Source organism: Hemicordylus capensis, chromosome 1 (genome assembly GCF_027244095.1).
Source record: "Hemicordylus capensis ecotype Gifberg chromosome 1, rHemCap1.1.pri, whole genome shotgun sequence".
NCBI classification, from domain to species: Eukaryota; Metazoa; Chordata; class Lepidosauria; order Squamata; family Cordylidae; genus Hemicordylus; species Hemicordylus capensis.
This window is the reverse complement of record NC_069657.1, coordinates 140,262,340-140,682,066: the sequence shown is the minus strand read 5'-3', so window position 1 is coordinate 140,682,066 and position 419,727 is coordinate 140,262,340. Positions and strand designations below refer to the sequence as shown.

The window sequence follows — 419,727 nt, the reverse complement described above, 5'->3', positions numbered from 1 at the left end:
CCACCTCCACCCCCACAAGCCTGTGGGGTACTGGGTTTTGTTGTTTCTGAGGTATTCATTGTAGATTCTCTGGTAGCATATGAGATTTTCAGTGAAAAACAAGAATCCACTCTCATATGCTACCAGAGAATCTACACTCAGAACACCACAGAAACAGCAGAACACAGCACCCCATGGGTTAGCAACCCTTCCCCTGGCCAATGTGGGGTCAGTAAAGAGTGGGAAGAAGCAAAAGAGCCAATGGGGAATAAGGAGGGAATTGTCAGCAGGTTAGCCCATGATTTATGTCACTGATCAGAAGGCTGGAAGGGTGGGAAATTCAAAGAGATGTCAAACACAAAATGGAGACTGACTCAGAGATCACCACAAAATGGAGGTTCGAAACAACAAAACATTTTGTAGCCGAAACAGGGACGTTTTGTTTTGTATACAAAACTTTTGGATCTGGAAAATGGGTGTTTTGTTTTGTCTACAAAACACCCGAAACAGGCTGTTTTGGGTACAAAACACTTTGTATCCGAAACGTTTCGCACATCCCCTCCAGCTCAGGCTCAAGAGCCCACTGGTGTGAAAGGACAGATGACCACTAGAACAATCTAAGTTATATGTAAGCAACCTGCTATCCTTGAATGAATAATTTTGCTTATTATAACTATATGTTTACCATCTTGTATTCAGATTTAATTTTTGCCAAGGTATTTTTAAAATAAAAAATGAGTGTTTAAATGTTTTTCTTTAAAAAGCAAGTGTGTGTGTGTGTGTACATACGTATATAGAAGTGGATAGCATCCAGAGTAGTATTTCTGCAAAAGGAAGAAGTTCTATTTCACCAATGAGAAAGAGCAATCATTCCTTTTGGTGGCATAGAAAACTGCAGGGAGTTCAATGAAAAGTGTCCCTCTTCTCTTGCATGAGAAGAACGTCCTCCATTTATGGAAATACTATCTTGGATGCCTCCAATTTATTTCTATCCACTCTGCTATATGATGTGTGCTCCTAGAACCACCCACCCATATCTTCCACATCTTCCATCTCTCTCGCCTTCTCATATAGCGATTTCACGATTGTTCACCCCCTACACTATCTGAAAACTCCCACCTTACCTGAGTGATGCCCCCCCGCCATGCCCTTGCCCAAACTGCTTCAACTTGAACGCAATAACTCTCACTCTTTTCCCCCTCTCTCCCAGTACATATCTGGTGGTACCTGGGCTGCAGAGCTGGCTCAATGTCAATAGACAGCTGAGGTGAGACTGGCTCACTGTCTCCCTGGGCCAGGGCCTGCTGCCACCACCCCTCCCCCCCCTTCCATGGCGCGCTTTGCCTGCCTCCATCTTGCATCTATTCTTTGCCTGCCTGAGGCAGGCGATGGATGGGCACAAGCAGCAGGAGGAGAGAGCAATGCAGCCCTTGCTTGCTTGCTTGCTTGCTGCCTCCAACTTGCATGCCTCCATGCTGGAGGTTGCTTCCTCTTCTCGCTCACATCCTCCTCCAGCAGCAGAGCCCTTTCCTGTTTGCTGTCTCCAGCGTGTGCCTGCAGATCACATGCCTGACAGGCCATAGACACAAACAGGCGGAGGAGGGAGCAAGCCGGTCAGGGACAAGCAAAGTGAGAAGTCCACCCCTCGCCCCGCCACCAGAGCAGAAGGCATTGCTGGGAGTTGGGACAAATGGTGAGTCTATCCCCTGGCATGGCTCACAACTTTGGTGGCATATGCTCTGCAATGGCAGTGTGGTTACGTCTGCTGTGGTGGGAGGCAGGTACACATTCTGCCACTCCCCAAATGGCTCCCAAATTTGTCACTTGAGGCAACTGGCTCATTTCACCTCAGGGGGAGCTGTCCCTGCTGGTCTGACCTGTAAACTGGAGATAAAAGAAGTAGATGGCTCTACAGAAGTGCTCTGCTTCTTCTCTGGCTGCTTAGGGAAGGGAGGGAAGGAGATTTAGCATTAGACCAGCCTGAAGGTGAAAGGCAGGAGTAGGAAACTCCTACATCTGATCAGGGACCAGGGAAGTCTGGACTGATACTAATTTAGAATATCTGGCTAGGAGAGAGCTTTTCCTGCCCCAGTTGTAGGCTCCCATGGGCACTGGAATGAGCAAATAATACTGGGAAACTTATCATTATGTTTGAAATCCACAGCACTATATCTGTGTTTGTGCAATAACATTTGTTTGTGGCGATTTAAGGGCCCTAATTTCTCAACATGCCATTGTATAGGCAGCACAAAACTTCTCTAAAGCTCATGGTGGACCTTCTTGGAGTCCATTGTATTAGCTGTGAACGTAATGAAGTATCCCAAGCAGCAGATTAGTAAGAATCCACATTAAGAGTTCCAGAGCAACCTCTCATTCTAGTGTGACTCATCTTTGCTCTCATTGTGTCTAAATTCCACCCCCACTCTAAGCATTTCTATCCATGTTTAAATTAATATATCCTTTCTTTTTTGTCTTTCGGGGAGGGGAATTCACTGACTTCTGTGCACTGCTGGGCTGGCTCCCATCTCCTGCAAAGGAATACCTTTTCTTGTGTGTGGTTCTGTCAGGGTGACTGGCTCTAATCTTGCTCTAATCAAGCACCACGATCCTTGTGGTTTTCTGGTGTGAAATTAGTGTGTGAACAGAGCTAGAGAAGAGATGGAGGGTTAAACCTAGATGAACTTGCATTGCTTCCTGAGAAGCTCAGTTGGGTATACAGTATACTGCACAGAGTTCCTGCCTCGGTATGTTCTCTCCTAGACTACCAAGCCACAATTGAAAATAGACTGTTTTTATTCTTACTTGCCTTTTCATTCTGACATCCATGTTCTGTGTTGTATATGACTGAGCATGTTCTCCCTGTCACTACTGGTGTACCCCATTTTCCAAGTTCTGTCTTATTCAGAAAGACTTTCAGGCACTTGAGGACATCACCAGACAATGTGTACTCTCATTGGAAGCCAACTTCTGAGGTAAAGCTGGTGCCACTTAGCAGTAAGGGCTAGGGGTGTGCACAAATCAATTTTTGCAATTCGATTCAAGCTTGAATCAAATAACAAGAATTTGAATTGATTTGTTGAAAGCAGTCAGATCAATCTGAAGCCCATTTTTCTGAGGAGAGCTGGTCTACCAATTGGTAGACCAGGCTTCCACTCTGGACTTAGCACATCAGCCCACCTCGGAAGACTGGTCTACCCAGTAGACCAGTCCTCTGAGGCGGGCTGATGCGCTAAGTCCAGAGTGGAGAGTTGTTCTACCTGCCGATCCCATTTGGTAGACTAGCTATGCCTGGAAAAAAGTGCCATTTTGAGGCCCGTTTACCAAGCAAAATGGGCCTCAAAATGGCTTTTGAATCACCTGAATGGATCCGGGGGTGGCATGATAAAGCCATCACTGTACATGGAGTACTTCCTTTTTTCCCCTGTTGTCAGGCTTTGAACACTGGCTCAGCTTATTAAAACGGTTGTTTCCCTGAAGAAACATTGTCTTGTTTCTCCCTCAGGGAAGGGAAGGAGATCCCTAATGTGCACAGTTAGCACTGGACAGGACTCTCAAAAGCTGTCTCTGAGCCGATATCAGTCCCCATCGGCAAGTTGCTGAAATGTAAGTCCTCTATTAGTCGTCATCTTGCCTCCCGCTTAGGCTGCTTAGGCCTAACAAACTAAATTCTTTGTATTTATCTGGGAAATCTAAGACTTGGATTCCTTGATTTCTCTGCTGGTACATTACCTAGAGAAATGGTCTAAGTCATAATAAAGTGTGATATTTCTAGAAGGGGGCTTCTGTTGGAGATCTTCATCAGGTGTATTCGCCATTATCGTCGAGATCTTTGAGAGAAGGTTTATAAGCAAGAAGGATTATCACCTCGAAGGTACAGCATTCAGGCCTCCATTCCACATGAAGAGTTGTAAGAAACATCTGCCATCCATAGATTCACCAAATTATATTAACATGCTTGTGGTTCTGCTAAAGCCCTTCTTGTTTCTCAGTCACATTGTAGCGCATCATCAATTCCTTTGGTGCCAAAGAGTGGGCAAAGGAATCTGTTCCCTAGACCGCAATCTGGATTGAGAAGAGTCAGTCAAATGATGACTCCTCCCAAAGCAAGTCTATTTCAGATTCTTTCTAGTCAGTGTAATAGGACTTCTGTGAGGGATATATAAAGCTGCCATAGGTGCTGGAGAATACTTCTGAGGATACCATGGACAGCTAGGAAAACAAATGGATCATAGAACAAATCAATCCAGAATTTTCACTCAAGGCACAAATGACCAGGCACAAACTATCCTATTTTGGACACATTATGCGAAAACCTAGCTCTCATTATCTTTTCCATAATGGTGGGAAAAACTGAAGACGAGAGAAGAGGAGGATGACCAGCCCGGGTGGGTGCACAGCTGGGGGAGTCAGTCATGTGACTTGCCTGACCAGGCTGAACATTTACAGCAGTTAAAGACAATTTACAACAAATTAAAATCCCTGGAAGGCCCGACCAAACAAATAGGTTTTAAGGGCTCTCCTGAAGACCAGTAATGAACGCAGATTATGGATTTCTGTCAGGAGTGCATTCCACAGCCCAGGAGCACCTGCAGAGAAGGCCCACCTCTGAATCGCCAACTGATGGACCAGTGGTAACTAGAGATGATCCTCAGATGATCTTAATGTGCGGTGGGGATCATGTAGAAGAAGGCATTGATTTATGTAGAATTATTTTATTTATCATTAAAATAAATACAAAGGTACAAGAAAGCCCTAGCAGAGTAGCCATGTAAATATCACATATTTATGGCATTGGACCCTAAACCTGGGAGATGCATGCCAGTGTTTTCCATTCAAATTTGCAGGCTTTCTGGATTTTAAACATTTAAAATAACATTTAAAAAAAAAATCCAGCCATGTGAGCATGAGACCTCTGGAGAGGTTTAGGCTAAATATGAATAACCAGTTTCGCATTCTTGGGCACCTTTAATACCAACTATATATCAAAATTTGTTGCTATAAGGATGCGCTATTTCCTGTGAATTACCCAGCTGCCCAGCATTGTCTGGGTCAAGGCAGCACAATTCTGTAAACTGTTCTTTCCATACGTTTGCCATTTCTATGCTTGATCCTTGCATTGTTTCTGTGCCCCTAGCTATGATTCAGTACCTTGCTGAGACTGTACCTTTCCATTTTTTCCTTGTTGGGAGAAAGTGTCCATGTTTTCATTCTGCAAATACTAGTCTGGCTTTCATTGTTGCCTTTGTGAGCATGCATCAACTCATACACACTCAGTTTGTTGCTGGAAAATATTATTAGATTCTGCAACTAGCAAATCCAAATTCTGCATTGGGGTAAATGGGGCAAAGCACCCATGTTTTCATAAAGTTACTTGCAACAAATCCCAGGCAAGCTGCTATTGTGTTCAGTGGGCTTACTCCCAGATAAGTGTGCAGAGGAATGCATTATATCCCTACTTTCTTAACTGGGGACACATTTCTTAACATATCTGGTCTGGGGATACATTTTTGTTTCCATTTTCTTTTGTCCCCAACTGGGAAAGAAGAATAATTATTTACTGAATGTGGGCTGAATACAACAGGTATGTAGGGTTAAAGAAACGGGGAATTATAGAAAAGGCAAGGCAGTTCTACTAAAGAAAGGGTCACTTTTGTGCTATTGGAAGATTTATCTAGGTTCCTTCTAGTCCACTGACTTTTCCCCTGTCACAGGTTTCCCTTCACGCTCATTAGACTTAGCAATGTTTAGACACAAATGCAATGTAAAATCTCATGATTCTGTAAAGCTCTCCGATTGTGTAATGGAATTTATATTTGGAACCTTGCAATATCTCTATTTTTTCCTTCATCCTCTTGCTTCTCTCTGTTTTAGCATTTGGGCAACAGCTAAGTATGTGCCAAATACAGGATGCCCATAATAGATCTGCATAATTGTTCTCTCCCAGCTTCTTCATCAACTGTGCTACCATTTTATTACTTTCAGTAGCAGATGCTGGTCATTTTCCAGGGTGTTTGGCAACTCCCTGCAGTTCTTCTGTGAGCAAAGGACTGGCTGTGAGTGTTTCCCCTCTGCTGCTGTCTTTCCTTTGCCCATGGGGGCACAGTAAATTTTCATACACCTGTGCTTCACACAGAAGCCTTTTTTATATTTTACCCTTTCTCATGGAATCTGTCAGAGCAGATTAATTTTGGCTTAATGTGTGCCTAGCAGATGTCACAATAAACCATAATTATCTTGTCATCCTCTTCACTGGCTTTTCAGCTATCAACAATAGGTGCACTTCTCTTCACAACATATTGTTCTATATGTTCTACGGGTGCTTCAAAAAGTGTGAGTGTTGGTCACATTTCAGGGTGGTTAACCACAATTTCCATTCTCTCCCAGGCCCTGGAAAGCCACTGAGTGCCATCCTCTTAAAGACTACCAGGGAGACCAGCTGTTTTTGACACCATGTCATGAGCTAGGAGTGTCTTCTTTTCATATTGTCGGAAAGGGACACAATTGTTTGGAACATCCTGTCATTTCGTCTGTTCTTCCTATCAGCAAATACAAGGATCTTGTAAGGGCTTGAATCATAGTATACCCAATGAGGCGCCTGATGACCCAAAACTTGAAAGGAAATAATGAACAAAGCATATAGCTTGAAGAGTGATCCTCACTTTGTTAATATGCACTCTCTCTCTTTGTGTGTATTTATATATGTACATTGTCATGGTGTATGATGGCGGGGTGGGTGATGGGTGGGAGGAAATAGTCTTCATAAGGAAAATAACATTGTGCAGTTTGGGCTAGCAGGGGCCCTCCCATAGCTCTAATCCTTTTTGTGCCTGGAAATAGCTCTCCTTTCATGCCCACATCTTCTGGCAAATGTGCATTGCAGATATAAAGCTGAGTATCATCAGCATATTGATGAAAACTTACCCCAAACTGACGGATGACCAGGCCCAGCGGCTTCATGTAGATGTTAAAGAGAAACTTATTTATATCCTGCCAGTTTTCACAATGTGAACTCACGGTGGCTTACAGTAGTAAATTAATATCACAATAACAGTAATTATGGGCCACCACTGCAAAATGTCAAGTGAGGAATGGGGAGTTCCAAGTCTTTGATCTGTGAGTCTTGATGTCAGCAAGATTGCATTAGGTGTAAACCAGGCATCCCCAAACTGCAGCCCGCCAGATGTTGCTGAACTACAACTCCCAGCATCCCTAGACACAATTTTTTGTGGCTGGGTATGCTGGAGGTTGTAGTTCAGCAACATCTGGAGGGCCGCAGTTTGGGGATGCCTGGTGTAAACTGTCACAGGTCTTTGTGTGTGCCTTGCTGCCCTTCACCACTTTTAAAACAAGATATCCCTGGAGGAGAATTTCCACACTGGTAGAGTACCGTGGGAGAGCACACAGCCACAGAAGATCTTAAAATGCAAAGGAAGTTCAGTGTTGTGTGCATGGGGACTGGGGGAATTGTGTTGTATAGTAGTTTAAATGTGAGACTAGCACTTGGGAGACCCAGGTTCAAATCCACTCCACCATGGCCGCCTTTGGATGTAACTTGAAACTGTGGGTTCATCGGACCCACAGTTTGTGTCCAGTCCCCCAGCACACTCCCAGAGAATAACAATCTGCAGTCTGGGAGACTGCAAAGGGGCACAAACTGGCTGTGTGGGCTTCCTACAAAGCAGGAAGGATAGCCATGGCAGCCAATTGCATTGGAGAGAGGGAGGAGCTTCCTCCCCTAACTCCAGTTTGTACAGCTTGCATAAACTGGACATCACATTGGAGCTTATGGACCCTTGGTTTGGTCAATATATCTTACTTCCAACTGAGGGTTCATTCTGAGGTTTCGGGGAGGAATCAGAAATGCAGTTGGGTCTGGGAACCATGATTCCAATAATCTGGATGTTGCAGAGGGCCAACCTGAGGTGAGTTTGCCTAAGGTTTTCTGTGATGTCTGAAGGCAACCCCTGAAAAACTCTAGTCTGGCTACTCTTTCTCAGACTAATCTACTTTTCAGGGTTATTGTGAGAATAAAATGGTGGGAACCGTGTAACTCTACCTGTATTCCTTGGGGAAACGGCAGGATAAAAATGTAATACATAAATTAAAATATCAGCTGTGCCATATGTCTAATACTGTATTTACAAGAATCAAAGATGGCTCTGAATTTGATGACCCTCTTTAAAAGTAGAGGTTAAATACAGGTTATACCTGCAGTTACTCGAAAGGAATAGGACTCTGAATATAAGATGACCTCCTGATTTCTCATTTTAAAAAACCTGAAAAAAACCTAGTCTTGGATTCAGGTAAATACAGTAATATCACTGAGCACATCCAATAGAGGCATTTGATGTTTGTCCTTATGTCATTCTGCAAACATCAAATGCCTCTATTGGATGTTCTCATTGATATTACTGTATTTACCTGAATAAATACAGGAGTAAAGGAAGCTACCTTAGGTAAGAAGGCCACTGAGAGCTGCTCTTGTGGCAGCAAGCATGAATTGTCCCATTTGCTAAGCAGGGTCCACCCTGGTTCACATCTGAATGGGAGACTACATGTGTAAGCAGAGTAAGATATCCCCTTTAGGGGATGGAGTGCTCTGGGAAGAGCACCTGCCTGCTAGCAAGTAAAAGGTTTCAAGTTCCCTCCCTGGCTTCTCCAAGATAGGGCTGAGAGAGATTCCTGCCTGCAACCTCGGAGAAGCTGCTGCCAGTCTGTGAAGACAATACTGAGCTAGATAGACCAATGGTCTGACTCAGTATATGGCAGCTTCCTATGTCCATCAGACCATAGGTCAGGGGCGTAACTACTATTAGGCAAGGGGAGGTGGCTGTCTGGGGGCCCCCATGCCACGAGCCCCCCCCCCCGAGGCAAGTCACATGTGAAGTGTGTGTGTGTGTGTGTGTGTGTGTGTGTGTATCAGCGAGGGGCCCATTTTCAAATTGTGTCTCTGGGCCCACTCCAGCCTTGTTACGCCCCTGCCATAGGTCCATCTAGCTCAATAGTGTTTGCACTGACTCTCCAAGCTCTCAGGCAGGATTCTCGCTCAGCCCCACCGGGAGATGCCAGGGATTGAGCCTGGGATCTCCTGAATGCAAAGCAGCAGTGAGCAACAGCCCCACCCCATATAGCAAACACAACAGCACATTTCCAGTAGCAATGGATGTGCTGCCCATCCTGCTTTGTAGAAATTGTTGGGATGGTGTACTTACCAGTGCAATGTTTCAAGTGACAGAAAGAGAAAGCCACGTCTTGAGAGTTGTTTTACTATCCTTTATTATTTAGACCAGGGGGCCTCCTCTACAAAACAAGGGGCCCAATTCTCCAAAAATAAGGTTCTGCAAAGAAAATGCTCCTACGTTGTAGACATCAGTGGTGATGAAATCACACTGGCTTGGTAGTAGCAGTAGTGATATTTTTTTCCATCCTTTTTTGTGTTTTATCAGGTTTTTATTAGAAAATATGTCTGCTCCATGAGTTGTAACATCTCCAAACACAATAGAAAGAAGGTGGCAGAGCAGTCTCGCTGGACCGTCACCTCCGCTGCTAATAAAGAAGTCTACAGTGTAGTATTTTTTTTCACTTTTTTTTTCTGTTTGCACACACTAAGTTAGATGGTTATCATCACAAGAAGAAGAGATACCTGAACAAGATACAGCTAAGAGCTCTAGAGTTAAAAAGGAATACACAACTCTCCAAATTCCATTCACACAAAAGAAACCACTTCTAATTTGGCTGGAGGGAGGGGTGGTGGGAGGAGGCGAGGGTGGTGGAGATATTTCACAGGGAGGCTGCCTGGAGCAACTGCTCAGTTTGCCCATAGCGATAATACTACTTGGCGTGTCCACAGTAGCACCTTTAATCAAAAGCTGGCCTCGTGTTTTGGAGACCAGCTTTGGGGATACTTTTGCACAGATCAGAGAACCTTCAGCTCCGTGAAGCCCCAGTATCAAGATAAGGAGGGCCTTCTTGAAGTGTGAGATTTTATTTAACACACTCAAGGCCCTGATTACTAAAGCCTCACACCATTCCTTGGGAGGAATGGAAGCGTTATTATCTCTGTTTTCAAGGTGGACAAACTGAGGCAATGAGAGGTTTGGGATCTGCCCAGAAAGTTACTCTGCAGCAGAGACAGGAAGAGAACCCGAGTTCCTGGTGCCAGGTCTGATCTCCAGTAACAATATACAAGCGTGCGCGCGTGTGCGCACACACACACACAAAAACACACACTCTCCCTCCCAGGTACGACCCCCCCAATTCCTTACCAAACCACCCTCCACACCATCCTGTTGTCAGCCAATCAGTGCTACCATTGCCACAGGCTGGCAATGTGAAACGAGATTAATTCTGCCTCTTCCGCTGTGCCAGGTTGATAAACCTTGTTTTGTTTTTCTTTTTAAAAAAAAGTAAAAATAGGAGCAACTATTTCACAATGTTCTTTTATTGGGTTTGACAAGATTGTCCAGCACTTTAGAAGACTTTCATCACCGGTGAGTTCTTTTGCATAAAACACATTCCTGTGTCATCACTTTACATACAGCCTGACATCTAGGACTGGGTTAACGAGCAGCAAGTAGCCAAACCCTCTACAGCCAGGGCAACTATTAATTCCAGCTACACGGTGCAATTTCAGAGTGAAACCCTACCTCATATGTGGCACAGGGGTACTGTCAAATAATGGCATCCCTGTGAATGGACTCTTCTTCTCCCTTAAGGCGTAGGATTGCTGAGCCTATGTTGTGATGCTATTGTGTGCATTCCTCTGCCCCTGCCAGCCAATAGTGAGAAGGGGCGGGGAAATGCACAGCATGATGACCTCAGAACACAGGGTGAGTGACCCTGGCCTGAACATTCTAGGGGAATAACTTGGCACAGGGGTGTGTTGCTCTGCTTCCACATGTGTCCTGCTCCAAGGTTGCATCATGCTGTATGGAGTGGGAATGAATGCTGCCATGGCTTCGGAGGACTTGGGTACTCATTGCTCTTTAATCCAAGGACTTCACAGTGCTCCGTGCCAGTTAGCAAGCCAAGCAACAAGAAGAAAGGACTTGGGAATGTAAGTATATCATTATCCATGTAAATGGTGCAACAGTAACTTCACACTGTTTACCTTGCAAGTCCGAGGCAAAACCAGAAAGAGAGCTGGTGGCGGCTCCTGTTTCCTGACTCTAGCTTTGGTTGCTGCTAAGGGAAAAGCTGGGCTCGTTTCATCGAGACTTTTTTTCTCATGATATAATTCACAGGCTTTTTGCAGGTGGGCTGGGAAGAGGAAGGGGCTTTTAGGTGCCCTCCCAATGTAAGAATGACTAGGTTCCTAGGTGCAAAAATGACAACCTGGGAGAAGCTTTCCACTGTTGTTATATAAGTAGAACCTTGCCCTAAAGTGGGGGAAACCAAGAAGATTTCGGACTAGATAAGCTTCTCGGGGTTTATGGATGCCTGAGTCGGGCCTTTGCAACTTTTGATTCAGCAACCCAAATGCAGCACCACCAGCCCATGGATTAGCAGGAGCAGTATCTGGAGGAAATCACCGTTGTGTCTCTAGCTGCCTGGGACTGCAGCAGTGGAGGCTGGGGATTTGTCAAGCACCTGGCAAGGTACTTTACATGGGTGACAAGGCGTGCAGGCCTGACAAATGCCATGTTTCTAACCTGTTATGGAAGTGTGAGCTGTGAATTCCACGGGGTGCCTCACCTGCTTAGAATGATCAAAATGCTTTTCTGACATGGAATCTAGCGCTCCACCCATGCCATCGGCTTCACGGCCGCTGTGTGGCTTCCCCCTGCATTAAATACCAACCCCCTCCATAGGTTGTCACTGTTTCCACGGCTTCTTACACTTCCCAGTGATAATCACAGTGCTCAATCTGTAGCATCACTGAGGACCTGCAGTGTCACAATGAACTAGTTAATGATGCTTGGGAGCTTATGGTGACACAGACATTCCAAATTCAGTGTGTTGTGAGTTACAGAGCCCTGCAATTTGGTGGCTATTTGGGGCAAGCCAAGGATACAAGCAAATGTTAGCAACTCCCAACTGCTTTGTGGATTTTAGTACGTTTCCTTTGGCAAACCTATGTCAGAACATAGAGAGATTTTTGTGCCAAATAAAAACATTTTAGTCCTTCAGTCAAGGCGAGGGAATAATAGACTGTGATTTCAGTTATTCTGAGCTCACACAAAATAGTTACCATAAACTGGCCAACAGATGTACTTTTGTGAATCACCTGGCAAATCTTTACAAAACACAAAGATGCAAGACAGCATCATGATCAAATTGGGCACAATTTGCTAACCATGGAAGAAGGCATGAATTAATAACAAACATTACTCACAATAAATAGTTTGATGGACTTACGGTTATTTTACTGTAGGCTTAGGAATCAGCTGAGAAAAAGGCTGCTCCATGCTGTCCTGGAACGCAAATCTGATAAAATACTGAAATACGAAAAGGTGGATGTGTCCCAGTTTGCTTTGGCATGAAAGTCCCTTTTATTATTTCTATATCCAACCTTTCTTCTTTGTCTTCATCATCTTTTTCTCCCTCCCCCTTTTTTTTGCATCTGATTGGCTGACAGTTGTACAGGTGGGGCACCAAAACAAAAAGCGGCCCCTCCCACTTCAATACAATTTGGTTTTATTTCACCAATAAGACATTAGGTATTAAAACAAATGCCAGTTGCTATATCATGTCTCACTATCTCTTTCTCTCGCCGGTCTTCTAATCTCCAACAATGAAATAATAAATAAATGTTATAAAAAGGTCCCCAGGGCTTTGATTTTATAAAAGCCTGCCCAGCTGAGGGGATGCCTTCAAATGCCAAAGGGGACAAAACAAAGCCAGAACCCAACTTCAAATTTCCTAGAAGATCTCAACTCTTTATCCGACTATTCCGTACTACATTGGGCCTGCTTCCTATTTTCACAAGTCTTCCTTATTTTCACAATGTATTGTGTATAAAAATGTGCCTGCCAGAAAGTTCATCCAGGCATCTGTACATTGTATAGAAAAAAAACCAAAAAACTATAACACACTGACTAAACCAATGAAATAAAATACTGCTCCCCCCCCCCGCCCCACTATTCTACATGTCCCAACAGGCAACCTGCTGGAAGACATCTTGAGACAACAGACCCATGGGTTAACTGTTTGGAAGAAGAAGCTAAATGCCCAATTTTAAGTGCTGGAAGTTTGGTTCACATGCCACTGGATTAATGGTCCAGGACTGAAGGAAGACACTGAATGCCCTGTTTGAGCTCCTTGATGGTTTCCTCTGTAACCTGTTCTTGCTGGACTCATACTAGGCTTTGAAGATGGAAGGACCATTCATTATCCAGTCACCTATATTTATAGCCTGGAAGGATCTCTTCCCTTCAACCCAAGTAATATCCAGTGGCAATGTGCTGTTTAAAAACAGAGATGGTTTCGATCTGCCTGTTCTGGATGGGGTTACACTCTCCCTAAAAGATCAGGTCTGTAGTCTGGGAGTGCTCCTGGATCCCAAACTCTTCCTGGTTTCTCAGGCTGAGGCAGTGGCCAGGAGTGCTTTTTATCAGCATTGGCTGATATGCCAGATATGTCCATTTCTGGAGACAAATGACTTAAAACGGGTACATATGCTGGTAACCTCTAGGCTTGACTACTGTAATGCACTCTATGTGGGGCTGCCTTTGTACATAGTTTGGAAACAACATCTGGTACAGAATGCAGCAGCCAGATTAGTCTCTGGGTTTACCCGGAGGGTCCATATAACACAGATTCTAAAAGAACTGCACTGGCTGTTGATATGTTTCCGAATGAAATACAAAGTGCTGGTTATCCTCTCTAATAAAACGCTTGGTGTCCGTCCGTGGACGGGCACCAAGCGTGTGTTCGTGCCTCCCTGCCCTGTTCTGCGCCTGCGCGAAGCGCAGGCGCAGAACAGGGCAAGGGAGACATGAGGGCCGGCACCCGGTGGCCATCTTGGGCGGCCAGAAGCGGCCGCCCCGAAGAAGCCGGGAATGCGGGGAAGGAGGAGACTGGCCGAGGCGGTGGCGAAGCCGCCGCCTCGGCCAGAGGATGCAGCGCGGCCAAGGCGGCGGTGGAGCCGCGCCGCCGAAGCCGGGCGGGGGGAGGAGGTGACGGGGTAAGCCGGCCGAGGTGGCGGCAGAGCCGCCGCCGAGGCCTGGCACCGCCGCCGCAGCCAGGCGGCTGCGAGTCCTTGGGGCCCTTGCCCTTCCGGGGAGACCGGCCGGGAATGTGAGGCGGGGGCGGACCGGACCGGCAGCGGCGCCCCCAGAGTCTGCCCGGCCACCACCACCGCCACCGCCCACTCTCCCGCCCTCCCAGCTGCCCAAATACTCCTTCCCCGCTCCCCCCCCCGCAAATGATTAAGGGCCAAAACGGCCCAGAAGAATGCCTCCGCGGCCGCCGCCATGGCCGCCAACCGCCCTCCCAGCTGGCCGAGACTTCCTTACCCAGAGCAGCCCGCGACAGTCGGGCGATCAAAAATCCATTTTTTGCGAAGAAGAGAGGAGCTCCGGAACAGAGCTCCTCTCTGTGCTAAGCCAATGCCCAAACTGCTGCTATGGACGCAAAGGACGCCTATTGCGTCCTTTGCGTCCATAGCAGCAGTTTGGGCATTGGCTTAGCACAGAGAGGAGCTCTGTTCCGGAGCTCCTCTCTTCTTCGCAAAAAATGGATTTTTGATCGCCCGACTGTCGCGGGCTGCTCTGGGTAAGGAAGTCTCGGCCAGCTGGGAGGGCGTGGGGGGGGGAGGCCAGAGGAAGTGGGGCGGGGGGGAACTCTCCCCTACTAGCGCCCGTTATCACAACGGGCCTGAAACACTAGTTACCTATAAAGCCCTTAATGGCTTGGGTCCAGGGCACTAAAGAGAGCGCCTTCTCTGTTGTGCACCCTGCCACCTATTAAGATCGTCTGGAGGGGGTCCAGTTACAGTTGCCGCAGAAAACTCGTTTGGTGGCAGCTTGGGACTGGGTCTTCTCTGTGGCTGCCCTGGGGCTTTGGAATGCGCTCCCTGCTGAAATAAGAGCATCTCCTTCTCTTATTTGTTTTTAGGAGGACCCTGAAGATGTCCCTGTTTTCCCAGGCTTTCAATTGAAACTGAAAATTTAATAAGTTTTTATTTATTGAGATGTTTATGTTTTATGAATTTTAACTGTTTTATATTGTTTTTATATTATGTCTTAACTTGTACACCGCCTGGAGATTTCCATATCAGGTGGTATAGAAATTCAATTAATCATCATCATCATCATCATAACAACAACAACAGCAACAACATTAATAATAATAAATAAGATGGCTGCAGGAAGGGCAAGAGCTTCAACCAAGTAGAAAGCTCTGGACTATGATGAACTTTGTTACCTGGAGGAGTCTATTAGATGGGAAAGAGTTGTATGCTTGTGTGAATAGAGGCCTTTCAATAAATAAATAAATAAATAAATAACTGGGGCCATGATGAAAAAGGCTAGAAAAGATGGGGAGGAAATTGGATGATTAAATTTGAGGAGCAATGCCTAGGGAGTATTTGAAAGAAGCTGTACAAAGGAAGTGGGCAAGGTGTGCGTATGGAAGAACTGGGAGGAGCTGCAGGGCGAAGAGATGGGCCGCAGTCTGAAGGGGCAGCAGATGTTCCTGGGTATTAAGCCCAGCTGTGTGATCATATCAAGACTGCTAGGTGGATTTGGTTGGAAAGAAGTGCCAGTAGACATCTCCATCATCCCAGTCTTTCAACCAAAAATTAGTGCTCTAACTAGTTAAAACGTGGCATGATGTATAGAACTGGCATGATTCATCCTCCCCACCAACCCACACTCTTGGGTCTAGCCCTCCTCACAGCTTCTGTCCCATGGCCTTGAAGCTCCAAGAATTCTGTCACCCACTTGCTCACCTACTTCCATACTTCCTTCAGGTGTCTTCATATTAAACGGACCCCTGTTGACAATCCAGTACTATGCCTGGAAAATGCCTCATTTCCCCATATGCTGGAGCTCTGGCAAAACAGACTTGGGATGCCAAGTAAGTAGTCCTATCATTTGGGGATGTCAGTGTTGATGAGCAGGGCTGCACAACCTTGGCCCCTCCAGCGGTTATAGAACTACAACTCCCATCATCCCCAGCCAGAGTGGCCAGTAGTCAAAGATGGTGGGAACTGTAATCCAACAATAGCTGGCAGGCTGAAGTTGTGCAACACTGCTGTAGAGCAACTGTCAAACTGGGCATTTACCGAGGTACTCCTAGGTAATTTTGGAGCCTGGACCTAGAGGCCTTTGGAGGTCCTGCTCCCCTGCAAATTAAGCATCATCCTGCTTGGCTGGGTGATCACACCACCCAGGTCAGACTAAAGCGGATTTGGGCAGGGGGGCAGATAGGGGCTGTGGAGGCCCTGGACTTTGGCCCCGAAGTCCAGGAGTAAGAGTGCCTCTGGGCATTTATGTTCTGCAGAGAATTTTCTCAAGCTAAAACGCTCAGATGGGTCCAGTACAGTGTCTCAGAGATGCTGTGTCAATGGAACACTAGTGCCATCTAGTGGACCCTTTGTATGCTTGCATCCTCAATAGTGCATTATCAATATCGGCCTGGTTCTTAAGAGAGCAGAAGGCCTTATTCTTTGCTGTCCTGGCTGTTGTCAGTGGCACTCAGTCCCATACATCACCTCAAGGCTCGATGCACAGTGGATTTAAAAAAGCAAAAAACCCTCTCACTGAATGTTTGCTAGCTTGTACTGTGGGAGAGACAAGCAAAGATCCTTGGGCAGTCTGAGTAGAAAAGGTGGTGAATGGGAAGGCGGAAACGGAGGGCTCCGGACTCCTAGGCCCACCTGATTCTCACATCCGATGAGGGAGTCAACAGGTAGTGGCACTGGACCATGTACAGGACCATGTACCAAAGACTGCATTTGGAGCCTGTCATGGAAGCTGGGGTGTCTGCTTTTATGGGCTCAAGCAATGTTAATGCCTAAGGCAAAAACCCCAAGTGATGCTTCCCATGGTGGTAAGAAATAGATTTTAAAAATAAACAAATCCCCACAATAGACCTTTTACTGACTTTTAAGGGTTCTTCAAAATCTACTGCCTGAGGCAGCCTGCCTAACGACCATATCTGTGGATCAAATTACAGGTTAGGTGAACTGTGTCATTGGTTTTTTGTGGTGTGTGTGTGTGTGTGTGTGGTATTACAAAATTACACAGCAACTGTGATGGGTAATTGGGATTGGAACCACAGCACACTGGGAGAAGGTACTGGACATTTTCCTGCCATGCCATGGGCCCAACAAAAACCTCTGCAGCTGCTAAGTGTCCTAGAACAGACACTTCCATTGACATCTATGGAAGCTTCCAGAGTTAACAGCAGCTTCAGATGATTTTTCCGGTGATTTTCATCAAGTACGTGGCATGAGGGGAACTTGTTAAATACCACTTCCCCAGATGATGTGGGCCCAATGCTCATTGCTCTCTCTATGGCTATTTAACCTAAAACAAACAAACAAACAAACAAACAAAACCCCACAAACTAAACCATGCAATGACATGTTTCATGTGATGTGTAGTTTGGCCCTAAGTGTCAGACCTTATAGACAGGTCCTCCGTAGAAATGTGTGCCAGGTTGTGAGGTAGCTGCTAGGTGGTAGCCAGTGTGGCATTGTGGTTAGTGCATTGGACTAGGACTGGGGAGATCAGAGTTCAAATCCCCATTCAGCCATGAAACACAGTGGGCGACTCAGCCCTCCGGGACATATTTGCGGGTGGCACAAAGGGCTTCCTGGGGAAGGGGAGGGTGTCAGAAATGGCCACTTCCCTGCTGCACTGGTGCAGTTAGTTGGGAAGTTGTTAGTTTGCTCTGTTGCTGCACCAATGCAGCCCTCCTCTGTATGTTAATCTCTAGGTCCTGGCTTGACTCACTTCCAGATTTATTTATTTTTGTTAAGGATTTTTTTTTTTGTGGCGAGCTGTGATCAGCACATTTGTCTAAGTATTCATGAAGCTAGCACCATTGTTTCCCCCCAATATTACTGAAAAAGTCAAGTCATATTGACCTTTTTACACACAAAAAATCTTGGGCAGATTGACTCTTGTTCTGTGCTTGCATGAAAAATATGGTAAGACTGCAACAAAGATCCCAGATGGAGCTGAAATCAGACATCATTTCTTGTCATCTATCAGACCCTGAGATTTGGGGTTTGTTTTGTTTTGTTTTTGCAGTTGTTGAATAGCTAGGAGAAAGAGTAAACTTTTCTTAATTCTCCCGGGCATTGAATGATATTATGCATCAGGCAATGGGGAATGAAAGCAGAGACGAGGCGGAGTATTCTGTCAGTGATAAAGAGAGACCTAAGCTCTGAGCTGGGCGTTACTACATGAGCTGCCCAAGGCTTCTAAGCCGGAGAACGAGGGTACTTGGGCAGTGTAAAGGAAGTCCCTCTAGTCTAGGAAAGCTTTGGATGCTCTGAAAAATCATATCCTTCTCTGCCATGGTCACTAATCTGAGACCACCTACATTAGGGAGATGGAAACTGCGAATGAGAAGTCTGTTTCCAATCCATCTTAGCAGTCCTTTAGGATGTCCAGAAAGTGGGGAACCGATTGCCTAGAAGTTGGGCAGCTGTGTGTGTGTGTGTGTTTCCATAGGAAGGGCTGTGGGCGGGGTGAAAGCAAGCTTTGGAATCCAGATGGAGAAGTCCTGTTTGCACCAAGACAAACAAGATACAATTGGAGTGGATGGGTGGATGGATGGATGGGGGTGCTTGAGCCTGTGGCACAGTGAAATCTGGGAGGGATTCTTAAGGTAGGTGACCTGCTTGGCGCCATCTGTGACAAGGTCATTGGGATGTTGAATGGGCCAGGTTGAGATGCTCACCCCAGCAAATCCATCCAGGAGTGCTCATCATCATGCTTTCTTCCTGTCTGCCAAGCAACAGGGACAGCTAAAGGGAGGCTCTTCCTAATGCTCCTTTAGCTTGTGGTTGTGTACCCTGGCTTCCAGTCGCCTGTGCCAGAGTGTTTAAGAGCAATGGCTTCCTTGCCTTTCCACCATCCTCTTTCTCCTCCAACCCAAAGCTCTGGCTCCTGTTCTTCCTCCTTTCCCATGTGGCATCAGTTCCCCCTCAATTCCAGCTGGGCAGCCAATCAACTAACCCCACCCCCCCCGGGAAACAATTCCTCTAGGCTGAGAGAAAGAGAAGACATGTGACACACGAATGCCCTGCACGCCTAGTTACAACACACACTCACACACAACACACACAGGGGGCTGTAGGAGCAGCATGGCTCCTCTCCCCCTTGCCGAGAGGTCCGGCCAGGACAAAGGTCTAGCCAGCATGATTATTTATAGTATTCTTATTACTCTTACAAGTTTTATTGAATTAAAAAGAAACAACCTCATTGAAACAAAGCATGTGACCTCCTGGCCACTCCCCCTCTTAGGTCACCAGTGCAGCCACCGGTGGGGGCTGGCTTTCTCATGGCGGAGTAGGGTGCCATCCCAATGGGCCTTTGGCTGGAAGAACTCCTAGGAAGTCTAGTATGGCGGTAGCAGACCCCACTCTTCCCCTCATGCCAATGCCATCGCTACACTGCCAACCCAAACAAATCAGTGCTGAGGCCATTTTCAACTGGAGGGCTGGTCTGCTCTGGTCTCTCTCGCTCTCTGTCTCATTGGTTCTTTCTACACAAAGAGTTTGAAGGAAAGGCTAAAGCAGGAGGTTGGGGAGTAACGATGCTCCTGATCGTGCCGTGTGCTGAAGCAGCACGTTGGGCATCGACTCCACTTTCCCAGAGTTGGGTACATGTTCCAGGTCCACTCCCTTAGCCTGTGGTCATTCCCGAGCTTTCCCCCTGGGGGAGACCTGGCTGTAGGCGTTGTGCATAAAGTAGTGAGAGTGTGGCCAATAAACGTTGACTTGGTGCACTGAAACCCAGAGAGAGTCTTCGGCCTCTGCTTCTCAGGCCTTCAGCTGGTGCCACTGTGCCACAGCCTGCCGGGGATGTGAAATCATATCCTTCCAGTGCTTCACCTCACCCGGGCCACTCTTCCACGACAGGTAGATCTAGTAGGGATGGGGAAACAAATCACACAGGTCAGAGTGCAGTGGAGACTCTTCTTGTCTTCAGTCAATGGAAAACTGCCTGACAGAATCTTTTCCAGCTGACTCTGTTCCAACCTCTACTCTCGCCTTTTCTTCACCTCCCCTTTTGGTTTCCTATCTATCCATGTAAAATGCTGTTAGTTACAACTCCACCCTGTCTCTACTCCGCTCCTTGGTATTCTTCTGTATCCTCCACATTGCTGCCATGTCTACCAGTTGCTTCACTGGGTATGCATCTTTGTTCAAGCTGCTAGTATTTGTATCGGAGTCAATCCTTCCAAATTCAAACCAGATGTGATGGGGCGTATTTGTTTGTATCTTCCCCATGCTTCACATATAAACTGAGGGCAGGGGGAATTATACAAAAAGGGCTGTGTGGGTGAAGGGAGTGGAACCCTTCTCTACTTTATCGCCCCATGGTTTATCACCCCAAGCACTTTTCTCCCAGCTGGCTCCAATTCTAGAAAATGGGGTTGCAAGAAAAGTATCTGGGGCAAAGGACCATGAGGACTTAAGGAGAGTGTTCAGCTCTCCTTACTGATGTGCCCCTTTTGATGTTAAAATTAAAAAGAGAAAGAGAAAGCCCCACTACCCACTTTATACATGGGGCAGACATGTGAACAACAAATGTGGCTGCTTCCATTTTATCTGGTTTGGGCCTATGGCTATGTAAATAGTTACCTGTGCAGTGCATGGCACACAAAGTCCTAATGTAAAGGGCTCCAGGCATGAAGAATAGTGATCAAGAAAGGCAGAACACAAGTTAATCAGATAGTATGAGCTGTTCGGGCTAGCCACTGGTCAATGACCCTAATAAACTTCTGCTACTACTAAGGGCTAGTCATTCAGGCATTTCCTTGGCTACTTTTGTGTGTGTAATCACCCGCAGTGGTCCTTGTACTCATGGCTATATTCACCAGAAATTCCCACAATCACAGGAGCAATTGTTTTGGAGCTGCTATGATCATGAACACTGCATGCTTGAGTGTACTGGTCTACTGCCATTTCATGCCATGATGTTCTTTGATGTGCACAAGCACAGAGAAAAGTGTAGGGGGAAATGCCTGTGTATTCTGGCCCTATGATTTTCCGCTATGTGAGATTTCATCAACAGATCCCCTGCTGAAGTGCTGGTTGTTTGCCAAGTATTACATGCTGGAGGCCTTTAAAGTAACACTTCGCTCTTGTGTTGCTGCCCTCTCTTCTTAGGGGACCGGAACTGCTTCATACTTAATCAGACTGAGGATTTGTCCAGCCCGGTATTGTCACTGATGACTAGTAATGGCTTTCCGGCCTTCTACCTAATATCTTTTCAATCAGACAAAGTTGGGGACCAGACTGGAGGTTTTCTACACGCAATTCATATGCTCTGTCACACTTTACCTGGCAGCAGAATTTGACCATCATTCCACAGGTGTCCCCCTGTCAACTCTGGAGGAAAGACTCACAGCCTCAAGCCACAACCCCTCTCACAGACATGCAGCTGAATGGGAGAGAGGGTCGGAGGGCCTTTCGTGTGGTGGCACCCCATTCCCTGGGAATTGTTGCCTAGGGAGCTCCACCCTACCCATGTGGCTGCTTTCTTTTCGCCATCAGGTAAAAACATTCTTATATACCAGAGTTATTTCTATTAGATTATCAGTGCTGCTGTTGGGTCTTTTAGTTGCTGCAGTTTTGATTGTATTTTTATTAGTACTGTGCCAAGATGCTGTCCACCCGGCTTTGCCACCCCACTTGCAGTCTGTGAAGTTAGTGGGGATTTTGGCAGTTTTTGGGAAAGCACTGCAGACAGGGGAGAAGTGTTCACAATGACTGGGCCTAACATTGAGGGCAGAGGGATACCAGAGTAGGGTTGCCAACTGCCCTGTATTGTGCGGGATGTCCCTGTTGCCTGCGGAGAAATGCTCATCCCGTTTGGGACAGAGAAGATTAGCATGGCCTCTGCTCAAGGATGACACGCAAATTCGTGAAGTGTTCCATTTTTTTTTTAAAAAAGTGTTTATATTAGTATTTTATATATTTTAAATCAGATTTGTTGTCATATTTTTAGCTTAATACTTTTAACGGTCATTTTTATTATGTTTTTTAATGTTTGTAAACCGCCTCAGGATTGTTTTTAATAAAAGAGGTAAATAAATTAAACAATAAAATAAATAAATACATAAATTTCTCCCACTTTTTGATGGTTTTTACTTTCTTTTTTCAATTTTAAAGCTGCTGTTGCATGGCGGCAGCAGCGGCAGAGCGAGGATGGCAGCAAGAGCTCTGCCCACCTCCCAAACTATGACCAGTGAGGTTGGGGTGCGCACGCTGGAGGCAGGCGGGAGAGACGGTGGCAAGGGGAGCTCCTCACTTGTACCCACCTTCCTGCCAAATGAGGTAGATCAGGCCAACTTTAGGCCTCTGTGCACGCACCTCATTTGGGAGGAAGGTGGGCACGAGTGAGGAGCTCCTTCAGCACCGTCTCTCCTGCCTGCCTCCAGCGTGTCCACCTCCAGCACACCCGCCCCGACCTCACCGGTCATCATTTAGGAGGCAGGCAGAGCTCTCGCCACCATTCCTGCTCTGCCGCCCTGCAGAAGCAGCCACCCACCACCACCAGCCTTGCCAGGTAAGCGCGCCCGACAGCTGGCAGCCTGGTTGCACCCTTGCCATATGGGGCCAAGAATACTTATCAACCATGGCATCCGGTTATACAGTATAACCGACCATGGCATGGTTATACAGTGGTTCCACTCCTACCTGGAGGGTCATACTCACAAGGTAGTGCTGGGGGATGCCTGCTTCACCCCTGGCCTTTGGCCTATGGGGTGCCACAGGGATCTGTTCTGTCCCCCATGCTGTTTAACATTTACATGAAGCCCCTGCGAGAGGTCGTCCGTAGGTGTGGGCTGCAGTGCCATCAGTATGCCAATGACACTCAGCTTTACCTATCTTTTAAGTCAACAGACACCAAAGAGGCAGTGGATGCTCTGAACCATGGCTTGGAGGCTGTTCTGGACCAGATGGGGGCAAACAAACTGAAACTTAATCCAGATAAGACAGAAGTGCTCTGGGTTGGTAAAACCGATGATCCGAGTAGTGAGGTAAATCTGGTCTTGGACGGGATCACACTCCCTCTGAAAGACAAGTCTGCAGCTTGGGGCTGCTTCTGGGCCAACACTATCCTTGGAGGTACAGGTGGCAGCGGTGTGCAGAAAGCGCCTTTTACCAGCTACGGCTGGTGCGCCAGCTGTGACCCTACTTGGAGAAGTTGGACCTGACCTCAGTCATTCATGCGTTGGTAACATCCAGACTGGACTACTGCAATGTGCTCTACATGGGGCTGCCCTTGAAGACAGTTTGGAAGCTTCAGCTGGTTCAGAATGCTGCTGCAAGTATGCTCATGGGTGCAAGTCACTTCATGAGTATTACACCCATCCTGTGGCAGCTTGATTGGTTACCAGTCTGCTTCCGGGCTAGATTCAAGGTGCTGGTCTTGACCCTTAAAGCCCTACATGGATTGGAGCCGGGGTACCTGTCGGACCGCATTCGCCCATATGAACCTGCCAGGGCCCTCCGCTCATCATCTCAGGCCTTGCTTATGACCCCATCACTAACAGCAATCCGATTGGCGGGGACTAGAGACAGGGCCTTTTTGGTTGTGGCCCCTCTGTTTTGGAACACCCTCCCTGAAGTGCTTTGCCATGTTCCCTTTCAGTTTTTTTAAAAAACAACAACTAAAAACTCATCTTTTAAAAGAGGCTTTTTAATGTTTCACCTGTTGCTCATATCTGGTAGGTTCTTTAGTCTTTAGTTTTAATAATTCTTAGTTTTTAGCTTTTTAAAGACTTTAATTTGAAATTTTAAAAGCTAATTCTGATTGTGGTTTTAAGTTTGGATTTTTAACTTGTTTAATTTTATTAGTCTGATTTTATATTGTAACTGTTTTATAAATGTTGTGAGCTGCCCTGAGCAGTAATGTATTGGGGGGCAGAGTATACATATTTTAAATAATAGATGATAGATAGACCTGGAAAAAAGACACCCAGCAGTGGTGTGATCACATGAGAAGGTGGTGGCAGCACAGAAAAATGAGTGTGGGCAGCAAATCAGAGGTTAACCTGAGGTTCATGAAAAACGTTTCTGCATTGAATTTATTTCCTGGTAAGCCAGAATAAAGTTTGTGTCTCATATACTGTACAAGAGTACATTGGCCTAATTATGTTGCATTGCGCAATATACATTGCATAAGAGTAGACCAATTGGAAAGAATGGGCTTACTCTTGTGTAACACAAATTGTGCAAGTGCAACATTACTAGGCTGACATACTCTTGTGCAGGATGTCAGCTCTTGAAAATAACTAACCTGAGTACGTATTTCCTCCCTCTAGTTTTTAATGGAGCTGAAAAATACTGTATATTATTTAAATGGGGGTTCATGGGTAATACTCATGGATCTGGGGGTTTCGTAGGTGCAAGAAGGTTAAGAACCCCTGACATAAAGGGCATGGGTTGCCTGCAAAGATACTGATGACAGCCAAGGGTAGTGTGAGGTGGTATGAAGCAGCCCTAAGCAGCAGCACCTCAAGCACATAGGAACATAGGAAGCTGCCATATTGCCAAAGTCAGACCATTGGTCTATCTAGCTCAGTATTGTCTTCACAGACTGGCAGTGGCTTCTCCAAGGTTGCAGGCAGGAATCTCTCTCAGCCCTATCTTGGAGATGCTGCCAGGGAGGGAACTTGGAACCTTCCGATGCTTTTCCCAGAGTGGCTCCATCCCCTAAGGGGAATATCTTACAGTGTTCACACATCAAGTCTCCCATTCATATGCAACTAGGGCAGACGCTTGCTACCACAAGACCAACAGGAAAAACAAAAAAAGAATCGTGCAAAATGTAGAGACAGAGGGGCCATGAAATCCCCCCCCCATGTTGATTCATGTTTTTCCTGTTGATGCGTCGTGCATCCTGCTTTTTTTCTGCTACCACAAGACCAGCTCTCCTCCCAGACCGGAAACAGGAAGCAGCAGCCAGTCTATTTCCTTCACAGGACCGGACACCCTGGAGAGGCCTTCAGTGACTTAAGAGGATCAGTCTGAGAGGATGAGGAGTGAAGAAGGAAGGGAATCAGGGCTGCTTAGGGGCAGAAGAGGACCTGCAGGCGGGGCCCAAAGGGAACGAAGAAGGCCTTGAGAAACCCCCCTTGACAGATGAATGTTTCTGATATCCACACAGCAGGCTCTGATGGCCTGAGGAAGGATGAGTGTCCCCTGCTGACACATTTCTGGGCACAGCACGATCCATCTGACGGTTGAGTTTAATGGAGCAGCTATGGAGCAGAGCAGCCCAGTCCTCCCACTTGGACACCAGCCTGCTTGGAGAGAGATCTCTCCAGCCACAGACTCCTGCGGAACTGCCCCGAGCCTCACATCTGTCAGGGTGGAACTCACAGCGCAGCCCTGTTTGATGGAGCTCTTCACCCACACCAGCTGCCACCCTTCATTCCTCTTCTGCTGAACAAATGTGTTGGAGGTGTCAAAATTAGCTATATGGCAATGCAAACAAGTGTTAATCCCTCTGTGTCACTGCGGTTATTTTTATCCTCTTTCTTTCTATATTGCCGCATGGAGGATGCGTGTGTCAGCTTCTCCCCCGCAATGACAGCCAGGACCCGTCTTCCAGATTCACTAATGGAGCCGCATAACTCTCACTCAAAGAAATGTGACTCCATAACGTGATTGGAGGTTGCACAATAATGGCAATTATTCAATCACTTCTTATTATCGCACTGCTGCAGCAGGGGCTGAGGAGGGTGAGCTATTCTAAACCCTGGTCTGCAGCTGCCTGGAATTTTTCTTGACAAGTTCTCTTCTAGTTGGGTCCTTGTTTGCTTCCCGCCTCTTGACAGATATCAGCCACAGGGGGTCCAAATATGGTTCAGTGCCATGGCAGGGGTGGGACTAAAGCATGATGCCCTCCTGCATGATGCAATCCTAATCTACAGTGGCCCCCCCCATCTGAGTGCTATATACTGTAAAACAAAACAAAACAAAACAAAAACATGAAGCAAATATGGAAGTGCTAAGCATACTCTTGCTGTAATCTCTACTTTGACCCTTAACTACAAAGAAACAGCCTGCATGAACTTTGCTCCATTAATTGGAATACAGAAAATTTGCGAGGTGTGAATTTAGCTTTGATTCTGCTGTGTCTCCACCAGAACCTGGAAGCAAGGGAGAAAGAAGGGGGCTGGCACTGAAAATAGCAAAAGGGGAGGGGGAAAGGGAAGGGGGAACTCCAAAGGCTGCAAAGAATATGGAATTTGTTATTAAAAAATTATATTGTCTGAGGCCAACGCATACCAGAATCTGAGATAAGTCTTGGCTTCCCCTCCCCTTTCTCTAATGGCTATATTGGGATTTTTAAAAATGTGTGTATGTGGGAGGGGGAATAAGGAGGTATTAAGAAGGTGTTTTTGAAAACCAGATTATTTTCAGTATGTCAATCAAAAGCAATTTAAGACTGTCTTTTGAAATCTCACTTTTTAGGAGAAATAACGCATGACACTCAACAAGAGCCAGCATGGTGTCGTGGTTAATGTGTTGGACTAGGACAGGGGAGACCAAAGTTGGGGATTATACTGCAGAAGGTGCTCTCCCAGATAACCCGGTCCTAAGTTGTTTAAAGGTAATTACCAGCACCTTGTATTTGTCTGGAAACATACTGACAGCCAGTGCAGCTGTTTTAGAACAGGCACAATATGGTCTCCCTGGGAAACCCTAGAGTCCAATCTGGCTGCATTTTGAACTAACTGATGTTTCCAGACGACATACAAAGGCAGCCCCACGTACAGTGCATTGCAGTAGTCAAGCCGAGAAGTTACCAGTGAGTGTACCACAGTTTTGAGATCATTATCTTCAAGGAATAAATGCAACTGTCCTATCAACCGAAGTTGATAGAAAGTGCTCACACCAGGGTGAGGCCTGGGCCCAGAAGTACTCCCAAGCTATGTACCTGTACTTTTAGGGGGAGTGCAACCTCATCCAGAACAGGAAGTTCTATCACATCCCTCGAATTATGACCCCTCACTATTAGTATCTCTGTCTTGTTTGGATTCAGCTTCAATTTATTATCCCTCTTCTATCCTATTATTGCTTGAAGGCAGGCATTTAGGAGAGCTATGTCATTTCCTGTAGCTGATGTCATGGAGAAATAGATTTGAGTGTCATCAGCATATTGATAAAACTCCACTCCAAATCCCCTGATGATCTCACTCAGCGGTTTCATGTAGATGTTAAAAAGCATCAGGGATAGGATGGAGCCCTGAGGGATACCGTACAATAGCTCTCGTTTCACGGAGCAACTATCCCCGAGTGATACCATCCAAAACCTGCCTGAGAGACAGGCATGGAACCACTACAAAGCGGTACCCCCTGCTAACTGGGCAAAGAGGCACCTTTTAATGTAGTGATTCTCTTTTATTTAGCAGGGGGAGAGTAACTGGCCCTATCCACCACCAGCACAGTACCTCCAGTGACTGTTGCTGGTGTCTTATGTTTCTTTTTAGATTGTGAGCCCTTTGGGGACAGGGTTCCATCTTACTTGTTTATTTGTTATTTCTTGATGTAAACCGCTTTAGAAACTTTTGTTGAAAAGCGGTATATACATTGTTGTTGTTGTTGCTATTACTCCCTATCCACAAATCCCCCAAACAATTCAGAAGGATACCATGGTTGAGGGTATCGAAAGTCGCAGAGAGATCCAAAAGAACCAGCAGAGTCACACTCCCTCTGTCTTTTCCTTGGTATAGATCATCCATCAAGCCAACCAAGGCTGTCTCAACCCCATAAACTGCTCTAAAACCAGTTTTAAATGGGTCTAGATAATAAGTGTCCTCCAAAACTACCTGGAGGTGATCATCCACCACCCTCTCAATCACCTTGCCCAACTACCTTGCCTATAATTATCCATCACTGAGGCTCTAGGGCAGGCTTTTTAAGGAAAAGTCTCCCAATTGTCTCCTACAAACATGGAGGCATCTTGCCTTCCCCCAGTGAGGCATTTATGATGTCAGCTAGGCCATCTCTAACAGCCTCCCTACTAGATAAATAAATGCAACAATAAACAAATACCACCAACTCGACATAGTGAGGGTTTTTTTTTTAAAACTTATTGGGGACAAAGCTCCCAAAACATGAACGTGCAGCATGTACACTGATCACATAGGTGGCTGATCACATTCTTCAGGAAACCAAAGTACCAAGACCTGTGGTGTGGTCATCTAGAGCGCCTGCGCTGTGGCAGAACTGAGCATTAAACAGAGACTGGGCCAAGGTTGCCTTCACTAAACTATTCTGCTGTGCTTAAATTCTCATCCTCTTGATGCTTGGTTCATGTTATGATGGTTTTAATTTAATATACATGTTGCTTGTTTTAATACAATGCTGCATTAGGGAATAATTGACTCTCTGCAGCACACAGCAATAATAATGAGATTACAGCATCAATTTATCATCATTACATTAATGGGGTGGAATTATATATATTTAATGTAAATCAGGTTTGGAGCTGATTAATTTCTTTTAAAGTGCTGTGTATAATCTTGCATTTCTAAACAAGAGGCCAGGTCTCCAGCTGGTACCGATGTGCATTCCTTATTCCCGGATGTTGAATGAGCTAAATGGATACACATTGAGGGAAAGCCAAGTCACAATGGGGAACTGAGCGGACTGCTGCAGAACGAAATCTGGGGAAACAGTATGACATGTGGCATGGCGATTACTTCACCAGGCACGCAGCTTGCAACTCTCTACCTATATTTGCCATGCCATGCTACAAAGTGGCTAACAGTGGGTTCGGTGGTGTCACGGCATGTGTGGTTTATGATCTGGGTGAGTGCAAAGCAATTACTGTACATGACAGCTTCACTGCGTGCCAAGCTCTGCATGGATTCATGCAACCCTCATTCTCAACATGCCCAAATAACACAATTCAAGACTCTTAAATGACACCACAGTGCACAGCTCCAAGCCAGAGTTCTGACCTGGGACTTATCAGGAGCTGGCAAACCCATCAATGGATTATGATATAGATCTTGGTCCTGATTTGGACTTAGTCTTACCCTGGTTAGAAACATAAAATCCAGCAGAATTATGTGGCTTTCCTAACCATAAACCAACTAGAAAATGTGGGGAGGGTCTGCAGCTCAGTGGAAACACACACACACAACACACACACACACACACACACACACACACACACACCCCTTGCATGTTTAAGGTCCAGCTTCTAACCCAACATCTCCAGTCAAAAGATCCCTTGAGACCCTGGGAAGCTGCTGTCAGAGACAGATAATATTGGGTTGGATGGATTGAAGATCTGGTTCAGTATGAGGCAGCTTCATAAGTTCAGTGTGGATGCATTCTCAGAACAGAAGTATGCCCAGAATTTGTATGAAGAGCCAGAGGCGTATCTAGGGAAAATAGCGCCTAGGGCAAGCATTGAAATTGCGCCCCCTGTCCAAACATCTGACACCCATCTTTCAGATAACTTTGCCATAATATTAGCGGAAAAATATAAGTCTGAAGGTCACATACAAGTCACATATCTGAATATGTGTATAGTGAATTATATTATATAAATATTTTTTTTAAAAAATTACCTGTAGCCCCTTTGGGGGGCTTCTAAAGGCTGGGGGGGTCTGCAAAGGTTCCCCCTCCCCCCTGCTGGCCTCTAGGGCCTCTCAGGGATCATTTAAGCATGTGTGGTGGTCATTTTTTTAATAATAATTTTTTTTTAAAAAAAAATGGCAGCTGAAAACAAATTGGCCACCATGCATGCTCAAATGGCCTCTGTGAGGCCTAGTATGGCCCAGGGCCTCAAAGAGGCCATTTGAGCATGTGCAGTGGCCATTTTGTTTTCAGCAGCCTTTAAATTTTTTTAAAAAAGAAATGGCGTCCCCCTTCAAGTGGCGCCCGGGGCACGTGCCCTGCCTGCCCCACCCTAGATACACACCTGTGAAGAGCCCAATCAAAGCCAATGGAAAATTTCACTGGAGTAAAACTGGTAAAATGACTGATGCAAATTCCTTATGTGTCACCTGCCCCTGCTCTTCCCTTTCCAGAAGTTTCATGCTAGAGTAGTTTCACTACTGCCTGGAAACTACAATGCACTGCAATTATCCAGGGCTTTCATTTTATACTTCACTATAAATAGAGTTTCATTAAATTCGAGTTTATCCTAAGCAAGTTTTCCATACTCCAGAGGGATGAGGGTAGCAGAAGTGCTTAGACACAAAGAAAGATTTTATACATGGTAGAGAACTTATTTCCTGAGCCATTCTAATTGTTGACTGTGTCAGTAAGCTCTTAGACACTGGGAGCTCAGAAGTTAAGGGGGAGGCCAGCTGCAGCTTGCACTACCAAGTTAATTCCCCCTGCTGATGCAGCTGCCATGTTGAATTACGTGTAGAACTAGGGGAAAAAATGGTTGCAATTTCAGCCCCCAGTTTTTAAATGCTGGCAAGCCATATCTGCTTGATACTGTGCTTCTGGGATATAATACTCCTGGGGAAAGGAAAGATCTTTTGTTAAATCAGAAAGAGTTGTATCAACTTTGATCCCTTTCTCACGATCCGTGAGAAGGGCTTGAAGGGGCAAGGGGAGGGAGCCTTGAAAAGCTTACCTCCTCCACAGATGATCCTCTCCTTGTTGCTGGGCAGGGGGATCACCCGCTCAGACAATTTGCCAGCTTCTGCCAGCAGCAGGGAGGCTTGGGGGGCTGGGAGGCCCTGGAACTCCCATCATGCTCCAATGCCAGCCAGGAGGCTGCTGGTGTGTGGGTGCTGCATGGAGCCGCACGGCACAGACACACGATCAGTTCACCTGGGCGAATGGCATGTTTGCACCCTTAACCTGGGCTAACAGCTGGGGCTCCCTTGCGGGTTTGCCGCTGTGCTGCTGGCGGGAGCCATGTGGCTCTCGGCGGTTCTCACGCTCAGGCAAAACTAGGCTGGGCTTCCCTAGCCTGGTTTTCCCTGCACGTGAGAAGAGCCTCATAATGTCAGTGCCGGATATTCCTAGTTGTGGTGATCCCATATTTCCAGCCCACATGGATGGATCTCAGTGGCTGACATACAGAGCAAGGATGGACTGGTCCTGATAATTATGTATTATATTACTACTGCTGGCATATTTTGCTTTTAATCTTTTTTTAATCTTTGTATGTTCTCTGTATGGCCTATGGTTGTAATAGATTGATTGATTGATTGGTTGATTGGTGCAGCAAGAGAGCTGCCTAACAAAACTTCCCAACTAACTGCATGATGCAGTGGAAACAAACGTGGCATGTTTTGATGCCCTCCCCTTTCCCAGGAAGCCCTCTATACCGCCCCCCCACCGATGCTCCTGGATATTTTCATTATTGATGTATTCTTAGCGGGGTGTAAGTGTGGGTATGTCTAGGAATCCACATTACATTTCAGACTAGCCACCTGGCTTTGCACTAAAAGGCTGGACTGTAACTTCATAATGTAAAAACAGGTGGCTCGTTCAGGAATGTCAGCATTTTAACTTAAAAACAGCAGCAACAAAACCGCCAAGGAACAAAAAGTTTCATTACTGTAATATTTGTTATTTAAAAAGTGCCTCAAAGTTTTGTATGCTGTACAAGAATCTAAAAAACCCTGAAAAGTATTTATTCCACTTCTGACAAAGAACTGCAAATGAGGGGAGCGGCATGCTGGTTCTTCCACTGATTCCTTCAGCATACAGCTTCACATTCACCCTGTGATCCCCAATCACTATTTTATCCCAATGTTCTATAAATCTAATTCTTTCATCCTCTCCACTATGCCATGTCTTGATGAAAAAAATAATCCTCCAAACCTTGCAAAATTTGCTATTAGAATAAATCATGCAATATAAATAGATGTACGATTATTTCCTTTATTTGCATAATTTATGATAATCACAGCATCCTGTCCTGATCCCACAATCCATTCTTGGGTGCAGGAATTCAAAGGCACACAGAAAACTCCCCTGTCCAGGCGAGAGAGAGAGTGGGGGGAGGAGATAGAGAGAAAAGGAGCACAGTACCAAAAAATGCAAAAGGCAAAGAGAGATATGACCCATATGCTGGTGCTAAAATGAGCAGTTTATTCTAAAAAAAGACTGGTTGATTAAAAAGCCTGAAAAGGTGCAAAGTAAATCTCTCAGGATTTGTACATTTCTTCCTCCCCCCCGCCCGCCACTGGAGAAAGGTTTCTCTCGCATAGATGTGGGTTTTGCAAGAAGTTGTCTCCCCAGAATAGTTTCCCCACTTGTTTCAATGGAAGGAGCCAATCTGTACATTCACTCATTTTGTGCAGGGAGGATTGACCCTCTCCAATGAAATGAATGGGGCCATTTGCATGTGAAAACAATAAGCATCTGAGTACTGATGGATGTCTGGATCAAAGTGCCTGTGATTTCGGACTACTGAATTTGGGTTTTGAGTGACAACCTTTAGACCTAGATACATCCAAATATTCACTTGGGTATTTCTTCCTCAATACATACTGTTCTAGAGGCTAGGTACAGCTGAATTCCTTGAACAGAAGGAAACCAGTTGACATGTAACTCTAGAGCAATCCAAATCATGCTGGCTGAGTCAGGCTAGAAACACATTGATTGATCAGCTCCTGCTATTCACATCTTAGTTCCCTAACATGGGAGCAACAGAAAAGAGTCAACAGACATCTTTCAGGGACAGCTTAAATACAACTGGTCTTGTATAGAGCAAATGACATGTTAAACACAAATGCATAATGTCTAGTTTGCCCCTTCAAGGGAAACAGGAAATGCATGTTGGAAGTGAAGGACTATACGCTGTCTCTTGTCTCAATGACATAGGAGGACAGACTAGTGAGTCAGAGGGCTAGAGGGTCAAGACATTGGTCATCCCTTCTCTACTGCTCTGACACTATTCCTTTGGAATGTAGATTGCTACTCTCAGGGACGCTTCCTTCCTTCCAGCCACTTCCTTCCTCTTCCCTTTTTCTTCCCTTCCTTCTACCTTGCAACATGCAAGCTCCTCTCCCTTGCACCATGTGTGCAGAGATGCAGAATCCATCTACATCCAGCTAGATCAGGCTTCCCCAAACTGCGGCCCTCCAGATGTTGCTGAACGACAACTCCCAGGATACCCAGCCACAATAAATTGTGGCTAGGGATGCTGGGAGTTGTCGTTCAGCAACATCTGGAGGGCCGCAGTTTGGGGAAGCTTGAGCTAGATAGATAGATTAGAGATTCTATCTTCTCACTTTCCTATCTAGAATGGAGTTCTCTAATAGATACTACTTATATTGATTTGAAACTATGAACTCGCTCCAAGTTATTTTACTCTCAGCATACACGCATGCCTAACCAAATTCCTCTGTGTTGTGCCTCTGTGCACTCAGCTATAATGAAAAAGGGTTTCTCTTACCAGAGAGAATTCCCAACAATGCACACAGATGATAGAGCAAGGATGCATGGGGGCAGCAGGAGAGCAGCCTAACAGATCTTCCCAACTAACTGCACCAGTGCAGTGGGGAAGCATCAAGTTTGGACGCCTGCCCCTCTTCCTTAGGGACATATTTTCAGGTGGCACAAAGGGCTTCTTGGGGGAGGGGAGGTTGTCAAAATTGCCCCTTCCCTTGTAAACTGGTACAGTGTGTTGGTAAGTTCTGTTAGGCTTCTCTCTTGTTGCTTTGGGGCATCCTTGCACACTCTACAAGTTAGCAATGTGGTGCATCCTTGCTCTATATGTTGTTTTGAGGAAACAGCTACACAGCGCCCTCAGAGGCCCCAGTTCTGGACAGAATGAGGAGGCCCCCAGTTCAGCACCCGTTTTCCTCAGGTTCAAATTTGATTATTTTTTAAAAACATGGTAGGGAAAACATATCTTTGCTTACGAGTCTGCATTCTGTAATCTGCTTTTATATGTATGCTTTTATTTTGTTGCAGGAGTTATTTTTGATAGCTTTTTGGGATGACTCTGGTCACACCTGTGGCTACCTTAAACACCACAGTTTCAGTAAGACAGCACCAGCTGTTGATTAGGTTGTCTGGCTACAGATACGTGCCTGGTAACTTCCCTTGTCCTGTCCTGAATTCATGTAGCCCTTCTGGCTTCTTGGCTGGCGGGGTCCACCCATCTTATTCTGCCCACTGATTCCTTCTAACCCCCAGGTGAAAAGGCAGGATCCTGTGAGCTTTCTTGGCTGAGGAGACTCACCTTGCCGATGACATCATTCCGGCTGAGCTTATCCTTATCCATAACGGTGATGATAATGGTGGTCTCTCTCAGCTTCTCTGTGGGGATGTCAAACATGAAGGACTCGTTGAAGACAGGGTTCAGACAACGCTTCATCACGACTGTCTTTTTCTTTTCCACTCGCTTGTCTTTGTACATCAGCCATACCTTCACATAGGGGTCTAATACAGGAAAAAGATGAGATGATCACTAGGGTGTTATTAACGGAGGAGGGGCTGAGGCTACAGAGGGGCCAGGAATTAATACTCCACTCCAGGCCTTTTCTGTTAACTATGGCCCATTGATCTCCCTTTGAACTAAGAAATACTTACACCAGGCCTGAGCAACAGGATCTGACCCACAGGGATTTTTATATTAGCCCGCAGGTAGGAATATCCTGCAGCAACATCAGGAGCTATGAAGAGTTCTTGGTAGGGATGTGCATGGAACCAGCTGGCCCAGTTCGAGTCCGGACCAGACCTGAACCAGACCAGGCCAGTTCGGTTCGGCTCCCCCTCGAACCCCCCCCCCGTTCGGTCTGGTCCGGTGGGGGGTGGGTGGGTTGTGAACCTTTTCTTTTTAACTTAAGGTTTTTTAAGGCACTTACACCCTCCGGGGGAGTTGTGGGAGGTAGCCAGGGGGTGGGGGTGGTCCGCAGAGTTTCCCCTCTCGCCGTCGGCCTCAGTGCAGCCCAAATTGGTTGAATGGGCCAGCTCTTAGGCCTGTTCAGCCTTCCCGCTCGATGCAGTGGCCATTTTGAAGGCTGCTATGCTTGTGCAATTGGCCTCTGAGAGGCTTCTGAGAGGGTTGGATTGAGGCCGGTGGGGGGAGGGGGAACCTCCATGGATCCCCCCGCCACCTCCCACAACTCCCCCGGAGGGGGTAAGTGCCTTAATTTTTTTTTAAGTTAAAAAAAAATTAAAAAGGTCCGCAACCCCACTAACAGTCCAGGGGTGTTTGGTCTGGAGTTGGACTGATCAGGGGGTGGTTCAGTTCGACCCCGAACCATTGAACCGAACCAGCTCGACATCAAATTGACTCAATGTCGAGCCGGTTTGCGCACCCCTAGTTCTTGGTCTGTCTTCCTGATTAACAATAGTGACTCAGTGCAGTTGGCCACTTGAAATCAGATATCCTCTGCCCCTGGGTCAGAGCTCACCAACACCATCTCTCTTTCCTCTCACTTTCCCCCCTGACTCCAACTCTCTGTCTCTTCACTTTCATTAATATTTTTTGATAATTTCAATGTAATAACTAAAGTGCTGGAAATTGACCTTGGCCCCTGCACACCAAGTTATGGTTGGTTACAGCCCACTGGGGCATTTGAGTTGTGCACCCCTGACTTACATCGATTTAAAAAGGGCCACAAGGTACTGTTTTATGTAGACAGAAAAGTACAGCTATTACCTTGCCTTCTACAAGGGGGAAATGAGTGGAGATTTATTCTGGATGCATCCCATATTCTGATCTGCTCCATACTGAGAGTTCTCAGAGAATTGTTTTCATTACAACTTCTTTTCAAGCCAAATACATTTTCACAGATGACTGGCCAACCAATTATTCAAGTAATTAACCAGTTATTTCTGTCAATACATAGTTACAATCAATTTCCCGATGCGGATGTGGAATGAGCTATATTGTGCTCAGTTCCAAATGCTTGTTTGAGTTGCATCTCAAATGTGTTGCATCTTCAATATGTGATAGAAACTTCAAAGAAACCCATGGCTTTTCACCATTTCCCTCTGTTATTTTCATTGCTGTTTTCAGGAGCACTTGAAAGTATACCAGAGATGAAGTATCACTGTTCTAGAGCTATTCCAGCATTGGTCAGAATAAATGTAATGGTCATTATTGGGGACACCCTGACCCCAACATTAAACCCAGAGGTACCAACCCAAAATTATATGGAACTCAGGTGAGTGTCTGATTCCATTTTATTAAGGAATCAATTAATGTCTGAACTCAAGGTGAACTGACCAGTATATGACTTGCCTCTGAGACTGATGGTAATTGTTCTGTGAAGGAAGAGGCAATCCAGCATTGTATTCTCAATGCTTGTGAAATGGGTACTCAAAAGAAATACAATGGCCAATACAATAGCCAATACAATGGTCTATCCAAATGCTAATATTTAACTTACTATCAGATAATGTCTGGAAGAAGTGAGGAGCTGAGCTCGCATTTCCTCCTGCAAGAAGCCTATGTTAATCCTTGTCAATGATTGCTCTGCTATGCCCAAAGGGGATACCCAATTGCTGTAGGTAGGTGCACACAAAGAAAACATCTATAGATTTAATTCTTCTTTTATTAATCAGGTGCCAGAAATCTAGGGACAACAGATGATGCCTATTTGCAAGCTCAGAGATGCAGATTTGCTTTGGACAAAATAGAACAATCTCCTTCCCAAACTAGCAGCTAACAGAAGATGGGATTGAGATCTCCCTGGACTGAGCTAATATCCTGAACTAATATCAATAATTAAAAGACAATATCCAGAAGGTAACAGCAAATTGTCACCTTTCTGGGATGCAGGAAGGATGAGGATATTTTGAAAATAGACTCTATGGAGATCAAAGGAAGGAACAACTATAAAGAATGAGGCTCACTGGACAGAGAGCTAGCAATCTTTGCCTAACTTGCTCAAGAGCTATCCCAGAGTTTGCTGCTAAAGCCGTGGGGTTAAGAGCAGGAACTCTTTCCATGGACAGGAACTGTCTTGACTTCTGCTGCACAGTAAGCAATCAGTAAGCAATCAAGACTCCCCAGCCATGATGCTCTCGCTCTGAGCAAACTACCACCAGCCTGCTTGACTGCTAGAAGCTTGCATTGCTCCCAAGCTCCTGTTCTCCAGCTCCTGCGTCTCTTCTTCAGCTGAAGCCTCACTGCTCTCAAGCCTCTGACCCTGGTAATATGCTGCTTCCACAAGCCTTGGATTCCTCCATCCTCCCCCCCATCTTCTCCTCCGTCTTCCTTCTACTAATTCCTGATATCCTCAAACCATGCCATTCCTCAACCTTCCTTATCACCCCTCCCACTCTCTGTCCATATGAGATTTATATTAGGCTCTAGGAAGATTTAACATACACACATATGATAGTTAGGAACCCTGGGTTAATGTTGTTGCTAGCTATGAATCAAATATTGTTAGTAGCACTGATTGATTGTTCTGTTTTCTGCTCAGTTAGATTGATGCTGTTATTCCTTTATACTCAATAAAGCCCACTGAATCATTTAGGAGTGTTTTTGATCTTCTTTCTACCTTTGCGCCCAAACTATACATGGTCACCGTATAAAAGAACTGGTCACTTTGTGACACTGATGAAGCCAGCCTAATTTCATATGCTAGCTCCGGAGCATATCTAGTATACAAATCAGGCTTGGTTCACAACATATACCAGAGTTTAAGTATCACTGTTAGTGATGTGCACGGTCCGGAGAAGTCCGGACTGGCACCGAAGGGGGGCCTTGTTTCTAGGGCGGGGAGGGCTTGCTTAGCCCTCCCGCCTCCTTGCCCCCGCCAGCGCCCGGCGATCGGAGGCCCGGTCTACTCAGCGATCGGAGGCCCGGTCTACCCGGCCCTTTCCCGGCGGGTAGACCGGGCCTCCGGAGAACAGCGTGCTTTGTGGTGCGCGCATGCGCGCGCGCGCAAGCCGCCATTCTGCAGGAGGCCTTCCGAACGAGAGGAGCTCTGTGCTGGAGCTCCTCTCGTTTCTTATGCAGTGAGCGAGCGGGTGAGCGAGCGGGTGGGTGGGTGGGTGGGCGGGCAGCTAGCTGGGAGGGAGGGAGGGCTGGCTGGCTGGCTTTGGGGGTTATTTCGCTGCGGCGGTGGCGGCGGGGGGGGCGGCTGGTTTCCAGCGCCCCTATACTGTTCAATACGGGCGCTGGCGGGGGCAAGGAGGCGGGAGGGCTAAGCAAGCCCTCCCGCCCTTAAAGGCATACCCCCCACCCGGACCCGAACGAGGCAGGGCCGGACCGGTCCGGCAGTTCGGCCATTCTTTGGAATGGCCGCCGGACCGGTTCGGGCACACTGCTAATCACTGTTCCAGCATTGGTCAGAATAAATGTAATGGGCATCTTTTTCTACATAAAGGAAACATTTTTGTTCTGGTTATGGGTTAGGTAACTTGTGCTAGTTCTTCTCCCTTCTTTACTCTTTTTCAGCTGGAGAGGATAGTCACCATTTTCAGTCTAAAATGGTGCCAGGCTGCTAGGTTCCAAAGGAGGACACCCAAGGTGGGGGGAGTCCCAATTATCAAACAGGTTTTTACTAGAAATCAATATGTGCCCACACCTCTAACCAAACCTTTAAAACAGAAGTTCTCAATCTGGGCTCCCCAGATGTTGCTTCACCACAGCTCCCATCATCTCCAGCTACAATGGCCTCTCCGAATTGTAGTGCAACAACATCTGGGGACCCAACTCTGAGAACCCTTGCTAGAGACACACAGATGAGAGCACATTTGATCTTGTATACAGAGGAGCTGCTCTGGAAGCCAATACCTGACGTTCCCCCAATGTCCATGGCTTTAAGATTCCGAGCTTTGATAATATTCACAGCGATGGAGTTAGCAGAAGGGTTGTAACAAAGGGACAGGAGCAGCTCTCCTCGGCTTCCCTGCAGAGACAAAAGGGTTAGCAGTGACGGAGGAATTGCTGAGATTAGACTGCTTCCCTCATTCTACACATAACACTTCCCCAAACATGCTTCCACCATGATCAGCTCCTCAATGTGTGGGACAATTATCCAGTCTTGGCTGGCATCACTCTTTAAATCAGGTTTATATTCATACTGTCAGGGTATAAAAATGCTTGTAGCTCAGTGAATGAGGCTGGTTCTGCCTCATAAAGCACAGCCAAACTTAGAAGTGCCATTTGGATTTCAGAAGGGTGAGATGGAGGACAAAGATTTCAGGAGGGGAGGCAAGAGTGATGGCAAGGTTCACAGCCCTGCCCTTGGATAGATCCCAAAACAAATAGAATACAAATAATATTATAAGAGTATTAGTTATAAAGGCATGTGTATCCCTGGCATCTACATGACCCTACTTATACAAATAAAAATATAAAATAAAAATAAACTAATTCCAATAATAGTCTGTACAACCAGAGAGCTGTCCACAGATATAGGTCATTCTGATGAATCATATGGGTTCAGAAACCTGGGGGCAAGGGAAGGAGTGTGTGTGTGTGTGTGTGTGTGTATGTGTGTTCTTTGCCCTCCTGAAATGGCACTTTGGCCATGTTTGAGAGCTAGTTTTTGCTGTGTCCAAGGTTTTTGGAAGCCTAAAGCTCTTTTCATTTAGTGGTTATTAAGCAAAGTGAGGTCTCCTCATCAGGACTGCAGCAGTCCTGGAAACAGTTACTGCATGAACCTTGAGATCCTTTGGCCATGCAAGAAACAGGCTGCTGTGGTCCTCGGGCCAGCCCCCAACACATCCACCAAGCAAACCTTGGATGTTCTGATCAGGCCTCTGTTCAAAAGCAAAGCAAGGGTCTTACACTCCCATCACTGCAGGGCTTTAGGTCTTTCCAGAATGTCTGCATCTGGGTCAAGTCCACCTTGTTGAGGGGAACATTGACTTCCCCAATGGGATCATTACGGCTGAATCGATCATAATCCAGAACCTGTAGATAGAGCACTCTCTGTACCACTTTCTCATATGGGAAACCTGTCAAAAGTAAAGGAGCACATGAAAACTTGAGAAACTACATGCCAGCAGCCACATAAACAAAAGCCCACCCAACTGAGTTGAACGTGAAATGGAAGCCTGAGTTCAGCGAGAGAGAGAGAGAGAGAGAGAAAGGTCATTCCTGTGCATATGCTGGTCTTTCCCATGTGGGCCGACACATACTGCTATATTCAGACTGCTAATGGGGAAAGGATGGTCATTGAAGGGATAGTGATTGGCCCTGCCCACACATGGATGAAAAAAAAAAATCCATGCTTCTGGGCAATCTTGCAGCCTTGAATAATATTTTTAGGTATCCTAGATGAATGAATAGTACTCCAACTTCATTAATCAAACCTGCTGCTTCAGGGAACTGGCTAGCTGCTGTAAGGGCCAAGGGAAAATCCCAGTCCTTGTTTGTCATTGCAGTTAGATCACTAGTGAAGGCTTTTGGCCTCTCCACGGTAGTATAAAGCACTAGTCGTTCACCCGAGGTTGGTTACTAAATGTGATGGACTAGTGGCATGATCTGATTTGGCAGGAGGCAAGACAGTAGATAAAGCAGAGGAATAATATGGTATGTCACATGAACAGACCAAATGGAATAGATAGATCATTGTATGATGTGATGTTGAATTTGATGGATGATGGACTTGGGGTATGTCTGCTTCTTCTCATTTTTGTGTGATCTGCCACTGAAAATAGTGCAAGGAGCTGGTGTGGCTTGAAACTCAACTTCTGTCAAAACTGATTTTGCTCTGGATTAGTGCTCAAGTTCCTGGTTTCTTCGCAAGCAAGTGGGCTCCTTGCTCAAAATGCACTGACATCATCGTCATCATCATCATCATCATCAAAAATACAAAACCATTTCCCAACAATAAACAGTTGTCAAAGTGGTTCACAAGGCAAAATGAATGAGACAAAGGTTCCCGGTATCTGAGAGAGTCACAGTCTATCAAGAAACACAATGGGGACACCAACCATAGCCAGGAGAGAGTCTGGGGTGGGCTGAATAAGGACAGATGCTCTGACCCTGCTTAAGATAAGAGAACAACCACTTGATAAGATGCAAGGTGACTCTCTGTTCAGTTAGTAGGAATTAGTTCCTGCAATTAGGACAAATGTATTGCAATGTTGCTCATCCCCCTTATCAGAGCCTTTCTCCTTTTAAAAAGGTTTCAGCTGAATCCACACAGAAACTTCTCCACCCCATCCAATTCATGAACATGCTGAGCACATTTTTGTTGAAATGTGGGATATATGTAATAAAACAAACAAACAATATCAACAACAATAATATCGCGGATTGTTTTTCACCATGCATAATCTTGACTACTTCAGAATGCCATAGAGCAAGTCGTCTAAAACCTTCACCTCTCCCTTTACATATCCATCAGTGCTATTCACCTGTTTGTGCACGGTGTGAGTGCAGAGATGCACACAGTGGCTTACTTACTGCACAGAGAAATGGGGATGGCAACAGATTCACCTGTGCTGCTATGAAGATGTAAAAAACCTACCTGAACTGCTGTGGAGATGGGCTGGTTCCACTCCTCACCTGCATGGTGACGCTGCGGTGGCCTGTTTCCTAAATGTGGCAGCTGCCGCCACCAGGCCCCTTTCTTCCCTGATGCCCTGGCCCCTCAGCTGCCTTTTCACTGGCTGCCTCCGTGGTGGCTCCCCTCTCCTCTCCTGCCGGGCCTCCATATCCTCAGCTGCCACTGCAGGAGCCACAGCAGCACCTAAAGCTCCAGGAGCCACAGGAATTGCTGCCAAGCTTCGCCCAGCTGCTGCACACCATAAAAACGTAACATCCTTATGGCAGCAGTGGCCAGGTGAAGCTTAGGAGCTGTTGTGGTGGCTCCTGGAGTGTTATGAGCCACAGTGGAGATGGCAGGGGACCACCGGGGAGGGAGAAGCAGCAGGCAGTGGTCCCTGGAGGGGAGCGGCTCATGTTTTTTGAACGTGACCACTCAGTTGTGGCACTGCCGCGGCTGCTCCTACTAACTCCTGTGCAATCACAGGCCGCGGCGACACTTCTGTTATTCCCCGTGGAAGTATCGTCACTTTGTGCGATTACACAGGCGTTAGTAGGAGTGGAAGGAACAGACCTGTCTCCATAGCAGTGTTTTTCAAATCCTCGCAGCAACACAGGCGGATCTGTTACCGTCTCAATTTCTCTGTGCAGTATGGAAGCCAAGAGGAGGAAACGGGTAAGTATGGGAAATGTATTAAGATTAGTGCCATGGCTGTGAGGGACAGACGAAAATGGAATGACAATGAATGCGACAAGAGCCATTGCTAGCATGAGAGGTCATCTGGGGTGGGCAGTTGGTGGGATCTGGGTACCGAGGAGACTAGGGTTCCCTGGATTCCAAGACCCAGGTCTATATCTTGGCTCTCATTTGGAATGGGGTGCAGCTAGGCTGGAAGCAATGGAGGTGAGAGCACCCCAGAAATCACCTCCTGTCATGGTGTAGAAAATTGGCAGTTCTCATTTTGCACACCCCATTCCCCTCCATCCACACTGGCCATGGCTCTCCCTCTCCCCTTCCTGGCCAGTTTAGGGGTCCTCTGAGGCTGAGTTATTCAAGGGGCCCAAAATCTGGAGCTGACCCTGACAAGAGCCGTTTGGGTAAAGGTGCACCTGTGGTTGCTTCCCTAACTGACTGCACCCACAAGATGCTTCCAAGACAAAACAGACACTGAAGGAAGGAGTTTAACTGTAGGGCTGTTTTCAAGACCCTAAATTGGCAGAGGCCGATTTTCTCTTTTTGCTCCCTATCTTCACTATGCCCCTAAACAGCACATAGCAAGTAGAGAACTGAATGCCATGGCAGATTCCTTAAGGGACTTGCCTGAAGCCACAGCAAATCCATGATCTCTGGAACCTGAGCCTTAAACCTAGTCCAGCCCACCTACCTTCAAAGAGAAAGGTCTCATTCCAATGTGGGTTTAAGTTCTTCCTTTTCACCTTTGTCTCCAGTTTATGCTTTTTATCAGGCAGGAGGTAAATTTTGACAAAAGGGTCACTTGTGCCACTGAAATCCTTGGCTGGCAGCTCCTGAGCTTTCAAGATTTTGACAGTCAGGGTGGATTCCTGGAAATTGTAGCCGACGCTGAACTGGATCCGGCCTAGGTTCTCCCGGCTGGAGCTGTCATGTCCCTCATCATCCTCGGACCCTGGAGAGAGCTGGGGGGCAAGGGAACATCGGAAAAATAAACAGAGGCAGCCATGGCATTCCAGTTTGGAGGCTCCCTGTTCTTTAGACAGCCATTTCCAAGCATGAGACGCTCACAGGCATTCTGAGCACAAATTTAGAGTCAATGGGTAAGACTTTATTTCTTGTGGCTTATTACCTACACATGCTTTATGTTCAATTACCCGAAGAGAACATTTTCCTTTACAACCTGCTTCACACTCTTCTGCTTTCTCTCTCTCTTATCCAACAACTCAGACGGGGAGAGAATCCCTGCGTCTCTTCCCTTCTGAGAGCTTAAGGCCTTTCCAAACTGTCTCCTGCCCTTAGGTGAGAAACAGCACTTGAACAATCATGTATCCAGCGTGAGTGAGTGGTTAAAGGGAAAGGGCTTTGGGAAATTACTGCAGAGAGGGGATATATTGTTAGCACAATGTCTATTTAATCACAGGCCTAATGGGGAGTGAGCCTGAGGGACAGGAAATATGTATTCTACTGAGCACAGTATTACTCTGCTCCTCATTAGTGGAGTGTGAAGCGGCCCGTCTCAGAACTGCTTCACCCCAGCCCCTGCTCCAGTCTCCTTGTTTAACATCTCCCTCAAGCTTCTACATTGTTCTTGCCCTCATAACAAGCACACAAATGCTGAGTCAGGAAGAGAGCTCCCTTTGCCCCCAGTATTTCCCTGTCTATTTGTGAGGGAACCTACACAGCCTCTTCATGTTCTGCGGTCCATGCACTGAGCAGAGCTGGGAAATGCCACATCTACAGGATCTTGCGCCAGTGCCTCGCGAAAGGCATGAGCAGCTTGTTGTAGGGATGTGCAGAACGTTTTGATGTCAACACGGGCTGTTTCGAGTGTTTCAAGCTTGAAAAAGAACACCCTTTAAATAAAGGGCCTGTTTCGAGCTCAGAGCAGAACAATTGCATTTCAATTGAGATGTTTTGACATTTCGAGCACCATTTTGGAGGCCTGGTTTCCCCTTGCTGATTGGTTTTCTGGCATTGGCTTCTGATTGGCTTGCAATCTCCTTGCTTCTTGGTTGGCTTGTTATACAGATCAAGTGTTATCATGGTCAACTACACCCCCATTGGCTGGGGGGAGGGAGGGGAGAACACAAAAGGAGGAAGTTTTAAAATGTATTCAAAAGGACTGGGAGGCAGAGAGAGCCCTTCAAGTGTGTCTCTCTTGAAGAAGAGGATACATCAGGAGAGGAGGAAGGGAGGTTTGATTTTGTGGTTTTCTTTTCTCAGCACTGAGTAGAATATGCTACACCAGGGTGTCTTAACCTTGGGCCCCCAGATGTTGTTGGACTACAACTCCCACCATCCCCAGACATGACCTTTGCAGCTGAGGATGATGGGAGTTGTAGTCCAACATCTGGGGGCCCAAGGTTAAGAAACCTTGTGCTATGCTATTGCTGCTCAAACTATTTGGTTTTGCTGGATCTCAGATTGACAAAGGCAGAACTTGGGTGCAGTGTTATCTCTAACAGGGATTCCCAGATGTTGACTACAGCTTCCAGAATCCCCAGCTGCAGTGGCTTTTGCTTGGGGAATTATGGGAGTTGTAGTCAACAACATATGGGAATCCCTGTTAGAGGGAACACTGCTTGGGTGCCTTCCTTCCTTGAGTTGTGGTTGGTTTGGTTTGTTTGCTAGTGTTGTGGTGAGAAATGGGCAGTAGCAGCTGTGTGTGTGATATTTCTTGGTGTTTGCTGTGATGAGCTGCATGTGTGGCCTTGAGACTATTCACTGCTCTGGTCTGCTCTGCAATCAACATTGCAAGCTGTACTCAGCCAAAATGTGGCTGAAGTTGTGTGTGAGAGAGTAACTTGTGTCAATGATGTTACTGCAGATCAGGCACTGAGGCTGGCAGTGGATTCTGGGTCAGGGATTCTTTTTTGGACCATTTTTGGACTGGATTTGAAATGTGTGCACTGTGTTGTTAAGAGGGACAGATGTCATTTTACTGTGTGCTTCTGCAGTGTTTTTCAAGGCAGGGTTGCAAAATACGTTGCAAATTACAATGCAGAACTGGTGTGCATACACTTTATGAGTGCAGCTTGTTCTGGCCAAAGGGAACTATGGGGAAACTCAAAACAACCCATTGTTCCCCATGGGTAGCTCCTAGGGACACCAAAGTGGGTTTGGTGATAGGGCATGATAGGTGCTACTTACCACCCAACCCACAAAAGAAATGGACAAGTGGGCGATTTAAAACAATTTTTTAAGCTTTCCCTCCAAACCCCATAGGATTTCCTTTGTGGGTTGGGTGGCAGGTAGCACCCATCATGCCCTACCATGCAACCCACTTTGGTGTCCCTACTACCCATGGGAAACAATGGGGTGTTTTGAGTTTCCTCATTGTTCTCTATGGCTGAAACACTCAGAACGTTTTAAGTTTGTTTTGTCGAAACAGCCGCCTCGACCGCTGTTTTTGATGAAATGTTTCAGCCCTTTGAATCTTGTTTTGAGCTTGAAACAGAATGCAAAAATCTGTTCTGTGCATATCCCTAGCTTGTTGTGCTGCTACAGTACTGCCCCTGTCTGTTATTTACGCAGATCACTTACTATATTTTTCAAAGGCACGTGAGCTCCAATCCTCTAGCAATTCCTTCCCACTCCACCCACGGTTTTCATTCCTCTCCACATCTTCTCTGTTTTATTGCTAAAGTTAATTAAGCCTTTACTTTAACAACTAAAATGCATTCAAGTGCTCAAGCCAGTGGCTGCACTAAGGAATTATACCCAAGTTGGCCTTGCACAGAAGCCTGTTATCTGACTGTCTTCAGTTCAAGACAGCTTTCTTATGGTTGAAAATGACAGAGATAAGTTCCCCCCTACCCAGTAACTCCTTTATTCATAAATAAATGTTCCAGATACATATTTGGAAGCAAAAGACATCAACATTCAGGTTAGCTTTAGAAATATTAAAATTAAATATAAGGAAAGCTGAAAATATAGCTATGAACCAAACCGCCATTACTCAGATTGATCCTGCTGCATTCAGTCCATACAAGGAAAGCTGGGAGGAACTAATGGGGAAGTAACTTGCCTAGGGAGCAAGAGGTTGCCAGTTCGGATCCCCACTGGTATGTTTCCCAGACAATGGGAAGCACCTATATCAGGCAGCAGCGATATAGGAAGATGCTGAAAGGCATCATCTCATACTGCGCGGGAGATGGTACTGGTACCCCCCCCCCCCGGATTCTACCAAAGACAACCACAGGGCTCTGTGGGAGCCAGGAGTCGACACCGTCTAAATGGCACAACTTTACCTTTACAGGCAAACTAAGGCAGTGGATCCTGTACTTGCCTGAAAGTGCATGGAAGCCAAGGACCTGTGCAGGTCTACACACACACACACACACACACACACACACACACACACCTCTCTGCATGTTGCAACTGATGTATGGGCCAAACTAGATGCATGGAGCAACCCTCTATATGTTAAACATATTTGCCCCATATGCAGTGAAGGTGTGCGCTTGCAGGTGGGTCTATTCTTTACCCAGACAGAACATGTGGGGCATGGAAGTGAATCCCACTCCCTCCTCCAACCTTTAAGGAATGTTCTTCCTGCCTAGGTCACTTCAGGGCTCTTAAAAACCGCTGAGTTCAGGGAGCTATTGCGGGGAGAGTGGCAGGTTTCACTCCCCTCCCTCACAGGTTCCTGTATTGTATAAAGAGCAGATTCCCCCCCCTCCTGCTCCATGTGTGAACAGGAGAAGCCTGTGCTCAAGATGCACGGGCTTATCCCAAACATCTTGTTTGGCCTTAATTCCTCAGGACTGGCTAGAGGAAAAAATGCAATCAGGTCTCTTCCAATCTACTAGCTAGCCACCAGCACTGAACTGCTGGAAGTCAGGAAGGAAGTCATTTTGATAGGAGCCACCATCACTACTTCTGTGCAAAGGAGGGACAGGACTGCGTTGTGAATAAAAGGGTGCTTAAATGATAAAGGGGGACACGAGGGTGTCACAGATCCCATCACACAGCTGCCACCACATGTCATGGCCCCATCTCTACCAGCCTCATGATCTTAAGCTTCACTGTTACCACCAAGCAGACTTCTGTATGTGTTCCCTGGCTATGGCTACTACAACAGCCTTTCCAAACCTCTGTCTCATTCAAAGTCAGGTAGGGTGGAAAGGCTTCTAAGCATGGGGTGGGAAAGAGACAGGAACGACAAATATTTAACCTCAAAAGAAAACTTTACTTTAAAATAGTTCAATTCAAAACAGTAGTTCTTTTGGAAAATCTAGTACAAAGAAACAGCAACCATATGAGGAAAAGTAGCAAACGCATCTTGAAAAAACGCATCTTGAGCCGGGTCTCACCATCAGTGAGACCCGGTTTGTGAAGATAAGCAGGGAGAGCGGGCTAATCAGACGATCAGGGCGGGAGCCCTGGGCGGCCGAATCAGCCACCCACACGATTGCTGGCTCCATGACAGAGCCGGAGGGGCCTGGGGAGCTCAGGGGCAGCGTGGCCCCCGGAAGCACCAGGAAGCGAGCGCGCAGGGCATACTGGGGAGACCCCCGAGCAGGGAGGCTGCTTTTCAGCCTCCTGCCGTGGGTCAACTCATGAATAACTGTGGCGCAGAGCTGCACCGTGGCTACTCACGATAAAAAAACTGGGTTTGTGGAGCGCTTGCTCCACAAACCCGGTTCAAGGGGTGGGCTACTTGAGCGGGTTAGCCTCTCATGAACCACCAGGCTTGCAGCCGAGCCCGGTGGTTCTCACAATTGTAGAAAATCGGGCTAGCGGAGGCTAGCCCAATTATTTACAATTGTGTGAATAGCCCCCTATCTATCCTGCACTGATACTGGGCCCTAACTCAGAATCCTTACCCAGAGTCCTCCTGCAGTCACCCCTAGTCAGCTTCTGCACCTAGCCTGGCTTGTCCCTGGCTCAGCCCCAGGTCCTGGTCTTCCTTCCCAGTTCTGGGAGTTCAGTCCCAGACTGTCCTTTCAGCTGCTTTGAGTCTCAACTCTCCCAGTGATTTCTCAGCTCTGTTTCCAGCATCTCTTCTTCTTTCCAACCCCAGCTCTGATTCTCTCTGACTCTGATAACAACTTACACCAAAACTCTGCTGAAGGCAGCCTCCTTATCCTATCTTACCCTCTCCAATCCCCCCCCCCAACCAATCAAAGCAACCAACTTTCCCACCATCATCACCATCACTACCACCACCATTATCTATCTATCTATCTATCTATCTATCTATCTATCTATCTATCTATCTATCTATCTATTTGTTACATTTCTATACTGCCCCATCCAAAGCTTCTGCACAAGTAAAAAACAAAGATAAACACCATTTTAAACAAACAACATAACAAATTTAAAACAGTTCAGAGTCATTTAAAACCAATTAAAAATACTTAAAAACAATTTAAACACCTTGCAAGGCCAGGCCAAACAACTAAGTCTTTAGGGCTCTCTTGAAGGCCAACAACAAGTCCAAACTACGGATATCTGCTGAGAGTGCATCCCACAGGTCAGGAGCAGCCACAGAGAAGGCCCAGTTCCAAGTCGCTACGAGACATGCCAGTGGTAACTGGAGACGGACCTCGCTGGATGACCTCAACATGCGATGGGGATCATACAGAAGAAGGCGCTCTCTAAGGTAACTTGGACCTAAGCCGTTCAGGGCTTTAAAGGTGATAACCAGCACTTTGTATCTTGCCCGGAAACATATTTTAAAATGTATCCAGTCTAATCAAACCCTCTCTTCCTTCCAAAGTTTAACCAGTACAACTCTTTTTCTTCCAAAACCAGCTGTAGAACAGGAGCTGTGAACTTCTGCCCCCTGCACAGCTTTTTAAAAACACAGATCATAGGGAGAAAGCAAATACATATGCAATGCAGAATTCCTTAACACAAAGAGAGAAGGTTCAGGCCTCATTCTTTCACATTGTGATTTGCTCCCAAGTCCATATATGCTTCTGGGGGGGGGGGCGAGGGGGGAGGGATATAAGGCAAGTATTTATTCTAGAGATAGATTACTGCTTGCCATAGCCTTCGTATCAAAGTGGCTAAGCTCACAATGCAATTGCGTGAGTACAGTTCTGCAGTAGTTTACTGCAAGTTAATCAGGACCGGCTCTATCACGAAGCAGGGTGAAGTAGGCCACTTCAGGCAGTAAATCAGTTATCAGGGACAGCAGGACAGTACACCCAGCCACCGCCCCCATGGATAGCCTGAAGGCAGGTGAAATGGTGCCATGCTGCCTTCCTTCTTCCTTTCTTAACAGAAAAAGAAGGAAAGTGGAGAGAGTGGAAAGAAGGAAGGAACTGGCATATGACAACAAGTGATCTTATCCATTTTTTCTGGTTGTATATATATATATATATATATGACAGTTTATTGGATTTGGGTTCATAATGAAATTAAAGGCATGACTATTCATCATCTGCTTGTTAATCCCAAAATAGTACTCTTGGGTTACCTGAAAGATATAATCCCAGAGAATGACCTTGAAATGATTAGTTGTTTATTAACCAGGGAAGCTTGTTAAAGCCAGGATCTTAACAGAGGAAGCTTGAGGAGCAACTCCTCAGTTTTAAAAACAAAGGTTTTTTGGGAGTGGGGGGAGAAATACACTTTTTCAGGGGGCAGAGATATGGTTTTTATGCTCAACCCACTAAAATGAGGGGGGAACTCCTAAAATACATAGAGAGGATCTGCATCCCTGTATATGAAAAACAGAAAATAATCAGAATTGCAGTAAAATGGAAATCTGTAAACTCACCAATTATAATGGATTTGGTCACTTGCATCCTTAAAAAAATAACTATGACTGTAGCTTTAAATAAGGTCTTGGACAAAAAAAAGTACATAAAAACAAGTTTTATTTCTTATTGAAAGATGAAGTTAACATTGAACCTCATTCTCCCTCCACTCTGCACCCCACTATGATGATTTGTACCTTTTGAATTAATTGGCTGACATGAGGGAAATGGCTCAAATTAGTCCCATTGGAATTAAAAGGGACTACTTTGACTCATTTCCCTCCTCACGTCAGCCATTATGTTTATAATTGACATTGTTATATTAATTGTGTTAATGTTTGTGTTTGGCAGGAAATGTTTTGTACTCATTTCAGGTTTTCACATTACTCCAGGGATGTGTTATCACATCTGGCATGCACTTGGTCTCTTGGATGCTAGCGTATCCTTGAAACAAAAGACATAGATCCTTGCTTTAACAAGTTTTACTTCTCCTTTTTTCATTTCAGGTAAACAGGTAGACAAATTAGGTACAATAGGAAAGAAGGACGGCAGCACTCCAGAAAGGTGTAAATGATGAGGCATTTATTGGAGGGGGGGTGTGCAGTTCTCAGAGGGCTTAGAGAAAATAGTTTTTGTAACAAATCCCTCATCATTTGCACTTTTTGGGAGTTCTGCCTTCTTTCTTTCCTGTTGTTGCTTTGAGTGGTATTTTTCTTTCCTTCCTACACACAAATTAGGCAGGCATGCAAGCAGTGTTCTCTCATTTTTTTCAACTGTGTGTGAAATGAGATTTGTTCTGGGTGGCAGTATCAAGGCAGTGAGTGCGCATTTGCATTCAGAGTGGGATCTTCCTGATTCAACCTGAGCGGGATCGAAAATTTACTGAGTGGACATCAAAAAACTTGTGAGCACACGCACACCTTAGAGGGAACACTGCATGCAAGTTGTCTGTGTCATAGGAACATTCTTATATCCTGGCATATCTCAGGGCAATGGTTTTGGACTTGTACACACTTCCACCTTTTCCAATCCTAAGTGCATTTACATGGTAGTAAAACCCAAATCTTCCATAGATTTCCTTTGAGGCATGAGAGCCATAGTCACACAATCCAATTCCATGCTGCACAGATTATATCTGCAAACAGGAACCACATGGGTCACACATTTACCACACCCCAGGGAAGAGTGACAGGGATCCATTTTGTTTTGTTTTGTTTTGTTTTATTTGTTATTTCTCTATGTAAACCACTTTGGAAACTTTTGTTGAAAGCGGTGTATAAATACTTGTTGTTTGTTGTTTATAATGGCAACCCCATCAACTCTAAGTGCAGCCTTCTGACATTATTTATGAGACCTATGTGAAGCTTTGGTCAAAGCGGAACACTCTGCACAGTCCTCCTGGCACCAAGCGGAGCCAATCTTTCCCGCTATGCAGTATTGCTCTTTGCCCAGCACTGTGGAGGAGCTCCTTTAAGGGAAATGGCGCCCAATCTAGCCCCTTCACCACCTGGCAAGGCGTGCACAGAGTGGAGAGAAGCATAGCCCTTCCCAGTACTTTCCTGCAGAGCTCTCAAGAGAAGGCTCCATCTCTCTTCATGGCCCTCCCAGCACGGAGAAAAGCACAATACTGTGCAGAGGACAGCACAGTGGGAAATGCCTCTCATTCTGCTGACTCACATAGTTCTTCCATACAAGGTGATCCAGGTATGGTGTGGGACTGGGTAATTTCGAGGAAGCTCTCACCGCAGCGATAATACCGGCATTGGGCCTATGTTCCACTGAAATCAGTGGTCCTTGCTTAGGACTGCAACCTTCATAGCATTTCACCCTGGAACAGTTTCCATCAATCATCATGTCACATCAGAGGTAAGTCACAGTTTACACCCTGGCTAATACTCATGTAGGTTGGATTAGCTGGGGTAAACAAAAGTTGCATCTTGCTATAATATGAGTTAAAGCAGGGGTTTCCAAAGGTCATTAGTAGTAATACAAGAAACCCTCATTATCTGTGGTTTCACGGATCACGGTTTCCTGTAGACCCAGTTTCTTTATCTGCGGCAGGAAATACAGACAATTTTCACCTATTCATGGTTCTTGAGTGACCAGAAATGACTTCTGGTGTCATTTCTGGCCACCATTTTGACGCACAGAGCCATTGTGTGGCTCTTTTAAAAATTGGTGCATATTCTCCAAAAATTCGAATGAATTCAGGGTTTGGGGGGTCTTGCTGGAGACCTGGGCGCTTTCCGGATTACATCCTAGAACAGTAGTAAAATGCTTCGGCTTGACAGAATCGTATTGAAAACGATCCCCAGAATCTCAAACTCCTACAATGGGAAAAGACAGCTATTTTTCTGCAATGGACTTGCAATGTTGTAGCACTAAATTACAAAGATAATATCTGAAGTAAGGCATCGGAAATGTGAACAGCACATTGCTGTCAGTGCAGGGGCTGCGGTGTCACAACACAGGAAGTACAGAAGCACACTTAGCAGATCCGTAGTGACACTGTTGTAGGGTTTAATCTGGAAAGCACCCTGGAGAGCAAGATACTGTGCTTTATTCCTCTTATCTCTGCTCGCTCTGCATTTTTGGCCTTTTATTTTTTTTAAAAACAAAACAAATTAAGGAATCTAACCCCTGGATTCCCATTGGGGTAAGCCTTCTTTATTCACAGTTTCCATATTTGCACTTATTGGCAAGGACAGAACCCCTACAAATGAAGAGGGCCTCCTGTATTTGTCATCAGTATAGCACATTTGATTGGCAAAGGACATCTCAGGCATTACTGTATCTATCCCTCATCATCCTGTGAGGCAGGCAATTGTACAGATGGAAAAATGACTTTCCCAAGAAGACCAGACAATAAGCCCATGGGAGGGGACAGGCCCTTGAACCCAAAGCTTGTCCCAGTCCAAATGCAGTCCTACATTGTAGCTACTGGGTTACATGGACTCCCAAGCCTAGTGACATCCTGTACAATATCACTTCCTGGAGCCAAGACTCTTAACGGGAGCCAAGACTATTCAATGCTATGAGTGGCTGCCCTTTGTGGCAAATTTGATCTGTTTTTGACTTTTAAAGCCCTTAATAGTGGTCTGGGCCCTGGATATCTGATGGACCGCCTGCCCGTTTCTGCCCACTTGATGAGGTCATCAGAGGCAGCTGTGCTCTGCGTACTGACAATGAGGGAGGCTCGGCTGTTGTGCACGCGGAACAGGGCCTTCTCGGTTATTGCCCCCGGGGTTTGAAATGCTCTCCTGCTGGGCATCCGCTCCTCAGTCTCCATCACAGTTTTCAGACAGAAGGGAAATCCTGGCTTTTTACCCAGATGGGAGAGGAAAAACTTCTCTGAATTTTATGGTCTTATTCTGTATGTTTTTAAAAACTTTTAATTAGATTTGTATTTTTATATTCCAATTTAATATGTTTTATTGTGTAACGGTTTCATAGTTTTATATTGTTTTCAATGCTTTGTAAACCACTTTGAGATTGTTTTAATGAAAGGTAGTATAAAAATCTAACAATAAATAAATTGCCAGAACTGCAGCCTGTGGGGCTATTACAGAACTGAAAAGCTCTCAGGCTCTGGACTAGCCCTACCAACCTAGGCTGGCAACTGGATTTATCTGAAAAGGAAAGAATATAAAGGGCTTCCTCTTTGAGCTGGAGCTTTACCTGATAAACAAGGCAGGGATGCGGACAGAAGGAAAGCTTGAGGAACAACTCCTCTCTTAAATCTGTTATGGGGGCGTGGGGGAGAGGAAAGACAATTTTTAAGGGGCAGAAGAATTGTTTTCGGGATTGAAGATACAGGTTATTAGGATGGATGGCAGGGGGTGTTCAGTCAGGGCAGGGGGCTCCTCAAATGCATATTAGGGGATTTGCACTCCTGCAACAAGGTCTTCTTGGCTCTGATGTATTCCTGGCTTGATTCATTGGTCCTGACTCCTGATGTCTTCTTGTTCTGGCTTCAGGCCTTGCCTCTCGGTTCTGACTTCTGTCTTGATTCCTGTGTCTTGATATCTGGCTTTAAGTGTGACTCCTGACTTGCCTCCCCATTCCTGGCTCCTGGCTTGCCTCCTGATCCTGACTTCTGACTCTACTGCTGTTGCAGCCCTTGACCCAGGCCTGTCTTCGATGGTGTGGTTGCTGCTGGCCTGCACTGTGCCAGGCAGCCGAGTGTGATTATGACCTGTGCCAGGTGCTTTCGAGACGGGGTGGGGGAGTGGGGAAAGAAATATGTGGGATGGGAATATGTTGAGTGTTGAAATGTTCCTGCTAATGCATATTTGCATAAATAGACCTGTTTTATATTCTTACATTCTTGTGAGTTCAGTTGCTGTTTGTGCCCTCAAGAACCCACGTGTTATATATACTGGGTTTGTCACGGTGTGTATGTGTGTGTGTGTGGGCGGTGGGGGCAGGCCTGCTCAATTTACGCACCCAGCTGTTTTCGGACTACAGCTCCCATAATCCCCAGCCACAGTAGCCAATAGCCAGCGATTATGGGAGCTGTAGGCCAACATCTGCAGGAGGGCCAAGGTTGAGCAGGCCTGGTGTAGGGGGATGATGCTTAACTTGCAGTGGTGGTGGTGGTGGGGGCCTCTGGGAGTGGGGGCTCCAAAGGCCTTTAGGTCCAGGCTCCAGAATTACCTAAGTGCAGCTCTGCTCCCTGAACAGCCTCCTAGTTTCAGCCCATGATGTTCTAGGCTTGATCAGTGAAAAGAACACCAGAAGCAGCATTATTTCTTCCCTTCAGCCTGGGTTCACAATGCTCTGGTACAGCAGGAACTAGGATCCAAACATTTGTGATAAGAGATTGGAACAGCGAAAGGTTTTGATTCCAAAACTCTGCTGAGTTTAACTAACGGCACTTTGAAAGTTACCACATCTAAGGGAGATTGGAATCCACAGTACATAAGGAAACTAAATGTCTGTGTTGAGTCTTGCAATAAGGTCAACAACTTCCAATTTTAAATCTCACCCCCCTTTGGCAGCTTGCCCTGAATCTTTTCATGTCTCTGAAAAACAATAAAACGCTCAGCCACGATTTTTTTTCAAGGTTCCTGAATGCAACCCTCAGCTGCTCTTGCTTTTAAAGGCTCCTGAACGGCTGCATGCAAGAAACTGTCAGCTGCTGTTGCTGTTCAGGGTTCCTGAATGGATGTGCCCTGTTCAAAGGGAAGCAAAGGCATGTGCCACACTCCAAGAGAACAAAGGCGGCAGATCCACCAGGCGGTGGGATCAATTCTTGCATTGATGTGCAAGAGATAATTTGGAATTGTAGCGCAAGCATTCCAACCAGCAGGAACCTACAATTTGGTCCAATGAAAATGTCAGCATAGTTGGTTAGTCAGTCACATTGAGGGTTCTTCTGTCTTATTTTAAAGTGCTGGTGTAGTGTAGTTGCTAAGATCAAACCAGATGTGATGGGTCATCAGTTAACTGTTTGACTATAAAGCAAGGGTGGGACTCTTATTTTAATAGTAAAAGGAACAGGTGGGAGAGGATATCTGAGTCCTCCCTCCTGTCCTGAACCTTCCTGCCACTCAGTCTGTTGCTCCAAGGATTTTTCTCTGTTTCTGGCTCTGATACCAGAAGTCAGTTGTGAACAGAGAAAAGTGCCTGGAGGAATGGACTGAGGGCAGATAAAGCATGAGAGGGGGAAATGTTCAGCACCCCTCTCCCATATCCTTCACTCCTTTCATTCTAGGAAATGAGCTGGAAGCCGGATCAAATCTCATCTTGGCCATAAACTCACTGGGTGATCTTAGACATCTCTCAGGTCCCCATCTGCATATGGCCTACCTTATAGGGTTGTTGTAAGGATTACAGATAAAATGTAATATCTCCACCATGCCATGGAGGGAAGTGGTGACTGTACATGAAGGTAGGGAGTGGGAGAATAAGTGATATCAAAGCCTGCCCTGGCTTTTGTGCTGTTATGATAAACAGCTTCTTCCTCATAGTATGGGGAGCTTGATATGAATTAGGAAATTTCTCTAATGTGATATTATTATTATTTTACACAGTCAGACAGGTGTTATTGGCTGGTTTGTTTTATCCAGACATCGAGTCCTTCCCAAGGACCTGGGATGCCAGAATTTTATTGTCAGTGTTGTTGCTGTTGTTATAGATATCGTCGCAGAATATAGGCTGTTCCCAGTAAAGCTGCTTTTTGTAATTGGCTGATGGTGATTTCTGTGGCCCCTATGGTGTTGAAGTGCTCTTCAAGGTCTTTTGGAACTGCACCCAGGGTGCCAATTACCACTGGGATTATTTTGGTCTTTTTCTGCCACAGCCTTTCAATTTCCATTTGTAGATCTTTGTATTTGGTGATTTTTTCTATTTCTTTTTCTTCTATTCTGCTATCCCCTGGTATTGCTATGTCGATTATTTTCACTTGTTTTTCTTTCTTCTCGGCTACAGTTATATCTGGTGTATTGTGTGGCAGATGTTTGTCTGTTTGTAGTTGGAAGTCCCATAATATTTTTACATCTTCATTTTCTTCAACTTTTTCAATTTGATGGTCCCACCAATTTTTGGCTACAGGTAGCTTGTATTTTTTGCAGATGTTCCAGTGTATCATCCCTGCTACTTTGTCATGCCTTTGTTTGCAGTCAGTCTGTGCGATCTTTTTACAACAGCTGATTAGGTGGTCCACGGTTTCATCTGCTTCTTTACAAAGGCGGCACTTGCTGTTTGTGGTGTATTTTTTGACTTTTGCTCTTATTGCATTTGTTCTTAGTGCCTGTTCTTGTGCAGCCAGTATTAAACCCTCTGTTTCTTTCTTCAAGTTGCCATTCTTAAGCCATTGCCAGGTCTTGGTGATGTCTGATTTTCCACTTATATTGTGCAAATATTGACCATGCAGGGGCTTCTTTTTCCATTTTTCTGCTCGGTTCTTGACTTGTTCTTTCTTGTAGGCCTGCTTTGTTTCATTGGTGTTGAATAGTTTCTCATTATTGACCATTTTAAGTGCATCTTCTTCACTGTCCTTGATATATTCTTCAAGACCTCTTTTCTCCTCCTCTGCTGTTTGATGGACTTGCAGCATTCCTCTTCCACCTGAGCTGCGAGGGAGGTAGAGCCTATCGACATCACTGCGGAGGTGCAGAGCATGATTGATGGTCATGATTTTCCTGGTCTTACGATCTAGCGTCTCTAGCTCTGCCTGGGTCCAGTCTATTATTCCTGCAGTGTATCTGATAACAGGTATAGGCCAGGTGTTTATGGCTTGTATGGTGTTCCCGCCATTGAGTTTGGACTTGAGGATTTTTCTAACTCTCCTGATGTATTCACTGATATTATTATTATTATTATTATTATTATTATTATTAATTCGATTTCTATACCGCCCTTCCAAAAATGGCTCAGGGCAGTTTACACAGAGAAATAATAAATAAATTATTTATTAAACAACACACCAGATTTTGCTACTCTAATAACTATCTGTCCAGTGTTTTAGCAGCTTCATTACTGTGGCTTTCACCTGCCTAGGGCCAATTAATATGACCATTTGGTACATGATGGTTCCTGTAAGTTGACTTTTAAGGGGATTGTGGCATAAAGAAATAAGTGTTCTGAAGTCTCCAACATGTGTTCTGATTACACCCAGGCTTAGCTTGAATAGTCAAGGTATGGCCAACTGTTACTTTAGGGTTGGTAAGAATGGCTCAGCTTAATGAATAGTAATAAACTTTATTTGTTAGCCACCCCATAACAAATTGTTCTCTGGGCAGTTCAGAACACATTAAAACACCCAATAAAAACACATCAAATCACTCACACACACACACACCCCCAAAAATCTGCTCTGAAAAGTCAATGCATGGTGATCTTATCCCATTAAGAAATGGCTATTGGCCCAAAATGGAGATAGGGGAAGTGCTGTCACTAGGGTAATGCAGCCGCAGGAGAGGAAGAGATGGACAAGTTCCATTTGGTGCCATCGTGACCTCTCTGATGAGTTTCCCTATCCTGTCCGGGGTGGATATTCTGAGCCGGCTCTGATGTCTTTTGCCTGTGACTGACTTCCTTCTTTCCTGAAGGAAAAATGAGACCAGTCATTCACTCCTCTAACAATAAACGGGTCTTCAAGCTTCAGTGTAGCTACTGATGGCTGGAACTACTCAGAAGGAATAAACAGCCACTTTGTCAATGAGCTGCTTGGAAGCGTTGAAGAATGGAGATATGAGCAGAGGAGTCATGCAACAACACACCCTCTCTGATGGTGCCGCTGCCACATCACAAATGGAGACTTCAAGGAGCTCAGACTGAAAACAGCAGCAGATGTGGGGGGTTGGCCTGGGAAGCCGCTTAGGGCAGGAGTGTGACAGATTAGACCTGCCTGCAGTCTGTGGTCTATTGCTTTGTTGATCACATCAAGGAGCAACAGCTTCCCTGCATCCAGCTGGTAGGAAGGCAAGTTGAGCACAGGAAAAGGGACAGGAGGAAATATTTTGTCCCTTTGTTACACAAATGCTATGACCCTTTACATACATAACATCTATGTAAATAAAAGCCATAGAAGGAAATATTATGCCCCTTTACAAATATTTGCCGTCCTTGTCGTAGTAGTAGAATGACCTTTATCAAATACACTTGCTGAGTGAGTGAAATGCTTCCCTATGAAGCATTCAGCTCAGGCTGGGTGCTATAGTGCACTGGGTCCTGGCTACTGGAAGCTATCCCCAACCCCCCGAATTTCCTAGCCTTCTTCAGGTACTTTCCCTATGCTTCAAAAACTTCCTCCATGAACATGAGGATCAGAATTTTGCTTGAAAGAAAGAAAGAAGAAAAGACTTAGGATACCAACTTCTATGGCAGAGTTTCGCTTGCTTGGCAAATGCACAGACATGCAGCGTCTAACTGGCCCTGATCCAAGTTTGTGGGTTCATACTAGGCAATAAGGTGGAGGCATGGCTCCATCTTACAATCAGTCACTAATATGGGTCAGTTATGTGGACCCTGAGGTCATGTCCATCTAGAGTCTTAGGAATCAGGCAGTATATAAACAAATAATAAGGTCAAAGACAGGGCTAGCTCCAGCATAACAGGTTTTCTTGTTCATATTAGCTTTCTATAAGTATCTTCCCATGTCTGTCCATTGTTAAACGCATGGCACAGGCATCTATGTTGGATGCATTCATGTAAATAGGGATGCTTCCGGGACTTCCTGGAGCCAGCGTGGTGTAGTGGTTAGAGTGCTGGACTAGGATTGGGGAGACCCGAGTTCAAATCCCCATTCAGCCATGAAACTAGCTGGGTGACTCTGGGCCAGTCACTTCTCTCTCAGCCTAACCTACTTCACAGGGTTGTTGTGAGGAGAAACTTAAGTATGTAGTACATCTCTCTGGGCTCCTTGGAGGAAGAGTGGGATATAAAATGTAAAATAATAATAATAACAACTTGTGACCAGGGCATTGTCTTCCTTGGAGCTGGGTGCTCTCTCTTGCATGCCAGAAGATTCTTGGCTATCATTCATTAGGGGCTTGAACAAACGTCCCCCCAAACATCAATGGCTGCATTTCTGTGGCATGGAAACCATAGAGGTTACGTCAGTTCTTTGAGAAAGATGCATATTCATGAGGGCTCTTCCATTGTTACATCACTATCAAGTCATGAAACCATTGGATGTGGATCTGGATATTATCAGAAGAGGGGCCTGGAGAGAAGCCCAACAGCACAGGCCTAAACAATATGTTAGGCAGAAATCATAAGACTAAAACACATGATGTTCCTGTGAACAATGTAATGTCATCATGTTAGCATTTCCCTGCCTCCCATTCCATTTCATTGGCTGGCACTTGGGGCGGGGGTGAGGATATGCTACGGCAATTGTGCTATATCACATGTGGTCAGTAGCATGCCCACATCTCCCCGTAACCTGTACTTTGGGCCACAGTGAGGAAGAGAGGCTGAGGAGCAGGGCTGGTTATCCAACTCTAGTAGACTTCTTCTTGGAAACACACATGGTCTGAAGTACACTAAATGCAAACCTACAGCTGGCAGTGACAACCTCTGCTAGGCTAATGCCTTTCACAGCTTCCCCAAAGCAGATGCCTTTTCAGTAATGAAATAGTCTCAGCCAGAGAGTGAATGGAGAAGTCACTGGCTGTACTGTGGAAAGCCTCAGATTCTGAGAAGCCCTGGAATTCCTTCCCCTGTCCTTTGGTGCTCCCTTATTTCAGGCACCTGATTCTGTCCTGTGTCTAAGCAACTTGGGTGATTGCTTTGTCCTCTCTCCAGAAAACATCTCATGATGGGATGGCAGGAAACTGAACTCTTTACACAACATCCCTCTCTGTTTAGACAAATAAATAATAGCTCTTGGATTCCTTGCCCATGGCTTTGGTGCGATCCAGGGAGCTGTCAGAAAGGATCAGTCTCCCCTTCCATCACTAGTGTCTCCTCAGATGGCTCCTGGCTCTGATCCACGTGTTCACTTCAGCAGGGGTGGGAGGACCAATTAGACAGATCCTCCCTGACAGCCTGCCTGTCACATTCCCAAAGCCACCTCCTCAGTCTGACAGCACGGACTGCCTCTCACCCATCGCAACAGATCTTGTGCCCCCCCAATCTTCATAATCTGCTGTGGAAGAGTATGGATGGGACTTGCCAGAGATATGGGGCCAATTCAAAGCGGTTAATGAAGGAGTACTTTGTCTCTGACTAGAGGGCAGAAGGAACGCTAGGTGTTCAGATTCCTGGAAAGCCATGGAAAGGCTGCTGACTACTTCGGAAGTAGGAGATGATAACCCAAAGGCCTGGGAGTCAAGAAGGAGATTAACTTTCTAGCCTGTCTGTCCTAACCCATCAATTTATTCATGCACCATCCAGCAAAAAGAATCCCAGGCCTGCTTCTGCAAGTCACTCAGACGCATAAGCTTCATATGAAGGGGATTGTTTAAGGTTTATTTCATGCAGTAGGATGGGCCAAAGGAGCCATGTCCCTCAGAACACTTGGTTAATTCATTTTACAGCCATATCGTCTATTTTTGAGATGTGGAACCAGAGGCGCCATTAGGCCTGGACCTTGGGGCGCAGGTCCATGGCCTGCCAGCCTCTTTTTCCCGTGGGGTCCCAGTAGAGGTGCATCTAGGTAATTTTGAAGCCTGGACCTAAAGGTGCCCCCCCTGCAAATTAAGCACCATTATGCTCCGATGGGTGACCACACCACCCAGGACAGACTAAAGGGGATTTGGGGGGCCCCCCAGGGGCTGTGGAGGCCCTGGACCAAAGTCCAGGGGTAAGAGCACTTCTGGGCCCCAACGCACCTGCCTTCCTGCCCTGCAGCCAGCATGGGATCTGCAATGCCTCTCTGCACCTCACATGTCAGCAGCATGGGGTTGGCTATGATCGGGAGGCTTGCCTGCCACTGAGAAGCTCTCTGCACACTAGGGCAGGCTGCTGCCTACAGCTCCCCCACACCCAACTATCAGCTGTTTGGCAGGTGGACGGGGCTTCTGGAGGCCTCTCTGCTGGCCTCCCTGAAGCTCTCCAGTATGGGCTCACAGGCAGCCTGCAGGCAGCAGTGAAGAAAGGAGGCAGAGTGGCCAGTGCTGGCTGCACACCAGAGTGCTGAGCACACCTTCTGCCCTGTCCTGTAGCTACTGGTGTGTGGAGCCTGTGCCTGCCTCCTCCTCAGACCCAGCAATGGAAGGTATGGGGTTTCCCTTTTGTGGCTATTCCCCGCTTCTTGTATGTTTATGGAATGGCTTGCTATGTGGGCTTTGATATCAAGCACAGATGTAAGGCAGGGTGGGAGGGCTCTGTATATTTATTTTGAAGTGGATTGGCCAATTTCTTGATTTAAAAAATTTTTTTAAAAGTTTTTCTAAAAACATCAAAAAGTCCTATTAGTGGCTTGAATAGTCAATAATCCATTGGGGATTGTGTTGTCTTTTGAAATAACTGCACTCTGGTTAGACCCGTGGGTTTGTGGTGAGTGATCAAGAAGGTGTTTGGATTCTTGGGGGGGGTGTTTGTGTAGTCTCCCCCCCGCACATGCACTCTAGCCCACACCTTTGGGTTTTTGATGAATGATCAAGAAGGTATGTATGGCCTTCAGCTGTTCGAGTGGTAGGAGGAGCTGGCTGAGGCCAAGTGCTCTGTGAGCTGTTGCCTCAGTCTTTTCCTGCCTTCCTGTTCCCACCTGCCCATGCCAATGGGAAGCTGTGTGAAATCTCTCTCTCTCTCTCTCTCTCTCTCTCTCTCTCTCTCTCTCTCTCTCTCTCTCTCTGTGTGTGTAGAGGATACTTATTTTGCAAGGGGGCCTCCAGTGACCCAGTAGGTCCAGGCTCCAAATTACCTAGCAGCACGTCCATGTGGAACCATTATTAAAGAGTTATGTCCTGAGCAAGACATTGTGCCAAATCCAGTGCCTTCAGAAAGGCTTTATGCTTCAAGGCTTTATGTGAGGAAGAGAGCTATAAGCAATTCCTGTGCCACCAACTTTGGCTTCCGTAGGGTTGTCAGAGCCAGTCCTAGAGATCTGTAGCTTTGAGAGCTCTAAGATAGACAAATAGCCTTTTGATAAACCAGAGGGGTCTGCCATCATGGTGGATGAACAATGCCTATGTGCTTGCTGCTGTGCGTGGGGTGAAAATAGAACCCACCTTGCTACAAAGAAAGAGGGGCATGGTTGAGTACATCATTCAGCCACCAGCCTGAGAGGTCTATTACATTTTTCCTCACTGCCCTGGAGCCATGAAAGCATTGATCAGTTGGTTTGGGCATCTTTTCAAACAGCTTCACCCAGTCATGTTTGTATCTCTTTCTTTAAAGCTCACTTTCCACTGCTGAACATACGAAGCGAATCTGAATGCATTTGAATGAAATAAGCTATGCAAATAGGCAATGCCTAACCATGTGAACACTGTGCCCTGTGAGCAATTTGCAGGATGGACTCTTTTATTCTTGGCTTCAAGCTAAAGAGCACGGGCTCTTGCTGAACACCAGCTCAGGACACTTGTCAATGTGTCATATGTTCATTTGGCAGGCAGGCATCATGGGAAGTTAGATAATCTCTTGCTCAAAAGCCTTCAGGGTCTGATATGCACAGCAACAGATACTGTAAGCTTATTCAGGTTCCTCAGCAATATCCTCATCTCTTCACTGTATCTGAAACATTTAGGACTGGTTTTGAACCACCCTTTTTCATAGCTGCTTTGTAAGTTACAAAATGAATTGTGCAACCCAAAATCAAGAAGACAAATCTGAGGCGCTAGGAGAAGGGGAGTGCAGAATCTGGGAAGTGTGAGGACTCAGGGTTGGGGAGACCAGCTTCCTCCGGACTGTCTTTTTATAGAAGGACTGTAGCTCAGGCTCAGCAGAAAGAACATCCGCTTTGCATCCAGCAGGTCTCAGGTTCCATCCCTGACATCTCCAGGGAGGGCTGGGAAATACCCACCTGAAACCCGGAGAGCCACTGCTGGGCTGTGTAGACAATACTGAGCTAGATGGATCAAGGGTCTGTCTCAGAATAAGGCAACTTCCTAGGTAATCTATATAGAAGCCACATTAGGCAGCTTTAGATTCAGGGAAAATTCAATAATTGGTTTGGCCTGGCCTTCCAGGGTTTTAAAAACTGTTTTAAAACTGTAAATGTTTGGCCTGGTTTTCCAGGGTTTTAGAAATGTTTTTAAATGTTCAAATTGTTAATGGTTTTATGTTGCTTTTACAGTGTCCGATTTTAATTGTTAATTGGTTTTAGTAGTTTTTATTTTAACGTAAACCGCCCTGAGCCACTTTTGGAAGGGCAGGCAGCAAATCAAATAAATAAATAAAAAAGGAGGAAGGCCGAGGAGGGAAGCCTACTAAAATTGCATGGACTAGCACCCCTCTCCTGCTTGGAGAGAAGGAAGTTACAAGAGATCAGCTGATGGAACTGTGGCCAAACTGTTGTACTGTAGGCCTGGTTTAATAATCCAGCAGGTGGGACACGCAGGTCAGAGATAGGGATGTGCACGGAACGGCAGCAGGGAGGCTCGAAGGCAGCGGGGGCCTCTCTTTAAGAGCGGGGGAGGGCGCACTTACCCCACTTGCCGCTTTCCCCCTGCCAGCGTCCGTGTTTTACAAAGCCGATTTGGGGTGGCAGCATACCTCCCTGCCGCCCCGTTGCCCTTGTCTTCCGGATATGACCGGGAGTCGCCAACACGCATCAGCGGGGAGATATGCTGCCGCCCCGATCAGCTTGTAAAACATGGATGCCAGCGGGGGAAAAGCAGTGGGAGGGGTAAGTGAACCCTCCCCTGCTCTTAAAGAGAGGCCCCCGTTGCCATCGAACCAGTGGAACCGCTAGTTCCGTGCACATCCCTAGTCTGAGAGCAGGTCTGTGCATATCCTCCAACTATCCTTCTAGATCAAGGGCAGTCCCCGATTTCTATCCTTAGCAAATCATTGTCTCTGTTGTGCCTTATGGGGGCATCTTTTCCAAAAGTCTTGTGAATATGTACCTATGTGCACTAGAGAGCCCTCACCTCACTTCTGTCACCACCAGTGTTCCCTGTAAGAGGAACTTCCAGATATCGTTGCCTACAGCTCCCAGCATCCCCAGCTGCAATGGCCTTTGGCTGGGGGCTGTGGGAGTTGTAGTCAACAACATCTGGGATTCCCTGTTAGAGGGAACACTGATCACCACCCCGTAAAAGTCGATCCAAATGCTTCTGAGGGTGTTTGCGTTGCAGCTATTCTGTTAGCAAACACAAACAAATCCACAAGACTATGGAATATGCCAGGAAATTTTTAGTTTTTTAAAGACATAAAACCCTCTGGGGCCAAAAGGTGGGATATATATTTAAAAATAATCGATCAGTCAGTCAAAATGGAATAGTAATGGTGAGTTCATTCATGCATCAACCACTTAGGCCAGTGCAAAAGAGGCTCACTCAGAGCCAATGGATACAGCCTGCACTGAGCAGAGAGAAGCCTTCAGCAATGCATATGGGTGGAGCAGTGACAGGGTCTGCTTAAGCAGTGATCGTGTCAGAAGAGGGGTGTTACAAGCCCACATCAGTGTCTCTGATTTTATTTATGAAAGGTATGGGATTGGAAGGGTGGAAGCCAAGGTCAAAGAGAGAGGGAACCAGTGCTCCCCTCACCCCTGCTCCCCAAGAACTGCCCTGCCCCAAGTTTATTTGGTGCATGCAGATTTGCATTATAATTGACAGTGGCCCATAATACGAGTTGACAGAATTTCAGACATTTTAGTGCAGAATTTCAGCTTCTGCTGTGTGAATTGGAGAGCAGAGCTGGTCTTGTGGTAGCAAGCATGACTTGTCCCCTTAGTTAAGCAGGGTCCACCTGGGTTGCATATGAATGGGAGACTTGATGCATGAACACAGTAAGATATTCCCCTCAGGGAATGGAGCTGCTCTGGGAAGAGTGTCTAGGTTCCAAGTTCCCTCCCTGGCAGCATCTCCAAGATAGGGCTGAGATTCCTGCCTGCAGCCTTGGAGAAGCCAATGCCAGTCTGTGAAGACAATACTGAGCTAGATGGACCAATGGTCTGACTCAGTATATGGCAGCTTCCTATGTTCCTAATTAGGGTTTCCCTCCTGGAATCAATGCTTGAAATGTATGAGCCGAGCACAAAATGCATGGCTTTCCATGTCCTTGGATCAAAATTAAAACAAAACAGTAAAGCAAAAACTTCAGTGCTACCTTTCAGCTGCTCCTCATCGCTTGAGATGAGTCGTTGAGCTGGATGTATGTATTAAAGGAACAATGTATCTTGATGTGATTTACACAACATAATCAAACCAGATTGTGTTATATTATTTCATGCTTGCACTCTGATCACATTTCATCCAGAGCAAACACATTCTGTCCTCTCCACCCCCCCCACCCCCGCCTCGCATGTCTCTGATAAGAGATCCAGGGACATTACCATCTACAAAGGCTTGAAAAGTGTGAAGCTTAAGGAGAGAATGGGAAAAAGGAGGCAGAGGGCAAGGCGGTAAGGATTTATAACCATTGTACCACAGACTGCAAAAGGATCTTTCACTCCGGCTATTTAAAACAAGAAGAGCTTCAGAAACAGGCTGACGACAGGAGAACTGCATTAGGGGGCACAGGATGCCACAACATGATAATTCACACATCTCCAGTGCAGTAGTCCCTCTCATTTTTCTCCTCTCTGTGTGGAATCAGTTTTGTTCTGGGCGGCAGTCTCAAGGCGGTGTGCATCTACGCATGCATTCAGAGTGGGGCCTTCCTGATTCAATCTAAATCTAAAATTAACTGAGCAGACATCAGAAAATGTGTGAGCGCATGCATGTGTGCACGCCTTAGAGGGAACAGTGCTCCAGTGGCAATGAAAGTGAATCTAGATCTACAAGCTTCCTTCCATGTTGTGGATTTTGTTTAATTATATGTTTATCCTGCCCTTCTTCCAAGGAGCTCAGGGTGGCATACATCGTTCCCTTTCTGGCACCCTATCTGTTTTCTCCCCTGCGCAGTCCAAGGGGCTAGCTCCCTTCGGGCTTTCACCATACAGGGCAAGACGTTTTTATTTTTTGTCAGGCCCTAATTAATGTATAGATATTGGTGATTTGTGATTGTAAGGCACCTTGTAGACCTTTCAAGGCATTATATAAATAAATTAATTACCTTGAAATATACTGGGGACCAGTATTCCCTGTATCGAGGATTCCCAGATGTTGCTGATTACAACTCCCATCACCCCAGCCAACAGCCACTGCAGCTGGGGATGATGGGAGTTGTAGTCAACAACATGGAGCAATTCCTGTTACAGGGAACACTGCTGAGGACTCTAGCAGTGTGAACATATGAAGCTGCTTTCTTATGGAGAAGTTGACAATACCGTCTTTCCTCAGTCTGTGGGTCCTACAGTACTCTGTCCTTATGTGAACTCCAAAGCTACAGTCTTCTTCAAGGCACTGGTCTCCCCTCCCATCAATGCCCTCCCCATCCATTATGGTCACTCCCCAACCACTCTCGTAATATCAGTCCTCCATTTCCCCTGGAAAATATTTCCTCTTGCGTTACATGCAATCCCCTCTCTAGGGCCTTGCACAACAGGCTCTTGCACAGCAACCTTCCAAAGTTTAGTGTCCAACCTAGTCCAGTATGAATTCTAAAGCCATGAACTTTTCATAGCAGTGCTTCATCTGTCTTATCATGGTGAAAGACTGAAGAAAGCATCTAAGTCTGTCAGTGTCTAGCAAGGAGCCCTGTCATGTCATGAAGTTATTACCAGCGCTCCCCTCTCTGCATCTTGGGCTTTCTTGCTGCACACTTAGGACCGATTCAGACATTAAAGGTGAGGTGTGCCGTCAAGTCGATTTTGACTCCTGGCACCCACAGAGCCCTGTGGTTTTCTTTGGTAGAATACAGGAAGGGTTTACCATTGCCTCCTCCCACACAGATGAGATGATGCCTTTCAGCATCTTCCTATATCATTGCTGCCCATTATAGTATCAGCGGGGATTCGAACCGGCAACCTTCTGCTTGTTAGTCAAGCATTTCCCCGTTGCGCCGCTTAAGGTGTGCTTCACACATTATAGTGCTCTAAAAAGAATTTTTCCTGGAACTTAACCAGACAGCAGGCTTTACCGCAGGTTTTCTGTGAGGCTTTACTGCAAGTTCGAAACTGCCCCCCAAAACCAACACAAAAAGTGGATTTTTTAAAACCCCAGATATAAATTGAGCTACACTCTAATGTGCAATGAAAAACCTGAATTGTGTGTGTGCTCCCTGATAGCTCCCTGATAGCTCACAGGGACTCTGGGATAAATTTGCCAGATATGTGAACGTACATTTCCATTCCAGAGGAGATACGAACTAAAAGCTGGGTGTGAAAAACTTCCTGCATATAGACGACTGCATGTGATACTCCTGTGCTACATGCATCTTGAAGGTGGGGGTAGTGAAAAGTCTTGCCAGAAACTGAACATTCCTTTTGACATAACCTCTTTCTGCTCCTCCCTCTCACATCAAGTGCACTTTGCTTCTGGTGCTGCTTTCCCCAATTTTACCACAAGAGGGAAGCACATAACACCACATTGCCTATACTGGGTTAAAGGATGCCTGTTTTTCAGCCTCATTATAAATTGCAGGGATCTGGGGGATGATAATGCTCATGAACCAGTTTCATAATACCTGTCAATTAAGATCTTATTTGGAAGCCCTTCTCTAGATGCTCCAGCCTTCTGATGTTAGGTTTGTGGCTACTACCAGAGAGGGGGCCTGTTCTGTGATAATGGGCCATTAGGACTGTCCTTAGACATTTTCTCCAGGGCGCTTTCAAGATTAAACCCTACAACAGTGTCACTACGGATCTGCAAAGTGTGCTTCCGTTCATTCCTGTGTTGTGAGACCACAGTCCCTGCGCTGACAGCAAGGCGCCGTTCACATTTCCGATGCCTTATTTTGGATTTTATCTTCGCGTTATAGTGCTACACCGTTGCAAGTCGGTTGCAGAAAAATAGCTGTATTTTCCCATTGCAGGAGTTTGAGATTCTGGGGATCGTTTTCAATACGATCCTGCCAAGCCGAAGCATTTTACCCCCGTTGCAGAGTGTAATCTGGAAAGCGCCCAGGTGCCTTATTTGCTACTCTTTTTTTAGGTGCTGGGTGAAGTCTATCCTGTTGTACAATGATTTTAATGGCCTTTGAGATACTATACATGGTTTTAGCTGCTCTTTCATCTGTTAGCTCTGCTGTTTTAATCTTTGCAGTTTTATTGCAGCTTGATACTGGCTGACATACCTACTAACACTGCATGCATGCCAGGAGCACAAATGGAATATTTACATAAATGTTCTTTGTGAGTAAGTCTATTGGAAATAATGGCCTTACTCTTGTGTAACATTATTTGCGCAAACATTGCATATGCACAACTTGCATTACTTGTATGTGTGCAACATTACTAGGCTGACATACCATTGCACAGTATGGCAGCCACTGCCTTTAAAAAACTGGACTTCATTGTTTTTACTATTGCTGTATGCTGCTTTAAAGCCACTTGTGGTGAAAGGGCAGGGGATAAATTCAATCAATCAGTCAATTAATCAATCAATCATAAACTTCTAGTTCTCACAAGGACCCAACCCTAAGCAAGGGAAAAGCAACTCATTCACAGGAATAACACCCTGTGACTGTGCACTAGAGACCTAGAACCATCTAGAATAGCTCTTGTGGATTTGCCTGTGTCTCACGGCTGGTTCTCACATGCATATACATCACTTGATTACTTAGCACATGATGATTTGCAGCTGAATGTGTGAACTGACTTCAATGAAAAGCTTTGCACAGGAGGCAATATGAACATTCTGTCCATGTTGTTTGATCTGTGATGGACCATGCACAAATCCAAGCCACCACCTGATGCTGGAGCCAGGAAATGACCATGATGGTCATTTGTGCATGATGCACAAATTCATGATCTTATGTTAGAAACTGGCAAGGTCAGGGAATGGCCACATCTTCAGGCCAAACCTATCCATGTAGCACACTTGGGTGTCCCTTCACCCAACATGTTTCCCCCCAAACTGTCCCCCAAACTGTCCACCAATATGATTCCTGTTATGGGAATGGCACAATCAATTGAATGGCATCTAGTGTTTCCTCTAATTGTTTTCATCTGTGTGCAGAATGAGTTGAGTTCTGGTGGCAGTATCAAGGCAGTGTGTGCGCATGTGCATGCAGAGCAGAGGCATTCTTATCCCTGGACTTCTGGGCCGAAGTCCAGGGCCTCCACAGCCCCTGGGGCCCCCCAAATCCTCTTTAGTCTGTCCCGAGTGGTGTGGTTGCCCAGCTGATTATGATAATACTTAATTTGCAGGGGAGGCGGGGCCTCCAAAGGCCTTTAGATCCAGGCTCCAAAATGACCTAGGTGCACCTCTGATGCAGAGTGCGGCCTTCCTGATTCAAACTGAGTGGGATCTAAAATTAACCAAGTGGACATAAAATAACTTGTGAGCATGAGTACATGTGCACGCCTTAGAGGAAATACTGATGGCATCCCAGCCACCCCAGAAGTGGCTCAATTCTTACAGCTGCACTGGCTGAAGTAACATGTTTGCATGGGAATTCCATAATGGGATTGTAGCAGTTTTCCCACAATGAAGGGAAAAAATGGTCAGGTACACAAATGGGAGAAATTCCAGCCAAACAAAGGTTCCTACACCAGAATGAAGAGTGAGGACTGCTCAGTGTTAGAAGCTTTTTTCCTAACTCCCAGGTGTGGATATGAAGCAGTCAACAGATTTACACATTCAAAACTACCTTTAAATGTATGATTCTAACATATTAACATCATAGGAACATAGGAAGCTGCCATATACTGAGTCAGACCATTGGTCTATCTAGCTCAGTATTGTCTTCACAGATTGACAGTGGCTTCTCCAAGGTTGCAGGCAGGAATCTCTCTGTCAGCCCTATTTTGGAGAAGCCAAGGAGGGAACTTGAAACCTTCTGCTCTTCCCAGAGCAGCTTCATCCCCTGAGGGGAATATCTTGCAGTGCTCACACATCAAGTCTCCTATTCAGATGCAACCAGGGCAGACCCTGCTTAGCTATGGGGACAAGTCATGCTTGCTACCACAAGACCAGCTCTCCTCCTATGGATATGTGACTTTGTTTAAGCTAGACCTAGGTTGCATGATATACAAACTAAGCTTGATGTAGTACAGAAGAAGTTCACAAGTTAATTTTTATTGTGTGTGGTGGGAGCCCATGTCTTGGTTCCTTGCTGCAGGGTATGAAGCATCTTCCTCAACTTCCAATATGGCTGCATCCCAGGGACAAACTGTATTTATGACTTAATGGACCTAGCAGCTAATTCTATGCCTGCTGTGCTCTCTCTGGCAGAGATTGTTAATCTCTCCTAGCAAAAAGTCCTGTACACGAGATTCACCTTAGTATGTTCAAAACACAGTCATTTATTTACAGGAGATGTCAATGTGCATCTGGTGTGCAGCTAGCAATGTTTAAAATTTATTCAGATTCAGATTGCTACTCCATGGCTTTTTTATCCCACATGCAAACAAGGCTGCTTGAATGTTGTATAACTCAGGGAGCATCATTCCCTTCTCTCCAAGCCTATTCTCAGTGAATGGATAAGGATACATTGGCTTAGATATTGCAGGGTGTCCCGCACTTCTGTTACCAGGGCATATGCACTGGCTCTCTGTGTGTGGAGAGCCTGTCGATGCTGCTTGCAAAAACAGAAACCCTTGGGGTCTCTTAAGAATTGTGTCCAGGTTGTAGGATGCATCTCCTATCAGGAATTATGGAAGATGTGGGGCCCTGTGTAGTATCTGAGCCAGTGGGAAATTGCTGTTATCTCATTCCTTTTATCAGAGTTAGGCAGTCATCAGAACCCAGTCAGCTGCTGTGGAGGCAAATCAGGGGGAGCTGCAAGGCATAGGAAACAGAAGCCTCAGGTTCAGCGCCCTGAATCAAAATAGAAAGGCTGCTGCTGGTGTGACCCAGTCACAATGCCGGGAGAACCTGCCCATAGGTATGGCTGCGTTTCAACCAGCGATTCCACCATGCGCTTAGCAGCCATTTCTGAGGGGCAATTTAGACTGGGAAAACAGTGGGTGAAGGAAAGGTCAGACATCCCCTGACACTTCCCCTGTGCCATTGCCCTGATCAAGTTTGGAGTCTTCGGAGACTGCTTTAAAGAGAAAACAAAAACACTGGGAGACTTGATCGTGGGCCTCTTGAGGGATGTGAAATTTGGGTCTGAAACTCCAGCAGTTGCTGTGATGCCCGAGTAACCTGCGTAAGGCAGAACAAGGGCTAGCCCTGGATTCAGGCCTTGGCCTGGTTTACTGGCCTAGGACTCGGGGTTGAATTGCTGTTTAAAAACATACAACGGCATTCCATTTGGACTGAGTCTCTTCCCAGCCCCTGCCTCTTCCAGAAGGAAGCACTGTGGGGATGAAGAAAGGGAATTTATTTGTGGAGAACTTGGGGCGGATACCTCTCCTTATTCAGAACATATCACCATTTGTGCCGTGATGGCTGGGCAAACCTGTTTGCACTCACCATCAGCATCTCACTGGTCAGGGAGTTCACAAGGTCCGAGACAGATGAGCGAGGCTCTGTTTTGTGGTCGGCCTCCTCGTGCTGCGTCTGCCCTGGCACAGGCGCTGTGTTCACAACCTTGCCACCAGAGGGTAACCTGAGGAAGGGAAAACAAACATATTACATATACGCTTTGGATATAATAGGCAGCATAATGTATGTGAGACAAGGAGGAAAGCCACACAATGCAACTGGCCTACAGAGAATAGAGGGCTACAGTCCTAGTACTAAAGAGGTGTTGTTGTTTTTTTTAAAGCTACATTCTCTGATGGGCCATCACATTTCTGTGACTCCAACATAGCCCTGTGCGATCCTCACCAAACATTAGTCAATCTTCAGTGTTTATTTTGGACTTCGGAATCCTCAGGACAAGGGCCTGTCTTTTTATGTTGTCAGTGCCCTGTAAACGGATTTCCTGGCACAATATTAATCTGTCCTCATCACTCATTATTGCACAAAGCCTCCCATGAAGATGACTCTCTTCCATTTGGATGGAGCTGCCCATTCTTCACCACTTGTCCTATGTTCCTTGGGAGGCACTGATGTGGTGTGCCAATTTTCTCTTGGTTTTGGCCCCCATGATGGAGCCAGACAAGGAATGCTGAAGCTTCAGGGGCAGCAGGCTGGATCTGTGCTGCTGGTGCTTCCTGAAAACTCCCTTCCTGCCTCTCTAGTCCATTAACCTTCTCCAAATACAAACATTCCCTCTCACAAAGAGGCAACCGCCTTTGTTTGCTTTCCTTGACAGGCAATTGCTGAGATGACGTATGGCCAGATGGTTTCTCTGCCAGCCTTGGTGTATGCGGAGCACCCGGGGAACTGGAGTGTTGAGCAGCAAAGAGAGGTCTCATGGGGCCCAGCAGAGAAGGAGAGTCAAATGGCCAGGGCACGTTGTCTGAGTCAGTCAGGCCAGGTCTGTCGGTCATTCAGACTTGACACCAGTCAAGTTAAGTAGCTCCACAGTACACCACTTTTTTAACCAGATGGGCCAGGGCAATGCGGTACTAGTTTATCATCAATCGATTGTGCCTCACAGAGCTGCACCGCTTCAGTGATAATGTAGCATAGCAGCTGCTTCTCTGGCTACCTCTGTTTACCCTATAGGGGGAAATTGCCAAGTGAGAGCACCTCTGGAAATCCCCATCATTCACTGCTTTCCTTTGTTGCCTTCACAACAGCATGGCTATCAATAACCAGCCCGGAAAAGGAAGTCATACTCTGCTTCATACACGCAGATGGGCCTTCTTCAAGGGTTCTGTCAGCAGAACGCTCCATTCTCATCTCCATGACTACACTGATCACAAATGTCAAATGCCCAGTTTTAATAAGAGTCCACCAGTCCACCCTAATCAGAATGGTCTTCCTTTCTGCCATGCTCTTCCTCTGACTTCAGGAAAGGTCTGAAAAGTTCACCAAAATAACTGAGCATGGTGTGTTTCCTTTCAGTGGCCTAGCATGCCAACAATCTGCTTGTGGCAGTGTTGAAAGCATTTGCAACAATGTGGAATCTCAAATTAGCTAGGGCGGGCATGTCACGACACCTGGCATAAGGGGGTGGAAACTCTCAGGAAGACAGGAGAAAGAGGGATGAGCCAGCAGGAAGCAAAATGCTGGGGAAAGGCACATACAGGAGAAGAGGCATAAATTTGATAATTGCCCACAGAAACATTTTGGCAATGGATGCACAAGGCAGTTGGTCAGGTACAGACTGACTGACACACAATACAGAAATAGAAAGACCCACACACTGTAAAGACACACAAGAGAGAACATACAACACCTGCCCAGGTTCCAGAAAAATGTTGTGCTTAGTAGTACACAGCCAGACAGGTCGATAACCAGGACCATTTCCATGTTACATATACGATGGCTGTAGGCATGAAGAGCTGAGAAACCTGCTCATTTCTAGGCCCAAACAAATTCTTTTACGTGCAGAAGATGCTGATCCCAGAAACACTGACAGAATGTACTTTTTTGGAATGTACGTTTTATATGTGAAATTCAGCATGGAGGAGTGGAGACCTTAGCTGTTAATAGGTTGAATTGTGGGTGCATTACTGGGCAAGGGTCTCCTGCCTGGGCTCAGAAGCCTGCTCTTTTCAGACAGTTTTGTGTGAATTCCATAGCAAAGTTGTTATTATTGTGATAATGTGTGGCAGTCCATATGTACAGCCTTCTTAGTAAAAGGGACAGATTGAGCCCAGAGATAAAGAAAGGAATGTGGCTCAGAGGGGGAGAAAGGAAGATGCCCACATGGAACTGGGTAGAAATCTCATCTTCTCCAAAGAAGGGGACTGAACACTAAGGAGAGATCCCTACTGCAGTTTGCTGAAGGATATGGCAAACTTATATTCATACCCTGTTTGTGAGTGTTGCACTGTTTCCAGTTCCCACTCTGGCATAAAGCTCATGGAACAGCCTTGGGGCAATCACGGTCTAACCTACCTCACAGGGCATCCTTTAAGTATTTGAAATAACTTTGAAGATTGTCAAGTTCTATAAACAGATAAGACGAAGTCCTAAGAAGTACTGCCCACACAAAGAGGGGTTCACAGATATACTCAGGAAACCTTTTTCACACATTACATGGAACGCCTGGGGAGAAGCCCTGGGACCATATGTACTGTCTCTGCTCCAGAAGTTCATCTGACTGTGTGCATACAACCTATGCACATTCAACTGCGTGCCCACAGGACTCTCTTGCTGCAGCTAGGAACCCTGAAAAGCAGATTTTCCAGTCATGAGAGTTGTACACATGTATGTTCTGTGTAGGCAGTCAAATTGTGGTTTTGAGCAGAGGGAGTACACAGAATCTCCTCCCCTCCACAAGTTCATAATATTGTATGAAAAGGGCAAATGGGTTTCACACATCCAACAGAAAACTGTCCATAAGCTTGTCATTATATGACATACTGTTGGATGATGTTGATAGATATCATTTTCCAGCGAGCCAGCCATGGGCAGTGTCATGCTTAAATCTTGGTCAGCTTGACTCACTCACTAAAGTTTTCTGTAGAATGTGCGCAAGAAACTTAAGAAAAGCACACAGGAAAACTGTTCAGACGCAGACAACTAATATCAAAGATACACTGACCAAATTAAAGATGAACCCAAGAACAATGATCAGATAGAGATATCTTTTGATGTATCACAAAGTGTCAGATGCTATGATAACTATAAAGACATGGACCAGTATATGTCAATGAGCTGATGGCACTGGTGCATCACATGCACAGATTCAGGCACACTGATATGCATACAGACCATATACTTTACACAGTTCCAGGCATTCTGATATATACCGAGAAACAGAGCAAAATACTAGGAACAGTTCACCACATACAGGCAGTTTCAGGCTTGTCAAACACATGTCCAGTGACAGAACAAGGCACCAGACATACGAACTCACATGGTGGGAGATTCTATACACAAAGGTGACACTCTGAGCCAGACAGACACATGCAAAGATCCAGACATGCTGGCATGAACTGGCATACAGACTGACACATGCATGCGCAGATAAAGGAGACCGGAATAGCTGAAGATGAAAAACCAGGTTAAAAAAATATATATAGCGAGAGGCGGCGGGGGTTGGGGCTGTCAGAAGGCATGACAAATCCAAAGTTATTTTTTGCAACCCCAGAGTATGGGATCAGCTGCAAAGCTGTCTGGGAGTTGGTTACTGCTGCACAAGTCACAGAACCGAGAGAGAGGGGGGAGGGAGGGAGAGAGAGAGAGAGAGAGAGAGAGAGAGAGAGAAGGGTGTCTTCTGCCACAGGACTGCAAGCTGCCTCCTGATTGAAGGGAAATGGGGTGGAGGAAAAAAGTGTGGAAGGAGAGAAAAACGTGCGCGCGCACACACACACACACACACACGCACACACACAGAGTTTAGTAAGGAAGAAGCAGCCACCACACCCACAGATCAAGGCACTGAACGGAGTTGCCAAGGCTGACAATGGGGGAAAAGGTCGGATAACAGCAACAGTAGCAGCAAGGCTGAAAGGAAGAAGAGACAGTGCAAGGAGGAAAAGGAGGAGGAGAAGATATTACATTGGGATGTGGGACAGGAGGAAACCACATCACCACCGCAGACAAGAGTGCTGGGGAGGGAAGCAACTGAGGCACCACAAACCCCCAGCAAGCTCCCCGGAGACCGCCCCACCAATCCCTGGGCAACCATTTCACACAGTCATCAGCATTCCATAGGCCAGGCAGGGAGGGAAGCAGGCAAGCAGGGGAGATGGAACAGACTGGAGGGGAGGATCTGGAGGAGAGGAGACATAGAAGAAATGGAAGTGGCACTGTGAGTTTGGGGGAAGCGACAAGGAAGTTGGACGCAAGTAGGGAGGAAACAGGCAGAGACATGCTTCCACTAGGAAGTCAGGAAAAGAAACAGGCTGAGAGGCATAAGGCTTGAGAGATTGAAGACCAATTCCTGTGTTACTGAAACTTGTAGTCGTTGCTTAAGAACCTGTGGTTCTGTCCCATGTGGCTTTAGAAATGCATTATGCTCTGATCACAGGGGGCTATGTTGATCATACATCTCTTTCCCACACAGCCTCTGAATGAGGGGGCAGCATTGGTGTGGAAAGGAGGGATGATCAACACAGTCTGGCATGATCAAAGCTGAATTCATTCCCAAGGAGATGCAGGACTAAACCAAGATGTGGGAAGTGGTTTTCCTCCATCTACCATGCAACCGTATTAAGGTATAAACCAGGCCCCACAGGGAAATAAGAGAGCAAAAAGGCAGGTGGCAACCACACTTTTCTGATTTAGATTGCTTATTATATATACTGTAGTACATACTGTGAAGCCAGGGGGCAGTACGAGACACTGAGCTTCTGAGCAGACAAATGACAGATCATCCCCGTTCCCCATAAATTCTCTTGCACCTAGACTACGAGCTGTGTGCACAACATCTGGGATTAGGAGAAACTTACCCTGCTCAGGCCTATGGCACCAGAATTTCTCTCTTGAGTTGTTTGCTTTTAGGAGTGATGGGGTTTCTATGTTTCTAGCAGTGCATATTGCAAATTCAACTGCATTTTAGTTGAAGTTTCTTAGTTGAATTTTATTGATTGTTTTAACTTCAAATTTTATATAGGTATTAAATGTTTTAATTTTTTGTTTTGTTTTGTTGTTGTAAACTGCCTTTGGTAGTGGGTGGTATACAAATGTATCAAATAAATAAGTAAATAAGTAAACCTTCTCCTACTCAGATGTATGATATCAGAAGAATGCTTCTTGCCTGGCTATTACTTGCTGTGGTAGCCAATGGCCAGTTCACATGTCCACACAGGCATGTTGATAATATTCAGATTTTGTACCTGGTGAATCAGTTGTGAAGCTGGATCTTTTTATGTGTCCAGCCCTCTGACCCACAATCATTGTATCACCATGCAACTTACATGTTTTCAGCTATAGTAAATGTGGTTGAATTGTGAGCTGGGTGCATGATTAAGTCACCACAAGGCTGCATCACCACATGCTAAAATCTAGACCAGGTCTGCTCAACTTAGGCCCCCCAGCTGTTTTTGGACTACAACTCCCATAATCCCCAGCAATAGTGGCTAATAGCTAGGGATTATGGGAATTATAGGTCAACATCTGCAGGAGGGCAGAAGTTGAGCAGCCCAGATCTAGACAGATCCAGCCCAGTCTACAACCAACACACATCCTGTGGGCTTGTGCCCATGCAGACACAGCCTAAACATCTGGTCCATAAAGATGCATTCAAGTGAATCTGAGTATGTGTTCTGGCTCTGGATACCACAGATTTAAAGCACTCATACTTTCTGTTTAACACTAATGACAAATGATGGTGACTGCTAATATAGCACTTGACCGCTTTCGGCAAGGTAAAAAGACACCTGAATAAGGGTGGATTCAGCCACCTGGGACCCAGAAAATAGCCACTTAAAAGTTTATCACACCATGAGGCAAGTCTCATGAACAGTGAGACTCACCTGAATGGGGTTAGCGGGGAGAGTGGGCTTAGTCCGCTCTCCCTGGAGACAAGCACGCTGGCAGCCCTGGGCAGCTGGATTGGTTGCCCACACGACTGCTGGCTCCATCACGGAGCCAGTGGGGGCTGCAGGGATCGCGGGGCATCCTGGAGAGACCCCCCAGGGCCGGGAGGATTGTTTCAGCCTCCTGGTGGGGGTCTCCTCATGTGTTGCCGCAGCACGGAGCTGTGGCACGGCAATACACAAGCAAATAGACGGGGTTAGCGGAGCACTCACTCCACTAACCTCGTCTAAGGGGAGGGCTACCTAAGCGGGTTACCCGCTTTGAGGAAACCAGGCTCGCCTGGTGGTTCTCACACTCGCCCAAAAGTGAGCTAGGGTCCCTTAGCCCACTTTTGGCCGATAGTGAGAATCTCCTCCTTGTCTTTAACCTTGTTGTGAGGGCTGCTTGTCGCAGTAGTGGGTCCAGTAGGTGGGCTTACAGTGTGGTCGGAAGCTACAGAGAGGGACTTCTCCACTTATCTATAGATAACATGTAGGAAGTATTTAAGTGGCCACTGCAATGCCTCTGAATTTGAATGCATCTTTACTGGAGGACAGATTAGGGTCATTGCCTTTTCATCTGATGTTAGCAATATAAACTGAATCAATTTCGATGCCTCTGGTGCTGGGGTTATGAAGGTTGCCCCAACAGACTGCTTATGCCATGCAAAATTCGAGATATGCAGCCTAAACATACTTAAGGAACGGTACTTTCATAATATTTTGACAAATATCATCTCTGACAATTTTTAAATTTTTTTTAAAGATGCACCTGTTCACCCAGGCTTTTAAACAAGTACAGTTTTAATAGTATTAACATTGTTTTAAAGCATTGTTTAAAAATTTTAAATTGTTGTAATGTTTTAACTTTTTCTGCTGTCATTTATTTTGTTTTAACTAATGTTTTAACTTTTCCATTGTCATTTATTTTGTTTTGTTGTAAACCACCCAAAGATGTAAGTTTTGGGCAGTATAAAAATATGTTAAACAAACAAACAAACAAACAAACAAACAAACAAACAAACAAACAAACATTTTAGGCAGAGCTTCATAGGGCCAGTTCAGACACAACTTTAATGTCAGGTAAATGAAACCGGAAATCCTGAGTCATTTGAACTCAGAATTTTTCACCGAATTCAGATTGACACAGAGAAAAACTGACTTTTAAGCTGAGATCATTAACTTTAGATATGTCAGTGTTGGCTTAATGTTGGTTTTTCATGGTGCCAATCTGAGATAGCCAAAAATCCTGCATTCATGCTCTGTGGGAGTCTACAGTTTTTGTTTACCTGTTATTGAAGTCACCTTGTAATGTAAGCCAGCCCATACTCTTGTATCAGAATGTGTTTTACCCATGGCTGTACAATTCATGCACAAGTGCATGCATTGTTAACCTTGCATGGGGTTTTCCCATGCATGTCATGTCCAAAATATATGCTAATGAGACCATTCTTAGGGAGTATTTTAAACTCAAGTATTAATCTTTGTGTAAGAATGGGTTGTGAGCTTCTGCTCTTTCCTGGAAGACATTTCCCCAGATACAACCGCATGCAAGCTACAAGAAGCTTGACAGTGGGGAAAGACATATGTTAAAGCCATGACAATACTGACACAAAAGAGTCCACTTTCGCATATAACGCAGAACCGCAAGTCCAATGGACTCGGGGTTCTGCTCCCCCCATTCATGCATAACTGTCCGCATTCAGATGAAATGGACAGGAGGCTCTCTGCAGTCAGGGAGACTGCAGAGAGGAGGGGGAACTGGCTGCGCGGGCTTCCTTCTTGCATGAAGGACAGCTCAGATAGCCAATCAGAGTTAGAGAGAGGGAGGAACTTCCTCCCTCAACTCTAGTTTCAGCCAGCCCAGTCCACAGTTCCACATTCGGATGTACTGCAGGTGACTGGAAACCTCAGGAACAAGCAGCAAAACTCACTACAACCCAAGGTTTCAAACTGGAGTTTGACAAGAAAAACTTTGGGTCGCTTTTGGTTCCACATTCGGACGTTCAGGTTTGGCAACCTCTAACCCCTTCGACTCCAGTTTCCCTGTTATATGCAAATGAAGCCAATGAAGGACAGAGCCCGAGGTCAAAATAATCTAAACAAACCCCTGCATAGGGCAAATTGAGGAAGTTTCATCCCCCATATTTATTCTCACTGAAATTTGGAAACAGAGCCACCTCTCTCCATGGCCTTCCCTCCACTCCCTTGATATAGTGAAATGGGAAGTGGCCTCCATGGTCAAATCTCTGCAAAATGCCTCTTGCACACTCAGCACAGACCTGCTCAACTTCTTTTGTCTTGGAATGGTGGGAATCATTATGCAATGGTTGCAATAAGCACATGTGGGTGTTCTTATTATTCAAGCAGAGTTTGTAACAGAGGGCGCTGTTACTGAGCTGGGACTGGAGTGGCCTGATGATGGAGGAGGAGAGGAGCTTCCTAGATGGAGGGGGTATGAAAAGGACATGTGCTGGCAGATGCTGCTCCCATGGGATTGCTATGGCTTGAGGGGGACCCTTCATCCACCTGTTACTACTTAAAACTGCAGGTTGGAAAGGCAGGAATGAACTGTGCACTGGGGCAATCTAATGGGAAGTGCTAAAATATGTAGTGAAATATAGCCACAGCAAGTTAAATATAGTCAGCAGGTGAGAACGCTGCCAGTTAATTAATGCACTGATCATGTGAAACCTGCTCCTCCACACCTCTTCGCCTCAAGAAATGGAATTTAACACACATGAAACTGTTTGAGGGCCCTGCCTCTAGATAGGCAGTTCTTCTCCCAGAGCCTATTTTTGTGAGTCACACAACATGACCCTGTTAGTCCCCATTAGATAAGTGGGAGGGGAAAAGCAAGGAACAAGGCACTATCCTTGACCTGTAGGGAGCAACCTACATTCAATGTAGCTCAAGATAGACAGTAGTAGTGTGGCTGTTGCATCTTCAGTAGAAGGATGTGCTATGCACAGGTAGTCTGAGATAGGTCATGACTAATTTAAATTCCAAACCTGGCTGTAGAGCCTGGTCAGAATTGTGTTGAAGTAGTAGTATCTATGGCACGTTGGTGAACATGGGGTTAGGGTCAGCATTTTCAGTTCTTATTGGTCTTGACTGCAGTACTGATATATTCTGAACATAAGAGTATAAAGCCATGCTGGATCCGATCTAGCATGGTCCATCTAGTCCAGCATTCTGTTTCACACAGTGGCCAATCAGATGCTCTGGGAAGCCTTGGAGAAGGACATTTAGGCAACTAGCCCTCTCTCACTGATACTTCTTTGCAACAGATACACAGACGCATGCACTAGTGGCCACTGATAGACCTTTCCTCCATGAATTTGTCTATTCTCCTTTTGAAACAACCCAAGCTAGTGGCCATCACCACATCCTGCGGCAACAAATGCCACAGACTAATTATGTACGGTGTGAAGAAGTACTTTCCTTTGTCTACTCTGAATCTCTTGCTAATCAGTTTCATGAGATGACCTCAGGTTCTAGTGTGATGGGAGAGGGAGAAAAATGTCTCTCTATCCATTTTCTCTATATTAGGGATATGCATGAATTGCAATTTGTGCACTTATTCGAAGGGTCAGTTTGGGCACCTTTAAGAGCAGGGAGAGCAGGTCTGTATTTTCTCCTCCACCGCTTGCCAAAGCTTCCTGCTGTGGCGTCATGCTCCCCAGCACCCCTCACATGGCAGCGGCACACACATGGCCTCCGTGCATGAGCAACAGCCATGGGTGTGCCCCCACCATGTGAGGGGTGCTGGGGAGTGTGACACCGCAGCACAAAGGTGCAGCAAGCAGTAGAAGAGCAGATATGGATCTTCTCTCCTCACTCTTAAATGTGCCCAAACTGATCCTTCGAATCAGTGCATGGATTTGCGATTTGTGCACATTCCTACCCTATCCCATGCATACTTTTATAAACCTCTGTCATGTCTCCCCCTAGTCACCAAGGGTTCTGATTGTTCCACAGTTCATATCACCTGCAGAAGCACTGAACGAGTTATCTTAAAATTCCTCAGTCTCTTTGCCTCATCCATGGGAGAGATCTGGTGAAGTAGGACATCTTAATTATGGAGTTACTGAGATGACTGAGAGAAACTCCCTGTCCCCATGACATTTCCTCCTACTTGTGAAATCAGGAAATGTCAAGTGATATTGTATGTGTCACCATTAGAGACCAAGTTTGCAGAGACAAAATGGGGTAGATATATAAACCTAATGTGCAGATCCTGCTGCATTTTCTCTTTTCCCCTCTAATGTGCAGATCCTGCTGCATTCAAATATTTTCACACACAGATAGCAGTGGAGCAATATTAATCCACCCCATGTTTGCATGATACGTGTTCTTGCTGACTTGGAACTAACCCTGTGGAGAAAAATGGAACTCATGCACTTTTTGGTATCATGGATTGTATTGTGGTGAGGGGGACTTAATAAAATTTAGAACCTGGTCAGAAAGACCATTCTCAATGCCAGGACAATGGCTGTCTCTCCCACCCCTCACCCAGTCCCCATGCAAAATGCTTTTAATAAGACACACAATCTCCACATATATATTGTCGAAGTTGGAAATGGAAGGATCAAGGAAGTGGGTGGAGTTGAAGAGATGTACAAAGGGAAGGGCTCAGAGGAGGATGTATTTCCACCAAAGGATGCATTTGGGAACCAAATGGCCATGACATTCCAGTATCTCTTTGGTGAATGAGAGAGGGAATGAGGCACTAAGCAGAAGGGAAGGATGCTGCTAGACTGCCTTAAATATGTCACCAGGCCCAACACTGGGGCTTCCTGATCTCTTGCACCAGCCTTCCACTTCCATGGGCGAGGATGGAGGCTATCTTTCCTCTTGTGGTTTGCTGCTGCTGAGAGCCCTGTCTCCTACTCATACCTCTTGTCCCCCTGAGAGTTCTGGTTCTGCTGGTTCCCAGCGGTTTGTAGATCAGGTATATTGGCAAAGTCGTCCTGTTCTGAGAGTCCCAAAACAAGAGATAACACCACCATACGGCCTTCCCTGTCCGGAGATGATCCAACCAGGGGAGCGATGAGGCCCCGGGTTTAGGGAGGAAGACACAGATCAGGAAGACAAACAGGAAAGAGAGAGAGAGAATAAAGCATAAGAAACACATCTGGTAAGAAAACAGTACTGTAGAACCACAGTAGAACCATGAAAAGAGAGTTGAATATATATCAGGTGTACAAAACACACATTCAGTGCTCACACTTCCTTCAGAGGTCAGAGAAAACAGGAAATAGATGATTCACAAGGGGAACTGCATTAGATTGTTTCCATAGAATATCTAAATGGGCAAATAACTTGGAGAGAAACCAAGACTGCCATTGTGACCTCTTTTTACATAAACTTCAACTTGGTCTGTCTCCAGACGCATTAATTCATCAATGGCCCGCATGAACATGAACTTCAAAATAGATTGTCCTGTTTGATTAATCTAATCATAAGGCTGCAGATATCATACATGGGAAGAGCCTGTGACTTTCTGTCCCCCTCACTAATTAGTGAATCTACAGACTACGCCAAGGCATTAATTCCTGAAGCTACTGCCATGCAAGAGACAAAGGTGAACAAAGGACACATTGGGAGGCGAACACTACCCAAAGTTTGATGTAGAAGGCAAAAGAGCCTGGTAACTTTGTGATATGCATATCATTAGCACTGATTGAAAATTGCTATTGCAGGCTATGGTTCTTTAAGGTGTAAGTTAGGGACAGGATATGACAGCTGCCTGCTCCCTCACTTAAGTGCCCTTTGTTAATGTTGATTGTTTGGAACCAAACACGACTGTAGGGATAGCTGCTGGTGAAGGAGGTTTGAAGCTGCAGTCTTGCACAAATAATGGCACAGTCTGCTAATATGTTATGCAGAATGTTAGTTAGCCAGATAGCTGGTGTAGCCAGCCATTAGGTGTAGTGAGGTTATCAGCAGCAAAATGAGGGCTGGCTTTTTTTTGGTCAGGAGTTACTCTGAATGTAAAAGCCACTGAATTGGTGGGATGACTGACAGCAATGAATTACTGTGGGCGATTGGTTTTGGACAGGAATAACCCCAGAAAGCAATGCAAAACTATGCAAAGCACTATAAGCATCCTTTTCTTCTTCTTTGCAGCTGGATATATTATGAATGGTGCTTAAATTTTATATTGTAAGCAGCGAGTTTAATGGGCTTGGGCATTTATCTAATGCTGGATTTGAAAATGGGCTAGTATCAGGGGCGCAGCTATAATTGAACAAAAGGGTTCAAAGAACACGGGCCTCCAGCTCCAGAGGGCCCTCCAGCTGCATCCCTCCCTATTTTCTTCATTATCTCCCTCAGTCTGGGGGGCCGCTAGAAAGAGGGATGAACACGGGCCCCCTCTCCCCTAGATACGCCCCTGGCTAGTATTGAACACAAGGAATCCCTAAGGGAATTAATTTATATAGCAAATTGGCACTGACTGTTATACCTACGTACAACTTTCAGCTCATTTGATAGAATTCCATATTATCCTATCCTTCCTAAGGTGCAGAGGGAGACACATAATGTGGTTCCTGAATGAATTCAATCAGATATTACCAAATCCAAAGCATACTAAGTGATGTCATGGCAGCGTGAAATCCCACCGACAGGACACGAGTGGGCACCCTGAAGCAGAGACCTTATAAAATTGTGGCAGTTCTGTTTTTTTTCAGAGCGTATCTCTGCTGAGGACTTGAGGGACTTTCAGACCTGAGCAAAAACGCTTTTTGGCCCTTGTTTGGCAGGCAGTCGTGCTATGTGCCCCCGGCTGTAGAGTGCGGTGCAAACAACAAACAGTGCCGTGACCTCAGTTCAAGTGTTGTGCCTTTCCCAATGAAGGCTGATGTGCGCCCGCTCTCTGACATGCATGCACCGCTACTCATCACGCCTTGTGAAACCTTTCACAGCTCTGAATTCAGAATGGGTCAGTGCACTCAGCTGCCTGGAAAAGGTGCTGGGGAAAGCTCTGGGCAGGGACTTGGTGTAATTTGATTTGAAGCTGTTGAGCTGCATGTATGGGAGATCAGATAAGCACACTGTTTGAGGAAGGAGAGGGAGCAAGAAACAAGAGGCAGACCAAGCAGCATTCGGCAAGCAAAGAGATCAGGGTAGAAGCAGCAGCATCTACTCTTTCCTCTCTGAGATAGAAGAATGTCTAACAAATAGATCACAATATAGTACCTTTGATATCAATCAGGCAGGGAGCATGGCTTCGTTATTAAAATACAAAGCTAGCCGAAGCTTGCTGTGTTTTGGCTTAAATTTTGCTGCTGGCTTACAGTTCTGACCTTGGGCAATGACTAAGCCTATCTGTGCCTCATTTGATTTGGCCTGGTCTGTAAACAGGAAGATTTTGTGGGAGTTTCAATATTAGGAGAAGTAACTCCTAGCACCCAAAATGCTGGAAAGCAGAGGCAGAGCTTAAGGACTGAGCTGGTTCCGCTGAGGCAGTGTGCTAAAGGCTCTCTGCTCCTGATGACATCTCTTTCCTCGTCACTTCTTCTAGGTCCCTTCCTCATTCTTTCTGTCCCAGCCAAGCCCTATGTGAAGGGCTTTTAGGAAACTAAATAAAGCAAATCAACTAACAGCCCTAGGATATAAATATTTACTTGGAGGTAAGTCTTAGTCATTTCCATGAGACATACTCCCAAGTAAGTGAGTGTAGGCTCATAACACAACCCTTGAACTGTGCTACCTTAGGCCATGGTTGCCACTTATGAACAAAACCATAGAAATGCAGCTTTTAAAGCTAGACCATCTTTCAGAGAATACTGCCCAAACCAGCATCCTGGTGGCCAACTTGCCACCTCATCGCTGCAACATTTAGAATGGGATTGCTACATGAGCGGCAGCTGCTATCATATGGAAATAGATCTTGGCAGTATCCCTGTAGTGATGGCAATGTGTGCTCTGGTTCTTAGCATGCCGCCTTCTTTGTAACACCCCCAGCCATTGGCTGCCCTTCAGGTACCAAGCCACTGAGGCGGCCTGCACCAACTCCTCCTCACCATTGTTAGGTAGCCTTCCGGCCCAGTCATTCATCTTTACCCTGCAACTCCTTCCAGCTAACTCCATTCTGACACCACCCACAAGGCAACAAGGTTTTTTTATTCCTACTTCCAAGCCTAACTTCCTCAGAACATTTCAAAACACACCCCAGATATTAACCCTCCTAAAACCACTGCTGTGGCGCAGCAGATACCATACTTGGTTTGGATGTACTGGAGACCCAGCCTCCTATCCATGTTCAGTCATGACGCAAGCTGACAGGGCCAGTCCAAGGTACTGTGGGACCCGAGGCGAGACCCAAATGCTGCCTCGCCCCACACACCTGCTGGGGTCCAGCCCCCTTTCAAAGCTGACCCTTGCAAGCTTTGGAAATGGCACGGAGGTGGGAAAGAGACTCCTCTTCTATCTTCATGCTTCTTGCAAGCTTTGCAAAAAGTGTGAGGAGAGGTGCTTCCTGAAAAGGCCACCATGGTCCCAAAGAGGTGCTCCAATGGCAGTGCAGGGGGCACCTTGCTGCCCTGCTGGTGCCCCAGTAATCTGCCACCGGAGGTGCTGGCCTCACCTAGACTGCTCAGGCATACTGGGTAACTTATCGATTAATTCCTAACATTTAGGACAGGATGTTGCAGAAGTCAGCATAAATAGGTTTTATATTCCATAATAGGAGGAGGATGGGAGACTGATTGTCTGCGGCCCAGGAGCTGGATAGGATGATGGCACTGTCCTATCCAACACTTGTACCCAGTGTTTTACTGAGGGTGAATGGAAAGCCATCCTACCCAGCTCCTGGCTCACAGAGGATCACTCCCCTACCTAGGTTTTTGCCAACACACATCTGAAAATCAGAAGCCTGCAAAGCTCCCAAAGCCAGGTAGGATGCTTGTCCTATCCGATTTACAGTCAAGTGAACTGGCTGAGTTTCTTTCACAAGGACCTGAAGTATGCTACCACCCACCCCCACCCCCCGAAAATAATAAGAACACGTCACTTTATGAAACTTTATTGTACAAAGGCTCCAGGCATGCTACACCCCTGGTCTTTTTTCTTTTCTTTTCATTTTTGTACCTGGTAGTCTCCATTGTATTAACTGTTAAGAGTGTTATGAATAGGAACCTGCCTCCTAAGTGCAGGGGGTTGGACAAGATGACCTTCCAGTTTCATCCACCACCCTATAAATACATTGGCTTCTCCTGCAACCTTCTATCTAGTGACTATTCCTGGGATTCTGACACTGTGGATTCCGAGTGAAGGCGGTCTAAATTTCTGCAGTGGTTGAGCAACAAAGGGATATAAGGTGGGATGTAATGGCACACATCACTGCCTAGATTTTAATATGGACATTGCACATGAACTATTTATAAATTGCTGATCCATCACCTCACCTTTACAAGGGCCCTGACATTGTACAGTTGAGGCTGATTCCATCAGCACAATATTCACAAGGATGAGCCCACAAAGATGAGGAAAATTTGTATTATTGTATATTTAAAATTCTGCTTTTCCTCTCTTAATAACAGACACTCACTGTAGCAAACAGACATAATCAAAACATTGAGTAAAAACAACACAAATAATTTAAACAACAATTAAACAGGCGGGAGTGGGAATAAAAGCACAAATCATTAAGCTGTCTGAGTGTTAGACAGAAATGCCTTGGCTTTTTCAAAATGATGGAGGTATAAACCTGGATGCCCAGTTCTCTTTGTCTGTCACAGATCAAGGAACTGTTCAAGCTCCTTGATCAAACAACCTGGATGGCTTTAAGAGGAGTTAAAGAGGATAACTTCATGGAGGAGAGGTCTATCAACGGCTACTAGTTGGAGGGCTATAGGCCACCTCCAGCCTCAAAGGCAGGCTGCCTCTGAGTACCAGTTGCAGGGGAGTAACAGCAGGAGAGAGGGCATGCCCTCAACTCCTGCCTGTGGCTTCTAGCGGCATCTGGTGGGCCACTGTGTGAAACAGGATGCTGGACTAGATGGGCCTTGGGCCTGATCCAGCAGGGCTGTTCTTATGTTCTTAAGATCTTACACTCAAAGAGAGTTCTGGGAGTTCTATAGGAGCAGGCTTCCCAGCTGTCATAATGTAACCTTCCTGGTATTAATTGCCTCTATTACCCTAACATATATAGATCCAGATGGAGTAGGATCTGGTTAGCACAAACAGGAGTGCCACCAAGGGGTATATCTAATTCCCAAGCAAATTCTATCAATTCTCCATTGCGGGATTATGCATGAGAGCAGCATAGAGAAAGGAGACACTGCTTTGGCTAGTTATGAGGCATCCCACTGATTCTGGGACCACTGAAGTGGGAGGAGGTAGCCCTTCATCTCTATCAACTGCAGTAGAAATGACTCTTTTGAGTGCTGTAAGATGCAGACTGAAATTGGTTAAAATGGCAAAACTGATTAAAAAAACAGATTTAAAATGCCTCTCTGAAGAGGAAGATTTTAGGTGCTTGATAAATTTTACAAGTGAAACCAGCAAAAAAAAGAAGGGAAAAAAAGAAAAGGGAAAAAAAAGACATTTTAGATTTGAATCTTATGTATATGGAACCGAATAGGGCATTGATGAACAGAAGTAAGGTGAACTGTAAATTTGGGAGGGTTTTGTCAGAACAGTTTTTGTCTCATTCAGTATATTTGGTTCCTTGTTAAGTAAGTTTCTCTCTTTTTTAAAGGTTTGTTTCCTATTGCTTTTAGGACATCCTGTCTTTGTTTTTGTTTTGGCATTTTCTCCCCCTTTTCTTTTTATATAGCCTGTGTCTTGTGTAACTATTAACACCATCACCCACTATTAATGATTTTCCTCCTCCCTCCCTCCCTCCTCCCAATTCCTTCCATCACCTTCATCCCCCCAAAATTTCCAATGTTATTGTCTGTGCCCTGTTGATTGAAAGGAGGAGAAGAACCTCTTTTTGGAGCCTTACTATGAGCATTCAGTGGCTGCAAAGCATATGTGCTCTCTGCTTTTTCAAGGGTGTTTTGTGGGCTTCCCCCAAAAAACTAACATTAATTTGCGGCATACCTTGTGGCCTCTCCCAGCACCCCCAAATGTCCCCCACCATTAATGGGAGCTAGCAGAGGCTTGTGCTTATGCACATGCTCCATTTGCAGTCAGCATATTAATACATGATTATTAAAGACCCACTGAATCCCAGTCAAACACACTCCTCCCTAAGTAGTTATGCAATTAGAAATAACATGTGGTACAGCTCTCCTGGACTCCATCATCTTCAGAATGCAGATGGGGGAATCATGCTTAAAGGTCTCTCCACATCAAATATTCCCTGCACGCAGCAAACTTGCATGACAGAAATAAGGTTATATCAGAAGCATTCTCCCTTGTGTGCAATTTGTACATGGGGGAGCTTTCAACCATGAGATCCCCACTACCGCATTCTAGGAGGGTGGTACCATATGGAAATGTAGGAGAGAAAATGCAAATATGAGTGCCATCAGTGTCTTTAGCAAACTGAGAAGTTTCGCTTTGTAAAGCTCTCACCAAGCCTGTTTCTTGGCTTTACAATAAAGCCCAACAATTGTTCACAGATCACTTCACTGACCTCAGCAAAAAACTGTGGACACCAAGGAAACATCTGCTATAAATAGCGTTAACACTATTTTGTAAGCACTGTTTGCTGCCAGCCACCATGCAGTCATTTCTACCTTCTGTTCTACAAGGACAACAGTAAAATTCATGTGGTCTGTCACTCAGTCAGCTGTATCTCTAGCAGGTCGGTGCAATACATTCAGAACAGTGGTCAGTCTTGCTGAGTGTCCTTTTATGAGGGGACCATCCATCCCCATCTGCAATGAACCAATGGGTAAGGTTCCCAGTAAAATGTCAAATCTGGAAAATGCACGCAGCACTGAAGAACAGAAGGCACAAACATTTTATTATGGGCACGGCTCTTTGTTCTATATACTGTACAAGGACTTACTAGGGTAAAGAAAGAAAACCTTGAGAGAACTGGAACTTCCCTCCTCATCCTTGGAAGCAATATGCTGAGAAAGTACACAAATTCTGGGCACTAATGAATGGCTAGGACATAGGGGCATAGGAAGCTGTCATATACTAAGTCAGACCATTGGTCCATCTATCTCAGTATTGTCTACACCAGGGCTCAGCTTTGGCCCTCCTGCAGATGTTGTCCTACAACTTCCATAATCCCTGGCTATTGCCCACTGTGGCTGGAGATTATGGGAGCTGTAGTCCAAAAGCAGCTAGGTGGGGTGTAAGTTGAGCAGGCCTGGTCTACACAGACTAGCAATGGCTTCGAGCATGTTTAGCCAGGAGAAGAAAAGACTAAGGGGAGATAAGATCGCTGTCTTCAAGTATGTGAGTTGTCTCAGGTATCTGACAGCTGAAGAGGACTTGTTCTCTGTTTCTCCTGAGGTCAGGACTAAAACCAATGCATTGAAATTACGAGGAACAGATTTAAATAGTATTCACATGCACAGCCTAATGTGAAGCGCCGAGAGCGAGGTCACTCCTAGTGCTACACCTGCGCCAAACCCGTGGTTTAGCCGTGGTTATGTGAACCTATGGTTTTCTTAAGCTTGGTCGGCAATCATCTGGGCAATTGCTGTTGGGTTAAATGGCTTCCCCCTGGCCTCCTGCCATTTCCGGCAGTGAGCTGGGGGAAAGGAGTGGCCGTGCTGAGTGCAGCAGCTGCTCTAACGAGAGCAGCCACCATTCCCGTGCCCTGGGGCACCCTGTGATGCAGGAGGGGGGAGTCCTCCTGCTCCCAGCATTTCCCTTCGTTGCACTGCTGCTCGTGTGGGTGCGTGATGCTATGGAGGGGAGGACAGCAGCTGTTCATCTGTTGGCGAAGGCAAGTGAGCTCCTACCATCCCTGCAGCCCGTCCGCCTTCCCCAGTGAGTTTGTGTGTACAACCGCTTAGCTTAGGCATTAGGAGAATTTGCTCAGCGTATGAGCTGTTCAATAGTGGAGCAGTCTGCCTTGAGCAGTGGTGGGCTCTCCTTCATTGGATGTTTTCAAACAGAGGCTGGACAGCCATCTGTCAGGGATGCTGTAGCAGTTTCCTGCACTGAGCAGGGAGCTGGACTGTAAGACCTCCAAGCATGGGCACCCTCCCAGATTTATGGATGGATTGATGCAGATCACCAGCAACTTTTATTTATAAATATATTTGTGTAGTAATGAGCCTCCCCTCCCTCTAAAGAGTTAACTGGAAGTGAACCCTTGTCTTGACGGACAGGCTGGTGAACTCCAGGGCTCAGCCAATCAACACCCCAGGTGGGTGGGACCTAGAGAGCTGTTGCCAGGTAGAAGGGAGTTCTTTGTTAGAGAAGCTAGGCTGGAGGTGGACAGGAGGACATGTGGCCATGGAGACTGGCTGCAGGAGAAAAACTCTGCAGATCCTTGAAAGACAGGAGGGCAGGAAGACTGAATTCTCATGAGTTTGGTGAGTTCAAGCCGAGGAGCCAGGGCTTTGGCTACAGGAAGATTAATTTAAGGAAAAGTTTGTTTAGTCAGACTTTGCGTTAGAAGTTATATTTCTTTGGTGTGTGTGCTTTTGCAAATTCCTGATACTGTTCTATTATTGTTTAACTGTAACGTAATTAAAATAAGAAACACTAGCCTATGCCCACCTTACCGAGGGCATTGCAAAAGACCCTATAAACATTTAAGCGTGCCTAAGACAACCTATTTTTGTAACCTACTAAGTATTTTTGAGTGTATTTAAAGCTGAGAAAGCCTCAAATGGAAGCAGTCTGTAGTAGATGATAAAACTATTTTTTTTAGTTCTTGAGTTGGTTTTTAACTTAGAAAAGGGGGGACGTGAAGTGGGGGGGGTTCTCTGGTGTAAACTCAACCTCAAATGGTCAGAAGCTATCAGTTTTCTCACCATGTATAGGCTTGCACATGGAAGATTTTTGTCCAAGAGCCAAATTAAGAGATTCCCCCTCCCCCGCCTGAGTTTCTGTAGACAAGAGGGGTGGTGGCGGCAGCATTTTGACCCTCCGATAATACAGAATTGTTTTAGGAGAAGACTATCCAGGCAGCTCAGCAGGGATGATTCAGCATTTCTTTCCCTCACGTGAGCTTGCTCTGAGAAAAAGGCTGTAATCCGCTATATAAATTATATATATATATATATATATATGAAAAAATATGGAAAAATTCCTGCAGACATCCATGTTCAAGGTCCCTTCCAACTTTAAAATTCTATAATACTATGCCTATTACCACAGAATAATCCAAGGAGCTACGTCTGCACAACTTCAGTACATAAGTTGTGAGTATGCATGTTTGTGTGTGCAACACACAACCGTTATATAACCGTTAATAACACATCTGTTATTTAAAAGTTGTCATTTCACAAGGGTGTTTTTCACACAGGGCTTTTAGCTCACATCTCTCCCAGAATTGAGGGTGTGCATTCACATACCGGCCAGATTTACCCTGAAGTCCCTGCGAACTATCAAGGAGTACTTTACACACAATTTCATTTTTTCTTTGTGCATTAGAGTGCAGCCTGATTTATATCCAAGGTAAAAAATAATAATCAATTTTTTGTGTCAGTTTTTTGGGGCAACTCCGAACTCGCAGTAAAGCCTTGCAGTAAACTCATGGTAAAGCCTGCTGTGTGAAAAACGCCAAGGTATTACTTGTATAGTACTTAATGTCCTTCTAAATTGTACCTCATCTACAATTAGGTGTTTGGTAGGTACTGACAGAAGGTGGCCACAGGAATATCTTCTGTCCTGTCAATTGGCTTTGTAAAGATTAAGCTTCTTGGTTATTGATATTACTTCTGATCGATGCTATTATTGGGAATAAGAAGATCAGAAGAAAATTTTATTAAGCTATTATAACCTGCCTTTGCAGTTTCTTCAAGGGAGTTTGAATGGTTTTTTTGTTCAGTGCCATATTGGCAGTCATGATGACTGATTGGCTTTCGAAGGAGGCTCTGTCAGAAAATCAGTGGATGACTAAAGTTTGGGCCCTGGTTTTTAAGGGGGAAAGTCACTTGTCAAAAAGTCTCTGGGGAAGTGGGAAACCACTGAAATTAAGCTACCTGGTTCTCTTTAACATTTGAAGGTCCTGAAAGTACACATGTGAAGAAACCAGTTAGGTTCTGTTTCTTCAGTTTATATTGAAGATTTTGATTGTTATGCATGTCATTGATTTTATAACTGGCACCCCAATTTTAGAATTTGTGATGTACTGTTGATTCCATGTTATGATTGCTTGTCTTTGCTCTATTTAGGTAAAGTGTGCCGTCGAGTCGGTGTCGACTCCTGGCGACCACAGAGCCCTGTGGTTTTTCTTTGGTAGAATACAGGAGGGGTTTACCATTGCCATCTCCTGCACAGTATGAGATGATGCCTTTCAGCACCTTCCTATATCGCTGCTGCCCGATATAGGTGTTTCCCATAGTCTGGGAAACATACCAGCGGGGATTTGAACTAGCTATTTTGTAACACTTGCAAACTCTAATAAAAAGCGGGGGCTGGGAGAGGGAAGCTGTGATCCCTGCTTCAGAGACCAAACATATCCATCCACTGAGGCCCCCATGTTATTTTGAGTAGATGACACAGCCTTGTTATTGCAGCCTCCCAGAAGCCCCAGAGGTTAATAAATGCATTTGCATTAAAAAGCAAGAAGTGATGTAAACAAGATAAAACAAAAACAAAGCTAATGGCTTTTATTTTTCTGAGGGGGGAAGAAGTGATAGTGATACAAGGCAGTGGCTTCTTGAGAAGGAAGAACAATTGGGCTGATCAGTTTGTTCTCTCTTTGTGGGCACTTTCCCCCCAACCAATTAAGGCTGAAATAAGCCAGCCAAACAGAGAGGCCCATAATCCTCTAGAGATCAAACGAGATTCATCTATAAATCAGGAAGTACGCAAATGAAGAGAGTGGCCCATTAAACTGCATATGAACATCTTTCAATTTTAGAACATTTTTCCAGGGTATATTCTGTGGTGCTGATATGACTGGTCTGGAAGGTATGTGTAGTGAATAAAATAAAATGTGGTAGAATAATAAGATCCATAGAGTTCTGGACCAAACTGGAAGGGACGAAAAAGCATTTATTTATTTGTTCTATACACATGCCACCTTTATACCATAATCATGGCACTCAAGCAGTGGTCTCTCTAATTTTGTTCATCTCTGTGCAGAATGAGTTTTGTTCAGTATCAAGGCCCTGTGTGTGCAGATGCATTCAGAGTGGGGCCTTCCTAATTCAACCTGAGCGGGATCTAAAATTAACTGAACGGACATCAGAAAACTTGTGAGCGCGTGCATGTGCGCACACCTTAGAGGGAACAGTGCACTCAAGCCTGTTCATAATTTTTAAACAAATGTATTCCAAACTTCTATCCCAAAGATGGGCCAGCTATATACCAGCCCTGCCACAGGTCAACCAACATTATCTGGATTCCAGTGTACCACAATTCAACAACAAGTGCATTGTATAATGGGGCAAGCAGTGCAAAAAGGTCTAGATGATTTAAGCAAGTGAGATTGCCACAAGGCTCATGTTCATAGGGAGAGCAAGAAACAAAATGCTCCCGAAAGTTACTAGCTAATGTGACCTGGTGGAAAATTTCTTCCTATTTCCAAACGTGGTGATTAGCAAGAACCTGGGCATGAACAAAAGCGAGAAATATGGAGTGCCAAGTCTACAACACAATTAGATAATATATTCAGTTTATTACTTTAATAAACATGACAATCATTGTTTTGATATATAATTGCAGTTTGTTGAAGATTTCAAAATCTTGTTACACAACCGCAAATTAATTACACATTGCAATCTGCTCTTGAAGATGTTTACTAAAGCATTTCTGTGTGGTCACTAGCTAAAAAAGGCTTCCTATTCTCAACTCAACCTGGGCAGCAGACTAGATTCTCAATCTACCTCCTTCTCTTGTTGACTTAAGCCTACTCAGACACTAAGGTAGTTCTCACAAGGAGCCCTACTTGGGTAGGGGAACTGAAGCCTATGCCAGGTAGGGCTGGTTGTGAGAACAGCCAGGATCATCCCCAATCTTGGTGTCCCTCCACTGGGTAGCCTGGGTTTTAAATCTGGGCTAAAGGTAAGGTAGGAGGATGTGCATGTGCCTCCTACCTCACCACCCAGTTGTGTGGAAGCCGGGCTGCCAGCAGCCCCAGCTTCCATAGAGCCAGGGGGAAGGAGCAGCCCAGCAGTGGGGAATTCCCCAATGTACTGTGCTCCTTGGGTAGTGCAGTGTGGGATACAGGAGGATGCCCCCTGCCACTCTGGAATCACTCGTGCACCGACCATGTGGGTGCACATAGTGGTGGAGCCTGGGAGTGGCAAGGATCATGTGGGGGAAGGCAGGTAGTGTTCTGCCTTCCCCACAGGCCTCCCCAGCCCTGGTGCGAATGGTCGTGTGAATGACTTCATTATGTTGTACCTGTGTTAAGATGTCTGTACACACAGGGCCGTCTCTAGGGGGGTGCGGGGCTGGGGGCAAATCAGCATGTGCGGGGCCTCCTTAACATTTCATATCATTACAGAATCATACTGATTGATGACATACAGTGGAGAGCGTATGAGTGAGGTTTTTGGACATGTCCAGCCAGCTTGGACATATAATGCATTTCTAAAGAAATAGAAATAAAAAACACAACACATGCTTCACAATTCTTAGACCTTCTGGGTTACAAATCAACTTGAGTATAGTGCATTGATAAATGAATGAATAAATGAATGAATAATATTGTTTGTTACAGAAGCTTTTGTAATTTTCTGCCATGAAACAAACCACTTATAGGACTTTTTGGATGGGTTTTTTTTTTAAACCAACAATTTGTCCAATCCACTTCAATTAAAATATACATATTCCTCCCACCCTGTCCTACATCTCTGTTCAATATCAAAGCCCTATGCCAAGTCATTCAAGGACAGGTGATCCAAAGGCTGGGGCAGAAAGGGGGCGTTTTACTCTTTTTCATGAAGGCAAAGGGCAGATTCTTCCATATGAGGGTGGAATGATGGTCTAAGGCAGGGTGTTCAGTTCCAGACATTTTTGAAATTTTCTGCTATGAAGTAAGCCTCTTATAGGACTTTTTGGGTGGAATTTTTTTTAAATTAAAGAGAAAAAAATTAAAAACCAAAAATTTGTCCAATCCACTTCAATTTAAATATACACATTCCTCCCACCCTGCCCTACATCTCTGCTCAGTACCAAACCCTATGGCAAGCCAATCCCTAAATATTCAAGTGGCGGGGGTGGGTGGGAGATAACCACAAAAAGGAAATGACGTCATACCTCCATTACTAGAACGCAAGTGGAGGAGAACTCGGTTCAAATCCGACAGGATGCAGCATGTGACCTATTTGAAGACTTATGCGATAGTGGTGCATGCAGCGAAAAAGATATTTTAGTCTGCACGCATTGCGACTGCAGGGTTGTGCTCAGTGGAGCTATCCCGGGTTGTGAGGAGTTTAATCTCTGCTCCTTCTACTTCAAATCAGTCCCCGGGGTTGTTCTGCTATGACACTTTTAATGGGCTCTTTGCAAACAAAATCTCATTTATTTGGGCCGACTTGGACTCCACTATTTCTGCAAGGTCTATGGAGGAGGTGTCCAATCCTTCTTGCAGTATTAGGTTGGATCGTTTTCAATCTGTGACTCCTGAGGATGTGGATAAGCTGCTTCGGGCGGTGCGGCCTACCACCTGTTCTCTGGATCCTTGCTTGACTTGACTGCTTCTATCTAGCAGGAAGATTGTTGGAGGTGGCCTAGTTAATATCATAAATGCATTGCTGAGGGAGGGTATGGTGCCTCCTTGTCTAAAGGAGGCAATGGTTAGACTGCTCTTTAAGAAGCCTTCCCTGGATAACTTAACAATGGATAGTTACAGGCCAATCTCCAATCTCCCTTGGTTGGGCAAGGTGATTGAGAGGGTGGTGGCCTACCAGCTCCAGGCAGTTTGGGAGGAAACTGATTATTTAGACCCATTTCAAACTGGCTTTAGAGTTGGCTATGGGGTTGAGACAGCCTTCGTCAGCCTGTTGGATGACCTTTACCGTGGAACTGACAGAGGGAGTGTGACTCTGCCGGTTCTTCTGGATCTCTCAGTGGCATTTGATACCATCGACCATGGTATCCTTCTGGATCGCCTGGGGGAGTTTGGGATAGGGGGAACTGCTTTGCAGTGATTTGCTCCTATCTCTCAGGTAGATTCCAGATGGTGCAGCTTGGTGACAGTTGCTCCTCAAAACAGAAGCTGTTATATGGAGTCCCTCAGGGCTCCATTCTATCACCAATGCTTTTCAATATCTACATGAAACCACTGGGTGAGGTCATCGGGGGGTTTGATGCTGGGTATTATCAGTATGCTGATGACACCCAAATCTACTTCTCCCTTGCTTCTTCAGGAAATGGCACTGTCGTAAATCTGTTAGCTCGGCTCACCCAACAGGATTTACAACCCCTTTCAGCACTCCCCCTGTGAGTTAACAGAAAGCAGCAGTGAAGCTACACAAAGGAAAATAAAAAGTCTCACAAAGAAAATAGTAAATGAATAAAGTCCCCCTGAACTGAACTAGGGACCCCCCCTCTAACAATAACTGAGTAATAACTGAAAAGAAAACACAGAGCGAAGAACGAAAGAGCGAAGGACACCAGAAACAACGAATTAACAGAACAAAGCAGGAAAGCATAAACAAGGGCAAACTGGATTTAGAAAAGTTAGGAATTCAGAATAGCACACGGACTGCGGTCAGCAACGTTGCTAACAGCATCTGAGCAATTGACAGACTGCTAAATATATATGGTTCAAGACAACCAGCAGCCAATCAGGCTTCCCTGAGTCAGCACTTCTGCTTCCTCTCTTCTTATCTCCTGCGCGTGCGTGACTCCCACTGAGCTTGCCTCTTGAGACGTCTTCTCAAGACAGGTGAAATCCCAGACTCCTCCTCATCAGAAATCATGTCTGGCAGCTGTTCCAAATCCTCAGCTCCAGAGTCTAGTCTCCCTGCCAAATCCTGTTGCTGTGCCTCTGAGCCCTCACTAGCAGGCGAATCCTCCTGCTCTGACTCTTCTGAGTCAGAAGTCTGAGCCATGACAGGCACTCATTCTCTAAATGCCTGCCTAAAGGCAGTAGGCAGTAATGGGCTGGATGAGGGATAACAAATTGAAGCTAAATCCAAGCAAGACGGAGGTGCTGATTGTGGGGGCTCAGAATCTGAGGGGTGAGTTAGATCTCCCTGTGCTGGATGGGGTTACACTCTCCCAGAAGGAGCAGGTGCACAGCTTGGGAGTACTCCTGGACCCTGGCCTCATCCTGGTATCTCAGGTGGAGACCATGGCATCCATTCCTTGAAGAGGATGACCTCAAAACAGTGGTGAATCAGCTGGTAACCTCCAGGCTTGACTATTGCAATGTGCTCTACGTGGGGCTGCCTTTGTACATAGTTCAGAAACTTCAGTTAGTTCAAGATGTGGCAGGCAGATTGGTCTCTGGGGCAACCCGGAGAGCCCATATGATGCCTGTCTTGAAACAGTTACAGTGGCTGCTGATACGTTTCTGGACAAAATACAAAGTGCTGGTTATTACCTTTAAAGCCCTGAATGGCTTATGTCCAAGTTATCTTAGAGAGCTCCTTCTTCTGCATGATCCCCACTATACATTAAGGTCATCGGAGGACGTCCGTCTCCAGTTACCGCCGGTTCAACTGGTGGCGACTTGGAACCGGGCCTTCTCTGTAGCTGTTCCTGGGCTATGGACTGCCTTCCCAGCAGAAATCTGTAATTTGAGTTCATTACTGTCTTTCAGGAGAGCCCTTAAAACTGAGGCCAAACCGAGCTGTTTGGCCTGGCCTTTCACGGTTTTTAAACTGCTGTAAATTGTTTTAATGTTTGCCCTGATTTTCCAAGGTTTTTAGCTGCTTGAATGTTTAATTGGTCTTATTCTGTTTTTATAGTTTTGATTTTAATTGTTAACTGGTTTTAATTGTTTTTATTTTGTTGTAAACCACCCTAAGCCATTTTTGGAAGGGCAGTATATAAATTGAATGAATGAATGAAATTACTAAGGCTGGGCAGGGCTGGGCAGAAGGTCTGCAGAGAGCTCTGGTGCTAGACACTCTCTGCCTGCCCGCCCGCTTCTTTCCTGAGCTTCAGGCTTCAGGGAGGCCTGCATGGAGGCCTCTCTGGAAGCCCCAACCACCCACTGAACAGCTGAGAGGCGGGGAGAGATGGAGCTCTAGCAGTTTGCCTGGGAGCCTTTCAAGCTGCACACAGACACAAAAGATCGGCTCCGGCTGGGCTGCGGGGGAAGATAAGTGGCTGGGACTGGTAGAGAGAGGAGGGAAGGCTGCACTGCAGTGTGCCCGGAGTGGGGCCTGTGCCAGCGAGGGCTCAGGGCAATTGCCCCGGTCACCCTGCCCTAAGGACGGCCTTGTGTACACATGCTTTTGTTGAATGGCTGTAACTGCATTCATTTTAAAAGTGAACTGGGTACAGGAACCTCAAATGCATGGTACAGATAAGAAGTGTATTGCTGTACCAGTGTTCAACATAGCATGTGAAGAATTGCACCTGCGTACAGATCTGTATCTATGTATACTGTACACATATGGTATGAGTGCTGAACATAAGGTGTGAATAGTACTATAGAGAAGAGTGTGGCTTAGGAAGGAAAGAGTGTAGAATTTGTTTCCTAGTCCAGCCCAAGACCAGCTCTTTTCTCCCATCATCTCCTACCTACAGACCAAAGAGTGACAGATTGCACTCAGAATATGGACCCAGGGATACCATCTAGTTGCTGCCTTAACAGATCCCTGTTCTTGACAGATGCCTGCTCAACTGTTCCCTGAAAACCCCAATAGGACAAGATTCTACAGCCTCCATATGTGGCTTACATTTTATTGCTCAGCGGCTCGTACTGCTGAGAGGTTTCCTGCAGTGTTTAACTAAATTTTTCCTACTACTAAAACCTATGGCATCTTATCCTATCTTCAGCGGATCTTATGAGCAATTCCTGATTCCTTCTGACACATCTTTAAATAATGTCCCCTCACTCCTTAATTTTCTTTTCACTAGGCTAAATATATCCAGTGCCTTCAGCCCTTTCCTCATACAATTTGCCTTCCAAAACATTTACTATCCTCATAGTCATAGTCGTAGTCATAGTCATAACTTTCATCTGAATTATTTCTAATTTCTGTGTCACACAGATGCCACGGCCCCCAATAAGGCTGGTAGGCATCACAGCATCCATCATATTCCACTACTGTTGCTAGCACTTGATGGGAGTGTATGCATAACCCAAGACTACAGCAGTTATTGCCAACTGATACAGGTACTAAGATGTTTAGGGCATTTCCGTCCCCTAAGGTGGCTTCCTGTCCCTAGGTGCAAGTGAGCAGCATACTTGGACATTTACAATTGGTGTTATATCAAAACACTTTTGCTTAGTCTTCCATTAAGGTTTGTCTTCCTGTGCAGCCATGATTTCATGTACCCCAAACCATGCCTTTGGTTCCTTGCCCTACCAGGCGCTGCTGTGTTGGCTACATAAATCACCCCTGTTGGTCTGTGGATTTCTCTGATCTCAGCTGCTCCTATCTGATAAAGCCTGCAATTCTCCCTTTCCTGAGCTAGATGACCCTTCCTTGATTCTTAAACCCATTCGTTTTCTGTTGTCAGGCAGCTACTTATTCTTTCTGGGACTTCTGTCTTTCTTATTCCCCCCACCCCCCACTAAGCCTACAAATGCAAAGGTACCTAGAAACCTTTGTTTCAAATGAATCATGGGAATACCACAAGTGTCTTTCCAAAGCCTTATCTGCTAACAGAGCAAAGAAGCACCTTTTAAAAGTGGCGATTCTCTTTATTTAGCAGGGGGAAGAGCAACTGTCCCTATTCATCTCCAGCACAGCAACCCTCCAGTGGTGTCTATCTTATGTTTCTGGTGTTTATATTTCTTTTTTAGATTGTCAGCCTTTTGGGGACAGAGAGCCATTTCATTTCATTTCATTTCATTTCATTTCATTTCTCTATCTATCTATCTATCCATCCTATCTAAACTGCTTTGGGAACTTTTGTTGAAAAGCGGTATATACATGTTAGTCTTATTCATATATTCATTATCTTGTGAGATTATTAGGACACCAAGAGGTTCTGTTAGGCATGGGACCAAAGCGGGCAAGTCCATCTTTCTTTCTAGAGAGATGTAATTCCTTCAACCAATTAAAAAAGAGGGTCTAGCAAGGTCCCAGTGATACTCTAGGGAAAAATAACTCCTCTGCTTTTGTCCTACATCTTATTTGTCCTTGGCTGCTTAATAGTGTGCTTAGAGCTATGTTAGATTTCAGCTTGATACTCTGACCTAGCCTGGTTGATCCCAATAATGGGCTTTTGGACTAATGGAACTGAATATCTAGCTTTCAAGCATTGTTTTGCAATATACGATCTCTGAATTGAGATGTGTCAGCTAGCTATGGCCTTTTCTGTTTAATTCAAACTACTGTTTAATTTATGTTTACTTAATTCCATCCACTACTTATAATTTTTTTAATAAGAAAGTTATTTGGTTAGAATATCTTCAAAATTACTCATTAGATCTACCATTACTGTGATTTATTAAATATATGCGTTCAGAGAGGGGGAAGGTTGAACTGCCCTGAACTAGAAGTTTAGAAAGGCTGCTGAAGCTCAGCCCCAAGATTAATTTATCCAGCCAGGTATCTGTACCCACCTGCAAAGTTGCTCCCAAAAACTGACACAAAAAGTGGATTTTTTTTTTACCCTGGCTGTAAATTGGGCTGCACTCTAACACGCAATGAAAAACCCATGTTGTGTCTGAAGTGCTCCCCGATAGCTTGCAGAGAATTTGGGGTAAATCTGGCTGATATGTGCATGCCCTCCATTCCAGAGGAGATGCGAGCTAAAAGCCTTGTGTGAAAAGCACCCTGGAGTTAGACAATGGTAAAATGGTGGCACTTATCCCACTTGGGATAAGCCCAAGTAAAATGGTGACACTTATCCCACTTGAAGCAGCAGCATAAAATCTGATGAGTTTAGCCTGGCTTTGGTTCAACTTTTCACAGCCAGATGTGCTGGAGCAAAAGGAGAGTAAGCAATTCTCTTTGAATAGCACTATTTGTGACAAGCACATGTCCACAACCACTGCCTTCAGTAGCCTCGTGGCAATCTGTGCAATATGTAGAGTGTGGAATCCAAGGGAAAGAGTTGTGGTATGCAAGGGCAAGGCAGTGGAATGCAATCAGGAATATTAATAGTTTAATGCAATAGATATTTTGTTCACAGAGGCAAGTGCAGGCTGCTTTTCAGTGCTCTTGCTGCTGGCTGTTTTGTTAGCCCTGCCTCTACTCCAGGACTGGAATACAAGTACCTAAAGCCCCATTTAAAAGGTGGCCTGGCTCAAGGAACGGATTAACCAAAAACACCACATAGAGCAATACTTCCCTTAATTTGGAGACAAATACAACCTGTGCTATTCTCATAGTATTGGTGGCATGTGGGCGTCAAAGGGAATTTGTGTATAAGATTGAGAACTCACCATCTTCTGAGCACCCCATGGTAGTGTTTGCTACACTGATTCTTCCCAACTCTCACCATGAGCTTCCTAGTTATGCTTAAAAAAACACACACACTACCCGAAGAGTGTAATCAAGACTTAAACACATCACAACCTCCATGTCCTATGTACTCATTAGATTAATGGCTGATGGGAAAATTACCACGAGCATGGGCATACACTGGCTAACATTAAGGCAAAGGAAGCCCAACAGTTTTCCCCTCCAAAGAAAATAAGTGACATTGTCACACTCCTAGATAATATGATGGTGAAGGCTTCAGATTAGCCCCTGGTGTTTGGAATTTGGAAGCTGTCACCAACAGGGAAAGTATTTAAGACAGATTAAAAACCACAGACTTCAAACTGCTCTGACAAAGCTGCCTTTACAAATCACAGCAAGGAGGATCGGAAGGGCTGATAGGCAGGGATTTCACGGATAAGAAGACCAAACCCCTGTTTGTGAATAGGGCACTGAAGAGTCACCTCTTTCTTGGAGGGTTTGTCAGCTTTGCTGTGAAATAAAGAAAAATTCACTGTAACAGAACAGGAGGAGGAAAAAAACAATCTTTCCCGAAAGCTGCTAGGCTGCTCTCTCCCAAAATGAGGTGCAATTAGTGCAGAGGAGAGCATGCTGGGTTTGGAGGTGGGAAAATCAGGTGTTTTGTGCGCTGTCATGAATTTCAGAGTGGCCGTGAGTCAATCACTTGCAAATCTGGGGAATTTTGATGTGACTACATTGTCCACTGTTAGCAATATAGGAAGCCACCGTACACCATTGCTCCTTCTAGCTTAGTATTGTCTGACCAGTAGTAGTGGCTCACACTGACTGGCTCACCAAGGTTTCAGGCAGGAGTCTCTTCCAGTCCTACCTAAAGATGCCAGGGAGCAATCCTGAAACCTTCTGCATGCAAAGCAGTTGCTCTTCTATTAAGCTACACATGAATCCCTTAAGGGAAATATTTTACAGCACTCACATCCATCCGAATGAAAACCAAGGCAGACCCTGCTTAGCAAAGAGGACAATGTATGCTCACTACCACAAGACCAGCAGCAATCGTCCACTGTTGCTCAACCAATGCAGAAAAATAGGCTCCTTGACTACAAGAACCCACCAAGAAAACTGTAGATGAGAAGAAATCAGAAAGTCATCTCATTCAGTCCTTACACTGAGACTGGATCCTCCATATTCTAGGATGTAATATGACACCATTCCAAATACTAAGAGAATAGGGGCTCAGACTATGCCATGGCAAAAGTTAATGCAGGACAAGAAATAAGTTCCAAAACCCTGCAAATGTTCATATTTTCAGAGAGATAATAGACAAGAGTCTAGATCTGTGGCTGCCATATGTATGAGAGAAAGCTTATCCTTTAACTGGCGACTCCACTGGATGTTATTTTACAAAGTTGAAGAACCAAATATAGCAATGACTTCCCAAACAGGGAAGTAGCGTGAGAATGTTCCTTAGGACAAATAGGGGAGGGCTTCCTTGTACTGAGAGTGAGAGTTCCTTCTTCTCTTCAACACACTGTATGTTTGAAGAGTCTGGTTCTAACACTAGACAGATTGTTGTGTGGAAGGGAGATGGTTCTTTCTTCCTGGCAAAGGACACACTGTGTAGGTAGGAACTGCTGGCTCTGAGGTTGCTGAGTTGCTAGCTGCACCATAGCAGGAGCTTCGGGCAATACCTATACTGTTGCCCTCAAAGATTACCACTGTCTGCCTCTTCCTTGGGCACCCACCCAACAAACAGGGAGTGGACAGAAGAACAAGAAAGTGCAAGACATGCAGAAGGAAAGAGAAAAGAACACGGAAACTTACAGGAAAGACTTCATATCCAAGCCTCGGTTCCGAATCTGCCCCACCATGTGGTCCCAGCTGCCAGGGTTGGAGCGGCTACGGCCACCAGCGGTCCTGTTCTTGGAGCCAGCAGAGATCCCTTGCCGTGACTGCCCACTCCGACAGCCCCGGGGGTTGCCAGTGGTGGAGGAGCTGACATGGGACTGCAGGTGACCCAGACTTTGGCTGGTGGTGGGCTGGTTGTGATTAGGTTTCTGGTGCTGGCTGAGTGGCTGTTGGAGGCTCTGCTGGCGCATCAGGGTTCGCGGGCGCTGGCATTTCGGGTCTCCTGCTGAGGTGGGGATATACTCAAGGGTAGTGGCTGTGGACATGGTGGAATCCTCAAAACTTAGGGAAGTGAAGGGCGAGGGAAAGGAGAAAAAGGAGAAGAAGGTGAACGGGCAAAATTGAAGGCAGGAAAAGCAGAGAGTTAGAGAGATGATGCCCCAACAGAGAACTCTCTCTGCCAGGCACCTTTGGAAGCACCAGGCCATCCTTTGGGGCCTCAGCCCCACCTCGGCTTCTTCAGCAGCATAGAGCCCCTGCCTCATGGCCATCTTGCTGGCCTTCCTTGCCCGGCAGATGCTCTCCAGTCCTTGGGATTCCGTGTGCACTCGCCTGTGAGATCCAGAGAGCGAGCTGTGTCTCTTGCTCCTTCCCCTTCATTTATAAGGAGGCTCAGAACGCCAACCTTCAATTCAGAACTAATTAGGCTGCTTTGTGATGCTGAATTCCCCTGGTGCCTGTGCTGCTGCCTGTGACATGTGGCATGCCCAGCAACCAATTTCTCCATTGCTGTATAGGAATAAATGAACTTCACAGGAGTGATGGTGGGATTGGGGACTCTCATGTCCTAGGAATGGTGTCATGGACACTGATGGCCAAGCCAGTGGCATGCTCCAGGGCTCAGGTGTTTCCCCCCCCCCCCTCCAGTGAGGCCATAGCAGCTTCCTACTCCCTTCATGAGTTCAGCTGGCATTGTCCTCCAGAGCAGACAATTACGTTGAATAGTTTTGCCACCATGTTTATGCTTGGGTTCCTGTGCCTCTAACAGCTGCTGAACAATCAGGAGTGCAACAGCTGTAGCTTTTTCTGCCACCGTGCACAGGGAAAGCTGTTGCATTTCTGCCTGACAGGCAACTTTTAAAGGCACTGCCCCGTCTCCATGAAAAGGTAGCTGCTCTAACATGGAAGCACTTGTACAGATTATGGCAGCAGTGTCAGTCCTGGAGTCTGTGAGGCCAGGCAGGCCCAGATGGCCTCTCAGTCTTTATGTTCCTAGAAGCCGCTCTATCTCCTTCCCTCACAAGGAAATATTCAGTGAAATTTGGGGAGTGGCTTGAGGGAGGAACTAGATGGCAGACCCGTGTCTCTAAATGTGGGTCACTGCCAAAGAGCTATAACATGAGCCCTATTCAGACAATGGCTGTTCACATGACCAGCCCTATGCGGGTAGGACAGGGCTACCTCAGGTAAGGTTGGTCGTGTGAAGTGTTGGGGTCACTCCTGATCCTGCTACTTCCCACCTAGGTAGCTCTGCTTCTAAATCCAGGCTTATAGTGAGGTAGGAAGACAAAGGCGTGCCTCCTACCTCATGTGCTGGTTGTGAGCATGATGGTGCTGCCAGGAGCTGCTCTCAGGTTGCCAGCAACCATCTTAATTAGAGAGCCAAGGGGGAAGGAGTGGCCCAAGAGCAGGAAGGTTTCACAATGCACCACACTGCCCACACAGTGCATTGTGGGATACCTGGTGGCCTGGCTTCCTTCTCCCCTACTCCCACTCGCTGTTGGCTCACCACAGCACTGGTCAGGTGGGCATGCGCACAGCAGAGTCCTGAAGAAGATTGCATCATCTCAATGAAGGCAGGTAGGATCCTGCCCTCCCACTTTGGTCATGTGAAGAACCTTAACACATTTTTGTGTGGATAACTGTACCTGGGTTCATTTTTAAAGGGAACCTGGGTACAGGCCCCTCAGATGCATGTAGACAGAGCAAGTGTACTGTACTGCAATACCTGTGTTCAACATAATGTGTGAAGAACTGAACCTGTGTAGAGATCTCCACCTGTGTACACTGTACATTCATTGTACAATATAATATAAAATTTTAGTAGTATATACTATAGTAATAGGATAATTTTTTAAATAATTAATAAATTAAAAATAAATAAATAATATATATATATATATATATATATATATATATATATATATATATATATATATAAATCTGAATAGGGCTTGTGTGTGTATGAGATTAATTTCAAGTAAAGAAGAGGTGGGTGGGAGGGAATACAGGAAATGCAGAACCTTTCCTCCATCTACTGCTTCTCCCCGACTGATCCCCTGCAGGCAATCTTTATCTTACCAAGTTTTAATTCTGGTCTCAGAACCCAGCTAGGAAAAGGGAAATTCAGGAAAAGGCTGTAGGGGGAAAGCAGGAGGAGGAGGAAGGGTTTGGTACCCCCTCTTGCCCACTGCATCTCCACTTGAAATTGTCTCCTCACTATATAGCTCTTTAGCGTGACTTGTGTGGGAAGTCACAGGTCTGCTGCTATCACACCTAGTTCTGCTCTTGGGAACACATCATAATGAGGATGAGGGAAAGCCTGAACACAAGCTTTCCTCTGTCCTCCTGAGAGTGATGAGTGATTCAACAGTTTGTCTCTTGAAGCAAGTGCCACTGGCTGAGATGTGGCTTATGCCTCAGTCGGTGACATCCTCAGCTTCCGAATACCTGTGCATCTCCACAGATTTAGAGGAGCCTCTCTTGTTACAGGCCTCTTAATATTTTATTCTTTGGGTGATTTCATATGTCACAGAGAGGCAACTATGTGTTTGTGACTGAGTCTAGACGCATCAGGGAACTGCACTTGTATGATACCCATGTCTGTGAATGTCTTTGGAGTGCACCATGTGATATCTGAAGTGGCCATGAGAGGCTAACTTCATGTTACACACAAGTACACATATCAGAACCCCAATGCTGTTTGCTTTGTTTAGAACAGCCACTTCAGATGGGGCAACTGAGTGTGGAACAGCAGCATGGGGTGGAAGGGGAACTACATTGGAAACCCCATGAGAAAGGAGAAAGTCTCTTGAACTTTGGAATAGGGCTATGGCAGGCAGGGAGGGAGTTAAGCATGCTCCTCTTCCTGTCCCTTACCCACTGCCAATTGCCTCTTCTGAAGTGGCTCTTCTAATGGTACTGAGATTCTAATGCACACTTTTGTGTACCATGTATTGTTAGCCGCTTAGTTGAAAGTGGGGAGAATATATAGTGGTCGCACACCTCTACGTGGGAGAGACACTCTTACAGCTATACTCTGTAGCCTGTGGACAGTGAAGCACAGCACGGAACCTGTGGCTTGACAGACAATACAGAGGTGCAGATAGCTGTCAAAAGACATGACAGAGCCCCACAGCTAACCACACAGAGCAGGAGGCTGAACACACATTCAGAAACACAATGCAGAATATAGTCAACCATTCAGCCAAAGACATGAGAAGAACAGATATGGCTGATTGCATTGTCAGATGAAAAGGCCCATAGGAGGAAGCATGCAGGTAGTCACAAAAAGCATCCCAGGGGCCTGAGCTGTTCATAGCAAAATTCCACATGGAATCTAGTATGCAGTACAGGATTCAGATTCCTGAAAATATCAGCTCTCATTGATTTAGAAATTGATTATTGATCCTTATGTTTGTGGAATTATAATGAAATAATCACTGGCATTACTGGCAATCTTTTCCTTTCTTATGATTTCTAGTCATATTCCCATGTCTTCAAATTCTACGATCTCTCACTTACCTGACACCACATCTATTATCACCAGATTCTAAAATTTTGCAAAAACCCAAGTTCAAATCCAGTGTGTTAATTTGTGTACATTGTAGTGATCTGCACAACTTGTTTGGAGCACAGAATTTGCTCTCTTTTTCATTTTTATACCACTGATGAACAGCCCTGCCTTCAGTTAAAATCAAAACTGGATTTAGGGATTGGAAAGGAGTGTGTAAGGAGGGGATATGAGAGATGGATATATTTGGGTGTGCCCATGAAGACGATGGCTGACCATATGACTGGGTATCATCACACAGAGATGGGCAATCACTGAGGCAGACACATGAACATGTGACAGGTGTACAGTCGGGTCATCACCCACCAGTCTTATTGTTCTGCTTCTGCCCTTGCCCTGTTCCTTTCTCAGGACTGAGCTTTTGACAGCAGTCTCTCTAGAGCAGCCAGATGGGGCTGGTAGCCATAAATCACTCACGGTCCACTTTCATCATGATGCAGGAAGTGACTCCAACCTGGATCTCAAGTGCCCCAAGAAAGCTAGCACCTCAGCCAAAGGTTCTAGCATCCCAGGCTTGCTGTTGGTCTGGCCTGAAAGCCAGAGAGAATGCCTTCACCTCCACCAAAAGCAGCAAAACATGCTGATGATGCCAGGATGCAATGGCAAAGTTGTGTCTTTATGTATTTCAAAGAGAAGAGTAAAGAAGAGAGAGAGAGAGAGTGAGTGAGTGAGAGAGAGAGAGAGAGAAATAAAGGCAGAGCAAGATAGGAAGAGGAAGAGAAAGAGAGGAAGGGAATTGTGAAAACCTGTGTAAGCAAAGAGCCCCACACCTTTTCCTTCTGCTTTGGAAAATTATTCAGGTATCTGAATCCATCTAATACCAATGAGTCTGCTTGGATCACATCCGGAGTCCCTAAGCCCAACCCATGGGCTATCAGGCAGGAGGCAGAAATGGACCTTTCCCAGGCACAGCCTTCTCTGAATGTAGTGACCTCATTTCAGTTTTCTATCAAATCCTAAATTAGTCCTATTTTCAACCTCTCAATCATAGGAAACTAAAATTGGCTCCTCTAGGCTTGGAGCCAGCAGAATATATAAATTTCTATCAAGGGTAATTGCTGTGTGGGAAGCAGTCCCAGTGCTGTAGGGACTGTACCAGCCACACCTGGCACTCTAGTATCTGCTGGTACCTTATCCCACTTCCAGTTCCTATCACCATGCCATTGTGCAAGCAGACAGAATGGGCTATCTCAGCCAGACAGACAAAGCAAAATTAGTGGTCTATCACAGAAACACACATGCCAGGTACAGGGACAACCCACTCACAAGAATCTTCATTATGCGTGATATATGACAGATCAGATTACTCTATGGAAAGTTTCATTAAATCAAGAAATGCTTTGAAACTGGGACATATTCAAATGTCAGAGAAGTATGAATTGCATGCTTTCATTAACAGACTGAACAAATGCCACCAGTCCCAACTAGCTTTCACATTCTCCATACAGTAGTAACTGCTAGATAACATATGGACATCATTTTGTTTTATGTGGGACAGAGCCTCTAGGTCTGTGTAACTACTGTTTATGCAAGATATAATAAACTGGCCTGTTTTAGAGAGGGGTAGGCTGAGATTCTCAGATGTGCACTCTGGGCAAGGAAGGCTGTGAAGTGGCAAAAGAGTTAGAACGCATGCTCCTTGGGCTGGAGTTGGGGGTTAGGAGAAATCTTTAATCAACTTCTGTACAGTGGGAGGGCATAAAATTTTAGCACATGAGTTGCTCCAAGAGGGTACATTCAAATAACTTGTTCCAACTGATATTTCTATTCTACATAGCAATTTATAGAACAGTCCCCTCCAGTGTTCCTCTAATAGGGATTCCCACATGTTGTTGACTACAACTCCCAGAATCCCCAGCTGCAATAGATTTTGCTTGGGGATTCTGGGAGTTGTAGTCAACAACATCTGGGAATCCTTGTTAGAGGGAACACTGGTCCCCTCTGGTAGCGGTATATGACTCTTATCAATGTTGTAGAAAAAGAGATGATGAAAACCGGTCTCAGGGCTGTGAAGGACAATTGTACCTGGCAATGGGAAGACATACAGCTTGGAGATCTTTGATTTGACACTAAGATCACAGATGAGTGCCATATGGGTTGCGATTTTTTCATTTAACGAAGGTAGTGGTCTGCTGGATGAGGCCAGAAGATCGGGTCAGGGCAGGAACTGGCGGGTAGCCTATTGGCATAGCCAATAGTATGGGAGGAGCCAGAGTGTAACCTGGCCAAGTGTGAGCCTGTGTCAGTAACGACATATCTTTGTGACCTCAGACATTTACAGGCTTTTCGGTTCCCAATCCTGGCAGAATGTGGCTTTACTCACAGGGTTATTAAAATACAGAAGAGTTGGTAGCCCTTAGAAATACCTAAATACACTAATGTTATGTTAGCCTGTAATCCAAATAAGTGATATATTTGTGAGAGGAAAGCACATGTAGCTGGAGCTTTGCTATCACCAAAGCTTTGCTTTCGCCCACTGCCAAAGAAAGAGACAGACTGCATTTAGAAAGGAATGGTCACTAGTCTCTGCTGGTGGGAACTGCTGCGGCAGGTGAAATAGCAAGTCACACTTTTGCTGTGGTTGTCTCCTAAAGAGCCTACTCAGGGCTGGTTCAGAAACAGAAAATTCAGAACTGCGCAATGGAATGTGAGTATAATTCACACATGTAGCATATGCTGCTACAGCACATACCTGTGTATACTTGTAACTCTTTCATTCCTTGACATTTAGAAATCTACAGCATGGGAGAAAATCCTCCTAACTGGGAATTGGACTGCACTATTACAGAAGAGTGGTGTTATAGTCATGGGTGAAGACTCCGTGGGGAGTAGCAGTAGAGTCTGCAGGAAACGTCTTTGGTTGCAAGGTGAAGGGGAGCAATGGGTACACTTAATCAGAGTCTGGGCTCCCTGGACTACTCACTTTATTTTCCTCGCTGTTATCAGTCACTTTGTACATTTTCTAACACAATAACTTTTGCATGTCTTGAATTTTTGAACTAAACAAGTGTTCTTTAAAACTGCACCCCCCCCTTTTTTGTTTTGTTTTTTGGAACTGCACATTTTGGCTGAACTCAGAAGTAACATGAAATCAGAAGCTGGTGATCTTGCAGTTCAAATTTTAAACTGTAAATTGCACTGCAGACGTTTGCCCAACTGTGGTCTGTCAATCTTCAGTTCCAGGAGAAGGGAGCCCCTCATGGTTTCTCCATGAGGATCCAAGCAAGCTCCACAGCCAGACTGTGAGCAAAGAGTCAGCAAATCAGTGGAGTGGCTGCAATTGGCCATGATCTTGAAGGGGGCATGCTGAGCACGATCATGCGTTTTCGGAGCCTTTCCAGCATGGAAAGGGCATTTAAATCGCTTTAAATGCCACGCCATGCCAGTGCTTCTTCAGACAGAAAAGTCCTGCAACAAAATAGCCCCACACAAACATAAGATATGTGTGTGTGTGGGGTGTGTGTGTGTGTTGTCTTGGGGGGCACTATTTCCCTGTAACTCAGGAAAGGGGAAGGAAATGATGTGTTCCTCAAAGGGGATATGTGTATGAGGATCCTGGGGGATCTGTCCTGCTGTGACCGAGGACGCTGTTGCAAGGGATTACCCTGTTGAAGCAGTCCATGCAAAACAAACTACATTCCGGCTCCATTGACACCTTGCTGCTGGTGGGCTCGCCCTCTCATGAGAGGGCCAGGCTACTGGGGAGGACCATGGGGTTGAACGCCCTAGGTCTCCCGTCAGACTGCACGCTCATGAGTTGAGTTAACCCCCCACTTGTGTGGGGACCCACTCTTTCTGGTAAAAGATCAAACCTTTGCACTGAGAGTGACCTGACATTCTCATGAGAGAGCAGTCTGTGGGAGAAGGGGTTGTTTTTATCATAGCACATTATTAGCGATTCTGCTTGGCAATTCTCTCCCCTCCCCTCTAGTGGTTCTTCTCATGAGGGGATGTCCCCATGGCCTGGCACTCTCTTGAGCTAGCACAGTTCACCCTGAGTCAGCACCCATCATTATCACAGATGTCAAATTGCTCCTTTGACTGGAGCAGTGCTGACCCTGGTGACCGACCCTGCTCATGAGTAAGCCTAGGGACTGCAAGCCCCCTGGGCCCCCTTCCCCAGCCTTTCTGTGAACAAAGATGACTCAAGTATCCCTGCTGGGGGCTGCCTTTTAAACCTGACCAGGGGCACTCCCCCGCAATGTTCCCCTCTCAGTGCTGCGATGGGGTTCCCCGCTTATGGTGCCACTTGGCGTGTTTGTGCTTGTGAACATACATAATTGTCGCTTCCTTCTTGGGGAATGAAGCACTTAGTGCCTGTCCTGTCATCCCATCCCCTTTCCCTCCTGCTTGCCAGGTGGGGGAAGCAAAGGACAGAGTGGGAAGAGGGAATGCCCCTGTGAGACTGTGTCGCTTGACAGGCTGACAAGCTTGGGATGGGACATGGCAGCATCCCTGTTGCCTGGCAATTCTGTAGCTGCATAGATGACAGGAAGGGCGGGGCTGGTTCTTGGAGAGGCGGCCAGTAAGCAGTGCCGCAGCCATGGAGCCGCCATGATTGTGGGCAGGTCTGCACCGCTGTCTCTGTGATTGCTATTTCAAAACTGGCACAAAACTGGGATCGGACTTAACACTTCGGTGGCTTCAATTTGGCAGTGAACCTTACTGAAAACCAAAGGTTCAAATTGGTGTTTGTTGAGGCAAATGAGGAATGTTATGGAGTTCCAGCCTCTGCCCCATTTAACTCCGGTTTCATGTTATGTCTGAATTCAGCCCTTGTGTCTAGTTGTCCTTTTTTTAAAAAAGCCCTTGTGCCTACTACTTTCTTGGATCAGAGCACTGAAATGTGGACCTTTAAAAATACTGGCTGATATTCTGACTACATTACATGATGGGTGTCCTACTGAAATTAAGTAGTCTTCTAGAGTAACTCCTGAACTGTACTGTTTGGTAACTTAGTCTGGATGCCAGCCAGACTACTGTTTATAGTAGTAAGATTCTATACTGTTTATAGTGGTAAGATTCTAATGAAGTTCTTAAACAGAATTAGTGGTTTCCTTTCTTGACACTTGTATGTAAAAAAGCAACTGAAAATAGAAAATATATAAACTATCAGTATTGTTCAAGGAATATCAATACCTCTGCCTCAACTGATAAATGCCCAGATGATTACATAAAGGATTCTTCGTAAAAGGCAGATTTTACAATAGTGCTTAGAAAGTTTGGCTAATATTTATAGTTGCTACTGAGTCACAGAACTCAGCCTACTTTCTGCATCTGCAAGCATGCTATGCTGTCCAGAAGAGGATTAAAGGTAATATTTGTCTAAGCTTCAGGAAAAGCCACAAAAATGCTTTATATTTTGTATTTATCCAGACCACAAGGAGCTCTACTAGTTTTTATTTTAGTTCCAAAGTTGACATCAAATGTAATAGGATAGCTTCTTAGGTTTCAAGAATGGGATATCTGGCAGAATGAACAGAATACCAGCCATTTCCTTAGTTCGTAGCAGTTTTGAGAAGCTATACTGGAATTCTCATTTGGTAGAGTCAGGAGTGAGAGGAGGATTCAAAATAGAATTAGAAAACCTAATGAAAGGCAAGTCTGTGAACAGCCATTAGTCAAGCCAGTTATGGGGGTCTTTCTGCTCAGAACATCAGAAGCTTCTCTGATTTTTAAAAAATGGCTGGAATGAACCACACTCCAGAATCATACTTCTGAAGAGTTTGCTTCAGAATTGTCTTGGGCCTCACAGTGTGTTGACATCTGACTCATCTAGTAGTCTGCCCACTTTTGAATATTGCATGGTCAGCTGTACAGACCTTTAATGTGACCTAATATGGAAGCAAACTCTACTGTACTTATGAGCAGTCCTCTCAAACACTACAAGAAGAGCCAGACCTATCTCCTCCTGAGCCTCTAACCTCTGATCTCTCCTTTCTCTCTCCTCCCCCTTCCTTTTGTACACCTTCCCCTTTTATTTCTCTTCTTTTTTGAGACCCACAATTTGAAGACTGAGCCTTGAACAGGACATGTCAGTTACCTTACAACCCCAAGTGACAGCACTCCGAAAAAGTGTGAAGAGAGGAATATAGCCCTCTATCTCTGTCTTGAACAATGGAACTTTCCTCCTTGATTCCCAACACACAGCTGGCCTCTCCATCAGGGTGTCACATATACAACCTATAATTTCCTGTGCTCTGCCTGACTCCAGCACAAATATGGTAGCAGGGTTTGGATGTTTTCCATGCTCCTAGCTGCCATGCCTTCTGGGCCATGAGGCGGCGAGGCCAGGCCTGTGGTGTACGCTCACTCACTTGGATAGGCTGAGCTTCCCTGCTGCTAGGTGGCTCTGCACCGTTTGCCATCGGCCTCTCCCCGCCTTCCCAATGCTGGGCTCGCTCTGGGCAGACACGCTGCTCTTCATGCCGTCCTCTCGGAGCTGCTGCCTCTCCCCATGGCGTCCTTCTCGCTCCCCTGCCAACCCCGTGGTGGCCGATGCGGCCAACTTTGCACCTGACAGCAACGAGCCACTGGGGCATGTCAGGAAAAGCAGGTGGCAAGTTGCAGCGAGAAGGAGGTCACACACAGGGGAGGAAAAGAAAGAGGGAGAGAGAAAGAGAAAGACGGACAGACAAGGGACAGACAGACAGACAGAGAGAAAGAGAGACATCAGCACTGCAAAAGAAAGGGCCAAGGAAAGCCTTTGTCCCAGGAAAGACAGCAGGCAGCCCTGGCTTGGTTGTGAGGTTATGATGGCAGCCAAAGTTACTTAATTCCATAGACAACGAAGGGTTGAACAATGGATAAGACCGTTAGGAGAGGCACTGTGCAGGCGAAGGGAGAAAAAAGCCATGTTAGTGAGAGAGCTTACCACTACCATCACCATCACCACACAGTGCAGATGCAGAGAACACGCTTATAGGGTGACCAAAACGGGCAACCCCATCCTGTGCTGCAGAGAAGGGGGGTGAGGGGTAGGAGAGCCAAAGGAACCGGGGTACAGGAAGGGGAAGGTGCTGGCCTCTCTGAATGAGTTGCATAAGGTAGTGGTTCTCAACCCTCTTGGGGACAGCAAATGAGCCTGGGACTGGAGGCCAAACGCCTGGGCCCCTCTGAGACAACAGGATGGCAGCGACTTATGATCAAGCTCTAAGGCCTTGGTTGTGTCAGCCAGTGCCTGTCACTGCTTCCCTTCTGGTTGGTAGAAGCTGCCATGAACTTATTAGGCCTAAACCTATGCATGGAAGCCAGCTCGATGGTTGTGAGGACCAGCCCAAAGCTTAATAGACAGTGGTTTGATCGGGGTGCCAATGACCCCACAGGCAGAAGGTTCTCCATTTCATTGGGACCAAGATCTGAGCAAATGGGAGCAGCTAGGGAGCCCAATGTACTAGCCACACAAGCCTGAGGTACCAGTACCAGCACACTTGCCAGTTGTTGGAAACCACTGAATTAAAGTGTGGGGAGGGGGAGGAAGGGATGGCAGGAGGGGTTGCTCGTCTCCATGGCCACCTGTCCATGGGGGGGGAGGTGGAGTGTGTGTTTGGGGAGGTGGAATAGGGAGGGAAAGGAAGGTGAAGGGGAGAGCAGGAAGAGGAAGGCAGGAGGTAGGGTGTGCATATACTCACTATATATGATCAAATCAGGTAAAGAGAGACTCACTTGAGGGAAAGTCGCGGATCACCATATGGGGCGTAAGGTGATATGTTTAGTATAAACTCCTTGGGAGGGTAGGAGCTCCATTTCTGCTGCACTGTGTTGTCATTGTTATTCCAAAAGTCTCTGTCTAGATCACTAGATCAGCCGGTGATGAGGGGAGAAAAAAAAAAGGGAAATACAAGAGAGAGAATCTAAATTCCTGCAAGGGGAAGAAGGAGAAAAAAAAATAACCCAAATGAGAGGCAGCGAGGTTAGAGCGGTGACTTCTCCTCCTGTGGAAGGTAAGCTCTGTGCCTCACAACCACGTGCACACACACACACACACACACACACATGGAGGGACAGGTGGGAACAGGAGGCAGAGCTGGAGAAAGACAGGAGCAGGCACCTCCAGAAGCTGGTGGAGAGAGAGAGAAAGAGAGAGTGATGGAGTGCAGGTTAAAGAAATTTCCGACAGATGGTCCCTACATCTTGCCTTCTGAGGCTCCTGTTTTGTCTTTTGGGAAGGATAACTGTTGTTTTGCTTGCATGACTCATTTCTTAGCCTTTGGCCTCTCCCTCCACCCCTGTCTTGTCCGTCTCATATGAAGCCCTCTTGAGAAGGGCTACACAGCATAGCACCTGGCACAACGGTTGCACCAGTTTCAAAACAGTGGGGATTTCTGCCCCAGTCCCAAAACATTGGCTGGATCCACTGGCTCTCGCTTCTGGATCCACTGCTTTTGGAAGGAGAACTGAATTTTTTGCAGTGCTCTATGAAGACGTGTGCATCAGGCTAGAGATATAAGGAAGCAGAGGAGCAGCAAGGACCCACACAGCAAAGAACCCTGGGAGTCAGGTTAGGGAAGGGGATTTGCCAGAAGGTTCTTATAAGGGAGCAGAGCAAAGGTGTAACTCAGATCCTTCCCACCACGTATGTGTGGTGGCAGAAAATATATGAGAACCATGAGATTAGTAGCTGTACATAGGAAGCTGCCTTAGATTGAGTCAGTACATCCAGCTCAGCCTTGTCTACACTGACCGGCAGTGGCTCTCCAGGGTCTCAGATCAGGGTCTTTCCCAACCCTACATAGAGATGTCACGTAGGAAGGAACCTGGGAACTTCTGCATGCAAAGTGTATGCTCCACTACTGAGCTATGGCCCTACTTCCTTAGCTTGACCAGCTGTGGTGGGATCCATGGAAGATTTCTAGCCCATGTCTACTTGCAGTGAATCTAAATTTGAGAATATCTCTGTGGAATAGGATTAATTGGAGCAAGGGCTTACCAGGGCTCTGTCTCTGCACCTTCTCCCAGTGCCAGGGTGTGTGTCCTGGCACATGGGAAACAACAATAAAGACAGCTCTGGCTTCTTGTCCTCAAGAAGAGGCCCCTCCCAGCCTGAGGGATGTGGCATGTCCTTGCATGGATCTTCTGCTCAGTTGTGCAGAAGGAGCCAGGGAGGGTGATCTGCCTCAGGTTGGAGGCTGCACACTGACAATGTGCTCTGAATAGGTCATGATACGACTCTGATCAGCAAGAACCTGACTGAACCATCTCTTGCCTGATTTTAGAGAGCTTCCAATGGCTCTTCAGCACTTGGTTCTCGGGACATTCAATGACAACAATGGCCTTTGAAGTCAAGTGGTTCTGTGGCAAATATATTAGAGACATCAAAGGTTTCTTCCAGGCAACATGCCTGCACTCAGCCCCTTTTCTTCTCATTAACTGTCCTCACCCTCCTTTCGCTGGGGAACGAGAGGCCTTCCCACTGGCCTCTTGAGACAAATACAGAGGGGAGATGAAAAGCCTGGCATAAAAGGCTGCTGTGTTTCATCAAGGAGCTCAAGGCTCATTCTAGAGAATGGAAGAAAGAAGCAAAGAGTGGCAAGGAAGAGGGAAAGGGGAGCTGTGAAAGGAAGAGACAAAGCTCAGTAGTGCATCTCGGCTTGTCTCTTTCCCCTCATATGGCACTTGCCTTGCTGAGTGTGGGATCAGAAGCATCAAAGAGGCCCCTCTTGGGCCTGGTCTACACATGCAACAGAATGAGGTGGTGGAATGTATTGTGCCACTTCAGACTGCAAGGGTGTGTGTGTGTGTGTGTGTGTGTGTGTGTGTGTGTGTGTGTGTGATAACCAGCGTGGTGTACATAGGAACATAGGAAGCTGCCATATACTGAGTCAGACCATTGGTCCATCTAGCTCAGCATTGTCTTCACAGACTGGCAGTGGCTTCTCCAAGGTTGCAGGCAGGAATCTCTCTCAGCCCTATCTTGGAGAAGCCAGAGAGGGAACTTGTAACCTTCTGCTCTTCCCAGAGCGGCTCCATCCCCAAGGGGAAAATCTTACAGTGCTCACACTTCTAGTCTCCCTTTCATATGCAACCAAGGCAGACCCTGCTTAGCTAAGGGGACAAGTCATGCTTGCTACCACAAGACCAGCTCTTGTAGGTGTAGTGGTTAGAGTGCTGGACTAGGACCGGGGAGAACCAAGTTCAAATCCCCATTCAGCCATGATACTAGCTGGGTGACTCTGGGCCAGTCACTTCTCTCTCAGCCTAATCTACTTCACAGGGTTGTTGTGAGGAGAAACCTAAGTATGTAGTACACCGCTCTGGGCTACTTGGAGGAAGAGCGGGATATAAATGTAAAATAAATAATAATAATAATTTTTGAACGCAAATGGATAAACTGGAGTAGCTTCAGAGGAGGACTACAAAGATGGTAGAGCTCGTCTCACAATCAGTGAGAAGAGCTTGAGGGCTGTTTGTGGGGAAGGAGGGTTCAACGTACCTCCCTGCAGATGATTGGTTTCCAGACCCTGGGCGGGCAGATCACCCGCCCAGATGTGCAACGACTTGCCTGCGGCTCGGCTGGCAGCTCTTGCGGGTCAGAGTGCGTGATACATTACTGGGATTCCCGCTTCCCACCAGGGCCAGACTGAGGGCACTGAGAGGGTGGTGGAATGTATGTGGGGAGGGGCCAGGTTTTGAGCAGAATGGGTAATTAAGGGTGGGAGTTGGGGCGCAGGGGTGGGGTGGGGTGGGGTGCACCAAGTGGGGCGGGGCGGGTGGGGCACACCGGGAATATGCCCTGTTGCCCTAAGGGCAGTCTGAGCCTACTTCTCATGACCAATCAGAAGGAGAGGAAGTGGGGCTCTCCAGACAGGAAGAGGGGGAAAGGGGAGCCGGGCAGCTGGCGCGGGGACAGCCCACCGAGCGCAGCAGGGTGCACCAGGTGAGGGTGTGCCAGGAAAATGCCCTGCTGCTCCGTGAGCCAGTCCGAGCTTGCCCCCCACCCGAGTGTGCCAGCCGTGGCTGACACACGATCAGGAAAACGAGGGTCGGGGAGTGCTCGCTCCCTTAACCTTGCTTAACAGGGAAACTTCACTTTGTTTAACTGGGGTTTGCTGCCATGTAGCCATCGGGATCGGGCGCAATCCCAGTGGTTAACATGAGCATCCAAAACTGCCTTAGCCCAGTTTTGCATGCTTGTGTGAATAGCCTCGGTGAATGGCCTGGGAACTAAGACCTGTGAGGAATAGCTGGAGGAGCTGGGTGTGCTTAACCTGCAGAAGAGAAGACTAAGAGCAGATACAACTGCCATCTTCAAATATCTGAAGGGCTGTCACATAGAAGAAGGAGCAGACTTGTTTTCTGGTGCTGCTGAGGGCAGGATTGGATCCAATGGGCTAAAATTACAAGGAAGCAGATTCGGGCTAGACCAGGTCTGCTCAACTTCGGCCCTCCTGCAGCTGTTGGCCTACAACTCCCATAATCCAAGGCTATTGCCCACTGTGGCTGGGGATTATGGGAGTTGTAGTCCAAAAACAGCTGGGTGTGTGTGTGTGTGTGTGTGTGAAGTTGAGCAGGCCTGGTCTAGACATTAGGGGGAATTTCCTAGCTGCAAGAGCTGTTTGACAGTGGAGCAGTCTGCCTTGTGCAGTGATGGGCTCTAGAGGTTTTCGAAATGGAGGCTGGGCTGCCGTCTGTCAGGGATGCTGTAATACTTCCTGCACTGAGTGGGGGGGACAGGCACTAGAAGACCTCCAAGATCTCATACAACTCTAAAACATTATAATTCTATGAAATACTCCTGCAAATAATAATCCCACCCCCCCACTAAAAAAACCAACAACCTCTAGCATATCAGGGAGAAAAGCACTACCCTAGAATGCTCCCTGTTGTGTTAGCTTTCTACTGCAGGGAGATTTTTCCATATAGAAGAACTCAAAGATGTCATCTTCCATATGCAGTCTGAAATGCTACCATCCATTCTACCACCTCAGGACTATCACCACATTCTGAAGTGTGTGTAGACCACACCTGGATGTTGGCATTGGGGCTGTGCGTGAGAACAATTTTGCTGTTGCAGTGGGAGAGGGCAGGATCTCAGGCTTTCCATAAGCCTGACCACAACAGGGTCTGTGTCAGCTTGTGAGGGAAGAAAGACCTCAGAGCTACTGTATTGCTTGATGGTGGTCTTGACCCACCTGTGAGTATTATCATCCATGGCCTCTACCCACCAGCAGAATGTGCCCAACCTGCCTAGTCTGAGGCACACCAGGGTGATAACAGTCAGTGTCATACACTTACCATAAAAGAACATGACTTTGGCGCTCCACCTCTGAATAGCTGGCTTAGCTACAGGAAGGCAGTGCCACTCATAGACCCAGGCTAGTGATAGGCCCATGCATTCAGGAATCCATCTTGTACTTCTGAAGCAAACCCACCAATGTTCATACTCGCACCCACATACACACTCAGAGGTGCACACATACACGGCACAGAAATATGAACACACAAGCACCATTTGCGCATTATGTACACATATATATGCACAATCACACACAAATGCACACACACAAAAATGCACACAGATGTACACAAACGCCACCAATCCTTCTGTTTGAGTATCACCATCCAAGTGGGCTTTTTTTGCACCCAGCAGGAGGAGATATAGGGCAGGGAATGCTAGATGCCCATACTTTGTGGGGGAGGGGGAGGGGACACACCCTAACCAGATTGTCATAGTTCCACAGGACCCTAATTTCAGAACATCCCAGCCTCACCACTGAGGTCCATGGAACAACCATCCAAATTCCACAGTGTCTTTTACTTTAGAAAATGCAACTGCAAAGGAAGATGGCAGGGGGAACTGAAGGTAATAATCGTACTGGAAGGCAAAACACCACCAGCCAGGTTGTGAAACAGATACTTGATCATGCTCTCAGAAAGCATGAGTCTTTAATCATTCCTGAATATGAGGTTAAATATCAGTTTCCTCATGCATTTAAATAAATTCACTCCCATATAGCAAAACTGATATTTAACCTTATATTCAGGAATTGTAATTATGGGAGCATAGCATTAGAATGTCACTTCATGGTGATACATTCCTATGCTGCAAAATGATCATCTAAATCCACCTGAAGATATTACTCAATGAGAAAGAGAGAGAGAAAGTGAATTAAGACCCATCCCACTCTTTATAGCTGTATTGATGGGTCAAGAGAATAATCCTTTGTTACCTTAAATGATCTGGCTACCGCTCACCTTGGCACAGTAGCTTTATGTGTGACTGCAAGACCTAAATACTGTTATTAGCCCCTTCTCCCCTGCTTCTGTAAACAAGGAATAAAAGAAAGGGGAAATGGGCAAGTAAGTCTTCTTTATTATATAGTAGTATCTATCCCATTTCTTTCCCATAGTTTCTGTCTCAAGGGGTTATTAGGATGGGGAGGAGACAGAGAGATTCAAATAAACAGAAGCTGGAATCAGTCAAGGGGGACTTAGAGGCTCCTGTACTTTATGTTGGGCAGCAAGGAGAAAGAGACCCAAAAGTGTTCCTACAGAAGGGCAGTTATCTCAAAGTTGTAAAGGTACAATCCTTCCAGAACCAACTAAGGACATGGGCCATAGAACTGGACAATTGGTGGGGACAAAGAAATCAGTTTGGCCATCAGCTTTCTCCTACAAAGATTTCAGGCAATGGAAAGGGGTTCAGGTTCAAAAATCTTGTGCTTGTGCGTCTCACAATCTTTTTTGCACAATTATTATTATACAATGTCAATTTTGGCTTGTTGCATTCTGTTCCAGATGGGCTCCAACTGGTAAAGGGTTAATAAAAGCATAATTATGGAACGGTTAAAGAGAGAGAGAGAGAGAGAGAGAGAAAGAGAGAGAGAGAGAGAGAGAAACTGAGCCAAAGGGGCTTGAATCATAGTCACATGAACACATTTGCCTTTTATAGCTTGTCCCACTGTGAGATATTCCAGATCACTCCATTACTGCATAATTTGTTTCCAAGTCATTTCTTTGTGTGAACATATATTACTGCAAAGGAACGTGGACCACAGTGACTTGGAACCATTTCAGAGCAAGTGGTGTGTGTGTGTGTGTGTGTGTGTGTGTGTGTGTGTGTGAACATAAACAGCTTAAAAGAAGGTAGTGGCCCCATTCGCATGTAATGCCAAACCGGGGTTGAATGGGGCAGAGGTTGGAATTTGTGTCCATCTGAATGTTTGAAACTGTGGTTTTGAGGCAAAAGTGACCTGCAGTTTCGTTCATCAAACTCCAATTTGAGCCTTTGGTTTGTAGTGAGTTTTGCTGCTCCAACCTGAGGTTTGAAGGTGGCAGCATTATGTCCAAACACAGATGCTGCTATAACTGGCTGTTTCGTGCTGTTTCTGGAATTAAAATCATAGAGAGGGTGGCCCAGACCAACCCAGGAATATACCTGCACCATGACTGCCATGCTTCTCGCTGCCCGCTTCTCTGAGCATTTGCCCCACCTCCTGTCTTTGCTCTCGTCAAGTTGTTGCCTGGTAACAGGGACACCATGTTGTCCTATACCAAGCTTCTAAGCCTGTCAAAGGGAAAAGTCACATTGGGGGATGCCCACATTCCACTTTGTCCAGAGCCGCCCAGAGAACAAATTGTTATGGGGCAGCTAATAAATATATTATTATTTTGTCTCTTGTATTCCCCTCTGGCAATCAGGAGAGAATGTGACAGGATGGCAAGATAGGCACTATATGTTTTGTTCTCCAGAACTGGATCGATAAAGAAGTATGTTCACAAGCACATGCAGTTGTGGTGGCCCCATTAACCAGGTTATCCGATCAGATAGCTGCAAAGATAAAGCATGTTAGGGCAGCAATACCCAGGTTGGGGTTTAACAAGCAGCCCCATCAAGGAATTCTTGATTTGCTCTGCTCTATTTTTGGTACCATAAAGTTGGGGGAGGGGGCCCTTGGGTAAAAGCATGCAGTCTCTGGCATTACTCACGAAAAGAACCATTCAGCAGGAGCAGTACTGCCTCCAGTCAATGGAGAGATTCTTCCTGTGTGATAACGACGAAGGCTGCTCCTGAATGGACTGCTCTCTCATGAGAGTGTTAGCCCATTGAGAACTGCATGCAGGCTGGACAGCAGCTGCTGTCCAGCCAGGTTGCTCAACACAAGCAAGCCACGGGTACAGGTACCCCAGCAACAACTTTCCCTGTCCTGGTGACTGCTGTGTTGAAGCAGTCCGAGCAATCCCTCTGCCAGTCCGGTCATCCATTAGCAAATATCTATGTTTGTTTTTGTCCGATACAGCCACCCTGCTTTCCAGGGATCGCTGATAATCAGGACTTCCCTCTCCCGCGATTCCCTGCAGCGGCTGATCTGCATATGCTGCAACACCGGTCCAAACTCAGCAAATTTGAATAAAGATTTATCCCTGGTCCCAGTATTTCCCTAGTCTGCCCACCCAGTACTGCCTGGACACATGGAGCAGCCACTACTCCTTGGGAGTATGAAAGAGTTGCCTACGGACAAAGAGGCAAGAGTGTGCTTGGGTGTTCCTGGACTGCTTTGCCGGTGTCTGTCATTGCAAGAGCATCTTTGTTCACAGTGGACCAGACCTCAGGATCCTTTGCCCTCCCTCATATACATATTTCCTCCTAGGAAGTCATAATGATTCTTTCCTGGAGTAACATAAAAATAGAGCCCCTCTGCCCCGCTGCAGTTATTGTGCTTGTGCAGGACTGTTTTGCTGAATGGCTTTTATGAGGGCAGTGGTGCAACTGTTGTCAGGAGAAGGGCTTAAATGCTATTTAAAGAGATTTAAATGCTCTTTCCCTGCCGAGTGCGGGTGGTCCATTCCAAAAAGGTATGATCGTGCTCAGCAGGCACACCCCCATGAAGATAGGGGTGTGTCCGTACTGGTCCGGAGGCCATTCTGAAGGCCTCCGAACTGCCGGACCGGTTTGGACCTGGCCGGTTCAGGTCCGGGGGCCTTCCTTTAAGGGCGGGAGGGCTTGCTTACCCCTCCCACCTCTTTGCCCCCTCCAGCGCCCGTATTCCACAGTGTAATTGGGGCGCTGGAAACCAGCCGCCCCCGCCGCCCCCCCACGAGCGGATTAGGGCTAAAAGTTAAGTACTGCTGCAGTCCCGCCCCCCCCTCCCTCCCACCCACCCCCCTGAGTGCTCACCACATTGTTTTCTTAAAAAGAGAGGAGCTCGCGAACAGAGCTCCTCTCTCGGCAAAGTCCTGGCCCAACTGGGGCCTTGGGCGCGCGCAATAGGATGCCGGATGGAACTTCCGGCGATTGGAGGCCCGGTCTACCCACCTGGCAGTACTTAACTTTTAGCCCTAATCTGCTCGCGGGGGGGGGGGGGGGCGCGGGGGCGGCTGGTTTCCAGCGCCCCAATTACCCTGTGGAATACGGGCGCTGGAGGGGGCAAAGAGGTGGGAGGGGTAAGCAAGCCCTCCCCGCCCTAAAAGAAAGGCCCCCCTTCGGTGCTGGTCCGGACTGCTCTGGACCGCGCACATCACTACATGAAGATCGTGGCCAATGGCTTCCACCCTGCAGACATTATGATGTGACATTCTGGCGATGTGAGTGCTATGGAGCTTGCTGGGATGCGGCCTCAGCAGGACAGGAAGAGGGAGTGACTCCCCTGCCCTGAAACTGGAGGTTGCCAGGCAACGGTTGGATGAGATTCTGTGATGCGGTTCATGGTTACAAAAATTAACCTCGGGTTCGTCTACCCGCAGTTTGGCATTACATGCGAATGCGACCAATGTGTACATGTATTTTCCCTGAAGCAGAACAAGCTGATTGCTGCAATCTGAAGATGTGGTGGCATGGTTCTGATGCTCAGGAATCTCTTTACCACACAGCAGCTCTGATTGCCTGCAACCTTCTCTGCTCCTCTCTTTCTCTTCTATAAGGGACCAAGAGGCTTTTTTCAACTCTAGAACCACAGCTAGACTGGATATTGTCCTAGAGAAAGAAAATACCCACTGCCTATCCTTCCACACAAGGGATTTATCATTTGCCCAGAGGCAGGAGAAAGACTGCACTCTTGTTCTGTTTGGTATATATGTCAAGTGTGAATTGTTATACACAAACCAGCGGGCCAGTTTGGGAGTGATTTCTACAGACAGTCTGTACCTGTCAATGTTGCACATGTTGGAAAGGGGAAAGGATCTGAAATTTTCTGAACTTGGGGATGTGCTCAGGATAGAGTGTCAGTGGAGGAGAGCAAGAATCTGTGTCGCAGCAAAGAGGATGTCGCAGGATGGCTGGGAGATATATAACATGGATGGAATTTTTAAAAGTATTTCATTTGAGGCCTTGAGATTTCTTGGTATGTAGAGATGTGTTTGGAGGTGTCAGGCATTGGATACCTAGTGGTATAAAGCACATAGCATTCTTCAGGTGGGATGAAGTGCTAGGGAATCAGGATAATAAAGGAAACTGTACCAGTGTGCTGGATGTTGTAATAAGAAGCACGTGAAGGGGTCTGGAAGGAATGCCTGGGAGGGAAATATCATGGTGTGTGCAGAAGAGTCAGGAATGATTGCACAAATTGTAACAGTATCAGGTGCTTGCATGTTCACACAAGTATGGGTATGGGTGTGTTTAGGGATGATGAGAGTAATAAGGAAAGTACTTGGTGGACAAACAGTGGAAAGGACTGGGAAGTGTGTTTGGTGCCACTGAGGTGTGGGTATATGTGGATGTTGAGATTTTGCTAGCCTGAAGGTACAGTAGCCAAAACTTCTCGGAGGAGTATCTTGGTGCAATGATAGTGATCTAAGGCAGTACCTCCAACCTATTCCTTCCAGACATCCCTCCTGGGACTTACTTAATGGCTTTCTTTTCACTGCGACCTCGACTGGAATCTGGAGTCCCCACCGTCTCCAAGGAGTTTTTATAACGTTTACCCTGAAATGAAAAGAAAAGAGAAAGTGAAGCTAAGGGTTTCCCTTTGAGGACTTGCCTGCGAAAAAGGAGTGGCAAGAGACCCAGGCAGCCCTTGTTCCCTTTTTGCTCTTGTGCTGCTGCCTGTGATTAGCCCGAGGCATATAAGGCCCAGCTTCTTCCAGTGGACTATCTGCAAGTAGAATATCTGCATGAGGAAATTTGGGGGTGACCTTCATAGGGGTGTTTGGTGAGAAGAAAAATATGCTCCCCCCATGTACACACATGCTAATTACAGTGGAATAATATTGCTGCTACAGCCAAGGCTGGGAAAATATGACTTTCCCCCCTTAGCACTGTAATTCCACATGCCTTTCTTCTTTGTAGATAAATCCTGCTAAGCAGCTAAGGCAGCATTTACCAAGTCAAAAGCAAGAGCAACAAAATGATCAAACCAACAGAGAACACCCATCTCTAATGAGGGCAGGAGATGCAGTAATGTCTACTAGAAATGCAAAATGTGCAGGATCTCAGTGATGAACAGGTTCCAAAGCACAATAGATGCGAGGAAGGCTCCTGTGTGGTGATCATCAAGTGAGAGACACTTGGACACATCAAAAGAATGCCCCAGGCTGGCTCAGCACTAGATTTTCTACAGGCAGAGTTCATGAAGTGTGAATTTGACACAGGGAGAAAAAGTTACTGGACTGTGTGAGTATAGTTGGTTTTGTTCTGGGTTCAGAGCAAATCTAGCCAGCTACCCTCCCACCATTTGATTCTCAACTTTTCAGTATTCATTAAAGCCACATGTCATGAAATTGGCTCTGAAATCTAAATCCCTCCTTTAGATTTAATCTTGGAAAAGTTCTGAAACAAGTAGAAGTACCAGAAGCACCTCTTGTGGTGCATGCAGAATGAAGATCTGCACGGTTTTGCATTAGCCACTGAATCTAACTTCTCTTTGCTCCCCATTTTCTTTCCATATTACTTTCTCCTTCTTTCTTCTTCCTGTCATGCTGAAGCAGAAATGCCCTACTGAATTAAGGAAGGGAATAGTGATGGCATTGGCTAGGGTTGGGCTGTGTAATTCTCTTCAAATGTTTAAGCTGGTTTCTTTTCTCTTCTAGTGTATATCCTTGTCATAAAGTAAAGTTGTGCTGTTGAGTCGGTGTTGACTCCTGGCGCCCACAGAGCCCTGTGGTTGTCTTTGGTAGAATACAGGAGAGGTTTATCATTTCCTCCTCCCACGCTGTATGAGATGATGCCTTTCAGCATCTTCCTATGTCACTGCTGCCCGACATGGGAGTTTCCCATAGTCTGGGGAACATACCAGCGGGGATTCAAACCAGCAACCTTTTGCTCCCTAGGCAAGTTACTTCCCCGCTGAGCCATTAGGTGGTCATAGTTTAGATAAAAATTATGGGCAGCATGCAGACTCTTCAATTTCATGACTAAGTCCCATTGAAATGAATTCAATCTCATCAATTTCAATAGTGCTTAGTTATGACTAACTAGCGCAATGAAATTTGAATAGGCTTTTTTATTTAAAGAAAAAGGTGACCCAACATATCCATGAATGCCAACCATTGTAGATTTTTTTTAACATTGTCAAATAATGTGCATGGAGCAAAGATCTGACAACTCTAACTACATTCCTTTGGAATTTGCCATGAATGAAAATATGGTTTCTAAATTGTACATTGAAGCATCAGGGCCATAATGGCAACAGCTGTGCCTCTGAGGTTAGGCAATGTAAAGTCATATTGAGGGATCAAAGTTAGAAGGAGGCTGGCTTTCGATGGAGATGACTAATAATGGTTCACAATGAAGTCAACGGGAACACTATTGAGTGCTTTTGCCTTCTGAAAATCAGGCCACAGCAATTTAATTATCTGCCCCCTAGAAGGAACATATTAACTGTAGTTTTTAGTATTGCAACTTCCTCCAAACGCCATAGGGAATTTCTAGCCACACATTTTTCTTCGACATAGGATTCTTGTAAAGTGATACTTATTAGTTAAGCTAAGGGATATAATCAAAGTTTTTAAAAAAATATTATGAGCAAGAGCTTAGTGCTGGACTCTTTGGAAGTGACACATAACATTATTTATAAAGATCTTAACGGGCAATAGGCGGTTTTGAAAGCATGTGGCATTTTTAAAAAGACCAGTTCTCATTGTTATTGTTGTGAATGAGAAGTGTATGCCTTATGCTCTTGAGACTCTAATTCTAAAATTTACTTTCCATTATTCCATATATATATATATAAAATTTTCAAGTGCATCTGTTCGCAAAACATCATAGGATTACCAGGTTGCAAGCCAAAGATCCCTTCTGCACATTCAGATTAGCTGTTGAACCAGGAAAGGAGCTAGTGGTGGCCTCCCCCTAATTCTTGCCCCAGCCCTTTTATCTGCCCCATAGCAAGCAGGGAATGTACAAAAGGGTTAGATAAGCATAGTAGTGAGAGTTGCCTGCTCTCTTAATGCAGTGACAAATTTACGGACTGACAACTGTAAAACTTCATATGCATCTTGTTCTTGTTCTCGGCATCTTCTAAAAAGGTCCATGGGAATTCATCAGTCAGAATTTCCTCTGCTAGGACCTTACAGTATAGCTGCCCCTAAAGTAGGGACTTCTTTACTGGCTGGTGCCCCATGCCCTTCAGGAGGACATCTGCATACAGGAAGCAAATGCAAGTCAGCCTCGGAGGCCTACCTTGCCTTTCCATCATCACTTCCACAGCAGGGGAAGGCCATTTTAAGATTAATTGAACTCTAATTAATTAAGTTCACAGTAACAAAAAAACATGTCATAAGATAATGAAGTGTGCATTTTGTTTCTAATTGGGTCTCAATAATAAGGCCACTTGGTTGTGATTTCTGATGGCAGGTTCAATGTGCTTCCTGATTCTAGGGCAGACAAGAGACAATTATTGCTAATTAGTGAACAATTAGCAGATGAAAGCACAGGTGCAGAGGGAAGGCAGTTTTGTGCTACTCTTGGTTCAAGCACACAGTACAAAGCGAACACCTCCATCTAACCTAAAGCACCTTGGGCACACCACTAGCTTAGGGAGTCATGTCAAGGAATAATGTCTGCGTTCTTCGACTTTGCTTGGCAATTAGATGCGAGAGGCCAGTTACTGCAGCCACAAAGGGCAATGGTATGACCACACATGTGTGCATGTGCAGCAAAATCAAATTAGGATGTGTCTCAAGGGGTCACAGGACAGGCCTGCTGAAGAACAAAGTGATTAGCATGAGTGTCATCATACGTCTAGTGAGCATGTGTGGCGAGACAGCAGAGTCGTAACTATAGGGGGGGCAGGGGGGGCACGTGCCCTGGGCGCCATCTTTTCTGGTCACGTGGGGGGCGCCACCATGACAATTTTTAATTTTTAAAAATTTTTTTTGTTAATACAAATGTTTCCTGCTCAGTGCAGCAGCGCTGCAGCAGTCAAGGGAGCGCGTCGGCGCCCCCTCCCCCACGAGCGGTCCCTTCTGCGCCGCCCACACCCCCCCATTGCTTTGCTGGCGCCTGGCGGCCAGTCAGTGGCCTGGCTTGGCGGGCGCTTGTGAGGAAAAACCTAAGTATAATGTAGTATGTTGGGGGGTGGGGGGGGCGCCATTTCAGTACTTGCCCCGGGCGCCGTTTTCCCTAGTTACGCCTCTGCGAGACAGCAATTTAGATTTAAAAGGTGAAGGAAAGAAAGGCTGAGAATCAGAGGACAGCAGGATATAAGATGTCAAGAATGAGCAGTGTGGAGCTCTCCAGGTGAGTGAAGGAGTCTGGAAGAGCGAGTTCAGAAATTCTTCTTCTTCTTTTTAAACTTCACTGGGGGTACATGGTTTGAACTGGGAATCCAGAATCTGAAATTGGGGACGAACCTAGTAAGCTCCTATGGACTTAGTAGGCTCAGGTCTCATAACCTCTTCAGCTGCAGAAAAGAATGTATGTATGTATGTATGAGCTTTATATACCACTTTTCTTAAAAGCTCAAAGCAGTGTACAAAAGACGCAATAGAAGTTTATCCACAAAAGTACAACAAAATACACTGAAACCATCAGAGTCATAAACAGAATTCAAAACAAAATAAAGCATACCGGCAAGAGACTTTCAGGATTGGTTTACACGTTCAATCCCATGTCAGATAAAAACCAAAGATTCTGGTGGTGTACAAACTCCTGCACAATGTATCACGTAATTCAGGATTTGTTGGAGATCTCTGGTTGGCGCCACACCAAACTGACCTTAAGCTGAGATCTATAATCTTAGATTTGAACTCAGCTTGGCAATGTTGGCTTAATGTTAGGTTGGTACACACCAGTCTGAGATCACAAAAAAACCCTGAGTTCACATGACACGCTCCACAGGAGAGTGCACTCTGCTGGGATCTCTGGTTTTTGTTAAACTGACATCATGTAAATCAGCCCACAGTCTGGTAAAGGATAAAATCTGCCTGGCAGGGAACACAGGCTAGAATAGAAAAGTTTTAACTCAGTGGTGAAAAGGGGTCAGTAACATCAGGTCCTGTGGAGAGGAGAGCTGGTCTTGTGGTAGCAAGCATGACTTGTCCCCTTAGCTAAGCAGGGTCTGCCCTGATTGCATCTGAATGGGAGACTTGATGTGTGAGCACTGCAAGATATTCCCCTCAGGGGATGAAGCTGGTCTGGGAAGAGCAGAAGGTTCCAAGTTCCCTCCCTGGCTTGTCCAAGATAGGGCTGAGAGAGACTCCTGCCTGCAACCTTGGAGAAGTCACTGCCAGTCCGTGAAGACAATACTGAGCTAGATAGACCAATGGTCTGTCTCAGTATATGGCAGCTTCCTGTGTTCCTGTGACATCTTAATGCTGTAGTTGCGCAAGGGCATTATGTTCGCACAAGCTCGCACATTGTGCTGTCCTAGCTACTTGCACTAACCCTGGAACGTGTTCCAGGCTATTGTTGTGCTATGCAATTGGTGCGCAGCCTGTGGCACACCTTATATCTTTTACAGGGAACTTTTTCACAATCATGTAATTTTGAAAATCTCTGTGATTTAGTGCAGTGACGTGATCTTCTTGCACTTGTGCAACTTAGTGTGGAATGTGTCATGTTGCGCAAGCGCAGTGTTAGGATGTCAGCTGGCGACTGGCAGGTACTATGAAGCTGCTGGATTGGCCAAGCCTAGTATAAGTGCCAGAAGCTGAGGCTTCTGTATTTGCCTGGCCAGCAAAGCAGACCTTCTGCTTGCACGAACGTCTGGCACCAATTCAAGCTACTGATCCCAGGGAGCCTGACCTGGAGAAAACATTCTCCAGGTCTACATTCAAGTACAGCTGCCCTGGCTCTGGCAACCATTGTGATTTTGTCTTTATTCAGGACCAAGGTACCGTTTTCGACCTTTGACATGGAGTTGACACCCACAGTTAGAACCAGTGCTCAATACCAGCAATTTTGTACAGTGGTTCCAGAGGCCCAGCTGTGCACCCTGAGCCCAGAAATCATTGTTCTAATGGACAGTGGCCCACATCTTCCACAGTGCTATGAGGGCTGAAGAAGGGCTGTCTTTGCATAGCCTTGCTCGGCAGTTCAGAGTAGGTGGTGGAGGAAGCAATTTTTGCGTCCCTCTCCTCCCCGCAAAAGCCATTTTCACTGCCAGAAAGATATTCCTGGCTGTACAACCCTCAGCAACATGGTTCTGATGCTGCAGAACATTTCTGGAGCATGAGCAGCACTCAAAGGTCTAAATCCTGTGGTTCAACAGTGTGCATGCAGGAGGAACTGTGTGTGGACGTCTGGTGCATCTCAGCAGAGCTCCTTACATACATGCTTTGTTAGTCAGGATGTCAGTCATACTGATTGGCAGACAGACGGTGCAAGGAAGTTACATAATGTGCAAAATGTTATCTAACTCCCCCCAACAAAACCTCTTGTAGGAATCAGCAGTCATACTGAAATAAACCACTGCCTGGAAAGATCCATGTGTAGCACCTTTCCTAGACCTTGAAACAACCTGAGTCAGCTGTGGTCAGAGTGGTGCACTGTGATGCATTGTGTGCATGCAAACACACAAACACACTGCAGTCATTATGTCCAGCTGCATCAGGTCACCTTGACCTGGGATACAGGGTTTTGTTTTGTTTTGCTTTGCTTGTTAAAGATGTATGCAGTATGACCTTCTACTAGGAAAGGAAGGTGCAGTGTAAATTGGATTACTGTATGAATGAGTGAAATATCCTTAGATTTGAGAAGACAATACTTTCTGATGGAAATGCCGCTGGAGTTATTAAACTCCTTCAAACCACCTGCTGTAGTCAAAATGGCTGGATGCTTCTATAACACAGCAGATGAGTGTTTTTAAGCTTCACTGTTATAGTGAAGTTATAGTCATTGCTCACAACAACCTAGAGAGCAGGTAAACTCCATTCTTGGGATTGGTTGGCTCCAGATGTCATACATTTTGCCAGAAGAGCCTACAAGTCCATTCATGGAATTGCTCCCCTATGAGAAAGTAATGGATTTAAATTTAAGTGCTGACATGTCATGAAAGCTACTGCTCTGTCCCCAGAGATGTCTGTGACACAGAGGTTCAGTAGATGAGGTTGATGGGAAAATATGTTGGTTTTTGTATGGCCTCATTTACATAGAGAAGCTGTTCTCATGAGCAGCCAAGCCCAGGCTTAGTCAGCCAAGCCTGGGCTTGACTGTCTGTGAGAACCACCGGAATCCATGCGGATCCTGGCGGGGCCACACCCAGTGCTGGAGCCCAGCTCTTAGGAACATAGGAAGCTGCCATATACTGAGTCATAGGTCCATCTAGCTCAGTATTGTCTTCACAGACTGGCAGTGGCTTCTCCAAGGCTGCAGGCAGGAATCTCTCTCAGCCCGATCTTGGAGATGCTGCCAGGGAGGGAGCTTGGAACCTAGATGCTCTTCCCAGAGCGGCTTCATCCCCTAAGGGGAATATCTTACAGTGTTCACACATCAAGTCTCCCATTCAGATGCAACCAGGGCAGACCCTGCTGAGCTAAGGGGACAAGTCATGCTTGCTACCACAAGACCAGCTGTCCTCTCTTCTTAGCCCAGGTTAAGGGTGCAAGCATACCCTTAACCCGGCTGCTGCGATCGTGTGTAAGCACGGGCTGCTTGCTGTTGGGTGAGTGTGTGGTGCGCTGTGGGATACCTAGAGGCCGGGACAATGAGTTCCAGCCTCAAAGCAATCCACCCTGTTCTGCACTGCACAGAGCAGCACTGATTGTGTGGGAGCACACTCCACACTACCACCAAGCACAGCATGATCGTCGGGGGGGGGGGGGAGGCAAGGTTTGCAAAGTCTATCCACCTACCCACCCAGTAGGTCATGTGAATGGCCCTTTTGTGTTGTTGAGGCTACATGAGCAATGGAAGTTCTTGCCTGCCTCTGAAGAAAACCTAGGACTCTTATGTGGAGAAGTGGTAAAAGAAGTGGACAGATCAGGAGCTGAAACAGCTATAATATTTATTTGTTTGTTTGTTTGTTTGTTTATTTATTACATGTATAGACCGCCCCATCCAAAGTCTCTGGGCAGTTCACAACAAGTTTAAAAAGACATAAAAACAAACACCATTTATAGCACACTGCTTAAAGCAATATAAAAACAATGTTAAAACAATTCAAAACCATTTAAAGCCAAATAAAATATTAAAAATAGTTTAAAAACCTTGGAAGGCCAGGCCAAACAAGTAAGTCTTTAGGGCTCTCTTAAAGGCCAACAGCGAGGCTAAACTGTGGATATCTGCCAGGAGTGCATTCCATAGGCCAGGAGCAGCTACAGAGAAGGCCCGGTTCCGAGTCACCACCAGATGTGATAACTAGAGACGGACCTCTCCAGATGACCTCACCTTGCAATGGGGATCACAAAGAATAAGGCACCCTCCAAGGTAGCCTGGACCCAAACTGTTCAGGGCTTTAAAGGTAATAACCAGCACTTTGTATTTTGCCCGGAAACATATCGGCAGACAGTGCAATTGTTTTAAAACAGGCATAATATGGTCTCTCCGGGTTACCCCAGAGACCAGTCTGACTGCTGCATTTTGAACTAACTGAAGTTTCTGAGCTACGTACAAAGGCAGCCCCACATAGAGCGCATTGCAGTAGTCGAGCCTGGAGGTTACCAGCTGATGCACCACTGTTTTGAGATCATTCTCTTCAAGGAATGGACACAGCTGTCGAATCAGCAGAAGTTGACGGAAAGCGCTCCTGGCCACAGCCTCCACCTGAGATACGAGGGTGAGGTCTGGATCCAAGAGCACTCCCAAACTGTGTACCGATTCCTTCTGAGGGAGTGTAACCCCATCCAGCACAGGAAGATTTAACTCATCCCTCAAATTCTGATTCCCCACAATGAGCATCTCTATCTTGCTTGGATTCAGCCTCAATTTGTTGTCCCTCATCCAGCCCATTAGTGCCCGTAGGCAAGCATTTAGGGAGTGAAAGCCATTTCCTGATGATGATGATGATGATGATGATGATGATGATGATGATAAGGAGAAATAGATTTGGGTGTCATCAGCATACTGATAACGCCCTGCACCAAATCTGATAACCTCATCCAGCGTTTTCATGTAGATCTTAAAAAACATTGGTGACAGAATGGAGTCCTGAGGGACTCCATATAATAGCTCCCATTTCAAAGAGCAATCGTCACCCAGCTCCACCATCTGGCATCTGCCTGAGTGATAGGAGCGGAACCACTACAAAGCAGTGCCTCCTATTCCTAGCTCCCCCAGGCAATCCAGAAGGATACGATGGTCGATGGTATTGAATGCTACCGAGAGATCCAAAAGAACCAAGAGAGTCACACTCCTTCCGTCGATTCCCTTGTAAAGGTCATCCATCAGGCAGACCAAGGCAGACTCAGCAGGGGTGTAACAAGGCTGGAGTGGGCCCAGAGACAAAACTTTAAAATGGGCCCCTCGCTGATACACACACACTTCACAATATATAGTGCACTCACACCCCCATTATGCCAGCTTCTCTAGAAAACTCCACTCCCTCGCTTTAACCCCGTCCCTCCACCCTCCCATGGGGAAGAGCGCTCCCGGCTCAGAGTTACTTCTGCAGACAAGGACTTTGCTGCATGCATGCCGACTTTGCTCTGAACTTGGGGTTGGCTTTTCCACTGCCCCGAAGCTCTGCGGGTGTTGGGGAGTCATGTGACTTGCCTCTGGGGGCCCCCTCGAGGCGTGGGGGCCCCCAGGCAGCTGCCTCCCCTTGCCTAATGGTAGTTACGCCCCTGAGACTCAGCCCCATAGCCTGCTCTAAAGCCAGTTTGAAATGGGTCTAGATTATTAGCCATCATCAGCTCAGAAGTAGTAATCCAATCCATGGTCCTGAATCAGAGCATGTAGAAAATGAGTGCAGGGGCGGAGGGAGGAGATGTCACCATATGAAACTCTACAGGGAGCAACATTAAGAAGAGCAAAAAGAATAAGAGAAAGATCAATCTAAGAGACTCGGTGGGAAACCAGGAGGGACAGACAGACGAGTATGTGGAAGCTTGCAGATAGGCCAAGACTGGGCTAAGAAAAGGTCCTTAGGTGACCACTCAGAACTCCTGAAGAAGGGTTTTCAATTAGGAATGTGCATGAAATTGATTTTGCGTTCTGTTTTGAGCTTGAAATGAAACACAAACTTTCAAAATGTTCCATCAAGCCAACAGAACAATCTCAAAATGGTTTGAGTGTTTTGGTCATAGGGAACAATGGGGAAACTCAAAACACCCTGTTCCCCATGGGTAGCTCTGAGGGACACCAAAGTGGGCTGTGTGGTAGAGCATGGTGGGTACTACCTACCACCCAACCTACAAAAGCAATGGGCAAGCAGGAGATTTTAAACACATTTTAACCTCCCCCCCCAAACCCCCATAGGATTTCTTTTGTGGGTTGGGTAGTAAGTAGCACCCATGATACTCTACCACACAATCTACTTTGGTGTCCCTAGGAATGACCCATGGGGAACAATGGGGTGTTTAAAGAATATAAGAACAGCCCTGCTGGATCAGGCCCAAGGCCCATCTAGTCCAGCATCCTGTTTCACGCAGTGACCCACCAGAAGCTGCTGGAAGCCACAGGCAGGAGTTGAGGGCGTGCCTTCTCTCCTGCCATTACTCCTCTGCAACTGGTACTCAGAGGCATCCTGCCTTTGAGGCTGGAGGTGGCCTATAGCCCTCAGACTGGAAGCTGTTGATAGAACTCTCCTCCAATGAAGTTATCCAAACCCCTCTCAAAGCCATCCAGGTTGTTGGCTGTCACCACATCCTGTGGCAGAGAGTTCCACAAGTGGATAACGCGTTGTGTGAAAAAGTACTTCCGTCTGTTGGTCCTAGACCTCCTGGCAATCAATTTCATGGAGTGACCCCTGGTTCTAATTTTATGTGAGAGGGAAAAGAATTTCTCTCTCTCCACTTTCTCCACGCCATGCATGATTTTATAGACCTCTATCATGTCTCCCTGCAGTTGTCTTTTTTCTAAACTAAAAAGCCCCAGGTGTTGTAGTCTTGCCTCATAAGAAAGGTGCTCTAGGCCCCTGATCATCTTGGTTGCCCTCTTCTGCACCTTTTCCAGTTCTACAATGTCCTTTTTAAGATGTGGTGATCAGAATTGTATGCAGTACTCCAACTGTGGTTGCACCATAGTTTTGTATAAGGACATTATAATATTAGCCGTTTTATTTTCAATCCCCTTCCTAATGATCCCTAGCATGGAATTGGCCTTTTTCACAGCTGCTGCACATTGAGTCGACACTTTCAACGAGCTGTCCACCACGACCCCAAGATCCCTCTCCTGGTCAGTCACCGACAGCTCAGTTTTGAGTTTCTCTATTGTTCCCTATGGCCAGAACAAGTTGCACTCACAAAGTGCACTGCACACAAATTTTGCATTGCAATTTGCAATGCATTTCACAACACTGTCTTGAAAAACACTGCAGAAGCACACAGTATAAGGCAATCTCTCTCTCTCTCAACACAGAACACATATTTCAAACACAGTCCAAAAATGCCCAAAAAAGAATCACTGACCCAGAATCCACTGCCAGCCACAGTGCCTGTCCTACAGAAACATCATTGGCACAAGTTGTTCTCTCACACACTCCTTGTGTTACTTCCTAGCATTGCAAAAGCTGCCACAGTAGCACCTTTACTTAGCAGCAAGCATAGACATAAGCTCAACTAGAGCAACTCAGCCACATTTTGACTTGCTACACCTTGAAATGCAGATTGCAGAGCAGAGCAGAGCAGTAAGTGAAGCACAAGATAAGTCTCAAGGCCAGACATGCAGCTCATCACAGCAATCACCAAGAAGTAACACACACACACACACACACACACACACACACACACACACACAGACAGCTGCACTGCTACTCTCCATCTCTCGCCACAACACTATCTCACAAACAAAGCAAACCACAACTCAAGGAAGGAAGGCACCCAAATTCTGCCTTTGTCAATCTGAGATCCAGCAAAATCAGATAGTTATAGCAGTAATAGCACAGCATATTATACTCAGTGCTGAGAAAACCACAAAATCAAACCTACCTACCTTCCTTCCATCCTGATTTATCCTCTTCAAGAGAGGCACATTATAAAAGCTCTCTCTGCCTCCCAGTCCCAGTCCCTTTGAATACATTTTGAAACTCCCTCCTTTTGTGTCCCTTTGTGTTCTCCCCTCCCTCCCGCCAGCCAATGGGGGCACAGTTGCTCATGACAACACTTTATTTGTATGATAACAAACCAACCAAGAAGCAAGGAGATTGCAAGCCAATCGAAGCCAATCAGCAAGGGAAAAATGGCTCTCAAAACATTCAACCAAAATTGAGTTGTGCTGCTCTGATCTTGAAACAGGCCCTTTATTTAAAGAGTGTTCTATTTTGAGCTGAAAACATTCAAAACAGCCTGTTACAAGCCAAAATGTTTTGCGGTCAAAATGTTCTGCACACCCCTACTTTCAATTGAAAGCAGTTGGTGACAGTAGAATTGGAGAGAGTCAAAAGGCAGTGGCCTAAAAGGGATACGAGGAGGTCCTTATGAATGAATCCAAGCTGGACAAAAGGCAGAAGGATTATGAGCTAGGGAATCAAGAGCAGTAGTCAGGGGCAGAGCCACCATTGGGCCAATGGGTTCAAAGAAGCTGGGCTGCGCCCAATCAGGAGCCACGCTTTGTGGCCCCGCCACACCCCCTGTGTCTGACGTCAGATGCGGGGGTGCTGGTTTAGCTTCCGAGCGGGGACTGCGCAGCCCCTGTTTGGGTGTTAAAGGGCCGCTGCATTTGTGGCGCGGCCAGAAGCGGCTCTTCCCTGCAGGAGCGGCTCTTCCTGGCTGCCGTGCGAATGCAGTGCCAGCAGAAGTCTAACTCCCGAAGGGGCCGCGCAGCCTCTTCGGGAGCTAGACTCAGGCTGGTGCAGCATTCGCGGTGCGGCCTGGAGTGGCTCTTCCCTGCAGAGAAGAGCAGCTCCGGGCCACGCTGCAAACACAGCACCAGCCTGAGTCTAGCTCCCGAAGGGGCCACGCGGCCCCTTCAGGAGTTAAGTGGCCAGCCCTGCGCCGGCCTGACTCGCTCCCTCCCAACTCCCGAACGGAGCTGCAGGGCTCCATTTGGGAGCCAGACCACGAGTGGCTAGCCCCTGCGTCTGATGTCTCACGCAGGGGGTGGGGTAAGCGGGGCCGCCGCCGCAGTCACACACAGGCTGCTGGCGGTCAGGCTCTGCCACTGGCAGTAGTGTAGGGAAGACACTGGCACCCCCTGTTCAGCCTGCTACTGGTGCCCCCCTCTACCCTAGCCACACCTCCTGCGTCTGACATCAGTGCTGTATTTGCAGCATGACTCCGTTTTTGAGATGATTCAGCCAGTGCTGGGCTCCGAGCCTGGCCAGGAACAGCTCTCCCTGACCTTGCAAGCAGGGAGAAGCCATGCCGGCCACGCTGCAATTGCAGCGCTGGCTAGATTTGGCTTACAAACAGGGCACACAGCTCCATTAGCCAATATGGTCACACCCCCTGCATCTGATGTCAGATGCCGGGGAGTGGATGCGGTGCAAGGTGTGGCCCCTGAGGTGCAGTGGCCCGGTTTCTTTGAACCCCTCCCCCCGTGCAATGGTGGCTCCACCCTTGATCAAGAACCTTGGCAAGGAGGAGAACAGAACTGAAGGAAGAGAGTCTGTTTATAGTGACCTTGCACTGTAGAGTTCTTTTACAGAGGTCCAATACACTGAATACGGAAATAGCAATAGCAATAGCACTTACACTTATATACCGCTTTATAGCCAGAGCTCTCTAAGCAGTTTACAATGATTTAGCATATTGCCCCCAACCTTCTGGATACTCATTTTACCGACCTCGGAAGGATGGAAGGCTGAGTCAACCTTGAGCCCCTGGTCAGGATCGAACTTGTAACCTTCTGGTTACAGGGCGGCAGTTTTACCACTGCGCCACCAGGGCCTCACTAAGGATGTAAAATAAAATAAAGGATGTTGGGTATTTTAGCATGTTGAGTATAGGATGTTGGGATAGGATTAGGGTTACAGAGAAGCTACAGTACTGAGTAGGAAAGAGCAGATAAGTAAAAACAAAGGTAAGGAGTAAAATAAGATGAAAGGAGAAAGCGGGCATGGGGGGCGGGGCAGAGTCCCTGGAGATAACAAAAGGATGGGAGTTGCTGGCTGGATAGATGTCAGTTGAGCAAGACAAAGAAGGAGAATCTTTCTACTTGCTGAAAAGCACTTTCACTTTGAGAGACACCGGCTGAGCCTTCAGGTTAATTACGGAATGTTGTGCTCACTAACAATAGGCCTGGGAATTGCAGCAGGACAGCCTAGGACAGAAATGCACAATTTCTCAAACAATGCTTTTTGAGCTAGCAAAGAAATGCCCAGCAGAACAAAGATTTCCGTTTATGCCCTGTAGAGAACCACCAATTCTGTGCCATGTTACTTTTGCTGTATAGTACAGATATGTACCTGTGCATTTCTTAGCCATCTTTTTGTGCTATACTTATCTCTTATTTGATTCTTTGCTAATAGCACTTGGTTTTAAAGCCACTGGGAAACCGTTGACCTGGACATCAGCTGCCTTTGTAATTGGATAAATTACATATTTTCCATTCCTTAAACCCCTTTCTGTATTATTGACAATATCATTGATAAACTTGTAACACAATACCCAAATCCTTCCCACGTGCATGTACAATATAATCTATACACATAGTAAAAGACAAACTGAAACAAAATAAAAAGTTGATTAAAGTCAAACCATCTGAGATACAACCAGTAAGTACTAACACTCTCGAGTCTAAATTGGTAAGCCTTCTCTGCCAAATTTTCTTGAGCAAAGGGCTAGGAACAGCTTGCACAGAACAGCAACATGTGCCATATTCACAACGATGTCATGGTTGTGAATTCACAACGATGTCACCATCCAACAGGTTTCTTGCTACTAGCGCAATTACTGTTCCCACAGCAAAAGCTGCAACTGTCGTGTTGCTGGGGCAAGAACGACAGTTTTCCAGCAAGTTTATTTAGCAATGTGAGCGCTAACAAACTGCTATTCCACTCGTAACTTATACTATTGCTTTGGTAAGAAAATACATCCCAGTCTCTGTTTCTACTACTATTCCATTTTGCCGTCTTGCCAGCTTCTGGTTATATGACTGGGACTACAGCATGATGCTTGTAAATCTGCCCCTTGCTGCCTAATTTCTGACCTACAATTGACCTTCTCCTAGCCTCTTTCTGCTATCCTCACTAACCTTCTTTGGAGGTTACCCTGCCAAAAGAGTGATTGCCTGCCTCTCATAGCCCATTTGCATCATGTTAGCCACAGAATGTATTTGGCCTATGCATGCCAAAAAGTATCAGATGTGTCTTAGGAACATAGGAAGCTGCCATATACTGAGTCAGACTATTGGTCTATCTAGCTCAGTATTGTCATCTGAGACTGGCAGTGGCTTCTCCAAGGTAGCAGGCAGGAATCTCTCTCAGCCCTATCTTGGAGAATCCAGGGAGGGAACTTGAAACCTAGATGCTCTTCCCAGAGTGGCTCCATCCCCTGAGGGGAATATCGTACAGTGCTCACACTTTAGTCTCCCTTTCATATGCAACCAGGGTGGTCCCTGCTTAGCTAAGGGGACAAGTCAGGCTTTCTGCCACAAGACCGGCTCTCCTCGCTGGCTGCCCACGGTACCCCCCATCTAAGGGCCTGGATCCCAAATCTTGATCAAGATCCTGGATCTTGATGCAATAGAAAAAGAGTTGGGAGGGGTCGATGTGACTCTTTCCGTCTGCCAGACTGGGCTGGAACCCTGACATTTCTCCCTCGTTTTTCAGACCCCCTCACCTTTCCCCTGCCCATTCCCCATCCTGCTCCCTTCGTAGGGACCACATGGGAATCAGGGGACAGCAGGCGTCATGTCCTCTTTGCTCCTGCAGAGCACTGCAGAAAGCCACCTAACTGCCTGCCTTTTGCTGTGGCTTCTGGTTTAGAACATCCTCCACTTTGACACATGGGGACCTAAAAGAACATAAAGAGAAATGGGGGGACATTTTGGGGGCAGGGATCTTGTTAGGCACAACAGGCATGTTGGAACTCCAACAGGTCAGATCACATCTGACTGAACGGGGAAATCTGTCGAAGGTTCTGACTTTGGGGGCTCCCTGCTATTGGTATGGAATTCTGCTTGATAATGCAGCTGGCAGCTGGCATGACCCATGAGAAACAAACAAGGCAATAGGACTAATCAATCAAATCAAGCAGGTGGATGGCAGGGACCTGCCAGCAACATCACAGGCACCATCCAGGAAGGCTGGAGAAGGAAGGTGGAATGTACAGTCGTCGGAGCACTTTGGACCGACTCTCAGGCGAGGGTATTTTCAAGCTCAACACAAACTACCCTCTTGGTTCTGAAGCCATATGATTTATAACAAAGCTCAATTCTTTTGACTATAACAAAGTTAAGTACTTTGCAAGGGATATTTCGGTCAAATCCTTGAGAGGATGCTAATTTGTGTATTGTGTTCAGTCAAGAGGAACAGTAAGAGGATTCCGTCTTAGTCACACCTGCTAGGCACCTCATTCACAGGGCACAGATTCAAGACAATAGATTTGGAATATGTGCCCTATGAATGAGGTTCCTAGCAGGTTGCCTCATAGTACCACCTTTTGTTCATTCAGTCAGAATAGTTAAAACATCATTTTTTCCTGTTTCTTTCTACACATGCTTGTGTGTATCACGCCAGTTCTAAACCACACACATTTCTGGATAAAAAAATGGATAGTCTCTGGATGTATTATCTGGTGTAAGAGAGTGGTACTTCAGGGATATGCATAGATTCACATCATGCCTTCCTTATTCAGATTCAGCCAGAAGGTAAAATGATCTGTTTCTAGGACTGAGCCAAGGTGTTCATTGTTTTTCATGATCACTTTTGGCAAAAGCACGCAAACTCACACCCTCTGATTATTTTTTAAAGTAATTGCTTTTCAAGGGTGTTCTCCTAACCAGCATGCATTGCTCTTACTGTGAATTAACTTTCTTTGTCCTCAAGGGCATCAGCATGTAGTCATATTTGATTGGCTATGTAGTGTAATCTCATTCACTATGTGGTTTCTGATTGGCTGGTATTACTCATGTGAGTAATTACAGAATGAAAAAGAAGCCCTAATTGGGGGTAGGGTGGTGGTGGGGAATGGCACTGAAGCAGCTAGTAAAGAAAACAATAGCATCATAAAGTATGAAAAAAATCTAGAAAAAATTGCAGAAAAACAATGTGGATAAGGAAGTGACATGGGCCAATCTGACAAATACGAAGTTGCCCATAGTTTTCAGAAATTTTTCACACTTTCTGCAGCAACTGGAATATAGCAGTGTTCCTCCAGCATTTGCTACAGCATATGTATACCAGAGATGTGCAAACTGATTCGTGTACAAAACAATTTGTACCCGAATCTTGCTGTTTTGGACAATTTGTAGACAGAACAAATTGCCCCTGTGCTCAGTTGCCCAGATTCGGGTCCAAAACAAATCCAAAATCAGATATTCGGACCTCCATTTTGTGGCGATCTCTCTTGCTCTCCATTTTGTTTCCTTGCTTTTTTTTTTTTTTTTTGAAAATCCCATCCTCCAAGCTTCAGATTGGTGACTTACAAGTGTGAATGAAGGGCTGGCAAATCCCCCTTGGTTCCAGATTCGCTTGTTTCAATTCAAATCTTGTGTTGCCAGGGGTAACTGTGCCAGGATTGGCTAAGGGGGCTGGAAAAGGTGGGGGAGGCAAATGGAGGGATTTTCAAATGGGTGGTAGACTGGTGCCACCATGGCCCGGCAGCACCACCCATCCATCAGAGGCTGTGGTGTGGTGGGGCGGGCAGGCAGGTTTGTTTGTTTGCTGGGAAGTACTTGCATGTTGATATGAATTGATTAATTGATGCTGATATGAATGATGAATATGATATATGACTGATGATTATGATATGGTTTCTTTGTCTGAATTTGTAATATGGCTTTGTACTTGTTTCTTTAAGGTTTGTACAAGACTTTGCTTTGCTGTTTTCCCCCCATGGAAAGACTGTACTGAAGCAGCACATACACACACACACACACACACCCCACCCCCACCCCGCCCCCCACCCCACCAGCCGTGGCCAAGGATGAGCTTGCTGCTGCTGGTGCCCTCACATGTGTCAGCCTGTCTGTCACACAGAGGACATAGCATTCTGATGCCATGGCAAAATATAACCCAGATTTAAACCGTAACCCTTCTGTACAGCACACACAGGTATATGTTATTTTTTCTCCATCACTAACAATCACTAGCAATATATGTATGTACTTAATTCAAGTGCCTTGGTTTGTTGTTGTGCCTGTACCAGTATTTTGGTAATCTCATGGATGGGCACAGGTTCTCTCTGTGTGACATTTTTGCAATGAAGATTGGGTCATATTGTGACTTGTGTTCAAGAAGCACCATCATTTTATTCAAACTAGATTGTTTGCATTGCAATAGGTTCTGTTGTTGCCACAGGCTCCATTCTGTGGCATCATTCTTTTGTTGAAATGTGTGCCATTGCTGTCTTGTCACTCTCTTATACTTGTGAGGGTGGGATGGGGGGCAAGTAACTTTGCTGTGCCACTGCCAGCCCTGTTTTTGCGTCCAGGGATCTGAACTTAATCTGCTTAAGGCCGGGTGCCAAAGCAGCACGCACAGGTCTCAGCTTTGCATATATGTAGTGGTGCTGTGTTCTTGTTGAGGAAATGCTTGGGGGAGGGAGAGCATTTGATGTTGGTGCTAGTACTCTGTGCTGTCATGCTTGCTGGCTGCTGGCCACTGATGTTATCCTGCATTTGTGGGGGGCGTGGGCAGTACATTTTGTAGTTTCGCATTATTGTGTAGATCAATTACATTTCTGTTGGGAGAGGGGGGACACAGTGGATGTGGTGTGTGATTCTTGGAAACCTTTGTTGGAAAGTGGTATATAAATATTTTTTGTTGTTGATGATGTGCGCTGCACCACCCATAGGGGACAATGGGGACACAAGTGCCCATTTCTGGGTGTGGGTGCCTCCTAGAAGTGCAACAGAAGTGCACTACCCATTGTAGTGCCCAATGGGTAGCAGTTACCACCCAAATTCCAAAGAAATTGACCAAAGAGGTGATTTTTAAAACCAAGTTTTTGAAGTTTGCACGCTTTATTCCCCCCATAGGGAATAATGGGGATTTCAGCAGCCCCATAACTCCCTGTGGGTGGCACCAGGATGGCCCAAAGTGGATTCTGACGTAGTGCACATGGGGTGCCAACCACCCCCCAAATCAATGGGGTACTGGGTTCTGTTTTTATTATCAAATCTTAAGGTGGTCTGAGTGGATTCTTTGGTGCAAAATGAATGATGAATGAACAAAGAATCCACTCAGAATAATTTTGCACCAAAGAATCCACTCAGAACACCTCAAAATTTGAAAATAAGAACAGAGTCCAGTACCCCATGGACTGGTGGTTGGGGGGGGGTTGGCACCCCATGTGCACTACACTGCAACCCACTTTGGGCCCCCTGGTGCCACCCACATGGAATTATGGGGCCGCTGAATCCCCATTGTTCCTTATGGGAAAAGAAATAAAAACACACAAACTTCAATTAAAAAAAATCACTCCTTTAGCAGTAAATTTGTAAACAAAATAAATCACCTTCTTTGAAATTTGGGTGGTAGCTGCCACCCATTGGGCACTACCACCCAACCTACTCTGCTGCCCCTGGAACCCCTCCCCCCCAATCGATTCACATTTGGCTGAATTTGGATCCAAATTGAATCTGGGGTGATGTGGGGAGGGGCGAGTTCATTTCAGGCTCGAAATGAATCTGGCTGATTCGATTCAAGCTCAAATCAAATCAGGGGGAATTCAGTTCGTGCACATCCCTAATGTATACAAGGAAGGTGTGGAGGGATAATGTGCATCTCCAAATATGCAGATGTGCATCTCCAAATATGTAATGAACACATGCCAAGGAGTTGCAGCAAGGTTTGGTTACCTGGTCTATATCAGTGAATGTTTGAAGCTGCAGGTCTCCTCTTCATACTTTATAAGCCCCAACTCGTGTATCCCAGCTGCTGTGAAAAGCAGCTCTGTTTACATGATTCATTGTGTACTGAGGGACTACGAAAGGGGAAGCCAGAAAGGCTGAGCAAAAGCAAGCTAATGTGACTGCACCATTGTGATCCTCTAATCGCCTGATGGTAGTACAATTTCTAGAACAGCATGAAGGTCATTCTGTTTCTTTAGGAAAAATATCTGCCACAGAAATACCCATGTCACAGATAAGGACTTGATCCAGGCAAGATAAAAATAATATCTCCCTGAAATTCAGAGCTGACTACGGACTGCTCCACACGCCGTGGCAGAGAAGCCATTTACTCATGGCTTCTTCCCAGGCCACTGTTGGGATATGCCAGATATTGGAAAGATGCTGCACAGCCAGTCACACACATTCTTCTCCACTCAGTCATTCCCCTGCCTTCATAGCAGTGAGGGTAGTCACCTGCACAGCCTAACCCAGGCTAGAGCAGCCCAGCCTGGGTTAGGCTGCACGTGTGAAGTGCCAGGAGCACTTGATGCTCTGCCCCCAAGCCAAGCCCCACTTTTAAAGCCACCATTTAGTCGAGGTTAGGTGAATCTGTGGTTCGCTTCACTTTGGCTGGCAATCGTCTGGGTGATCGCCACCAGGTTAAACGGCTTGCTCTTGGCCCGTTGCCATTTTTGGCAGCTGTGCCAAGCATGGCGGCTGCTCTAAGGGGAGCAGCCAACACATTCGTGCCCCGGGGCACCCTGGGATGTGGGAGGCGGAAGTCCTTCCTCTCCCAGCATCTCCCTCCACTGCACCACTGCTCGTGTGGATGCATGGTGCAGTGAAGGGGAGGATGGCAGGTGCTCGTCTGCAAGGGAAGGCAGGCGGGCTCCTCCTTTCCCCGCATCCCTCCCTCCCTCTCCAATGAGGTCATGTGAAAGTAATATTGAAGTGGGAAACCCTGCCTATATGGAATGAAAGGTTAGGGCTGGTTCTCATAATCATTCCAATGTTAGTTAAAGGAAAAACTTTAAGAAAACTTTGTTGCTCTCCACACAAGTAGTGTGGAGAGCCCTGACTGGGCTCTTAGCCTGCTCTCCCCACAGACGAGCAGGGAGCTGTCCCTGGTTGGCCAGATCGGCCACCCACATGACTACCAGCTCTGTCACGGAGCCGGTAGGGGCAGCAGGGATTGGGGGCTGCCTGGCCCCTGGGAGTCCCAGGATGGCCCGCATGGCCCCTGGTGGTTCCCATGACCACAGGAAAGGAGGCTGGGCTCCCTTCGCCCGCTTTCCTGCGGATGTGAGAACAGCCTCACAATCTAACCCATGGAGCATATCATATGAATTCAGGGTTGTTGTTTTCCCCCCAATTCCAGATGGGCGACAAACCAACTGACACATAGCTGATAATCAGCCAAGATCTGTATTTTAGAATATGAAGTTGGTTTATTGGCTAAATGACAGGTGCCCATTATACAGGAACTCGACAAAATATGCTGTGTTAACTAACTAAAATTGGAACAAGTCAGGATATCATACCATGGTTTGATATTCTGGTATGTTCAAAATCCAGTTAGTTAAGAAACCAGTGAGTCTCTCCTCATGAGTAGCAGGACCCGGGCTAAGGGAGCCCAGCCCATTTCCTGCTGCTAGTGTGCTGCAACAGGAGCCATGTGACTCCCAGCAGCAAACCTTGTAAATGCCCCCATTAACGAGGTTAGCAGAGCGGGTGCTCTGCTAACCCCATTTTTCTGAAAGTGAAAATGGGGCATGGCTCTGCGCTGCGGCGACTCATGAGGAGACCCCCAAGCGGGAGGCTACAACAAGCCTCCCAGCCTCGGGGGTCTCCCAAGAATGCCCCACACTCGTGTGGGGCATGCCGGGACTTCTAGGGTCTGGGCACCCCCCAATTCCCACTGCCCCTACCAGAACATAAGAACAGCCCTGCTGGATCAGGCCCAAGGCCCATCTAGTCCAGCATCCTGTTTCACACAGTGGCCCACCAGATGCCGCTGGAAGCCTACAGGAAGGAGTTGTGGGCATGCCCTCCCTCCTGCTGTTACTCCCCTGCAACTGGTACTCAGAGGCATCCTGCCTTTGAGGCTGGAGGTGGCCCACAGCCCTCCGACTAGTAGCCATTGATAGACCTCTCCTCCATGAAGTCATCCAAATCCCTCTTAAAGCCATCCAGGTTGTTGGCTGTCACCACATCCTGTGGCAGAGAGTTCCACAAGTGGATCACACGTTGTGTGAAAAAGTACTTCCGTTTGTTGGTCCTAGACCTCCTGGCAATCAATTTCATGGAGTGACCCCTGGTTCTAGTGTTGTGTGAGAGGGAAAAGAATCTCTCTCTCTCCACTTTCTCCATGCCATGCATGATTTTATAGACCTCTATCATGTCTCCCCGCAGACGTCTTTTTTCTAAACTAAAAAGCCCCAGGTGTTGTAGTCTTGCCTCATAAGAAAGGTGCTCTAGGCCCCTGATCATCTTGGTTGCCCTCTTCTGTACCTTCTCCAGTTCAACAATGTCCTTTTAAAGATGCGGTGATCAGAATTGTACGCAGTACTCCAAGTGTGGTCGCACCATAGTTTTGTATAAGGGCTTTATAATGTTAGCCGTTTTATTTTCAATCCCTTTTCTAATGATCCCTAGCATGGAATTTGCCTTTTTCACAGCTACCGCACATTGAGTCGACACTTTCAATGAGCTGTCCACCACGACCCCAAGATCCCTCTCCTGGTCCGTCACCGACAGCTTGGATCCCATCAGCGTATACTTGAAGTTGGGGTTTTTTTGTCCCAATGTGCTTCACTTTACACTTGCTAACATTGAACCGCATTTGCCATTTTGTCGCCCACTCCCCCAGTCTGGAGAGATCCTTTTGGAGCTGCTCACAATCCATTTCAGATTTCACTACCCGGAAGAGTTTGGTATCATCTGCAAATTTGGCCACATTGCTGCTTACCCCTGCTTCTAGATCATTTATGAATAAATTAAAAAGCACCGGTCCCAGTACAGATCCCTGGGGGACCCCACTTCTTCCCTCCATTGTGAAAACTCTCCATTTATACCTTCCCTCTGTTTCCTGTCTTTCAACCAGTTAGCAATCCACACATGTACTTGTTCTCTTATACCATGACCGCTAAGTTTCCTCAGGAGTCTTTGATGAGGAACTTTGTCAAAAGCTTTTTGGAAGTCCAGGTAGACTATGTCAACTGGATCACCTTGATCCACACACTCGTTGACACTCTCAAAGAAGTCCAAAAGGTTGGTGGGCAAGATTTACCTTTGCGCAAGCCATGCTGGCTCACTCCCAGCAGGGCCTGTTCTTCTAGGTGCTTTACAATTTTATCCTTGAGGATGCTTTCCATCAATTTGCCCGGAACGGACGTTAGGCTAACCGGCCTGTAATTTCCCGGATCGCCCCTGGATCCCTTTTTGAAAATCGGTGTTACATTTGCTACTCTCCAGTCCTCTGGTACAGAGCCCAATTTCAGGGATAAGTTAAATATTTTAGCAAGGAGGTAGGCAATTTCACATTTGAGTTCTTTGAGGATTCTTGGATGGATGCCATCCGGCCCTGGTGATTTGTTAGCTTTCAGTTTTTCCAGACAGCTTAGAACATCATCCCTTGTCACTTCTATCTGACTCAGCTCTCTAGCCTCCATCCCTAAAAAGCCTGGTTCAGGAACAGGCATATGCTCAGTATCCTCTGCCGTGAAGACAGATGCAAAGAACTCATTCAGTTTCTCTGCAACCTCCATATCCTCCTTAATAATCCCTTTCACTCCCTCATTGTCTAATGGCCCAACCGCCTCCCTGGCAGGTTTCCTGCTTCTGATGTACTTAAAGAAGTTTTTGTTATTCCCCTTGATACTTTTGGCTAAATGTTCCTCAAGCTCTCTTTTTGCCTCCCTTATTGTCACCTTGCATTTCTTTTGCCAGAGTTTGTGTTCCTTTCTGTTCTCTTCATTTGGACAGGCCTTCCAATTTCGGAAGGAAGTCTTCTTCCCTTTTATGGCTTCTTTGATGGTACCCGTTAGTCACTCTGGCAACCTCCTGGACTTAGTGGTACCTTTCCTCCTTTTGGGTATACAAGCTGACTGGGCTTCTAGTATTGTGGTTTTGAGTAAACTCCATGCATTCTGGAGCGAAGTGACTCTCCTGATTTCCCCCCTCAGCTTTCTTTTCACCATACTCCTCATTTTGGAGAAGTTTCCTCTTCTGAAATTTAAAATGTCTGTGTTTGACATCCTTGGTGATTCTCTCCCCGCATGTATGCTGAATTTGATGGCACTGTGGTCACTGTTCCCTAAAGGGTCGATGACACTGACATCACGCACCAGGTCCTGGGTGTCACTCAGAATTAGATCCAATGTTGCCTTCTCTCTGGTTGGTTCCATGACCAACTGTTCCATGGTTGGTTCCATGACCAACTGCACAGTCATTTAGCGTATCTAGAAATTTGACTTCTTTGTCCTGACTTGAATGTGAATTTACCCAGTCTATGTGTGGGTAGTTGAAATCACCCATAATTACAGCCATGCCTCTCCTTGACGCCTCCCTGATTTCCTCCTGCATCTCCCATTCACTGTCGGCATTTTGATTTGGAGGGCGATAGCACGTCCCCAGTAGCACGATTCCTTTCCGGCCTTGGCCTTGTATAGTCACCCACAGGGTTTCTGTGGAGGACTCCAGTCCACTTAGGTTTTCTAGCTTGTTAGATTCTATCCCTTCTTTAACATACAGTGCTACCCCTCCTCCAAGGTGCCCCTCCCTGTCCTTTCTATAGAGTTTATACCCAGGGATAACAGTGTCCCACCGGTTCTCACTGTTCCATCATGTTTCTGTTATGCCCACTATGTCTATTTCTGCGTTAGCAACCTAGCACTCCAGCTCACCCATCTTGACTCGGAGGCTTCTGGCATTGGCATACAAGCACCTATACACTGAATCTCTCCCCTGATGTATGCTATTCTTTTGACTCTTTGACCTGCTGGCACAGGCTCCTGTCTGCTCTTTATGCGGTTCTGCTCCATCCCCTTCTCTTTTATTTGAATTCTTTGCAGCCTCACACTTTAAAGGATGGCTTTTGCCAAACGGGATACTGCCCAGCTCCCATCGGCTGTTCCCCAGGTGTCATTTTAAAAGCTGTTCTGCAACCTTTTTGATTTTAAGCGCCAGCAGTCTGGTTCCATCTTGGTTCAAGTGCAGCCTATCCCTTTTGTACAGGCCTTGCTTGCTCCAAAATGTGTCCCAGTGCCTAAGAAATCTAAACCCCTCCTCCTGGCAGCAACGTCTCGTCCACGCATTGAAACCCCTCAGCTCTGCCTGTCTCACTGTACTTGCGCGTGGAACAGGTAGCATTTCTGAGAATGCTACCTTGGGGGTCCTGGACTTCAAAATGCTACCTATCATCCCCTGGTGAGGATGAGACGTTGAGCCCCTGGTGGCGCAGTGGTAAAACTGCCGCCCTGTAACCAGAAGGTTACAAGTTTGATCCTGACCAGGGGCTCAAGGTTGACTCAGCCTTCCATCCTTCCGAGGTCGGTAAAATGAGTACCCAGAATGTTGGGGGCAATATGCTAAATCATTGTAAACCGCTTAGAGAGCTTCGGCTATAGAGCGGTATATAAATGTAAGTGCTATTGCTATTGCTACCAGCCTTAATTTGGCTTCCAGGACCTCCCAACTGCATTTCCCCACATCGTTGGTGCCGATGTGCACCACGACAGCTGTCTTCTCCCCAGCACTGCCTAGGAGCCTGTCTAGACGCTGCGTAATGTCCGCAACCTTCGCACCAGGCAGGCAAGTCACCGTGCGGTCAACACGCGGGTCACAAACCCATCTCTCTATCCCTCTAATGATCGAATCACCCACTACAAGGAGTCCCCCACCCCCCAGAGGAGTATCCCCTGTGCGAGAGGATATGGGCTCATCATCCACGGAAGGGGTCCCTTCTAAAGGAGCATTTCCCTCTTCCTCAGACCGATGTCCTCCTCGCCCAAGACCTTCATTCTCCCTGACAGCAGAGGAGCTACCAGCCCTGGTGTGGGATGCCTTTATCACATCCCTGAAAGTCTCATCCACATGCCTCTCTGTCTCTCTGAGCTTCTCCAGATCCGCCACCTTGGTCTCGAGGGAACGGATTTGTTCCCTGAGAGCCAGGAGCTCCTTGCACCGAGCACATACCCATGACTTCTGCCCATGGGGCAAATAGTCGTACATGTGGCACTCTGTGCAATACACTGGGAAGTGCCCCTTCCCCTGCTGACCTTCTATCTTCATACTGTTTTTGTCGGCTGTTGACAGTATTTAGGGACCTTATTGTCCATTTATTAGATAGTTGATTAGGATAGGTCTCAGCTGTAATGGTCAACTATTTAACTGTCCAAACAGCCTTTCCCAAGAATATGAGGGAAACGAGGGAGGGATATGTACTTACGTTCTCTTTTTGACCAGGCTCCTTGTGATCCTTGTGATCGCAGGGGCTTGTTCCAGGCTCCTCCGCACACTTCCTGCTAAACTCCTGCAAAACCCCTACGTCCTGTTTGCTATCCCTGTACGCTATGCTCTGTTTGCTATGCTCTTGGGCCTTCACCTCATATGTAGAGTAGCCTTCCAACTGTCACACAGGATGTGAGTCAAAGGAAAGGAAGGTGGGGCCTCTTCCAGTCCTAGCTGACTCTACCCCCTCCAAGCAGCCACTAAGTAAACACTGGAGTTAGGTAAGAACTCCTCAGAACTCCTATCCCTGTGATATCTTAACCCTAACAAGTAACCCTAACAAGACACACACACACACACACACACACACACACACACACACACCTACCCCTTAAAGAGAAACAGCCCCTGCAAAACTCCCCTCTTCCTGTTAGTTTGTTTGAAGGGGAAAAGGCTAGATGTTTAGAAAGGCTTGCTCACCTTCTCTGTCTACCAGCTCTGTCTACCAGCTCTGTGACAGAGCCAGTAACCGTGTGGGCAGCCAATCTGACCACCCAGGGCTAGGCTCAGGATTGTCTGTGGGGAGAGTGGGTCAAGCCCGCTCTCCCCATAGAACCCTGCTTGGCTCTCTGCACTGTTTGTGTGGAGAGCCTCAGTGTTTGCCAAGTTGTATGTAGTGTGGAACTGGGTTTGTTTTAAAGTGAAAGCAAAAGATTTCACTCTTCTCCTTGCACACATGAAGGCAGTGGCGCTCTTACCCCTGGACTTTGGGGCCGAAGTCCATGGCCTCCACATCCTCTGCCCCCCCCATCCTCTTTAGTCTGCCCTGGGTGGTGTGGCTGCTGCTGGCCTGCACTATGTCAGGTGGATGAGTGTGATTGTGACCTGTGCCAGGTGCTTTAGAGACAGAGGGGGGAGTGGGGAAATAAATATGTAGGAATATGTTATGTGTTGAAATGTTTTTGCAAATGCATAGACGCATAAATATATCTGTTTTATATTCTTACATTCCTGTGAGTTCAATTGCTGTTTGTGCCTTCATGAACCCACATATTAAAAATACTGTGAGGCGATTCTCACGATTGCCAAAAAGTGGGCTAAGAGAGCCTAGCCTGCTTTCTGGAGACCATGAGAACCACCGGTTGCTCTCAAGCGGGTAACCCACTTATGGAGCCCTCCCCTAAGCCCAGGTTAGCAGAGCGAGGGGCATCCTGCAACTTCCGGGAGCCACGCAGCCCCCGATCTCCACAGCCCCCGCCGGCTCTGTGACGGAGCTGGCAGTCAGGTGGGTGGCCAATCCGGCAACCCAAGGCTGCAGCCTGCTCGTGTGCAGGGAGGCTAGTGTCTCCACTAACCCTCTCAAGGCAGGTCTTACTGATCGTGAGACTCACCTCAGAGTTTGTCACTCTGTGTGTGTGTGTGTGTGTGTGTGTGTGTGGTTGTGTGTAGGGGGATGATGCTTAATTTGCAGAGGGGGCGGGGCCTCCCAAAGGCCTTTAGATTCAGGCTTCAAAATTACCTAGGTGCACCTCTGCATGAGGGAGAGGAGAGGAGACGCGGGGGTAGTGTTTGCAGCTTGCTTTAGACTTATTCACATAATGCTAAAATATGGCTTAGCATTATGTCTGAACCAGAGCATAGATGTGGAATAGTCATTAATCATGAGCTTCTTTTCATCATAAGTGTCTCTAAGGAACTAAATACAAGAAAATCAAAAGTTTAATTAAGGTTGGGGGGTCATGGGATTATGTGGAAGGAGGAGAGAGCTAGGGGTGTGCACAATCAATTTGTGCAGAACTGATTCACCTTGAACTGGGGCTGGTTTGTATCCCGATTTTCCCCTACAGCTGTAGCAAATTTGGTTCAAATCGGTAGTCTCAGGGGCGTAACTATAATAGGGCAAGGGGAGACAGTTGTCTGGGGGACCACTGCCTTGGGTGGGCCCCCCAGAGGCAAGTCACATGACTGACTCTCCCAGCCATGCACCCACCCAGGCTACCCTCAGTTGTATTCATCCTCCGAAATTGATGTGAGTGTTAAGACCTGGAGCTACCAGAACAGCATGTTTTTCTCTAGTACCATTAAATGACTTGCATTGTCCACAACTTACAAAACCTTTTAAAAAATAATTTATGATGATATTCTATTGTGGCACATAGGATATCTATCTATCTATCTATCTATCTATCTATCTATCTATCTATCTATCTATCTATCTATCTATCTTACTTCATTGGGGGGAGCATTTAAAAATCTTGTCTCTGGGCACACTCCAACCTTGCTACGCCCCTGGTTAGGCTGTTCACAAGTTAGCCCATTTGTGCCTCAAAAGTTTATGTGTCCGCCATCTTGGATTGGGGTGGATGACATCATCACAAACAACGCCGTTGAGGTGTTCCTATGTGTCCCTACAACTGTACCCAATTTGGTTCATATTGGTCCAGGCATTGCAAAGTTGATTGGGGCGGGGGGCACACACACAGACAGAGAATGCCAGCTGATCTCATAAGCCTAATGGAAAGTAGGCCAAAACACAGCAGTAGCACACAGTAAAAGGGAATCTGTCCCTCCCAACACAGAACACACATTTCAAACACAGTCCAAAAATGGCAAAAAAAAGAACCACTGACCCAGAATGCATTGCCAGTCACAGTGCCTGTGTTGCAGTAACATCCTTGTCACAAGTTGCTTTTGCATACAATATTATGATCCGTTATTTGATTTGTACGATAACAAGCCAACCAAGAAGCAAGGAGATCGCAAGCCAATCAGAAGCCAGGGCCAAACAAACAATCAGCAAGGGGAAAACAGGCCTCCAAAATGGCACTCGAAATGTCAAAATATTTTAACTTGAAATGAGATTGTTTTGTCCCAAGCTCGAAACAGGCCCTTTATTTCAAAGGTGTTTTGTTTTGAGCTTAAAACCCTCGAAACAGTCCACTTCAAGTAGAAATGTTCGACGGTGAAACGTTTTGCACATCTCTAGGGTTAAGGGCTTCAGGGGGGAAATATGTTGTATGCTTATGTCCAGCAACAACAACTGCAGGTCTTATGCAATCTAGTCAGCTCCACGGGAGGCCTGTAGGAATCCAGAGAAGGCAGAGGGAGGGAAAGAAGCCATTTGATACTCTTGGTTGACTCAGTCTCTTTTATTATTATTATTATTATTACATTTATATCCCGCTCTTCCTCCAAGGAGCCCAGAGCGGTGTACTACACACTTGAGTTTCTCTTTCACAACAACCCTGTGAAGTAGGTTAGGCTGAGAGAGAAGTGACTGGCCCAGAGGCACCCGGCTAGTTTCATGGCTGAATGGGGATTTGAACTCGGGTCTCCCCGGTCCTAGTCCAGCACTCTAACCACTATACCATGCTGGCTCTCTTTTAGACATGCTGATTCAAAATACAGACACATACTAACTACTCTCCACAATGGAGGTGTCTTACAAACTCTTTCTGATGGGTCAGTAACCTGGCTATACTGTGCTGTCAGGCCAGCATGACTCAGGAAGCAAACGGGCTCAGCATCTATTATGGGCTACCCGTGGCAATTCCCTGAGCAGAAAAGACCCATGTTAGTCATTGAGAGAAAGAAGTACAATCAACTGGGAAGCTCTCCAGCAGATGACTGATGAGATGAATGGGACTTAATACAGAGAGAGAGTCCCCAGCACGTGCCGACACACAGCATGGGAATCATGTAGCAATTGAAGGTCCAGCTAGATCCAACTAGACTGAAGGACCAGCCAGATTGAAGATCCAGGAGCCGGACAGGGATCTTCCAGTTGCTCCAGTAGTTACTAGGGCTGTGCATCACACTGGGCTGATAATGGGAACCAACACGAAGCAAGCCTTATTGGGCCATTTCTCATCAGATACTATATGATGAAAAATGCATAATTAAAAATACAATTTGATGCAACGTATTGTATTGTATTGAACAGTGGTGGGGATGAGGGGAGGGCTTACCCAAATCCAAGCAATGGGCTCCCTTCTATCTTCTGTCTAGAAATTAGTTGCCTTCCAGGCAGCTGCAGTGGTGAAGCTTTCAAAGGCCACCTTTCCCCCTGGAAACTGGTCCACAATGCCCCAGGGAAGGAAGCAATGTCATAGTGTAGCATCCTTTCTCTGGCACATTACTGGGTTTAAAAAAATGGCCGTTCCCTGTACAGGCACCCTCCCCACCCCATTGATGCATCAAACCAATATATCAGCTTGATTCAATGCACACACACACACACACACACACACACACACACACACACACACACACACGGTATCATCAACATGATGCAAGATTAACAGTATTGGATCAAAGCCAATTCTGATAATTTTCTCAGTGAACATCAGAAGCTGCCATATACTGAGTCAGACCATTGGTCTATCTAGCTCAGTAATATCTACACAGACTGGCAGTGGCTTCTCCAAGGCTGCAGGCAGGAATCTCTCTCAGCCCGATCTTGGAGAAGCCAGGGAGGGAACTTGGAACCTTCTGCTCTTCCCAGAGCGGCTTCATCCCCTGAGGGGAATATCTTGCAGTGCACACACTTCTAGTCACCCTTTCATATGCTACCAGGGCAGACCCTGCTTAGCTAAGGGGACATCATGCTTGCTCCCACAAGACCAGCTCTCCTCCCATAAGTTCATAGACCAGCTCTCCTCCCAGTGCACAGCCTTAGTAGTTACAACTTGGGAGTAAAACCAAGAGACACTGACTTACCTTGTTTTATCTTATGCTACTCAGCAGGTTTTTTTGTTGTTAATTATGTTGTTTTTATTATGTTTTTATCATTAGCTGCTCTGAAAGCCCATGAGCTAGAAAACAGAACACGAGGTGCTCTAGATTAATTAAACAAACAAACCAACAAACCAACAAACACATATTCTCTTATCCGCAATGCTCCCCAAGCTACCCCTTCCTCAGTGACTCAGTCCCTGACAAATTTAGCTTTCCCCTCTCTCCTGCTACACTTGGGAGACTTTTCCATTTAATGAGGACTTGGGTGGGATATTGGCAACGCATAAGAACTGCTACATTTTATTGGTGAATGCTTCCTGAAAAACCAAGTATGCGGCATCTGCCAGATCACCCCTAACTACGTGCTTGTTGACTCACAAGCTATGGAGGGAGGTATGGAGTGTTTCTAGCTATTATAGCTTGAAATAATGAAGCAGGCGTGATGCAGCTTCAACTGGTATTTTGTACCCTGAGGTCCTTAAAAGCACCTGCACTTCAGGTACTTTCAAGGACCAAAATGTTCAAAATATAAGGCTTAGAACATGTACTGAATTCAAAGGTGGCCTGCACAATGTGGAGAGAAACTTCAGTTTCACCTGAAAAAGCAGCAGCAGCAGTGACTGGTTAGCTCGACAGACAGACAGAGAGAGGCAGACCGGCAGACGGTTCTGAGAGCACAGGGTTCTTCTAATCCCAGTCTGCCTAGAAAGCCAATGATGCTGAAGACAGATTGGGACCAAGAGGGAAGCTGACTAGGGACAGGTTGCTCAGGTTTCATATACATTTTGGCAGAAGGTGAAAGGGTTTCACCGGCTTGGTTTTGCTTCTAAATTTAGCTGGATGGAAGAACATAATCATTCATTAACATTCCATGCTGCCTGCACTCCATAGTGTGTGCATACCAATAGCTGCCGTGTCTGCAACCTTGCTTTGGCATCAGCTGCTTCTCCTGACCCCACTGGGAGGCACCAAGCAGGTGGCACATGTGTCAGCAGCTGCCTTTAACTCTCTCTCTCTCTCTCTCTCTCTCTCATGGGAAGAGATGCTTTGGGAAAGATGTGGCTTTGAAGATGACATGACAGACAATAGGAATGGATAGGTGGGGGCTTTCTGACACCTGGAGTGTGGTCTCCCTCCTTCCTAGCCTGACAAAAGGCCCAAGCAAGGTTGATACGCTTTTCTGCAAACAATTTTTACCAGTATTGCCAGAAATTCACTTGGAAATTCTCAGAGGGAAACTTCAAAATCCTGATTATCTGCCCAAAATTCTCTTATATGTTTATTTTCCTGGCTCTGACTGAGAAGACTGTATTTTTTTAAAAAAACATACCTGGATAGGTATGAATTGAATGCAAACCCATTGATTTGTATTGGATGCTGAAATAATAAACCATTTCTTTATAACTGGTTTTGAATCAAGATGCTCCTGGTTCAAATCCCAGCTACATATTGCTGCAAAATAAAAATATTTACTTAGTGGGGTAAAAATCACACTAAGGTCAAAGGAATTTCCTCCCAAGAAAATGTGTGCAGGATTGCAAGCCTTGGACAAGATTCCATTATTGGCTTCAGTGCCTCCCACTATTTGTAAAATGAAAACAGCAGTCTTGGAGGGTTGTTGTAGACATGACTGAGATAATACATGGGAAGTGTTTCAGCAAACGAAGTGCAAGTGAGAGTTTTTGTGTAGCTCCTTCATTACGGGAATAGCGAATAATAGCATCAAACTAGAGGATGAACTAGATTGCCTAGAAGGTTCTGTCCATCTCTATGATTGAGTGGAAAACTGCAACCTGAAGCACACAAGATCAAAAACATTTTCTGTGTAATTGCCTTTGCAAATGGGCTTCCTAATATGGCCTTCCTAATACTTTACACGTGTGTGTGTGTGTATGTGTGTGTGCGCGTGCACACCCACAAGCATGAAATGGCACTACTGAGAAAGAAGGTGCTAGTTATATGTTTCTCTTTTCTTGTAACTTTCCCCATCTCTCCTATCTCTTCTTCTTTTGAATATCACATGTGTGCGGTGGGGGATCAAGAGACACAGTATTAGACAAACCTTTTCTGGGGGAACAATTCACTAAATTCAAATTCTCATATGTAAGCTTGCAAGAATGCAAGAGGTTGTGTACCTTATACAGAAACCTTGAATTCATTTTTCACACTTGTATGAGCTGATCATAGAACAAATCAATCCAGAACGTTCGTTCACTCAAGGCACAAATGACCAGGCTCAAACTATCATACTTCAGACACATTATGCAAAGACCCAGCTCCCTTGAGAAGTCCATAATGCTGGGGAAAGGTGAAGGAAAGAGAAGAAAAGGATGACCAGCAGCAAGGTAGATGGACTTGATTATGACACCAATTAATGCATTACTGAGAGATGTTAAAGACCAAGTTGAAGACAGATCATCCTGGAGAGAATCTATGTGGTCGCTAAGAGGTGACACCGACTTGAGCTTTTGTGCAAAGCTGGCAACCTGATTGTCACAAAAGAACTCCTCCATTTTATCCAAACCTGTACTCCTACTTGACTACGTCCATAGTCTACCTATATGATGCTTCTGTAGGTCAACTAATAGGGTCATATGAAGCTCCTGTAAGTTACCTGACCACTTGGGTCACGTGATATACCTGTGGCTCACCAACCGAAATGGAAAGTTATGCCAGGGAAATGTCTCAGCAACAGAAGCAGTAGCAAGAATGAAGGCACTAGAGTCAATCTTGGGGAAGATGGCTGCCTACTAGCTCCCTGACCTGTCAAGTAAGTCATTCAGCCCAGCCAGCATCTATTTTCTCCTCCTCCACTTATCACTATCTACTTCATCTGGCAGCAAGCAAAGGAGTGAGTTGTCTCCCCTGTCAGTGTGAGGGCTCTTTTTTTGCTTGTGATGCCACTCACTGGAATGAAACTGAACTAGACAAGACACTAGCCTGGCTATCTCCGATCAGTGAGATCTTCAATTCATCTCACTCACTCTGTGGCCGCCACGTATTAATTTGGCTCCCGGATGAGAGTCTTTACTTATTAATGCAGCAATATCACAGCTTAACTCATGAATGTATTCTACACACAAGCTCCTCTTTTGTCTAAGTCACTGGCAAACCAAGCAGACTGAATTGGGGAACCTGGACCTTATTCCCTCTGAAGGAGCAAAGTAGTTGCCTGATATCAGCGAGTTGGTAGTTCTGATAAAGCCCACAGGGTCAGGGAAGTGATGGTGCCTGGGTGTGTGGCAGGGCTCCAAGCAGGGCAGTTGTAATGCTGTGAATGTTTGCTTCAAGATGGAGATACTATTTCAAAATAAATGCCAAATTTTTGTTGGTGTGCTTGCAGTTATCACTAATGCTGGTTCATTGTGTCTTGCTCCTCTGCTCAGGGAGAAGAAACCTCCTGAAAAGGGATACAGTTTTATTTTTATCAATGTGTTTTCAGTGTTGATAAAGGGAAAAATAGAGCTGTCTTTGGAGCACTTGACCCAGTTTTGAATCCCTAGACGAGCCAAGCGATGTTTCTTTTCAAGAGGAAACAAACCACAGCATGACGCTGAATGCCAGGCATGTGTGGTGTGGGGCAGAGTGGGGTGTCTGGAGCAGCTAAGCGGCTTCTCATCAGATTATTTTTAAAAATTGATTTTATTCTTAGCTCTATAGGAGCCCTGTTTGTCCTGAAGTAGTGTCAGCAGTGCGACATCCAGTCCCCATATAATGGGTGGGTCTTAGCCTTATGGTGGGGCAGTGAGGATGGTTTTGCTGTGGAAAATAATCATTTATTTTTAAAAAATGAGAGTAGATGTGCACTCTAGAACAGAGAATACGTAATTTCCACAGGATTCAACAATCATTTAAAAAGCAAAAAGGCTGGTGAGACATTGCTATAGGGGAAAGGGCTCTGAAAAGCAACTGCATAGCTCTTTTTCAGCTGTATGGTATCTTGTTATAATCATGTTATTATGATTGATCCCTTCATATATCTGTGTATGTGTTTTAGGGGCACCACGAAGGCAAAATGGATAGGTTTCAGCTTATTAAATGCACATCTTTGTGAAGAAATGTGGGAGATGTGTGTGACACATAAGGACAGCAACATTTTCTAAGATGAACAAAAAGGCAATTACATTTTCTTATGCAATTTATTTAAGTACTGTAATGACTTGATTAGCAAGCCAGAGGTTGCCAGTTCAAATCCCTGCTGGTATGTTTCCCAGACTATGGGAAACATCTATATTGGGCAGCAGCGATATAGGAAGATGCTGAAAGGCATAATCTCATACTGTGCAGGAGATGGCAATGGTAAACCCTTCCTGTACTCTACCAAAGACAACCACAGGGCTCTGTGGTTACCAGGAGTTGACACCGAATTGTCAGCACACTTTACCTTTAAATTACTGCATAATTGTTGCCTATTGCCTAGCATCATTCTTGAGCCAAGAACAAAACAAAGCCTACAACCCAGCAAAATTTTTCAAAACAGTTGAGAAACAAAGGTTTTTAAATAACAGTGACAAAACAGTAGCCAAGGTGGTTTAAAGTGTCCATGGGACAATCCACTATGAGAGAAAGACTACAATATGAGAGCGCAATAATAATGCCCAAGCATCATTCCGCCAGACCCAGAACAAACGTGTAATTAACTCCCTTTACTTCCCACCACAAACAGTTTTGCCTTCTGCAAAATCAGAGAGTTGATTTGGCTTCTATAGGTCTCTTGGTTCAAGTTCCTTATGTTTCTGGCTGCCTGATTGTAGTCAGGCACAGCAATGTGGTGTGTGCGAGTGTGCGCGTGCGAGCATTACATACAAATAACAAATGCCCTTTAGTGGTTATTCCCTGTCCCTGGGATCTAATATCAATTCTTCTATGCCAGGTCTGCACAACATTCTTCTATGCCAGGCCTGCACAACATAAGGTCCAAGGATTTGGCCCACAGGGATCGTTTTGTCTTCCACAGCAGTAAGGAAAGTCCTGCTGCAACAGCAGGAGCCATGAAGAGCACTAGGCTTGACCTGTGACAAGCAGCAGCAGCAGCTCAATACATTTGTCCAATTGAGACCAGGGACCGGGTCTCATGATCAGTGAGACCCAGTTTTAACCGGTGAGCGGGAAGAGCAGGCTAAGTCCGCTTTCCCCACTCACGAGCGGGCAGGGAGCCCTGGGCGGCCGGATCGGCCGCCCACATGATGGCCGGCTCCATGACGGAACCGGTGGGGGGTGGGGGGAGCGGGGGCCACGTGGCCCCCGCAAGCCCTAGTATGCCCTGCACAAACGCTCAGAGCATACTGGGGAGACCCCCGGAGCCGGGAGGTGGCTTTTCGCCTCCCGGCCGGGGGTCTACTCATGAGTAGGTGTGGCACGAAGGCGCGCTGCAGCTACTCACGATTGCAAAAAGCAGGTTTGCAGGTTCTTGCGGTCACCAAAAACTGGGCTAGCCTCTGCTAGCCCGATTTTTGCTGATCGTGGAAGTACCCCCAGATGTTCCTCACCCACCTTGCTGGTCCTGCCCCTGTGCCAAAGCCCACTAACACCATCCCTCTTTCCCTTCACTCCCCCCCGACTCCAACCCTCTGCTCCCTTGCTTCCATTAATTTTTAGCCTACTTTCCAGTAGACTTATGAGATCACCCAGCATTCTGTGTGTGTGTGTCTGCCCATGTGTCCGTGTGTGTGTGTGCCCCCCGCCCCGATCAACTTTGCAATGCCTGGACCAATATGAACCAAATCGGGTACAGTTGTAGGGACACATAGAGACACCTCAATGGCGTCATTTGTGATGATGCCATCTGCCCCAATCCAAGATGGCAGACACATAAACTTTTGAGGCACAAGTGGGCTAACTTGTAAATTGCTTAACCAATTTGAACTAAATTTGGTACAGCTGTAGGGACACATAGGGATGCCCTAATGGCATGGTGTGTGATGATGTCATCCACTCCAGTTCAAGATGGTGGCCACGTGAACATCTGAGGTGCAAGTGGGCTAATTTGTGGATTGTCTAACCAAATCTGAAACAAATTAGTTACCATTGCAGTGAGTGACACACAGGGACACCTTAATGGTGTATTTTGTGATGATGTCATCCACCCCAATGCGTAAACTTTTGAGACGCAAGTGGGCTAACTTGTGAACTGCTTAACCAATTTGAACCAAATTTGGTACAGCTGTAGGGACACCTCAGTGGCATAGTTCGTGATGATGTCATCCACCCTGATTCAAGATGGTAGACATGTAAACTTTTGAGGTACAAGTGGGCTAACTTGTAACCCACTTAACCGATTTGAACCAAATTTGGTACAGCTGTAGGGACACATAGGGACACCTCAATGGCATAGTTTGTGATGATGTCATCCACTCCAATCCAAGTTGGTGGTCATGTGAATGTCTGAGGTGAAGGCTGGTTAATTTGTGGTCTGTCTCACCCTTGTGAACCAAATTGGATACAGTTGCAGTGGGTGACACACAGGGACACCTCAGTGGTGTAGTTTGTGATGATGTCATCCACACTGATTCAAGATGGTGGACATGTGAACGTTTGAGGTGCAAGTGCACTAATTTGAAAACTGTCTAACTGATTTGAATCAAATTTGGTACAGTTGTAGTGTACACATAGGGACAACTCAAGTGCATAATTTGTGATGATATCATCCATCCCAATTCAAGATAGCAGATGTATGAACATTTGAGGTGCAAGAGATCTAACGTGGGCCTCGATTTGAACCAAATATAGTCTAGTTGTAGGGATAGTGAAAGGAAAGTAGGCTGATTAGTTCTTACTAGAACAACTTGTTTAATAATTAATTTTAGTAAAATTAATGTGCTGAAAGTGGACCTTGGCCCCTGTACACAAAGTCATGGTTGTTTCCAGCCCACCAGGACATTTGAGTTCTGTAACCCTGTTCTATGCATTCTGGAGATCAAAGTCATTTACTTATATAGGTTTGGGTGCCTATAAATCATAGCAGCAGCACTGACTCTCACTGTCACTTAGATCTCAATGTCCCTTATGATGGTGATGCCTTTTCCTCCCTTCTGCTAGCAGTTGGCTGCCACACACCCTGTTTGCTCCTCCAGCCTATGCATAGGAAATACCAGCAGGATTCAGGAACTCTGAGGTTTGACAGACAGCGTCACATAGTAACATGCTACTCCCTGTCTCTTTTGCTTCAAATACTAGAGTTTTCTGTACAAGTGCTCTCTCTTGCTTACTCGCCCCCTCTTTCTCTGGTCTGGCAGCTCCTGTTTCTTCTGTTCTAACACTGCTTCTGATTGGCTTCAGTGTGTCTCATAAGATCCTATAAGATTGGGATATTCCATATAAGTATAAGAAAAACCTTTGCACAAGCATCCGCAAGGATTACCTACATATATTAGGCTCAGACTTTTTCTTCATGGTAATGGACCAGTTCCACTGCCTCCTGGGGCTGGGTAAAATGTTCTTCCCACCCACCCCCAGTCATGGTTGGGCCCTTGTTACAGGAAATCTGAGTGGATACTCTGGGACTTTGTTGGGAGAGGGACTGTGGGGGACTGTGTTCATTCTTGATAGGATTGATGATTGTGGGTGCTGGAGCTGGTTAGGACACAAGAGGGACATTGAGCAGACTGGTGAAAAACAAGCCTGTCAATGGCTCCTAGTCTTTATAGCTATGTATATGCTACCTCCAAGTTCAGAGGCTGTATGCCTCTGGATACCAGTAGTAGAGAAGCAATGGCAGGAGAGGGGCATGCCTTTACCTCCTGCTTTTGGGTTTCCAAAAGGCATTTGGTGGGCTACTGTGGAAAACAGGATGCTGGATCAAACAGGCCCTGGCCTGATCCAGCAGGGCTGTTCTTCTGTGGTGCAAGCTCAGAAGAGCTTTGGTGGAGGTAATGCAGCCTGATCAGGTAAGCGAGGTTAAGGTAGCATTACTAATGAATACCCATTTTTCGGGGTCCCATTGGGGACCCCTGCAACCCACCTGACTCCTGGAGAGGAGCTGAGCCTTCCACCGCATGCACTGTGCCCCAGCCAGGAACCATGGCTGGCCTGGACAATGCCTCCGCCGGCCACAAGGAGACTGACTGGCCCCCATGGCTGGATGGCTTTTTGCCTTCTGGGGAAGGTGAGATCTCACAAGATGAGACTTCTGCCTCGCGGGATTCTGTACTGAACTCTCGTGAGCCTTCGGGGTCTTGTGGGAGTCCCGGCAAGATCATGAGATCTTGTGAAACTACCCGTGAGGTTTCATGGGCATATATAGGCAGCCAGGCCCATGATGTGGCTGGACCTGGCCTGTCTCGCTTAGGCAAGTTGTGCGGCCCAAACAATGGACATCACACCATTAAGTGAGATGTAATGAGCAAAAACAGGAGAAAGCCCAGATTATTACCATTCATCCCACAACTTCCTGTTATTTTCAAAATGTGTACTGTATTGTTCACCTTGGGCGACTGCACGTGTGTGGAAAAGGAACTCCTGCAGGATGAAGCAAAGTCAGGATTTGGGGTGGCGGGGGGCGGGGGGAGAGCCCCACATTGTTTTTAAATGGCCCAAAGGGAGGGGCGGGACTCCAAGTTGCATGTGTGCAATTGGAGGAGTCTGAGGACAAGCAATGGCAGTCAAGGGCAGAAGGCAGGCTCATGCAAAAGGAACATGGGTGGTAGTGAAAGAAGGATTACCATGTGTGTATATAATAAAAATAAACCTTCAAATTATGGGAAATTTGAAAAGAGAAAGCAATGTTAATGAAAGCTGAAAAAAGCTGAAATCAATTTATTTTTTAAATAGTAAAAAAGGCTAGTAGAAGGACATAAATGACAAGAAGGAAAGGGAGATACAAGATACACAAACCACTATTTCCCCACACAGAACTCCACTCATATGTAGATTATTTTGAAAGCATTCCTTCACGCAGCACAAACATTCCCACAAAAACATTCTAACAAGCTAAAAAACAAAAGCTGAACCAACCATGAGGAACCCTCACTCAGCAAGAGCCTCTCACAGGCTGCAACATCTTTATTTGCTTGTAGGACTCCCCAGCAGCAAACTCTCACTCCAACAGGAAACCAGGATAATCTGCTCCACAGGAGAACTTGGGCTCCCCCTTTTGCTTCCTATCATAACCCCTATGCTTTTCTTTGCACCTCTAAACATAAACAGACAACAGTGTTGTGTTAACCACTAGGGCTGCTCTCATGATCAGCATTAGGGTAGGAGAAGCCTCCTATCTTAATTTGGGAGCCATGCATGCTCCCGATTGGCCATTCTTCAAGCAAGGTAGGAGGAGGGGGAAATGCTCATCTGCGAGCTGGGTATGGAGGCGGGCATCAGTGATGAGCCCAGAGTTTGTACCCAGCTCCAGAGTGAGAGTGGAAGCAAATCACTCCCCGCACCTCCCGCTTTTATACCCGACTCACAGACAATCACTCCCCTCTCCTCGCATCTTGCTTGTAAAATTCTCACAATGGCCAATCAGGAACATTCATGGCTCCCAAATGCTGATAGTGAGAACAGCCCTACTACCTATCCTGAGTTTTTTCCCTTCATCTATACCCCAAACACCTCTACTTCCACCTCTTGCAGTTAGAGTGATCAATATTGCTATTCCTGGGGATTTCCCACCCAGCCCTCGCAATATTATTTCCATTTTTTTCCACAACAGCAAGCTATGAAAATCTCTAGGACTGCTTTCAATAGTCACCCAGAGAAATGTGCTGATTCCTGAAGACTCAAGGCCAGTCCTAGAAGGCTGGTAACTCTACTCGCAGTGCCTTTCATAGTTTACCTGTGTTTCCGTACACGGGAGTGGGGGGATCATTTTTTCAAAGTTGCTACAACCTATAGCTTACATTAAAATAATAATAAAAAAGCATCTCAGTAAATTCAGAGTGATTCGTGATTGTTGTTCCCTCAGGTGTAAACCAACTGTCATGAGGAACACCACCATTTTTAAAAGCACTTGGGTTATTATTATAATAGCTGTCTCTCTTCTGCTCTCTGCTTATTTTTCCTTAAACTGCACAGCTACTGAAATCAGTTCTGGACAGCCTTTGATAGTTCTGGGGGCTTGAGAGTGTGCTCAACCTGTGCCATGTGGTGCCAGTAACAACCCTTCCTGATGACTTTCCACATTTCAAATGCAAGAGACATCAGGCTTTTTAGAGAGGGTTTTGTAGCATGTGTAGAGGGGCGATTCCAAGGAACACCCCTCACATATGATTAAAGGATGTGTTGAGATCACATCAGCATGACCTGCAGTGATGATGGGGTGGATGTGTTCATCGTGTGTAGCAGATGAGCTGTTCATTTGAACCAGTCACAACATTAGAGGCACAACATTAACCCCCCCCCCCGTCTCTGTAGCATCACATCATGTGCTCCAGCTACTTTTTGAGAACGTAAAAGATGTCAAGAATTCCAGATATGACCAAACATTAGTTTTGGCCCTAAATGCAGTGGATTGTTGGGAAAGATGGTTGGGAAAATAGCATAAGAATGTTTTTCATTTTTATTCAACTTTTGAAGAGACAGGAAGTCCCACCTATAATAAATCTGGCATAGTCCTAGCTAATAGCCACCTTTCCCCCTTCCTTTCACTGAGGGAAAATGTAGGACTTGTAAGCATATAATTCTCTCAGTCCAAATGGTTTCTCTAACAAGCAGGAAATAATACATGTTTCACAGCAGCAATGTTCAAGTGGCTATTCATGTTACGATTAGCTAATTGTTGCAGTAACTGGCTTTGTGACATAGCATTTGTCTGAAGAGGTTTTCCTACCCCAACTTTACATCAACCAAATCTATCCTGCAAAGGGCATTAATATCACGATCACTGCTTAACATTTAAATCATGTCAGTAGTGCCAAAAGAACAAGCTCATGATTAGTTTTTGATTCCACATGCCCGACTAGCTTCATTTCCCACAATAATGGGTACATTCCTAACAATGAGCTGCCTCTCCCCCCCGCCCCCCGTCCTCGACCAGTAAAAGTAATAGAGGCTGCTATTACTGAAGAGGTATTTGTGAACTGATATATAGTTTTACACATTTCTTCAGGAAAATATCTCAGAGAAGGTGAAACTTGACAGGATTGTGGTAAATCTGTGTGTTTTAAACTCAGACCTTCCCCAGTCATATAAGTTGTGTGTGTGTTGGGGAATCCAATTTAAGAACTAAAAAGCATACAAAGAAGAGGGTCGCCGAACCTCCTCCTTGTCCACGGCACACTTACAGCCTCCTGCCAAGCGCCTTTTTCTCATCCAGGTTCACTTCTGGTATAAGAGCCTGGCTGAGGGAGGACGGAAACTAAGACATAGAGGCGATTCTCACAAGCAGCCCAATCCGGGCTAGGGCAGCCCAGTCTGTGTTGGGCTGCTCATGTGGAGTGCCAGGATTGCTACTGATTGCTTCTGCCTCTGCTAGCCCAACATTTAAGCCCAGTCCTTAATTGGGGTTAGAGGGCCTGAGCACCCCCTCAATCCCAGGCCCAGGGTCATATGTATGCTCCAGTTGCACACAGCCCGAGCATACACAGAGCATACACATTGAAGGGAAATCCCTCAATACACTGTGCTGCCCTTTCAGTGCATCTTGGGATTCTTGGAGGCCAGGACTCATTTTCCTGGCCTTCAGTGATCCGCATGGCTCAGAGCAGCACAGATCATGTGGGTCTTGATCCATGCACCAAAGAGCAGCAGGATGATCATCTGGGGGGATGGTAAGTTCAACCCTGCCTTTCTCCCACCCACCTACCCACCCCGCCCGCCCAACCAACGGTAGTGAGAATGACCTTATAGAAAATGCAGCGATGAGCTGCAGGTGAGGGCATGGTTCAGCACTTCACATCCATGTGTCCCTTTTGCTCTTAGAATTGAAAAAAAATCCATCCAGTGATTTCTATGGCCCCCATTAGCACGTAACGGAAAACTGGAGTTGAAGGGGCCAGAGGTTGCCAAACTTGTATGTCAGAATGCATGGAATTCGGATCCTGCATGGAGAGCGATTCGAGGTTTTGCTCTCCAAATTCCAATCTGAACCCTCAAGTGTGCTGTCAAGTCGATTTCGACTCCTGGCGACCACAGAGCCCTGTGGTTGTCTTTGGTAGAATACAGGAGGGGTTTACCATTGCCTCCTCTGTGCAGTGTGAGATGATACCTTTCAGCATCTTCCTATATTGCTGCTGCCTGATATAGTACCAGTGGGGATTTGAACCGGCAACCTTCTGCTTGTTAGTTAAGCATTTCCACGCTGTGCCACTTAAGGAGTGGTCTCTCTACTCCTATCCGAGGTTAATAGCCATCTGCAGTAAGTCCAAATGTGGAACTGCAGGCTGGGCTGTCTGAAACTGGAGCTGAGGGAGGAAGATCGTCCCTCTCTCCAGCTGTGATTGGCTGTGCTGGCTGTCCTTCAAGCTAGAAGGAAGCCTGCACAGTCAGTTTCCCCTCCTCTCTGCATTCTCCCTGACATCAGAGAGCCTCCTCTACATTATGTCCGAATGCAAACTGGGTGGGGAGTAAAACCGTGAGTCCAAGTGACCTGCGGTTTCACATTTCACATTACATGCAGTTTCACATTACTTTGTTGTTGAGCACATCTGGGTGTGAACATATAGCTCTGTCCCCAAAGTCTCCAAATTAATAAAAAAAGATTGATTTACCTCCAAAGTAGATGTGGAAGATTTATATTTCCTCTAAGAAGAAAATATGTAAACACTTCTCTGTTATATTAATGGTAAATAATTGGGTTCAAGCATTCATGGTGTGCACTGTAGTGTTATAAATAGCCACAATATACTACGGGAACATTAAAACAGCCTATTTGAAAACTCTAACAAACATGAAATTAGGGCTGAGGACAAATTTCCATTTAGAGAAGCAATCGTAGAAAACTTATGTTAACTTATGTTAACAAGATACATAGTAGGCCCTTCTGCATGCAATGCTGGGACCCTGATCAGCTGCCTTGGTTGCCTGGACATTAGGGAAACCACGTCTTTCCCCTAAAGAATAATGTATCCATTGACTCTGAAGCAGACTAGGAAGGGAGACAAACTGAAGAGGAACTTCAAAGTGACCTGATGTCATGGTCAAAACCTTAGGTCATGAACATCGGAGAGACAGTTGCCTGCCCATTACACAAGCTTTTCAACTACTTTAAAGGAGATATCCTGAGTTATTGTATATGTTGGGAAGGAAGAGGGAAGATAATGGCTAGAAAGACACAGGTCATTCCTGTGAGCTAAAAGGCAAGTGTGTCAGATTAGCCTCTCTGTTGCTCAGCGAGATGGCAAATGGAGCGAGTGGATGCATGGGCTGCTTCACTGGGCTATATCTGGTTCAAAATTTATTTTGACCACAACTGTGGACATGAACCAAGGATTTTGAAATCACAGAAAGATCCAGGTCCCAATTAATTGTGTAAGATTCTGGCTTTGCATTGCTACAATTTTCCTTGCCATTCTGCCTAAGTAGCAGCAAATTGGAATCCCCCCCATGTCCCAGTCTTGCAAATAGCTGTATGCAAATATGGGTCTGAACTCCTCATTCCTTTGATTCCTTTGATTCCTTTGATTGCTGCTGCTTTCCTTCCTTCACTGGGATTGAAATGGCTTTTATGTTCTATAGGCTTTTATTTTTATGTTGGGATAAAATAAATGCCAAGGGCTAGGGATGGATCTATTTCAGGGGGAACCAACATTGAGCGTTCAAAGAACCTGGGCTGCTGCCCCCAGGGGCTGTGCCTTGCGGCCCCCATGCCTGACATCAGATGCGGGAGGCGGGGCTAGAGGGGCCACAGCGGTGGCTAAACACGAGCCACCACCAGCCTCCCTCCGCCACTGATCTGTTTAGAAGAAAAGTGAATGCCTGCTGTGGATAAAGGTTGAACTCAGTCTGGAGTGACTTGGGTTAACATTCCTGCTCAGCAATGAAGTTTATTGAGACAGCCAAACATACTTTACAGGATTGTTGTGTGCTGCCCTGAGCATCATGGGAAAAGGTCTCTGTAGTGAACAGCCCCTCCTTTCCCCTGGGGAGTGAACCAGAGGTGAAACCTGTTCTGACTGGCAGGCGGTGACCTCTAGGGATCAGCCACTCATCACCCGGTGGGTGGGATCTTGAGGGCCATGCGGCGGGAAGAGTTCAGTTGGAGCTAGGCTGGGCTGGGCAACAGGTCATTGGCTGGGCAAATGGCTGCAACAAAGAGGACTGCAATCCTGGGAAGTGATGACTGCTGGGGCTTGCATTCTCTACCATGGATTTGGTGAGTTCAAGAAGGAAGCCAGGGCTTCGACTTCAGGGAAAGGTTTAGCCTAGGGAACAATTTGTTAGTCAGTTTGCGTTAGATTTTTGCTTTCCTTCTGTGTGCCTTGCATATCCTTGCAACTGTTTTATTGTGTTTTATATGTAATGTAACAAGCTAAGAAACAATAGCCTGTGCCCATCTATCCAGCTAGGGCGATGCAAAGGTCCTTGCAAGCTTTTAAGGGTGCTTTTGTAGCTTCCTACATCTATGTACTTTGCAACTGGGTAACCACGATTTTTAAAGTGTGCCGCCCCAATATCATCTGAGGATGCTTTTTCAAGTATTATTGCAGCTACTGATTGTTCCTTTTAACTGTAACTAAAAGCTGAGAAAGCCTCAGACTGAAACAGTCTGTAGTATTTTGAATAAAGTTTCTCTCTCTCCGTTTGTTCTTTGCATTTTACATGCCTCTGAATGGATTTTTTAACTCGGGAAAGGGGATTTTACTCTGGTGCAACACACATCTCAATTCTGATTTCTCAGCAACTCTATCAAATTTTCTCACTACGTGTAAGCTGTATGTGGAGGGTTTTTGTACTTTTCCAATAATAAGAGAAGGAGACTTTCCCTGGACATTCACCCAAATCCAGGGTGTGTGTCAAAGCCTTGATAAGTGGGTGTGGTGGCAGCATATTATCTACCAGGAAAGTTTTGGGGAGTAGTCTTTGTGGGTGGAAGCATAGAGAGGGGACGATTCAGCATTTTACTTCTCCTCACGTGTGCTTGCCCTAAGACAAAGGCTCACTTAAATCCACTACAGTCTCAATTCAATTCAGATAAGTAGGCCACATTACAGCACTCGTGCAGAAGTCCAATTTTTAAACACACACACAAAGAACATGTGACTCCTAAACTTAATGGCTGGGAGAACTACAGGCTACACTGGGATACTGCTGTTTCTCCCCACCCCCAATCCCATCCCCACCTTTTTGATTAAAAACAAATTGTTAGACATGCACTCCCAGTTCCTGGCTGTTTAAACAGTGTTTCATTGAAATGTTATGTACATGAAAACTAAAATGCTAATAAGAAATGAACTATGGCAAATAAAATTAAAAGGGTGATGAAATGGTGAGGCATTAAAAAGGTCACACGAATGCATGAGCCTGGGGTGGAACAACTCTGTCACTTGTTGCCATTCATGTCACAGGATGGAGATTTCAACATTTAATTAAAAGGCTAGGTAAGTGCTCTTATGGTCAAGAAGGGGGATGATCAATCGTAAAGCTTTACAACACAAAAAATCAAGCTAAAGAGAAGTCACAATAGCCCAGTCCAGACATTATGCTGTATGAATGCACAGATGTCTGTACACTCTTACATGTATTTGTGTGAATGACTGTACCTGTGTTCATGTTAAAAGTGAACCTGGATACAGGTCTTTCAAATGCATGGTACAGAGAGAAAGTGTGCTTCTGTACCTGCGATCAACATAACATGTGGTGACTATACCTGTGTACAGATCTGTACCTGTATACACTACACTCTGTACGAGTGTTGAACATAACGTGTGAATGGGCTGGATATGTGGCAGACATGGGATGAGGTAGATTTGTTTCATGTGGCTGACTGTGCCACAGGGGAATATCCCACCATATTCCAAACAGTATTTTCAGTAGCAAAAAATGCACTCACTGGGAAGAGAATAACATTTCCTTGGTTTGAGTGCTTGGCAAATTAAAATGTAATAAATGATGTTTGGTATCAGAATTTCCATCATGCTTTCCATTCCAAAACAGAACACTCAAAGCAGCTTATGTCAATTAAAACACACACCCCCTCACCACCCCTCCATACAATGCAGTTAAAAAAACCATAATCAAACACGCATCATAAAGACAACGTTGAAGGTTGACACCTGGACTGCCTGCACAACAAATAGTAATGTTTGGGTAGCTATTGTCTTCAAAATTAAATTGCCTGGGGTGGGGGGAACCTACCAGTCACAGCATCAGGGTGCTCTCCAAGGGCATAGAAGATCCTGATCCAGTGTCTTTCATACAGGTCTCAGATCAGGATTATTTATTATATTAAATAGGAGCATCTTAATTACAGCCCTGCTACAATATAGCTGGATGGTCTCTGTGAATAAGTTGTCCCATTTGCTTTTCCCATACTGGGCTGATTAAAATTCACCACCTATTCCCATAGCAGTGATGAGCAGACACTTTCCCAGTTGTGGAGAAATTTAAAAAACTAGGAGACTGTCATACCTAGATGTCAAAGTGACTGGGCAATCTACAGCACAGCTGATTTCATTTGTGGGATTATCAAGACAGGAGAAGAGTGTTTGTGTCTATGGACCAGTATGAATGGAGGAGGAGTAAAAAGAGTGACATAGGGGTCAGAATGATATAGGAAATCTCAAAGTACTGTTCAATATAAAAGACAGGCAAGATTTATTTATGTATTTATTTATCATATTTCTATACCGCCTGATATAAACATCTCTAGGATTAAAGGACATTAATATGTCCTTTAATCCAGCATTCTGTAGACTGTGCAGAAGCTGACCTGTGCCAGTCCCATTTGCAAGATGTGTGTGTCTGTGTCTGTGTCTGTGCTTGGAAGTACTCTGATATCCCTGGGAAAGTGTCTATGCCAGCATGGTCTGGGTAATCAAATCATCATGCCTCAGAGCACAAGCTGATGCTTACATTGGCCATAAAATAATCTCCCTGCCCCAATAAAACCAGGTGTGTTATTCTGAGGAAATTTTGCCTTTCTCTGAAGCGTCTGGCACCAGGATTTCAGTCTTTCTTTCCCCAATGGCTTGTTGTAGATTAGAAAATTAAAGGAAAGAGATAGTCCACAGCCACCTCTTTCTTCCATGTCATATGGAAATTACTTACTTTCCCCCGCTATGGAGACCAGAACTTTATCTCCACTTTCATATAGAAAAACTCACTTACTTCCCCCCCCATGGAGACCAGAACTTTATCTCCACTTTCATATAGATAGAGAGAAATAATCTACTCTCCTAAAAAGGGGGGGAGGGAGAGAAGGGAAGGGAAGAGAGGAAATAGTCTTGGGTTCTGGATCTCCATGGTGGGTAAAATAGCAGCTTGGGAAGGCTTGAGTTGAAAAAGGACTGGGGATGAAAGCATCAAGTAGCCTCTTGATGAGCTGAAAAAGGACTGGGGATGAAAGCAGAGGCAGAGCTATAATTGAGCGAAAGGGTTCAAAGAACACGGCCCCCCAGCTCCTGAGGGCCCTCCAGCTGCACCCCTCCCTATTTTCTTCATTATCTCCCTCACTCGGGGGGGGGGGGCACCAGAGAGAGGGATGAACACGGGCCCCCTCTTCCCTAGCTACGCCCCTGGATGAAAGCATCAAGTAGCTTCTCTCTGCATAGCCTAGCTCCATGCAGAGTCACAGTGTTTCCAGGCTGATTTGGAGTTGTGAAAGGATGGAAACCCCACCCGACTCTGTGTAATATGTGGCTAGAGACGTGTGACAGCTTTGGTTTTGTTAGTGGCCCACATGTTGTACAGCAATATAAGGGCAGAAGAAGCACTCTGCCCATGTAGAGAGCCTGGAGAGTAGCTGTGGCGAGGTCTTGTTCCATAGCCCAGTTCATGTGAGGAGGGATTAGGAAGTGATTTTCACTTCTTTCCCATGCAGCAAAGACTTGTTCTGCAGCCCAGCATGCATGGAAGAGGGCTGGGAAGCAATGTTTGCTTCTCTCTCCTTCCTGCAAGTGTCTTTTTTGCTTTCAGAAATATGTCGTTGAGGGTCATGCAGCCCTCAGTGATATATCATGGAATCAAAAAGGACTTTTGGAGGGAGGAGTGAGAAGCAACAATAGTTTCTCCACTTTTCTTCACACATACTGGGCAGTGGAATGAGCTCTGCAGCAATTCTCCAGCCTCTCTGCAAGGGTGGAACCCTTCTTCCACCCTCCGACTGCTGTGCAATATGTCGACGAGTGGAATTCACAAAACAAACACACTGAAGAAGGGTAGCTCCCTTAGTACAAGCAAGGTACATTATGCGAGGGTGTTCTTTGTCTTTAGGTACATTTTCAGGATGGAGGGGTGGAAGCTTCCAAATGATTTTTAGGTTTGTAATTTCCTCACACCGGAAGTACCATCATTCTGTTCCATACTTTTGCACACTATCTTTTAGGACCAGCAATTATACACTTTTCTTTGCTACCCACCTGTTTTTCCCCTTTCTGTTCCTGTCCTTTTTTCAGTCCTTCATGTGTTCGGTTTAGTCTCTCCCTATGTAACTCCTGATCCTTTAATTATTGTTGTTGGAACAGAACTGCAGCACCACTTTAATTGCTGGTGTTATGCCCCAAGCATTTAGCAGGGACTAGGGGGCACCATATAAACACTGTTATTATTATCAACCAACATTGTAATTAAACTCCTGCCTGACTCCCCCTCCATCTTCCACCACTAGAAGCATGCTCCTCTGCAGCCTATTCTACAATCTGTTCTAGCCAAGGGGGCTCTGAAGCCTCCATGCTTTTAAGCAGCTGGTTTCCTCAGGAAAAATTCGCTTCCCACCTGTTCTCTATCTTCCGTTTCAGTTGAACCGATTGTGTGTCATTATGACTTACCAATTTGCGCTGACACCACTGGCAGATCCCACACAGGACTATGGTAACACTAAGGCTGATGGTGATGATGGCTGAGACCAGAAGGACATCACGGGATGGTGCCCCTGAGAAGAAAAATAAAATAGATTAGCCACACTGGAATAGCTTCTCAGCTATACCCTACCCTGGAAAACAAGCTTACCTGAGGCTACTTGAGCCTCCCTGTTTTCTTTGTCTCCTGCCTACCAGCAGCCCCTGTGAAAGGAAACAGGATGAGGCTCCTGGAAGTAGGGATGTGCAGAACCAGTTCAATCATGAACCGTTCTGCTGCAAACCAGGCTTATTCAAGCAGTTCGATAGTGAACCACTTCAAACTGGTTTGAGCTGGTATGTCCAACTGACCAGCCTAGCCGTTCAGTTTGACCGAACTGGATCACGGACCCACGGTTCAGTCTGAATTTGGGCCAAACTGCAGCAAGTAGTCCATTCACACCCCTAGCTGGAAGGCTGGTTAGCACTCCCTTGGCTATGCTATGTACTTGCTTGCTGAAGGTCTTGATTGCCTTGTCTGGCTCGGTTTCCCCCCTCCTATGAACATACAGAGCTGCTTTATACTGAATCAGTCCATCTAACTCTGTGAGGCTATTCACACGCACATGGAAAATCGAGCTAAGGGAGCCCAGCTCAGTTTTGCACGTGTGCATGAACTGCCGGGATTGAGCCAACCCTGCGGCACCATGGCAGCAAACCTGCCTAAGTAGCCTCCCTTCAAAATGAAGTTAGGAAAGTGGGTGCTCTCCTAACCCCATTATTTTAATCGTCTGGCAGCTGTGGCTGTTTGCAGCTGCGGCTGCCAGACTGCGGGGAGCCAGGGGGGAATCCCCATGATGCACCACACACTCACACATTGCATTATGGTATTTCTGGGGGCTAGGATGATACATCCTGCCCCCTGACCCTCCTCACTGCCTGGGTGTACGGAGAATGTCTGTGCCCAGCACAGGAGGAGTGGTCATCTACAGAGAAGGTAAGTGTAACCCGCATTCCCCGCAGCCTGCTCTGGAGCCCTTCACACCAGTTGTGAGAAAGGACTCTATATTAACTACAGTGCCTGGCAGTAGTTCTCCAGAGTTTCAGGTGCAGGGTTTTTTTTGCTGCCCCACAATGACCAGGCTCAAACTATCATACTTCAGACACATTATGCGAAGACCCAGCTGCCTTGAGAAGTCCATAATGCTGGGGAAAGTTGAAGGAAAGAGAAGAAGAGGACGACCAGCAGCAAGGTGGATGGACCCGATTACGACAACAATGAATGCACCACGGAGTCCAAGTTGAAGACAGATCATCCTGGAGAGAATCTATCTATGTGGTCGCTAAGAGTTGACACTGACTTGATGGCACTTAATCAATCAATCAATCAATCAATCAATCAACTTGTAGATATTTGGGATTGAACCTAGAATCTTCCACATACAAAATATGTGCTCTACCCCTGAGCTATGGCCCCTCCCCAATGTGGTCTATCTACTTCTTTCCTACTTGTATGCCTTGGCTTTCCCTCTGACCTAGTTATACCATCCATGTTCTGGTTTGCTCCATGACAACTAATGAGCTGCTAATATACACTGGAAAAGAAGTAAGGGTCCCAGTTCTTCAGCACAAATTTACCCAATCACCAAATGTTCTACCGTAAACCAACTTTGGTCTGCATAGCAATACTGTGGCTACCATGAAGGATGTGCACAAAATCAGTTTTGTCAGCTTGTGATGTTCTCTTTAAAAAGCTTGTCGTATACAGGCCCGGTCCAGTTTTGTGCACTGTTGAGCTGGACCCGGTCCGAACCAAGCCAGCTCAAAAGGGCTCAGAGCTCTATTGGAAAAGGGGAATCTGTTGAGGATGGCTCTCCCCATCCTTGCTGGCCTCCCCTAGGGGAGGCAGGGCTGGTTTGGGCCCGGTTCTGGCCTCTGCACAGGCGTGGAGATCACTAAAATGGCTTCCACACATGCGCTGAGGCCATTTGCATGACCACGCAATTTGTGTGACCTCTACACCAGCACAGAGGCCAGAACCTGGCCTGAGCCAGCCTTGCCTACCTGGGGGAGGCCGCTGCTGCCGCTTCCATGGCAGCTGCTGCCAGCCCTGTCCCCCTTTTGCTGGTAAAGGGGAACCTTCACCTGATTACCTTTTACCAGTAGAGTTCCAAACTGGCTTGGTTCGAACCGGGCCCAGTCTGGTTCAACCCTGAACCCGTCATACTGGGCCCGGTTTGAATTGAGCCAACTTGCACATCCCTAGCTACCATGTCAAGGGAAAGTTGTGAAAAATCAGAAATCTTGGCAATTCACAAATACAGGCCAGATCTCAGGCAGAGAGGTCAGAACAATGGTTCTGGTTCTACTTTCTCAGCTGGTAACACAGAGATTCAATGGGTGTCCTTAACCTGTATAGGACAAGCTTTATTAGAGAGCATCACCAAACCATAGAACATAATTAGCATGCTTTGTGATTTCATAACACTCCAGCTGTGTGGCTCTCCATAGAACAATTATCACAGCACCAGAGTGTTGCCTATTTTGAAATTATGGATCCAGCAATTGCATGAGAGTTGCTCCCCACATGAGCCAAACAAAATGAAGCAAGCCAAAAGAGACCAGAGTCTTTAAATCTGAGTTTTATGACTTGGGGGAAGCTGTCTGCAATCAAGTGTCATTTACTTTGGATCAGCTATCATTTAAATAAGAACAGATCATAGTTAGAGTGAAGGGATCTAAGTATTATGTAGTCTTGACCTGGAAAAGTATGATAATGATGGGATTACTCAGATTGCTTTAATTGGGTGGGCTGGATGTGCTACTTCTGCAAATCCAGTCTTTGCAATATATAGGGAAGGGTGCTTCAACCCATGCTGCTTCCCAACTGGTCTAAATAATTGATGGGCTGCCTGATAGAACACTTGGCTGACTGATTCACATGATATGTGTGTCACAATAGGAAAGGAAAGAGCAAAGGACTCTGGGACTTAGCTTGATTCTTCTTTACAGGCATATAGGCCTCCACTAAAAGCTGCGTGAATGACTCACCCCATCTGACTCACCCTCAAGTCAGATCCCAGAATGTTTATGCATTAGTGGATACAGGGCAACCCAAGGGCGATACCAAGGGCTATTCCATCGTCCATAATGTTACTATCTTTTCACCTGAAAAGGGAGGTCTAGTGTAAAAATAAAATTCCTTTAGAATTAGCTGAAAGAACATAAAGTCATCATACACTGACCATTATGTGAGCATTTGTATGCAACCCATCAACATTCACATTACAGCTGTCCACCATGTTTTCGATGGGTCCACATTTAGCATAGGAAGAAAAAATTGAGGTCAATGCCAATGAATAAAAGACCTCAGCATGTAACAGGAAACACTCTCTTTACTATAACGAGATGAATTTAGTTGAATTAAATTTATTACGGCCATAGATCAGCAATTATTAGACATATGAGAATGATAAAGATTAAGAAAATACAGCCAAAATAGAAATCAATATAAATTAAAGTACACTAAAAGAGTTGTGCCACTTAGGATTCACATTACACCATTTTACTGACAGGCCAAACCTGCAGACCAAAACTTAGCAACTCTTTCTGTATTATCTACATTGGGATTGGAAAATAAATATGCGAGATACAACGCCCCCGATCTGCCTGGTTTTGTGTGTGTGAAGAAGGGTTAATAAGCTCATAATGCATATCGCGATAAAAAGGGCAGCATAACAATACATGACCCATAGTCTCCATGCCCCCCTAATAAAGAGGTGCTGCTTCAGTCTAAAACCTTTCTTCAAGAGCAATGTGCTTCACCAGGGGCGTAGCTATAATTGAGCAAAAGGGTTCAAAGAACACGGGCCCCCAGCTCCTGAGGGCCCTCCAGTTCCATCCCTCCCAATTTTCTTCATTATTTCCCTCACTCTGGGTGGCCGCCAGAGAGAGGGGTGAACACAGGCCCCCTCTCCCCTAGCTACGCCCCTGTGCTTCACTAATTTCTGTCAACAGATAATGATGTTGAAGGGCAGAAATTAATATACTCAGTTGCCCCTAAAGCAGGCCTGCACAACATAAGGCCAGGGGCCAGATACATTTGAAGCCTATTCTGGGAAGAAGAGAATCTCTTTAGGGGAGAAGTCCCAGTGTGTGTGTCTGTGTTTGGTTTTTGCCAGGACTTGTTTTTGTGACTGTGTGGCTTTCAGTGTTAGTTTCTCTCTTTCCTGGAGAGAGTGAATGGGAGGAGTCAGCTAGGGCTGAGGTGAGTCACACCTGAAGGGAGGGGCCAAATTCCAGTCGAGTCTGTTTGCCTCCATTTGAAGTCAACTCCTTACATAACAGGCAGCAACCAGGGACCAGAACCAGGCGACCAGAACTTAGTAAACAGGAATTAGCAAACAGGTATACAAGAATTTGTGTGGAGTTTAGCAGGGAAGTGTGCGGCAGAGCTTGAAAAGAGCCCCCTTGATCACAAGGAGCCCAGTGAGAAGAGAAGGCAAGTACTATTCCCGCTTTCATATTCTCAGGAAATAATGTTTGAACTGTTGCATAGCCAGAGGCGCTCTTACTCCTGGACCTAGGGGACATGGTCCATGGCCTAAGTCCAGGGGGCCCCTCCAGATATTAGCCACTCTACCTCTTCCCTTGCCCGCTACTGCCCATGCCTGCCGCTGCCCCGGCCACCACGCCGCTCCTTGCCCTTTTTGCGGCCACCATGTGTGTGACCAGGGGGGGTGGGGGGGTGAGCCGAGCAGGCCTTGATGAAAGTATGCATTAATGGGTTTTTTTGGGGGGGGTTGCGGTGGGGGCCCCCCCTCTAAAGCCCTTTTAGGTCCTGACACTAAAATTACCTAGGTGCACCCCTGTGAATAGCTGACAACTTCAGCTAAGACCTCACTTTGAAATAAACAATCTCCAAATACTCTACATAGCCATCAACACCAGTCATGAAGACAGAAAGCTTATCTTCAAGGTATATCAACGGCTACTAGTCGGAGGGCTATAGGCCACCTCCAACCTCAAAGGCAGGATGTCTCTGAGTACCAGTTGCAGGGGAGCAACAGCAGGAGAGACAGCATGCCCTCAACTCCTGCCTGTGGCTCCCAGTTGCATCTGGTGGGCCACTGTGTGAAACAGGATGCTGGACTAGATGGGCCTTGGGCCTGATCCAGCAGGGCTATTCTTATGTTCTTATGTTATAAAGCCAGCAGCAGAGGGGGAACTTCCCAATGTATTGCACAGAGTGTTGCATGAATGGGTTTCTGCTCAATGGTCAGAAGTCGTTGGTGTGTGCTCAGTGCAAGGAGCTCCAGGGTCTCCCTTGAAGGGTTCCCTTGAAGCCAAGGTGGCTAATCTGGAAAAGCTGAGAGAGTCAGAGAGCTATGTGGGTGAGACTTTCAGAGACGTAATAGAGGCTTCCCACTCCCAGGCTGATGTCTGCTGTCAGGAAGAATGAAGGTTTGTCCCTCACACAGGGGAAACTCCTCCGGGGGGTGAAGGCCTCCTAGTAGTGTGCGATTCGATCATTAGGGATATAGAGAGATGGATCTGTGACCCACGTGTAGACTGCACAGTGATTTGCCTGCCTAGTGCAAAGGTTGCGGACATCATGTGGCATCTAGATAGGCTGTTAGGCAGTGTAAGGGAGGAGTCAGCTGTTGTGGTGCACACTGATACCAACAATGTTGGGAAATGTAATCAGGAGGTCATGGAAGCCAAATTTAGGCTGCTACATAGCAGACTGAAGTCCAGGACTCCCAAGGTAGCATTCTCAGAAATGCTACCTGTTCCTCACACAGGGTCAATGAGAAGGTGGAGCTGAGGGGTCTCAATGCATGGATGAGATGATGGTGCCGGGAGGAGGGGTTTAGATTTGTTAGGCACATTTTGGGGCAAGTGAAACCTGTTCAAAAGGGACGGGCTACATTTGAACCAAGATGGAACCAGATTGCTGGCACGTAAAATCAAAAGGGATTCAGAGCAGCTTTTAAAATGATGCCTGGGGGATAGCTAATAAGAGCTGGGCAGTATCTGGTTCAGCAAAGTCATCCCTTAAGGTGTGAGAGTGTAAATGCTTCAGATAAACCAGAAGTGGACAGAATAGAACCAGATAAAGAGCAGACAGAAGTATGTGCTCACCAATGCATATAAACTCTATAGAAAGCACAGGGAGGGTCAAATTTGGGGGTGGAGTAGCACTGTATGTTAAAGAAGGGGTAGAATCAAACAAGCTAGAAAACCTAGGAAGACCAGAGCCTTCCACATAAACTCTGTGAGGCGCTTCACACATGTGTTCACACACGTGTGAAGCGCTTCACACGCTTCGCACGTGACAGGGTTCTGCAAGGAGAGCGGGCTTAGCCTGCTCTCCCCCCAGATGAGCGGCTGCTCATAGCCGGGCGGCCAGATCGGCCACCCACATGGCTGCTGGCTCCATCACAGAGCCGGTGGGGGCTGCAGGGATCAGGGGCTGTGTGGCCCCTAGATGTTCCAGTATGCCCCGCAAGAGCGCACAGGGCATCCTGGAGAGACCTGCTTGCAGCCTCCCAGTTGGGGGGTCTACCCGTGTGTTGCCGCATGCCGTGTCAACACACAAGCAAAAAAACAAGGTTAACGAAGCGATAGCTCCGTTAACCTCGTTTAAGAGGAGGGGGATTTAATGAGGATAGCTGCCAGGAGCTGCGTGGCACCCATTGCAGCACACGATCACCCAAAAGTGGGCTGGGCTTCCTTAGCCTGCTTTTGGGCGATCATGGGAATAGCCTCTGTGGGTGATATTATGAGGCCTGAAAGGAAATTTGTTACTAAGAACATGCTATGCCCTCCCGACCAAAACGCTGAAAGTGACAGAGTTGCAGAGTTGCAAATCAAGGAGGTGTCAAAGAGAGAGAGTGCAAGAGAGAGAGCGCAAGAGAGAGAGAGCGAGCGATGTAATAATCGACTACCCACATATAGACATCATTTTATGAGGCGAGTCTCACGATAAGAGAGACTGGCCTTTAGTGGGTTTGGAGGGAGAGCAGGCTTAGCAGACGATTGCCCGTGGAGCTCTGGGCAGCCGGATTGGCCACCCACACGACTGCTGGCTCCGTCATGGAGCCGGCGGGGGCTGCGGGGATCGGGGGCCATGCATCCCCCGCAAGTTCCAGGATGCCCCGTGCAAGCGCCTGGGTCCCGGAGAGACCCCCCCAGTGCCGAGAGGCTGGTTTCAGCTTCCCACCGGGGATCTCCTTGTGGGTTGCCGTGGCATGGAGGTGTGCCACAGCAATACACAATCAGGGAGAAGAGGTTAACGGAGCACTAGCTCCATTAATCTTGGCTAAGGGGAGGGGGAATTAGGCGGGTTAGCTGCCGGGAGCCTCGTTGCTCCCATGGCAGCACCCAACCGCCAAAAAATCGGGCTAGACTCCCTTAGCCCGCTTTTTGGCGACTGTGAGAATCACCTCACTGTGTGAAGATAATGATTTCAGAACTGTGGTGCACTCTCTGGTAACCTCTAGGTTTGACTACTACAATGCGCTCTATGTGGGGCTGTCTTTTTATGTAGTTCAGAAACTTCAATTGGTCCAGCAGCTAGATTAGCCTCTGGGGTTTCTCAGAGAGACCGTATTATGCCTGTTTTAAAACAATTGCATTGGCTGCAAAAGATTTAATTAATTAATTAATTAATTAATTAATATACTGCCTGACTCCAAAGGCTCTAGGTGGTTCACAAATACAAACACAACAAAAACAAAATAAGACAAACTTTTAAAACAATTTAAAACAACTTAAAACATTCAAAGATTACTAAAAGTCTGGCCAAAAAAAAAAGTGTCTTAAGGACTCTTATAAAGGCTGGTAAAGATGTTAAACCATGAGCAACTATAGGGAGCGTATTTCATAGCCCAGAAGCGACTTCAGTGAAGGCCTGTTCCCGAGTCACTGCTAGACAAACAGGAGGCATCCACCAGAGACGAACTTCTTTCGATGACCTTAATGTGTGGTGGGGATCATGCAGAAGGCGGCACTCTCCCAGGTAATCTGGTCTTAAACCACTTGCTCATCTGGCAGTGACTCGAAAACCGGCCTTCTCTGAAGTTGCTCCTGGATGATGGAATGCACTCCCCATAGTTGTTCGTGGTTTAAAATCTTTACCAGGTTTTAAAAGAGCCCTTAAGACACATTTTTAAAGCCAGACTTTTAGTAATCTTTGAATGATTGAGGTTGTTTTAAATTGTTTTAACAGTTTGTATTATTTTGTTTTTGTTGTGTTTATTTTTGTGAACCACCTAGAGCCTTTGGAGTCAGGCAGTATAGAAAATAAAATAAAATAAAGTCACCACCCAGCAGAAATCCGTAGCTTGGGTTCATTGTTGGCCTTCAAGAGAGCCCTTAAAACTTATTTGTTTGGTCTGGCCTTCCAATTAAATTTTTTAATTGTTCTTAAATGTTTTTAAATTGTTTTTATATTGTCTTAAGCTGATGTTTTAAATGATTGCCTGTTCGTTTTTTGTAGTTGTGCACCACCCAGAGCCTTTGAATGGGGTGGTATAAAAATGTAACAAATAAATAGTAAATAATTCGCACAATCAAAAACTGTGTGAATGGTTTGGGAGCTGTGTGTGCTCCCAATTTTCTGTTGTGTAGAAGCAAAGTAGGAGGAAAGCCTGGATAGAAGTGATTGTGTTTCCACACAATCAAGGACAGGTCTTCTCCATTGCCTCCCAGGGAATTATTCGCACATGGCTTCATGCTTCACAGTAAATATTGAGTGAAGCCACTTCGAACTACACTTGCGGCATTGAGGGAAGCAGCCCCTCCCCTCTGCTCTCAGATTTTGTTTTGAAACAAGTTCACATGGCATGCTCCATGTTTTCCTTCTAGCCAATTGTGGGGGGAGAGCTTCCTAAAGAGCGACATCTGCATTTCTAAAGGGAACATCCCTCTTATCATGCTAATGATTCAAAGTCGGTACCTCTCCCTATTTGCTCTTGCATTTTGAGAAAAAGTAGCTTAAAACCAGCATCTTAGAAATCCAGAAATACATCGATACAAGCTAGAATTCACATCACAAAGCCCGATTTGCGTTTGGAGTGGGTCCAAGAATCTTGAAGGGAGTTCAAGTAAGTTTGGCTGGTGTGTGAATGCACAAACTCTCTTCTGAAGTAGATTCGGGGTAGAAGCCCAGTGTGTGAACCCTCGTGCTGAGATAAAAGCCTCCCCCTCTCTGATAACTTTTAAGAAGGCAGTTAAGACACATTTGTTCACCCAGGCTTTTAGTTAGACAGTAGAGCTCTTCTCACGATTGGTGAGAAAAGCTCGTTGGTGGGCTGAAGCGAAGGCGGGCTTAGCCTTCCTTCCCGGGCAGACAATCTCCACTTCGTCCCTGGGTGGGCAAATTGCCTGCCTAGACAACCAGTGGCTCCCACTAAAGCTCCCATGGTCAGGGTGCTGGGATGTGCCACATTACTGGGATCACTCCCCCCGACCCGAGTGTGCCAGCTATGGTTTCAAGCAGCCATGGCTGATGCAATTTAAAAAACTGAGGTTAGGTGAGCACTTGATCCCTTAACCTTGTTTAACTAGGTGGCTCAATAGGTGGGTTTGCCACTGTGTAGCTGCCGGGATCGGGTGTGATCCTGGTGGTTCACACAAGCGTGCAAAACCAGGCTGGGCTCCCTTAGCCTGGTTTTGCATGCTCATGTGAATAGCCTCTTACAGTTTTTAACATTGTGTTAAATTTTAAATTATTTTTTAAAAATGTGTTTTAATTTGTACTGTTTTATTGTAAGCCACCCAGAGACATAGATTTTGGACAGTATATAAATATGTTTAAATGAATGAATGAATAAATAAATAAAGGACAGACAGACAGGAGGAAAACCTGGGTGTCTTTTCCTCCTACCTTTCTTTCTTTCTTTCTTTCTTTCTTTCTTTCTTTCTTTCTTTCTTTCTTTCTTTCTTTCTCTTATTTATTTATTGATACATACACACATACTTCTACCCAGGTTTTCCTCTTACCTTGCTTCTAACGGTAAGGTTGTGCCGTCGAGTCGGTGTCGACTCCTGGTGACCACAAAGCCATGTGGTTCTCTTGGTAGAATACAGGAGGGGTTTCTTCTACAGAACCAAACCTTACTTTTGGGAGCACACACAGCTCCCAAACCCAGGTAGAACACAGTTTTTGATTGTGTGAATGACTTCTATGTGTGGGTAATTGAAGTCGCCCATTATTACAGCCCTGCCTCTCCTTGATGCCTCCCTGATTTCCTTCTGCAACTCCCAGTCACTGTCAGCATCTGTCATGAAGATGCTCTTCCTAGAGTAACCCCATCCATCTTACAGTGCTCACACATGTGTAGTCTCTCATTAAAATGCAAACCACGGCAGACCCTGATTAGCAAATGGGACAATTCATGCTTTCTACCACAACACCACCTCTCCTCCCATACAAGAGGTTCTCTTTTTTATCTGGCCATCCTAGTCCAAATTTTCCTCAGTGTTCCTGGTCCTCAAAGGCAAAAGAAACTGAAAGGAAAACCCATCCATGCCAATATGACATTGTTATTCTAATGACTCTCCAATAGGTGAAAGTAGTCAACATATAGAGGGCAAGATCTACCCCTGAACCCAGCCATTATAATGGAGAAGTTCTCAGTTTCTACCCTGCCATAAAGTGTCAGACTTCAAACTGTTACGAGGATATGCCTGTAATGCTCTCCTGCTTTGATAGGGCCAGAGGGCAAAAGTGTGTTTGCAAAAATGGTAGGTGACACAGCACTTATTTAGTTAATATTGTACTAGAACAGACTGCTAGGGAAAATTTAGGACATCTAGGTGATAAAGCAACACAATGGGCTATGAAATTCAATAGATATAATTTCAAGGTAATGTGCACTGAAAAGAATGTTTTGAACTACTCAGACGCAGCAATGTATTCTAAATTAGCAGTAACCTGCCGTGAAAAAGGTTGAAGCATTATCATGAAAAAGCCAAAGGAAAGCTTTTTAAAATTATTATTAAGGCACAGTAAGAGGAAGGGAGGAAAGTAAGAGAGTAAACCAAGGGTAATAATAAATGTTATAGTACATTTACATACATCAGTGATACCGCTCACCTAGAAGAGCATGTTCAGTTCCCTTCATTCATTCTCGCACTAATCAATAGAACATCAAAATAGTCTGGGCTGATGATACAGGTTCAAGGACTCCCAATGAAATCTGTATCAAAGCTACCTATTAGACTGAAAATGCATACTAATTTAGCAGTTTCAAATATGAATAAGGGAAATGGAAGAACACAGGAACTGAGTTGGACCATTGGTCCATCTAGCTCAGTATTGTCTACCCAGACTGGCAGTGGCTTCTCCAAGGTTGCAGGCAGGAGTCTCTCTCAGCCCTATGTTGGAGACGTTAGGAGGTTTTACACACAGCAGATTTTACCAAGGGTTGACTGGGTGGCTTTACTGCAAACTTAAAGTTGTCTAAAAAAAAGCTGGGAAAAGTGGAGCTTTTTACTCTGGAGATAAATCAGGCTACACTCGGGTACAGTGGAAAACCCAAATTGCAGGGGTGGACTGCTCCCCAATAAGTCGCAGGGATTTCAGGGAAAATCTGGCCAATATGTGTACTTGCACCCTCCATTCCAGAGGAGATGCAAGCGAAAAACAAAAACCTCACAGTAAAACTGCTGTGCGTAAAACTTCTAGGGAGGGAACTTGAAATCTTCTGCTCTTCCCAGAGTGGCTCCATCCCCTAAGGGGAATGTCTTAACAGTGCTCACATGTAGTCTCCCATTCAAATGCAACCAGGGCAGACCCTGCTTAGCTATGGGGACAAGTTATACTTGCTGCCACAAGACCAGCTCTCCTCTCTGTGGTCATGGAATTTTTGTATTAACTACTTTATGCAAAATAAAGTAGAAAATTTATAAAGTAGAAAATTTATGAGATTGGGAGAAAGTAGTTTCAGACAGTTCCATACAACATTTGGATCTCGTTGAAATATTTTCATTACTTGTAGGTTTACTTTCTTGTAGGTAAGGCCTGTTGTTGACCAAGCAGTTATTTTGCATAGATTACACTATATGAAATTACAAAAAATTAAATATGCAATTGAATTTTTTATTAATATGCTTGCAAAAGGGACATAAAAGAACAGTTTGAAACTTGTAAGATTTAAAATATTATTCATTTTGTTGAATAATGATCATATATGGTAAATTTAAATCATAATAAATTTGAATGTGAGAAAGGTCTACTGATTTGCTTGGGCATGATGTCATTTTGGAATTATTGACTGAATTATTGACTGAAAGAGCCAGTGCGGTGTAGTGGTTAGAGTGCTGGACTAGGACCGGGGAGACCTTGGTTCAATTCAGCCATAATACTTGCTGGGTGACTCTGGGCCAGTCACTTCTCTCTCAGACTAACCTACTTCACAGGGTTGTGGTGAGGAGAAACTTAAGTATGTAGTACACCGCTCTGGGCTCCTTGGAGGAAGAGTGGGATATAAAATGTAAATAAATAAATAAATAAATAAATAAATAAATAAATAAATAAATATAATAATAATAATAATAATAGTGTGCTGTTGAGTCGGTGTTGACTCCTGGTAATCACAGAGCCCTGTGGCTGTCTTTGGTAGAATACAGGAGGGGTTTCCCATTGCCATCTCCCACACAGTATGAGATGATGCCTTCCAGCATCTTCCTATATTACTTCTGCCCGGTATAGGTGTTTCCCATAGTCTGGGAAACATACTAGCAAGGATTCGGACTGGCAACCTCTGGCTTTACTGAGTGCAATCGGTTGAGAACAACAACAAAATATGATTATATTCAGAATTTCTTGCAAATTTAAAGGGCAGAATTGTTCATGCAAAACTTGGTATCTGTAGGTAACTGGAAAGTATGATATTCAGAATATCTTTTTTAAAAAAATTTAAATTTTCCCTAAGTATATTCCAGTGTAAAAAATAGTACATTCAGCTAATTTAAGTGGTAGGATTGTGTATGCAAAATTTGGTATTGGTAGATCATTGAGAAGTTTTACTTTATTTCGCACCAACCAACCAACCAACACTTCAAAATATGTAATATGTTATTTAGTTCTGACTAACCTCCAGGTTACCCCCCTCACCTTTAACGTATTTTGGAACATCCAGCTTGCATGCTGCTTTCAAAAGATTAGTTGATCCTAAAAGAGATATACTGATGACTTGAAATTTTGAATACTGAGAAATCTTATATTTGATATTCAACAAAATCTAGAGCCTCTGACTAGGGGCGTAGCAAGGTTGGAGTCAGCCCTGGGACAAAAAATGAAGATAGACCCTAGCGCGCCCCCCAATCTTCTTCTCCACACAGAGTCATGACAGGGAGAGCAAAGAGCAAGTTCTTATCCTGCCAGCAGGAACCTCTTCCTCAGGGGCAGAGGCATGTGTTCCTCCTTGTTCAATTGTAGCTATTGTCCAACTCCCTGGTGCCTCAATAACATATGAAATCACAGGGACTGACCCTAATTACATGGTTATGTCCTAACCCAGAACTATACCTCCATTTGTCTGCTGACACTGGTGTGGAAAATAATGATGTAATCAGAGCATTTCCATGTGATCTGAGCTTCCATGTGTTATTCAAGCCACAGGGGAAGCATTTTTCAGTGCCTACTATGCTGGTGTAATGTATTTACCTGAACAGAAGATGACTCCAAATTTAAGACAATCCCCTTAAGAAACAGAGGTTAAATACCAGTTATTTACATGAAAGGCTCTGAATTTAAGACAACGGCAAATTTTAAAAATAAAATAATTTAAAAACACACACACACAATCCTAGTCTTGGATTCAGGTAAATACATTAGTAACATATGAATTGCTCAACTGAAAGTCCAGGGCCATGGATATAGGCCACAGTTGCCACCCATGTGCAAGGCTGAATACGCAAGTGACCACAGAAAAATACTGCTGGAAAATAAAAGAAATGTAGATAAGGGCCTCAGAAACAGCCAAAAATATAGCAAAGAATGAGCAAAAATCGAAGGATTGTGATTTGTTTAGGAAAAGATGAGTAAGAGGGACCCAAAAATAATGAAGAATATAGTCAAAGCAAACTGAGTGTTCCAACATGTTTTGCTGATATGAGTAAGATGATGCCCAATTAAATGTAAAGGCAACAAATGTGCAGGTAATGAGAGAAAAATACTTCTTTCCACGCAATGTTATTAACCTGTGGAGGAACTCTTAGCAATTAGGAAATACTGAAGACAAAGGTTCAGTAGGATTAAAACCAGCTTACACATGTATAAAAATAATACATGGAGTTCATGAATACAATTATGAAAATGAGAGAGAATTGCATGGAAATTCCTCTCTCACCATTCATCAGGCTTCTTCATTCCACCTTCCCTCCAGTTTGCCATCTGTTAGGGCATTTTCAGAGGCCCCAAAGTACCCACCCCTAGTGTATGGGATTGGCATCCTGAGTGTGAATGGCTCACTACTTTGATTACTAGTCAGTCTTCTTCTGAGTTGTGATGCCTCGTGAAAGAGGTTTGCTGCATTATCTCCACAACACGTTCACAACACGTCCACTACGGTCTCTTACAAATGAGCCTGCATCTCAAATGGGACCTTTTGGGACACCGACTCCTCCCTGCTAACTTTTAAAGCACCATATGAATGAAAATTCCCATTCAGTTCAATTGTACGATGTGTAATGGCAGCTCTGGCACAAGAGATTAACAGAGAGGTAGAATGAACAGTCTTGCTGCAGTGGAGATAACGACTGTGGAGGGACAGCTGTTTTTTAAAAAAATGGAACAGGGAGGATGTGTGCTGTAGTGACAGGGAAGGGATAGGGAAGCATGTGGGTGTCAGAGCTAAAGGGGGGAAAGGGTGAGAAGAATAAGACTTTGTAATGGCAGGGAGCAGGGCCCTGATGCAATAGGGAGGAGGTAGCACTGCAGAGCATCACTCCTTTCTTTCCATTTTGGAAAGGGCTGCAGAACACTCCCATGCCTGAATGCTAAGAAGTTCTTGGAGTGTGAAGAACTGCAGTGCAAAGCACCTCCATAAAAAAGAAAACAAGATGTTTATCTTCCCCAAGTGGGGCTGGCCTGGGAGGCAGGGAGTGGTATCACCAGGGGTGTATTATGGATACTATCCAACTGAGCTCATTAATAAATTCATAAATGAGGTGATAGTTCCTCAGCAACAAAATACTGTGATTTTAATGCTAGGAAAAATGTGATTTCCCCACAACTGCAACAATTGTACTATACTGGGGGGTGGGGGAGAAATCTGAATTCCCAAAATAACTGTGCATTTATTGCACAAAAAGAATCATCCGAAAAGTTCCTTGGAGACCCCATTTGAATGCTTATGGAATGAGTCATCTTTGCTTACTCAAGAGCCTGGGTTTCCTAAAGCCCTCTATTATGTATCAGATTGTTCAGCCTTAAAAACATTTGACATACTGCAAGTGAAAGAAATGCAAAATAAAAGTGAGGTTTTACACGCTACAATTGTTCTTCTGATTAAAATGATCACAATATTAACATAAAGTTCTTTTTTAAAAAAAAGGATGGTTAAGCTGCTAAGGTAGGGAGGTTAGCCAGCGCGTAAGAAACTGAACCAGGGAAAATGTGTTTGCAATTAAAGTTAAATTATTAGGCAATTAGGAACAATCATCTGTGGGCTGCTTTTTAAATTGTTTTCCTTTCAAGGCGAGGAAGAAACAGGTACACTGTCACTTGTGAAGCGCAATGTTAGTGTTCACTTTGCTGCTAAATTTGGGGATCCAATGCTGAAAAAACACTTGTTTAAATGGAATAAGGGCTCAGAAAGCACTGGCAATTAAATCTGTACCCCTTTTTATTGCTGGTGATATTCCCTTCTAGTTCATTTATTAGGATTTGGAATGTCTACTTCCTATTTTAAATCTCAAAGGGAGAATTATGTGTGCAAACACACACACACACACACACACACACACACACACACACACACACCATGTTCTCTCAGATCCCAATCTGTAGCTCAGTAATATCCACTTGTGACACTCGATAAATAACATTCAATATGCATTAATAATTAATCTGTGTAATAATCTTTTATTAATAATTAACCTCTATATTTCACTCTCAGTTTTCATTCCTCAGCTTAGTCATTTTGCATAATTCTCCATTCATATGGAACTCCTTTATAAGCAAAGATTGTCGATTTGGTGGAGGGCTAGCAATGCAGAAGAGTGCAACGAAGATGATAAGGGGCCCAGAGCACTTTTCTTATGAGGCAAGGCTACAACTCCTGGGGCTTTTTAGTTTAGAAAAAAGATGACTGTGGGGAGACAGGATAGAGGTCTATAAAATCATGCATGGTGTGGAGGAAGTGGATAGAGAGAAATTCTTCTCCCTCTCTCATAACTCTAGAACCAGGGGTCATCCCATGAAACTGATTGCCAGGAAATTTAGGACTGACAAAAGGAAGTACTTTTTCACACAACACATAATCAACCTATGATATTCTCTGCCACAAGATGTGGTGAGAGCTGACAGACTGGATGGCTTTAAGCAGGGGTGTAGCTGTAACTGAGTGAATGGGTTCAAAGAACCCGAGTCCCCAGGCTTCTGAGGGCCCCCGGCTCCATCCTGCCCTATTTTCTTCATTATCTCCCTCAATCTGGGGGGCTGCTGGGAAGAGGGGAGAACATGGGCCCCCTCTCCCCGAGCTATGCCCCTGGCTTTAAGAGGGGTTTAGATAAATTCATGGAGGACAGGTCTATCAATGGCTACTAGTCTGAGGGCTATAGGCCACCTCCAGCCTCAGAGGCAAGATGCCTCTAGTTGCAGAGAAGCAACAGCAGAGGAGAAGATGTGCCCTCAGCTCTTGCCTGTAGGCTTCCCAGAGGCATCTGGTGGGCCACTGTGTGAAACAGGATGCTGGACTAGACAGGCCTTGAGCCTGATCCAGCAGGGCTTTTTGTAAATTCTAGTGGAATTAAGGGTAACCTGGTTGAGTGACCAGGCTTCTCAAACTCAGAGGCAGCCCTAGGGTAACTTTTTACAGGAGGCTTTGAGGCTAGATATTACTGAAGATGTGTGGCTACCACTGAGAGCAGTGCCATCATATGGCACGGTGTCATCATGCTGCAAATTTCTCATCCCCACAAGCAGGAGTCGGGGAATAGTAGGTCAGAGTGGGCCCCAGGACAAAAAGTGAAGATGGGCCCATGCTATCCCTTCTTCTTCAGGGAGGCACAAGAGGGAGAACAAGCTGTCACCCAAACTGGTAGGGGCCCTTCCCTCAAGGGCCTGGGGCCAATTGTCCTTCCCTTGTTCAACTGAAGGTACGCCCCTGGCAGGAGTTGTGTTTCTGCTGCTATACAGGGATTCAGGAGTTCAGGACAGAGCTCTGGAAGAAGTGTCCATTTGCTCCATTGCACAAAAATGTGCATACAACAGAACACATAAAGCAGCAGGGACAGTCCCACTGGCCACTGCATGCATGAAGTTGTCTACATGTACACTTCATTAGTCAGGATGTCCACCACTACATCTAGGTAGCATAGTACCAAGCAGCAATAAGCCTCACTGCCCACAAAAGATTTTGAATAATCTAAGGCAAATTAAATACTCTTAGAAAGGTATTTTAAATACTCTTAAAAAGGTGGCCCTATCCACCCCCAGCACAGTACCTCCAGTGACTGTAGCTAGTGTCTATCTTATGTTTCTTTCTAGATTGTGAGCCCTTCAAGGGAGCCATCTTATTTGTTTGTTATTCCGCTGTATAAACCGCCCTGAGCCATTTTTGGAAGGGCGGTATAGAAATTGAGTTGTTGTTGTTATTATTTCTTGTTTACACAGTCAGGCAGGTGTTATTGACTGGTTTGTTTGATCCAGACATCGAGTCCTTTCCAAGGACCTGGGATGGCTGAATATTGTTATCAATATTGTTCTTGTTGTTATTATAGATATTGTCTCAGAATATAAGCTGTTCCCCGTAATGTTGCTTTTTGTAATTGGCTGATGGTGATCCCTGCGGCCCTCATGGTGTTGAGGTGCTCCCCAAGTTGTCCCGGAATTGCACCTAGGCCGCCAATTACCACTGGGATTATTTTGGTCTTTTTCTGCCACAGCCTTTCAATTTCAATTTGTAGATCTTTGTATTTTGTGATTTTTTCTATTTCTTTTTCTTCTATTCTGCTATCCCCTGCTATTGCTATGTCGATTATTTTCACTTGTTTTTCTTCCTTCTCGACTACAGTGATATCTGGTGTATTGTGTGGCAGATGTTTGTCTGTTTGTAGTCGAAGTCCCATAATATTTTTCCATCTTCATTTTTTACCACTTTTTCAATTGTATGGTCCCACCAATTTTTGGCTACAGGTAGCTTGTATTTTTTGCAGATGTTCCAGTGTATCATCCCTGCTACCTTGTCATGCCTTTGTTTGTAGTCAGTCTGTGCGATCTTTTTACAATGGGGCTATTCCCACAAGCAGCAAAAATCAGGCTAGGAGACCCCAGCCTGACTTTTTGCTGCTCGTGTAAACCACTGGGCTCGCAGGCGAGCCTGGTGTCTTACAAGCGGCTAGCCCGCTCAGTTAGCCTGCCCCTTAAGTGAGTGCTCCGCAAACCCGGATTTTTAAATCGTGAGTATCTGTGGCATGTCTCTGCGCCATGGCTACTCATGAGTAGACCCCCAGCAGGGAGGCTGAAAAGCAGTCTTCCGGCTCAGGGGTCTCTCCAGTATGCCCTGCGTGCACGCAGCCCCCGATCCTCCCAGCTCCTGCCATCTCCGTCACAGAGCTGGCAGTCATGTGGGCGGCTGCTGCGGCCACCCAGAGCACACTGTCTGCTCGTCTGCGAGGAGAGCAGGCTTAGCTCGCTCTCCTCGCAAACCCCCTAGAGGCTCTTCTCACCGATTGTGAGAAGAGCCTCAAAGAGTAAAGTTTATTTAAGACAAACGTATCAACACATTCCTAATTACATTTGTATCATACCGCACTCCTAAAGGTGATTTTGCTTTCCCCCATTTTATTCTCATAACCACTGAGAGTGGCCCAAGGTACCCATACAGTGACTTCCACAGCTGCACAAGTATTTGAACCCAAATCTCTCCAGCCCAAGTCAAACACTATAGCCATTATACTGTGCTAGTTCTCAGACCTTTAGGAATATAAGAAAATCAATGCACGGCTACTTACATAGCTAGAAATTGAAATAGCTAGAATTTCGGGCAAGAGTCTTAGTTACAAGAGTTCTTTGAACATTATTTATATATATATCTGCAGGCGAGCCCTGTCCCTGAGGGAACAAACCTCCAAGCAAGCACAGCCTTCTAAGAGAAGAAAACCTTGATTTCCATATATGGATTGGTTCAAAACCATATTTGGAAGATTAAAAATCTAAAATAGCAAGGGACTCTAGAGAATGTCTGGTTGATTGCTGACTAGAAATATATAGAATCAAGGTACCATTTTAGAATGAATGGTTTGGTGGAGATATTGGAAGCATTCTACTTCAATGTGGTTTTGGGAGACAGACAACACGGCATCAGTATTGATAAGAGGGATGTCAGAATTAAGACACAGAGCCAAGCATGGTTCCCCATAACTTCCATTAGGGGTAACTGTGCATTGTGAAGAATGTTGGGTCTGGAAAGGGGAGATTTTGCTTTCATTAGGCATGGCTGCTTTTGAAATGCTACTTTCCCTTACTGTTGTTTTCTAGGATTTGTGCCCCTCATTTTTATAGTTGCCCTCCCTATTGTTCCCACCTGTATAGGCAGAAAGTGCAAAGTGAGTTTTCCTTCATGTTGCAAATTACAGGCTTCAGCTTAGAGGAGGAGTAGAATTAGAGGCAATGCAGGAGACCGCTATGTAATTTAACTGCCAAGGAGACAGCAGGGAGGAGAAGTCCTTGCTTATTACACTCTGCAGGGGCAGTGGGGGCAAAGGGGGAGTCACTTGCATCTCCTGGGGCTGAGCATGAGGCAGCAAGAAGTGAGACGCAGATTAATAAGAAGCAAACACCTGCACAGGTCTCTGTTCATCTGCATTTTGCAAAGTGAGTATTTGGATTATTTTAAACAAGTACCTTTCCTCAGCATCTTTCAGTTAGCAGAGATTTAAAACAAATACTAATAACAGGAATATCTGAGAATAACAGGAGTATGTGACTGAAACTCAGCTGGGTCCACTACTGACATCAAGGCAAAGCAGGACAAGGCTCCTACAGAGTTATGTAGAAGAGGGAATTTTTGCAGGTGCAGCTTGTCCTGCATGGTGAGGAAAAGTTGCACCTGCTAACATTCATTCTTCTACACAACTATGACAAGGCACAGGAGCTCTGCCCTGCTTGTACTGTGTCATCCTAACATCTGTCTATCCCTGGGAATGACCCAGTTGCTCCAAAACAATTCACTTTGTGCAGGCATAAGGCTGGTTCACACAACAGTTAAGATTGGGGTAGGAAGCAGGCATCGTCAGTACCCATGCCAATCCCTCCAGGCCTGCTCAATTTAGGCCCCCCAGATGTTTTTGGACTACAACTCCCATAATTCTCAGCCACAGCAGCCAATAGCCAGAAATTATGGGAATTGTAGGCCAACATCTGCAGGAGGGCCGAAGTTGAGCAGGCCTGCTCCAGCCCAAGATGATTCCAGCAGGGCTACCCAGTTTTTAACTGAAGGTGGAAGGGAGGAGAGCCCTCCTACCTTGGTTCTCTGGTCATGATAACTCACACACCTCTTCTGCCTGGTCAAATGGCAGCCTGCCCACCCTCCCCCGCACAAGAACCATAGAGAGCTGTGGTTACAGTGGCTGCTATCAATGGATGTGCTCGCCTGCAAAACATGTTCTATTATCCTGAAGCTGGAGCAGTTTTGGCAGGGCTAGGTCTGCCTTCGGCTGCTTCATGGCCAATGGGAGGGCAGCCACTGTCATCATGAAGCTTTCTAGCCTGCTGGCACTGCAAAGCATGCTAGGAAGGTAGAGGAGGCCTTGGAGGACTTTCCATGGAGGGTCGGCTGCATTTAATGACTGACCCAGCGGCTGCCTTGATGGTCTGTTCCCTGGGGTGGCAGACCAAAATGGAGGAGGAGCTGCTCATGTGCTAAAGGCAGGGTAGGAGCTCGCCTGGTCCCCAACCCACCTTCAAATGGTGATGTGAACAAGCCTATAGGCTACAAGTGGCTGTGTACATTGATGATGGTTGTCCTGGAAGAAGCAAATGCTGAGATCTAACATAAGAACATAAGAACAGCCCTGCTGGATCAGGCCCAAGGCCCATCTAGTCCAGCATCCTGTTTTGCACAGTGGCCCACCAGATGCTGCCGGAAGCCACAGGCAGGAGTTGAGGGCGTGCCGTCTCTCCTGCTGTTACTCCCCTGCAACTGGTACTCAGAGGCATCCTGTCCCTGAGGCCGGAGGTGGTCTTCAGCCCTCCAACTAGTAGCCGATGATAGACCTCTCCTCCATGAAGTTATCCAAACCCCTCTTAAAGACATCCAGGTTGTTGGCTGTCACCACATCTTGTGGCAGAGAATTCCACAAGTTGATTATGCGTTGTGTGAAAAAGTACTTCCGTTTGTTGGTCCCAGATTTCCTGGCAATCAATTTCATGGGCTATAATGTGCTATAAGCATATTTACCACACCAGTTAGAAGTGAAGCACAAAGCAGTGTGGATATGGCCTTCAGCTCTTTAACTCAATTAAGGTTTGCCAGCCTTCAAGTGACACACTTGTGACATGTTTCTAAAGAAGCTTCACTCTTATGAGATCGATTTTCTCATAAGAAACGTATCTTGAAGAATTGGCCAAAAATATATTTAGGTTTGCAGCTGTAGTATTATCTGTTTTTAGTTTTATCGACTGCCTTTCACTCAAGTTAAAAATATGCAAACATCTAAGAAACAATAAACATAAAATAAAAATATAAGATAAGACAATATAAAACAGAAAAGATGCCACCAAAGAGACAGAGCCAACAACTGTCAGTGGCATCTAAAAGGGCAAAGAAGTTTCTCCAGCATAGCCAGGCCAACAAAGCCCCTGCTCGCCAAAGGCCCGGGTAAAAAGCAAGGTTTTCAACATTCAATGGAAGGCTGGGAGTGTAGGGAAAGAACAGACAACCCCAGGAAGAGCGTTCCACAATCTGGGGACAACCACTGCGTAGGCCGTGCCCCCTGTGTGGATGACAGAGGAGCTTCAGCTGACATCAGCATTCAGAGCAAATTCCCCTTGGAAGACCATGCAGGGTAGATTCACTGGGGGAATAGGTGGCTCCTCAAGTAATTAGAGTCCAAGCCAAGTAGTGCTTAAAGGCAATAACTGACAACTTGAACTGGACATGGAAGCAAGCTGATAGCTTGTGCTGCTCTTTTAAATTCGAGGTCATATGATCGCCCTGTGTGGCTCTCGATATTAAACTGGCCTCTTCTACTCTCTTGCCAGCACACACAGGTTTGCTGGTCATTTGTGATGGCCTAAAATGGGGGGCAGAGAGGGTCATTCTCTTCCTGTTTACAAAAGCTATCCTTCCAGATCACTTAGAATCATTCTTTCTCACCTAGGGAGACCAGGCAAGTAGTTATTTACAAGCCTTTAACAGTTAGCAGTTCTTCTTGACTAGTTGTTTGTCACTTCTTGTACTAGATCAGCTAGGGGAGGGGCTGCCACTCCCCATTCATTCTTAACATTTCCATGCCATCCTTTCACACTGCAACTCCAATAGGTTTCAGGTCAGGATTCTTAGAAATGTATCAGCCTGTTTACTCAGGCATAAAATCCTCTAAATGTAAAGGAAGTTACTTGTTTTATAGCTGCTCCCCTCATACACACAAGGAAGGAAATCTCATGAAGATAACTAAGGGTTTATTCAGCAACAACTGCTTTTTCTACTTTCACTTAAACTTTCTGACTACTCCCCCCCACACTCTCTACAGGAACCCTGCTGGGACAGAGGAGAGGAGAGCTGGTCTTGTGGTAGCAAGCATGACTTGTCCCCACAGCTAAGCAGGGTCTGCCCTGGTCCCATCTGAATGGGAGACAATGTGTGAGCACTGTAAAATATTCCCCTCAGGGGATGAAGCCGCTCTGGGAAGAGCAGAAGGTTTCAAGTTCCCTCCCTGGCTTCTCCAAGATAGGGCTGAGAGAGATTCCTGCCTGCAACCTTGGAGAAGTCGCTGCCAGTCTGTGAAGACAATACTGAGCTAGATAGACCAATGGTCTGACTCAGTATATGGCAGTTTCCTATGTTCCTAATGTCCAAAGAAACTGCAAAAGATTACTGGATAGATTACATCATTACTCTTTTGCAAGTGTGCACACTTGCCTGGAAGTAAGTTCTGTTGAATTCAGTGCGATGTACCACTTCAGTAAGACTGGATGGCAACGCTTGATTTGTATGGCCATTTTACAAGGTGCCTAGCATTTGATATGCTATGTGTGTCTATGGGTCCATTTGGATCAGGGCTCCACAACTTCAGCCCTCCAGCTGCTATTGGACTCCAACCCGCATCATTTCTGACTATTGGCCATTGTGGCTGGGGATTATGGGAGTTGTAGTCCAACAACAACTGGAGGGCTACTTGTGCAGCTCTGGGTTGGATGATACTCCCAACCAGCCAGCATCAATTTGTGGAGGAGGAATGTGGGTGTGTATGTCTCCTTCACAGTACACTGGTGCCTAATCATGTGATACTACTAGTTTTCAACTAGTATTCAAACCATGTGTAGAGGGCAGATGAAATGCTTTCTTCCATCCAAGCCATTAGATGATGGTGTGTTGGTGCGCTGTAGGGGAGAGCAGGAGCATAGGCACCCATACTCCTCCTCCATCAGTATACACAGGCTGGTTGGTGTATCATGCAAACTGGCCCCAGATTTTCCCCGAGGGCATGTAATGAGTCTTAATTCACATCTGTGATGTGCTGTAATGTTTACAGCAAATGGTTTTATGTTCGCTGCTATTTTTGTTCTGTACTATTATAATAAAGCTAAGTTAAAATTAGAAGATGACAACAGGGGGCACATGTGTGGTGCCCTTTGCAAATGATTAGAAATTGCATTACAGAACAACCGTCCCTTCAGATCTATCTATGGCAAGTGGAAAGTCCCATGGCTAATTTCTAAGATGGGTTGCCTGTACTCTAAGAAAACCTTACATTTCTATTATACTGTAGAGCTCACCAAGCACTTTATCAACCAATGAGATTGTTTCTAGGGTTCTGGAGGATGTGTGACTACCACAGTACTTTACTTTGAGATTACCTGAACCCAGGTCAGCTATACTTTGCTGTGAGCTGGATAAGGGGTTGTTACCTAAAACAGTCCGAAATGAATGAACGAATGAAATTTTATTTTCATTTGTACTCAATATTAGGTGGTGGCCATTTTAACAATACAGTACATGCAAGTAAGCAATTGACAGTTCAACCAGGAGGAAAGGTATAAATAAAACACACTGGCAAGATCTACACAGCTGTGACCAGTTTTATACTCCCAGATCTCCATTTGAAAACGTTTGCTGCTTTAATTGAATAATCTCTGCAGCACAGAGAAGTGATGGGATCTATTCTGGGTCAAGAAACCTGCTTCTGATGAAAAGAGAAAGAAGTAATGACTTGTTTGCCTGTTGCCCAGGCTATTTTCTGAGACTGTATGACCTGATTTTATTCAAAGAGGCCAAATACCTGCTGCTCTGAATGCCTTCAGCTTGAGCATTCATAAAAGCCAGTCCTAACTAGCCTGCCTCCTGGAAAGTATGAGGTTATAAATAAAAGTCAGGTCTGAATGAGCCAAACCTAGCAAAAAGATCGGGGGGGGGATATCTCTCCTTTCCCCTTCCAGTCAGGTGTCTTAAAATAGCCAAAAGGAATTTTATCATACTTTGCACACATACTTTTTAAAAAAAAACCTAGTTCCTGAATTCATGAAAAGCTGGAGAAACTTCTGCCCAAAAGGGTCATTTGTCTTGGCAACCATGAAGGAAATTGCCGCCTCAGCCATAAGCTTGGTGTCGCTCATAAATCACCGGGGCCAAATGGTATTTATCGTACAGTTTGGAAGACATTCAGGAGCAAAGTAACAGGGGTGCTAACAAGAAAGTGTAATTTATCATTAAAACAGCTACTTTACCGGTGCACTGGAGGGTGGCCAGTGCCATGTTCCTCTTTTAAAAAGATGCTACGGGCGATGCTGGCAATAACAGACTGGAGACTTTTACATTAGCATTGAGAAGAGAGCAAAGAAAATCATTCTAACAAGGGATGGAGCTAAATTTCACAACAGACTATTGAGACCAGAAGAGGATGCAGAGCATTAAGTCCTTGTGTTTAGATAGATAGATAGATAGATAGATAGATAGATAGATAGATAGATAGATAGAAGAAAGAAAAATACAATACTCTTTTAGTACTTTATAACTTCAGAAATAAACAATTCAGATTTTATTTTTCTTGTTTTACAAGCACTGTAAATGTTCATAACTGTGTTGTTGTGACTAAACTTCCTGAAGTCAGTATGCAATGTTTTTGTAAACCTTTCTGATTTCCATTTCTGAGTTTCACCAGTTCATTATGTTTTGACATTTGTGCGACATGCCAAACTTTGGTAATCTACTCTTATGTAAATCATGTTTAAAAACTATGCCAGTTCTCTTCTTTGCAGTTGCTATTTTAACCACCATCGGCAGGAAGGAGGAGATCAAAGAATAATGTTCATTTTGCATAATCCCTTATAATAAATCTAATAAAATAAACAAGAATCAAGTTGTCATTTGTTTAATTTCCTTTAATATTCTGATCCAATAGGCACATACTATAAGCATATAATTTTTAATTTCCTTACAAGCATACACTTGTTAATTAACCAGTTTTATTGGGCCAATTTCCAACCAAATTAACCAATTTCCTTTCTGTAGTAATACCAAAGAAATATTTTCCAATATCAGCACTGACAAATTTGATTATTTTATTTTTTTGCTGTCCCAAAAGATGCAGCTGAGAACTGAATTTATATTAGCATTTGTAGCTGGGAATAAAATATAGACCAAAAGGGGAACTTTTTAATTTCTTAAATGATGAATCCCTAGACTCAGAAACCAAACTGTTGTCAGGGTCAAGTTGAAATACCTGCACCCATATCTAGGCCTTGAAGTTATATACTTCAGCTCAGGGACTCAAAGACCAACGGATTCCATTAGAGCTGCAGTTTGAACCAGAGAAGCTAAAGCCAGAACCGCAGCAGACAGAAGCAGGTTAGGAAGACCTAACCAATCCAGAGGCTTAATATTGCCTACTAACAGCAGGGATCAATGTTGTGGATCCCTTCTGTCCTGAAGAGGTCTCTTTTAACATAATACAGTACACACAATTCATGGTAGCTCCCAAAGTCAGGCCTCAAGCTCCAGGGACCCTGTCAACTGGTTTAGCATGTTCCAGACTCAGGTCTTAAGTTAATCCAACAAAGGTAGCAAGGGCTAGCACACAAAGCTGGGATAGGTATAAAGGAGGGCAGATAGTAGGAATAAGCACAAGTAAGAAGACCATATGTCTGGAAATGGGAAGAGGAGAACTTGAGAAAACATTTTGTAGGACCCCTGGGATGCAGGGATCCAACAGAGGTCAAAGTCTATCAATTACTGTCAGTCAAATCAGAAGAGACAGTCTGTAATTCCAGACAGCCTGCTATTGAAAAGGGCAGTGGTAGAAAAGGATTGGCGTCTCTCCCAGAAGCACCAGTGGCACTGCTTCAAGACCCACTTTGGCCTGCAGAACTGGCAACTTGCTTCTGTGGGAGTGGGCCAGTTCTAAGATATGTTTTCTAACAATGAGCCTACGTCTGTCTGAAATCCCTAGATGAAAAGGAGATACATTTTCTTAGGATACATGTACTTAAGGTTTTGGCAAGCAATGCTGCCTGGATTAGCTGTGTTGAAAAATTCAAGAGCTTAGCAGAGATAACCTTCAATAAGGTTTGGGACCTTAGAATGAAATAACAAACCTGCTATCAAGAAAGAAGGCAAAAGAGGGGATTGACACAAAGACCCTCACCATGAGACTGGTCTGCTTAACAAAACTCTGTCTGCCTGCCTGCCTATCAATCAGAAAGTGGTATGGGAAGAAGAGCTCACACTAGAAGTTAAAATTGGTCTTCTTAGACACAGTTTTCAACCATCAAGAGTGATTCAGCTAATAAAACAGACTCCTGAAGGTGGTAATGGAATTTCTATTGCATCTAGTCAAGAGAAGACGTGTTTCCAACAAAAGAATGTTTTAGACTGTTAAGCAGATGAGCTTCATATAGTAAGGGGATGATGAGAACTCCTGAAGTATAAGACCCATCACCCTCAGGTTCACCAGTCTATTTATTTATTTATTTAATCGTATTTCTATACTGACTATTATAGACATCTCCAGGCGGTGAACAAAGTTAAAAACATAACAAATAAAAAAACAATATAAAACAGTTAAAATTCATAACACAGATAAAAACAATCTCAGTAAGTAAAAACATTAAAATTTAATGTTTGAAATTTTTTTTTTCAGTTCCTTTTCTCCCAGCTATCTTAGATTTGCTCTGCCTATTAGACTAGCCCGCTGGAGCGGACATCCCACATAAGACTGCAGCAGGGTACATTGCTTCTAATTTATTTATTTATTTATTTATTTATTTATTTATTTATTTATTTATTTAACATAATATTATACCTCCCATAACTTATGTCTCTGGCCAGTTTACAACAAAGCAAAATAAATGACTACAGAAAATGAGAAGAAGAAAAAAGTTAAAACAAAATAATTGACAAAAGAAAAGTTAAAACATTAGTTAAAACAAAATAAATAATGGAAAAAGTTAAAACATTACCACAATTTAAAATTTAAAAGACATAAAGCCCTTTCTCATGAGCAGTAGTGGTGTGCATGGAACCGCCGCAGTGCGGTTCGATGCCAGGGGGCGGTTTCTTTCTTTATGGGCAGGGGAGGGTGCAGTTACCCCTCCCGCCGCTCCCCCCACCCGACGGCACTCTGCTTTTAGGAAACTGCTTGGGGCAGTAGTGTACCTCCTTGCCACCCCTTTCCCTGTTCCTGGCCGGAAGTAGCGATTGCGCACATGTGTGATGTGCACGGTGTGCATCCATGTGACGTGCGTGGGGCGCGTGCAGCAGGCACACTAGCAGTTGCTGCTTCTGGCCACTTCTGGAGACCTTTTGAATGGCCTTTGAACTGGTTTGTGCACACCACTAACAAGTAGTGAGAAAGGGCTACCCAGTTTGTGGGGAGGAAGCTGTAAAGAGCTTACCTCCCTGCAGATGATCAATCCAATGTCCCTGGGCAGGTGGACTGCCCATCCACATGAGCTCTAGCTGCTACCAGTAGTGCCAAGGGCTGGGGCACTGGGATAGTACATAGGAAGCTGCCATATACTGAGTCAGACCATAGGTCCATCTCGCTCAGTATTGTCTACACAAACTGGCAGCGGCTTCTCCAAGGTTGCAGGCAGGAATCTCTCTCAGCCCTATCTTGAAGATGCTGCCAGGGAAGGAACTTGGAACCTAGAGGGTATTCCCAAAGTGGCTCCATCCCCTGAGGGGAAGATCTTCCAGTGCTCACACATCATGTCTCCCATTCATGCTTGCTACCACAAGACCAGCTCTCCTCTCTGCGTCGCTGCATGTCACCCTGCCCCGCAGAGCTCTAATAATGCAGCATGCGAGTATGTGGTGCATCATGGGGATCCCCCGCCCCCTCCTCGAGTCTGCCAGCAGCTGTGACAACTTGCAACTGCGGCTGCCACACGATAAAAAGAAAAAAAACAAACAAACGGGGTTAGGAGAGTGCTTGCTCTCCTAACCCCGTTTTGAAGGGTGGCTTTGTAGGCTGGTTTGTCACTGAGATTGGGCCCAATTCCGGCAGTTCACACACACATGCAAAACCGCATTGGGCTCCCTTAGCCTGTATTATGGTCACTGACCTGTAGAAATAAAAATACTGAACACTTTGCCTCTCATCTTGTATTTGGACTAGCACTGCACTGGTGTACCAGTCCTGCAGAGGCGTAACTAGGGAAAACGGCGCCCGGGGCAAGCACTGAAATGGCGCCCCCCGCCCCCCCCCACCCCCAACATACTACATTATACTTAGGTTTTTCCTCACAAGTGCCCGCCGCCGCCGCCGCCAAGCCAGGCCACTGACTGGCCACCAGGCACCAGCAAAACAATGGGGGGGGGGCGCGGGCGGCGTGGAAGGGACCGCTCGTGGGGGAGGGGGTGCCGACGTGCTCCCTTGACTGCTGCAGCGCTGCTGCACTGAGCAGGAAACATTTGTATTAACAAAATTTTTAAAAAAAATTAAAAAAAAATTTTTTTTGTCATGGCGGCGCCCCCCATGTGACCAGAAAATATAGCGCCCGGGGCACGTGCCCCCCCTGCCCCCCCTATAGTTACGCCTCTGCAGTCCTGACATCTTCTGAAGCCCACTGTGCCTCCCAAAAAAATGTCCCTGAGAGTTGTGCAGCCCCTTTTTGTTTATTATGGGAACATACATGGCATTTTACCCATTTTAGTAAAATCTTTACCCATTTCTCTTGGCTTTGCTCTTATGTGTGTGTTGAGGTCTATCTTGTTTTCCTCCAATCTACAGACAACACAATTTGCCCACCACTGGCTGAGGCTAGTGTAGCTCATTATTTAATTATCTGACAGCCTATGCACACTTACCTGGGAGGAAGCCCCACTAAACTCAGTACAGTAGAATATATCTTTGAGTAAACATTTATAGGATTGGGCAATTAGATTATCCACCCACTCTATTTCAAAAGGTGAGAGCAGGGTGCAATTGGGTCCAATATTAAGTTTAAAACTATATTTAGTGGAGATGCCACTAAAAAGACACTGTTTATGAATATTATAGAATGATAATGAACTAGAAGCTCACAGGTCAGGGCTTAGCATCTCCAATTTGAACCTCAAATAATTCTCCTCAGCTGGGCTCCTCCTGCACCTTCCCCTCTCCTTTTTCATTCAGTCTTTACTACAACAGCTATATTTTTGCCTGATTATCAGAGCGGGGCTCAGTCCCCTTCTGGCCAATCGCGGGGGGGGGGGGGCTTCAGCCCCTTCCAGGAGCCATGCTCTATCAATTGAATGTGCACCCTGGAATATGTCCAGAATCCTTAGCAATGCATTGCAGCTCAAAGGCAGGTGTGGCATATTATTCTTCAACATATAAGTCAACATGAAAAGGGTTGCTTGAAAGTAGAAAGTCTGAAAAATGATACTACACTAAATACTACACTACAGCAAACTCATTTTGCCTGAGAGAAGAGCGGGATGGTACAAGCACTAACCTTTTAGTTGGACACTCATAGCTGACATTGACCCCCTCCTGTCCAGTATAAGCAATTATTTATACCATGTGCATGCAGTATACATGGAGTACCTTCCTGATAACAACAATCGGAGTGCACATCAGTTAGTAATGAGTGTATGTGTAATGTCTGTGTGCATGCACGCCTTGCAAAAGTTGAGAAACGATGTCAAGGATGTTTATTAATAGTCTGGGAGAAGTGTGAGCAATGAGGTGGCAAATGCTACTGTTGACCCAATGATTCAGGTTAGCAGAAGCAAAAAAAAAGAAAGAAAAAAGAACAGTGGAAGGACAAAACAGAAATTGAACAAGGCAACAGCAAATGACACATTGGGAATGCCAATACAAAGGAATGCACATCAGGGCCACTGAGAGCCGGTTCGGGCCTCGGTGAAAAACATTGCGGGGGGGGGCAGCAAGGGTGGAGCAGCTATAAATCTTGGGAATTGTATTGATGTGCAAAACAAAAATAATATATTAATGTTAATAATAATGTTGATATGACAAAATAATGTTAATAATAAATATTATATAATGATATAATATGATATAATGTGAATAATAAATAATGTGAGTAATTAATAATAATAATAATAATAATAATGTGAATAATAAATATGATAAAATCTGCAACCTTGGAGAAGCCACTGACAGTCTATGTAGACAATACTGAGCTGGATGGATCAGTGGTCTGACTCAGTATATGGCAGCTTCTGATGTTTTTACATAGTGGCCTTTGGCCAGTGTGGCTGGGGATGATGGGAGCTGTAGTCCAACAGCATCTGGCAACCCAAGCAGGGGCAATGCTGCTCTACTGTACAGAAGCTCACTCACCACTACTTCTCTTCTCACTGAGGAGCCTGCCTGCTTCCAAGGGTGAAGCAGAAGTTCTGGTGGATGGATGAAGACCCACTGCTCTTCTCCCCCCCCCCCACCATTTGCCAACACTTCCTGGAGTTGGAGGATTCAATGTACAGAACAGAAAGGAAAGAGAATCATAGAGACATGGATATACAGAAGGGGGCGGGGAAGGGAGCAAATATCAGGAAGAGAGCGAGAGGACGGATAGAAAAAACGAGGTAGGCAGCAAGATGGAGAGATAGGGACGGGAAGGGGATGCTGCAAGAAAGACACTCTCTCCCCACATATTCCTCCGACCCACCTCCTCTACCTTCATTGATCTTCTGCTCAGTATTTTAATTTATAAAGTGAGAGGTAGTAGTATATACTCCTCAACCAATAAATACTTGTTTTAAGCCATTTATCTCCCACGCCATCCCTATTTAATCCCTCCATCTCTTCCTTCCCTTCAATACAGTCCTTGCCATTTCTGATCCTTGGCAGAAACTCACAGTAAAAACATGGATTCAACAGGGCTCAATGCAGCCCCTCCAGAGGGCCCCTACCCATGATTTGTGGCGGTGGCTGCAGACAACCCAGTCTGGCCTCTGTTGACTCTTTCTCTAACGCACTGCCGAAAATGGATCTCTGACTAATACTAAGATATTTCTCTTCACTTATGGTCTCTTCATGGCCCGGGGGCTGCTGTGGTGCCACTGCTGCTTGCTGCTCCCTCCCACCCACACCGCGTGCAGCAGCGTTCCTGTTGGAGATGAACTTCCAGTGCATTGACCTTTTGCACCAACTGTCCTAATGACCACTTGGGGCATTGGGAGTAGAGACAGTGAGTCAGGGTCTCCCTATCTGTCCCTACTCTATGACCCCTGATCTGACTCTGCAGCACTTCCTGTGCTGAGTCACAATCCTTCCTTTCCTCCTAGAGAGCAGATGGAAACATCTCTCTCTCTCTCCTTACCTATCCACTATGTAGTCCTTTAGATTCGAGATAGGTCTTTCCTATCTAAGTGTATTTAACCAATAAATATTTAGTGTTTAGTCATACAAGGATCTCCATGTGTTTTCTCTAAACAGCTGCAATATCCGAACCATCCTCTGCTACCTACTCTGTAACTGGAGTGTGTGCTCATTCCTTAGTGCTCTGCTGTTTTACCTATTGTGGGTAAAAATCAACAGCCTCTAACAGTTCCATGGCTGCTTAGCACCTGCACAAGGCCTCGAGGGACTGAGTACGCCCTCCCTCTGCCCTGCCAGCAGCTGAGCCACCACGCGTTGAGCCAGGACACCACAGGGCCGTCTTTGCCTCGGCCGCAGGCCCCACAACCTCAGGATACACAAGTAATTGTGATCGTTCATTCTTGGAGGAGGGAGCATTCGGAGGCCCGCCAGCCAGGCCCCCCTCCAACTGCCGGCCCCCGATGCACATTGTTAAGTATCATCTAAACTACTTACAAGTGGATGGGCTTTGAGTAAGTAATAAACTTCTAAGAAACATTTAGGCATCCCTGCCGCTGGTACTATATCGGGCAGCAGCGATATAGGAAGATGCTGAAAGGCATTATCTCATACTGTGTGGGAGGAGACAGTGGTAAACCCCTCCTGCATTCTACCAAAAGAAAACCACAGGGCTCTGTGGGCGCCAGGAGTCAAAATCGACTTGATGGCACACTACTTTATGCAGAGAACCCTTACTTAATGCACTAAGCAGGCGGTGAAAAGACAACAAATAATAATAATGTGTCAGCACAGCAATGGTATGGATCTAGAGCATAACTGATGGAATAAAAATATTAGAATAGAGGTTACAGGACTCAGCTGGTACAGCTTCTGTCCTACACAATGCTTATGGCCCTAGCTCGATAGTGTCTTCCAGATCTGTGATTTGAAAGAATGAGGACCACAGATGGGCAACACCATAGTTAACAGGGACCTGAAGGGTTATGGTTGGTCTGATAGTTTGTTGTTGTGTCCTAGGAAAGGATGAAAATGTAATTCTATTCATTTCAAACTATATCCCGATTTTGACCTATATAAAGCAAAGTTGCCACAAGTGCTATAAATACAAAGGATCATACATGTGTATGGTGGGGAAGAAGTACCTTTGTAGCTTTTTAAATATATCCTGTGCTGTTTAGGAGTTCAAAATGGCACTTTGCATTTTCTCAGACCCTTACTATATTTGGGACCTGTTTTTGCAAATTCAGCCCAGTGGCTGTCTATTATCAGACTCAGGCCCTCCTACTCTCTAGTGGTTCGGCCATTGCATCATCATAAGTTTGTTCACATGACTGTTACTGGGGCAAGGAGGGTGGTGGGGAAGGCAGGGTTGCTCCTACCTTCTTTCAGATGAACATTACTCTTCTGTGTGGTGTGCAACTCACGCACCCACTCGATCCACGCTGCTCTGAGCTGCATGGAGCTCTAGAGGTTGGGAAGATGAAGACCGGCCTCCAGATATACTTAAATGCACCATGCAAGGAGCATGGTGCACTGAGGGGTTTCCCCTCAAGCTGGGAGCAATAAGCGGCCGGCTCTGTATCTGTTCAGGCTGCCTGCAACCCAAGAGCACACATGACTCCCGGACCCCCTCCATTCATTCATGTATAGGCCAGATTTACCCTGAAGTCCCTGCGAGTTATCAGGGAGCAGTTCCCACACAATTTGGGTTTTTCACTGCACGTTAGAGTGTAGCCCGATTTATATCTGGGGTAAAAAAATCCACTATTTGTTTCGGGGGTTTGGGGACAACTTTGCATTCGCAGGAAAGCCTCCCAGTAAACCCGCGATAAAGCCTGCTGTGTGTAAAAGTCCCTGGGGAGGCAGCGCTGGGATAGGCCCCCTTGGTCTATAACTTCCTTCTTCTACCTTTAAAAAAATATTATTTAATTTGTACTTCAAAGTGATGTGTTGCATTATGGAAAGCACTGACTCCAATGGTGGTGTTAGTGAGCTGCTACATACATAAGATGATAATTCTTATTTAGAAATTATTGTGAATTAGAAAAGTGTTGCAAAGCAATGCCCATAAAAAGCAGACAGTGATGTATTAAGTGCACATGTGAAACCATCACTCTTTATATTATTATCCACCAGGAGCAAGGACTAGTGACTGCATGATCTGTGGAAGGCAAGATTCTCATTCTCATCTCCTTTCCATTTATACTTTCAGGGAAGCAAAAGGGGTCCATATCGTCATGAAAAATTACTTCCTTTTGTCAGGCCTAAATTTCCTGGCAGTCATTTTCGTGGGATGACCCCTGGTTCTGGTGTTATGAGAGAGGGAGAAAAATTGCTCTCTATCCATTCTCTCCACACCATGCATAATTGTATAGACCTCTATCATATCTCCCTTCAGTTGCCTTCTTTCTAAATTAAAAAGCCCCATATGTTGTAGTTTTGCCTCATAAAGAAGATACTCTAGACCAGGGATTCTCAACGTGTGGGTCCCCAGATGTAATTGGACTTCAACTCCCATAATTCCCAACCAAAGGCCACTGGGGCTGGGAATTATGGGAGCTGAAGTCCAATAACATCTGGGGACCCACACATTGAGAAACCCTGCTCTAGACCCTGATCACCTTGGTTGCTCTCTTCTGCACCTTTTCCAGTTCTATAATGTCCTTTTTGAGATATGGTGACCAGCACTGTACACAGTACTCCAAATGTGACTGCACCATAAATTTGTATAAGGGCATTATTATATTAGCAGTTTCCCCCCAATCCCCTTCCTAATGATCCCGACCATGCAATTTTCCATTTTCACAAGTGCTGTACACTGAGTTGACACTTTCAACGAGTTGTCCACCATGACTTCAACATCCCTCTCCTGGTCAGTCATCGACAGATTAGCCCCCATCAGTATATATGTGAAGTTGGGAGGAGGGGTTGCCCCAAAATGCATCACTTTACATTTATGTACACCGAACCACATTTGTCATTCTGTTGCCCACTTCCCAAGTTTGGAGAGATCCTTTTGGAGCTCCTCCCAATCTGTTTTGGATTTCACTACCCTAAATAGTTAAGTGCCATCTGCAAATTTGACCACCTTGCTGCTTACCCCAATGTCTAGGTCATTTAGAGACTTCAGCAGTGGGCTATACAAATATACTGAATTAACTAACTAACTAAAAAGCACAGGTCCCAGTACAGATACCTGGGGGAACTCATTTCTTACTTCCCCCCATTGTGAAATCTTCTTGTTCTTTAACCAATTACCAATCCACAATTGAACCTGTCCCCTTATCCCATAACTCTTAAGTTTGCTCAAAATCCTTTGATGAGGAACTTTATCAAATGTCCAAGTATACTTTGTCAGTTGAGTCATCTTTATCCACATTCCTGTTGACAGTCTCAAAGAACTCCAAAAGATTAGTGAGGCAAGACTTATTCTTGCAGAAGCCATGCTGGTTCTCCTTCAGCAAGCCCTGTTCTTCTATGTGTCCAACAATTTTATCCTTTTGGAATGTTTTCCATCAACTTACCCTGGACAGTCATTAAGCTAACTGATCTGTAATTTCCTGGATCCCTCTTTGAAAATCAATATTACATTGGCTGCTTTCCAGTCCTCTGGTGCAGAGCCCAATTGTAGGAACACGTTATATATTTTTGCTAAGAGATCAACAATTTCACATTTGAGTTCTCTTAGAATTCTTGGGTGGATTTGTTAATTTTTAATTTTACAAGACAGTGAAATTGTTCCCAAATCTTTCAACCCACCCACAAGGGGCAACGCATGGAATTTTGACACCGTTTAGAGCTCACCTATGTACCCCAAAGTGACCATCACCTCCCCTGTCTTGGGACCTACATTGTCCTCAGAACCCATTTTGGGCAACCTGGCAAGCTGCCCAGAAGGCAACCATGCACAATTGACAGATTCTGCAGATCCATCATTTCACTCATTACTGCCTGGACTGGGATAATCTAATTCAGCTAAGTAACACAAGAAGTTTGTGCTATGGTTTCTAACCTGGTTACAAAATTGATATTTGACCCTGGGAGAGGCAGCACTCCTTAAAACCAGCCAATACTATTGCTTAACATGTAGGCATGGGTTCCACAACGTGCTCAGCCCAAATTCCTCTTCAGATAAAGAGATAGGAGAGTGGCTATTGGAAAGGCAAATTGCTTGCACAGCTGAACATGACATCACTGTGAGATCCGGGATGTAGGCTGAAGCTGTTAGATTATGTTGCAGTCCACCACACTCTAATAATGGTTGAAATTAATCAATTCTTCCCCCCACACCCACCCAGACGCTAGCAAGTCACTCTGCATGGCCACACTCCCCAGTGCCAACTGCAACCCCCGAGCACTACCACAATATAAATATTAAATAATGAGAGTTAATATTTAATTTGTTCATAGGCCTTCTTAGGGAGACAAAACAGTTTAATGAAATTCATAAAAGGGTCGGACATTTATGTGACTCTGCACAGCATTAGCAATGACAGCTGCTACCTCTGAATAAAAATTATTAGTTAAAGGCCAGGAATTTCCCCCTAAGGATAGTGCAGTAGATGGGCAATCAGTGTGTTATAAGGTTCTATGCACTTTTTTCCTGGAGCTTACTGGGGTGGATTAACACAAATGACTGTGTGGGGAAGTCAGCAGATATATGAACCTTGTTGATTTGATGGTTATGAAACTATGAACAGTGTATATTAAGTAATTCTGTTCCTCTCCCTTTTTCAAAAACCCAAGCAATAGATGTCTTTGAAATATTAAATCTGTTTTCCTGTTCACTTACAGATCTTATTTGTTCCCCTCTACAAGTAATCTACATATCCATCTCCTTCTGCTAATTTTGAATCTATAGTTCTTGCCTGAGAATCTTGGATTCTGTAAATTAACTAGTGAACTGACTGGCCATCAGAATGATAAGTGGGCACCGAGTAACTCATACAGTGGTCTGCCGCCCCGCTGCAGTCCGATTACCTGGGTCAGATGCTTTGCAAGAAAAGTGCAGGAGGTTGTTTACATAGAAAAATAAAATAAAATAAATGAGATAGTTCCATATCCCCAAAGGACTCACAATCTAAAAGGAAATAGAAGGTAGGCACCAGCAACAAACACTGGGGGGATGCTGTGTTTGGGTTGGATAGGAACAGATGCTCTCCCCTGCTAAATATAAGAACATCACCACTTTAAGAGGGGCTTCTTTGCTCAGTTAGCAGGGGTTATGAACCCCTGCTGCAGGAGGACTAGGAAGCCAGGCAAGGATGACCGAGTCCAATGGTGCTGTTGACCATTCTATAGCCTGGTAATAGGACCTGGGCTAACATATTGTAACAGAAGATTATACTCTGACCACTAATGACACAGAAACCTCAGCCCCAGAAAATCTTATGCAGTTGTGATTGCACTCTTTGCCACAGGGGGAGCTCCCAGACTCAAACTCTCAACACCAGGAATGCTAAGGACAGAGGGCCTGGGCTCAGGAGATCCACAGAATTTCTGTCTGTCTGAATGCTTTCCAAAGTGAGCAACCTCAACACAGACGAACTTTATGCACTAGCAAAAACAAGCCCAACAAAATGCTCTAGGAAGAGTTGAGTCAGAAAGGGCCCCTGCATAAATGGGGTCTGACTTGGCCTGATTAATGTTGGTGCTACAGCTGCAACATAGCTCCTAAGACTCTGCTTTATAGAGTCTTGCCCCCAGTACCTGAAGACAACCTCTGGGCTTTCCACAGCTCCCTGTGGGCTTCTTGATTCCTAGTCCCAGCTTGTGACTCCTCACTGTTTCCCACTTGCATCTGGAATTGAAGCATCATGACTACTAAAGACTTATCTTTTTACCCAAGCTTTTTAGCTTTTTAGCTTTTTAATTTTTAAACTTTTGATTGTTTATTATTTGTTTTAAATTGTTTTTAGTATTTGTTTGTTGTGAACCGCCCTGAGACCTTGGGTTAGGGCGGTATATAAATGTGCTAAATACATACATACATACATACATACATACATACATACTATCCTGTTGGGGCTTTCTGCATTCTGCAACTCTTGTTGGCTGAATTCAAACATTGGCATCACCATATCCCATAAAGCTCAGCCTATCCGTCCTGCTCAACTTCTTTCTTGTCCTGTCTGCACTGAAGGGAAAAGGGTTTCACATCTTGTTTCATTTCAAAACTAACTTCCTTCAGTTAGAACCATAAGGAGATGGAGATCAAGATCAAGGCTTTTTTGGATTATTTCAGAATTGCTTCTTTCTCCTACATCAGGCATCCCCAAACTGCGGCCCTCCAGATGTTGCTGAACTACAACTCCCAGCATCCCTAGACACAATTTTTTGTGGCTGGGTATGCTGGAAGTTGTAGTTCAGCAACATCTGGAGGGCCGCAGTTTGGGGATGCCTGTCCTACATCAAGGCTGCACTGCTCCTTTCCTTGTTGCAGGGGGAAAGGGGTGCTTGTTGAATGTTTGCATGCTGTCCTGCTCAGGGGCGTAATGAGGCTGGTGGGCCCAGAGACAAAATTTTAAAATGGGCCCCTCGCTGATACACACACACTCACTTCACATGTGACTTGCCTCTGGGGGGCCCCTCGAGGTGTGGGGGCCCCCAGGCAGCCGCCTCCCCTTGCCTAATGGTAGTTACGCCCCTGGTCCTGCTGTTTTAAACCACAGGAGGAGCCTTCCCCAGAAAAAAGGCAAGCCTGGAAGTGGAAGGGAGCAGATGGGAAGTAGAAGGCTGACCATACTGTTGGGTTGTTGTAGGGAAGAAGTAGCCAAAGCTGCAGAAAGAGATGTGGAGGAGGTATAAGGAGAGGGGGTTTCAGCAGAAAGCTTGTACATCCATGGATTTTCCTGCTTTCCTCTTTCCACACAATTCTACAATTTCAAAAGACAGCAAGGGGATGTCATGTTCTCCAAAGGTTTCCCACTTTCTCTTCAGCCGGCAATGAATATGCACAGAGATCAAAATGCACCTCCTGAATTCGGCTTCTTATGTCACGAACCACACCACAGTACCAAGGGTGGCTCCAGGGGGCGAGGGGGAGCGCACCCTCAAACAAGTTGTTTGCCTCCCCCACCTGCCCCCGATTTCTGTTTCAGAAATCTGAAATCAGAGTGGCACCACATACTGGGCTGAGAGTGAGCATACTTGCAGCTGCGTTGCTGTGCCAGTGCTGAGACAGAGGTGGGCCCCAGCAACAAGAAATGGGTCATCCTCAGGCTAGTACTAGGCATCTTTCATGGAATCCTATCAGCCACTGCTTCAGGGCTCTGTCCCTTAGAAGAGCAGTGGGCAGACTTCACCTTTCAGTGGTCTGCTTTTCCCTCTCTAGGCTCTCCATAGTCCACTGACGTGTTTTAAATATGCAAAGTAAGGATCCAGGATCTCCTCACTGCTCAGGCATTTTATTTATTTAACTTTTTTTTATACCGCCCAAAACTTACATCTCTGGGCATTTTACAACAAGATTAAAAGTAAAACATTAATTAAAAACAAAAAACAAAAAAATTAAAAGCAAGAAATTTAAACACAATTTAAAATTTTAAAACAATATTCTAAAAACAACATTAAAACAATCAAAACAATATCAGTTAAAAGCCTGGGTGAAAAGATGTGTCTTTAAAGAATATTTAATTGTTGTTTTATGATGTTTTTAATTGTTAATTATTGTTTTATGTTTTATAATTTTTGTTTTAATGATTAATTGATTTTAATGATGTTTTAATGTAAACCGCCCTGAGCCTTTTGGAAGGGCGGTATGAAAGTTTTAATAATAAATAAAATAAAGACTTTTTAAAAGTTGTCAGAGATGGGGAGGCTCTTATTTCACCAGGGAGCACATTCCAAAGCCTCGGGGCAGCAACGGAGAAGGCTCGTCCCTGAGTAGCCACCAGACGGGATTTTGTCTGTGTCTGGTGTGGATTCCTGCTTCAGAACTTCAGAAAGTGTCTTGCCGGTTCATATCCAGGTCTGCCTAGCCCATTGTTCTTTATCAGGCACTCGGTGCTTCACCAGAAATTGGCCAGTGGTCCACCAGTAGACCATGGTCCTCTTCCTGCTTTAGAAAACTCAATTTCCCCAGGTCAAGACCAGCTTAACGTTCATCTTTATTTTTAATATCTCTATTTGCATGTTTGCTTTGAAACCCTATGTCTGAAGAAGAATTCTGTATAACTCAAAAGCAGCATCATTCCTCAGGGGCTATGAGGCTTAGGACAATGGGGAGGGTGCAGGACCCTGGCAGGCAGCAGTGGCAGCATGGAGATGTGGGGCCCCAGCAACACAGAGATTCCTGCCTGGAAACTCCCTTTTCCCACCACCGCTGTGGAGCATGGCTCCCACTTGCCACAGCAGGCCAGCAGCTCCCCTCCAACCCAGCCGGGCCTCACGACCCACTCTCAGAGCTACTTGCCTGGCTGTGTAAACATGAAAAACTGGCTTCTTGGATTCTTGGCAGGCTGAAGTTCCTTAGCTCAAGAAAACAATTATTTGAGCCTCCCTGTGCATAACAAAAAGAGGCATTGTGTGAAATCTATTGGTTCTCCTCTTGCATCAGGCAAGCTTTCTTGAGCTGGAATCCCACTCCAGGATCAGCAGCAGAAAGGGAGATTTCAGGCAGGATTCTCTGCACCATCATCAGTGGCGAGGGGCCAAGGGAGGGGGCAGGGCTTGAGGGTGTGCCCCAATTTGCCACTCCTAAGGATGGCACTGTTCAATAGTGGGCATAAATCATTTTCAACATTGGTTGGCCTAATAAAACCAACCACCTCACTTGCTTGGTGTTTCTTGCAGCATTTAGACAGATACTGCAGGTCACAAGAGAACTTTCTTGTCCTGGGTTCCCCTTGTAGTCTCAAGTGCACCTTAATGAGCTCCAAGTCTTCCTGAAATATGGCACTTCTTAGGCAGCTGACACTCTCCAATTCACTGCTGAGTTAAGAAATTCAGCCTGCTTTGATCTCTGGATGATTATGAGGTTTATTTCCCAGCTAAGTCAGAAGTAACAGGATGGGTGAGGGTCTCCACTGCTGAGGCAGGGGTAGGGAGAAATGACTAATCTCTGAACAAAACAGTCAGGGGCATCCTTCTAGCTTGAAAGCTGTCATGGTTCGCTTTGTAAACAATTGCTGCTCAGGGTGGAATGTCACCTACTGAACATTATCTCATTCCAAAGCCCTCCAGGGATATGTGGAACATGAGAGCTGATAGGCCGTGACATACGGAGTGCTGCCCACGGCCATCCGCCTCCTCCCTGAAGCTTTCTGTAAACTCTGTTCATCTTCGACATTAAATGATATGTCAACACATCTCCAACCAGTGTCTTGGGGGATCAGGCCTCTCAAGGGCCTCCTGGATTACATTAATGGCCCCACAGTCATATCCCCAAAATAGAGAAGAGCCGCTCCTAGGCCGGAGATGCAGCCTTGATTATGTGGCTGAGCTGCTGGAGCAAAACAACTTCCGTTAACTCTTCTCTCATCTGGGTGGCTCTTTCATTCTCTCTCTTGGAAAGAGCCAGGAAATGAGAGAACTTATGAAGGAATTCTAGGAGAGAGCCTCATAAACCACCTGGATATAAGAAGTCTATCAAAATTTACACTTATAATGATTGTGGAGGATCTCTGAGAAGGCTCTGATAATTAATATTATCTCCAAACCAATCTCATGATACCCTAGATTATTAGACTCCTCCTGAGAAAATCAGGAGAAAATTAGCGAAGCCAGGTCTGCTGTTAAGTCCTTGTGACCGGTTTCTTCAAGCCCAGCCTGACGCAACCTTTAGATGCAGCCCTGGCAGAATGTGATGTCTTTGACATTCATAAGCACATATATTCAAAATCTATTAGAGAGCTGCTAATTGCACTCATCTCACCACATTGACCTCTCACTCAAGATTGCATTGGTAGATAAGGCAGGGGTGGATCCCGCAAGAAATTACAGAGGGTGCCACAGGAATCCACCCCCCAATAAAATATCACCCCCCCCGCTCATTAATAAAAATATTGGAGCTTAGATTTTCTTTCTCTTGCAAATGCACTATGCTAGGGGCATCAAACTGGTGGTGGGCCAGATTGGATCCCAACGCACCTCTGGTGGGGGGGGGGGTCACACATAGTCTTGGGCCATTTTCTGTTGCCTCATGCCCACCTCGCACCACCTTCTGTGCTCCTACCTCTCCTCTCCCCTCTTTATCTCATTCCCTTTCTTCTCCTCTCTCTTGCCCTGCCACTTAAATTACCTGAATGCACTACTTTTTAGACCAAAATACACTCAGGTAAAGATTGAATTTTTATTTTTTGTATTTTTAGAAGAAATTCTGGACATACCTGCCAATACCAGATTTTGCATGCACAATCCTGCCACTGTCCCCTCTCCCTCCCTCCTTTGCAGAGGTGCTGCTAGATACTTAAAAGATCCCGGCTCTGGCTGAGGCCCACAGGCTCCCCACATTTTTGATAATTAAACCATTTCATGCTCTCTAAAAGGTATCCAATACTCTCCTCCCCATTAGTTTGCTTCACCGCTAAAAATGAATCTCCTTTTCTCCTACAAGCAGTACCCACACAGTTGAGAACCAGTGTGATGTAGTGATTAGAGTGTTACAACTAGAATTGGGGGACTTCCATTCCCCATTCAGTCATGAAACTCACTGTGGGACTTTAGGTGAGACCCATAAACACACACACTCTCTTCCAAACCTGCCTCATAGGATAGTTGTGAGGATAAAAGTGGGGAGGAAGAACATTTACACTACCCTGAACTCTTTGGAAGAAGAACAGGATATGTGTCATAATAAAATATATGTATGTATATGTGTTTATAACATATACATATTTATGTTGACTTTCAGCCACATGCACTCCAATCCTAAGGATGTAAACTATAGCATTTTTACACCTATCATAGAGGCAAACCACCCAGTTTGATCCCTTCTATGAACGACATTTAAGCAAAAAGCATATGCAACTATAGTGTATGTCTATACACTACAGAAGGAAAAGCCACCAATTTTATTTCAAACAGGACAGCAGAATGTCATATATGGAGTTACTCCAATTTCTTAGGATTTAAAGACAAGTGAGCATTTCAAGAGCAAGGGAGCTTTAAAAATGAGTTTCTTGTGATCTGATTTGCAAAGCCTTATTTTGAAGCAAGTGTATAAAAATAGACTTTTGGTGGGGGAGGGGGAAATGCTTAATGTTCGTTTTAGCAATCTGTGATGCTACTTTCAAAAAGTTGGGGTATTTTAGTCTATTACAAGCTTAAAAGAGAAAATGTAAGTTATTTATAGATGAGCTACAGTTACAAGCACAAAGCAAAATAAAATAGTAATTATTATAAGAAAAAACATGTTGCGAAAGAACAATTTTCTCATATTTTGCCATTTAAGCAATTCTGAGAACTTTGTTGCTAAAAAAGCAGCATATAAATATATTTAATAATAAATATAAGGCAAAGACACAAGGAAAACAAACACACAGACACAGACCAGATTAGAGCGATAAACAGTTCGGCATCTTCAAACCCAACAGCCAACATATGGTAAACCAAAAGGCAGGAACAAAAATAAGAACAAATCCATTTTGTGGCGCACAATGGACTTCTCTCACATGTATGCACACAAATGGTTCATACAGCGGGGGGAAAGAGAAACACAGTGGCTTAAGCAATGGGGACAAAGCACACACAAATAAAACAAACAGATAAGGGTTGCTGTTTTTTGATGTTTTACTTTCCTTGAGGGAGACAAGCCAAAAGCCACTTCTACCTCCCAGCTCCTCCTCCTGGCTTCCTTGCTCTGCAATTACATTCAAATGCCAAGTGGGGGAAGAGCACATGACTGCAGGTGAACCAATCAGGCTGCTGCTGCTCCTTCTGGGAGAGGGCCGACTAGCAGCAGGAAGTTAACCCCTTTTTGACTTTGTTACTGCCGATGATGCATGCATGCCCTGTGGGCGGGTGTGGGGATCAACTCTCAATCAAAATTCCTTGTACCCCACCTGGATTTGGCCTTGAGATAAGGCACCAATTATGAATTCTCGGCTGTCTCAAAATATCTACAGGACTGCAATTCTATGCAGGCATTTCATTTAAAACAGCAGATAAAACAGAGGCTAAAATAACATTAAAATATATAATAATTAAATTAAATGGGGAAACGAAAAGGTTTTAATCTGGCACCAAAAAAGATGATAAGGCCAGTGCCAGGTGACCCTCTCTGGAGCAAGCATTCCATAACTGGAGCTCTACCACCAAAAAAGGCCTCTCTCTCACCACTCTAATATCAGATGCCTTTGATACCATCTTGGTGCTATCCATGGTAGAGAGTACACACTGACATGTCTCCAGATTAATCTGAATTTAGGTCTGCTGGACTGGCACTCATGAAGATCCTGAGATGTACAAACTGGCATATGGGTGTGACAGGAAAAGAAGTCATACATAGAGCAGCTTTACATGATTGGATTAATGGCCGTAAATGAGGAATCTAACCACCTTAATTGGCATAGCGGGGAAATGCTTGACTAACAAGCAGAAAGTTGCCAGTTCGAATCCCCGGTGGTATGTTTCCCAGACTATTGGAAACACCTATATTGGGCAGCAGCGATATAGGAAGATGCTGAAAGGCATCATCTTATACTGCACGGGAGGAGGCAATGGTAAACCCCTTCTGTATTCTACCAAAGAAAACCACAGGGCTCTGTGGGCACCAGGAGTCAAAATTGACTTGACAACACACTTTACCTTTAAATGAGGAATCTGGGATTCCCGTGGTGCACATGCTCCCAATTTCTGGTTGTTTGAAACCAGAAATTTTCAATGACCATCAGAGCAATCCAAGGTAAATGTCAGATTGACACAGTGCCAACCCAACATTAACAACAACAACAAAGGTTTACACGACTGGAAATTGGGGGCATGTACATTGTGGGAATTCCAGATCCCCTGTTTACCAGCCATGAATCCGATTGTGTGAACTAGTCCATTCAGTCAGTGTTGCATAAGAACAAGCTATGTCAAGGTAGAATCAGGTTCACAAATTTACCTGCAAAGGGTTCCCAAAGCAGTTTTACAAGAAGCATTGGACAAGGACTTGGGAGGGAATAGATACACTGTATGTGAATGGTAGTCTGATAGCCCTTTAGGCTGGATCAGATTGGAAAGACTGCATAGGACCTTGATAAGTAATGTGGGCACTGGACAGAAGCGTCAGGTCATCTGAAGTTTGGGTGCGGTCTCCAGGGCTGGATAGTCCTTGGAGAAACTAATGTAGATGGTGCTTATGGGATCTGGATAGTCTGGATGAGGTGTGGAACCTTGGTTATATGATGTGGTAGAAATGAGTGATGGTTTGCTCTGCTCTGATAGGTAGGCATGACTTTCAGAAGCAGTCAAGAAAAACAGCAGATGGCCACCTAGCAGCCCAGGTAGATGGGGCAGGGAGAAGGGAGCAATAAGAGCTCATTCATCCTGTCATACTGGGAGCCTGAATCTTTAATAGGTTGTTGTTGTTTTTTAATGAACAGTACATCATTTAAATAAATGAACAGCCATCTAACAGGGCTGAAAACATCAAAATGAGGACAGCCTCATTTTGCAAGAGCAAATTATTGCTCTCTATGGGAAGCATACAGACATCCTCACAGCCCTTCAATGCACATCAGGGATGCCATTTCAGAATTCAGTGCAGCGGTGGGGGTGGGTGGAGTGGGGTGGGGGGAAGGTGGGCCTGACGTTCAGACACTTTGTATACATAACAGCATATAGGCTACAAATATGGGCAGTCCTGATAGAGCTTGATCACATTTGGGCTAATACTTTGGCCGCAGTCGTGTGTGAAACCGGAGAGCAAAGAACGTACTGCCTGTCTTGCCATCCTGTCCCTTTTCTCTCTTGATTGCCAGCAAGTGGGGGGGGGGGAGGAGCAAGGAACAGAGTGGGAAGAGGAAATGCCCCTGTGTGACTTTGCTGTTTGACAGGCTTACAAGCTTGGTATGGGACACAGCGGCATCCCTATTGCCAGACAACTGCTTTGTTGGACTGGGGACAGAGGGCGGGGTATGATCTTGGAGAGGTGGCCAGCAAGACGTGCTGCAGGCATGGAGCAGGCGCAATCCTGGGTGGGTCTGCGCCTCCCTCTCTATGATTATGGATCCAGAAACTGAATGAAACTGCGGTTATGGCACTGTCTGCATTCGGCTGTAACGCTGCCACCAAATAAACTCAGGTTATTGCAGCAAAGGTCACTACAAACTGAAGGTTCAAATTGGAGTTTGGTGTGGCAAACCTCAGGTCACTTTTGCTGCAAAACTGCAGTTGCATGTATTCAGATGTTCATGAAATCAAACCTCTGCCCAATTTAACTGCAGTTTCGTGTAACATGTGAATGTGACCATTGTCTACATGCATGAATGTGTGTGTATATGTGTGTGTATCCCCTCCTGTGTGAGTATCCCCAGCCCAAATGGCACTCCACCAGAGCCTGTGTGGGGCCTCTACTGCCCTACAGAGCTGATCTCAGATGCCTCCTGGGTCTAATCCTTTTACTGTATTCAGAGATCTACAGTAGGTCCTTTTCAGACATTGCTTAAGGATGGCATTACTGTATACAGGACATTTGCTGTGTACAAACTATGGAAAGCCACTTATTTCTTTCGTACCACATCAGCCTGCCCCAGAACAAGATTCTGCTACCTATTAGTTTGGGTTATGGCACAAACATCAGCATTAAACTGGACTCTTCAAGAAGAGCTGAACAGCTCCACCATCTTGTCCTGCTCCTCTCTGCTACCTCTGCCTTCATCTATAGGCTTGCTTTTCAGCTCTTTCACTTCTACAACCTTTGCTCAACTGAGAGTAAGCCTAGGTGACATTAGAGGCAACAACCATGGAGCACATCTGGGAAAGGGGAGCTTTCAGGATGTCACGTTGTGCTGCAAAGGAAGTTGAGGGAAAGATAGGAAAATAATGGTTTTTTAAAAACAGTTTCTTTTGTCACTCCTGCTTGGAGGCTCTGGTGAGCAATCAGGAATAATGGAAATCTGCCAAAGGTAAGGCAGGAGTGTTTTCATGTGGCATGGTGCCATGCAGACTTCACAGCCCATGGCAGCCATGGAGAACCACTGTGGGCTGATGTGCCCTGCATATCATGTGCCCTACATGGACTGGAAGTGCTAAAATAATACCTCTGCTGCCCTTTAAACAAAGCTGTGTGGGCGTGCCCAAAGTATTCACAGCTTTCAGAAACTTTCCTCAAGTCAAAAGCACAAAACAAATCCCCCTTAGGGATTTGTCCGTACTGAGAGCTGTTATAATATAGTAGTGAAGGCTTTGCCTGCTTTGCCACAAGCAGCCACTATTACTCTGGTTCCCTGTCCTGCCTTGTAGGATTGTTGTAAACTTTAGAGTTAACTCATATGAAATGCTTTGAACACTTGTGCACACACTATAAATGCTAATTATTGCCATAGTCACTTAACATGGATTAGTCATTATGGGTGACAACACAAGGACTGAAAGGAAATGTGTTACTAGGGACATGCTATTGCCCTCCAGATCAAAATGCTGAGAGTGACCTGGAGTTGAAGAAGAAAATCAGAGGTGCGTCAAAGAGAGACATAGCTGTAATAATGGAATTATCCTCACATAGACTGGGCAAATTCATGTGCTGGTATTGACAGAGAGGCCAGACTTCTAGACATGCTAAATGTCTGTGCCTTAGAATAGTTGCTCACAGAACTAACCAGAGAGAAGGCAACCTTGGACTTAATCCTGAGTGGTGCCCAGTACCTGGTGTGAGATGTCAGGGTTGTAGAGCCAATGGAGAACAGTGTCCATAGTGTGGTCCAATTCAGTTTACATGTGAGTGGAGCATTGCCAAGGACGTATTAAAAAATGTGTTGGACTTCAGAAGAGGAAACTGCTAAAAAATGATGGGATTGGTAAAAAGGAAAGTGAAAGTCAAGAGGGTCAGATCACTTCAAAAAGCATGGAACTTATTTAAAACCACAATAATAGAAGCTCAGTTGGGATGTATGCCAAGAAGGAGGAAAGGTACCACCAGGTTCAGCATGGCTAACAAGCAGAGTCAGGGAAGCTATAAAAGGGACTTACCTTCAGAAAATGAAAGCCCTGCCCAAATGAAGAGAACAGAAAGGAACATAAATTCTGGCAAAAGAAATTCAAGGAGACAATGGGGAGACAATGGGGCTATTATCACGACCAGCAAATTCAAGGAGACAATGGGGCTATTATCACGACCAGCAAAAATCGGGCTAGGAGAGCCTAGCCCGATTTTTACTGGTCGTGTAAACCACCAGGCTCACAGGTAAGCCCAGTGGTTTAAAAGCAGGTAACCTGCTTAATTGTAGTAGTGTGCACGGATCGGTTCGGAGGCCATTCTACTGGCCTCCGAACCGGTCCGGACAAGGGGTGGTTTTAGTTCGGGAGGGTTAGGGTGGGGGGGTCCATTAAGGGCGGGGGGGGCTTTACTCACCCCTCCCGCGCTTTGCTGCTTCGGCGCCATAATTACTTTAAAAAATGCGCCGCAGTATCATTTGCCGCTCCGGGGCTCCTTCTTGACTGCAAAATCGGGCGGCAGGATACTTCCCTGCCGCCCCCAAAGCCCCCTCAAGCCATTTGAGCGCTTTAAATCTCGCCCCGGACCGAGTGCTAAAGCGCTCGGGCGGGCGGCGGGGAGATGTCAGTCCGTCCGTCCGCCCGCCCCCTTCCCTGCCTTCTGCGAAGTGCAGGGAGCCTTCTGCGCGCGCGTGCGCAGAAGCAGGGAGCCTTCTGCGCGCGCGCAGAAGGCTCCCTGCACTTCGCAGAAGGCAGGGAAGGGGGCGGGCGGACGGACTGACATCTCCCCGCCGCCCGCCCGAGCGCTTTAGCACTCGGTCCGGGGCGAGATTTAAAGCGCTCAAATGGCTTGAGGGGGCTTTGGGGGCGGCAGGGAAGTATCCTGCCGCCCGATTTTGCAGTCAAGAAGGAGCCCCGGAGCGGCAAATGATACTGCGGCGCATTTTTTAAAGTAATTATGGCGCCGAAGCAGCAAAGCGCGGGAGGGGTGAGTAAAGCCCCTCCCGCCCTTAATGGACCCCCCCACCCCAGTGCCGAGCCGCAGGTCCGCGGTCCGGTGCACACCCCTACTTAATTGCCCCTGCCCTTAGCCGAGGTTAGCCGAGGTTAGCCGCGGCAACTCATGAATAGACTCCCGACCGGAAGGCTAAAAAGCAGCCTTCCCGCCCAGGGGTCTCTCCAGTATGCCCAGTATGTCTCCAGTATGCCCTCCAGTATGCCCCGTAACGGAGCCGGCAGTCGTGTGAGCAGCCGCTGTGGCTGCCCAGGGCTGCTTCCCTGCTCTTCTGCGGGGAGAGCGGGCTTAGCTTGCTATCCCCACAAACCCCACCCAGGCTCTTCTCACCGATCTTGAGAAGAGCCGCAATAAGGGATGCAAAAAGAGAGTTTGAGGAGCATATAGCTAGAAGTGTCAAGGGAGATAACAGAAAATTTCTTTAAACATATCAGAAATTGAAAACCTGCCAGGGAGGTGTGGCTGGACCTTTAGATGCACGTGAAAGGCATTATTAAGGAGGATAAGGAGATTGCAGAGAAGCTGAATGAATTATTTCCATCTATCTTCACAGCAGAGGATACTGACTATATTCTCACTCCAGAACTGAGTTTGGAGGCTGAAGAACTAGGCCACTTGGAGGCGACAAGAGAGGACTCTTTTGAAAAATTGTTTTGAAAAACTAAAAATTGTTTTGAAAAACTAAAAATTAACAAATCACCAGGGCCGGATGGTACCCACATCATGGGCTTGCAACATTCTATTCTAACTGTGCAGGTGCACCAGAGCACCTCGCAGTTCTCAGAGTCCACTGAGCCAGAGAGTCAGGCTCATCGGCCGCTCCTGCTCCACCCTCCACTGCCATGGGGAGGGGGAGGCCTGCTCACCTCACCCCCCCCACCCCCCAGCTGCACACATGTTGGCTAGAATATCAGTGGTTTGGCCTCGCAGTGGCAGGGAGAAGGGCTCGTAGCAGCGGTTGTGGGGTTGTGGCAATGGGTGGGCCTTGGAGGCCATAGGCTGGGGCTCCAAGGTCTGGGGGTAAGAGCCTCTGTGGCCACATTTGGAGTACTGCATACAGTTCTGGCCAGTATCTTTAAAAGGCCATTGTAGAACTGGAAATGGTGCAGAAGAGGGCAACCAAGATGATCAGGGGCCTTGAACATTTTCCTTATGAGGCAAAGCTACAGTATCTGGTGCATTTTAGTTTGAAACAGAGGCAACTATGGGGAGACATGATAGAGGTGGATACAATTTAGTGCAAACTACCCCAAGCCACTTCAGGAAACTAGATATATAAATCAAATGAATGAATGAATAATGCACGGAGTGGAGAGAGTGGCAGAGAGAAATTTTTCTCCCTCCTTCACAACACTAGAACTAGGGGTAATCTCATGAAACTGAAGGCTGGGAAATTTAGGACCAACAAAAAGAAGTACTTTTTCACGCAGCGCATAGTTAATCTGTGGAATTATCTGATGTGGTGATGGCCACTTGCTTGTATGGCTTTAAAAGCGGCTTAGACAGATTCATGGAGGACAGGTCTATCAATGGCTACTAGTCTGCTAACTGAGCAAAGAGGCACCTTTTAAAGTCGTTATTCTCTGATATTTAGCAAGGGGAGAGCAACTGGCCCTATCCAACCACAGCACAGTATTCCTCCAGTGTCTGTTGCTGATCTCTCTACCTTGGGTTTCTTTTTAGATTGTCAGCCCTCTGGGGACAGGGAATTATCTTCATTTGTTTGTTTTTCTATGTAAACTACTTTGAGAACTTTAATTGAGAAGCATTGTAGTAGTAGTTGTAGTAGTAGTCTAGTGACTATAGGCTACCTCCAGCCTCAGAGGCAAGACATTTCTAAATAGAAGTTGCAAGGGAGCAACAGCAAGAGAGAGGGCATGCTCCCGCCTCTTGCCTGTGGGCTTCTCAGAGGCATCTGGTGGGCCACTGTGTGAAACAGGATGCTGGACTAGATAGGCCTTGGCCTTAATCCAGCAGGGCTGTTCTTATGGTCTTACACACTTCCAAATTGTAGTCACAAGCAGGGGAGTTAAAAATGGTTAGTGGGTATTTCTTGTTCGCTCAATGCATGCCTCTGGCTCCAGTGGGGATTCTAATCCACAATGAATATGAACCTTTGGAAAAGCAATTATTCTGGATTGATGTGTGAGCCCCGTCCTGCAAGTCCCAAGAAGCATTTTCATGTACCCTGAAGGTTTTTTTTTAAGCATTTGGCAGGAACACTTAAAAAAACCAGTTGGGTGCAGCACAGACCTTGCAACTTCCCCAAGCAGGAAAAAAAGTCTTGCCTTCCTTGGGGAAGGTGATAACAACTGACGGGGAGGGTTCAGTACCCCATAGGAGGGGCCTTTAAGATCTGAGTTGAGCAGAGATATGGTAAAGGTAAAGTGTGCCGTCAAGTCAATTTTGACTCCTGGCACCCACAGAGCCCTGTGGTTGTCTTTGGTAGAATACAGGAGGGGTTTACTGTTGCCATCTCCCGCATAGTCTGATATGATGCCTTTCAGCATCTTCCTATTTCGCTGCTGCCTGATATAGATGTTTCCCATAGTCTGGGAAACATACCAGGGGGATTTGAACTGACAGCCTCTGGCTTGATAATCAAGTCATTTCCCTAACTTAATCCTCCTGTTTGGAGGGACCCCAAAGGGGGCTGATATTCCTCTCTGCTCCAACATGTATATGTTCACTCTCCAGGCAACAGACTGTCATTCTTTACTGGCCAGTTTCTCCCCACAAAGTCAAAGCTATGTGCAAATATACAGAGAGAGGGAGGGAAGCATTCATTGCACCATCTATCCACAAGGCACTAAGTTGCTCCCCAGTCAGAAAAGAGGAACCTGTTCCTGTCCCAGCTTCAGGCATTGTGGGTGGAGAAGGAGGAGGAGGAGGAGAAGCATATACAAGCCTCATGGGATAAAGGAGAGACAGACATTTAGTTCCTTTGATTTAAGGCTACAGAGATATAAAAGGAAATTTTGTCACCTGTATCTCCCCAGAAGAGAATTTTAAACTATAGATGTCAAACTGGTTGCTAATAAAACCACCTTGCATGCTCGGTTTCTCAGAACCCAGCAGCAGAGTGACCCCTACCGGAAACAGTGAAGCAATTATATCCTCTCGGCAGCTCAAGCTCTCATCTCATTTGTCACACAGTTCCAGAGCTCATTCCAGTTACATGTTGTGTAAAAGTACTGGAAATCATTTAAATGAGAGTTGGTGCCTTTAACACCCTTTAAACATCCTTGTACATACATAAGCAGGAAAAAAGTGATACAGGAGTGGATTTCCCCATTCTTGTTCTTTAAGATAAAAATAATAATAACTCATAGGAACATGGGACTCTGCTGCCTTCTGAGTCAGACCCTTGGTTCATCAAGCTCAGAATTATCTACTCTGACCTGCAGCAGCTCTCCAGAAACTGAGGCAGGAATTTTTCTCAACCCTCCCTGGGTGCTTTCCAGATTAGATCCTGCCAGGCGGTCATGTTGTATCTCTGAAGTGTGCTTACACACTTCCTGTGTTGTAGACACCGCAGTCCCTATGCGGACAGCAGAGTGCTGTTCACATTTCCGATGCCTTGTTTCAAATTTAATCACTGTGATATAGAGCTAGGATGTCGTATATCCAGCGTAAGGAAGTTGCTGTTTTTTTTCGGGTTGTTAGTTTCTGTGAGGCTGCTCCCCCTACTGTTTACATTTTGAATGTGACTTGCCTGAACGGAGGCATTTTGCTGCTGTTGAGTAACTAGTCTGGAAAGGGCCCTGGAGATGTCAAGAATTGAACCTGGGACCTTCTGCATTCTAAGCAGATACTCTGCCACTAACCTATAGCCCCACTCACTAGGTCCAGACAATATTCACCTAAGAATTATTAAAGAACTCAAATGTGAAATTGCTGATCTAGCAAAAATGAATAACTTGTCCTTAAAATTGGCTTCCGTACCATGAGTCTGGAAAGTAGTCAGTGTAAAGCTTTTGGGGGTGTGTGTGTGTCAAAGACATTATGATAAAGGTTCATAAAACTGCATGGTGTAGATAGAATGTATAGAGAAAGCAGAAAGGGAAACTTCCCCCCACCCCCCACTCACAATACTGGAATTTGTGGTAATCCCATGAAACTGACTGGCAGAGATTCTGGACAGACAAAAGAAAGTACTTCACACAATGCATATTTTCTTTATGGAATTATCTGTCACAAGATGTGGTGATGCTGACTAGCTCAGATGACTTTAAAAGAGGACTGGGCACATTTCTGGAAGAGAGCTCTGGCACTGTCTTGCAGCCATTATGGCTTCGCAGAATCTCCATGACCAGAGGTAGTATGACAATGAATATTTGCTGGGAAGCAACGGCAGGAGAAATCTGTTGCCTTCATGCCCTGTTTGTGGGCTTTGCAGAAGCATCTGGTTAGCCACTGTGTGAAACAGAATGCTGGACTGGATGGATCAAGATGGATCCAGCAGGTCAGTTCCTTTGTTCTTTTGCATGCTTCAGCAGAGCAGTGATTCTGATCCATGTTGCTGATTGTGAACCAGAGTGGTTATGGTAGTTATTCCAGATTGATCTGTGAGAAGCGTGAACTTGTGAGTGCAATTTGTTTCACTATATTTAATCTGTGAACTGCCCTGGGGGTGCTATAGTGGATCTGAAAGACAGAAGGCTGATTTGTTACCTTCAAGCATATAATGGTGACATGGCAAGCTGAAATCCCCTCTTCGAAATTTTAAAGAAACAGGACTGGTGCCTTCCTTTGGATCTGCTCACTTGACTGTTAAAAACACAGCAAATTTAATTAGATCACAACAAATGAATGTAAAAACAAAACAGGTATGGTGTAAAATCAGTGGTGTAGTGAGATCCACAGGAATGCGGATCTCCAATTCCTCCCTTCAAAACTGTGAAGAAATGTTAGCCTTTTCCTCAAAGATACTGAGGTTCCATAGGGATGGAACAGAACTGGAAGAGGGCCTATAAACAGGAGTAGCCAAATCCAGTAAGAATGGTCTGAAAAGATCCAATACAAAGAAGCAAGCTCTCTCAATGAAGGTTTGAAGGATGGAGCTCTCAGTCTGCATCCATGATAGTGAAAACATTACAGATTACATAATTAAAACATGTGTATGTGCTGCACGCGTGCACACACACACACACACACACACACACAATTTTAAAAGTAAAATATTAATGTTTTTAAAAGTTGTGGGGTTTTTTAAAATCAGAGTTTCATATAGGATTGTGATAACACTTCAATATATGTGCATTGGAAGAAAGGGGCGAAAGTCACTGTTTTATCACTTCTTGTAAGCCAAAAGGTGGACTAAAGATATGAAGGAGTAACTAAAAGACATTAAGGCTGCAATCCCATGCACACTTACATGGGAGCAAATCCCACTGAACATAGTGGGATAGGATTGTGCTGCACAATGTGGATAGTCAATAATCCACATAAAGCAGTGGGAATGAATTGCCCTATTTGCATTACTTTGATTTTAGCTCTGATAAGGCATTGATAACTCCATAACTAAAAAAATATAGTGGTGTGGTGAGGGATGTGGAATTGGAGGATGGATGATTGCAGGGACAATATGTGGTCCATTTTCCTGTTTCTGAATTCATACCTGCAGCCATTTCCCGAAAGCACATACAAGTCAATGGAGTGGTGAAATTGACTAGGCCAGCCCACAAGCAAGTTCTGGTTTAGTCATAAGGGAAAATTTAAAAAGAAAAAGAAATGTTCTTGAATGTGCTGGAGAGGGAGAGCTCATGCTGTTCAAAGAAAAATTGATTTTAAAAAATAAGAAAAATGTTTCTGGAAATGGTAGATCATTGTTGTGGGGGAGTAGATAACCTTACATTATTAGTTTCTTTTCATTTTAAAAAGCTACATGAACATTCATGTGGATAAACACATGTTGCTCACCATACTGAAACAACATTTCAGAAAATATGCTCCCAAAAGTGTTTCAGGCATTGAAGTGGAGGAGAAATGTGTTTCTCATCACCAGTGACATCATGGACACTATCCAATAGGTGCCCATGACAACTGTAACACCCACAGAATATGGCTTTTGTTTTTTTCCAGGTACTGCTTGAAGCAGTATAGAAACATGCAAAATGGATTTGATTAGAGATCATAGTGGGGCAATGTGTAGGGGGATCCCAGATCATAGTGGGTGGGTGGGTGGGGATGTCTGGGAAATTACAGGCTGGTTAGCTTAACTTCAGAGCCGGGTAAATTGATGGAAAGCATACTTAAGGAAAAAAATTGTCAGACATCTAGAAGAACAGGTTTTGCTGAAAGAGAACCAGCATGGCTTCTACAAGGGCAAGTCTTGTCTCACTTTTGGAGTTCTTTGAGAATGTCAAGAGGCATGTGGATAAAGGTGATCCAGTTGAAATAGTATACTTGGCCTTTCCAAAAGCTTTTGACAAAGTTCCCCACCAAAGGCTCTTGAGTAAACTTAGCGGTTATGGGATAAAGGGACAGGTTCCTGTGTGGATTGGTAACTGGTTAAAGGACAGGAAACACAGGGTAGGAATAAATGGACAGTTTTCACAATGGAAATAAGTAAGAAGTGGGGTCCCCTAAGGATCTGTACTGGGACCAGTGCAACTATTTAGGGTAATGAAATCCAAATGAGATTGTGAGGAACACCAAAAGGATTTCTCCAAACTTGGGGAGTGGACGACAAAATGGCAAATGCAGTTCAATGTAAGCAAGTGTAAAGTGATGCATACTGGGGCAACCCCCCCACCCTACGCCCACTTCACATCACAAAGTGATGCAAGTGTAAAGTGATGCACATGAAAAACCCCAATTTCATATATACACTGATGGGATCCGAGCTGTTGGTGACTGACCAAGAGAGGGATCTTGGGGTCGTGGTGGACAGCTCGTTGAAAGTGTCAATGTGCGGCAGCTGTGAAAAAGGCCAATTCCATGTTAGGGATCATTAGGAAGGGGGTTGAAAATAAAAGTGCAAATATTATAATGCCATTATACAAATCTATGCTGCAACCACATTTGGGCACTGCATACAGTTCTGGTCACCTTATCTCAAGAAGGACATTGTAAAACTGGAAAAGGTGCAGAAGAGGGCAACCAAGATGATCAGGGGCCTAGAGCACCTTCCTTATGAGGCAAGGCTACAGCATCTGGGGTTCTTTAGTTTGGAAAAGAGGCAACTATGGGGGGACATGATAGAGGTGTATAACATTATGCATGGAATAGAGTAGACAGAGAGAAATTTTTCTCCCTCTCTCACAACACTAGAACCAGGGGTCATTCCATAAAACTGAAGGCTGGGAAATTTAGGATCGACAAAAGAAAGTACTTTTTACAGAGTGCATAATTAATCTATGGAACTCTCTGCCACAGGATGTGGTGATGGCTACTAACTTGGATGGCTTTAAAAGGGGCTTAGACAAATTCATGGAGGATAAGTCTATCAATGGCTACTAGTCTGGTGACTATAGGCCACCTCCAGACTCAGAGGCAAGATGCCTCTGAATACCAGTTGCAGGGAAGCAACAGCAGGAGAGAAGGCATTCCTCACCTTTTGCCTGTGGACTTCTCAGGGGCATCTGGTGGGCCACTGTGTGTAACAGAATGCTAGACTAGATAGGCCTTTGGCCGGATCCAGCAGGGCTGTTCTTATTCATTTATTTATTCATTTATTCAATTTCTATACCACCCTTCCAAAAATGGCTCAGGGCGGTTTACACAGAGAAATAATAAATAAATAAGATGGCTCCCTGTCCCCAAAGGGCTCACAATCTAAAAAGAAACATAAGATAGACACCAGCAACAATCACTGGAGGTACTGTGCTGGGGGTGGATAGGGTCAGTTACTCTCCCCCTGCTAAATAAAAGAGAATCACCACATTAAAAGGTGCCTCTTTGCCAAGTTAGCAGGGGTTATGGGCGATGACAGCTCTGCAATATTATTTCCACTGGGCTCTGAGAAAGTATCTGTGGACAGCTTAAATGCCCTTGCCAATTCATCCTTATGTGTGGAGTTTCTGGTCTACATTAACAATTATCTGAGCAATGGCAAGGTGTGCTGATTGTTCAGGAGTCACTAATCCCAAATCAAACAGAAAGTGCTCTCTGCTACTTTTTAAGGAGGCATTCCATGTCCAAAGTTGAAATTGATTCCTTGAGGAATATCTTCCTGCACACTCAAAACTTCAGCCACACACAAGAAAACACACCTGTTCCTATTGGGATAGTGGCAAGTTCAGAAAGGGGCCTCTCTTCCATGTATTCTGTCAAATGCTATGCTATCCTGTGCTCCCATTGCCCCCTCCCCCTCCTCCCCAGTATCCAGTCAAGTTTTCAGTGCCCTCTCTTGGCAGCAGTCTTCTTCCAGCCCACTCTCCCACTACACCTCTTACGTTGAGGCATGGAACAGGATACACAACCCACCCCCCACCCCCGCATGCTTGGCTACTATTACTGAACGCAATGGCTTGGTCGTTTTGGGAATGGAACCTTCAGTCTGGGTGACAGATGCCAGAGCCTGCTCTTGCTACTGTTCCATACGGCAGGCAGTGGAGTGAACAATGGCAGAAAGAGCCAGTTGTAATGTTCTTTGCCTGGAGCAGTTTTGGGGAGGGCGTGTGCGTGTGTGTGTGCGTGTGTGAGGGGGTGTTGTTCACCAATGGCAAAATGTTCCCAAATTGATTTTTCAAAAATGTCTTTGTGTGTGTGTGTGTTTCTAACGGGCAGGAGAAAAGAAAAGCAAAGCAAGGGAGAGAAAAAGGCAAGCCTGTCTCTGACATTTTGAAATATGGCTCGAATTATGGAAACCAAATGGAGACAATGGCTCCCGTCTGTTCTCCTGATGCCGTTGGCTCAGCCTCAGTGGCAGCCACACCGCCGCCTCTTCACCTACGTAGCACAAGGACCTTGCTAGCAATCCGAGAGAGAGAAATGAGAAGGGAAGGAAGAAGAGGGAGATCTGAGTTTGGGTATTTTTTGTGGGGAGGAGAAGCTTCGAGATAGAACTTGTGCCTTGTCCAGGTCAGCACATTTGTTTTCAGCAAGAAAAGACACATGGCTGATGACAGCAAAGGTGATTGAGTGCAATGGAGGCAGAGGAGAATAATCAAGAAGGAGGTGCTAAGAAGAGCGGATCTGAAGGAGTCATGCCTCACCTTCCCTTAGTGTTAGGAGGTGGAGATCTGCTGTCAGAACTATAGTTCTCTAGAGCTGAATGGGTAAATCTCCATCTATACATCTTAGGCATTAGTAGTACCCAGGTTTCACAGGTTAGGAAACAGAGGCTCTGAAAGAGAGAGGTCTTGTACGAGGTCACAGTAGGATGCGTTTTAGAACTGAAGCTGGACCAGGTTTCTGTGTGGTCTGCTAGGCTTTTCATCACAGCCCGGCAATGAACTGCTTGGATATTGATAGTCACAATCACAAAGCAGTCCTGTCTGCTTTCAGGACTTGGAATCCCACCAGAAAGAATGGGGAACACTTACAGAATTTGCACATTGTTGCATGTATTAGATACTTTGAACTACAATTGTTTGTATACGACTATTATTTATATACCGCTTTTCAACTATTTTTGTAACGTGATATTGACAGGAGAGTGTATGCAGATAGATCAAGATTACAAAAAACCTAGGATGGAGGACTCGCTCAATCTGAAACAGCAAAAGACCATTTCTGTAAGATCCAGCATAATCCTAAACAGTGGCTGACTTCCAGAGCAAGGAATAGCATGCGGAACGAGCACTGTTGCACTAGGGCAAGGGATGGCTAAATTGCACTAAAACAGTGTTTGAGCATAAGTGCTTACGTTACAGCACTATTGCACCAATGTTCCCATTGCAAAATACATGAGGTATGCCACTATTGCACTACTGTTATATAACCACAAGCATGTCTGGGGTAACACATCACTAATCTCTAATACTAGTTAGTGCAACAGTATTGCGCTAGCATAAAGTCCTCTTGCAATAGTTCTGGATGTCAGAACAGTAGATTTAGCCAGTAGATTTAGGTGCAGATGCTGAATGTTTACTCAATTTTTGGCTGATTTGGTTTACTCTCACATTCCTCCAATATTTTCAACTGCTCAGTTTAAACAAAGGTCACAGACGTTTGTGTGTCTGTGTGTTTTACTCATGCCTCCACTACTCCATGGATTTTGTAGTCTTGTGGAAAAGGTGATAAGCATCATCTTCATGGATGTACATCTCAATTACAAGAATGAAGATGGTTGTACTAGGGGTAGTTTGCAACCCAGAGATTAATTCTTCACCTTTAATTTAATGCCCTCCCTATAAAATGAGAGGTGAAACAGCTGGTTTCCAGGTATGCTGCACAGAAATCTCAACCTGCATCTGCTAAATAACCAGCCAGATCATTTGTATTTCCTCAGTTTTTTGAAGGGCTGTGTCAAAAGTTCTCCCATTTTAGTTTGGAGCTGAAATTAGTGCTTTTAGGGGGAAGAAATATTCACTCTTTTTGATCCTGTTTCCCTTTCTGTTGCAGCTTTGGCACAGTTTCCCCCCCTTACTAATCACTGCCTCTTTCCCCCCCTGGATTAGTCTCCTATGGTGATCCCCAACCAATCAGGAATAGACAACAAAAGATGTGATGTCATGATGCAATGTAGCCAATCAGATCTGGCTATGTGATGCCAGTGAGAGCAAAGTCAATTCAGAATTAGGGCAATGTTTCTGAACAGATGAACACTTTCAAAGCAATCACTGAAAAATCACTGAAGGGGATGTGTGCCAAAAAAGTTCACGAAAAACAGTTAATACTTTCATCTCAGGTCTAGTTTTAAGCAGAAAATGCTAATGTGCTTTTCCCGGAAACTGAAAAAAGGATCAAAATAGCTGTTACTCTCAAGAGGAATACAAAAATAAAATAAAATAAAATAAACTCCAGCGGCTGGCACCAGTATTCCTTTTTATGGATGTACCAAATGTCTTTCAACTATGATCTTTGTCAAGGAAAAGTCAGCTTCTTTGCAGATCAGGTCAGTGGCAAACTAAAATTGTGTTTCTTCCCAAAATTTATGAGGACTCAACACTTGTTCATGTTTAAAAAGAAAGCAAAGAGTATCAGGAGGCTACACAAGGTACTGAGTTATGTATTAGAGAGATATATTTATTCAGTCATTGACCAGCAAACTGAGTTATGTATTAGTGGCTGCTGACTGTGCTCTGAAGCACAGTTACAACCACTGAGATCTCCCACCCCTAGATTTAGGCCTAGTCCACACATGCAGGAGAATAAGAGGGAAATGGGATGACAGAACTTTGGGGTAGGGATGTGCAAAACCAGTTTGATCATGAACCATTCTGCCATGAACTGGGCTGGTTCAAGTGGTTCAATCATGAACCAGACCACCCTTCCTTCAGGAAACGAGGCCAGTTCGAGATCAACCTGCATCAGACCCAGTTCGAAGTGAATTGGTTCGACAATTCAAGCTGCTGTGGCGGGCAGGCCTGGGCACCATTTTGGAGGGCTGTTGTCAACTTGTTGTTTTCCCCTTACTGATTGCTTTTCTGCCACTGCCTTCTGAGTGGCTTGTCAGGGGTGCACCTAGGTATTTTTGGCACCCGGACCCGAGGCTGAAAGGCTATGGAGGCCCCCCCTGCTTAAGGGCTCCCCTGCTGTGAGCCCTCCCTTAATTTTTCTAACTACCTCTTGTGCTGCCCAGCCCCCCATCCCATGCACCACCATTTCCCCCTCACCACCATTTCCTTTTCACCACCGGGGTGTGTGTGAGTGGAGCGGAGAAGAGCAGGCCACCTCCCACCCCCGACAGCAGCAGGAACAGGTGGGCCTCCTCGGACTGTGCAGACTGGCCTGGAGCCACCCAGGAGGCCACAGACCTCCACCCCGTGGTCTGTGCTGAAACGCACCACTGTGGCTTGTGATCTCCTTTCTTCTTGGTTGTCTTGTTATAATTCAAAATCAAGTGTGGTCAGGGCAACTCTACCCCCATTGGTGGGGGGGGGAGCAAAAAGGAGGGAGTTTCAAACCTCCCTACTTTTTCTCATATTTCTTTAATAATTTTATTAATCTTCCAAATGCTCTTAGTAACATAAATCTGGTTTGAAATATTTTATTTCCCAACAGCCATGTAAGATAAGTTATTCATATCCCCATTATCTTCATGCTAGTCTTACTGATCTCTATGCAACTTGTACATGGGTGACTGCAAGCAGAGGACTGCAGCCTAAATTTTTAGAAACTGTCCACATCTGCCTTTCAGTGTGAACTTTGGAAGAATGCTCCTCCCTGGGCCAGAGCTTAGGTTTTTAAAGACTTAAGCACAGACAATGTTTTCTAACTATCTTCACAAATTCAAATTATACACAACTGTTAGAGGTTATTTATTTATTTATTTATTTATTTTATTTAATGGATGTTCCTTATGGGTGAACCACTTTGAACTAATTTGAGTTGGTTTGTCAAACTGAACAGCCAAACAGTTCACCCAAACTGGTTTGTGAACCCATGGTCTGGTTCTAATTTGGTTCTAATTCAAACTGAACCATGGAAAATGGTTCATGCACACTCCTACTGTGGGGTAGAATGGACTTCAGGTGAGGGACTGAAGATCTGAATATTCCTACACATAAAAGCCATCTAGGAAACAGAAAATTAGCACAGCAAAGAAGAAGGTTTGATCCCAGTCCTTTGCTAATTGTGCTAGTTCTTTATTTTCAGGCAGTTTTTCATACAGCAGGGCACATATGAACATGTGCCCACCCCACCCCCTCTACAGCCTCCCACTTCAACACCCTCCCACCTCAACACCCTTCTTCTGCATTAGCCTACATGTGTAGACCAAGCAGGCTCCATCAATTAGTTTTTGGACTTCTGTGCGATTTCTCCTGGGCTTCGAAGTACTAGATTTCCTTCTTTTTCATCTGGGTATCCTTTTACTTTTTCTTTCAGATGCCTTTCAAGAAGAAGAAGAAGAAAGTTCTGTGCTCTAGGAGACCCCAGGGCACAGTCTTACATCCAGCCCTATTTTATCATGTTCTGTGCAGCCCTTTATGGAGTCATAAATGCTCACCACATCCCTGTGATCTATTATTCTGTTTTTCAGATTTGTATTTGGCTGCTATGATTTACGTATGAAAAGAATAAAGAAGCAATCGATGCATTTGCAAAGCCCAGCAGCACTGCTTTGTTTCTAAGAAGAGAGAGGCTCTGGAGATCAAGGCAGCCTATGGTTCACACCTCCAACCTTTCCCCAAATGTGTGTGAGCTGGTGGTGCTTATGCAGTAGGAAAGGTATTTTCCACATATGCAAAGATGTCCTCTCCTTTGTTACTCCTTCACAAGCTCCAGGTTTAACCTGTCCCAAAATATAAACCAGGGATGAGCCCTGGTCCAAATCAAGACCTACACAGCTGAGGAGAAACATCTGTCTTGCTAGAAAAGGGTTCTGAGTAGGTTGGCACATAGGCACTACATTTCAGCTGACCTGGAAAAAAGGGGTTGTACTTTGTGCTCATTGTCTAAACATTGTGAGTCACACACCATAGGGTGCATTTCTTCAATCTCCTGCAGCACATTCATATTTTATTTATTTTATTTATTTTTTATTTATCAGATTTGTACACCGCCCCAAACTTCCATCTCTGGGTGGTTAACAATAACATAAAAACAAATTAAAAACAAACACAAAAACTTAAAACAATTTAAACAATTTAAAATCAAACACAAATTATAACCTAAACAATTTAAAAAGCTGAAAAAGCTTGGGTGAAGAGGTGGGTTTCCAAGGGTTTCAATTCCAAGGTGCTTCTTCTAATGAACAGGCTGAAAAACTATATTAGGCCATATTGATAACACCCCAACCAGTGTTCTCTGTAATTTTTTTTTATCTGTGTGCAGAATGAGTTTTGTTCTAGGCAGCAGTATCAAGGCAGTGTGCGCGCACATATATTCAGAGTGGGACCTTCCTGATTTAATCTGAGTGGAATCTAAAATTAACTGAGTGGACATCAAAAAACTTGTGTGTGTGTATGCATACCATAGAGGGGAGACTGACCCCAACCCACTTCCTCCCCCGCCCTTCAATTTGGACTTACTGATATTGGTACTTAGTCTTCACAGCCACCTTTCACTGGATTCTCTCAGCTGCCCCTTCTATAACTCATTTCTACACCACTAGTTTTTCAATGGCCAAGAAAATGACCACGCTTTGCAAACCCAGCATAAATCAGAGGCAAAAAACATGCTGCATGTAATTGAAAAATAAAAGTATTTTAAAGGCACTAAATAGAGGCCATAAATGGATCTGTCAGCTCCATCACTGCTAGAGGGGAAAGTTGGAGAAGACGAGTAATCACTAACAGAAAAGCAATGCTAAGATTACTATTTGGAGGAGAGCTGAGATGCAGTGAAACCCAGAATAAGCCACAAAAATACAGCTGTTTGTGGCAAGGGCTGCCTTTTTCTTTGTCACAGACAACCCTGCAAGTCAGACATACATCTAATGGAAATCAACTCCAGGAGATAAGGCAAGAGGGGAGTGGAATACATATGGATCATCCATGTTATTCCCACACCTCTTAAGAGGAGAGTGTCATGGGTATGTAGGATGATGGGAGAAATAGTAATTAGAGTACAGTGTCATGTGTTGGGGGTGGTGATGGTGGTAGGGAGGAATACATGATGTGTCAAGAAAGGATAATGAGGCAGGAGAGAGAAAGAAGAAAAATGCCTTATTTTTTAAATGCCTCATTTTTGTTGTTGACGGACTGTAAAATGCATCTCAACAGATGTTTCATTTTAAAAATAAAAGACACAGTGGTGGAAATAACTGCCTGACAAAGAAACACAGCTTTCTCACCTCACAGTAATAATTGTATCTCAGGCTGCTGTGATGACTGATGCCCCAGACACAGGTCTCTCTCATTCATCTTCCTAGAGGAACAGCAAAAGGAAAAAGAAAATCCACCAAAAAATCTCACCAAACCCTCTATCAGATCAGTAATAACGAGTCTTTGTATAAAACACACTTAGCAACTGTTGCCTAGAAGGGAATTGGGACCATCCCTTAATTTTAAACATTTATAACCTGAAATCAGACAAGCTGCTCTGAGAACTGCTCACTAAAACTCTGCTTGGCTGCCCTGCACAACAGAACCATGGAATGCTCTCTTGAGGCTGGCTGGTGTGGAAAAGCTGCCTCTCTCCATGGTGCTGATCAGAAGCTGGTCTTTAGCATAGGCAGGACATGGAACTAAGCATGCTCTGCAAATGGAGAAAATAAGACACAGTGCTCTGTCCAAAGTTCTGAATTAGAGCTGCTCTTGGGTTGTATGGACAGAACTGGAAAGATTATTCCTGATCAAAATGCCAACCTGAGATTGGAAGCAGAATTAATAACTTTGTCCATTGACCTGCCAAACACTAAATGCAGGTACAATGGCCTCCTTTGGCCAGTCTTCCCTTCTTTGGCCAGCCTTCCCTTCTTCTGCAGTGCAGTCAGCCCGAGACCCTAGATTTTGATCAATTTCAAGGAACTCCATATCCTCACCAACATACCTGCTTCCATCGCAAGTAGCTTTCACTGCATGTGATAAATGCACATTGATATACAGAAGGAAATTACCACTTATGTAATAATGCTCTGACAGCAGCATAGGGGCTCTAGTCAAAATCAAGATTAGCAATGGACACTCATGTGACAGTTCATGCATATAAGAAATCAGTTTCTAAATATAAAGGATTAAGGATAGGAAACAAAGGCCAACAGAAGTGAAGGGGGTCATAAAAAACTGGCAGAGCCAGAAATAGGTTTTCCAGAAAGAAATGCTACTTCAGCCTCTCTCTTCCTATCGGCATCCATTTTGCCTCTAGTTACTGAAATAGAGAATAATGTACCATCTAATGTATTTACATGGGGTGGGATGGGGAAAAAAATCACTCAGGCTCATTATATGCAATTCCTTTCCACAAGATTAGGTTGTATGTATTATTGGGAGCTTCCTACCTTATCAAGTCTCTCTGTGAAATGCATCTTCTACAAAAGCTATTAACACTAATCCATTGCTTAAAGAATTGCTATTTTACTGGTATTATTTACAGCAGTCCCCAAGTCCCTAGTTTGATGTAGGTCCTACACAACAGCATACTGTACTAGTCCCAAGAGAAAGCATAATCCACAGACAGACAAAAGGTCGGAAGAGAAAGCAAAGTATTGAAACAAAAGACAAAGCAGCTGACAGGCTGAAATGCAACAGACAAGTCATTGGTTCATGGGATTCTATCATTTTAAGGTATCTTAGAGATCATCCAGGCAACCCTCCTACACTGTGCCAGGAAGGAGATCAGGCTATGAAGAGGGAACAAAGGCATACCATGCCAGAGGTGTCTAGAGGACTGGGATTATGCTCAGTGAGATGTATCCGAGTGAATCGAACTGTGAATGATGTCAGTCAAACTGTATCATCCTCTTGAGTTCCAAAAACTCCTATGAAGCGTACCCAACTTGAACTGCGAAAGTACAGTGTCTTCAGTGCAAGTGGGTGCAAGCTAATAGTGAAGCAACATGGAATTCTTTCCAAGATCGGGGATGCAACTTGCATTTTAGTGGTAGAAGAGGCAAGAATCTCCACAGCATTCACACACTGAAGTAGCTACCAGCTAAATTCAAAAATAAATATTATCAGAACCAACATAAGCTACAAGTTAACTTTTACAGATGGGTTTGGTAGTGGAAAAAATCCACTTGGATTCTATAGCCCAAGATTATTTATATGGGAGCCCTCAAGACTAAATAAGAATGAAGTATCTTGGGTTGTTATTTTTAGAGATCCGATCCTCAGCTGATACAATGTGGCACTAGCGCATACTGGTACATTCATACCAAATGGCATATCCTTTCCATTTCCAACCAAAATGCTGGTTCATACTGCTTAATCTGCATCCTGTTGAATAAACTGGAGTTAAAATTATCTGATTTATGTCAGGATGGAAAAGAATTTTCTCCTGGCTCAGAATGACTGATAGTTTTAAGGTATTTTCATCCCCCTTGTACCATGTAGTGATACTTCTTTCTTCTACTGGCTCCTCTGGCATGGTGCAGCTGGGTGTCTCTTTGGGCCAGTTTAAATGATATTGTCTGACCAGGCCCACCCCTACATGATTAGGGATGTGAGTGCACATTCTGCTCTCCCTCCCAGTGTGTCAAAATCACACAGGGATGAGATAGTTCATCCAAGCCGTCCCTCCACAGAAAATTGAAATACTATAGTATCTGAATAATGTGTGGAAGTGTGGTTTGGATGAACCTACCACCCTGTGAGCACTATGGTGCAATGGCACTGCAGGAGGGAGTCAGGACATGCACATTTATGTCTAATTGCATGGAAGCACAATCAGCTTGAGAGCAGTGGTCCCTGTAACAAGGATTACTAGATGTTGTTGACTACAACTCGAATAATCCCCAGTCAAAGGCCACTGCAGCTGAGGATGATGGAAGTTGTAGTCAACAACATCTGGGAATCCCTGTTACAGGGGACATTGCTGAAAAGTATCACTGAACTGACCCTATTATCTACGTATATGCTAAAAATATGCTAAATGAAGAAATACTTATTGTACACAACAAAATGAACGATGTGGGCTAGGGACATCTGACTATAGAGCAATGGCAAAATCAGGGCTCCAAGAGATCTGAGAACCCTAAGGCACTTTTACACAGTTCATGGGTAGAACCTCCCTAAATTCAACATTCTTTTGGGAGCAGAATTGTGTCTAGACTGCAGAGCAAAAACTGCTTGGCACCAGTCAAGTTTGCAAAAAGTGATGCAAATGGTGTGGATTATATGAATATAATTATGCATGGTAGCTACAGCTGTCCAACTTATGATCTATTTCCTTGGAACTGAACAGGTTCTGAGCTCCTGGACATTTCCAAGTGTATTTCCAATCTGCAGTACTATTATTCTTGCAATATCTATTCCGGTGTCAGACGGTGTGACCCAATGGATCAAGAAGTGGTCCTCCTTCATAAGATTTGTCTCTTTGCCTCTTTTCAAAGACTGCCACAATCAGATACAGGGTACTGGATGCCATGGAGTTGAGCATAGTAACATTACAAATGTTTACAAATTACAAAACCCTGGCAGCCCACTGGGGGCTGTCCTCTCTCTTTCTCTTTGCTTCAGTGGCTGCATTCCTTCCAAGCAGGCTCAGCGGCAGAGGTGGGATGTGGCTTCATTGGGATGGGACCAACAGTTCCTTCTACACGTGAGAATGTTTTTGGCAAGTCCTGATGTGATGCGTCACAGTCTGGCTGGCAGTAACTGGTCAATCTGGAACTACAAAACCCTTAGGTTTGGGGTCAGATTGCCATTTTGTAGCTGGAAAGGCATTTCCTCAGCTCAGATTGCCCTGGAGTTTCTTTTTGCCTTCTCCTACATTATGGGATTTGTCTTCTTTGCCCAAGTCATCTGGAGCTATTTGCTCTGCACACACATGTGCATTGTGCCTGCTCTCTATATGGAGCACCCTGCAGTCTCAATTGCAGAAGCTGATCTATAGGGCTAGCTGGTGGGTAGATGGACCGAACTGCACTAGGACGTGGACCTATCTGATGGCCTGTGGACCCATTCCTATTATCTGTTTTGATATGTTACCTTGTGGTAGTCCAATTTTCTCCCCGCAATTCCAGTCTAGCCCTGTTCTAACCTGATGGTGTATGTTCAAAACAATAATTCATTTTAATAACACCAGGGCCAGGCTGTTTTTATAATGAAAAAAAGACCTAATGTTTTGCTAATGCATAGCAGCTATATCTACTGTGCTGCTGTTTAAAGAAAACATATGTAGTATTTTGCCTAAAATATTCTGCCAGAACTTCAAATAGTCAGAATGTATTATTCCTATTCACATTTTTAGCAGCAAGACATGGGGAATCTCCTTTGGCTGGAGAACAAGCAGGGGAAAAGTCATCCCAGAAAGTTAATTGTTTTGGAAATTTGTCAGCTGCTAAAAGTAGAAAAGCTCAAAAAGGAAGTGTCATAGCAGCCACTAGCTGTGAAAGTAAAAATTCCAGTTAACAAGTAAAGGTGAAACAACTGAGTTGTGAGCATCAGTTTCTTAAGTATATTCTGGTATATGAAAGAAAGAGAGAGAGACATAAATCTTTGCAGAATTCATTGACTACAGAAAGGTAGCCAAGCAGCAAACCTCAAATGAAGGATCATCCCAGCTTATGAGGAATCTGTTCCAGGAAGACAGCAAGCCAAAGGCCCCTGCCCCAATGAGCCCCTATCTATCAAAGCAAAAGAGAAGAGGCTTTACATTTTAACAACAAACCCTGCTGGGATTCATAAGCAACCTCCTAAGAACTGATAGGCTCACCTAACCACTCCCCTAGGAAAAGGCCATCTCAGATCCCCTTGGCTCTCAAAGGCCAATAAAAATGATGCAGGTGAAGGTTTTTGAGCAAGAGCTCTGACCCTTCAATCACAACTTCCTAGCTCTGCTTCTGACACAAATGCTCTGTTTATTACATTAGGGTTGCACTTCCGCTGAGAACCATCACGTACGATTGCTTGTGCTGTGAAGAGAACTGAAGTCCAGACATTAATGACAACTTTTTGTATTTGTACGGAGAGCAAAGAAAATGGCACAGATGCATCAATGCATATGCAACCGCCACTGGCTGAAGGAGATGGCTGAAGTGCCTCCAAGCTCTAGTAGCTTTGAGTGTTTCTGAATGGTGTCTGCATGCCCAGTCCTCTCTGCAGGAATGCACAGAAGCCACAAAGAATAGTGTCACAATTGTGTAAAGACAGACCCACATACAGCACTTTAAGCAATCCAATTCACAATTATCATCTCCTTCATCCCCACAACAACCCAATCAGTGAAGTCACAAATATTTGCTGATTAACAGATAGAGAACTGAGGCTGACAGCAACTTGCTCAAGGAGGCCACACAGGGAGATCATAGTTACCCTGGGGTTTGAATCCTGACTCCTTAGATCTAGCAGTCTTTGGGCTGCCACACAAAGGTAGATGATCACAGACTTTGCTTAAAAGTCTTTGTACCAGTGTGAGGAGACAGCTTGTGGGTAAGGAACCTGATTGGCATGACTGAAAGTCGTAAGGGCACTGAACATTTTTTTAAAAAATGTTTCTATAATGGGCTTCTTCTTCAAGCATAAAAAACCCTGCCACGTGTAATTACCAACCACCCTTACCTCCCCAATTATGCAGCAAGACTAGAAAAGCCTCACCCGAGGTGAGTTGTTGAACTACAGAATGCAATTTTTCAGTGGTTTATATTTATGCTGCTTGTGAGCAGTATCTGACCTGTATACAGTATCTCAGAGAGCAAGACCAAGGCCTCTGGGCAGCTAGATTGAGATGAAATTGATCCTGCTGTGTGCCTCATTCTCAAGAAATATGTTGAAGGAAGCCAAATTTCCACTTTCGCCAGGGAATGGAAACAGGAGGAAACAAAATTGACCATGAGCTAAAGAGAAGCAAGGGCCTGCAGTTCTTCTTGAGATCATTTTGCTAGTAAGCTCTGCCAACTGATTTGGTTAGCTAAGGGGCAGAGAAGGTGTAGCAAAGGGGGAATATGGTATAGAATCTACAGCAAAGGAACCAAATGACTACCAAGGGAAAGGCCTGGTTCACACAATCATTCAAATCTAGGTTTAATGTGGGTTACCACCATTAGGATGATTGTGTGAACCCACACCAAAGTGGTTTATAACCCAAGAGGGATCTGTGATTCCTGTCTTGGCATGGGTTCACACAATCACACTAATCTTATATTAAACCTAGATTTGAATGACTGTGTAGACCAGGTCATAGTGTTTGCCCATAAAGGTATACCTAGATATGGAGGCTGTTCTCACAAGCAGGCAAAACCAGGCTAACAAAGCCAAGCCTGGTCTTGCCCACACATGAGAACCACCGGAATCGGGCCCAATCCAGGCAGCGCCTTGGTGGAAAACCCACCAAACCAACCACTCTCCTAAATGGGGTTGGGTTTTTTTTTGATCATCTGCTTGCAGCTGGGGCTGGGAGATTGTGGGGCTACCAGCCGGCATCGGCAGGATCACCATAATGCCCCGTGCACTTGCATGGGGCATTATGGGAGTTCTGGGGGGCAAGGAGACACTTCCAGCTCCCCAACGCTCCACGTTGCCTGAGGAGGGAGCTGCACATCTGGGCAAGTGAACTCCGCATCCAGATTCTTCACGAGGATCATCTGCGGGGGAGGTAAGCTTTTGAAGGCTTCCTCCTCTAGCCCCTTTTCAGCCCTTTCTCTGATCTTGAGAAAGGGCTCATAGTCTAGATAAGGGCTGCACAACTTCAGCCCTCCTGCAGATGTCAGACTTCAATCCCCCTTATCCCTGACTATTGGCCACTGTAACTAGTGATGATGGGAATTCTAGTCTAACAACAGGTGGAGGGTCGAAGTTGTGCATAAGAAGCACATACATAAGAAGAAACTATAGCTATACATAAGAAGCAACTTCCTGGAGACTGACCATTGCCTTGCTAGATCAGATGATAGCATAATCTAGTGCTCCTGTATACTATCTTCAGTGCCAGCTAGTCATAAGCCTCTAGGACAGGGTTTTTTAACCTTGGGCCCCCAGATGTTGTTGGACTACAACTCCCATCATCCCCAGACATGGCCTTTGTGGCTGAGGATGATGTGAGTTGTAGTCTAACAACATCTGGGGCCCCAAGGTTAAGAAATTCTGCTCTAGGAAGCTCATAAGCACAGCAAGACCAAGAGAACTATCTCCTGTTGTTTATTTCTAGCAATTGGTAGTCTGATGTATCCTGCCTGATTTCTTTGCTCTCATGGCTAACAGCAGTTGAAGGATTATCTTCCATGAAGTCTAACCCTTCTTCAAAGCCATCTAAAGTTGATCTTATAAATACATGTTAAATACATGTTAATTCCTTAATGATGGAACATTGTGGTAATTTGCATGTGCAAAAGCATCATCATAGATGACACAACAGAATGTTCATATCACTTCACATCACAGCAACGATAATATTTTAACCAGTGTAAACAGTTAGAAGCAGGTCATCAAGGAATAAGATATTAAATGATGTATTTGTCAGGTAGATATATGTGTGAATTGGCCCAAAGTCAGTGGCTGTTAACACTTTGTGAAATAAATTTCATTAAGACACGTTGAGCCGGGTCTCTGAACCGTGAGACCTGGTTTTGTCAAAACTGCGGGGAGCCCTGGGCGGCCAGATTGGCCGCCCACATGATGGCCAGCTCCGAGTCGGAGCCAGTGGGGGCAGCTACTCACGAGCAGTTAGCCTGGGTTTGTGGAGCGCTCGCTCCGCAAACCCGGGCTAAGGGGTGGGCTACAGGAGCGGGTTAGCCGCTCCGGAACCACCGGGCTCGGCTGCGAGCCCGGTGGTTCTAACGATCACAAAAATCTGGCTAGGATTTTCCTAGCCCGATTTTTGTGATCGTAAGAATAGCCCCATTTTCTTTTATATGTTCTAAACATGAGAATCAGTTTCCTCAAATTACCACAATTTTGAGAGAAACAATTTTTTAACATGGTTCTCCTTGATTCTCTTTTATCTGAACTAAGTAATAGCGTGAGTGTGCTGTGCATTGTGGGGTGCTGGTGCTGACACATGAGCAGTTAGATGCAGTTATGGGTGCAAGTGCATGCTTAACCTCAACTAACTGGTGGGCTTCTTTGGCGGGTTTGCCGCCGAGGTGCCGCTGGGATCCGCGCTGATCGTAACAGTTCTTACATGCAGCCTAACCCAGGCTGGGGGTACCTATCCCGGGCTAGGCTCAGCATGAGAACAGCCTCACTGTGTGCACTACAGATATACATAATAGCATGAAACTTGCTGTTTCATTTTCATTTCCTATTTCCTTACACTGATTTCTTATTACTGCATCGGGCTATTCTCAAGATTAACAAAAATCGGGCCAGGAGAGCCAAGCCCAATTTTTGTTAACCATAAGAACCACCGGGCTCGCAAGCGAGCCCGGTGGTTCTTGAGCGGCTAACCCACTCAAGTAGCCGACCCCTTAGCCCGCGTTTGCAGAGCGAGCAATCCACAAATCTAGGCTATCTGCTCATGAGTAGCCACAGCACGATTCCGTGCTGCGACTATTCGCAAGTAGATCCCCGACCAGGGGGCAAAAAGCCGCCTCCTGGCTCCAGGAGTGTCCCCAGTATGCCCTGTGCACTCGCACAGGGCATACTGGGGCTTTCAGGGGCCACGCAGCCCCTGCTCCCCCAGCCCCCGCCAGCTCTGTCACGGAGCCAGCAATCATGTGGGCAGCCGATCCGGCCGGCCAGAGCTCCCTGCTTGGTCGTCTGTGGGGAGAGCAGGCTTAGCCCGCTCTCCCCGCAGTTTTGCAGAAAGCGGGTCTCACGAATCGTGAGACCCGCCTACATATTTATTATAATAAATTCACAATTAATTTGACTCCACAATTAATTTGATATCTGAACTGGAGGTGTCCAACTATTCCTCTTATGTGATTCGACTGGATCAGTTTCCGTTTCTGACTCCTAAGGATGTGGACAAGCTGTTTGGAGCTGTGAGGCCTACCACTTGTTCTCTTGACCCTTGTCCAACACGGCTTGTTCAATCTAGCAGGGAGGCTTTGGTAGGCGGCCTGGTGGAAATCATAAATGCTTCTCTGAGGGAGGGCAGGATGCCTCCTTGTCTTAAGGAGGCAATTATTACACTGCATTAGATCCCTCAGAGTTGAGCAATTATAGGCTTGTTTCCAACCTCCCATGGCTGGGCAAGGTAATTGAGAGGGTGGTGGCCTCTCAGCTCCAGGCAGTCTTGGAGGAAACTGATTATCTGGACCCATTTCAAACTGGTTTTCGGGCGGGCTATGGCGTGGAGACTGCCTTGGTCGGCCTGATGGATGATCTCCAATTGGGAATTGACAGAGGAAGTGTGACTCTGTTGGTCCTTTTGGATCTCTCGGTGCCTTTTGATACTATCGACCATAGTATCCTTCTGTAATGCCTGAGAGGGTTGGTGGTGGGAGGCACTGTTTTACAGTGGTTCTGCTCCTACCTCTCAGACAGATTCCAGATGGTGTCGATGGGAGATTGTTGCTCTTCAAAATCTGAGCATAAGTATGGCGTCCCTCAAGGCTCCATACTTTCTCCAATGCTTTTTAACATCTATATGAAACTGCTGGGAGAGATCATCAGGGGATTTGGAGCTGGATGTTACCAGTATGCTGATGACACCGAGATCTACTTCTCCATGTCAACCTCTTCAGGAGCTGGCATATCCTGCCTAAATGCCTACCTGGAAGCAGTAATGGGCTGGACGAGGGAGAATAAACTGAAGCTGAAATCAGATAAGATGGAGGTACTTATTGTGTGGGTTCAGAACTCTAGAGACGATCTTGATCTACCTGTTCTAGATGGGGTCACACTTCCTCAAAAGGAACAGGTTCGCAGTCTGGGAGTACTTCTGGATTCACACCTCCCTCTGGTTTCTCAGGTTGAGACGGTGCCCAGGGGTGCTTTCTATCAGCTTTGGCTGATAAGTCAGCTGCGCCCGTTTCTCGAGATCAATGACCTCAAAACAGTGGTACATTTGTTGGTAACCTCCAGACTGGACTTCTGTAATGTGCTCTATGTGGGGCTGCATCCAGGTTGGTCTCTGGGTCATCTCGGAGAGACCACATTACCCCTCTGTTGATGGAGCTACACTGGCTGCCAATAGGTTTCCGGGCAAAATACAAAATGCTAGTTATAACTTACAAAGCCCTATGGCTTAGGCCCTGAGTATCTAAGAAAGCGTCTTCTTCATTACAAGCCACACTGCCCATTGAAGTCATTTGAGGAGATCCATCTCCAGTTACCGCCGACTCATTTGGTGGCTACACAGAGGCGGGCCTTCTCAGCTGCTGCCCCAAGATTGTGGAATGCGCTCCCTACTAAGATACGAGCCTCCCCATCTCTGGCAGTTTTTAAGAAATTTCTGAAAACACATCTCTTCAACCAAGCTTTCTCAGCTTTTTAAAACTTGTTTTTAAATTGTTTGGCTATTTAATTGGTGTTTTATGATGTTTTAAATCATTAATTATTTTATGCAGTTTTACAATTTCTGTTTTAATTGTTAATTGATTTTAATGATGTTTTAATGTAAACCACCCTGAGCCTTTTGGAAGGGCGATATAAATTTTTTAAAATAAATAAATAATGTTTGTAATGTTAATTGTTCAGCTAAAGCTGTCAGGTACATGGGTTTCCATAACACACCATTATGGATCTGGTATGGATTCTTAAAGCTTAAAGATGTGATAATCAATGGGCATAGAGCTAGGATGGAACAAAAACAACAAAACTCCACATCGGTCAGCAACCATAGGTGACTCAGGAGCCACAACTGACGAATCAAGCCAGGATTCAGAGCTGAAGATGGAAGCCCAGAGCAAGGAATCAAGCCAGGAGTTAAAGACGGGAACATACCAGAGGCAAGAAGACCATGTTGCTCAGGCACAGCCCCAGCTCAAAGTCCTTTACAGGAAGTCATCAACTTAAGATGCGCCAATTTAAGATCAACAGCACTTAAGACACTTGTAAACTGTGGCCTCGTATCAACTTTACAACACTTGCTGCAGGAGGGAATGATCTGTGAGATGCTGATGCATGGGCTACAGGAGGAGGCAGAAGCAACAATGGCAGCTCAGGCTGGGCTCACATTGTCACTGAGGCTGGCAGTTTTGGTGGCAGCACCTGCTGCATCTGAGGCTGCAGAGGGATTGGCTGACTCACCTGTCCATGAAGCACCCTCTGCTGCCGCCGCCACCACTGCTGCTTCTGCTCCTTTTCCTGTGGGCTCAGCTGTTGGGCTTGTGGCAGCAAGTGGGAGACACCTTGGCCTGTTCCCAGTCCACATGCTGCTTCCTGCTCTGTCTAACTATTTCTCAGGAGAAAAAGATGGAGGCAAGCTACCCAGTTGCTCCCCTTCCTTCCACAAAAAAGTGAGAAAGAGCCTGGAAGGGAATGGGAAGGGAGTGGGTAGGTAAGAAGAGCAACTTTTGATTCTCCACCATCAACTTCTCAGCTGTATGTCTGCCCGTTTGTGTGACACACCACCAGTTTTGACAGCAACAGAACAAAAGTAGGGTATCCAACCTTGTTTTAGGGACCAAAAACTAAATTATAACATTTTTTTCCTATGGGAAAATTGGTTTCGAGTTAAGACGTTTTGACCTAAGATACAGTCTTCAGGAATCAATCGTGTCATAAAATTGAGGACTTTCTGTATAATCCTTTCCTTTTCAGAGGGATCCGGTTTCCAGACTAAGTGTGCGGGGCCAGTCTGGATCCTGAGAACTTTTCACTCGTATGATTGTCCCAGGTTGTAATTTAGGCAGTTTGCCTGAATCAGCTTCCTGGGGCAGGTGCTGTAAGGATCTCAGCACCAGCCTAGAAAGCTCCTGACAGTAACAGACCTGGAAAATTAAGATTGGATTCACCCCCCTTTGCACTTCTGTTGCTTGGTTACATTATCTAGAGCAGGGCTACATAGCTTCAGCCCTCCAGCTGTTTTGGACTACAACTCCCATAATCCTCAGCCAGAGTGCCCAATAGTCAGGGATTATGGGAGATATAGTCCAATATCTGCGGGAGGCCCGAAGTTGTGCAGCCTTGATCTAGAGGAATATTGTCCAAAATGTACCATTTCATTATGATAGCTTGGTATAAATATGGAAAGTAAATCCCAATGGGACAAAACATTAAGCATGTCAATTTTTCTAAGCAAGTATAGCATTTAATTTTTACTTCAGGACTGCCTCTGCACTATGGTATCCACTAGAGAGAACGATTACAAAATGTTGTACATTTAGTACTTAACACCGTAACTACTACAATATAATTACCAAACTGGTAGTACTAACTGTTGTGTCAGCAACCCAACAGAATTTTAAGCATGTATAGTGGTTATATAATAGTTAGTGTCGATTGAAAAAAATGGTAGGATATGAGATTGTGTCCAGTTCATTAGTGATGAATCACTATCACTGGGGTATTTTGAAGAAGTGGTCACCGACTTGAGGAAAATTAGTCAAAGTAGTTCTACTCAAATTAAAAGGACAAGTTAGGCAATGCCTCACTCCTAATTTCAGTGGGACTACTTTGACTAATTTTCCGCTTCATGTTAGCCAGTATGCCCAGCTTACCAAAATTAAATGTGCAATTTGTAATCAGCAGCTGCAATTCCCACTGCTAGGTATTGGTGGGACTACATGGATATTAAGATACAGAATTCTTTTACACTGTTGTGATTATGTTATGCTGTATATATTGTATTATTTCTGCATACATCTATAACACAACAAACAAAACACTAAAAGCACAGAACAGAGAGCCATTAAATATCCCAACATAAAGCCAAGAAGAGGTTCTCATTACCACAAAAACACATTGGAAATGAGGTCCAATGCAGTTAAACAACTAGGTTATAACTGAAGTACTAGAAATGCTGTTGAGTAGCTAAAGTATAAGGAGCCCCTGCTCTGTTATCTTGCCAGTCCCTGTTACCTCTCCTTCCTTGCTCACTCCTATATCTCAGCCCTTATTAAACTATTCAGAATTCTATGAAAATCAAAATATGGCAATCAGAAAATGCAAATCTGGGTTTCCTTGGCAGATAAACATTTTCATATACACATACACTTATCCTTTCTCCTAGTAGAAACCTAGGTTCAGTCCTATGTCTCCTAGAAAAGTTATCTTCCAGGGATTCCTGCACACTTGTCATGCTCTCGCCCACGGATAGCGATGAGGAGTGGGAGGCTGGCAATCCTCCAGTGGGCGAAGAGGCCCCTGAAAGGGAGAGCTCAGTTGTTGGGCCGCAAGAGGTAGCTGAGAGGCGCCAGGGTGAAGGTACAGGACTAAAAGGCTTGTCGGGAGCAGAGAAGACAGGGGGTGGAAGGCCAAACCCTGAGCTGGAGGACGATCAACCATTGCCGACAGCAGGTACAGGCACTCAGAAGAAGTCAGCTCCTCCTCAACAGGCAAGATCAGCCCTGAATCTCTAACAGCTGCCAGGGGAGGAGAACAATTAAGCCAAGGACTATAAATCAGCGGGCAAGCAATGAACAAGCCACTGGAAGCAATGTGTCAGTTGAGCTTGTTGCGCACCAAGCCTTTGGTTACGTGGAATTCCCAGCTTCGTGGTGGAACCCTTGCATCTCAGGCTTCCCCTGCTTGTTACCTGATTCCTGAGCAGGGCACCAGGCAACTTCATCCAGGATGGGCTGCTGGTGATGCCTTGGACCCTTGGCTCAGGACATTTGGGATCTGGTGGGCAACCTGGGTTATGGGGGACTTGGTTTGGACTGGATACTCTGTAGAGATTTGTTCGTTTGTGCTTCTTTGCAGATGCGGAGCAACTCCTGAGCTACCAGCTTCTCCGGATAGAGACCAGGGACCAGAATGTGGTCAGACAAGCTCGGGACAACACTCAGCTCATGTGTGGGTTGTATATTGGAATGTACATAAATGCTTATTGTGTACAAATGGTTCCAGCTAATTTTCTCTGATTATTCTGTGGATTCAGTCCTGCTGAAGACCATCTCCAAATGCTTCCAGGTGGTTTTGGCCCTTCGGGGCAATGGAAACAAGTTGTTATCAATGGCTTCTGATGCCATCCTTGGTGGGAGGGGAGTCAGCTAAGTCACTTGATTGTAAATGCTAAGAAAGTATATTCAAATAGGCATAGCCATAGAGAATAGTAATATCAAAGGTGCTCCTTCCCATGAACTTAAACAAAACTCTGCAAAATACTACATCAGCAGCAGCTCATTGTTTGAGCAGCAATGTTATAAACCATCCTTAAGTGATATGTTCAAGGTGTCAGAATTCAAGTGCAGCACTATTATCCTAGGGAGAGCTAGATAATAGCCTTGTTTCCTACACCAGTGCTTGTTCATGACAATTTTGTAAGGCTGGGCTGGAATACCGATTACCAAAGCAAAGGCAGCTGTGTTGCTTGTGGCGGCCACACTTCAGTTCATGCTTAACACAGCAAGAAGGGTCATAACACATGTGCATCCTTGTGACACATAAGCAAACCATTCAGGGCATGATATAAAAGGCAAATATCCTCATATAAAGTTAAGGCACATCTGGGATGACAGAGATGCCAAGTTTGATCCTTTAAATGTAACTACTTGATTAATAGGATTGAACATTAAAAATGTTTCAAAAGTTCTTTCTTGGTTCCTGCTCCCACAATGCATGGTTGAGATGTTTTTGTAACCAGATTTCCTTGAACAATTTTTCTTGAAATTTGCCAGGCTTACTCCTCCTTAGACCATGGCCTGGTGTTCTTCAGCTTCAAGGCTAATATTTTGGGAAGACTCGTGGTTCTAATTTGCTGTCTTTATTAGCTGACATACTGTACAAAAGTATGCCAACCTAGTAATGTTGCAGTTGCATAAGTGCACAGACACAAAATTTGCACAAATGCATTACACAAGAATACCACTCCCCCACCTGGGGAAATATGGGCTTACTCTTGTGCGACACCATTTGCACAAGTTTTGTGTTTGTGCAATGTACACAAACAAAATATTACTAAGCTGACATGCTCTTGCACAGTATGTCAGCTACTGACATGAGTAATCCTTAGTCAGATTAGCAGCTCATCAATTAATTGAGATGATTTGCACAAATATTTGTCAGAATTTAGATGACTGAAATGGCAAGGCACTCTAGAATGAAGGATATTGCATATTTATATAGCATCTCATGTTGGGGCCTGAGAAACCATCTGTAATCTCTCCCTCCTGGTGTTAAGTATGAAATAATAGCAAAAAATACCCTTCCCCTTGTGTGGAAACAACAAGAGTGAATAAATCCTGGAATTAAAACCAAAAAGAGATTCATATTGGTGCCCGCCCCCCAATATGAACAAAACTGGAGAGCAAAATAAAAGCAATTAACAATTAAGAAGAAATAAAGAGCACGCTGAATTAAAAATGTGATATATATAACACATATAAATAATTAAGTAATACATGTCAACACAAAGTTCCAAGGATTTCTACGTAATATAATCAAACATCTAAAAAGCATGAGCTCCCTGAAACTCAAACACAACAGTACAGAGAACATCAAGTCAATAGAGCTGCAGTGCCACAGCAGTTCCTGAAGCCTTGTCTTCTTGTCTGAACCACTACTTTTGCTGTGTCCTATCTTGTTTCAAAGCCACCTAATGGTGCAGTGGGAAAATGCTTGACTAAGAAGCAGAAGATTGCTGGTTCAAATCCCCACTGGTACTATATCGGGCAGCAGCGATATAGGAAGATGATGAAAGGCATCAGCTCATACTGTGTGGGAGGAGGCAATAATTAACCTATCCTGTATTCTACCAAAAAAACCCACAGGGCTCTGTGGGTGCCAGGAGTCGAAATGGACTTGCCGGCACACTTTCCCCTTTCCCTTATCTTGTCAAGAGCTCTGTGTACAGGTGAGCCTTGCCTGAAGCTTCCTTTTGCCAAATGTCTTGCCTGAGGTGTTGGCTCACCTGCCCCAGCTGTCACCACAGCCACCCAACATAGCCCTGACAGTAAGGGGCATACTATTACTACTACTATTACTTCTTTTTATATATTGCTCTTCAACTAAAGCTCTCAAATGGTTTACATAGACAAATAAATAATACCTCAATAAGATGGACACCTCACAATCTAAAAAGAAACATAAGGCAGATACCAGCAACAGCCACTGAAAGAATGCTGTGCTGGGACTGGATAGGGCTGATTGCTCTCCCCCTCCTAAATAGAAAAGAATCACCACTTTTAAAAGTGTATCTTTTTTCAGTGAGCAGGGGTTGTAGTGCAGGCACACAGTCTGCACCATTACTTAGATTTCTCCATAATGCTGAGAATTACTTAAAGCCTGTTTTTCCAAAGCAGCACATGAGCCAATTGGTGTTCTTCTCAGGGCATGAGTGCTCATAGCAATTTTGGACAAAATCTACACCCCTAGAGATGGAAAACAGGTGATAGCATTGCAATACCTTTAGCTTTAGTCTGTTATCATGCTTGCATTGTCCTGGCCATTGGGCCTGCTGCAGCCAAATTTGCAATGGTGTTTTAAAAGCTTTTAAAAGTTTTGAAAACTCAAAGAGGCTGTTCACACCAGCAGCCCTATCCAGGCTTGGGCAGCCCTACCTGGGCAGGGCTGCTTGTGTGAAGTGTCGGGATCAGGCCGATCTCAGCACTGCCTCCCTGGGTAGCCCAAGTATTTTTACTCTGGCTTTTACCAGGGTAGAAGGACGTGAGCGCACCCTTTTACCCAGGTCTGGGGTTGGGCAGGAATGTCCTCCAAAGATTATTCAATGGAGAGAGTGCAACAACTTGTTCCTTGTAACTCTAACTGCATCCCCTTCCCCTAACCCGTTTCCTCTGTGCAAAAGTGCTTTGTTTTTACCCTAATCGTTTGGAGGTAGGGATAAAGAAGGGGTGATAACACAGAGAAAGCTGTAAGTGCAACAATGCTATCACCAATTTTCCATCTCTAGGGGGATAAACATTGCCAAACATCACAGTGAGCATTCGTCCCCTGAGATGGCACCACTGGCCAAAATGTGTAGACCTGGCTGATGGACTAAAGGCAGTTAAGAGATTTACAACCAGAATGTCTCAGTAGGACCTATGCACATCAAACCAGCACATGAAAGCTTGCCTAATGTAGACAGGTGGTATCTCATGTAATGCAAAGCACGTCACATCTCAATCCCGCGGCTTGTGCTAAGGTTGAGGGGTGGGAAAGCACAAGGAACAGCAGCACAAATATATATTTGATAGTAAGGAGATGACTCAACCCACTTCACTGGTGATGAGAACAGAGAACTACCTGCAGCTGAGGCGATGAAGTGGGGAGCACAGAATGAATGAATGAATGACTAATACAGCATGAACTAAAGGCTGAGTGAAAGGTAGGTGAGAGCGAGCCATAGAGCCCTTTCTCACGAGCAGTGAGAAAGGGCTGCAGGGTTTGTGGGGAGGAAGCCCTAAAGAGCTTATCTCCCCGCAGACAATTATGCTGTCTTCCCAGGGCGGGCAGATCGCCCGCCCAGACAAACACTGGCAGCTGCTGGCAGCACTGAGGGTTGGGATGCCGGGATGCACCGCGCTGTGCTGCCCTGTCCCCCATAACGCCAATAATCACCGCACAACTGTGTGTATTATGGGGGTGCCCCCCCGAGTCTTCTAGCCACAGCTGCTTGCAGCTGTGGCTGACAGACAATCCAGAAAACAGGGTTAGGGGAGCACTTGTTCCCTTAACCTCATTTTCAAGGGAGGCTCTGTAGGCAGCTTTGCCACTGTGGTGCCACCAGGATCAGGCCCGATCCCAGTGGTTCACATGCATGTGCAAAACCGGGCTGGGCTCCCTTAGCCCAGTTTTGCATGCGCATGTGAATAGCCTCGTATACTTGCAACTAGTACCCTCGGCACTGATGGAAAGTAGAACAGCACCCTGGCTGAAAGCTTGAGCACTGCATGAGGAGGCAAGTGGGCAAAGCGGCTTTTTCGTGCCTGCTCCTCACCATCTGTGGAATGGAGCTCTCACTGCATTGCTCTCATGCAGCTGCTTCCGCAATCCTTACAGAGAATCTGGAGTGGGATGAAGAGAGATTGTTATATTTTTTAGCAGCGCCAGAAATCAAACTGTCACTTGGGGCTGAGTTGGGGTGGCCGATTTAAAGTAATTTCTGGAAGTAGATCATTTATTTAATCTGTCTTGGGTTGTGTCTTTTAATATTTAAAAGCAGGATAGAGCACTGTACATGCACTAACCTACTCTACTTTCATGGTGGAGTAGGCTAGTGCATGCTAATTTTAGGGCTTTTATGATCCAGTGACTATGGCATTTAGTGATATATATTTTTCAGGCCTCTCTCTCTCTCTCTCTCTCTCTCTCTCTCTCTCTCTCTCTCTCAGTAGCACAGTAGTGCCCCCTTTCCTACACACACATCCATGCACTCTCATCTATTGCACCCACACACAATCACTCATACACTAAGAAACAGAAACAGGCACTCCCACACCACAGAATTGGTGGTTGATGCCTCCTGTGAAATTGCCTCTTGAATGGGGAACATGTGCCTCGTGCTACATTGCAGTACATTTCTGGGGGAGGGGAAAATGTATTACACTAAGCTTGGACTATTTCTGTATTGTACATACCACGTGTGACTTGGAAGGGAGAAGAATATAAGATACTCAGCCAGCATCCTTTGATGGTGAACAGGAGGGTTCAACAATGCTGCTTCCCTGTGTATTGTCTCATAGGTATATGCCTCTCACTACTGCCTACTTAGCATCCTTTTCTGCAGTATCTTTGTGGTTCCTAAAGCCTTTCATTCTTGGTGTGATCTCAGCTCAGTGGTGACATGTCATTCCCTTATTATCCCACTCAGCATGATTTCTTTTTAATTGAGAAATTATAGATACTCGGCCTTAAGGGCTCATTTGTCTCAAATATAGGCAATGAGAAAAGCCACAGTTGCATTGTATCCAACTCCTTGCTTCCTTGTTCCAAAGTTGTGCCGCAGTCACATACTCTAGATCTCTTCCCGCTAGCTTCATGTGGTCCACAGCAGGAGGCCAGTGTCCAACCAGTACAGGATTGTGTCCTTTCAGGTGTGCATGCAAATGCATGCATACAGAGAAACACATGCCCTGCACTAACTGCCTAAGTGCCTGGGCTCTTGCTGACCACTAGCTGTGTGCCAGTGCCTCCCACAGCTCACACTAATGGAGCTGCATGGCTGGCTGTGCTAATTGGTCTTGGCTGGCCTCTTGCTTGACTCCTAGAAAAAAACAGTTCCCCCACCCAAGCTGTGCCCTGAGCTCCTTATGGGTATTAATGGGGCCAAGGCCAGGAGGTTCATTAGCAGAAAAATCAATGCCAGGGAACTGCAAGGTTCTAATGCAACCCCTAGGTGGAAGGGGAGCTGAAGCAAGAGAGAGGTTAGTGGAGAGGATGTTGGCTAAACCAAGGGGGGAGCTTGTGTACTTAAGTTCCTCTTGCCCCACTATGAAGCCCTATGGGAAACAGGGATCAGGTATATGCCTACACAAGCAACTGGGATTGGTGGGTCACTGCAGAAATATAGGGAGAGTTCTCTCTAGCATTCATGGTGCTACCCAATTACCAGCAGGGGCGTAACAAGGCTGGAGTGGGCCCAGAGACAAAACTTTAAAATGGGCCCCTCGCTGATACACACACACACACACACTTCACATGTGACTTGCCTCTGGGGAGCCCCTCGAGGCGTGGGGACCCCCCAGGCAGCTGCCTCCCCTTGCCTAATAGTAGTTACTCCCCTGATTACCAGAAAGCATCATGGTGCATTGCAGGAGGGCAGTGTTGAATACGAAATCAGTGAGGCTATTCACACACGCGGAGGAAACTGGGCTAAGGGGGCCCAGCCCAGTTTCCTCTGCATGTGTGCACCGCTGGGAGTCATGCCGCTCCTGGCGGCTAGCCTGTCTAACTACCCGCCCCCCCCCCCCGGTTAAATGAGGTTAGTGGAGTGAGCGCTCTGCTAACCCCATTTTGGTGATTGTGTGCTGTTATGGTGTGCCTCCACGCCATGGTGACACATGAGTAGACCACCAACTGGGAGGCTACAACAAGCCTCCCAGTGTCAGAGGTCCCCCCAGAATGCCCTGTACACTCACGTGGGGCATGCTGGGATTTCTGGGGGTCAGGCGGCCCGATCCCCTCCGACCCTACCAGTTGTGTGTATGACCTTTGTGTCTCTTGGTCAAGCAAAGAGCTCTCACCCCCCACAACCCTCTTTTCCTCTTCAACAGAGTGTGTGTGTGTGTGTGTGTGTGTGTGTGTGTGTGTTGGGAAGGACGTAATAGGTGGTGTGGAGGAATTGTGGTGGACATATTGGGTAGTGTGTATGCATGTTTTTATTGCGGGGAGCTGGGAACAAACAGGCATCATTGCTGATGGGTGGGTTGCTGCTGATGGGTGGGTTGCTGAAACTTCAGTTCACCACCACCACCACCACCGGCAAGTGTGAGGGAATGTGAGCACATGTGTGCACACCTTGCTGGTTGGCTGAACAATGTATCCTGGCTAGATCCTCCGTTTGTTCTCTGTTCTCTGCCATGTGTGAACTATATGACCGAGTATTAGAAGTCATCTCTCCATACAAGAAAAAATTTGGGAGCTTTCTCAGACGAGGATTCATTGCTTGTTTTCAAGAAGCTTCTACATAACATTTTACTCTGAAGATACTGCCTGCTTTTACAAGAATTAATTTGGGACTTACACTTGAACACTTGATAAAGCTTTTCCAAGCAGTTAACCACCAGGTTGCTGTTGTGTACAGATTGTGTGTAGAGCCTCACCTTTTTGCATCTAAGTGAAATCTTTATGTATTTTCTGCTCCATCGCAATGCATGGGCCACTTTTGTTTCATCAGCCTCTTTAACCCCATGTTTAGGACTCTTTTGCCCCACTCTGGTCCTGCTTGCAAACACCTCCCAGATTTTGTTTGGGACACTTTTATCCCATCCTGCTTAGGTCCCCTGCTCTTCTGGGTCATATTTCCTTGTCCCTGTGCTGCAGTCTATTATTCCTTTCATTCGCCTGCTCTCATCTTTGTTGGTTCTTTGACCTTCAATCAATCTGTCCTCATGTGCTTTGACTCTCATGTGCCACAGTAGAAGGAGCACATGATGACACCAATCTCAAGTAAGTTTATCTTTGTCTGAAACAATGTAGGAGATCCGTCCCCAAAGCTGATCACCAAGCGAGCATACTGTCACCATTTCTTCCATTCTTTCCCAGAAATGCTCTGAAATCATTAGTTTTGTATTAAAACATAGAGATTCACCAGCACCATATTCTGACCCAAATAATTTGCGGTACTCTCAGCCGTTCAAGGCTAACTCTCATGTAATGTTTGGTATTCATGGGATGACTCTTTGAAGTCGTTCCACAAATGCAAACATTTGGAAAATAAGGTCAGAAATTGTAACCTTCCTCAAAATATCATAAGCAGGATATTTGATTCCTGTTGGAACCTATTCAAAGGTTAGTTCCTGAAAATGTAAACATAGATGAGCTAACCCATTCCACCTTAGGTTTTCCAGCGTTATGTCCCAGAAGTTCATTACAAAACCACAGTAAGTTTTGTAAGATCATTACAAAAATCACATGATCATTTGGGAGGGCTGAGAAACATTACCTTCCCCCAGATGATCCAGTAAACGTTGCTAGGAGTGCAGACCATGCTCCCAGATGGCCCGCTACTGTGTCAAGCATAACAGAGCGCTCGCTCCGTTAACCTCATTTAAGGGGAGGGTGTTTTAGGTGGGCTAGCCTGGTGGTTCCCACGTTCCATGGAATGTGGGCTAAGCTCCTTTAGCCCACTTTCCACTGATCGTGGGAATAGCCTCGAGGGATGGTGCACTGGAGGTTTTCCGCAAGAGACGGGTGCTCAAGGTGCCCATCTATGTGACCGGAGAGGCTGGGTTAAGGAAGTGCTCATGCCCTTAACCCAGGCTAAAAGCCGAGCTAAAAAGCTGGGCTAGGCAGCACTGCCCTGCCGGGATTGGGCCCGATCCTAGTGGTTCTCACGTGCAGCCTAACCCAGGCTGGGCTTCCCTAGCCTGGGTTAGGCTGTGCATAACAACAGTCTCATGACCACTGCTGACTTGGCAAAGAGGCACCTTTTAACGTGGTGATTCTCTTTATTTAGCAGGGGGAGAGTAACTGGCTCTATCCACCCCCAGCACAGTACCTCCAGTGACTGTTGCTGGTGTCATGTTTCTTTTAGATTGTGAGCCCTTTGGGGACAGGGATCCATCTTATTTATTCATTTAATCTCGGTGTAAACTGCCCTGAGCCACTTTTGGAAAGGCGGTATAGAAATCAAATTACTACTAATAATTATTATTATTGAGTAACAGACAGTACATGGGAATAACCTCTGGGCACTGCAGTCAACAATCCAGGGAGACTTTGAGAAGGGAAACAGGCCAATTTAAAGCCTTAAGCTATGAGAATTTTATTTCCATTCAAAGTCCAGGAGCACCACACCGAGTCTGTCCCCATTAGGCTCTGCCCTACTTTCTCAACTTAATAGCTTTACGTATTAGAACCATGTAGTGGGGGAGTCAAGTTCCAGCCTTCACTCTCATCCTATATTATTTTTCCAGTCAATTAGCACTAGTTAATTAGCTGGAGAGGATGCAGGTCCCTAGCACCTATTGTTCACCCTAATTCCAGTTCTGGAAGAAGCGAAGACCAAGATTTTTTTATAAGAAGTGGGAGGGCTTATAATTAAGTACAGAGCTCCATTTGATAGCACCTTGTCAGACTATCAGGTGTCTAGTCTAATGTTTCACAGTATGAAAAGGAAGAAGTGAAGCCTGATGACAAGAATGGGAGATGCTGTCAACAAGGTACCGAACAGAGGCTATCAGCCAGGGTGTGTGGTGGCAACACAGGAAATAAATGTGTGAAAATAGCTGTGAGTGGGCATGTGAATGTCAGGGCAGCAGAACAGTGGGAGGGGCCTCAGAGTGATGAAGGAGAGAGGGAGAAAATCAAAAAGGGCCTGTGAGGTGCAGTGGGCAGAGTATTGAGCGTGGACATGGGAGTAGGGATGTGAGAACCGGCTCGACCTCGAGCCAACCCAGCATTGAACTGGCCTGGCCCTCGAGCCAGACCAGGCCCAGTTTGGCTTGAAGTCGAGCTGAACCCATCAGGTTGGCCTGGGGCCAGTTTGGGTTTTTTTTAAAAAAGGCCTGAATTGTGCCTAAAACAGCCCGTAAAGGGCCAAAAATGACCAGGGGGAGACAGGGAGGAGGGGACATCAGGAGAAACCACCACCCGCTGCAGCCATGACAGCACCTCCCAGACGATGTCCTCTCTAATTTTTTTCATCTCTGTGCGGAATGAGTTTTGTTCTGGGCATCAGCATCAAGACTGTGCACGCACATGCATTCAGAATGGGGCCTTCCCAATTCAACCTGAGTGAGAAACTAAAATTAACTGAGCAGACACCCAAAACCATGTGAGAGCACACACATGCACATGCCTCAGAGGGAATACTGCTCACAGAGCCCGCCTTTCCTCTCTTAAAAAATAGCAGTAAGTCTGCCTTTCCTCCGTAAAAAATAAAATAAAATAAATCCTCTCCTGAGTCAGGCTTGAACCAGTTTGGACTAGAGCTGGACTGGGCCTTGCTCTAGTGTGCATAGAACCGGACCGGACCCAGTTCAGTTCAAGTATGGATCTACTCAAACCAATCCGAGTTTTCTGGTTTTGTGCACACTCCTACATGAGAAACCAGGTCTAGTGCTTACTAGGTGGACTTGGGAAGGTAACAACCATTATTAAATGTATTAAATAAATAAACCACACAGAGCAGCTTTGAAGGCAGAGTGAACACTTTGTGAACTACAGAAAATACTATGAGGCCCATTTTGTGTCCTGGCATGAGTGCAGAGCACAACAATAATCTTGGTTTTGCTAAAGTAATCCTTCAGTCTCCACTGATTAGGAGTCAACTTGTTGCTCCTTCTCGCCCCATAACTCCTTGTGCCACATAGAATATTTACATCTGACTGGAGCAACCCACTCATTAAACCCCAGAAGTACACTGGTTCAGCTGCCTTAAGTATCATAATTTTCAAAGAACATTTTTACAGGGAAAGGCAAGATGAGGGGGAGGTTTAGAAGGTGCAGGCAGCCTGATTAGGGGTAACTGTGCACCAGGGGCGTAGCAAGGTTGGAGTGGGCCCAGAGACAAGGTTTTAAAATGCCCCCCGCCTCATTGAAGCTAAGCTCATGAAGTAAAGAAATCTTAAATGAGGCTGAATAGTGGTAACAAAAAGCATAGTTTTATATATACCACAATAGAACATCATCTTAAATTATTTTTTAAAAGGTTTTGTAAATTGTGGACGATGCAAGTCATTTAATGGTACTAGAGAAAGACATGCTGTTCTGGTAGCTCCAGGTCTTAACACTCACATCAGTTTCGGAGGATGAATACAACTGAAGGAAGCCCAGGCGGGTGAGCGGCTGGGGGAGTCAGTCATGTGACTTGCATCTGGGGGGCCCCCCAAGGCAGTGGGCCCCCAGACAACTGTCTCCCCTTGCCCTATTATAGTTATGCCCCTGCTGTGCACATGGTCACTGTGGCATTACAAACCTGGAGGAGAAATGGATAAATGGAACAAGCCAATGAAATAATTTAGACCAGCCATCTTCACTATTTTTCAAATGGAGGCCACATTTGCAAAAAACCTTCAGTATGAGTACCAAAGCATGAGAGACCTTCAAACATTGCTATGCTTTGTCCAGGCTGGTATGGCCTGTTAAGAGAAATGGAGCCCTCTTAAGCCCCAGCATCATCTTGGAAGATGCACAACACTGGGCAGTGTATTCTTTCCCGGAGCTTCCCCCACAGAGCTCTACACTTTTCAGTGCTCTATGCATGCTTCTGAAGATGATGTGGGGGCTCGAGAGGCCTCCATTCCTTTTAAAGGGGACCATCAGTGCTTGGCCAAATGTAGCACTACGTGATTCCAATAGCAGCCTTTGAGCAGTGCCTGGGGGCAGTGCAGAGTATTCAACTTTGGTTGAAGCTTCTCACAGGCCTAATAAACAAATGGTCAAGGAACTAGGGTCAATAGGAGCTACCATTGGTTCCTGAGCCTTGCAATGAAGAGCCCAGTTTAGACAGATGCTAGAAGACCTGGGTAGATGCTAGCTGAGTGAGCAGAATATACTTCAAGATGTGTCAAGGCCAAGTGTGTGGGCTGCACACTTTACTATACTAATATGCAACTGAGGAAGGCACCACTGCAAAACTGGCACCGTAGGCTACCACAACCTAGCAGAAGCCTCTAATGCAGCCATTTGGAATCTGAACAATGCAAACCTGGCCCAACTCCTTCCTCGCCACCAGACCATGGCAGACAGCATGTGCCGAGGTCTTCCCTCTTCCTTAGCCACTACTTAGTGGCTGAGGCCGGGTAGCACACTGCACACCCCTGCAAGGGCTGTAGCTGGCATAGCAGGAAGGTAGTTTAACATTATTTGATGGGATGTCTTGTAGATAAAAGGAGGGTATTTGTTTCCCTGCACTCTACGCCAGAGATGTTCAGATTCTGTCAGTGAGCTTCCCTAAGTAGTCAACCGTTTGCACGGCACTGAAGTGTAATAAATCAAGGTGATCTAAATCAAGTTTCCCATTTTGAAATTCATGTCTTCCTTGAGCAAGCATGCATGCTAACTGACTGCTATAACAATTAAAACATATTGGTTTGCAACAAACGAGGAACATAATACTACCTAGGAACATAATTCCAAACCTTTGGTCACACAGCCCACAAGCAAAACATAATTAAATCTGCTTAGAGACAAGAGACAGATTTCTGTTCAGCTCTGTCTTTAAACACGGATGGATTATAAGCAAAATAACTGGTTTGAAAGCCAGGGCTGCAATCTGACACATCCCTATGTGGAAGTAAGGCCCAATGAACAAAGTGCAACTTACTTCCAGGTAAATAGGCATAGGATTGGGCAATTAGTGTCAAGAATTGCATGGAAGCAAGGACTAGTAATTACTAAGCAAAATATTGCTTCTCCATGAGATGGAAGATATATATGCATTCTCTTCAGTGGGTAGGTCATAAATATTCATAATCTGAGAACTGAACACATTGCAGAATTCAAGCAGTTAGGGGACATAAAATAGGAGTACAAGATCACCTGTATGGGCTTTGCAGATGCTCCTGGTGATATAGTGGATAGCATCTCTTGAATGAGAATTCTAGCTCCTGGGACGACATGTTGATCCCTGGGTCCAGTCAAAAGTCTATTGTTATAAATACAGCAAAACTATTCTGATGATCAGTGAAAAGTGGGCTAAGGGTGCTTAGTCCACTTCCCACCAATCGTGAGACTCACCAGGCTCGCAGCCGAGCCCGATATAGTCAAAGTGGGTCACCCGCTTAAGTAGCCCTCCCCTAAGCCCGGGTTCACGGAGCAAGTGCTCCGCTAACCCGGGCTTTCTGATCGTGAGTTGCAGTCTCCCGGCTCGGGGGTCTCTCCAGTATGCCCTGTGTGCTCGCGCAGGGCATGCTGGAGCTTCCGGGGGCCGTGCAGCCCCTGATCCTCCCACCCCAGCCAGCTCCATAATGGAACTGGCAGTCGTGTGGGTAGCCGATTTAGCCACCCAGAGCAGACTGCACGGCCGTCTGCGGGGAGAGTGGGCTAAGCCCGCTCTCCCCGCTAAGCCTCCCCAGGCTCTTCTCACTAATCATGAGAAGAGCCTCAGCATATGATTTATTGGCCTGGTTCACACAATCATTCAAATCTAGATTTAATATGGGTTACTGACATTAGCATGATTGCATGAACCCACAATAAGGTGGGAATCATCTTAGATTCATGTCAGGCCATAAACCACCATGGCGTGGGTTCACACAATCATGCTAATGTCAGTAACTCACATTAAACCTAGATTTGAATGACTGTGTGAACCAGGCCATTGTGGCATGTATAATGTGTAACTTCTGATTCCCTCCCCCACACCCGATGGTTACCTCTTTTATATAGAAAAACAATCTAACTCACTGGACCAGGTCTCACAATCAGTGAGACCCGGTTTGGGGCGGTGAGTGGGGAGAGCGGGCTAAGCACGCTCTCCCCACACACAAGCGGAGAGGGAGCCCTGGGCGGCCAAATTGGCCACCCACACGGTTGCCGGCTCTGTGACGGAGCCGGACGGCAGGGGCGTATCTTGGGTAGGGCAGGCAGGGCACGTGCCCCGGGCGCCACTTGAAGGGGGGCGCAATTTTTAAAAATAATAATATTTTTTAAAATGGGCGCTGAAAACAAAATGGCACAGCACATGCTCAAATGGCCTCTGTGAGGCCCTAGGCCATGCCAGGCCTCACAGAGGCCATTTGAGCATGCATGGTGGCCATTTTGTTTTCAGCAGTCATTTTTTTTAAAAAAATTATTTTTTAAAATGGCCACTGCACATTCTCAAATGGCGCCTGTGAGGCCCTATAGGCCAGAGGGGGGAGGGGGAACCTTTGCAGACCCCCCCCACAGCCTTTAGGAAGCCCCCCAAAGGGGCTACAGTTAAAATATTTTTTAAATTTTAATATAATATAAGTCACTGTACACATATTCAGTTTGGCACTATGTACAGAGAATCAGCATTCCCTGTCCAGCATCTTTTGGTCTGGCTACATCCACTGCTAAATAGTTTTTGAAATATTAAAAGATTAACGAGCTTGACTTGTATTTTTTAAGCTGATATTATGGTAAAGTTATCTGAAAGATGGGTGTCAGATGCTTGGACAGGGGGCACAATTTCAGTGCTTGCCCTAGGCACTATTGTCCCTAGATATGCCTCTGCCGGCAGGGGCTGGGGGGAGTGGGGGCCAATCGGCCCCCGCAAGCTCCAGCATGCCCTGTGCGAGCACGCAGGGCATGCTGGCGAGACCCCCAGAGCCGGGAGGTGGCTTTTCGCCTCATGAGTAGGCGCAGCGCGAAGCCACGCCGCGGCTACTCACAATCTTCCAAAACAGGTTTGTGGAGCACTCGCTCCGCAAACCTGGTTTTAGGGCAGGGGTTCTTGAGCAGGTTACCCGCTAGCTAGCCTCCACTAACCCGATTTTCTGCGATCGTGAGAATAGCCCCAATGTGTCTGGTAGATAGTCATGATTCAGTTGTAAGACATTTTAAGTGTAGGCTTTAACATTTGTTTCCATTAAATTCAGAATTCAGTTTTTAAAACTTGTTATTTTTTTAAAGAGAAGCATTTACTATAATAGATTTTTGGATTTAAAATTATTTAATTTTTTTCAGCTTGGGCAGACAAAGAGATGGGCATGGCGCCCATCTCCTTGGGGAACCCCCCAATGCACAGGCTGGTGGGATATCTGGAGGCTGGGACACATAGGCCCAGCCTGTGGAGCTCTGCACTGCCCCACAGCACGGATAGTCTGGCCAGCACCATTCAAGCAGTCATCTGTGGGGGGGGGGGGAGGTGAGTTGAAGCAGCCTCCTCCCCCAGCTGCCCGTGCTCCCCCACCCCCACCTGAGCATATGAATAGCCCCTGTGTGTCAATAAACAGAAGTTACCCTACAGATTCCCAACCCCATTCCAGCACTAAAAGGAGGATACAATGGGGCGCTTCTCACGATCAACAAAAATCGGGCTAGCAGAGGCTAGCCCGATTTTTGGTGACCGTAAGAACCACTGAGCTCGCAGCTGAGCCCGGTGGTTCTTGAGTGGGTAACCCGCTCGAGAACCCCTGGTAAAAAGCAGGTTTGCAGAGTGAGCGCTCCAGCAAACCTGCTTTTTACAATCGTGAGTAGCCATGCTGCGCCTTCACGCTGCGCCTACTTATGAGTAGACCCCTGGCCGGGAGATGAAAAGCTGGCTCCGGGGGTCTCCCCAGTATGCCCTGCGCAGTCGCTCAGGGCATACTGGGGCTTGCGGGGGCCGCACAGCCCCTGCTCCCCCCACCCCCCACCAGCTCCGTCACAGAGCCAGCCATCATGTGGGCGGCCGATCCGGCTGCCCAGGGCTCCCTGCTTGCTCGTGAACGGGGAGAGCAGGCTTAGACTGCTCTTCCCGCTCACCCGTTAAAACCGGGTCTCCCTGATCATGAGACCCGGTCCCATGTCTCCAGCTGTTGTACTGGGGCAACTGTCTGCACTTCCCTTGAGAGTCTCTACCACACACATATACATTGCACGGAAAACCTTCTCAACTGATACAATGAGGCTATTCTCACGACCAGTGAAAATTGGGCTAGGAGCACCTAGCACAATTTTCGCTGGTCATGTAAATCACTGGGCTTGCAGGTGAGCCTGGTGGTTTACAAGCGAGTAACCCACTGAATTGCCCCTGCCCTTAAACCGGGTTTGCAGAGAGAGCGCTCCACAAACCCGGGTTTTAAAATTGTGTGTTGCTGCGGTGTGGCTCCATGCTGCAGCAACTCATGAATAGACCCCTGACCGGAAGGCTAAAAAGCAGCCTCCCCGCTCAGGGGTCTCTCCAGCATGCCTCTTCTCACTTGATAGTGAGAAGAACTTCAAAGTATATTGCTTAAATGCTGTGACTCTCCCTTCCCTTGAACTTCTGGGAATTATAAAACTGCAGCATCCTTGCAAAATTTCAGTTCCCAGCATTCTTGAGAAGCCATGCTGGCACAGAACACTTATACATTTATTTTATAGTGTAGATGTGCTTTTAGTTTTAGTTGCAATCATTTCTGCTCGCAGAGTTCTACATCTGGGCTGGAAGAGTTTCCAACTTTTCAAGAAAAGAAGAAACCTAGCATAAAGAGTCAGCTATGGCTGTGTTAGCACAAATTAAGCCAAAATAAGGAGGTCATTCACACAATCAAAAACTGTGTTCTACCCGGGTTTGGGAGCTGTGTGTGCTCCCAGTTTTTGGTTGTGTGGAAGCAAGTTAAGAGGAAAAGCTGGGCAGAAGTGATTGTGTGGAAGCAAGATGCGAAAGCTACCCTGGGAAAAGCTACCCAGGTTTTCCTCCTACCTTGCTTCCAAACAATCACTTCTACCCAGGTTTTCCTCTTACCTTGCTTCCACATAACCGAAAACTGGAAGCACACACAGCTCCCAAACCAGGGTAGAACACAGTTTTTTTAAATTGTGTGAATGACGTCATTGCGTAATTTACAAGGATGTACTCTTTTATGCCCAGCAAAGGCTCAACTATAAAAACTTTCATCTAACCATTTCCCTCAGTCTCCCAGGAGAAGAAAACCAATCACTACTAATATGTATATATGTGTGAACACATGCTGGTTTTATATACCACTTTTTAAAAAAAGTTTCTGAAGCTAACCTTAAAATAACATGCATGTAAAGTTGTTAGCAACCCTTCTGGTAAGATGACAGGAGCGGGTGTGGGGGGAATAACCAGGTGATGATCTAGGCCTTGGAAACTCCAGCTATACTCACAACAGGGAAAAACAGGTTCCTGGAAGATGCCATTTTGAAAAGATGGGCCATGGAGTAGACATTGCTTGGAAGCTGAATCTTTAGCAAAGTGTTGCAAAGGTCTGCATTAGCTGAGAAAGGGCAACATCTGGCAGTGCTCTGGCCAGAGGCAAAATGGAGCTTGTGCCAGCAGAGAGGAGGTCCAACTCATGCAGGCTTGTGACAAAGGACAGGCAGCAATTACTTCAGCCCTAAAGTCTCTCATAGGCCTCTATATCTCCAGAACAAAAAGAAAAAGAAAACTGACACAACAGTGGAGCCTATGGAAGAAAGATTTGTGGAAGTGAGATAGATAAGATGTACAGATCAGGGTGTTCATCCTCACGTTCAAGGTGTCCCTAATAATCTTAGGCTGTCAAAAGCCTACGATGGCTATTGGCCTATGGGGTACGGCAGGGTTCTATTCTGTCCCCCAGTGTCATCAATATGCTGATGACACCCGGCTCTACTTTAGGTGTGTGCATGGACCGTGATAAAATGTTAGGAGATATGGATGCCCGTCTGTGCTGCCTGTAGTAGTTACTTGGTGACACAAATGACCACTTGTTTAGGTTTCTGAACTCACACCAGAAAGCAAAAGGGGGAGTGTGGTTTGGAGTGGGTAAGAGTGGGATACAGAGACCTACTGTGCCTTCTGTGTTAGTGCTATGCAACCAGTACATGACTGCTGGATCTGTAAAGGCTTTAGAATACACATTCACTAAGAGCTACCAGCTAATCAAGGCTCTATGACAAATGTACCTGCATGATCTATGAGTTTGCAACATCTGTAACACTCACACTTCACATTTTCCACTTAACATATCTTAGGTGAACACCTAAAAACATAATAAGGTTGTTCACATGACCAAACTGGGGTAAGCTGCAGGGGAGACAGGCTACTTCCTCCCAGATGATCAGAGGCTCCTTTTGGCACTGCCGATCCTGCACTCAGATGACCAACGTGGTGATCAGCCGAGCTGCATTGCATAGGAAGTGGCGAGGCAGTCCATGCCAATGCACAATGGCTCCTCCCTCTGTTCTCACAAGCCACAGCACTCTATGGTTGCTGGCCCCGAGAGCTGCAAAAGCTGTCATGGGCACCCACTCAACCATGAAGAACAGCAGACAGCAGATGTTTCTGTTCTACCTTGGCTAAGGGCAGGGTAGGACAGCTGGGTAACCCAGCTTGACAGGTGCTGGGTAGGACTGCGTTCCGAGGCTCTAGATGAGTCTGGAGTCTGTACCCTGGTAAACCCTCTCCTACCCAGAAAGGGCTGCTTCTGAGAATGACTTTCATGTGAGCCTTGGATTCTGGGAGAAAGGTTGGAAGAAAGATGGGAAAGAAGTGTGCACAGACGATCTACATGGTAACTGGCAGAGTGAATGGCAAAAGGAAAATGGAATGGGGGAAAGGCAGTGGCCATAGTACTGGCAGGTCTAAGCAGCAGCAGTAGCTAGTTGCTGAAATCCTGCAGTGACTGTCCCTTTCTTTTCATGGCCACTGAAGTTCCAACCCCAGTCCTCTCGGCGGGCAGATCATGAGTGTGGTTCAGAGTGCCATGCCACAATTAATTTACCAAGCTGATCCTCTCATCAGTTTGGGCTTTTTTACCCAGGATGGTAATTGCTTCTGGCAGAGGCACTGTGCACGTGGACACGTTGAGACGAGCATACATGATAAATAAGGCACTTGTTTATTCTCTCTTCCCTTCCCTCTCTGACTCTCTCAATAAATTTCTTTTATCTGCTGAAGCAGACAGAATCAGACTGTGAGTGTGAGAGACAGCAGGCTCCAGGAGCCCGCAGAGGCCACTGCATGCCTGGGCACCAGATTTAGTGGCGGCCTGTTGATGTGATTTAGGTTAGTTGACTGTGACAGAGCCCTGTGCCCATTCAGTCAAGGAGAAATTAATTGTAAGCAGACCCTCAGTGGTTCCTCAGCTACTGACAGCTGGAGGAGGGCGGTGGGGCAGGGAAGCGGCCTCCTCTTCTTCCTTCTCTGGGTGGTGTGATCTCTTCGTTCTATGGAATGTGGGTCCCTAGCCCACTTTTCTGTTACATTCTTCCTTCAAATTTAATCCACGCTCCCAGAATCATAGCACCACTCGTCTGGGGGTGGGGTGGGGAGTAAAACAAGCCTTCTCCCCTGTCTGCCCACCACCCTGTCCTTCCGGTCGTGTGAACGACCTCACAGAGTGTTAGGAAGTGTTATATGTCCTCATAATTATAATGTTTCTAAGTTTACTGTTGCTAAATGTGAGTACCTGCCAATACAAAATATTTAATAAGTGAATATCTCTTAATTGCTAAATTGCACAATCCCAACAGAGCTGGTAATCACACTCTTCAAAAATCAACTGGCACATGCCATGCCTTGCTGAGCCTTACTTCTGTGATTTTCCAAGATGCTTACAAGGAGTTCAGTCACAGTGATGATGAGCTGGATGGTGTCAGGTTGGTTCCCACCTAGATTCCTTGCAAAGGACTTTTGACTTCCTTCAAAGAACCCTCTTTGCCATGCACAGTATGTGTCTGGCACTGATTTATGGGCAGCGTCCTTAAGTGACCCAAACAGGTTACACCATCATCCAGAGATGCAGGGAGAGGGGAATAGAGATAAAGAGCAAGTGAGTGAAAAGGCTGGGAGGAGGAAGCGGGAAGGGAGCAGCAGAAAGCTGAACAGCATAAGACAGCCATTATTTTTCAGTAGCACTTTCATCAGTATTCAATGCTATTTGGTCTTTTGATAGAATATAATTCCATTTTTACTGCCTGTTATTGATGACTGGATTACCTGCTTCATTAGTTCTGCAAAAGCTTAGTGCCGGATTTGCTAGTCATTGCCACAGTGCACAATTCACAACCAACTAGCTGTCATTTCAAAGTGTATCTCATTGTCCGATGCTCCTTTAAACACGATCCTGCATACCTAGACTCATCCTCACAGACATCTTGACAAGCAGGTGGCTGGGAAGGGGGTGGAGGAGAAGAGAAATGACACAACTATTTACTTAAATCTGTTGGTTTGTGCTTTCCCAGATGCATTTATTCTTGCTTTTCTGTGCATGCAATTACCAGCATATAGTAGGCACTACATGCATACTGATTTGAACATGTCTCTTCAAGCCCTGATACCTCATCTATGCTCTCCTCTAAGCCCATGTTGTGCATAATGTCTTCTTCATAGAAAAGCTGGATTCTGCAACCCATACAGATAAGGCAGGCAGACTGGCAAGATCTACGCTGGACCCTTGACTAATGAAAATCATACTCAGCCCACTCCAGCTTTGATGATTTCACTAGACATTGTCTCCACACTTTCAAGTCAATCTTCACAGCAAGAAAGGTTAGAAAGTTGCTTTGTTTCCTGCCCCACCCCCAAAACCCCTAAAGGAAAAGAGACTTCCAGGATGCTGAGATGAGCCCAGCACCAAATTCTAGACTTCTGCTGCATTTACACAGAATATACTGCATATAATACACTTGATTTCAGAGCACGCACCATGATCAAGCCATCAATACATACATGTGCACAATCTTCATGTGGGGAACCTAGTTCTTCAGCTGAAAGCACTTTGTACCCGCTCAGAAGTCATTGTCCAGTTAGGGGCAGAGGAAAAACAGGCTCGCCTACTTGGAGACTCAGGTTCCCAAATTTGACTATTTATTTATTTATGTCTCCAGGCAGTTGATGGCAGTTCCAAAGCAGTTTGTAGGCCTCGTGCTTCTGCTTGCTTGAGCACTAGCTACAGCAGTTAAGCACTGAAGCTGATTCTTTGATTTCTCCGTCTGTGAAAGTGACTGCATTCCACACTCATCTACAAAAGCTAGCTAGAGAATATATACTACATGCCCTTAATGGAGAAGACCAAACTATGGTAGGTAGAACTTGTATATCTTTGTAGAACAGGAGGGGCAGGCTGAGGCTGGGGAAGGTGTTATCAGAGGCTCGGAGCTTATGCATGTCTAGCAGGCAATACCAATGTAAAAGCATTACTATTCCATTCCACACATTCCAAGGCAAAGCTTGAAAACGCATTCCGTGGCTGATCCAATTAAGCTGCATCTGGGCAGTTCACCTACCTGGCCTACTCTGCTTTGAGAATGATGATGTAGCAGCAATATGTGACTGCAACAAACCAACCCATGTTTCCAGCCATGGACACCTAACTGCCATGTCAGTGAGGCTTTAAGAACGCCTACTACTGGTGTGTGTACAGGTGAGCTATAATCTCAAAATTATCTGCTGAACTACATTCCCAGGCTCCAATAAAGAAAAGCCAGGCTATTTGAAAAACTGCCACAAATTAAAACTGGCACTAATTCTCTTTGGTAAACCTTGTGAGAATACATTCCCAGGGAAGAGAAATAGAGCTTAGCGACACAGGCGGGTCAGATATGAAGTGAGTCCCACAGAGGAATACACCCTCGCAAACTTACTCAAGAACAACACACAACAACATGATTAGAGAAAAATCATTTCGCTGGGGGAAATAATTAAAAGCCCCAGAGAACCCATATGATTACTGTGGCCTTCAGCTACTCAGGAGAAAAACACACAGAGAAGATACAATGCATTACCCATGGCACTGAACCTATTGATACGATTTGATGCTACCTATTGTTCCACCTGGGGTACTGGTAGAGAAGGATATCCAGGTGGTCGAGGCAATCAAAAGATTGAGATCAGGGGCATAGCTATAATTGGGCGAACGGGTTCAAAGAACCCGAGCCGTGCCCAATCAGGAGCCGCCATTAGCGGCCCTGACACGCCCCCCGTGTCTGACGTCAGACGCGAGGGCGGTAGTTTAGCTCACGAGTGGGGGCCGCGCGGCCCCTTCGAGAGCTAAACAAAGGCTGGTGCTGCATTTGCAGCGCCAGCCAGGAGCAGCTCTTCCCTGCAAAGGCAGGGAAGAGTCGCTCCTGGTTGTGCTCTGCAAACGCAGAGCCAGCCTAACTAGCTCCTGAAGGGGCCACGCGGCCCCTTCAGGAGCTAAGACTGGTGCTGCGTTCACAACGCAGCACCAGCCTTTGTCTAACTGCTGAAGGGGCCGCGCGGCCCCTTCAGCAGTTAAGCTGCTTCTCCCGAACGGAGCCTCAAGGCTCCGTTCGGGAGCCAGACTACGCCCCCTGTGTCTGACGTCAGATGTGGGGGCGTGGCTGCATTGTTTTTGCTGCATTTTACTGTCTTAGACTAGCCTCCCTTCTGTCAGACTATGAAGCTTTTCTCACAATCGGTGAGAAGAGCTTCTGGTGGGTCTGCGGGGAGAGCGGGCTTAGCCTGCTCTCTCCGCAGACGATCATACTGAGCCATTTTGGAAGGGAAGCATATAAATCGAATAAATAAATAAATAAATAAATACCTGCAGCCCTGGGCGGCCGGATCGGCTGCTCACACGATTACCAGCTCCATCATGGAGTCAGTGGGGGCTGTGGGGATCAGGGGCCATGCAGCCCCTGGAAGTCCCATGATGCCCTGCGCAAGTGCGTGGGGCATTCTGGGAAGACCCCCGAGGCTGGGAGGCTGGCTGCAGCGGGGTCTACTTGTGTGCACACGAGCAAAAAAATGAGGTTAGTGGAGCACTTGCTCCATTTAAGGGGAGGGGGAATTAGGTGGGCTAGCCGCCTTGGAACCATCGGGCTCGCCTGCAAACCTGGTGGTTCCCGCGATCAGTAGAAAGCGGGCTAGGCTCCCGTAGCCCGCTTTCTACTGATCATTGGAATAGTTTCCATGCCTTTCATCCCTGCCTATGAAACAGACAGCTGCTGCTGCTTTGAGTTCGAAACAGGAATGTCTCACATGCTGCACAGGGTAATATGGATGGTTCGGTATCACCTACACCACTGCAAGTTTCTAAAACACTGTCTGTGGGGTTGCTCCGTTGCGACTTTTTAAATGGCGCCATCACAGTCGAGTGACGCTACATCCATTATTTCCACTGGATGTCGTGCTGGGCAACTCCAATTGCACAATTTTAAGTTGCAGCAGAACAGGACTGTTCTGCAGCACTGCAGGAGGTATTTTAGACTCTCACAGTGCCATGGGCAGTGCTGAAATACTCACATTATCCTGTGCAGCATGTGAACCATTATTCCTTAGGTTGCACTCCTTTGCATACTTCCTTGGGAATAAGCCACACTGACCATGTGCAGAGCCAGTGTGGTGTAGTGGTTAGAGTGTTGGACTAGGATCGGTGAGACCTGAGTTCAAATCCCCACTCAGCCATGAAAGTCACTGGGTGACTCTGGGCCAGTCACATATATCTCAGCCTAACCTACCTCACAAGGTTGTTGTGAGTCTAAACATAACCATGTACACCGCTCTGGGCTCCTTGGAGGAAGAGTGGATATAAATGTGATAATAAAAATAAAATAAAATAAAAATAAAAACATAGCCAGTGTTCCCTCTAACAGGGATTCCCAGATGTTGTTGACTACAACTCCCAAAATCCCCAACAAAAGACATTGCAGCTGGGAATTCTGGGAGTTTTAGTCAACAACATCTGGGAATCCCTGTTAGAGGGAACACTGAACACAGCACAGTTTATTTCTGAGTAAATTTGCATAGGATTGTGCTGCACATCTTCCAAATATTATGGAATACAGTCTTCATCTTTTGCTTTCAGTTTAGTTTGCAGCAGTTCTAAGGCCAATTTTGGGTTCCTGTGTTTCAGAAGTTAATAAACCAGCATGCTTCTGTTATAACTTCTACACATTGAGCAAGTACATATCTTTTTGGAAATCTGCAGACATAACAAAATATTTCTCTGCACTGAATGAAATAACCCTGAGGGCTCCAAGGGTTTTCAGTTATGAACCCCCTGCTAACTGAACATGGAAGCACCTTTTAAAGTGGTGGTTGAGAGACCTTTAGCAGAGGGAGAGCAACTGTCCCTGTGCAACCCAGTTTATTTTCCCTCCAGTGGCTGTATATTGTGTATATTTTGTATATTGTGAGCCTCTTTGAATGGAACAGGGCAGGGGCTTTGCTAGGTCCTTAAAAGATCAGGGGCATTGGCCCACAGGGTCTGGTCACACTGATACATCACATAGTGACTACTTAAAAAAATCGGACAACTCCATGGGTTCACACAGCATTCAGAAATGCAGAGGGACATCACCGCCCCTCCAAAAATGGTTCAGGGTGGTTTGAGGAGCAATTTCCTTCCATGAAATTGATTGACAGGAAATTTAGGCCCAACAAAAGGAAGTATTTTTTCACACAACACATAATCAACTTGTGGAATTCTCTGCCACAGGATGTGGTGACAGCCAACAACCTGGATGGCTTGAAGAGGGGTTTGGATAACTTCATGGAGGAGAGGTCTATCAACGGCTACTACTCGGAAGGCTATAGGCCACCTCCAGCCTCAAAGGCAGGATGCCTCTGAGTACCAGTTGCAGGGGAGTAACAGCAGGAGGGAGGGCATGCCCTCAACTCCTGCCTGTGGCTTCCAGCAGCATCTGGTGGGCCACTGTGTGAAACAGGATGCTGGACTAGATGGGCCTTGGGCCTGATCCAGCAGGGCTGTTCTTATGTTCTTAAGCAACTCCTTGGACTATTGAATCTTTGGGACTAGAACTGTTCTGCATTAATCTTCAGCAATCCAGGACAATGTGGCTTTGATCTCAAATGTGCTGCTATAATGTGAATAGCTTATGCTGATAAAATATGCACACAGGTTGCTGCTGCATCTCACCAAACTTCAGTAGATTCCCTTCAGGAAAGAATAATAGAGTCTCTGACCAATAATGACACAACACATGAGAACCTAATTGGGCCCCTCTCTGAAAATGAAGCACCTTGCACATGCTTGCCATACAAATGCTTATTAGCAAATTACACATGGGAAGAGATTTGCCTGTGCTTGATAGGCATTTGAGACCAAATTGCCACAAGGTGAAATTAGGGGAAAAGGTTTGCCCTAGCTAAAAATCACTGCAGCATTCTAGCACTGGAAAGATAAAAAATAATACACTTCTGTCACAATTGAGCAGTGGTTTTTCCATCCCCATTGCCTTCATTTTGTGCCAATTGCCAGGCTATCTACGGTTTCAGGAGACCAAGGATCAATATCAGAAGACAGTTTTCAAGTGAGACAGGGATAATGTATGTAGCCAATGAAGCTATTATCATGAGTGAGCAAAACCAGACGAAGGGAGCCCAGCCCGGTTTTGCTCACTTGTGAGAACCAGCGGGCTCGAGGGCGAGCCTGGCAGCTCCATGGCAGCAAGCCCGCCTATGTAGCCACCCCCTTAAATGAGGTTAATGGAGCAAGCGCTCCATGAGCCTCATTTTTCTGGCTGTATGTCTGTCACAGCTGCTTGCTTGCAGCCATGGTGGACACACTTGGGGGGGGGAGGGAGAGGGGATCCTAGAAATGCAACGCAAACTCACGTGGTGCCTTACTGGGGCTCTGGGGGGGGGGCGGAGCACCACATAGCAGCACTTCCCTGCATTCAACCCCCAGTGCTGCTAGGCGAACCGCGGCCAGGCATGGGAAGGACGGAGACAAGCCACCGCTCGTCAATCTGCCCACCCAGAGCCTGAAGGAGGATCATCTGCGGGGAGGTAAGCGCTTTCGGGCTTCCTCACAGCAAAAGAGGGTAGCCCTTCCCACTTGACCATGGGAAGAGCTTCATTCGTTCCTCCAGAATTCACCACAAACCTACCTATCTGGGTGGGATGTTCCCATGATTTTGAATAAACCAGAGACTCAGATTCTGCTCACATGCTACTTAAAGGCTCCATGCTACTTAAAGTTCTCTCTAGGACAGCATTCACATGGGGAACCTTAACTTGTGAACGGAGCCTTCCATGGATTTAGACACAGCTTTCCAGTGGCACTTCTTGGGCCTTGACTGCATCTACAGTAGCAGCACCTGCAATTGGGAAGCCATGGAAGACCACAGTTCACATCTTGTGGTTCTCCACATTAATACATACCAGGGCACAACTGGGAGTCATATAATGAAGCTGCCTTATAACACTGAGTCAGACCATTGCTCCATTTAACTCAGTATTGTGCATACCAGGGGTTCACAACCTGTGGTACTCCAGACATTGCTGAACTACAACTCCCATCACCCCCAGCTACAATTCAGCAACATCTGGCATACTACAGGTTGGCAACCCCATGTCTGCACCAACTGACAATGACTTTATATAGTTTCAGACAAAGATTGTTACCAATCATAAGAACATAAGAACAGCCCTGCTGGATCAGCCCAAGGCCCATCTAGTCCAGCATCCTGTTTCGCACAGTGGCCCACCAGATGCTGCTGGAAGCCACAGGCAGGAGTTGAGGGCATGGCCTCTCTCCTGCTGTTACTCTCCTGCAACTGGTACTCAGTTATCTGCTGAAATAAGAGCATCTCCTTCTTTGTTTGTTTGAGGATGCTTTCCATCAATTTGCTTGGAACAGATGTTAAGCTAACGGGCCTGTAATTTCCCAGATCACCCCTGGATGCCTTCTTGAAAATTAGTGTTACATTTGCTACTCTCCAGTCCTCTGGTACAGAACCTGATTGCAGGGATAAGTTATATATTTTAGCAAGGAGGTCGGCAATTTCACATTTGATTTTTTTTTAGGACTCTTGGATGGATGCCATCTGGCCCTGGTGATTTGTTAGTTTTCAGTTTTTCCAGTCAGTTTAGAACATCATCTCTTGTCACTTCTATCTGACTCAGTTCTTTAGCCTCCATCCCTGAAAAACCTGGTTTAGGAACAGGTATATGCTCAGTATCCTCTGCAGTGAAGACAGACACAAAGAACTCATTTAGCTTCTCCGCAACCTCCATATCCTCCTTAATAATCCCTTTCACTCCCTCATTATGCAAGGGTCCAACTGACTCCCTGGCAGGTTTCCTGCAACTGATGTATTTAAAGAAGTTTTTTTATTCCCCTTGATGCTTTTAGAGAAATGTCCCTCAAACTCTGTTTTCACCTCCCTTATTGTCACCTTGCATTTCTTTTGCCAGAGTTTGTGTTCCTTTGTGTTCCTCTCTGTTCTCTTCATTTGGACAGGCCTTCCAATTGCGGAAGGAAGTCTACTTCCCTTTTATGGCTTCTTTGACGGTACCTGTTAGCCATGCTGGCATCCTCCTGGACTTAGTAGTACCTTTCCTCCTTTGGGGTATACAATCTAACTGGGCTTCTACTATTGTGGTTTTGAGTAAACTCCATGCATTCTAGAGCGAAGTGACTCTCCTGATTTTCCCTTTCAGCTTTCTTTTCACCATGTTCCTCATTTTGGAGAAGTCTCCTCTTCTGAAATTCAAAATGTCTTTGTTAAACTTCCTTAGTGATTCTCTCCCTGCATGTATGCTGAATTTGATCGCACTATGTTCCCTAAAGGGTCAATGACACTGACATCCCACACCAGGTCTTGGGTGCCACTCAGAATTAAGTCCAAGGTCACCTTCTTTCTGGTTGGTTCCAAGAACAACTGTTCTAGGGCACAGTCATTCAGTGTACCTAGAAATCTGACCTCTTTGTCATGGCCTGACTGTGCATTTATCCAGTCTATGTGTGGGTAATTAAAGTCACTCATTCTTACAGCCCTGCCTCTCCTTGACACCTCCCTGATTTCCTGCTACAACTCCCAGTCACTGTCAGTGTTTTGATCTGGAGGGCGATAGCACGTCCCCAGTAGCACATTTCCTTTCAGGCCTTGTATTGTCACCTGCAGGGTTTCTGTGGAGGATTCCAGTCCACCTAGGTTTTCTAGCTTGTTAGATTCTATCCCTTCTTTAACATACAGTGCTACTCCACCTCCAAGGTGCCCCTCCCTGTCCTTTCTATAGAGTTTATATCCAGGGATAACAGTGTCCCACTGCTTCTTACTGTTCCACCATGTTTCTGTTATGCCCACTATATCTATTTCTGCGTTAGCAACCAAGCACTCCAGCTCACCCATCTTGGCTCTGAGGCTTCTGGCATTCGCATATAAGCACCTATACACTGAATCTCTCACCTGTTGCATGCTATCTTTCTTTGGACTCTTGGACCAGCTGGTACAGCCTTCTGTCTGCTCTTTATGTGGTTCTGCTCTGTCCCCTTCTGTTTTATCTGAATCGTTTGCACCCTCGCACTTTTAAGGATGGCTTTTGCTGATCCGGATGCTGCCCAGCTCCCATCAGCTACCCACCAGGCGTCATTTTAAAAGCTGCTCTGCAACTTTTTTTATTTTAAGTGCCAGCAGTCTGGTTCCATCATGGTTCAAGTGCAGCCCATCCCTTTTGTACAGGCTGTGCTTGCCCCAAAATGTATCCCAGTGCCTAACAAATCTAAACCCCTCCTCCCGGCACCAATGTCTCATCCATGCATTGAAACCCCTCAGCTCTGCCTGTCTCACTGTACCTGCGCGTGGAACAGGTAACATTTCTGAGAATGCTACCTTGGGGGTCCTGGACTTCAATATGCTACCTATCAGCCTAAATTTGGCTTCTAGGACCTCCCAACTACATTTCCCCACATTGTTGGTGCCGATGTGCACCACAACAGCTGTCTCCTCCCCAGCACCACTTAAGAGCCTATCTAGATGCTGCGTGATGTCTGCAACCTTTGCACCAGGCAGGCAAGTCACCGTGCGGTCAACACGCAGGTCACAAACCCATCTCTCTATACCTCTAAAGATAGAATCACCCACTACAAGGAGGCCCCCACCCCCTGGAGGAGTATCCCCTGTGCAAGAGGATATGGACTTATCATCCACGGAAGGGGTCCCTTCTAAAGGAGCACTTCCCTCTTCCTCAGACTGATGTCCTTGCCCAAGACCTTCATTCTCCCTGACAGCAGAGGAGCTATCAGCCCTGGAGTGGGATGCCTCTATCACGTCCCTGAAGGTCTCATCCACATGCCTGTCTCTCTGAGCTTCTCCAGATCTGCCACCTTGATCTCAAGGGAACGAACTCGCTCCCTGAGAGCCAGGAGCTCCTTGCACCAAGCATAGACCCATGACTTATGCCCATGGGGCAAATAGTCATAAATGTGGCACTCTGTGCAATACACTGGGAAGTGCCCTCTGCTGACTTTCTATCTTCATACAGTTTTTGTTGGCTGTTTACAGTATTTAGAGATAGTTTATTAGAGGGATAGGTCTCAGCTGTAATGGTCAGCTATTTAACTGTCCAAACAGCCTTTCCCAAGAATATGAGGGAGGGATTTGTACTTATGTTCTCTTCTCCACCAGGCTCCTTGTGATCACTGGGGCTTGTTCCAGGCTCCCCTGCCCACTGCCCACTAAACCCCTGCAAAACTCCAACGTCCTGTTTGCTATCCCTGTTCGCTATGCTCTGTTTGCTATGCTCTTGGGCCTTCACCTCTTATGTAGAGAGTAGCCTTCCAACTCCTTACTAGAGGTGCCAGGGATTAAACCTGGGTCCTCCTGCATGCAAACCATGACTGTTGCCAGTGAGGTATGGTTCCTCCCCAGCAATTTTTAAAAATATATATTTATAAATTTCATATATAATATAAAACAAGCAATAATAACACAAAGAAAAACCACCTTAAAGTACCAGAACATCACATTCATATACATCAATACAGTTCCAATAACAAATTCAAAAGCAATGCACGATATTACAAAATTAGTATTCACTCCATAGATTACATACGGAGAGATTATTTGGGGGGCGGTGCTCACAAATTCAGCAATACTGGCTCTCATATCACTTTCATTTCTTTGTAAATAGCATATTGTCTGTGTCCAGCTCCTCTTCTACAGCAATAGCAAATCAACATAGTTATGTTCTAAGAGCCCTGTGAGATTTGAAAACCTGCATCCTGCTGCATCTATAGAAGCTAGTCAAGTAAAAGGTACCCCCTTATTTTATGTTTATCATTGGTCAGATGAGAAATCCCTATGCTTTGGGGCAGGGGCGGTCAATGACATTTTGCTCCCTGAGAAGGAGTACGTGTCCCTGCTCCCCCATCTGCGGGTGGGAGGCAGCAAGGGTGACATGCAAGCTCTCTCAGACTATACCACCATGCCAGCAGTGGTGGAAGATGTTAGAGATCCAGCTCCAGATGGCATCAAACTTTTGCACCAGTAACTCTAACGACCACTAGGGACATAGGGAGTAGTGATAGATAGTTAGGGTCTCCTTCTCTTTCCTGTTTATCTCTGCCTCTATGACCCCTCAATGGATAGAATGTACTTAGGAACTTCTTGAGAGTGACTTTCTTCTTCTTCTTCCAGAATGTTTCTAGCTCTCTCTACGCATACCATGCTGCTATAGGTCTCTCTCTGACCTATATGTAGCCAGAAGTTAGATATAGGTCATTTCCGATCATCATGTACATCTGAATACAGTAGATTAGTTTCACCTTACATGACTCTCCCTGCTTATCATTCACTAGCTGTTGCCCCTGAGACCCTGTTAACTTCTGCTGTAATGGGAGTGAGGTAGCTCCTGAAAAGCCTTGCTATGTAAGTAATTACCCCCAACAGAAGAGGCCTTCCTACCTCAATTCTGAGGAGGGAGAAGAGGTAAGCCCCAGTAGGGCAAGCGGGGGGTAGGGGGAAGAACGCTGTGGGGCAATACAAGATGATGGCAGTGGAGGGCAGGCTGACCTCTGTGGTGGAGGATACCTGGCACTTGCTGCTCCCTGGGCCCCTCCCTACAGCTGCGCCTCTTCCTGGCTCATGGAAGGGGGCCAGCCCTGCCTTGGGGATCCACTATGCTGTGCAAAATGCAGTCTGAATCTCTCTCCCTAAGACCTCGGGAGGGGATTATTTGTGAGATGCAGAAATTTAACCATGGCCTTTATTTCTGCCTGTCATAATAAATGGATTGGGAAGCTTTATATTATACAGTTACAAGGCTATAAAAGTCTGTTAACATCTATAAAAGAGCGGGGGAAAGATCTGTGTGCCTCCTTTGCCACAAAGAAACCACTATACTAATACAGCCCACTGATCAAGCTACGGTGTGAACTATTTGGCGGCAATGGTTAAACTCCCTGGAGGCAAAGGCGAGTTTCTAGCTTGCTCCTACGGAAGCCAGAACCAGATGGGAGACTCGGCATAATCAGTTCTGCAAGCAAGCATTAAGCATACATAGGGAGGATTTCTCCCACTATCAGCTGCAGAGCAGAACTAGGGCAGTTCCTGTTGCTAATCAGTATTCTGCTGTCATCTCACTCAAAGTAATATGGACTCCAACCATTGCAAAGTGCTAGAAGACCAAACTAAGACACTGGGGAAATATTTTTTTTAAACAAACAAACAAACGTATTTGCCTTATTTTCAGTCACAATTCTTCCCACCGCCCTGCCAAACTTTACTGTTACAGATAATCCTCATGAAAATTCAAGTGCATAACAGGGTCAGACTACTGGGCACAGAATATGAACTGCACCCTAAGCTGGGGCATCACACCATGATTCACTCTCTCCTCATTACCATCACTCATATATGCTAGTTTTATTAAAATGTATCGATCACCTTTCTAACCAAATAGGAAGATGTAAACACGCACACAAAACTTTGTTTGAAAACCTTTTTAAACAATCCAAAAGGAACAGCATCAACAAGACATGTTTTGGTTTAGATCTGTTTTTCTAATAGCTTCCTTCTTCCCCTCCCCATGCACGGGGCTGTAGAACAAGAGTTTGCCGCACCTAGGCTCCAGGATCTCCCCAATATGCAGGTCCTCTTCCACCCTCACACTGCTGCAGAGCACCTCAGCCACTAAGTTCCACTGGACTTACTATCAAGTGTGTTTAGGACTGCACCCCAAATCTAACAACACAAATAATACAAAGGCAAATTAAAAATTACCACCCCAACATCTTCCTAAAGAATGCCCAAGTAAATATGAAAGTTTTTAACAAGCAGTCCCAAACTTGCCAATGAAATGACTTGACAAACCGCTTTGGAAGATATCCCCCATTGTGGCACCATTTCTGAGAAGATTGTACCCCAAAATATTACCAGATCTCATCCCCCACCCACCCTTGCCAAAAACAAACAAACACCTGCCTTGAAGATCTGAGGATCTAGGCAAATTCAAAGGGAAGATGTGCATGCTCATGTATGCAGACATACCTAGATAGGGGTGATTTCACTGGTGTGTGGTATTCTCAAAATCACTTCATTGGTCAGCACCTGTTCATGGCAAGCCAGTCATATAGAGCTTCTGCTATGTGCAGGGTCAGGCCTGTCACATACTAGTTTGCACATACTAGTTTGGAGTATTATACAGAAAGAAGGATCCAGGGCACATGGCCAGTTTGTCTCCTAGTGACACACACACTCCTTCCGCGCAATACGTACATCAGGCTCCCTTTCTTTCTCTCATTACAATACTGAAATCTTCTACAATTCAGCGAGGCTATTCACACGATTGCAGAAAATCGGGCTAGCCTCTGCGCTAGCCCGATTTTCTGCAATCGTGAGGACCAATGGGCTTGGCTACGAGCCCGGTGGTTCCTGAGTGGGTAACCCGCTCAAGTAGCCCGCCCCTAAAACCGGGTTTGTGGAGCAAGTGCTCCGCAAACCTGTTTTTGTTTTTTTATTGTGAGTAGCCGTGGTGCGGCTCTGTGCCATGGCTACTCACGAGGAGACCCCCCGAGGGGAGGCGAAAAGCTGCCTCCCGGCTCCAGGGGTCTCGCCAGCATGCCCTGTGTGCTCGCCAAATGGCCCCCGCTCCCCCCCCGCCGGAGCTGGCAATTGTGTGGCCGGCCAATCCGGCCGCCCAGGGCTCCCGCCCTGCTCATGTATGCTCTCCCTGCTCGCTCTCGCAAACTGGGTCTCACAGATTGTGATACCCGGTTCAGCTACTCTGTTCATTATGCTGAACCAGCTTTATAATATGTTAAAATTCCCCACTGGTGGAAATATTATTTATTTATTTACTTACTTACTTACTTATTTACACAGACAGGTGTTATCGACTGGTTTGTTTTATCCAGACATCGAGTCCTTCCCAAGGACCTGGGATGGCTGAATTTTATTATCAATATTGTTGCTGTTATTATTATAGATATCGTTGCAGAATATAGGCTGTTCCCAGTAAAGTTGCTTTTTGTAATTGGCTGATGGTGATTTCTGTGACTCCTATGGTGTTGAGGTGCTCTTCAAGGTCTTTTGGAACTGCACCCAGGGCGCCAATTACCACTGGGATTATTTTGGTCTTTTTCTGCCACAGCCTTTCAATTTCAATTTGTAGATCTTTGTATTTGGTGATTTTTTCTATTTCTTTTTCTTCTATTCTGCTATCCCCTGGTATTGCTATGTCGATTATTTTGACTTGTTTTTCTTTCTTCTCGACTACAGTTATATCTGGTGTATTGTGTGGCAGATGTTTATCTGTTTGTAGTCGGAAGTCCCATAATATTTTTACATCTTCATTTTCTTCAACTTTTTCAATTTTATGGTCCCACCAATCTTTGGCTACAGGTAGCTTGAATTTTTTGCAGATGTTCCAGTGTATCATCCCTGCTACCTTGTCATGCCTTTGTTTGTAGTCAGTCTGTGAGATCTTTTTACAACAGCTGATTAGGCTGTCCACTGTTTCATCTGCTTCTTTACAAAGGCGGCACTTGCTGTTTGTTGTGGATTTTTCTACTTTTGCTCTCATTGCATTTGTTCTTAGTACCTGCTCTTGTGCAGCCCGTATTAAACCCTCAGTTTCTTTCTTCAAGTTGCCATTCTTAAGCCATTGCCAGGTCTTGGTGATGTCTGATTTTCCACTTATATTGTGCAAATATTGACCATGCAGTGGCTTATTTTTTCATTTTTCGGCTCGGTTCTTTACTTATTCTTTCTTGTAGGCCTTATTATTATTATAAATAATAATTATTTATTTATTATTATAAATAAATAAAATAAAATAAATTATTATATTATTATTATAAATAATAATTATTTATTATTTTTATTAAATTATTACAATCCAGATCCAATCCTAATCCAATAATTCACAATCCTAATCCAATAATTATTTTATTAAAATTATTATAAATAATTTATTATTGATTATATTAAATTATTTTATTATTATTATATTGGTATATAATTTATTTACACAGACAGACAGGTGTTATTGACTGTTTTGTTTTATCCAGACATCGAGTCCTTCCCACGGACCTAGGATGGCTGAATTTTATTGTCAATGTTGTTGCTGTTATAGATATCATCGCAGAATATAGGCTGTTCCCAGTAAAGCTGCTTTTTGTAATTGGCTGATGGTGATTTCTGTGGCCCCTATGGTGTTGAGGTGCTCTTCAAGGTCTTTTGGAACTGCACCCAAGGCACCAACTACCACTGGGATTATTTTAGTCTTTTTCTGCCACAGCCTTTCAATTTCAATTTGTAGATCTTTGTATTTGGTGATTTTTTCTATTTCTTTTTCTTCTATTCTGCTATCCCCTGGTATTGCTATGTCGATTATTTTGACTTGTTTTTCTTTCTTCTCGACTACAGTTATATCTGGTGTATTGTGTGGCAGATGTTTGTCTGTTTGTAGTCGGAAGTTCCATAATATTTTTACAGCTTCATTTTCTTCAACTTTTTCAATTTTATGGTCCCACCAATTATTATTATTTCTTGTTTACACAGTCAGACAGGTGTTATTGACTGGTTTGTTTTATCCAGATATTGAGTCCTTCCCAAGGACCATCTATTAATTATTATTATTATTATTATTATTATTATTATTATTTCAATTTCTATACCACCCTTCCAAAAATGGCTCAGGGTGGTCTACACAGAGGGTGGTTTACATAGGGTGGTTTACACAGAGAAATAACAGATAAATAAGATGGAATCCTGTCCCCATAGGGCTCACAATCTAAAAAGAAACACAAGATAGACACCAGCAACAGTCACTGGAGGTACAGTGCAGGGGGTGGATAGGGCCAGTTACTCCCCGCTGCTAAATAAAGAGAATCACCACATTTAAAAAGTGCCTCTTTGCCAAGTTAGCAGGAGTTAATATTGCTACTACCCTCCTGTTGTGTGAGGAAGCTGTGTTTTTAAATCAGTGGGGAATTTTCAGGGAGTCCACTATGAAGAACAGGACACACACATTTACCATACTGGAAAGCTCCACGGTAATTGTCCCAGTTTGCCAAGGGCTTCATTTTTAAAATTTTGTTGCAAGCCATGCTGTTCTCTTACACAGATATACCTCTTAGAGTCTCAGACAGCCTGGCTGTTGACAGAATCAGTGGCCAGTTGGCTGTTCCACGTATGTGGAATGTGAATCACATTCAACTGTCAAGGAAAGCTGTGAGCAGCAATTCTGGAAGATGTAGATATTGCAATACAGGACTGGTGTTGCTAAGAACCTGGAATGGCTTGCATGCTTGCTGCTGCACCCTTGTAACACCAGCGTAGACTATAAGGTCATTCTACAAACAGCTCTACCCAGGTAGGGCTGCCCTAGCACCAGTAGAGCCCATCATGAGAAGCACCAGGATTGGTCCCAATTGGTGTTCCTCGACTGGGTACCCCAGGTTTAGTGAAGTAGGAGAGCGAGCATGTGCCCTCCTATCTCATGCCCTAGTCGTGTGGCTGCTGGCAGCTCCTTCCGGGCTGCCAGCAGCCATTTTGACCATAGAAGCCAGGGGGAGGAGTGACTCTGCCTCAGGGATCTCTACAATGCACTGTGTAAGCAGTGTGGTGCATTCTGGGATTACTGGAGGTCGGGCATCCTTCCCTGGCCTCTCTCTTGCCACACTGCTCACTGCAGTGGTGGTATGGGAGTACAGTGCAGTAAGAGAGGCAACAGCAGCAGTCATGTAGGGGAAGGTAGGGCTGATTCTGCCTCCTCCTCAGTCCTCCCCCACCCTGGGACAAATGACCGTGAGAACAATCTCTATATACGTTGACGTACACATGTAGATTATAAAGATCCTGCATGTCTTCAGTGATCTCTCTTTCAAAGAAAATTGATTCTGTAAAGGCTTCCCTGAAGTTCATACTATTTGGAAACAAGCACACAACAGTGGCTGTCATGATGGGCAGCCCTACATCTATGTTAGGGAGCTGCTGGGGTTGGAAGGCAGGCCCTATGGCATCGTGTGACAGGGCTGTTGCAGAATTACTTGAAACTGCTTCCAGGCAGATGGGCTGCACTCCTTCTACTACTTCTAATGGGGTCATATCTGCCATTCTACCTAGTCCAATGATTAATCCAGTCTTTAGTGCTTACAGTTCTGTACTGGATGTAAATGTCTAGGAAACAATGGCTGACACCTGGACTAATGAAGCGCTTGTGCAAATGTGTCGCACTAGAGGAGAGCCGTTGTTACTAGCCTATTGTGCTGAGTCTTGAGCTTGCATTGCAGACTAGCACTGCACTTGTGCAAACATGTTTGCACTAAACACAAGATGTGGAAGTGTGGCACATCTTGTACATTTTGCAGGGAGCGCTGTGCAACAGTACAGTTTCAAGCACCCCCATGACTTTGTGCAGGTAAGCAATCTTCTTGCACTAGTGCAACGTTGTCCATTGTGGAAACATTTCTTTCATCTCAGTGTCAACCAGTGTGTTTTGGAGAAAGTGGTGGAAAAGGTCTCTTGAAGTAGGAGTGTTCAAAACCATCCACAGAAACTCCATTCCACATATATTACTTTTTGACAACAGGATACACTGAATAAAGGCAGGTCCTCAACAGTGACTGACAAACTGAAAAACAGAAATGTGGATCGGGCGGTGGGGGAGAGACAATATGCTACCCAATGGAAACCAAGTGAAGGACAATTCTGTAATTGTTGTGACAGGGAAGAGATTAAAACTCAGGGGCACTTTCTTCTCCACTTTTCAAAATGTCAAGAGATACCAGAATGATTATTGGACAAAGTGAGCATCCTTCCCTCAGGCAAGAAGGAGGAAGGAAGGAAGGGGAAAAAATGATCTGAATTCTGGGAGAAGTGACAGAGACATCACCAATAACCTGACAATATGCAACAAGCCACCGCTAGCTTAGGAACAGGCAATCATACTGAATGGATGCATCAGCACAAAAGCCTTGCAGTTCTTTAGTCCATGCAAACCATGAAATGTGTTGCCCTGTGATTTGTTTTATAGCACTTGTTGCTGCCACTGAGTCAACAAAGTGAATCGAATGGATCCCTCTTTTTCAGCATTCACACTAAGTAGACAAGCCTTGCAGTAATCACTCTCATCATTTTCACTTCCTAAAGCCCTTCACAACATAGGTACATGCTTATCAACAATTGGAGGCAGTGGTCCTTGGCATAAATTATACTGCAGAAGAAATTTTTTCATTGCATGTTCTCAAGGAGCAAGGTTTCACATTAAAGGGTCACCCAGTGTAAATCAGTGCTGGTAATGGAACTAGACAACGGACACTAGGTGATAGTAAAGGTAATGTGTGCCGTCAAGTCGGTGTTGACTCCTGGCAACCACAGAGCCCTTTGGTTGTCTTTAGCTCCTCCTAACTGGACAAAGAGGCATTTTAAAAAGTCTCTCATATTTAGAAAGGCGAGAGAAGCTGACCTGGTTCAGCACAGCTGTTGTTAACATCCTCTTGTGTTTCTTTTTAGATTGTGACCCATTTTGGACAGGGGACCATTCTCTCTCTCTCTCTCTCTCTCTCTCTCTCTCTCTCTCTCTCTCTCTCTCTGATATGTAAATTCTTTTTGGTTGAAAAGTGATATATACATATTCTATTTATGAGCATCATCTCCCAGCACTGGTTCACCCTAGATTCTTGCTGATCCACCCTATTCTTCAGTAAACTAACAGTAAAGTAAAGAAGTAAATAAACAAATAATCTTGATGAGAACATGGATCATACAGATGAATTTATTAGGCTCGTGCAAGGTGTAATGTCAGGTTCCAATTCAACCCGATTCAACAGTTAGACTATTGGAGGGGGCCATATTGGCACCTCCCAACTATCATGTAATGTGTGTTGGGTTGGATGCAGCTGGAGACCCGACATGTCTGTTGGACTCCCTTGCAGTGCCCTCCCCTGCCCCCTCCTTTGCCTGGGACCATGTCAGGGGCAGTGTACAGAATACACAACATTCTCTTTGTTTTGTGTAGGGAGCACTCAACCAACTGCCTTGCCTTCTGGCATAGCTTCCGTTTAAAAGGCTTTTTCTGGGGGTAGGGTCTTCTAAATTCCCTTTTAGGACCCCGAGTGCATGGGTGACTCTGGGATTTTCTTCTTCTTCTAGTGCTGCAGCCATGGCTCCCAGGCAAAGGAAAGGAAGTAGAAGAGGGCAGGGCAGGTCTGGTTCGACAATCCACAGGGTTTCACACCAACTGTGCAGGAGGCTGGGGTGGAGTGCTTTCTGATTATTGTGATCTGTTGGAGGCTCCCTGCTGTCGTGACAGAACTCCCTCTCAAAGCACCCAACAGAGGGCATGTTGGTCTGACATGTCTGTTGGACCTATATGTCTGCACAGCTCTGACATTTATGCATTTGCACCCATATGTGTCTGATCTCAGCCATTCAAACTGAAATAGTCTGAAATATTGGGGAGTCCCATAGTGGCATCTGTGGGGAGTGGGGGACGAGGGGGAAAGTCCCCCTATTTACATTAAAATGTCGCTGCCTGCGCAGTGGAAGGGGGCAGGTGCAGCTGCAGTGGGAAGGGTTGGGGTGGTGGTTGGGAAGTTTCCCTGTTCACTTTAAAGCAGCGTCCGCTGTTGCTGCGTGGAGGAGTGGTGGGGGAGAGCTCCTTCCAGCTCCCTTGCTCCCTCCCAAAAGAGTGCATGTCCCCAACGCAGCCCGTTTTGGACTTTTCTCCGCATGTGGAGTTTTTCTGGGTTTTTATTTAGATTACCTTTGTGTAGTATGCTTTGCTTTGCTTTCTTTCCCTTTAAGCATACAGTACACCCAGTCCTGACTAGATAATAGCAGAGGAGGTGTTATAGCAGAAGAGATGTATGGATGTCCAATTGCTTCTGAGAGTTACCATGCGACCATGTTTCAGTGCTAGACTGTAGGGCTGTGTGTACAGTATCTCCTGCTTCTTTAATGTGGGAAATTCAAACAAAATTCTCCATACGGAAAGTGAAAAAGAAGTTCCCAAGTTTGAGTGGTGCCCTTGACTACAGAATATGCTTAGTGACGGAGAGCCAAGAAGCTGCATGCTTGGCTCCAAGCCTCTTCCTCATTTGCCAAGCTTGTCCCAATAAATCTGTGTATATTTTTAGGTTTCAGCTGGCATGCTATGAATGTACATATTTCACACCTGTGCTAGTTCAGGAGTAGCAAAGCACAGCAGCCAAACTCTACTCAGTACAATGCAAAGCCAGACAAAATGCCTTTCTCAGGAGCTTCCTGCAGCACCAGAGACTACTACAAATGAGGTACATGCAAACGAGAAGGCATTTGGGAAAGAAATCACTTACTTGCATAGCAGTGTACACACATGTGATACAGAATGCAGTTGTGCACATGGGTGTGTGCAGCTATGTTCACGTTGTTTGATGTGCTCTTTAACAATGCACCTATATCATTTAAAACAATAATTAGCTTCTTACAAAGAGACTCAGCATCACTACCTCAAACAACAACTGTAATGACAGGAAAGAAGACACAATTCTCTGTATATTGCAATTCATCAGATCCAAGGTGAAAACAGGCATTAATTGCTGGGCTTATCACACAGCTGATCTTTGCTTACTGGCCAACTATGCAATCAGCTACATACCCATAATGGGACAGGGTGAAAGCTTATACTGGTAAGAAATGTCACCATGCAATGCAGAGTTCTGGTGCTCCTGGGAGCACCACATGTGAGCAGTTGGAAAGTGCAGTTCAATTTCTTCTAAGAATCATTGCTACTGTATGATGTACTTCCATTTCAACTTGTCTGCATGCTTGCAAATGTGTATGGAGATAATTGCTGCTGTCCTCATGCATCCCAAGGCTATTATGTTGTTATAATAATGTGTTTGGCTTGGATGTGAGACATACAGATTCAGATTTCTGTTATGAAGCTCATAAAGTCTTCTCAGCAAGTCCTCTCAGGCAAGGTGTGAGTCAACTAAATAATTCAAAACTATTTTTTGTATACAACAGAAAATGCATTCTTTCCTGCAAAGTATACGACTTCAATGCAAATTCCAGTAATTAATGAATACAGACTGCTTGTCTTTGAAAGAATGAATGAATATGGACTGTTTGTCTTTGTTTGGGTTGCCTGCCCAGAGGAGCAGTGGCTTGCCCGCAGCCTGCTCCGGGGGGGGGGGGGGTTGGGGGGGGCTGTGTGGCACCCCGCCCCTGGATCCCAAATAAAGCACCACGCGAGTGTGCGATGCATGACTGGGACCCCCTCCCGCCTGAGTGTGCCCACCAGACACACAACTGAAAAAGTATGGTTAAGGGAGCGCTGGCTCCCTCAACCTCATTAGGCAAGGAGGCTTCATAGGCGGGTTTGCCGCCATGTGGCCACCGGGATTGATCCCGATCCCAGTGGTTCACACGAGCATGCAAAACCGGGCTGGGCTCCCTTAGCCCAGTTTTGCACACTCATGTGAATAGCCTCACAGTCTTGACCAATACTATTAAATTCTCTTGGGAGGGAATAGGGCCGTAGCTCAGTGACAGAGCACATGCTTTGTGCACAGAAATCCCCCTGTTCAGTCCCTGACATCTCCAGGTCGGGTGGGGAGAGAAGCCTGTCTGAAACCCTGAAGAGCTGCTGCCAGTCAGTGTAGACTAATGAGCTAGATCGACCAAAGACTGAATGTAAGACAACTTCCTATGTTCTGTTTTTTAAGACTGCTCTTTTGGTGCAAGAGTTGCTTTGAGGAAGATGAGTAAAATCCATCTGTGACCATCATCACACACAAAAAAAATCTCTTCTAAAACTTGTTTCAAATAGTATGACCACTCCACAGAAGTTAGTAGGTTCATTCCCACGACACACAAGGCTTGGGCTGGGGAGGGAGGGGGAGAAGGTAGGATCGGTCCTATCTTCCCCCACATGACTGCTTCTTGCCATGGCCCTTACTGCTCCATGCTCCCACATGATCACTGCTGCAGAGAGTGGCATGGTGGGAAAGAGGCCGGGGGAAGGACGCTTAGCCTCCAGGAAGCTCACAATAAACTGTGCTGCATGCACAGTGCATTGCAGCCATTTTAGAAGCTGGGACGCTCCTTCCCCTGGCCCTTAGGGTAGCATGGGCTAGGGATGTGCCCAGAACTGTTCCGGGGGCAGCTCTCTTAAGGGCAGAAGGGTGCACTCATCCCTCCCACTGCAATTCCCCCGCTGACGCTCTGTTGTTTTAAAGCCCCTTGGGGCGGCAGCGTTCCTCCCTGCTGCCCCGTTGCCCTCAGTGGCCGGAAGTAACGGGCGCGCATGCACTCTTCGCATGTGTATGTGCCCGTCTGCTGTGCACATGCATGAACACAATGGGCGCATGCGCGCCCAGTACTTCCGGCCACTTCCAGCCGATGAGGGCAACAGGGCGGCAAAGAGGAACACTGCCGCCCCAAGGGGCTTTAAAACAATGGAGCGCCGGCAGGGGAAATGCGAGGGGAGGAATGAATGCACCCTCCTGCCCTTAAGGGAACACCCCCGCCGCCTCCAGAATACCGAAACAGCCCCAGTAGCCGAAACATTTTGGAAGCCTCTATAATGGCCTCCGAAATGTTTCAGGCTCAAACCTAGCATGGGCTGCCTGCAGCCTGAATGGGGCTGCTGGCAATCTCTGCTGTCACACAACCTGGTGGTGGGAAAGGAAGGCATGTGCATGCCCTCCTATCTCACTTTTAGCCCAGGTAGAAAACCTGGCCCACCTGGCGGGGGAGCATTGGGATCAGTCCCTATCCCAGCACTCCACAGAACCAGCTCTTCCCAGGTAGGGCTGTGCAAGCCCGAGTAGAGCTGGTTGTGTGAAAGGCCTCAATAGCATATTTGGAAGATGCTCTTTTAAGCCATTATTCATTTTATTTCTCCAAATTAAAATACAGGGTATAAGATTCCAGTTATATATAATTTTGCATTGAACCTCTAACCCTAACCCTAACCTCACTCCCCACATCTGCAGTATGGGGTGATAATACTAGCCTAGCTTACAGGATGGTTGTAGGGATTACTGAAATAATACATGAGCATGGTGAATACCTGAAATGCAGTATTTTGTTTGTTTGTTTGTTTGTTATTGTGTGATTTGACACCTGCTGTTTGTGGTGGCAGATTCCAACAGCTAATATTCCTATTTTGAATATCTCTTAAAACCTGATAGAGAAAGTAAACAGTAGAAAAGAGAGAGGAAGTTGGGATGACCTCTTCAGTGTTTGGGCTGAAGGCAGAAATGCAGGTCACTAGGCCTCTTGGATTTCCAGAAAAGGCAGGAGAGACCTCTTGAGACAAGAGGAGCATTTAACTGACAGATGCATCAAGGCATCCAGCATAAGGGAGGGAAGGCAGAGAGTAGCAAGGAGTCCACACAGTCACGTCACCCAAGGAGTAGCTTCAGGCAAGCAAAGGTGGCCTCACTATTTCATTCATCTGCTTCTTCGGCCTCGCTGCAATGGGGTGTGTGTGTGTGTGAATGCAGGGTGCATGGTAAATGGAGTTTTATATGAGCTCAGCCAGAGGAGCAAGCCCTCCGCCCCTCCCTCCCAAGGGGAAACAAGTCTGGACTAGGCCACAGATGACATGAGCTCTTTTCTCTTGGCTGGTCTGTGTATGCCAAAGGGGTAATTAGAACAAGCTCATTTGTGTTCTCTCTTCCCATGGGACCCAGAGGGCAGGTGGCTTCTACATCAGAGGTAACTCTTTAATGGGACACACTACTCTCTCACTTCTGTCTCCTTTCCTCCCCACCAGGGATGCAGGTTTGCCTCCTCCACCACCTATACCTCCTTTGTCAGCATAATTTCTTGTGTAGCGGCTTGACACCCTTATACTTTTGTTTGAGTTTTGTATACATATAGAGTTCCATATACCATTACAGGATCAAGAGGCTCCCTAATCACCCCCTGCTCCACGCCCCACTCTGCCAAGGGGGATTTCTTACCTCCACAACTGTAATTGGCCACCTGTTTTGCTGACCTCCCCCACAAAGAAAGTCGTTCTGTATTGTCTCTTATGTAGAATAAAATAATCCCTCTCTTCCTCAGCTACATTGTTATCTAATGGCACCTTACCCAGCACGGGTCTCCTTTCCGGAAGAACAGCTAGTCCCACCCTCCTGTCCTAACAGAGGACAATCTTGTGTTTGTTGGCCATGCTGGTGACCTCTGCTCTCAAACTCAATGGAATCCATTCCCCATTTTCCTTTCTAACTCACACAGAATAGTAGATTTCATTTCCTGCTCTCTCTTTCCTCTATAGACCTCTTCTCCTTTAGAAAACTATGCCTCTTAATTTAAAAAATAAATAAATCACAAATCGCTGTGTAGAAAAGAGAGGCAAGTTACTAGGGGGTCTTGATCCTTTCATATCTGCTAGGAATGTGGGGGTCTTAGCCACAGTCAGAGTGCTCCAGTGGCTATAGAATTGTACTTGTGCTTGGACAGACCTGCTTCATGTCCCATCTCTACTTGCGTTTAATCTCAGTTGCTGAACTGTAAAATGGGAATCATAATGACCTGCATCACAGGACTGTTGTAAAGTCAAACAAAAAGTACTTTGAAAAAACCTAAGTGTGCTCAATACATTTTTTAAAAAACCCACCAAAAAACAAACAAACGCCAGCTTCCTACAGGCACACTAAGGACTCTAATGTAGATTCTTCTGGGTACTTTCCAGATTACAAACTACAACACATGTAAAATGCATCAGCTTGGGGATCAAATTGAAAACATAATTAAAGGGGATTGCACAAAGCCACCAGCAGGGGGAGCAGTCTTTTCTAGTTGCGCAAAACTCTACAACAGGAAAAAACAGCTTTTTTTTTTTTTGCAACACACATGCAACATTGTAGGATTGAAACACAAGGATAAGATATGAAAGAAGGCACGTGCTGACAGCGCAGGGACTGCGATGTTGAAACACAGGTCATTTGGAAGCACACTTAACGGACACATAGTTACACTGTTGTAATGTTCAATATGGAAAGCACACTGGTTGAAGTCTATAGCTGAGATTGCTCTTTTGAGCTCTGAATGCTAAAAGAACATGAGTTTCTGCTTCTTGGTTTCCTTGCCTTGTGGACGCTCACAGAGGCCTGGGTCATACATAATGTGGAACCGCAGGTCCAGTGGACCTGCAATTCCGTGCCCCCTCCACCTGCTCTCCCATACATGTTCATATGTTTGGGAGAGCAGTCTCTCTGCAGTCAGAAAGCCTGCAGAGAGGTGGGGGAGCTGGCTGTGCAGCCTTCCTTCTTTCCTGAAATACAGCCTGCACAGCCAATAGGAGCTGGCGCGAGGGAGGAGCTTCCTCCCTTAACTCTGGTTTTAGAGAGGTGAAACTGCATGCCAGCATTAGTATGCAATGCTGGCACAGGTAAACCTGTGTCATCTTTGCTATTTGCAAGGATGGCACAATTACTACCTCATATATTTGTTGCAGAGTAGGCTGCAGAGTAGACAAGTTCTTTGTGCCTTGTGGAGACCAACACACACAATAGAGATTGTCCCATGTGCCTCTGCTCTGCCATCTAGCCAGCTGGGGTGGTTTGAACCCAGAACAAAATCAGTCACCATCTCAAAGCAGTCCAGAACATTACAAACATGATGGATCCAGCAGTGAAATGCAGCCAGCTGCACATGAAGCATAATAAAAAGACCAGCCCAAGCAATTTTTAGTAAACAAACCAAAGGAATGTGCAGATTTCTCTAAGGAATTTATGTGGCCAAATGGTATTTGGCTGATGTGTCAGGGTTCATATCAGTCATGTGAACTACAGTGACCACAAAGAGGTAGGTTCTGATCATGCCTAGTTCTCTTTTGAAGGATGTCATCACAAACACCCCCAAGCCAGCAATTCAGGCAAAGTTTAGCATGGATGCCAGGAGAAGGATGCCACCACCTGAAGCAACAATACTATCCCTTGAAGTACTCAAGTTTCCCCTGGAGACTTCTCATCCAAGCACTGACTACTAGGCTTAACCCTACTCAGTTTATGAGAGATGACAAAATCACAGCCCAAGGTGATGAAGCTGCAGGCATGAGATTAGTGTCTGGCAAGTTGAAATGGAGGTCACACTGAACCCTTTGGTTTTTGTGGGACAGTTCTGCAAGTTAACCAGTTTACCTCTGCCCAATAATTGCAGGACCAAAAAAAAAGCTGTGATGTAGCATATGACAGGCTCACTTTTTGAAATAGCTAAATAAACCTCCTTTCACATCTGGATATATATTTGGTGTGGATGGGCCAAGGGGCATAACTCTGACTAATAGAATTATTAACAGAATCTAAACACACTATTTATAAGTCTTTGATCAACAGCAATATGTTTTGAGGTCACAGTTTTGGGGATCAGCAAGATAAGAGACATCTAAGTCTGTCTTTCTTGAACTAGCAGGCAAATCTCCATTGTGCTTTGAAGCTGAAATAACCAGGGAAAAGAAATCATGCTGTGAGACTCCAGGGCAATTTCTAAATGGCAAAGGACAACTAGGGTTAAGAATGGAAGGAGAAAGTGCCAAATCTTTCCTAAAATTACTTTGAAGTCCAACAAAATTCCTTTTATGTCAACTATCTCTTGGAAAAACTTCTCCACTAACTCACTCATCGGTAAACATTTCAAATACATCCATACAACCTAAAGTAGGATAGAAGTCAAAAACTTAGCAATTAAGTTGGAGTGGGATGATGATAATTGTCCAGTATCAGAGCCTTCAGCTAATGACTATAACCCATTCTAGGGATCTTGATCAAAAATTACTCAAATTATATCGTCTTTTGTATACTTAAATAAGAAATAATGAAAATAAAATTATCTAGACCAAGTGGCTTTTCACTTGACCCCCTTATAGAGTTTACTACACAGCACAATTACAGCCATCAAAGATCTTATTAAGCAAACTTTCTGAAATGTTTGGCTATAAATGAGAAGATACTACACAAACCACGATGTATAGGTCTTTTGGCCCCCTTCTGTTTCTTTGTTACAAATGCCAAGAACCAGGGGCGCAACGATAGGGGGGGGCAGGCAGGGCATGTGCCCTGGGCGCTTCCTGGTAGGGGGCACCAAAAAGTACCCCCACCGATCCCCTGCCTTTGACGAAAAAAATTTTTTGTGTGATTTATTTTTTAGTGCACTGTCTGCAGCAGTCCGCAAAGAGCAGTCCCTTTTTGGCACCCCCTCAATCCCCGCCCCGCCGCCCCGCCCCGCTCCACCACCAGTCACAACACTCCTTGCTCGGGCTCGCTCCCTGCTCCGCCCCCCCTCCCCGCTGCCCCGGAAGGAGTTGCCCGCCTGGCCTCGGAAGTTGTCCTGAGGCTGAGCAGAGTCCGGCCCAGAGCGAGGCCCGGCTGCCACTCTCGGGACGGGAGCTCCGGTTCAGCCAAGCGGGGAAGGAGGACTCGGGGCTGCTGTCGTCGTCTGGCCACCCGCAGGCGGCTTGGCCTCATGAAGAAGCCAGGTGAGCGCGGAATCTCCCGCCGGCACCGCCAGCTCTTCCTCTCCACGCCGACCCAGCGCCTTCCTTTCGGGGATTCGCTTCGGGCTGCGGTCGTTTTCTTCGGCTGGGCGTGAGAGCTGCGGCGGCAGCTGGCAAACCGGCGGAGACACAGGCAGAGGAAGACGCGCGCTCTCCATAAAGGCAAGCGAAGGGCGGCTGGCTGCTGACTTCTCCAGCAGTGTCCATCCGCTTAGGCAGCTGTCGCCCAGCAGGAGGGGATGGCAAGAAACGGGCAAAGCGCAGGAGGGATGGGCTGCCTGGAAGCGGGACTGCGGCGGCGGCGGCTGCTCCATATTTTGCTCATGCAATGCTTCTGTTGGTGGGGAGAGGAGGAAGACGGCTGGGGTAAATAAACACCCGCCTGAATGAGCTCTTTGGCTGGGCAGCTCTCTTGGTTTGGACGCTAATGTCAATGTCACCGGGTGACTGGTCTCGGGGGCTCCGTCTCCTCGTGAGGTGTGTGGTGTCGAGCACTTCCGCTGCAGGTGCAAGGGGCATCTGGGGGCCAACGAGTGTCTGTCTTGTGCTAGGCTCCTGTTGGAGATGATGCTTGTTGCTGATCATTTACTTGACAGGTAATAAGTCGCACTAGTGCGTTATACGTTCAAAAAATGAGGTGGTGGAGATGGGCAGACACTCGTGTGTTCTATGGAACCGTGAGATCCGTCTCAGTTGTAGTACTCTGCAAGTCAGTTAGGCTGAAATCTTAAACATATTAACTAGCAGCTAAGTCCCAGTGGAATTTATTTCTAGATAAAAGTACATAACTCTTGGTTAGGTAACCTTGTGCCCTTGTATCCGTGGAACTTAAATTGGCTTAGAGTGTTTCAATATGATAGGATTGTATGGATTGCAAAGCCGCCTAGAGATTTACATGTTAGGCAGTATTTTTTAAAAATGATAAATATAAAGCATGGTTTAAATAGTAATCTTGAAAGGCTAGTTTTTGTGGGCTAATAAGGGAAACCATTTGAATAATGTAAATTGCTGTCCGTCCGTCCCCCGCCCAGATTGTGGTCCTTATATATTAAGATTATACGATGACTAGAATTCTCAGAGGTGAAGAGAGAAACACAGATTGATGCATGAAACATGTGTGTCAGTCAGATGTATGTTTGGGGGCGGCGGCGGGGGGGGAGCAATTTCAGTGCTTGCCCTAGGCGCCGTTTTCCCTAGTTAGGCCTCTGCCAAGAACCATTACAAAAGACCGATTACTAACCAAATCAGTAAGTTAGTTGGACTGTTACAAGTACTACCTTATCTGGACATCAAAACAAAAATGACTACAAAATTTTTTTATAGAACCTCCAATCTAGCAAAATAATGTATACAACAATTCAAAGAAATGAACTAATTGCTAACAGAAAACTACAAGTAATTAAACAAACAAATTAAAAAAAACAACAATTGACCAAAGGAACTAAAATAATACACCCTTAATAATATATTTGTTTATGTATGTTCTCTTCCCATAGAACAAGAGAGCTCAGTCAATAGGAAACAGCAGCTAACATGACGGGCAGCCCTACATCAGGGACTTGCTGGGGCTGCTGCAGATCTTAAAAGGAGATGTAGCACAACGAAACTGCTGAGGAATGACTTAACACTGCTTCTGGGCAGTCATGCAATGCTCCTTCCATTAGACACCATGGAAGAAATGCAGTGTAACTGTGTTGAAGTGGTTTTAAATAGTTCCGCAGCAGCCTCATTATGGTACATTGTCAGGGCTGCCTTACAAGTTGTGCAACAATTTGGCAGCCCTGACAGGTCCCTGACAATGACACAGGGCTGCCTGTCATGTCAGCCAGCAATCAATCAGTAAGGAACAGCTGAGTTTCCAACCACATCTCTATATTTAATTCTCCTGGGTGTGCCTTGGAATGTGCGTCCCAGCGCCCAGCTGATTGGCTGGGTGGCGGAGGCACCTGATTGGCTGAGGCGCACCCAGGAGGATTGGTCGCCATGGAGCCCAGCCTGGCCGCAGAGGCAAGGCCCAGGAGGGGGGAAAGAAAGCGGGGGCAGAAGTGGCGGTGGGGAGTAGAGGTGGCTGGGCCCGGCACGGGCCAGCTGTGGTTAGGAAGTGAAGGCTGGGGCAGAAGGGGGGGTAACCGCCGGCCCCAAAGAGCGTACAGATGCACTGTGTAGGGTCGGCTAGTAACTATTTATTGCCTCAAAGTTCAATGTCCAAAACAGTCACAGCACTTTTCTTTTACAGGCTGCAATGTAGCTCCACCCATTTCAACCCAAGCTTGGAACTTCCTAACAGAAGTAAAACAACAAAAACCATAAAAGGCTGTATCAATACAGAAAAGTGGTTAATTAAGTCTAATTCTGTTCCAGTGAAAGTTGTTTTGGTAGGTTTTCAAAACCCACTTGACTATGAGGTTGCTAGCTCCAATTTTAGTATATGTGCTGCCAAAGCGAGCACAAGGTTGCTAGTAAAATCTGAACCAGAAAATTAACCCTATGAATGAAGTGTGGGGCTTTTCTTAAAATAGCTGCTGCTTAACTACATGCCTGTATCTAGTTCACACAAGTATCCAAATAACTGTTTGCTCTGTGAGACTGAAAAAACAGACACTTGATTAAAGTGGACTAACAATTTTGGTACAATATCTACCCTGGTTTTTGAGCCTATATTGTCCAAAGCTATAACAGCTATAAACTAGAAGAGCAAAACAGATAAGATTACTGAACTATCTGGAAAAATCACTAGTAACTTAACAAAAACTATTTATTAGGTAACAGAAGGCTATTTACACTGGCCATATTGCACAGCAATACAAGGGCAGAAGAAGGGCTCCGCCTTCACAGGGAGGCTGGAGAGCAGCTGTGATGAAGCTTGTTCCACAGCTCACCATGCATAGAAGGGGAAGGGGAAGCGATTTTTATAACTCTTCTCTCCCTGAAAAAGCCATCTTCACTTGCAGAAGTATGTCCCTAAGGGTTGTGCAGCCCTCAGGGACATATATTTGCAAGCAAAAGGGGTTTTTGCAGGGAGGAGAGAGAAGCAAAAATAGCTTCCCCCTCCCCTTCTACACATGTTGGGCAGCAGAACAAACCATCACCACAGATACTCTCCAGCCTCTCTGTGAGAGTGGAGCCCTTCTTCTACCCTCATATTGCTGTGTAACATGTGGATCACTATTTTAAAATGTACAGAAAATAAACTTAAGACTATATTAACTTACAATACTTTGTCTTGAGTCATGATGGTAAAATCTTCAGTATCGAGGGTATACAATTCTTGTGTACAGTTATGTTACTAAATTACCAACAAGAGTCTATGGCTAGTTGCTGCACTTGGCTTTTCCTTAGAATCAAAAGATAGTTTCTCATCCTGGGAGCCCTAATTTGCTAGATGTGTGGAAAAACTTTTCTTTACTAAAATGGTCTGGCTCACACACAACTGTTTGAATCTAGGCTTAATAAGGGTTACCAACATGAGCATGATTGTGCAAGCCCATGCCAAAGAGGCTTATGGTCTGAGATGAATCTGAGATTCCTGCCTTGTTGTGGATTCACACAATCACACTAAATAATGCACATTAAACCTAAGTAATGCATATTAAGAATCAAACAACTGTGTTAATTGTAAAATCACAGCTTATAATGTGATTTTTAAAACTATATAACTTTATGGATATACACAATGGATGTTCACCAAAACAGTGGAGGGCAGGTCCATGCAATAACCTTTATTTTTAAATTTTTATTTTAAACTCTAAACTGGCTAAAGGAGAAACTGAAGGCATGTTTTGACAAGGCATACACACAGTTATAAACAGAGGGGCTCTGCAATTTGAAGCAAAATGTTGTAAACCAGGGTTTCCCAACCTGTGGTTGTCCAGATGTTGCTGAACTACTACTGCCATAATCCCCAGCCACAATAAATTGTTGTAACACAATACATTGTTGTAAACGGTTGTAATAGCAATTCATCATCAGATGATTCAAGTGAGCCAGCTTGGTGTAGTGGTTAGAGTGCTGGACTAGGACCGGGGAGACCTGAATTCAAATCCCCATTCAGCCATGAAACTAGCTGGGTGACTCTGGGCCAGTCACTTCTCTCTCAGCCTAACCTACTTCACAGGGTTGTTGTGAAAGAGAAACTCAAGTATGTAGTACACCGCTCTGGGCTCCTTGGAGGAAGAGCGGGATATAAATGTAAAAATAATAATAAAATAATAATAATTCAGATTATAACTATTTGTGAGGTAGATTCTTTATGCCACATTTCATACAATCAGGACAAAGGAGTCCATAATGAACAGAATATTCAGACTTAATAATGGGGAATGCTAGAAACCCCAGTCTCTTTAACTATACACTTGATTCAGAGGCTGTCTACAATGTGCCTAGACATCCCAGTGCATTGATAAGCATAAGGGTGGAAACTCAGAGGCAGAAGTGCTGCATACCAAGGTGCTGAATACTATGTACCAAGAAAACAGCATGCAATGGATGAACACAGCAATCAAAGGGGCTCCTATATGCATATGATAAGCACATCCCCTTCAGCAGAGAAAAGGAGATGGAAAACCTCCTCTCCTGATAACTATTCGTGATCCATTGGCTGAGAACTTACAGCACAACTGGAAGCTAATATAACAGGACTGCTGCAGCTCCAGGACTTTCCATCCTTAGTCTCCAGGGTGTCTGATTCACTCCAGCTCCAGGGTGCTTCCCTGATCCAACTGTAGCACTTTAATTCCACTAACATAAATAGATTTCATGCTGACTTTTGTTGGTGTAATCAAGGAGAATCTTGGCCTTTGCCAATAGTCCCCTGCTGGTCTATGGCACTGAAATTGTAGCCTTGCCAATACATATCTGGAGAGCCAGCTAACTGCAGCAACCACCATGCACCTGCAGTGAAAATGCCTAGACCTTCTTCTGCCTCCTAACCCAAGAGGTTACCTGAGCTCAGCCTGGATCAACATTTCTAGCTTTTCCTTCAGTGCAAATGCTGGCCACAAACAACCAATGAAGCATGGTTCACCTGCTCTCCAGACTTTCACTTAGAGTCCCTGTAGTGCTGCATCCATTCATCAGTATTTGCAGTAGTACACACAGCAAGAAAGAACGAATGAATGCCAAGAGTCTAGATTAAGGAACAGGGCAATGATCAGACTGTTCTGTTCCCTTCTTCCTCCTTGCATTGCTTAATGCATACTTTTATACATATTACTAAAACTCTGAGCTTGCACTTCTGCTGTGAGCAGACATCTGTCTCAGTCGCACATACAGACAGAAGACTGCAATTTCATCTGGGAAATAGAAGCCACTAGGCTCCTTCATGTTGCTTGGTGCCGACTTTACTGAGACACCCAAAAACAAACATGCTAATTGGAGCATGGTGTTTCCAGCTCTTACAGAACACAGGTGAATTCACAGCCAGGTGGGGTTTGCTTACTGTAAGCTCAAATGAACACACATAGCACAACAATGTACACTGGCACACCCTGTATGCATTGGCCCACACAAAACTGTGTATGGATACCTAATGCAAACTATGCATTGTGCCTAATTCATATGTACACCTTTGTGTGAACTGACATACAGGTGAAACTCAAAAAATTAGAATATCGTGCAAAAGTTCATTAATTTCAGTAATGCAAATTAAAAGGCGAAACTGATATATGAGATAGACGCATTACATGCAAAGCGAGATAAGTCAAGCCTTAATTTGTTATAATTGTGATGATCATGGCGTACAGCTCATGAGAACCCCAAATCCACAATCCCAGAAAATTAGAATATTGTGAAAAGGTTCAACAGTCTAGGCTCCAGGTGTCCCACTCCAATCAGCTAATCAATCCATAACACCTGCAAAGGGTTCCTGAGCCTTTAAATGGTCTCTCAGTCTGGTTCATTAGGAATCACAATCATGGGAAAGACTGCTGACTTGACAGCTGTGCAGAAAACCATCATTGACACCCTCCATAAGTAGGGAAAGCCTCAAAAGGTAATTGCAAAAGAAGTTGGATGTTCCCAAAGTGCTGTATCAAAGCACATTAATAGAAAGTTATGTGGAAGGGAAAAGTGTGGAAGAAAAAGGTGCACAAGCAGCAGGGATGACCGCAGCCTGGAGAGGATTGTCAGGAAAAGGCCATTCAAAAGTGTTGGGGACTTTCACAAGGAGTGGACTGAGGCTGGAGTTAGTGCATCAAGAGCCACCACACACAGACGGATCCTGGACATGGGCTTCAAATGTCGTATTCCTCTTGTCAAGCCGCTCCTGAACAACAAACAACGTCAGAAGCGTCTTACCTGGGCTCAAGAAAAAAAGAACTGGTCTGTTGCTCAGTGGTCCAAAGTCCTCTTTTCTGATGAGAGCAACTTTTGCATCTCATTTGGAAACCAAGGACCCAGAGTCTGGAGGAAGAATTGAGAGGCACACAATGCAAGATGCTTGAAGTCCAGTGTGAAGTTTCCACAGTCTGTGTTGATTTGGGGAGCCATGTCATCTGCTGGTGTTGGTCCACTGTGCTTCATTAAGTCCAGGGTCAACGCAGCCGTCTATCAGGAGATTTTGGAGCACTTCATGCTTCCTTCCGCAGATGAGCTGTATGGGGATGCTGACTTCATTTTCCAGCAGGACTTGGCACCTGCCCACACTGCCAAAAGTACCAAAACCTGGTTCAATGACCATGGGATTACTGTGCTTGATTGGCCAGCAAACTCGCCTGACCTGAACCCCATAGAGAATCTATGGGGCATTGCCAAGAAAAGGATGAGAGACATGAGACCAAACAATGCAGAAGAGCTGAAGGCCGCTATTGAAGCATCCTGGTCTTCCATAACACCTCAGCAGTGCCACAGGCTGATAGCATCCATGCCACGGCGCATTGAGGGAGTAATTGCTGCAAAAGGGGCCCAAACCAAGTACTGAATACATATGCATGCTTATACTTTTCAGAGGTCCGATATTGTTCTATTTACAATCCTTGTTTTATTGGTTTCATGTAATATTCTAATTTTCTGGGATTGTGGATTTGGAGTTCTCATAAGCTGTACGCCATGATCATCACAATTATAACAAATTAAGGCTTGACTTATCTCGCTTTGCATGTAATGCGTCTATCTCATATATCAGTTTCACCTTTTAAATTGCATTACTGAAATTAATGAACTTTTGCACGATATTCTAATTTTTCGAGTTTCACCTGTAGGTTGTTTCATATCTGTATGGACTATCATAATAATGTAATTTATTCTCCTGCAGTGGTCTGCACATCCCATACAATCTTTATACAGCAATGTATCCAGGAATTTATGGAAGGTCTCACTTCACCATACAGTATATGGCAAGCTTAGAAACTCACACTTACCTGTAGAACAAGCTTTTGTAGCTCTGTAAAGCATTACATAGCTCACCAATGAATATAGTAAACACACAGACACAATTATACTCAACTGTGTAGGCCAGTTTTCTTCTGTTTTCTCAGTCTCTCCTCTTACACACACACACACACACACACACACACACACACACACACACACACACACACACACGGCTGGTTCACACGACCATTATGTGGATAGAACAAGTGTCCCATTATGTAGGCATAGGTTCTGACAGCAATGTCCTACCTGGGACGTTTACCCAACATATTACCATAGCAAGAGGAAACACTATTGGAGTCTGAGCTCACCTCCCACACAATCACTTTTCCCTCCTCTGACCAAGCTTTTAACTCACACATAACCAAAAATCAGGAGCATGCACAGATCCTGAAGTTGGGTAGGATGCTTGTCCTACCCAATTAATGGCTATGTGAACAAGCCTATAGCATACTTACAGTAATCAACAGGTGGTTGTTTGGAAAGTACTCCTGGTTCTAAGATTTATTTATTCATTGATTGATTGATTGATTGATTGATTGATTGATTGATTGATTGATTTCATTTCTATACCACCTTTCCAAAAATGGCTCAGGGCAGTTTTCTGATGAAAACACTTTGTTTCTGTGCAGCCTTTCTCTAAGAGCAGTTCTTTTTGTAGGTGGAAACTTCCCCAGTGAAACTTCACCCAAAAAACCTGCACCAGCAGCTACCATGACACATAACAGAACTCTGGCCCTTTCCCAGGATTGATGAAGTGATTTGTCCAGAGCCATTATGTTGGTGGAACCCAGCCTGAGCAATTGCTCCCCGAAGATCCTAGCACAGTTCTGTCCCAGAGCATGGATCCTTCGGGTTTAAGATAGTAGCCTTTCATGCAGTGCTGTCCACTTGAATGTACCTTTTGCAGGGAAACCCTTTCAAACCCCAGAGGAATCTGCCTGTTGAAGATACAACAGAGAGACAGAGGCTGACAAGGACAGTCTCACAAGGAGCATGAAATCTGCTCTTACTTGTCCATTTGGGTCAGTTTCAAATGCCTGTCACTAAAACTCAGGTAATGGTAATTTCAGATACACCTCCAGAGTGAAGGGGATGCTTCAAAAGAAAGAGCTTTGTTCGCCAACATTGGGTACACCATGTGCTCACAGAAGGGATGTATGACAACCTGGAACATTCTCCTGGGGATGTTGCAAGCCATCCTATGTAGCTGAGAGAGTCAAACACAAAGGCCAGCTTCAGGACAAAGCAGCCCAAGGCAACAGCAGCCACAGATCTCACACTAGCAAGAGGGGGATGATTGAGTATGCATGCTTGAAGGTGGAACAAAATACCAGTCAGGCAAATAGGAAGTAAAGATTGAAGGAAATAGATAATAGGAATGGCAGCCAGCAGATGAAAAAAGGAGACATGAAAATTGCACTGAACAAGCAGGAGAGTGTACTAGAGTAAGAAGTGGAGCAAGAGCAATACTTGAGAGGGAAAGGGTAGGAGGCTGAGGCAGCACTTGTTCAGTGTTAAGGGCTGCACTGCTATCTCATATCATGAAATGGAAAACTATGGCTAATCTGTGGCTTGGTTCCCACAATAGTTCAAATCTAGGTTTAATGTGGGTTACCGACATTAGCGTGATTGTGTGAACTCATGAACACTGACTTGGCATGGGTTCACACAATCATGCAAATGTTGGTAACGTGGCATGGTGCCAGCGTGGTGTAGTGGTTAGACTGCTGGACTAGGATGGGGGAGACCCGAGTTCAAATCCCCATTCAGCCATAAAACTAGCTGGGTGACTCTGGGCCAGCCACTTCTCTCTCAGCCTAACCTACTTCACAGTGTTGTTGTGAAAGAGAAACTCAAGTATGTAGTACACTGTTCTGGGCTCCTTGGAGGAACAGCGGGATATAAATGTAATAATAATAACAACAACAACAGCAGCAGCAACAACATACATACAGTAAACCTAGATTTGAATGATTATTTGAACTAGTTCTGTGCATTTTAGTTTTAGGCAACTTAACATAAATTGCATGTCCTTCATAAGCATAATCAACATCAAGCTACATTTGGTGGACATACTACATTTATGCTATAGGGTTGACACCTGGAGAGTTTAAAACATGTCTGAACTTGGTTTTTCTGATACTTGGCTGTGTTTCAGGGTGGGTGTGGGTCCTTAGCTTGACATCAACATTATGCAACTGGAAAATTTTAAATGTGGGTAAAACAAATTCACATATTATTATTTATCAACATCACCAACTTCACTTTTGCCTCCTTATTTGAAGGCTTTGGGTAGGTTACATTATCTTTAAACCCTAAATTTTAAAAAGGCAAATTATATTATTTTACAGTGTCCTTATTCTGAAATTGTTACTCTCAAACAGGGAAAATGTGAGTCAACCCTTTAATAGTCTTGCTAGACTGATATAAAAAATAATGAGAGTTGAAATACCTTGTGAATGTGGGCTTCGTTTTTTACTTATTTCCAGTCATTTAGCATTTTTCCTTCATACTGTCAAAGTGTTTCTGCAACGATAAAGCCTAGAAAAACTGAACTTCTTTTGGGATCATAGATGGAGTCCTTGAGATGCTGACAAGTGTCTCTGTGTTACATAAAACATACATTGGAAATAGAGGACAGGGAATATAACTTGATGATGCAAACTGGAAAAAATTACAATATCACCAGGCCTGAGAAAACAGCAATCACTGGGAGGGGAACTGGAAGAATATATGAGACAAGAGGCCTGCATTGCTAGAAGAGCTTCTAATTTTATTTTCATCAGTTATTTTTTTAAAATCTGTTTTTATATGTGTGAATTGCCTGGAACCATCTGGGTGTTGCAGTATAAAAATCTAATAAATATAAAAATCAATCAAACAAACAAAAGAAGTGTCCAGCAGGCACTACCAGAAGCTTCATGACCACCAACCTAGAACCACTACAAAATCTCTTAATGCAATGATCTTCACTGTTTTTCAAGTGAGGGTCACTTTAGCTCTCACATTGAAAACTTTCAATGAGAGAGCCATTTCCTGCTGTGCTGGCCTCTGTGCTGGGCTCTGAGCTTTTCTCAGTGCTGGGAGGGCCCTTTAAGAGAGATGGAGCCCTCTCATAAGAACAGCCCTGCTGGATCAGGCCCAAGGCCCATCTAGTCCAGCATCCTGTTTCACACAGTGACCCACCAGATGCCACTGGGAGCCTACAGGCAGGAGTTGAAGGAATGCCCTCCCTCCTGCTGTTACTCCCCTGCAACTGGTATTCAGAGGCATCCTGCCTCTGAGGCTGGAGGTGGCCTATAGCCCTCTGACTAGTAGCCATTGATAGACCTCTCCTCCATGAAGTTATCCAAACTCCTCTTGAAGCCATCCAGGCTGTTGGCTGTCACCACATCTTGTGGCAGAGAATTCCACAAGTTGATTATGTGTTGTGTGAAAAAGTATTTCCGTTTGTTGGTCCTAAATTTCGTAGCATCAATTTCATGGGATGACCCCTGGTTCTAGTGTTATGTGAGTGGGAGAAAAATTTCTCTCTATCCACTTTCTCCACACCATGCATGATTTTATAGACCTCTAACATGTCTCCCCACACTCGTCTTTTTTCTAAAATAAATAGCCCCAGGTGTTATAGCCTTGCTTCATAAGAAAGGTGCTCTAGGCCCCTGATAATCTTGGTTGCCCTCTTCTGCACCTTTTCCAGTTCTACAATGTCCTTCTTTAGGTGTGGTAACCAGAATAGTACACAGTACTCCAAGTGTGGCTGCACCATAGTTTTGTATAAGGGCATTATAACGTTAGCCGTTTTATTTTCAGTCCCATTCCTAATGATCCCTAGCACGGAATTGGCCTTTTTCACAATTGCCGCACATTGAGTCAACATTTTCAAAGAGCTGTCCACCACGACCCCAAGATCCCTCTCCTGGTCAGTCTCTGACAGCTCAGCTCCCATCAGCGTATACTTGAAGTTTGGGTTTTTCATCCCAAAGTGCATCACTTTGCACTTGCCAACACTGAAGCACATTTGCCATTTTGTCGCCCACTCCCCTAGTTTGGAGAGATCCTTTTGGAGCTCCTCACAATCTGTTTTGGATTTCACTACCTGAAATAGTTTGGTATCATCTGCAAATTTGGCCACCTCACTGCTTACCCCAACTTCTAGATCATTTATGAATAAATTAATAAGAACATTTATTCTTATTTATTTATTTATTATTTCTTGTTTACACAGTCAGACATGTGTTATATACTGGTTTGTTTTATCCAGACATCGAGTCCTTCCCAAGGACCTGGGATGCCAGAATTTTATTGTCAATGGTTATAGATATCGTCGCAGAATATAGGCTGTTCCCAGTAAAGCTGCTTTTTGTAATTGGCTGATGGTGATTTCTGTGGCCCCTATGGTGTTGAGGCGCTCTTCAAGGTCTTTTGGAACTACACCCAGGGCGCCAATTACCACTGGGATTATTTTGGTCTTCTTCTGCCACAGCCTTTCAATTTTAATTTGTAGATCTTTGTATTTGGTGATTTTTTCGATTTCTTTTTCTTCTATTCTGCTATCCCCTGGTATTGCTATGTCGATTATTTTGACTTGTTTTTCTTTCTTCTCGACTACAGTGATATCTGGTGTATTGTGTGGCAGATGTTTGTCTGTTTGTAGTCAGAACTCCCATAATATTTTTACATCTTCATTTTTTACCACTTTTTCAATTTTATGGTCCCACCAATTCTTGGCTACAGGTAGCTTGTATTTTTTGCAGATGTTCCAGTGTATCATCCCTGCTACCTTGTCATGCCTTTGTTTGTAGTCAGTCTGTGCGATCTTCTTACAACAGCTGATCAGGTGGTCCACTGTTTCATCTGCTTCTTTACAAAGGCGGCACTTGCTGTTTGTTGTGGATTTTTCGACTTTGGCTCTTATTGCATTTGTTCTTAGTGCCTGTTCTTGTGCTATTATTATTATTATTATTATTATTATTATTATTATTATTATTATTATTATTATTAATTTACACAGTCAGACAGGTGTTATTGACTGGTTTGTTTTATCCAGACATCAAGTCCTTCCCAAGGACCTGGGATGGATGAATTTTATTGTCAATGTTGTTGCTGTTGTTATAGATATCGTCGCAGAATATAGGCTGTTCCCAGTAAAGTTGCTTTTTGTAATTGGCTGATGGTGATTTCTGTGGCCCCTATGGTGTTGAGGTGTTCTTCAAGGTCTTTTGGAACTGCACCCAGGGCGCCAATTACCACTGGGATTATTTTAGTCTTTTTCTGCCACAGCCTTTCAATTTCCATTTGTAGATCTTTGTATTTGGTGATTTTTTCTATTTCTTTTTCTTCTATTCTGCTATCCCCTGGTATTGCTATGTCGATTATTTTAACTTGTTTTTCTTTCTTCTCTACTACAGTTATATCTGGTGTATTGTGTGGCAGATGTTTGTCTGTTTGTAGTCAGAAGTCCCATAATATTTTTACATCTTCATTTTCTTCAACTTTTTCAATTCTATGGTCCCACCAATTCTTGGCTACAGGTAGCTTGTATTTTTTGCAGATGTTCCAGTGTATCATCCCTGCTACCTTGTCATGCCTTTGTTTGTAGTCAGTCTGTGCGATCTTTTTACAACAGCTGATTAGGTGCTCCACGGTTTCATCTGCTTCTTTACAAAGGTGGCACTTGCTGTTTGTCATTGACTTTTCTACTTTTGCCCTTATTGCATTTGTTCTTAGTGCCTGTTCTTGTGCAGCCAGTATTAAACCCTCTGTTTCTTTCTTCAAGTTGCCATTCTTAAGCCATTGCCAGGTCTTGGTGATGTCTGATTTTCCACTTATATGGTGCAAATATTGACCATGCAGGGGCTTCTTTTTCCATTTTTCTGCTCATTCTTGACTTGTTTTTTCTTGTAGGCCTGCTTTGTTTCATTGGTGTTGAATAGTTTCGCGTTATTGACCATTTTAAGTGCATCTTCTTCACTGTCCTTGATATATTCTTCAAGGCCTCTTTTCTCCTCCTCTACTGTTTGATGGACTTGCAGCATTCCTCTTCCACCTGAGCTGCGAGGGAGGTATAGCCTATCTACATCACTATGGGGGTGCAGAGCATGATTGATGGTCATGATTTTCCTTACGATCTAGCGTCTCTAGCTCTGCCTGGGTCCAGTCTATTATTCCTGCAGTGTATCTGATATAGCCCAGGTGTTTATGGCTTGCATGGTGTTCCCGCCATTGAGTTTGGACTTCAGGATTTTTCTAACTCTCCTGATGTATTCACTTCCAATTTTTCTTTTAACTTCAGCGTGTGCAATGTTATCAGCCTGGAGAATGCCCAAGTATTTGTAATGTTATTTCTCTTCCAGGTTCTTGATGTTGCTTCCATTGGGCAGTTCTATTCCTTCTGTTTTTCTTATTTTTCCTCTGTTCATTATTAATGCAGCACACTTGTCTAGTCCAAACTCCATTGCTATATCGCTACTGAATATACAGACCGTGTTTAGCAGTGATTCGATTTCTGACTGGGACTTTCCATACAACTTCAGATCGTCCATGTACAGCACATGGTTGATTTGACTTGATGTTTTAGATGTTTGGTATCCGAGGCCTGTTTTGTTTAGTATTTGTGAAAGTGGGGTCATGGCGATTACAAACAACAGAGGAGATAGTGAGTCCCCTTGGAAAATGCCTCTTCTAATGCTAACCTGTCCAAGTGCCTCGCCATTGATTGTTAACTGTGTACTCCACATGCTCATTGCTTTTTAAAATAAATATCTGAATGTTTTTGCTGACACCAGTTGTTTCTAAACATTGTAGTATCCATGTGTGAGGCAATGAATCGAAGGCTTTCTTGTAGTCAATCCATGCAACACTTAGATTGGTTTTTCTTCTCTTGCAATTTTCTAAAATCATTTTGTCAATCAGCAGCTGGTCTTTTGTGCCTCTGGTGTTCGGGCAATTTCCTTTCTGTTCAACTGGAAGCTGTTTGTTAGTTAATAAGTGTTGCATCACTTCATCTGCTATTATTCCAGTTAATAATTTGAACATGGTTGGCAGGCAGGTTATCGGTCTATAATTACTTGGAACTGCACCTTTTGCTGGGTCTTTCATGATGAGATGAGTTTTCCCAGTTGTTAGCCATTGTTCAATATCACCGCCTTGCAAAATGTGATTGAACTGTTTTGATAGTTGTTTATGGAGGCTTGTTAGGTGTTTAAGCCAAAAGCCATGCAGTTCATCGTCGCCTGGAGCAGTCCAATTTTTAATTTTCTTTGCTCTTTCACTTATTAATTCTGGTGTTATTATTAGATCTTGCATTTGTTGGTTACATATTTTGACCCCTTTCATCCAGCCTGCTTTTTTATTGTAATCTATTGGATTGTCCCATAATTTCCCCCAGAATTGCACTGTTTCTTCTTTATTTGGTGTTTCTACGTTTCTTGCAGTTTCTCCTTCTATGCTTTGGTAGAAACATCTCTGATTCGACTGGAATTGGAGATTCTTCCTGTGTTGTGTAGTTCTGGCTTCGTATCTGCTAATCTTCTTTGATACTGCTGTTATTTGCTGCTTTATTATTTCCAGGACTTCTCTAATTTTCCTTGAATCTAGGTGGTATTTTTGGATCAGATACTGTTTGGTGTTTGCATTCTTCAGCTTCTTGTCTTTCATATCTTTCAATTTACTAGCATCTGATCTAAGCCTGGAGATTTTATTTTCTAATCTAATCTTCCATTTAGATGATGTACTACTTTCTATTTTTACAGGTCCACTGATCTTATATACGAGCTCTTGTGTTGTTATTGTTGCTGCACTGTACATTAGTTGGTTTGTTTCTTGCAAATTCTTGGTTGTTATTTCTGCAAGTGCAGCATTGACATCTTTTAATGCCTGAGCAAGTTGTTTTTTGGCAACTGTTTTTAGAGCTGGAAGTTGAACCCTGGTGGTTGTTTGGTTCATGTGCTCAGTTATTTTTTGCTTTAGTTCTTTTTGCTTTTCTGTTAAACAGCATTCGGGTTTTTGAGATAAAGGCAAAGGAGAGGTTGCCTGGTTTTGATTTTGAAACAGTTCAGCAACAGTGGCATCCTCTATTTCCAACACCTCCTCCACCTGCGCCTGAGCAACTTCTTCAATTGGTGGTAATTCTTCTTCCATATCTTGAGCCCGTGTTGCTCTTTGCAGTTCTTCCAGCTCAACTCCTGTGAATACTTTATTTCTTATTATGAATCTTCTCTGGTCTGCTAGCCTTTGTTCTGTTATTTCTCTATCTGGATGCTTCTCTTTCCAAATTTGGTACATTCTTTTTAAATAACCTCTTCTAGTTGGTCTAGACTTGTAATAGCAGATCATTATTTCCTTGTTGGCATTTTTTGTATATATATTTTGGTTATGTGATGTTTCTTCCAGTAACTTTGCGGTCTCTAGCCCTGGTTGCTCAACTGAAGATCCTGAGTCCTGTTGCCCACTTGCCATCAGATGTCCAGGGACTCCAGCACCTGGTGTGGTCCTTGTTGACCCAGGCGACGACCGATCCGGTATAGATTTATTAAAGTTACTTCTCACCATATTGTTGATGGGAGAGGCACTCTTTGTCTGGCTCGTCTGGTGAGACCTGTCCAGTATGGTTGGACCTCTGGCATAGCTCTCACCTTCTTCAGAGCACACAAGCCCCACAACCATGGCAAGGTAGTTCCTCACTGGGGGTATTTCTTGTTTACACAGTCAGACGTGTTATTGACTGGTTTGTTTTATCCAGACATCGAGTCCTTCCCAAGGACCTGGGATGCCAGAATGTTATTGTCAATAATATTGATTACTGTTATATATATCGTCGCAAAATATAGGCTATTCCCAGTAAAGCTGCTTTTTGTAATTGGCTGATGGTGATTTCTGTGGCCCCTATGGTGTTGAGGTGCTCTTCATGGTGTTTTGGAACTGCACCCAGGGCGCCAATTACCACTGGGATTATTTTGGTCTTTTTCTGCCACAGCCTTTCAATTTCGCATATGCACTAACAGTGAGTATTATTATTATTATTATTATTATTATTATTATTATTATTATTATTATTATTCTAGAGCTGACGAGCTCTAGGAGGAGGAAAGCACTGGGAACACTTCCCAGCACTCTGTGCATGTCTTCCAAGATGGTGGAAGGGCTCAAGAGGGCTCTATTTCCCTTAAAGGACCTCACCCCACTTGAGTACTGGGCAAAGTGCAGCACTGCATGGTAAGAATGGATATCTCTACATGGTGCTAGTGGGGATTAAATGTCACATAGGCCCAATAAGCAATTAGTCAGGGAGCCACACTTAGGTTGATGGGGGCCTCCGGTTGCCCTGGGGGTCTTACAATGAAGAACACTGCCCACAGTAATGCAAGAGAGAGGGCATGCCTTCATCTCTTGCCTGTGGGCTTCCCAAAGCCATCTGGTGGACCAATGTGGGAAACAGGACATTGGACTAGATGGGCCTTGAGCCTGATCTAGCAGGGCTGTTCTTATATTATTTTGTTGTTACAATAGAGTGACTGTTGATAGAAAGAAAGAAGGGTAGCTAGACTGTCAAAATGTGAAGAATGGGGTTCCAGTTCCTCCTCAAATGATGGTCATGGAGAAGTGACTTTCTCTTTCAGCCTCAATTTTCTATCTATGTAAAATCGAAATACTAAGGACCAATTCACAGTATGAGTTTGAAGATAAATTTGTCCAAACATTTTGCAAATTAGAATTGTTATATAGATTATAAATAATACAATTTCAGGGGTGTTTTACTCTCCAGCAGCTCAGCCTCTTCTGGGTTCAAATCCTTGCTCTTTTCCCTATGAAAAAGATTTTTCCCTTTGCACAAGTGTTCTGATTTATCTTTCTGAAAATTGACTTTCCCTCCAGTACTGTTAAATCTGAGGAGATGGTAACTCCCAGTGGTGTGTGAAAAATACAAACACACACCATTTCCCTTCCCAGGAGTCTAGTAAGTGAGCAATCCATTTCAGAACAGCATTCCAATGGATCTCTCTCTCTCTCTCTCTCTCTCTCTCTCTCTTAGCTCTCATGCCGAGACCCTTTGTGCTGCACAGGGCAGAGAGAAGATGGACGAACAAATACAAGGCAGCTGCAGTAACTGCAGGCAATGTTTCCTTATTGCTTTAGGGCAGAAAGAGAGAAGACTCATTAGAGTGGAGAACAACTGGTATCTTGCCCACAATACCCATCAGGAGAGGGTTTGACATCATGGTTAGCAGTCTGTGCCACCGTTCCCTCTCCTTACACACACACACAGGCAGACCTTCTTTACTTTGTGGTACCTTTTAGTTTTCACTTAAAAAAACCACAAAAGGATTTTCAAAGTGCTGCTCAATGCCAGGGGTCACTGTGGAGCCTCTCATCAATGTTCTTGTGTGCTGGCAGACAGCATGATAGGCAGGCGGAGGGAGAGAGAATGGAGCTCGGGATGAGTCAGAAACACAAAACCATTGATCTTTGCTTGGAGACTCCAATGGAGGCTTTGAAGCCACTGTAGTCAGCCACACTGGGCCAGGAACAGTAATGAATAACTAAGCCCAGCAAGATTGGCGCATAACATTGTTCTCATGCCCCTTACCAGTCTATAATTATACAATATAACTGGACCATAAACTGCAGTTGCACCTGACATGGTCTTTCAATGTTCTAGCTCCCTAGCATTTGCCATTCAGGGCAGCTGCTGATCCCAAAGGACTGCTTCGTTGGAAGCACTCTCTGTCAACTTCAATCAAGATTCAGATTCCTTGTGTGAAACAATGAGGCAACCAAAACAGAATCTTTGGGATCCTACCAGGAATTCAGAGGATCAGCCCATTTTACTACTGGGCTAATCCTCCACAGTACAGCCCCTCAACGCATTTTCCAGGATTGTGGATGCCTATCAACCCAGTCCCTTTCACAGAACACTTCCCATTCAGCAACTGTAGCTATTTCCTGATAAGGCTCTCACAGCACTTAATGGATATCCCATAATAAATTGGACCGCAAATTGACTTATTGGCCTCTGCAGGTTAATCACACATTTTAACCCCCATAGAAGCATTGAATAAGGTTGATATGTAGTCCAACAGGTAAAGAGCAGACTTTGAGGGCTCTGATCTTGGTTTCAACTTGGACTCCTTGGATGATGATAATGGCAGGCCTCTCATTTCAATGTCTCTGTCTGGTGAATTGGCATACAGTACTGGAAAGGAACCGGTGTATAGGAATCTGATTTGTGGCAGCACCTCCAAGCCGCAGCCAGTGGACGGAGTCAGCAGTTGATGCCATGGGATCCTTGGAATGTTGAAATCAGTGTTCCCTGTTACAGGAATTTCCAGATGTTGTTGACTACAATTCCCAGAATTCTTGGCCAAAGGCCACTGCAACTGGGGATTCTGGGAGCTGTAGTCAACAACATCTGAAAATCCCTGTTACAGGGAACACTGGTTGAAACTTACTTTTTAAACTGTGGGGTAAGAGTCTTTTGGTTTTGGAACAAGAAGGTTCTTGCTGTCCCTACAAAATATCAAAATGTAAGTGGTTTCATCAACCTTCTACAACTCCAACTCCTATTTAAGCCAGAAATCTTCCCCATCAACTCCACAGAAACAGATTGGATCTGAGCAAATACACTTACAAATGTGTAGTGCAGCAGACACACTTATTTTTATCACTCAACTTTCTAATCTATAAACTTGCATCAAAATAAACACTTGTTTCACACTTCAGAAATGATAATGCACACACTTTGTCCTACAGAGAGATCTTTCTCAATCTTCTTACAGACAGATCTCTATAAACAATGAAATGAGTGCTACTTTGTCAAGGACTGTGTGTCTAGGAAATAATTGGGAGCTTAAAAAGTGTCCAGTCCATAGGGTTTAACAGAGATGGAAATGCTTATTTTAGGATCAAATAAGCCACTAAGGAGCAAACCAGCCACTACTCATATACATGTTAACTGATTTAAATATATGGAGGGAGGGAGGGAGAGAGAAACCTAGGTGGATGCTTAGAACTGTTTGGGAACCACACACAGGGAAGACATTCAGGTAACGATGCTCAGAGCCAATGCAAACATTATTTAGAGCTTATCTGCACAAATAACTGTGCATGCAATTGGGCTCCTTGTGTGAGCAGTGTCACATCAAAAGCTGATTACAAAAGCACAGTTCTCCTGTGGGAAAAAGTTCTGATTGTTGAGCAAGCCCTGCCCATAGAAGCAGCTGCTACTGTCTTCCATGAGCAGCAGTGCCTCTCAATATTCATGTGAGTAGACCACCATTGCAAGCTGGGGAGGTAAGCTCTGAAAATAATGTCTGGTCCAACCTTCAGATACACATACCCAACACATCATAGAGACATCTCTTCTTTGTGAAGACTCAAGAGGCCCACTATAAGAGCCAGAATAAGTTTCAGACTCCATTTTGCTATAACCCTGCCTCAATGCACCATAAGGAGAACCAAATGTATAGGAAAGCAGGGCTCCTGTATGTCTTAATGGGGAAGAGGAGATTTCAGCAGGTTTAGTTTGTCCTGCAAGGCTGAAGCTGTACTTGCCAAAATTCCCTCTTCTACACCTAGAAGTACAGGGAACTCCTTTGCTTCACCCTATTTCCCCGTATGTGATATACTCATGCCAACCTGAATGATACACCCTCTCTCTTAGGGGCTAGGCATTCTCCTCCAGTCTCCTGCTGGGTTTCCCACTGGGAGAGTAAGAAACCGATTCCTGAAACAACCTGGGCAGCCACAGGGCCACAAAAAGAAACTGGATGCTCATCTAAACACTGTAACATCACATGGCTTAACAACCGGGGACACTATGACAACCATGTGTTGTGTTTTGAAAACCACCCGATTGACCTGTTGATATTCTGTCACAAGAGCTCTGGACCAGATTTTAAAAGATTTCACTACCCGCAAGATATGCAGTGTGTTTTACAAATAACTGTTCTGGCCATGCCTTTGCAAAAGCCTTAAAGTATTGTTTTTGGCATGTTGATTAAAACACACAGAGGCTTCCAAGTCTCCCTGGATTTGCAGAGCTGGTGCCAAAGGAGAATGTGGATCCATCTCTGCCCCCCCCCCCGCCAGCTGCTTTATTTGTACCCTCTTGCTGACACTTCCACAAGCACTATGTGTTTTAGATACTAAGGCATAATTTAATTATGGAGCGACAATTCAATAAGCATCTACCAAGCTAGAAGCAGTACAAGTCCAGGACCTTGCATTTTGTCTGGCATAGCCATGTGCACACCAAGGATGTGCTCCAGAATTATCTGCAATGACTCGGTGGGGGGGGGGGGGTCCTCTGGCACACTCTGTTCAAATGGGGCACCTTCTCCCTGCTTTTTCTAGAATGCCCCCCCCCAAAAAATCACCATGACCCAGCTCTGTATGGTTAGAGTTAGAACTGGATTTACAAGAAAGCTCCTCAAGCATGCTAAATGCATATGAGAAGGTAAGCTCTTAAGATCCGATGTCTGTGCAATACACATTGGACGTAAAACAGCTATACACACACACACACACGTGGCCCTGTAGAATCTTCATTAAAATCTGTCAGAGCTATGTATCTGGAATTAATTACAGTGTCACCAAAGGAAGTAATGATACCTCCAGACTCAGCATATTCACATACCCAATCAGCAGATAATGTTGTAGCCAATCTGTGCTGTCCGTATTCTTTCTAGCTCTCTCTCTCTCTCTCTCTCTCTCTCTCTCTGTGCAATGTGACGAAAATAATAAAATATTCTCCCACTCCCAGATCCCCCTCTCAAGCCTGCACAAAGAAGAAAAATCCATATGCTTGTAAGCGGTATATGGCCCTGAAATACAGAACTAAATCCATCCCAGAGCAGAAGAGTGATGCACATGTAATTACAGTAATGCACAGACATGTGCATTAGATCAGAATCGGCGGGCGGGGGGATACAACGTGCACATATAAATTAATAAACAGACCCTCATTTGTCAGTCCTGGGTCTCCAAAGACACTGCCCACAAATTTACCCAGATTGCACATAGCAGAGTAACAGAGATGATAAAGGATTTAGAAAACACAAATATGATTTAAGAAGGAAGCAGGTATGTCTGTTTGGGAAATAAGAGGATGAAAAGGAGACGGATTTGAGAATAGTCTTCAAACATGTAAAAGGCCATTATAGACTAAATGATAGCCAATGGTTCTTTGTAGTCATATGCACATTAGCACATGTAAGTAAGTGTGTGTGTGTGTGTGTGTGTGTGTGTGTGTGTGTGTGTGAGAGAGAGAGAGAGAGAGAGAGAGAGAGAGAGAGAGTGCAAAAGAAGTAATGGGAAGAAAAACTGTTTCAGTATAAAGAATAATTTCCTAACCATAAAAAACAGCCAGCAGCTAGTCATTCTGCACAGAATTATTCCTTGGTCTTGGGTAGGTTCATCCATTGCACTCAAAGCTCACAAGCTGCAGAACTGCCCATAATATAATAGGCTTATCATGGAGTCAACATGGATGCTAGAGTTCAAACAGAGGAAAGGCCAAAAAAAAAAAAAAAAAGTCACCCAAGCCAAAAACTACTTCCTATTCTTCTTGGCTGTATACTAAAGCACTGAAACAGGAGCATGCAAAGCTCCCACTGGGCCATGCCAGGGACAAGTTACCATCATGACGAACAGTGCCAGAGCAAGATGCTTAGAATCATCATAACCCTTCTCTCAAAAAATCGAGAAGAGCTGTTGAATATAGAGATGCTGAGCCCGGCATCTCTATACGTTTGGCCCTTTCAATGTGGAGTGTAGGAGGTACCTGATAAAAAAGCAAGCACCTTTTCCCCTATAAGGTCACTATACTGGCTTTATGAATTCAGTTGTGCATGTGTATAACCTGCCATCAGTCCTGCAATACCTCCCTTTTGCAGCAAAGTGGCAGGTTATCAGTCCTGCAATACCATCAGTCCTGCAATACCTCCCTTTTGCAGCAAAGTGGCAGGTTATGAGCTGAAGACACCAGCATTTGTGGACTACATAGAGAATATCGACCATCTTCAAAACCTCCATACAGAGTGCCCTAACACATACAGTATTTTAGCTCCTTCCTCCCATTTGGGAGGAGTTGCTGAGAAATGGCAAAGTCTGCTTCCAGAAGCCCAGGTTGCCACATGCAATACAAAGGGGAAGGATTATTATTTATTCATTTATTCAATTTCTATACCACCCTTCCAAAAATGGCTCAGGGTGGTTTACACAGAGAAATAATAAATAAATAAGATGGCTGCCTGTCCCCAAAGGGCTCACAATCTAAAAAGAAACATAAGATAGACCCTAGCAACAGTCACCGTGGAGGTATTGTGCTGGGGGTGGATAGGGTCAGTTACTCTCCCCCTGCTAAATTAAAGAAAATCACCACATTAAAAGGTGCCTCTTTGCCAAGTTAGCAGGGTTAGAATGCACTCCTTGTGCTCATACATACACATAATGTCACCAGTAGAAGATGAACATTATTCTGTCTCCACTGGTCACATGTACATTTGCAAAGGAGTTAATCAGATGAGCTATAACTCCTAGGGGTGTGCAATTCGGGAATTTGGTGATTCGATTCGGGACCCGAACCGAATAACCCCTGTTCTGTTTTGTGCCCGAATATGGGCCACCTGAATCACCCCTGATTCGGTTCGGATTCGGATTTAATCCAAATCTGAATCCGAATTGATTCGGGGGGTAAAAAAGGGGCCCAGGGGCAAAATTTTGGGGTGGGGTGGTATTGCCCAATGGGTGGAGTCTACCACCCCAATTTCAGGGGAATTAGGCAAAGGGCTGATTTTTGGGGAATTTTTGAAATTTTAGTGACTTTGGGGCAGTTCTGGGGCATAGCATGGGATCTGGGCAAAAGGAGTGGGGTGGGGTGGTAGTGCCTAATGGGTGCAGGCTACCACCCCAATTTCAGGGGGATTGGGCAATGGGCTAATTTTTGGTGAATTTCTGAAGTGTTCATGTCTTTGGGGCAGATTGGGGCAGATTGAGGCAGAAAGTGGGGACTGGGGCAGAATAGTGGGGTGGGGTGGTAGTGCCTAATGGGTGGAGGCTACCACCCCAATTTCAGGGGGATTGGACAAAGGGCTGATTTTTTGAGAATTTTTGAAGTTTTAGTGACTTTGGGGCAGTTTTGGGGCAGAAAGTGGATCTGCATCAAAGGGGTGGGGTGGGATGGTAGTGCCTAATGGGTGGAGGCTACCACCCCAATTTCAGGGGGATTGGACAAAGGGCTGATTTTTTGGGAATATTTGAAGTTTTGGTGTCTTTGGGGCAGATTGGGGGCAGAAAGTGGATCTGCCCCAAAGGAGTGGGGTGGGGTGGTAGATAGTGCCTAATGGGTGGAGGCTACCACCCGTCCCCAATTTCAGAGTGATTGGGCAGAGGGGTGAATTTTGGTGAATTCTGAGGTTTGTCTTCATAAGGTGAAGTGTGCTAAATTGATTACTTCCTCATATTCATAGTAATTGAGAGTGTGAAAAAGTGAAAGTGGGGTCATGAGAGTTGTCTAATTGAAAAAAAAATCTCATTTGCTATGATAGAATGAGAATTCACACCTCAGAAAAAACTTCTGAGGTGTGAATTCTCATTCTATGAAAACTTCAAATATTCCCAAAACTTCAAATATTCCCAAAACTTCAAATATTCCCAAAAAATCAGGCCTCTGCCCAATCCCCCTGAAATTGGGGTGGTAGCCTCCACCCATTAGGCACTACCACCCCACCCCACTCTTTTGGGGCAGATCCACTTTCTGCCCCCAAACTGCCCCAAAGTCACTAAAACTTCAAAAATTCTCAAAAAATCAGCCCTTTGTCCAATCCCCCTGAAATTGGGGTGGTAGCCTCCAGCCATTAGGCACTACCACCCCACCCCACTATTCTGCCCCAGTTCCCACTTTCTGCCCCAATCTGCCCCAAAGACATGAAAACTTCAGAAATTCCCCAAAAATCAGCCCTTTGCCCGATCCCCCTGAAATTGGGGTGGTAGCCTGCAACCATTAGGCACTACCACCCCACCCCACTCTTTTTGCCCAGATCCCATGCTATGCCCCCGAACTGCCCCAAAGTCACTAAAACTTCAAAAAATCCTCCCAAGTCAACCATGAACTGAATCACCTGAATTTTTCATGCCCGAAATTCGGGTGATTTGGCTTGGGCCCGAAAAATATCGGGGGACATCGGGGGTGATTCAGTTTGGCCCCGAATCACCCGAAATTGCTCGTTTCGGGCACAAATCGTTCTGTGCCCGAAATTTTTTGCACATCCCTAATAACTCCACCAGATGTACCATTCTTACGTTACTGGTGATAAATCAGAGACATGTTCCCTTTACAAGTGTTAAATACCCAAAGGAAGACTCAGGTTCCTATTCCCACCAGCCAGGATGCTCACTAAGTAACTGTTTTAAAGCTGCTTCCCTCATAAACACAAAGCAATGTTTTGTTTGTTTAACTAAAGGTTTATTCAAAAAACAACTCCATTTTCTCCTTCTCCTTTCCCTCCCTTTTCCTTTCTCATCCCCCCTCTAACACTCTAGAAGATCACCACTGGGACAAACTTCTAAACAACAAAACATAGAAGATACTGGAGAGAATACTACAGTAACCTTAGGCCATTCACCTACCCTTAGCCTAACCTGCCTCACACAGGGTTGTTGAAAAGACAAAGTGTCAGGGCAGGAGATATCAGGTATGTCACCCTGAGCGTTTCAGAGGAAGGGTAGAATAAAAAACATTAACCGTAGCATCTATTCAGCGGTAATTAACTTTGTATAATACTACCATTCACTGAGACTGTCTGCAAGCACCTTTGGCCATGCAAGCATTCATCTATATACTACACTGTAAGTATATATTTCTAGGAACTGCTGTTATACTTTGTCATATAAACTACTTTTTGCCAGAATTAACAGTATTGGTGATGTAACATCAGTTTTATAACTACTGTCAGTAGATGGCTATCTTCAGGGCACCCTTTTTGGAGGGTACTCTCTAAGATGAGAGACAAGAACAATAGATAAACATTGTTCCTTTCCCTATATCCTTCCCACCAGTCTACCCACAACTCCTCTGTTTCTTTTCCTTCATAATGTGGGCTATCTGGGATGCCCTCAATCCTCAAAGGATAGTCTGGGGTCCATCTAGGAGTTTTCATCCAAAAGGCAGGGACAGGACTAAGAAGTGAAGACCTCAGTGTGCCTCATCACAGAACAGAAGGGTAGCAAGGAGTCTGGACTGGGCTGTAGCTGTCCCAAGGCAATGTTCCACCTAGAAATATCACCATAGGTGCTATACTTCTGTCCAGCCATCTCCTACAGACCCAAGGATATTTAGCTCTAAATTGAGAGAGGCACCCATCACTGAACTTGGTGCTGCTTAAGGGCAGCACCAAGGTAATGGCTGAGGGTATCTTTAAGGGGCAGCTTATCTCTAATGGATGTTTTGCTGTTTTTTCTTCTTCAGGGCATTTTCCAGACTACAAGATTTGCAATGGTTAATGCGTTGCAAACTGTGATGGAATAGTGCAACGGTTTTAAAATGAGAGTAAAGGGTTGTTTAATGCTTCGTTGTAAACTGGTGGCTCATTGTAAGCCATTCATATTTTCCATTTGCTGAAATGCATTTTCCAGGCAGGAGTATCTATATTCTCATTGAAATGCATTTATCTGCCCCTCCTCCTGCTCCATTTGGGCCAATGGAGTTGTGAAGTGTGTGTGACGTGATGACCTTTTAAAAATATATATAATTTCTTAACTACCTTGTACTAATCCAACAAGAGGGGAAAGCACCATTCCAAAACAAACCTTTCGTCATTGCATCCTTGTGCAAGTGATTCTAGGAATATAGATAGATAGATAGATATGGGGGAGCGAAAGGGAATCCTGTGGCAAGCCTGGAAGGGGGAAGAGAGGAACTGGCACACTCGAGTAGGCACTCTCTTCCATGGTGGTGGCTTACAGCCCCTCAGCTCTCCTACCAGGGCTGCTGGAGGTGGCTGTAGCAGCAGCAGCAGCCTCTGCCACTCCTCCTCAGTTGGTGCCACAGGCAGAGCCTCTCTAGGGCTGCGAAGCCTTATGGTGGTGGTGGTGAGCAGGGGCATATCTAGGGTGGGGCAGGCAGGGCACGTGCCCCGGGCGCCACTTGAAGGGGGCGCAATTTTTTAAAATATATATATTTTTTTAAAAATGTCCACCGAAAACAAAATGGCCACCGTGCATGCTCAAATGGCCTCTGTGAGACCCTAGGCCATGCCAGGCCTTGCAGAGGCCATTTGAGCATGCATAGTGGCCATTTTGTTTTCAGCGGCCATTTAAAAAAAATAAGTTTAAAAAATGGCCACCGTACATGCTCAAATGGTCCCTGTGAGGCCCTAGAGGCCAGCAGGGGGAGGGGGAACCTTTGCATACCCCCCATGACCTTTAGGAAGCCCCCCAAAGGGTCTACAGGTAAAAAAGAGGTTTTTTTAAATGTAATATAATATGTCACTGTACACATATTCAGATTGGCAATATGTACAGAGAATCAGGGCTTGTGAATACTGACCTGAAGCTTATGAGCTAGGATTGTATTCATTTGTCTTACTTTGCTTCTTGTGATAAGTGAGTTAAATGTGATGTCTTAATAATATGGCTATTAATGGTGAGTTTGTCTTTGAATCAGTGTGAAATCCTTAGTATTAAGGCCCACTGGGAGTTTCTTGCTCTCTTTCTCTCATTTTAATTGTCTTTCTGAAATACTAGAATATATTCTAAGCAGTGACACAGTTTACTCTGTATATCCTTTAGTTATTTTCAGAGTATCTGGGGAAAGGCAAGTTCTCCATTTATTTTTAAAACTTATGTAATAGTGATGCTACAATGCATAGTAGAGAATTAGACAGGCACTTCTGTTTAGTTTTCCAAGTACACCTCCACATAGTATTTGGATATTTCATGAGCCCCAGTATACTGAAATTTGTAGTTTTCCAGCATTTTTTGGTCTGGCTAAGTCCACTGCTAAATAGTTTTTGAAATATTAATAGATTGATGAGCTTGACTTGTATTTTTCAGCTGATATTATGGTAAAGTTATCTGAAAGATGGGTGTCAGATGTTTGGACAGGGGGCGCAATTTCAATGCTTGCCCTAGGCGCTATTTTCCCTAGATTTGCCTCTGGTGGTGAGCTTTTCTCCTCTCACCGCCACCCTCACTGCTTCCCTCCTGCCGGGCCTTCTCCTGAGGAGGGAGGATGGCAGCACTGCATCTCCAGAGAAATAAATAAAGAAATAAATAAATCGGAAGAGGAGGAGGGGAGGGGAGCGCTCCTGCAGTGAGGGCTGTGGGATTACACAGAAGTAAATGAATCATGATTCAGTTCAATGGGCTCCCTTTTAAATAAGTGACTGTTCTCTCTCCTTTCCCTTCGCCTTGTAGTAAACATGTGGGATTGCACAGAAGTAAATGATTTAGTTCAATGGGCTTCCTCTTCAGTAAAAAAAGTGCACAAGAAAGGGTTGGATTCAGAAATCTGCTCAGTTGTTCTCCCCTCCCCTTCTGTGTTGACAAGGAGGAGGGAGGTGTGTGGTTTGGGATCTGTGGGGAGGAAAGGAGGGGAAAGCTGAGATTTCTCCCTGCTTGTTTCTCTCCCCGTGGTGAGGGATCAGAGGAAGCAAGCACAGGCGGGGGGCATAGAACTGTCCATACTGCAAAATGCTAAAATGCATAAAATGCAGGGAAAGGCTCCCTAAAGTAAAACTGTGCCCTCCAGCTGGTGTCGACTCCTGGCGACCCTACAACAGAAAAATACAGCTACTTTCCTGCAGCACATTTGCAACATTCTAGGGCAAAAATGCATCATAAAAATTCAAATCAAGGCATGGGAAATATGAATGGTATCCTGCTAACAATGCAGTGACACCAGTGTGGAAACACAGGCAATTTGGAGGGGCACTTAGCGGATACGTTGCGAGTACATTGCCACGTGTAATCTGGAAAACGCCCTAGGGTGGCTAGCCCAGCTACCTTTCCATACCAGCAATGTTTTTATGCAGCCCAGCCATTGATTTCCTATGTTGCATGATTTATCTATTTGTAACACAGGATGCTTGCAGTAAAACATTTTTATTAGCTTAAGGAGTGTCCATTATTGCATTCCTGTGGCAGAGAATGAGGCACAGCAGAACCTGGTATTACAATGATGATTGTCAACCAAATATGTGGAAGAGTATGTCCTGCCTAGTTTGTTCTATAATACAGCCTATCAATTTTTCTTTTCCCTTTAGTTCCAGCTCCTGTTGTGGAACAGGACTTGCAATTCTAGCCCCAGTGCATAGAACAAGAACAGAAGACACAAAGCTTGTCAGATAGTGTAAGGTAAAAGAGCCTTTTGTGTCCACACTGACCGAGGGGAGCCAACAGAAATATGCATGGCTCAACAGTCTAGCAAGGCATGGTCCCAGGCAGAAATGTGGGTTTTCCAGAAAATTTGAATTACATTTTCATTTTTTAAAAAATTAACTATAAAAGATTTCCTGAAGTTCCAAATAGATTGTGATCTGATTTGGCATGTTAATTTACCCATAGATGTAGACAGCTGTTGTTGCTGTTGTTGTTGTTAGAAAAAAGCGAAACACCAAAACATCATATTCATTTTCCACAGTATCTCAAAATGTTTCAAGTTACCAAACAGTTGAACTGAAATATTTGATTGTGGAGGGTGGGAGGATTGATCACAACACTTAATGTGGTTTAAATGTTATACTGAAAACAAATTCAATAAATCAGTAAACATATACATACTCTCACACACTTCCTAAGGATAATCACCTGCAAAACATTAATTACAACTTTGAAGTTGCCAAACTTCCCTAATTTTGCATTGGCATCCATTCATTGTTACTGATGAATTTTGTGAAACAATTAATTTTTTAGAAATTGAACATTTTCCCACAGAAAAATTAAGTATGGGAAATTTTCCCAAAAGCCTTTTTGTTTTGTCTGTGGTCCCAGCCTATATTTAGGCCAATACGGGCTGGTATACTGATTTCCAGCATATATTCCCCTGCTCCTCCTACTGGGTTTGACAAAATATTTTTAAATGACCAGTTTATCTATAGAGGGATAACTCATGTTTTAACTATTTTACACAACCAATAGTCTTGGAAAGAATATTTGCCAATGCATTAATCAGAATTGAAGATAATATTTTCAATAATTATTCTATCCATTCTATTAAATGCATTGGAGAATATTCATTCCACTTGCTTAACCTTAACAATATTGGTAGTTCACTCCTTTGCATCCTGAGCAGCACAGTATTGAAAGATGTGTATCAGGTTATTCCAAAATTTAATGAAGTTGGCTGGTGCATATTTGCATGTTTGTGTGTCTGAGTGAGTGCACACATCTTTGCAAACACACACAACAGATAATTTATACAGAAAAGAAGTCATCATGATCACCAAGGTGTCTGCTGAAATCATTCTATAACTCTCCAGATCTCTGTTCTGCTAAGTTAACTTTGATTAGGCAAGGCCTTTGTTCTTTTAGAACAATGTTTTACTAGGTGAGTGTGACAGCTTCCCTAAGGAAGTTCTTGCAAGAAAGAGGAAGAAAGATATCTTTTCACTTCATGGCTACTGCCTGCCATTGGCATCTCATTCTTGATTATGAAAAATGGCACCAGCCTGATACAAGAGTATATCAAGTTAGCTGTTAGCAAGTAGTGTCTAGAGCCTTCAGTCATTTTGGTGTCTCCTCTGTGCCCAGTACTGCATGAATTCATCTCCATTCCCTAAGGAGCATGTGATCCAAAATGAAAAAGCGAGACCTTAAATGACAAAACAGAGAGCAGAGGCATTTATTATTTTTACTTCTACTGGTAAGCGATTGTAATAAATATTTGGTCTGTCTGACAAAGCAGAGCTTGTCTGGACTCTACACTCACCATGAGGACACACACCCCTACATCACTTAGCTGTATGAGCTGATCCTCCAGATCACCAAATCAGGGCAAATCAGGGCCAATCTGGCTTGCATTGATCCTATTCAATGCATAGGACTCTCTACCTCACTAGAATGTCAGCTCAATGGGTGCACAACTCAAATGCCCCGGGGGGGGGGGGCAGAACAAGCCATAACTTGGTGTACAGGGGCCGAGGTCAATTTTCAGCACATTACCACATTAAAATTAATTAACAATATCAATGAAAGCAATTATTAGCTACTTGTGGATCTTTTACCCCATTGCAGGACTCACAATTTTAACCAGCACTGAAAAGGGGTTGGCATTGCAAGGAGAGGACAGGGGATGGCCTCCCTCGGAGAAGAGGGAAATGACAGGAAAAGGACCCTCTGTCTTTCTGAGGTGCCCTCTACCTGTGCCCACTCCACCCATTGCTGCTGCTCCGGGTCCTCAAGCAGTAGCAACTGGTTCACCCATCCGTCGCTGCCAAACGCATCACATGTGATCTCAAGCACCCAACTTCACTGAGTGGCTGCTAGTCATCAGTGGAACAGAGCTCTTTCTGGCTCCTGCTGCTGCGGAAGGATCTTATCTAGGAGGCAGCAACAAAAAGTCATGTGGGCCATGTTGTGCAGGCCTGATTAAGTTGTTGTTTTACTTGGAGTTTGGAGCACTGTTGACCAGATACTACAAATGTTTCTAAGTATATGGTACTTTCCATTATCTTTCATCACTTTCATCATCAGATTGGAATCGAAATGGAGGTCACCATGTCACTGTAGTGGGACTTTTACAAAACAGATTGAGTGGATCTCTACAATATGGATTAATTCAATCTTCTTTTGGAATACATGCAGTTTATTCTCCACAAGTGTGGATTGCCAACAAGTGAACTGATTCATTGCATCATCTTATGTTGAATGTATTTCCAGCTCTGTGTACTTTGAGTTTGGGATTTGAAAATTTAATATAATAGATGCATTTTGCTACTAATGATTTAGAAAAAAGTGGGTCACATTTGCCTGCTTCAGAATGGACCCAGTGTTATACAGTCCAAAGAATCACACAATTAACCTGCTTCTGAAAGCTGGTACTCACATGAGTTGTGGACTGAGTGGTGATGTGGGAAGGAAAACACAGAGACTTGCGTTTTGGGCCATCACCACATCCCATGGCAAAGAATTCCATGGATTAATTATGCCCTATGTGAAAAGGTATTTTCTCTTGTTGGTCCTTCAGTTTCATGAGGTGACCCCTGGTTCTAGTGTTGTGAGAGAGGAAGAAAAATTTCTCTCTGTCCACCCTCTCCACTCCATACATAATGTTATATACCTTGACCATGCCTCCCCTTAGCAGCCTCTTTTCCAATGTAAAGAGCCCCAGATGCTGTAGCCTAGCCTCATAAGGCTCCGCTTGCCCCAAAATGTATCCCAGTGCCTAACAAATCTAAACCCCTCCTCCTGGCACCATCATCTCATCTAAACATTGAGACTCCTCAGCTCCACCTGTCTCCTCAGCTCCACCTGCACGTGGAACAGGTAGCACTCAAGATAATGCTACTCCGTGGGTCCTGCATTCAATATGCTACCTGGCAGTCTAAATTTGGCTTCCAGGACCTCCTGACTGCATTTCCCAACATTGTTGGTTCCAACATGCAGCACAACAGCTGACTTCTCCCCAGCACTGCCTGACAGCCTACTTAGATGCAGAGTGATGTCAGCAACCTTTGTGCCAGGCAGGCAAGTCACTGTGTGGTCTCTCTATGCCCCAATGATCGAATCATTCACTACTAAGAGGCCTCCACCCCCTGGAGGAGTATCCTCTATGCGAGAGGTTATGGGTGCATCACCCAAGGAAAGGGTCTCTGCTAAAGGAGTGTTTCCCTCTTCCTCAGACTGACATTCTCCATCCCTGAGACCTTCACTCTCCATGACCACAGAAACGCTGTCAGCCTGGGAGTGGGATGTCTCTATCACTTCCCTGTGGGTCTCATCCACAAACTTCTCTGCCTCCCTGAGCTTCTCCAGGTTAGCCACCTTGGCTTTGAGGGAATGAATTTGTTCCCTGAGAGCCAGGAACTCTTTGCACCGAGAACACACTTCTGCCCCTCAAGCAGATAGTCATACATGCGACACTCTGTGCAGTACACTGGGAAGAACCCCTTCCCCTGCTGGCATTCTACCTTCATAACCGATTTTATTGGCTAATCAGAGTACATAGGGCTTGTTCAGTTTAAGCTATGTGAAGTTGGGTGCAATTGGGTGCAGTTGTCAGCTAATTAAAGGTTTTAAGCTTTGTCCTCCAAGAAAATTACAAAAGTTGGGTAGTACTCATCTTATTCTTGTGCTGGGTGTCTCCTCTGTGATGAAGGGGGACCACTTGTGTGATTCCCTACAGAGTTCCCTGCCAATCTCTCACTAAACTCCTGTTGATATCTGTTTGCAAACTCCTGTTAGCAAAGTTTCTCTGGTCTTAGGAACTGTTAGCAAAGCTCCTCTGGTCTGATCCTTGTATTCAAGATGCAGTGACTGTACAGCTGTGCAATACCATTTTCATTTGAAACAATGGATAGCACTACGCAACTGCACAAACACTGTTTTAAGTCATTGTATAACTGGCAGCTGCCCTGCTGTGCAACACAGTCAGCTGGTTTTCCTGTGCACAATGGCCCTGGTGGGTCCCTAATGCTGATGTTTCACCATGCATCATGTTGGATAATGTATTCAGGGCATCAGGAAAATGTGCACAGTAGCATTTTCAGAGGGGGGAGGACCCTGATTTTTATGCAAAGGGAAAAAATTGCATGGGAAATGTTTTTGGTAAATATTTCCATTAAAAAAATCCAATTCACATTGTTTTTGGAAAACCACAATATTGATGGTGAATGAAGTTTAACATGTTTCTCCTCTGAGACCAACTTAAGAGAAATGGGCAATTCCTTCATCAGAACCCATTTTTATTATTACACTGTGCAGTGTCCTAGAATAGGTCCTTGGCTTGCAAGAATGGATGTTAGCTCTGGTCCTGAATGTCTTGTATTTGAATAACTGGGGCTTCCCTGCTTCCACATGGGGTGGCGGAAGGAGCAGGATTCATTGGGGGAAGGAGCAAGAAACTTCCAACAACAACTAGCTGCAGGTAGAATGGCTGCAGATGGGTACAGTTCTTGGAGGGGAGGAGGAACCAGATTATAATTGGTCCCAGCCAGGCTGATGGAGGGAACCTGGCTTTCTGATCTCTCCCTCTGCTGCAATCAGAAGGAATGGTGGAAGTGTGGTCAGGTGGGGGGAGAAATAGTTGGTATCTAGGAGTATTCTGAAACTATCGAATGATTACTTTGTTTGCCACATGCACAAAAGAATTATAATCAGACTTTCTCCAGTCAACCCGCAACTTAATACCTAAAATGGTCATGTGACCCAGCCCCTACTCCACTATTTCCTGTTCTGTTCTTTCCTGCCTCATACTGCCTCCCTGATCTTTTTGCTTTTTGTTCAGCATTAGCCTGGCTATAACAGCCTGAATAAATTTTGGGTCTAAGTGAAAGTGGCAACACTGCTGAGTCCAACAGACTGCTTGAAAATGATGCTTTTGTTTGACCTTGATGGGGTTTTGAGTGGCTACTAAGGTTGTGTGTAATACATGCTTTGTCAGGGATTTTTTCTCCAGCAGCTAAACTTCAAGAACGGAAGACAGAAGTAGCTGGTTCTTATCTTGGCTGTTCTTTCCTTTCCCTCATGTGACTTTGTTTAGTCTTTAAAAAGCTTCAACAACAACAGCTATTACCTCAAAGTGACTCTCTGTTCCTAATAAGGGATTTTTAACACCCTCTAAAGAACTGTTGATTAACATTAAATGGAAATGGAAAGTGGTACATTCAGAACTGATAAAAGAAAATACTTCTTCACACAACATATAATTAGTTTGCAGAATTGATTGCTTCATCACTGAAGCCAAAGATTAACAGGATTAAATAAAGGGATTAGACATTCACTTGCACAAGTCTATCTAGCTATAATAGTAAATACTCCCTCACCAAAAAACCAAAGTGAGAATATAAACCAAGTCTGATTTACACAGAGTAATTGCTCCAAGTAACTTTTAACCATGACTCACTTGGGGGGTGGGGGCTGATGTAAAAGATTTTTTATTTTATTTTGAGTGTTCACAGGTTTAAATAAGCTCTATGAAAGACAAAGTGGCAAGGTGAATGACATCAGGGAAATTGCCTCCTGTGGATCCTTCATTTCAATAAGGTTTCAGCAAAAAAACCTTTTTACATGGGAACCTCTTAATATCCAGCTGCAAGAACCTGGGCATTTCTGGTAATGCCAGGTTGGCACCATGACAACCCAACTCCTAGATTACCAATCCTGGGTAAAAGCTGAACGTTTTTGTGCTGTTTTCCGCCAATAAGTTTTTTATTATTATGACCAGAAATTGGGAGCACACATGCCTCCTGAATCTCCCATTTCCCAGTGTCACACAGGTTCTTACACAGGTTGTAAGAAGCCACCCAGATAAAGTGAAAGGCTCCAGAGAATATAAACAAAGAGAGAGAGATGGGATGAAAAGGCAAGGAGGTCACAGTTGAAAATGTAGAGGAAAAATGAAGAAGTTCATAGAAGTCAGAGCTGCTTGCTTGGCTTTCTTGAAGAGGTCAAGGCTGCATTGCCCTGTGAAAACAAAAAGATGACTGCATGCTTTTCCCCCTTGGTCCCTTCACCCACCCTTCCAGGCCCCATTTGTAAGGCCATTCTCAGACTCTCACAGTGATGAAGGGTAGAAAATGAAGATGCAAACCACTGAAAAATTAACTGTGGGTTCTACAGACAAATTCCTAGAGAGGCACTGGGGTGTCACAACCACCATCCTAGCATCTCAACCACGAACTCACTGGATACATCTGAGCAACCACATGGCACCCACACTCTCTGGTTAAAGCCCTTTAACTCGCAAATGGGCTCAGCTGAAAGATGCAAGTCATATGACAATTCATCAGCTTCCCCCAACATCTTGTTTGTGTTCAGAAAGCATTCAGGACTCTTTTGCCCCAGGACAACTACTGCCTGTCACAGATGCTTTGTGATGTTAATAAGCTGTTCCACTAGACACAGGGACAGGCCTTTTGGCTAGTGCCTTTTGTGTCCAGAAAATATTCAAGACTCCCTGTAAGGGATTTGCAAGAGCTGTGAAACTGCTGATTTCCCATTACTGGCTAAACTAGTTAATTTTTTACCTACAAGCAATCAAGGGCTTCCTTTCACTTAAGTGACATTAAGTACCAGATCATTATACTCCTAGCTTGCAGACATTGTCCATTAACAATCTGAATATTCCAATATGTCTGATTTCAACTGGAGCTCACATTTGTTCATGATAGCAGGAAACTGGTCCATGATACCAGTCCAATGAAGAGCCATGACTGGTTCATGTAATTTTACCAATTTACTAGTGAGATTGGTCTAGAGAGTTGGGGAGCAAGATTATATCTGTGCTCTGCTTTTGCTATTTTTAGTACCTATATGGAGAGCACTTGGGATGTTCCATATAGCAGAGAGGTGCTTTCTACTGGCTTCGGCTGGTACTTCTCCTATTTGGAGTAGTTGGACCTGACCCCAGTCACTCATGCTTGGGTAACATCCAGATTGGACTACAGCAATGCACTCTATGTGGGGCTGCCCTTGAAGATGGTTCTGAAGATTCAGCTGGTCCAGAATGCTGCTGCAAGGATGTTCATGGGTGCAATTCGCTTCATGAGTTTTATGCCCAACCTGTGGCAGCTTCATTGGTTACCAGTCCACTTCTGGGCTGGATTCAAGGTGCTGGTATTGACCTTTAAAGCCCTACATGGCTTGGGGCGAGCTGTCAGACCGCATTTACCCATATGAATCTGCCAGGGCCCTCCGCTCATCATCTCAGGTCCTGCTCATGACCCCGCCACTAACAGAGATCCAGTTGGCAGGGACTAGAGAGAGGGCCTTTTCCAGTGTGGCCCCTCAGCTTTGGAACGCCCTCCCTGAAGAGCTTCACCATCCTCCCTCCCCTTAGTGTTTTTTAAAAAAACAATTAAAACACATCTCTTTAAAGAGGTCTTTTAATGTTTTATCTGCTACTAATAGCTGGTAGGTTCATTAGTTTTTATAGTCCTTTTAGCTTTCTATTAATAATTTTTAATTTGAAACTTTAATGTTGTGAGCCATCCCAAGCAGTAGTGTACTGGAGGGACAGGGGTATAAATATTTTAAATAAATAAATTGGGGTGAAGATCAGACACTCTCACTCTTGTTAGGATAGCTATCTCATATCCTGCTGGCTGAGGAATATGCAGCAGATAGCATGTGTCCTTCCTTTGTCTGATGGAGGATCCTGGCAGGACGGTCTGCCTTCTAGAAGCTAGATCCTGGAGCCATCTCTGGTAAAGTAAGTGTGAACATAGCCTGTCTTAAGATAGAGCAGAGGCAAGAAATAAACTATCTAGAAATATGTTTTACTTTTCTTTTGCCTTTCTGCCTAAGCTTTGCAGTATTATGTCCTTTAATTAAAGTATTTCATTTTAAAATTTAACAACTGTGGATTAGTTGGTCTACCCACCCTGCCATATAGCCTACTCCTACTCAATTACTGGTACTTAAAATTTCTGTTCTGCCTGTGAACAGTAGGACTGCCATATGAAAAAAGAGGACAGGTCTCCTGTACCTTTTAAGAGATGCACAGAAGAGGAAATTTCAGCTGGTGCAGCTTGTCATGCAAGGGAAAGAAGAGCTGCTGAAGTGCTGAAGTGAACACCTGCTGAATTTCCCTCTTCCATGCATCTGTTAAAGTTACTGGTGGGCCTGTCCTCTTTTCCATATGGCAGCCCTAAACAAGGGCAGTGATGAGAGCAGAATCCCAATAAAAGGGACTGGTCAAGATCTAGTCTTTGAGTCCTTATTTCTTAACCCATGTAGTGCAAATAGTCACACCTTGGTCTGAATCTGTAATGAGGAGAAAGAAATTTCAGCACGAGCAGCCTGGCCCTCTGACACCATACCTGAGTGAATACTCACAATCACTAACACAATTTTACATTCCTAGGCAGTTCATTAACATGCATTGGAAGAATGGCAAAACTCCAACCTGACTGTGAGTATGGCAGGTTGATGAATATGTGCTAATGGGTAACCAATCCATTACAAATTCTCAGTCACTCTCTGTTTCAAACTCAAACAGACAAGTTGTAAGCCAAAATAAGGATCACCATTCAGATTGTTAGTATTGTGCACTCTATTTGCTTATGTTTCATAAAAGATCATGGAGTTTGATGCAATGTAAATTGAACATTTACATGCATGCAATTCCAAACTGAATGTAAATGTTTACCTGAATACAAGAAGAGGCCACGAACACCACACCCATCAAACTATCCCCACACGATGTAACTTATACTTATGTGCCTCCCTATCTGCTAGACACAAGGACAGGCCAGCTTCCCAAGGAACTGTCCTGCACAACCCTAGGGTCTGAGAAAGAGGGAAACACTTCCTTAGCAGGGACCACTTCCTTGGGAGATGCGCCCATATCTGTTCACACAGAGAATACTCTTTCAACGAGTGTGGGCCTCCTAGTGGTGGGTGATTCAATTGTTAGGGGCATAGAGAGATGGGTCTTTGATGCACATGTAGACCTCACAGTGACTTGCCTGCCTGGTGCGAAGGTTGCAGACATCACACTGTGTCTAGGTAGGCCATTAGGCAGTGCTGTGGAGGAATCAGCTGTTGTGGTGAATGTTGGCACCTATGATGTTGGGAAATGCAATTGGGAGGTCCTGAGAGCCAAATTTAGGCTGCTAGGCAGCATACTGAAATCCAGGTTCCCCAGGGTAGCTTTCTCTGAAGTTCTTCCTGTTTGACATGCAGGGTCAGTGAGACAGGCAGAACTGAGAGGTCTCAATGCATGGATGCAACAGTGGTAGGGGTTTAGGTTTTGTTAGACACTGGGATACATTATGGGGCAAGCAAAACCTGTACAAAAGGGATGGGCTCCACTTGAACCAAGATGGAACCAGACTGCTGGCAGCCTGGTGCTTAAAATCAAGAGGGTTGCAGAGCAGTTTTTAAAATGATGCCTGGGGGATTGAGGACAGGAACTGGGTGGTAACTGGTTCAGCAAGCAAAATCCCCTAAAGTGTGATGGTGCATATGTTTCAGATAAACCAGAATGGGGTGGGTTACAGCCAGGAGTTGAGCAGAAGGAAACATGACTGCTGGCCAAAAAGGTCAAATAATGGTAAGGGAGAAAGGACACACCAATACCAGGTGAGAGATTCATCATATAGGTGTCTAGATACCAATGCCAGAAGCCTCTGAGTGAAGATGCATGAGCTGAAGTGCTTGGTTACTAATTAAAACATAGATATAGTAGGCATAATGGAAACCTGATGGAATGGTGAGAACCAGTGGGACACCGTTATTCCTGGATATAAACTCAAAAGAAAGAACGGGGGGAGGGATAATTGGGAGAGGAGTAGCATTAAAAAAGGGATAGATTCCAACAAGCTAGAAAACCTAGGTAGACCAGATGCCTCCAGAGAATCATTGTACAATATGAGGACTGAAAGGAAATGTGTTACTAGAGACATGCTATTGCCCTCCGGATCAAAACACTGAGAGTGAACTGGAGTTGGAGAAGCAAATAAGAGAGGCATCAAAGAGAGACAGAGCAGTAATAATACGTGACTTCAACTACCCATGCATAGACTGGGTAAATTTACATTCAGGTAAAGAAAAAGAGGCCAGATTTCTAGATATGCTAAATGACTGTTCCTTTGAACAGTTAGTTGCAGAACCAACCATAGTCTGATCCAATTCAGAATATATGCGAGTGGAGAATTGTCAAGGAAGTCCAACACAGATGCATTGGACTTCAGAAGGGGAAACTTCTCAAAAATGAGGGGACTACTAAAAAGAAAGCTGAAAGGGAAAGTCGGGAGGGTCAAATCACTCCAGAAAGCTTGGAACTTATTTAAAACCACAATACTAGAAGCTCAGTTGGAATGTATACCAAGAAGGAGGAAAGGTACTAGCGTGGCTAACAAGTAGAGTCAGGGAAGCTATAAAAGGGAAGAAGACTCCCTTCAGAGAACGGAAGTCCTGTCCAAATGAAGAGAACAGGAAGGAACATAAACTTTGGCACAATAAATGCAAGGACACAATAAGGGATGTAAAAGAGAGTTTGAGGAGCATATAGCTATAAGTGTCAAGGGGAATAAAGAAAACTTCTTTTAATTGTTCATTTTTATTTTATGTTTTTTAACTTTTGTAAACTGCCTTGGGATTGTTTTTCATGAAAGGTGGTATATAAATTTAACAATAAAAAAGTAAAAATAAACATATCAGAAGTAGAAAACCTGCCAGGGAGGTGGTTGGATGATGAGGGTGTGAAAAGGATTATTGAGGAGGATAAGGAGATTGCAGGGAAGCTGAATGAGTTCTTTGCATCTGTCTTCACAGCGGAGGACACTGAAGATATACCTTTGCCGGAACTGAGCTTTTTAGATTTAGCAGCTGAAGAACTGGGCCAATTTGAGGTGACAATGGAAGATGTTCTAAACTGTCTTGAAAAACTAAAAGTGAACAAATTGCCAGAGCCAGATGGTATCCACCCAAGTGTTCTGAAGGAACTCAAATGTGAAATTGCTGGTCGACTAGCAAAAAAATATTAACTTGTCCCTACAATCAGGCTCTGTACCAGAGAACTGGAAAGTAGCCAATGTAACTCTGATTTTCAAAAAGGGATCCAAGGGGTATGGAAAGCATACTTGAGGATAAAATTGTTAAACACATAGAAGAAAAGGCCTTGCTGAAGGAGAACCAGCATGGCTTCTGCAAGGGCAATTCTTGCCTCACTAACCTCTTGGAGTTCTTTGAGAGTGTCAACAGGCATGTGGATAAAGATGATCCAGTTGACATAGGGGCTATTCTTACGATCACAAAAATTGGGCTAGGAAAATCCTAGCCCGATTTTTGTGATCGTAAGAACCACTGGGCTTGCAGCCGAGCCCGGTGGTTCTGGAGTGGCTAACCCGCTCCTGTAGCCCGCCCCTTAGCCCGGGTTTGCGGAGCGAGCACTCCGCAAACCCGGGCTATCTGCTCGTGAGTAGCCGCAGCGCGGCTCTGCGCCACGGATACTCGCAAGCAGACCCCCGGCTGGGAGGCTTAAAAGCAGCCTCCCGGCTCGGGGGTCTCCCCAGTATGCCCTACGTGCTCACTCAGGGCATACTGGGGCTTCCGGGACTGCGCAGCCCCCGAGCTCCCCACCCCCCGCCGGCTCCGTCTCGGTGCCAACCATCGTGTGGGCAGCCAATCCGGCCTCCCAGGGCTCCCTGCCTGCTCGTGAGCAGGGAGCGGTCCACTGTATACTTGGACTTCAAAAAAGTTTTTGTCAAAGTTCCCTAACAAAGGCTCTTGAGTAAACTTAGCAGTCATGAGCTAAGGGGACAGGTTCAGGTGTAGATTGGTAACTGGTTGAAGGACAGGAAATAGAGGGTAGGAATAAATGGTCAGTTTTCACAATGGAGGGAAGTAGGAAGTGGAGTCCCCCAGGGATCTGTACTGGGACCAGTGCTCTTTAATTTGTTAATAAATGATCTAGAAGTTGGGGTAAGCAGCGAAGTGTCCAAATTTTCAGATGACACTAAACTATTTAGAGTAGTGAAATCCACAACGGATTGTGAGGAGCTGCAAAAAGCTCTCTCCAAAATGGGGGAATGGGTGACAAAATGGCAAATGCAGTTCAATGTAAGCAAGTGTAAAGTGAAGCATATTGGGGCAAAAAACCCCAACTTCACATATACACTGATGAGATATGAGTGGTCAGTGACTGACCAGGAGAGAAATCTGAGGGTCATGATGGACAGCTCATTGAAAGTGTCAGCTCAGTGCATGGCAGCTGTGAAATAGGCCAATTCCATGCTAGAGATCATAAGGAAGGGGACTGAAAATAAAAAAATCCTAATATTATAATGCCCTTATACAAATCTATGGTACAGCCACATCTGTGTACTGCATACAGTTTTGGTCACCATATCTTAAGAAAGATATTGTAGAACTGGAAAAGGTGTAGAAGAGGGCAATCAAGATGGTCAGTGGCCTGGAGCACCTTCCTTATGAGGCTAGGCTACAGCACTTGGGGCTCTTTACTTTGGAAAAGAAGTGACTAAGGGGAGACATGATTGAGGTTATAAAATTATGCATGAAGTAAGGAGAGTGGACAGAGAGAAATTTTTCTCCCTTTCTCACAACACTAGAACCAGAGGTCATCCCATGAAACTGAAGGTCAGGAAATTTAGGACCAACAAAAGGAAGTACTTTTTCACACAGCACATAGGATGCCATGAGATGTGGTGACCATCACCAGCTTGGATGGCTTTAAAAGGGGCTTAGACAGATTCATGGTGGACAGGTCTATCAATGGCTACCAGTCTGGTGGCCGTGGGCCACCTCCAGCTTCAGAGGCACGATGCCTCCAAATAGGGATATGCATGAACCGGTTCGCAGACCATGTTGGAGGCCTGTGAACCGGTTCGCTGGTCCGGAGGTCCGATGGACTGTTGCCAGGGTGTGTGTGTCTTGCTTTACGGGTGGTGGTGGGGTTGTACTTACCCCTCCCGCCGCTTTTCCCCCTCCGGCACTCCAGTTTTAAGCAAAATCTTTGGGGCGGCATCGGTCCTCCCTGCTGCCCCTGCCCCCTTGTTGTTTGCAAAATGCGGAAGTAACTTCCGCACATGCACCCACCGCCGCGGGCATCATGCACGTCACTGTGACATGTGCGACGCGCATGCACGGCAGCAGGGTGCACGGTGGCAGCGGCAGGCACATGCGCGGGAGTTACTTCTGCATTTTGCAAAAACAAGGGAGCAGGGGCAGCAGGGAGGACCACTGCCGCCCCAAAGATTTTGCTTAAAACTGGAGCACCGGGGGAGGAAAAGCGGCAGGAGGGGTAAGTACAACCCCCCCACCCTTAAAGCAACACACACACACACACCGGCATCGGACCGCGCCTCCGCGGTCCACGCACATCCCTACCTCTACATACCAGTTGCAGGGGAGCAACAGCAAAAGAGCAGGCATGCCTCTGGCCTGTGGGCTTCTCAGAGGCATCTGGTGGGCCACTGTGTGAAACAGGATGCTGGACTATACTGGCTTTGGGCCTGATCCAGCAGTACTGTTCTTATGTCCTCAGCATTGTCATAGAGGATGCTGATGTCAAACAAACTGCTGAAGGTTTCATTGGGGACTGGAGGTGGGATTTTCTGCAGGGTCTACAGGCCAGCTCTTATATATTCTAAATTGCAAAGATCAGTGTAATTTAAAAACATTTGTGGAGGGTCCTTTTCAGATCTCATAATATTTAAAGCAATGTTTTCAGCATAGATCAAACAGTCATCCTTTAAGCACAGAGATTTGTTCCTCTGGCATGCATAGTTGGGGCGCCCTTCCACCCGAATGTCCAGGTGGAAGTCCGGTCCCCACACTCCCTTGGGGCCTCCAGATTTCCTCAAAAATGTCCTAGCCTTCAGAGGTGGCCGCACTGCTCTGCCACCTGCTATCAGGCCATGCTGTGTCGGGGGCTAAGCATGTAACTGTGCTGAGGGTGGGCTGCAGCCAGCCAGCGGCCCCCGCCTGATCTCCTCTCTCATGGCTGGGGGCCCCCAGGGGCTAAGAAAGCTGGTGTGGCCAACCCTGTCTGTGGCCACCTGCCTCTGCTCTGTGGTGGCTCAGCTGTAGGCTGCAGTGGTAGGCCCGGCCCGGTGTGGCTGGAGTGTGAGCAGGAGGTGGTGCACAGGAGAGCAGCCTGAGTTGCTTCCCTGTCCAGCCTAGCAGTGCGCCTTCAATGAGAGAGCATGTGAGAGTATGCTATGAGGGATTAGCTGCAGGCCCACAGGGCTCCTCCAGTAATAGTTATACAATGAGAGGCAGGCTGGCCTGGTTTTTAAAAATTGCAGCAGGTGTGCAGGCAGAGTGGGGGGAAGGAACACAGTGGTGGCAGGAACCAGGCCAGCCCCAGCATCTCGCAGAAGTAGGGGGGACCTGCCCCAACAAGGGGGTGGAATCCGTGGTGAGACCTGCTTGCTCTCTTCCATGGAACATGCCTAGCCTGATCCAAAACTTGCCATCCTCTAGGTATTGCCTTTAATTTATATTTTCTTACATGTTATCAAGCAAAGATTCAATTGTGGTGTTTTATTGTTTTAATGGACCAGTGGTTTTTGAATGCATGCTTTCTTGATTCCTCCCCACTTGCTGGGGCTTGTTTGTCCCCACCACCACCGCCAACACTTGCTTTTGGTGCTTTTGGGTTGGACTCCAAACAGAGGGGAGAGTGGCTGGACAGTCCATACACAATCTGTATCTTCTGGTTAGTGGGAAGTGTCTGATTCATAATTTCAGCTAAAAATATCCCCATCCTCCAAATGTTTCAACCTTTCCTTGAGCATATTGTGGTGTGAAAGGTAGTGCATTTATCTAATTTATGTAGCAGGATTGTCCATGCAAAATGTGGCATCTGCAGGTCAGTGGGAAGTGTTTGATTCAGAATTTCTTCTAAAAATACAAAACAAAACGTTCTAAGTTTTCCCTAAGCATACTGTGGTGTGGGCTAATTTAAGTGACAGGACTGAATCTGTGTTTGTCACTGCTATTTAAATATTGGCAGAAACAATGATGGTAAATGCCACTGTTTTCACAAAAACTTGAGGATGGCAGTATTCATGGTTCCTGTAGTATGCTATAATGCTGTCATACTATGATATAATGGTATGAAACAAGTTTCAAGGCCATAATGAAGTTTGGATAACAGGATAACAAGGGGCTAAAGACAAGGGAATAAGAAGTTCTTGCTTATCCTCAACTAGCATGGCTACCTACATCACTGATTTTCACTGTTATCTGTGGTGCTTATTTAAGGATCTATTGTAAGGTGCCCTGAAGACTATGTCACTGGTGGAAAAGCAGGAAACAAATGTCTTCTGAGACCTTGTTTGCTACAATTTGTTTATTCTACATCATTTCATGATGTCTAAATGTACATATCCATGTGGGGCTTCAAAGAAGAAATTAGCCTGATCTTGTGCACGCAAGCCCACACACAAGAGTGTGTGTGTGGAGAGAGAGAGAGAGAGAGAGAGAGAGAGAGAGAGAGAGAGAGAGAGAGAAAGATAGGATGCTTATGTTGCAAAGCGGGGCCTTGTTCTCCCATTAGGTCCAGGGTTCAAAAGTACCTATCTTGAGCGGGGGGGGGGAAGCCTCCTACCCCAGGCTCCAAAATTACCTTGATCCAGGCTCCAAAATTACCTAGGTGCACCTCTGTGCATAGTTGGCATATACAAACAATTAAAAATTGACTTGATACTCTCAGCTGTCTATTACCAGTAGTTGGCCACAGATACAGGCATTCCTAAGGAATAATCACATGTGATCTGAAACACAGGAGTGGGAATCATGGGCATCTGCAGCAGTCAGTTGCTTCCTCCTGTGGATTCATGGTCACATTAATGTGGAGCAACAGATTCTTTTATCTGTATTATTTATTTATTTAGCATATTTCTATACCGCCCACACTTGCGTCACTGGGTATGTCTTTACTTCCATTTCACTTCGTGAATGAGCCACCTGTGTGGCTCAAGTTGAAGTTGGGACTCTTGGCTGGGGAGCCACCAAAGTCAAACTTTGCCTTGGGTGCCAAAAGCCCTAGGGCTGCCTGGATAATGTGCAACACTGAGACAATAGCTGCACACAGCATCCTCTGTGGTATTGCCGTAAGGAGTCGTAAGGGAGAAGCTTTCAGATTCTACACCACTCTGTTGGCTTCTCAACTTAAAATACCAGTATCCCAAATGACTGCAGTGCTTATACAGGCAGCAAGCCTTTGCTCCACACAGGCATTAGTCACACATCATGCTTCTCCCAAATGATGGTCATTGATTTCAATAAGAAATCCCTCACCCCAACTTTTTCTGCTTTCCCTAACCATGATTTGGTTTATCAAATCGTGTGCTCACCCCACCTCACTTTCTCCAGTGCTCCCATCTGCTCTTTCATCTTAACATTAAGAGATCTCTACCCCTAGGAGGAGGAAGGCAGAAAATACACCATTCAGGCCACTGCTTTTCCATACCCACCAACGGAAGAAACCGAAAGGCATCTGGTTTCTCCTTGCTTTGGTTGTTGGGAAGCAGTTACAATTGTAGTTTAATATGTTGCAAGACACTTTGAGGGCCTAATAGTTGAAAAGTGGGATATAAATCTAGCAAAGAAACTCATCAGCAAGGCGTCATTTGCAACAGGATTGGTAACAGGGCTCAAACCTATTTACTATGTAGTAGTTACTGTGCTTAACAATCCTGTAATAAATTAAGTGCCAAAAGTGTGCTCAGAGCTGAAAGCTCCCTCTGACACCCGCCCTGACCCCAGATGTGTAGAGGAGAGCCATTGGTACTCACTGTTATATCAATAGGCACTCATCAGGGGTAGGCTCCAATTTATTGTGGCTGGGGATGATGGGAGTTGTAGTTCAACAACAGCTGGAGAGCCAAGGTTGCGTACCCCTGCCATACATGCTCAAGACAGTCTCTTCTTTGATTTCACCAATCCCAAATCTGAGCATAATATGGGAGGGAAAGTTACCCTGAGCTTAATCTCCAGCTGAATTCCATCTCAAGTTACATTTTGCCAGTCTCTGAATAGCAGTTCAGCCATCTGAAATTCCCAACTTACTGCACTCACCATTTCCTTCTCTTAGCAGGTGCAAGGTTAACAATATGTCCATCCATAATTGCAGAGAGCACCGCTGCACATCATGGTGGCAGAGAACAAGCAGCCAGCCTTACCATGATAAAACTCAAAAGTAGGCTACTCATACATTCAACCTTATCCCATGCAGGCTTACTCAGAGTTCAATGAGGCTTACTCTCAAATAGGCATAGGACTGCAGCCTTAGTCACAGTGAACCTTTAAGAATCTGGATAGAGCCATGGAAACTATTGCTGACATGAAAAGACATAGTTCATGATGGACACCCACATGGAACCTGCTCATACAGGTACCACATGAGTTTATCGGCTCACTCACTCTACATCCTACAGGTCTGGGAACCTTATCTGCTGTGTTTGCACAATGGCCAGACGCATGCTGAGCCCATTCACAGAGTGGATCTCCATTCCAGGGTTACAGCAGAAAAATCTCATGTTGATAGAACAAGCAAACCCTCTCTTCTCCCTCCTCTATGCACTCAAGCCTATGCAGTTTGACTCAGCACTCATATACCCCAGGCCCTGAAGGAGATGTGTGCTAAGAGTATATTAAGGAGTTTTTCCAGTACATTGTGGTGCCCTGGAAAGGCTGGAGGAAAGGAGTCCCTCTTGAGACGGGCCTGATTATACCAGCACAGAGGAACATACCAACAGAGGAAGCTGCCTTACCCTGAGTCAGGCCATTGGTCCCATCTAGCTCAGTACTGTCTACTCAGATTGGCAGCGGCATCTCCGTGGTTGCAAGCAGGAGTCTCTCTCAGCCCTTTCTTGGAGATGCCAGGGAGGGAAGCATCAGGTGCTCTTCCCAGAGCAGCCCCATCCCCGGAAGGGGAATATCTTACAGTGCTCTCAACATGTAGCCTCCCATTCAGATGCAAACCTGGGTGGATGCTGCTTAGCAAAGGGGATAATTCATGCTTGCTACCACCAGACCAGCTCTCCTCCCACAACCAACTCTCCTAAGCAACAGTATCCAATAAAATATGTGTCAGGAAACAGTCAGTCCTGGGAAGAAGTAGAGTGGCAGCAGCAGCAGCAGCAGCAACAGCACCACCAGAGGACTCCATATTGATATGAGTTTCATCTCACATCTGAGTGCAGTTGGAGAATGGGATGGCTTTGTGAACATGAATGCTCCTGCTTCCTGCAGGTCTTGTGTGTTCATTCCCATGGGGGAGGGACTTCTGGTGCTTCCTTAGAGTGAGCAATGTGTAAAATCAGTGACCCATGAGGCGAGAACAGCTCCCTGATCATGGCTCCTCCAGCGTTGCTCAGTCAGGCTCTCATTAAACATTTAACGCAGTTCCCTAGCCCTCCGTATGTTTCACAGTGGGAAGCGGCGGCGGGGGTGGGGTGGGGGGAGAGCAAGCTACGTCACTTCAGCTGCTTCCTAGACTGGCATCATCTCTTCAGGACTCTTTCGAATGAAATCCTTGCCCTTCTGCAACAGCAGTCCCCAGAATAGCTTCTGTGTTTTAGAGTGCAAGCCAGGAAGTGCCAGGAACAACTGCCAGCTGCCTTGGACCAGCTCTCACACCTCAGTAGCATTCAAAAACCACTTTCCCACTCTGCCTGAGAGCTTCAATTATTTATACATGATTAGGGTGACAGAGCAAAAGGGGAAAGAATCAGAAAGTAAGATATTTCTAGATTCTTATGCAAAGAAAACCTAACCCAGCTCTGATGCGATCTCTGGGCTTATACTTGAACCACGCCTCAGCTCCAGAACCTGTTTTGAATGCCAGTACCCATCCCTGGAACACATGGACCACTAATAGTGATGAAAATTTCTCTAAGCATATGCCAAATGCATTTCCCTCATCCCTAGCAGCCACAGCCAGCTTCTTTACATCTGGAATTAGAAGGCAGGGCTTCCTGGATTTCAGACAGACATGAAGCCAGCATCTCTCTTTTTAGAAATTAACCATTGCTGGAGGAGTGAGGGTTTCAGAAAAATGGAATGAGAAGGGCTCTTTATTTCAAACATTATTACAGCTGATTTCAGTATATGGAATGACAGAATGGTGCTAAGGGAAAATGAAGAGGTGTACAATGGGCATTAAGGCACTGGATTTGGAGATGCACAGATATTCTAGGGCTGGTTCTGTTAGCCAACTAGTTGCTTTATTTCTCCATGCAAGCCTTCTCCAGGAGCAGGATCATGTGAACTTACTGGGCTGTAGCAGAAACAGATGCTATAGCCACAATGATCATCAACCATTTCTGCTATCATAGTGCACCACAATTCAGCATCCCACTATCATGGAAATGTTGATGGCTGTGGGCCGTAGCTATACATGCAAGCATTTCTCAGTATGATCTCATAGCCAGGGAAGGCTTGCATGAAGGGGGGGGGGGGTGGGTAGGAAAGCACTTGTTCAAGTAACTGAACCAGCCGTCCATCCTTGCTTGTCCCAGAAGGCATTGCCTCAGGCAACAATGTTGGTGAGCACAGAAGTATTCCAGTCTCACTTCCTTTCTATTTTGCTTGTGTTTCTTATCACCGCTTCCTTCTATTTAGCTACTAGGTATGCCAAGCACCTTTAGCTACCAATATGGCTGGATATTCTGCTCAAATAATGACTGATGGCATAGCAACAAAAAGATATAGAGGAGACTGACCAGAAACATATAATCCTTTTGTAGATGGCTTATCTCACCTGCATTTAAACACACATACACTAGGCTTGCTGGTATACACATGAGTGACATTGCACCCTCACCCAAACAGCTGCACAGGGCTAGTGCCCCAGCCCAGGGCCCAAATCCTAGTGACCTATCACCTGACCACATGCCCCTCATTACTGTCTCAAATAAATGTCTGGTCCATTTTCCACAGCACCCGCACACCCATGAACATCTTGCCTCCAGGCAATAGCCACAGATTCACTCAGAATTCCACAGCAGGGGGCTAACTGTACAACGTCCTTAATGCTCCCCATTAGAAAAGCATTATGCCCACTCACAAACAGAAGTGTGGTGGTATAATGTCAAATTGTGCATGTAGCAGACATCGGTGCCAATAAGACCCAGGAAGAAGAGACCATGCATCTTAGCCAGGCTTTAGGGTTTGATAACCAAATTGAATCAGTTCAGCACTTTCTATTCAGCCAGTGTTGAGAACTGAGAGTAGATGTATTCGCCCACTTAAGTTCTCCCCCCCTTAAACGAGGTTAGTGGAGTGAGGTCTCCACTAACCCCATTTTACTGATTGTGTGCCGCTGTGGCGTGGTGACACACAAGTAGACCCCTGACTGGGAGGCTACAAACAGTCTCCCGGCATCGGACGTCCTGCACACTTGCACAGCGCATCCTGGAACTTCCAAGGGCTGGGCAGCCCCCAATCCCCACTGCCCCTACGGGCTCCACACAACCAAAAATTGTGTGAAGCCACAGAGGGGTTTCTGCGAGGAGAGCGGGCTTATCTCGCTCTCCCCGCAGATGAGCAACAGGCAGCCAGATCGGCCGCCCACACGACTGCCGGCTCTGTCACTGAGCCGGTAGGGGCAGCGAGGATCGGGGGCCATGTGGCCCCCGGAAGTTCCAGGATGCCTCGTGTGAGCGCATGGGGCATCCTGGAGAGACCCCCGAGGCCAGGAGGCTGCTTGCAGCCTCCCGATCAGGGGGTCTACTCATGTGTCACTGCACGCTGCGGCGACACACGAGCAAGAAGATGAGGTTAATGGAGGACTCGCTCCATTAAACTCATTTAAGGGGAGGGGTAATTAGGCAGGCTAGCCGCCTGTGGTTCCCACAGTCCCTGGAAAGTGGGCTAAGCTCCCTTAGCCCACTTTCCAGTGATCCTGAGAAGAGCTTCAGTTTTTGACTATGTGAATTACCTCACTCACTGTGTTCCAATTTTAGTATATGTGCTGCCGAAGCGAGCACACCTCACTATGTTACATCGTTACATTCATATTCATATGCTTTATTAGTATTCTTATGTTATATTTATATTTGTCTGTTACACACAATAGCTCAGACCTATTGGAGAGAATTTTCTGCAAGTGATGGGGATCCCTGTTGAAAGGGAGACTGGAGCAACTGAGGGCAGGGATGATTACATCAAGGATACCACAGAACAGGAGTAGGCAAGCTGGGCTTCCCAGTTGTTGTTGGCCTACAACTCCCACCACCCCCAGACACACATTTATTGTAGATGAGGATGATGGAAGTTGTAATTCCACAACAGCTGGGGAGCCAACCTTGCCTACAGCTGCCATAGAATAAAGAAAGGTGTGCACTCATTGGCTTGCAACTGCCAAAGGACACACCACTACTATTTGGTTAGGATTTTGATATGTGCCTTCTTCTTTATTTATTTTAGATTTATAGTCTACTGGAGTCCCAAGGGCTTAAGCTTATTTATTTACCAAAGGGCACTGGGTAGCACCTCAAGCCTGAGAAAAATGCTGGTACCTTGTGAAGCTTGGAAATAATAATTCAGAATTAAGATGAGGATTGGGGTCCAAACTATGAAAACACAGCCAATGCACAGGCATTTGCTACCATCTCACAGGTAGCTCTGTTCCACATATGCATTTTTGGCAATAGTCTAGCCTACTGCTCACACTGCTGATCTTCTGATGCAGGACACCTGCATACCATTCTAGCATAATGCTGACCCAAAATCAAAGGTCTATGTCAGGAGGCTTCAAGAACACTACTTCAGAGTTAGGACTGCCTTGTGACTTTGCTTCTCAGCAGGGCTACAAAGTATTTTAAATTTCTAGTTGCTAGCATCAAAATGTCAGGTGCCCATGAGGCAACTATGGGTTTCTTTCAACCCTGCTCTTCAGAGCGCATGCTTATAATTTTAATAAATTAATATTGTTAATTTAAGGATACAGAGGAGACCATTTTCACTCTTATGTACTACAAGGGGGAAAGCCAGCTCTTCCTAGCAAATTTTACCTAATCCTTAATTTGTGGTACTGATCCTAACTCATGTTCCAAAAGTGGTTTCCATGCTCTGCAAACTGCTGCCAGGGAATGGCTGAACAGTACCTGGGTTATGAAAAATGTGATGCGGGTTTCTAGTCTCTAGAGAGATAGATAGATAGATATAGATACACACACACAAACACACACAAACACCCTTGAAGGAATGGAAAGAACACATTTATTCCTGCTGCCATGCAAACCCTTAAGTTACAGACCCTTGAGACTCAACTGAATCAACTTGTACCAGTTACAATTAGAATTGCATGTGGGTGCAACTAGGTGCAGGATCACAGCCTTTCCAAATAGTCATTTTCTGCTTCTGCATGTGGAAATAACTCCTCTGGACCCACTGAGTTAAATATCTATTTTTATATCTATCCTATAGCAGCTGGGGATGATGGGAGTTGTAGTTGAATAGCAGCCGGAGAGCCTAAGGTTGACCTCCCTTAAACTAGTGGAACATCTGTGGTAATTAAGCTTTATTGTCTGTATAAATGTTTACTGTTAGTAAGTGAGCTGCTTCAGTTTTTGGAAACACTCTTCCCATGCAACACAGTCATAATTGTCATCAATGTTGTAACTGCTGCAGTGTTTGGCATGTAAATATTCCTATCATGCAGTCATAAAAGCAGTAGTACAGGCACAGATATAGCTCCTGTTAAAAATGGTTGGGTATTTGATAACTCAAAGACCACGACAGTCCCATGTCTATTCCAGCATCTCCCTAGTCTCCTACGGTAGCCCTGCTTTATCTCCTCTCATGTGATTGGCCACTTTCCACTCAGACTTGATTAACTTAACACAAGGTCACCTCTCCCTCCTGTCTCATATCCTCCTTATTCTGCATCATCAGTGGCAATCTCACCTGGGTGCCTGTCTGTCCTGCTTCCTGCAAACCTAAACAGGCTGATCACAGATAGGACTCTCAGGAAAGCGTGGAGTGGAAAAAAGGAGGAGAGGATAAATCAGGACAAAGAGAAAACAGATGGGAAGAGAGGTGCTGAGACAGGTTAAGCAACAGACAGACACATCATTTTAGGAAGATAAAAACAGTAACGGAAAGAGTATTCAGTGGGACAGAGCCAGTATGACCCACAGAGGGTAGAGAGTATTGGGATCCTGGACTGGGAGACCCAGGTTCAAATCTTCACTCAGCTATGGTTCACTGGGTGGCTACTCACCTTCTCTCAACTTAACGTACATGTCACAGATGTTCTTGGGAAACATCTTATGGATTAATAACAAAGCTTTATTTTATGGCAGAGTGTGGATATTGTCTCAAGATGGGACAAAAATATTACATTTTTAAATTATTAAATATCACAGTAGCATATATGCTACTCTGAGTTCCTTGGAAGAAGGGTGGGACAGAAATGTAATATTTTTGTCCCATTTTGAGATTTTGTCCCATCTTGAGATCCACAGTCTGCCACAAAATAAAGCTTGTTATTAAGCCATACACATTTCTGACTTGTGTGATTATAAATGCAGAGTCTTGTAATTTTATGGGCTCCTCAGATCCTGAAAATCTTGCATTTTTCTTGAGGAAAGTTTTCAGCTTTCATAGCTGCAAAGAGAACCTGCCTGCAGCATGTGCCATGGTAATAAACCAAGGAAATAAACTCATTCATTATTATTTTTAAGTGATTTAAATCTAAATATCATGGTTTGAAAGGGTCTGACTCATGGTTTTTGATTTTGCTTAGCAGATCTGGTGACAAAGTCAAGGACATCCTAGGCTGGGGCTGTTTTGAGTTACCTCAATACCCATGGGGCTTTAGAACTTTTCAAGGCAGTAAATGTTATTCCTTAAGTTTAACCCTGCAATTATAGTTGCTTGTTTTTCTAACACATGCAGGAATAAAAAGTACTTTTAAAACTGTTTGGGCTGAGATGAATGCTTCATAGGACACTTTGTCTGTTCACAGAACTGATCTCTAAGCAGCAAAAGCCTATACATTGGAACATATGAAGGGCAGTGTGTTTTTCTCACTGTAGGCATACTAATAGGATTGTCACTGTGAGTATTAGCTGGCTGGTCTACCCATGCTAGAGAAAGTGCTGGCACCATCCATGGATGGCCTCTACTCCCATGCTGACCTTTCCATCAATCCAAACCTGACAGGAAGGGATGTCTCTCATCAGGAAATGAAAGTCAATTTATAGGACATTTAATGACTCTCTGTTCTCAAATGGAAGAGGTTCTTTACCCTGGAGGCAGAATCTTCACAACCAAACCATTTGAATGCAAAGATATTGTGGCTAGAGTAGGGTGGGGCGCTTGACAAGGGAGCATCCAGAAGAAACTGGCTATCACTGTATTACAGCATACATGCATTTTCTAAGATGAAGTGATTCATGCACTAAGTCACTCAGAGAACTAAATCTGGTTTTGCTATTTCCATATGCAGCACTCAAATTATTGTGCTGATATGAACAGCACAGTTACTGTTTTTCTTGCACTTTCTTGTGATTTCCTTCATGTTCTCCAAGGCTCTGTTTTGAGGTCCCTTTAAGACATCCAGTGAAGCATAGCAGAAAAAGTATCCAGGAGTTAGGAACATAGGAAGCTGCCTTATGCCATTGGTCCATCTTGCTCAGTATTGTCTACACAGACTGGCAGCGGCTTCTCCATGGTTGTAGGCAGGAGTGGCTGAGACAGTAAATCTCTTCTGGAAAAGTTTGTATGGTTATGTGCAAAAAGACAAGTGTATCTCTTCTAAACAGCTGGGACAAATTATGGAAATGAACGTTGGACATAACCCCCCCATTACCTGATGTGCCTTGTAATCCCCCATCCCCGAGTTACAGTACTGCCTGCATATACTTTAGAACCCTGTAGGTTACCAAATCCTTGTGTGTAAATATTTGTAAATATATGATGTACAAACAACCACTTTGTATATAATTGTGCTTTGGCAACGTACTGTATGCTTTGGTAGTTTGTTGGTTCAATTTTTAAAAAAATCTTGTCCTATTAAAAAAAATCTTGTCTATAAAAAAAAATCTTGTCCTATCTTGATGCCAGGGAGGGAACTTGGAACTTCTGCATTCAAGCATGCAGATGCTCTTCCCAGAATGGTCCCACCCCCTAAGCGGGATATCTTACAGTGCTCACATGTAGACTCCCATTCAAATGCAAACCAGAGTAAACCCTGCTTAGTAAATAAGATAATTCATGCTTGCTACCACAAGACCAGCTGAGACAAGAAGTTCAGAAAGTCATTTTGGGTCAGTCAATATATCTCACTGTAGTCTACCTCACAGGGTTATTGTGATGATAAAAGGGGGAAATCTCCCCTTAACTCCTAGTAAGAAAGAGGGACTACAGCTGTGACAGCTAACAGAGTAGTAAGTAAAGACAACCCTGGGCAGAGAGACTACTTCCAATGGTGGAAGAGCAAACATGAAAAATGTCAAATTTTGGTCTGAAACAGTTATGCCATATTCCCCACCATGAAATTCTAGAGTCCAAAAATAGCTTTCAAAATGTAGCAAGCCCTTTTAGGAATAAGAGAATAATACCACCAAGCAACTCACTGACTGTCCTACCCTGAATCTCCACATCTGAAATGTGACCTAAACTTGGTCTTCTGCCGTGACATGTGAAGTGATTACTAGAGCTGAGAAGTCAAAGCAAATTGAGCTTCTTGCAGCCTGTTTCTGCTGTGCACCTTTTGGGGGGTTAATCTTGCACAGTGAGATGCAGTTAAGCTCACACATTATGTGGCAGAAGCAGGTATACATTTGGACTGGAATCCAAAGAACTGTACAACTAATTCTGTCCATTCAGGTGGTCTTTGTCCTGGTGGGTTTTTGTTGGTTGGTTGGTTGGTTGGTTGGTTGGTTGGTTGGTTGGTTGGTTGGTTTTAGATTGTGAGCTCTTTGGGGACAGGGGACCATCTTATTTATGTATTATTTGTTTTTCTATGTGAACCACTTTGAGAATTTTGTTGGAGAGTGGTATATAAATATTCATCATCATTGTTTTATAGTAATCCTCTATATGCCACATAACCACCTGCTTTTGAAAATGAGGGGACTATAAAAAAAGCAGTTGTCTGAGATGATGAGTCAGATTCTGAAACATTCTGTATCTTAACATTTGGGCTGAGAAATGAAAGACTAGATTGCTTCTTGCTGACCATCACTATCACCCCTCCTCTTCTCAACATGTGTTTTATTGCCAACCTTAATCTGAGCAAGGATCACCACGGGGCTCAGACCTGGAACCTGTTTCCAATAAATATAGCTGGACCTTCTCTCTCATCACGGCTGAGAAACTACAGCAAGCCCCAACACCAGGAAACAGGACTTCTAAGGCCCAAACCTGCGGTGTGCATGTGCCAGCCTGTGTCTTCAAACAACACAAAGGCAGCATTAGGAAGCTGTGGATAAAGGACTTTTCACTCCTTCCATTATGACTTTGCTACGCAGAACTGCCCTTCCTTACCTGCTGCTCTTCTACCTGCAGTGGAGAAAGATACCAACATCCAGGTTTTAATGTCACCATTTCCAATTGTCTGTTCTTTGAATATGTTCCTTTAGCAATCCTGACGCCTGCCCTTATATATTTAAAAAGCCCTCCCCTGTTAAATTCATCATAGATATTACAGTCAGATCCCTGGGGGCCTGAGGGGTGGCAGCAATGATATTATCTGCATCTGTCTTCATTTCCCTGTCTCTTTGCCTCTCTCTGGCAGGCTGAAAGCTACCCGTGGCATCAGACCATGGGAACTACAGCCTCTAGCTCCTTCTTCCCTGCTCATTCCCCCCACCCGCAGACGGAGCCATCTTCTGCTCTCCAGTTCGCACTCCCCTCTCCACCAGGCCGACGACTCTATCTGGCAAAAGGGTCCTATCCTTCCGTAGCCACAATCAGGTTTAATTTTAGCAGCCTGACCTCACCTGCCACTCGGCTGGAGAGTGGGCGGGAAACACGACACGAGAGCTATTCCGAGAGACAGTTAGCACCTGACAGCATCAGAGGAATTTTACAGCGAGTGGGCGGGATCTAGACGAGGGAGAAGGAGGGAAAGGCGGCAGCCTCCGTGATGCAACAGTTTCGCTCTCAAGCTTTCGCCAAGGAAAATCCGGGCGCAGAGGCCTCCTGCTCCTAATGCCGTCTCTGGCATCGAGTGAGCCAAGGTGGCCCATTGTGAGAGCCGATAGGAAAGCGAAGCAATGAGAGCGGAGAGGAGGTTGCCGAGCAGGGCGCAGAACAGCAGCAGTAACGGGGGGGCAGAGAGGAGCGGGGGGGTGCGGCCCTGGATGAGTTCAGGGGGGTGAGAACAAACAGCAAGGGCAAGGCGGCGCTGCTAAAAGCGATCGTAGCCACTATCCGCACACCTCTAAAAGACAGCACGAAGATATCCAGATTTAAATAGGAAGGGGGAGGCGTGAATGAATGGGATCGAGGGGGCCTCTGAATCCGCGGCACTCCAAAAGGCCCGTTTCGAGCACCCTTCTACGTGAAGGAAAGGGGCGATACAACACAGCGCCTCTGTTGCTGGGGAGCAACAGAGGGCGTGCCGGCCGCTTGAAGAAGTGGACGGAGCGTTGAGCATACAGCGCCCGTGGCCGGCTCATTTTGCCCGTGCTCCGAGAAGCGCCTAGCGCGCCGCAGGGAATGAAAAGGGAGCGTGTGGGCAGCGCAGGCACGGAGCTGCTTCAGCCCTGGAGAGCTGCGCAGCGCTGCCGACCGTCTCATCCGAGGGGCCGCCGCAGCACTCTGTCTTTGTCTGCGGCTGCCCAGGCTTTGCCTCGCTCCCTCCCTCCCCCCCCCATGGCGGTGAGCCGTTCACGAAAGCGAGCCAGGCTCCTCGGTAGGTACAAAGGCCCCAGGCTGCAACCTTTTCGATGCCTTTTCATCTTATTTTTAGCCAGCCTCGCTTGGAGCCTTCTGGCGTCACCTTCCTCCTCAGTCTCGTGCTCCAACAGACTGACATCCCTCGAGACTTGCTCTTCAAGAACTCGGCCCTTCTCCGCACCATCCGCTGCCCCCCCCCGCCCCCACGACAGCCCGGAGAGATAAGAGACGCCGCTCCCCGAGGCGCGTGGCTATTTATTTCTCCACTCCCGGGGGGACCCCTGCTTCGGCTGCTAGGCGAGTGGGTTCTTGTCGGGCAGCTCCTAAGGCCGCGATGGACGAGGAGCCCAAGGGCAGGGCTCGCAAGGAGCCCTCTGGTGAGAGGCGGTGGGGCACACGGGGAGTTGCCACGCGGAAAAGAGGGTCTGGCTCCTCTGCTCCCGAGGTCCATCCAGGGCCGGTGCTAGGGTTTTTTGCACCCTAGGCGAGATCACCTTCTGCCCCTCCCCCGGCCAATCATATTTCAAACACAGATGTATTATAGGAAGAATGAAAAGCACAGAATTTGAAATCCCCCCCCCCGCCAGCGCTCATCGGGGCAGCAGCGTTGCCCCCTTTACCAGATGTAACTGGAAGTACTCGACACGCCTGTGTGCGTTGCACACGCACCCAACGCGCACAGATATGTTGAGTACCTCCAGTTCCATCTGGTAAAGGGGGCAACAGGGCGGCACGATGCCAGCCCAATGGACTTTTAGGAAATCGGGCGTGGGGAGGGGAGAGAAGTGCACCCTCCCCTGCCCTTAAAGTTACCCCAGGCCAGTTCCATGCACCTCCCTAATGTGGGGCCCATGGAGCAGACTTGCAGGAGCTAGGCAGCCAGGGGAGCCAATGGGATGAGAGGCAGTAGGGATGGGGGGGACCCTTCTGGGCAGTCTCTCCCCGCAGTGAGCCAGCTGGCTGGGTCCAGGGGGGCTGGGGGGAGGTGGTGGTGTCTTGCCATGGAGCTGGTGGCCCTTTGGCTACTGCCAGCCACCAGGCACTGCCAGGCTCTCCCGGGGCTGTGGCTGCTGGTTTCTGCAGCCCTCTTGCCTGATGTCTCTGTGCCACCCACAACCCTAACCCTACCCCCCCCACCAGAGAGGGAGCAGCAGCAGCCCGCTGAGTGTGCGGGGCGGGGTGGGGCAGCCTTCTTGCAGGCGGCGGCAGCAGCGGCCTCAGCCTCCTCCTTGCAGGCCTCTCCTCCGCGGCCGACCAAGCAGGCGCTGCTTTCCGCCCTCCTGCCACTTGTGCCGGCGGCAGCGCTGTGCGCCCCGCGAGCTCCTCAGTGGGCAACTGCCAGGCTGCTGCTGGGCGGGCACCACCACCGAGGCCCTCGACTCAGCCGCGGCGGGCTTCCCATGCTGAGAGTCACTCAGCAGAGCCGGCCCGCTGCTGACGGCGGCTCCGGGGCGCCCAGTGGCCGGTCGGGGCTCCGGGGTGAGGGTGGTCGCCCTCCTCCTCCTCCTCCTGCAGCCGCAACTGGCAGGCTGGGCAAAGCAGGGCGCGGGGGCGGGCTGGGGAGCCCCGCCACTCCAGAGGCGCGGCTGGCTGGCTGGGGTTGCGGGGTGCTCAGCAGCAGCAGCAGCAGCAGGCCGCTGCCCGGCAGGTGCCCCCGCTGGCTGGCCTTCGGTGGGAGCCTCCGCGCGGGGGGCTCCCTCTGGAGCGGGAGGCGAAGGTGGTCCTCGCAAGGCCTGGACTGCTCCGTCCAGCAGGCGCGGTGCGGCCAGAGAGAGCGAGCTGAGTCCCACCCCACCCCCGGAGGAGGCGGCGCCGCCTGCTTGCTGCTGCTGCCTCGGGGGCTGGTCGGGGCCTGCTGCTGCTGCCTGCCTGGCCCCAGCCGCGCGCAGCGGGGGGAGCCCTGGGAGGGGGGCGGTGGCAGCCCCGGGTTGGGTCCCCCACCTCGCCCCACCGCCAGATAAAGGGCTGCTGCCTTGTCCTGCCTTCTTGGCCCCTCGCTCTCCCCCGCCAGGCAGGGGCCTGCAGGCTGACCGCTCAGGGTGGGGGGCGGCAGGCTGGCCAGCGCGGTGCCCCCTCCATTTTGGCGCCCTAGGCAACTGCCTAGTTCGCCTTAATGGACGCGCCGGCACTGGGTCCATCAGTCCTCTCGAAGTGGCAGGAGCTGTAGCCATGGCCAGGCATGGTCTGAGTCCGGACGAAGGATGTGCTTTGACATCAAAACTGAATGCTGCTGCCAAGAAGAGCCTGGGGTATGCGGGGCGGAGTTCCTTGGCTGCAACTCGAAACGGGAGCGGGCTTACCACAAAATGCCACCTTGGCGACTTTGTCTCCCTCATTTATTTTCTGGAGCCAGCAGCATAGCTTCTGCATACTACGCAAAAAGCTGACCTCCACTCAATCTGCCACAGATCCATCCTTCTTTAAATAGGTGGAGAGTCCTTTGGCACATAGAGTGTTAATCTAGACTCTGTGTCCCTGGGCCTTTCGAAAAGCCAAGAAATTCTGTTTCTGCAAACTTAACATCCCTGAAGGCATTAGTTGTTCATTAACAACCTGCTTATTCACATAAGGCCCTTCAAGGATGAACGCAGAAAACCATTTACCAAGTGATAACTTACTGTGCCACGCAGGTAGTTATCTGGGTAAGCCAGTCATGGGGATCATCCTGTCTACTATTGAGAAGAAACCGACCAGGCTTTGGCACCTGATAAATTATTTGGGAGAGCAAGGAAAGGATCAAAGTCTCACCTCTTGACAGAATGACAGAAAGGATTTGCTTGCCAAGTAGCTCCATGCACAGCATGGCAAAGTGCTACTTGATCACTAATCATGTGTGCTGACCACTGGAGTGGCTTTTGTTTAAGCTTTTCTAAAATGCACTGCTTCTTTGAGAGTTGTCTTTTTAATCCCATGGGGAAATGCCCATTCTGGGTTAGGGAACCCATAATAAAGGATAATGTTGTTGTCAGTGCCCCTTAAGGGTGCTTCATATATGGTCTGAGTGGCAGGCTAGCTGCTTGAGGGCGGGGACCTGCACAGCACTGTGTTCAAAGCAAACCAATAATCTCAGCCTGTTGTTCCTCATCCATTTTGCATGCCTCTGTCCAAGGCCCTTTAGGAAGTACGCCACGGCTTGTTCAGATGTCCCATTCACTACTTTACTCCAGCTGTGTCTGCAGCGGTACTTTTGCAAAAATCCTTCTTGCTGCAATTACAGTTCAGGTTACACCTCTTTACATCCTAGCTTTACCTTATATTTAACTTCATCTCTCCTCTTGCTGCTGGGTATCTGCACTCCACATTGTTTATCTCTCTTTAATCATAATTAATAATACATCACACAGCAAAGCGCCTTTTATCCAGAGGGCCCTAATCCGTTTATAACCCACACAGGCACCAAAATTACAGTTTGAAGCAGAAGCCTTGTGAATAGGTTTCAGTGGTGTTGCTACCACCCTTTCTGCTTTTCTTTTCTTTTCTTTTCTTTACCATTTATTCCTCCCCAAAGCACATCTGTCTCTCACTCCTTAGAGTCTTCTCTAAAAGAGAGATCTGAAACAAACATTTTAACACCTGCTCTACTCTCCATATCCAGAGCTTTCTACCATTATGTTCCATCTCTCCAGCTCCCATTTCCTGCCTTGACTCCTTACTTCATGCATAAGTTTATATATAGATAAATCTATACATCAGCCCACTTTTCTCACTTCATGCTCTTCTCAAAGGGTGTCTCTCTGTGCCCCTCCTTTTTTTCTATTGAGTCAGACTCCCCCTTCTCCTTAAAGTCCTTCCTAAACCTAGCTCTTTCTGCAAGGCCTTTTCTGAGCCACCACAGATCCACTTGTATAGTGTGTGCAACTCAGTTCATCTCCTCCTACCCTGATCATTGCTTCAGTCAAACCCTGCACTCTCTGGTCACCCCTGCCTGCCCCCCTGAAAAGGGACTGTCTGTGTCATTTTGTTTGTACTGCACCTAGCATATTGCCAGCATCAAAGTTTTGTGCATAGTCAGGGGCTTAAGCATTCTCTAACTTGGCATCGGACTTTAGCCTGAATTAATAACAATCTGTAATATGAAGAGAGCCTGTAAAAACTGTTTTTGGGAGGTGCAAGTGATCTTTGTGTGGCTGGAGAGAATTTTTCATAGAACAGGTTGTCTGCACAGAGATCTAAATTTAAGTGTGAGGGTGTCATGACCATATATCACTAAATAGGAGATCAGGGGCATAACAAGGCTGGAGTGGGCCCAGAGACAAAATTTTAAAATGGGCCCCTCGCTGATACACACACTTCACAATATATAGTGCACTCACACTCACATCCCCATTATGCCAGCTTCTCTAGAAAACTCCACTCCCTTGCTTTAACCCCGTCCCTCCACCCTCCCATGGGGAAGAGCGCTCCCGGCTCAGAGTTGCTTCTGCAGACAAGGACTTTGCTGCATGCATGCCGCCTTTGCTCCGAACTTGGGGTTGGCTTTTCCACGGGACTGAAGCTCTGCGGGTATTGGGGAGTCATGTGACTTGCCTCTGGGGGGGCCCTCGAGGCGTGGGGGGCCCCAGGCAGCCGCCTCCCCTTGCCTAATGGTAGTTATGCCCCTGTAGGAGATACATGTATATCGTGTTAGAGGTTCTGCCATGGAGAATGGGAGGACATGAACACTTAAAACAGGGATTTAATGGCCCTCCAGTTGTTTTTGGACTACAACTTTCATCTTCCCCAACAAGAAGCAACATATAATAGAAAATTCAGCTGAATTTATGGTACAGTGTGTATGCTGACAATAAATATTTTATCTGTTTCTCTGTGCTGTTTACCTCACTATACCACTCATAAACCAGTTGGTCTCTGGAATCTTTGGTAGGGATGTGCATGGAACCAGCGACTGCCGGTTCAGAGGTGGCAGGGGGGGATAACTTTAAGGTCCGGGGAGGGTGCTCTTCTCCCCCACTGTGTTTTCCCCACTGGCACTGTCCTGGAAAATGGTTCCATGGGGCGGCAGCGTACCTCCTTGCCGCCCCAGTCAGTCACGGACTGGAAGTACCCAGAAGTGCTAGGTGTGCATGCGTATGGTCGCGATGTGCGCATGAGCGAGCACGACATGGTCGTGATGCGCACATGTGCACCAGGCACTTCCGGGTACTTCCACAGAGGAAAATCCAGAATGCTTGCTCCCCCATTTCCTTATGATTTTTGTCATCTTCCCCATACCCTTTCTGTGCTTCTATAAATGCTTAAGATGCAACCCTAAACACACCTTCCTGAAAAGGTGAAAACACTGAAAACAGTTTGTTTAAGAGTAAACATGCTTAGAACTAAGATGTCATTCTCCACTAGAGTGAACTCTGAAGGCTCTAGAGAGGAATGATCAAATTAGAACTGTTTGTACAACATGGAGAATCAGAGTAAAATGCACTAAGAGGGATGGTGTTCTGGATTCAGCATTATGTTAAGTAAACTACAGGACAGGCCCATTACTATAGTGCAATTATCTCCAAGAAATATTGTGGCATGAAGAGTGCGTATGCATCCTTTTGCTTTTGTAGAGCTCTTCTAATATCCTTAAGTGTAGACCCACTTGGAATACAAGTAGCTTGGTCAATATAGGTGCAGAATATTCTCTGTAGAAGAGTCTATGGGCCTGTCTTGTGAGGGAAACGGCATGCTTTTTTAAAAGGAAGCTAGAAGGAGGAAAATAATGGCTTATGGGTCAATAGGATGTGAAGAAGTTGTGGAACCCACCAACAAAGGCTTTTAATTCAATATAAGTTTATGACAAGCAGGATCAATCTCAGCTTTCAACATTGTGCTCCTTAACTGCCAAATGCTGGAGGTGAACAAAAAGAGGATGAACAAATATCACCACGCCATACTCGTGAACCTCCCTGAAGATTCTGGCTGGGCGCTGTCAGTGGACAGATGCTGAGAACTGCACTGTGAGCTTGACTCATGGCAATTCCTGTATGTCTCATAATAAGGTTTAGCATAGGGCTTCCTTGATCCAGCTCCATCAAGCGTCTGACAATATGGCTAATTAACGGTAGCTGCCCGTACATCCCACCCAGGTCATCAATGCAGAGAGATGGAACAATCAGCCACGTTGAGTGAGATTTGTACAGAGCTTGTATGTGCAGTAGAAAAAGGTCTGTCCAAACTTGAAAGGATGGGGGTAAGGATCACACAGGCACTCTCTTGATTAATGCAACTAAGTGGTCAAAACAGATAACAATATATGTGAGTACGCAGGGACAGTTCAAGTTAGTTCATTTGGTGTACATGATGAGGGTTAAAAAAAAAAAAGTCAACATAGTGCCTGGCAAAGAACCTTATCAAGTCACAACACATTCACTAGAGAAATATTATATACTGTACCTCAGTTTCCATAGCAAGACATCCCCATAATATGGGTGGTCTGATAATGAAGCAAGAATTGAATTCTATCATCTGCAGTAATGGAAGTAGTTCAGAAAAGAAACATGGGCAGCAGTGGGCAACTTAATATACTGATTTGTGTGTTGCAACTGTGAAAAATAAACTAGTAAAAAGAACAACATATCACAACGCTACTTTGTTCTTTAGTGGACTTCCTCTTTCTCACCTAGAGCAGCATGCACAGTTTTGACCTTTCTCTATTTTCCAATACAGCAGAAAAATTGATTCAGAGGTCCACAAAAGCTGAGTTGTGGCTGGGAAGAAAAGTACAGCTGTTCTGAATGGAGGATTACATACATAATAAGCATTAACAGAGAGCGCTATAGAGGATGGATACTGGGTATTTTTCTTTCTACCTGCACCTAAACAAAGAACAGGCCATGAAGGTAAGAGCCTGCAAGCTTCAAAATGCTAAGAGAAAGTACTTCAAATACAATATAATTAGGACTTGTCACAGGATATCACTAAGGCTGACAGACCAGTATAATTTTTACATGAGAATGTAAGAAGCCATGTTGGATCAGTCCAAAGGTTCATCTATTCCAACCTACTTTTCTAACAATGACCAGGCAGCTGTCTCTGGGAACCTTATATAAAGGGCATGAATACAACAATCACCTCCTGTTTGTTTCAAACTTCTGGTGCTCAGGTACACAGTGTCTGAACGCGGAGGTTCTACCTAGCTATTATGGCTAATAGCCATCTGTCCATCAAAGTGAATCAAATACATATCTTCAGCTACTGCCAATACTGTAATTTCTTTATGCTGAAAAAGTATGTTTTAGATTGTTCCCTGCTTTCTGCTATGTGAACAGCTTGGTGAACTTTTTGTAGAAGAGTGGTATATAATAATAATAATAATAAATAATAGCAGCAGCATGTAATCCTTAGAGAAACAGATGCTGGCCAGTGGAGATGATGGGCCAAACTAGACATTATTTTTAATGCTTGATTTGGCCTTGTATGTGACTTTCATCTTTTCCCAATAGCAGCAATTGCGGGGTGCAATTCAAATCAGGACCACAGCATGAAAGAGGGTTTTTGTTTTTGTTTAACACAGCTCGTTATCCCCACCCCAGTTACTATTTGCCCTGGGAGAATGGCTCCAGAGTGGGGAGGTGGGGGGGGCACACAAGTGCCCCCTTAGACAAGCAGTTCCCCCTCCCACCTGCCCCACATTTGTTTCAGAAGCCTAGTATGTGGGATACAGCTTGCCCACCCAAAAATGCATGCTGCCCTTCTGTGTCCCCCTCTCTGCTGCAACTGGAGAAAAGCTCCTACTTACTGGTGCCCATGTATTAGAATGAATTAACCATTAAGCCTAATTTCCAAGTGTTTCACAATTGTAGTTAAGGTTTCTCTTTCTTACTTGTGCCCTTCAATTGGACTGGTAACAGCTTGCTTGACACTCTTGGAAATCAGGCCAATGTATTAACAAGAACACCCAGGCTTAGAACAGGAATAAAAGACTCTTCCGGGTTTGACATCTCTCCTACAGTCATCCAGGTTTCAGTAGCAAGCATCCAACGCAACATCACATCCTCAAGAAGTCTACTCAGAACAATCACCTAAAAGCAAAAGTTACTCCTCCTTCCATACATTTCAGCCACTGTTTTTTAATACACCCAAGGCAACAGAGTAAGTTTTCCCTCGTCTCTGCCACACGTGACGAGAGGTGGGGAGGTGGTGATTTTAAATCTGCTATATCCTGAATACAGGAGCAGAGGATTTTTTGGTAGTTATTCCAGAGTGTGTGCGGCTGTATTCATGTATGTAGCCTGTGCTCATGTAAGCTGCCTGTTTACAGCATCAGATCAGTAAAAGAACTCTGGCCGGATTCTCTCCAGAAAATCCAAGCGCTCACAGAAGGCAGCAAGTGTGCGACTGGAAGAGAGGAGCTGCGGCCAGAAACCTGCGTCTGACCGGGAGAGAGAGAGGGCAGGCAAGTGCAGCAGCTCTCTTCTCTTCTCACCCTAACCCGCTCCAGGCCGAGGGCGTTGGGAAGCGGGTCGGCAACGATTTCGGTCGGGTTGTGCTGCCTGCCCGTCCTCCCCCCTCCCGCCCCGAACAGCCGCCTCCGTTGCGGTGGCTCCGAGGGGCATCTGCTGCTGCTGGTGACTCACTCGAAAGAAAAGAAGCGGTAGCCAGCGAGTGACTTTCAGTTCAAACTAGAGGCAACTGGGGAACTTCGTAAAGTCCGGGGAAGGCCGAGAAAAGGGAGCGGAGATCAAGGGTGGCCGGGTTGAGCGAAGAGGGGAACAAAAGGGAGCAGGGCCGGGGCAGGAGCGCGGAAAGGGGAGGGAATGGCGAGCGAAGCACGCGGGGGAGCTTCCCTCGCCGGGTTTCTCCTCCCCTCGCGCACCAAACTCAGCGGAGACAGTCCCAAATGCAGTCCCCACCCTTCAGGCGCTGCCGCCGGCCTCCAGAAGCGAAGCCCGCCCTCGGGGCCCACTCCTCCTCAGCAGGTGCCAGAGAGCGGCCATAGGGCTCCCACAAGAAGTTATGCGCCTTGGCAACCTTCTCGCCACCCGCTCATCCTCAGCGGGGCTCTGCTTCCTCGGACAGGGAGACGGCGTCGCCGCCGGTATTCGCCTCCCGCCACCGCCCTCCATTCTCCGCAGCCGCCGCTGCTAGCACGTTGCCGACCCCCTTCCGCTTGCCAGCGAAGTGCCGACCCCCCCCCCCACGCCCGGTTTCCCCGCCCAATCAGCCACAGGCATTCCGCCTCCTCCTCCTCCTCCTCTCTTCTTCCAGGTGCGCCGCCGAGCAGCAGCGCCTCGACCCCCGCCTCTCGTTCACACACAGACACACACGGAAAGGCGGCGGTTCTGCCCACTTGCAGCCCCAGAGTAAGCGCTAGGAGCCGGTCCCTGCCCCGACAAGCGTGCAGGAGCCAGCCAGTCTCGCAGGGCTGGGTGCAGCAGCGCTTACCTTTGGCCGCCTCTTGGTCTATGTACATTTTCCTCTCCGACGTGTCAGCCCCCGGGCTCCTCTCGACAAAGTAAATCCCTCCGGTGGGTGTGTTAGTGGGGCGGGGATGGGTGGGTAGGAGGTCCTGGACCGCGCAGGGGCGACGGCGGGGCTGCCACTCAGTCAATGTCTACCTCCGACACGTCTCCCGAGAGGCAAGCCCATCAGACGCTGCGCGAAGGGAAGAAGCCGGAGAAGAAGCCACAGGCTGCTGGCGGCCCAAGAGTGGCCGCCACAAACAGGTTGGAGTCCCAGGCGACGGGCTGCGAAAGAACGGGAGCCGGCATGAGGAGCGAGGCGAGGGAATGAATGAGGCGCCTAGTGGCGGCAGGGGCTCGCCCTCCCGCTCCTGGGCTGGCTGGCTGCTTCGCGTGCACACAGGAACATGCCAAGCCTCTGGAGCCCGAGCCCTTCCCCTCCCCTCGATGTGTGTATGCGCGCGCTACCAGCCTGTGTGTGGCTGATTCTGTGCGCGCGTCTCACGCTCGTCTCCTCTCACACGCGTCAAGCTGCTGCTCGCTGCTGGTCGGAGAGAGAATTGCAAGGCAGGCACAGCCCAGAGCAGCTACCGCCACAGCCGCGCCAGAGAGACTGTCTGATGCCCCTTTTGATGGCGTGAGCCTCTCCAAGGGGCGACGAGGGGTTAATGTGACTCGTTGCTAACCTGGTGGCACACTCAAAAGCACTGAGACGTCCAAAATAGATAACAGCCAACAGCCAGCTTGTTTCTCTGACCTGGACCTCACCACCACGAGGCTCACGCTAGAAAGGAGTGGGGGTGATCTGTATAAATCACTATGCTAAGTCTGCCTGGACGCGGGTATCCTGTGCGCCGCAAGCACGTCTCAGAAAAAGCCCGGTCAGTGGCAAAGTGGAGGTGACGGGGCTCAGGGAGAGTCCGATGATCTGTGGGAATCTAGGTTTGATGCAAGGGTCGATGTAGCTATAAATGAGCGGATGGGTTCAAAGAACTCAGCCCCCCCCTCCTTCCTATTTCCTTCATTATCTCCCTCACTTCGAGGGTGTGCCGAGAGAGCGTTGAACACGACCCCTCTCCCCTTGCTATGCCCCGGTTTGATGCTTCTCTTATAAGCCGCCTCGAGAGTCTCTTTCAGGAAGAGCTGATACCAAAAACCAGCCCACAAGAAACTGCTCCGACAGACACAAACACCCACTTGCACCTCTGGTGTCACTGGCCGGCATCCAAAGATAGATCTCTGATCATGTTCCTTTCCCCAGGCAAACGTTGCTCTCCAAAGCCACTCACTGGCAGGTCTGCATTTTATTTCCCATCCTCCCATACTATTGAAGAAGTGGAGTCCACTCGAAACTCCAGTCCTCTTGGAGGCGAGAGTCTGCTCCAGTGCGCACTAAGCTCCAGTTCAGGGTTTGTTTTTGTTTTTTTTCTTCTAGTAAATTAAGAGAAAGCATCATCTTCCAGACTTCGTAGATCAGCGCAGACTTTCTTCCCTGACGCGATTATAATGAAGACCAGGACTGGATTTCCGCGCTTTGTTGTCGGAAAATGAATTCTAGCGCTCTCTCCATGTAACCGAGTAGGGCTCGCTATCATTTATAGGCCAATTTCTTTTCTTTCTCTTTCCATTCTGGTTTACTATTTTCTGCTGGTGTATCATTTGCTAAATGGATTTGAGGGGTTGGGAAAGAAACACACCACTAACAAACAAAAGGAAACCCAACCCTCCAGGCTATATCCTAAGCAAGGATGCGAGATACAAGTATTATTTTTGAGGGTAGCCAGAGCAGCAGGGACGGAGACAGGTGAGAACAGATTTTTCCCCCACCACAAATTTCATTTTTATCTTGACCTTCCTCCAGGTCAATGGCGGGGGGGGCAGCTTAAAGGGGGCCTCAAATATCAAGGGCAGCTCCAGTATGCCCTTTGCCCCTTCTATGTCCCCCCAGGTCCCCCCCCACACTGCCAGTGCCACTGTCAAATTTAGAGACTTGTTAATTTTCTGTTAAGTGTCACAACAACTTGTTTTTATGTGCAGCCCTATTCAACCAAAATGTGTTGCACACTCTTGATTGCATTACTTATTTTTGTCCATTTGTCTGCATCAGTGGCTTCAGGTGAATGCAGCTTCAATGTGTTGAAGCAGGTAAAGAACTATCACCATTCAGCTATGGGACATGAGCATCTGAATAAACTCACCATACTTAATCAACTGCGACATTACACAAAAACTAGACTCCCCCTCAATAATTAGAGCATTTATGCAGAAAAAAGACACTAGAAAAGCATTTGTTAAATAAAAAATATTCCAATTCTCTCTCTCTCTCTCTCTCTCTCTCTCTCTCTCTCTCTCTCTCTCTCTGTTGCTTAATTTTGTTTTCACATGTTGTCATATTTTATTTTTATTATGGCTAGGGGCCTCAAAAGCTGGAAGTGGTCCAGGCCTCTCTGGACCTCTGAGAGGGCCTTCTGAGGAGCTCAGGATTAAAGCCCATTCTAAACTTTTTACTTGGAAAGAAGTCCAATTTATTTCAGTGTTGTGTGTGTTTTTTTAAAATACCATGTACATGTTGGTTAGGGCTGCAGCTTCTGTCTTTAACCTTAAGGTCATCATACTTAATCCCCGATTCAAATTTCAGCTCAGCCATGAACTTGCATGATAGTCTTTTTAAAAGCCAGCCTCTCAGCCTCATCCCCATCCTTCTTCCACTCTGTGAGTGGGATGACAAAAATAATCTGCTTTACAGGGTTGTTAGAAAGAGTACTGAGATAATATATGTTAAGTGATTTGGGCATTGAGGGGAAACAACTATATATGTAATACTTATGAATAAATGCAGATGGTCACATGAGGAGGTGGCAAACAGCACCACATCTGACCATCGGTTGCTATTTAGTGCCCAGTATTTTATGCATGGCCAGTGGCGGCACCAGAAAAAAGAATTGAGGAGGGCACAGAAGGGGCAAAGGGCTTCTATGGATGGGCATGTTGTGTTCCACATTTTAGATTTCTGAAACACAAATGGGGAGCAGATGGGGGGGTCAAGCATTTGTCTGGGGGGCACTTGCCTCCCTTAGCCCACTCCCTCCGGAGCTGCTTTTGTACATAGCTTGGCATATGAAAGTTGATACCGCAGAGGCACAAGATCTACATACATATTTTCACTACAGATTGCTCAGTCTAGCCAGAAGTATCTTGACAGAAGGTCATTGCTTCACCTGTCCTCCTTCATTAATGGTGCTTTTCCCCCTTTAAAAACTTCAAGAACATCCACACAATGCATTTGCACCATTATACCCATATGCCTCTGAAAACCCCAGACAGTTATACTTTAGAAAAGAAAAGAAAAATCTGCATTGCCACCACAACTACTTCATAATCCTGGAACTTGGTGATTTCATTATCTGATCTCACAACCTTTTTAGGCCACATTGTGTCCAATTTGTTCTGGCATGTGTGAGTGCATGCAGGCCGTTGTGTCCATTCTCTATTATTTTAGTGGGGGAAACCCGAGACTGGCATTCCACAAGCAGGAGATACTATGTACAGGAAACTATACCCAAGACAGCAAAGGACATGACTAAAAGGAAATCTGACAAGAGTGCTAGTCTTCATGCACCCTTGGCTGCACTTCTACACACTGTCAAATGGTTTAAATCCCATGGCAGCCAATGTGAGTTAAGCAGCCTCTGGGTTGCTAGCTATATAAGTGAATGTTTACCCAGAAGTCCCACTGAATCAATAGGACTTACTGCTAAGTTAGTGTGCACAATAGCCAAATTTTAGCATGCTTACTTAAAAGTAAATCTCATTGAGTGGGGCCTACTCCCAAAGTAGGCATCCTCCTGCTGCTGGAGGCTAACCACAGCAATTCTTCTGCAATTTCCCTGTGTGCAGAGATGGCCCAAGGTGTTGTGGTGCTGGAGGCAAGGCACAAATTCAGCTCTGCTCCATGCCCTTGCTGGGGGACAGACCCCTTTGAAAACCAATCCTTGCAAGCTTTGAAAGGGCATGGTGGGGCAGGAAGGAGTGAAGGTTGCTAGTAGTCTCCCCTTGTGCTTCTTGTAAGCTTTGCAAGGAGAGGCTTGCAAAGTTTGCAAGGGTCAGATCAGCCCCCCAAAGCTTCTCCAATGGCACCAGTGTTGGGGTAGCATCTTGTCACTCTGTGGCGTCTCAGCAATCTGCTGCCTAAGGTGACTGCCTCACCTTGCCTCATGAAAGGGCTGCCCCTGACACGTGTGTGTGTGTGTGTGTGTGTGTGTGTGTGTGTGTGTGTGTGTGTGTGTTGGTGACTCCTTGTATGTGTGTGAACTTCACCCAAGAAAACAAGTCTTATTCTTCCCTGCCTCACCTTGTCAGCAGGGCAGAAAGGGAGATACTGATTGGTTTGCTTGGGCAAGTCACTATTTTTTGGCCTCACTCATCTGTTAAGTTAGAACAATAATTTTCTCAGTGTATGCTCAGCATATATATTATGAAGCCCCTCGTTGATACCAGTGACTGATACGAGGCAACTTGCTAGGAAAATCCTGGAGAACTTGACTCTGCCGGGAGGATTTGACAATACAAGTTTAGGTGACCTTGCTGATTCACTATAAGGTATCTCTTGGCATGAGTTGCTTAACGTGAATGTCTTCCCATGCACAGATTTTGTGCTTTTCTGTGTCCTAAGAGGTGTCCTTGTTGACATAGATCTTCTAGATCCCTTTTCCATATCAAAGGATCACTCCCCTGTGAACACTGGAAGCAGATAGTCAGGAGAAGATACTGCCCCCCCTTCCCCCAAGGGAGAATGTGGTGGAGTGACTGGGATTTAATTATGAGACAATTCAGCCATGGAGCTCATTAGCCAGGTCACTGTTTTTAATGTTTAACTAACATTAAAAATGCTAACCAAATTCACAGGGGGTGTTGTGAGGATATGAGGATAAAATAAGATAAATGGTAAAGCGCATTGTACCCCACCCCCCAAGTGATACAGGATGATTACTAATAATAAAATGATGGTCTTTAAGGAAAGTTACTGGAATGGAATGAAAGCTGCTCTTTTATTAAAAGGGAAAATGCACAGCAGAGGTCTTTTATTGCTTCATCCTGTGTTGCCAGTCTGGTTTGAAACAAACATTTGGTGGCCTTTCCACAGAGATTTTATTTCTGTGCTGGCTTGACACCAATGAAGCCAGCTCCTTTCCCCAAAGAGGTTTGCCATATGCCAATAAAGAGGTGGGTAGGAAGGAAGAACGACTGTGGCATGCTGGATTCTACTGCACACAGTAGGTGTTCCAAAACACACACATGCAGCATTTAATACAATACGAGTTGTTAAACACTGGGCTGGAGTTTCAGCAAACTCAGTCTATTTTTTCAGAAACAATGTATAAACATTTCCAGCAAGTGCACTTAATAGAAGTTTGTTTGCCAATTGATCTTGCTCGCTTCCCTGGGGCTATGAGAAAATAGTTTTGTTTAAATGGTGAAGGCAAAAGAAGTGCTTGCCCAGCCTTTACTCTCCGTGTAGTGAGCGCTCACACATACAAAGAAGTGTATGCTTTTTTGTGTTTGGGAGCTTTTTGCAGGGCAAGGGAGAAGCTTCTTGTGGAAACCTTTCATTAGACTATTGACAGAGAAATCACTACTCCGTTCTACTCCACTACACTGTATACACACACCACACACACCAGTAAGGTCTACTTCCCCTCACCCAGTACTATGCAGTAATACTACTAACATTAAAAATGCACATGATTTCTCCACCACTCTGCAACACATAAAGCCATTTCAGCCATTGCAAAGTGCTCATGTACACAGGTATTGATTGCACAAGGTTCCTAGTGTGAGGTATTAACATTCAGCAAATGCTTTTGAGGTCCAAATCCTTCAGCAGCAGTATGCACAAATCAGATGTCAAGACAATTAACCCATGGTGACTTAGGGATGCAGCCAGGAAGAGAAACAGTCTTTCCATTCCAGCCACAGCCTTGTACTCTGTTAACAGCCATCAGGAAGTTCTGCAGGATGAACAGGATGACCTTACAGAGACCTGGAGTAACATTAATGGATTGAAATTCAATAGAAGAAAAGTTGAAGGTCATGCATCTAGGCACTGATAAACACTTTTGTTCTGTCAGCTGGGAACAGAAGAGAAAGGAGACTTGGATCATGGTTGATCATAAGATAACTTGACACAGCTGCAAAGATGAGCAGATTCTCAGAGGTATATTAAATCTAGGAAACATTAGCAAGGTCTATATTGCAATATACTAAAGCTAAAAAGAAATTTTAATGCATTTTTGTTTTCCTTGACTGCTTCTAATTTCTAATAAGATATCACAATGTATCTTGCTTATGTTAATTCACGTCTTCCGCAGAGGTACTAAATCTTTGCAAGGAGCTCAACTTCAATCAAGCTCTTACCATTTCCTGACATTGATAAGGAAAGCTTGGTAAAGGGGAAAAATGTTTTGTAATAATGTGGATGAAAAACCAATCAAAGCAAAAGTAAATTGTAAGTAAATTGTAAATTATATAAATAAGATCCAATTGTGACAGAGAAATCAACCATCTTGATGGTGCGGAGTCTACTTCCCAATGAGTCTATTAATAAGCCTTTAATGCATATATGTCTTGCTCTCTTCCAAGTGATAGTCAAGTAATTAAGTGTGCAATATACGCTGTGGTAAGAAGGGCTCCTATGATGGAGCTCCCAGTCATAAAAATAGTGCATTGCTGAATGCTTACTTCGCACATTGACTCTGAGATGGATATGGCCATTCCAGAGCCAGCAGACAAAACACAAAAAAGAACATTTATCTTTCTCTCAGTCAGCTTAGTCTGCTGTGTGTCAGAGATGATGGCAATCGGGAGGTAAGTCTGGTCCTAACCAGGCAAGGACAATTTGACAGCAGCTCATACTGCAAACTCAGAAGCTTTATACGATCAGCTGGAACCCAGTGGGCCTCTTGAGTCATCGGGCCCCTGCTGAGCTGTATTCTGTTCTCTGGCCATCCACAGTGGTGGCACTGAAGCCCAGGAAAGAACAGGCCGGCAGCTATCACCTCTGGCAAGCTCCCAGGGTAGTGCAAAGACGAAAGTATTAGGGAGATGTAAAACGTTTCAACATTGAAACCATATAGTTATAGCGGCAATAGCACAGCATATTATACTATTGCTACTATGACTCTCTGGTTTTGCTGGATCTCAGATTGACAAAGGCAGAACTTGGCTGTCTGCCTTCCCTGAGTTGTGGCTTGTTTTGTTTGTGAAATATTATTATTTGTTTATTCAATTTATATACCACCTTTCCTAAAGTGGCCCAGGGCAGTTTACACTAAAATAAAAAATACATAATAATTAAAAGGGCAAAATACAAGCTGCTGGTTATTATACCTATAAAGCCCTAAACGGCTTAGGCCCTGGGTATTTAAGAGAACGTCTTCTTCGCCATGAGCCCCAACACCTGTTAAGATCATCCAGAGAGGTTCAGCTGCGGTTGCCGCCAACTCGTCCAGTGGCTACTCGGGGACGGGCCTTCTCAGTTGCTGTCCCTGGACTTTGGAATGTGCTCCCTGTTAAAATAAGAGCCTACCCATCTCTGATAACTTTTTAAAAGGCACTGAAGACACATTTATTCACCCAGGCTTTTAATTAGATTTATGCTTTTAATTTTTATGTTGGTTTTAAATGATTTTAGTGTTAGTGATTTTAATGTTTGAATGATTTTAATTGTAAACTGCCCAGAGAAGCAAGTTTTGGGCGGTATAAAAACACATTAAATAAATAATAAAATCAGAACTCAATTAAAAGCAGGTTAAAATTATAATTAAAACTAGATATCATTAAAAACCAGACTAAAAAGATGGGTCTTTAAGGCTCTCCTGAAGGTCACCAAGGAAGATAATCTTTTTATATCCATGGGGACCATGTTCCACACCCTAGGGACGACAACAGAGAAAGCCCTATCCCAGGTCGCTACCAGATGAACCAGTGGCACCTGAAGATGGACCTCTCCTTATTATCTTAATGAGCGGTGGGGATCTTGTGGAGAAAGGTGCAGTCTCCGGTAACCCGGACCTAGGCTATTCAGGGCTTTAAAGATAATAATCAGCACTTTGTACTTTGCCCGGAAACTTATCAGCAGCCAGTGCAACTGTTTAAGAACAAGCATAATTTGATCTATCCAGGATACCCCAGAGACCAATCTGGCTGCTGCATTTTGAACTAATTGAAGTTTCCAGGCAATGTACAAAGGCAGCCCTACATAGAGCACATTGCAGTAGTCCAACTTGGAGGTTACCAGCTGGTGTACCACTGTTTTCAGGTCATTCTTCTCAAGAAACAGGTGGAGTTGTTGAATTAATTGCAGTTGGGTAAAAAGTGCTCCTGGCCACAGCCTCAACCTGAGGCACCAGGTAGAGACCCGTGTCCAAGAGTACTCCCTAGCTACGAACATGTTCTTTCTGGGGGAGTGTAACCTTATCCAGAACAAGAAGTTCTATCCCATCTTGCAGGTTACGACACCCAACAATGAGCACCTCTGTCTTGCTTAGATTCAGCTTCAGTTTATTTATCCAGCCCATTACTGCCTGGAGGCAGGCATTTAAGGGACTAATGTCATTTCCTGATATTGATGACAAGGAGAAATAGATTTGGGGGTCATCAGCATATTGATAACACCCAGCACCAAATCCCCAGATGACCTTACCCTGTGATTTCATGTAGATGTGTAAAAGCATTGGTGACAGAATGGAGTCCTGTGGGCCTCCATACAGTAGCTCCCGTTTTGAAGAGCAACTGTCACCAAGCACCACCATCTGAAATCTACCTGACACAGGAGCAGAACCATTGTAAAACAGTGGTTTTACTATACCCAAATCCCTCAGGCGATCCAGAAGGATACTATGATTGATGGTATTGAAAGCTTCTGAACGGTTCAAAAGATCCAGCAGAATCACACTCCCTCTGTCAATTCCCTGATGAAGGTCATCTATCAGGCCAAGGCCAACCAAGGCAGTCTCAACCCCATAGCCCATTCTAAAGCCAGTTTGAAATGGGTCTAGATAATCAGTTTCCTCCAAGATTGCTTGGAGCTGGTCAGCCACCACCCTCTCGGTCATCTTTTATTTATTTATATTTATGTAAACCGCTTTGGGAACTTTTGCTGAAAAGTGGTTGGAACCTCCATGGAAGTTTGGAGACTGGCTTATAATTATCCAATACCAGGGGATCCGAAGTGGGCTTCTTAAGAAAGGGCCTAACTGCCACTTCCTTCAAACAAGATGGCATTCTGCCCTCTCTCAGTGAGGTATTAATGTTATCAACCAGGCCAGTTCCAACAACCTCCCTGCAAGATGAAATCAGCCATATAGGGCAATGATCCAAAGAACAGGTGGTAGGCTGTACCACTGCAAGCAGCTTGTCCACATCCTCAGGAGTCACAAACTGAAACTGATCCAATCTAAAGAGGGATTGCTGGACCCCATCCCAACTGGATAAATATTGGAGTCCAGATCAGCCTGAATGCAAGGAATTTTATCTGCAGAGAACTCATTGAATGCATCACAATGAGACATTGTTTCCAGGAACAGATTTAAAAGATAAGGGGTTTGAGTTAAACCCTTAACAGTCCAGAACAGCTCTGCTGGACGAGAACTTGGAGACACAATACGTGCAGAATAAAATCGTTTCCTTGCTGCACACATTGCCACAGCATAGACCCTTTCAGATGGGCTCTATGCTTTGTCTTATCAAATTAATGATGAGTCTTCTTTCATTTGTGCTCCAGTTGTCTACCTTGCCACTTCAGCTCCTGTAGCTCTTCTGTATACGATGGAGTTAATTTTGAAGTGGGTCAGAGAGGATGTTTAGCGACCAGCTCAATCAGCTCAGTTAGGGTGGTACACCAACAGTATTGTGGCAAAAAATGGACAGTAGCAGCACAGCTCTCTCTGTGTGTCTAATATTTCTTGGTGATGCTGTGATGAGCTCCATGTCTGCCCTTGAGACTAACTTGTGCTTCACTCACTGCTCTGGTCTGCTCTGCAATCTGCACTGCAAGCTGTACTCATTCAAAATGTGGCTGAAGTTGAGCTTCTGGCTATGCTTGCTTGAGCTTCTGGCTATGCTTGCTGCTAAGGGTGCTGCTGTGGCAGCTGTTGCAATCAATGCTAGGAAGTAAGGAGTCATAATTGCAGTCAGAGAGACCGTGTGCCAACGTGTGCCAATGATATTACTGCAGCACAGGCACTGTGGCTGGCTGTGGATTCTGAGTCAGTGATTCTTTTTTGGCCATTTTTGCACTGTATTTGAAATGTGTGTTCCATGTTGTTGGGAGGGACAAATTATATTTTATTGTGTGCTTTTGTAATGTTGTTCTTTTTCAAGGCAGAGTTGCAAAGTGCATAGCAAATCACAGTGCAAAACTTTTGTGTGCACTCTGTGTGTGTAGCTTGTTCTGGCCATTGGGAACAATGGGAAAACTTGAAACACCCCATTGTTCCCCATGGGTAGCTCTTAGGATCACCAAAGTAGGTTGGGTGATAGGCCATGATGGGTGCTACCTACCACCCAACCCACAAAAGAAATGGGTAAGTGGGTGATTTTAAATGAATTTTCAACCTCCCCAATCCCTGCATAGGATCCTAGGGTTTGGGGAGAGGTTTGGGGAAAAGGTTAATTTTTTTTTTTGCTAAAAATTGCCCACTTGCCCATTTATTTTGTGGGCTGGGTGATAGGTAGCACCCATCATGCCCTACCACCCAACCCAAATTGGTGTCCTTAGGAGCTACCCATGGGGAACAATGGGGTGTTTTGAGTTTCCTCTCAATGCTCCAAACTCTCAAAATATTTCAAGTTTGTTCTGTTGAAACAGCCAGTTCAACCATTGTTTCAATGAAATGTTTCGGCCATCTGCGTTTTGTTTCAAGCTCAAAACAAAATGCAAAATCTGTTTCGTACACATCCCTACAAAATGTCTAGGTAGGTTCCACTGACAGAGTCCCTAGTTCAAGACTCTTAACATCTTAAACTGCGAAACTGCCAAATATTAAAAATACATCTATCTCCCCTGGCTTTGACCAAAACAGAGTTAAATCCCTAAATTTACCTTTTTACTATGCCCTCTACAAGTGTGTGCAGGATTACAGTATTCCTTTGGGTATAAAGTTAAATGTTCTATAAATGAAACTGTATAGACATTGTGAAAAAACTTATTAATTTTATCAAGTGGAGATAAGATTAAGAACTAGAAGCTGTTCTCACAACCCTTCTACTGTAACTAGTTGGTATGTTCTTTCTATGCTGACTTTTCTGAAGAAGCACAGAAACAAGACAGAAATATTAGCCAAGGACTTTAGGGGCAGGATGGAAAGGTGGATTAGCAATATCCATAGCACCTCTTCAGGAACTCTGCATAATCAAAACAAAAGCGAGCAAAGTTGTACATAAATTAGAGGTAACCTCAGACTTCTTCACTATATAACTATGTAGAAACTAAGAATAAAGGGGGTTATCTCCAAGTCTACTTCCTGTTAACATACCCCTTGATGTAGAACCAGGACATGAGACAGGCTGACCAAGGCAATTGCTTCAGGTGGTGGATTCACAGGGGTGGCCCCACATCTACCTCTGCCACCTCTCCTGGGAGATGTTAGAGTGCTGGACTAGGACTGGGGAGACCAGAGTTCAGCTCCCCATTCAGCCATGAAACTAGCTGGGTGACTCTGGGCCAGTCACTTCTCTCTCAGCCTAACCTACTTCACAGGGTGGTTGTGAAAGAGAAACTCAAGTATGTAGTACACCGCTCTGGGCTCCTTGGAGGAAGAGCGGGATATAAATGTAAAAATAATAAATCATCATCATCATCCCTTTTGTTCACACTGCCTCTTTCACTCTGTTCCTTTCTTTTTAAATCCTGGAAGCATGGGAGGAGGAGGAAAAGGAGGAGCACTGGCAATGGTAGAGGTGCCACCACTGGATAAGGAGGGGGCAGCATTTTGCATGCTGCTGGGTAAGGGAGAAGAAGCACTTGGCACCTTGCTTCAAGCACAAGCCAGTATTGAGCCAGCCCTGCTTTGGTACCCCATGTCTAAGAATAGTCACAGATTATACCTTTTGGATTCCAAAGCCACTTGGCCTCATTGTTTACAGGCTTTAGTCCATCCATCTGGGTTAAAATAGGAACAATGGTTTTCTATCTCTCTACATTTTAAAATAAAATTAGAAGGGCCAGGAAGACTGTTATCAACAGTTGCTATTGCTGTGAATCATCACTGTAAAGATAAAGTATGCTGTCAAATTGGTGTGGACTCCTGGCGACCACAGAGCCCTGTGGTTTTCTTTGGTAGTATACAGGAGGGGTGTACCATTGCCAACTCCTGCACAGTATGAGATGATGCCTTTCAACATCTTCCTATATCACTGCTGCCCGATTTATGTGTTTCCCATAGTCTGGGAAACATACCAGTGTGGATATAAACTGGCAACCTCTGGCTTGCTAGTCAAGTCATTTCCCCGCTGTGCCATTAGGTGGCTTACATTCAACTTGTCATACAATTGGTCACAGCCTGTACCTTTTGCATTCCATAACCCTTTGACCTCACTGTTTACATTTTTCTTTCTTCCTAACCGTATGTGTATATGTAAATACTATGCACACAAGTGCATTTGTTTGTTTGTTTATTTAACACATTTGTATACCACCCAATACTGAAGTCTCTAGGCAGTTTACAACAATAAAACAAACAAAGATATTTTGAAACAATTAGACATAAAAAGTTCATATTAAAATAACTATCCATAAAAACTGCTAGACAGCTAAAAAGCTGGGCTTAAGAGATGTGTCTATCTTTAGTTGTTTCCTAAAAGCCAATGGGGATGGAGCAGCTCTAATCTCAGCAGGAAGTGTGTTCCACAGCTCTGGTGCAACTACAGAGAAGGCTCACCTCTGAGTCATCATCAAACGAGCTGGTGGTACCCTCAGGTGAACCTCCCCTGAAGATCTTAATAGGCGGTGGAGTTCATAATGAAGAAGGTGTTCTCTTAATTGCATGTATCAGTTGTAGAGATGTGCACAAATCAAATTTTGATTCAATTAGAGCCGGAATTGAGTAGCAAAACAAGCCGGCTGTTTTGATGAATTGACCTCGAATGCTTGAATCTCTTCAAGTGATTCGAGCGCCATTTTTTCCAGGGAGAGCTAGTCTACCAATTGGAGTTGGTGGGTACACCAGCCCTCTGCCCCGGATTTAGCGTGTTGGCCTGCCTCAGAGGATTGATCATAGACCAGTCCTCTGAGGCGGGCTGACACGCGAAGTCCAGAGGGGAGGGCTGGTCTACCCGCCAATGCCAATTGGTAGACCAGCTCTCCCTGGAAAAAGGTACCATATGGGGGCCTGTTTTTCCAGGGAGAGCTGGCCTACTGATTGGTCTTGCTAGATAGACCAGCCCTCCACTCCGGACTTAGCACATTGGCCCGCTTTGGAGGACTGTTCTACTGGGTAGACCAGTCCTCCGAGGTGAGCCAATGCTCTAAGTCTGGGACAGAGGGCTGGTCTACCCACCAAATTAGGGTCTATTCTATTAGAACTCAAATTAGGCCCTGTATTCTAGAGGTGATTCTATTCAAATTCAAATCACTCGAATCACCCTGAATTGAGCACAGATTAACTCAAATTGATTTGCACATCTCTCATCAGTTGAGGATAACATTTCATGCATCTCCTGAAGTACTACTACAGATATTTATATACCGCTTTTCAACAAAGTTTTCAAAGCAGTTTTACAAAGGGAAGAAAAGGCTTTAGTCTACAAAAGCTTATGCTATAGTAAGTAAAAACAAAATACACTTATCCAAACATTTAGAAAAGAGCAACAACATGGAAAACTGAACAAATGAAGTTTCCCTCCAAAGTCTAGGTGAGCTGCCAGAAGTCAATAAGGTTGTTCACATGACCCTGTAAATGGGGCAGGGAGGCCTGGGGTTGGAGAAAGGAAGGATTGTACCAAACTTCTCCCCAGACAATCCTGTTTGTTCCCTTGGCCACATGGCTTGCATGCACATGCAAGCCATGCTGCTGGGAGCCACGCAGCCATCTGGATACCAGGGAAACACAGCCCAACCTCCAGGAATCCCACAATGCGGTGTGAGGGGAGCATGGTGCATTGGATGATTTCTCCACTGCTGGGAGCTCTAGCTGCCTGGGCGTGTGGCTGCTTGGGCTGAAGGCAGCCCGAGCAGCCACATGACTGGGTACTGGGGTAGAAGGGCACACTTCCACCCTTCTACCGCAGTAAAAGCCTGGATAGAAAACTTGGGCTACCCAGCAGGGCAGCACTGGGATAGGGCCCAATCCTGGCCCTCCACATGAGCAGCCCTCCACAGGTTGCTTGCTTGTTTGCTTGTTTGCTTAAGTGCTATCAAGTCGGTGTTGACTCTTAGCGACCACGTAGATAGATTCTCTTCAGGATGAGCTGTCTTCAAGTTGGCTTTTAACGTCTCTCAGTGTTGCATTCATTGCTGTCGTAATCAAGTCCATCCACCTTGCTGCTGGTCATCCTCTTCTTCTCTCTCTGGTCATCCTCTTCTTCTCTTTCCTTCAACTTTTCCCAGCATTATGTACTTCTCAAGGGAGCTGGGTCTTCGCATAATGTGTCCGAAGAATGATAGTTTGAGCTTGGCCATTTGTGCTCTGAGTGAAAATTCTGGATTGATTTGTTCTGTTATCCATCGGAGAACACAGTGGCCAACCAATTGGAAGAGGTCAATCTACATACCCATATGAAAAAAAGAAAGAAAGAAAGAAAGAAAGAAAGAAAGAAAGAAAGAAAGAAAGAAAGAAAGAAAGAAAGACTTAACAGATTGAGTTAATATCCTTAATTTCACATGCTAGCAAAATAATGCTCAGGATCATCCAATGCAGATTAGAGCCATTTATGGAAAAGGAAAAGCCAGATGTTCAAGCTGGTTTCAAGCTGGTTTCAGAAAAGGCAGAGGAACAAGAAACATTATTGCTGATGCACGCTGGATAATTGAGAAAGACAAAGAATACCCAAAAGAAGGCAATGAGGCGGGTCTCACGATCAATGAGACCCGCCTCCAGAGGGTTTGCGGGGAGAGCAGGCTAAGCCCACTCTCCCCGCAGATGAGCAGCAAGCCCTGCCTGGGCGGCCATTGCGGCTACCCACACAACTGCCGGCTCCATCAGGGAGCCAGCAGGGGCTTGGGAGTTCGGGGGCCATGAGGCCCCCAGTAATTCCAGCAGGCCCACCGCGAGTGCGCAGGGCATGCTGGAGAGATCACTGAGCTGAGAGGCTGCTTTTTAGCCTCCCAGTCGGGGGTCTACTCATGAGTCAGTGTGGTGCAGAGCCATGCCATAGAAACACATGATCCAAAAGCCACGGTTAGTGGAGCGCTCGCTCTGCTAACCTCAGCTAAGGGGAGGGGAAATTAGTGGAGTTTGCTGCCAGGAACCGCGGGGCTCCCATGGCAGCACACGATCCACCAAAACAGGGCTAGGCTCCCTTAGCCCGCTTTTAGTGGATCGTGAGAATCTCCTCGATATGTGTTTTATTGACTACAGAAAAGCCTTCAGTTGCATCAGTGATGTCAAGTTGTGGAATATCCTCAGGAAAATGGGCAACCCAGAACGTCTAATTGTTCTCATAAGAAACTGATACACAGGACAGGAAGCTGCAGTCCTGACAGAACATGGGTGAAATAGATTGATCCCAGACTGGCAAAGGAGTAAGGCAAGGAGTAAGACATACCTTCTCCTTATTTATTCAACTTATATGCTGGACATATACTGAGAGAAGCTGGATTGGAAGAAGAGGAGCGTGGTTTTAAAGTTGGAGGGAGAAACATCAATAATTTATGCTACACTGATGACACCACTCTGATAGCGGAGGATGCAGATGATCTGCAAGCTCTAGTAATGAAAGTCAAGGAGCACAGTGAAAAAATTGGACAACGACAAAATGTAAAGAAGACTAAACTTATGACAATGGGTACTGCAACCAGCCTCGGAATTGACAATGATGACACTGAATTGATGGATAGCTTCTGCCTTTTAGGATTGACCATCAACAGTAAAGGATCCAGCAGCCAAGAAATACGCCACAGACTAGCACTTGGTAGGGTTGCAATGAAGGCCTTGGAAAGGATATTTAGATGCTGTGACGTGTCTATACCTACAAAGATTAGAATTGTACGGACTATGGTTTTCCCCGTGATACTCTATGGATGCAAAAGCTGGACTTTAAAAAAGCAAGATAGAAAAATCATTGACACTTTTAAATCTTGGTGCTGTAGAAGACTTTTGAGGATACCATGGACAGCCAGGAAAACAAACATATGTTTCAAGAGTTCAGTTCAACCAGCAACATAGCAAAACAGTAGCAATACTCTTTCTCTTCCACTAAGAGTGGATATAGTAGACAACTACCAGCAAAGAATGTTTTAATCATAGTTTCATCATATCAGACAAAGTTAATTGACAATCCTTCAAACAATATAGCAAAAACATTTAAACAATAGATCATAACTAAAAACCTACCCCAAATAAGCTTGCCCTTTCCAAGTTGTCCTCTTCCAAAATTGCACAGGAGCATGTGTCCATGACACAATCACCATTATTTCCAATAACATTCTTGGTTAGTGTGTGTGGTGCCAGTACAGCATGCAACTTCTTTTGCTGCTGGTTGAGGCACACGCAGAAGTGCTACAAGCTAATTACCTCTGGCCTTACCGATTTATTGTATTCCTACATTTCAAAAATATGTACAACAAAACATGTAAATAAGCTCCAATGCAATTTAAGTACCAGTGCAAGTCAAATTGCACTACAGAGATCCGTAATTTTTGAATTCATTATTGGCCTTCAGGAGAGCCCTCAAAACCTATCTGTTTGGTCTGGCCTTCCAGGGTTTTAAAATTGTAATTGTTTTTAGCTTCTTGTAACCTGGCTTTCCAGGGTTTTTAAACTGTTTTGAATCTTTTAGCTGTTAATTGTTTTATGGTGTTTTATAGACTCTGTTTTTAACTGTTAATTGATTTTAATTGTTGGTTTTTTAAAAATGTAAACCACCCTGAGCCATTTTTGGAAGTGGGGTATAGAAATTGAATGAATGAATGAATGAATGAATACCATTGGCAGTGTCTGTCTCCTACCACTAGATGGCTGCAGCTTTGAGGTTTCCAATTACCTTGGGTACAGGGGGTATGAAAGGGGTAGAATGCGGACCAAAACCTTCCTCTTCTCCACCTTATAAAATGGCAGCCTCGAACTGAAATTAAGAGCTAATCCCTATTTCTTCCATTCCATCTCACTGAGTGGCATTTGTATCAGTTAGGCCCTTTAGCTCTAGTGCTGAAGCAAATAAACTATTAGGCATTGAGCACTGATTCCCTCGTTGCTGAGGAAACTAGAAAGGTTGTTCACACAGCCAGCCCTACCTGGGCTTGAACAGCTTGACCTGGGCTTGCTTAGCCCTACCTGGATAGGGCTGCTCATGTGGAGTGCCAGCCTTGGGATCAGTCCCAGTGCTCTGCACAGGGGTAGCCTGGGTTTTATAACCGGGCTAATAGTGAGGTAGAAGGGTGCAAGTGCACCTTCTCCCCCACTCCCCGGTCATGTAAACTGGCACCACTCCCAGGCTTCTCAGTACCACATGCCCACACGACTGGTGCGTGAGTGCTCCAGGAGTGGTGAGGGGGCAGGGGGAGAGCAGGAGGAGGCATCCCACATCCCGCAGTGCACCCCGAGATTTTGACTCCCTTTGAATGAAATGTTACTGGATTGTCTTTGAAGTATCTATTCTATATACTATTTCTGAGAGTGCTAGAATTTTGGACTCTTATGGACAGAGAACCGGAGCACCTGCAGACACGTGGGAGGTACTGGCAGATTCGGAGTGACCCACAGATACGTTGGTGTTCAAAAGATCTGAAGGAAAACAGATTTAAGGGGGCCAAAAAATAAACCAACCACAAACTGCCCTCCGCCCCCATGTTAGTCAATGGTACAGAAAGTTTGTAAGCTTGGACAGTTAATCGTCAAGTAGGTGAGCAAAGATAATGGCACTCTGTGGTGATTGGAGAAGGAGGGCTTGAACAGAAACAGTGGGAAATTTAGCAGTTTGAAGAACACTCCCTCAAGACAGTCACACGTCTTTCTGCTTCTGGGGGCGGGAGTATTTAATTCTCTTTCATTTTATCACTAGCCCTTTCACAGCTTTATGTTTCTGAAGGGGAAGAGCTTTGAAAAGGAGCTGAGACTGAGCACCAGTCCCCCACACCCAGAAAGCAGGGGGCAGGGAATAGAAGTGGCTTATGAAGTAAGATCCAAGGTGGTCCTGTCTTTGTTGCTCTCTTTTCAGTAGTGTAGCAACATCGTGGCCCACAATTTGAGGCAGCCCTCACTGCTGCCTGGCCACCACCAGCCTGACTCCCTTTGCCAAACCACAACACCAGCACTTGTTCTTGCTGGGATGGAGCAGCGTGCTCATGCCACAGTGGGGAGGTCATTAGACGTGGGCAAGAGGGCGTGGCAGGCAGGTGGCCCCAGGGCACTGAGGTCCCTGTGCTGCTACACCACTTGTCCCACACCACTTGCCCTTATGAGAGCGATGTGCCTGTAACTTTTGTTTTGTCATCATGCTCAGCCATAGGCTCACATAACATAAGGGTTAGCATCAGGGATAAACAGCAACGTTTTGTTGCTGGTCCACTTTTGTCTGGTTTACTTACACAAATATACATGATGAACATCGGGTGAAGTTGGAGGGCAGGACATTCCTACACGCACAACAATAGCTTACATCCAGTCCCCAGAGAGAAACCCCTGTACCCTCAAAAGTGCTGCTGCTCGCCTTCTGCCGTCCAGGTCCTTCCCTCAAATCAGATTAAGTCTCTGTCTCACACAACGCTGCTGCTTCCAACCTGCTCTTTCTTTACACAGAATAAACACACCTCTCAGGGGAGTGGGGAAGAGGGACAGGATGAGGTCACCTTCAGCCACACCCCTCAGGTCAGATTCTTGGCTTTTACAGGTTTCCTCATGGTGTCTCCCTTAGGGTTGTTAAAAGCATTCAGAATCACCGAGTTGGCCTCTGATTCGATTTATTAGTAATTTTAATTAACAAAAGGAGATAGCCAGGTAGGAGATAACCAAATACAGATTATCTAATTTGTAACAACATTGTTGTTTTCCCCATGGTGATGATGTGGTGAAGCCATCACAAGCTGTTAAACAGTCTTGTGACAATGCTGACACATACCTCTGCTAGATAGCAGCTTCCTGCTATGAAACCTTGAAATGTGAGTTGAACGGATCGATCCTCAACTAATCTTAACCAAGCATTCTTTGGTCCAAACACTTACTCCGAAGTAAATCCCACTAAACACAGCTGTGCTTCTACTGCAGAGCTGCAATCCGATGCTCACTTCCTAGGAAGCAAATCCCATTCCATTGAAACCTGAGCCTGATCAGAGGTGCACCTAGGTAATTTGGGAGCCTGGACCTAAATGCCTTTGGAGGCCCCCCCCCTGCAAATTAAGCATCATCATGCTCCGCTGAGTGACCACATCACTCAGGACAGACTAAAGAAGTTTCGGGGGGCCCAGGGGCTGTGGAGACCCTGGACTTCAGCCCCAAAGTCCAGGGGTAAGAGCGCCTCTGAGCCTGATTCAGACATTATGCTGTATGAGTGTACACAGTAGTCTTTCCCAGGCTCGGACTGGTCCACAGGGCAACAGGACATATTCCCGGTGCGGCCCTGCGCCCCAACTCCCACCATTAACTATCTATTCTGCTCAAAACTTGGCACCCTCCCCACATACATTCCACCGCCATCTCAGTGCCCCCAGTCCGGCCCTGGTCTTTCCACTCATACATGTGTCCGTATGAATTACTGTACCTGTGTTCATTTTAAATGAACACAGGTACTTGGATACAGTGGGCCTGGAAACAGGCCCTTCAAATGCATGGTGCAATTAGGAAGTGTACTACTGTACCTGAGTTCAACATTATGTGTGAATGACTGTATCTGTGTACAGATCTGAAGCTGTGTACTCCGCACACTTGTTGTATGAGTGTTGAAAATAACAAATGAATGGGCCTCCTGCCTACACATGAAGCAGTGACAGGATGCCAAGATGGAAAGTGGGCAGCACCACTTCAGGCTTCAGGTTCATGAGCATATTATTGAATGCTCTCCTACATTACAGACTTCTTGCCAACAGACAACCAGGATAGCACACAAAAGGCTGGGATAGAGTTTTTCTCCCTGCTGAACTAGTTTTCTATTTGCAGATGGCAAGGTTTTTATATGGAGAAACGTTCAAATTTGGATTCCCCACCTGCTGCCTAAGATGGTACCATCCATTCTACCACTTCAGGATTGTATGTTCTACCACCTCAGCGTTGTATACACACACTCATTCTCCTGTGTGTATAGACAAGGCTTCTGCTGGACTTACATCTGAGTAAATGTGTTTAAGATCAGGCTGCCAGTGTGACAAAGCTAAATTCTTGTTGTTTTAAAACACAGTTATATGCAGGGTGAGTACAGTCTATTTGCATGTTAACTGAGTGCAAGCAGGGAAAGGGAGATTGGGAAGAGGAAGGAAGCAACTGACAATTTTTAATGAGTGATAATTACTAAGGGCAGAGAGGGTCACACAATCAGATGACTCAGAGAATCAGTTATCTGGCCAAGTTTCCTTCAAACTACGTATCAAAAACTCCTACCCAACTTCCTTCCAATATGAAACAAGCAGCAAACATATTTCAAAGAAAGCAGCAAAGAGGGCTGGGAAACTGTCTGAACAGCATTTTTAGAACATATGCTCTAACTTGGAATATTTTGCCTAGAAGCTATAAATCCCCTGCATGTGATGGTGTAAACGTAACCTTTCATCTTAGAAAGTAAAATATCTGCCCTCAGAGTGGAAATGTGCCTCCTAAGGGCATAACAGTTAACTCAGCAGACAGATTTTTCTGTGCCAGGCTTGTGATTATTTATTTATTTGTTTGTTTGTTTAAAATTGGTACTTCTTGCAGTTTGGAAGCTCATTCTTAACTTAGTAGCTTGTCACTCAGTCAAGGAAAAATTACAATCACAGAAAAGCTCAAAGAAATTGAGCCCAGTGTGCTTCTTCTACAAAACATTTGTACTGTTCAAATAGGCAGGAGTGCTTGGGAATGTAAAAAGATATTTATAAAGGAACTTAGTAGTATTATAAGTGAGGAAATAATACTGCAGGTTGTCCCTTGCTTCAAAGGACTGTTTCTGATGGCAGAGCATAACAGGCACAGAACAGAAAAGGCTGTCCTCCATTTTAGAATCTTACCACAGCACCGCCAAACATTAGGACAGTTCAAGTGACTGGCATTAGGGGAGGAGAAGCCCCCTACCCTAATTCAGGGGCTGGGCACAATTCTGATTTTCGATTGTGTATTAGATAAAAAGAGACTTGGAGGCAGAGAGCTTTATCATCAGTCAAGCCCATCCCCGGCTTCTGAATGAGGTAGGCAGGGAAATCATCCTTCCCAGCTGGGACTTGACTGCGGATCAGGCTCTCTGCATCTGACCTTGTTTGTATCAAACGCACAATTGAAAATGGGTACATGCACACACACAGCTCCTGGATCAGGATAGGAAGGAGGCTTCTCCTCACCTAATGAGCTTTTACATTTTTTAGGTTTTAATCTCTGGTTTATCTTTAAATTGTTAAATTGTTTTAAGTTTTTGTATATGTTTTCAACTTGTTTTATGCTATTGTTAACCGCCCAGAGATGAAAGTTTGGGGTGGTGTACAAATAATATAATATAATATAATATAATATAATATAATATAATATAATAATGTCATTTGTGTGACCTGCCCTATTATGTGTTAATTCAATCATCCCTGCTGCAGAGTATTCCATCTGTTAAAAGCATTTTACTCCCAGTGTAACATTACACTAGGAAGACATGCAAAAGCAAAAATGATTCTTAATGCTGTTGCAGTTTCATTAGCTGGACTTTAACTTACACTTAGCACTAGGTTTCATGGGGCATGGGAAAGAGAACTGCATCCGTCCTAGTACCTTTTATAGGATGCCGCTGCCCAAAGCTATTACAAGAGGCTTCTGTAAGATTCTCCTATTATGAAACACCCTCCTTTTGCACAGTTGCCTGAAGTTCCTGAAGGGTTAATAGGGCCTTCATAAATCCAAAGCCCTATATGGGCCCTCTAGAACATGCAAAGATTGTTTGGTCAAGGATACCAGATCTTTTCTTGCTCAGAAAATGGGTATCAGTTTATATCTTGGTTCTTAGGCATGGCTAGGACATGCTTTAGTTATTTATGTGTCTATGCATATTTCAGGGTCTTAGCATTTCAGGTGTGTGTGTGTGTGTGCGTGAGAGAGAGAGAGATTTATTTGCATGCTTTATTTCTCAGGTCCAGGTCTTCACACATAGACTCAAGTTTTGCATGCACATTTTACATACAAGGAGATAGAGAAAAAAATGGTGAGGGAGGCACAAACTTAGGAATGAACAAAGAGGAAAACCTTTTAGGGTGCACAAAGCATCCATTTATTCTGCCAATGCATTTTGATTAATCATCTTAATCAAGGACATTGTAGAAAGCACCATTTTCTTTGCAAGCTGTGTAGCAAATAGAACAGAGCCCCTATTACCTGCGGCAAGGTGTCAGAGCAAGCCTTGGACTTGTGCACCCTCCCCCATCATGCATAGAACATTCCTTGTGAGCCACATCAATGCTTAGGCAAGTAGGCCCCACTGATGCCATCCGGCCTCAATCTCTGTCATCACACACTTTATCTTCCCTCTACTACCAGTTTTCACATGCCCTCTTGCAACGTTGTAATCTTCTTTTGTGATGTTTGCATTCGCCAGGCTTTTCTGCTGCCCCTTACATGAAGTCTTTCAAGGTCCCCCCACTTGCCCCTGCAATAAAACACTCACTTTAGATTTTTCATTCCCTCATCAATTTAGCAGTGTAAAAAAGGGGTGTTCATTTGCCAGTGCACACGTTTGGCATGATTTAAAAACACACACACTAAGCTTCCCCCACTTAGAAAGTGCAGCCCAGTTGCTAGGGAAAGAGAGAGCCTATATGGACTGTAAATCGGGCACAGTGTGCAAGGTGGGATGGTCCTGAGTCACCTCAGGCAGCAGATTACTGGGGCACCAGCACGGTAGAAAGATGCCCTCCTATAACAGGGATTCTCTGATGTGGTTGACTACAACTCCCATAATCCCCAGCTGCAATGGCCTTTGGCTGGGTTTTATGGGAATTGTAATCAATAACAACTGGGAATCCCTGTTCCTGCTTTTTAAAAGAAAAATAGGACCAGGAGGGTGCATGTGAAGGGGGGTAGCACCGCAGGCGCACAGAAGTCTTGAAGTGACACTGGTGCAAGGATGACAACACATTCTGCAGAGAAATGAGGTAGAGTTAACAAGTGAGGAAGCAGAACCCCGTTGCAACTGCACTGGAGATGTGTCAGCATATACACACAACCATGTCTCCCTGCCCTTTTCCCTACCACGCACACCTCTTATCCTTCTCTTCTGCAGATCTTAACAAATCTAGTCAGAAAGAGTGGAGCAATTCACAAAGGTTTAATTTATCAACAAGAATTTCTGAGTCAAGCTAGTGAAGTGCACCTGAGGTTCTCTTTTTTGCAGAGGCTTCTTGCACCGCCAACCCGATGACCTGGATGCCAAAGGGCAGTCCTCTAAAAGCTCTGTAGGCAATCAGGCTTCCTCGGTACAATCAAGGTGGGCTGAACGTTCCTCAGGCATGGATTAATACAATAGCCACCTACTGCTTATGGACACATAGTTCCAGGCTCATAAAAATTGTGCACATTAACGTCTGAGCAGTGGTTTTGAGATGGAAAGAGCAATTACTTGCTGTTATTAAGCACACTTAAAGGAAGAGAAGTGACAGTAGTTTTAAGGGGCGTAGAGGCAGGGGCGTAGCAAGGTTGGAGTGGGCCTAGAGACAAGATTTTAAAATGCTCCCCCCTCACTGAAGCTCAGCTCATGAAGTAAAGAAATCTTAAATGAGGCTGAATAGTGGTATAAAATTTATACCACTATAAAATTTATACCACTATGGTCAAGCTGGATTACTGAAGGTATAAAATTTATACCACTATGTATATAACACCTATGTGCCACAATAGAACATCATCCTAAATTATTTTGTAAAAGGTTTTGTAAATTGTGGACGATGAAAGTCATTTAATGGTACTAGAGGGACAGGCTGTTCTGGTAGCTCCAGGCCTTAACACTCACATCAATTTCGGAGGATGAAAGGAAGCCCGGGTGGGTGCGTGTCTGAGGGAGTCAGTCATGTGACTTGCCTCTGGGCCCCCCCCAAGGCAGTGGGCCCCCAGACAACTGTCTCCTCTTGCCCTATTATAGTTACGCCCCTGCAAAGAGGACGAGGAGAGGAGGAGGAGCAACAGACTGAATGTTGCTTCTGATTACTGAAGGGGGCTTCAAAGTAGATGTGTCTTTCTATTGATCAATCAATGGATGGGTTCACACATAGCAGGTAACCTGTGGTTCAAGCAGCCTAAGTTGTAGCTGGAACCTGAAATTGGTGCCACAGATGGTTGTATATCTTGGTTGGTTAAAAGCAGCTGAGTTGAGCCAGAACTATGCCCCCTCTCCACCCCTTCCCAGCTGCTATCCCAGCTTGCCTTGCATTGCCCTTTGACTGGCAATTCTTCCTTACCTCGTCCACTCCTCAGCCATTGCCCCCAATTGCAAAGCACTCGCCTGGAATGAACCAGAGGTCTGTGAAGAGCATGGGTTCAGATGTAGCCCAAACCTTGGGGAATTACTAGGCTTGACAGGCCAGCTTCAGTTCTTGGTTACACGTCTAGATTTCTTACTCCGAGGGAACGTAAGGTGGGTTCACACAATCACAGACAACTGCGTAATCCACACTATGTGTTAACCCACTCAATGAGTTGTAACCGAATCTGCTTTTGTGTGAACAGTAGGCACTTCCGTTCACGCAAGCTGTGTGTGTGTGATTTTTTATCAATCCCCCTCTTCAGCAGTCCCTCTGCTGCATTCCATACTGCTTCAGAAGTATGATCCTCAGAAGTGAATGCTTCAGAAGTGTGATCCTTCCCTGGTCCTCAGGACCGAATTTTTGGAACCATGGAGGAGTTGCTGTGGTGAGGAGGGGTAACCCAGTATTTGCATTCAGTTTTTCAACCATAGCAATTCTCACATTTACTTACTTACTTACTTATTACATTTTTATACCGCCCCATCCAGAGGCTCTTCACAATCATACAACAATTAGATTTTTATGCAGATGATGTTGTCTTCATCTTCAAACTCTCTGTCTTTGGAATGCCAGTTGCTGTGAGTGGTATCACACAATCCCATTCTGATATCCAACTGCCATGGTTCTATTCTCCTCAACAGTGATGACGGCAAAAGGTGTCATAGGTGGCAAATATTTTTCAGATTCCTTTCCCTACTTCTTCAGGGTTCCTTTCTGCCCCTACTGCTGCTGCTGCTCTAAGTGGATGATGGCCGACATGACGAGCAGCCCAAGGTCAACATTAGGGACCCGCTGGGATTGCTACACAATTTGAAAGGTAGCCCCAGTGGTGTAGCATGCAAGGATTTCCAATAGAAGTAGCACTGTGTGTCACTGCCCAGAAGCAAATTTAAGTTGTTCTGCAGCAGCCCCATTGTGCTACCCCATCAAGGCTGCCTTTCAAGTTGTGCAGCAACCCCCGCAGATCCCTAATGCCATTGTAGGGCTGCCCAACATGTCAGCTGGTATTATTGTTATTATTAGTTTTATATACCGTTTCTCAACAAAAAATAGTTCACAAAGCAGTTTGCAAAGTTAAAGGAATAGTAAGATGGTCCCCTGTTCAAAAAAAGAAACACAAGGGAGGCACCAGCAATATCCTCTGGAAAGATGTTATGCTGAGATAATTAGAGACACTTGTTCTCTCCTGCTAAATATAAGAGCTTCTAGACCTTACAACCTTTGTAGGTAGTGGCTGTTGGAGGCATTGGGAGTATAAACTGGTTATAAAGTCCTCTCTTTATTCCTCTTGTTGGGATTGCTGCCTTGCAAAGTGTACACCAGTAACCAAGGGGGGGGGCTATCCCTCGCTCCCTGAAAGAGAGTAGGAAAGTACACAAAACCTGTTTTGCCAGTTCGGCTCAAATCTGAACCAGATTCAAGCCAACCTGGCCCGGTTTGGCTTTGGCCTGGTCAAGCTGGACCCAGTTCAAATTCGAACCGAGCAGGTTTGACTGGCTCGGAGGGATACTGGTAAAGGGGGATCTCGTGAGGATTACCCTTTACCAGTACAGGGGCAGGGGTGCTGTCCTAAGTATAGAGGGTGTGGGAGGGTAGTTAATCTGTACTCACAAGTACTCACTGGATTCCGCTTTACCTGTATAGCTCCGAACCAGCTCGGTTTCGAACTGGGCCCGGTTCAACCTCAAACCCTTCAAGCTAATCCAGTTCGAGCCTAGCTCGAACAGAGCCAGCTCAAACACTCTTAAAAGAGAGTAGCAGCAGGCTTATGCTCAGCAGCCAGATGTGTTCACTCTCTCCACATTCAGACCGGGACCATATATTCACTCTGCAGAATCTGGAGTGGTTCCTTCCTTCCACCCCCAACTGTTCGTTATGTCATTCTGTAATACACAAGGTAATATTTAGCTTAATTAACTGATGTTTACAAATTATTTTTGACATCCTCACATAGCAGTCTCTGTTGATGTTCAGTTTATTGTATATTCATTCACGTATATCATTCTTCTTATTAACGTTTATTATGGTGACACAGATATCTCAGCCAAATCTGCAGATTGCTTGCGCTAAATGTTGCTCTTCCATGCACATGACAGGGTAGAGACAGTCCCCACTCTTAACTACCAACAATCTAAAGCGATACGGCAAGGAAGAACTGTTGGCTGCTTCCCATTTTAGACAGACATAGATAAAGGCTTATGTATACACAATATTTTTGAGATATTTACCCTGAGATATTTGTCATTCACACATTGTTTGGTGGTTGTCACACTGGCAGTTTAAAATTGTCCAGCGGGCTGAACTAAAAAGCTCAAATGTATAAGCAGCTGCATAAGCTCCTCTGTAGATGAATACCACAAAGGATGGAAGAAACTGTGGGCAAGTACAAGCAGGGAGGAGAAGAGCAGAGTAGGAAGAAAGGGCGGGATTTGGGCAGGGAGAGAAGTCGATTCCCCTTCCACCCCCCTACCTTTGTAAGAGGTAGGCTGTAGTCATTTCCCTGGTAGCTTCTTTCTTAATTTAAGCAAATTGCCACTTGTTTAAAGCTAGGTAAAGCTATCCTGGGACGTTTACACCCATGACTCTAATAACAGTTCTGAACCTCTCTCTAGGGATGTGCACGAATTGAGGTCTGTGCTCTGGTTTGGTGCTGCGGGGAGAAAGTGGAGGGCAAGTCCTTTCGCGCTCTCTGTCACTGCATGCAGCTTCCTGCTGTGGAGGCACTTGTCCCAAGTACCCTCGCATGGTGCCAGCAAGGCATCCACACATGCATGGGCATCAGCTGCATGGTTTGCAATGCCATGCTGACCATGCAAATGGTGCTCACGCATGCATGGATGCCTTGTGCCAGCATGGCATCCACGCATGCATGGGCACCATTTGCATGGTTTGCAATGCCATGCTGACCATGCAAATGGCACTTACGCATGCACAGATGCCATGTGCATGCTGGCATTGTGTGGGGGTACTTGGGACAAGCGCCGCTGCAGCAGAAAACTGCATGCCGGCGTGGAGAGCACGTCAGTACCTGCTCTCCTTTTTCTTAAAGATCCCACTTGGCCTCCCCCTTCTCCGCGGCACCAAACCAGTGCATGGACCTCAGTTTATGTGCATCCCTACCTCACTCATTCTATTTGTATGAATGTTTGCACTGAATAGACAGTAGAAGAGAACAATTTTTAAATCAAATGTACACTCTAATTAATGTAGCTTTTACATTCAAATTATAGGTGTGGGAAGTGCAAACAATTAAAAATGGCATGTGACTCGTTTACTTCTAGCGAGAGCAGCTTCAGTGACTACAGTACAGCACAGTGATCTTCACTATTTTAAAGTGGGGGCCACTTTGTCAAAACAAATCTTCAGCGTGAGGGCAATTTCCCACTGTGCTGAGCTCCACACAGTCATCCTGTGCTTTTCTCAGTGCTGGGAGGGCCCTTTCCTCCTGCTGGCCTATGGGGGAAAGAGCTACATTTTGCAGGAATCCATGCACACCTTCCTAGATGGTGCAAGGGCCCAAGAGGGCTCTGTTTCCTTTAAAGGCACCCTGCCCCAAGCACTGGGCAAAGCACAAAGCACAGCATTGCGTGGTGAGGACGGTCATCTCTGCATGATGCTAGGGGGACTGTGCAGAGTATTCTGCTTTGGCTGAAACTTCACATAGGTGCAGTAAACAGTCAGGGAGCTGCACTTAGGGTTGATGGGGACTACCACTTGGTCCTGGGCCTTACAATGAAGAATACTGGGATAGCATGTGCACAAATGCAAAAGGATGGGTCCATGGCCACCCAGTTTGGAATTATTTGGTTCTTCACATTTCATGACTTCTTCATTACTTTCCCTGAATCCTGAAGTGATGGTAGGAAGCGATCTGAGCCAGATACATCAAAGATTTGCTGAGGTTTGACAGCTTCTGGCTTCTTTTCTGCATCCCCATATATTCTTCAGGCACTGTGCCCAGTGCAGCAGAACACTGTATAGCATGTAGGCCACGTAACATTAGGTTCATTCTGCCTCTAATGGCTATGGCAGTGTGCTCACCCTGCAGGCAAGCATAAAGCTAGCTCTGGGTTGTTCTCCTCTGCTGACGGGAGCAGAATCATACCTTGGTGACAAAGCGTCTTGTTTGTCTTTCTGTGTAAACACTGCGCTTGGGGTAGAACCAGTCAGGTGGCTCAATGGAAAGACGTGTTTAACTTGTATGATCAATTCTCTCTGTGTGTTCCAGGAGAGTGGAGGCTGTCTAGATAGAGCATTAGCAAAGAACGCTGGTATTGGAATGCATGGATTCAGTCTCCATGGTCAAAGAGATGTCTGGATAGCACTTTTGCCAGGAAATGAAGAGCAAGCATAGGAGAATGCCACCCCTGGGAACACACTCCTCAGTTCAGTTGGTTTTTTCAGTTTGTGAAATTCTCTCGTCAGCAAGTCCCTCTCTGCTCATGGGCAACTGAAATGGCAGCAGCACTTAAATAATAACATACATGTGCTGCCGCAAGCACAAGTAACAACTAATAATTTTTCCAACAAGGAAAGCAAGCTGGAAACTCACCCACAACTATTGTCTCTAGTTGAGCCCTGAAGAGAGAGAGATCGTTTATGGCACTGCCCCAAACATGTTTCCCCACTGGTACTGTTTAGATCTGAAAGCAGTGCTAATAAAAACCTTCACCTCACTCAGATGCTTGTAAAGAGGAAGGATAGTCTGCAAAATAAAGCCATGATGCACATTCCTTTCAAAACATACACTGAGTGCACAGAAGCAGACCTGCCCCATGTTTGCACACAAAAATAATCTCAAATTGCCTCTGAATCCATATAGACACAAGTAGCTCTCCTATTGATTGATTGATTGATTCAGTGTTGTCAAGTCGGTGTCGACTCTTAGAGACCACATAGATAGATTATCTCCAGGATGATCTGTGTTCAACTTGGCCTTTCAGGTGTGCATTCATGGATTCATAATCGAATCCATCCACCTTGCTTCTGGTCATCCTCTTCTTCTCTTTCTTTCAACTTCCCCCAGCATGATGAAGCTGGATCGTCACATAATGTGTCAACTATCAACGAAGTATGATAGTTTTAGCCTGGTCATTTGTGCCTCGAGTGAGAATTCTGGATTGATATGTTCTATGATCCATCTCTTTGTTTTCCTGGCTGTCCATGGTATCCTCAAAAGTCTTCTACAGCACCAAAGTTCAAAAGCATCAATGCTTTTTCTATTTTGCTTCTTCAAAGGCCAGCTTTTGCATCCATAGAGTATCACGGGGAAAACCATTGTCCAAACGATTCTAATCTTTGTATGTGTGACATGTCATGGCATCTAAATATCCTTTCCAAGGCCTTCATTGCAACCCTACCAAGTGCTAGTCTGTGGCGTATTTCTTGACTGCTGGATCCTATACTGTTGATGGTTGATCCTAAAGCCAGAAGCTATATCCACCACTTGAATGTCTTCAGTGTCAATTCTGAAACTGGTTGCTGTACCCGTTGTCATTAGTTTAGTCTTCTTTACATTTTGTCGTTGTCCCATTTTTTCACTGTGCTCCTTGACTTTCATTACTAGAGCTTGCAGATCGTCTGCATTCTCAGCTGTCAGAGTGGTGTCATCAGTGTAGCACAAGTTATTGATGTTTCTTCCTCCAACTTTAAAACCACACTCATCTTCTTCCAATCCAGCTTCTCTCAGTATATGTTCAGCATATAAGTTGAATAAATAAGGAGAAGGTATGTCTTACTCCTTGCCTTACTCCTTTGCCAGTCTGGGAGCAGTCTGTTTCACCATGTTCCGTCTGGACTGTGGCTTCCTGTCCTGTATATAGGTTTCTCATGAGAACAATGAGATGTTCTGGGACACCCATTTTCCTAAGGGTATTCCACAACATGACATGGTTGATACAACTGAAGGCTTTTCTGTAGTCAATAAAGCACATATTGACTTCTTTTTGGTATTCTTTGGCTTTCTCAGTTATCCAGCATGCATCAGCAATGATGTCTCTTGTTCCTCTGCCTTTTCTGAAACCAGCTTGAACATCTGGCATTTCCCTAAGGATATTGTGCGATGGTTTGCACAATCTGTTAAGTCTCCTTTCTTTGGTATGGGTATGTAGACTGACCTCTTCCAGTCGGTTGACCACTATGTTGTTCTCCAAATTTGCTGTCACGGTTTGGTTAGAGCCTTAATTGTTTCTTCTTCTGTTGCCTGCCATATTTCTGTAGCTATTCCATCCATTCCTGTATCGTTCCGACTTGGTAATGACCGGAGTGCTGATCTAACTTTATCTAACTTTATACTAGAGGTTCTTGCAAGTAGGGAATATTTTCTAGAGTATCTTGGATGTTGACGTCCCTGCTGTACAGATTTTCAGTATAATCCTTCCATCTCTGTTTGATCTTCTCTGAATCAGTTACTGTCTGTCCTTTGGCATCCCTTAACATGCCAATTCAAGGTTGAAACCTCCCTCTGAGTTCAGAGATCTTTTGGAAAACATGCCTTGTTTTTCCATGTCTATTTCCATCCTCAAGGTCTTTACAGATGCCATTGTACAGATGCTCCTCATCTCTTCTAACAGCTTTCTCAAATTCCCTATTAATTTCCTTACTGAGGCCTTTCTCTTTCTTGACTTTGGCTTATCTCCTCTTCTGGGCAATTTCCACTGTCTGTTCTGACATCCATTTTACTTTCTTCTGTTTCTTGGTCTTTGGCAGTCTCCTTTCACGTTCGTCCTTAACAACTTCTTTGATTTCATTCCACAGTTTCTCCGGTTCCCTATCAATGAGGTTCAGAACTTCAAAGCGGTTCCTGATGTTCTCCTTGAAAATGGTGGGTACATTCTCAAGATCATATCGTGGAAACTGGATAGCTTTGTTTTTCTGCTTTAGCTTGACTTGGAACTTGCACATGAGTAGTTTGTGATCTGTTCCACAGTCGGCCCCTGGCCGTGTCTTTGCTGTTATAACTGAGCTCTTCCACCTCCTTGCATCAATAATGTAATCAATTTGATTTCTATGTATTCCATCTGGTGATTGCCCATGTGTATAGGCACCACTTTGGTTGTTTGAAGAATGTGTTAGCAATGAAGAGATTATTGGCTTGGCAGAAACCAATAAGTGGTTCTCCTGCTTCATTTCTGCTTCCTAGGCCATAGTTTTCCTCCTTACCTTTTCCAACTTTGGCATTCCAGTCTCCAACCACCAGCATCACATCTTGCTTGCATGTTCTGTCAATTTCAGACTGGACTTGAGCATAAAACTCAAGTGGTCTTCTTGGTAAAACTCAAGTGGTTTTCTTGGTAAAATACCGGAGTAGCTTACCATTGTCTTCTCCTGCGCAGTATGAAATGATGCCTTTGTCATTGTTACTGAAGTGACTGTCCGCCTCCAGCACCTTCCTATATCACTGCTGTCCAATATAGGTGCACCTCTCCCATAGGAAATGAAATTATTCCCCAAAGGTTACTGAAATAGGTGGAAGGATAGGCATTGCCTCTTGTAGCCATTAGGCACCGTTGGCCTTAAAGCAAATAAAAGACTCCAAGTTTTTCTTCAGTTTGAAAGTTAAACCAGAGATCTGACCTAGATATCAATATTCACACAAAGAAGCAGCCATTTTTTTAAACCTCCCTATGGCCATGTATGTGCAGTCCATGGCCATTTGGAGAAAATGTTAGTGCAAACTGATGCTGAGGAAGGATCTGTGGTAGAAGCAGCAGTCATTTCTGTGATCACAGCAGCTGGAAAAAGTGTAGCAGTCAGGACCCATAGGAAGTATATGGCTGTTCATGAATGATTACCAAGTATAATGGGTTACTGTTGTGTATACAATTCTCTGTTGCGAGGTGCTTTCAAGAAAAGCTAAGAACTTTAGTCCCTTTTGCATAAAGAAGATAGCCTGAGTACAGATCCAAATGGCTGATGGGCAGCAGCAAACCAATTGATTGTGAAATGCAACCCAATGGTCAGGAAGCAGGTTTAATTGATCTTTTGATATTCACAGCTTCAGGAGACAGCTTTGATTAACAGATAAGATCTAGTTCAGTGGTCATCAGCCTTTTCAGCCCCAGAATAATATACTTTTAATTTGTTATCCTATACATTGGTCCATCAGCAGGATCTGCCTACTTATCCCCCGTCTCACTTCATGACTTGTTAGTATGTGATGCTTAGAAATGGCAGAGGCCAGGTTGTGACCCTGTGGCTGGGTGTGTCACCTGGATGCTTTCCAGATTAGACTCTGCAATGGGGTCATGTCGTATCTCGGAAGTGTGCTTCCACACTTCCTGCGTTGTGACACCACAGTCCCTACGAGGAAAGCAGGGGGCGGTTCACATTTGCAGTGCCTTGTTTCGAATTTAATTGCTGCAACATAGAGCTAGGATGTTGTATATCAGGTGTGAAAAAGTTGCTCGGTTTGGGGTTGTTAGTTAGTTAGGAGACTGCTTCCCCTGCCATTTACGTTTCAAATGTGACTTGCCTGAATGGAAGCATTTTGCTGCTGTTGAGCAGCTAAGCTGGAAAGTGCCCTGGTTTCAAACAGAGACTGTGCTGGAGGTGAGATGAAGAGGGAAGCAAAGGCAAACTGCCTTCCCAATGTGGCTCATACTTTATTTAAACTATATATCACATTGATGTTCAGCCTCCTCTAGTTACTCAGAGCTCCTTCACTCTTTATTGGGCAGCCTCTCGGTTACATTTGTGCTTCCTGTGGTAAAAACACATCAAGGGTATTCGCATGACCAGGAGGCAGGGAGGGCAGGGTGAAGGCTGTGGTAAACTTACCTTCCCCCCACCAGATAACCCTTCAGTGTTGGTGGGAAGTGTGTGGACCACGCTCCTGCACGATCTGCACTGCTGCACTAAATGTGGATCTCTGGATATCCCACAATGCACCATTCAACGAGTGTGACAGGCACTGTAGGCGCCTATCTTTGTGTCTGCTCAGGCTGCAAGCAGCCTGAGTGGTCACATGACCCCAGCGCCAGGGTTAAGGACACACGTGCACCTTTAGCCTCAGTAAAAGGCTGGGGTCAAAAGCTGGGTCAGGCAAGCAGGCAGCACTTCATACACGCAGACTAACCCAGGCTGGACTGCCCTAGCCTGGGTTAGGCTGCATGTATGAATATGTGTGAAGGGAAGATGTGCATATCCCTGAATATACAACAGATATACATTGGGCAGCCAGCCACAGTTCTCCTGAGTGTTTAGGTAGGCATGTAACCTCTGTACAGTCTGGGCTTACTATTCCCTAGGTGCCGGCGAGAAGGGAAAAAAGCTCCTTATCCCGGCCAGCTGGCATGGCTGCCAATGCTGCCGCTTGCCCTCCCAGCACAGCCAGCACGCTCCCTCCTCTTTACTGAGCCAGCAGCTCGGTAAAGGAGGGAGTGTGTGCTTGCTGTGCCGGGAAGGCGAGTGGCGGCGAGCAACAGTGCCAGCAGCTGTGGCGGTGCCGGCAGCTGTGCCAGCCACGATAAGCAGCTTCTTTCCCCTCTTGCCACCCCCACCTGACCACCCATTTGTTCTGAAGCAGTTTGCCCAAACCAGGCCCAGTTTGGTTCAATCACAGACTGAACCGGTCCTGGTTCGGTCTGCAATTGAACCTCTGAACTGGTCCAGGTTTGAGGCAACCTGGTTTGGGACGAACCGTTCATGCACACCCCTACATGTAATATCCCCTGTGATAGCTCTAACCAAGTCATTCCTAAACTTCAGTCATTGCGGGTGGGGTGAGGTGAGCATGAACACGGCCCCTGCTTCCTTAGATTCCTGAGCTCCTGCGGAACTGGCCTGTCTTTGTGACATCATTCAACATTTGAGGAATTATGTTGATGATCACTGAATGCTCAGCATGTATTTTAATTATGAGGGGAGCATCAATCACACATGCCATGGAACTGTTCCTGTGGCATAGTCAGTCTGTCACTGCATTTGCCTGAACATGTTCACATATTTATAAAGCTTTAGCTTGGGCTTGGATTACATTTTTTCATTCCAACTCTGATTGTTTATAATGGTTTTGGCTGTCAGTTTGCTTTGCATAACTTGTGTGATAACACTGTTCAAGTATCACTCCTCCTTGAAGCACTCACTCCTTCCTTGAGGAGTGAAGTGAAGGTGAGTCATGCCATGTTTCAATAGCTATACCTGCACATTAACTCACCTTGAGAAAAGAAAATTTCATTTCCAGGTCTACAATATTATCTTCCTACGTCATAATGTAGCAGCCTTACACATGGGGATAGCAAGCTAGTTTGGAGAACCAAACAAAAGTTGTCATGAGACCGGGTACATTCATCTTCTGGAGAATATCTGGAAAGCCTAGGAAATTATTGACTTACACATTAGAGACTTGTTCTGAGAAAGGTACAGCATAGTTGCCAGTCCAATACTAATGCCACTCCACTAGATATTCCTTCACTGGGAAGGCAAATCTGCTTCAGATTCCAGAATCCAAACTGGATTCCAGGCTAATTATCCCCACATTTCTTACAAGCCATAGTGACTCTGATGTTAGCTACTAGGACCAACAAACAGAATCTAGGACCAACAAATTGAAGTACTTTTTCATACAATGCATAATCCACTTGTGGAATTCTCTGCCACAAGATGTGGAGACAGCCAACAACCTGGATGGCTTTAAGAGGGGTTTGGATAACTTCATGGAGGAGAGGTCTATCAATGGCTACTAGTCTGAGAGCGATAGGCCACCTCCAGCCTCAGAGGCAGGATGCCTCTGAATACCAGTTGTAGGGGAGTAACAGCAGGAGGGAGGGCATGCCCTCAACTCCTGCCTGTGGCTTCCAGTGGCATCTGGTGGGCCACTGTGTGAAACAGGATGCTGGACTAGAGGGACTAGAGGACTTCACAGACATGGTACTGTCTGGACCCTGCATAACAAGTTCACTTATCCAAGGTTGGATTATGTGTGGTTTATCCTTTTGCTAAGACACACAGATGGAATTTGTCTTGATTAGGGACCTGGATGGCTCACTAGCACCTGAAGAGTTGTGTGTAGCAATTGTTAGGGCAGGCTGGGTGGCATATTTGTTATGGCAGCCGCTGAGTGAAACCTTCACACATAGGAACATAGGAAGCTGCTTTATATGGAGTTCAGACCATTTGATCCATCTAGCTCAGAATTGTCTACAATGACTGACAGGGGCTCTTTAAGGTTACAGGCAGGAGGACTATCCAGCAGGACTGTTCTTATGTTCTTAGAAGGGCAGCACAAACCTATGGGGCTTTCTTTGGGGCATTGGGGAGGAAAGCTGGTTTTATGGTAGCAAGCATGAATAGTCCCCTTTGCTAAGCAGGGTCCATCTTTGTTTGCATTTGGATGTGAGACTACATGTGAACACTGTAAGATATTCCCCTTAGGAGATGGGGCCACATAGCTCAGTGGAAGAGCATCTGAATGCTTGCCTGCTCTCTGGCATCTCCAGGTAGGGCTGGGAGAGACTCCTGCCTGTAACCTTAAAGAGCCCCTGTCAGTCATTGTAGACAATTCTGAGCTAGATGGATCAAATGGTCTGAACTCCAGTCTTTGAAGGACGAGGTAAGGGCGCACTTGTCTGGGTTTTAAAATAGGGTTAGGCACCACAGGAGTGCAGGGATTGCACTCAATCCCAGTGCTGCACATGAGCAGCCTAATCCAAGCTGGGCTGCCCTAGTCTGGGTTAGGCTGCTCATGAGAACAGGCTCACTGTGTGATTGGGGAGCTGCTTACAACTAAGTCCACATAATCTTTGTTGTCCCTTAGTGCACTTTCAGTAGCTGGGAAGTGGGTGGCCAAACTAGACTAGTTTTCTGCTTCATTATACTCTTATCCATCTTTGGAACCCATCTCTAATTTAAGTGGGTCTCATACATCCCCAAGCAGCCCTATACTGCCAAGATGGTTTGTGGTCCAAGATGAATCTGAAATTCCTGCCTTGGCATGGGTTCACATAATCATACTAATGTTGGTAACCCACATTAAACATTGAATGGTTGTGTGAACCATGCCAGTGGGAATTCTGTGCACAGGTCTGCACTATTATTATACTTATTTCGTCCATTTAAACTTCATGCTATCCTATGGACATTGTTTTTGGCAATTTAATCCAAGTCATATCTATCACTGTCCACAAAAGGCTCACAATTTATAAATAACAGGTATGAATGGCTTGGGGAAACAAAGGAGGACAAAACAACAAGAACAACAGCAACAATGAACTCCTTTCCACTAACTAATGTGTCTCTCACGTTTCTATTATTCCTCATCTCTCAAAGAACAGCTGTCTGAAAATGTGCATTCTGTTTATGTTCTAATAGCCCTCAGATGAGAAACACAAGTATAACAGAGGAAACAGCCCTCTGAACTCCTTCCCTTTCAAAAGGCTATTCTTGTGGTCCAAGGGGGAACCCCATTCCAGCTGGGGGAGGGACAGCTAGTGGCTTTGGCAACTGCCTTACTAGGTTACATGCCTCTCCTGTTTACCATGCAGTTAGTTTAAAGAGGTGATTTTATTTTGCTTTTGAATTATGTTTTCTCTCCAAGCTAGCAGCAGTACTCATGGACTGAGGGCAGAAGAGGACTCAAAAGTGTTATCAAAATACCTATGCTTCGAGATCTAACAATAGCATTTCAGTGATTTAGAATGAGACAGTAATGATTGGCAATATTAAGTAAAAAGTGGTATCACTTGATTACTATGATGCCTAGTGATGAAAACTATGATGGCTATAACGAGAGCAAATCCCTAAGTACCAGGAAACACAGCAGAGAGCGTGATGGGATTCAAATGCTAATATTTTTTGATAAATTAGAGACAGGAACTAGATCAATTAGATGAGATTCCGTGAGAATGTGAGTCACATGATTTATGTGAGAAGGAAGCACCACACGCACATGTATAAAATGTACTAGTAAGGCAGCCAGCTTGCAGAGAAGGGACTGGATGACAAATTGGAGAGTCTGCATTGGGATGCACTTGCAGAAATGGCAAGCACCCTATTGGGTTGTATTCACAGGAAAGTCACGTGTGCTGCTGAATTGTGTCACTCTGAGTAAGGACACAGTCGGAGGCCTCGCTTTTTGAGCACCATAGAGAAAAGCTAGAGAGAGGACAACACAGAAAGCAAACCCATAAAGGGTGTTTAAAGCATACATCCCCTGAGGAAAGGTTAAGGGAAAGCAACATATTGGACCTAAAGGAAACGACAACTGAGGAAACATATGAGATCCAGCCAACATAAAGAGATCAATTCCCACAAGCTGTGGACAGAAAAGGAAAGGAAGGGAGGTGGGGGAACTTGGCTGAAGTTGCAGCTGGGACCACTTAGGTTAAGTAACCAAGAATGCTCGATTTCCAAAATTGCATAGCTTTGGTCAGGGACATAGCAGTAGCCCAGCATGGGCTGGCTCATTTGTACAAATGTAGTCGAGAGAAGCACTTGGTTAGTCCAAATCAAACAAACCTTAAAGCTACACACAATGTGAGACTAGTGTGACAGCAAACATAGAGATTGTATGTTTGCTTAGGCTGCAGGCAGGCTGAGCAGACACAGAGTCCTAGAGTACCCATCTCACGGGGGTATCTCCAATGCACCATACTCATTGTGAGGTGCATTGTGGGATATCCAGAGGCCAAGATGCATCAGCCTTACAGCATCACGGATGGGATGGATGCATCATGGATGGGAGCATGAGCTGCACTCTAAGCAGCATGTTCTTGGCTGTTTGGGGCGAAGGTGATTAGGACCCTGCCTTCCTGCCCACCCGGCTGTGTGAACTGGTGAAGCAATTACATGATAGCTACGGTGCATGTTGAACTCTTCTGCAAGTCACTGAGCCCATGTTTCAGAACATCAACTTGACTATGTGAACTGACACTTCTTCAGGAGTCAGGGAAGAGCTGTGACAAAAGTTGGCCATTGCAGATTCCTGATTGACCAAACAGATGACCAGAAAGAAGGTGCTGTCAAAAACTCTAATAAAAAATATTGTATTTGAAAAAGCAAACTGGTTTCTTTTGGTGGATAAACAGTTTAGAATGCTCAGTCTGACAACCTGATGCTTTACTCTGTTATGCCTTGACAGCGTAGCCTAGGACTGGGCAACTTGGTTCCTAGCACTTGCCCTCACTTCTGCAACTATTGGCTACAGGGAAAAGGCTGATCCACTGAGACTGGAAGAGAAGGAGAGATGGGCCATTGGTGGAACACTGTGCTTTATCCTAGGAACTGTCTGAGTGGCACTGTCTCCCTACAATCTGTGCAAATAATTATAGCGAGAGGATATTTACATCTCTAGGTGGTACAAAATTTAAAATATTTAGAAGTCGCAGATTAAAATACATGACACAATACACATAGAATACAATAGTTATTAAAACAATTTTTTAAAATTATTAAAATTAATCTTCTTTATATATGTTTCTCTAAGGCATACCCGTGGCTAATCTCATGCGTGGCAGTTCTAGTGAGAGTTTGGAGAGCTGCTGGATCGCTACGGGATGGGTGGGGGAAAGAAAATGGTGGAAGTAGCTGGTGGGCGGGTAGGAGGGGAAAATGGTGCTGGCCGGCTGAAGAAAACAGCAGCGGAGGTGGGCTGGTGGGGAAACAGACAATTGGCAGGCGGGCAGGGAAGGAAAAAGATAGCGGGCAGGGGGTGGGTGGGGAAGGACAAAGACAGTGGGTAGGGTACAGGCGGGGAAACAGACTGCTGGCGGGCGGGGAAGGAAGAAGATGGAGGGCAGGGGTGGGTGGGTAAGAAGTCGGGCGGGGGAAAGAATGCAGCAGGGGTGGGCAGGCAATAAAGCAGCGGGGGAGGAGAAAGTAGCGGTGGCAGTGAAGTAGGGGCGCGAATGCTCTGCACTGGATGAACTAGTTCTAATTCAAAGCCTGCAAAAACAGGAGAGTCTTGAGTTTCTTCCTCAAACAGAAGGAGATGCTCTTATTTCAGCAGGGAACGTATCCCAAAGCCCTGAGGCAGCCACAGAGAAAGCCTAGTCCTGGGTCACCAGCAAATGAGCCAGTGGTAACCGTAACTGGACTTCTCCGGAAGATCGTAATAGGCGGGAGGGTTTATGACAAAGGAGGCGCTCTCTTAAATAGCCTGGACCCAAGCCATTAAGGGCTTTATAGGTAATAACCAGCACCTGTATTTCACCCAGAAACATACTGGCAGCCAGTGTTGTTCTTTTAAAACCGGTGTTATGTGGTGTGAGTGACATGTGGACCAAACGCCATAGGTGGAACGGGGGGCAGGCAGGGCACGTGCGGTAGGTGCCATGGGGGGGGGCGCCATGCCAGTTCCTGCCACCCCCACCCCATTGCCCACCTGCCCAGCCCCAGGGCCCCTCAGCCACTTGCCTCCAGCTCCGGCCTAGGATCAGCGAGGCCTAGATCGGAGCAGCCTGCAAACTGCAGAGCTCGTCTCTCCCTGCCTCTCAGATGATTGGTGGGTGGGTCGGTGGGTGGGGCTTCAAGAGAGGCCTCCGAGGAGGCAGGCCCCAGCAAGCCAGGAAGGAGGTTGGCAGAGCTCCCTGCAGCAGACCAGACCATCCAGCACAGCCTTTGCAAGGTAGGCTGTGAATTCCTTTTTGTGGTTACCCCCCTATATAGGGATCTGCTTGCCATAGGGCTTTGATATGGGTGGTGGGGTGAGACTGAGAAGTCTCTGAATATTTAATTTAAAACAGACTGAAAAATGTGCTGGCTTTAAAAACAAAAACTATCTAAGGCCTATAAGTGGCTTGTTTCATGTCAGAAAATTACAAAAACTTCTGGAACAAATATTTATTTATTCATTCATTCTTCCATTCATTTATAAATGCACTTATGTTCAAGTTGTTTTGCAACCCAGAAGGTCTGAGTGAGAACTGTGAAGCATGTGTTGTGCTTTTATTTTATTTTATTTTTCTTGTGTGTGAATTGCTCTCCAATAACTTGCAGGGACTTCAGGGTAAATCTGGCCAACATGTGAATGCAGCACCTCCATTCCAGAGGAGATGTGTGTTAAAGCGCTTTAAAAGCCTTGTGTGAAACACCTCCTGGAATCAAACTTTACTGAATTTGTTCAGAATTCTGAGAAAACAAACATAGGCTCACCCTGCATGGTTGAAAGTCTCCTTTGCTAATCTGCAGTGAGGGGGCCATTTTAATAATTAGCATTGCTAGTGTGTTCTAGGCATTAAAATTAGCACAAATATATAGTACTCAATGTATATCACTATATACTGTGAAGTGTGCATGTGTGTATTCAGTGAAATGTATTTCCAGGCAGCATACCTATTTTGAAATATCAGACTTAAATCCTTGGGGGCCTGGGGTATGTGGAAGCCCTGGACTTTGAGGGGCTGGGAGCCCATTTTAAAATCTCATCTTGGCCCATTCCAACCTTGCTATGCCCCTGGCAGTCACTACACATGGGTTTCTGCACAATACCTGCACAGAAGAAACTTCCATGTAGAAAATGTGTCTCTTGTAAATTGACTCTGAATTTTCCATCCATGACTGGGATATCTGGGAGTTAGAGTCAATAATAAAAGAACAGCACACTGCTTGTGACAGGAAGGGGCAAATTACAATGATTTCTTAGTCTGGCAGGGGCTGGTTTTGGCCCCGTCAGAACTTGGCTGTCTGCTCCTGTTGCAAATGCCTCTGTCTAGTGTGGCAAACTAATGTATCCTCCTCCCTCTTGGTGTCAAAGTAAGCACTAGTGTGGTGAATGCACATATATCCCATCATGAGCCAACAGTCATCATAAGACAAAGGCTGGCAGGAATCATTCACTGGTTTATAGACCCACCACCACCACCTTCTTCTTCCCCTATTCGGCTAGTGGCTATTTGGGCAGGTGATCCTCTAGGACAAAGTCATGTTTTTTTAAAAAGAATGAGATGAGACAGAGAAAATGACACTTGGACTCCTCTCATAACTCCTGACTGTTGTTCTAAGTCTTTTACAGAGATGGCTCATGTTTTCAGGTTTTGATCAACAACCATGTCTAGATGGTACAGTGTTCCTTTTAACAAGGATTTCCAGATATTGTTGACTACAAGTCCCATCATTCCTGTTTGGACAGGGGCGCAATTTCAGTGCTTGCCCTAGGCGCTATTTTCCCTAGTTACGCCTCTGCCAAAAGCAGCTAGCCTTCCCCCTTAGGAAAGCTTGCCAACTTTCTCACCAAACCCTGCCTAATGCACAAAAATGAGGCAGGTGTCTATCCATTTACATCCATGCCAGGCAAAGCTTCACATCCCTAATTTCTGGATGTCAAGCTGCTGTTAAAAAGGCACTGAAGCAAGATCAGTAAAAAGGAAGGAAGTGGCAACTTTTGGTACAACTAAGGTACTTTTGATCTGGGGCATGATTTTTACACAGGAGAATCACATGTGTGTAATTTTTTTTTTTAAAGAAGTGTCAAAACTGAGGCCCTGTAAGAGGACTGTCCCAGCCTCAGAAACTGTGCACTTGAATGAGCTTTCAGATGACATTGGCCAGGTGATGGGGTGGGCGGGCAAGTTTCACTCTCTGGGAAAATGGCACTTTGCCTGTAATCTGCCTCTCTAATTCCACTTGCCACTAAGGCTCCTGCTCCTGTTCTCATGTTAATTATCGCTGTTTCTGGTTGGGTTTCTTTTGTTCTTTTAATGACATTTTCTGCCCAGGAGAGAATAAATAATGTCTGTCTTTTTATGAAACAGAAAGCAAGAACTGAGTGGAGTCCTGCACAAACCCCCTGGAGCTCTTTTGCTACTTTAATGCTCCACTCAAACCTGGCTGAGAAGAGCATTCAACTAGCAGAGCAGCTCCCAGGCCTTTTCGCTGGGCTGGCTGGGAAATGGGGGAGGCGTGATGGCTCCACGAGAGGAATACTGAAACCTCCCCTCTCCATTCCAGTCAGGTTTGGCTTCACAGATGGTTGTTCAAATGTTTTGTCTGGAAATGAAATCTCAAGAAATACTGTACACTGAAAAAAATCCATGAAGCCCTATAGCTGAGTGTGCTACTTGGAAAGAAACCAGACTGAAATAATTCTTCAGGGCTCACAAAACAGAAGCAATGGGGACTAGTGACTTTTGACACTGGTGGCAGTGAGTGAGTGTTATATGTGCCCTGTATTATTTGCATGCATACAGTGCACTGCTTCAGTATATCTCTGCATTTTTCATGTCCCTCTGAGATGAGGTGAGATGAGGTAGCACTTCAGGCAATACATTGGTGGAGGCTAATTCACACAAGCATTTTTGGGGATTCTTGCCAGTGCACAGGTGGGTCTGGGGGCAAAGAAGGCTACATGGATTGTCAGCCCAGATAATAATAATAATAATAATAATAATAATAATAATAATAATAATAATTCAATTTCTATACCGCCCTTCCAAAAATGGCTCAGGGCGGTTTACAAAGAGAAATAACAAATAAGATGGAACTCTGTCCCCAAAGGGCTCACATTCTAAAAAGAAACATAAGACACACACCAGCAACAGTCACTGGAAGTACTGTGCTGGGGGTGGATAGGGCCAGTTACTCTCCCCCTGCTAAATAAAGAGAATCACCACGGTAAAAGGTGCCTCTTTGCCCAGTTAGCAGGGGTAATATAATGATGAAGAAGAAGCAGGCACTATGGCACTACTTCCCAGATCTCAATTTACTACACCACCACAGACAATTTTAGGGCCAATGGATATGACAAACATTGCTAAATGACTCAACACCTATTGGCTTACACCTGAATATGTATCTGACTCCAGTGAAAAGTATAGCAAGGAGAGCCAGTGTGATGTAGTGGTGAGGCTGTTGGACTTACACGAACAGGGTTGTGGTAGGGGTAAGACTGGGAACACCCCCACACACTACGTATGTCAGCCTGAGTTCTTTGAAGGGCGAGATAAAGAAATTATAATTCCAGTGTGGAGTACTATCAGGCATATGAATGTTCTCTTTGCATCATTATAATGTACACATGTCACCATCTGATGCTGCAGTGATCAAATAAACAACATGCATGTTTGAACCAGCCATTTGTGAATTAAGCATTTGCAGTGGTGGTTGTCCAAATTGGGATTTGTTCATGGAACTTGTGGAGCACCCAGATGATTTCTAGGTCATGCCTACAGTCAATCCAGGCTGACAAAAAAAAAAAAAAAGAGTTACCATAGTTTGAAAATAAGTCCACCCCCACCCCCTTGTTTTTTGTTGTTTTTTAAAAAGTGGTTGGGTCAGCCCCAGGCTATGTGCTCTTCTATTCCTCATTCTTCACTTTGCATGTTGTTCCTTCTTCCAGTAACTATTTAACTTCTTACTCTGCATAATAAAAAAATGAAATGACAGATTTTGTTTCATAGATCAGAAAACTGAGTCAAGGCAAAAAAAAAAAAAAAAAAAGCCTATTAAGGCTCTTCCTTCAAAATGACCTGACATTCGAGATGCTGGGTGCCAGAACAGGCATTGCCTCCAGAAATAAAAGGCTGTTTGGCATCATGGAGACATCAAGTCACATTAAATTAGTGGAACAATATGGGTTAGTGTGCCTATGAGTTAGCATGGTGCAGTTGGTCTCTGATGTGGGAGACTCAGGCTGTAACTCTATACACATTTACCTGGGAACAGGCACCATTGAACACAGTGGGACTTGCTTCTGAGTCAACATATATAGGATTGTGCTTGCAGTGTAACATCTTTGCTCACTAGCTAAGCTCGGGAAAGTCACTTTATGTTGCCCTTACGCACTGCACTATGTTGTAAAAAACAATTATGTCCTGAATTCTTGAGAGATTGCAGAAAAGATATCCAAACAAAAGTGTGATAGCATTCATATTTTTTAAACATCAGTGTTATCTGACTTCCCTTCCTAATGCGAATTTGAGTCTTGCTATTGTGTTTCTATAAAGGTGTTTTTCAAGTAACTGGCCTAACTACTACTCTGTGTAAGATGCACCATTTAGATAGCTTGTAAACATTCACTTAACAGCAACAACTTGTCAGATACTACACGGAACATGGAAGCAACATATGGTTCCTTCCTGCCCAGTCAGTGTATGATCTAAGAAACACAAACTGGATACACATGAAGAGTGTTTGATGAAAGAGGAGTCAAAAGGTCAGCACAGAATAAGGATCAGATGAATTTAGAGCAAACAAAGGAAGAACATTCCAGGAGGTCCCCTTTTGCATTTATTGAAACATCTCTTCCCTTCAGTTGGTTATTGGGAAAATAGTCCAGGAAAACATTTTCAGTTTTTCAAAGAAGCGTCTTGACAAATTACCCAGAAGACCTCAATTTATTTTCCTCCAGACCAAGAGATGGAAAATTGGAATGAGTTTGTAAGATTACATAAAGAGAAAATTGAATTAGATTCATGTACTTCCATTCTTCTAGAGTATAGCAGATCCAATACATCTCAAGAGAATTACAAATTAACAAGGAACCAGGGATGTTTAGAACCAATGAGGAATTCATCAGCAGAAGTGTTCCTTAGATTTAATTATTTTGATTATTGATATTTCTCAGAAGGCAATTCAAGACTTCAGAGTGACAATTGACAGGAAAAGAGCCAGTTATAGGAATCCCAAAGCTGAACAGGATCCAAAATTATCAAAATTGGAAACCTGAATTAAAGGAGTTTGACAAGTAAATACAATATCAGAAATTAAACAAATTCTAAATAAATGCAATGGACTATGAAAACAAGAAAGTGCTCTTTTGGTGTACAAGGAACATTCTGCCTGTAAAAAAAAAATCATTTGGAATTCTGGAACTGGATATTTCTCTTAACTGGATTAGACTGACTGGGATACATCAGATGAAATTCTCCTTTAAAGACATGGAGGAGGAATGTGTTTTAAATAAAGGATTGCCATTTCTTCCCATTCCAAAACATGACACAGTACAAATAAGAATAAATCTTTTTTGATGTATTAGAATTCTTAGATTGAAACACCAAAGAAGGCTTTGATCCTAGAGACCTTTTTGATCAAAGTTTGATCTTTTTATAATTAAAGTTAGTTTTTGTTCACCAGGCCCTGTTAAATCCAGCCATCAATTATTCCAGAAATTAATTTTGAAAGATCTGGAACAAAATCCTTCCTCATATTGTTACCCATATGTATGGAACATTATGAGTAAGGCTGAAAGAGATTTCTTACAGGACCTAGCTAATTATACCAGTATAATGATTAAGGAGGCCAAACACAGGTAGAGTTGTCATCATTAGCAATAGGCAAGATTATGAGTTAGAGGTGGAAATACAACTATCTGATCACCCAGCCTACTTACGCCCCTTTTGTTAAAGACCAACAAAACCCATCACACCAAACAGAAATTACTATACAGTATTTACAATTTATTTCTAATTTCATAAAAATGAAATAATATTTTGTGGTTGAAAATAATTGATTGCTATTACAATATTCAATGAAAGATGCCCATCTTTTAGCAAAAGTCTCTTCTCCCCATTCTATGACTTCCTAATTCCCCAATAAAGCACAGTTTTTAAAGCAATCAGAAATCAGTGTGATTGTCAAAGAAAGGAAAAAATGGGATGTATAACAAATTCTGTGTTGCAGCTTTTAAAATCATAATTCACCATGGGTAACACTGTTTTATGTGTTAACTCATAAAAATATTTCTCTTGCACTAGAGAAAAATATTTTGTGTGTGTGGTGTCTTTAAATGATCACATATCATGCAACATTACAAGCACTTTATAATGTTGTATTTGCGCAGTCACAAGAGCGCAATTAGCTCAATCACAAAAATTGTGCCATCAGAGTTGCACAGCGATATGGTCATTATTTCCTAGGGCTGCAGCATTATGCAATTCGGTTACTGTGCAAAGTGCACTCTTGCACAAATGCAATGTTACAAGGTGAATGTAAAGATGTGCAGTATGTCAGCCGTTATATTGTATTGTTATGCTGTTAGCCATCTTGAACATTTTATTGAAAAATAGAAAGGCGGAATACAAGTAAATATTTTCAGGCAATAACTTCACATAAAACTCATTATCTGCATCTGCTGACTTTTCTTTAAGGCCTTTTGGTTCCTCAAATAAAATCATATTTTAGGATTAGCGTAAAAAAACTGCTAGGTTTAGAAACAATGTATGAAAATTGTGTACTCTTTACTACTCTTGGTGAACAGATGATGAACACCCCACAGGATTCTCTACATTACATGAACATCCCACAGCATATTGCATTCCATATTATATAAGACATCCTGCAAAAATGAGAGTCAACAAAATTATCACACACACACCCTTGCATATGCATACCAGTGGTGGCACCAGAGGGCACAGAAGGGGCAACATGAATTTTTGGGTGGGTGAGCAATGCCCCACATGTTAGATTTCTGAAGCAGAAATGGGGGGCAGTTAGGGGCCAAATTACTTTACGGGGGTGGGTGGGAGGGTGGGTGCTTGTCCATCCTCCCCAAGCCACTCTTGCCCCCCACATTTTTTATAACCCTGTTGAAATAACTTGGACCAAGAATTATTTCATTTTCCATAATTACAAACCATTATATAGCAGATATGGAGAATGATTCCATTTCCATATTAGGCTTTTATCCTACGATTCCTTCACCAGCTCAAGCTGGTATTCATGGTCCCCTTTTTATCTTCACAACAACCCTGTGAGGTAAAAGCTGGTAGATAGTGGGTCAGCAGGAGCGTAGGGAGGCTGGCAGCGGCCCATGTGCGGCCGCCACCGTGGCCCCCCGGCCCTGCCCCCAGGTCTGATGTCAGGTGCAGAGGGCCAGCTAGCCACACCCCAGCTTCTGATGTAAGATGCAGGGTCATGGTCTTCCTCCCAAACGGGGCCGCACGGCCCCATTTGGAAAGGAGATCGGCCTGTGCGGTGTTGGGCAGCACTGGCTGGAGCGACTCTCCATATCTTAAAGCAGGGAGAGCTGTTCCAGTCGCGCTGCAAATGCATCGCGGGCAGATCTCTCTCCTAGATGGGGCTGTGCAGCCCCGTTTGGGAGGGAGATCAATCGGCCCCGCTGCATTGGCAGCACGGCCGGAGTGACTCTCCCTGCCTTAAAGGCTATCCACCCCCCTACATCTGATGTCAGACACAGGGGTGGGCCCAGGGAGCCACGGCGGCGGCCGCACATGGGCCGCTGCCAGCCTCCCTATGCTCCTGCTGACCGACTATCTACCAGCTTTTACCTCACAGGGTTGTTGTGAAGATAAAAAGGGGACCATGTATACCAGCTTGGGCTGGTGAAGGAATAGTAGGATAAAAACCTAATATGGAAATGGAATTATTCTCCAAGTCTGCTATATAATGGTTTGCAATTATGGAAAATGAAATAATTCTTGGTCCAAGTTATTTCAACAGGGTTATAAAAAGTGTGTGGGGCAAAGGTGGCTTTAGAAGGGTGGACAAGCACCTCCCCCCCGTCAAGAAATTTGGCCCCTAACTGCCCCCCAATTTCTGTTTCAGAAATCTAACATGTGGGGCATTCCTCACCCACCCAAAAATTCATGTTGCCCCTTCTGTGCCCTCTCGTGCTGGTTTGAGAGGAAGCTCAATTGGCCCCGCTGCGTTGGCAGCGAGACCAGGAGTGGCTCTCCCTGCCTTTAAGGCAGGGAGAGTCACTCCGGCCGTGCTGCCAACACAGCACAGGCTGATTTCACTTCCAAACGGGGCTGCACAGCCCCATTTGGGACCGAAATAATGCCCCCCCCATGTCTGACGTCAGATAAAGGGGTTTTTTTTTAACCGATTCGCCCAATGGTGGCTGTGGGCCACCTAGTAAGCTTTGTAGCCCAGTGAGATTTGAACATGGGTCCAATGCTCTAATAAATTACACAAAACCACATGGGTTTTCTTTTCCAAGCTATTGATCCAGTGGCAACATCTTTGTAAGATGGGGGAGGAATCTGGAAGAACTGGAATCTTTTTTCACCTGGGTCAACTTTAGAAATGCCAATATTACATTTAACACCAAGGACATTAATTTTCTGGGTGTCTTAATTTAAAGAGAGAGAGAGGAGTATAGATAATATCTGCAGATAGAAAAGCCACAGATAGGATATGCTCCTTTCTTTTTATATCTCTTCCCCTCAATAAATGATATCAGACACAGTCAATGTACATATATTAGGAGGAACTGTACCAGTGTCTCAGATTTAAATTCTGAGGCAGAGATAATGAGTAACAACTTGCTCAGCAGGGGCTACCAGCACATACATAGCAAGGACCACCACAGTGATAGGCCTCAGCAGGGAGGATTTACTGAGAGTGGAAGAGAAAACAAAATTGAATAGGTTAGTGTGTATCTTGCCTTCCAGTAATGTTAATGTAGCTTAGAAGGTGGTGGTGGGAGTCAAACTGGAGAACTGCACATTTTTGGAAGCATCCCCTTCTGCAGTAAGAAACCCATAATAACCTACAAGTGATCAAGCCTCTTCCCAGCCCAGCCTGGGTTAGACTGCGTGTGAGATGCCCAGCCTGGGTTAGATCCTGGAGGGGTAGCGCTGCCTAACCCTACTTTCAAACCAGACTGTTAGCCAAGGTTAAGGGAGCAAGTACTCCCTTAATCCGAGGCACTGCTCGTGCGTTTGCTGGGGCTATGTTTAGCCCCAGGGGATAGAGACGGGTGCCTAGAGCGCCCATCTCCTAGGGGAATCCCCCAATGCATAGCACGTGTCTCACGGTGCATTGTGGGATTCATGGAGGCTGGCCGGCCTCAGATCAATCCGTGCTGCACGAAGCAAGGCTAATCGTGTGGGAGTGTGTTCTACTCTCCCACCGAGTAACCAACAATCTTCTGGGGGAAAGGCAAAGTTTGGGAAGCCTTCTCCCTGCCCACTGCCTGCCCGGGTGAAATAAAATATAATGAAACATGCTGATATTTCTTTAAAAGTGGAAAAGGAACAACTCTTTCTCCTTGCTGCTGCCTCAAGCCACTTTCCATGTCCTGCTTGTGTATATTGCCAATTAACCTGAAGAGTGATATCTTTCATTAATCCAACAGATAGTAAGACATACCATCTTAAGCACTGAAGCATGTGTAATTTATGCCGTTCAGTGTCTATGCAGCAAACCATGTGTGGGGGAAACAAGCGTGATCTCCGAAGAAAGGGAAAGGAGAACATTAGACCACTGTAACAAAAGCAAGCTCTGTTGCCTGAACACATTTAGAACACCAGCACAAAGTCACAGGATTTACTTTGGGGGCAACAGACAAGTTACATAATCAGCACAAACCATTTTTGAAAAGTTCCTAAATGTTTTCTTGTTTACAACTATAGATTGTTTCACCTGTGAGGAATGCAAATTCCTCACTTTGCTCAGCTCTCCTGTTCCATTTGAAAGAATGGGAGAGGACCATTCTTGCCTATTCTGCCTTCAAGGAGATACTCACTCTGCTTACTGAAGCATGAACAATCAAAGTTTATATTGTAGGAGAATTAAATGGGCAAGTGGCTGCCTCCTCTATTAGTGTATCAGAACATTTAAACTTATAGATAGGTCTTCCTCGTAGGATCTAACAATTCCAACTTTTTAAGGTACACAGTCCATCATCATTTATACTATGATTCTGTCCATAAATGGCATCATCCTTGACATCCTCTAAATCCAGTAGGACTTCAAGACTAGAAATGTGCCACTCCCTTCTCAGAAGTTTCAGAAGAAGTTTCAGAAGAAAGCCAGTTAAGGATTTCCTCTGAAATTTCAAAGTATTCAGTAAAATTTCACCTAGTCTTTTAAGTATTGTTAAAATAACCCTTCAACTTTGGAAAACAAAACAAAAACTATCATCTGTTGCCAGCCTTAGAATAACTGGTTCTTTTCACAGGATGAAAACAAATAATTTGTAGCAGACTGGGAATACTTCAGTTCTCACTCTGCCATATTGTTAACAGCTTCAACAGTAATACAAGGGTTGGGTTATTGTTGTTGCAGACAAATGCTCCAGGTGTCTCAAGGGTTCTTTCCTAAGCAATTTCCCGAGGAACCAGCAATGTTTTTTGCCATTTCTCTTAGTCTCCCATAGTAATTATAGTACCAAAGCTATACAGATCTTTGTAAAAGTCAGTGGCATTTGAGTATCTCTTAGCTTTTTGTTCCCCTGATAGACTATCTATTCAGATTGAGTCTAAAGGGTGATGCCATTTTGCTATTTTACATTAGATGGATTGTCTCAGCTGCTATTGGTTGATTTCAATTGGGTAACAGCAAGGCTGTAATTCTATGCACACTTACAGCCAGGGGTGTTGCTAGGTCTGAAAAGAGGTGGGGCATCAGATTCTGGCTTAGGCTCCAACTTCCACCCCCTCCCATTAACATCCACTATTTGTGGCAGCGAAATAGATACTAATTTCATGTTGGTGTTGGTATTTATTTCTTGAGCCTCCTCCATAACATCCCCACTCTGGCTTTTTTTCACCATCACACAATTTGCAGGGGGACTCCCTCCCTCTTCCTCTATCACCAACACTGCCACCTCTTCCACCTCATCATTTAGCTGACCAGCATGTGTTGCTACTGGACACAAATTGCACAGTGGCCAGGGCGCCAAAGAGACTCCGTCTCCTTATTCCAGGCTACCAAGGGAGTCTGCAGGTCACCAGGGCTGCCACCTCAAGAGAAAGCTGCTGCAGGGCTGTCGGAGCCAGGGCCTGGGCTGCTGCTGCCCCAAGAGAGCCCACAGCCCCAGCAACCCTGCCTGGAATAGGAGAAAGATGATGGGTCTTCTAAGAGCAGAAGACCATTTCGTCTTCTGCTCTTAGATCAGAAGATGGAGTGGGGAGAAGGTGCTCTGTCTGTCCCTCCCCTTTTTCATTACAGTGTGGGCTTGGAAGGAAGAGGACTGGGCATGGATGGAGGAGACAGGCTCTCCACACGAGCAGTGTGGAGAGCCAGATGGGGTTTGGCGGGGAGAGCGGGTCAAGCCCACTCTCCCCACACACGAGCATCAAGCCCTCCCTGGTCAGCTGCCTGTATGATTACCAGCTCCGTCATGGAGCCGGTAGGGACAGCGGGGTTGGGGGGGCCCATCTGGCTCCCAGAAGTCCCAGCATGCCCTGCACAAGTGTGCAGGGCATTCTGGGGGGACCCCACCCCAATGCTGGGAGGCTTGCTGCAGCCTCCCGGTCAGAGGTCTACTCACGAGTCATCATGGCATGGAGCCACAGCACAGCGTCCCACGATAGAAAAAATGGGGTGAGCAGAATGCTGGCTCTGCTAACCTCATTTTAGAGGAGGGCTACTTTGGTGGGCTAGCCGCCGTTGAACCACTGGGCTTGCCCACAAGCCCAGTGGTTCTCATGTTGAGGGAAAACCGGGCTGGGCTCCCTAAGCCCAGTTTCTCCCCATCGTGAGAATAGCTTCAGTGACAGAGATTATTCATTGCCCACTGGAAAATGGGCTGGAATCACTGGGCTGGAAAAAAGTATGCTCCCAGCTACTGCCTCCCCCATACTCATAACAAAGTCAGAAGTGGGGAGCACTGGAGAAGATCCAGGGCACCCAGCAAGACATTTGAGGCATGTTCCCCAGGGACCCAGGGCTAATGAAGCCCATGTGAATTAGTCTCATTGAGTTCAGTGTGACTTATTTTCAAATAAATGTGCACAGGAGGACTGCAGTTGTATTTGGAAGACCTTTTGGTCTCATTGGGACTCTCTTCAGAGTAAATTTGCACAGCATAGGGCTGCAATTTATTCTAGCTGAGAAGCTGGCCCTCTTTTCCTCTTGCTCTGCAGCTGTGGTTAATTTCTTCAGTCACAGTTACAAACACTGGATTTAATAGAGCCATCATTTCCTTTCTCTGTAGCTTAGGCTTTGTCTGAAATTGATGCAAATGTTAGCATTCCTGAGCATTCAATGGCTGTTAAATAGGTCTTTCCTTTTGTTGCTTGCTTGGGTTGGTGGTGGTAGGGAGGAAAGAAGAAAGAAACACAAAGGCCAAGGTGTTCTAAGGCAATGTAGTAAAGCAAACAGAAAATGAAAATTGCTTCAATGGTTTGCTTAGATAATGTGGATTAAACAAAATAACAGGAGTGGGCCTTCTCAAGGCTCAGGATCGAACCAACCATTGCACTAACTCTGCTCAAACATTCAACATATGGGAAGGGTTGATTGGGGTTAGGCCAATCAATTGACTCAGTCTTTATGCATGCAAGGGTCCTATGTGCCTACATGCATCTGGGATGCTGTGCACAGAACCTACACACATGTACCGGGATGCATCTGGGCTGCTGTAGGTGGACTATGCATGTTCAGGTGTATGTGTGTGGGTTCTGTGTACAAGGCATCGTTGAACACCTAGAGGTCAAGGCCAGTATTTGTGATTCCAATCACTTCCCTCTCCATATGTCCATTTATACTTTGATGAGCAGGTTTACTGAGTATGCACTGGTACAGAAGCCCTATACGGTTTAGGCCTCTTTTGTTTAATACAAGGTCACACTCACACACCCTATGCTCTGTAGCAAGCATTTAAATAGTTTATTTGTTGGAAGCTTTATCACCCTGTGTGTGTGTGTGTGTGTGTGTGTGTGTGTGTATGTGCTAAAAATTGTCTGCATTCTGTGCCAAGAAAACCCAAATTCTGCCTGAAGAAAAGCTGACTTCTGTGACCAGCATTAGGAACATAGGAAGCTGCCATTTATTGAGTCAGACTATAGGCCCATTAGTTCAGTATTGTCTGCTAGGGGTGTGCAATTTGGGTTTTCGGTGATTCGGTTCAGGACCCAAACCGAATCGCCCCTGTTCTGTTCTGTGCCCGAATTCTGCTGACCCGAATCACCCCCGATTCGGTTCGGATTAAGTCCGAATCCGAATCCGAATAGATTCGGATCAGCAAAACGGGCCCTTGGGCCAAAAGAGTGGGGTGGGGTGGTAGTGCCTAATGGGTGGAGGCTACCACCCCAATTTCAGGGGGATTGGACAAAGGGCTGATTTTTTGGGAATTTTTGAAGTTTTAGTGACTTTGGGGCAGATTGGGGGCAGAAAGTGGATCTGCCCCAAAAGAGTGGGGTGAGGTGGTAGTGCCTAATGGTTGGAGGCTACCACCCCAATTTCAGGGGGATTGGACAGAGGGCTGATCTTTTGGGAATTTTTGACGTTTTTGT

The 419,727-nt window shown here is 45.4% G+C and overlaps 1 protein-coding gene and 1 pseudogene across 7 annotated transcripts; one reads left to right on the top strand and one right to left on the bottom strand.

Moving 5' to 3' along the window:
• Window positions 1–19,300: 19,300 nt before the first annotated feature.
• On the bottom strand, window positions 19,301–366,405 carry SYT7 (synaptotagmin 7). Of its 7 annotated transcripts, XM_053283958.1 has the most exons (14): window positions 366,292–366,397; window positions 365,807–366,108; window positions 175,750–175,853; window positions 126,078–126,157; window positions 115,963–116,094; window positions 114,615–114,830; window positions 104,421–104,786; window positions 82,912–83,034; window positions 71,960–72,095; window positions 42,914–43,184; window positions 39,822–39,991; window positions 38,823–38,937; window positions 34,305–34,504; window positions 19,301–20,026 (listed from the first exon to the last, which is right to left on the bottom strand). In XM_053283958.1, the coding sequence occupies exons 2-14, from the start codon at window positions 365,832–365,834 to the stop codon at window positions 19,922–19,924; spliced, it is 2,046 nt and encodes a 681-aa protein (XP_053139933.1). In that variant the 5' UTR covers window positions 365,835–366,108; window positions 366,292–366,397; the 3' UTR covers window positions 19,301–19,921. The 7 variants fall into 7 exon arrangements, with proteins under 7 accessions (XP_053139933.1, XP_053139934.1, XP_053139936.1 ...); XM_053283959.1 differs by lacking the exon at window positions 115,963–116,094 and having other exon boundaries at window positions 365,807–366,405; XM_053283961.1 differs by lacking the exons at window positions 82,912–83,034; window positions 104,421–104,786 and having other exon boundaries at window positions 365,807–366,405.
• On the top strand, window positions 21,952–22,051 carry LOC128341340 (uncharacterized; annotated as a pseudogene).
• Window positions 366,406–419,727: the final 53,322 nt, after the last annotated feature.

What these genes read in the sequence shown, in the direction of transcription:
- SYT7 (XM_053283958.1), bottom strand. Translation starts at nt 365,834, where the DNA reads ATGTACATAGACCAAGAGGCGGCCAAAG. An exon ending in TGAGACCTTTCTCTTTGAAG is followed by an intron (nt 39,992 to 42,913) that starts GTAGGTGGGCTG and finishes TACTTTTGACAG; the next exon opens with GTTTCCCATATGAGAAAGTG. An exon ending in AGCCCTGCAGTGATGGGAGT is followed by an intron (nt 38,938 to 39,821) that starts GTAAGACCCTTG and finishes TTGTCTCTGCAG; the next exon opens with GGAAGCCGAGGAGAGCTGCT.